Consider the following 503,736-nt stretch of genomic DNA (forward strand, 5'->3'; position numbering starts at 1 on the left):
TGACTCTCAGTGCAGTGTGGTTAAATCCAAAACGTTCAAACTTTTGAAAAAAAAAAAAAAAACCAACATAAGCTGTGTATGCATTTGTGAAGTCTTACCAGAATAAAGGTTCTTTCTCTGCACGTACTCCGTCCTGAGATGCAGAATCAAGATGTGGTTATAAAATTGCCTGTTTGTAAAAATGACAATAACACTGGTTAACAGACAATAAAGGTTTTATGACACAGACTGCTTGCATTCACAATATTTTCCATATGGAACATTTTTTTTTTAATCTATACAAACAGGAAAGGGGAACTATTAGTACTTTGAAAGTTACAATGGGTACATTTCAGAAAAATACGCAGCAAATATTCCACAACGTGTCTTTTAAACATTTATAAGTCATAAAAAATGAAAAGGTACTTTGGATGTGTGTGGTCTGTTTGAATATAACTCATCCAGCAGATGCCACTATTTTTCTGTCTTTCCCATATTTTCTACTGTACTTAAAAGTGATTCAACAGAAATTATGATTGTTGGCATGTAGCAGACATTAAAGTAACGCTTTATATTTGTTCTTAAATATGTTCTCTGACTTCCTGATCCTGCTATACGTATATTATACATTATTGACATGAAGCATTATATATGTGGGGCTTACATGACCATGCAGGCAACAAAGAATTCTCTGCAGGTCCTCTTAACGGCATTTGTTATCCATGGAAATGTTTCAATAAAACTAAACGCAAGAGTTTACATATATTAACCAGCATCTGGATATGTGTCAAGTGCAAAAAGTGTTGGCTACCATTGATGCGACTTTCGGCTTTTCCCATCCTGGGTCGCATCTTGTCTTCAAACAACGTCAATCGTGGCTGATTTTCATGCAAAGATGTGAAGAGATCAACATCGGTTTTGTACTGGCTCCGCTTGTGGGGAAGTTCTCCTCCGAAAGACAGCAGCGAATGTTTATGCTGTGTTAGGGAGCCTGACGTAACGCGGCAGTAGGGCTGGTTCTCTCCCACTCTGCCTGCCTGCATTCATAAACGGATATGATAAAGCCGCGCTGAATACACCGGAGCAGCGACAACGGTCAGCTCTCAGCATGGCGGAAGAGGACGACGCGAGGATTCGGATTCTACAAAGCCTGCGTGGCAAAATATGTAAGTTTGGCCTCGCAGCTGATTCTCCCTGTTGGACCAAGTGAGTGACCGCGGGGATCAAGCTAGCAGTAGCGAGAGGCAAAGCCGAAGGGGCGCGGTGTGCTATCTTCAGTCGCGGGGAAGAGGCAGCCTGATCATCGGCTGCTTCTGCCGGACCGGGCTGCTGTTCTACATCAGTGTAGCGGTGGTGTGCTAGCTGCGGCTACTAGTTGGCCATCATTTCATTCATGAAGCCCGATGTCGGAGCCACGGCAGCTGTTCAAATAGCGCATTTGAAAACGGAACTGTGCTTGCTTAAATTTGGCCTCTGCTCTTGACTTCAGGTGCTCCATTGGAGCAAATCACATTTGGAGACAACTCTGGCTAGCCATCTTTTAAGTTACCATGTCAGTAGCTAGCGTTAGCACTCACTATTGATAATAATTAACAATATTAAAGCAATCACATTGAAAACAAACGGCTGACAGGTGGTGAGTGGGGAGGCACTCAACCGGCCCATTCAGTTTTGTGTAGGAGTGGAGTTTACTTACGATCTTATTAGACTTGGTATGAAAACATTAACCTGGTAATTAGTTTTTCGACACCTTTGTCATCTTATTTTACTGTTGACAATACAACCCGCATGCTCAAAACACCTTTCAGTGTTTTTGTAGCGATTGGAAAGGCTGACCTGATATATTAGCCTTGGCGTCAATGTACGGTGGCTGAGAAGTGGAAGTAAAAATGGTGAAACTGTCTCTATACAAAAAAAAGCTTTATTTTTAAAAACAATTAAATATTTTTTTGTAAAATGTTTTCTAAATCAAACGTAAATCTTAATTATAAATTGAAATTTTAATATTTTTATTTAGTGTTTTTTTTTTTCTCCATCAATATAACTTTGATTTTTGCAAAACTTGCAAAACTTGCACAACTTGTAAGTTTAATTCAGATTTCTTTTTGTATTTTTTCTAGACACTATATTATTGAGTTGTCTAATCAAACACCACTTCAATTTGTTTTCAATTTCAATTGATGCAACGTTTTACTCCGAGTCTCATCACAGCAGCGTGATGTTTATGTGGACTTGACATGATTTTTTTTGTAAAGGTTCAAGCTCAAAACCATAGGAGCACAACAAGAAAGCGTCAGTTTCACTACTATGAATTAATCAGCTAAGCAGAACAAAATAGAGGAACTCTAATGTCATGTAACTCACATTGCCATCTTATGAAACGGCATTCTTCCACATTGACCCATTGTTCATTTTCCTTTTTCATACGCAATTCTTTTGTGGTTAATCATCTGTGATAGTATAAGATCAGCCATTACACTTTGCAGGAGATATTGTGAAACCAGATGCACTGCAAAATAATGAATGACTTGATGGAATAGCTTGCAACTTTTTACAGGTTGACATATTAAAGAGTTCTGATGGCAACAAGAATGGCTGATAATCCAAGTTGGGGTTTAGTAACCTGTTAACAATCGCACCTAACCCTGAACTATTACCATGTTAGCTTGTCAACTGACTGATCTAATTTGTGACTTTTCTTGATTAGGTCCACACCAGTGTTTAAGCTTAATGACAAGGACCAATTTAGACATCCGTTTCTGTCCCGCTAATCCATTTAAATCTGACATGTTGTGAAGGTATTGACAGCCTTGTATCCGTTGGTTGTTGCATTTTACTACTTGCCGTTTAGTTTAGTTTTTTTGGTATTCATTCATGACGGTCTTGCAAAAAAACCTCATATCCTGTAATCTGGGTCTGTCTGCATGCAGCAGGCGCGTGCAGAAAGTGTGTGTGTTGCAAAGCATTGTAATCACCCGCATGACACTGATTTTGCTGAGAAAGTCTGTCACACGAGTCTCAACATAATCATCTAGCAACATCGAGACTCCCTGGGACTCTACACTAGGATCATTTTGGTGGACTTCAGATCCCAACTCTGGTTCAGGATAAACTCTCCCAGCTCAAGATGGCCATCTCCCATCTGCAGGTGGATCAGAGACATCCTGATGGACCAGAATCCGCATGTGCGTTTGGGGAAGTCTGTCTCAGGGTATCAGCACCAGAGCCCCTCCTGGCTGTGTACTTTTCCCCCTGGCTCTTCTCCCTATACACCAACTGCTGCACCTTCAGCCCCAAATCCGTTAATCTGATCAGTTTGCTCTTCTCTTTGATAGTTTGTTGATTATGGCCATTTTTTGATGAGATCGAGGCAGGTCAAATCACTCGCAAAAATCTTCACACGACCACAAGATAATTTGTCAACATCATCTTCTCTAACCACTAGTTTTCTTTTTCCAATTAAAAGATTGTTCATTAGTGTTGTTTGTAGCCAAGTAGCGCATTCAATTTGGTCTCAGTTGCTTCAAGATGCGATTAATCAGTTCCACACATTTATTAATGTCTCAAGAGTTCAATAAACACTAATCTTCTCATACATAACCATGTTTAGTATTCAACATAGATACATCTTTTATAATTACAGTTTAATTAAGTTCAATCTAATGCAGTCATACATAATAGAAGAAGTGAATTTGTGCTTAGGGATGCTAACAATGAGCTTCTCAATGTGATGCAGGTGAAGCTAAAAACCTGGGACCAGTCTCAGGCCCAAACCGACAAAGGGACCTTTGTACCTTTTGCACCATCAGCCTGGATCAGGAGGAGGTGTTCCGAACCAAGGTGTTTGACAAAAGTGTCAGGTAATTTGTTTTTAACCTGGATTTAAAAGCATTCACAACTGTGACTGACTTCATTTTTGGCATCTTATTCCACATTTACATCAAAAAATGATTTACAGTCAAATGTTGTTGGGTCTGACAGTACTACACATTTCATCGCATGATATGAAACTTAGGTCTTCTCTAGGTGGTGTACATCAGCTGTTTTTTTCTTTTTTATCTCTTCCGATTTCTACGCTGGTGAAAAGAATTTTACACTCTCTGAGGAAGTGTGTCCTCCCACGCTCACCCCCGTGTTTCTCTCTCCACTGCCTCTGTTAAAGCAGTTCATAGTCACTCTTAAGCATCCCTTTGTGTATTTCAGTTGCTGTTCCCTCATGGTCCCGATTGCATTTGGCTACTTCTTTGAATGTTCTTAAATTTGTAGGGAAACGATCTATGACCAGAGTTGTATTTTACCTTTTATTTTCCTAATCACTTAGAGGCCTGTCAAGCCAACATACGAGATGGTGCAGTGTATGGGGGACAACGTTTCTGTTGAATAAAGACTGGACGTGCTAGCCAAACTAAAGTTAAAAAAAAAAAAAAAAAAAGCAAGTTACAACAATAAAATGAAACTTTATCGATGAATGTGTTCACATCGGATTTTAGATTCTCAGCGGGCTTTTGTACATTAGGCTACTGTCATTCATAAATTTAAGTGACTTCAAAATGGTTTGAAATTGAGATATTGTGTTTATGAATTGACATTTAGCCGGCTGAATAATTAACTCTGTTGGAAATTGCTCTTCAAGTTTCTAAAAGGATGCTCTGCCTTTACCTACAGCCCTTTCTATGGTGAAGACTTCTACTTCGAGATTCCACGGCCATTTCAGTGTTTATCATTTTATGTTTATGCCAAGAGCGTTTTCCAAAGGGATTTACCAGTTGGTAAGCCATCATCGAATCTTTGCTAACTTTTTAGTGGCGTTCTAGTTAAATGCATTCTTGTTTGTCTTTTCAGGTAAGGTGTCAATTCGAAAGGATGACTTGTGTAAATACAAAGGGAAGGAGCACTGGTTTAGCCTTCAGCCTGTGGACCCAAACTCGGAGGTTCAGGTAAACCTCATTTCCGGATGTACTGAGACTGCGTAACATTTCTAATTTCTACGTCTCATTCTAAAGCTGTTGGTAATAATTATTGTTCTCATTCCACGTCATGATTTTGAAACATTGAAAAAGCCATATATATATATATTTGTCAAAATTGTGGTCTGTACACCACCACTACTGTACTGCTGTTGCTTTCGTGTTGACTCAAACTGCCATTAGCCCACGCCAGACTATTCTGGGTATGTGCTGCTTCACTGATTCACTCGAGCTCGACTGCAAAGGTACACTGGAAAATGATCAAGGTCTCATTTTAATGCCTGCTCCCATTTGGCTCTTCAGACATTAACTCCGGTTGCTGTGTTTGCTCGGATTCAAATAGTCTAAGTCTGATCATGAGAATAACGTGAGGAGCAGCTTGAGACAAATCATCTGTCACATTCACTAAAAGCAGTTATGAGTGAGTGACTTAATTGGCTTGTCATTTATTTGGTCGAATACTTCCGGAGTCCTTCACATTAATATGGGCCTTAAGTTTGATTGTGCAATAAAATAACTTCACAAACGTTGCTAAATGCCGACCTGTGCGTGGGCGTCTTGTTTGTCTCTATCTCTCACTCTTTTTTTCCAACTTGTTCTCTTGCACTCTGGCACTTCCGAAAGCCTTCACCACATCCGATCTTTGTGAGTGATGACAAAATCCACAGCTGTGGTGGCTCTTATCACACACACTGTACCCTCTGTGACATGAAACAGGAGGTAGTGCTTTGTTTGTTACAGGTCAAGCACTTAGTGAAGGAAACGACAGTTGTTACTAAATTAATTAATACTAGAGAAGGCTGTAAGATTAAACAATCTGTTGTGTCTGGTCAGGTGACATTTGAATAATTGTGTCCATTACTTTTCATGAACGCAAATAAAAAAATAACGAGTACTGTGTACACTGTTCCAACACTGAATCATGGCTCGCTGATGTAACTTTTCACCAGCCACACCTTGTCCTCCTGTCGAACAGGGTAAGGTTCATCTCGAGATGAGACTGAATGAAGTGATCACGGAGAACGGCTCAGTGGGTCAGCATTTACTTGCACAGTGAGTATCTACTCACAATACACTCGTATTTTGTTTGTGTTCCAACATTTTAACCACTTTACAAAAAACTGACATTCATATGTATTTTTTTTTTTCAGAGAGGTATTTATTTCACACTGATTGTGTTGCTGTGGTTATAGTTTAAAGTGGTATACAATTGCATCATAGCATTGTAAACTACTGTAAAAATTTAACTACTGCAATAAAAATATTGTTAGAATAATACATCTGTCAATCCAAATTGAATATGACTTTTTTTTAGTATTTAGCTTCACATCTTGCTCAGATATCTTTGTAGGTGTGGTTTGAAATTATTGGGGAAAAATAAGTGTCATTTTTATATTCCATGATTGTCCTATACATTGTGTTCATCTCCTTGAACTAAATTATGCATTTTCTTGAAGGAGCCACATTAAAATGTTAACAGCAAAAGCCACAGTTTTTCCTTTTTGCTAACATTCCTGCACAACATAGGTCTTACCACGTAAACATACTAATTATAATATATCTTCAATTAAACATTGTATGACATAGGAGGCCTATCTGCTCAGAGCCAACCACTCATCAAAGAATGAGCAAAACTTCCATGCGAATGAGTAATGCTCAAACCTCATTTAGGCCTTACTTATCGTTTGCACTCGCCCTTTTACAATCGTTAAACAGGGTAATGAGAGGAAGTGATGGTGCCTAGGCAGGAAGCCTGCGAGCGCTGTGATTTTCTCTAGCTGTCATTCTCTCACGCTCACTTTGTTTGGTTAAACTGTCACCTGCTCAGTGTCATCTCTCCAATGCACATGCATTGATGACAGCAGGTGTAAAATAAATACGGTTGAGCTCATAAACTGCACGCATCTGCTAGTCATGCTGTCACAGTGTGACTAATCACTCAAGATGATCACAGGAGACAGTCGTGTGGTGGTGGATGAAGAAATAGACAAAGGAGACTTGGGGGAATATTGTCATGACGCCAAGGGACATTGTGCACAAACAACCCGGCCTTCTCTTGGCATGTCTTCTCCCTTTTGCGTGGCCTTACTTAGAGAAGGGCTGAATTCATTCTTACTCCCCAGTGACCCCTGCTTAGCAGCCACATCCTGTTTAGGGTTCCTACACTGTCTGTTTGTTTTCACCTGAAACACCTTTGAGAAAAGTCATAGTCCCTGAGCAACACGAGTCCTACATAAGGGCAAAATGACACGCTTGATTGGCCAACCACTTTCTCTTTTTTTATCATTATTAAAATTCTGGGTACAATAATGATACTTTTAGAATGATCTCATAATTAGGTCACTCATTTTAAATTTAAAAAATAATTGTAAATAAACACTGCTATGACAACGATTCTAAATACTTCATACTTGATAGTTCTCTAGTTTGTGAAACCACCATTGCTAATGTCACATTGTTTCCTTTTTCTAACTATAAAAGTGGATTTTATTGTAAATAAATGTTCGTGAAGAACTACGATTCAAGACAAACACAAGTTGCCAAAGCCGTAGAGCGAGATGTGAGCTAAGTAGCTGGCAAAAGGAGGTTCATTTGCCTGTTTTTATTTTGTGCCATAAAGCAGTTAATAGTTGCTTACAATTAAGCCTGCATTTTCTTTATGATATCTGCAGAATAATAGAGTGCCAGGGATTGCCGCTAATCAGTGGGCAGATTTGTGACCCGTATGCCACTGTGTCACTCGTTGGACCTGCCAGGTAACATTTTTTCTAAATATTAGTTAAATAAGATATCGGTCTTAATCACAAACCTATTAAAATGATTTAACATTTCTCTTCAGGTCTGACCAAAAGAAAACCAAGGTTAAGAAGAAAACCAGCAACCCACTTTTTGAAGAGACATTCTTCTTTGAGGTACGCTTGAAAGGTTTTCGAACCCATTACAGATACTCAAGCTTCAACTTATATGTTGAATTTGTAAACAAAGCACATTTTCATCTTCAGGTCACACGGTCTAGCAGCTACTCCAAAAAGTCTCACTTCCAAGTGGAGGAAGAAGACATTGAAAAGCTAGAAATCAAGTTAGTACATTTTTAGCTCATCTTTCATTTGTGTGTCCTCCCAAAATATTTCCTTTCAAGCAAATTACAAAAAGTAAACGAGAAAATTTGCATCAAGCATGTACTGTGCTGATAGAGAGCCTTGGTTTCTGGTTAAGGACATGTGGGGCTTCAATCAGAATGGACCCATAGCACTTGGTAAGACTAGACTAAATCAAAGGTAAACTTTCATGCATGGATTTGAAGTGGTACTGTTGCATGGATAATTGATTGGCTTTTCTAAACCAAGACCAAAAGCCACCAATGAAAACAATATTTTGAAGGCTTTGAATTTTTAGGTTTTTGACTTGTTGGTTGTGACTTTGTGATGAATGCCAGCAAGATCTTACTTACTGTAATTCACCTGTACAGCATACGTCAGTACTTGAATCTTGTATTTTTGTAGAGTCGATTTGTGGAATAATGAGAATCTGGCTCAAGATGTGTTCCTGGGGGAAACACGGGTACCTGTCAAGATCCTGCGAAATAATCACATACACAAAGCTTGGTAAGGAAACCGGGGCACAATTATTATCACATTTTATTTTGTCTGTGCTTGTCTTACTTACTTGAAGCTTGATAGTACACTGGTTTGTGCACGCATCACTACAAACAAAATATCTCTGTGTTAGGTATCTTCTTCAACCTAAAGGGAATGGTAGCAAGTCAAAATCGGATGATTTGGGATCCTTACGGTTAAAGCTGGCCTACGTCGAAGACACGGTGCTGCCATCTGCCTGTTACATACCACTCTGCAACTTGCTGCTCAAATCTCCAGATGTGAAGGTAGGAGAATGTAAAGTAGAGCAATAAGTTACTTCATTTCAAGCTGTAAACACTGACGTTCTCCATTTGATGTACTTTATGTACAGTTATAGTATTTTTGCTTAATTTCTTTATTCAGCCCGTCACCTCCTTCACTTTGTTTTCCCTCCTTTCAGCCCATCTCAGCATCATCAGCACATATCCTGGGGGACATTTGCAGAGAGCGATACGAGGCCGTTCTACCCATGGTTCGACTGCTGCTGCATCATAATCGCTTTGTGCCTTTTGTCTCTGCTGTGGCAGCATTGGAGTTGGACAACACTCAGTGAGAACCTTTAACTTTGTTAACCTTGCAACAAACGAATGTGAAGCAATTCAAACGATGATCATTTTTTGTCCATACAGGGAGGCTAACACTATCTTCCGTGGTAACTCGCTAGCAACGCGCTGCATTGATGACATGATGAAGATTGTGGGAAAGACTTACCTCGCTGTCACGCTCAAGCCTGTAATAGATGAGGTACAAGAGAATACAAAGTTAGACTTGAAGTTGTCACTGAGCAGAATATTTTTACGCTGTAGTTAAAAAAAAAAAAAAAAAACATTGACCATTTTTGTCAAACTGTCTCAAATAGCTCTCTTTGTTGTCACAGATCTGTGAGTCCAATAAAACTTGTGAGATTGACCCCAATAAACTAAAAGAAGGGGACAATGTGGAAGTCAACAAGGTAGATATTTACTTATCTAATAAACTTTGTAATATTCAGTATATATATATTTTTTTGCAAACTGCAAGCAAGACAAACAGTAAAATAATACGGACATATAATTCCCCTCCTTAAGATGTTGTGTATGAAATTAAAGAATGATATTGCCTACTCTCAAAGCATTATAACTTTTCAGTATGGCACAAGTACACATTGCTAATCTACCACTTACGATCATACTGTATATTGAAAAAATTCTCTCTGTAGGAGAACCTACAATTTTATGTCCAGAAAGTCTTCTCGTCGATCACTCAGTCTAATGCCAACTGCCCGCCATCAATGTGTGCCGTCTTCAGGTCACTGAGACATTTAGCCTGCAAGCGTTTTCCAGGTAAATACCCTTTTGTTTTCTTAAAACCTTTCCAAACAACTCCAAAATGATTCTAGTGGAAGCAAGGCATGTGCATATTTGCCAATCGGAATCCAATTCCAGAAAATTACAAAAATTTGATTTTCGGTTTCACATGGTGTGTCGCTAAAATTCATTAACATGGTAGTTTGATGACATTGGTTGCTAGTAGCAAAATAATCTTTGATCATAAAGATTACTGTATTTGTAAAAAATAAATAAAATACAAAAATAGGTTGACCTTATGAATGTAATTAGAATGATTATCACATTATTTTGTTTTGGAAATTTGTGTTGTTTCTTCCCAGCTGACCCTCACGTCCAATACTCGGCTGTGAGCAGCTTTGTGTTCTTGCGCTTCTTTGCTGTTGCTGTTCTTTCGCCACACTCCTTTCAGCTCCGCTCCCATCATCCTGTAAGTTCACGACACCATGACTGAAAAAGATCCATCTAATGGGTTGTACTAAAAGTTCTAAAGAAACCTTTTGTTTTTACCCAAATGTTAAATCCTAGGATCCTGACATCTCTCGAACCCTCACTCTCATCTCAAAAACCATTCAGACTCTGGGCAGCTGGGGCAGTTTGTCCAAAAAATTGGTAAGCACCATCGTTCACGTGCAACTCTTTAAAGTCAATTAATAAAGTTTACGGCAACTTTGAGGTTCTTTAAAATAAAGGAAAAACCCAATCACATATTTTTCTTCTCCCGCCTTCAGTCTAGTTTCAAAGAAACATACATGTATGACTTCTTCAAATCATTCCAAGAAGATAAATGCATTGAAAAAGTAAAAAAGGTATTTTTCTTCTATAATTTACATCTATTTAGTTATCTCCTGTTTCTTATTAATAGTCTAAGTACTACGTTTTGTTCTCTGACTGTAGTTTCTCGATGAAATATCTTCCAATGTCAGCAAAGAGTCAAGCGGCTTGGAAGACGCAGTCGTTCTGAAAGAGGGGTGAGTTTTTTTCGACAACTGTGGAGCCAGGCAGTCTGACAAAAGATTTTGGAGCTAGTTTTGGCTTCATTTTTAATTTAAATCATTTTACTTTAATTTCATCAAACTGTATTCTAACGTCACCTCTAGACCTTGCACATGAGTTGACGTATCCAGTGAATCTACAAGTGTATTCAAAGTAGAAGAAAGCAGCATATTGGTGAATTGAAAGTGAAACGGCATGCTGGTGACTCTTTAGGGAAGTCCAGAAACGGGCCCAGGGGAGAAAACGCCTTGGCAAGAAAAACTTCAAAAAGCGATGGCTTCGAGTGACTAACAGCGAGCTTTCCTACCACAAACAAAAAGGTGAGAGCGATATAGTCTTCATTCCGAAAGCTTCACTTGAGTATAGGTGTCCAATATAACAATTTTAGTGGCCTCTCGTAACAAATCAGAGCAAATATAGCAAATCTAAGTCAGTGAGCTGGATTGTAAGTATATATTTATAAATCATTATAGTGATTGTGTGAAGAGCTGACTGCTGTCAATAACAAAAGGAAAGGAAAACGATTTTGGTTAAAAAGTATTCGATCATTTGGGTTTTTTTTTTTTTTACTTCAATTGTGTAAACAGATGCCCAGAGCTAAAAACAAAGGTGACTTTTCGAAAGCACTACTGTTGTATTTTCCCCTGACAGTAAGTTCTGCTTCTTAGGAAAAGAAGCCGACTGTATCATCAATGTGAAAAATATCCAGGCAGTGGAGAAACTTGACGAAAGTGCCTTTAACCGTAAAAATGTAAGCCTCTTACTTAACAAGTGATTCTTCCCTAAAAATATTTTTTTTTCCAGTCTGACTTCAGAATGAAAATGTTTCTGGTGTGTCAGATGTTTCAGGTCGTTCATGCTGAGAAGCATCTGTACGTGCAGGCAGGAAATTGCGTGGAAGCCTGTGAGTGGCTGGACGTCTTGGGCCAAGTCAGTCGCTGTAACGAGGGCCGCTTAGCCACTTTTCATCCGTCCAACTACAGCGGCGGCTCTTGGCAGTGCTGTAAAAGCCAAAATAGCTGCTCGCCAGGCTGCAAGCCCTGCACCATGTGAGTGCCACCAAGTCAACCAATCTAATGGTCTAGTTTACGTCATTTAGATCAAAACAAACACAAAGCATCGGTGGCTCGCTCTCCTCAACAAATCTCAGCACTACTCAACTTTATTAACTCTGCTGTTTCAGCACCATGCAGGCCAACCTACAACTGGACATCGACTGTGATCGGGAAACCGAAAGGATTTTCTCGCTCCTCTCTGCAAATGACACCAAGTTGCAAAACATGGAAGGTCAGTGTCTAAGGCAATACAAATCAAATGTAGTCTTCCTGGAGATACCTTCAAGTTATTCATTCTCAATAAAAATGCATGATCGCCTTTTAAAAGTGGATTACGCAACATTGTATGTACTCTTCTTAGATGCGTGTGCCAGTTTGGCGGTGTACCAGGGCCCCCAGAGAGAGCAGGAGGAATTCTCCAAGTTTACTATTCAGGAACCTAAAGAGACCTTTCAGACGCTTAAACAGCTCCGAAACATCATGGAGGAGCTTCAGCGGCAGCACGAGATCCGAAATGACACTACGGCGCAGTACGGCAGTTTGTGAGTATTTGCCGCTTAGCTGCTTCTCTTCAAGAAAAAATAAAATAAACGGTGCTATTTATTTTTCAGGGACAACCCGATAGTGGGAAAAACCTCCTAGATGAGCTGTGCCTTTGCACCAGCGAGATCACACCAGTGACACAGGTTGGATGTTCTTCGGGAGTCCCAGTGAAGAAAGCCCAACGGGGAAAAAAGAAGAGCTTCGACTCCCAGTCAGCGTTGCAGCTTTGATATCCTAAAAACGGGAAGTTAACTTGTTCATTCCTCTGCACAGAACCAGACAGACTGCCATTTTTGTTGTTATCGTCTTCATGTCCCCCCCTCAGCTTCGTAGTTCTTTTATAAAGAGCCTCCTTCGTAGTTCACGTCCACAGCTGTGTGAGTAGGCTGCTAATTTAATTTTATTCACTCAGTTTTAGTTGAATGGCTCTGAGGATGGACCGTCTAAACACTATGATGTTTTAGCATCTTTCCACCTCTGAACAAATATGTACATTTTCCAAGGTACAGAGGGAATAGCCAATCTGCCTTTCTTTGGATGTTCTTTAGCAGGACATGCTGAGGGAATGAATAATGCAAAAGCACTTTAATATTTCTCCAAATGAGAAACTAATTACTGGATACTTGGTGTATCAGCGTTCCCCATTTTGATCAGTTACATGATCCTGATTTTGTCTTTTCAACCCTGTATAGTAAAATTTATAGCTTGGTTGATTTTATATTTTTCTTGACCAAAGACAATTTCATAGCTCTGACTTGAAAACAAAATTAATGTATTTTGAATACGACTATTTTAAACGTGGAAAGAAATGTAATATCTATATATTTGTGTAATATCTGTTTTAATAATATATCATATATTACTTTTTTCATGACCTGTGGCAGCAAATGATTTTTTTTTTTAACCTGTTTGTGACTCATATTGGTACGAAACTAGTATCTCAACAGGTGACTACACATGAAGGAAATCCAAACTGTGTAATGTACGCATTTCTTGAGACCTCTAATGGAAGAATCTGTTCATGACACTTCTGAGGCTTCACTGCCACAACATATTTTTTTTTTAAATTCCACAAAGGGAAAGAAATATCAAGCAACCAAATCCGGATATTTGAAAGCACATCATTTTTCAAAATGAATCTGTGCCAGTGAAATATATATTTTTATACAGCATTCTCCTAATTCAGTTGTGTTAGTGAGCAATGCCACCTTATCTTTTATGGCCTGAAATCTCTATATCAGCTCCCTTTCATAAAGCATCACATGAAACTTGGATTTTTATTGAAATTGTGACCATATGGAATTAACCTTTTTTTTCCCCCCTGTTGTTTTGGTAGATCTATTGGAAATTTATTTCTCATGTTTTTTATATTTAATGCAAAAAGAGAAGATTTTGTAAGGCCCCACGCCCCTTTTTTATGCTATGCTATTGATGTCAAGCTGGTACAACACCCTGTTCACTCTTTTTGCAGGCTGTGTTGTTTTGCAGACTGAAAGGGGGAACCAGATTCTTGAGGCAGGAACATTTCAAACTCAGACTCTGTTATTGCACAATATGCTTCTGTAGTTTTAAGAAGGGACCATAATCTTGTGGCTATAGTGTCCTTTATTTGTGCACATTAGTATAATTGTATGTTTCTGTTCTGTTCCTGAAAATCCATGAGGTACAGTATGGTTTTATTAAAATAATGTGCCTGTCACTTTTCTGTTAAGGGCAGTCTTTTGGTAAAATACAGCAACTGGCTTTTTTTTTTGCCATGTTCATAGCAATATTTATAAAGTAAAAGTAAGTGAACCGGGAAAAATTAATCCAGATGGGAGTTAACATCCTCATCTGTTGTGTTTTAGAGAGACAAAACAAGGTCCAATTGCATTTTGTGACAGAATCAAAAATATATTTTAAAGCACATTGCTGTAATTTGATAAAATACTGGATATCCATGTGCCATTGTTATTTGTTGGATGTAGTTCACTTCTCATGACACAGGTCATTCCCTCTGAATGTCTCTATAAATGTCCCTTTTTTTTTTTTACACATTTTTTTATTTTCTAAACTTGGTCTATTTGTGTCAGTTTAAAGAAATGTACAATAAACATTCTGCCAAAGCTTCTCCTGTTCGTGGAACATTCCCAGACAAACATTTTCAATATTGTCATAGTTTGTGATGTGAGTGTATAATGCCTTTAGTTCATTTATATATATATGAAGGCTATGTGGGAGGGTTTCATTCCATTTGAATTGAAAATAAAGTTTGGAACAAATATGAAGAGTTAAGTCAGCCTAGATGTCTATTTTGGTACTCAGAATTTGGATGAGCCAATGGAATGTGGCCATGTATGTCAACATGGCAAATAGTAACTATATACTTGAGAAATATATTTGCACCAAAAGCAACTTTAATTTTTCTCATGCTTGCATAAGAGTTTACAGCAACATTGTTGTTTTGTTACAATTATAAATATTGAAGACAAACATTTCTAATCACCAAATATGTGTAATGTGTGAATGTGCAGCATTACCTTTTTGCACGTTGTAGAAAGCAGCAACGGACAGATCTGACACATCCAATATGGCGTAGGCGCTGACTCACTTGTCTTGCACTTCCGCGTCTCCTAACTGTGGTAATGGTCACCGGCAGTTGGCCTTTCACGTCCATTTTGGTTGTTTAAGCTAATCCTGCTAGGCTAACTGCTGTGGCTTTCGGAGCTGATGCAGACATGGATGACGGTGACGATCTCGGAATAGTTCTCTCGCACAACACTTCTGGCTCCAAATCGGGCGGCGACAAGATGTTTTCACTAAAAAAGTGGAATGCTGTTGCTATGTGGAGTTGGGATGTGGAATGTGATACTTGTGCCATTTGCCGGGTGCAAGTGATGGGTGAGCGTGTCGACACTAGCTAGTTTAGCCCAGCTACTCTCCACCGAAATGCCGGTCGTTTACGGTAGTTATAACCACCTTTCATCTTTTATAGATGCTTGTCTCCGGTGCCAGGCGGAAAACAAGCAAGAAGACTGTGTTGGTAAGGTGTTGTCAACAAACACACACGCTAATTTTTCGCCTCTTGTCAGTTATCTCAACTAAATGACATACAGTGAGTGGGTGAGCACAATTTTAGCTAACAAGGGGGTCCTCGATTTACGCTCCGGACATACGACATTTGGAGTCTACGAACATCGCGCGTCACAAGAATGTAACATTTATGCAAAAATTACTACAGTGAATTAAATAATTTAGTAATTTCCTATAATTAAGACTCTTCTTAACGATAGCTTTGGCCCATTTCAACCGACGTCCACATTTGAGTTGCTTATCATACAGGGGAGTGGGGACCCCTGCTACATGTGCACACTGCAGTGATACATAATGCACAAATTGAATTAATCAGCCCGCATTCGTTCAAAGAGTTATTTGACAGTTTGTTTTAGATCATGATAAGGCTGTGATTTGAATTGCATTAAATCATATGCTGAATTTTCTGCAACTTGGCCAGCTAGGAGTGCAGATAGCACAAAGTCTTTTTTTTTCCTATTAAAAGTATGTGCCAAACTACTGCTTGTTGTGAACTGAATTGACTGTTTAGCTCAATGTACAACATTTTGCCCTGTTTTGTTTTGCAGTGGTTTGGGGAGAGTGTAACCATTCCTTCCACAACTGCTGCATGTCCCTTTGGGTGAAGCAGAACAATCGCTGCCCCCTCTGCCAGCAGGACTGGGTGGTTCAGAGAATCGGCAAATAAGGCCAGCACCTTGGCGACGTGATTCAAAGACGTCACCTACGGTGGACACAGATATGGCCGTGATCATTGCGACGCCCCGTGCAGAGCCGTGGTCGACAACTCGCCTTGGCCATTTGATTGCATGTTCCAGTACTCCCAGTGTCAGAGGCAGGCAGTAAACCAACCAGGTGGATCCCACAAAACTCTGACTCACGGCTCACGATTGGTGTGCAAGGACACAGAGTCATGAGGAGAAAGCGGGTGACACTTTGCAGTTTGGGGTCATTTATTAGCTTTTCAGGTTTTGTTTGTGGAAGTGTTCGCCACACGTTAAATATGTGACTGTAATTTTTAGGAATAAAAGTTGGTGTAAATTGATGTATTTTGCCTCTTTATTTGAGCATTTTATGGCATTGTATTACCAATTTTAAAAACGTGGTCTTGTTAGCATGCTATTTATTAATATCCCACTAACCACACAACTGAAATAATGGCTGAAATATTTGAGCAATCTAGAAAACCATTCAGCAATGTCCTATCCTCCAATATAATTGGATTTTTTTTTTTTTTATCTGTCCCAGATTCACACTCACAACATTGACTTAAATGGCCTACTTAGAACATCTACTTAGCTGGTCAAACTATCCTTATTCCTCTACATAGCGTGCCTATCAAGTCGTGCGCTACCTTTTTTTTGTAGAAGTACTAGCACATGCATGGCCACTTCATCTTGTGTTCAGAAAACATGCTCAATTCAACATCCTTATAGGTCAACATACTTTGCAGTTGAAAAATCTTTAAAATATTAATCAAAAAAATGTGTTGATGCGTATATTATTTGAACGACACTGAAAGAAGCACATGGATCATTGCGCAAGTGGTCATTGCGTGGCTGGTCGGTGTACCCATACATGGTCTGACTAATTCCTTGAAATCCATTGAAAGACTTAAATTTCACCTGAGTCCTGCCACCTATAACGTGAGGTTACAGCACACGTATTACTCACATGAACTTGACGGCTCCTAAAATAGGCCTGACTAAATCCTCTTAACTTCAAACCACACAAGTTGCTTTCCCTCTGGGCCAACAAATCCCAGAGGATAGTGGCACTATTAATGCTGTAAGGGGTGTGTCAAGACTGCGGGGATGCTTGCGGGTGCTCTCCGGATGCTTGGACCATGTAGAGGATTGGTTTAAGGCCCCACGGTTTACAGGTGGGGCCACAGTATGAGCGAGGTGCTGGTGAAGGAACTGGTGGCCAACACAGTCTACCTCAGGGCTCAGCAGCTGGACCAGAATGAGCTGCTAAAGGAGAGACTTTCCCTCAAACTGCCCCTGCCGAAGAGCTTCTCAACTCTGCAGGAAGCAGATGGAAAGCAGTACGAGTCACTTTGTGAGCAGCAGCCCATCGGCAGGGAGTTGTTCCGGCAGTTTCTCCTCAGTTGTAACCCCCAGTATGCCGCCGCCGTTAAGTTCCTGGACGAGCTGGGAGAAAGCCACTTTGCCGAAGACGACGTTGAAGAAAACGCCAGGCGGGACCTCATGGCTAAGTTCTGTAACCCTGAATCCAGGAGCTTTCTGTCTTTTCTCAAAGAAGACGCTGGGGATACAAGCAAGCGCATATCAAACTACATTTTCGACGAGTCCTCGGTGAGCCACATGAGAGAAGCCACAAGAGACTTCCTGCGAGGAAAACCTTTCTCGGAGTACCTGAGGAGTCCGTTCTTTTTCAGGTTTCTGCAGTGGAAGGAGTATGAGCGACAGAAGATTAGTGATAAATACTTTCGTGAGTTTCGGACATTGGGGAAAGGTGGTTTTGGTGAGGTAGGTGTCCAAAGCAAAACTGTTGCGAGAGAATATCAGATTGTAGTGTAAATAAAAAGTGTTTTGTAATGCAGGTGTGTGCAGTGCAGGTGAAGACCACAGGAAAGATGTACGCCTGCAAGAAGCTGGAAAAGAAACGCTTGAAGAAGAAATGTGGCGAGAGGTTGGCCCTTCAGGAGAAGAAGATCCTGGAGAAGGTTAACAGTCTTTTCATTGTCAACCTGGCCTACGCCTACGATAACAACACCCACTTGTGCCTGGTCATGGACCTGATGAATGGAGGAGACCTCAGGTTCCACATCTACGAACTCGGAGAGCGCGGTCTCCGCATGGACCGCGTGGTTTACTACGCAGCTCAGATGACCATGGGCCTCCTTCACCTGCACTCCATGAACATCGTCTATCGTGATTTGAAGCCGGAGAACGTGCTGCTGGACGCTTATGGCCATTGTAAACTATCTGATCTCGGATTGGCTGTCGAGCTGCCAAATGGGAAAACCATCTGCCAAAAGGTCAGTCTGGTGGCCTACTCATTGTGTGCAAGGAAAAATGTAAAATTATAATTAGAAATGATGCTCCCAAGCTGTAAAAGTCGTGTCACTGCAAAGCTACCATAGCATTATTTTCTGGGAGTATGCTTACGTCAGCGTTCAGCATATGTGTTCATCCCTGAGTGCAAGGGGTTTACCAGAAATAGATACAGTAGAATGGTTCTTAGTCCAGAGTTGACAGACTATAAAGCACTCCGCATGTCCCAAATAAATCCTATTAAAAGCTGGCTAACTTCTAGTGACGGGAAACTGAAGCTTCAAATTTGCTTCATGAAACTGCTGGCAGCCCACTTTTGAACAGACTGCCATGGAGAGGAATGTAAAAAAAAAAAAAAAAAAAAAAAAAAAAAGGTTCGCAAAGCAAATTTGAAGCTTCATTTTCCCATCACTAGTAGCACTTTCTAGGATTTCTTTCTTTACTTTATGGCTCCACTTCATAATATCTCCTCTCTGTGTGTCCGCTCATTTGTTCAGGCCGGTACAACCGGTTACATGGCCCCCGAGATCCTGAGGGAACAGTACTACAGTACATCCGTGGACTGGTGGGCCCTGGGTTGCAGCATCTACGAGATGGTGGCCGCTCGCCTGCCTTTTCGAGATTTCCGCGAAAAGGTGCAGAAGAGCGAGGTGACCCGCCGCACGCTTGAAGACCTGTGCAAGTTTCATCACAAAGGATTCGATCCAGCTAGCAAAGACATCATCTGTTGCCTCCTTAAGAAAAAAGTAGCACATCGCCTTGGATGCCAGTAAGTACAAATACATTCTCAACCAATGCAAGAAGTTTGGATCCATCATATCTCCTCCCCTCATAACTCTTGTTATTTTTATAGCAAAGATGATGACCCACGAAAACACCAATTTTTCAAGAGCATTAACTTTCCTCTCCTGGAGGCACAGCGGTTGAAGCCCCCCTGGGTGCCCAACCCCAACGTGGTGTACGCCAAAGACATTGACCACTTCAACGACACTTCGGAAGTTGGTGACATTGAACTAGATGCCAAGGATGAGAACTTCTTTAAGGAATTCAGCACCGGTGCAGTCGCAGTCTCTTGGCAGAAGGAAATGATTGACAGTGGGTTGTTTGGGGAGCTCAACAAGCCAGAAAGGAACGGCCATGACCGAGCGATGCCATGGAACTCAAAAACGTGTGTCATTTTATAACCCCCCTCCCCTCCAAATATGGGATACTTATACTTGATACTGGTTTCAAAAATAATCTTTACACAATAACTCTCCCTACCTCTAATAACTTTAAAACTGCAATCCATTCTCATTTAAAAGTTTGACTTCAATCAGTATTGTGCCAGCAGGTTATCGACTGATATTCTAATAACTACCACTTCGTGTAAATGCATTTTTTACCGGCATATTATTAGAATTTTTTTTGTTTGCAGAGGAAAAAGTTTGTGTACTTTTCTGCAGCACTGCTGGAGTAAGTGCACTTTGCTTTGTTTACATGCAGTAGTAGTTAAATCGCAGTTACGATAAGTATTTGTATAAAGAACACTCCTAGGCCTTAAAAAAAAGTGCCTTCTTGTGCAGCGTATGATAAGCTATTGCTCAATCTTGTTAATTTTATACAGACACGGTTTGTAATTGTAACCCCCAAATTACAGTTTTGTCAGTCCCGTCATAAACCAGATGGCTTCTTAAATATGCCGGTAATCGTGATGAACGTTTTCTTTACTGTAGCTCACAGATTTCATATGTGGCGTGTAGTAAAAACAAATTCACCACTAGATGCCGCTAGACATCCACAAAAGCGTTTCACACTTGACAGGGACATCAAAAGTGCTGACTTTGTTTTGACTTTTTCTGCTAAGAGCCATGGTATATATTTCAATATCCTACGTAACTTCACTAAACGATTCAACGACAGATGGGAAACAAAAGGTTGAGGTCAGCATTGCATTGCTGCTTTAAATCCTAAATGTGTCCCTTTACATGCTTTTCATGGAGCTATCCCACATGACTTAATGCCTGCCTATTTATTATGATTAAATATCAATATTACCAGAATCTAAATGATGTATTTTCTGATGTGTAACTGTGCCATGAAAAAATAATTGCCCTCTTACTTTTTTGCAGAGTTTCCCCGCAAGATCATCCAACAAATGTGTGCATCATTCTCTTAAATTGCTGCTTGGAGCTTTGGAGGGTGTTTTACTAAGATGACGTATGTTTGGGCAAGCCCTGTGAAAACTTTGTGTTGAATGACGCAACGTTTCAAAAGCGGAAAAGCCCGAGCCGCATTTTGTCAGCCGTGGTAGATGATATGCAGAGACTCTAATCACATCATAACATTAGGTACACATGCCCAAGACAATAACAACCTTCCTCTTCTAATATCATATATTAATTCAATTGTTTATTATTCTGGATGTATTGGTTAGACTGTCATTGGGTATTCTGTGAACTGTGACCTTTGGTCTGTGAGGGCGTAGGAGGTGAGAAAACATCTATCGGTCAGGACAGAGAGGTCATTGACTGTGCGAGGAAAGTGAGAGCCACTCATGCGAGCGTCGAACCAGTTAAGGGGAATGTTTCTATTTTAACAACAATGGTGACAGCTAGCCAGCAGAGGTCAAGGTTAACCTACAAGAATGAAGACTCAAATTAAGACTTGGAAGCAAGTTATATGACTATTGTTGTGGTAGCAAGGTCACCCCCACTTCTCCACAGGAAGTGTTTATTTTTTGGTTACCGTTCAATTTGCTGTGCTTCATTGCTTAAATTCCTCACATTTCCACAAATAAGTGAATTCCTGCTGTGCAATCTAACAGGATCTGTGTGTGTGTGTGTTGCACCAATATGCTTGTGTGATTCTTTCCATAGTTTCCTCAAACCCTGGGCACACAGTGCTCGAGTGGACATAGTTAAATAAGCTCTCCCGCTCTCTCTCTCTCTCTCTTACACACACAGACTCACACAAATAAATACACACGCAGACGTCGCTTTGGGGCCATTTCTCAGACTTGCCGTCATTTACGGGAGACTTTCCGTAACACTTACTCAGAGCAACATCAGTTTTTGGGCAAACGAGGACACAGCTTGTAAACAGTCCAACAATAGCTCATCTCTCCACCAAGCTCAATTGCTTCAGTGCAGAAATCTGTCTGTCATTTACAGCCATTATTATTCAAGTAGAAGGCTGCCTTTGGTGTAAAGTAATCCCTCTTGTTAGTCGTAAAGCTCGTAAAGTAACTGTGGAGCCATTGTTCTTTTAGACTAAGGACATATGTGAGATTTCTTTACTTGGTTCACTTACGAAAAGATGTTTTTTTTAGTCACCATTGGAAAATAATTCATATGATTAAATTAGGATAATACATCATAATGACGTCAACATTGCACACAAATCATTTTTGAAGTCTTTCAAACATCACCCTTCCCCTCATATCTAAACACTGCTTACTCCTCACCTGTCGCCCTAAATAAAATCCCCCCCAAATAGAAAAACCCCAAGGAAACAGCTATAAGTTCAAGAAGTCACAGTATCCCGAAACCTGAGTCAGCTTGAGTCGTTTAAAGCTGCCTGATGTTCCTTAGCCCTCCTCTGCTGGAGGCTGATTGGAGATCAGCACTTCAAACGCGGGCAGAGGGTGTCGGGATACGGGCTAATGCTGCAGGGAAGCACTTTACAACCCTTCTTCCTTTCAGAAAAAAAAAAGTAGTGCATATGTTCATGTACTTTGATTACAGTACAGTGTGTGTGTGTCAGTGGAAAAGTGCTTTAAAAGCATTTGATTCACTGGATGACAGTAAGGCAAAAACAGAAATATAAGCTGCAGGCTGGTATTGGTTCCTTCGACTGTATCAGCTTTGATTTAATTAGCTGGTTACTTAGTGCATTCTTTGTTAGTGATGCAATATGACGAACAGTGCGGAGTTACTCCAAGTTCTCTTTCCCGGTCACTTCCAATCTGTCACTGACATTTTATTCACTAACACAGTAGGGTCACTTGTGAATTGGAGACTTTTTCTTTTTTTTTAACACTCTTCACTTCCAATGTTGAGATACAAGCAGGTTGAAGTTGTTTCTGTGCCATACTGATAGCAGCGATCTAATATTGCGGAAAAAATCCCCACACATACTTTTCATGCCATTCATGGTCATTGCTCTTCATTCACTATGGAGACAATCAGACAGAGCGCAGGTCTGCATTGTGTCCAGCTGGCAACAGTCAGGCGATGTCATGCAAGTAGCAAAGGGAGGTGAGGTTTCCAAAATATCATGGGAGTAGCTCAGGAGGTCATCATTTTACAGTAGTGATGAGAAAACGAAGCTTCAAATTTGCTTCGTGAACCAGTTCGACTTTTGACTCCTCTAGATGCCGCTCTCTGTTCAACACTGTTGCCCGTAGGTCTGGTGCCAAAATCGACTGCTATAATAGTATCATGTTCTTACGGCTCTTCACCTTGACCAAAGCTGCACTTGCAGATGAGGGGGAAAAAAAAAACAGCCCGCCAATTATGGTTAAAATAATCAACGGCTGGCTTCATTGCGCCTTCTTTTATTCTTTTGGGAGACAAGATGATTTTTTTTCACCTGATGTTTGTCTTTATATAAGAAGGAATGTAAACCCTGAAGAAAACCGGGCCTCATCACCCTATAGATTACCATTTTGAGTTTCAATATGTGAGAGTAGCTGTACGATAGCAAACAAATCACATCAGCAGTGGAACGATTTTCAAATGACTATGGAACATCTCGGACAGTATCAATAAAAATGATACAGTTTACACAAAGAGTGGCAGTTTTCATATCTCGACAAGCTAATTCAGTGACACCAAACAGGCTGGTGTGTCAACATTCCAAATCCAACATTGCTCAAGTTATTGTTGCTTTGGTATCGAATGTTTTCCCGAGGAACACATTTCAAATCTAAGACCTCTGGTAACCTTATAGGCTTTGTTTTGGTCTGACGTGACTCAATAAATATAATAACTAAATATAAATATGGAGGATTAAAGAGCTAAACTCTATCTTGTGACCATCATGAGGATGAGCCCCATGAGTTCCCGCTCCCTTGAAAGCCAGAATAGATAAATACACACACACACAACACACACACAGTGCCCAGATGTTTTTCAGCATTGCCTTGTGTGACTCTAACATCATTTGTTCTGCTCTGCTGTTGACCTTTTGTTGCTTTTCAACACATTTTCAACTTTCCCACTTCTTTCATTTCTACGGAAACACAAAAGCTGAAGAGATGTGTTCATTGATGCGCATAAAATGTATGTTTGCAAGTATCCAATTCACTGTAGTAGTACACACTTGCTCCGGAGGTTATTTATGGCAGGACGGGGGTGTTAGGTTACAATCCCACTTGCAAAAAAACAGGCAGTTAATCTTGCTAAATTTGTCTACTCGTATGATCTCCCGACCGCTGATCATCTGTTGGGTCACCTGACCTATATTTAGAAAGGTAGTTGCATTAAGCCAGCACTTATGGACATTATCATAACTGATTGCCGGGGATACCGCCACAAACACAGCTCCATTGTTGATGCTCTTGTGAGTCTTTGCTTTTCTTCCAAAAATATGCAGCTGGTAAAGATGAGTTTATTATATTGACACGATTCTATTGTTTTATAGGGAAATTAATAATAATTGAAAAAGTGCTGCTATGGAAAATAGCCAGTACACAACTTGTATAGTATAAATCGGGTACATTTCCTGTCTGATTCAACACGTAGCCAATATGGAATAAATGCAATTCCCCCCAAAACTGACATTTGTGCTCATGCAACATTAAGCTGGTGATTAAAACATTGCCGTGGAGTTAATACGTTTTATGGCGTGACGGGTTGAGCTCGGAACAAATGAATCCACTTTATTACGACCTATGGGAAATATTTTTTGGAGGGGAAATGAATGAAAAACAACAACTTGCTGAACAGATTGAAAGCCGCTATATTTCTTGTAACATGCTCTTGGCACATTTCTACCTTTACGGTCAGTCCGAAAGGTGAAAGTTCTGTACGCAGCTGCCGCGGGTCACATGCTTTATCAGATTGTTAACACATAATGAGCACACGTACTCTTGTTAACATCAAAGTGTATCTTACTTTCCATTCAGTGCATTGATCCATGTGTTTTTGCTATTAATGCATTTCATCATTACTGCCGCTTAGTGTGAGGAGATGGAACATTTTTCTGAAGATCTGTAAATATTATCTCCTGAACACTGAACACACGCACATGACCGGACCTTGGCATCTCTGCAAAGAACTGGTGGAGCGGCCCTCACTTCTCATTTGCCGTTTGAGTTGGCATTGGCAGACTTCTATGGACGCACGCACGCACATACACACACACACATACATACACAGAAAGTACTTCATGGAGCCTGCAGGGAGCCAAACTGCTCTCACCTGTTGTCTCTGGCAGCCTAAAGAGGAGACGATTAGCGCCCAGCACTGACAATATGTTCTTTGTTTCCCTCCTTGCCTTGCTCCAATTCTCTGCCATCTTTCAGTCTGTCACTTATGCCACCACGTTCTGTATTTCTCGCCCCGTGGGCCAGATTCACTAAAGGTTTGAGTCGCTTTTCTCATGGTGCTAATTGGTAAGAATGGAGCAAAAACAGCGACTAATTCACGTGCAGATGGTGAAATGAGTCACAAACTATGACGCCAGGCAGAATGCGTCGAGGTGAGAAATTGTCCATATCTATGCAAATGAGGCTCATTGACAAATAATGTCTAATTCACAAACACCAGCGCTTTGGGGGGTGTAAATAATGACAACAGCAAGCAGGGGATAAAAGTGGCCCTATAGTCAATGGAAGCTTCTTCACGCGTTATCAGCGTAATGTGAGGGAAATTTTCGAGTCCGACATATACAATACATCTATTAATCATCCGAACCACTTTTTTTTTTTTTTATTATTATGTGCAGTGCAATTTATAGTCTGTCCTCACAGCGCATGCCATTAAAGCTGCAGGGGAGACGTGGGCAGGTTTACCATTTCCTGGACGTCATCAGTGCCTTTGACTTAATATAGTTGAATTATTTTGCTTCATGAATCAACTCAGACTTTTTTTTTTTTTTTTTTTTATCTCTTGACCAGTATCCTCTATGAGCAGTTCTCATGAGTACAAACTTCAAAATAAGCATTATTGTTCTATGGTTGTTTAAGTGCCCAGTGTGTTGCCAAGTTAAAGTGTAAAAAAGTGTATGTTCTTCTACAAAAGCTGACTTTTAGTCAAGTGACTTCTTACATGAAAAATAAAAAAACAAATTCCAAGTATTTCCAAATACGCTTATGAAAGGTTAAATGTATCAGATATAGAGATTCAGCTTGAGGCCATTGAAATTCTTTCTCCACTAACTGTCTTCTTGTTTCTTTTGGCACTCGTGAAACTGCAGCTCAGTCACTTGGTTTGAATTGGCGCTGGTGAGTAGCTGGAGCACAAACAGTTACCTGTCAGCTCCCGCTGCGCTCCCCCCCCCCCCCCCCCCCCCTCACCGTTACACGTATGGACCGACAACATAAAAAGCACTATGAAGCGTGTCCTGTCCACGTCATTGGCGCTGACAAAAAAATATCTTTTGCAGCTGGCTTTACAGACAGCTGGAGTGACGGCCTCAGACACTCTCTGTGATTCCGCCATCCACTAATGTCAAAGCGCATTTAGGGATGACACAGCTGGCTGCAGAAAACCTCGAACAGCTTTAGTGGATTGTGATCAGACTTGACTAAATACATGAAAGTGAATCAGCCAAGTGTTCCTGTTCCTATTAATGAAGCATGGCTGATGGCTTTGAGTCTCTGGAAACCTCAAATTCTTCTAAGTTTTTTAAAAAGTGGTGGGACAGCGGGAGTCCTATCTGCCTCCTCACCTGAATGTACCTAATGAAATGTCTGGTGAGTTGACGTGTCAGATGTTTTTTTTCCTATAAATGTCAAAAGTCTTTCAACGGTCCAAAGCAATAAATTAAAAAAAAAAATCAAAATATACGATCAATGTATGTTTGCAACAAAAGCCATCACGTAGTCAAATTTTCATGGACGTGACATGACACGGTAAGTTACAGGGCCTCTGTGTAGCGCAAACTTGACAGGCTCAAGAGCACATCAGTCGCACTCTCTCACGGCAGGCGAAAATTGTTCACAAATCGTGTAAATTCCGCAGCCAAAACGATGACAACTCCTCATAACTCATGTCGACTTGAAGTGTATCTGCAAACATAAATCTTAAATGGAGTGAGTGTTCGGCATGTATAAGTCAAACTGGGCCAAGCTGCCAAGAAAAATGACATTCTATGAAGTTAATCTTCTGCATGGCTAGCTACGCTCATGCTATTGTTTTTCCATTTAGGACCAGACATATTCATCTCAGGAGCTTTTTTTTTTGTTGCAAAATGACTAACCTTGGAACATCCCAGATTTTATAAACATATTGTAATCTAATACAATTATTTTCTCTGATTAAAATGTTACATTTATTTCAGTGAGTGGCTCATAATATTTTTCAACAGACATTATTTTTCTATTCAAAACCCTAACTGTCCAAAATGATCTGATTGTGTAACTTGGAAATGTCCAGGGTTTTTTTTTTTTCCCCCCAAACCGTGTTGGTTGGCAATTATAGATTTTAACTTTTCCTAACAATGTTGACACAGCATCACCGCACGCGCAAAAATATACGAGGATACGCTGATACGTCTCGCGTGTGAACCACATGTCCAATTCATTCAAGGCTGTTCTGTCATGCCTGCAGTACAGAGGAAGGTTGTTAGGAAGCACAATGACAGGCCGGAAACATCATCATCATCATCACAATTTTACATCTTTATTATCTCGCACATCGGTTTTCTTCCTCAGTTTGGCATGGGGGCTCTGTATCTCACATCAACATCCCTACAGGCTTCTAATCTCCCTTTACGTGCAAGATGACGGCACACACACACGCACACAAGAACAAAAGACACAACTGTACTGTTGAACTTTACCACCAGCTCGTTTTTTAATGTAGCTACTCCATGTCAGTGCATGTTTGTTAGTTTGTTTTGCAAGGCTCTGCGGGTGTTTTGAAGAGCGTAGTTGTTTTGCATGCACAAAAAGGTGATGCAAGGTCACTACAGATGGATGGTAAGTCTCATAATCAAAAAAATCTTTCACCAGTTTTCTCATCTTCCGCCAAATACAGTGTATTTATGCATTTGAATGACCACATGGTTGCAAAATAATAGTTCTTTTCCGTTATTCTCTTCTGTAACCTGTACAATCTTCATCACGGTCGTAGTTGAATTAAACGACTCATTTGATTTCATAAAAAAAAAACACCATTTGTTCCTTTGAGTGTTTGCATTGGTAATGTTCTTCCACAAAAGTGAAGGCATTTCCACTGAAGTGAGTCAAAGCAGAAAACAGAGTGGGTGATTTGAACGTAATGATGTGGTGCTTTTCCACATCCTTGAAGGTAAGGTAAGCTGTGTAAAGTACAAAAGAAACATCATTTTCGACGTCTTCACCCGAGAAAAGTGAAGCAGGCTGTGTGTGCTGGCGCCCGGTGAATGTGCGCTCTATGCGCTCGCTGTCAGACAGAAGAATGAGCTGCTTTATTGCCTCTGCTGTGGGCTGCCAGTCATCACAGTTATCCCTTAGGCAAAAAAGGAGCAGACTCATGTATTAGGTTTTATATCGTTCCTCGCGAATAGAAATGCATTGTTGGCCTGATAGAACCGGGACAGAAGCTTTTGGTTTGACGACAATGCACAGAAAGTTTTGTGAGCCTGTAAAGTTCACACGTTTGATTCTTCTTCCACCTTACTATAGAATTCAAACTAACATTATGCATAATCAATAAAACGCTATCGATTTGTTAGATTGATGGGATTGAGCCAAATAATGAAGATCAACAATCAATTGAAAGGTTTCAGTTGTACCGTGTTTTCCGTACGATAAGGCGCACCTAAAAACCTCAAATTTTCTCAAAGGCCAACGGTGCGCTTTATAATCCGGTGCGCCTTATATATGGACCAATATGGATTCGTGGATGAGGACTAATTTATTAAAGTAAGCTTTACGTGTTTATTTTGTGTGTTGTGTGATATTAACCTTTGAGCAACGTTGAGTTATCAATATATTGTTTTCACTATTTCGAGTGTCACTATATTGTGATTGCATTAACGTTTGAGCAACGTTGAGTTATTTATTCTATGCGCCTTATAATCCGGTGCGCCTTATAGTGCGGAAAATACGGTAATCGATACATGATTCTTAATCCAACTCATCCCTATAGTACAATCTAATTTGAATATACCTGGAAATCCAACGTATTTTTAAAACACAGCAGCCTTTGAAGTCTCCTCGCTGGGTGACATCATGTACTGTGTGCACTTGTATTGCTGATGATGGCAGCAGGACAGTAAGATGATCTCCAGGCTATCTCCAGGCCATCGGTATCATCCAGGCTATCTGTGACACCTCTGGCATGTTCCGAGCCAGGGGCCAGATTCCGTCTCCTTTTCCATGACCGCCTCTTCAAATCAAAGGTGAACGTTAATGGCATGTTCTCCTTCAAGTAAGTATTTTGGTTTAATCCCCGGCGGCTGTGTGTGTTTCCACATGCCACCGAGTTGCATGACAGCGGCGCTTTATGTCGCAACGAGCCTTGCCAATGCTTTAAATGCCAGCACGCAACTTCAGGCAGCCAATCGTTTGTCACATTTTCAGTCAGTCACGCTGTCAGATGAAATTGACTCGCTCTTTTATAAAAGAAAACCTCCAAATCTTAGAAAAGAATCAGAACAAGGACCGTGTCTGTCTGTCCAGTGCCCCCAACCCCTTATACACACACAGCCCCCCCCCCCCCAATCCTCTCAAAAGGCAACCCTTGCCACCAGATGCCAGAAATTATCATACAAGTTTCTCTTTGTATCCATATTTAAACATGATGGAGAAGAATTGAGCCTTTATATGAGGGGCAGCTTGTGTGTTTATCCAGCACTACCAGCACCAGGAAACAAGAGAAAGCCCCCATTGCTGCTGGCCCGGGCAGGAAAAGGTTGGAGACTGTGAGGCTGGCTGGACGAGAGGTGAAGTGAGACCAAGAGGGGAAAAAAAAAAGAATGAGTCTTTGAGCGACACTCATTTATGAACCTGGCCGTTTTATGATTTTTGTAATTTTTTTAGGACAGCACACAGGTTGGTGGGACAAAGATGTCTTTTAGCATGAAGCTGACTGTTAGTCTTAGGTCTCATTCAAAACACAAGCAGAAAAACAGTAATAATGATACAATGGGACAATTCAAAAACCACTGAGGTCTTAAAGTTTGATTTGGAATTTGGGGGAAAATCTAAAGTCCCACAGTACTTCAGAGTTCAAGCATGACCTCAAATTAGTCAAGCACAGCCAATTGACTGTGATTAGCAAGGCCAGCCAAATGACTCACAAAAACTAATAATCTATCACGATTGTATCAATCGTGTGAGCAACTGCATCTGTGTTGACAAAAGGGACTCAGCCATATAGGTCAGCCTCTCCTACGTTGAATTTCAACATAAAAAATTGACAAAGTAAAGTCAGGTGTGTTCACACCCACAACGGCACAAACCCCCCTTTCTTCCTGAACCCTAAATATTTCTCCAATACCACCAAATTTATCTGAGCGAGAGATCGCTTATTTGAAGCTATCTATTCATAGTATTTATGTATGTCTAAGAGTAATACAGTTGTGAACGCACAATTTATCACTCGCTTTTAGTAGCTTAGTAAATCAGGTTCTCTAAAAGCCCACCGGTCGACCATTTTTTTTACAACGCATAAAATATGATATTTCAAAAGTTTATGGCGTTGTAGCAATTCAAAGTCATTCAAGTTTGAGCCAGGAAATTACTGAAAGAGGAACAAAATGTAGGAATGCAGGCATTTGTAAATGAGCCCTCTGATGGATCTGTGTTTTTGCACTGTCAAAAGCAAGCCAGCACTGAAACGGGCCTCGTCATGACCCGTTGGCCTTGGTTGCACATTCAGGCCTCTTCGCAAGGCTTGAGGTTTCGAACGTTTCAAACCACAATGACCTTCGTGCTCTTTTCGCTTTGTTTTTGGTCTTTTTTTATTCCGAAACGAGACACTGGATAACTTATGAAGGGCTCCCTTGTTCACTTACAATAATAAAGAGAGAAAAGCCTGAAAGCGTGTGTGTGTGTGTGTGTGCCGCTGGGCCAAATGGAGAATCCCGTCTCATGATGGATGAGCCCTTTCGCTGTCTAGTCTTAGCTTAGCTTTAGTCGAACAGCATTACTGCTGTTGTCTTGTACATCTATTACTGCAACAGGAGACCAGAATGTCTTTCAAGACACATTTAGCTTTCAGTCTTTGGTGTTGACATTTTACACCTCCAGTTTTTAACCTTAAGCATAACTTTCACTTATCAAAAATAGCTAGGGAGCTCTACACGAATCACATTTTTGTCTTCCAATTTTAGAGGTCACATCCTTTATGTTAACCAACACAATGCTTGCAATATACTGGCATAGGAAGGTGAAGTGTGAGGTTCACATGATGAGTGTGTGGTGGTAGCAAAAACATTTACACAGAGGGTTAGTCATTCTTGGGGCGCATTCTTGGGGCCACATGCACAAGTACAAACATCCCTTACACACCCTCTGCCATGAGAACCACCATACTGATTTTATATATATAATTATATATTTGGAACTATAATAAATACTAATTTTATATATATTAAATATATATCTATATCTATCTATATATATCTATATTTATATATAGAGAGAGATAAATATAGATATATAGATATATATATTGTAGTTGCACCTGTTGCTTTGCGGACTGGCCGTTTCTATTAATGTGATATTTAGGACAACTTCACAATGACCTGCGGGGCTGACAAGTCAAAAACGTTCCCCACAAAGATAGATGTAAACACACATTAACACATGCGCTCACCCTTCCAATGGGGACTCTTTCCACCTGATTTGCTCATCCATCCACAGCTTATAAATAGGACTTGTCGGACTTACAGTGAGGGTGCTTACGGGGTGGGTAGACCAGGGCGGGGGTGTTTGTTAGAGGGCAATGGAGGGTCAAAGATAGTTGATATTCCTCCACTTGTCCTCTAACTACTCTCCCCTCTGAATATAGCCTATCTCCTCTCATTGTGTGCTTGGGCCTTGGCACCTTTGTTTCACATGCACTTCTTTGTAAGATCTCTCTAAGGACAGCATGTGTTCTCCTTCACTCAACCCTGTGTAACATATGTCACTCTCTGTGCCATTCACTCACACTCCCCCTAGCACAACTCTACAGCTGACAGTATGTAATCAGAATTGTAAAATGCATGAAAACATGACAAATGGATGTGGGTGGGGGGCGGGGGGGGTCCAATGGAGTTAGGCTGGCAGTCTGTAATCAGACACTTTGGGGATATTTGCACTTCATCATCATGCTGACCCACTGTGATAGACTCAAAGAGTCTCGCTCACTCCTGGAAAGAGCTTCACTCTTGGCTGCGTTGCAAAATGAGTCAACGTGTTAGAAAAACGAATAATGACCGCCTGGCCTGCACATGTTCCATTTCCCAACTGAGTCCCTGAGAAACTGGATATGCAGATTAGCGGGATTAAAGTAGAATCATTAGATGAAACGCAGACGCTAAGTGAGAGGAGAGCAACAAATTGATTTGAAGCCCAACAAGAGTCGAAGGCTGTCATTTTTGGCTCAAGGGGTCTGGGTGTTCCAGCGTGTGTGTGTGTGTGTGTGTGCAAGATGGCTGTTCTCTCTGTGGTCTAAAAACGCCTGCGGGCTACAACTTCCCGGTGCCCTGCTGGAGGCCGGTGGTGTTAATAAAACAAGAGATAACACAAGATAAGGAGGAAGGTAACATGCCGGGCAAGGATCTGCATCTGATCAACATCACTCAATGATGTCAACTGTGACAACATGAGACGGCTTCCATCCCAACAGATTAGAAATAGAAGGAACCTTGTTCACTACTTGAGCCACAACTGTAGACATTTGGTGTGTTTAGCCGAATACTCTATCAAGCTTTATCAAATATTCAACATTTACAAAGATAATAATGTTCAGTTTTGATTGACCCTCAATCTCCGAGAGGTTTTTATTTAAAATTTATTGGTTGTCATTTGCTGTAGTGAAGAACTTTACCAAATCATACCAAGAGCTATCCCTAATATTTCAGATTTTCTGGTAATCTAGGTAACCAAAATACCAAAAACTGCTCAATATGTTGATGCTGTGCAGTGCTACAAATAATTATAAAAAAGGAGCTGTGCTAACTAGATAGAAAGTTTATGCCAGAGAGAGAGAGATAACTTCACAGATGTCTTGTTGTAACATGAGCCCACGTCGGCGGGGGCTCCCGCCTTGAACCAAGGAGGCTAAAATTGGCGGTGCCAACTTGTTGCTTTAAAACAGTCATTCTTTTCTATGTCCTATAATGATTTTGTCATCTCACAACTTGTTTCATTTTCAGAGGTGATTAATCTCTTTCTTAAATTGTTTTTTTTTCCCCCAATATATTAGTGTGTGAGCATTCTGCACATAAAGTGCCAAATCAATCAAGTATTTGCTTGACTTTTAATTTTTTTTGTGACATGGTTCATGAACTTTGGAATGGAAATGCAATTAATATGTTCCAGATCAAAGCTATGTTTATTTTGTTTTTATCGGTGTGTAGTTAAATACAATACAACATTGAAATACTGTCAAACACTATCAAGCAATAAAATAGTGTGTTAGCTAGCAAATAACTGTGTAGGATTAGCCTTTTAAATTAAATTAAATTAAATTAAGCCTCATTGCGGTATAATGATGCAAGCTCTCACATTTGTAATAATTGTATTCCAGATGAAAATCATCCACTTTTTATTGAGTTGCTCGGTCGTAATCAGTGCAAATCAATTTAATTCTGATTTTATAGTGACGCATTAACCTTTCAAGGCAAAGTGGAAGCACACTATCAATGGACTCCATTGTTCCTATCTCATTTAGATAATGATTTGATAACACGACACTAACTGGCAGAATTACACGCAACGTCTGAACAACCGCTCCCTGTCGCCAAATGCATAATCAAGTTGTTTTGATATCTCCAGCTATCTCAAGCAGCCATCTTTCAGCTATCCTAAGCAGCTATCTTATGTTCCTGTCCTCTCCGACATCAGACGGGGGCAGAGCGGTGAGGGCCAGACAACACTGGATACGCTGATAGTGCAGGGGGCTTGTTTTCTCATGTGCGTTTCCAGGATGTGATGTAAAAATAGGCACTAAGCTGTTTGTGTGCGTGAGTGCAGGGTGAAGGTATGCAGCTATAGATTGATAGGGGTCCTATGTGGTTGGCGGTCTCGTCTCATGTCCCACACATCAGCGAGGCCTGTCCCGGAAGGTGGTGACGAGAGGTAAAAGGGCATAGATTCGGACTATTTCAAAGTTAATTGATCTTATTGGCCTGCTATTTGTGAGCGTGACATTGAATTGATTTAACAGCCAGTGCGAGATTGCTCGAGCTGACCTCTTTTAAAGCGGCTCCTTAGATATGAGGCCCTATTTTCGTTCCAAGCGCAAGTCTGGCGCACTGTGTGGCGCAAATATGCAAGGGGAGGGGCTGTCTGGCAATTTCAGTATCAGTTTTGGCAATTTCACAGACCGAGAAAAATTTGGCGCAGGTAGACGGGGGGCTGCCGCGCTATTTGAACACAGCTGACTCCGATCGTGTTCAAATCAATCAAGCGGATTTTTTTTTCCGTCCCTTTAAATGTGGTGCACCTGACCAGTTTAGGAAGCAATTTCATGATGAGGGGTCAAGGGTTATTTGAAAATAGAGCTCCCAGGCGAAAAATTGGATTGGACCCTAGTTATATTGTTCTGACATTGTGCAGTTGCATGAACTGAATGTCTTGGAAAGGCACTTTGACAACTGCAAGTGTTGTGTCCAATCCTTTAAATGTCGTCACTGATCCCTAACTCATTCCCAGCCTTGCTTACAATCATTCACTCACTTTTGCTCCAGCGTACAGTGAAATACAACAGATCCCACAATTTAAGTTGACACGACACCTGTAGCGGATTTACATTCTGAAAGAGTGGAAAAGAACATTTTCTTAGTTCTCAGTTATGCAAAGCTTTATTTTCTGTCAGGTAAAAATTTCAACTTTCATCGCCTCGGCTCTCTTTCAATAAAACCCTTTAAATCTTTCCACGTTATCTGACCTTTCTTCCCCCTCACCACAAATCTTCAGCCATTCAAAACTGCCTCGCCCCTCTCGAGTATGGATACATGACCATGTGGCCGTATTGCTTTCAACAGCGCTGCTTCCAAAGGACATCTGAGAGACGACCACATTTTACTCTTGAGACATTTCAAATCAAAGGAGACATGTCAACTGCTGCAAACACACACAAGAATAACTTTATATCATATATAAAGTATCATGGTGTGATTGACTTATGACCTTTGACCAAACACATCCTATAAATAAAATTTTCAGACGTGTAGCAGTAGACTTCATTTATTTTGGGGCAAACTCAGAGGAATGTGTTGCTCTCATCAGCACCTAACATCCAAGAGCAATTTATAGTGAATAGTCAGCTGAACTAGAGAAAGTGTTGACATTCCGTTTTCATATGCCCAAGTATGAATAAACATCCTGCAGTTGAAACGTGGCGCTGCTATGGGTAAAGTTCAATTAAACAAGGTAAGAGGTACTGGAAGGGGGAAAAATATAGAGAGCTACTCAGCCAAAACATTTAGTTTGCCGGATAACTTGGACCATCAGGCTGGTGGAAAGCTAAACCGCTATTTCACTGAAATGAGGCCAGTGTTTGATTTAGAACACCTCTGATAATTGCATTTAATGAAACACCTCTTTAAATCAACTATCATTAGTTGTATAACCAATACTGTAGCGCAAAAATCATTGCTGCAGACAAAGTATTGTATATGAAGAAAGATTTTGACATACAAAACCAATGATGGTTAAAAAAATGTATTCCTGAATTAAAAACAGTAAACAACATAAAACACCAAAACAATGGCGGGTTTCATGTTGAGTCAAATATAGTACAGCTATTATTTTGGTTGTAGTTTGAAGCGGTAAAGTGCTGAACTGCATTGTACTGATGAAAGGAAACTCAAAATTACATAAGGGGTACCACAAGGCTCAATCGTGGGGCCTCTTTCTGTTTTACATTTTCATGTCTGTTCTTTTAAATCGGCTCTTTTTCACATTGTCATTGTATTTTAATGACTTGTGTGAAGCACTTTGAATTACATGTTGCTGCAATGTACTATGATAAACCTATGTTACCTTCCCAACTGTTTCTAATATTTTATTTCGCTCATTTAGCTCAGCTATGCAGTTTTACATTGTGTACAATGAATAACAAATGGATGGGACGTACTTTGGGGAATGGCTGGTGGCACTTTGTCCACCTTGTAATGTCTATTTCCAACAAGCTGTTGCACAAACAATGTTTATATGAATTCCACTCTTCCCACGTGGGAGTAACTATCGCTTTACAAATATGTTGGTAGTTTAAATATGGCGCCGTACAATGAGCAGAGTAGCTAACAATGTCACATAAAGCTTGCAGTGTAGTGTTTTGTTTATTGCTAGGCAGGAGAAGTTTTTTCACAATTATGTGTACATTAGGCACACACGAACTGTGTTCTTACACAACACTAGTGATTAAAAATATACAGACTAATAATAGAATTGTCAATTTGTATTTTGCTCAGTTTCCAGATGTTGAAGCCATCACAATAACTCATACTTCACTTTCCTGCCCCCCCCCCCCCCCCCCCCCCAGTTTGACAGGCGCTACTATTTCTGGCACCAGTGTCAATTTGAGTCAAGTGTCAACATGGAAATTATTTCACTAACTTAGTCATGTTTAAATGACCGAGCGCAAGCTCTAAATGGTGTTATGTCTTGGATGAGGAACACAGATGGATGAACAGAATGAATCACTCCCATTCACCTAATAGAGTATAAGATTGTATGAGGGAAAGTAAAACAAGGCCCTTCTTTTGCTGCTGATTGCAAATTCAAATAGAGTTGAATGACTAAATCACTCAACTCGACAGGCCCAGTCATAATTAGAATAAACAGCTGCTGATTTACACTCTCCCGTGGCACTGTATAATTTACAGATTAACACAACACAACATGAGCAAAGACCCAAAAGTGTGATCCAAACCTCGGCAGTTCACCGCAGATGTGATGAATAGCTTTGAATGCGAGTTGTCTCTCACATTACATCCAAAACAATCTCGGGCAGCCCGTGTCTCGGCGATCGTATTCTCATGCATTGTTTTCCAAGAGATGTTTATAGCTTTGTTCCTGATATATGATAAGCAATAAGTAAGAGGTAGTAATTACAAGGCCCACACTCCATCGGCTCGTCTGATGAATGTGTGAAATTAAAGATGCCCATTCTAGTGGAGGGTGGTTATTACAAAGCATACAAAGACTTAACATGCGACCGTTTTTTAAGAGAAAGAAAGAGTCGGCAAGTTCAACCATTAAACTATACGATTACTTCCACCGGATAGCAAAAATAAATAGACGCAAAAGTGAGCCAGAAAGAAGGCCTAATTCAAAATAGTTCCTATTCATTTGCTTTTGCGCATTTACTGTCAAGGTCAATAAAAAAATAATGAAATTAAGTGGGGGGGAAATCACAATGGACCCTCCAGGATCCGAAAGCATTGCGGTCAGACCTCGTGTCTCTCTAACTAATAAGCAGCACAGTGTCAGTGATTTTTTTTTCATGGTTATTAACTCTTGGAGCACAGAGAATAAGTCGGTTGTTCAGTGGGGGGATCATTATGTATTCAAAGATTATTTTTGTTTTGGAAAATGTGCTCAAATGCACAAAATCAATGCCACTCTCACTTCTGTGGTCAAATGACCTTACAACGGTTAGCTTAGCTTGGCACTGCAGATACAAAGCCTGGAAATGAAGGGAAACAGAAAAGAGAATTTGTAGCGGTTCGCTCGGCTGGACGACATCATACTGATGACAGGACTGTTGGAATTTGCTGCACCCGCAAAAATCACATCCATACATCAATCCATTTTCTATAATCCTGAGCAGGGGAATGTGTGGTTGGTGCCAATCCAAAGTGACTTTTGAGTTGTTTACACTAATAATCATTTTAACCAATGTGGATAACCTTCCTTAATCCATCCATGACTAAACTCAGTGAAGCAAAAAGCACTAAGAGTCATACAATACTGTGAATAAAAAGTCAAATAATGCTTAGATGTTAATTAATCATGACATGTGTTGCCCAGCATACCAAGTGATTACGCCTCAATAACAATCTAGGACCTTTTAAAAGGTACTCTCAGGTGTCTCTTGTCCCGTTCAAATGTCTTATCTTGGACAGCCACTCTTAAAAATTTGCAGAGCTGATGTGGAGATTCAGCCAAAGCCGTTTCAACTGATTTTCACAGTGTCTCTGCAAGAGCATACAAGATATTATCTCAAAGTTGGGAACACACTTTAGATTTGACTGCATTGGACTTGAATCGAAGCTTTTTTTTTTCTCTACCTGATGGCAAATCTTCAATGTCTCATATACTTTGCTGTGCTAACAAACATTATTGCAATAAACTAAAATACTCTACATACCTTCAATAAAAATGCAAAAAAAATACATTTATTTCTTCTATATTATCATTATTAAAGTTATTATGATTACTATTTAAGATTGTGTATTTTTACATTTTTATCATAAGTATTTTTTAATTGAATTTGAAATTCATCTTCTAGACACATTGTTGTATCTTGCATAATTGCAAGAGCCCACATTGCACAATACAACTCACAATGCACATTGTTTGCCCTTACCTTACTCTGATGATTTGCACTGAATGTCGTTAGCCAAGGCAGCATTGTCTGGACAATAGCTGCTAATAGGCAGCTTCAAGCATGCTTCCAGATGATCATCAGTCATGGCATTTAGACTTAATAACAATCATGTTGGAAAAGGCTGATTTGCACAAATCGGTGGAACCAAATAATCTAGTCAGGGAGATGGCATATTTGGATATTTCCGCTCTGTTAGTAAATTCCAGAACTCTCCAAGAGTCCTGAACTTTTTATTCCCTTTAGTTTAACTAATTGGAAGCCAGTGACGCAGCGAGGTAAATGAACAAATTGGCGTGCTTTAACGCGCATGCGTAATGTGTCAAAAGTTCAGACGTCAGATTGGCTACCCTATATGTCAATCAAAAGACAAATGTCATAGTGCAAATGGATCCCCTACTTTTAATTGTCATCCAATCCACCCACAACTCCTTCGCGATCTACCAGTAGATCGCAATCGACGTATTGGGCATCCCTGCCATAAATAATTTAGTGTAGATTTTTAAATGATTACAACTTAAATTATAATTTTACGCCCCAAAATACAAGTTATGCTTTTTTTCTAGTGTATGATCTCAAAACGCTAGAAATAAATATTTCTACAGTTCTTTAAGTTAAAGAACAGCTGATGAACTGTTACCAATAAATCAGTGTCATGTTAAACTGTCTCGAACAGACAATCTGAACTTGACAGTGCTGCGGGGCAAGAGGCCAAAATTCTCGAGTTCCAGCTCTGTTTGAGAAAAGATCAAATGCTCCTTGCAACAGCTGTGACATATGCATGCTCTGCATATTCAACCACTAGATGGAAACAATTGTCCATACTGACTACTTTCACTGTGTAGCTACTACTATGTGGCTTTCATTTGGATTTTATGCAAATATTTTTAGACAGCCCTATCATCTGGTGACTAAAACAAAGAGAATTTAATTTATTTCTAAGAAAGAGAGAGAGAGACTAAGTTGCAGATATTATATTTATATATCTAGATATTTATTTAGCGAGAGCGCATGCAGTATTGTCACACCAGAAGTATTTGAGCGTCCCCCGCCATCTGTGCAGTCTTCCCCCGCGTGGGGTGCCTCCGCTGAAACGTGAGAAGCACGCAACGACTCACGCCCCCTCCCCTCCTCTCCCCTCCACACCTCTCCCTCTCCTTCCCCCCCCCCAGACACAAGCCCTCCACCGCGGCTCTCCGGTCTCAGTGTGCAGCAGCCTAGAAGCGGCAGCACAAGCAACCGAAGATCGGAACGCTTGTCCTTCGTCTCCTCTCGCGGAGCTGACTGTCATGTGAAAGACTCCCCCTCCGCTTTTTTGAATCGTTTTGCTTCTTCTTCTTCTTCTTTTAAATCACGGACTTTTATTCCCAGCAAGAAGACTTTGTGTGATTTTAAGTGTTTGCTGAACGGAGTGACTCCAGCTTAGGATATGGGGAAATAGCGAGGCTCTGACACTCTTCCAGACCCATTTCTATCTTAATGTATATATGAAGCGACCTCTATTTCTGACCTCCACGATGAGCATGGATGGTTGTCCGCTGAAGGTGGCGATTTTTCTGTGGTGCCTGCTGGTGATTTCTGGCTCCAGCTTCGAGATTGGCTCGTACGAGCTGGAGCGAGGAAGACCGGCCAAGTGCGAGCCCATCACCATCCCCATGTGCGAGGGCATCGGCTACAACCTGACGCGCATGCCCAACTTCATGGACCATGACGACCAGAAGGAGGCTGCCATCAAGCTGAATGAGTTTGCCCCTCTGGTGGCTTACGGCTGTGATGTGCACCTCCGCTTCTTTCTGTGCTCCCTCTACGCACCCATGTGCACTGACAAAGTGTCCACCTCCATCCCTGCCTGCAGACCCATGTGCGAGCAGGCGCGGGAGAGATGCGCCCCCATCATGAAGAAGTTCAGCTACACCTGGCCGGACTCGCTCGACTGCTCCAAGCTGCCCACCAGGAACGATCCCAACGCCCTGTGCATGGAAGCCCCTGAGAACGAGACCAGAACCGAGGGCAAGAAAGGTGAGGGCATGCTCCCCGTGCCCCCTCGCCCTCGACAGGCGGGGACCAGCAGCGGGCGCTCCTCGAGCGGCGGCAGCGGCTCCTGCGAGAACCCCGATAAGTTCCAGTTTGTGGAGAAGAGTCAGTCGTGTGCGCCGCGCTGCTCGCCTACCGTGGACGTGTTCTGGTCCAGGCGAGACAAAGACTTTGCCTTCATTTGGATGACAGTGTGGTCCATCCTGTGTTTTGTATCCACCGCTTTCACCGTGCTCACTTTCCTACTGGAGCCGCACCGCTTCCAGTACCCGGAAAGGCCAATCATCTTCCTCTCCATGTGCTACAACGTCTACTCAGTGGCTTTCATCATCCGCTCGGTGGCGGGCGCCGAGAACATCGCCTGCGACCGGGAGCACGGCGAGCTGTACATCATCCAGGAAGGTCTGGAATCCACAGGGTGCACCATCGTCTTCCTCATCCTCTACTACTTCGGCATGGCCTCCTCCATCTGGTGGGTCATCCTCACCCTCACCTGGTTTTTGGCCGCGGGGAAGAAGTGGGGTCATGAAGCCATCGAGGCGCACAGCAACTACTTTCACATGGCGGCATGGGGCATCCCGGCTCTTAAAACCATCATCATCCTCACCATGAGGAAGGTGGCCGGAGATGAGCTGACGGGCCTCTGCTATGTGGGCAGCATGGACTCTGGGGCGCTCACCGGCTTCGTCCTCATCCCCCTCTCATGCTACCTGGTCATCGGCACGTCCTTCATCCTCACCGGCTTCGTAGCGCTCTTCCACATCCGCAAGGTGATGAAAACCGAGGGCACCAACACGGAGAAGTTGGAGAAGCTCATGGTGAAAATCGGCATCTACTCCATCCTCTACACTGTGCCCGCCACGTGCGTCATCGTCTGCTACTTCTACGAGAGGCTCAACATGGACTACTGGAAGCTGAGAGGGAGGAAAGCCACGTGCGGCTCCTTCAACGGCCACGCCGGCGATTGCTCCCTGCAGGACTCCGTGCCCACCGTGGCCATCTTCATGCTGAAGATCTTCATGTCTCTGGTGGTGGGCATCACCAGCGGTGTGTGGGTGTGGAGCTCCAAGACCTTGCAGACGTGGCAGGGTCTGTGCAGCAGGAAGCTGGCGGACAGGACTAGCAGCAGGAAGCCCTGCAGCGGAGTCAGCTGCAGCAGCACCCACTGCCATTACAAATCGCCCGCCGTGGTCCTGCACATGGCCAAGACGGAACTGCATGCAGACACTCCCACTCATGTCTGACACCCGCATGCACGCATAAGGAGCTGCTTAAAAGACACCTGAGGGGAGGGATGGGGTGGGGGGGTTGAAGATGGTTTGCAAAAAGGGACATGTTCAGTATTGCCATATTGTTCCGTGTAGTGGACCGTTAGAAGCGATTGTGGGATTTTTCTTCTACAAAGCAGCACAATTAGATGTATAAATCTGTATAAATGTTTATTTATTGTAAATATATATTTAATTTAAATTCATCTTTTTGCCCTCACCGGATGTTGTGTTTGGATGCATTTATTCAAAAAGAGATGAAGTGCCTTTTGTAAGAACACCGGCTCTCGACTTTATTTTTGGATGACAAATAATAAATTTGTAAAACTTCAGTTCAACTCCGAGCGCCTGGCTTGTTGTCGTTTTGGAAACAATTTCGCCGCCTCTTGTGATGAATATTTCAGAGTTCAATGAGAGAATTAATATGTCACAAGTGAGCGCTCATGTCTTGTTTTGCTGATTTCTCTCTCTGGGAATGTCTCTGCAGCGGCTCTCGTCTCCAAATGCGTCCCAGAGGCGTCTCCGAAGATAATCCTCAAAGAGACTCGCTGATGAAAAGAGGGACAGACTATAGCAAGAATGAACGTTTGCATCACGCCTTTTTTTAAAATGCAGCAGCAGTGCACAGAAGAATATGTTTAATTAATAGCCGGTTTAATCACCGCTGTTGCTCTTTGCTGCTCTGCTTGAGCCCGGGAAAACGCTTTGATCATCCGCGACGCATCACAGACGCATTTCATTGCCTGGCACCATTTTGGCACGACTTCTCCTATTTGTGTGGTTTGAGCAAGGTGATGTAAGATTGGTATTTATAGGTGGTTTGCGGTCGTGTCGATTGCGCTGAAGCTACTCAGCAGCGGCTGAATTTCCACATAAACTGCAAGGCATTATCTTTATTTAACCCAACAAAACCAAACAATGCACCTTTTATTCTCACATTGAAATAATCATGAGAAAAAGCCACGCTTGGCGTTATTTTCATCATGAAAATAGCCCAATTTGGGTCCTGCAAATAACATCTCGGTAATGACGCCAATTTTATCACACACCTCCATGTTGGCGCACATGCTGTCAAATCGAGTAAATAGTTTTGCATCACAGGGCTTCAACAATTTAAGCACTAATGTGAATTGCAGCCATAGTAAAACGGTGACTAAACATGATTGACAGCAGCGGGCCCGATTGTTTCATGCCTGTGTTGAGCATTCGAGTGATAGCATGGAAAAACATGATAACCGGGACATTATTTTTATGTGCAGCGCCATTCTGAGAATATTGCCTTCAAGTTGGAAGCAGGAGTGGAGCATTTGCATTCCAGCAAAGTTAAAGTATCATTCTTGTATGACGGATTTTTCGCTGCGTATTGGAGTTTATGTGTTAATGAATTCTAAGTTCTTAGTTATAAATCAAAAAAACATGCCAACTAGGTGCAGTGTTCTGTGGATATGTGCCATGCCTGAGTTAGCCTCAATTACTTTCTCCAGAACAAGACGGGAGGGGGCGAGGGGGGGGTGCTCATCCTCCCCTTTGTGTGTTTTATTACCGGGCCAATGCAGACAGCCGTTCACGGTTTGGACTCTGGTACTGTGCAGATCACATTTAACGATTAAAAGAGGTGTTTTGCTTGGAGGGAGTTCACAGCCGGAGACTCGGTTGGTGGTGTTTAAGCCGCATGTTCCACTTCATGGATGCCTGAACGGGGGCGCGTGCTCCATCCCAAGATTACACTCCAGTGACATGACCCGGAGAAGCCGAGCACTTGCTGTGTGAGACACAAAGCAGCTTGTTCCACCTGCAGCCAGCACTTCAGATAAGACTGGAGCTGCTGTTTTTGGACTCAGTTTCTTCATTTGTTTCAACTAAACACATAAATTGGAAATGTGCTACATGCTTGGGAGAAACTTACTTTTTTTTTCAAACTTTTACCGCTATTTTTTAGTCCTCTTATCGGTAAACAAATAACCAGTGTCATTTGTGGACATGATGTCATTCAGTAAATAGATATTAAACAGAAATTGAATATTATTGGGCCAAAATGACATCTGCTAAAAGTAGGCCAGGCCTAGGTCAAGGCATTCTATATCAGGAAGACTGATAGTGACATGTTGACGTGTTTTTGGTACTTATGCATCACCACCGACCCTGAGTTGGTAAATTAAGGATTGATACATGTGTGTATTTAATAATCATAAATTCCACAACTGAGTCACTGCTCTGTATTTAATACAAAAAATGTGAATAATTCCAAAGAAACAGCGCCATCTATCTTTAATCTCCTTAAAAACATTAGATAAGCAGGATGTTATTGTTTCTTTTTCCACCAATATGCTCTCAATCAGCACACCCATACTGTCGTTCCAGCTCATTAGAAGCTAAATTTAGTTTCTCGTTTTACCAAAGGAAGAGAAATCACACAGCACAACATTTCAGATAGACGCAAAAAGGAAGGTTCAGTCCAAAAACAGAGTTTGTTTGAGCTGCGGCTACTTTGGCGCCAGAGACGTGTCTGCCGGGAACACCTTCAAAACTCACACGCACGCACGCACACACACACACGAGTGTACGCAAATACACACACACCTGAGGTCTGCAGTTTGGGAAAGGAGCCATCCAATCATCACTAGGCTCATTCTGGAGAAAACTCCACCCCATAATGTCCACTTTCAGGAGTAAGCTCAGCCTCGATCGAAACATTTAGTTTGGCTGTGACTCCACGCTGTTTTTCTTCTCTTGCTCTGGCTCACGCAGGAGGCTTAATAGTGTCAGCGTCAGTTGCACTGGGCAGCTCATTTGTCTGGGTCAAAAGTTAAACTAAAAGTTAAACTCCCGGAAAAGGTGGTGCATTCCCTTGTAGATCTATCAGGGATTGTTTCATTCTGTCTACAAGAGTTTTCCAAATGTTCGTAGAAATGCAGAGTGAGATGATTTGGATTAGGATTAGCAACGTTTGTTTTGTTGAAAATTCTTAAAACACCGCAGCAGTTTATCTGCTGACACCATGTTATTGTCTGCACAGGAGAAATCCATGCAGCTGGTCATGGGTCTGATTAAAGTCGATCATTATGGCATCAATGTGCCTCCCTCATAGACTCCATCCCTTTGCCCCCCGGAAAAGAAAAACCCAGGAGAAAATAAAGCATCCTTCATTGGCCTGCCCTCCCTCCCCTGGCAGTCCTTCCCCCCTCCTTGAGCACTATCCCTTTCCTGGCCTGTTTTGATGTGCAAATGAGTTCATTGAAAACCTGCAGGCCCCCAAAGAGACGCTTACCATGAAAATGTGCTCGTCGGAGAACACCCGAGTTCACACAGCTCGTCACACCACGCAACCGGACTCTAATTAGACACCCAGTCGGCCACTGCTGCTAAACCGAGACCCCCCCGCCACACACACACACAGTAGCCCATCATACCGCACACACAAACACTGACGCAGTCATCTCAGAGGTGAATCGTGGGTGAAAGCACACTGGCGTGAATTTGGCTTGACATTGATTTTCTGAAATGAGTATCAAGAGATCAAATTGTTGGTATGAGAGGTTGTCAAGTCGGAGTGACGAAAGTCCACAAATATGGAAAGTTTGTTGAAAGGCTTTGAACGAGTGTTCTGATTAGTAGTGTTACTTTTAAATTGACATGTAAATTCTTCTTTTGGGTTGAAGACTTCTCATTTTATATGCTGTCTAAATACATCAATAAGTTTAAAATGGTTTGGTTAGTTTTGGATCAAATAGACAAACCATTAGCTTGTCACTATCATTATTCATTTTCTTTATTTGTTTTGAAAGCATAAATAAAAAGGTTTTTCACTGCTTCATAACTGAACTTGAGCTAATTCGAAGTTTTTCGGCACCAACATGTATTTCAAATTTTTAAATTAACATTAGCCTGAACTCTAATTTATTGAGATGCACCTGCATTTGGAAAATGTCACCTGACATCTAGTTTTAGTTTTTATGTGCATCTAAAGAAAAAGATTCAAATACATTTCTATCTATTCATTGTATTTTTTTTCTAAATGTTACTTTTCTATCATCCTTTGATCAGAAAGCAGAAAACAGAGAAGTAAAGCTGTTTCCTCCGTCACTCCTCACCCCTGTGCATGAGTCTGCTCTCTTCTGCCCACAGCCTGACTGTGATCACTCTTAATCTCCTTTGCCACTCTGCTGCCATCTCCCCACATATGCATTCATCTCATTTCCAAAAAGTCTTCTCTGCCTCTTCTTCCTTTCTAATTAGGCAGCGTCAAGATTTCATGAGTCACGCTTTGGTGTGGAGCAGCAGGAGAGCGAGGTGGCTCTTTAGGAAGATGGGGTGGGGGGGGGGGGGTCACAGACGGCGAATGTTTGTTTGAGGGTTAAATCACGGCGGGCCTTTCATCATGTTGTTGTGTTGTATGATCAGAGCTTTGGGATTATGTAGGTCAGACATTTGAGAGTGAGAGCGCCGCTTTTGTTACTGCCATTTTTATTCAGTTGCTAGGCAGCACCAGCTCTAATCTCTTGTTCCAAAGAGTGTCTCCCCAGAGAAAAAGCGACGGAGCAGGAGTTAAAAAGAATGAAAAAAAGGGGAAAAACAGCATCAACAAAGAACACAAACGCAATGCAAGGGGCTGCTTTTGGGGGCTCACTAAAAGGTGGGAGTGGGAAAGGACAGGATGTGGGCGTTTGGAACTTGTCATCTTGGGCCATGTAAAATCCCTTTTTTTTTCTCAATGCCATCGATTGACTGAACAATTAATCACTTCACCACCACATCACAATCTTCATTCATCTTGACTCATTGATGCCACCAAGGCCATCCCAGCCAGTCAGGCAAGCCGCGCTCTTGATCTTCCCTCACTCACAAGAATTATAATGTGTGCTTTTAAAATGCTCAATGAGCACCTGAGTTAGGTCGCTAACATTAGCTATTGCTTGTGTATTTTATATCAGTCATTTTCAGACGATGAGGAGAAAGTCCACAGACATAACGTCTTAGAAGTTCTTCTAATCGTATATTTATTTGGGGGTCACAAAAAGAAACCACAACAACAAAGTACGATGCGGCTCGCACACGAAAATGAGTTTGACGCCCCCTTGGTATAATAAGTCCATTAAACATAAAACATTAAAATGATCAATTGGACTTTTGGTGTGCTAGTCCGTATGCCTGAATTTAAAGTGTAGCGCAAGGGGAGGTCACACTATATTAACTCCCACCTTGCATTTGTTGATAGCAACGACGAGTTTTGCACATATGTGGAAATGGACCTCAGGCTTAGGAGTAAAGCTTACGGTTAAGAAGGACGGTTTAAGTGGTTGGTAAGCCGGAAATAAAATGGATCAGAAGCACTTGGATTTGAGGCTGGCTTGTCTGTGAAATGCGTCTGCTGGCACAGTGTAGCTGCAGTGCATCCTAAAAATGTGCTCTTGTCACACACAGTCATCAAAGGCTCACCCGTGGGCTCTGTGTTCTGACGGAGGAGACGCAATCCTGCATAGATCTGATATTCTCCCTTGCACAGTCTTTGATTTGGAGTTTTCAACTTTTTGTTCTTCTCTGCTTTTTTCACCCACTTTTTGACTTGGTTACCTTTCAGTTTGAGTAGCTTTCTTCCTGAACTTTCTAGATGACGCTCAAACTTGGTGCTGGCTCCCGTGTCGCTTCAAACCATTTGACTGCTTTTAATCATCGTCTTGTCTTGTTGACGCTGACAGTAAATGGAGCTTTTAACGGGGAATATATATATATTTTTTTTAAAAGTCTTGAGTTTCAAATGTGTTACAAGAGTGAAAACCTGGTGTCGTTTGCATTCTTGTAGAAGAAGAATAAATTAAATATCAGTTGGCTATTCAATTTCTTTATCCCAACCCAGAGTTTCCCCATACCGGTAATATGCCAGCTAGCATCCCCTGTCAAACACTTAAAAAAAATTAATAATAATTTATTGCTTTAATAATAATAATAATAATAATATTTTTTTACTGATGCAAGTGAAGCTGTTCCATGCAGTGGTAACAGTCATCTTGTCTAACAGATATAAATTTATATTTTTGCCAATGATGCAAACATTTGGCTTTGAAAGTTGGATTCTTACCATGGATGTAAATGACATGAATATCTCTCTTAAGCAGTCGACACATTTTGGTCAAACATTCCGTCTGAGCAGTATAAAAGTCCTTTGAGAATAAGCTCCCGCGTTCTCATGAAGGATGTTAAGAGCTAATTAGGGATAGGCGATGGAGGTGGTAGCTGTGGAGAAGAATGGGGGGCCTCATTGCACGGCCGGCTGAAACTTGCATCGTGCAAATGAAACCGTTAATGAACGTCTGCACATGTTGTGAGTAACCAGTGAGGTTGTCCAGTGTTGTTTGTCTTTTGTGGAGCAAATGAGACAGATAATTCAACGGGACACTTTGGGACAGTTCAAACACATTTGCCGCATAAATTTCCCATCATCAATTAAGTTTCTTTTTCCGGCCAGCACTGTTGACTCAAGCTGATCACTGTACATTAGCCAGTCTGTGTGGTAAAAGGAACCAGCTGGGGCCACTCACACTCAAACACTGGACCTTTTGTCAAAAACTCAGCCCCCTCGCAAGTCAAATATAAACCTTGTTGCACGAGAGAGATACTCTATGCGGAGGCCGATATTGTTCCTATTGTGGCGTGTCAAAGCTGACACACCAAGTCCAACACGGTACTGAATAAACTGTGGTTTGTGTATATTGTGTAACCGTAAGCTGTGGAAAAGGAGCACAGGCAGCAGTCTGTGATGATCTTGGCGGCCAGTAAAAAAATTGGCACGCAAAGCAAGACCTGGAACGGCAGCCCCGCATGCGGCCCTTCCCCTCAGGATAAGAAGTTCTAGTCAAGCAGGGGGAGCCAACCTGCAGGGATCAGCCTTCCTGTTCGCACCTCGTCACGCAGACGCGGCCTTGTGTTGTTACGGCACGAGACATTTCCTGTGCTTGTGTTAAGTGTTTGCATCTGGCCTTGTTTACTAGCCAGGCTACAGGCTCATTAAGGCGGATGTTTGGCGGCTCAAAGCTTATTAACAGGCTCCAAACCAGAACCCAACTGGGCAGCGTTGTCATGCAACAAATGGTTTTCAAACACGGTCAGTCAGGCCCATGCGGTGCTCATGTGTCCCTCTTCCATCATATTGCATGTCATTGAAGTTTTTTTTCCCCCTCTTTAGAAGTCAAAGATAGTAACAGGCAGCTCTCTGCTCCTCTTTAATATATTCAATAAACTTCATGAATGAACCAAAACCAACATGACTCATCTGGATACTTTATTGTAGTGATCACTCCTTTTTTGTCGTATTTCCAAACCAAGCAGCTGAATATTACTGACAGTCTCAAACTGTTTTAAAATTCAAATGATTTCCTGAAAAACACGGCAGTCTTCAAGTTTTTTTTATTATTATTATTACTAAGCTGTGAATAATACATTTGTTGGAGACTATATTTAGCCACAGGTTACTAAATGTGGTTCTCCAGTGAATATTTACAGGTGGTGGATGTAAAGATGACGTCAACCTCAATAGAAGTGATAGCTCAGGCTCTGCATTGCAAATATGACTTTATGAAGTTTTAGATCGTATGTTCACATTATAGTTGTTGTTCTACCTACCTGTGTCTTCTCAAAAGTTATAATGACACAAGTCCTTCCATTTTCTACAGTGTCAAACTTATCATAGTTTCCTTCGGAGGGCCATTAAAATTGCCAACCCAAATAAATGTATGAACGTCTCATATTATTAATTGTATCGCCTTCACAACAAACTTCCAATATTTAAAAAATATGAATGTTAAAAAGATTGCAAGCAATATCTCTATTTTTTGAAAGTGAAAAAAAATCTTATTTTAGTATCGACATGTGAATTTGGTGCATCATTTGTCTTCACGGGCCGTATAAAATGTTGTTGTGGGTTGTATCTGACCCCCGGGCCTTGAGTTTGACACCTGTGCTCTGGACCGCAGTGTACTTCAAGCAAAAAAAAAAAAAACAGTGCAGCCGAGGACAAAGCAAGGAAGGATTGAGCGACCTGCACCTCCCTGCTAACACGCACGCACATACTATGTAACGCTCAACATAATCAAACACTCACACGGCGTGACATGCAAAACAACCAAACACTCATGTGGGGCTGCGCTACTAAAACAAACCCCACGCTGGAACCCCCGGCCCCAAAGAAAGTGGCGTTGGAGCTGAAGGAGGCGGATGTGAGGACAGCCAAGAGCTTTGAGTGTTTATGCTGAACAGCCAGAGAGTGGGAAACGCACGGAACGCGATCCTCATGTTTTCCTTACCCCGGCTAATCCGACAAAACGACAGACGAGTAGATTCCCTTACAGAAAAAGCTGCCACTTAGATATTTATCCTCGCAAAGGCAAACTTCAGACCCTGGCGGGCTCTTTCCATATGAGTGGGTGTGAAACTTTGTAACATTTATTTGGGTGTGCGGTTTTAATTAAAAAGGGAAAAGTGATGCCCGCCAGGCAACCTCCTCCAGATTCGTTTCTCCTCCGAGCTCCATCTGAGCATGGACTGTAGAAAAAAAAAGTTGCTATGAGAGAAAAATGAGTCAGATTGAAAAAAAACGACGGAAGGAATTCATAAGATAAGATACAAGGAGTACCTTTGGGTGCTCACTATGTGGAATATGTTTGCTTCCTCCATAATGTCGGTTACACCACATTTGTCAACTTATTGCAAGATTTTTGTATTATATGATTTTCTACTTGGTGTTAAATGTCAGAAAATCCAGACAATTTTGTGCTTGTGTTAAAATACTGTATATTGCATTGTGGTCACGGTGAGAGCAGCCGTTCACGAGTGAGCTCATGTTATGTTCTGCCTCTGGATACAAGTACTAGGGCCACATTTATGATCTGGCACATAGAATTCCTTATCATGTTACACTAAAAAAAAGCAGACTGTATGCACAATGTGTTTATAGCAACACAGGTAATAAAACCAAACCTCCCATCTATCAGTTGTGATTGGCTCAAGTACAATAAATGTGTCTATGAGGCCTAGTGTAGTAACTAGGCTTTCAAAACTAGGGTTAGGGTTTCCGACCAGGGTTTCCAAGGAGTTTTGCCATTGCTAATTAGGGTTTCAAACTAGGGTTAGGGTTTCCGACTAGGGTTTTATACCAAGGTTAGGGTTACAAACTAGGTTTTAAAGCTAACGTTAGGGTTTCCAACGAGGGTTTCGAACTACTTTTAGGGTTTCTAAGATTAGGGTTTGTAACTAGGCTTTCAAAACTAGGGTTAGGGTTTCCGACCAGGGTTTCCAAGGAGTTTTGCCATTGCTAATTAGGGTTTCAAACTAGGGTTAGGGTTTCCGACTAGGATTTTAAACCAAGGTTAGGGTTTCAAACTAGGTTTTAAAGCTAAGGTTAGGGTTTCCAACGAGGGTTTCAAACTACTGTTAGGGTTTCCAAGATTAGGGTTTCTAACTAAGCTTTCAAAACTAGGGCTAGGGTTTCCGACCAGGGTTTCCAAGGAGTTTTGCCATCGCTAATTAAAGTTTCAAACAAGGGGTAGGGTTTCCGACTAGAGTTTTAAACCATGTGGCGGGCCGTATCTGGCCCCCGGGCCTTGAGTTTGACACCTGTGAGCTATATTGTCAGCGTACAACTGATTCACAACGAAATTAAGATATTCTACCAGTGGGAGCAATTCAGGGTTCGGTGTCTTGCTCAAGGAATCTTCGACATGGGCATAAGGGTTGAGGATTGAACCCGTAACCTGCAAGTCTGGAGACAAACACTGTGCAACACCGCCTTAAAATTCTGCTCCAGGTGAGGTTCGAACTCACAACCTCGGCATTGCTCTACAATGTACTGTCATATAAGTACCGCGCGCTAACCGATTGCGCCACTGGAGCTTGTGTGTGTATGTGTGTGCTTGTGCCATACATTGTGGGCCCTCGTCTGCCATGCATCTGCCTCCCCTGATTTGGACTTCTGTCGCCTTCGTAGTGAAGGGCCACTCAACCTGGGTGGATATTCTTTCGCTCACATCTGCTATGAATTTAGCAGAGGCCAGCCATTCAAAGGCTCCTTTATGGAACTATCGGCAGCACTGTGCCGGCCGGCCGGCCTCCTATTAAGACGCAAGCACACCTTTGCACACACATTGCCTGGTTCAAATTCACACTTTCACCGAAATTGATACATTTATGTTATGATGTGTGGCGCTTTTCAGTTCTCTTGCTGTCTTTGCCTTGATGGTGTAAACATATGCACGCACACCTCCCTTCTTTTTCACTCAAGCAAAAATTAAGACTGAACTGAAGTTAGCCCTGACAGCTGCAACTTTTTTTTCAAGTGAGTCATTCGCTGGAGAGACGAAGGAGTGGTTAGTGGTCCATTGCACACTTTAATCTATTTATTGCGGAAGCCCACCCCCTCAACCCCCCCTCCACAAGGCATATGCACACTGTACGACTTCAGAAACATGAGATGGTAGAACAGCAGGCTATCATGTACTGTAACTACTCTGCAGTACAGCAAGATGGAGAAAGAGGAGAAAGTTGTACACGTGCAAATGTATTTGAATGGTGTGTTTACAAATGGCTTATTTTCTTATTTTTTGGCATTTTGGCTCACAATGGAAATGTTTTGCCACCCTAGTAAATCACAATTAAGGTACGAGAAGTTAACTCGATTCGTGGGATCAACATATCTCAATGGCTTTTTGTAGGATATATTGTGTGTTTGTGTGTAATGACAAGATGCTAATTGCAGAAACACAATGTGGTCGGTCGGACAAACAACTTTTGGTAACAATTAATTTTTGCTCTGCATTCCAGAATTGAGGCCTATTTATTATTCTTTCCTCTTACATAAAACATTGGGATATTTCCTTATTGCAAAAAAAAAAAAAAAAAGGAATAAAAGCGTGATGTGGCTGATAGATGTGTTGTGAAAAGGAACTGAAGCACACAAGCATTGGAGCAAGTTAATTACATTCTGCTAAGCTTTAAAAAGAATTGCGAGATATATTTTGGAGCTTGACTGAGCAGGAAGATGAAGCCTCAGTATGAATCATGAAAGGGCCTCATCCCACTTATTACATCGACATGTCTGACCGCCTTTCATCTCTCCCACAGCACGCTCATCCAATTGTTTCCGCCACCGTATCTGGATCCCTGAGTTGAAAGAAATCCTCGGGTGACTGGCTTTATTCTCCCGCTTCCTTTTGCTTATTTTATCAACATGTTTCAGGAGGACCCACAAAGTTGTGAACAGCAATACCTTGCACGTAGTGTAGTCGTTTGATGAGAGGCCAGACGTGTGTGCATCGTCGTGTTGACGCGTGCTGTTGAGAGGATAAATGACTGATATGCAAATATGCTGTTTTTTGAGTTCAGTCTAGGAGAAGATTTCTTTCAGACGAGTGCCGGATCCCTTTTGGGATATGAAAACTCCCGAGAGAAAATGGCATCCTCTGAACTCCTCCGTTTCTGCTCTCACCCACTTTTCTTCCTTCATGTTTTGGTTATATCATCAAAGCAAGAGGAAGCACATCAGTGGAGAAAATTGGGGGAAAAGACTGATTTTTTTTTTTAAATAATGCATTAATAATAACATGCACTTGCAAGAAAAAGCAGAGCGAAATTTAGGGCATTTCACTTCTCGGTCATGTAAGTTGACACATAGTTTTCAGGGCATCTTCATGCTCTGTGAGGGAATGTGTGACTTCTTTTTTTGGCACACTGTTGACTGAGCTCTGTCTGCTGTGACATAAATCACATTTACGTTCAGAGCTTCATCATGACATTTTGACTCTCTGTGATTTGTGGGACAAGTTGCACAAAAAAGCCATAGGCCTATTGTGACCCCAATTTGGATTTGCACTAGCATTTGATAGAGAGCTGCTTTGGAGCTACGTTTCTTCAGCTTCATGAGGCCTAGGACAAGGAGGAGCGTTATTTTCTCGAAGAATTCCTTTACAATTTAAGTAACGCTGACTTCTGATTGACGGATGTGATATTTTTTATAAACTAAGTTGCATAGAAAATAATTATAATATAATAACAGGTAGTTGTGGTTGAAGTTGTGTATAAGCACACTGCATCACATCGATCTATACAGTTGCTGAACAAATGACCCAAAATATTGATATGTAAATGGAAAAAAAGTTGTAGCCTGTTGGTGTCTGTTTTGTGTTGACTATTTTCAGAATGGAAGAAGCTAAACATGACTGCAGAGCATTTAGCATCATGTCTGGCAAGTCAACACACACTTGTTCTCTCCTCACCGTACACCACAACTGACTTTGACCTCAGGTAAATATTTGCTGGGTAACTCACTCCTCCACGTCCACAACCACATGCCCCCGTTGTCAGTTTGTGCAGAGTTCAGAGGTCAATTTGAGCACAGCCAGTGTTTTTTTTATTTTTTTGAGAGCGGCACACCTGCTGATTTTCAACCGTTTTGGAAGCAGAGCCCATTTGAAAGTTGAAAACTGCACTCATTGCTGTTCTTGCCTTCAAATGAATTGGAAAAAAATACGCTGAATTTGTATCTCTTTAATCCTAATCACATTTAAGATGCTTTGTCCACTATATAAATTATGAAATGCAAAGGGAAACAATGACTAGCCAAAATTAGGTTTTGTCAAGTGCACATTTTTCCTGGTGGCTTTGGCTCCATTTGGTTTTCACCATCGGAAGAAACTTGTTTAAAATACATTTTTTGAAGGATGAAACTATCCTTCAAAAATGTATTTTGAAAACTAAACTATAAGATAAATCACTCCAATTTTTATTTATTGACAAATACAAGGACAACTTCAGTCTTGCTCATAGCCTTTATTGGAAAACCTTTACACATAATTACAACTTAAATCTGCCTAAACTATAAATACACATATAAAAAGAACTGTGTAAAAGAATCAGCTCTCAACTTGAGGGGGCAGTCAAATCTCACTCATTGGTTGTAAGAATGGAGTAAAGCAGAAACACCCAAACATTAAGTCATGAGGGGGGAAAAAAACACTACGAAGAAATTACGTCACAGGATGAACACAGGAAGGCTATAGGGCAACGTCTAGGCTGATCATGTGACAGAAAACCTACACAGGAGAATATTCAAGTGAAGTGTAAATGATATTTTACATTCCCCGTATAAAAAAAAAAGTGGCTACATAGGCATGAGCAAAGCTGTGACTGAATCTGAAGATAGGAGAGAAGCGCCACCTGGTGGCTCACTGAACACGTCCACCAAAGAGCTGCATTTTGATTGTAATAAATGGTTGCTGAGGTGTTCTGAGGTGTTCTTTACAAAAAATCGGCCACTTTTGCCAGGAAACAGTTAGAAAAAAAAATACCAAACATGTTCTCTGCACAAATAGAAGAATCCTGATTTAACATTAATGCAGAATCCTGATTTAACATCAACGTAGATTTGCCTTACAAACCCCAAATGAAATGTGCAAAAAATATTAACTCTTCAAAAATACCCATATTTGTTGTTTTACAAATGTTTATGCACATTTTTATCAAAGTGGTCCTGCAGTTGCTGGCTTGTTTGGTACATTTTACACAAAGTAGTGCACTTCACAGAACCTTGAGGTACCGCTTTGTTTAAAGTGGCAGGCCACTACAGAACAAAAAAATCCAAATGATGACACTTGCTTGGTCAGCCTGCTGGTTCCAAAGTCACATTTGGGCAATAAAAGTACAACGCAGCATGTGACCAAAGGATTTGAGAAATTAAGAAAACAAATGTATTGTACAAAATTTGCATTTGACTGAGGCCTCCCGCAGAGATATTAAGTATGTCATTGTACAATATTTAAAGTGTTCATGGTGTGCATAAGGGGTTTGTCGCCACACGTACACCAACTAGGTACCCCACTCAAAGAATGAAAATCGCTGCACAACTGTGACATTGGGACATTTCTAAAAGCCCTAAGAAAGTGACAAGGCTCCATGTGCTGCTTGTCTATGTCCAATTTTTCAATGAGGGAAAAAAAAACAACCCACCAACAATACAGATTACAAATATAAATCCTTTTTGAAAATTATGAACAGAAATTCAAGAAGACAAAGAGTCATTGTGAAGTTTGATTCCCTGCTGGCTGATGGAAAGGAGTCTGATCACTTGGACAAGAAATAAAAACTCAAAAAGAAGAAGCCAAACGCATCCTGGGCTTCATGAGCGCTTCTGTCTCTTGGAATGTCGCTGTCGACTCGGCACCTCGTCATCGCTGCTTTCCTCGTCGACCTCCAGCCGGCCCCGCTGCTGCCGAGTTCTGCGAGTGTTCCGCTCACCGTTGCAATCCTGCTCCCTGTAATCCTTCCTGGCTGCTTTGGAAGCGGTCCTCTTACTTCTCCTCTTTCCGCTGTCCTCATCTTCTTCATCCTCACTCTCCTCATCTTGTGCAGCTGCTCGGGTGTTTCTGCTCTTCTTTGCGCCTGACTTGCCATTCTGAATTCTTTTCTGCCGAAGTGCCCGATCCTCTTCCTCGTCTTCTTCTTCCTCCTCTTCTTCTTCATCCTCCTCTGACGATACGGGAGCTCGACTGACGCGCTTGCGTGTGCGTCGTCGGAGGTAGCTGAGGCCGGGTAGCATCTTCTGGAGCAGCTCCGTAAAGGCCGTCTCCGTCTTGGTCATGCAGGAGAGCACGGTGCTGCCCTGCTCATTGTACTCCTCTGCATTGGAGAAGACCAGCTTCATGTCCTCCATGAAGTCTTGGCCGTGGCGATAGGAGCCTTGGCTGAACTTTTTCTGGATGGTCTGAAAATCCATAGGCTGCGAAATGATGTCCAGATAGTCCTCGGCTTCTTCTGTGGACACTGGGTCCCTGAGTGGAGTAAGAGCACCCAAGGTCAAACAGTCAGGAGTATGAAATTACTATTATTGCATATTATACGTCGATTCCATGGCCTCTCTGGGGGGTTAATTGTGTCACTTTAACTATGCAGCATAAATCCAGCCTAATTAATTGTTTAAAATGCTGTTGATCAACTTTTTGGAACATCTTCATTCCAAAAGTAATGTAGACTGCTTAAGAACTGTGGAAAAAATGTCAAATGACTGAAACACTGTTCACATCAGCAACTCACCTGAAGGGCCAGCTGTATCGAAACTTGGTCAGTTTTTTAAGGATTTCCTCACATTTCTCCAGCTCCAGTGCTTGTCTGCGCACTCCTGACTGAGAGCTCTGGCGAACCTTCAGGAATGGCACATAAACATTTAATATGAACAAGTGAATATTTTGACAGTGTTCGGAATTTTGAAAAAACATGCAATTGCCGAGAGAGCGAACAAGGACCGGATTGCTTTCTCACCAGTTCATCGATGTCTGCAGGGCTGCTGGGGCCAGTCCTCTGCTTGCTGCTCTGACTAGTAGAGGACGACTTCTTTTTGGGTTTACTTTTCTGCACGGCTGAAGTTTGCTTCCTCTTCTTTCTTGGCCTCACTGTCAAGCAAAAATAAGACTCTTTTTATTTTTTTAATTGAGAGCAGTTTCACTTCCAATGCAATACAGCAAAAATAGCAAGTCCATTTTATTCTACACCCACTTTGTGACCACGTCTAGATTAAGTGTTCCTCTTTTCTGATACTCACAGCTGTGGCCCATGGCCTTGTATTCACACTCTTCCTCATCATCTTCCTCCTCGTCAGAGTCTTCCTCTTCACACTCATCTTCTTCATCGCTGTCTTGTTTGTAGTTCCTGTAGAGGACAACTCTATTGCTGACAATTTCACGGTTGAAATTTGAAGCAAAATGCAAAATAGTCACACTTACCTTGAGCGCGTGCCCCGTCTGGCCAATGTGGGCTGACAGGCCGTGCACAGCCACTCGCCTTCAGGAATGCGGTGCAGCACTGGCCTCAGGCAGAAAAGATGGAAGGCCTTGTTGCATTCGTCACACAGGATAAGTTTCTCATCATCACCTGGGAAGGATTCAAAGTTTTACTCTTTCAAACAAAGACGACTTAAGTCATTCTCTCACCGTACACTAAGCTATGCTAAAGCAAACAATTTTGCGAGACCAATTGATCCTTTTACCCTTTTTCCGACAAACTTTGCAACGGGCATTCTCGGCAGACATGTCCCACTTGATGCAGGCGTCCAACATTCCAAGCAGCACATGCATGCGGGAGAAGGTTTGCGCCTCCCGGATAGACGTCCTCCACTTCTCTAATGCTGTTGCCACCTAAGGGGGAAATATTTGAAATAAACAATAGTTAGACCGCACCTGGTTATTAAATAAGGCTAGGTGGCACAACAACAAATAAGTAGGGAACGGTTGTTTAATGTGGCAACACTTGACTTCTGAAGCCAGATTCAATTGGCTCGGGGGGGGTTCTGATCCCAATTCAATATTTTTTCTTTCACTATTTTGACCTATTCTCTTACCTTGGCCTCCTCCGCCAGTTTCTTTTCCTCATCCACCTCTTCGGCTTTGCTTTCTTCCCCTCCTTGCTTTTTCTTCATTTTCTGCTTGGGGGCCATGAATCCTTGCAAGAACTTCTTGATCACACATGCCTGAATGGTGATGATGGACTCTCCTAATTCTTTTAAATTGTCCATTTTTTCCAGCTGTATGCAGATAATGCAACAGACAATCAGTATCAGGTCATTTATGCAAAATTCGATGACCACAAAGTCTTCACGAAAGTTTGAATAGAGAGGGTTCCGCAAAAATTGGAAAACAGTATCATGTTATGTCAGACCTTAGTAATTGCAGGTAGTAATACCATACACAATAAAAACCTGCTCACCTGATCTTCCATGTTCACGTCATCATCAAAGTAACCCAAGCCACCCTTCAGGAGGCGTGAGGCTATCTCCTGAATATCACCGCGTAGAAATTTCAGTAGCTCTGCGTCCTCGTCAGGGACCCCAAGACCCACTTTGTCCTTTCGGGTCAAGTTGATGGAGTGTATGATGTCCTGGTAACTGTTCAAGGGCAATAACAACATAGTTACTTACCTACAACGTAGCTAGAAATAGATTGACAAGAGAATTAAAATACACAACTATTCACCTGCTTTCTATCTTTGCCTTCAGTTCACTCTCTCTAACTCCATGAGGATGTAGACTGTCCATCAATTCTTCCAGTTCGGCAGGACTGTCACAGATGAACCTGGCAATATTAGGAGATTAGAGATCAGATAGGGCTGGGGGGAGAAAATAGGCGCACAAATTCTGAAACCAAAAGGCCAAGATAGAGTTGAATGTAAAAGACGAACCAGAGATTCTGTCCCTGCTTAGGAGTTGTAGTTTCTATACAGACGTCCGTTGCTGCCCCTAGTTGGGCTCCTTCATTATTAGCACCATCCACACTTCCATTGTCATCAGCCTCTACAAAAGGCATTTTGATAAGTTTGGCATGCTTATGGCTACAGAAATATGTTCTTCCTAACGTCACAGCAGCCTCACCGTCGTCCTCGTCATCCACATCAGGCTCGCTTTTTTCCTCAAGAGGTGTGAAGCTATAGTCTATGCCGTCATGCACCCAGCCTTTCTCGATGTAGAGTCCAGGAACAACATCGGAGAAAAACCAATATCTGGACAAATGGACATAATATTATAGTCGATTTGGTCATTTTTGCCAATATTTAATGGTAAAAATAATTCCACGGACCTGTTATGGTTTCTGTCGGTGCCCAGTGGAGTTCTACGTAGGACCAGTTTGGCCTTTGTTATACCCTCTTGAAAATTCTTTTCCATGGCCGCTCTTTGTTTGCGTTGTCGCTCTTCTTCGGCTGCCACTTCCATGCGTTCTTGGGGATGACAATTTAGAAACAAATGAGTCTGCGAACCCAATTGCACTTGCCTACTTGACTGATAAGTGAATAACTGAGTAAGTATCAAGGAAAGCAGGGCTCACCTTTGTTTTGTTTGTCCATCTCCTCTCTTTCTCTCTTGGCCTGCATGCTCATGAGCTGCCTGCTCTTGACGGAGCTGATCATGTCCACCAACTCTATTTTTACCTCTTTTTTGAGCTCCTTCTTTGGATCCTCCTTTTTTTTCTTCTCATCTTGGGCTGTGAAAAAAAGTATATCATGTTTAATAAGATATGCCAATTTTTTATTGAATATAGAATAAATTTAATGCATTTTCAGTTCACACTTTGGTTCTTATATCCTCGCAATTTACCTTTGCCCTCAACCTCTTTCTGCTTTTTCTTCTCAGCCTTCTTACGATTGACCTCTTTCAGCATTGCCACGCGCTCCTTGCACAGTTCAGCGGTGCGTTGCTGCATGCCATCCACGTGGTCTTCCACCGAGTACGTCATGAGAATGCGGTGGCACAGGGCGACCAGCAAGCTGACTTTTTCTTCTGGCTCAAGCTCAAACACCTCGACAGTTTCGAGCTTTTCCAGAAACTCGCTCGTCACTACATCATCAAAGCCGCTCATGGCCATGTCCACAGACCCATGAGCGCTCTCCTCACCTTGAGCATCAAAAGGACGCAAGCACAACCTCGCCAGCTCCGATACAGAGTGCAAGGTAAGGGGGATCTCCGATAAAGGGATATCGAGCTCGCTGTAGCCCTCTGCGAGCTCGTCTTGCAGCAGCGTCTGAAGCAGCACCACCAGCACGCGGTTCAGGTAGTGGAAACCAGAGCGTACGCCGGCCAACGATTCCATCAAAGCCGTAGATGTGATGGGATACTTGTCATCTGGCATAAGCAGGCCTGCATAGCAGTGAAGGAACTCCACAACCATAGCCACATCCCCAAACAGGGTGTTGGGCAGCCCCTCGGGCATGTCGACTAGCTTAAAGGTCGGCAACGTCTTGCCATCTTTGATTTCCTGGTCCTCGTATCGACGGGACTGTTCGAGGCGGAGTAGCATTTCCCTCTCGCGACGTTCCTTGGCTTTTTCCCGAAGTTTCTCTTTGAGATCATTCCGTCGCTTCTTCATTTCTTCTTGCTTTTCCTCTTCGCTCATGGCTGCCCAGCGTTTCTTTTGCTCCAGTCTCTCCCAGCGTTTTTCAACCAGCTCTTTCAGCTCATCGGGTAGTCTGCCACGGTCATCTGGTGACAAGGCCTTAGCAGCCTTTGAGATGAGGGCAGACAGAACACTCTTTTTGTCCTCTTTGTCCTTGTTCTCCTTATAGTAACGAAGAAGGTGGAGAGCCATTGGATGTAATGGTTTCCCTAGTTTGGGAGTGCCTGTGGAACTGCTGCGAGCTCGTTTTTTGGGGCTGCCGGCAGCGGGACTCTTAGCGAGATGCAGCAGGGTCATCTGCTTCATCTTAGGTGTCTTGGAACTTGCCTTTGCATCTTTTCTAGAAGCTTTAAGGATATTCTTATCACCGGTCTTTCCAGCTTTCTTTCCGGATTTTTTCACAGTTTTCAGACTCGAGGGACCTGAGCTTTTACCTTCTTCTTTCTTGGTGGTTCCAGAGTTCTTTACTTTTAATGGTGAACCATTCATTTTTATTTTCTATGTTCGGGGAAAAGCAGAGAAGACACAAGCACATTAGCGCTTTGAAGAGGAACAACCCAAAATATCGGATCAGACCATGTCAATGTTTGCATGCAATGAAACCTACCTGCACATGACCCCAGATGGTGGGACTAAGGGGCTTCCCGAGAACATCTTTCTTGCTTTTCCCTTTCTTCTCCCCCTTTTCATTTCCTATGTGCTCTCCTGGTGTACCAGGTGTCTTCGACTTCTTTCTAGGTTTACCTTCAGGAGAAGTCAAGCTCTTACGCTTGGTAGAGGGATTCCCAGCTAAAAACTTGAGTCAAACAAAAATGTGAGATGATATCATTCACGACAGAATAAAGATGGAAATTACCAGTGCCGTCCGTACCTTGTGTGGGTCGAGAAGAAAGTCGCTGAATTTACTAGGCAGATTAAACTTTTTCACTAATTCATCTTCAACCACCCAGGGTGCACTCTCCCCCATGCCCAGCCTCTGCGCATAGTGTCTGATGAAGTAACGGATGATCTCTTTGGTCGGCGGGCGCTCCGTTCTGAAAAGACTGTCTGCTGGCACAGCACTGATTACCTGTGGCACCGACCGGTCAGAAAGATTTGTCTTCTTTTAGTGTTTACGTATGCAACAAAACATTTCAAAGAACACATAAAGCATTGTCTTTGTTGACATAGAAACAAACCAAGAAACAACAACATACCTTGTCCTCACTGACGAGCTTGACATCATACTTATGAGGAAGAAACTTGGGAAGCGCCCACCTCTTCTTTTCTTCCTTCATGGCAGTGGGAAGTTTTCTTGGTGACCGCCGTGCCCTATCACCTGGAAAAGAAGAAAACGGTTCAGTAATGAAGCAAAACCACTAGCAAAAGATGCATTGCGATGTTTGGCTGTGCACATTTATTATTTAAACAGAGCAGGATTGTGTGTTTCTTTTAGAAACACTGCAAACACACAAACAGGCATGCAAGGACAGTCACAATGGGGGCTCAAATGTGTGCTGTCCCATTAGCTGTAAACGGAAGGAGTTGATGGCTTGCTCAAGGGCACCTTGAAGATGTATTACAAAACATTTCGCTAGTGTCATTCACATTTCCAAAACGATCCTTAAAAAAAAAGCCATCTGTAAAACCATTTTCAATACATTCAGCTTAGTGATTAAACTTACTGAGACTCTCTCTCCTGCTCTCCTCCTCTCTGTGGGCAGGTTCCTTCCTCTGGTTCTCTTGACTGGCATTCTCTTTGTCACTGGATGGAGAATCACAGGCACCTTCAAGCTTCTTCTCTGCAGCTTCACCCTCAGGGTGCTCGAGAGGATGGATCTTTGCCACCTTCGCTCGTAGACTTTTGTCTTGGCTCACCTTAAATAAAACATGTTCAAAAATATAACAAGCATCAAAATGTGATTCTGCTAACTAGGTCAATAAATAAATGAATAAATAAATAAATGAATGAAATAGTGCTTAAGAGGAACTATCTTTCAAAACATACAAGAAATAACTGCAAATTAAACTGACCGTGAAGTCACACTCTTCGCCAACAGCATACTTTGTGAGAATTTCTAACCAGGCCATTTCAACCAGTTTGTCTAAAGACACTGTGTTGTGGTGGACCATCTCCAGGATGGGCTTCTCAAACCAGTGAGGATATTCCTCTTGAAGCCTGCGCAAATAGAACAGTTAGCCCATTTTGTGGTTAGAAATAACAAAACAAAAAAGTATATGCATTATATTCGACTATTAGTACACGGTGGCCCAAGACCACCCATTTTATCAGCTGTGCAATATCAGAGAACACCCATGTAGTGTTTATGCAAACACAATAAGATCCTTCGTTGGTGATGAGTTATGTAATTGCGTAGCACATAGTGTCTAAGCTTGCAACTCTCATCCGATTTTTGTTTGTTGACCCTCAGTTCTAGTTCAATTAAACGAAAGAGAAAGAATATCACTTGGTGTTATTTTAAATCCAGCTCCTGATCTGGAACCATGTATCATTTCTCCTCATGTCTTTCTACTCGGTCCATTTTATTCTCTTAAATTGTTAATTGTTCCTTACGTTTCGATTTCACTGAATCTAATAAGCGAGCTTTTCTAAGACCAGAGCGGTTAGAATGACTCAATCGCACGCACATCCTCCAAAATAGAAAGAGAGGCGGAGCACCAGCTTGATCCAATCACAGAACCGCTTTAAGCCTCATGACCGTCACTGGTCTGAGCTTTGTCTTCACACTTCTAAAATACGTCACAACACTGAATTTAAAATTAGAGATACTGGAAATTGTGGATACAATTGCACCCTAGTCAATTGAAGTTTAGTCTTATTGTGACATCTGCTCTAACGATCTGGCACACCACTACCACTCAGAATACTAACCCAAAAAACTTGTCAATCAATACTTACAATTCTGTAACTTCTTGTTCCTCCTCCCATGCTTCTTTATGTGTCAGCTGAATGCTTCCTGTACTCTTGCACGTCCAGATGCGTTCTTCATACCTCTGCAAGCGGGCCTCATACTCACTATTAACATTTTGTCAAGGACAACTTCATCATACATGACCTATCTAGGATTTGTGTCGTCACAAATCATATTAGTCAAAATATAAAGGAGAAAATTAACTTGTTAAACACTTGGATGTGGAATTCAGTTTGACGGATGAAACAATAAGTCTATAGACTGAAAAATAAAAGTGCATAAGACACACATTGAATTGACAAAGTATCTAATGGTTTTACAGCGTGAACGCTCATCTGCAGCCTGTCCTACTGTGTTGACTATCACTGGAGACTTGGTTGAAAGAAAAAAAGTGCTAAAGTGGGAAATAAACGGTACCTCAATAAGTCATTCACACATATCTCTTTGGAACTTATGGTTGCCATATCACACTGAGTCTTCGCGTTAACATATGTGAACGTGCTATTGTGACATAACACTACCATTAGCATTGGGACTAGCATGCCCGGCTGGCGATGATGGTTGACAGCCGATTCGCCAAAACAAAGTAAACGGAACGCTTGCGGAACATATCCAATAAAGGGACTAAACATAACAGGTAGATCTAGTAGGTTCTAAGGGTCGGGATTTTTTTGTTTTTAGCAAATGTTAGGCTAACACGCTTGTCAACGAGAACAGCTAAAACCACAGAAAATGTCAGATCATAACAAATTAACAATATAAACAGCTGAGCGAATTTGTACAAGGGTATGTGTGTTGTAATGCCGTCATTAAAAGACAAAATGCTCAAATAGCTGCTAATGTACGGCGACAGTCGACACGATTAACCGCATCACATTTGGAGGATACTCTTTGTTCCTGAAGGCCTCCTTGGTGTGCTCGATGATGTAGACCTCCTCTCCCGGGCCTAGCGGCTCGGCTAGCGGCTTAGCTAATGGGTAAGGCTTCCGACCCAAAAGCGGTGCCATTATAAATCAAATGGCGGTCGCGCAATCAAATAATCACTTTAATACCAGTGTAAAATAATACGACCTTAACTTGTATCCCGGTGGCTGATAGCATGTATCACGCTTTTGCCGGTAGGCCTACAACTTAACGTGTAGCAGCTAACGGGCTAGTTAGCAGCCCGGATTGCTATCGCGTTGCAAAACAAAACAGTGTGCCTTTTTCCTCGCCTCCTCATCGAATGCCTCTTCTCTGCTTGAGCGGGGACGCCATAGCTGTTGCAAGTCCGGTTCCAAATCGACAAAGTTATTTTTTGAAACTCGTGTCGAGATATTTGGCGAACTTTTATTTGCCCGGTTGACCTGTCAGGATGCAATCCGGTCCCCAAGTCAAATTCGCGGCAACAGCTCCACAGTCCAGCAGGCGGTCTGGCGCGAAGAGCAATTCGCTTATCAACTCAGCTGTTCAAGCTGAGGTCTCGATGTTTCTTCGACTTTCCTACTAATCCGTCTTCGTTTTACGAAAGTAAAACAATGCTGGTAGTGCTTTAAAAGAATGTCCTGAAGAGGTTAATTCCTTGTCGAAATGGCGGGAGTTTCTCGAACACCGGCACAATTTCGCGCACCCTCAACTCTCCCGGGTCGTTTCCCCGGCAGCAAGCGGCGTAACTGCCGAGCCCCGCCCTTCCTTGGCAGCCATTGGCTCTTTTTGCTAGGCGCTCTCGTAAAATAGGCCGGAAATGACGTCCCATTGGCTGCAATCGAAGCGTCAAGGCCAACCCAACATTGCGTTTCAGAATTTACGTTTCGTAACTGTAACTGTACTTTGGTTTATAATCAAGTTGTTTCATAAATAGGAGAGCCGGTGCCATCACATGTAAGTTGTTCTTTCACCATATGTTTAAAAACAAATTCAAGTTTAGTTGAAATGAAGCCAGTTTATTATGGTTAAAGCATTTCTTTAGACAAGCGCAAATTTAATACAGTAATAAATATATTTTTTTTTTACAAAGCATTTTGATCTTAAGCCAAAAAGATGTGCTCACCCATAGTTTTAATATGTCTAAAAGCATTAGCTCCACATTTGTCCTTTTCAAAATGTACTGTGACTAAAAACAACAATGCACATTGATTTGGAAATACACAAAGCCAAACGTCAAGAACATAAAAGTACACTTACAGCCATAGTTTCAAAAGTGTCTTTTACAATACGTAAATACCAAGCACAGTTCACTGCCCATGTTCATCAGTTTAAAAATGAGTCAACACGCTTTAACATTAGCAGGGAATGTTGCGTTGTCAATTCAGTATAGCAATGAATTGCACTGCTTGTTCTATCTACACTCACCTACCACAATATTAGGTGTTGCACAATCTATTGACCAGAATCGAAAATGTCTTCACATAGAAAATAATGCTCGTTTTTTTGTACAGTGCCAAATACACGTTTAACTGCTGATTGCAATTTGCAGTGTTAAAATTCTTCCATCACAGAGGTGTCTCTAATCTAGTGCAGTTAAGACCACAATTGCCTGTTTTTATGATGTAATTCATCTTTAAAGTGCTGTGAACTACAATAATACTGTACTATTAAATTACATTTGAAAATAGCTTAGCATCTCATCCCACCATAAAGGCTGATCTCTTCGACTAGACTGCCTTGCTTTAATATTAGTTCATAGCCAGCTATCATCCCCTCCCAGAGTGACATTTGCATTCTGGGTTTAAGTAAATAGACAAACAGGAAAAACAAAGTAGTCTTGAAATATTACAAATGTGGTCAAACAAAATCTCATTCGTGGTTACTTTTTATTCTAACACTTTTTATCTCATCCCTGCATGTACATTTGAGCATCATGCGTTCTGTGAGAAGCAGACCCTCAAAGATTCCAATCCTGCTGTGGCCCAACATGTGGAAGTTTGGAGTAATTGATGGAGAGATTCTTGCCCACTTCCAAATAATTGACAAGGTACTCACACGCAAGGCACTAAACCAACACTGTTGCATAAAATCTTCCCACTTGATTGTGAATCCAATACTTGTAGTCTAGTACAAATAATGTGTGCATAGAGCATAGAATAGATTGTGCAGGCGTGCCAAATGAAGTGCCAGGTGAGTGTATGTGAAGCATACAACAAAGCCTTAAAACCTGAACGTTGAACACTTAGCTGAAGTGAAAATAACTATGGATAGGTTTCTTCACATTGTAAACTATCTTAACACTGCATTTTCTCCTGTGCAAATCTTCTTTAAAGGAGGTGCTCCTGATTCCTCAGACTCCTCCTGTAGAATGAAAAAAATGGTGGCTTAACATCGCCTAACCGAGACAAAATTGTTTTGGCGCGTATTTAAACCACTTTAGGAAAGTGGTTTGAAACCTGTGTGTGTATGGCGCTTCGTCTGGCACTTCCTGATGACAGAAGGTCCTCCTTGATCAGAGTTGGGGGCTCATCTGCTCCATCCTGTCCAGAGTGAACTGGATCTGAATTCATTAGGGTACAACATCAGAAATTAGGTGATGGCCGTGAAGAAAGTAAAAAAAATATCTACTTTTCTTTAGGATAATTGTGTTAATCTGCGATAAAGGCATCGACATACCATCTACACTCTCTTGACCAAGCATTGGTGGTTGGGAGTCTTCAGTTCGGAGGCTAGAGGTATGCGGAGGGCTAACCTGCTGCGAGCTGGAGTTGCTGCTGCTGTTATCCATTTTAGGATGGTAAACATCAGACAGATAGCTCTGGTTGCTGTTTTCATCTGATGTAAAGAGAACATTCATACTGAGCATAAAAAAAACTCATGCATTTGGTCCCCCCCCCCAACCCCCTTGAGACTCACCAGTCAAATCTGGCAAAGAGTTAGTGTTTTCAAGGACCACGTCTTTTAGCCCTCTGGCTTCTCCACCAGTAGATTTGGTGCGATAGATCTGATATCAGAAGTGAATATTGATACAAGTCACGCACACATACATAGTTGAGTTTCCTCAAAGAACACATGATTGAAACGCCACCTGCTTTGTTTCTGTCACTGGCACCCACTTGAATATGCGCAAGGACGTGTCTCCAACTGTCACCCATTTCTTCTCCCTGGAGATTAAGGTAGTTGTGCTATTTTTAGACAAAAGCTAACAATGATCTCCTCTAATCGGTTGAATTTGATCCTCGACATGCAGAAGATGGCCGCGTTTTCTGCCTCACCAGATACAGAATTTATCGCTACGATGACTGTCATACTGATAATCATTCATGTTTATTACCGTCATTGTAAAACGTCAACTGGATCTTGTTGTGCAGCGCTGCAGCCATATTGACAGTGCATGGCGGAAAAAAAACCAACAGAGCCCCGCCCTTTTTCCCCAAAACGCGGACACCGATTGGTTACAAGCTATGTCAATTATCTAACTTTTCCGACTGAAGTTAGTTGAGCGACGTAGCAGCTAACGTCTGCTAAAACATTTCCTCCATATTGTAGTCTAGACAGCCAACGTACCATTTGCGCACTTTCTCGATTGCAGCCAGAACCTTTTTGATGTCATCCTTGGCGCGACTCCGGGTCTCAGCGCGGCCTGAACGTCCCGACATCTTGACGCTGATACTGTATGAATCATCTAATGATGCATGAGGAAAACTTAAGACCTAGCCCCTGCTTTCTATACTGTGGTAGTCTCGCGAGAGTTTCAGTTGAACTCTTTATCCTATCACCCCCCCCCCTCTTTTTTTCTCTCTTGCACAGTATTTAAAGTACAGTATTCAATATATTAAAGTACACATGTCCCATTTTAATCAGATCACTGCGGTGGTGAGTTTGTGTAGCAATCATCGTAAATTGGCACTGGTTCTGTTTTAATTTGGTAAAAAATATTTTATTACTATGGTTCTGGTTTGTAAATTTAACACGCGGATGAATTGTCATAACGTTGAAATAAAATCCATATCCATTTATTAATATAAGTTCCAGAGATGCAAAATCTATGTACATTCAGTATTCGTTATTATTATTATTTATTTTTTATAAACAGTCTATGACGTATACGTTGTCGGGCATGTTTATAGACATTAGGCGGGAAAAATGGACTGCTACTAGAGCAGCTGACCTGAAAGACTTCAAAATCAAGGTAATAAAAAATATTTTAATTTAATCTTAAAAGCCATGTGCCAGATTACTTTCGATTGTTTGCCATCATTGCCTCTTCCAGGCTTAAAATGAAGGTACAGTATGTTGCTCGGCTCATAAATATAATCCGCACATCGATTATCACAGGATAGCCGTTAGCTCACCACTTGCTAGAAACACTGCAGTCACCAGCAAATATTCATCACATGAAAGTATTTTTAACAACGAAAAGAGAGAGTACAACTTTTCTTACTACAACAGGAACTACCAACTTGGAAGTTAAGGATTATAAGGGTGTTTTTGTTTATTTTCGTGTATGTTTTTGCTACATATATGTAACCATATGCGTGTATTCATGCGAAACTATTAGAATATTATTGACGTACTGTAAATTTATCACTTGTCAGACCGCAAATATTATGCCTCAGTCCTCAACTTGGTCCATTTATCATGTTTGTCCAGGTGAGGGCAGCATTGAGCCATGTGGAGTGGAACTGTAGACGTAACAGTTTCAAATCAGAACTTTATCTTGTATTTGAAATATGCTGTAAAGATTTGTCATTTATTCGTACACATTATCTCTGCGTGTGACTATGTTTGTAAGAGGCAATACTTCTCAGGCCACTCGAATAAAATACTAATTAAAAATGAGTAATAACGAAAAACGTCTCATTATTATTAATTAGTAAGGTTCATTTGGAAACGTTGGTGGCCAACTCGATACGGAAAATTGGCAAAATATATTCACACAAGTACATACAATAATGTGGATGGAACCATAAGATAGCGACCAATCAGAGGATCCTGTGTGGGCGGGAAGTGTTGTGCCTTCCACCGCTGGGAGGGATCTGCCCGTTGCTTGAGGGGAAAACGTCCCCGAAAAGCGATCTTGGCCAGTAAATGCCCAAACGCTGGTATTTTTAAATATATATATTTTGCACGGGATTCTATGTTTTAAGCGGTCAGAGGTCGTGCACGTGTGTTCTGCTCGCTGCACGCAGCAATGAGCATGTGGTGGGATTTTGTTAAGTTAACAGAAGGTGACTACACAAACTCATTCCGTTTTGGTAGTTTGGCCTCACAAAGTAAAGTCATTTACAAAAATACTGTAATTCAAAGCACAGACCCACTATACAGAAAATTAACCTTTTAGTTTTCTTTGGCCGTTATCACGAGCCACATATATTTACGACTTGTGTGGTAACTCTTATACAATGAACAGCAGTGTTTACTTAATTGCACCAATGGGTGTAGACTTTTATTGTGAAATAACAAGGTGGAAAAAGCGTTCACTATTGTGGTGTGTACTCGAACCGCTGCTGTCATTGACTTGGGTGTTATTTTATAGAGGCCAAATGCTCCGCCGAACGGAACGACGAGTCCAGTACAACATGGACTGCGCTCCGCCATAGTTAATGTAGCTTTCTTGTTTTTACACTCGAGTTTCTTAACGGATTGTTTTTCCGTTGCGGTGATTTGTTAGACGATGGATCGAGTGAAAAGCTCCATGCAGCAAGTACCCAACGCCATCCCGAAAGTGATTCGACGCACCGGAGGAGCTAACAGTCTGGAGCTGGAGAGGGAAAACTTTGAGAGAGGGCAGGTGTGTACTGACAACACATTTTCTCGCCAGTGTGTTAATTTGCATTGTATACTGGGTATGGACGGTTGCAAAACAAATGTGTTTAAAATTAGGGAGAACCTACATGACCTCATATTTTTTTATACTGCACATTTCGCAGACTTTCTGTGCTAATCATGTCGGTCCGGTGTTCAGTGTCAGTCACTGTGTGTGATCAGCAGATACCAGTGAGTGTCCACAACAAAAGAGCTGTTCAAATGTAGGTCAGTGGCCTTTCGAATTCAGATAATTGTACTGTTTAGCCTACCAGCTGGATACAAACCATGGAGGAGCTTTGCAAATGACTTTCCACCCTCACTACACTAGGATCTATGCCAAGTCAGACCTGCATTATCATAAGTGCAATGAATGAACATGTTCTGTTTGGACAAAAATGCATAGGAAAAATAAAGGTCTGACTTGATCACGCACGCTCCCAATGAATATGCAGGCTGCTGTTGTGTTGTGGATCCTGCTGTTTCCTGCCTGGTGTGTCCCCCGACTCGTTCCCACAGACCAAGCATAGTTCGGGGGGTGGGGTTAAGTAGGTCAAATGAATCAAGGCAGCCAAACTGCTGTGATAAGTGCTGTTCCGATTATAGACAGTATTTGAGACAACAGCTATCTGGTTTGCCTGTCCATAGTGTGTGTCATGCAATTTGACCCACGACACCACCTGCACACTTTGTCTCAGGCAAGACAGCAGCAGCACGGATTAGAAGGATTGTATGTTCCAAGCCATGCATGGTCACTAGGTCACTGTCAGGCTCCTACGTAGCATCCTATGGAACATTGCATTTCTACTACTTATGTTAACGGTCACTGGTGACGTGCATTTTATCCCAGCAACTTTGGGTAAGAGGCAGGGTGCATTTTGCACTGACCTATGGGCAATTTTTAGTCTTGATGCTTCTTTTTCTGCTGTCTGAGGAGACCAGTGCAAGCAAGAGGAGAACATACAAGGATGCATGATAGGGCAGTCTTTCCTTAACCTTTAGATTGGACCGTGCCATCCTTGTATTCTTGGAGTACTACACGTGGAGCATCACAATTGATCGAATTTGAATCGTATTGGCAGCCATGATTAAATTAACTCGGCGATATTTACATTGCAAATGCGGGCTCTGCTGCATATCTAATCAAGTAATCAAGCTGACCACTAGGGGGAGAACTCACGATGAAGGCTTCATTAAGCTGCCTAAAAACCAAGCAAACTCACCCCGCCCTAATCCTAACGATATTGATAAAAGATTTTGGCTATATTATTTTGGCCGTAATCTTGCAGCACCGTATACTGTACATGTTTTTTTTTTTTTTTTGCCTCTTGGTTGATTTTACACTGTTGAGTTGAAGCAAGCGATGGCGGGAATCAACCAATCCGCTTTTTATTTGGCAGAGGATCAACAAGAGATAATCCATCTGATCTGTTTTGTTCTAAAGCCACCTAAATCTGTTGTGTAGTCGATTTCACCGCTTTTGTTGCAAATCAAATAAATCTCTTGTATGGTTTAGATCTCTTCCTTTCCTGCGATTAAGTACAATCAGTGGAAGTATAGCGTTTGTAAGAAACCTATCAGGAGTTTCGTAAAAGAAACACATGTACAAAATTACAAGATATGTCAAAGTGGTTTACATAACTATTGTCTGACAAAGAGAGTCAGTGGCATTAGGACTGTAGTTGAGATGATTTGAGACACAATGGCAAACAGTAGCTGCTTGTGTCCACCAGTTTAAAACTGTTGACCATTGTTAGTCTAGTGCAAGCCCACACAGGGATTGGCACTGTCATGGCTGCTCAGTCCAGCTCCTTGTTAATCATTTCTATTTCCTTTTCGACTTGGTTGGAGTAAAGATGCCAGCAAATGTTTTGTCACACTGTTATTAATTGGCCAATATTATGTTACTTAAATGCAATTTTATGAACTTGTGCACCAGCCTACGCTCTACTAAACGATAATGTTAATGTTTTTTTTCTCCCCAGACATCTTTTTATGTTCTGTGTGTATGTTTGGGGGTCCTCTATTGTTTGTAAGTATAGGCACATGTGTTGTAACTGCTTTGTTTGTTGTTTATGTTGGAGATGTTTCGTCACCCCTCGATTGCAAAACGGCTCCGTAAGCAATTTTTTATTTGGGCACTTGTGTAGCTAGTAATCTTTGGATACATGAACCATAATTAAAGTTTGTGGAAGGCATCTGGCGCATGAGTTCCGCCGCCGCTGGAGTTTGCAGTGTGAACCGTTGGCTACCATCACATTGTGTGTTGCAAAATAAAGGCCTTAATATTACTACCTGCCAGCTAAGGATGGGTTATTATGGGGAAAGAAATGAGGGGGAAATTGGCCAGTGTACACGTGTCATTAATCCAAAGACAATTTTTCATACTGTATACACTGAATTTACAGTATGTGCAGAGAAAATTTTTGACACGTTTATTAATAAATGTCTTCTCCTTGTTTACTACCTGTAAATCAAAATACAATAAGGTTACAGATGGATAACCGTGTACCCTCAGAAAGCAAGCGTGAAAGAACAAGACCTAAATGTACTGAGACAGCAGAAACAGCAGGCAGTGATGGTGGCCTCATTGCACTGACTGGACACAGAATAGAAGTGGTGAACAGTGGACGATCACTTTGTGCAACAAAGTGCACCAATGGGTCCCTGCTGACTGTAACAATGACTTTGCCTTTCTAATTGTTTGTACATACTATTGTTTTATTTTTCTTCTTGTGTTAAATTTCTTCTGTGGACATTGGACTGGTACCTTTTGCTGATGTACCCCAATCATATTATGTAATATTTATTATTTGATGTCACTGTTGTTGGACTTTGCTTCAGAGCTGATAGGAAGCGATAAATGAGAGAAGGAAGCTCGCTGTGTAGGAGTACACAGTGTTTATAAAAGGTCTGCACACCGCCGCACAAATCTCGTGTTGAAAAGGAGTCCGTAAACCTTTCCTACAATTTAAAGTGTGCCTCTGATTAACCCCGATTAAAGTTTAGTTGTTCTAGTATGGTTTTTCTGATGTTGTTACAGTCGTATGATCCAGCACAAGTGAGGCTCTGAAATGTATTTTAAACAATCATTATGTGGAAATTCGAGATTTTGGTATAGGACCAGGCTAATGTGGAGTTTAAAAAATGTGTTGTGTTGGTCAAAGTGAAATTATAACCTGAATCAAAAGCTAGAGGGCATACAAAGAGTGTTCACTTTTTCAAGGTTGAGGATCTCAGAGAATCCAGATGGGGGCATCAGTTACCTAAAGTTGCTCGAATGCGATGAATTGAGTTTTTGTTCCTGAAGCTTGCTTGCTATTTATTCTACACAAACAACAATCCAACAGCCAGACAGAAATGACATACCTGCTAACATTCCCGTTACAAACCTCATACTTTTCCTTGTAAAACATTCCAAAATGCTCACAGATGGCTGTTCACATGCAGAAATGATATTGTGTACTCAGAAGTCTTTAGAGGTCACATTTTTGGAAGGATTAAAAGATTTTGGATATATTCCAGGGACAGTTTCTAGAGTAACAGGTAAGCAGGAGAAAGCAAATTAAATGCATTCCTCATTTTCCGGAAGATTGTTTTGGAAAGCAAAAATAGTACGCCCGTCAAACCCCCCTACCCCGCCCCCTATCTTTACAGGACCCCTGGTGGGCCCCGGAACCCAGTTTGAGAACCTCCGGTTTCAAGCCATCCTAGTCTGCAGCCTCCCGTGCAGCTATTGTCTCAAATAGAAGCGGGCTGTTTGCAAAATAAAGCGAACACGAGAGTCTTTATAGGCACATGTTGGCGGGCGGGATGTAAAATGTGCGCTCGTCCTCGCTGCTCGAGTCCCGGACACTTCAGTTTCTCCGTGGTCGCATGCTGCTTGGAGCTCGCTTGGAGAAAGAGAGAGAGCAGGGACGCCGAATGAATAAAGGAAGGAAGTGGGGACAGGGAAGCAGTTTAATACCAAATCGGGACACATGTTGAGCTAACGTCGCGCTCCTCCACCTCCCCCCTTCTTCTCCCAAACACGTTCGTTGCCTCCCAGCTTCTCGCGTTTGGATCAAGCCAGCGGATCTTCGGGCCGCCGCTGTCGGGAAGAGAAAGGACCATGGATCTTAGTAAAATTGTAAGTGCTCAATGGTAGATGGATTTAAATGACATTAGAGACCGCTATACAACGGCGTTGTTTTTAGGTGGAGGTAGGCTGGCGTGTAACAAGTCGTAGAAGGTGTTTCTCTTTGCAAGTAGGGGCTTGTTGTCAACATGCAGCTAAATGAGAAGTTTTGCGATTTGCATGCATGAGCTTTTCAAAGAAAAGGGACCCACTTCCTCAATTAAACGCAAGAAGCATCGATCGTTACCGTCACAGCACCGCAGAGCATCCCTGTGTTATAAACATGAGGTTTTGCTGCTTGATGTTTTGCTTCTGTGGGTCTGTTTTCGGGTAGAAGAATAAAATCCACTTTAAGTGTCCAGCTTGTGGTGTGAGGGGAAAGTAAGGAACTGACAGACTACTGCAGCAAATGGTTAAAAAAACAACAACAGTCATCTCCAAACAAGTTCTAACTTGCAAGAAAGCGAATCTCGAAGCAATATGCGTGCGTTCTATTCTACTACGACACACACAACAGATCAATGCCAGTGTTTTACTTCCATTCTCACAGCAGAAATAGTCCTATTAAGCAGTTCAATTCTTGAGTTTTCTATAGTAGTTCAAAATAAATTATTTTTAAGGCAATGCAATTTAAGACAAAGAACAGTGAGTGTATAAAAAAATGACGCAAGTGCAGTGTAATTTGAAAGGGGGTGTAGTACAGACATCTAAAAAACAAAAATGCATGACTTGTGGCAGTAAATGATGGAGACAAGCGGGCCGTGTTCTGAATACACTGGAGCAGGTGCATTAAGAAACAAGAGCAGCCTTTCATTGGAAACATGGATGGGATGTGCACTTGTAGGAGTGGGGGAGGATGGGAGGTGAACGAACACCTACAACACACCTTCTTTATTCCACTCAGAGGGAGGGCTCGTGTGTGAGCAGATGGTATGAGGTCAAATGTACATAAAGTATCACGATGACTATACCAACACCAAAATGCACGTTTTGTCGACTAAGTCTTTAGTGACAAGATAAGGTGAAGTGTACACAACATCTGCTGTGATAGCAATTGATGTTATTGTGAAAGAGTTTAATCACTAATGCAATTCTCACAGCTGACTGTTCCTTGTGGTTATCTTTATTTTGGTTGTTGAGCTTGTCTAGATTTGGTATGGAATGAAAACAAGTCCAACAAATACGTTGCCAGTGTTCATAATTCCCATAATGTTGATTGCGGTGGGTTTGCCACAGGGAGCATCTCGCTGTCTGTGGGAACCAGGTAGCCCACAGGGACCACCTGAGTAGCTCGTAGGCATATTCTATAAATAGCTCATCAGTGATGGGACATTGTGCTTCAGCACGCCAATGTTCTTCTCGGCCTGTCTCGTGCATTGTGAGCAAGCGTGTTGCCATGGTGAAGCAGCCACAAGTTGTCCTGCAATATTCTCTTGCCTTTTCTCATACATTCAATCAAGCAAACGCTGCAGCATGTCACTGTCGATGTCCCGGTTGATTCCAGAAGCCCACTCGAAAGGGGAAAACTCATAGTTTGGGTTTGAAATGTATCTTCTGTGATGCTAGTCCTGGAACTTTTCTGAAACATCGCCAACTTACTGTAGTGTATTGCACATATGTGACATTTGAGTTTGTTCAAATGTTCTTTTGGATTGACCAAATTTAGTGGCGAACTATCATGTGGGAACTATGAAAAAAAATCATAAATGCTGTTGATGTTGTGACTGACGTACCACGGCCTGTTGGGAGTTTTCTTCCCTAAACAAACTCAGCTGGTGACTCCCCGCATCACTAATCCAAAACGGCATACTCACAGAAGATCTAATTCATTGCAGGTTTTATCGATGCTACGTGATGTCTTTTCCACTTGTTGGGTGGTTGTTGGTCACAACATAATTCCAATCATTTCCTGCGGGGGGGGACACACCCACGCAGGGAGTCTGTGATGGATGGCCGCACGTGATTGGTGGTGGGGGTGCATTGACAAAGTGGCCTGAGCAGCTTCATTGAGCTGCACAGATGTTCTTTTTTTACGATGTGTCCACATGACATCAACAGTCCTCCCACAAGTAAAGCTTTCGAGCCTAGGCTTCACCCGAGGCTGCAGAAAGACATCCCATTAGGAGGGGGGGCTCATAAACATGCCGCAGGGGTGTCTAAGAGTTTAATTATGCTCAAGTCCGGCCGTCTGCACCGTTTATCTATCTTTAACTCGCCTCTACTTGTCTTCCATGCGTGTTGCCAACATTTGGGGTTCTTTAAATATGGCACAGTGCCATATGTTTTCATGCCTTTTTTATTAGGCTCTTAAGGGGCGAGACTTGAATTACATGATTTACAGTGGGCTCAGTGTGGGTAATTCCCGTCAGACTTCATACGTTAGCTAAAATGACCTTATGATTAGGTCTAAATCAACATGGAAAGTTTCCAAAGTGGTGATGTCGGTTTTGTGTCGAACGGTATTGCAGCCTTTCCTGTTTGTAATGACTTGTGTGAGTTTTTGCAAGATCTATTCATTTGGGTTAAGTACTCCAAAGCCGACTGTTTTCCACTACCTTCCTCTCGTCAGTGCCAACCTTTCAAGAGGTGCAGAGTGACGTTGTAGGAGAACGGATGTTTGTGGCGGATGCAACAAGTAAAATGGTCCTTAGACAAGCAGCACAGGGGTCTCTTGTTCAGAGGACTGACTTTACCATGGAGTGGAGTTGCATTTAGGAATGCATCATAGCCCCACATTGATTTTTTTGCGTCATTTTTCCCCCCCTGAAAAGAACCTATAGTTGCTGTCTGATTATGTTGTGTGTGTTTGAGAATTGGAATGTATTTTGATACGAGTGGCATGTTGCAGCAGGAAGATGGGTGTGTTATGTTTAAAAAAGAATGACTAATTGTAAGCCAGCCAACCTAATTTAGCTGTGGTCTAATTTGAGCCCACTCGACAGGAGAGACAGAATCGTTCATGTTGTTGACCGGAGAGCATTTTTAAACCAATCTTTATATTTTGCTATTCCTGTTAGCCCCTTGTCTGTAATGATGAGCTTAATGTAAACCTACCTGGAGCGTCTGCAAGCAACGTAATGATGACGAGGGATAGAAGGAATAAAGTGTTTAACTCTGGTGAACCTGCCACTGTCTGGGGGGATTTAACAGGATTTTTAGCTTGAGAAGTGGAGCAGTGTATTTTTCAGCTGAAGTTGGCCAGGAAATGGGCAGTGCTGGGTGTGTCAAGACAGGAAGCATGACAGAGCACTTTTAGAACCACTATTTGTTTGTTAAAAGACCTAAAACAGCTGATTGGAAAAAGTGAGAAATGGTGTCATTCATTTACGTTTAGTTAGTTTAGTGAGTTTAGTGAGTTTTGAAAGGGATGACTTTTGCCAATGTTGCTTCTAATGTGCAACATTTTTGAAATCTGTAAAAATGTCTCATTTAATTACAATGTTAGGTATTTTTCTTGACCGTCAACCAGTTCCAGACTTCCTTAATCACAAAGTTCTAAATGTAGTATTTCCAAATTTCCCTTTTTATTTAATCAAATTTGCCACTGTCGTTAAAGTTATATGGTCTTTGGATACAATATCAACTGAAAATATTCAAGTGAGCTGTTGTTTTTCCACAATCATCAGTACTGGAGGGCATTCATTCCCCATGGTTTGAATTAGAACTCTCAACTGCACAAGAAAATGAGTCCCTTTGAGGCAAAGAAGAGACTTTTAAACATAATAACCGCACTTAACTATCTTTCCACTTATCTATACCTGGAAGACAATTTTCCATATCAGTCAGAAGGTCAGGGCCAGAGTGAGAGTCATTTTCAACCCTGGAGTTTCCCACTTCCCAATGTTTTCATAACAATTAGATTATTTGTCTATTGGTCTAAAGTCCCTCCAAGAATTTTCATATTATTGTATATTTGATCAAAAATCTAAATTCCAGTTGAATGTGCCTTAAAGATCTGACACTAACTTTACGATTATCCCACATAATCACAGACTGAATCCACAAGATCCTTTTTTTCATCCCATGCCCCTGAAAATCCTTGAACCTTTTCACAATTCTAGAAAATATTCTGTGGTGTTCATATGACTACTGAGTTGTTTCATTCAGTGGGCAGTTGATACTTCCTCCCAGTAGCAATATAGCTAGCCTACCATCAGCATATCAATGGCTTTCTTTTTTATGTTTAATCAGTCCTGCAAGGACCAAGTTAACATGGCCTAAACAGTTGCTTTTACAACTGTGGCTGAAATAAAATGTTATGATAAAATGTGATGGTCATCTAGAAAGTCATTGGTGTATCAAGTTTTTCAAATGGGTAAGGATAAAAATAGAGGCACACTGGGAGTCTTAAAAAAAAAAAAAAAGATGAAGTCATTAACAAGGGTAAGTCCCCTTTTTTAAAATCATCAAAAACCACAACTCGCCTGTAAATATTTTTTATCTTTGTATTTTTTCCTCTCTGCTTGAATTTAGCAGTCAGAACATCAGTTGCAATGTGAGGAGCTAATTGACTATTGATGCCAGTCAGCCTCCTCAGCCAATTCAAGGAGTCCTGGGCAGCTGCCTTTCTCTTTCAACCCAAAGTACAAAGTGTCTCTGTGGACTAACTGGGTCATCGTTTTTTTCTGGGAAGTAGTTGCAGTGGGATACCATGAGGTTTTAAATGGAGGTGAAAATTCATCCAAAAGTTTAACTTGTGCAAAACACATGAGAGCTCACATAATAAGATATTTCTGTCCAAGCCGATGGTACAGTGGGACTGAGCTTGGTGCTCCTCTTGTGATCTTTACTTCCTCTCCTGACTGCTTGCATACTAGCACAAAGCAGCTTCAGGACATCTGTGGGATGCGAGATTATGAAAGCTCCCTCCCGTGCTCTCCTGACCCCAGCTGCCATACAATAATTAAATATAAATTCAAGGAATGCCATTTGTGATTTATGTTCTCAACTTGACATTCTACATTGTCTATTAAAATCTCATGCTTAGCCATCATAAGAGTGATTAAGCTCCTCTCCTATTTTGTGCAATCTTGCAACAGTACCTTCCTCTGTAACAGCTTACCATCAAAGATTTTCTTTTTGCAGACCAGGAAATTGCATAAAGGTATCCAGTAAAGCATCGTAAACCACAGGAGCACACAGGAACAAATAGTTTCCCCCCCCCTACTTCCAAATCAACAACCACAGAATTATGTGTGGGCACGAGGTGCTTCTCAACGTAGAATGCATATCGACAGAGTTTACTTCAGGTCGTTTTGATAAGCCTCCCCTACAGGTATTTAGGGTTTATATCTCATTTTAGTGGTGACTTTACAGTAGATTCAGGTAAACGGACTCATACCGTTTGCTGTCAGGCTACCATAATCATGGAATGCAGAGAAGAACTCAGTCGGGCATCTCGGCTGCTGCCTTGAATCCCAACTCGACAGAAAATAGGTCAATCAAACTTCACTGACTCTCAATCTCTGGGCAGCTTGAAAGAGAAAAGACACTTTTGTGAAAGATTAAGATGTCAAATGAAACGCATGAACGTTTTTGAGAATGTATATTTTTGGCTGACTTTACATTTCCTCTTCCTCACAGGCAGTCAGCATCAACAAGGCCATCAACACACAGGAGGTTGCTGTCAAAGAGAAGCATGCCAGGAATATCCTCATATTTTGTCTTCACACAAATGTGTGTGTGTGAAGTTGTGATTCCCATGTGACAGTGTTCTCCAGTTGAGGTTATGTTAGTGTAAGATCAAAACAACAAATTGAGGCTAGCCTCATCTGTGCTGAAGCTAATTTAATCCTGGGGGATTTAAAATAGAAGACGAGACAGTCTGTGCAGTTCTGTATTTCATTGATAGTAATATAGAGCAGCATGAGCTTGAAATGAAAGTTCTTGGATTCTTGCCTGGAACTATATTGTACTCAACTTTGTACATTGAATCAATGATTTACAAAGCCATGTTCCACTGAACCATTGTTACGGTTAGCGGGTTTGTCCGAATTTGGCTAAATTATCATGAGTCAAAGTAGTTGCGGCTGTTAGATTTGGGAGACATTTTTTTGCATTATTCACAATCATATGAAGCTGCTGGTCCTTGACTGTGTCACCTTGCATTTTGGGGACTCATCATGAGAAAGGAGCCTACACTTTCTGGGCAGCGGTCAACCGGCTTCCTCTCTCCAGCAATGCAGTCCTTTGCTGGAAGTTCTGCCATGTTTTTCACAAGCTACTACGAGACGGACATCCAAATGTACGTAAAGACGGCATCGCTTTCTACCACTCCATTTCCCACTATGTATTTAACTCTAAATGCCTGTAATTTCTTCAAATTTGAAGTGATCACTCTTTTTGTGTGTACTGAAAATTTTCTCTCTCTCCTGTGTTGCTGTTTCCACTGTTTTAGGTGATAAAAGACTCTATGAGGAATAAGGCTGATTTGACAGATATGAGCAGGATGTGGGTAAGGAAGCACACTCGACTGTCGGTTGACATCAGAGCATGCCACTGCTGTTGACTGAAATGAGAATTAAGTCTTGACCAAACAATATGTGGTGTTGTTAATGTGAACATGGTGTCTACGTCTTTTGAGGTCTTCTTTTCATTTCAAATAGTTCAAATCTTTTATATTCTTTTATTGGGGTTGCAAGATAAAACAGTGGGAAAAAAATGGATGATGATGGAATGGGACCTTTAAAATGTAAATCACGTCTGAAACCAAAAATACATATGATACTTTTGGAATACCGACACTTCCTGAGTTGTGACCAAAAGAGCAACATGTGTGAAAATGTTGAAGTGGAACGGAAGTTGCCTGCAGGGGTGTAATTCACTTGACTTTTCCAAACATCTAATTAACTGTGTAGTATCCACAGTACTACTTTAGCTGCCAAGTGACAGACTTGTATGTGTCCGCACTCCCCATCACTCATGCAGACTCATCCTCTGGCTTATCTGGAGTACACTCTCCGTTGAGTTGCTATAACCTTGTTTAGGAATTTTCCCATCACATTTTGGGAAATTCGAATCGTAAATTTAATCAACTGGTGAAGTAAGAAGTTCTTGTACAGTATTTCAACTTTGCCCCCATTCTTGGAGCAAAGATATGCTCTTACATATGAGAAGCAACTGAACCAGCTCCAGTTAACTCATCCTATTTGAATTCCACGGTTTTAGTTCTGCTCCACCAGAGGAAGTTGCTCACATTTTGAATCTTAATTAGACAGCGCCACAGGCCAATGTGTCATCTCAGATTTCCCCGTGTTCTTTAATCAGCCAGCTTACTGGCCAGAGTCGGGAGATACGGTTTCTACCTTTCACCATGTCTCCAAATGTTGATCTCCCTTTGTGATTCAGTCTCTTGTGCTTCCAGGGTCACCTGAGTGAAGGCTACGGGAAGCTCTGCAGCATCTACCTCAAACTGCTCATCACCAAAATGGAGTTCCACATTAAAGTGAGTTGGAATGGCCTATAAAACCCAATGAGACTCTCGTCACTCATTATCTATGCCTGAAGTCTGTTTTTATTGCCATCGTCCCTCCGTGGGGGCAGTGGGTCCTCAGAACATTCCGGCTGTGATACTAATGGCTTCTCAAGGATCTATAAATGAAGCTTCCTTTAATGGGACAACTGAGGCGAGTCGTAGAAACAGGAAATCGTGAATATTGCCTGATTGTCTCTCTTTTTTAATGCTAGCAATGTAACGAGGTAGAGGAGCAGGTTTTCGGCAGGAGTGCAAACCTCACAATTATTGTGATTCAGTCACGTGTCATTCAGATAGACCGTGGTGTGCCACGCGTGTTATTTGAGCTTGCACCTTCTATATGGTTTCTCTTTCAGAATCCTCGGTTCCCTGGCAACCTGCAGATGTCAAACAGACAACTTGAAGAGGCGGGAGAAAATGATGTCAACAACTTGTAAGTAAGGCAAGCTGCCACATCATTTACAAGATGGATCCCGAAAGATGATCTTTTGGAAGAGTCAAACGTAAAAACAATTAAACAGAGGTGAAAAAAAAAGAATACCTTTTGAATACCAATTCATCAATTTGTTGCTAGGGCTGGATGTTATTGCAGAAAACACAATATAAGTATTTCATATCAACAAAAACGAATTTAAGGATTTTATTTTAAAATATGATAATAAACCTTAAAGAGATGTTAAAACAATGAAGAAGTCCAATTAACTGGTCCATTTTAATATTAAATAAACATATTTTTAAATATAATGTGCGTCATATGTCTAGGTGAATCATAATGTATGTATTTCATGGTAGTCGTTTTTTTTTTTTTTTTTTTTTACTTATTCCACCAAAACATTTTTTATCTAAAATACGTAAAATAGAACAACTCGATTTCAACCAAGTGTGTACGTATGTCGTACCTTAATTTCTCACACAAGGAGCAAAAACAGAAGCTTTCAATTTCACTCAAGTTGTGTGATGTTCGTTTCTCTTTGTGTGCCCCCCACAGCTTTCAATTAACTGTGGAGATGTTTGATTACCTCGAGTGTGAACTCAACCTCTTCCTTGGAGGTAAGATCTTTTGGACTAACGAGAGAGTCTGCTGTGAACACGCATTCATTCGGGCACAAAGTTCCAACTTGGGCAGACAGGAGGATTGCGCGATAAAGTTCTAATGCTGTCCAAAAATAGATACTTTTACCATCAGAGCCGTGATGCGTCTGATTGAGTGGCTGCAGACTGTTATTGTCGTTGGGGTGACTCATCATAGGTGTCTTACAGTTATATGGACATACTGTAGCTAAAAATAGGCTGCAGGGATGTGATGTGTCCCGAGAGGAATTGCTGGCAAAGCTGCTCTCCTCTACTCCTAAATGAATTGAAGGAAATTACATTCTCGTTTCTTTTTATCATGGCCTTCAGTCTGCATCCTGTGCATAGTATTTTCACACAATTCACTTTTAGTTGAGGCTTTTAGAGAGGAGTTTCTCATTTTCCCCTCATGTGTCTGATCGCTAATGGATGATTTATCAAGGCATAAACATAGGCCTTCATTTAGGTTCACATTACGGATTAACTGTGGAAAAAGAGTAATGTTAATGTTCACTACGACACAACAACAGCTTTGTGACCGTTTTCATGTTTAATTCTTGCCGCTCCATTTTTAGTTTGAGAGTGTAGCTCATGTCTCCCGTCTCAGTTCTGACCTATTTCCACAATGTTTCATCATTCAAGGTTTAAGAGGCGAGTTCAATTTGTGTTTTTGTACAAAAAAAAATATAATAATACTGAATGCTTTTGAATCAGTGAGGAAACCACATCACTGCCAGGTTCTCAGAATTTGGCTTCACGGATAATGGGTAGGAGAGCTTTAATGATTGAGGGCGAGCGAGGGAAGAGAAACAATCGTTTTAGGATTGAGATTACAGCCGCCTTTCTTTTAGACTATATTCCTAACCTTTTTATGGCGTCAGGACTTTGGAATAAATCAAACCAAACAAGGGGACCTCTTCAGCTTTGCGTTTACATTTACAAGGGTGTAACTAAAACCAGCGAGCGGTAATTGTAAAGCTGAGATATGTCGTAGCATCTGTCCAAGCTACTAAACAATATTGTTTGTGTCTTTGTGTTTCTCTATCCCAGTATTCAGCTCGCTAGATATGTCTCGGTCAGTTTCAGTGACTGCTGCAGGCCAATGTCGTCTGGCTCCGCTCATTCAAGTCATCTTGGACTCCAGCCACCTATACGATTACACAGTCAAGCTGCTGTTTAAACTGCACTCATGTGAGTAACACGTAACTCTGCCGTTTACTCAATTTGTCATTCACTTATCCTTGTAGTATTAATTTAATACCATACTTTAGTATATTCAATTACAGTCTTGGTCGTTTAAAACATTGATTCATGTTGAGTGCATGTAAAGTTGGTGAGGATGTGTTAACTGATTTGTGTGTGTGTGTATTATTATTATTTTTTTTGTATGCAGGCCTTCCAGCAGACACTCTCCAAGGCCACCGAGATCGCTTTCAGGAACAGTTTAAGAAGTATGTACGCGCAATGGTGCCCAAACCAAAACCTTGTCGGTCAAACACATAAGTAACCACTGAGCACGTTGCTCAAATTTCATTCTCACACACTTTGATTTTTGTCTTATTGCAGGTTAAAGAGTCTGTTTTATCGCTCCAGTAACTTGCAGTACTTCAAGCGGTTGATTCAGATTCCACAGTTGCCTGAGGTGATGATTGACATGACACAAATGTCCACATTAACTGTATGGAGAAAAGTATTTGAAAATTATCAGCCATTATCAGACGACAGTAGAGTGAAATGTTCCTTTGTATTTTGTCCTAAATGGGTTTGATCAGGTTGAGGTTAGGGTTCAGTTAATTCTTTTTAACATAAATGTCCTACAAGCATAGCTTTACGAACCTTGCATTTTGCACTGGCCACAGCCATGCTCAACTAGAAAAAGACTGTTCTAATATTAGCAATATAATATTTCAAAACTGAGTCAGAGGGAGCTATTCCAACTCGGATTGATTAATAAATAAAAAGGTCTGTCCAAAATGTCTTAAACGCGTCCATCTTTTAGCCGTCTGAATTGATGGTAGTTTCAGGTTCCCAAGGAGTATGTTCTTTTTGCTCTGTATGTTGAAAAGCTTATTCTGCTAAGGTAGCCACATGGCCATGGAAAGTCGAATATGCCTATGAAACATGCTTCATGCTAGACATTTTTTCTTTTTGTTGACATAAATAAGCAAAACATTTTCAAATGAATGAAATATTTTCTCTCAGAATCCTCCAAACTTCCTGCGTGCATCTGCGCTGTCAGAGCACATCAGCCCCGTGGTTGTAATCCCCGCCGAGTCGTCTTCTCCAGAGTCGGAACATATGGTGGAAACCGACGACCTGGTGGACACAGACCTCCCCGTCCTTCCGGTAAAAAGTGGAAAAATGTCTAAATAGAATTTACAACTAGGCAATGAACCAACAACAATGAGTGCTGAAGTCATGAATCACTTTTTGTACCCGATTCAGAGCTCTGGATGTTTTCAGAATAATTTTTGTAAATTAAGCACTTTGGATCTTCCCTTTTTATATCTTGTGGCTTTGACTGCTTAGGCTCCAGTGGAGACAAAATTTGATGATCTCTTTGGCACCTCTGCTGCAATTGACCCCTTCAACTTCAACAATCAGAATGGAATGCGCAAGGATGATAAGTACGCCTTGAAGACATTGTATATAAACTTTTGGGAAATAAAATTTACCTTGGTCAACTACTCTAGTTGCGTACAGTAATTTTAGTGCTAAAATATACTGCAACTATCATTCCTTTAATTTTAAAATGTACTTTCTTTTAACCCAAAAGATTTTAAGTGTTTCATTTTTTTTTTTTATAATTGCTATTATTATTAAAAATGCATAACTTTAACCTGAATTCAACAGTAGTTGCCAGTAGCACAGGATAAGATAAAAATATTTGTCTCAACACTAACTCATTACAGATGACGGGAGCTCTTTTATACATTGATTTAATTGATGATAATTACATTCTCAATTTAAAAACCAAATTTAATGGTAGAAAGAAATATTGTTGGTGCTTTTGATTTACAAGCGTTGTCTTTATCCGCTAGAGACCGACTGATTGAACAGCTGACAAGGGAGATCCAGGCCCTTAAGGATGAGTTGGAAGCATTCCGATTGGAGGTAAAAAGGAATACACTCCTCCCCAATCCATAATTTAATCCTAAATGTATATTTGCTCATAATTTCCTTGATAAAGCAACTGTAATTTCAACCACCACCACAATTTCTCCATCTGCCAGAGTGGACGCTTATGTCAGGCTTTGAGGGGCCGTGTCAATGAGCTGGAGGCAGAGCTAGCAGAGCAGAGTCACCTCAGGCTACAGGCAGCAGGGGAGAGCGAGTTCCTGAAAGCGGAGCTTGATGACCTGAGGAGGGTCAGGCAAGACACAGAGAAAGAGCAGCGGAGTCTGACCGAGATAGAAAGTAAGGACTAATATATCAGGGTTTTTATTTTATCACCTGATACATACACATACATACATACATACATACAGCTGAAGATGTCAAAGAATGTTTCTAAATAATGAACACAGTATTGTAACAGCTGTGAGAATAATAGATTAAGGTTCATAAAGATAAGTGGCTAATGTAACTAGTATTCCCACACATTCCTTACTGTATCCTTGGTTACTGTGTAGAAAAAGCTCAAGCTAATGAGCAACGCTACACCAAGCTGAAGGAGAAGTACACCGAGTTGGTACAAGGTCATGCTGAATTGCTGAGGAAGGTGAGAAAAACATCTTTGTTCGTATTGAAAATTCCTTTTCATTGTCACCGTGAGTTTTTGTTTGTTTGTGAGTGCAGAATGCAGAGGTGACCCGGCAGATGACGGTGGCTCGGGTAGCGCAGGATGAAATAGATGCAGTGAGGAAAGAGATGCAGGACAAGGTGAAGGCCGCTCAAGATTTTGCAGACAGACAGGTGGGTCACCTTAATTTTGCTTTTTTTTTTAAAAAAATGTTAATAGATTTTTTTTTTTTTTTTTTAAATCATGCTCATAAATTGGCTTGTGTAATATTTTCAGCAGAGATTTCCAACCACTGTACTGTAGCGCACTCATGTATTGTTAAAATTAATATGGTGTGCCACGCAGTGTCATCTAATTGGCCAAGTTTGAAAATTATAATTGAATAGCTGTGTCATGTAAAATATATGCCTTGGCTCATCATAGGCGGGGGAAACATTGATCTAAAAAAAATGTGACATTTCATTAACCCAGGAACGAGCGCAGCGGGAGCACGTTGGAGAGTTGCGGAGAGAGCTGGAGTCCAGCAGGGCCGAGCTGGATTCCCTCAAGATCACCATGGGCTCCTCACAACAGGTCTGTGGTTATTCATTGTAAAAGCAAAATCAACCTGCTGTCCTTTAAACCCTTTGTCAGAATCGTTCAAAGCAACACGCATGCTGACCCAAAGATTTGTGTCTATATAAAAAGAAAGAAAAAAAAGATAAGATATGATTCATTTGCTTTTACGTTGTGTTTAGTTCACGTCCTCCTAAAATATGAACAAGTTCATGAACCTTTCTTTTTTGTACTCATTCAGTTGGAATGCTGGTTGTATATTTTCAATATTCTTGATAATTAAAAGTAATTTGCTCTCAATAAGAATGCGCTGGAATTATGATGCTATATCGTCAAAAAGTCATAGTTTGTTGAAAATATAACGTCCATAATTTTTTTCTTCCTGTGACGACAGCCCTCCTTTGGGACCTTCTGTGTCACAGCTCTCAATGTTAGACCCCAATACCAATTTACGTCATTTCTAAAATCAGACCATTTACTCATTCTGTAAGTCACTTCTATATTTTTAGTGAGCTCATTCCACAGAGTTGCAAACACGTTCACAAGCCCCTTAAGACACATAACATAACGAAACTTCACTCTGTTGTCATAGTTTGTTCTGCCAAGTTTCACAACCACAATTTCCCACTCAACCGCAACGCAGTGCTCTTTGGGGACTATGTGCCTAGCCACAAACGATAAAAAAGCAGTGGTGTTATAATCTATGTTTACAACTGGAGGTCACTTGAGTCATTAAGTCCAACATTCCCACAGCCTCACATTGTCCTGGTCAAGACTTCCCATCAAATCGTGTTGTTTCGCGATTGTTCTTATGTGCTGTAACACATCGTTTATTTTTCATTGTTTTGCAGTCCAATGAGGTGCTTGGCACTCAACTAGCTGCAATGGAATCTCAGAAAGCAGTACTCGTTGAGTCATTGTCCAAAGTGGAGACGGAGCTTGCCGTTCAAGGGCAGGAGCTTGAGCGTCTACAAAGTTCATTGGCCAGTGAAAGGGAAACTGGTGTGAAGACAGCCGAAGCTCTGCAAAATCAACTTAATGACAAGGTCAAATGCTTGTTTTAAAACATGTTTTGAATTTCATTGTCGTTTGCATCTGCTCGAAGTATAGAGGTTGAAAATCAGAAATCAATAAATAAATTGGAGAGGCCATATCATATCGCCCAGCCTAAATGACGGGAACACGGGTGTTTGTGTGCCTATAGGAGAGCAGGGAGCAGGCGTTAGAGAGCCAACTAGTAGCGGCCCGCTGGTCCAGTCTGCAGGGGGCTGTTGAAGAAGCAGAGAAGATCATCCAAGACTCACTGGCCCAGATGGATGACCCAGCCCACATCAGCTGCACTAGCTCAGCAGGTTGCTGCGGGGTTCTTATTAGTGTGACAGTGTGTCTGTCAGTTAAGTAATGTCCAATGATGCCGACCTCTGCAGACTACCTGGCATCCAGATGTCAAGCATCCTTAGACTGTGTGGAGCAGCTCCATCCTGCCAGAGACGCCTTTCTAGCCGATGACACAGGTAAGCAGCTCGTTAATATTGACTATTGTCTTGCATAGCATACTTCCGGTGTGCCAAGCCCGTGAGGAAGTGAGATCAATTCTCTTTTGTTCTTTTGCTATTACACAGGTGTCTCTCAGTTGCTAAAAGTGGTGACTCAATGTGGCCACCTAGTGGGCGACACCATTGTTCAGGGCAGTGCCACCTCTCACATGGTGCCTGTGGAGCAGGCTGATGGTAAAATGTTTGATTTATTCTACCTCTTATGCCTCATGCATATGAGCCACAGCTCACCTCCTTGTGTTTTTGTAGCCATTTTTATAAAATGATAACCAGGATTTTGGTTGTCTTATGTGCATTCTGTCACAGTTCTTTCAGTAAGTGTGAAGGCATGTGGTGCTGAGGCGCTGCTTTTGTTGGGCTGCATGAAAAAGAAGGAAGACATAACAAAAGCAAACAACTGCAAGCTAAAGGAGGCACTCCAGTCCATATTGGCCTCCGCAGAGGTTGGTACTGTTCTTAATGTTGTCCTTGTGTGCGAGTGACCAATGGCCGCAATAATGAAAACTTATGATGTCTTTAATCCTGAATTCAGAAACTGCGTCCTCGGGGTCTGGAACTGCAGCAGGGAGAGCTGGGAGATCTAGTGGAGCAAGAAATGGCAGCCACATCTGCAGCTGTGGAATCAGCTGCTGCAAGGATAGAGGTGTGGATGTGTGAAAACAAGCATGCACTTCTTTACAATGAGAACCGATAATCACCAGTTTCACTTTGCAGTCATACTAGCTTGAAAGTTCTCCCCTGTGTCCCCCTATAGGATATGCTCAACAAGTCTCGAGCGGTTGACACAGGCATCAAGATGGAGGTCAATGAGAGGTAATTAAGTAAAACCTCTATAGTGATTTATATAATATTTCTTAAGAATAATAACACTGCAAATGACTAGTGACCAGTCCAATGTGAATATTGCCTTTTGTGTATCCTGTGGCCTCCTTTCAGGATCTTAGCTTCGTGTACGGAATTGATGACAGCCATCAAGGCACTTGTTCTGTCCTCCAAAGATCTGCAAAGGGACATTGTGGAGAGTGGCAGGGTACGTTTGGATTTTATTTTGTACAAGTTTGAATATTATAGCTTACAGGTAAGAGAAACCCCAGAATGTACATTTTAAATGAACTAGACCATTGATGATAATTTTCTAAAAAAGATTTAAGATGCCTTTTCATTCATGTAAATAAGAATTGGAGTTTTCCTCTTTGTCCACCAGGGCGCAGCATCCACTAAAGAATTTTATGCCAAGAATTCCCGTTGGACCGAGGGCCTGATTTCTGCTTCCAAAGCGGTTGGATGGGGTGCCACTGTCATGGTGTAAGTAGTATCTGACTTTCTAATTAAATGACTTTTCAATAGGTGAATGAAGGTCTGATCTCAACAGGAACAAAGCAAGTGAACACGATCTCTTGTGTAACATTGTAACCACCACTCCCGCTCCTGTTAACGTTTGAATTATTCATCGGAAGACTAGAAATGAAATCCACTGTGTTGTGTCATCTCAGGGATGCGGCTGATCTTGTGGTCCAGGGAAAAGGGAAGTTTGAGGAGTTGATGGTGTGTTCCCGTGAAATTGCAGCCAGCACAGCCCAACTTGTTGCTGCTTCAAAGGCGAGTCCCAAGTGCATCCACCCATCATCTGAACCGTTTCATTCTCACAAGGGTCACGGGTGTGCTGGAGCCTATCCATGCCATCTTTGGGCAGCGCAGTCAAATGTTATTTCTCGTTTCATAATCATGGGAGGAAGGGATTCAAAATCTGCTCCGTGCTTGTGTTGTCCCCAGGTTAAAGCGGACAAAGACAGTACCAACTTGCACCGCCTGCAGCATGCATCCCGAGGCGTCACCCAGGCAACTGCCGCTGTTGTGGCCTCCACCAAGTCTGGGCAGTCCCAAATTGAAGACAAAGGTAAGCACATTTCAGCATCTTGGGTTTTTTAGCAATATTGTCAGTCTAACCTTAAGTAGTGTATCATTTTATTTTTGGTACCGCTTACAAACAATTGATTTTTTTTCTTTGCCTCTGATCGCTTCACAGATACGATGGATTTCTCGAGTATGACTCTCACACAGATCAAGCGACAAGAGATGGACGCCCAGGTTGGCAGCAACATGCACACACCAAGCAAAAGTCAAACGATAAGCAGACCTGTTTAGGAATGTGCTCATTGTTCCACATTTGACACTTCATTGTTTTTCATCCACCAGGAAGTTGAACTTAAAGCTAGACAAATAGCACAAGCAAGTGTGTCTGTGGCTGCCTTTCCCCCCTACAGTGAAAGGAAAACTGAAATGGGTGGACCTTTGTCACATACGCACAAGCGCCCACAAACATTAAATAGTGAGCTGCTATTGGCAGAGTGCTTTAAGCCTATTTACACTACCTTAGCTTGAGTAAATAAGATCCTAAAACACATTGAGCCACTAATCAGTGTTCTCTTTTTATCAGCTTTTTTGGGTGAGCGTTTTTACATGCCGATAAACTCCAAACAACCAAAATTGTAATGCAAAGAAATGAAAATAGATAAATAGATGGATGGATAGATTATTTGTTAGCAACTCACAAGCCATAAGAGCTGTGAGACCTAAACAGTAACGCTGTCATCCAAAACAAAAAGACTCCTTTGTTCACTCTTTGTCACTGCCCAGAACGTAATTTCCTCTCGATGACTCGTAAAAATAACCCTTTCAGAATTGTTGGTTTTCCACTGTTTTCAAAGGGAAACTTTGTGACAAGGCTGTGTCTGTCCTCCCCCTGCGTGCGTGCGTGCGTGCGTGCGTGCGTGTTTGTACAGGTTCTGGTGTTGGAGCTGGAGACACGTCTGCAGAAGGAGCGCGAGCGTCTCGGGGAGCTGAGGAAGAAACACTATGAGCTAGCAGGGGTAGCGGAGGGCTGGGGGGGCGATGAGGAGGGTGAGGGCAAAACACTAATACATTGTGGAACCTTTAAGCAAGTGTTTCTCAATGTTTTTTTTTTTTTTGGTCCAAGGTATATTAGGTAACCATTTACATTTTTTTTGTTGCTGTTCTGAAGTTGAATTGCACATCCACTACAGTAGGTGGCAGTGGCGCGCTCATTGTCAGTGTGCACAGTATACAAATTGTAAACGGCTATTCAGAAGATTAATATTTTCGTTTTTTTGCATTTTAGTTTAGGTTTTTTTTCCTATTATTATTATGGCAATAACCAAGGAGTACGAACAATTTTGTCCAAGTGTGACCCTTGTTATTTGTTGCAGTTAAATAATTTTGTTGAGGTCAACACTTTAGAGATGTTTTTGTTGGAACTCCAAATTGTAGAAGAGACTTTTAACCTTGCTGTTTTCTCCCCCTGCAGGTTAAGGTTGACCCCGCCCTTCGTCTGGAAGAAACTTGTATTTATACACTCTTCTCCATCTCTGTCTGGCTAGTTTTCTCGCTCTTGTTTGTTTGTTAATCAAGCCAAATGAAACGGTGCTTGCTCTCACATCCATGTCTGGAGTCTTCCGCGCAGACGGCGGGCGGCAAGGGCTCAGCCACAAGGAACGACGCTCGACTGGAAGGACCACCCGAATTCACAGCATCACGCCTCCTCTTCAAAGAGAGTGTATGTACGTATAGAGCAGTCTATCACTTATTTATTATCTGTGCTCCATGCTTCAAATTAGTAACGAGCAAAACTCAACTGAGGAGTTGCATTCAAGAACTGATGAACGCTCTCGAAACGGCAACGACTAGAGACCCAAGCCCACAAATTACGTCAGTGGAACAAAGAGGACTAAAAGAAGCCTCTCGTAATCGAGTGTGCTTACAAGCCGCAGAAGTTCCGTGTGATGGATGTCTCAAATTGTTAGGTCCATAGCGCCTCACTGGACTCCCTGCCTTTTTGTCACATTTGTAACAAACCGGACTGTTCAATCATGCTGAACTGCCATCTTATCTTGTTTTTTTAATAGTCATAGAAAACTGCTCCAAACTGCCGTGGGGGGGTGGGAAGCTCACAACTCTTATTCTATCTAAACCATAAGAGATCAAAAGTAGCATTATGCACACAAAAAATGATTAATGGGCAGTTTGCAGTTTGAGTAACTGCAGGAAGAAGGGATATGTCTAGCTAAAAAAAAAAAAAGCAACAATACATTAGGCTCTGCTGCCATAATTGTCTTGCAACTCTGCAGACATTCATTTCGTAAACAGATATTTATGTTTTTATAAAGCTGTATCTTATTAAAGAATCTGAGTAATTTTTTGACAAACTACAGCTTCAACAACACTCAATGATTAATCTGTTTTAATAGTGAAACATCATCCAACTAGTATGCCCCCCCCCCCCCTGAAGTCTTCACTACCTGTTGCCCTTTATAAATATTTTCAAAGTTCAGGTTAACTAGTCAGAGTGCTTCCTGCCAGGATGCCACACCACAGCGTGTGACCTAAGCCTCCCGCAGACCACGTAGCTCTGTGTAATTGTCAACTCACACACACCTCCAACTGCATCAATATTTGTCTTTCACTGAGTCAGCCTTCATCTCATCTGAATAGAGGGACTGAAAAGCGGTGCAGGCCTAAACCAATAGGTGTCATCTTTTTGTCATTTAACACGGAGCCTCGTGACCATGTTGCGAAATGGATGAGCTTTGTGTGTCTTAAACATAATTGGGTCACTGAAAGGGGCTATTTAAATAGACGATCAAACAGTGTTTGCCGATGATTCTTCAACAACTGCATGGAGCAGATGATGTAGTTTTTAGAAAAAGTTAGTTTTAAATAAGACAAGGCAAAGTAATGATTAGGCAAGTGTTACTGCAGTGTTGTGATTAATACTTGCTTCAGTTGTGGACATCTGTCACACCACACACACTTGTTGACAGTAAATCAAAGAGGGAATACGTTGCGAATGATATGGAGATGAACTGAAACGCACCTTGTGTAATGAATGAGTGTATTTTTTTTTTTTTCTGTCAAAATATTCTTTATTAACCTGTCTCGGGTCCGACGTCGTACCAGCTCAGCCAGCCTTTCAAACTGCCTCACATTGTAGTTAAAGAAACTACTCACTCACATAGCGACATTGACATGAGTCTTTGTATCGTGTACTAAATCTATGTTGGTGGGTTTGCTTTTATTTTATTTTTCAGTTTTTAAAAATAAATATTTCAACTTGTTAATACAATTGAGGGTGCGTGTGGTTTTTAGTCGAAGTCTGCATTGCGATGACTGTTTTTTTGAAATAACAAGTTCAATAGGTACACAAGTGCCTGTTGTGTTCATGTCTAATTCAAAGCCAAATTCTAATGCACCTTTATTGATTTTTTTGTTTTGTTTTAAGGGTGCTGTTAGTTTCCCACTAAAAGCATCGACTCATTTTTAAGTGCTCGTTTCGTTTTAAACTCAAGATCCAGCTGCAACTTTGTAGGGTTCCTGTTGCTCAAGTGTCGTGCAATCTGAAAACACTGTCCAGATTACGCAATATTTCTCATCAAGGATCAATATAGCCTTTATTATTGTTGACATTGAGTGGGTATCCTCAATCAATATCTGTGTCTTACTGAGTGTCATTGAATGCAACTGACCTGATTCTCTGTATACATGTGAAGTTCTGTGTCTAAAATCTGAATGAGCAGCTACCCACACTCAAATATGAAGCAGAACCATTTGTTTATTTCGGTGGTTCTTCCAGGGGAGCTGCTGTTAGGCAGCCCAGTTTAGGACTGCAGAGACTATAAATAGATCAGCTTGTCTTTCTCCCAGGCGCCACCCACCACATTACCCATGTGACACAACAGCAGCCCTGCGTACTGTGCTGGTGCTGTATGCAAGCACGTCACAAGCAAACATCCCCCCGCTTGATAAGTGAGGCCCTTAATCACCGAGCTGGTCAGTTCATGAAGACGATAATCACAGAGCTCCAAACCACAGAATCGAGTTACTCTACTGTAAGTCAATAAGTACTTGGCCAATGGTAGCATTTTCATGAATTTGCCTTGAGACACTAAAATGGCTGGTTTTAAGTTATTTTAAATGGCACCTATGATTAAAGTCTAGACTTTCATCCTCAAGACACCTCACAAAATTATTATTTAGGAAGTAGGTACATTTTTATGTACAAAAAAGTATATCGATTTGTTTTATACTGTTCGAATGTTTACAATTACTGTATATAAAATTGAAAAAAACTTGAAATTCTTTCTTACTCTGGAGATACAAAACACCTTTAAACTGTTATAAAAACATGTTTTATAACCAGAGGAGGACAAGTTCAACACAGTGCGATTACTTAATACTGGTGGACGCATTAATATCAAACAGATAGAAATTATTTATGGTTAATAATGGGATTTTTCTTGAACATGACCTTTGATTGTGATCAAATCCTCATGACTTTAGATGACTGACTCACTCTTGTTTTCCAACCAGCGGAGAGACTGAAAATAGATTTAACTTTCTCAGATAAATTATGAAACAGCCTCTCGTCTACAGTCTATCTAAAAATAAGCTGCATTTCGTAATGCTTGGATCTCATTGAATGCAGTGGTTATGTTTGTCATGATCATTTTTCAGCAACTGCTATGACTGTAAAATCTAATATTGCCCAAATTTCATGTCTAGTTGCCGAAAGTACTCACTACTCACAACCAGTTCTGACTTGAACCTTGAACGGAATGAAAGGAGCTGCAGTGAAGAGTTCTCTGGAGAAAAGGTCGGATTACCTCCCAAGGAGTCATTACTAGCGAAGGCCTTTGAATGCGTCATTAAATTGTCACTGCAGACCCTGACCTGCCAAATTTGGCAGATATACCGTGGACAGGAAGAAGAAACACATTCCCCTCTTTGCTGATGCATGCAGGTAAAAACAAACTACAAAAAGACAGCACTTTCCTTCCCCCAGAGGCAAATGATTCCTTTCATAAAAGAGATGGAGCTCTCGGCTGCTGCAGGGCCCTTTATTGATTAGCTATGTCTGGAAATAGAGTCACTTGGGTGCAAAAACAAAACAAAAAACAAAGTGAAAGACCCATCCATCCATTTTTCTGTACCACTTATCCTCACTCGGGTCAAAAAAAGAGACAAAAGTGGAGTACTGGAATCTGCAGCTAATTTAAGCCAGGCTTCGGCTCAAGTGATAAAGTGCCCCTTGTGTCATGTACAGAAAGAAAATTAAAGCAATTCATCAGAAGTTGCATCATGACATACGTATTAAGTTTTTCTTATGAGTTGTTTTATGTCTGTTTTTGTGCTATTTGGAAATGAACAATGCTAAAAAAAAATAAAGGGGGTCAAATGTGTGGCCCATGGACCGTAAATGGCCCATCAGGGTCTCCAATCCGGCCTATGAGGATAGAACATATCTGATTTTTCAAGAAAAAAAAAAAAAGGTTGCTGTGTTCTATTACTTACTGTTCAAATAATAAAAGGTCATTGAACTAACTAGTTATAACCTAACAAACACTTCTGTTGAAATGTTGCTTCGATCACCTGACAAAAAAATGTGGCAAAAGTGCAGCAGAGTGACCCAAATGACTTCTATTATTAATCATTTATGATGCAGTGCTCGAGTTGGGGCAGACTGAATGTCTGCACATGATGATGTGCTGCTGTTTGGATGAAGGAAGGAACTGGAATGTTGCCTCCTGCGGTGATGGAGACATGAAATGTTTTCATGAACATCCACATGCAGGCATTCAAGTGCCATAAAATGTGGAAAGGACTTCCTTTAATCACTAACTGACTCCACCATCGTTAGTTACCCTTGTAAACATGAAGGGCACATCAGGTTACTAATCACTTTTTTTCCGCAGGATAAAGGAGAACACGTTGTCCGTGTCCTGCTTTGCTCGACTTACACGTCACATGGAATCAATACACATGACGATGAGCCAGACAGCCAGCCAGACAGCTCCCTGCCCTGGATTTTTACATGCAGACAAATGTAAACAGAGCGCAACAGTCCGAGCATGGCACATCCAGGCGGCGCGTGACTCCTCTCTCTTCTGCTCTGCTTTCTCACTAGGAATGGAAAAAAAAGAAAAACAGTGAGATGGGGTTGCTAGGAGACCCGGCCCGATGCAAACACTGCACCATCTGCTGCAGAGAGATTTGCGGCGGTTAAGCCAAGTCGGACGGAGCAGGACGGAGAGCCCCGGAGAATCGTTGAAAACAACACCAAAAGGAAGACAGTTCTTGGACATGCAGCGTGGGAGGGGGGGGGGGGGGGGGGGGAGCAGGAGAGACAACACAGCAAGTGAGTAGGGACTGATCATGGAGGAAAGTGGAGTAGGAGGCACAACATGAAATTAGATTAATGTGTGACTAACAGGTGGGACTCTTATATCGCCCACTCATCATCCGCCTCCACATACATGTGCAGTAGGACACTCATGTACTCATGCAACCCACGCTCTCATTACCTTTTCACTACAACCTTGTTTTTCTCCTAATTCCTCAGATAGTAAAAAAATAACAAAACAACAGTCAGATATCAACGTCGCATTTTATTAGATGATGATCATATAACATGAAGTCAACATCGGTCGGCATCCCTCTTTACAAAAGACGTTAAAATTGAAACATTTTCGGGTAAAAAAGTCTTTTTGTACAGCCAACCAGAGAGAAAGCCTGACATGACCCTAATCAAATTCATTCATCATCGCAGGGGTTTTGTTGATCAAACATGACACATTGACATTATTTACATATTGTAACACGGAGGTTGACATGAATGGTATTCCTCATGGCAAATACAGTCAATACAATAGATTCATATATTAAGATCTGTTGTTGATAAAATAAAAGATGTAAAATATATATGACGAACAAGTACGATCCACAGCCTTGGCTTTCAGCTATACACACCCTCGCATTTCCCTCCCCCCCCCAAGCAAAATGGGACGTTGTGCTTGGTTAGGTTCATGCTGATGGGTGCTTTCTTTGGTTGTGATGGGTTTTAAGATGACCTTCTACTGCAGAGGTTGGAACAACTCTCAACAAAAGAAACTATCACTGAAAGATGAGACATTCTATACCGCTCTTCATCTGGATCGTATTTAGTTATCCTTTGGATATGATGCAGATGGATCTGAAATGGTGCCAGTGGCAGTAACTCTCTCAGCTGGGACGAAGCTGAGACACAAAGCCAACTGGCACTTTAGATCATGCATACTGTATACTTGTGGTGCATTCCACCAGATGGAAAATCTAATGGATTCACTCATTTGAAAAAAAGCAGGTTTCCATCAGAGAAGCACTCGATTCATAGAGGACTGAGGAGCTGCTCTTTTTGTGTGTGGAATATCGAGTAAGGGCGATAGACACAAGTAGAAAAGGAAAAAAAAGAATCTCAGAACATTAGGTAGAGAAACCCACGGGTCTTCTCAGAAAAAACTGCTTCATGTTGCCAGGTGTGTTCATTATGGAGTGTTAGGACCACTTAAACGTGACAGCAATAGATAGAACGCATGTAAATGTCACCCGCTGGAGTGTGACAACAAAAAAAGACAGCATGGTATTCAAACTATAGTTGGACATTATGCCATGACATAGTGATCATTGCCCTGGGAATTTATAGCCGTTGCATTTATGTGTAAAGCAGATGAACACAAAGTCAGTCCAGGTCAAGGAAGTAATTTCCTCTAAAATGCGATTGCACAAACACGGCACACACCACTATGTGAATCATTAGCTTTTTAGCATCCACAATACATTTCATTGTGGTCAAGGAAATAAAACACATGAAATGTCATACCATTTCTCTACATCATGATCACCATCCAACTGAAGCTTTCTTGCCTAGTCAGCCTACAAGAGAACTTTGAGGACCACGCGAGATCTTTTCTCTGATCCGCAGGTGACTTTGGAGGGATTTCAACCAGAAGAGAAGCTGATGACGCTGGAAGCTGTTTGTCATTCAAAGGGGCCGCCCTGAGCTGAACCGGCTCTCAGCCAGAAGCCGTCGAAGCTCCCGCATTACTGGAACACTATCTTCCACTCATCCCCTCCCCTCTTTGGGTTTTAGTGAACGGTCCGCTGAGCGTCAATCCCCGCACCCGTCTGTGCCAAGCCTTGTCACTGACCCAGCTGGCACCGCCCCAATCATGTCGATTTGTTATAATCATCTTAGGTCATCGCTAGCAACGTGGGGTTGGGGTGGCAGAACAGCCAAACAAGGCTGACTGCTGGATGCGTTTCCTCTGAGCTGGTTTTGAACACAAGCGGGTGTGCTCTAGTGGTGCGGGAAGATCCTAAAGATACAGAATCGGGTTTCGGTAAGAAAAGGAGAGCTGTCGTCTCATCCGCGGTCATAGGTCATCCGCCGCAGCGACCTGACGCGTGTGAGTGTCGGTGTGTGCAAGAGGCGTCGTAGGGGAGGAATGGGCAGGGACTTACAGAGGTTAATGGTAAATCAGCCAAACCAAAGTCACACACTCACCCACTACAACCCCCCCCCTAACACCCTTCCCCGCCCTCCCCCATCCATCCATTCACCCAACCCTCTCCCCTTCCGCTGTGCTCGTGTCCCGGCCGGCTTGTTGCTCAGTCCCAGCCGTTGTCCTTGATCATGTGGGCCAGCTCGATGATGAACTTGCCCTCTTTATACTTCTGACTGCTCTCAAAGGCATGTTCCTGGAGGGTGCGGCAGAGGACAGGACAGGACGGATGACATTTAACTCACATCTTGCTCAAAGACACTACAGTAATATGTTTACAGACAGCGCAGTGTAGAAAAAGTCAACACACCCCTGCTCAAAGGTAGGTTTTGGTGATTAAAAAAATGAGTCCAAGACAAATTGTCATTCATGTGGCTTGCAAGACTTTGTACAATTGTCACGTAACTATACTGTGACTCAGGGCCCAGTTTGGAGCATATGTTAAGACCTGGCCGGTCATGTGACCGTACTGAGCCACAATGACTGTTGCTTGCTAATCCGTCATTCTCATCAAGTGCCATGTCACAAATCCCCAATTTAACGATGGCATTGTTGTAGCAAGAAATCAAAACGGAATAAATCTAGCAACCAAAAGTCACAATTACAGGATAGTCGTGTTACTTTGATTTAACAACCTGAGATTCTGAAATGTATTTCACTGCGCAGTCTGTCTACATTATTTTGTCTGTGTGGATTTGGAGTGACCTGATCCTATTTCTGTTATATAAGGGCAGTTGGTCAAGGCCTCATCACAGAACTTTGATGACGGGAGAAAATCAACACAGCTGCAACTGATACCGATGTCATGACCGCCGACCCCCGCCCGCCGATTACACGTGCGAGGGCGTGCACTAGCCATGTGTTCTCCACCTCGGGACGGGAATAGAACCGTGGCTGAAAAAATACCCCCCCGTAAGTTTGACGAAGGAAAATGTTCATCCTGGGAAGGTTACAGATGGAGCTGAGGCTCAATGGAGCCCTCTCAGGCGCCGAACAACAAGGATATTGTGTGCTCGTACGGGTCCACCACCAAGGAATACGCTCACGTGCCCTACAGTGTAAATTCTCACCTCCGTGCTGACAGGGTTCACCTCTGACAACTCAGTCAGCTCTGCTGATCTATGAAAGAAGATAACGTGTGCTGCCTAATTCATTCCCTTGACATGCGACCTAAAATACCACCCAGGCTAAATAAATACTGCCTATGTATTTGGACTAGTTAATTGTCTTTGACATTAGCGGAACACATTGGTCGGGGGTGACTCAAAGTATCACGGAATGTCAAATTAATTGTGTCTGTAGTGGCAAAATAAATTTAGTAAAAAAAATACTAACGTTCGACCAGATGTCATCTCGTTACAGCAAAGGCCATCGTTGCTCTCAAGTTACATGTTATACTTTATTCCCAAGCTGCCAAACAGTGCCCCCAAAGATAAATAAAGATGCCTATTAATGAACCCTGCCTGCAGCTTCACTGATTCCGAATGAGGAGGTGGTCCAAATATAATAGGTGTAAATAAAATTAGGACCTGGCTGTTAATCCCCTCGCAACCTTTGAAGCGGTTTGTGTGCGGTACTGAAAATCAGCCAAGGGCACTCACGTATTTCCAGCCCAGGGTGGTCTTACAGTTCTCACAGTAGATATCTGCCACGGCGTGCAGGCCTGTGAGCAGAACTCTCTCCTCTGCAGGACCACACCCCACGTTCACCCTGCAAGAACAAGAATGGGTCCAGACAGAGAGAGCGAGCGAGTGAGTGAGAGAGACAGACAGACAGAAGCGAGTTCTACTTGCTCGGTTTCATACAGAGTGTGATGTGCACAGAGTGAGTGAGTCACTGAATCCCACCCACTCGCTTTCAGAGCAGACAACTGGGCTGCAGAGCATTGACTTGAATATCCTTATCCCCCTCCCCCCCAGGCACGCTTTCTCCGTCCACACTGCAGCCGAAAAACAACAAAAAACAATGTGCCAACCCGCTGCATCACAAACTTCCTTAAATAACAGCGTATGGAAAACGGCTCGTCTCCCGAGGGTAGCGTGCATAGGAGCTCATTTCCGAGCAGCCGAGGTTAAGCCAATTGAAAGCAGATGGAGAGAGGAACAAAGAACAAAAGACGGACACTCACACTGAGTTGAACAGGTAGGCTCGGCCCTGGCTGCCCTGGAACGACTGCAGAGGAAAGAAGAAAGCAAGATGACACACATCCGCCCTTTTATATTGCTATGATGGCCTCTTATAGAACTGTGCAAAACATTCAAACATGGGAAGTGTTCTAAATGCTTGTAAAAGAGTAAGATGGAAGATATGAAACACATCTGTAAAGCCCCTTTTTTTTCCTTCTTAGGCCATTTAAATGCAACACGGGTGCTGCAAAATGGCTGCCAGCTGCCGGTTACCTTGGAGATGAGCTCATCATGGTTGGCTAAATGGGCCCGGCAATGGATGCAGCTGTATGTCCGGTGGCAGCTCGGCAGGTAGGCCTGGAAGGTCTTGGAGCGCGTCATTCTGACCATGGGCGGTGTTGGCGGGCGGTGCAAGAAGGGACTGCCAGCCCAGGTCGGCTCACAAGGGAAGCACCGCAACACACAGGTGAGGGCCGTGGTGGGCGGTGGGTCGGGAGGCAAACACCTGCCAGCGGAGAATTTTCAAATTGTATTTGCATGATTCCTTCAAGATAATGAGAAGCCATTGGCTCAAAAAGGCAGATTAAGATTTGCTGCCCTCAGTTTCAAGCCAGCTCCGGCAGGCTCGAGCCATTTCCGGACCTCCTCCCCGAGCAGCTGCATTGGGTTGTTAGTCCACAGTTGCAGGCACACTTCCCATTCAGCCAACTAAAGTAGGCAGGGAAGCTAGCTCACACAGAGGTCTAGCAAGAGGCTACGGAGTTAATCTGCTTAGCCGAACACAACTGTGAGCCTCACGCTGAACTCACTCCGTGATACCGAAGCGACCGAGGCCTTAAAATACTTGTGTTGCTTGCTTGTGTTACTGAGAAGATTAGTGAGTTGGCCTGGATGGACTATTCCATAGGTTTGAGATTTTATGGCCATATTTGCATGATCTAGGTCAAAATGTAGCGTACCAAATTGGTGTTGCATGGCAAATCAGACTTTCCTGTTGTCAAATTAGAAAAATCAGCCAAACTTATCTGACATTAGTAGAATCATAGAAGCTCAATTAGCTAGAAAAAAGATAAAAATGGCATGCTGTTCCCACAGTGTAAATTCTCACGAGGTAGCAGAGCAGTCATTGAAATCTAACTACACGCCACTAATGAGAACGCAACGAGCCGCACCATTTGGTGTCTCCTTCCTGTCGGCCTTAAAGGAACCATCTGGAAAAACTAATAAAGCTCTGAATGGAAGGGATGGCTGTCAGTCCGGTAGAAGTAGAAAGAAAGGCCCTTTTATTAGCCTATGATTGTTTTTAATACAAGCCTCAAGCCGTTAAAGTTTCAAGTGATGAAGGGAGCGGGGATTGTATCCTGTACATGGAAATAAATAAAGCAGTGAGACATGCCCTTTTTGCCTTTGTCTGACTTAGTGCAAGCTGAGTGGGATGGGGGCACAAAGCGGTGCTCAGTACAGATGACTGTCAGCCCCCCCCCATCACTAACCCCCCCCTCTCCACACACACACTCACAGGCAATGACAAAAAGTGTCAACATACAGTTACAAAGATGTTTAATATGTTTATATAAGTGTATCCTGTTTATGGTCATTATCTGACCTCTATGCCTGTTTAGCTCAAATCTTCGTAGCAAACAAATGCTGCAATCATTTGTAAGCTTCATCAGAAATCTGATTTGGTTGCTTTGTGGGTGCCTCCCATTGGAGCAGTTCCACGCATGTCCAGCTGGTAGAGCACCCGAGGGTAGATTCACAATACGCTGCTTAACGCCTCTGACTCCCTGAGGAGTAGCAATAAAACGTTGCTGAGGAGTTGGGACACCTGGACCCAGTTATAGTCAGGGTCGACAGTTTTCCAATATCGTAGCATTGTCATGGTTCAAAATGATACAGCTTGATCTTTATGTGTTTGTTTATATCAAGGGGGGGGGGCATTTGTAAATTGGCTTTGAATTGAAAAAGTTTTCACAGTAGAAAATGATACAGGGAAAAAATGTCAGAAGCTATGATTGCTACCAAACAGAACCTTAGATTGTCATATTGGTGTTTGTCCACTTCCGATCATTGTCTATTTTCGCCCCCCACCCCCCCCTCCACCCGCTTGTGTTCTCTTTGTCTAAAGGCCTCGGCTCACAATTGAATTAGTTTTTGCTGTGCTGCCACTGTCTATTCATCAGTCCTACCGTGCATCGTTTGAGGTCACAGCGCTGGCCGTTCTGGTCATTTCGGAGTGTCATCACAAAGGGCTACGTGCCATGAGTCTCCCTGGCCGAAAGGGCCCTTGTATATCCCAACAAAAAAACCTTTCTTATATAACCCACTGATGCCGCCGCGGCCGCCGACGATTGAGGCAAAGCGAGGCACGCGAGTCAGTCAGTGACAGAGAGAGAAGTAGAAACGTGCTTTTAATGCTGCGCACGAGCTGCACCCCCGAGCACAAATCAGCGACTTTAATCGTGTTCCCCAATCGGTGTTACCCAGGCCAGAAGCATACAGCAGAATGACATCACTTTTCCTCCTATCACTGGCCGAACAGATTTCATAATCAATTCACAGAGCATCAATTAGCATTCGGCTAAAGGTGTTGTCATCAGTGTTTGCCGTACATTGCTGACATGGCAGTAAAGTATTTGTCAGACTGGTGACGTAGTGTTGGTGTCATCGCATTGGACACATTTTCTTGAGTAAAAGTGCAGCGGCATCGGTTTTAGTGTGTTTCTAAATACAAGGTTGTGGCTATGAGCAGATAGGTGGAGTGAGAGCAGAAGATGCAGTGATCATGTGTATCCTTTTGTTATAAACATGCATGCTTGTAATGTGACAATATTTTTGTTATTGTATGCTTTTCTTAAAGGGACAGGCACTGGAAATAAGCATTAATTTATAGCATTTTTTTTCTTTACTTTCTACAGTGTAGCATCAGTCCCTACTGAAATAAACAAATTTATTTAAATAGCCCCTAACATAAATGCCTCAAAGGGCTTCACAAGAACAATATGACGAGGCTGCAAGTTTTTAGACAACATCAAACTTGTGCAGCCCGTTTTGGAAAAGCCTGCCCAAAACGTGCACTGGAAGGCCTATGCGTCACCATTTGGTGTTACAATTACACATCAATGAACACAAGAAATTGTGAATTGGTGGTTTCGCTGAAAGCCTGCAATGTGATTGCCGACTGTATGAATCAGGTCACAGGCAGTGGCACACTTTATCTGGGCCAGAACTTTAGCCACCACACGGAGCCCAGATGGCAGGGATGCCTGAGCTCAGCAATCCTGTGTGCGCGCGCACATGCACGCAGACACACATGACATACACAATCACCCAAACACACACACATTGCCACCCGACACTCACTTGAAAAGCTGCAGTGACCTGACAGGTCACGTGAGAGGGCCATAGGCAAACTTGCATCGATCACGTATGGTTGAGGCAATGGAACGTTCACGACAAATGGTCGCGTGCACGCGTACGGTGGCGCACGCGCTGGCGACGGACGCCACAAAACAACATGTGTGGATGAAGTGGATGGCAGTGTAAACGTCACTTAAAAGTCTAAATAAATCAATGTACAGTTAAGGGGCGAGCCAATAAATATATAATATGTTTAGGGGAGAGTGCCGATTGTGTTGATAAATATCTGTAAGCACCATAGACTTTATGATCGGACATCAACACTAGAATAATCTCCATAGAATAACAGTGATTAAATGCACACACAAGAAATGCACTAAAGTGACAACAACAACAACAATCCATGACAAATAGTTTTACCTTTGTGGGGGAGAAAAAGGAACCTCCGCGTAGACTAAAAATGTCGCACCTCCTCGTTTTCTCCGTGGCAGTGCAATTTTAAATGTGTATTGGGGCTTCTTCTCAGGCAAAAAGATTCTCTCGTCTTCTTGTCTCTGCTCTCTTGGGCCCTGGCAAGTCGTGCATAGACGCAATGTTTTGACGCGCAACGATGCCCAGCACAGTTTGGAGGAGGAAGGAAAAGAGTGTGCACATTGCCAGCCGGAGCAAGATAAGTCCCCTCTCTGACAGTCGGCTTCGCTGTAAACAACTATAACAATTATAAACAAGTAGTAGTATATATAAAAAAAATCGTTGCAGCAACATTTGTGGTATGTAAACATACACGCAAAAATAGTTATTTGGTGTATGCAATATATTCCTGGAAAAGCATTAAGTCAGATTTGCTGATACGAAATTTGGACATACATTAATGTGTCATAAGTACATCTGTTGCTTTTAAAAGCCCTAACATCAACTGCCTTGGTCTAGGCAATGCTAATTTTCAATCACAAAATATACAATTTTATTTTAATGAAGAATCAACGGTGGCTGTAACTGAATCGCATCTGGCATATCTGATAGCCATAAAACGTCAAAACGTTTTTTTTTTATGTCGGCGATGAAGATTGCTTATTTCAACTTGACTGTTAGATCTTTGGCAAGGGATGGATTGAAGAATGATTGGCATGTTGAAAGGCCAATCATGTAAGTAAAACAGCATAGCAACACTGCGCTCATTGGTTTAGAAAGACACCTCGTTAACTAGAGTTTATTGACTCTAGGTTTACGTTTAAGCGAATCTCGCAAATGAAATACATTTTTAATTGAAGAATTATAAAGAATCGTTTTCTTCATCAGGCATACACTAAGTTTTTATTAAGTAAGCCTTAACGTGTTTATACTGCTCTTGACGCATCGTTCGCTGTCAGTACTTCACCATCGTACTCCTTTATGTCGCTCTCTCTCCCCCTAGTGGCAGAAAACGATACAAATTTCTGTGGCGGTGTAATTGGTGTTAGATTGATACCATTTACCCTACAGTTTCTACAGTGGTACGATTAAATTTACACGAGAAAAATACTTCCTTCAAAATAGATCGCGTGGCTTTTACTGTTACTAAAATATATACTTATAATTATGTAGGTGAAACACCACAAACCTCTTGTCACTTGTGTAAACACGACAAAATTAAATTGTCAACATCACGGTCAAGTCACAAAAACACCAGTGAATAATCAAGTGTGCATGCAAAAATCACATAGTCATAAAAATAATATACATACATTACATTTACATACATAAATTTCAGTTGTTTTAAGATCTGCAATACAAGTAGATCATAAAACAGGTGTGTACGCCATCAATAAATACAAATGAATATAAAAGCTGAATTGACAACACTTAACAGCAAATGGCGAAATAAACTGTTCGATGATAACGCAAGATGCTCGGTCACCCATGCTCTCTGACAGTGGCTTAATTCCCATTCTGACCAAGTTACTCAATGAAATTCAGTATGGTTATCAGTGCACACACGCAGGCAGATTTAAAAATGGGACTGTCAGTTGTGAGGTAAATTGTGATTGCCAGCTTAGTTTGCTGGTGTTTTTGCAGGTAAAATCAACTATTTGAGAAGCAGTGCAAGAGTACTACAAACATCACAAATACATGCAAGTAAAATGATTTCCCTTTGCATGTGATGATTACAGAAAATGGGTGTATTGATTTAATAGGCGGCTGCCGTTGATTTTTTTTTCTCTTTAACTGTTTGTGTAAAAATGTGTCGCGTTCGCTCAAACACAATTATTCTATATTGGGGTTGTTGATGCAGCTACAGAAAAGTCACTGAAGCTTGGAAAGGCCATTCTGATCCAAGTAGTCTTTAAGCTTGGTGGGAAAATCTGTCATAACTCCTGTCGCTCCCAAGTCAAATGCCCTTCGGAAGTCTTCTTCATCATTCAGCACCCAAACGTACACCTGAAACCAGATGCAACCGTAGTATTTACACTATGGTATTTCGTAACATATAATAGGACAGGATGGGTAAATAACTGTGTGATATGGTTTTCCCATACAGCCAGTTCTCAATCCTCACCTGTATTCCCCGAGCAGTGAGATGCTTGAAGAGTGCTTTCCTCATCAACAAGCTACAAATGGAAAAAATAATATTGTGCATTAGCAAACCAGATAAAATAGAAAAGGATGACGTCAAGCGTAGCTAATTCTGACAAAGTCTAATGATAATTTATTTCCTGGCAAAAGTCCCTCACCTGTCTGCAAGCCAGGCGATGAGGCGTTGACTCTTGGTTATTCTCTTTGGATCATAAAGTCTGTACATTGAAAGGTTAATTACAAAACAGTTTTAAAAAAAGGTTATAAAGATCTAATAATAATAACAACAACAACAATAATAATAACACTGTGATACTGTAACAAAATGTGTCTTATATCCAAATAAACATTCTGTCTACTTTTCCATACATAATACTTACTTGTTAACAATATTGGGCATTGGAATCTCCAAGAACTGTTCCTTTAAGGGAACAAAAGGGAGAAGGCCAGTATAGAAGAGGCCCAACAACTGCAGCACTCTGGGAAAGCTAAACAACACAGGAATGCGAGGGTTCTGCAAAACATGAATCCAAGATGCTCAGCAATAACTGGGAAGTCTCACAGCGATTTGTTTTGACTGAAGGGTGATGAAGAAGCAGCAGACATACATACGTACCTCTTTGTAACACTTCCTGACTATCTGGTTGCTGGCATTGCCCCACACCGTAAGATGCTCTCTGTCATATTTTACAACCAGTTCGGATACCTGCCACACAAATACGGAAAATATGTAAACATAATCCGAATGCGGGCTTTCAAATTTGCTCTTGAGCAGCATCGGTACACGCGCAGGCACCTTCTTGATGAGCGTGTCGTCGTTGACCTTGATGTCGATGTTGACGGGGGTGTTGGGAAACGCTTCAAAAACATCCTTGAGCAGAGGAATGCGTTTGTCCTCTCCGCCCTCGCAAATACACTCTGTACATACAAGGACACGTTGATAACAGGGTCAGTTTCAGACGACGTGACGTTCGAGGCCGCTCCGACGATATGAAAAAATTGTCATTATGTAATAGAACCTGTGTGGGATGTTTATCGCTTAACAGTGGCGGCTGTCTGATGAATTGCTCCGACAGACTAGTGAGCGTGCATGGGAGCGCCCCAGACCAAGACACTCACCCCTTTGAAAGGTTACAGGCAGCTTGCAGAGGTATGGTGGCAACTCCTGCACAGAGCAAACAGCATAAAGCAGAGAAGATCAAAGGTCAAACATGGAGGTGAATTGAGTGAGTAAATGACAGCTAATATTGAAGGAAAAGATTCATTTGATCACATTAGAACATGCAAAAAAAAGAACGACTGTGTAATAACAATAGTAATAACAGAATGAGTAGTGTTTATTATGTTGGTAAGGTGATTGTGCACGTGTGTCTTGTTCAACAAGAACATGTACACATTAAACTTGCTATAAAGGGATTGTTTTTGTGTTCTTTTGGAAAAAAAAACTTTGTTCTAAAGCAGCTACTTACCGCGTATGCCATTTCAGAAATGTAGGCATTAATACCAGTTGCTCGCTGGAGATGTGGGTCATGTGACACCACAATCTGCTCATCCTTGGTCAGGTGACAGTCAAGCTCCAACATGTCTGTGCCAAGAGCCACGGCACTGTAAGGACCAATGCACACACCTTGTTCAGCAGCAGACTTTCACCTGGCGCTGTGGTTCGAAGTTCAACTTACTGTTTGAAAGCCGCCATTGTGTTCTCAAGGTTCTCTGCTGCTCCTACAATGCAAACAAGAGTAGCACAATATTAGGAACATCTGCACACTCTAATAAGAGCCACACTAAATTCAAGCAGCTTCATTGATTTTCAAAAACAATCTCCAATTATTTTACTTTTATACTTAAGTGAGTGTGAGTACAGTACTTGTATCACCACACAAATTAAATGACTTTAATGGAGCGATGACCCCCAACTCACTTACCTCCACGATGAGAAATATGCTTACTATGGAACCTCTCCTTCTTCTTCCGGTGCAGTAGAGTAGGACATTTGAGCAGGAGAGCGGAGGTGAGGACGTAGCCCGTCACCGTGGACAGGACGTAAACAGCAGCACTATACATTCCCCCGTTACTGGGAAGGCGCACACGAACTGTTACGAGTACCCAAACGTCATCAAATCGTTTAAATACATTTCTGAAGTCGTTGTATTACATGGCAAGCATCCGATGTGAATCTCGCAGTGTCCTTCCTAGATCGTTTCAGTCCCGGATCTAGTTGGTAAATGTCCAAATTTGTGTTTATCGTTTAGGTCAGTCCTCTGCTTCGTTGTCCAATCAGTTGTGTGTGACAGTCCAATGTTTGCGTAATGAGGAGCTTCTCTTCTTCGTGGGCTGCGTCAAAAACACGTTGGTGCGTTGCAAGCTGCCATAAGGGCGCACTAGCACCCCTTACTGGATAGGAAAGGTAGTGAATAGCCCGGATTGGCGACCAGTTCATTTAGGTAAAGGTTAGGGTAAGGTCCCAGTTTATACTAAAGAAAACCAGCCTAAAAATATGATATACATTTAGCTTTAACAATTACGAACAAATAGTTCAAACTTTTTTTTTTTTTATCATCAAACCATGTCACAATTTCCCATTTGCTAGAAATTCCTGCAACTCCTTCAATGTTGTGATCAGCCTCCCTGATCAGTTTTCATTTTTTCATCAGTTTTGGAGGCATACTGTCTTCCATGATATATTTAATGCTATGTGATTTTGTCAAGATTAACAACTCAACATTAGTGTGTTTAATAATAGCACACAGAGTTAAACAGAGAAATACCTTTTGCACAATGTCCATGTCTGAATTTTCAACATGCGTACCAGTCAAAGTTCACTCGGTGCAATAAACTATCCACGATAATGACACACCCTGACGAATAATACTTCGCCACATTATGTGCTAGCCATTTAATGTGGAGGAAAAAATACACATTTACATTTGAAGCCAATAATTTGGAGTAAATTGAAGCGGATAGAAAATGACTCACAAAATGCCGCAAAGTTTAACAGATGTCCTGCAGCAGTGCGAAAGTATGGAAGAAGAGTATCAGCATGCTCAGGTAAGTAATCATAAATAACCAACACTTTTTGCGTCATGTTAAATATTAAATGTTTATAGTTTTGTAGAGGAAATATCAGCAACATCCATTAACTGTGCACAGCATAAATTGTATTTGTTGACAATCAGGAGACACACAGATTATACCTACAAAAACTGGATGAGATTTCCAAACTCCAAAAGAGCTGCTCTTCCTCCATTTGCCATCACCAAACACGACTCAAGGAGATGTCATCTCTGGTGAAAAAGTAACTGCCAACAACAACACACAAACTTTGACCAACGCACTTGAACTCAGATGTGTCGGTGATAACCCTGATTTTCTTTTTATATCATCAACCAGGTGCAGCAAAGGACAGTCAGAAGAAGATGTCCTTGGTGGAATAAAAGAGAAAATAAAGATGCAAACCAGTGCTTTATTGGAAATGGAAGCCTTCCTTCCAAGGAAAAATGGGTGACAAATTCAAGATAACCTTACTAAAAAATACAAAAGTTTAGATGAATATCAAAACCTTTTGCTCATAAAATAGTTCAAATCATATTCTTGCATTGTATTCTTAGTTATATTAAAAATGGAGGCTATTGCTTTTGTATTGCAGGCTGTACCTCAGTTTGGTTCTAGGAAATGTGAATGTCACTCTGCTCAGCAAACAGTTAAAGTAAGTTTTTTTTTTTTCTTTCCAAAAAAGTTATTTCTACTTTTAACATTTTGAAAACTCCTCATCAGATTTGCCTACAAAGATGAATATGAAAAGTTCAAGCTGTACCTCACGTTCATCCTGTTGCTGTTTTCCTTCACGTGCTATTTCTTTACAAACTACAGGTAAGCATTTCCAGAAAAATGATGTCCTTCCCATATGTCAGTGGAACATTTGTGTTTAATTTCTATACATGTCTGCAGATTTCTTGATGCTATTCTCAACTTCCTGCTAGTGTGGTATTACTGCACATTAACAATCAGGGAAAGTATCCTCATTACCAATGGCTCCAGGTCAGCTCTATATATACTTCGGAAGAAATTCGACTTTTAAAAAAAAATATTTTGCAAATTAATCCCCCCCGTGTTGCCGACATTACAGAATTAAAGGCTGGTGGGTTTTCCATCATTACATCTCAGCTTTTTTGTCTGGTGTAATGCTGACATGGTGAGTAACTGTGTGAAACACATGCAGACTATCTTTGAAGTGTGTTTTTTTGGCACTACATAGTTGAAATGTCCTCCTTTCTTGACTCAAGGCCAGATGGCAACTTGTACGAGATATTCAGGAACCAATTCCTGGCTTACTCCCTGTATCAAAGTAAGGTCAAGTCTTCGGAAAAAGTAAATTAAAGCAAATCTTTCTGACGCTGTCATCTAAACACCTGCTCATGAACATGCAGGTTTTGTTCAATGTCTGCAGTGTTATTATCAGAGTGGATGTCTATACAGACTCAGAACACTAGGAGAAAGACACAACATGGATCTGACCGTGGGTGAGGTCATGGTCGTTGAATAAATATGCTGTCTGCATCACATAGAAAATCATTTTGGAACTTTAATGTAATGCTGACGTGTTGATTTTGATTCTTAGAAGGATTTCAGTCTTGGATGTGGAAAGGACTGACATTTCTTTTGCCCTTCCTATTTTTCGGTCATGTGAGTATACTGTCATTGGAACATCCGCAAATGGGTTCTGCATGAGTTTGCATTAACAATTATGCTTTGTCATGGTTTGGACAATTGAATGATAACTTCAATTAAGGTTTGATATTTTTTTGTAACATTTGGTGTCTTCCAGTTTGTTGTATTTGTCTCGCATAAAAACATACACCATTCTAAAACTTGTTTTCTTGTAGTTCTGGCAGCTCTTCAATAGCATCTCTCTCTTCAGAATGGCTCAGCTCCCAGACTCCAAAGAATGGCAGGTCAGCACTCTTACAGTCCACTTTTTACTCTTTCTTATTGCTTTTGTTAAACATTTTGACTCATTAATTCAAAAGCATGTCTTACTCATGGTTTACTTTTCAAGATAAAAAGCTCGTTCGGAGTACGCTACAATGTTTGAGCAAACCAAATCAAGATTTTGTATCTGAAAGTCACATACTGCAACTGTTAATACTCTCTCTTTTTTTGGGTAGTGGTAAGTTTAAGTTATAATTATCTTAATGCCTCTTTATCTATGTTTCAGAACGTGGAAATCAACCAAAGCAGTAATTCACATTCTTTCTATAATTAATTCCAGGTCTTGCTGTGCAGCCTATGCTTCTTTATTCTGTTCATGGGAAATTTCTTCACGACTCTTGCTGTGGTTCATCAGAAGCTTAAGAGGAGGAATCAGAAAACGAAGATCCTATAATTCAAACTGTACTAGTAGTTTATCTTGTGTAGTGTTCTGTGGTACACTAGCAAGTAATTAAAAATCATCCAATTTCACTAATAAGTTGCCATGAGATTTTTGCCATGAAAAATTGATGTTTTCGCTCCATTCGAGATGTAGCATGATCCGCCTTGTCTGTTTCAATACTTAGAAATAAAATGAGTGTCACAAAAAATAAATAATTTAAAAGATATATTTGTGTGCTGTTTTTTTTCTTCGAAATACCATTTTTGTACTTGAATCTCTCTACTTTGAAGCTTTTTTTTATCCTAGGTATCAGGAATTAAATCAGTGTGAGTAAGTACTTTTTTTGATTTTATAATGCATGACATTTTTTTCATTTGTTTTGCCGATGCTTCTTCACTGATAATGCGGATAGGGGTGGGGGTCATCGCAGACTGGGCTATTCGTCAAATGTGCTAGGAACATAAACACTCACAAATTCGGAGGACAACTTTGAATAGTCAGTGTCATAGTTTGTCAGTGATACACAGTGTGTTCTGTTGCCTAGATTACATAACCGTGACCCCTGCTCTCGAATAGCTCAGCAGTTATATATCATGATAGGTTACAATAGTATAATGACATTAGGTAATGCTTTTCTAAGGGGGGGTATTCTTTTAAAACGTGTCATCTTTAAGGCGTTTGAACTATAAAAAATACGTTTGATGCCATACACAGTCACGTGTATTCACCTTTGCACTAGAATAATATACTAGAGTGCAAAAAATAGCGCAGAAACAGCACGTTTTAGGGAAATAACTTTGACTACCCAACGTGCGCACCCCCGCTGTAGGGACTGAGTTGGTATCGTCTTACATGGCGTAAAGTTTCCTTCCGCGTTGTGAGCACTGAACGTGAGTTTGAGAGGCGAGGAGGTAAGCGTCAATTTAAACTCTTATTTATTGATTAATCTTTATTTCGAGTAAGTGGCAGTTAAATTAAATCACATATAGGGTTAATATGATCAATATAAACCCTATTACATTGAGTAAAGATTCCGTTTTAGACCCCAAATAGCTTAAAGATGTGATATCTAGTTACGCAATTTGAGGCTAAAGTCAGGTTTTTGCTATCTTTGTTTGCAATGAACACCTTATGCCATGTGCTAGCGAACACAAATTCGTCACCAATCTTGTGTTTCTATGGCGCAATTAGTTTATGAGCTAGCTAGTTGCTGAAATTAGGGTTGTGTACCTCAGCAATTCCATGCAAATCGAAGTGGTTGAGAGTAACGTATTAACATTTTATCAGCACGTTCACTGTTGCTCAAACATATGTTGTATTTGATTTTGTGTGGATGAACTATGTCACGTGTAATGTCCAATCGTGTGTCCAATTCATCGTTCCGTTGAACACACCGATGGCAAGACTTTTCAAGCTTCTTTTTATTGAATTTTAATTAGCAACAAACCGAAGTTTCACATGATGCTGAATCCATCCCTTGTTGGGCTACTTATCTATGAATGAGTCCTTTAACATTTATTTATGGTGCTGGTTAGTGCTTCACTTTGGACTAATGTGACTCATACCCTTGTGATTTTAGTCACAAAAGGTATTTTCCCCAAATCATATCGTTTTATGGATGAATTACTTCATCTAGATGAAGATCATCTATCATCAGAACTATTCAAATTGTTTCATCAAATAATGTGGAGGTACGCACCATGTTATACTTGACCCTCCCCAAAAATTTTAACCTCAGCGTTGTATCTTAGCATTTCTATAAAATAATTAAGTGCTTGTAATAGTAATGTTCTTACGTGTAAACACACTCTTGTTCAAATACCAGGCTGTTATCATCAATCAATAACAATCCAACTTTACTTTCCTCTAACACTTTCTTTTTTTCCCAGCTTAATTTTACTCTCTTCTCGTTCACATTTTTGTTTTCGTTGTCCAAAAACGGATTTCTTCTGGCTTTAGTCTGGTGTGTGCTCACTTTCTATTACCTTTGTACCTCTTCCAAGGCTGACAGTCCTCTGTTGATAATCTTTAATAGGAATTCATACTATGTCCTACCCTTTAACCGATATAATGTGAGTGCATTTGTTAGTGGGTGTGCCAAAATTGTGCAACTATACGCTTCCAAGAGGATTTTGTTAGCGGCATTGGGATCCAGTTTCTGTGAGACATGCATGGTTGAAACTTGAGATAGAAAATCAGAGCATGAAAAAGTGAAGCTATTCAACAAGCAGTTCCCAAGTGGTTGCATTCAGCAGAATCTTAAGCACATGTTTTTGGACTTTGCAATTCTATGTCAGACACAAAAAATATTCAATTTAATTATTTTGAGTAACATTTTTTCCCAGTTAATTCCGGACATATGTGACCCTGAACAGGATAAACTGTTGATGTATGAATGATTAAAATGGGCAACTGTTCAAGTCTCTGTGTTTTTTTTTTTTTTTTTACTTTTTTTATTATTATTAAATAAATACAAATGTTCACCCATGAACTTGAAACATGAGCTGAGAGCAAAAAGCCTAGCACTCATTAAAAAAAAGATGTTTTTGAAGCTGGACTGGAGATTCCTGTTGCTTTTCAGCCAATTGTTTAGTAGTGCTTGCACAAGAGCAGCCATTGTATGACTAAAGTAAAAAAAAAAAAAAAAAAAAAACTTTGGCCACATCTGTTAACCATCATATTTGCCAGTGCAATTTAACTGGTGCTGTGCCGCTATCCCTCTTTGTTCACTTGGACTATTTCTTTCTAGACATTGTGCTCCATCTCCCAACTAATCAATCATATTAGGTATTATTGACTCAGGTTTTTAATTATTATTAATTAATTAAGTCACATAGCCAAAAATGAATATCATGTAGCTTTATTATAACAGAACAGAATATTTTGATTTGTCTAAACTGGAAGGATTAATTATTGACTTTTAGTTTGTAGAGTACGTCAGTTAAAATGATTTTGTGATCAATTATAATGATTTTAACATTTAAGCAATTTTCTTTTTTTTTTTTTTTTTTTTTTTTTTGTCCAGAGGATGGCAGACATGGACCCCACCACCGCCGCCCAAACAGAACCCATGGCCGACGAGGACGAGCCTCTTTTCAGCAACCTCGACCTCTTCCTCTTCTCTCTGATCGTTGGCCTTGTCATCTATTGGTTCATGTCCCGCAAGAAGCCTGAACCCATCCCTGAATTTAAGAAACTTGAAACAATGTGAGTCAACATGAGTTCTTTAAACATTTTGAGAGTATTATCAAGTAGTAGTGTTTCCTGTAGTGGAGCGAGGGGGGGGGGGAAACCTCTTTCAAAAGAACATCCACTACATTTTTGTTAATGTTTCATGACTGTGATGATCATCTGCTTCAGTAGTTCGAAATGTCATCCAAAAATCTGTTTAAATGAGTACAGTGGGGTCATGGTTGGTAGATGATTGAACTGGTTGCACAAACAGTGCAAACCGCAATCAAGCAATAGGACTGTCCCATAATTGTTTTAACAAGTGGCATTAGAAGAAAAGTTGCGCAAGAACTGCGAGGGAAGACGCGCTGCATCGGAGGAAAGTGGGAAGTCGGATTTATCTCATTCAGGCGGCTCACTGATCTGAAAGTCTTATCAAAATTGATCCGTTTCCTCTTCGTCGTGGTCATTTCCTGTTCCTGAAGGAAACATCCACATGGAAGCACTTCAGGCCTGTGTTTGTTTTGGAACCCAAATTGTCTCATTGTACATTTGCCTTCAGCTTTCATGTCGCGTTAAGCTTAAACATTTGCCTTCAGCTTTCAGCTCATCTTTCTTGACTTTGGGTCTGCCCCCCACCCCTTATGTCAAAGCTTTCCCTGGATTGTTCCCTCCTTACGTCACAGCAGACGAGGGATGGAAGCTCGGTTTGTTTCCACTGAACTCTAAAGGAACTGGCTGCGTTTGTAGACCCTCCCCAACCACAACACAAATGACTTAAGCACCCAAAAGTATGCTCTTTGAGTGCTTGAGGTTTCGTCACCGAAAGAACTGTCGAGTTTGTGAGCTTTTGACTTTGTCGGTCACGAGCGGAATGACCATCAGGAAGCATTTTGTTATTTTTTTGTCCATCTGTCGAGAGGAGGGGCTGCAGGAAGGGAGCATAAAATGACACGAGCGCGAGCAAGGATGGTCTGCTCTCCCACTTAAGAGCGCGGCGATTACCCAACTGTTTTGGAGGAGGCGTAGTCTCCCTGTATTTCCTGCGCTTTTGTTTTTTGGCCCTGAAATCATGCAAAAGTTGCCAGCCGAGCTTCTTTTGTGAGGCCTTTACAAAATTTGGGCAAAAAACAAGAGACCCTTTCTTCACCCTGACTTACTTTTCCCCTCAATCTTTCCCCTCTCCCCTTGCTTATTCTTTTGTGTATGTGCGTTCGATGAGCTCCTCTGCTATTGGGCCTTGTCACAACCGGAATCCTTTTATGATAAATGAGGTTGCCATAGCAATGGCATTCCCCTCTCTCCTCCAGTGATGTGGGGGCGGGGGACCGAAACCTACCATTCAGCTCTTTCCCCCCTTTTTTTAGTGGTCCACGGAGGAGTGGCTTTGCTTGGTTGACGAGCCAAAATCCTGAGAATGGATCTTGTAGACTTTTTCGTGCCCAACACCTTTCAGGCCGGGGAGGAAAAGGGGGCGGGCCGGAGGGGGAAGGCTTTTCAGCCCCAGAAGTGGTTCAGTGTGTGCTGGTGTGAGTCAAGTGTGGGTCTGCAGCTTTTGCTACATTTTATGGGAAAGTCAGTTTCCCACCATTGTGTTCAGACACTGACAGTGTGGCTGCAGCGTGCATGTGCCGTGCAGCTGAGTATGAGAAACAGACTGGATTCACAGAGCGGCACAGGAAGAGGCCCAGTTCAGATAACACCGGAGCCTCTGAGGTGAAAGCAGACCGCTTTTGAGTGTCTTCCTCGGACCGGGCTCGTTTTTTTTGTCTGCTGGAGGCTGCCGAGTGTTGACATCCTGCTATTAAAGACGGAGCGTGGCGGCTCTCGGTGCCTAGCCGGCGGTGATCGTGGCTGTGCTGAGCCACAGGGCTACATGCCATGGGCTGTGTTTTCTCCCTGCCAGAAGACAGGAGAGATGCTGCCGAGAGGTCAGTAACCTGCTTGCCTATCAAACGGTGCACGTTAGCCGCGAGAAGTGCCGATAATGGATTAAAAAAGGACCCCGTGTTTCCAGAAAGCCATATGGAATAAATCATTCAATTGCTTTTTTAAACCACTATTTGCAGTGTTCAGTTGAAAACCAGTAATGAGTCACCTAAAAAAAAAGAAATAGAAAAGGTTGGCCTGACACCGTCACCACGCTGCATGGGTCAATGAGCTCGTTTTACGTCATAAGTGGCTCACAGTAAGTGTTTGAAAGTGCGTCATTATACATCGGACGATTAACTTCAAACCATCCTGTAACTTTCATATGTGCTGCATTTCTTTTTCATTTTGTGACCGAAAGACACAGGAATGTCAAAGGGGGGGGGGGGCATGGAAGAATAATATTGGAGATGGCTATTGCAGAAAAAAAACTCTGCTTTAAGACTTTCTTATGAGATTGCTGTGTGTTTTCAATGCGCTCAGGTTTGCTGCTTTTGATGCAGACATTTCCAAGACCATCCGTTTATGTTCTTTGACTCTCTATTAGATCTGACAGGAATGCTTGAGCTCGGGGGCAAACGTCTGCTTTTAGATTTCCATCTGGAGTTATCTTTGCTCCAGAGTACAAGTGTTAACCACGGGAGACTGTTTTATGGCGTGTTTGGCATCAGATTCTCTCGCTTGAATTCTAATCGTTTTCTTACGTTTACAGTTGTCTGGCTTAGCAAGGCTGTCGGCTACATACGAGCGAGCATTGTATGATAGCTCTATATATTCCGTTGACAGCTAAATCATGAACATCTTCACGTTTAGTTACTCAGATTCGTATTCAACGTTGTTGTAGTTTGCCTGATGAATGGTTGTATGTGATTAATGGGGACGTTTTTAAGGGAAAATGACTTGAAGAGCGGCACAAACAAGTTGAATATTTTTGTAGCACCACAATCCCAAGGGGGAGATAATAGTGCAGGAAAGCACATGAATGATGTGACTGAAAGAGGAGAACATGACCTGTGTGACCATTGAGAGGCTGGCTAGCTGGCAGGGTGAGGACCTTGATGCTCAGTGGGTCAATTTCTTTGCAGCATTTTGAGCACAGACTGTGTCTTGTTTCTTATAGGCTCACCAAACTCATTGTGATACTGTAACGCAATATAAATACAAGTCAAATGTCATGAAATCATGGTTACAAAGAAAAGTTCATAGCTTAATATGAAATCTGCTTTACTATTTTAACATCTTGTCTTCTCCAGAGCACCCACAACAAGAGAAACGAGTTTCATCGAGAAAATGAAGAAAACGGTAAGTTCTGTTCTTTCCAACAATGTCACAGTGAATTGTTGTTGTAGATTAAAGTATTGGCGGATTTGTTGGTAATAATGCAGGAGTGTATTGAAGTGGTCGATTTATTTTCGGTTCCTCACAACTTTTTTTTTTCCCCTCCTGTCTATTGTCTCCCTCAGGGAAAGAACATCATTGTCTTCTATGGCTCCCAGACTGGCACAGCAGAGGAGTTTGCCAACAGACTCTCCAGAGATGCTCAGCGTTACGGCATGAAAGGAATGGCTGCTGATCCAGAGGAATATGAAATGGTAACTTAAAACAGGCTACATGTTTTGTTTGTTTTGTTTTTTTAATGCGTTTCAGCAGTGGAAACTTACTTAACACTTTTGTCATGTTCGTCAGGGTGAACTGTCTCGTTTGTCTGAGATCAAAAACTCGCTAGCCATATTCTGCATGGCCACCTATGGAGAAGGAGACCCGACAGATAATGCCCAGGATTTTTACGACTGGCTGCAGGAAAATGATGACGAAGACCTCTCCGGACTCAACTACACGGTGAGGTTTATCATAGTGCTGTTCCACGCAGTTCAAGTATGAACTGTCATGCTAATGTCTTTTTAAAGGGGGGTTCTGTTTTTGCCCAACTCTGAAGTTGCCGAATGTTGCTACCGTTGTTTCTGTTTGTCTCTAGGGTTACTCTGTGAAGAATTCAAACCATTTCCTACTGAGCACGGACAATTGTTTTTAGCCCATTTAGAGGGATACATTGGATTTATAGTCACTCCAACCACAATAATTTTCTAAACTTGTGTTACTGTTAAATTTGGAGTGGCTTGACGTTTTTCATCTTTATAGCAGTACATGAGATTTAATTGGCCATAATTTAGATGTCCTTCTACATTTCTTACGTTGAATTATTACTTTTTGGGCTTTCAAGTTGCATATCAATGTAAGTTATGCATTTCAGACATCCATTTAATGTTTTTAAAAACATAGCTGTTTGTGAGTACAGTGTTTATTAGTGGAGCTGCATCAGAGATGGGCTGCTTTGATCAGAATGTTTTATGTGTACCCTAGTGGACCAGACTGAGAACAGCCAGAGAATAATCACAGGCATATACGGCAAGCATTCATTCATTTTATTTGCATTTTTCATGCAAATACAAATTACTGGTAATTTACATGAAATAACTGACAGAACCTACCATAATGAGCACCACTGTTTTCAGAGCAACACTATTATGTACAGTATATTGGAGAACAAAACAGAGACCAAGGTAATGCCTTGCAAAGACGCCAATTTCAATGCCTGATGGGAATTTTTTTTTTTTTTTTTTTTTTTTTTTTGCTGCAGGTATTTTCTTTGGGCAACAAAACGTATGAGCATTATAATGCCATGGGGAAATACGTGGACAAAAGATTGGAGGAACTTGGGGCCAAGCGCATCTTTGACCTTGGTTTAGGAGATGATGATGGCAAGTAAGTGAGGAAAAACAGCATTCCTTTCCATTTGTGATGGTGTTAAGGGTATAGATTTCAGAAATAATTATTAGGAATATTTTTGACTGAATCCAACTTCTAACTTTGACTTGCCTGATATTTCTTTGTTTTTCTCTCAGTTTGGAGGAGGACTTTGTCTCGTGGCGAGAGCAGTTTTGGCCAGCTGTCTGTGAGCACTTTGGAGTGGAAGCCTTGGGAGATGACTCAAGGTAACATTTTTGTTTTTTAATGTTCCTGTTCTTTTGACTTGATTGTTACAGGTAAAATGTACCTTATCTTATCACATAATGTCACAATAGAAACAATGTATCCCTTTTGTGTGTGCATGATTGTCAATTGTTTGTGAAAAAAACGTTTTTTTTAAGTTCATGTAAAGTATAACTTGAAGTACTGTTTGGTCTCCTAGCATCCGGCAGTATGAGCTGAAGGATCACCCTGACATCAACATGAATAAAGTGTTCACTGGAGAGATTGGCCGTCTGAAGAGTTTTGAGGTCCAGAAGCCGTAAGTACTGTAGCAGAAAAATCAGCCTTCAGCAAAGTTTACTGCAGGTCATTAAATGACTGCTGCCTCCTAGTGGACAAAATATGTACAATAAAATGTGTTGCACGATGAGATCAAACCAAGAGGAAAATGTAACTTGTGATTTAACATGTCTTTTTTTTTTTTTAACATTACAGTGTGGGTAAATTTGTGTACTCTAATTCACAGGCCGTATGATTCTAAAAACCCCTTTTTGGCCCCGGTCACTGTCAACCGTCAGCTCAACAAAGGTGGTCAGAGGCATCTGATGCACCTTGAATTAGACATTTCAGGCTCCAAGATCAGGTGAGATTTACGCTTGATGAGTTTGCAGTACTGCTTAAATGAAGCTGATAAAACGGAATGCTTCCCATGTTTCTATCATATGGCTAATGTGATATTACGCGATTGCAGATATGAGTCGGGAGACCACGTGGCTGTTTTCCCCACTAATGATGCAGCTTTGGTGAATAAGTTGGGACAAGTCCTTGGTGTGGACCTTGATGTCGTTATCTCTCTGAACAACCTTGATGGTATGTTGGCATTGAAGGTTGCTCCTCCCTTCAGTCCGTCATGAAAAATTCCTCCGTTATCTGCACTTGTACAGTCAGCTCATTTGTAAATGCTGCAATTGTGTGTTATTCATTCTGAATGTATAACTAATGTATGCATATCAAATCTTGGCTTTTCAGAGGAGTCCAATAAGAAGCACCCATTCCCCTGCCCAACAACGTACCGCACAGCGCTGACTCACTACCTCGACATCACGCACCCTCCTCGTACTAATGTCCTCTATGAGCTGGCACAGTATGCTTCGGACCCCAAAGAACAGGAGAATATGCGCAAAATGGCCTCCTCCTCTCCTCAGGGCAAGGTCAGTGTGTTTTTTTTTTTTTTTTTTTTTTTTTTATATATATAAAGGTTCAAACTCATATAGGACCTTTAAAATGCTCAGCTCGGTGGCTATAGAATAAAAGAACGGTTTAGTCAGCCGGCTGTGCTTTTATCATTCATTCTTTATTCAGCGTTGTGTTTTTGTTTCTTTTCAGGCACTCTACCAGAGTTGGGTGTTGGAGCCCTGCAGAAACATTCTTGCCATTCTGGAGGACATGCCCTCTTTAAAGCCCCCCATTGACCACCTGTGCGAGCTAATGCCTCGTCTCCAGGCTCGCTATTACTCCATCGCCTCCTCCTCCAAAGTAAGTCCCTTTTTAATAACTAAATGAGTGCAGCACTTTCTTTCTATGCACAAATTGTACCTTCTCTGTGCCACAGGTTCACCCGAACAGCGTCCACATTTGCGCCGTGGTGGTGGAATACAAGACCAAGACGAACCGTATTAACAAGGGAGTGGCCACTAACTGGCTGAAGAATAAACTGGTCACAGACAATGGCCACAAATCTACCGTTCCCATGTACATCCGCAAGTCTCAGTTCCGCCTACCCTTCAAGGCCAGCGTCCCGGTGATCATGATTGGTCCTGGGACGGGAATCGCTCCCTTCATGGGCTTCATCCAAGAGAGGGGCTGGCTCAAACAGCAAGGTATTTATATTTGTCGTCTGGCCTCGGTTGTCTAAACTTTGTAGTCAGTCATTTGCCTTCACAGATGTCCCATGAGCAGTAACACACACCAATACCATCACAGATGCTGGCTTTTGAATTTGACACTGATAACAAACCTGGATGGTCCTTTTTATTTTACGGCCTACATTTCTTGGTATTGGTGTTTGTTGTAAGTAGAAAAGTTGGTAACCCAGCCGAAAGACATCTCTTGGCCCTTTGTGTAAAATCGAGAAGCGTCAAATAAACGACAAGTTTTGTGAAAAGTAGCGAGCGCATTGTTGATGTTTTGTCTCTGCTGTGTGTGTACAGGCAAGGAAGTTGGGGATACAGTGTTGTTCTGTGGCTGCAGACATAAGAATGAAGATTATCTTTACCAAGAGGAGCTAGAGGAGGCTGAGACGAACCAAGTCCTGACACGGCTTAATAGTGCCTTCTCCCGAGACCAGGAGCACAAGGTACAATCTGAGACGGTCCTATCCCTTGCTTGGAAAAGTCACTGTAAAATTATATATTGTGGTTTATTTCTGTGATCTATATATTGTAGTTTGTATGTACAAACTCTCTCTTTTGATATCTAGCTGTAACCAATACAAAGCTTTCTTGTTTGCTTTTTTTTCGACAATCAAGGTTTATGTGCAACACCTCATGAAGGAAAATAAAGAGGAGCTCTGGAAACTTGTTCACTCAGAAAATGCCCATATCTACATTTGCGGGTATGTTTTATTCATTGTTAGTTCATGGTCTGAATAATTGACAGAGTTTTGTTATTTTGTTTTTTTTTTTAATAAAAATAAAAAAAAAGGAAATGAAAAGATGTATATGCATTAAGCTACTGTTGATTTCAGGGATGCAAGGAACATGGCGAAGGATGTGCAGACAGCCTTCTATGAGATAGCAGAAGAGCTTGAGGGCATGACACGCACGCAGGCCACAGACTACATCAAGAAACTGATGACCAAGGGACGCTACTCGCAAGACGTGTGGAGTTAAAACTCACCAGCCCGGCCTTGATCTCACTACTCAAGTGGTTGTTTTTAATTTGTGGCCTTTTTTTTTTTTTTTTTTTTTAGATCTTATTTTATTGTGACTGAATATGAAAATATTTAACATTTTTTCATTTTCATTCTGGTTCATGAAGCTAAAGGTGGAAGCCCAACCTCTGCAGGTTATTTTGAGAACCCATTGCACGGATTTAGCCTACCACTCATCTATGAAATATTGTGTGACTGGATCACCAGCACTTTGTCCTCCAGCCTCCTAAAGCATTCTGCAGGTCCCTTGTGCTGTGAAAATTGACTGGCTGTAACAAAATACTCAGGAAGGTTTCCCATCACTCTTTCAACTTTAAATAGGAAAGGAACACCATGCAAATTAAGTTACCGTTTCAAATCTTATCATGATCCATTTTAGTGAGTGAATTTGCAAAGTCACAGTTTTTATTGTGTACACTCTTGAAAGAGTGCAAGAATAATCACTACAGTTGACCCCCCCTTTTTGTGGGGGAAGGCCTTTGAATAATTGATGCCCATTGAAATGCATTGGGGGAGAGAGAGAATTTATCTACAGACCTCCAAAGATTCGTCCAAAAAAACACTGATAAACATTTTATGTATGTGATATATGGGGAAATTAGAGGGAGGGGCGATTTTTTTTTCAAAGAAAAAAAAAACAATTTTGAAATATATCAAATTTGGGAAGAAAAAAAAAATCTTAATTCCCGGGTGCCAAACCGCAAGTACACGGGAGTTGACTGTATACATTAGTTTCCCTGGGTGGCAAATATTATCAAACATGTTAGAAAACATGATTTTAAGGGAAATATTTTATGCTAACTGACTGTACAATGTAATGTTCAGCTTTATGTTTTGACAAGGGACTTCTACTGCTTGTTTAATCAGTAATTAACTTGAGACGCAGGTAGGTGATGCAAAGGGGATTCTTTACTGTGTTTTATTTCATGCAGCATGCAATTAAAAATAAGAATGTATAAGTACAATGTTAAGTGTTAGAGCATTTTAAAATTTGACCAGTAACAGCGTCTGGCCTCTGACATGTTTTTTTTTTTTTTTTTTTTTTTTTTTTTTTTTAATGCATTTGACTGAAAAAAATACTATAGTGGTTTGTTCAGTGGCAGTGACACTGGAACATAGCTGGTTGTACATTTAAATGCAACTGATGTATATATTGTCCAGTCGCTTATGCACCGCAATATAGAGAAAACATTTCTGTCTGCCAGCTCTGTGGGTTCCCTACAAATTTTGTGACGTACGGATTTGAAGATGAATAAAATGCCATTCTGCCAGCCAACTAGAGTGCAGCCTGTGCCTTCTAAACATTGCCTTACATATTGGATTTGTAAACATCACTTCAACTATTTTTCTTCTTCCTTCTGAATGTTTCATGTACTTTAACCAGGCTGAGACACTTTACTGAGTACTGTCACTTTTGTTCATTCCTCTGAAATTGTTTGATCTCAAGGCCTGCCTTTTCTAAATATGTAAATTAAACAGAATTTGAAGATTTGTCATCTTGATTTTTTTATTGTAATTTAATGGTTATAAGCCTTACACAGTTGGATATGTTTACTATACTATATGAGTTAACTTGCATTTGGCTGACGACCAGTCCATGGTTAAACTGTCTTTAAAAGCCCTTATTAAAATAAAAAAGACAATATACATACTGGTGTTTTGGAAGTCTAAAACTATATTAAGGTGTCGAAATGGGGCATGAGCTATGGTGCGCGCTACCTATCTTCGGCAGTAGGTGGCAGTAGTACAATAGAAAGTTGGATAACTGACGCCTTTATGAACTGATCGAAGAAGAGTATCCATAAGGGAAGTGAAGTAGGTTGGCCTAGCACCAGCACCCAACCTAGCGGCGTTCGAGAGTCACCGGGTGATTTTAATAGATTCTCTGGAGAAACACGCCGTCCGATTTTAGGATAGCATAATGGCCACCGGTAAGAATCTCACTACATATCTGAATGACATTTGGATTGAGTTCCATGTGAATTCAACATGAAAATAACGAAATAACTGGCCTGCTCACCGTGAGGCCTAAGGTGGTTGTGGGGTGCGTCTACTTCCTGGGTTTTTGAATTGCAGAACTACATCAGTTTCGAGTATCCTAGCTTTCTTAACTTTTTGTTGAGTAAAATCTGTTAGTTTCACATCGTCTGCGATTTTCAACCTGCGTAATCCCATCAAATATAATATATTCCTGGCGATGGCGTTCTTCCCGAGGCGCCCGATGGGCTGCATGAATGTCTCTTTGTTTATAACTCAGCGTTGTATCAAGGATTAAAGTCGACACGTAAATGTGAATATCCATATTGGCACCGATATGCAACGCTCCATCTCAGCACGCACAATCAGTGAACCGGGTGCTTAGTTCGTTGGGATCCGTTCGTTTTTTGTTCGAAAACGTTATCATCTATCCATGATTTAGTCGTAGCCGCCTTTGACCGCCATTTTCACCGGAACAGCGTGATGGGAGGCGTGCTCAGCCTTTGCTTTGTTTGACTCGGGAGTTGACAACCAAGAGCTTTCTACTTTTCTAATTGTTATTTGAATATTTATCAAAACATTCCACTCTTACAGATTCGGGTTATGGTCAGCATGGTGGCTCACAGGGGTAAGTTTCCATTTTCATCTTTTCATGTGAAGGTTTGAAATCTTTGGGGATATTAAACTGTCTTGCAATTGTCTTGCAGTTATGGCTCTTATGGTGGTCAGCAGAGTGGACAGGTAAGATCTCATTTACCCCTTGATTATTAGTTAGATATATACCCAATTGTGTACATAATATCTCGTTGATCTTATGTTATAGAGTTATGGTCAAGGTCAAGGAAATGGTGGAAGTAGTTATGGGAGCCAAAGCTATGGTGCTTATGGAGCTCAGCCATCTGGCACACAAGGTGGGTTGTATAATGATTCATGTACAAACAGAATTGACTTTGTACAAGACCAAAGGATGACAATTGTTTCTTTCTATGACTTTATTTGACAGAGGGATTTGGCCAGTCCCAGGCAGGTTATGGGCAGCAACAGTCTTTTGATAGTTTTGGCCAGGATTCAGCTGGGTGAGCCTGTTAACACAAAAGTTGAACAAGATTGATTGTTTTTATTTATTCACATTCCGTTATACATGAGGTGAAGCTAACTTTCGCTTTTTGTTAACGGATGTCTTTGTGTCATTGTACAGCGAGAAGTCATTTGGACAATCGGCGTCATATGGTGCTCAAGGGCAAAGTGGAGAGAGCTTTGCCCAACAAGGCTCATTCAGTGCCCAGGGACAAGGTGCTGCAGGTGCTGCAGGTGCTGGCGGTGGTTACGGAAGATGGAGTGAAGGTAAAGAAGTCACTGTATTTGTAGATTTTCGTAATGCTGAGGAACAGTGGGTCCCAATTGTCTTTCTGTCAATATGATAGGCGAAAGTGGTGGACAGGGTAGCCGGTATGGCCGTGACCAAGGAGACCGACCAGAAGGAGGCGGTGGTTACAGAGGCCGAGGTCGCGGCGGCTACGACCGTGGCGGCTACGACAGAGGCGGTTACGAACGTGGCGGTTATGACCGCAGTGGTGGCTATGACCGTGGTGGCTTTGATCGTGGTGGAAGAGGCGGACATCCTGGTATGGGGTAAGTTGCACCTAAGGTACTTTAAATGTTTTGTAACATGGAACACAACTTCAAACCTCAAATCAAACAGCATGCATTAGGCCTGAAGACCTGAATTCTATGTGCATTTTTCAATATAGTATTACCTTGTATACAGGGGGTCCTTGGTTCACGATGGCGTTCTGTTCTTATGATGAGGTAATCTCAAGTAGAAATGCGCCATAATGCAGTAGTAAAATCGAAATTACAATGAAGACGTTTTAGCTATAAGAAGATTAAATGAAAAATGGTAAGTACCGTAGTGCCTTGTGACACAGCCGTCCATCTATGTAAACGGTGTTTGTAACCTTGCCATTTGGTATAGAACAACGCTGAGGCTAAATGTGAACTAGTCAATTGGAAATTTTCTAATTATGGCGGAAAATGTTTGTTTTCTCGTGCCATGCCCGCGACAGTTGTTATTCCGAGGCCCTCTGTATGCAATACCCTTGTAAAGGTTAAATGGTCACTTCACACTCAGAACTGCTGACGTACTCGCCACTGCATTTAAAAAAAAAAAAAAAAAAATGTTGGATGTTGTCATTATGGGGTTGCATGGTAAAACAATTGTGCCAACACTACAGCTTTAAGCAGGGATATTATCAACATGGAATAAACCATAATGCCCGCCATGGAAGACAATTGGTGGAACAGGTTTCACACATTTTAGATTTGGGGAAACATTTAATATTTTATTAAGCAACTGCAAGAAGGCAAGGTAACTGCGTGCTTTATTTGAATAGAATACACTATGCACAGTTAATTATCCCTCTTCTTAGAGAGGCTTGGACTTTTTTTTCTTCCCCCCCCCCACCCACCCCCCCCCCCCCCTCCAAAAAAAAAGATGGTTTAGCCAGTCTCATTTTTGACTCTGCACAAGGTTCCTAGTGGATATCAGCAGTTTCATGTTATGGTTTGGTCCAGATGGTGAAATGTGCTTAACAGAGCACGAGTCAGATCAACAGTAAACTGTCAGCAAATGGGGATGTGAGAAATGACTGTTTATCAATTGTGACCCAGCATGGCAAAATGACACTCAGTGAGTGACCCATATTTCCAAAATCATCAGGTTTAAAAAAAAAAAATCTCATCCTTCTAATGATAATCCAGCCATTGCACTACCCTATGTTATTCCTCATTACATCATTACCACAGATAAAATCAGAGGTAAATATAACACACTCCCTCTTGGATGCGTGCCTATGTCGGGATGGGTCAAAAGTCGACAGCAAATTCCATGTGTGGATAGCAAGAAAATAAAAAGTCCAAGGATGCTGCATACAACACCACACCATTATTTCAAAGGACACTGTGACTTATTGAACAAGGTAGAAGTTCGACATACTGTACCAGTACAGTATCGCTTCATATCTTGAAATCTACCTGTGAGTTCCTACTCATTTTGCTATGCTAGATCACAGTTAATGAATTTTATTTATCATTACATATACATTTTTTTAAATAACTTTTAAAAAAAAAAACCATTATTTAAGCTGGTAAACACTGTCGCGTGAATACATGACATGAACACACAAGTCTGAGACTTGCGCAAACAAAAATGCACGGCCAGGGAGGAGCGTTAACATGCCAATAACTCAGCCTTTCAAAGGTTCCATCGAATCTAGAGAGGAAGTGTGAGAGAAACACTTTGGTCTGTCCGTGTTCTGAGGATCATGTAGCTTTTGAACAAGGAACTCTTGGCTGAAACACTGCAGTTAGACCTGGAGCGACGTCGTCAGCTGCTTCGCATTCAACAGGTTTCATTCAACTATTGTATGTTTGACAATGGCCAACATGTGTGCTCTGTTAACATGGATCTACATTTTATACTACAGGTGTTGACAGTGGTTGAACTATAACAAGGACCTCAGTTAAAGGATGTCAAAACCGCACTCAGTGGAAGATTGCGTATCAAGCCCCTCTCACCAATTTGGCCCCTTGTGTTAAAACACAAATTTGCCTGCCGTTGCTATTTCGACACCATCTAATTTCTTTTTTTATTTTTTGGATGGAAAACAGCAACACGTATCAAATTTGGTTAAACTCTTGTGACCAAGCGACGTGTGATAACTGCCTTCACACGTCTGCCTGTGTCAGAACTACCTGGTCATCTTGTCCACTGATAATTGTCAAAAACTAACACTCCTCGTGTGAGACATTCCAACGTAGTCACACACCCTGGCAGGAGTGCAAACTGGTGGGATGTAGGGGAGCTTTGAGCTCCTGGTTGGGACAAAGGAAAAGCCATCAATTCTCCAATTTTTCCTCTGCAGAGGTGGTGACCGTGGTGGCTTCAAAAATTTCGGTGGTAAGTGACGAGCATCAGAACTGTGTCGGTGGGGGAGGAAAGAACTTGAGTTAGCACAAAAGGAAACACGGGGCTAAAACAACTCTGAATGCCACCAATTTCATGTCAAGATCGCAAGGGCTTCAACTTATACTTATTTGGATTTCTCTTTAGCCTACAGATTCGGTAAACAGACATGGGGCCTGAGATGTAAAATAATGGTAATGGTTGCATGAAGACAACGCTTTATTATTAACATGGCCGACGTTCCTGGGACGAAGAGGTAAACTGTCTAGAAGTTGGTGGTAAATCAAAAAAGGGGGATGAGTCTGTTTCCCATTGAAAGGTGACTGTGAGCCTACGGTATGAAAACACCAAACACAGCTGTAAACATGGACTATCTTAAATTTCCATATTGCATTACTCTGCTAGGATGTGATTGATGAATAATGAGAGTCCAGATGTTGGAGATCCCTTGCTCATGTGCTCTTGGTCCTCTTACCTGTTTTCCAGGCTCTCGAGACTACGGCTCAAGGGATGAATCGGGTAAATATGACCGCTGCTTGATTGTGTTGATTACACTACACTCACTATTAACCAGAGATTGAGTTTGCTTTTAACAATATAAGCCTAGTTAATTGAAGATGCTCATGTTGTCTTTTCTCCACAGGTGGAGATCAGGACAACTCTGACAACAACACCATTTTTGTCCAAGGCCTGGGCGAAGAGGCCACGGTACAGGAAGTGGGCGACTTCTTCAAGCAAATTGGCATTATTAAGGTATTGAGTTTGTTGTTTATCCTGGCTGACCTTCATCTTGCCATCCCAAATGTCTTGACTGTTGTGTGAGTGGTTAGCAATTAACCAACTTGATGCCTGAATGCCTGACAGTCAAATTTATTTAATATCTTTTAATGACAAAAAAAGTCCCACCTCAGATCAAGAAGTGAGAAAACTAAACGGAAGTTGAAATTGTCCATTTTGGTACTTCCAGGTCAACAAAAAGACTGGTCAGCCAATGATCAACCTCTACTCTGACAAGGCCACTGGCCGGCCAAAGGGTGAAGCTACAGTGTCCTTTGATGACCCGCCTTCTGCCAAAGCTGCCATTGACTGGTTTGATGGTGATGGCACCCGCACACGGACAAATTTCCATTCCATTGTTCGGCATCCTCACACTCCCGTTTGTCTTGGCAGGCAAAGAATTCCACGGTAAACCCATCAAAGTATCATTTGCCACCCGCAGAGCTGAGTTCACGCAGCGGGGCGGAGGACGAGGGGGTGGAAGAGGAGGAGGAGGAGGCGGAGGAGGAGGAGGAGGTCGGTAGAGGTTGTAGAAAACCTTTCACACATCCACCCTCGTTATTATTTTCCCCTTATTGTCTCAGGATTCAGAGGTCGTGGTGGTGGAGGTCCCAGCTTTGACATGAAGGGAGGAGACTGGCCTTGTCCCAACAGGTTTGTGTGCAATGGACAACATCTATGTACACGATGCTTATCCCTGATTTACTCAGTTCTTCCTGTTTTTTTGTGTTGAGCTCAGCTCGTGCGGCAACATGAATTTTGCACGGCGGCAAGAGTGCAACAAGTGTGGTGCTCCCAAACCTGGAGATGCTGGAGGAGGATTTGGAGGTGCCAGATACTCTTTTGCAATCGTCAGCTGCTTCTTCTGTGTACCTGCGTTCAAATGTTAAAACAAATCATTTGTGTTCCAGAACGTGGAGGCAGAGGTGGTTATGGTGGCGATAGAGGGGGTGGATTCCGCGGACGTGGAGGATTCCGTGGTGGAGACCGGGGTGGCTATGGTGGTGACCGTGGTGGTGGTGGATATGGAGGGGGATACAAAATGGGAGGAAGGTTGGTGTTTTTTATTTTTTTTCCTTTTGACTGAAATTCATTTCTGCTGATAACTTTTTTTTTTTTTAAAGCTCTTATTTAACATTATCAAAGTGAAGAGTCATAACAGCTGTATGTAGGTTCAGCTTCATTTGCCAGCAGAGGGCAGCATCCACTTGATTGATAGGCTCCTTAAAATCAGTGAAAGACCAAGTTGGTGTTTTATATGAAAGGCAGCAGTTTTTTACTGTATGGTCTGCTGTTGAGGGGAATGTGAAACTTAACATAGCTTCATGGCATTTCATTTGTTACCTGTTCAGACAAATGCTGGATTTGTGATGTTTCACGCTTTTTTTTTTGGTCAATTTAAATATAAATCCTTTTTCTATCTAAATATGAATCTGTAATCTGTCTTTCAGAGGTGACCGGAGGGATGACAGAAGAGAGCGGCCATATTAAAGTGTTGAGCAGATGAACATGGCTCCAGCCACAGAGTCCACCATAGTCGGAGCTTTGTCAAAGTGTGGGATAAAATAGACATTTTGACTTGGGCCCATTTTTCATAGACTGCAGCAGGTCATGAATATTGTTCAATCTATATGTGCGGCAATTTGTACCATGACAAAGACTCACTGGCTGTGGCATGTGCTCAAAAAATGTTTTATTTTCTTTGTACGTGTGGTAGACTTCGTACCTTTTTGTTTTGTATGAACGGAGCAAAATGTTTAACTTTGTTTCTCTTCTCCCAACAAATATTAAACTGTGATCTTTCCTTTTGTGTTCTGTACTTCCATTGCTTCATTCACTGGGAAAAAAATAAAATTTGGATAATTTAATTTTGAATCTGGAAGTAAACATGTCCATACACAGGAATAATCAATTTAATCACAAAAATATAAAGATAATTTTGGATCAACAAAGCACATATGTGGCGAGGTTTAGAATAAAAGTCAAAAGAAGCTCAGCTGATCGAGTAACGAGAGAGGCGGGGCCGCCTCCCGCCCCCCCTCGACGCCTACTCAAGTCATTTATCACGGGGATGGAGTCTGTAGATGGGCAACACAGTCGTCCAGCTTGTTCCAACCTAACAACCGCTGCTGTCATGAGGGCTTCGTCTCTTTTCCAGTAATGCGCCGTGTGCCGACACGGTGGTCGCTCCACAATGGACCGGTACCGGGCTGGAAGCAACGCGAAGCCCGCCTGGTTCCTGGCTGTGATTTGTTTGCTCAGCGTGCGCACCGCCTGCGGCTCTCCGCTGCTTGACCCGGAGGTACTCACTCCCGGTTTTACCTCATAACGCCTTGTTGATTTTATTTTTTTAGCTCCGAACTTGTTAACGCAATGTGTCACGTTTATTTTAGAAGCGAACACTTAATTTTATTGATACAGTTTGTAAAGAAATTAACGTCAAGCATACGTTCATCGTTTCTGAATGGCCGACATTACTATGACGTTATTTTGTATTTTAACTCATCCCGTTACAATTTCGGAGCTCTCCTGGGTCTTCATTACCTTTAACCGTCACATCAACACAGGAAATGCACTTGCTGTTGCCTTGATTGTGGCTGTAGTTAACTTTTCTCAAATCTTCCAGTATAACACATAATACCCAAAAGTATGCTCAATAATGCAAACACAAAACACATCACAAGATAGTAAAGTATTGTGTTTGTTAATCAGCAGTTTTAAATAGCAGACGGTTTTTGCACAAAACATTCAGGACCCCTGGTAGAAAGCAAAAAAAAAAAAAAGGTGAAGGCCTCCAAAATAAATTAATATATTTTATAAGTCACATTAATGGCCAAAGTTGTGAAATTATTTATTATGGTCTCACAATAACTTTTGAATGAGGGTGTGCAGACTTTGACTCTGTTTTGCTTTTCAAGCCTCATCTCTGTGTTTTGGTTTTACCACTGCTCCTGCATGCTTACTTCTCCCCGCCATTAAACAAATACCCTCTGGCATCATTCTTTGCGTGTAGACAGACAAAGGGACACATATTGCATACATTCCTTCAACCACATCTGTAATCACCAAGCCTGTGTTAGTGTCTGAGCAAGCACCGTGATTAACAAATCATAAGTCAAACCCAATGCATCACTGTCTCTTACCATGTTCCAAGTTCCACCTTACATTGTGTTTGCGTGCTTTCAAATGTGATTCATTCAATATAATTCTGATGGGTGGTCTGGTTACACCATAAAACAGATTACATCTTCATTGGGGAATGCAATTCTTACTTTATTTACTCGTGAGATAATTTAGGGGGAAATGGTGTCATGTAATTCAAAACTAAATATTTAGAACTAAACAATACAATGGCTTTTTGTTTTGTGATATCAATTGCAGGTATTTCTAGAAAAATATGGCTACCTTCATGATGACAACTTCATTCACAATGCTGTTGAGATGCAGGCAGCGATCCGGTAAGTTCCTTCCCTCATAGCCACACAATCATGATGTAATGTGACAGATTTATTTGTGGCGATGAGAGCCAAATTGTACCCTGTGCTAATCAGTGGGTGGAGGCTCGACATGGTAAAAGGCCCCCAAGCTCTGTAAAACCCTCCGCTCACTCATATCTAAACTACAAACCTCTCCTGAACCCTTCTTGAACCATCTAAGAATTTCAGGAACCTCGCCTTCTGGGCTGCTCGCTCGCTTGTCATTACACAGTAATGGAAAAAGATTGAACATGCTCACAGGTAGGCTTAGACTTGGCCTCGGTTAAATAAAACTATGCAGTTGATGTTTGGCTGCAGGGCAATTCTTGTTATTAAAATCTTTTTTGAAGAAAGTTCAACGTCTAAGTAATTCTGCATTACGCAAACATGCGCTCTCTTCTCAGGGAGTTCCAGCGGTTGTCTCGCCTACCCGTGACAGGTGAATTAGACAGCGCCACCCTCAGGCAGATGGCCGAGCCGCGCTGCGGGGTGTCGGATAAGGGCAGCCAACAGGTGTGGGCCCAGAGGGTAAACGTCATCTTCACTGCAAGGAGTTCTGCAGCAGGACCACCGTGGCGCCGTAGGAAGCGCTTTGCAGTAAAAGGTTGTGTGTTTATTGTCAAAAATGGGGGCGGTTTTGTCCTGGTCATGTGTGTGTGCATGTTGTGCGCTTGTGTGCTGGGCCTTCAGGGAAATATCCTAATGTTCTGCTTTGAGTGTCCGGCATGTAAAAAGAATCTATGGCCGGGAAGGTCAGTGCAATTCAACATGACTAAACACTGCCGCGTGTTTAATGGCAGTTTGTAACGACCCTGAAACGGGAAATTTCTTGCAGATGTTTTGAAATAATTTCCTCTGCTTCTTGTTTATGTACTTTAAATAACATTAGTGATGGTTGCACTTGCCTGTTCTCCTAAAAGTTTGCACATGCACATTTCCTGGCCAAAAATGAAAACATCAAGACAGCCATTCACAAGGATAGAAATGGTCATTTCAAATAATACTCTGTGAAGTTTGACTTTTAAATTTATTAATTCCAATATATCGCCACCCTCTTTATTAAAAATTATATAAATCATATTTGGACCCGCCTCAAAGAAAAAAATAAATTCTACACCTGCAATTAAATTAAATATATCAAATATCGTGTACTCAGTATTTGGTTAATTTTTCGGGTTTTCTAAAAAAAAAAAAAAAGATTCAGGCTATTATTTTAGCAAGGTAGAAATTGCTATAAAATTTTGGTCAAAACGTTTTTCATTGTATTAAAAAAAATAATTAATACACTTTTTTGTACATCATCCCAATAATATCTCCTGAGAATGTGTTGGAGTGTTTATGCCCCTCTTGCCTTTCCTCACATCTCCTCTGGGAGTGCCCTTGAGTATGGTTGCCTTGGAAACCAGCGGTTTGTTGCTGCAGCCTTGTGATGTGTGAAGTCGTCACATTCCCCAGTGGCACATAAAGAGTTGGCTAATGTTTGGGGAATGCATTGATGGCTGATGTGCAGCTCGTTGCCTCTTCATGTCGGTACCTGACATGTTCCATCTGGCAAACACGTTCAACAATGTTTTGCTCAACTGTCTCCGTGGCCGTGGTTGCATCACAGCCTGCACGTATACAAGCAATCGCTTCTTTGAGTCTTTTATACAATGCTGGATGTGGATGTATTTTGTTTCAAGTGAGCAGTCGCTAGTATAACCAAGGGGGACTCAATTTAAGTCTCAAAACTTAATTCAAATCATTTCAAATAGTCCACTACAGAGCTGAAATGGTTTGACTAATATTACAAAACTGTAATTATGAGTCCAATTATGTTGACCTGTAGCCATAAAAGTCAGTTGTGTGGATTACATAGAATCAAAATTAAATTTAAATTGATTAAAAGACTGATTTAAAACATTTCCCAGAATGCACATAATAGTGCATAACTAGTATGAATTAGTGTAGTATACTAAAACTAGCGCTCCTCAGGATCACAACATGCTTTCACTTGCATTAATTTCTCTCCGTGTGAATGCTGCCACCGCCTCTGAGCAAGTAGCAAAACAAACCTTGACTTGTGTACTGCGCTGGATTTGGATTTGGATTCCCACTAATATTTACAGAGCTAACATTCCACCCAGCCACGTCTTAGATAAGTGCTACGAAAGTGATAAGTGTATATGGGAACCTTGAAGCGATCGCTGCTTGGGCCCTAATAATGAGAATATATTTATATAGCACCTTTCAAGTAGTCCAGTACAAAGTGCTTTACAAACAAATGAAAATACATAAAAGGGATTGAACAGACATGAGGAAATTACGGTATTAAACATACCAATACTTAGTAAGTTTAATTTTATTTAAAATGTTCTCAATCCTCTTTCTCCTCCACTTTCCACTAAGTTAAGTCAGTTAAGTTCACACGTCAGCCATCAGATCGTACCCAAACAATAACTCCTGTTATCTGCTCATCGGGGTCACTTCTTAATGTCAGCGATAACAACGCCGCCGCTACACTGGGCATCATTGCAATTGCTTCCATAAGGGAAGTGGAGGAATGTCGTGTGTATCCGACTTCCTGGCTTCACAGCTGTCCACGGGGACCTCGCGGTGGGCTAGAGAGAAGGCGCCTGGACTCAAATACTCTAACCTACTTATCCCCCCCCCCCCACCCACGCCTTTTGGCAGCTAGTTTTTTTTTTGTTATGGGTTCTTTAGGCAACTGTGTAATGTCACCTTTTTTTTTTTTTTATGTCATTCAGCAATTGGGTTTTTTTTTTTAAATTACAAAAAAATGTGTTTGTCTAGTGGCCCAACACCAGATACATTAATCTCACTTTAAAACAATGCGGAGTTACTATAATGGAGATAAAGTTGCACATTTTGATCATGTACTTGAAGCTTTTCAGTAAGAGGTCATCACAATAATGTATTAGCCTCTACTTCCATGAAGGAGGACTGTGTTTACCCCGAGGTTACGTCATGCAATTTGACAACTGCCAGAACCTGCTCTGGTGCAGAACCAAATCTAGAAGTCATACTTTCTTAAACAATTCCTTGCCCACCGCTAGCAACATGTAAATCTAAAGATTGTTTCCTGTCATGTAGCCGCTTTGTCTGCGTACTGCGGGATGTGTACTACATGCCTGGCTGCGTTTGTATGTTTGCTCCGGTTGCAGATTGCCGTGTTGTGTACACTGCAGGATTGCTTGTGTAAATGAAAGAGCATCTGAATGTCCCACGTTTCCGCCACCTCTATTTAGTATGCTTATGACCGCATGCACTTAGAGGATGTATGAGCTGTGATTAAGACATTTAGTCTGCTTTTACAGATAATATTTCATATTGAACTTGCATGTCTCATTTGTTTTCGATTGTGTAGCCGACAAGTGGTACAAGCATCATCTGACCTACCAGATTGTAAACTGGCCAAGGCACCTGTCTCTGGGCTCAGTGCGACTGGCAGTGAACGCCGCTTTCCAGCTGTGGAGCAACGTGTCAGGCCTGGCGTTCCAGGAGGCCCCCCAAGGGCCCGCAGACATCCGGCTGGCCTTTTACGAGGGCGAGCACAACGATGGGACCGGGAACGCCTTTGACGGGCCAGGTCTGGGACAAAGTGAATTTCCTCCTGATAAATGCCAAGGGTAGATATTAGAACCTCCGCAATGGATGGAATTTACAGTCTTCTCCATTTTGATTTTCTACAGTATAGTTTGTTTTAGTTGTGTTATCTCAAGGTACTTTACATATAGTGTAGGCTTAGAAACAATATGTTCCAGTGAAGTGGAATGGGAGGGAGAAAATGTGACCTTGTGTGACATCGTTGCCTTTCAGGAGGAACCCTGGCTCACGCCTTCCTGCCCCGCCGAGGGGAGGCCCACTTTGACAAAGCCGAGAGGTGGACCCTAAATGGACACAAGGGTCATAATCTGTTCATGGTGATGGCCCACGAGATCGGACACACTCTGGGTCTGGAGCACTCGCCCGTGCGTCACGCCCTTATGTCGCCCTACTATAAGAAGCTGGGTCGCAATCTGGTCATGAGCTGGGACGACATTCTGGCTGTGCAGCAGCTGTACGGTGAGATGTTCAACTAAACATTTGACACTGACCAAATTAATGTGAGAGGAATTTGAGACCAGATTATCATTAGTCCATGATACAGAATACCGTTTGTGACCATTTTTCTCAGTTGGCAAAAGGTGGACTTTATTTTTTATTTAAATTTTTTATGTATATATTTTACATATTTGTTTCTACTTCCGTAAATTGAATTACAAAATGTAAATGGCATATACGTATATAATTTTATTTATTTTTCAATAATTTAAAAAAAAAATAAAAAAATTAAATGGCATATATATAATTTTATTTATTTTTCAATTTAAAAAAAAATTGTCTTTACTTTCACTTTCATTTATTTTTCCTTATGGCAGTTCTGGTCCTCCATAGTATAATATAGTCATAAATAAGCACTATTAGTTTCCAAATTACAATATAAAACAATAGACGATTGGACATTCTGTTGTCTGCCTCCTAAAATGCTAGTGAGCACGCCACCTGACATTTAGAGCACAGTTCAAATCGTAATTTTACGACATATTGCCCTGAAGCTATTATGATGTTTGAAATGCGTTCATTCTTGTTTGTTAATTCAGAAACACAGACAGACACACAAAACAACTTTCTGGTGAGGTGAAATTGTTGTTTTCTGCCCAATATTTTAAAACAAGCCAAGACATCTCTCCTCTTTTCTTGAAGTTGCTAAACACTTCTTCCAGGTATTTGTGTTCAGGTGCAATCCAGCTGATGGCTTTTATTTTCTTCCCAAAATCCACTGTGTTGATTTTCGTTCTCTTTTTTTGTGCAGTGTCACGTGTGCACATTGCAGCTGCTTCCACTTCAAATGTAAACTGACAAAGACAAGAAACACAGCTGTGGACATGTCAAAGCTGCTTCCAGCTGTGTACGTGCGCTTGAATAGTAATAGTAAACAGAGATGTGAGGCGATGACAATACACCTGTGTGTCTGGTGTTGCTGACCTTCACATTGCGCACAGTAAAAAAATAAAATAAAATGGAAGCGCACAGTTCTGAGAATCACAGTCCTTATAAGACAATGTTATGTTTGCACTTTTTTATTTAAGCTTTGTTGGGCAACATCAAAGTAAAGTTACAACCCCTACTCGAAGCGCTTTTCAGGATTTTTGGCAATTTTCAAAAGTTTGATGCATTCTTTGATGCATGTTTCAGGTAAGCCGCCGGGTGATCGGCTGGTGCGTCTCCCAGGTGAGGTTCTGCACGCTGCCCTGCAGGAGTGGGAGTTCATGGATGTCCACAAGGCTGATGAGGGCAACGGTCCGCCTCACTACTGCCGGTCTGGTGTGTTTGATGCCATCACTGTGGGTGAGTTATGACTAGGAATGAGACGGAACTATCATCACTCACAAAGAATATTGCCTTATATGGTCCTGTTTGAATTTTTAGCAGTGTAGCAGTAGCTACCAACCCCAGTTGGGATGTTTAAAAAAAAAATGAGAATCTGTTTCAATCTATATTCAATTGAATACACTACAGAGACAAGGTATTTAGCAAGAACAGGAAATAATTCCACCTACAAGGCTTCAACAATGTCCCAAATGCTTATCCAAGGAAAGGTAATGTAACACCCATGGCCTGTCTGACTCAGCTTTCTTTTAAGTATTGTGCATGCATTAAAAAAAAAAAAAGTGAGTTTAAAAAAAAAAAAAAAAAAAAAAAGAAGCAGCACTCCTTTTGAACATTAACTAATTTGTCCTTGTAGTGCATTTAAATGTAGGTTGAAACGAATTTGCAAGTCATTGCTTTCTGTATTTATTAACGTTGGTGGTTGTTAGTAGTGCCACTGCGCCCTCTGCTGGGAAATCTATATAATGACAAATTTGAATCATACGTACTGTAGTATTGAATTAGCCAAAAAATAAAATAAAAGCTATACAACATCTGGATAATATCTACGCGCTATACGTGGTCATTTAAAAACAAAAGGCTTACATTGTCACTTTTTTTTTCTCACAAAATAAAAGCCTTACTATACAATGTATAGTAAAAAAAAAAAAAACTTACTATATATGGTCATTCTTCAAGTCATACTATACATGATCAATGCTTTTTTACAAATAAAAAACCTCTTACTATTTACCATTATTAAAATGAAAGCCTTATTTTTCACGGTCACTTAAATAAAAATAAAAAATAAAAATCAGTTTATGAAATGAGTATTTTGCGTGAGTTTATTTTTAGGGTCACCGAATGCTGCTGTCTATCCCAGTCAATTTCCTCAATAATGTTATTGTGTTGAATCCAGACCCAAACGGGACAGTGATGGTGTTCCGAGGCAGCGCGTACTGGAGCGTGTCAGCGGAGGGGCGCGTGAGCGGCCCGCTGCCTCTCCGTCAGCGTTGGGCTGAACTCCCATCGGCCATCGAAGCGGCCACCTTCTCGCCTCTGGACACAAAGTGGTACTTCTTTAAAGGTACTCGCTTCATTTTTGGGATAAAGTTGATGCATTGTTGAGTAGGTCTGCTTGAAAGCAGTAGTTGTTATCTTTTTGTCAGGGAGGCGTGTGTGGCGCTACACGGGCCAAGTGCTTGACACAGGCTTCCCCCGGCAAAGCACTGATTTGGGCCTACCTCGCCACTTGGATTGCACCTTCTTCTATGCCCCTCTGGGTCATATGGTACTCCTTAAGGGCTCCCGCTATTTTGTTCTTAACCTGCAAACCCTGAGCCCAGAGCTGTACTATCCTCGCAAGCTTAAAGACTGGACTGGTGTGCCGCAGGGTACCAACGGGGCGTTGAGCCGTCCGGATGGGCGCCTCTACCTTTTCAGGGAGCGACACTTCTGGAGGTTTGACCCAGTAAAAGTGCGAGTCACCAGAGTGGGCCAGTGGGCCAAAGAGCTGAGTTGGACTGGTTGTAGTGAAGCTACTCAGAGCAATGAAATTCTTTGACCAGTAGAGAGAGCGCTACTAAGTGCTTTATCTTGTTTTCTGGGACATTTGAAGTAGTGATGTGCATTCCAGTTCTTTTAAGTGAACTGAATCTTTAATCAGTTCACTCAAAAGATTCGTTCAAACGAATCGTTCAATGAATCGTCCAAGCATACACACTGATCCGTTTTTTGTTGTTGTTGTTTTTTACTTCAATAACACACACAACTAAGCAATACACCTCACAATACATCAGACAAAAAAACAATCAAGTAAACACACGGTAATGTCGACAATGGCAACGCACACATTTTTCTCTATATTACAACATCCCGTGGAAACAACCCATATACATCAAACTACAGAACTACACAGGGGGAGATTATGCTTCTCTTTGGGTAATCTTGATTTTATAACACTTATAGTAGTTTTTAAATAACGTGTATGCATATATACGCCTAAATATTGTTATCCAATATATCTACTCCAATTTCACATTAGATTGCTGGTTTGAAATGTACTTTTATTATTATTATTATTAAAACTGCTTTAAAATTACTGTTAAAACTTGTCTGGTGTTTTATTCCTTTTTATTTTGCACTTAACGAGGGAATCACACGGACACTCCATTAGGTACACCGCCATTTTTAAGTGTACCTAATAACAGGCCACTTTATTAGGAAAATATCATGGTCAAAGGTCACAGGTGTCAAGCTCTAGTCCTCGGGGCCGCGTTCCAATATGTTTTCCAAGTTACCCTCGTTAAACATATGTTTGAACAATGGTGTAGGGCAGTGCTTCTCAATTATTTTCTGTTACGCCCCCCCCTAGCAAGAAGAAAACTATTCGCGCCCCCCCTCCCCACCGTGACTATCCTAACTTGTCTTGTAAGTCGTAAAATGTTGCACTGTCGCAAACGTGACAGAAGTAACAATGAGAGCGCCACTGCCCCCTGCTGTAGTAAACGCGCAATTACACTTTATTCTAGTACTGCGGAAAAAAAAGCCTGTTCCCCAGGGTCACACGCGCCCCCCCAGGAATAGCACCGCGCCCCCCAAGGGGGGCGCGCCCCACTATTTGAGAAGCACTGGCCTAGGTGACTGATTCACAATTTGGTTTTGTCTGATATCACATATTAAATAAAGAAAGCCAACTGGCTGATTGATTTGTTTTAATTGAGAGGGAAAAAAAACAGCAAAAGCATTTCACTAGCTGACCAGGAGATGGCGACAGCGTGGCATCTGAAGACCATGGATTGTTTGTTCTGCTATAGCCTAGGTGACTGATTCACAATTTGGTTTTGTCTGATAATAGATATTAAATAAAGAAAACCAACTGGCTAATTGATTTGTTTTAATTGAGAGAAAAAAAAACATCAGCAAAAGCATTTCACTAACTGACCAGGAGATGGCGACGGCGCGGCATCTGAAGACCATGGATCGTTCTGCTATGCCGGTTTAAAAAAAAAAAAAAAAAAACCGTAATTAGCTAGGGGTCAAAGGTCAAAGTTTACGGTTCAAAGTTCACCCAGGGGTCAAAGGTCGGTTCAAAGTTCACGGGGTCATGTGCACATTTTCGATTTTTAACTAGAGTTGAAAGTTCAGGGTTCAAAGGTCACCCAGGGGTCACCACGGGGTCACCGCGGGGTCACCGCGGGGTCACCACGGGTTCACGGGGTCACCGCGGGGTCACCACGGGTTCAAAGTTCAGGGTTCACTTTTTTTTTTTTTTTTTTTTTTTTTTAGGTTAACCTTTATTTAACCCAGTGCTTCTCAATTATTTTCTGTTACGCCCCCCCCTAGCAAGAAGAAAACTATTCGCGCCCCCCCTCCCCACCGTGACTATCCTAACTTGTCTTGTAAGTCGTAAAATGTTGCACTGTCGCAAACGTGACAGAAGTAACAATGAGAGCGCCACTGCCCCCTGCTGTAGTAAACGCGCAATTACACTTTATTCTAGTACTGCCAAAAAAAAAGCCTGTTCCCCAGGGTCACACGCGCCCCCCCAGGAATAGCACCGCGCCCCCCTTGCCCCACTATTTGAGAAGCACTGGTGTAGGGTGTGCACTTAAATAAACACGAGTTGCTCCAACCATGTCACACATTAATATTTGAAAGACTTTATTTGATGGACATGTATAATACTAGTCTGTTGGTGTACAATTTGACACAACTTAGCAAAATAACTGTGAAGAGTACTACAACAATAAGGTCTAGTTTTGAAGGTTAAGAAGCAGCACTTTGAAAACAATGATTAATGTACAAGCACAAGTTAACAAACAATACTTGACATCAATAGTCACAAAAATTCATTTGTGGTTGACCTATGAAATAAATAAAAATATGTTTTATCTTGTCATCCATTTCTAACAGCTCATATTGAAAGACAGTCTATTACACCCGCAAAGTTGGTCATCGGGTGCATGTTTTGTTCACAATGTACGTTACACATCTAAACATATAAACAATACAATTTATTACATGTAAGAACAAATACTGCAAGAATTTATTTTTATACAAACACTTTTAGCTAATTTCCATGACACAGTTGCTGTGCTGTTTTCTTTTGTCTGTTGTTATAAAGAGTTTAGAAATGATTTCCTATTCACAGAATAAAACATTCAAACACATCATTAGTTCCATCTAGCTACCCAAATCTCTTGGACCACCCATTTTCTATAGTGCTTCTGATTAAGGTCACAACCTGAGGGTCCGATGAGCCAATGTCAGTTGACTTTGAGCAAGAAAAGGGTACAAACAATAACTTGCACAATAACATTAGAACAAGTTGGACTGAAAACTGCCACTGCCAGGAATTGAGTAGGTACTTCCCAAGTCATCTGTATTAACCATTGCGTCCCCTACCTACCGGCGTCTTCAGATGAAGAACTCAACGGCCGGATCCTCGGAATTTGCGTGCGATGGCGGCTGGTTGGCAAAAACCACTGTGGCAGTGCCACCGGCCTCGACGTAACAGGAACCAGTCGCACGGGGTGATCTTAAATTCCTGACATTGTCGGCACAAGGGGCACAAGAGGGGCTCCACGATTTGGCTGAGGGTGTCCGAGCCTGACACGAACTCAAACGCTCCACCGATGAAGAGCGAGTCACGTCAGCGGTCACAGCGATCCCTGTGTCCACATTGGTCTCCCCCTCCTCTTCGTCCTCCTCCGGCAGTAGACCGGACAGCGAACGGGTGAGTGAGGGGCGCAGGGGGGAGTCGGAGGAAGGGGGCAGGGCCGGGCTGCTGCGCTGGGATGAATAGCAAGAGCTGCCCGGAGGAGAGCTGCAGCGGCTACCTGATCCTTGGCTCCCCGGAAGCTTCTCTGGAGTGGTCTCTCCCATGACTTTTGGGCCTGCGCACAAGTCACGGCCACTCAGGACAAGCCACATTGATGCATCTTGGTGAGTGGAGCTTTCTTACCATGTTTGTGACTTTGCCAGGCTGGCGGAGAGTGGAGGTTGTTGCTTGGTGAAAGGTTTCGGGCGTGTCCCCCGCTCTTCAGCTGCATGGCCCGGGGAGGCACGGCGGGACAGGTGAGGGGGAAAGCACAGGTCAAAGGTGGCTTGGCTTGGGTTATGGTTTTCACCTGCAGTGCAAAAGCAATAGAGGGATGACAATCGAGGGATTTTCAAGCAAGATAAGTAAGCGGACATGCAGTAACTAACAAACACGCATCCAACATATGGCAGCTTTGAGGGCTTTAAGCTGCTGTGATTGACACACATGAACGTATTCTTGACCCGGTGGATTGTCAAAACTGAGTTGTGAGCTTCTCATGACCAACCTGGAAGAGAACCTTGTTTCCATCCAGGTCTTCAGTCTGCCAGCGTGAGGTGCTGATCGGCGTACACGGGTTGGGCAACAGAGGGACCAACTGGCCGATTTCATCCACACCAAACTGTAGCACGGCAGAGTTGCATGGTTCCACGCGGACCCCCGCTGACACCTGCTTGATTGCCAGCTGCAGGCTAAGGCCAGGCTCTGTATGGACCAAGAAAGCACATCGTTGACAAACCCGGATCCAAAAATCCAAGTTAGCCATGAAGAATGTGGCGTCTTGCCCGTGTGGAGGGTGAACCAGCAGAAGCCTGTCTTCTGCTCCTCGGCCTGTTGCTGCAGCACCGTCTCATAGAAGCGCACGGCGTCGTCGTAGTTATCGTAAGCGCTGTAGAGCGTCACACGCAGGATCTCCCCGCCACAGTGCACCGGGCGGACGCCCCACACGGGCATCCCCGCGCCCAGGCTGTAAAAGTCCCGACTGGGCAAGAGGTAGGGCCGCAGCAGGGCGTTGACGGCCGAGCTGCCAGAAGAGATGTGGAGCCCGGCTGGTTTGTTGCCAGAGCTCTCAGTGTGGTGGTACTGCCAGGGTGGCCGCTGAAAAAAGTCCAGAACTTTGAGGATTCGCTCTTCTCCATAGGCCTCGTGGAGAAAGAAAGTGATTGCCAGAGAAGGGGAGCCTAGAAAACAAAATAGAAAGCCATTTATACGGGGAGGTGATAGGTGAACGGAAAGTGAGTAATTTAATTGTAACCTAACGAATATCCATCCGCCCATTTTTATAACCTAAAAGATGTCGTCTTTCTAAGCAAACCAAAATCATTGATAATGTTGTATTTGAACAAATTCGGTACTCATGGAGGTTATCAATACCAACTGCCGGTACCTGCCACCAATGAAAGAAAAGCAAAAACTATTTTTCTGCAGTAGTTTGGTGGCATGCTGCACCAGTATGACCTCAGCCAATCAAGGTGTGCATCACAAAGTTTTTTAAAGTAATTGTATGTATCAAAAAGTACTGAAGTATCGATACTCGGTAAATGCTCATACTGGCATCGGTCTGAAAAAAAATGGTCTGGAACATTTGCCTTTAGACCGTATAATGCATGCGGTGAAACAGTTCATTCAAAACAGCAAACAAAACGTGGGGTTGAGGACTTAAGCACAGAAGCTCGGCATGACCCCTACCAGCTTGCGGACCGAGACGAGCCTGGCCTCTATGGGGTGAAGCCCTCTCAGACACGTGGAAGATGTGGAGGCTCGGGCAGAGCCAGCGGAGCAAACGGTCCAGGCTGTGCTGCAGCAGCAGAGACTCGCCAGGGTTGGCCAGCAGATGCAGGTTGAGAACTAAGAGACGCTGCTGGAGGTGCTCGCGGGCTCGCCGGCTCATCAGCTCAGCTAAGGAAGTGAGATTCAAATATGAGTCAGTGGGAGCTCCATGCAAATATTAAACAAAGTTTTCTACCACATGAATCATCACTATCACAATGCTACTTTTAGCTTTACAATATTTCAAAAGCTTATCACATAAATACCATTGATGTTTGTGTAAAATTTCAAAATGTAAATAAAATCTCATGATAAACACACTAAATTAGCCTCTCCAGTTAAGCTGTTCAGGTTGGAGGAACAATTAACTACACTTACCGGTAGTTGTTGACATCCTACTGGAGTCGGAGCTAAAATCAAACAAAAAAAACATAATTTCAAGTTTTGAAAACAATGTGCCTCCATCTTGTGGCTTTGCACACCTGCCGCTTCGGTCAGGTCGCCATGACAACAACGCATTGTTCGCTATCAGGAGCTCGTAAACTTCAACAACAACGAATTTAAATGCAAACAATGCGTACACAAGAAGGCTACATACGATTTAAACGCGGAGACGGGGGGAAAGATAACTTTCTAATGCTGCAAGCAAATGGAAGGCGATTCGACAAAGTTACTTTCCATTGTGGCTGCGGTCAAACAGCGAAATTCGCTAGCCCGAAGCTACCTTCAAGCAAATTACAAGCAACGGCTTCAACTCACTTGGCACTTTCAGCTCCAGAGTCCACGTTATCATCTTTCTTTCTCTTAATTAAACAGCACCGCTTTTGACAACATGTCTTAGCACACCATTCACACGCAGCGAGGACTGCTAACACGCTGCGGTGCAAGAAGAGCGCATCCTGGATGATTTCTTCCAGAACCGACCGACGACTGACCGCTGCTTGTTGCTCCAAAGAATGGGAGCAGAAGTGGGGCGATGACGTCACTGGGCAACCAGACACCGTTCCGTTCAACTAACACACTGTAATGTTAATAACTCGACTAGCCCGCAAAAAGAAAAATGGTGCGAATCGTCCATGTTGAGTTATAGTTGAGGCTGGGCGAAAGGAGGCGACTTGAAGTGTTAAAGCCGTTGTTAACACGGCGAACAGATGGCGCGCGACGAGACAAAAGAGTCCAGACGGCATGTACAGATTGAAAAGTGCATGGAAGCCTTCATCTTAAAGCCATTGTTAAGACCTCGCTAAGAGCATTACAGCCGAATTTTAGCTCGCTTTTCGGAGAACTGTAGTTACCACGTTCATCGACCATAATATTAGGGACAATCAACAGTTGGAAAACAAAAAGCCTTATTACTTCAATAACCACTGTGGGAGAAGTTTGGGATGATGGAAAACATTTCAAACGTTGGTTATTTGATTTTTTTTCCTCCTATCTTGCCGCTAAATAAAAAGCTAATAAAACAATTACTACATTAAAGATTAATCTTATACATTGATCAAGGAATAATTTAAGGTAGATGGAATTTGTACTTCCTTTATTTAGCTTTTTAATTTCACATCCACTGACTCTTGCCAACATTTGCTTGACCTTGTGACTTCCTTTGGTAAAGGGGAATATTTGTATACAAGTTAATTCAGTGTTTTTAAAAATTTCAAACGTGACTAGTGTACTTGAAAACAAACCGTTACCGAGTTGCACTTGGTTTGTGAGATTCCCGCAGAGCTTCTCCATTGTAGTCAGATGAATGGGTGGCTCTCTCTTTATGGACATTTAATTGATGGTTGCAAAGGCATTTGACATGTTCTCAGCCCTTCATGTTGGAAGAAGCTCAAAAGAGAGAACATTTGTTTTATTCTACATTTATTATGATGAAAACAAGGCCCTGTACAATCCACCTTTGCAGTGAGTACAATAATTATTTTACAATTTGTACACATTAGAACATGGTGCTCATTAGGTTCCACCCATTCAAAATGCAACCAAGGATGAACACGCACACGCACACGAAATTATTGAAACCTGCACCACAGGGATTTAGCCATTCAGAAAGCTGGCGCCATTTTGTGGTCACTCATACAGGCCTGAGTCATATGCTGTGATGAACCAAAACATCTGAAGGGACTTTATAACTGTCTAATACCCATGAAGGAACCGGGTGATAAAAATGTGGTGGTATAGCCTCTGAAAAACATTGTATGTGACATTGGCGTTTAACAGCATAAGAGGAGCAATGAACTACTTTCAGGCATTGAACAATCTCAAAAACAAACCGATTTGCAAAATAAATTAAGCACTTGTCAAGTTTTCTCAAGTACTCAAAGTGAATTTGACTGCCATTCGCTGTAAGCCAGTAAACACTTTGCCCTCTTTGCTCCACTCCTACGAGAGGGGAAAGAGTGTCTGTACAGCCATTGTTGTGCCACAAAACACAAACATAACACAGACATCAACAATTAAACAGGGGCGTGAATGCAAACGTTTTCTGAAGTCTCTGGGTAGCCACAACATGTCTGCTTAGTAACCACCGAGCAACACTCCTCCCCCAACCTTTTGAACAAAAAGGCTTTCGAAATTCTCTCCAAAGGCCACAAGAAACATACTTTTGTACAAAACCAGAACTTGCGGCCGTTTTTGTTAGCAGAAGAAATCTAATATTGCTAGAAAACTTCCCCATCGTTTGCATGATATTTTTTTTTCTCCTAACATTTTTTATGGAAGAAAAGTTAAACTTCCCAGTGTATCCCAGAATCCACAATGAGAGCACTTCCAAGTTCACTCAAACGCATAGCAGTCCACAAAAACAAGGCTCGCTGTTTCTCCCGTCTCTATGGTGCACTGAATTCACGTGGTTTACGCTACATAGGTGTACACTTTGCGGTCCTCCGGCGTTCGTGCCAAATATTCCCTCTCAATGAGTCCTTCAATACGCTTCTTGATGACTACGGGACTGGGGAGGAATCGTGCTCGCAACTGCTGTGTGACCTGAGGAGTAAACACAATAAACAGTGAGTAGAAGCTCAAAGGTGCTTTTTCTCTTGAGGAGGCTAACGCTAACTCACCTCTGCTACTAGGACATTGTGCTGCATTTTCTTCCTCGACTTCATGATGCGAACAATAGCAGCTTCGATTTCATGCTTCCTGTCATCGTCCACCTTCTGTCGGGTCTCTTTTCTCTCTGGGTCGGACTCTCCTTGTTTAGCAGCCACTAGGGGGCAGACATGACAAGTGTAGTATTAGTACTCAAGGATGATGTTGAAAAGTATTTCAATAGCTTTGAATTGACTTGATGCATCAAGAAAAATCTGCGCTCCTGAATAGCACAGCTCTTATTTACTTAACAGAGAGGTGTACCTGTCTGGATTTTGACCCGGTGCAGTTTGGAGGTAAACTGGTCGTTGACTGTAAACACGTGACCATTCTCAATCTCCTTGGACTTGGGCTCCTTGGTGAGTACTCTCTGAGTGGGCTTTCCACAGGCCAGTGACTGCAGCGCCCGCACCAGCTCTCTCTCTGGAATATCTGTCTCCTGCTGGATCTCCTACACGGTTGGGAACCCAACAGATGGTCGCACACATTAGAGTCCATATGCAAAGTCCAGAATCAGCCATAAAGACACAACACATCTATGTTCTTAAACTTGTGTAAACGAGGGGGGGGGGGGGGGGAAACTGGAAGGACAATTGATGACCTCAAAGGTGGATTTCTCTCTGTTGTTGAACAGCATAAGGATGGTCATCTGGAAGGTGGACACCTGCAAGATATGCTTCCTGGTGTTGGAACCAGTTACTTGGGCTCCCCCAACGCCGACCTCTGACCCATCCTCCTGTTGGCACAAATTCTGTTATCATTTTAAAACACAGCAGCTATTCATTTTGTCTCTTACAACATTTTTTTTCCTATTTTAAAATTAGTTAACATTAGAGGTTGAATTTTACTCAGCTAGCTGTACACTATCATTGGAAGGAGAACATGCATGTGAGGCTGCCTCTACGATGCATGACATACAAATTAGTTGCATATAATCCATCAACTGTGCGACCAGGAACAGAGCGTGAGAAAAGTCAAGAAAAATGTAGAAATCAAGCAACGTTGATGGTCCTTGAAACTCTTTGACTGGGTTTTACACATACCTTTTTAATGGGCCCATAGAAGGTGGCGTTTAGATCCGCAGAGCCCATGTGGTGCTGCAGTGTGAGTTGTCTGCCGCTGTGCTTCCCAAGATAAAACCTACATGCAGAAGGAAGTCACACGAGGTAAATGTCAAAGAGCAGCCACGGTGGCTTGGTTTATCTCCTTTATCAAACTCCACCGGTTGTACAATCTGATCCAATTCCAGCCATCTCGTGTTGGATGATTTCAATCATTACATTTAAACAATGCTTAAATGTTAACAAAATGGGGAGAAAAAGACAGAGAAAATGAACCGTCCCACGGACTGACCTTCTGAAGACTTCAAAAGCATGTCGAGGTGAAGGGGGGATATTGCATTTGGGTGTTGCCGACTGTGTCGGCCAGTAGCCTGTTGTCAACACCCTCACAGTGAGATCGACCCCTCCAAGAGACACCTGGGGTTCAAACACAGGTGGACGATTCACTTGCTGCTAAAGGCAATTGCATTTAATATGACTTTATGTCTTTAGATAAAGCGCTAGGTTATAATGTATTGCCGAGAGGTTGAATTGTGGCGCTATGGGTCTGCTCACCCCGGTGGTCTGCAGATGTTGTCTAAATTCATCCATGGTGGTGTTGGAGATACTCATATCTCGGAACATGCCTTCCAGTTTAGATGTGAACTGACAGCCACACTCAGTCTGAGAAAGAATGACCAAAAGGATTAGGCTTGGAAATGGTACATAACAATACTTTATGAAATGCAATTGGCTGAGTATTGCGTATGGATTTTGTTCCCTAAATTATTCTGTTGTATTTGCACAATAGAGGGGAAAAAAATTAACAGATGTCCAAAGTCAAATCTTACATCCATGCTGGTATATGTCACACACCTTGAGTTTGGAGATCATGTTCTTCTCCGAGTCATCCGACACGCTCTTGTTGGTGAGCAGCCTGCGGGCCAGATGTTGCTTGTAGTAGCGCTCAAACACATCCTTCTCCTGCATGAAGCGGAACAGCACCATGGCCTTGTCCAGTATGGACTCCACCTCCTGCTCGGTCAGCTGGACAAAAGCAAAACAAAATGAGCGCGCCGACTCTTGTGAACAACGAGGCGACAATCGCGCTCACCCCTTTGACTCCTTTTTTCAGTTTGTCGTCGATGAACAGTGAGAGGTACTCAGGCGAGCGCGAGTTGAGGTTGAGGAAGTACTCAAAGTCGCCAGCAATCGTTTGTTTGAAGAGACGGTCGTTACTGAAAGATTCCTGGAGGAAGCGGTCAAAACGCAGCTTCAGGTCCAGTAAGCCCTGTGGGAAGGAGAGAGAAGCGAGAGCGCATACAATCAAGACGCTAACCTCACATACTGCTAGAAAACACCATACCCAAAATACCCAAGGTCATTTAAACGACGCAACGTGGGAGTTAAACACCAGATTGTTTAGAGGCCACATAATTCGGGGCCGTTGGATCCCAGTTGGATTCTGTTTTGAGGTTTAGAGAAGACTTAAGATCCTGGAATGGATTTGCACGCAGTATTTAAGATTGAACAAACCACATTTCTTAATTCGCCTTCTTTTGTTTATAACCACAATACGAGAGCGACTCAGACTCTCTGACTCATGTCATAAACACACTCAAACCTACTGAACACCCATGCTTAATTAAAATCGCATTTACGCTAGTATTAGATATAATTAAAAAACGCGGCTTCCGTTTTATTGGCTGGGATATGAAAATGCCCGCAAGTTGGAGTGGCAGTGTGCTGCTAAGGTGTACCTGGATGTAGTCCACAGGGTTCTTCCCTTCTCCCTCCTCGGACACGAGAGCCTTGCCTTGCTCCCGAAGGTACGAGCTCATGCACTCGCACATGGTCTTCAGTCCGTTTGGAACTCGACTGAACAGCTTGTACATACATGCCAGATCTGGGGATTGACGGACCACATACATTAGAATGGAAATGTTAGCAGCTGACAAGCACTTTTAACAGAAAAAAATCTTGCTAATTTGTGAAAATTCAGAATATGGTGAAGCTAAAACTCATTGTTTGCTCTCCGATCAGTCAGATTATAGGACTATGTACGTCTGATGTAAAGAGCGCCATTTTTTTCCCTGCCTCCTCACTCATGGGCTTCTTGTGAGGAAATCCAGTAGGCGCTGCATTTGGTTTGAGCCTGACACATCACTGAGCACTCTCATGAGATCATAGCCGTGGGTCGTTGAGCAGGCGGACTCTTCCAACCACATCCTCCCACAGTTTTCTTGACTTTCTTTCCTTAGTAAAACTATGGCAGCTGCCCTCATTTAATTCTCCTTTGACTAAAAATGACATCTAAACACTCCACAATTGAGCATTTGGAGACTTTTTTTTTTTTTGGTGATGCTAACCGCTGAAACAGTTCACTCACCGTCAGTCTTGCCATTCTTGAGCATGTGGACCAAACCAGAGTTCTCCATCTCCACAATTGTCTTCATGTGCTTGGATATGAGCTCCCGCTCCACTACCTTGACAATGGGCTCCTCTGTGGATTTATCCAGGCAGTGCATCACCCGCTCAATCTCCTCGTTAATCCTGGCCTCCACCTTCTTTATGTACACACTTGCACTGTTTTCTGCAAGGAACTTCTGGCTCTCCATCTGAGAAAAACATGAAATGCAACGTTAGTTTCCCCCACCAATTCACTCCAATATTTCTGTTACATGATTATGTGTTCAATAAAAAATAGTGTGATTTTATGACATTAGAGAAATAGCCCCAAACCAAATATTTGGAGAGGTATGATATCGAGTGAACAGCACAGCACGGTAGACCATTGTATTGATTTGACAGACCTGGAAAAACTCTGCCGACATTTCCAAGAAAGGTGCTTCAAAGTCCTCTTCATAAACTGATCTGCCTTCAAGACCAAGGATCATCAACATTTGGCAGGCATTTCTGATGGCGCCCCTAATGGAGATCAGAAGCGGAGCAACCATTAGATTCATTGCCATTAGCGCCAAATCAGTTCTGTTCACTCAAAGATAAAAGACGTAATTGCACAAAATGATTCTACCTGTCCACCACCTCCCCCTTCCTTTCACGTGCGATCATGTCCAGTAGGGTTTGTCGAAGATGGTCTCTGATACAGCCGTAGCGGACAACCTGATCTCTAAATATGATGAGACCCAAATTGTAGACATTCTCTACATTATTCTGCTGCACATATACTCGGTCCTGTGAAGAAGTAGCAAACAAAGAAGTGTGTTTTTGATGTGCAAACTAAGTGGCGGGCAGGTTCCAGGTGCTCGGTCGATGAGGCTCAAAAAAACATCACAAACTGACCATGTACATCAGGATGTCCCGGATCATCACCATTGCAGTCTGGTGATCATTCCAAGCCTGGTTTAGGGTTTGGAGGAAGTTATTGTTCAGAGAATTGAGAACATCTTCTCGTACCTTTGAGGAGGAAAACACAAAAAAAGGAAATTAAAATGGGGATGTTTGCGCATGCTACGTAGTGGCTGTGACCACGTTTGAAGAGAACATAGCAATGTCTTTCTTAAAAGAGATGACACTTTGCTATCTTACAACTGCACTAGCAGACATTCAGCAGTGTGATAGGAGTCCCTGCAGTGTGACTCAGCAGAAAAGAAAAAAAAAAAAAAATGTAAACGTCACAGCAGATTTTAAGGTCACGCTGACCTCTGCTATTTCTTTCCTACTGGAGTGTTGATGAATAATCACAGGTGCTCCTTCAGTTTCCTGAGATCAAACTACACAACCCATTTTCACATCCACGCAAGATGTCCTGCTGACTAATCTGACTAGGCAGTCAAGAGGAATATAGTTTTCGTAATAAATAGAAAAAGTCTGTCATGAAAATGTGCGGACCTACTGTGTGGAAAAAGTGATAGCGATAAGCACAACCATGTGTATCTTACTTTGTTGATCAGATGTTCTGTGACAACCTCCCGCAGGCCGGTGTAAAGCTTCTCTCCATGTTTGTGGAGCACCATGGTGTAAGCGTTTCTGTACAGCTCCTCAAAGCTCAAACCACTGTTGTTCTTCCTTTGAATCTCCTGAATGGCATTCTTCAGGAGGTCCCATATATTGTTCACATACTTCTCATCCATGGTCATCTGCAAGGTAATATATATATGTCAATGTTTTCGTACTTTTATGCCAACATTTAGAAGTGAATCAAAGTACCTTTAAAGATAATTTGTATGTTTTGTCATAATTAGCGACATTTATATTCAAACATGGATCAGGTTAATGTCGCAACTTTTTTCTATAAATCTCTGCTAGTGTAAGCGTTTTTAAATGATCATTTCTAGAGCGTTCATAGAAAATCACCATGAGAGCTATTTTTACAATAGCCCCAAAGGCTATTCATGTGGTGGTCGTGAGCAACCTGGTGCCCGTAGGCGCCACAATGGTGACCCTTGATTCAGTGTTTAATTACCTAACATACATGATAAGGAAGCTTATGCATTCAATCATCTGACTTAACTCACCTTAATTCATTCTCAGATTGTTCTTACTAATGTTGTCCAAACATTTGGTATTGGTTGGTTTATTGAACATACAAACCTAACATAAAATGATTAAAATCATGTAAAAAATCATCTATTATAGATCTAATATTCTTTACATGTTCAAATGGAGTAGTTGGAAGTACAAAGAACTTCTCTGGCCCCACTCCCAGTCTTGTATTTATACAATTTTATATATATATATTTTATTCATACAACTCCTTTGTACACAATTAATGAGCTAACTTAACAAAAGTGTTTGCTCCAGTAAATGCGGCAAATGACAGCTTGCTCACGTCACAGTCATATTATGACTCATCTTAATTAAACTAACAGTAAACAACAATCACTAATAAACAGACAGTTGCCTGTTGTTGCCGAAAACATTTGTCCAACCATCCATTTTCTTTGACGCCTATCCTCACCTGGCTCACGAGTGAGCTGGAGCCTATCCCAGCTGATTTTGGCGTACATCATGGACCAGTTGCCAGTCAATTGCAGAGCACATATAAACCAAACCATACACACTGATAATTAAGGAATATAATTGGGGTCTCCAATTAACCTATGATGCATGCTTTTAGAACGTGGGAGGCCAGAGACTAAATTCCAACCCTAACCTTTGGACAACTGTGTTGACCACATACTTCACCATTTTACCTATTGTGACGACTAATCACAAAACGATTTCGAATGTGGGCTGAATGCCTGAATGATAAATCCAACTGAGATTTCCTTTATTTGAAGAGGAGGGGGGGGGGGGGGCATTCACACCTTTAGTGTATCTTGCCAAGAAACAAGCCCATACATACACGATACCACTGGGCCTTATCAACAGGTTCACCCAGATCAAGTTAACGACAGTTAGTGTGAGGCCACGGTCACGCAGTTCAAGCCATCAATAGAACACTAACAGCAGCCAGAAATCCATTTGGATGATATACAAGCTCCCTCAGCGAGTTCCACGAATGAATTTCTACTTTATGTTAAATGAGGTCAGCCGAATACTCCGATGACTTGCAGACAAAGGGAGTGTCAGGTGGACGGTTAAGATTCCTCCAACACTAGTGCAATTCGAAAATACCGATCTACTGAGTTAGTATCTTGTGTCCATTACAGATTTCACAAGCCCAAAACGATGCTAACTGCTCAAATCATTGTTAGCATCGATCTAAATGTTGTGACGCCTGTTTATTCATGTACGTCGCTGATGTGCAACCTGACATGATAGCGCACATATGTCAGTTATAATAAACGTTCAAATAAAGTTGTATCGACGTTGGGCATTTTATTGTCAAAGCCAAAATATAACCAAAACAACAAGTATCACGAGTCAAACTAGCGTTAGCGTCAACGACCCATCCGAGCGGCGAGCTAACATTAGAGAGCTTTTCAAGCTAATAGACAAAATAACAGATATGAAACACTTTGACGAAACGTCCCCGATATAACAATCCACACATGTCAGCAAACGAGCTACAATATGTGTGTGGCGAGAGACGACATTTGACGGTGCCGCTGTTTACTTCTAGTCATCTCCAGCTCAGCTGGTTAGCTTCTTAGCTAGCAGCCAGCAGCCTAAAACCACGGCAATCGAGTCAACCCCAGGCGGACGGGCATGGCATCGTCTCCGGCATCCACTTACAGGAAAGGCCCGTATCCTCATTTTGGTGTCCTTCTTGGTACTGCCTTTGCTGAGATTGGACATGGTTGCCTCGTCCGTGGGCTCTGTATTCACATTAAAAAGTTCTCCAGGGAGGGACGGGGCGACTACTGGTTACCGGAGCCGCCGACTAGCTTTCACTCGACCTCGGAGCTCTGCGTCCCGGCGCAGTAAGTTTATTGTTGACAGCCAAATTCACTAGTAGTACTTGGCTCAGCAATGGCGGACGAGCTACAAGTCTCATTGCGCAGAGCTCACGCGCTCCAATTCACGCGAGACTTGCAGACAACATTGCAATATTGAATATGTATGTACGTATTTTTTCTACATCATTTGTACCAGACGTTGACGTTGGTATGGTTATGCATTCAAATACCATTTTAGTTTTTTTTTTTACCTGATGGTTGAATTTTTTACTCAAATTGCACAAGTATCATCTGCAGCTCTGCAGTATCGTATTGTTAATGTAATTATTTCACGCTATCAAACCAATTATCTGCAGTGAGAAGTATAAATACTTCGTTACTGTATTGAAGTAGTTGTTTTATTCCAGGTATCTACGCTACTGCATTAAGTGGATTTATTTTCCAACGGACTTTTACTTTTCCTCAGTTGATAACAGATACAGTATCTGTACTTTCTACTCCTTACTTTGTCAAAATAGGCTTGTAATTGTTCAATATGCCTAGATGACGACATGACGTAAAAAGACGACAAAAAAAGACAAAAGTAAAAAGGTTTGTGATGTGATGTTACAGTGTATATTGGCAGTTTAAGTGAGATAATTATCAAATTGCATTGTTTGGGGAAAAATACGCTCATATAGAAATATGATCAAATTAGTGTCATAGTTTAGCCACTTCAAAACTCTTATTTTTCCCTCAGGCGTAATTCTCAGGCTTGCGGCATGGCCATTTAATGTTGCTTGCTAAAGCAAATCTTGTGCATAAACCTCTACAATTTTTGCTAAACTTGACCATTTCATTTATGCATTAACTTGAACTGCTATCCTTGACTTTTAATTTGAAAATGGATTGTCAATTTGTTGTGATGAGGTCATTATTTATATCGTTTTATGGCCCTCTGTGGGAAACCCTAACTACACCACTGACTTAAAAGAATAATACAAAAAAATATTTGGAGTCACTAATGTTAACACCTTTCATCACATTTATTCCACAAATGAACTAAGTCATCCATTTGCCGCCCATCCCAAGTATATCATTGTTCATTGAAAGTCAAGCTCTCAGACTCAACAAAACAGCAAAAAAAGAAAAGAAACAAATGACAGTATTTTGCTTCGTGAAAGCATCTTTTATAACAGTGTCAGATTAGTTTGAGTTTCTGTTTGTGCTGCATCATTAGAAATTCAGAATACACGTTTTTCCTCGTGTCTCTTGAAAGTTGTTTGGAGGGGAAAGAACTCAAAAAAAGCACTTTTAATTACATAGAAAATATTTCCCATTGTTAGAATGATATACATTGTAACATATGCTTCTTGACCCCTTCCTATTTACAGAAATATTTTTGCCACTGTAAGTCACAGATGAGTATTGCGATGGCCTTTTCGCAAGTTAGAATCCTGGTGCTTTGTAATGGAGACAAAGATTGGCTTCAAACATCGAAGGGGAACATTTCAAGGCTGACAAACATGTAGCAGAAAAACAAAAACATTTAACAATAGCCCACGTCATTAACTATATAATTAGACAATGAAGAAATAAGTTCACGTTTGACGCTGAAGCTCGGCCAAGAAATTCTTCACCTGGCACAAATAGCCCTGACTTGTAAAAGCGACACAATGACAGATACACACTCAAAAGTTGAGATCTGAACTTTCCGAGGCATTCTACCATTAAAACAGTCACACTTCACTCACCCTGACCTCAAAAGCCTCAGCCAGCTCAAACCTCAGGAAATAAATTAACAAGAGACGAGGGAATTTACATTTTCACTCAGGCAGACATTTCATATTGCACATGAAAAAGGCAGATGTTTCAGATGAGCTTACATGGTATGGAACAATTTAAAAGAAAACTCGAGTGGGAGGAAAAAAAAAACTGTTAACACATGTAATATATGCCCTTTGAAAACATCTTAGTAGAAAACTCTAACCAGGGCAGTCAACTCATACCACACACACACATACTGCCCATGACACATGAGACAAACAGTACATGCACACACCCTGATTGGATTATTCTATACTTTCCTCCACCCCGCTGGCATTATCGGTAACATGTCATCTCTAATGCGTTGAAAAGACTGCACTAGCTTAATTGGAATCTCTCTTTCCCTCCTACCCACACAGTCACAATTTTATGCACTCATTTGGTCATGAACTCTCTTCCATCCATCCACGCACGCACACACACACACACGCACGCAGCCCACATACAGTGTTCTCCATTACAGATAGTTATGTTGTGTAACTCAGTGGTTGGCTTCACAAAAGCTGCAGCATTTCCTATTTAAAACAAGGTAAAAGTGGTGCAACATTTAACACAGAACTCCCAACATTTCTAAATGAGGTACAATCTGAGAGCTGGAAAAAAAAAAAAAACTTTTCCTTTGGGAATAATTTCATCGATGGCTACATCTCTGATTCCTTTTTTTTTTTTTTTTTCTCAACCTCACTGACAACACTTGACCAGTAATAACAGCCAAATGATGACTTGATATTTGAAACCAAAACAGGTGAAATGACAACTGTCTTTACAAAGGTTATTTCACAAATCTACATTGTCTTGAGTGTGGTGGTCCTTCAGTCAGCACACTGATAGTCAAGCTATGCCTATAACAAATACACAATAATAAACAGGCTGTTATGTTTCAGTTGGTATATATTAAAAGCTCTAAGAAAGGCAGCAAAGATGCACAATAAGGCAGATCCATATGACACACTTGGTGGAGCACACTCAGCATGGCTCATTTACACGACAGGTGGGATGGATCGTTTAAAGGGCTTTATCATCTATATTGATTTTGGGAGGATAGTACGAAAAAAGTTGGCAAGTGATGGTGAAGACATTATTAAATAAATTGTGGTAGTGTTTGAATTTCATTTTTTTTTTTTGGTACTATGACGTAGTCAGGGTGTGATTGTCAACCTGTTTTGCCCAAAGGCTTGAGAAGTCAAAGCAAATTGCCCTTGTGGATTTTTGTGGCAATGTAGGAATGAAATGCTCTATTGTTTAATTCTAACTATTCAATACAAAAATATTCCTATTAAATGGAAACATAGACTGCGTTGTCATTTTGAATAAATTAATAGTGACGTAAAAAAAACAAACTTCACAAGCATTCTTAAATTGATGGCAGTCGCTTGTGTGCGAACGACGCTCAGTGATTCAAATCAATATCCACCATCATGGAACATGACACTCAAATAATAAGCACTTTGTTTGCATGACAACATATCCCCCCCGAAGGTTTCTGTAAAGACATACGTTCATGTGTGTCATTGTGTTTGTACAATCTTAATCAGGATGAGTACTGCACGTATGAACTTGTAAAACATCTCCTTCAAGTTGTCACCGCACCGACTTTTGCGCTCAAGAACTGACCACATGAGCAACATGAAGCATGTGATCACCAAAAACCACTTCAGACGTTTCAGATCGATCGTCTCATTGGATTTTTTTTTTTAGAAATGTTGTTCTGTCCGTCCTGCATGGCTGCTAAGCTTCAAAGTGACCGACCTCCTCCCTCTCAGGCCACTAAAAGCTGTCCTCAGCCTCTTTATTGGACCACAAAAAACAACTTCATGACCCTGAAGATGGGCTACTAGTGTCACTGTCCGTGCCCCCCTTCACAATCGTCAAGGCAGCCGTTAAGGCAGAGGTGGTCGCTCCCGAAAGCGCCCTGGGACTGCAGTAGCTCATATTCCTGGTCCAAGAAGTCTAGGCTGTTGTTGCTAGGCAACCCCCGGATGGTGAACTTGTGGGACACTTTGGTCCACTGCTCTCGATTCGCCGCCACTCTTTCGTAGAGCTCAGTGGCCCCAGGAAGTAGTTCAGACAGCAGCCTAATGGAACACAATGAATGAAAGAAGTCATTTTTAGAGGTAACTGAGGCGTTTTCATTGGTATTTTTTTGGAGTAACCGGGACAGATTGGACTTTGGAGAATCTATAGTACAATTTAACTAAGTATCTAGAGCGGGCAAACAAGCATTAAGTACACCTGCACAATATTTTCAGATGCAATACAAGAGTGCAACCAAAAAGTCCACCTTTACAAGAATAATTCTTGGTTTTGCTAATTTTTGACAACTCTACCATCTTCTGCTCTCATCACCCACAGATTTTGGAGAAGAAAAAAAAAGCCCTCGTTGTAAAAATCAAGACTAAATAATGATACATATTTTTAATTAAAAGGAGTAAAAGTTAAGTCGAGCCAGAAATAATTACTCCTAAATAAAACTACAGGGACCAAGTATTGGTATTTTGTTACTTCTCACCACTGTGTTCACCTCCATTAAAGCGGCAAAATATGAATCAGCTTAAAGTATGATACAGTGCATCATTATGAGTTTTATAGTGTCTACAAAGCATCTTATTTAAATATCTTCAGTATTGGATGTCATTGACCTGTGCAGGTTTATGTACTGCGCAGACATTGTAGCCATAAAGTGTGGGGCCACCTGCTATAAACATATTTGGCCAGTAGAGGGCAACACAGTTTAAAAACAAAACCCAGCCGATCATCACTGATATTGCTTCATGTGGGGGCAGATGGTGGCTGCATAATCAGCCAAATGAATCTGAGCCAAAAAAGCTCTTTCGTTTAGACAAATATGAGTCCAACATTTATTCTCCTTTTCAGTCCTTTCTGCCAAGCTTTGAGAAAATTATCTAGATATTTGGCAATAAACGCTCCACTGTGTTCACATTTTACTTTGGCTCTTGCTTGGTACTGGGGACCGAGATGCTGTTTTACATAATTACACACATGGCTTTTTTCCCCACTGATCTCCTGGTATATTAACTAGAAATGCCTATTTGTACATGGCCAGAATGCAACTCACTTGATGACTTCTGGATTTGCTAATGCATTCAGACAAGTATGCAGGTGGAAGGAGAATTATAGTCTAGTTCGAGCTCGTGAAAAAATAGTCCACTTTCTTGAATTTATTAAAAAGTTTGTTTTGGAGGAGATTCCAAAGTTCAAAAATGTGAAAGAGTGTGTGAGAGTTTTGTTTGGTACGCACTTGTAAATGGGCATGGCGATGTGCTCCATGAAGCTGATCTGTAGTTCTGGGATGTATGCTTTTTCTCTGTCCATCATCTCACTGGGCCTGTTCCCCATGGCTTTTTCCTACACACACAGCCAAGATTTATTGTGTTCAGCCTGGAGACAACTTGATAAAGATGTTAAATTGGTTATTTAACAGTGTCCGGGCACATACCAGATCTCCTTGAGAGAAGAATTCTTTATAGATAAGTTCCTGTAGATAACACAGAGTGACGTGTCATTGTTCATTCAGCATACTTTCGGTACGAGATACATCATTGCTTTTCTTTTAAAACATTTTTTTTCTTTAACTAAAGAGTTACCAGGGTACAAATTATTTATTTTATCTATGTTTTAGAATCAGTCCATGTTGATTTTAAGATGGAAGTCCAAAGTGACAAAAAGTCACATTAAAAAAAAAAAAGGATGCATTTTCCATGTTTGGCACTTCTGGTTTAAGTGGTGTCATGGCAATACAATAAAGTACTGTAATAAAAAACAACAATATTTTAGATCTTTTTGGATTCAGTCAGGGATTTGGTGTTGAAAAGGGGACAGAGAAAGATTAAACCTAATCCTTCATGCATTGCCATCCCTTGAAATAAAGCACTACATGCTGGTACACAACTAAGCAGTTGATAATCTCTATTTTGTCAGAAATGATTTAGTGTTGCTGTGTAATCACTTGGGATGTGTACATTTTAAGGAATGTTGATAACACCTTAAACCAATGTGCTAGCAACACCTGCTGTCCACACCTTTGTACTGCAGGTAACTTTTGTATAATTAGTTCCATGTCATTAAAATGAATTTTAGTGACAAACTTTGCTTGACATCAACATGTTACATACATCACAAAATAGAAAGAAACACTGACAGCAATCTTGCGAGTGGTTTTCCAGCCCTTGGTTTGGTCTGACAGGTCACATGATGTCATCAGCAGGCACAGCAGCAAGGAGTGGTGGGTACTGCTTTTAGGATCATAGCCATCTAAAGCCATCGATGCACAAACGCACAGTCCCCATATTATTTCAAAGGTAACATTTCAATGCAATGCAATCAATTTCTAAAATTTCCAACTCCAAAAAAGGAAGAAAAAAACTATATTGCTGGACGCGAGTCCATGACTGACAGGCGGGCACTCAACATTTTGACTGCTTGGAAATTGGCTCCATTTTGTAGACATTCAACCAGGATGACTTTTAATTGATTGCATTCACTGTGAAGTTACACACCACCGGTCAAGAGGTAATAGCCAATTATAGAATGCAAAACTACAGTAAGTTACTGCTTGCGCAAGCTCAAGTAGCAATTTGCTGGAACGGTAAAGGTTCTCACTTTGTTGTATTAATATTTCTTCTACACTATATCCAGTTATAAAGTGTTTTTTGCAGTAATTCAGGCACTGTTATTTGAGCTAAATAGGCTCACACTGACAATTAATTAATTAAAGGTAAAATAATAATTGATGATGTCACATCCCCCACCATCTGGTACCCACCATCAGCCATCTTCTGTAAGTCTCTAAATATGCGAAGGTGATGAGCCAGGTCTGTAGCCAGAATGATTTCCCTCATCAAGTCGAGCATGCGCTGGTAATCCTAAAATCAGCACAATACGACACACCAAGTTAATAACAGTGAACACAGATAAATGTAAATATTATTTTTAGATGGCACCTTTCTGGAGAACTTCTCAAAAATGTTACAGCCTTGAGTATTCAGAATGGCAATGGCCTGTGCAAAATGATGTCTCTGTGGAAAAAAAAAGACAAATAAATAACTTTTTGACCACTAGGTGACGCAAAATACACAATGACAGAAAAACTCCGTTTTCAATTGAGCTTTGGAATTACTTTCCCCATTACAAATAATGAAAAGTGTCAAAATAATAAATTACAATAACAATTTTAAGCAACATTTTATCACGGTTCACTGTCAAGTAAGTGTATAAAGACCCAATCCAAGTAACTATCAACAGTTAGAGAAGATGTTTTGGCTCATCTTCTGTTCATTTATATTCGGAATTGTTGTTTCAATTCTCCTCAAGATCTTAGAACCAATTCTAAGGCTTGACTGTACGCAAAGCAATAGGCTAATACTATATGGCATTCACAACATGCCTCCGTCTCACACATTCCTGCTGTGCCTTTACCTCCATCACAGATCCCTCTGAGCTGTAGAGAGCAGCCAGCACAGATTGCTGAAAATAGAGACAGTCAACAAATGAAACACAGTCTTTCATGGCATATGTTGCATTGATTTAAAAGCAACAAGAGCCCCCCCAGCCCTCAAGCCATAAGCCTTTCATTGGTGAGCCGCTTTTACGATGAATCTTGAAATAGCAAGAGAATGGGGGGGGGGGGGGGGGTTACATGATGAGGATGGAACACACGAACATGCTTGCAATCGCAATGACAGTTTTGTGTCTCATGGAGGTGAGACACAATCCCATAGGGCATCATTGACAAACACTTCTTGTCTCTACTCCTACTCATAACCCACAAGTAGAGATGCATTACAAAACTTCATTCTATGACGCACGCTCAGGAAGTGTACTCCTTTTAACCATCAGTGTGCGTCATCGCATCGACTATTCTAGATTCATGTTCTCACCGAGGCCACTTGGAATGAATTGTTGGTCCCGCGATGATCCAGGTCATGGCAGAGACAGGAGACAAAGAGAGCTAAAATCTCTATATCCCTATAAATGAAAGCAGAGGAAATGGATTTCAGAACAGGCAACAAGTGGCGTCACAGGGACTGGGGACTCACTCGAGGTAGTTGGACAGCCCAAGGTTTTTGTAGAGCAGGTAGCAGAAGTGGGAGACAGAGAATGCGTGCATCCAATTGTGGTAGGGGGGGTCCCTGTAACCTTTCTTGACCATTAAACAAAACCTATAAAATGGAATAAAACAAGGATTCAGAATAGCCAGTGTTAGATATTCCTCTTCATCTAGGATTAGACAAAAAGATGAAAACCACATTTGCAGTGCTTCATAATTATAAGCTTATACTGGTAGTCTTCAACTTATGAACGTTCGTAGATACAAACAAAGCACTAGCAGAGCCCCCCAAGACCCCGAGGTCCAGATAACTGGAGTTTCGGGATTTCGTTTCCTATATTTCTACTCAGCTGCTGTAGGGAACATGCATCGAAGGTTTATCAGCGTTTTCTGAAGAATGTTTTGGTTTTGTAACACGTTATTTTTGTTTTGCAGACCCCCTGAGGTATCATTACTCTACTGTGTGAAAATGTAATTCATTTTATTTTTATTTAATTTATGTGTAATCAGGATCTACTTTGTATAATCTAATTAATTTAATACTTTAAATATTATTTATAATTATATATATCCTATTTAAATATGATACAAATATGATCTATTTTCATTTAATAAAATCAATCTAAATCTATTTGATAAAATTAATCTAAATCGAATTAATTTGATACTTTGAATGTTTGTTTTAATTGAATAAGATTTAATTTCAAAACAAAAAGTCTTGACCTACAATTCGACTCATCGCCTCCCAGAACCCATTATGTTCCTAAATTGAAGACTACCTATAGCTGCAAATGTAAGGCTGAGAATATCCAACCTGGCAAGAGTCTGCCTGTCGATCTTGTACGTGTTGATGAAACCCATGTCTTCAAACATGCTGAGGACACACTGCAGACACACACGGCAAAATCATTTTCGATACAATCAATCATTCCTTCTATTTGTTCCATACATCTTCCCTCATATTGCTTTTCTTACCATCGGTGTGGTCTCATCAGGCAGCGAGCGCGGCGTGTAGGTGAACTCAGCAAAGCAAGGATGGATCTTCTTTACCGGCTCAATTCCGACGACCAGCAGTTTACACACCTCGTCCTCTGAAAGCTGTAGCATACACACACTGAATGATGTTGTGTAAAAAAGCACCAAGGTTCAAAACAGTGGCCTTCTGTGTGAGAGTGAGCGCCATGCAATTTAAGTTTACCTTCATATGGTACTTCATCATTTCATTGGCCAGGTGAGATCTGAACTGTGCTTCATGGACCTTCTTGTACAGCAACGACTATGGGCACAGCAAATTGTTACGTAAATTCCATCTTTCACAAGGCCCCCACATTTGCACTTTATCCTTCCTATAAAATCAGTGTGTGGAGTGAAAAATGCATTTGACCTCTCACAATCTCAGATGTATTTTCTAGTGAAATGAAAAAATAAATTCATTGCTCAAGAGCGGCAGGTAATCTTTCATATTGAGGACATCCAAATGACCCTCTTTTTATTTTTCTTCCCCGCATTCAAGTAATGCCTTTAGGATTCAGCCTTCTCTACCTTCAAGTGCCAAAAGTAATAGAAATGCACATTATTTTAATGACCTAATCCACCTTTGCAGATCCATGGTCATTGTGTAAAACTTCTAAACCGGAGGCCGATTACATTTCAATGTAGTCCTTATCACGATTAACTGTTGATGAATGATGCAACTTGCTCCTGTTTAAATGTTAAATGAACTGCCTGGAGGGCAAATATTTTTCAAATTAAAAATCCTACAGTTAGACAAACTATCAAACACCTGCAGTCATTATAAATCATACAATGGAAGAATTTTGAATATCAAGGCGAACCTACTGAACTTATTCTACAATATTTATAACATCACTGATGGGTGCTTTTATCATTACGACTGAACCTTAAAGTCATTCAAGTCCATTTCAATAAATTAGTTGTTCAAATAAAAAAAACCCCTCTAATTCTTAATTTGTTTCTCATGTAGGCTTTATGTGATAATCTTTACTATCGCAAACACTGTCTTCAACATAATCTTTGTCAGTTCCATCAGATTGAGTTTAATGGGTGTGCAGCAGTCCCACAAAGCCTCTGCACTACAACATAAAAACTGCTTGCTTCTATCACATCCTGGAATGTCTTCAAATTTCCCCGGAGACCTCCATTGGCGCTCTACTCTGACTTTACTCGACTCAGCATTTCCCTCCGAGCTGATTCTGGCTTATCAGACAATATCGATATTCTCCGGTGCATTCAGCAAGGTACTAATTTACAGCCATGATCAAGGTGAAGCTGTAAATACTACCAAAATATTTCTTTGACAACCCAATCAATCAGAGGATATGAGCAATTTGAAATCAGATAAATCCAAATTCCTAGTAACAGTTCAGTAAATATGTGAGAGAAGAGACTTACATGGGCAATGCTAATACCACAGTAGATGGAAAAAGCCGTGGCCAAATCCTCATCAAAGCGGTTGAACCACGGCCCGTTCATTTTATTCACCAACTCAGCAACCCCGATCACCTCTGAGGAATATTAAGGAGGATTACAAATAGAGGAAAGTCAGATCATCAACATGCATGAGCAAAGGTGAGCAGGATGGTTACTAATGAAGGAAGAATATGAGAGTGACAAAAAAAAGAAAGCAACACGGTTGGGAAACTGCACACGCACAAAAATCCTGTCAAAAGTCTCTCTAGAAGATTCGAAATGATAACGTACAATTGACATTATTTTTCGTTGTTGATTCCTGGAGGTGTTCTAGTCCGTTACAATATTCATACTTATTTTTACATTTTCACCCGCATCTAAAAAAATCATGAATTCCAACTCTGGATAAAATATTCAAATCTACAAGACAGCTCTAGGTTTTCTACCTGGACTGACATGAGGCAGATGCTAACAGAAAAACTATTCTGTCAGCATGGGAAAAAAAATGTAACCTTTCCAAAGTATGTGCAGAACTATCCTGGGACGCAGTTTCTTTTTTTTATGAAGAGAATCCCAAATCACAGCTCACCATCGTTCTCATCTTTGATGGGGAAGCAGAGGATGTTGCGAGTCCTGAAACCGGTACTGTCGTCCACACCACGATAGAAAAGAGGATGGGAGTAGGCGTCCTTAATGTTCAGGATTTGACCTGTGGTCGCCACATGGCCTGCAATACCCTGATCTGCTGGGATACGGAATTCCTTCTGCAGGGAAAGCATACATGAAACCTTGTGTTACATTTAATCCATAGTTCTTTCTTAACCATTCAAATCTGGCACTGTCAACAAACAAAATCAAAGCAATTGAACAAGGGTGTGTAGACTTATATTCATAAAACACATTTGACTTAGTTGTTTCAAATGTTGACGTTACATTCGATGCATGTCAATGTGCCCATAAGAATAACAACTAAACTAGGCTAGGTCATCAAACTGCAAAAACAAATTATACATTGACTTTGCGTTGGAACACGGCAGCAGATTGTTAAAAACATACCTCTTCATCACTAACCACACCACCGTCAAACACTTTGGCCACTAACTCGTGGCTATGGCGATCCAGCAAGAACACCGAACAGCTGAAAAGACACACAGAGAAAAGTTCAGAGAAGGGCAAAGCCGCCAAAATGCCATTTATTCCATTTCATCTCAGGTCATTTTGAGCCCTCATTAAACGAGGCAAGATAGCATTTTGCAAAAAGGGATGAAGACATTCACACTGTTCCCCCCCGCACGCTGACTTACATCTCTGCATCGCTGAGGTTCCTGGCCTCCACTATAATTTCCTGTAAGAGCACTGACACATCATCTGAAAGTATAAAGGAGAGGCAGGATGAGAGGAAATAAAAATAAAACGGGAGGGAAATTACAGCAATTAAAGGACTAGATAAATAATGGGAGATAGAAGCACGAGTAACGGTGATTCATTTATTCGAGCTGATAAGCTTTTTTGTTAACAACGCTCGATGCCAAGAGGTGCCATTTGTTTCACAGATTGATCGAATCCGCTGTCGCAGCAATCGTGATGGCTGAGCAAAGACTAATTGTACTGTTTAAGACACTTGAAATATCTGAAGCCTTCACTTTTAATGCGCTTGTAATTTTATGGCTGCGGGTGTAATCACCTTTAGCATCTTTAATATTTTTCTCCACTACATGCACCATGTGTTTCATTTGGCACTCTTTTATATGTGTCAGACATTCATTTGAAATGTTCTGCAATGTCCCGTGTCATGAAATACAGACAGGAATGCAGAGCAGCATCATACCCAAGTGTGTGAAGAGATTTTTGGCCACTTGCAAGAGTGCCTATGTGGAGAAAAAATATACAGAAAAAGCTCTTTAGATTGAATGTGTATTAATGCATACAAATAGGATTGGTGTTTGTGCATGGGCATATTACCTGGCACTCTACTTTCAGTTTCTGTTCCTTCTGGAAGGCCAAAGTTGAGGTGAGGACCGTTGAAGTGTAGCAGAAACAGTGTTGGATGGCGTGCTCGTCCGCCTCCGTGTGTCTGTGGGCAACGTGTGGACTCGGTTCTTACGTGAACATTTACGACAAGCCAACGAAGAGGATAAATAGCTCTCAATGAAAAACACGTGTCCTCTCGAAACATAATCCTCCGTTTTTCTACACCGCCACAGAGGTATGATTATTTGTGTGCAACCTACTTCGTCGCATATTTCAATAGTTTACATCAGTTTAGTTTACAATCCATATCCAATTAAGTCACAGTCTTAAACAGGCAAAAAAAAAAAGATTTGCTAACAGATTCTGACCTCTGAGATAATTGCCTGCAGTTGTCTCTTCTTGTCTAGAGAGGGCAGTGGCACATTATTGGGCAAATGTAAATTGTGAAGAATAGCCTCGAGGCTTTCTTGCCCTTAGCTGAGCCTTGTGGGAAACCTGCGAAGGAGGCATGAATCATATCCAACCTAGAACATGCCTCGGAACAAGTGAAATGAAGTTCACTCCCATAATAGAAGCTGATCTATGATTGACGTGCGATAGAGCACAAGGCGGTGGTCTTGAGTTCCTCCCCCTCTTTCTTTCTCTCCTTTAAGCATACACTGCATCTTGTTTCTTTCTTCCCGCTAGAGAAAATAGCCTTGAAGTACATGGTACGAATTTGAAGGCCAGGCAGCTTTGCTTCCAAAGAACAGACACACCGAGTCCTTGTTCCACAAAGGAAATGGCAGACAAAGAGCTCACCGAACGTACAGTATAGCAGCACACGCTGAGGCGTTTTCTCTAAGGCTCTTTGTAATTTGAAAAATTCTTAAGCAAGATTGGTCTGCGACACCAATCACATTAGAAAGGCTAATAGAACTGCTACAAAATGACATTTAAACCTTGTAAGCTCTCTGCATATAAATGATTAAAATTCAATTTCAAACACCATCTTCATCCCACTCTGCAGTTGTGCCTCAAACAAAATTATGTTTGTGTTGACTACATGTACACTCCAAAAACAGGACTACCAAAATATGTTTATTCATTCCTCCTTTGTCTCAGGGAATTTCAATCTAAATTTAACACTTAAAAGAGGAAGAATGCCTGACTTTGGTGGAGGCAGAGTAAGTTCTCACTCAATGTGAATGTAAATGCTTGTCTGTTTTTAGATGTGCCCTGCAACTGACTGTCAAGGGTGTAGTCCGGCTTTCGTCTGGCGTCGGTCCACCTCCCCATGACCTTGAACACGATAAGCGGTATAAAACACGTAATGATGTAATGAGGGAGTGAAAGAAGATTCGACACTTCCACAATCCTGCAGCTGTTACAATAGTAATAAGGTACCAAGAAATTAAAGGACATTATTTTTGTCCCATCTAATGCTGGCTGCAGAGTGAGTGTGTTTCTAAAAAGCACCATACACATGTGTGTGTATGTCTCGTTAGTGAATTTGCAGTTAGAAGAACAGATACCGAAGACTCCGATATAGGTGACGGATATATCCGGCACATGGGGAGAGGTCAGATTCCTGCCAATTACACGTCGGCACACAAGTAGGGAGCTGACATATCGCCCAGCTTGATACGATCTATTCATGTGGGCTGTGCAGTGCATCCTGCTGGTTTGGGGGGGATTCATTGAAACAGCAGTGAAAACATCAAGTGAACGAATGGTTGGTCTGTTTGCCATCAGAGTAAGGGTGAAAATACGGAAGAATTTTAAAATGGAACATTTTTCATGTAGATTTTGTTGAATGTTTGGGAATTTAAAAGGAATGGGATAAAGTGCAGGAGGGGAATTTACATACAGAATTAATACATAAATATTCTGCTGCAAAAATATATTTTTTTTACAGCTTGTGCAATTAATAAATAAGGAAAATGAGCCCACACTCACTGTGCATGCTTCTAGCCAAATCTGGTTTAATTACTGTCCTATTCAAATAAATTGGGATAATTCACAAAACTGCATAAATTTGAATCCCTAAGAATGCCAATTTTGATTCAGCCACTAACATACCTCTGTCCACCCTGCTTGTTGAAGGCGCACGCCAGAGCCACCACTTGGCCCGTAGCCCTGCTCACAACGGGGACGCACAGCATGGAGGAGATCTCACAGGCCAACATACTGGACAGCTGCCTACGCTCCTCCTGAGGGATTTTGACCAGAGTGCACACAGAATGAACATGCAAAACTGATAGACAGTTGGAAAGAGATTATTTTCCTTACAGCACTGATGTCTTGAAGCGTAATTGGCTTCTTCTTCTCGACAACCTGACCGAAACGTCCAAACATCAGCTATAAACAGAAGGGGAAAATAAGTCATGTGAAAGGTCTGCTATTTGATTCAAACAAATCGGCATTAAGTGACAAAAAGGTGGGTTGTCAAAATGACAAATTCAACCTAAGCTTGCTCAATAGAAATCTGAAGTCGATCCGCAACTCAAAATTAACTGCAGCTTTAGCCAATCCAGGTCCAATTGTGTAATATTTTCTGTATACACACATCACTCACTGACAAACATGATTGCTGGCCTCACCGGGAAACTGATCTCCTCCTCCAAAACTTTGTCTCCGACTACCTAAAGGTCAGAGGATATCACATAATTTTAAAAGTAATCAATAAATGTTTCAAATTAATCACAAGCTGTTGACATTTCATATTCCTTTTGTGAATGTACCTGGCAAAAAAGCTGGTGGTTGTCCTCAGACACTAACAGCAGACAACAACATTGTGACCGAGTCTGCTGCTGCAGCTATGTAGACACAAACACACATGAGAAAGGTTAATATGGACTCACATGGCAATACGGGTGTGTGTGTTTGTGATAGACCAATAAATCATAAAACGCACAATCAGGTTCAATTTACGTGTATGCGTCCATCTTACCGATTTTCTTCTTACTGTAATTTTGCCTGCCCGTGCACATCAGCGCACACACACTGTATGCATACACATCCACCCACACACTCCGATATCATAATAGCAGTGCATCTTCACACTCCTGTAATCCACAGAGCTGGCTTCAGGACAAGATTAAATGCCAACCACAGCCAACACACTCATCCCCCATTAACACACTATTGAACAAATATGTACACTAATGCACATTTCTGCATATAAGAAGGCCCTTTGGCCTATTTTCCCCAAAATAAAATCCGATGAGAACCACCACAAACAAATAGATCATTCTTTCAAAATAACTTTTTTTTGGTGACTTTCTCCACATGCTTTTCTTTTAATTTATGCTATCTTTCACATTTCTCTTTCACTACTCTGCATGGATGTGAACAGACGGTTAACGACAACATCGGAAGTGTCATCATAACAATTTGTGGTGCAGATAGGAAGATTTTCATGTTTGGCAGGTATAGTGTGTATGTGAACGTACGTGAGAGTGCATGACTGATTTCAAGCGCTTACATAATTGATGACTTTGAGCTGGAGAGACGCTGCGTCAAGGTCATAAAGCTCACCTACAAGACAGGGCAGAGGGAGAGTGATGACTGTAAAACAAAGAAGAGCGAGGGCAAAGAAGAATATACAAAAAAAAAAAAAAAGGTCCGAGGCAGGAATGCATAACATGTACGCGCTTGGACAGAAAGCAATCCCCAGAGAGAGGCTGTGTGACAGAGCCAGGTCAGGGAGGGGTGAATAGGAAGCGGCAAACAGATACGGGAATAATGAAGACAAGTGAAGAGTGCAAGGAAGGAAGAAGCCAAAGTTTGACAGCGAGGCAGCGAGACAAAATGTGGGCCGAGACCCCATGGCAAATCTCATTTGTTGACAATTAGAGATGAGCAAATAAAGTTTGTGCACCTGGGAGCAGCTTTATCAAATTCCATTATGCATGAAGTTCTTGTCTTAGCAAAGATCCAAATTCATAGATCTCTTAATCGGCACCTCGCGCTCTCTTTGGATTTCTCACCTCACTGTGTGTTTGTGTATGTTGACGTACCACAAAGTTGGAGGATGTTGCGGTCCAACTCGCTGTAGTCCTGGTCCGAGACATTGAGGTGCAGCAGTGCATTGTGGGATTGAATGGGAGAGGGGCTGAGTGGGGGCCTCTGGTAGGACGCCTGAACCAGATGGACACGGACGCATGCCACCGAGGCCTGCCGCGTCACGCGCGAGAACGAAAAGACACCAATGAGCAAAAGGTCATTCAAGAATTGATGCCAATTAACTTTCAGACGAGAAAGGAAAATTGCTTTATGGGTTTATAAAGTACGTGCAAGGTTAAGGCTTTTTCATATTCCCGAGATGCATCATGGAAAATAACAAGGTCAAAACAAGAGCTGCTAAGGTAAACGTACATGTTTCTCCAGCGTGCTAAGATGCGCTTCATCTTGATCGGAGAGAGGACTACAGCCCACCTACAACACATATAAAAGCAAAAAACAACATTCAGTGCAATCTACTGTCTATCTGCAAAGATCTTATGTGTCACTACACCAATGAACATCAATCTTGATTCACCATCATGTGTGTGTTTTGTGAAAGCAAGGACTGACCAGTAAGACAGCGATGGCCTTGGTCCGCTCTTGATCCAAGATAGGAATAACAACAGCTGAGAGAAAAACAAGGAAGGAAAGAAGGCAGGGGGAGAAAAACGATATCTTCATTTAAATTCACTCCTTTGAGCACCCTTTCATTTTCCCCTCCATGTCCTTGCTTTGTTCTTAATCTTTCTTTTTTTAATCCAATTTGTTTTTTTGTGTTGTTGTTCCTAATGGAAATGCGTGAATAGGACATGAAATATGAATTCAACAAGGGACACCATCAACACCCTTGCGCAACACTGTTATTACCCTCTTTGCAGAAAGAGAAGCGGCATCAGCATATTGAAGAATTTTTTTTTAGACATATTCATGAAGCTGCAACTTTCTGAACATGTGGGAAAATAACTACATGATCCATCTGTTCGTTTGTCCATCCATCCGCAATTTAATTTTCTCTACATACCTCTTTGGTGTGCCTTTAGTGGGGCTGCAAGAGAAGTTTTGTATTTTTCGGGCACTTCCGATGAGGGAAAGCCGGCACATTGACATCGCTTCAGCTGCTCGACAACACTCCTGTTAAAAGAGAAAAGGTTTGATTAAAGTAGAACAAATGCAGTTAACTCACAGAGAGCCAAAGATCGACCAAGTCGAGTCTAATCAAATTTATTTATATCGCCCTTAATCACAGAAACGTCTCAAAGGACTTCACATGGCCACAGTTGGCAAATATCAACTGACAACCCCTGAAAAACGGAAAGAAAAAAAAAACGGGAAGAATTATGACGCAGTTGGTGATTGATTGATTGGTTTGAAATCAAAAGATGAGACGATCAGCTTTTATTTCTAGGTGTTTCCATCTTGATCCATCAAACAACTTTGAGGATTTCTAACAGTTGTTTTACTTTCAAGCTACCTTTTTCTTGGTATATCAATGATTTTCTTTTTTTTCTTCAGAACATTTCAAAAGCTTGTATTGGAAATGGAAAATACAAATCTGTTGTGATGCCTCTGACTGATTTTCCATCTTCTCTCAGCTGGTTTTGCTCACTCCAAGAAATATCTCATTTATATGCCATCTACACCTCAAACTAGTATTTTTGTAGTCTTCACAAGCAAAACCTAAATGTAAATCTGAAGCTGACTATAAACATTTAGAAACCTGACAACATTTTGCGCTCCAATCGCTTCCACGCCAATATGGAAACGAGTAATAAAAACAATGTAAGAAGGTAAATTCATCGTCATCTGTGCTTCATTTAATAATATCCCAAACTCTCCAGCAGTTACTCACACAACACAAAACACCCATTACATGCTCAAAGCGTCTGAATTCCGCTTCCAGCGTTGCACTCAAATGTGTATGGTGCATTGACTGCCCATTTATTTTAGCTCACTAAGGAATAGTACGTTTCAGAAAAAAAACAAACATTATTGCCGTAGCTTACAATGGTAGCAAAGGGACTGCCCTTTACGTATTGCCCGGCTTTACCGTACGATCGTTGTGTAAATTCACACATGGGAGGGCAAAAGCTAATGCAGTGGCTCCGATGGGAGGTCAATGGAAGCCTGGGAACTCCACTATCATTTAGTTGCTACCTGACAGTAAAATGGGATTAAATTCCACACAAAAACTAAAACTTACACTTACATAAATGTTTACTGAATGTCATACATCTTTCATATTTTTCAATTAACGCTAACGATTAAATGCAACACTTTTGTGAAGTAGTTAATTAATTTATTTTACTCTGTGATGCTAAACTAAGAATGAGGTTGCTGGCTCACATTTTGCAGCAGTAAAAAATCTAATTAATTTGGAATAAACATGAAACATTTTTCAAAACCACTTTTCATTAAAAATTTAATTAACAGTTTAAGAATGAATTTACAGCACCAACTGATGTCTGCAACCTCAGGGCATAAAAAAATTTGTTCAGTCTGGGCTAGTCAATTTTGACCAGTTTGAGGTTGCTGGCTCAGGTTCTATACTTATTTGATTAGATACTAATTACACCGTTTGCGTGACCTTGATGATTATTTTCTAGCTGTGTTCTATAAAGTAAGTTTATATTGGACAGCTGGATAGGTAACAGTATTACCTATATGTGTTCGTCAAGAAGTTCTAAAATTAAACGAGCGGTCAAAAACTTCAAAAGTAGAAAACTTTCAGGTTGTGCAGACATTGCACGCTAGCTGAGCTTCTTCAGTGAATTTTCAGAAATTTCTCCCAATATGGTAAAAATGAGTACCATGACAACTCGTGTCTCCAAAGTGCCAGGCGACCGCTAGTTCTTGGTAGAGAGCAAGATTAAAACCAGCTCTGACAATGTGTCTGCCTGAGGAGAAGGTGACTTGATTAATGCGGCTCGCAAGCTGTGAAAAAGGCCTGCAGAGTTTAACCCTTTCGAATGCACTCATTAGAATTCTTAGAAATTCTAAACTTTAACTCCAGGAAATTATCCAAGTACATCGAAAGACTATTTCTGGTGAAATGACTTTTTTTTCCTAGTCATTTTCATTATCCATCCATTTAATCTCTTGACCGCTTGCGAGTGTGCTGGAGTCTATCCCAGCTGACTTTGGGCAAGATTCAGGCTGCACCCCAAACTGGTCACCAGCAACATATATTTAAACCAGTCATTGTCAACTGTAGGTCCGCGACCCTTTAGTGGTCCGTGGCGGTATTGTAGGTAGTTTGTAAAATTGCTAATGGAAAATAATTGTAACAATTTTAAAACAAAAATTATTTAGACGATTAATTTTCCAGCTAATTTTGTGAATCATTTACCTATCCAAATGATTTCAAATGTAGCTGAGATTTCCAAAATAAACATACAGATGCAAATAAATGGCCACACGTTAGGTTCCTAATATTTTTGACTCACTTGTGTCACTAATTAAGATAATCTACTGTGAACTCACGTTAAGATGAATAACCTCTAGTGTACACAGTACTTGTTTCCTTGCGGGCCTGTCCCCGCATATACATGTGCATGTACATTTTGGTGTGTGTGTGTGAATGTGAGCTGTTAAAGGGGCCCTCTTGTCTGACAAAGAGACAGTTTCATCAATAATGTAGTGCTGGGTTTTAGCGCACGGTAGTAGCACAAAGCTTCTGGAGAGCACTTAAGACGACATTAACTGGGCCTCTTTTTGAACTCGAGCATTGTCACCTCCACGAGCCCTGCAGTCTTCCAGCCGCTGAAGACGAGCATCAAGTAGAGGAAAGTGGAGCGGACAGATCGAAACTTAGAAGGTTCAATCCCACCATGAAGTGCCTTTGGCGTCTTATCACAATCACTCAGTTATCATGGAATGTAGCAAAAATGATGAAACGCTGAGGGCTTATTAGGAGTGGCCAAATGACCAGTTACCTTCATTTTATACCCAACAAATCCCAACTTTTGACAGTCAATTGAGGACGTCTCAAAGGCACCTTATGGCGTTCTTGTGTTTCTCGGCTCCTTGGAGTGGAATTGGTTGCTCCGAGGTAAAAGAGGAACCGTCGAGGTTGTCATGGCAGACTGAGCGGTATGAAGCGAGGCCAGCGTGTGACGTGAATGAGCGCTGAGCAGCTCATAATCATCCCTTTTCCCTTCCCTTATTGCAATGCCTCTCAGGGCACCACCTCCCTCGACAAAGGCGCAGCAAATCAACGCGCAGCAGTCAGCCACTCAAAGCAAACATCTGCGGCGTGCTGCACACACACATAAACAGCACAAACCTGATCTTGCCCTCCTGTGGCAGCTCGTGCGGCGGGTCGTCCGACAGCAACCTTGAGTTTCCATCTAGTGTGTACACACATACACACTCCTAGAATGAAAACCACACACACAAACATTTATTAGAAGTGTGAATTCAGAGTTGTGTAGGACAATACAATAATCTGGCCGGCAGTACTGGAAGAAAATGTAGCATAATTCAGAGCAAGAAGAAGGGGGGGGGGGGGGGGGGGAGAGAAGACCCCCTATGGACCTCTTTGTTTCCAAAGAGCAGAGAAAATGCCCGAGGATTGTTGCTTGCTCTATTTGTATGTGTGTGTTAATGTAGCAGTTGTTTTCATATATTTCTATTTTTTGTCTTTATGGGTGGGTGTGGAACATGTGATTCACTGTAATGTGATTTTTTCTGCCATTAACTTCACCTCAGTGAACATTTTTAAACGTGTGTATGTGTGTGTTTATACCGTGTGGGGTAACAGCGTCTGTACGCCATCTCGAAGGGCCACTCGCAGCGAGCGCACATCGACAACGGCTGCCAGCTGCAGCAGAGCATCCTGTGGAAGGAGACAAACATATGCCCTTGTTTCTCTTTTGGCTCCTCATTTCAAATAAACATCGGGATCTTCAAGTCGGAGCCCTGAGCTAAAGTTCTCTCATTTGGTGTTATGTGCAAGTTCTATGTCACAAGCTACTTAACAAGCTGCAAAACTCTCGAAGCTACATTCAAACACTGACACACTGGAGGCACTTCAACTAAAACCCCTTTTTGAGGATTAGGTTTGCTCTCCTGGACATTTGATGAATTTGATGCATGCACTGTGAAAACCTAATGTGTGGCAATTCACTCGCAGCGTTTCTTAGGCAAGAAAAAGCTCATGATTTATAGAATAGTGTAAAGTGGGCCCAGCAAAAAATACCTGCAAACCACATAACATAATAAATAATAAAAACAAACAAACAAACAAACAAACAAACAAACAAACAAACAAACAAACAAACAAACAAACAAACAAACAAACAAACAAACAAACAAATAAATAAATAAATAAATAAATAAATAAATAAATAAATAAATAAATAAATAAATAAATAAATAATAATAATAATAATGTATGGTGGTAATCTTTTCGTGGTTCATCGTCTCTTTAGAGCAAGGTTAAAGTGATCATCTGGGCAACTGGGATCTGATCAGTGCTGAAACAAACAAGGAAGTTCCTTTTTGTTCACAGGCCTCAAGATTTAGAGCTGATCAAGTTCTAATATCCTCAGTTGATAGGAATGACATGAATAAAATGTGTTCCACTGAAAAACAGGTTTGTGCAAAGAATGGAAAAACAACTTGATACCGAATCATCCCAAGCATGATAACAAACGAAACCTTTCGTGTGTAGACTGATAAAAGGCACGCAATCAGGCCTTTCTTTTTCCCCTAATCAAAACGCGCTCCCCTCCCTTTTCAATTTCCTAGCAAAGAGTGGAAAAATCTTGATGAAAGCTTCATGCATATGCATATCTATAAATGTGTACAATTAGGTGCTGATCCCTGTGCAGCACACTGTTGTCCAGGACTTTGTAGTTTGTAGAGAAGATGGCTTTCTTTGAGGCTTGTTTCAGTTCAACTTCTTCAAAGCAAATTAAGATGGAAGACAACACGTTTCGACGGTGCCTCGAGAATTTTTGCATCATCGCGCTCCAAAAACTTGAGCAAAAGCCTGGGTCATAACTTCAACTCAAATGTTGCACACTGGGTGCCATTTATTTTTATTCCTTCCACTTATCACTCTGTATTATTCCAACATTTTAGTGAAAGTGCATCTCAGCAGGACATCAAAATCTGATCAAAGCATTGAGAAATAGTGGAAGAAATCTAAGATGCTTAAAACACAGCTGCTGTGGAGACGGCGGGCGGGGTGAATATAAATAGGAAAGTTGAACATCATGTTCAAAATATTGTCTGTGGATGCCAGATCATATTCAGCTTGTCCTGATAAAGCTGTTAGTCACACAGAACATCTTGTTTCTCTCTGGAATGCCTGCAAGGCCTTTTACCAAGGATGTCCAACTTAAAAAACTCCCCCTCAACTACTCGCACTCAGAATTTCTAATAAACAGGAAAGACAAGGACATGTGTGCGTGTGCCGGGTCAGACTGTGAAGGATGCGAGCCGAGCGAAAAAATGGGAGTCGAGGGGAGAGTTTAGCCATCCCTAAGCTATCTGGTGCTTTTTACATATGATTAAATGTGATTAGCTTTGATCACTCAATCACACGGCCATGGTGGTGTCGTAATGAAGTTGGACCGAGGCTAACCACAGAAAATGGCTTTCAATCAGAGTGGGTTGCATCATCAGCCAAAGAGCATGAAATGCTTGCGGAAATCGTCTTAAGTGATGTTTGATTGGAAACGGAATGCAAACTAATATATTATCTGTCACTCTTGGTGTGTGAGCGCACGCACTACCAAGTAGAGCTATGCCTCGGTAAATGTCAAAAGTCCGTCTTATGACCTTTCACAATCATTTTTCACAACAACCCACAACACATCTTTTATATCAAATCATCTGCTGGTCACGCCTCATCAGACACGCTGTTATTTATCAATTTAATGAATAAGGGCATTTCATTTTTCAAGGACCCAAGGAATTTAATTTTCATACATTTTACGGCACAAAATAGCCCACAAAATCCCAAGACGTGAAAAAAAAGAATAATTAAATAAATACCATACTGAGATAAAGGAGATGCTTATTCACGGCTTAAATGTGTGAAAGATGATGCAGAAGACTGAAAACGCAAGAGGCTTGAATTGCTCCCGGTGTTGACAAGGTCATTTTGTCCTCGACAAAAATAATACAAAAAAGTTTTGACGTGCAACGATAAATAGTCATAGGAAGTGAGGGGTGTTGATCTTGAGGCTACAGAGCATTGTTTGACGTTAACAGTGCTAAAAAGCTGGCGGAAAAAGCTGCTCCTCACCCGGGTGATAAAGCTCCAGATGTTCCGTAACCTCCTGCCTGAGGGGAAGGTATGAAAGAGTGTGTCTTTGGTTTAGGGTTATTCCCCACAGTCATCTGAGCAGCCTTTAATGTCATTTGAAGAGATTTTATTTTTGGAGCTCTCAGTCCAAAGTTGTGCTTGTAATTTGGACACCAATTCCAACACTGCTCTTCCAATGTACAGGGTGGCAAGGGGCGATGCGGTCCTTGAAGTCCGCCATCATCCTACTTGGTCGTCTTCATACTGATACAGAGAGCTTTGCGCTAGTCCACCAGATGTTTTATTTCCTTTCTATACACAGACTAATCATCATCCCCAAACTTCACTGCATGTCAGTTTGGTAATTGTGCAGTGTGTGAACAGGAGGGGGCTTAGTACATATCCCTGGGGAAGCCCGGTGCTGAACTATGACCTGTGTCTATATTGTTTGAAAAATCTTTACTTATTGTTCCAGAAAATCCGTGACACACTTTGTATGGAGGACATGGTCATGTGGATGTTAGTACAAATGGAAGGGGCAGTCTTCAAATTTGTGAACGGAAAAACAGACATCATTTCATTACGCTAACAAGATTATGTTTTTTCCAATGCCATTTCATTTTGAGTTAATTTAGACAAAGCTTTTATCGGAATTGAAAATGCCATGACAACGCTATCATCTCCTGCTAACATGATTATGATAATGGTGTATTGTCATTATTGTATTTATTTGCTATTTTATCTTTTGAATAGATATTTCTTCTCCACAATTTGCTTCTGCGTGAGTAACCCAACCTTCAAAAATGAAACGTTAAACTTAATCATACTAATACATGAAGCGATTTGTTGGTTTTGCCTTTTCCTTGTCATAAAATTGCCTCATTCCATCTCTCCACGCTTTCCTCACATGTCTCCTCTCAGCTCCCACTTGTCTGTTTTTCTAATCACCAGCATTTGTCATCTCACTAAGAGCTATGACATTTTGGATGGCACCTGTGATGAGCACAACTAAACAAATTCCTCTCATTAGGATTTTATAGCCTCTACCTACTGCCCACAAATCTACCAATCCTGTCCCCCTCATACACACAGTGTATATTTGTGCCAAAATGAAAAATTGGAACTCTGGTGCAAAAGAAAAAAGTGCAAACCAAAAATAATTAATTCATCTTCCAATTCCGAACCACTAATCCTAATACTAAATTAAAAGAGTACAGCTGGCTTTTAATTTAATATATCTACAATTCATTCAAACATCTTTAGTAAAGAAAGCACGTACATCCAATTAAAGTACTCTCATATCAAAAGTCAAACGCTCATACTCGTATAAAATAAATAAATAAGAAAAGTTGAGAAGATACGCATCAGCTGAAGTACATACTTCTCTCCGGTAAGAGCCACACTCAGAGCCCACCTGAAGAGCAAATGAGTCTAAAATATCTACGGGGAGCCAACTGTGCAGCGGGTGTAAAAGTCTGACAACATAGCATTCAGCACAAGCGTGTGATGGCGTACAAATGAGGTAAAGAAAAATGTTGCCTTTCTCTCTTTCCCTGAGCTACTATCATGTCATTTCCAAGTTAATGAAAAATGAGGTAGACGTCTAGAGCAGATCTGTGGGGACAGCTACCTCTGAAAAGTTTAATCACGTCTACACCTGGGAGCGCACTAGTGGGCGCCATGTAGCCCGAAAAAAACTCAGTATAATGTCAATATAATTTCCCACTGCGGAAGAGTAGTAGGAATATATTTGTACAGGCAGTCAATATTTTCCCAACTCATATGGCTGCTTGAACTTGGGGTTAGTGTTGACTTTTCACTTTCTCCCATCTTCCATTTTATTTGTTCCATCAAAAAGGGTATTCATTTTATTTCAAATTGTTTGTAGGTGTAAATGGCTTTTTAGACATGGCCTGCGATTGGCTGGCGACCAATTAAGGTAATCCACCTGTCACCCAAAGTCACCCAAAAATGGAATATAGGGAATAAAAATTGGCTGGATGACTTTCCACAATACACCCCAAGGCGTATGCCTTTGACGGCTCATCCTGATGGCTTTTACAGACCTAGCGCTATTCATTAAGTTCCATATCCCGTCAACAGTCGGATGGTGAAAGAAAATGACACAAATAGGAACATTGTTGGAGTTGGGCACTGTGGGGTATGCCCATCATATGAAGCAATGAAGGGGGATTCAGACAGCTCGGGTGCTCAGCAGCAGTGAGGAAGGTAATGGGCATGCTCTAAATGCAAAGAACGACTATTAATACACTCCGATAACAAGACGATGCAGGAGAAACGCGAGTGAGCAGCACAACAATGCGTGATTTTCATTGCTGTGTGACTGGCCTCTATTTGCCGAGATCAGGGATGAACAACTTGAATGATGGAGGGGGCAACACCTTGTCATCGGCGCTACTGGTGGGCATACTCACATTGCAAACACAACAAATCCAAGTCTGCCATCCAGTGGTGAATGGTGCTATTACAACTTAAACCTATACAATTTACCGCATTATATGCAGGAGATATTGATCAAGCGTATACTGAAAAGTTGTGTTTAACTCACATTTTGGCTGCATTTTGTTTTGCGTCAGCACATTTGTCCGGAATATTCAACTGATACTAAACTGCTGTTTATGCTCCATTTGTCAACTCTCGTAAAGTGCAGATATGCATTATTCATTGAATTCAACTAAACACAGTGTAATGTTAATTTAGCAACACATTGTTTTTCTCCAAGTTTAATTCAAAGTCAGTAAAAAAACATGAGCTAATATTTACCAAACTAGCAAACATGGTGATGTTTGAATTTTAGGATTAGTGTGGGAGCCTTGAGGGTCACTACCACATTTCTTATCTACTGCACTATTTAAAGAGCTGTTTTATTTATTCAAATCTGAATCTCAACAGCTTGTCATGTTGACCTTGATCAAACACCTTGAGGATGAAGGGCAATGGAGTCAGCGTACGATTATAGTTACCTTCATTTATGCCAGGAGATTTTCATGTAAATTACATCCACATGATCAGATTAGCTCTGAGATGCCTTCAAGGAGATCTTTAGTGTTGACTCCCTCACCAGCTGCATATTTATGCCGGGGGACATTCTAACAAGTCAACTCACGAGTATTTTTTTGGTCCAAAAGTATTTGGACTGTGACATTTTCTTCTAAACTGTATTGTGCTAATATACACACCACAACAATAGTGCAAAAAAAAAAATATGAATGTGATATAGGTACATTACTACAAATACGTCTTTATCCAAATACGTGCGGACGTCACTCTTAAGTTGTATCAGTTACAAAATCAGATCTGCAGTCTGAAAGAAAAAAAAAAAAAGAAGAAGCAAAAAGCACACTTCGAAAGACTCATGTCCCCAGTGCAAGGTGGCCGGAGGGACCTGGTAGTGATGCAATGGGTCCTGGTTGTTATTCCAACAGAGCTGGGTCTCCAGTAGCATCACTAACATACTGGAGACACATGCACTGTAGAATACAGCCAAGCCATGAAGACAGGCCCCTCCACTCTTGGAAATAAATAAGCCTATTTTTACTTTACTCCTAATCGGAAAAATCCATCAAGTAACCCCCCCCCCCCCCCCTCCTCCAAGACACCATCCAATTTTTTAATTAGGCTTATGAATGAAAATCCATCTTTCTAAAGGTAACTACAAGACCATAATGGTATAAAGCAATGGCATAAAAACAAGTATTGTGTAGAAGCATCCAGCATTTTTTAAGCACACCATAGTGTTAAGTGATCCATTTTACAGCATATTATGGCTTGTGCCAGTTAAGTAACGTCAACTTTGCTTCTACATTCCAGTGCATGTAAAGTGGAAAGGTGGCGAGAACAAACAATCAGTAACACAATTAATTGACACTGAGTCAACAACTAATGCAACGCTAACCCCTCGAGGGAACAGATAAAGTGCAATTTTCTGACAGAAAAGAAAATCTGCCAGCCTTCCTCTCTTTGTGAGGCCTTAATTTCCTCGGGAGACAAACAGAGACAAGACAGTTGTTTTTGTCTGGCTTCATCTCTATAAAGTTTTAATTAAAAACAAGCAAAGGGTAGGGGGGGGGGGGGCGTCAGATGAGATATATGACAGCCACTAATTGCACTAGGCAGTAATTGCATTTTCTTCACTGCTTGTTCCCATTGGGGTCAAGGGTGAGTTAGAACCTATCAAGACCCATATAGACATTGAGAAATACTAGAAATAGTCATGGAGAAAATCTTTGAAAAGATTTGTTGAAAATGGGGGTTAAATGTCATATGCAGATATGCAGAATGATATCCAAAATGTGCATCTCTGGAAAAAAATACAATAATATATCATATATAAAATATCTGTCATATTTGTTTTGAAGCAAAACTTCCAAATGAGATGTTACGACAGTGAGCTGATCTCATGTTCAATAAACAAGCCATGTAAATTGAGTCAAACTGTGCCATGTTAATCATGCGGACAAATTAGTTGGTAACATTAAAGGATAATGTGAAGTGAGTCGTTCTTTATTGTGAGAAAGCCCACAGACAGAGAGACGTCCGACTCCAGCCCTTTCAGATCGAAAATTAAGAGCATTTTAATGCGCTACGTGTCATGAAGTGAATTCAGTGCTCTAAGTTCAAGCTGATTTTATTACCTACCTACTCATCTTTCTTAGCTATTATTATGGGGAGGAGGTATTTAAACAAAAGCTTTTCTTCATTATCTGCTCACAATGAAAAAAAAAATTACACAAAGGTTGTCCATGTTTTTCTTACATGTACGAACATGATATATGTTTTGAATTGAACTTAACCCACTTACAATAATGCCTCATTCCTTTTGCAGCCAGCCTAGTCTGTCGCTCCTCTTTAGACCTGTTGATGAGTGTGAAATTAATGTGAGCAAATTAATTCGTCCCATTGCTGCCGCATAAAGACGTGTGTCATGTTTTATCCGCTTCTTTGAATGAACAACATCGCTTTGTACTGGGTGACTCTTGCACTCTTATTAAATCCGGGGCTAGTCATTCTCCATGTGATGCGGCGCCAACAGTTAGGGCAAAGTAAATCATTGCCATCACTGATGACAGCTATCTCGGTGGTCATGATGCTATTTTACATTCACGCTTAGAGTTGAATTGCGTTAAACTACACCATAGGGACAAATACATTGAGACAACCTTTCAACCAGTTATTTATCTTCAATTCTTTGGTGGCATATGCAGAGTTTATGGGCCGATCGTGCATCAAGGGAATAAATAAGTGGGCTTGGCCACAAATGTGCTCCAAAGATACCTGCCGCCCACATTTCATCCTGGACAGAAAAAATGTCTCAGAGCTTGAACGTAAGAAACGTGGTGCGCCTCATCAGAATGTGTGACATGCCAGGAGGGAACATGGTGACGTTCGTCGTGGACCGCAGGCTGAACCATTGTACACCTTAGAACCTCGGGGCACTCGGCAGCCCCTTCCCCCTCGGCATGTCACTGACATTCTGATAGACAATGAGAATATTGAGCAAGACTTGAATATAAAATAAGAAATTGCCAGAATCCCACAGCCAATGACGTCCAAGCAAACGGGGCTGCCATGGCACCGGAAAAAGACCTTTTATTTGTTGAGTCCTGCAATGGTGCCATGAAATACAAAGCACCAAGTCAAATTTCAAAGCGTTTGATTATAAGGATTTGTCACAACTAGACAGGCCTCACCTCAATTGCTAACAATTGCCAATCGGGGCTGTCCAAAAAATCCCCGCTGCGCACAAATGACCTCATGGAAAGTGTATGATTGGAACCTTTGTTTGAAACAATGCTCGGGTGCTCTTAGAGTGTGAGGTGACTTTAAAGAGGAAGTCAACCCCGACATTTTCTTTGTGATAATATGTTCTGTGCAGCGCAATTAGTCGAAACAGAGTGTTGTGATTAGTTTTGTTTGTGGAATATTAATTCCACAGACAAAATCCATCTGTTTTTATCCCTCTTTATTACGCTCAAACTTTTCTTCATCTGTAATTATATCTGGCCATATCCTGCAATTCACATCTTTTTCTTAGTGTCACGTTGCTCTTGGCTCTCATTGGCTATCGTTCGTTCTCGGTTGCAGCTGTTTGGCTGTCTCACTCTCGTTGTATGGCTATTGTTCTATTTTAATCACGCTTTTCTGTTCAAGACCTGACACCCACGTGCTTTCGCCGTTCACTTGGCTTCACTTCGCACTCAAATCCTTCCTTGCTTCTCTAGTATTTCTTTACACTGTATGTATATATTTGTAAACATACAGTATATAAAAGGAGAGGTTCATTTATGAGCCCATTTGTTGAAAAACTTCCAGGATTTCCTAAGGATTCAACCACAAATGCCGCTGCCTTGGAAACGGACAGCAAAAGCAGATTAGTAGATCTCCATGGTTACAGTCATCATAGTTGGTTCTTGTTATTGTCAAATGCAAGTCTGTCACTCTCAGTGTTGACCTGAAGTAGTCCCACTTGCACATGGAAATCATTTTTGAAATGGGGTAGGATTATTTCTGCACAGATCAAAACTGATGTAGGTGTTACTTTTGAGAATGGAAATTTACTGGGTGATTTTGTCATTTTGCCTCTTCTTGGTCTAAAAATGAATACCGAGTACCACATTTTGTTCTTAATTATATTTAGTGTAATTTAGCCCAGAAGTTGTTCTTTAAAATGCCCTTAGTTTTGTGTAAAATCTGTGATACATTTTTTTGGGTCAACTTAATGAACATCCTCAGGACAGATGATTCCATAATTCTTTTTTCCCTGTTGTTGGAGTCAGCTTTCATGTTTCCTCTTGCGCAAAGAGAGCATCTCAATAAAAACTAGGCTGAATGTGCCATTGTCTTCACAGATAATTACATTGGGAAGAGATAAAATGATTCATAAAAACATTTTTGTATGACTTCATGTTCAACAAAGCATTCTGAAAAAATATGTGGATTTATTCATGAAAAAAAATCACCTAGAGAGTGTTGCACAGAAATGCAACAATTTGAAAATGAAAGCCAATTAGACACACACCACACTATGGTGAGTGTTTGTGTGTTACACACAAAAAATACAAACTGACAAAAGACACACAAGGTCCAAGCTGAGTAAATTGACTGAAATGCACTTGAATGTTCAGTGCCAGTCTTTAGAGATTTATAGGCTATCTACTGTACGTGTGTGCGTGTGTGGCTGTTCCTGTATCGTATCAGCGTGCACTGTGCCATTGTTTAGAGGTAGAGAACATTTCCTGTTGAAAATTCCAGGATGGACTCCTCACCGAGCACTTCCGTGTTTATCTGTTCTCTTGAAGAACACGCACACAGAGAAACACAATGTGGCATCTAAGTGACCTTTTGACCTTTCACCCGTGCCGCGAGTCAGTGTGCGCCTGCACTGGGTCATCTCCTGTCCCCAAACACCATTCACACCCTTCCTATGACCTCATCTTTTCCCTTTTAAACCCTGGTGGGTCCTCCATATATCAACATAAATACTCTCCAGAGACATTGGAACAGTGAGGGTAGTTCCGTTACTGTTGTGTTTGTGTTTGACATCAAAAAATGAATAGGAAAGTTATTTTTGAAGTTATGTCATTTATGATTGATGAACGAGGCCCCAGGTAGCTTGGTTGCATCTCTTTTCTTTCTCTAAATTTCCAGAAAAAATATTAATTCTGCTGCTGCCAACACAGCACTTATAGTTACATCAGTGATGATTAATGAGGCTGTCTAAGAAGAAGCCATGAAAACCCAAGCTGTGACATTACGTCTACTGCGTTTAATGTTCTGTCACACAGAAAACCTGTTCCAACGTAATAAGGCATAAAGTTCATGTTTAGGATCATGGGCAGATCTTTCCTTGTTTTTTCTCCAAACCTTAACACTTTGGAAAAGGTTCATATCATCAGTGCTCCCTATATCACATTTTTGTTATTATTTTTATTTGGACAAATTCCAGCTTGTCGAAGCCTCTGTACTCTTGTTCATCAATAACACAATCGATTGTGATAGTCTTACTTGTGCTCTTTGGAGGTTATAGTTGATGTCACACTTGGGTATTTGCTTGAATTGCTCGTATGTCTATTGATTGCGCATTGGCTCTGATTTGCAATCTTGTCAAAGTTCTAACAAAGAATAAATCTCAGTTTTTACCAAAGCTAGCTGTAAATACCTGGAAACAAATAATGTTACTCATGATACTCATAAATACAGTCTACAACTTTATATTTGACAGTTACAGCCTTGTCATGTTACATTTTAAAGTTATGTATAAATAATCAAACCAGAGAAATCCATTATGCAACATCCCTGGCACATCACCCAAGGTTACTGTTGCAGTTGGCAACAGGCAGAACTCACAAGTGTAATTATAACCCCCCGATAGCAACAACATGATGTGAAACATGACCGAGAAGGGTAATCGTATGCTGGCAGGAAGGGTTTATTAATTGAAGTGAGTTTATTTTGCATACTGAAATATCAGAGGAAAAATGGTTGGAATGAAATAAAAATGGAATTTTTGATTGAGATAGGAGTTGTTGGTAAAATCCTTAGGTGATGTTTGTCACCTTTGTCTCTTTCATACCGAGGTCTAATACCACTTTCTGCGTGTGATGTCATGGACACTTATTTAGGTCTGTATAATATTTCAGTTTTTTTTTCCTAATGTGGACTAGAAGTAAATATTATTTTCTTTATAACTGTCATACATAAATGATATTTTTACAGTATTGTTTGAATAAAAACGCAATTTAGAATAGAAAAGGTGAGTCTTTCAATGATTAAGGTAAACAGTATTTCTGATTGTGAATTTCTTATGGCTCTAAAAGGACAAACAGGAGCTAACTGAAAGGAAGAAAAAGGTCATGGTGGGTGAAGGTAAAGATTGAAATCAACACACACAGGGAAGAGGAGGAAGCGGATGAGGAGGGGGGGACACGGAGACCTATTTCTACTAAGGCTAACTGTGCTCTGACAACGAGGCACCGGGCACTCGATCAATCCTGACCCCGGTGGTCACAAACACGCATGCACGCACACACACACACACATACACACACACACACACACGCACACACACACACACACAAGCAGCATGAAAGTGCGGAGGTGCCGCCAGAGAACATTAGTCTGACTAAAGGATTCCTGCCACGGACAGTACAGACTGGACAAAATATATGCCGTGGTATATTTACTGCTAAAACATTCAAACACACAAAATCGTATATTCCCCTTCTTTATGAAGACCTGACAAAACCTCATTTGAATTCAACGCTCGTACAAAGTACAATCATATCACCTAACCGAGGGGTGTCAACTTAAAGGTTACATGACAAACTGTTTTAAGACAGCTGTACACATTGAACACATATTCATGCACTAAATCCTCGGTGAAGTCTACTCCACTGATTGGACAAGAAGTGATTGATTGGGAGGTTAGTGATGGATGGCCGTCCCTTCATTAAGAAAGCGCCGTGGCTCCACACAGTGCGAGCGAGATCCTACTTAGTTGAGCGCTGTGTCCTTGAGAAAAATAATTCTTCATTCAAAATCCCATGGTTTATCTTTCATATTTTTTTTGCCCGTCCCCCCCCCAAGCAGGAAGATTAATGTAACTGCAATGACACGTGCACAGGGACACAAAACCAAGCGAAGTGGCAACAAATAATTTTATATTCGTAAGATATTTCTTATCGGCATATTCCAGAGGGCCTGTTTTGAATTTCAAACAGACAACATCCACTGTGTGAAAACGACATTGCTTTCACATTTAATTCAAAAAAGCCTCTCGCAATTACTCTGTCAACCATTGAAGAGTGCGTTGCTGAGCTCAGCACAAATTGTACAATCGAGCTACTGCATACTTGGGACATGCAGATGCATACATTTCCAAACATTTAACCTTGTAAATGGTGCAAGGATGTTTACACTTTCACAGTTGGGAAAATTACAATATGTAGATGTGTGAGGTGGAAAAAAAAAAGATTGCATTATTGAAATGTGTGGCGCTCATTTAAATACAAAGGTGTCGCACATCTGTGCCACTCGCATGCGAACCGAGGTAGGCAAACTAAACGGCATCATAAAGATATTTATTTTCTGTCACATTACATCAACTAGCACGCCCAGAGACTAAAGTATTTGAACCCTGTTATCAGCCAGGCTAATTACATGTCTGTATTAACCGCAGTAAATTCCCGGCTGTATATGTGTACCAACTGTATACGTATGTTTGCTCCACAGTGATATTTGAATGATGCAATCTGCAGGCACAGTGTTTATTTAATGTGCTACTACACAGCGGATAACACAATTTATGTCAAAGGTGTATACAGCATTTGCAATTTACACCCTCCGGGACGCCCTAAGCTTCTAAAATACTGAATAGCATACAAGCATAAATCGTTGTAATCCGACTTTACACGAATGTGAACACATTTTTAAATACCAAGTAAAGCCAAAATTGTTGGGGAAAAAAAAAAAGAGCAAGCTCAGTGTTAAGAGGATTAAGTAAATTGTTTACGACGCAGACACGTTTATAGATTGAGGCAATTGCACAAGGAAACAGTAAACAAAGTGGTACGCAGGACACTTGAATTTTAACCCTGGCTGCGATCAATTCCCCAATATGACTGATTGAGAAGATTGTGTGAGGGGTGGAAAGAGCAGTGAAAGAATAATTGAGAGGGGAAAGGGGACACAGGAAACAGGAATCTTTAAAAGGCGTGTAGCAATTACCAATTAAGAGCAGTTTTGTGATTTTGGGATCAACATTTAAAATACTCCAAGTCCACTCAGACTTTCTTTCAAACTTGTAAAGTGTATGTAGAAGCTTCAATAATGTAAATCTGAAGGATTGCAATTACTTGTACAATTGAAGGCAGTTTAATAGTGACAGTCTGTCTTCTCTACTTATAACTGGATGACTTTTTTCTCCCCTCCAATATTTTATAATGCTATTTTTTGTCCATCCACCCCTTCGCCAATTTTCCTGCCTGGTGGCATGGGGTATCCAAGGCTATCTCAGGGGATCTGCAAAAAAAGATTTACAAACCCCCCAAATTCTTCAGAAAAACAATGACAAACATTCATATGCTGCCTACGGGAGGAAAATAATCCCCAGAAAAATCTAAAATACCCAAAATCAATGATCTGGCCTGGCACCTGGCGGGGTCCAATTATATTTCATAGGGGCCTAGTGCCCCCACCTACCCCCTCTCTCCAGGGTGTTAGATCGATAGATAAACTGGAGATTATTGTCGTCGAATTAGGGCGAATTCAAAGCTTCACCCTGTTGTCTTATTTATAAAAAATGAAGGCAGAGGCAGCCATGGGAGCTCATTAAGCAGATCAATCAACACACTGGTCTGATCTGTGTTCATGGTTGACGGGTTATTCCGTATCCTTAAACTTCCACTATTTTCTAAATTGGTTGTTTAACTCGACATATATTAACTCATTTTTCACTATCCTCTCAGAGCCTAACAACATAGTGATGTCTGAATATTACAGAATCAAATCCTCACTTTCACACTCGGATGAGCTTTCCAAAGGTGCAGTCATTATTTAATTTACATAATTTCCTACATCATAGGGAAGGATTTATAATTATTGCAATGAATGTAAGCAATTTGACTGAAGAGTGTAAAAATACACTTGCATGTGCTGGCACAGCTCTCTTCCAGGCCAGCTGGTATGTGATGGCGCAACCATGGCAACAGAGGAAAGCCATCAACCAAAATGTCTTGCTAACAAATTGGTAGACATGGCTGTCTTTCCATCGCATCCTTTTATTCAGCTTATCATCTTTGTTCTGTGCTATCATCCATTCATTCGTATCAGTGAGAGTGTTATCTCTTACCTGATAGTAACAGGTCATCAGCAGAGGAAAGAAAGAAAAACATAAATGAGCAAGACAAGAGAGACAGAGAAATACAGCAGTTAGTATAGAACAAGGTCATTAAAAAAAAAAAAGAGCTTAAATGAGAAGCTTTATAACAAATATCTGGTGCAGTGTTTCGTGGATAATAATGACCTAATAAAAATGCAAAATGTTTGAGTTAAATCTATAAAATCCAGTGCATGCTGTTGGTGGGTGGTGTTGAAGTGAATTAGGAAGATTGAAATCTTTCACTCATAACCTCGCACAGCAGGTGTTAAATTGCAATTTCACTAACAAAGTGAGCAGAACATATAAGTCATGTTTTTTGTTTTGTTTTTTTTTAAACTTATTACAAGTGCCCATCCTGCATAACAAAAACTGCCCTGGGAAAAGGCGAGTGGGTTTTGTCATCGGCGGTATGACTGGCTTAAAGTTCATCATTCAGAATCTCCAAAAATTGCATTGATAGATCGACCATATGCCAAGATTATAAAACCAAATGTGATAAGCCAGGAGGTGTCATCACAGACTTACAAAATAAAAACAATTTTTTCCTCAGAGAGTGTTTGGAGGTATTTATTGTTCTATTCTAATGTGCAAGGGAGAAAAACTACATTCTAACGGCTGCTGTCTGCTGATCGGTCATTGTTAAGTTGCGAGTGTGCAAATGGAATGCACGAGTGCTTCACATTAGCACCTTCTAGTCACTTGTCATTTTCTTCTTGGTTCTTATCAATAATGCAGTGCAGTTGGGAAGAAATATTTCCCAACAGTATCTTCAGACTCACTTATCAACACCTTCCTTAATGGCCTTCCATAGGAGACAAATGTGAATGCTCCAGCGCCACTTACCACACAGCCATAAGGGCATACTATTATTTGTTGTTTGTTTTACGAACAGAGCAAACTCCTATGGCCTCATTCGTCTAAAGATCTATAAAAAGAGTTGTTTTTTTTTGAGGCCCTTAGGCAAAAGCGTTGTTGCAGGATGCGACAGGGAGGATTTAAAGGCGGCTGTGTTTGGAGTATCCTTTTTTTTTTTTTAATTCACTGTCAAGTTACAGAGCAACCTGAGGCTATAGTGTCTCACTCTTTACAGTGCTCATACAGCTGCTGTCTTGCCATCGGGAAGCGCTATCCAAATTAGTGTTCCTTGCCAAACTGTGTTTATAGTACTAAAGGTATGTCTGTTATTTAGTTCTTGAAGCAAAACAAGAAGGATCTATTTGTTCAAGCGACCAGAGGTGTCAAATGATCATCATCAACTAAACTGTGGCAGGGTTTTTACTTTTTGGGATTTGACACCGTTGTAAGCGACTAAGCGTGACATCTATTAGAATAGATGCCCCTATAAGAGAATATACTCTAAGTGCTAATTTTTTTTTGCTGTCACACTTTGTTTTAAGATGTAATCGAATACCGTAATTGTTTTTGCACATCTGCATTCATCTTCAGGTGTGAGTGAGTATAAAACTTATTCACATAATGTGCAGGTTGGCAGGGTCAACTCTAGAGAAAATGGTCCATTGAACAGAAATCGCATTCCACCGCCAAGGACTCTCATCTTTGACTTCTGCCTTTTCTATGGAGCTTTACGTAAAACTGCTGAGCCCACACACGCACACATACACGCACACACACATGCACACTTGTAGAAGAGAGGATAGAGAGAGATGGAGAGCAAAAGTGGAGGCGGTGTGACTAATCTTCTCTTCCTCTGTTCAGAAAAACTGGAGGAGATGAGTGTGAACTGCAGGAATCGTTTTGATGGGGAGGATTACGACTCGCACATGCACATAAACAGGTACCTCCTTACTGGCTCGCAGACATGAAACCAAACGAGCCAAGTTTGGCTTCATAATTTCTCACACGTATTTTTAACACGTTGACATACATCTCTGCTCTCGCACAAACAAATATCCAAAAGGCACCTGGCATTAACGTGCATCATCCAACCCATGCTGTTTGTAGAGGCAGCAGGATTATAATTACATCTGCCTTTCATTTGGCGTGCTTTAACATAGTTTGTCACACCACTTCATCTTCTAAGAAAAACAGTGAAAGAGTCCATGTCATTCAATTGACATGTTTCTAAGGGGGCTTAGCACTATTCCCCAAATTAATGGGCTTGAGATCAAATTTTTTATACATTTGAATGCTGATTTAAAGCAAGCATGACAGCTGATTAGCTGCAAGTAGGAATGCATCCTTGTATAAACTGTTCGTGATTACTCGTACTTGTAAAAAAGTGCTCCGATACTATAACGCTGATACACTTTCACCAGCCTGATATAGAAGAGATGGATGAAAACACTCAACTACTAATTAGGCTCTGCCATTAAATGAACTGCTCCTTTGATTACGAGTCATTACTTGTTAAAGATGTAATTAAATATAACTTGAGTTGCCCGGCTACAAATTCACTTTCGAGCAAAAATATAGTGTTATAAGTTGCGACATATGGCCAGACTGTTAAAAACATAGTTGGACTTTAAAATGTCAGGATTAAAAAGCTGTTATTCTTAAAATGTTGATAGAAGTGAAATTCCCGCCGTTTGTTTTGCATATTAGAATGCCGTCCATTGGTCTCCAGTAATAAAATAAAAGTAATAATAATATGCAGCACTGTATTAGCCAATCTGTCATTCTCGAGTATCTTGCGGCCAATTCTGAACTGTCAGCTCCACGTTTGTCATCGATCTATATTTGTGAACGCCAACTACCACCTCCTCAGCACCGCCGTTACTGTTCATTATTCCTACGTTAAAAAAAACACCTCCGCTGTGGCTCCACTCGAGTATCTATCAGCTTTCATTCACCACCTTCTGCAGCTTACTCCTCGGGAAGATTCCAATTACCTTCTAATATCGAGTCTTTTATTGAGCGGAGAGCACACCTAAACTCTTCTGTTCTTAACAGAAGGAATGTCACTAGAAAGATTCAGGTATTTTCTTATCCTAAAAAGTCACACGGAATGAAATCATCACCATCATCAGAAAATAAGTTTGTGCCGTTGATGAATCCAATAGATAGCCTGAGGTTAAACATATAGACACTCACCCTTTATTATTCACACATCAGTCACACATCGTGTTCATCTGACGATGCCACACAAAGAGAAATGTGAGCACGATCCAGTTCTGGTGCGTCTGTTTCCTGTCAGATCAGTCAGAGAAATAGATGTCTCTGATCAAACTGTCTTGCAGCAGTCAGTCTGTCTTTCATGCATCGCCGTGTGCGCGCTTGGGAGATCTGATGATAGTTCAAACACATTGGATGCAGTCTTGCGTTTCCCACTAGATCATTGGTAAAATGCCAAATACATAATTAACATTTATTCTATGTTCTGTGGCGTTATGCAACCTAATTCAGCTGACATTTGCCTTAGCTCAATATTTATTAATTTTATCTTCAACCTTTTTTTTTTTTTAAATAACAGCTTGATTTGGGGAGAAGAAATATCAGAAACGTTCCAGTCCAATGACAAAATCTAAAGTAATGCAATGAAGTGGTAAGTGGAGAAGACTAGCATCAAAAGACATAAAGCTACGAAAAAAGTACAAACATTTTTTAAAAAGTATTTTATATGCTTCACCCACACACAACTTTCATCCCAAATATTTTGTGTCCTTGCTCTGGCAAAGAAATAATTAAACGTTCAATCATTACTAAAGTGTTTTCACGTGGGTGCGTCATACGCTTTTCTGCCCATCTGTTCTACGTAACCAGCCAAGGCCCGAGAACGTGACATATTCCAGGGCTACGTTCTTGTTACTCTTCTTTCAGACTATCTTTCAAGTTCATTGCGAGCAAATTGGCACTTCACAGCAAATCACATTCGGCAAAATAATATGCTCATGCAGGTTTCAAGGTTCTTGGAAGCCTGCAAACAAAAGCAATGACAAGGCCATAACTTTTACTTTACGATTTGCTTTTCAAATATTTTATCCATTATGTGAAAGTCAACCTCTTGTCGGGAGGTCGTGGAGCCACTCGGGTGACAACTAAGACTTCTTTCAAAGGCACTGCCTCTTTATAAACCAAGCTCAAGGCTAGAGAGAAAAACACCCTGGAGCACATCGCCACTGAGGGATTTAAGGTTATGGTAGTTGTAACAAGTATACTAACACAGTTGTTTACGTGTACAAATTAATTGCGATGCAGCCTTAGTATGTTCTTTCCATTTGTTTATTCTTCCACGTTCATTGCACAATATAATTAAGGCTTGCGTTCTCTAAAATGGCCGGATGGATGGAATCAAACTAATTTACGTATGCCAGATGCTCTCGCTCAAGCACATCCAAGTATGAAAACAACGGTTGGTTATTTGGTAAATAGTAGAAGTTGTGTAGTTTAAGGGAAAACTTTGTGGTAAAACTTAATTATGAATTGTCCTGATCAAAAAGTATGGACTGTTTTAAAATTCTGATGGCTTGCTTGATTTATGCTAAGTCTTTCCTCTGGGCAGATCATTATTTTAAATGCCTTCATTGATTAAATGTTCATGACACTGATTAAACTGCGTTGTGAGTTAGTTGAACAAATGGAGTTTGATTTGCCGACCGATGACATGGATGGTGCCCTTTGTACTTATTGATGATTATCTTGGGATCAATTGTACCGTCACAAGTCGAAAGTTTATCATCTGGAAATGACTAAATACCATTTGTGATGCAATAATGGAATGGAAGATGTAGAATACCGTAGTCCTAAACTGATTGATTAGCTAAATCTTGGCTTCAATCTGTCATGAACTGATGTGGACATTTTGGCAGGCTTTCAAAACCATGGCTCGATTAATGTCACATACGTAAAACAACACGAAGCCATCAGTCAAACTCGATGCTTTTGCAGCCCAGAGAAACCATATTTAGTAACTTGAGTGGTCGTTCAAAGTGATTCCTCCCTGACAATTAATGATGACAGAATTATTGTTTATCATTATTACTTAATAGGGATGAGCAACAGATCTTGAGAATCTACTACCATTCAAATCCTTATGGAATCACTCACGGTTCTTTGCATTGAATGCCTGCCTGGAGCTTTCAGCAGTAATACATTTTTGGACATATTTTTTACATCATGCTGGATGAGTGAAACAAAAAAAACATTTAATTCTGAAAATGCGCTGTATCTAGAGTGAGCTGATTGTTGTGACTCAGAGGTCAGCGTAGTTCTCCCCCACTCACAGCAGAGCTGGTACTAATCTTTCACACCCACGGAACCTGCACTCACTATTAGATCTTTGCGCGAAGCAGGCAGCAATGCGGAAGGCAGAATTAGGCTCGGCAAAACAAATGCAGGAACAATCATTTGCATAATGATGTAAATGTCCCCACACATGACAAAGGGCATACACTTGACCTTGTCATCTCCTCATCGGCAATAAGCAACTTGCAAGTTCTCGAGGTCGGTGTGTCTGACCACAAACTTATTCAAATGGAACTTCCTTTCCCACGCCCCCACTCCAAACCCAAGCGGCAAATCTCATTCAGAAATTTCAAAAACATCAATCAAGACACTATAGCACAGGACCTCCAGTTTCTCTCCTCCTCCTCTGCAACCTTTACATCAGTCAGCAAGGCAGTGGACTATTACAATAACTCTTTGGCCAAACTTCTAAGTATCCATGCCCCCCAAAAAACCAAAACAGTCACTTTTTCACACTCAGCCCCCTGGTACACCAGTGAGCTGCGTCTGTTGAAGTCAACTGGGCGCATCCTGGAGCGTCGTCTTAAAGCCTCAGGACTGACCGTGCACAAACAGGCCTACAAAGAACATCAGAAGGCCTACTCAAAAGCCCTTGGGACTGCACGTGCTCAGTTCTATTCCAATATCATAAACAATACCCCTGGAAACTCAAAACAACTCTTTTCAACCATCAACCACTTTCTCAAACCACCTCACACCACTCCAACAGAATCCTCAGAGGTAGTGTCCAATAACTTTATGACCTTTTTTACCGCTAAGGTTAACAACATCCGCACCCAGCTCCTCTCCTCTTCTGGCCCCACCACTTCACCTCCTCCCCCCCTCCTTCCACCCGGGACAGTCCAGCCTCTCCGCTGCTTCTCTCCTATCTTGCAGTCGGAGGTAGAGGACATCATCAAAAAGATGAAACCCTCCACATGTGCCCTGGACCCTTTCCCCACAGCCCTCATTAAACAACAAACCTCAGCCATTAGTCCCCTAATAACCAATGTCATCAACCTCTCACTCCAGTCTGGCTCTGTACCCCCTGCACTGAAGACTGCCATTATTAACCCTCTGCTCAAAAAACCCTCACTTGACCCGGACAACCTTGCCAACTACAGACCAATATCTAAACTCCCGTTCCTCTCCAAGGTTCTGGAAAAAGTGGTAGCTGCCCAACTTCACACTCATCTTACCCGCAATAACATCGCTGAGAAATTTCAATCCGGGTTCCGCTCTGGCCACAGCACTGAAACAGCACTTGTTAGGGTCACCAACGACCTTCTCATGGCTGCCGATGCAGGCTCCCCGTCACTTCTCATCCTGCTGGATCTGTCCGCTGCATTTGACACTGTCCACCACAATATCCTCCTTAACCAGCTTCACTCCACTGGATTCTCTGGCACTGCTCTAACCTGGCTTCAGTCCTACCTCTCAAACCGGACCGAGTACGTTTCCCTGGGGGGGAAAAAATCCGACACTCACACTGTCACCTCCGGTGTCCCCCAGGGATCTGTACTCGGTCCTACCCTCTTCACTCTCTACATACTACCCCTCGGCAATATAATCAGGAAGTTCGGCATCTCATTTCATTGTTATGCGGACGACACCCAGCTATACCTCAAACTTGACCCCCCGCCCTCCATAACTCAGCCTTCTCCATCTCCCTCATCCATCCTCTCCCTGTGTCTGGAGGAGATAAAGGCGTGGATGAATCTCAGCTTCCTGCAAGTTAACAGTGACAAAACCCAAGCCATGTTAATTGGCACTCCCCATCAGATCCACACCTGCCCAATAACAAGCATCTTATTCGCCGGTCTCACTATTCCCCTCTCAGCCACTGTCACCAACCTGGGTGTGAAACTGGACCCTCAACTCAACCTTGAGTCACACATAAAACACATCTGCAAAACCTCCTTCTTCCACCTCAGAAATATCTCCAAACTCCGCCCCACACTTACCCTGACGGATGCTGAGAAACTTGTCCACGCCTTTGTCTCCTCAAGGATAGACTATTGTAACGCACTCCTCATCGGGATCCCTAGCAAGAGCCTCCAGAGGCTTCAGTACATTCAAAACAGCGCTGCTAGGATCCTGATGGGGGTGCGGAAAAGCAATCACATCACACCCATCCTCCGTTCTCTGCACTGGCTCCCCATCAAATTCCGAATTGATTATAAGATCGCCCTCCTCACTCACCATTGTATCCTTGGACATGCTCCCCCATACCTCAAAGAACTCCTTGCCCCAAAACCTGCCACCCGAAGCCTCCGCTCATCCAATTCTCACCTTCTCCACGTTCCTAAAACCAAGCTGCGCACCATGGGCGACCGAGCCTTCTGCTATACAGCCCCTACACTGTGGAACTCCCTCCCCGACCACCTAAGAGCACCCCAATCCACTGACACTTTCAAAACTGGACTTAAAACTCACCTCTTTACCTTAGCATTTCCGTAATTTTCTTTCTCATATCTTGGTTGTCGTCCAGTTGTTCTAAACTTGTCCTTGTTTTGTTTTCTTGTTTTTTATCTGCCATGTAGCACTTTGAGATTTCCCCAAATGTAAAGTGCGTTATAAATATAATTTATTATTATTATTATTATTATTATCCATCAAGCTGTTCCACTGCAAGGAGGAGCGCACAGATTAATTCCTCCATATGCTTTCATTTTCCTTTGTTTGACAGAGACGTGGGTAAGTGGCGACCTGTGGACTGCATGTGGCACACAACCTCGCTCAGTACCGCCTGGAGGTGGACACCATAAATCAGGCGTCTTGGTGACCCGTAATGATTTAAATCACTTATAACGGCAGCTTGGCACACCCAGGGGTTGTTCTCTCCCAAGATATGGAGCCTACCCGATTCGGCTGAAAGGGACTAATTGCCGGGGTCGGGGGACCCCATATTGTGCAACTTTGGATTGTTGCCAATAAAGTTTGGCAAGATTTGACAAAATGTTTGTGTTTTGTTGTTTATAGTGCAATTGACAATGATGTGCGTACACTGGTGGAGCGAGAGGTGGGGCCGGGCGGGCACTGCCCCCCTCCCAATGAAATATGCTGAAATAAGGCTCCCTGCTTTTGTTCTGATTTGTAAAGGAATTTTTATATTTATCAGTGAATTCTGAAGAATTATAGGAAGGTGTATTTTTTTTGCTTTGTCAGAGTCCCTGAGATATAATTTCCATTGCCATGGTCCCCACATGGAAATATAAAAATCCTAGCTCTGTTATTGAAGTAATTACCTATAGAGAAGCATTATGTACTTGTAAAAGAAAGGGTTATGCACACATACACCATCACAAACACACATGCATACACACATTACACAACCACACCACACACACAGAAATATTACCATGATAATAAGGCTTTCTATCATTCCAGCACCAATTGTATGAATCTCCAATCATGTCACTCCTGATTCTGTTCCCAAGGTGACGGCCGGCAATATTACAGCCCTCGTGGCCGTTTCTACGGTTACAGGGAGATGACTAACAGCGAACAACAGGTGTCCTTTCTCTAGACGCCCTGCTTCCTCTCCTATCTATCCACTCACTCACTCACTCACTCACTCACTCACTCACTCACTCACTCACTCACTCACTCACTCACTCACTCACTCACTCACTCACTCACTCACTCACTCACTCACTCACTCACTCACTCACTCACTCACTCACTCACTCACTCACTCACTCACTCACTCACTCACTCACTCACTCACTCACTCACTCACTGCATTTTTTTTGGCAGGGAGCAAATAATCACATTTGATATTTTGGTTTGAACTGCTGAGCTCTTCTCGTAAGAGCTTACAGCACTTGAGCCTTAGCAGCGGGACTGTGCGAAGCAAAGTGGGGTAGTGTGGCAGATGGGAGACAATTGTAATCCACAACAGCAGGTTGTGTAGAGATGCTTCTTGCATGGCAAACAGACAAATACAAAATGTAACAGTTTCTGTAATTTTACTAACGATTCCGTTCAGCGATCATTTATATTGATCCACAGAGAAACAAAATGGACCAAAAGGTAATGAGTGACTGATGAGCAGTAACTGTTTTTGACAGCGTGTTCAATTTCTTTCCTAACTTGTATGACCAAAAAAAAGATGAATTGATAAATAAATAGTGATCATTATGATGATTTAACATTGTTTTGACAGTTTTAAAGCACCGGTAATGAAAACTAAAGTCACTAGAGTGTACTTCCACATTTTATTAACAGGAAGCAAGATCAGCACAACGACGTGAAACAAGAAAAACTCTGAAGCAGCATTGCGCAAAAACCACCCACAACATGCTGCAGCACTTTGCAAAGCTTCAGGAGAGATGAGCTCCATATGCTTTGGACTGCAGACACTGAATGGAGAGACGGAAAGGTCACATGACTGTAGCGTGTGGAGGTGAGGTCACAAAGGTCAGGCGCACTGATGGCGATTTGATCAGAGAGGGTCGAGGACACTGGAAGTGTGACGCATGCCTCAACATGAAAACAAAGTCTGAACGCAGAGTTCACAGAGCGCACGCGCATATACAAGTTTTTAGACTTGCCATTTCACCTCTTTTGATTTTATTTCATCGATTTACAACTCTGCCTGGGGAAGCTGTGCTTAGAATACGTATTATGGAATGAATATAACATCTCAGGTTCCACAAAAAGCTCAGCTGTAGTAAGTTAAAGTTAAAAAAAAAAAAAATTAAAGTCCCAATGATCGTCACACACACATCTGGGTGTGGTGAAATTTGTCCTCTGCATTTAACCCATCCCCATGTGATTTTGATCCATCCCCTGGGGGAGAGGGTAGGCAGTGAGCAGCAGCGGTGCCGCGCTCGGGAATCATTTGGTGATCTAACCCCCCAATTCTAACCCTTAATGCTGAGTGCCAAGCAGGGAGGCAATGGGTCCCATTTTTATAGTCGTTGGTATGACCCGGCCGGGGTTTGAACCCACAACCTTCCAGTCTCAGGGCGGACACTCTACCACTAGGACACTGAGCTAGTAGTCCTCCATTCCTCTCTTATACTGGCATGTGCGCTCTTATCCCGGTCCAGGTCACAGTGAGGCTGGCTGATTTAGACAAAATGCTGACTACACCCTGGATTTGTCGCCAGGCAGTCGCAGCGTGATTATGAATGGGACATTAGCTGGAAATTGTGTCACAGCAGCTACAGCAAAGGCAAGTTTCCTTTGGCTCATACAGTATTTTTACGAGTGCATGCACTACAGGCCCGAGTGTTAATCAAAACCAAGGTAGATAATTTATTACCAGAAAGTAATATTATATTACGTATCTCCATATATATATATTTTATTTTATGTACACCTTGAAGATTTCGTTTTGTGATTTCTTCCACATTGTCTGCCATTTGAGTGGAAAACAAATAAATTAATTAATGAATAAATAAATAAATTATAATAATAAACAGACAAATAATAAATAAATAAACAAACAAGTAAATAAATAAATAGATAAATAAAACTAACCGCCGATTTTTTTGCGATAAATATTATAGGTGTCTTGATAACCTCTAGTTGAAAGTCTTAAAGTTGTGTACACCACAGTCAAAAGAATAATCACACCTTTATGCCGTATTACTTGTTAAGAGTCCACTTAGGTGCTCTTTAGAAGAATCACTTTCATTCAGACAGACGAACAGATGTTACAAAGTGTTCGTGAAACAGCAACTTGATATATTTAGCATTTACGCTTCATTTATTTCCTCCAAGCAATTAAGCAGTGAAATGAACCTCATCATATGTCATTTGCCTCCCACCAAAACAGCTGCATCTCGCCATGATCCCCCAGCAAGGGGACGACAGAGACGCTCAAAGGCAGAGGGAGACGGCAAAATAACAGAGGGAAAGGAAGAAAAATGAGCCGCTATGAAGGTGGACAAAGACGCAGGTAGAATCAACCTAGCAAGAAGTCGCATAAAACTGCTGTGATAATGGTCGAAATATTTCATTTCCTATGGAGAGCTTAGAGGCTGAGGTTGCAGTAGCACCCTATTATGTTTTATCAGCCTCAATAACAAAGACAAACACGCCATTCAGTTCGCCATCTCACGCCAAAATTAAGCAATAAACACTATACACATGCATGCACGCACGCACGCAAGCACACACACAAGGCCCTCCATCACTTAGCCTTCTCTTCTGGTTGAACCTGACAATTGGGCTCTGTTATTTCCATGGAAACACAGAGGAGGGCTGCTTGTGGAGGCATGTGTCTAAATATACTAAACCCAACACACGCACAAGCACTGAGGAAAGGGCTTATCGCCGAATGAATTTAATTCAAGCAGAATAATTCCGAAGATTGCGTTTCATCCAGTACGTCGAGCCATGCAAATTCTTGATGATCAAAATAATAATAAAAAAAAGTCATACTGTTTTCAGACACAATTTTCATCATCGGAGTCACAATCAATCGTGATGCCTGCCTTCCTCTCCTTACGTCTGCAAATCACTAGATCAGGCAGACAGCGTACGAGACCGAGCGAGTGACTGACTCAATTGTACAAATCAAATCAGAAGAGACAGCCACAGAGTCAATTGGATGTCACAACAAAGTCACATTCAAAAAACAAAGAATAAACCAAAACATCTCCAGTCTTTGTCTGCCTTTCATGCATGGTTATACCTCTATTTTGTCTCCATGTGACAGTGACCTTCCTACTCCCCCCTAAGCCCAATGACTTGAATTAAAAAGTCAATATTATTCCAGAGGGGATGACAAAGCCCACCCACCCCCCGTCGTTCACCCCTCTGGACACTTTCAGAATACCAAGTCAAAAGCATTAGAAGTCGATAAAAACCTTTTCACTGTCTTTATTGTAAAATCCTTAAAGTTTGGAATAAAGTCCATGACAATAAGCTTCAGACTTGAACGTGAAGCCAGTAGAGAAGAGTTCTACATTTATGTGTGATATCTCCAGAGGATAAGTGTTTGGCCTCTGCTCAAATAGCTTTTTTTAAAGTTTCCCCACCTTATGTTTAAGATAATGAATAAAATATATCAATCAGTAAATAAAGTTTTTAAATGGTCATTTTATTTATTAAGGAAAACTTACTTAAGTTTTCAAAGCTCGCTGGTTCTGTGTGGATAAAAAAAATGATTGCCTTCTAAACCTAATAACTGGTTCGGCCACCCCCAGCAGCAGTAACTGAAATTAAATGTTTTCTATAACTGGAAATGAGCCTTTCTTAATGTTGTGGAGATTTTTTAGCCTTCTGGCCCTTGCAGAATTGCTTTAATTCCGCAACACTGGAGGCTTTTCGAGCATGAATGGTCACAGCATTTCAATTGGATTCAAGTCTGGATTTTGCTAGTCATTCCAAAACATAGAATTTATTTGTTTTCACCATTGGTCATTCAGAAATTAACTTACTGGTTAGTTTTAGATCATTATTATGTTGCAAAACTCAAATATGCTTCAACTTGAAGTCACAAATCGATAGCTGAACTTTTTAGGGCAGATTCTCTGGTAAAACACAAAAATCTATCACAGAGAGACATCCTGGCCTGAAATAATTCAACTTCTGTCTCGCCATAGAATATTCTCCCTAAAGGCTTGGGAATTATAATAATCATTATATCTACTTTATTATATATACTTTATGATCTTTTCGGTCAGGAGTGTTTTTCACTTTGGAAAAATGCAGTTTATTTTCCTTATTAACCATCGTTTAAAACTGCACTTTATGCTTGAGTTATTTTTGTCTGATATTGACATTTGTTCTATGTATGATCTCCAGACAGGAGGATTAAATTTCATACTTTTTATACATTAAATTGTGGCTCAACAACTCTATTTCGTTTGAGACAGCTACAAACCTCAATACAGATAGCTAGAAATTCATGAGGTTGGATTTGGGACATTTTTTAGTCCCTTTAGCAATAATTGTCTGGGCGCTGAGCGTAAAGTTTAATTTCCATTGGAAAGGGATTTAATGTCGTGCGCTAAAAATCCATGGAGGTGGTCTAAAAAAAGATTGATATCGGATAAATTGGATTGAGCAAAAGTTAAATGACATACACACATCAAAATGTTTGCGACGCTTTGCGCCCGTCCATTTGTTTAGAGTTCATATTATGAAGGCATTGCCAATTGAAAAGAGGTCCAATTTACCCGCGCGTATGTGTGTATCTGTGTGTGTGAGGCGGCAGCTGCTGTGTCTGTTAGCGCTCCCTGTGATTAAATCATGCATAATTAAAGGTCTGAAAGAGACAGGGCAAGCTGGAGGAAAAGTCGAGGAGGGAAGACAGGAGTGAGAGTAATTGTGTTCTCTGGGGGTGTTCGTATGATTGCTGAAACAAGCCCTAAGCTAATGCCTTCATGACTTCAGTTGCTTTGCAGAGAACATTCCATGTCTCCCCATTATTCTTTGATTTTTTTTTTTTTATACTTAATGTCTTCCTCGTTCCTCTTTATCTATTTTTTGGGGGGGGTCGACTATTGTACTTGAGGCTGTGAGTGCAGCACAAAAAAAGACTTTTGGACTTATTCAGAAAACTTAAATGCCTGTGTTTTGTTTTTCTTCCCTTGAAGTATCTTTACCTACTGCTGTTTCTGGCCCAATTCTCCGTTTCCAGATGTGAGCCCACTATTGAAAACAGCATTAATAATATGCCAGTTGAGCCAGCCTAGCGTAAAATCAGAACACAGTGGTGAATTTAAAGCTTCTTTGTCAGTCATTCCCTTCACATCCCACGTCAGCAGCCCACCTTAGTAACATGCGTCACAGTGGCGCATGCCGCCGTGTAATGTTCAACATTTCATCCACAGGCGTCGGCGGAGTCTCTTGTCCTCGCATTTCCTCTCTTTGAACGACTTCCTAATGTGCGCATTTGCCATTCGCTTATCCCTATGTCTTTGTTACACAACACACAAGACGAGCTCTTGTTGTGTCTTTTTCCGCTGCTGACTACACAAAAAGACACACTTTAGTCACAGTTAAGTTTTATACAGCAACTGCTATTACCAGTGTGGTATAAAAATATCTATTTGAGTGATTTTACATTTCTGCCTCTGCCAAGAAAGTTGCTTTCCCTTATAGATAGATATATTTATAATTAATAAACAATCACTTTCAAACTAATCAATTGAATATTTGCCACAGAACCCCTAATAACGTCTTGGCACACTAGTGTCAACATTGTATTTATATTTATAAAGTCCAGTTTTACTGTGGCTGACAATCGATTGTTTAAAAAAAAAAAAGAAAAGTCAATTCCAAAGAAACCAAATGAGGAAAAAAAAAAAGCTGAAATGGAAGAAACGAAGGAATTAAAATTGCTGTTCGTCATGGTGGAATAAAGTGCATTGAAAAGGGTTATCATGATCAGACCCAGAGACACTGAACTATTATCTCCTCGTGCTTCATCTCCCTCGTGCAGATAACTGGAGATGTCGGAAAAAGTCATTGAGCCTCACTAGCTCAGATATGAGCAGTCCCCGAAGACCTGAACCGGGGGTGAAACTGTGCCTGTTTCAATCGACCAGGCAGACATTTGAAGAAGTTCCCTAAGGGTGACCATTTGATGGTTACCTTGGTTGATACAAGGTGGGAAAAGGGGGAGAGCGACATGGATGGAAGCCAACATTTCAGTCCTGGAAATAACCGGAGGGTTTGCTTAGTTCAGCCCATTAGTCACAAATCACCAATACTTTACAGTCGTGCCAAGACCACTTAAGATTGATTTCCTCCACTTTGCTCTACTCCAAGCTGTCTTTGGTTCTAATACATTCCTGTTCTCCAAAGACCCAAAAGGCCTTGGAATGAGCTATCGTGGGCAATGTTTGACTTGGCAAAATATAACTTCTTCTTTGAGTGCAAAATTATTCCTTCTGGAAGCTTTAAGCATTTCTGTTTATATGAGAGCGTTTTCACAGAAAGCTTCAACTGCAGCATCTATCCCAAATATCAAAAGCCCATTTAAAAAAAGAAAAAAAAAGACACGGTGCGCTAGCTGGAGAGCGTTTCCAGGGTGTGCATTATGCGGCGGCTTGCTGTTATTTTGTCTCTGAGACTTTTGAAGTCATAGTGACACCTGTGCTTTCACTACCTCAACAGGTTGTCTGCAGAATGAATGGAATGAGGATGAGAACGGTCCAGCCCAACAGGTAAACAGATAAAATAAAATAAAATAAAATAAAATAAAATAAAATAAAATAAAATAAAATAAAATAAAATAAAATAAAATAAAATAAAATAAAATAAGATAAAATAAAATAAAATAAAATAAAATAAAATAAAATAAAATAAAATAAAATAAAATAAAATAAAATAATCACTGGGCTTTTAAGCAAGCAACAATGCTCGTCAGCTATCCAACAAGGCCAAAGTGTTTTGCTGCCATATCACAGAGGGACAAAAAACGTTTGAAAGTCCAACATTTGACAACCTTTAGCTGCTTGTCTAACACATCCAACACTGATATATGTATTGGCTTACACAAGCAACTCCAAGACTTCAAAATCAGTACGACCTGTAACATAACAAATTGATCATCTTTAACAGGTTATTGCCAAACACCAACAACTAAATGACATGAAATGTGCCACTGATATTTTGCAACTTCCAAGTCAATAAATAATGCAACCCACCAAAGTATAGTTCTCAAATATCATTCAACTCTGACAATATCTAGTAATTAGAGGATTTTTTTTATTTCCAGCCTTTGCGTCAAAGCAACAGATAATAACATTTTAATACCTTCCATTCTCTTCATAATCCCACACAATTTGTCAGACATAACAAAAAGATATCATCAGTAAAGAATGAAAGCTTTTTTTCATAGTTCCTCAAGTCATTTGGAGAAAAAATGGTGCATCCAAGTATTTGCATTTTGCTACAGCTCATTACCTGATGTTATTATCTGTACTATGCCAGCGTGTAAAACCTCTTCCATGTTGAAGTTGGTTGAAAAGATAGTTTGTGTTTATAATTCCCTCTCATGCTCTCTACTCTTTCCTTCTTGGAGGCTAACTAGCCACCTGTGGCTAGACATGCACAAAATATATATACATAAATACATATACACACTCAAATATGCCTGAGATGTTTTCTTCAGCAGAACGCACAACATTTGCATTGGAAGATGGTATGCATTTGTGTTTTCTGTCCGCATGTGTGCAGTTGCCTCTGTCTATTTTGGTCCTGGATGTAAAATATTTGTGTGTATGGCAAGAGACTTTTGCAGTCTTGGCTTGGCAGATGCTGTGGCGGCAATTGTTGCAGTGCACCTTGCCTTCGCTCCTGGCCCGATGCCATCTATTAGACAAACACAATCACAATGCATACACAAACACACAGTTCTCATTTATGCCTCATAATTCATAAAGGAGGGATAGAGGGGGGATTGAAAAAGAAGCTTATTAAAAGTAAATGTGTGTATTGACGGCTGCGTTTCCACCTGAGCTTTCAACTCATTGATCCTTGCGTCTCTTCATTCTATTCGCTCTAATTCCTTTTTTCATTTGTCTCGTCCATGTGGTTTGTTTGAGTTGTGGTGTCAGATTCCTCATCCATATTCAGGGCTGAGACCATCTGTGTGCCTCAAATACACATGGACTGGCATGTCGGCCGAGCTTACAGCCAGCCAGACAGTGTTTAAGGACAATGCTGGTGTGGCTTTGAGTTGGAGAACATCACGTTTTCTTCTGTCTATGCAACTTGCCGTGTAAGTCACATTTAATTAAGCGATTGTCTTGCTGAACATGTTCAGATGAGAGCGACTGTGGCTGTTGTCCCAGTTGGCGAAGAGGTGTAAAATGGAAGCAAGCGCTGAGTGATTTCTTAGAGGATGTTTGAGTCCGGTGGTTGGGAATATTGTGTCAACAGCTGACAGAATCATTCATGGAGTCAAAGGACTTGCAGAATGTTTGCACAGATTAGAATGCAAACACGGACAAATAAATGACGCGGCAGAGAAATAACAAAAGGCTTTTTGTGAGCACGAACAACACAGCTTACATGAAAGCTCTTTGTGTTTCTGAAGGAAGAAAAACAATCTGCGTGGAGTCACACGGATGGCGAACAAACTACATCACATTCAACGAGAGATCTTATGGATGTGACTTTTACGCTGGCCCATTTAGACTGAAAAGAGTGAAGTTGGTGATAAATGTCATATAAATTACATTGCGTAAACTCTGAACTGGTCGCCAGCCAAATCACATATCGAGAAACAAACATTCAGGCCGAAGAACAATCTAAGCAAACCAACGTGTTTTGGTGTGGTCTCTAATGACCTCTAACAATCTCTGTCCACTCATCGCTGTGTATTTCCACTTTGACTTTCACTCTCCTCTCGTCTTTCTCTCCGACTTTCTCTGCAAGTTCAACATGTACCGACTCTTCTTGTTATGAAACCAATTAGTGTATGGGAAATAGTTACCATGACGACAGGTTCTAATAATAACAGACACCCCCATACCGGAGGCTCTAAATCTGCACACATACATGCATGTGCATGTACATACAAGACAACAGCTGTTTCGAGGAGTTGAAGGATTGACGGCGAGGCAATATACTGTGCTACTTAAGTGACATTTATTAAATGATTTTTTTATTACTCATTACTCAAGTGCTTTAAGCAGTGGCTATATGAACAAAAAGGGTGCTGCAACACCTGTAGAACAACAATATACTAATACCTAAAGGAATATATTCTTTATCTGTGGAAAAACGACTCTTACTCTCGACAAGGAAAACAGCAAAACAGCAATTAATTAATAATGATTTATTTTATATTTTTAATTATTGTATGAAGTAAATCTGGTTCCCCACATTAAAAAATGTTTTGTTACTTAATGGCATTTCCATTTGCTTCATATGTGAGCAATGCTTAGGTGCAAGGGTTTTAAGTTACAAGCGAGGTCGCGGAATGAATAAGACCTGTATCTCAGAACACCAATGTGGATGCCTGAAAGCCGTTTAGTTGGCATTGTTGTTTTTTTCCCCTAAAACCCATAAATTCTGTAGTCACCTTGGCCTGAAATCTTTCAGCGGTTGCTGATAACTACATGGCGTAACAAAATGCTCACAATATCGAGAGAGCCCTTGGAGCAATTTCCTTTACAAACGCAGCAAAGCTGCCTATGTGCTCTCGAAGAAGGATTTCCAGCTGAGATATACACTTAAACTTTTCCACAAAACCACAAGGATAGCTTCACACTTAAATAGAACAGAAAATATAAAAGGAAATTAAAATTTTGCAAAAGCATTTTATTCAACATCAGCGCTGGTCTGTAGAAAAATATTTTCTTGAGCAGGCTGGCGCTACCATAAAAAAGTTGAACTATTTACGATTTCAACTTGGACAATCATTCTTGAGCATGGTCCCCTCACAAACAATGCTTGGCAATATTATTAATGACAGTAATAATACGACTTTAAGAGACAATTCCAACAGTCTAAAGGTTCAGGTTGATTTAATGAGAAATCCGAATGAACCAAATTGATTAGAAAATGTACAACAATCATTCATGTACATTTTCTGTTAAACATCCGCTGAGGAAACTTATTTATAAACATTTCAAAATTCTCTTTTAGACCAAGAAATATCAATGAAATTCAAATCACAATAGTAAAGCTAATTGAAAAAAATGCCCACAATTTCCAACCTTAAATATTAGCATATTAATATTTACACCAAGGGAAGGTCAGTGAGGTTTGTGGGTATGTTGAATGAGCAAATATAGAGCAATTCTTTTTTTACTATGACATTTGTACAGATACTTTTTCCTGCCCCCAGGGATTAATTAAACAGACTATGTTATTTCTACATAACCTCCACAGCAAAAAGGTGCTTGTGGTGCTGGGATCAATGCTGCTGGCTTGAAAAGGAAACAAGCAGCTTGAGCTTGAGCTGACGCCCGTGACGCTATTATGACTGATGGCGCGGTACCGCTTTGCCAATTAAATGGAGGGGGTTAGTATTGCAAGGTAATGGAGATGTATACTGCATAGGAAAACATAAATAACATGAATAATCTAGACAAATTTAGACCTTCCTTTCAGTCCAACACTTTTAGAAATGCGCCATACGCGACAAAAAAAAAAAAAAAACTAGGCACCTTATTTCTCGATGAAACTTGCTTGTTCTTTTTTGACATAGTGACGACTTGTCTGCTGATATGATTGTGTTGGAGTGACTTTTCAAAGATATCTGGACTTTAGGAAGAAAACCTTTGGTTTGTTCAGACCAAATGTCAAGCAGCTGCTAGATGTGGCAACCCTTTACAAATTTGCTCAAGGCAGCACGAGCCGAGGCTGTCTAGACTTGTCACACGAGTAGCAAAAGTTTTCAATTGACGAAAGCATTTTGAGCCACCTCAGGGCTTTACGATTTAATATAGGGGCAAGACGGAAAAAGCCATTAACTCAAGTTTGCGCTTCATCCATTGATTGATTGTCATAGTAACCACAAGTTGCCCACTTTAGTCATTTATGATACCGATGGACAAGGCGGGTCACTTCTCATTCCAGCATGAGAAAAAAACAGATCCATCCATCCATCCATCCATCCATCCATCCATCCATCCATCCATCCATCCATCCATCCATCCATCCATCCATCCATCCATCATGACTTTGGGGAACCAAGTCAATGACAGGAAACTAATGGAGCCAGACAAACCATTCACACTGCCACAGGCAATCATCCACACTGTCTGCATGGAAACCAGCTCAGTCAACCAATACAACACCAGTGACATTAATATTTTAAAACAATACAATAACCTAAAACATCAAAGAAACTACACAAGACCAAAACATTGCTGCATTCTTTTGTAGGTGATATTGATCCAGTGTGCCTTTGTTTGAAAGCCCTGAAATAGCATTAAAAAGTAACAAGGGAAACGCATTTTGCCCACGGGCATGACATCGTCGTTCTGCACTTGCACTGAAATAAACCGTACAATGGCGGTAACTGACGGAGCCTTACAATGCTAAAATAACACAAGAAGAAACTTGTGGTGGTTCTTAGACACTATAGCAAAAGCAACTTAACATAATACACAATTGAAGGAAACTCTTCAGTTTAAAGTCCCGAGCAGCTGTTCTAGCCTACGAGATGTGAACTCTGTTGAGCTAATCTGAGGAGCAGCTGCGACTGTTGCACTTGTGATTCTTGTGCCACCATATGGGCCTAAAAAAGGAGATAAACAATCAGAACAAAGTGGGTGGGGGTCGAGGGTACGAGGCTGGCTCCAACTGCCCACGTCACATGCGCGGGCGAAGATATTGTGCGCAAGGGGAGTTCTCGCAGTTTACCTGCCACGGTCACTGCGTATCTAATTCTGTTTTCTCAATGTCAAACTGCTCCGACCGCCCTGATTTAAATGCAAAGGAGGGATACTGCAACTGTTTGAAAATAAAATAGATTGCATGGAACAGACTGCGTTTTAAAAAAAAAAAAAAATCAGGGCAATACAGTTCACCAGATCTAAGCTAAGTCACCTCAATTTTTGACAGTGCTGTAAGCAGTGGCGCCAACAAAAAGCATTTTGATAAACACTTTTGAAATGTTTCAGAACAACAAAGAGCATTATGATTCATATCCCAAGATGTCAACAAATACACAAGTAGATTGTTGAAAGTCAATATTGGATGTTGGTCAAAAACAGTGACACTACATTGAGAGCTAAATGAGACGCTACATTGCGATATCGATATTTTGTCCCAGAGCGACTCTTCTTGCTTCATCTCACCCAGGCTGATAAATGTGCAGTTAAAGTGACTGAGGCTTTTACTGCTATATCAACTGGAAAGCTCAAAGTGTCAGAGTGTCAAAAGACTGCATCATTATTTCTTTCTTTTTTTTGCGGGTGTAACCCACGCCAAAGACAATGAACAGAGGTTGACCCTGGTGGGTTAAATTAAAACCGAACCTCATTAAAATCATTCCCTAGGTATGTTGCTCCTCTCTATATTTAATATGCTGTCACAAGCTGTAACACTAATCAAAAGGCCTATTTATAAAACAGTGGCAGGGCATCAAAATGAAGTCCACCTGTTTTAGACTGTCAACATTTTATATAATATACAATTGAAAATGTTTGATCAAATCATAAGACAACATTAGGCTTATTGTGTATTCTATTATGCAGCAACTTTAGTTGTCATTCAAGGGAGACTTTCGCTTCCTTGTTTAGCCTCAGGCTTGGTGGGAGCTGTGGGCTCACCTTGCACAATGACCTTGGAGTCTGCTCTCAAAGGCACATTTACATGTGAGCAAGTAAAACAAGAGGGGGGGTCTCATTCATGGGCCTGTAAAAAAAAAAAGAAATGAGAACTAAAAAAGAAAATATGATCGTGTGCAGTCAAGCCAGTAGTGGTGCCTTTTAAGTGCATGTGATCTGGTCCGTCATTGTGGTCTTGTGTTTTTGCTTGTGACACGCTTGCACATTCCCAGACTGAGTGACCACACACACACAAACAATAACCATGCACTTTTCAGACAAAACTTGGAGAGCCGGTGTAAATGTTTGCATTTTCAAACTAAAGATATTTCTTTATTTATCCCACACGGGGGAAAAAAAGTCCTTTTGGACCAAAGGTCTTAATTTGTATCCATTTTCGGTGAAAAATGGCCTCATATTAATCATCGCTCAATGTGCAGCAGTGCCTCATTTTGTTACCATGACAGCTGGAGTGAGTTGGAGAGGAAGAATCGTACAGTCCTACCAAGAAGGGACAGGAATTATGGTCTGTGTAATTATTTTTCTTACTTCTTACTATCCCGTTAAAGAAATTTTCTAGTAATAAGGCATGACACGTCAAGTCATTTGTGATTAAGATTCTGGTTAGATTGCTATGAGCTTATTTACATAAAGGGCAGAAGCCATTAGTAATCCATTGTCATGGCTGATTAAAAAAACAACAACAAATAACGCCTGGTGAATTCGTGACCATTTTCTAACATTATGTTGTTAAAATGCAAAAAGGAAGCGTGTCATTCTATTTAATCATCATTGCACTACAATGTCTCCACACCACACAGAATATTTATAATATAATAATATATATGTCATAATTTTTGCATAATGTGGTTAAAAAGATAGCAAAATCATATAGTACTATTAGTACACACACTTGTGTTGCATTTTCTTTGCACATTTGGCCACCACATGTACTGAGCAACGGAAACTAAGCATTATACATTATTTCTCAATTGAGCACAAGAACCAGGAACCTCTTGTCCGATCTTGGTGACATACGTATTCTTTGGTAAGGGAACATTTCATTTGCGAGGTCAACGGGGAAAAATAACAGCATGAGACATCTTCCTTTATTCGTTCTTTTCGCAGAAACACACACACACAAACACACATGCACCTTGAGTACTAATTTAAAGTTGGAACTTTCTCAATTCATACAAAAAAAAAAAGACTCAAACATCCACACGGACCCAATCAGTCCAGTTTCCAAACATGCCCTTTTCACCGTAAGAATCCGAGGCTGTGCACAAATAATTGAACAGATCGTTTATCTCACGCAGCTTCACTTTCACTTCTCCAGGAAAATATCTGTCAACTCTAAGCTTGTTTCCAAATGACTTTAGTAAAAATTGCACCTGAAATATTGTAGTTAGTCGTAAACAGATTGCAGATTTTAATTGCTGATTAAAATGTTCCAAATTGCCAAAATCAAAATAGTTTGACCATTAAATTGACCGATTCCAAAACTGAATCTAAACAAATCAAGAAGTTTCTGAGAATTGATTTTGGTGGACTTCCACTTTAATTGCTTTTTGGTTCAAAATCTCATGAGAACACAAAGGATGCCTGATGAGAGAATAATTGTGTGATTTAGCAGTGTGCTATGAAACGCTCACACGCTGCTTGTTTGTCCCACATTTTCTAATTGCCTCTTTCGCACCCTGTCTGCTTCATGTGCGATGACGTGAAGTATAAGCTTTGAAGAAATGATCTCACTCAGTAAATTTAATTGAGGTCACATTCAATTTCTCAATAAAATATCTTGACAGGAACGTAAAAACACGCTCAGGTTTCTCCATACAACTTGATGACAAGGCGACAATGGAATAATAAAAAAAAGAAAATCCAATTCTATTGTCCTTGTCTGAAGTTTCAGTTCCAATTACTGTTTCTGCTCTGAAATAACACATCTTCACTTCCCATCGCCCACACACCGGCACGACTGCATGACAGTTGCCACGGTGATAAACATCACGGAGAAAGAATAACGACCCAACGGGGAAAAGAAAAGCATATTCATTCAAACTCATCCCCTTTGCTTTGTGTCATAACCTTTGTCTCAATCTTTTATTCTTTCATAACATTCTTTTTTTATTTTTATTCATTTATTTGTAATTTCTCACCAGGCTTGTGTGTGCCTATGTGTGTTCAGTGTAAACTTTTTAAAAATATCCACTACAGTCCCGTCATATTTTAGCATTCATCACAGGACACGGCACACATGTACGCATGCACGCACACATACAATGAAAGCGAACAATGTGGAAAGCAGTTAGAAAAACAGCCATTGAAAAAACTCACAATGCATTCATTTTTTATCGGGACGGTTCAACACACTTCAGTGCCCTTGGCACTGAATGACTATGTTCAGGGACACTGTTGCTTGTAAGATAAGTCTTGAAAAAGGCAGAATGATTGAAAGCAGAAACTTTAATGATAGATTGAAGATTGTGCCGAAAAGTAATGAAAGCCCAGGGAAAAATTAAATACACATTTAATATTTCAGCCTATTCATCACAGTACTGATAGAATGTTCCAAAAAATAAAATATTAAAAATGTGTTTGTGAAATGCACATTGATAATGGGACAAAGAAACATTTATTTATCCTGAATTTAATGCTGACGCCTCTGGAGCAGCTGGATGTTAAGCCTCTTCGAGGTTAATGGAGCAAAAAAGCATGCCTTGAAACGTGTGAAAGATTTTGACACATTTTGCCTCTTTGCTGACAGAAAAAGACTTGACTAAGCCTGGTTGGGCCACATGGGGACAAGTTCCCATCAAATGTAGGAGCCAATCAGATTGGCCGGAGCCCGAGAGGAAATGACATTGGCTTTAAAAGTAACTCTCTTAAAAGGTTTTTTGCAGCGCCCAATTGTGCCCGATAAATGTGTATTGCACAAGGACGAGGAGTTTGTATCCCCGAGATAACAAATCTATTTTACGAATCAAAAAATGTATACAATTTCTCCTGCATATCTGTAAAATCGAATATTTTGAAGTATTTCTATGAATTCATTTTCACTATTTATTTTTTGTTCCTTTCAAGGTGGCTCAATTGACGAGCCGCCACTGAAAGAGAAATGCTTTACACTCCGTCTGGTGTGACGTCACCAACTTCACAAGCTCCGGACACAATTATTCTCCACAAAAATGCATTTGTGGAGCCAAGTCATAATTTCATCATAGCGAGCTTTGATGATCTTGCTCTGCGGGACTTTGGGCTCTCTTTATTCTTTTTTTTTTTTTTTACAAATCTAGTGTTGGACAAACAATAAAAACAGAATAAAGAAACAAGGCACATGGACCAATGATGACCACATGATGGGAGGATAAGTAAAGCCAAGGAAAAGAGGAAAGATGAGAGGAGGGGATAGTGGTCTTGATAGATGAGTAATGTCAATTTCATTTCCTGAGCAGCAGGACAAAAGCGTCCTCATTTTATAACTGTCCAACACACACATTCGAATTGTCGTGGACACATTAGAAAGTGTCTCGTCTTGATAAAAGATTGAAGCTGAGCCGCAGATTATGGTTGGAATGGATAACATGTCGTCTCATTGCTGTTTGATTTAATAGAAAAGGCATGTTGTTTAGCATGCAGCCTTCTGTCTTTGCCAGCATAGAGTGTATCTATACAAGTGTGTGTGTGTGTGTGCCTGCTTAAGATGCTGACAAGTTTAAAAGCCTTTGATCGCAACCGGAAATCTGATTATGTCAGCATAGTAATAAGGAGCTGTAACAAAAATACACCAATAAATCATAATAAGGCAATTGCGCTTATTATATTACAGGATATTTCTTTTGTTTTTGTTTTCTGCGTGTGGCCTCACAAGATCTAATGCTTCAACACGGCTGCAGCCCGCCCGTCCGTCCGTCCGTCTGCTTCCGCCTGTACATACACAATGAGCTTTTTATGCGACGCGCATCGATGCTTCAGCTAATTTCTCAAGGGGACACTAGCATTTGTGGAATAATCAATGGCCACCTGTCTGTGATTGGCTTATTAATATCCGGATAACTATTAACATTAGCGCTTTATGAGAGGCAGATAAGTGACTGTGTGGGTTTCACGGAAGAGTCACGTATAACGAGAAAAGGACCTACTGTACATAGATGCAGACAAATTGAATCGGACAAGGTGCAAGAAGTTGATAGTGGGGCCGAGCCGGGGATCAAGCAAAGACTTATTGTCTCTTCGGATAATTAACAATACTTCACATCAAGCAGTAAAGTGCTTTAATGAAGAGAAGCGCTCATGGCAGTTTTGTCATTAACACATGAGTCCATCATCAATTTAGATGTGTTTTTATTCATTTATCCCAGTAAATCACAATCATTGTAAAGTGTGCCATTTTGTTGCCCTAACTTTTGAGGCAATCACTGCATTCAAACAACTTCCTTAATTCTGTGTGTGTGTGTGTGTGTGTGTGTGTGTGTTTGTGTGTGTGTGAGAGTGACGTAGGGACACAGACAGAAAAGTGCTTGCCAAAGAAAGCGTACAGCACCATGATTGAGAAATAATTGCAAGTGTGTAGTCCACATTTGTTCAGTTTCAAAGGCTCTATTGTTTCTTTCCAAAGCATGCCGAGTCCAGTTTGATTTTTACCAACTGACATGGTCATAAATTGAGTTCATCATCTTGTATTTGATCTGCTTTTTTTACACGTGCGCAACAGCATGTACTTTGAACTCAAAGAGTTTTTTCTTACTTGTCATTTGTAATCTAAATTTAACGTAATGTAAACTTTATTAATAATGCCCATTAGTGAGGATACAAAGAGTTCACTTTTCAATTGCGTGAAAAGAATGCGGAACTAATCTTGAGCATGCTCCAAAAACAAATCCCCCTTTCTTCACTGATGACATATTTTAGGTCATGGTTTCTCAGCTGACATCTGATAGGAATTTAATGTGACAATGAAAACTCCAAGCTTCGGCTGTATTTTAGTCGTCAGTGATAAACATCACAGTATGATAAGACGGCACAATCATGTGCTGGCTCTATTCTTCATATAAAGTCATAGACTAGATGCAGTACATGGATAAGTCTGCCGATGTGTTTGTGTTTTTCTCAGTTTGTTTTCGAGTGTTTCGTTCAAATAGGTTACAGTTTCAAAATGCAGACAAAACCTGAAGCACTAGCAAGCTCGATCTGCCATACAAATAAGCCCTCTACGGGTTGGGAGCATTTAAAAAAAAAAGACATCGGATCAATCAGAAGCTTAGTAAGCGATCATCCTTCCGATATCATTGCTTACTACTTTTTTTTTTTTTGGATCCACAATATCCGAGTGCAATGGAAAAAAGCTTTTCATATGTATATTTTATTACCAGGCCATTTTGCTTAAGTATATTATGGAAGTTTATCTGTGCCATCGGATTTTGAATTCGAATTTGTAGCACTGAATTTTTTTACATCCAATTTTTAACACTGAATTTTTTTTTGCATCTAAATCAGACTTTGAATTTTAAAAGCCATCGAATTTCTAGCACTGAATTTTTTTTTCCCTAAGACATTTTTTTCAATGTCTCAAAAAATTCAGTGTCAAAAAATTCAATGTCTTAATAAATTCAGTGTAAAAAAATTCGACATCTCAAAAAATTCTATGTAAAAAAATTCAATGTCTAAAAAAATTCAGTGTAAAAAAATTCGATGTCTCCAAAAATTCAGTGTAAAAATATTCAGCGCGGACATCCGGGGTAACCAAGGGAGAAGTAATCGATCCCTGTATCAAATCATCCAACGTTCAGCCAATCAAGTTACGCTCCATTGGTCATGTGACGTCGAAACAGGAACGTCGTGAAGTTCAAAGGTAACAGTAACAGTTAATACTGTAATACTAACAGTTAATACTGTAATACTGTAATGAACTTGAACTTCACGACGTTCCTGTTTCGACGTCACATGACCAATGAAGCGTAACTTGATTGGCTGAACGTTGGATGATTTGATACAGGGATCGATTACCTCTCCCTTGGTTACCCCGGATGTCCGCGCTGAATATTTTTACACTGAATTTTTGGAGACATCGAATTTTTTTACACTGAATTTTTTTAGACATTGAATTTTTTTACATAGAATTTTTTGAGATGTCGAATTTTTTTACACTGAATTTTTTAAGACATTGAATTTTTTGACACTGAATTTTTTGAGACATTGAAAAAAATGTCTTAGGAAAAAAAAATTCAGTGCTAGAAATTCGATGGCTTTTAAAATTCAAAGTCTGATTTAGATGCAAAAAAAAATTCAGTGTTAAAAATTGGATGTAAAAAAATTCAGTGCTACAAATTCGAATTCAAAATCCGATGGCACAGATAAACTTCCATAGTATATGTAATGTCTAGAGTAAATATACGCCAATATATATTTGTCGAGAGTAAATTTGTGTTTGTACTCTTGATTTGTTGAGTTCAAGTAGGACCCAGAAAGAGCAGATGGACAGAACATGGAAAGCAAGAGTGCTCATTGACACATTAGACACACATTCTGTTCTACACGGCTGTCGAGTGGCTCGACAGATCCTCGCCAGCAAAAGAACACATGACCAAAAGCATTTTTTTTTCCTGATGAGCTTTGCTTTAGAAAATGACAGAAAAAAAAGATATGTCGGTTGTACTAACATGTTGCAACAATGCAAATGTTTGCCATTGTTGATACAGCCATCAGAACAATGAAGCTCTTGTATCAACACTGAAGGTGACAGCAGTTATAATTGCAGGCAACAAATCCTTAGCCAAACACTTTGAGATCGTTTCTTAGTGCTTGAGTTCATCTGATGACAAAACCTTAATCCCGTTTAAATTTGGATGCTAATCAGAATAGTTAGGACATACATGTCTGGGAGAAGAGGTTGGAAGACCCAGCCTCTGAATCGGATGTAAAACACTTTCTAATTTCTATCCCTTTATGAAAAAACACTATTTGCAATTTGACATTGCATAAAATGCAAAAACATAAATCGATGATGATTCATTTTTTGCTTTAGTCCGTAAAGTTTGCCAAAAAATAGGTGGCAATGTTATTCACTGATTTCCATAGTAAACACAGTTTTGCTTTATTTGGATCAAAACACAAAAATAACCGGTCAGCTTTCATGGAGGACGATATGTTTCTAGGCGGGAATTGCAAGGATTTGCACAGGTCTCTAAACGATGAATCGATCCTCAACAATATCGATTAATTTGATAATCGTTTGAGAGGTGTGAAGAGCTATTAGACAAGTTAGGATGAATAACAATAATAATAATAAATTATATTTATAACGCACTTTACATTCGGAGGAATCTCAAAGTGCTACATGGCAAGTAAAAACAATGAGAATGAACTGTCGAGTAATAAATCAGAAACATGAGAATTTAAGTAGGAGCAGAAAAATAAATTAACAAGTGTCTACCGTTTTTTTCCGTGTATAGTGCGCAATATTTTACTAATTTATTGTCCTAAAATCTGGGGTGCGTATTATACATGGGTACAAAGAAAAAAAATTTTAATTTTTTTTTTTTTTTTTAAATAAAGTCATGGTACAACAAAACCAACAACAGGACTGACCGACAAAGTCGTGGAACAAAAAGACAGGGTGACATTACCAAAGACAGGAACAGAATGACAGTAACACATGCAATGATCCAACGGTGAGCGAGGGGCAGACAGGACTTAAATACAAAACACGTTACATCGATTGAGGTGACACAGGAAGAGCGGGGTGACACGAACAGAAACTATGGCAACCTAGACACATAGCAAAACTGGGGACGAGACATGACAAATCTCCCCCGAAATAAAACTCACCTTTCTTCTTGTTTGTTGTCAATCGCGCATCGCATTCAGCCATCCTGCCCAACACACTTAGTAAAATTCATAATTGACGACACATCGTTTGATGCGATGGTGCAATCCTCGATGGTGTGTTATTGTCAAATATTGTTTGTTTTTTAATCTCCATCGCGGACCGGACGTCATACGGAGGCCGCCATTACAGATGCGCAGAACGGTTGCGCAAGACACGTCAGCTATATAAAGAGCGAGAGTTCAGTTCTCCACCTATTAGTTTCAATTCACAGTTTAATTAGCAGTTTCAATCAGCAAATAACAAAATGCGTATTACAGGTAATATTTTATTTCACAACACTTTGCCTTGTTCCTTTCGTCTCTGCTGTTCATTTCAAACACGCTCCATACGACCGCAATGCTCTTGTATCAGACGCTCGCTCGATCACCTGCTAGTTTGCCGTCTGTCACAATGTACCCTACACAAATCCGAAACATTTGTTGCGGCTCCGAGTCACGACGAGGGGCAAGTTTTGGTTTCCAAGGGTGTTTTTATTCCTCTTCAACGTCTCTCCCATACAGAGCCGCCGTGTGCGCACGGAGCGCGGTGGTGCGTTTAGGGGCAGTCGGAGAAATCAACGCCAACAAAAGAAATGACATCCAGCCTAGTTAAGACCATACCAAAGACTTTAAAAATGGGACCCATTGCCTCCCTGCATGTGTGACGATCTTTGGGACTTAAAAAAAAAAAAAAAAAAAATTAAAAACAAAATTTAAAAAAATTCATAAAAATTGGGTGCGTATTATACATGGGTACAAGCTTTTTTCCAGCATCAGCATGCCATTGTTAGGGGTGCGTACTATACATGGGGGCGCACTATACACGGAAAAAAACGGTAATTGTGAAGAAAATGGCTATCCGAAGTGACTGAGAGCGAACATTAGCATGACTTGGACAGTGGCTAGTCACGTCTTTCTCGCGTGTCCCTCAGAGTCAACAAGTTCTAAAAATCAGCCGCGTGAGAACTTTGCTGTTTCTGATGTGGTTTTACAAAGGACTGAAAAAGAGACAAAAGTGGCTCCATGTGTCTTAATTTGAAAAAGTAAAGGTCATTTGGGGAACAGACTTCAAATTGTGCTGCCGCTTAGTGGCACTACCCAAACATGGATTTTGATTTTTTTTTAACTTTTTCTTACAGTATATGAAAGGTCGGCAAAATGATTAGTGCAATGAGCGTTTCAATCTGGAGACCAACCACAAAACAATCTTCAAAAGCTGAAAATTCTGGCGATGGAATAAATGTACTTTTTTCTTTGTGTTTTTGAGCCACTTCTTCAAAAGCCTCAACGGAATCAAGCGAGGAGAGGAGTCTTTTTTTCTTAACCTCTTAAGGTTAAGAACAAAGGTTGAGAACAACCTTAAAGATTTTTATTTTTTTTTTTGCATGTTTGTTCACCATGGTGGGGCAGATGACTATATTGACGGCACAGGCACCTCTATGGAGGCTCATATTTCCCTTTTCCCAGTTTACTGTCCGTTTGTCCACTGGGATATCTAAAAGCCACTTACTGCACATGTCTCTACGTCCCTACTGGCACAATTGAGCTTTTAGAGTAAAAGGTATACAATAAACCAGAGGGACGCTGACCTCTCAGCCTATGGAACATTTCAGGTGTGACTTTGAGTGCATTGGTGTAGAGTTAATCGGAGTGCAATCTTTGTCGGTGGTGCAAGTGACCCGGGCAACCAAAGGGTAGAAGACTTAAAAAAACACACACACCACTGTAAACAATTTTATCCTCCAAGCACATAAACAATCCATGGTAAATACTCTTGGTTGGCACACTGTGCAGGTTAAACTATAGGTGAGAGCAGTGTGAGATTGGACACAAAAAAAGGAAGCCCCCCCCCTTCCCTTTTAAAACAATCCCCTGGGGAAATCACGTACAGACATCAACCTCACTTGAAGTTCTTTTCAACCACTTTCTCAGTTCTTTTCTTCTCTGCCTTTTATTCCGCCCTGTATTCAACATTCACTAATTTTATTATTACAATGGAAGGGCGGAAAATTAAATGGAGCAGTCAGATAATAGCCCCCAAACTAGCCTCTAACTTGTTCAGTGTTCATGGGGATGGGTGGAGAGGGAGAGAGAGCGAGAGCGAGAGATATACAAGATAAAGATATAAAATAGATGGACAGATGGAATAAATCGATATCTCGATCGAGATACATACAATAGACTCTCTCTGCACTGATGACTTGGCCTTGGTGAAGAACTATTCCTTATTTAAAGAATGTGGGAAGGCCGCCCACATCAATTCTATACACTCGCCTCTGCAACAGTGAGATGTGTGTGTGTGTTTGAGTATGCCTGTGTGTGTGTTAAAGTGTTAAAATGACCATTTTGAGTCCACAGAGACATATAAAAGGAGATTTTGAAATCTTGTGACTAACTGCTCTATCTTTGGGATTCTATGAACTCCCTTGCCAATTATTTTCTACGTATCGTGAAGATTTTCCAGTATGCAATTAGTGTGTCTAATTCTGAACCTTACTGATATAAGAGAAAGAAAATGAAGCAATAAAGGCTGAGGTATTGTTTTAGGTTTACCAAATAACACAGTAACTTTTAAAAGGTTTTCTTTTTCATGTCTCTCTTTCTTTACATGCAAAGTATTTGAGCAAAAATTGTTATTTGCAGTTGCACGTGTGCAAGTCTGATCTGATGCACAATGAAATAAAAATAAAATCTTGAAATAAAGCGAGACACCAAAACACCACATCCATTGACTATTGAGCTGGGTATCTCAGGTGACAAACAAATAAGTTAATATCCCACAGGGATCCACAACAGATATACTTCAGCAGCTTTAAATGTAGTTCATTTATCAAAGAAAACACCAACAATACTGCTGACACACATACATACGTGTGCAGCTTGCATTTTCTGCCCCAAGGTTTTTAATGCCTGCGTTACACAAGTAGGTGCTAATTTGTTGAAAGTGCTGCTGATGTGGATCATTTAAAGTGAAAATCTCAAACGGGTAAAATGTAAATAAAGCATGCCCATTAAAATATTATAATTTTTATTATCATTTTTTCTATCATTATATATATTTTTTCTCAATTTTTTTTTTCTGATTGCTAACTGGAGTTGTTGCATATAAACAGACAAGTTATACCAATGCAGAAAAATACATGACTATGTTTTGTCACATACAATTGAATGGAAATTGCCCCCGTGTGCTTTTTCAAATCCAAAGCAGAAATGAAAGTGCTTCACAAACATGATAGACATAATGCTGTGTTGTGCTTTTTATGAATAATTGTCAATTTCTGTCTATGTGAAGCTCTTTGAGACTGCTTGTGATTTAGGGATATACAAATAAACTTGAAACTTGAAACTTGATGAACAACCCAGCAGGCCATCAGGCTTCAATTGGAGGTCTCGTATGTGGCTAATGTGAATGCAAATTAAAAAAAGAAAAAAATAAAGGTTACCTCTGTCATATAATTTAGTCAACACCATCAGCAGCAGCATAATCATCATCATCATCATCATCAGCGACGGATATACTACTATTTATTTTCTTTAAATCGTTTTGTCGAAAGACAGATCGTATGTGAAATTAACAAGATTAGTCTCAGAGTCAGTTGAGAACTAATTGGGTAGGAGGAAATATGGACTCATTTGCTAGAGACTGCATCAATATTTGAGCTGCGTCCTGTTTTATTTCCTTGATGAAGACAATGAAGCGCTTCCCGTTCGCCCAGTGAGTATCAGACTGCAAAAGCAGATGACACATAACCTTGCACACAAGCACTGAAGAAAAATGGGAAACTGGGAGAATTTTAATCAATGTATTTAAAATGTGCCACAGTAACCTTTCAAAATAACTACAGACCTTTGAAATTAGATAAAGTTTTCATCTGACGTTTTCATTCTTCAGTTTCCTTACCATGCATAAAGTAAAATAAAAATTTAGTAGGGATAGCACTTTTTTACAAATTGTTATTGAGTATTAAGTTGTTCAGTAACCACCGAAATCAATGCTAGTACTTTTGATATCTAAATTTCCCCCCAAGACAAATGACAGATCATTTTAGAAAAATACCTTTATCCCAATATTGTGATTTTCCGCAAAATTGCATTAAATTAATGGGAATTTTCTATTCTTCTCATTTCTGGTTCCTGATCATAAAAACAGCCACATTAGGGCGGTTGGCTTCTAATTTCTAGTTCCTGATCATTAAACAGCCACATTAGGTCGGTACATACTGGTATCGGTTAATGTTGCAAGGACTGACACTCGCACCGATACCAATACTGACTAATTTTTGGATTTTTATCCGTTGACAAAACCTTGCTAAAATTATGCATGCAATTAATATAAATTTAGTTCAAGGGAGCCCATCAGCTACTAAATGGGCGAAAAAGGTCAGCGTATTTCTTGTCGAGTAATAAGCATGTTCACTGGAAATATTTGCACAAAGAAAGGGCACCACTATGTACATACTATAGATAATAAACAACATCATGGAATGTTGCAATTTCATTTGTATGCATGAAACACATCCTCATGAAAGCACATTTGAAATGAATTTGTTTGGCCGCATGCCATCTCTTCACACTCTCTTGATAATTATGGTGCTACAAGTGACACTGAAATCATTAGTTCATTCCCTTGTACACTTGCGTACTCAGAATTTAATTTCTTTTACATTTTTCAACTCAATCAACAAAAATCAGCAATTCATTATATCGACTATGTTTCATACTGTCAAAGAAAAACACAGTAAAACCTCGCTTGAACGGACCCGGATATTTTCGGGCCACAAAGTATTTCAATTTAACGGATACACGGCTGGACGACCTCTGCCCCCTATTAATCCATAGATGGTAGTTCCGCTGAATTTCAGCCTCCATCTTACACATCAGAATGTTAGCACCACATAATTCTTTGACAAATTAATCCCCACATCTGTTCATCTGAGGGCTGAGAAGAGATTAACCTCCCGCTTTTGCTGCCTCATTGCCTCAAGTGCTCATGCGAAAATGTACGGTACATACAGTGTGCACAAAGACCCTCCTCCCAAAATCTTAACTTGGGCCAATGCACCCCTGATCCCCGGCCATGCTCATCTTTATCATTTTATATTTAAACTAGCATGACCGCAAAGCAGGCAAAAATTAATCACTAATTACACATCTCCGAGACCTGAACATGTGTAATCCACCGGGGCAACACCAACAGGTGGCGCTGAATGTGAGTCAGCAGGCAGCCGCTTCCAAGCATTTCACGTCATGGTGACACCTTAGCAATGAACCAAAAGCGGAATGCTGTTAAACAAGGTTTTTAAGCGTCATCGCTTGGCTGTGGATATACGCATGCGGAAGCTTGACTCACGCCAGCACAGTAACCACATATAGCAACACTACAAACATAACACGCACACGCACATTTAAAGGTTAAGTAAATTAAATAAATACAAAGCCAAGATAACTTTACAGACAATCTGCAACTGGGGGGGGGGGGGGGAGTAAATGTGTTGAAATACACTGGACACCCATAAAGTTAAGCACCGTAATGATCACATTGTATCTCTCGTGTGTAAATAAAGCATGTACATTTACATGTGTCTCATTGAGTGTGTATCCATACAAGTCATTCAGTCTGAACGGAGCATGACCACACGGGCAACCAATCTATTTTCATTAAAGCCTCTTTTAATTTGAATTACAGATGCCAACACACTTGTTGCGAGCGTGGCTGGAAAATGCAATTATTGTGCTAAAATGTGTGCCAGTGTGTGTGTTGAGGAAGGGGGTGGGGGCGGTAGAACAAAAAGGGAGGTCATTTTAAATTGAATGCCTCAATTGTATGACACGTATCGACCAAACGCACAAAAGGAGTAACAGAAAAAATATACATTGCTTGTATTCCCTCCGGAGCTTTGAATGGACAGATCGAATCAACACAAAAGCACGCACGCACACGCACGCACGCACGCACGCACGCACGCACACACGCACAAACATATTGACTTGATCGCGTAACCATTCACCCACCACTCAAACAAACATTGGTTTTAATTTCCTCCTCCTCATATTTATGAGGATTTTGTCTTTAATGATTTTTAGCTGCACCCTACTCTACAAGTCCCAACACGTGCACACATGCAAATACACACACACACTCTCTCTCTCTTTCACAAACACACAAACACACACACTATGCAAGTGATAAGAATCAAGGGAACAAAAAGGCTGCAGCCACACAAGCTCCAACTTACCTTCTACGGAGAAAAAAGTTTGGTGCTCCACAAACGAACAACCTGCATGTGTGTGTGTGCGCCATGTGTGTGTTTATATTTGATACTGTGACAGATTTCCCCAAACTGTGTTTCCTAATCTACCTGTGATTGTGACAGACTGGATAAGGGCGAAGAAAATAAATAAAGGCAGGAGAGAAAAAAGTGCCGAGCATCCTGTTTGAGTTCCTGTTTCGAGACCTGGCAGTTACCTGGCTACGAGACAATTAAGCGAGGAAGACTGGGCTCTTACCTGGACCTGTTCAGAAAACGTGGTGGACTGTCTGCTTGTCAGGCTAGGAGCAGAACTCTCCTCCGGACGCAGTAACACTTGCTGACCTCGTCTGCAGGCATCAAAAAAGAAAAGTCAGCACGCATGCATTTTTTTTTTTTTTGGGCAGCTGTGCGCGCCGATAAGCTGCTGTTAAAACAACTCAAACACACAAACTAATCTGGTAAGTTTTGAGCTGAAGAATGCTGGAATTTAAGCACGCATGTAGGGGAATTCAAGATAAACTGTGTGTGTTGAGCCCTTACAGGTCCTTCCCCTTCTTCCTCTCGAACGCGGTCATGTCATCTCCACCTGTCGTACGCAGAGAGAGCGCCGGGGTCACACACGCATTGGCGCACGCGGCGACGCGGTGATGCTCGCACTGGCAGCAGCAGGCTGGAACACACACTAGTGCACTGACACCACGAGCAGCGGCTCGCAAAGCTCAGAGTGAACGCGCGCTCTCTCCTCCTCCTCTTGCCACCTCCTCCTCCTCCCACCCCCATCGCTCTGATCATCCTCAGGGTCTTACTGCCTCCATCAACCTTGCCTGTGTTTCACTTTCTTGTTGTTGTTCCAGCTGGATAGCCATCAACACACATGCACCGGCGACAATGTCATGCAGGGAAGAACCCACACACCTGGGAAAAGCCTTCCTGAGAATTTTCAAATAATAGCTTAAGAATTGCCATCAATAGAACCACCATTACTCAATACCCCAGAATCAAGGCAGAACATTTTTTAGGTTGGCTATCCTGTTCAAGCTTGCAAGGGGATCAAGAGCAATTTCCAGTTTACATAAACTGAGAGACACTGCCAGTATTGCAGGGCAACTGCGAATAGGGCATCGGCCAGGAAATGAGCCTGCATATGCAAACCACTAGACTACAAATCCCCCCCACCCCGCCCCCCGGGCCAAATTTCTCAGCATTGCTACAGTGTTCAAAGAAATGACGATTTCCAGATTGTCTGTATAATTCCTACAAGTGCACCAATTACAATGATTGCAGATCATGCTGTTGCACTCTCATGTTAAGGTATGAGTCTTTCTGTGACTGCTTCTTATGAAATGTTTTTCCAGAACACTAGCGTGTGTTGGCTCCAAGCAGCAAACACAAAGTTAAACAGTGTCGCTCTTAGTTCATCGTATCAAATGATAGTGTGCACACATACACCGTCAAGAGGACGCCTGTTGATAGATGGACTGTGTCCATCTTCATCTGCCCTCATTCAGGAATTAAATACTTCATCTGAAGAGAGGAGCACTGATCACAAGGCTTTCATTAGAAACAAGCAGCTGGTGTTGCTGCACTCACTCACTCACTCACTCACTCACTCACTCACTCACTCACTCACTCACTCACTCACTCACTCACTCACTCACTCACTCACTCACTCACTCACTCACTCACTCACCCCAAACCACAGTGCAGGAGACCTTAATTAGCATGGACCTAAAAAACAGTGAATAACCTTGGTGTGTGTGCGTTTGTGTGTGTGTATTTGTGTCAGGGGGTGGGCTGTGCATGCATAACTGTGCATGTGATTAGTTGAACTAAATCAACATGTCATCACAAATGTGTGTTTGTCACGAGGAACACACACAAAACAATGATTGAAACGTGCGTGCGTGTGTGTGCACGTGTGTGTGAGTTCTCCCATAAAACATTTCTGCGAATGAAAGCTCTAAATGGTGAAGGTGCACTCAGGGGAAAAGGGCTAATTTACATAATGGTGGAGCTATATTAACGGCAGCCTGATGCACTCAGTCACACAATTTGACATCTCATCCAGATAATCTGTTTTTTTGTAATAGTCCTTGAAAAAATTTCATTGAAATTGCAAACCATGCTCCAAATTATTATGCATGCACATTTTGTAATGGAGGATTTCCAACAGGAAAACTGTTTCTAAATACAAATATAAAAATGTCAACCACGATCCACCTCGGAATTTCTACCACCTTTACCAAACATACTGTGCATATATGCTTGAGTTGAAATTCATCAACTCATTGGCATATTTCAGATTGACAGTAACGATGCTACGTTCAAAATTGAATTTAAAACGAATCGGGCCTCTTAGATACTGTTGAAAACCAATCCTCCATGGTTTATTAGATTCTCTGTGACTGCAGTTCATCCCTGCTTGATAGAAAAACAAATCTTGAGAGCCTCTTCTGAAATTGGAGACTGGAGCCCATCTTCAGGTGGCTGTGACAGAAGTGTGTTCAGCGTGATGAGTAATGTGCATCTGAGAAGAAGCTGCAACTGCCTAAGGAGCTGAATAAGGTGCAAAGCACAAGTAGATCAGATCTAGAATAAGGAGCTTTGTGAAGACAAAATGTTGCACTTATGTATATGATTACCGCAAGTAAAAATAGTAAGTCAAGCACCACCGTTTATAAAATCCGCTGCAGAGTGTAAATGACTTTACCTTATTGTTGCACGTCATGTATTTCCTTCAACAAGACACGGAGTAAAAAAACAGGAAAGCAACAAAGACACGCCCTGTACAAAGACGTACACGTGTGATATGGTGATTTCAAAAATACACTGAGGTTGCCAACTCTGAGCTGGTCTCACAGCAGAGGAAAACCAGAATAGGAGAATGACGACAAGGTTCAACCGGTGCTAAAAGTTCAAAGTGAAACGCAAACCATGTTTGTGCGGATATATTCTGGCAAGAGGCAGTTTCTGTTAGCAGGGTGTGATCTGACAAGAATATCAGGGGCAAGTTTTTGTGACTCGACAAAAGTGATACTGTACCGATCCAATGTAGAACACATTGCGGATGTGAGAACTTTCTTAACTCTTATCGAGTTTGTAAATGTGCTGAAAAACACACTGGGTGGATTTTCTTTTTAGGGAGTGTGGACAGATTGTTTTTTTGAAATTGAAATATTAATTTTTTTAAAAGCCCAGCTATGCGTAGGCCTTTGTAAAGCGCTTTGAGCACCATATGGTGTGGATAAAAGCACAACGTAAGCGCACTCCATTTATTGAGTACCATTCCTACGCTGTAACAAAAAAAGCCTTAAAAGGTGAACTGCGATATACCGAGGGAATCTTTGAAACCTTAACAATGTTAGTTCAACCTTTAAAAATACAAACTAGACCACATGTATTTTGAACTGTATCTTGTGTGTATGCAATGGCATAACAATGTCAGTAGTCAAACATGACCTTTGTAACGTTTAAATATCTTGGTTGAGCAGGTTAAAAAAAAAATCTCAGTCCAAGGGGGATAATTGAGACATTGCAGAATATAGTATAACAAGACAAGTGATTATACAGGTTTCTCGCAGCAAAATGGACACATGTTCAGCTGGATATGTAATATGATCACACCTTTGGGATATGAGTGACCGTGAAGTCAACCTGGTTCGGGTCAGGTTTGATTCTAAAGGCTGTCAATCACAGGCAAAGTAGTCAAATTTCCAGAAAATACCTGTTTGCCATTTCAAATATTTTCTAAGTTGTTAATTTTGTTCTTGGAAGCTGGAGCGTAAGCCAGTTGCCATCGTTGCAGTCAACGCATCAATTTGGACTGAAAATGGATAAAAAATGATTTTGTTTTAGAGGTTCATCTATATGTACGTAACCAGCTGATAAAGTGCACATTTAAAAAAACAAAATTGTTGCGGTTTACCGGGTAAAAGGATAGTCTTTGGGGAAACGGACATGTCCGTTCAACTTCAGAATAGGTAATTGCCAAAACAACAATGGTGGAGCGCAGCTCAATTATAGCACTGGTAGAGTGAACAGAAAAGTTTACATTTGCCAAATTTAAAATCCACATACCTGACAATGACAGTCACCCAAGAAAAGACTCCTTCTCTACCCTACAAAAGTGCAAAACCTTTCCAATATCCCTTATACGTATCTAATGAACCTTTCTAATTGTGTGGTAGACCATAGACTCAGCAGCCAATCATAGGACTGACATTAAACGACAGACAATCATTTTAAATTGACATTTTCACTCTGTAACCACATACACTTCCTCCAGGTATTTGCTCATTGCTGCTCATGTCAAAAGTAGGCAGTGAAAAGAATTAGCAATAAAAAAACAAATGGACAGGGAGGGAAATAAAGGTTGCATGGCAAGGATCGAGACAGGAGAGAATGATGACAAGGCTGATAATGAGCTGTTGAAGGTTGTACGTGGGGGGCCGGACCCTGCCACTCGGTGAACCCTCGGGAAATGATAGCCTTGGCTAAAAAGTTAATAGATGTCACGGCTTACGCAATAGGAGGCGCCAAATGGAGGTATGCACAAACATGGAGTGGAAGGAGCACTGTGAATACTTACAAAAAAGAGAAAAGGTAAAGACGTTAAAGATTGCAAGACGAAGGCAAGGAAAGCCACTTGGCAAGCGGGAAGCACCAGCAAGCGAGCAAAAATAGCGTGGGTGAAAAAGAAATCACTGCGGCAACAAAGCCGCCTTTGACATTAAGTGAAACATCATAGCCGGAGAAGAGTCATGCAGGGCAGAAACACGCAGAGGAACTGCAGCAAAAACAAAACTTCCTCCTAGTTGTGCCACGATTTTGTTATTTTTTTGACTTGTTTTCGTAAAACTACCTTGTTACTACAATTGTGGGCAGCAGATTGTCACAACACTCAGTTTGTCGCGTGCGGGCAAAATAATTATTCATTACTTCGGTGTGTGTGGGTCGTGGGAGGTTATTTTCACAAACTGTTAAAACCATAATTATCATCCGACTTTAATTCAAAATGAGTATAAGTGGTTTAAATAGATTGGACGGATTGGTCCAGGTTCTGATCAGATAAGACCTATCAGGGCTGTCAAACTCGTGTTTGTCGTGGGCCGCATTGTAGTCATAGGTTCCTTCGGAGGGCCATTATGACTGACGCCTGGTAGTATATATACACAGTATAAGCTACACAACAAAGTGATGAATAACTAGTTTTGAAATCAGAGAGTAGTAAAAACTGTTAAAATATCAGTTTATTTCAACATGAACTAAAGTTTTTATTTAGTATTGACACAGAAAGTAGATTTGTTTTCATGGGCCACATAAAATGATGTAGCGAGCTGTGTCTGGCCCACAAACCTTGACTTTGACACCGATTAGATAGGAGATCAGTTATCTTTTTTTTTTTCGATTATGATCGGCTCCAAAATTCCAATCATGAGAACTCTCAGGTCACTTTCTTGCCTCATTTCCACATTAAAAATAATTCACCTGATGAGAATTTGCTGTAACACGAGTGTATTTGATGCATAACACAAAAAAAGTACCTTTGCATAAAGCAGATAGATTATACAGAAGAAGCCCAGCAATGTTTTATTTTTCCTTCTACCAATTTGGACTAAACAGAATGTACGACTGGAGTGGTTTGAATGGGTGCTGCAACTATTTTTAATGACACCACAAGTGCGTGTGTGCTGATGTGTGTGAGAGTGTATGAAAGAAAACAGGAATGGCTGAGATTGGTTGTCATGGTACCATATGCTCCGGAGTTTCAAATATCATGGAACAATTTATTTCATACAATTTCCGTTTCTTAATGAAGGAGTGAATGCATTGCAGTGACCCTGGTGGGTGCACACACACAAACGCACACACAGACACACACACGCAAGAGGATGCAGACTCAGTCGCACAGTCATAAACAGCTTTATCCACTCAAAGCGCAACCTTGACATTTTGTACTGCAAAAATGAAGGATCAGAACTGAACTGACAGAATGAATAGATTAAAAACAGAAACAAATAATGGGAAATATGACTTGAACTCATAACAAGTATTCTTCAGTGACAAAACCGATTAAAACTTTGAACTTTTGACAATGTCCACACAAAGACAGAGATTTGTTATTAAATAGATATTTTTCTAGACAGTTCGGCGTTTTGTTGGCACGTAAAAACATACAATAGTCATATTTCAAGCTGTCAAAACGAATCGATTAATAGACAACTAATCGGTTTTCAAAACTAATCGACAACTATTTTAATAATCGTTTAGCAACAATAGTCCAAATCCTCTAAACTTTAACAGTATTTTTTTATTATTATTTTTGTAGTCATTCATGAAGGCACTTATTGTCTTTACTGTTTAATCAAAATAGAAAATTTGCAAAAATCTGCTTTTATTTTTGAAAACATTGACCTCATCAGTAACTGAATTTGTTTCAAAAAGGTTGGCGAATAAAATATCAATCCCTCTTGTCATATTTAACTATATTTTAGTTGTTTTTCAATCACTAAGTGATACCAAATAATCAACATTTAGTTAACACACCATAAATAGGGGAAAATGGTTTTGAAATCTACTTTTATGTCAAATAAAACTGTATCCGATAAATCGATGATAGAATATTTGATTCTAAAAATATTTGCTAGTGACAGCCCCAGACACGTTGATTATCGCTCTTTAGGATATGATTAGAACTATTTGAAAATTTGGGACGGAAGAACCAGAGACAAAAGTAATGAAGATGGGGTTTGGGGATTTGTATTTCATCATGTCCTGAAATGATGTCGACCTAATAATCCAATAGATCTGCTGAAGTATCAACAGGTTAATTGGAATAGATTGGAGAAAAACAAAAAAATATATATCACAGAATTATGCCATCTGATTACATTAGCATATAATATAAGTACTTGAAGTGATGGAATATAATGGTTGCCCAGCATAAATGTGTGGCCTGGCTTCAGTCAAAAGCAGCGGGAGGGAGTACAAGTGCAAGGGAGCAGAGAAAAACGTGCACGCTGACATGAGGTACATGGCCGTCTCATTAGAAAGAACATTGGCAGAAAGTTCTTCCGTGTCACAGGCTCAAGTCAACAGGTCGGCGCAAAGACACAATGGCAATTATGGGTGAGACAACACATTCCCACGCCTCATGTCATGACATCTATGTCAAACGTGCGCACATACACGTCCCCTCACTGCACAGCCATGTCCAGAATAACATGAAGAGACGAGAGTCAAACATGTTTAACCTTGGTCATCTCTGATTTCTTCTATCCTGTTTTCACACTTCTCCTTCCTGCTTTCCTTCCTCCAATTATTTCCCCCGTATTTTTTCCTTTCTGTCCTTTCAACATCTCTGGTCATTTCAATTATCTGTGTGTATGTTATACAGAATGTTTGACAAAAAAAGAAATCAGTACTGCTGTCAGAGGGCCTCCTAGTGTAGATGTAATAAAACTACACTTAATAAAGAGATGACATTGATAACAATATTTATTCATATATGATTTGTTGATTTTTGTTGATTTAAAGTATATTCAATGCCCAAAACTGGTTTCAGTCTGGTCCAGAGTCTGAGTGCTTCAGATGGCAACTGGTTTTAACTTTATGTTACACATCTGCAAAACAAAACACTTGTTTGCCACTCTCTATGCAGCTTGAACCACAAAAAAAAAAGGCAACTGCTTTGGAGGTTTTACTGACATTGTCGTTGTTTACACCGGACACCGAGCAAAAAAAAGAAGGGCAACTTCTGCACTGACCATTTGAATGCGCCACATCAATTACGACATGACTCCACCTCCAAAACAAAAACTTTAATGTCATACAAGGCCGCCACTTTCTATTTTACCCACAAAATAAGTGGTGCAAAAAATGGATGGATGGACAGCTCACTATCGGAATACTAAAGAGCACACTGTTTCCATATCAAAAAGAGGCGCCTGCCCATAAGGACATGAAACAAAACATAAGATCTTCCTTTATTTATCCCACACAGGGAAATTCCATCTGCGCCCCCACAAAAAAAACAGGCCAAATATAACACGAAGAAAAAAAAAAAAAAACAGGGGAAAGACAAACAAGAGGGTCGTTTCATCTACTGAGAGACTGGCAATAACTAGGCCAGATTTAGAGAATTCTTTCTATTTTCAGTCTGGTGGTATTTGCTCTTGGGTGAATCTTAATGTCGGTATATGTTGCAGACGTGTTTAGTTCTACAAAGTCTTTACTAACTGGAAGAAGCATTTGCATGCATTTCCCTATATTGAGCAATAAACATGAGGTCAATGGAGTTTTGCATTTTTGCTTTTATATTTAACATTAGTATTATTTTTAAATTATACGACAGAAGGACAGCTTTCAAAGTGGAAGCGGTTATAAATAATTGAATATTTTTTATCTCCTCTCCATCTGTTCATTACTATTTTATCATTTATATTTATATATAAAGTAGATTTGTACTAGCAGTATGTTTAATAAAGGCTTCCTTATACCAAACGTTTGACCCGTATATATTTCAAGTAAATTCAAAACCTAAAGAACTGAAAGCTTCCCTCGTGTCAAAAAACTAGTTAAACCTAATTAGCTGTACCGTATAATTTGAAATATATTTTTTTTCCTATTTGTCGGACAAACTGTTGGGCAAATCCTGCCTCTTGCCAGACTGAAGAGCACAATGTTCCTTTTTATTTAGTAGGTTATTTATTTTAAACCAGGGGTGGGCAAACTTTTTGACTCGCGGGCCGGACTGGGTTCTAAATTTGGACCGGAGGGCCGAACCAGGAGCAGATGGACGTAGGCTTTGTGTGAAGTCATATAAGCGACCTGTAAAGGTCATTGCATAAAAGATTTTGGCCTTTAGTAGGTAGTAAAGCATGGATATTCCAAACAAGTTTTTTGAAAACAAATGCATTTATTAACAGCATTAAATTTTTTTTAATAATAATTCACTAAAAAACTGCTGATTCTCATAAAATACGACACTGTTATTATGAATAACAGTCTCCATCACTTCAGTGCCTGCAGGTCAGATTAATGAAAGATGTTTATCTTATGAGATCACATCAAACGGCAAACATTCTGACCAAATATATCATCTTGAAGAATCGGTGAAAGCATACATCCAAATAAAGTCATCAAAACAGCAACACGGTGAGGGGTATCTGAAAATCAGAGCAGAGTTTTAACTCACAAACACTTGGTAACAGAGGTGAGGAAACGGGAAACACTTCCTTAAAGTAAGCCTTAAGAACTTTACAGGTTAAGATTAGTCGCAAATAGGTGGTGCATCAATGTCCTTGAGCATCCTGCATTGTTTGAAAATGAGAATGGTCGCTAGTTTCAATCCCTGCTATGTGTACAAATCATATTCAAAATGCATTTTTTTACAATAAACTTGAGAGCCTCCCGTTCATTTTCAGTGGGAACAGTGTTGTTGGTCTCCCTTTTTTGCTAGTGCGTCATAGTCTGGAGTAAAATTTGTTGTGGCAATTCTTAGGAGAGATCCGAGGTGTTGGTCCGTTTACCTCGATCTGTGATGGGTTGATGTTGATGTGGCTGAACGTCACGTCGCGTACGTCGAGCCAAATTGGCCACTCTCTTTTAAACGCTCGGCACTGCTTTTCCTTGGGCGACTCATTTTAATGGAAGGATTCCAGGGGAAGGTTTGTGGGCGGCTTTAGCGCAAAACTGCATCTGAAAGCTCAGCGCGCGAATTACAAGAATGCAGATGTCACAGCCCACGATCTAAATTCGGGACTGATACGAATAGAGCGAGAGTGCGCCATGTCCGTACTACTGAGTACGTACACGCACTTGTGAGTGTGCGCCAAGCTTTCTGACACGGCTTCCGGTAGTGAATGCGCAGGCGAGCGCTTCGCCATCTACTGGGGAAACGCAGTCATTGCAGGCAAAATGACCAAAAAAAAAAAAAAAGTTTAATAATACAATTTGTTCAGGGTCGGCGGGCCGGATTAAACGGTCCCGTGGGCCGGATGTGGCCCGCGGGCCGTAGTTTGCCCACCCCTGTTTTAAACTCTTGCCTTGGGCAACTTTCTTCCTTTCCTGAGCAAACCATTTCGAAAACAGCATCAGTCCATTTGCTATACAGCTGACCCTCACTAAAGTTGCGGGTGTTCTGGGCCCTATCCTAGTTAACTTGGAGAAAATGGCCAGCTTCACCCCGGACTCGTCGGTAGTCGTTCACAGAGCTAAGAAATAATGGGGAAAAAAATGTAACTCGAATATCTGACCATTTATAAATCCACATTGACTTATTTCATATAGTAGTATATTGTTTGTTGTTTTTTTTTTTCAGTGGACTGCACTGGATAATAGTCTATTACTAGCCAGTGCACAGATTGTATTGTGAGAGTACATATAGCAAATCCTCTGGAGCAGACAGATTAAAGAAAAAAAGTCCCTGCGATTGAAAGTTTTTATCTTGTGATTACTGCAGCCTGGCCCTTCCTTCATATTGCCCTCAGCGTCAACTAATGACAAAGTGTGACAAAGTGGATGGAGCAGTGCGAGAATGCAGTGTGTGTGTGTGTTGTGCGTGTGTGTCATCCAACTCAGAAGAGCTCGTGAAATCATCCCCCTATATCACTTTCATTTTGAGCCCTACAGCTGTAACCTGTGCGCCATCCATTTTTCATTGTAAACACCCTTTCCATCCACTGGCAATGTTTCTCAAGTATGTGTTGTGACAGTGGCAAAATGATTTGTGAGTGACTCTTGTGACCTCCTATATTACATTCCCCTGCCTCGGGATCAACACCTGCTTCCTGCAACAGATAAGCAATGTGTAGAGGTATTCACACCAATGATTGGAACACGAGCAAGGTGATGTCATTATCATCCCCAGAGACGTATATTTAGAGTGGCAGGATAATGACACTAGTAAACATACACACATATACAATGGAGGCACTGATACAAATATTTCCGACCATGCATCATTCTTGACATAAAAGTTCAGCCTTTGCTCAACACGTTGTGCATATTTTTTTCTTTATTATCTGCCTGAGATCAACTAATGAGGAATACAGTATTTGAAACCAACTGCTGCCATGGCAACGTGACCATAACAATTTCCTTCTCCTTTCATCAAGATGCCCTCTCTCGCTCCGGAAACTCTCAGTCCCCTAATCCATTCGGCTTTCCTTTTGCTTCGCTTTTCCTTTTCACTCCTTCTTTTGCCATTTTCATAAGTTTTGATGTATTGTGCTTATCTTTTTGTGCTTGATGCATAGAGTAAAAATCTGAATTAAAAGATAGACGTTAAATACACATCAACACTCTGAAAATGCAATTACGGTATTCATGTGTTTAAAATGAGCATCAAAATGGCAAACAAGATTATTTAATTGAACATGACGATTTGATCGTGTTCAGTGGCAGAGTTCCATCCTCTGTGATCTAAAACCAGGTGATGGAGGGTTGGAGTTTCTGCAAAATTGGACCCAAGACCAAAAAATGTTTCCTGGTCTGATATTTGAATGGCCAGGTCAGAACTAGGTGTAAATAAGTTGAAAGCATGGCTCTATCCTGCCTTAAGTACTGTTTCACTCAGGCTGGAGGTGATGGGGCATAGTAACGGTGCAGAAAATATTTGGGGCAAATCAGAACCCTCTGCAGCTAGAAATTTACCATCATTTAACTTCCATTTACGAATTTTTGCAGGCCACTGTTAAGTTAACAATTATCTGTCTATTCACAAATCCCTAATTACTATCCCGTGTAAATATCTTGATATAGTGGACTAAATAAAATTGTAAATTTTAATTCAGCATTGCATAAAAAAAGAAAGAAAAAAAAAAGTGTCCTTTACATACTCTTATCTTTATCACAGCTTGCTGGAAAATGTCATCAGAAAAAATTAAGCATGGAAGCATAATTTGCAACAATATGCTGGGAAGTCATTCTGAAAATCACATATAACAATAGGTGATTTTTCTTCATTTTTGATCCATCCCTAATTAAGCAATCACTGTCATCAGTGTCAGAGGCTACTTAAACACTACAGCTCCCTCTCCTGGTCACCCATTTGAAGGCAAATTCAAATAATGCCACAAATTAGCATCGCATGATTGGCTTTTGGTACCTCCTGTCCCCAAAGTATTAAACATTCTGTCGCAGCTTTAAATTATGACTTCCAATCTATACATAACTGCCCATAAATGTTGCTAAAATACACAAAGCCAGAGCTAAATTTGCTCCCTCATGTGCGCTTAATCTTACAGATGGCAAAAGAGGAGGGCTTTAAAGGATTGTCTTGCACAACATTGCAAGGATCACAATAATAGTGCTTAGTTACAATTGTTGCTAATGGACTGGTGGAAGGGGGGAAAAAAAACCCCATCTTCTTTCAATTTTCCCTAGCCTCCATTTTCATGGACCACTACATGGATTTGACAGAAAGAGTTTTTGTACACATGATTTACTTTGTAGAAAAGCTCATCCAATGGTGACGATTGTTTATTTGCAGTTTGTTTTGGAGGGTTAGTAACTTTCCCAAAAACACACACGACATGCGGAAGGACATTTCAGTCTGAACCTCAGATGGGCTCTATTTGAGAGTATAAACAGGCTGACAATAATGACATTACCTTCCTTTCTCAAGTCTTTAGGTTGTCCATTACGGTGGTAAATAGCAAAGATGCATTGTAGTGAATTATATCGTTAAGTTTTATCTTTGTCTCCCTAAAACTTTCACATACATTTTCAAGGATGTGCTTAATTCCAACAAACCAACCTTCTGTGTAGCAGCTGCACTTTTTGTTCATGCAGAGCTCAAGACTATGACGATTTTATTTCCAGCTTGTGTGGATATGTTTTTGCAAGTAAGATCATTTTAGTGGGGATTAGAAATCACAGCAATCCCAAAAAGATCCCCATTTAATGCCTTCCACAAAAGAAAATAGAGATGTACTGGACAAGCTGCTGTGTCTATCTAGCCTAACAACTTTCATTGTAATAAATTTTAGCATTATTATGAGAATAATAGTTCAGCTTTTATGACTTGAGCTATTAAGTCCCAGTCATACATTGGGGACACACCAGCAATTGTTGCTAATAACACATCTGTTTGGGTCTCGGGCTTTATACCACCAGCTGCTGGTGCATCATGTGAAACAGCAGTCTGGTTATTGTCCTTTTGTGCAGTCAGTCCGTAATAAAATCCATGCATGCTTTCAATTTGATTCTGCAGTTCGTGCTGTGAATATGCATAGAGAGCTACAAAATGTCAGGTAAAAATCATGTCATTTGTGCAAGAAGACAATTTAATGTGTATGTCTGGAATATGCAAGAGGTTTAACACCGATGTCCTATAGGCCACGTGGCATATCATTACTAATCAATTGTTATTATTATTAATGTACCAGAGAATAAAATGTGGGTCTGTATCTGTTTGACCAAGTAAACAGCGTGGTGGCGTTTGGAGCGATAAGGCTTCAGCTAGTTTGTTGGTTCAGTGACTGTGTGGCTCTGCCGATAAGAACGTGAGCCAATGTGGATGGACAATCATTGCTCAACAAATACATGGCAAGACAATATCCGCTAATGTTCAAAGACATCAATAACAGTTAAGCCTGAGTGAATGCGTAACCTGAATTTTTCTCGGAAAGATCTCAAGATTAAAATCTGAAAATGCAAATCGTGTGATCAAGCCTAAATAGGATACTGTACACTCATTGAACCATCGTGAAAGTGGTATGGGTGATTCTCAGAATGTATGGTCCAGCTTTCTTCCCTCCACAATCAATCACAACTTTTATATATTTACAATATTGCAGACATACTGAAAAAATAAAAGACTTTGCAAATGTACCTAATTTTTTGGATGAACAACAGAAACATGATTTCTACCCTGAAAGCACACCAAAATTATTATGAAGGCTGCATCCTATGGGTCATCAGTCCCAAAAAAAAAAACTTTGCTGATCCAACAAAAAATGATGTAATAATCTCCAATGACTTGTGTTTCAGTAGCGAAAAAAATAAATAAAAATGCTAGCAGCCATGATGTAATCTATTTTGAAGAAAAAGCAGGTCAGGGAGGGCCATGTTGAGAAGGAGAGAAAATACAAGGAAAATAGAACAAAGGTCCGCACAAAAGCTAACTAAAAGAGACGGAAAAGAGAAAGCAGAAGCCAGGAGCAAATTTAATAAACATTGAAAATGATGAAGCAAGGATAAGACTCCAATAATGATCTAGAAGACCAGCACCACACAGAGAGAGAAAGAAAGAGAGGAGAAAAAGAGAGAAGTCATTGAAGCAAGACACAAAAGAAGTATGAAATGCGAGATTGTGGAAATAGCAGGATATGATTCACATAAGACCCAAAAGACCCATGGTGCACAACAACTTCTCTTACTAATGCACAAATAAATCTGTCAGCACACCATATTTGGCTCATGCACGCATAATATGCCATCCCTTACAGGGCCGGCATGATTTGCCACGGCACGGTAAAGAAGCTGAGCGAATTTGGCAGCTATAGTGATTTACTTGCACTCGTCTGGAATTATTGAGCCCAGTTTCACTTCATCGCTAGCACTTAAGTCTTTATTAACAATGACCAGAGACAAACTGGGCCACGGGTGCACTGCATGTAATAAAATACCCAGTTAAGATAAGCACGGCCAATTGCACCCGTCGTTTTTTAGACACTTCGCTTCATCGAATAAAATTCAGTGTGTGAGCCTGAGTCTTTCCGTCAGTGAGCTGGTGTGTGCGTTTGTTCACACATATGTTTGCATCATTGCTGTGATATGCGATGGCATTTGAAGAAAATCGGACCCGGTTGACGTGACTGAAGGTCAATAAATGCTAATAGCCGCACGTCCGCGCCTACATAAACGTCAAATAATACTCACAATGCAAATTCTCTTTCCTAACTTAAACAGAGGCCAACGCAGAGGTTAATAATGTGTTCAAACGTCGTATGCTGGGAGTCATTTGTCTCCATTAGTTTCCTGAAAGGGACAGCTTGCTGATAAGCAAAGGACTGGCATTTTACACAGTCAGAGCCATTTATTATTAATAGCTGTCATTGAATTATGGAGTAAGGAGGGGGGGGCAAAAAGAAAGGGAAGCTCATTAGAAAGGGAGATGATCAGAAATAAGCGATGACAGCATCCTAAAATCCGTCCAAATAATGAACTTCAAACTATTTACAATTCAATTTGGCACCTATATTGTAATGACTACGCTCAAAGAAATTTCAATAGATTACATAATTCATTATGAAAACATCCCACTTTAAACGATAGGGATTAGCTTGTGTGTCTGTGGTCATTTGAATCAGTAGGGGATTTTTATTTTAGACTCATTCCTATTCCCACAGAATTGTGCATGCTCAAAGTAATAATTCATGACCTGTTCGAAATTAAGGTCATGAGCAAACATGACCACATAACTGCACACCACACGCATGACCCCTATTGAGTTATACATATTTGAAAACCAGCAATTGGCTTGCGACCAATCTAGGGTGTACCTCACTTCTTGCATGAATTCTGCTGAGATAGGGTCCAGCTCACCCGTGACCCTATCGTGGATAAACAATATAGAAACTAAAAAGATGGATATTTAAAATCCTGCTTCAATGAGACACTAGCAAACCTCATTGGGAAAAAAAAGATGGCAATGTATCTATCCAAGATAAATAATTACAATATATCCTGATCGGTCAAATCCAATCTGATGCAGGTCACCGGTCCTAGAAAATATAGAACCTTTATTAACACTATGTTTTGAGTTACAATATAATATTCATACAAGCATAAAAAGTGACTTGGGTATAATAAAACTCCATACAACTGGGAGTAGACTGCTGAAAGTGGTTGACGTTATTGCGTGACACTTTCTTTAAGGTCACATACACCAAGTGCAAAAAAGAAGTTGCTGCAAAGCAAAACAAGCATCTTTTAAACGCAGCATAAAATGTGATGGCGCATGAAGAACACCCGAGGTGGTGATTAACATACAGGTGATTAAAGTACACAGAGTGAGCATTACAGTGTGCACTCGAGCGGATTCTTTTTACATTAACACGGCACACAGCTGTTTTTGCAGGTGCCTTTCTCTTTTTTTTTTTATTACTGACGACATCCTGTTGTCACCATCATTGTAAATATTGCATAATACTGGAAAGCAAGCACAATGGTAACTATATTGCAGCTTATTTCCATTTGAGGTTCTACGGTCATCATTAATTCGCTCTTTGCCATTTATACCTTCGAGTGTAGACACGAATTTTTTTTTGTAATTACTAACTGCAGTCTCGCTGAAAATAAGATGACATCTTCCACAATCTCATGGTATGTTTTTAGAGGTGTTTGCTTGTAAGCACAACAGTATCATAAACTGCTGACAAAGTAGCTCCAGATGGCATTAAAATGTTTAGCGCAGATGAGCACACATTGAATAGGAACAAACCTTATTATATGACCGGTCCCAATAAGAGAAGAGAAGCGGGAAAAGATTTAATGACAGCTTCCAAACCGGGCTGAACAACCCCCGCCAATGCTGCACGTTGCAATAACAGCACCAGTGGATGTAGCATGGAAACCACTGTTTGTGTCAGCACTGGTGTCTGGTTGCTGGTCAATTAGCTTTTGCTGTTGTCTAATGGGTTTGTGCGTCCTTCCTGTTGGGGAGTGTGATGGAAGACACAAACTACCAGTGGCTTCAGCATTAGCGCACAAGCACGGACATGTGTACACAACTGTCAGGAAACGATTTGGGAGTTCACTAGGAAAGCTGGTGGTTGTCGGGGAGTATGGTGAAATAGCCATCTCGCTCTACTTACTTCCACATCATATCCATAATTGCCACCATTAGGAAAGATGATTCCTGGTTGGCTTACGGGTGTCCATTGTTTAGATTTTAAGACTCAGCGGAGATGAGAATGTGTTATTCCACATGGGTTTGTTTAAAAAGTAAGGCCCATTTTAATTGGTCCAGGGTGTATTATGCCTCTCACTCAGGGAAAGTAGAATACAAATGGAAGAGTAGCTAGTCCATTTTTTATTTAAAAAAAATATTATTTTAAATTAGAATAAATAAACCATGTCACACAGTGTTATGGGGAAAGTTATAATAGGACATGAATGAACTACTCAACAGAGCATTTGAAAAATCAGCTCTCGATTCAACAGAGAAACCATTAAGAACACACAGCGCAGCAATAGGAAATAATTAGTACAACAAAAACTAGCACGCAAACCACGAAAAACATCACGTAATTATGGGATTGCTCATGTGGTGACTTTTATAATCAAAATAATTTATCATCAACAGTCAGCTTAAAAAGAAATAGCAGGTTTGGCTGCCATTCGTAAAAATCAGCCTGAAAAGAAGATTGCAATGTGCAATACTCACAAAATTGTTTAGCAGTGCTATTAGAGCACCGACAGACATGTCTGAATATGCCCTTTCACCCCTCTGGATCCTATCCAAATAAAAGTCAATAGAATTCTTGCTTGACCTCATAAAATAAATCTTGTATGTAAGAAGGAAATCAACAGCTTTAGACAACACTACCAGAATGCCACCAAATAGTGAACAATAATTGGAACCACCAATAATACAAAGTAATAAAAAATAAATAAATTGGACAAAACAGATTGGAACCACCAATAATAATACAAAGTAATACAAAAAATGCGACAAAATCAAAAATCTGTTTCTGCTTCCACCATGTCGTGGGCTATGAGAAGAGCCACTAAAACTGGCTACAAATCTGTGTTCATGCCCACAACAGCGCAAACTGCCTGTTTCTAACTGCACTAAGCTACAAGTGGAAAGAAATACTAACAAATGGTGGAGCTTGCCCGCGGGCACAAATATAAAATGGTAACAAGGGTTAACTATTTTTTTACAGTTGCTTATGTTAGATCTTATTTAATTCATCTTGACTAGATCAGATTATTTTTAGAACATGTCAAAAAAACAACTATTGATTGCTTTTATTCTTATAACAGAGGCTGGCAACTCCCCTCAGCCACTTAACACTACTGGAAATCAAAAAAAATACTCCATTTTCCAAATGTCTCCTCTGGTTTATGGTTTGGTGAAAGGTGTGGTGTCTGTCACTCCTCTTTTTAGACAGCTCCCTGTTGTCCACTACCCAGTGTTCCAATTTGGGAAAGGTCATTCAGCGTTCAACTATAAATAAATGACTAAAGGGACTCAACAATATAGTAAATCAAGAGCATGAGGAGAGAGAAAGTGTGTGAGTGTAAGGAGGCAGATGGAAGCAAATGAGACCAGAGAGGAGCGGGATGGAGAAAGAAAGGGTGGGAGAAAGCCTACTTGGTCTCAGTTGTAATGTATTATGTATCAGAATGGGAATGCCAGCAGGAAGCAGCATATGAGGTTGGGTATCATGTGTGAACAAAAGGGATTTTTCTTTTTTTTTTGCATAATATAATCACGAAAGCAGAACTTCACTGGTCCCTTTTTTTTAAATTTAACTAACAGGAAATTACAAAATGTTGAAGTAAAATGGGAGTCACATGGTGTCACCTACACTCCTTTGAGAGACAGAAGTTGTTAAATGTAGCAGATCACAGTTTAAAAATATGGAAAGGGTGACCGAGACTATGTCAGCTGTCACTGCCATTGGGTGGAATTTATACCTCAGGATTTAAAAGGTGTTAGAGGAATTATGTCACTCGAGATGTTGCTAGAATGGTTGAGTGACACCACATTATTCACCCTGAACAGAAAGTTATCCAAGCTTTATCTAGATTGTAAGTAGTAAGCTGACACAGAGGCACTGAGGTGGAAGAAAGAAGCTTTCATGTTTGTTATTGATTCAACCCAAGTGAATATCAACCCGGGAAGGAACACAAAAGTGTGTGTGTGTATGATATCATCAACCACCACAGAGTGCAGATGCTATAAATGCTACAATATGAACCCTGAAGCCAAAGAAATACAGACAGTTGGGGGGAAAATAATTTTGCCAAATGTTTATTTTTGATTGATAAATGTAGATCTAATCAGAACTCCATCACTACTCTCTTCAGACTTCTGCTTTCCTCTTTTATGCTCACATGGAAGTATACAGAAACAGTTCAGTCAAAAATTGTTCAAGAAAAAGAAAAAAAAAAAAAAAGACTCTTCACCCAAGAACAACAAAGTTAGTTTGAGGATGAGATCTTTGTCCTGACTGGCCTCTTTAAATGATTTGTGGCAGTATAACATTTCAGACAGCCTATTTAGAAAAAAACAAGCGGTGCCCCACTGCAATCATGACATGGAAAAACTAACAGTTTGAGATTCAACCCCTGCTGAAAAACAATAAAAGAGGCAGACAAAAAGAAATGGTGAGTGGGGAGCTATCACACTGTGGTATAATGCCAAGCTTCACAAGGTGTTTACTTTCCGAGAGCAGAAGCGATGAAAGCAAGTGTGCCACCTCTTAAGACATGAGTTCAATATGTTCCTCCAGGAGGACCCCTTTCAGAGAAAACTTTAGAAAGGCAGAATGGCACCATCAAAAACTTAAACTGGCCTATTTCTCTTGAGAGCTCTCAATAAAACTCTCTCCATGTCGACTTTGATGTCGAGAAAGACCCGACCGACATCACCGAGAGGTAAACACCTGTGAGCTGAGCGTGGAAAAAGAAACAAAAAAAACAAAGCGAAACACAACCGCGAGGAATCAGCGGTAGTAACACCTGCTGTAAGCACAACACAACAAATAGAAAGCACATCAAACACATGTTTTAATGTGTTCCATTTATGGAGAAGAGGTCAACTTCACAAACGGCTATATGGACATTGGTGCAGCCATGCTTCAATAAATGTACAGTACATAGAAAGCACTGCCAGACAGCCTGCTGGCATTTTCTTTGCTTGACTTGACGAGAAACTTGAAAGTAAAGCAAAGAGAGAAAAAAATAAATACGAGCGACCAGAAGATGGAAACGGAAGAGACAGAGAAAAAGACCCTCTGGGGAATTACTGCGAGGGTGTATGTGCGTACAATTGTGCATGCATGTGTGTAACCCAAGGGCAATAGTGTGAAAAGTCACCCCAAAGGGGCATTGATGACAAAAGATGAAATGAAATTAAAAAAACGGGAGGTGACATGCTGACATACAAAAACCACAATCAGATGTAAATTAACTACCCACCCAAAATTGTACGTATTGGATTGCATTCAAGCCACCAGAGGGAACTCCGGGACATCCTCACTCCAAATACGTGTGTGCGACTTTATGCTTGCTCCGCAGGTCTGTCTACACCTCATTATCTTTGCACAGACCCTTCTTCAGATCACTGCACTATTTTGGTAATGGTAGAATCATGGGCACGTCACATCGTTATAAGAGTACTATTTGCCTGTAGGGCCATTTGTACATTACTGATATCCATTAAACTCTACTCATATGTTCATCATCTTTCACTTCAGCACATTTCCTTATAGTACAGTAACCGACCACTTCATTGGTGCTCCTAAGGGGGTTAATGGTATCGAATTAAACCAGCATTTGACGAAGCGCAACAACATCCATACAATTTTTTTCTGCTTATCGTCTGTCACCAAGGCAGTAACCAATACTATGTTTACACTAATGTTCCAGGCGGAACCCAAACCTACTGCTCTGTGGATTTAGGCCTTTTTTTTTCTTCTCTGTATTCAGCCTTGCCGTGTTTTCATGGTCACAGGCTGCTGAGTCCCGAAGGCTAAAATGTGCATGACTGTTCAGCCAGAAGTTTAACGAGATGTCCCCTGTTAGTGTCTACCAATATGTTCTCAATGATGGCGTCCTTCACTTTTGTCACATTCTGACCAAGGTCTGACATGTTTTTTTTACATTCTGTCAAAAGCTATGAAAGAATCGGAGCATACATGTGGCTATGGCAGACTCCTGCTGGGACATGCTAAACCATACGTGTCAAAATCAAGGCCCGCGGGCCAGATAGGGCCCACCAAATCATTTAATGTGGTCCTCGAAGACAAATTGTGCATCAACTTCATCTGCCAATTCTACAGTTACAAATCGCCTTCACTTTTAAAAAATACAGATATTGCTAGCAATTTTTGTTACCATTGATCTTTTAAAAATATTTGGAGTGTTTTCACTAGTCTCCGGTTTCAAACGCAGTTACTTATCAGTTTGTTGACGTTCGTAATGACCCTCCGAAGGAAACTATGACTATGATGTGGCCCGCGACAAAAATGAGTTTGACACCGCTGTGCTAGACTATAAAACATTTCACAGTATGGGCACAAAGAGTCAGACCAAGATTTGTAAGCAATCATTTCAGCATGCGCCATGATTGAATGCGGTTACTTTACACTCTAGCTTGCAATTGGGAAGCTTGACAAAGCGTGGAAAAAAAAAGTGCATCAAATATGGCAAGTGTGATGAAACTCGAATAGATAATCAGATGCTAAGGTAATTCATATGCTTCCCCTCCAAATCCAGACCACCTCCAAGTTTTGTTTCGCCGTATTACGTGATGTCAGGTTTTGTTGCAGTCATCAGGTTTTAATAAGGGGAAGTACATTTCTCTTCTGCACTGTGACTTTCATTTTTCCGACATCTGTGCAATCATGGCCCATCACAATTGGCTTCCTCCCCCTACATCCCCCCGCATTGTGTCCTTCCTATTCTTTACCGTGACCTGAAATGTTTTGTGACAGAGTTAAACAATACAGAGAATTCAAAAGCACCTGTGTTTGTACGTGAACTGGAAATGTAACTGTTTTGTTTACTGATAAAAATGGATAACATTTTAATTAGGACTAGTTTCGTATGGCCATCCGTCAGGTAACCTGTGACACTATCAGTTGCCAGGCAACATTCTCTTTGGATGAAACACCTGCCCATTATGTATCGGACCATCTCTGCAAGCTACTCTTTGGATGAAACACCTGCCCTTCATTTGTCAAACTATCACAGCAACCTCTTTCTGTCACGCCTGTCAGTTTCCTCGTGTCTGGCTGCTGGGATTTCATGGACGGAAATTGGTCACTGGTTGGAATGAAGAAATGTCAAAGAAGATGGATGATTAAAGCGAGCGGCAAATAAGGGGATAAACATGCAGTGTTTTGTCATTCGGAAATCACCAATAGAGAAATACAACCGGTGAGAGGTAGACAACATCCTATATGTTAATTGTGTGGATTGGCAGACTAATTACAGTAACATACATATGTTCCGATATTATGTTATTAAAATGTTATTTATAATATTATATATAATACTGATTTAACATTTGACATTTTTGTCACTGTAGGCATCACAACGCTTCTGAATGCCACAGTGACAGCTTGTCACTTATCTTTAGCTCAGCGTGTGCCAAGCGAAAATATGTGTATATATGTTTAAACACACACACACACACTTACACTATATATAAACATTCTAGTTGAGGACATGCAAAAAAAAAAAAAAGAGACAACTGCTATCACATTAAACTTTCACTCAGCATGTATGTGACCAAAAAAGAATAAAGTGAAAGTAATAACAGAACTGTCAACAGCACGTAGAGTGGAAAAAAAAATGCAAATTGTGAAACTAGAGTGGAAGCAAACCATACAAGATCATTCATGTTTACAATCTCCACCCTTGATTTCAATCACACTGCTGGAGGGTTTTAGGGCGTGTTTGATTGAAATAAAATATTGTTCTCTTGACAGCGGCTGTCATTTTAATCTCTCTCGCTTTTTTATCAGCGGCTGCTTCAATGAATATTAATTGCTCAAGGCCACTTAGAAACTCTCTAAACAGTGGGCCAGACACGTGAGAGCTACTTTGACCCTCTCACTTTGCCAGACTAAAATAACATGACCTTGACCCTTGACAACGCACAGCACAATCTAGACATTGTCACGAATATTCTTTACACAAAAGTCATGTTTTTGTCACATTATACCATGTTGACTTAAAATATTTCCCCAGCCAATCAGAACAAATTACGTACACACACACACATGCAGTAGTTGCTGAGAAAATCTTCCAAAATCATTGAGACATAAAGTTGCAACAGATTATTTGATTTCTAAGAAAACCTATACGAATCCACTACACAAGCATTCACGTGTCAGAGGGTTGTGTGTGTGTGTGTGTGTGTGTGTGTGTGTGTGTGTGTGTGTGTGTGTGTGTGTGTGTGTGTGTGTGTGTGTGTGCGTGTGTGTGTGCGCGTGTGCATGTGTCAACAGTGTATCGAGATAAGAAAGCTGCCAGCAGATTCTGGCGCTTGGACCCCTTGAAACTGTCAACCTCATTTCCTGGTGACACCTGCAGACACACACACACATTACTATATAAACGGTAGGCTACGCATTCTGAACTTTCCCTCTTGGCCCATTATGGCAATAAATCTGGAATATTCCAAAGCCAAACTGTAACTCTCGCTTCTTTCTTCAGATTAAGTCTACTTTACAAGGTGTGTGAGTAATTTTGTGGTGGGCATGTGGTTTCTATTTTTGTGTTGAACATGCAGTAGAAACCACAAAAGTCTAAATCAATACAATTTGTAGGACAACAAACACAAGCCTGAAATAATGGCACACAATGGAAAGCAAATGCTGCCAAATACAAATGTTGTTATACTTTTGTAAATTGAGTCTTTATACAGAAACACAAAAATAAACACTCATTCGGATTCCATCATCAGCAGGAATAACACAATTCAGACTGCTGAAAATGCTTCCGAGTCAAAACATTAATTTGCCATTATTGGCTTGGATTATTTGTTCGCTGACTTTTTTAGCTGCAGTGCAAGTGGAGGTAAAGCTGCTAGTGGCTTGCTGTATTTCTTCCGTGTCATAATTGGAAATACTTCGGTCATTGTTTGTGAATATATTTTAAAATGGAAAATACACATTTAAGGTATGGCTGTGAGGAGATTCTGTTGCCAAAGCTGTCTTGTCCTCAGTGGAATGTTTTTATGAAATATTTTGCTGCCAACATTGTTTTTGGAAGTGCATATTCCAGCTAAAATAGGACATGCACAGTTTTGATTGAACAACGGGGATGTACATGCAAGTCTATAAAAGCTTTTCAATCAAAAATTTTGTTAAAGTGTTCTATTTTGTGGATGGATGTAACCGCAAACACACACTCTGCCTTTTCTTTCACTCACAACATCTCTCTCTTCCGGCTCTGTCACTTTTTTTCAGTCAGAATATTTTAGTATTGATCAGACCATTACTGATGATAACACACCAATGTCAGCATCTTTTTTTTTTTTTCTGCTGGCAAATAGACACACAAATATATGCCCACTCATCAGGAGTCAGGTTACAACTATTGCTGTAAATGTGTTTGTGTGTGCCAAGTGTAGAGCAGACGGCGACTTCCTGGCAGTCATCCAATAAATAATGATAGTTTACGAGACCTTTTACATACACACCTAGTGGCACGAGAACACGACATCAGTAGAATTTCATAAGATGATGAAAATGACCACAAAACATTTCAATTGAACTCAAGTACCAACTACTGCCAACAAATACAAGATCCAAACCAAGACCATAAGCATGTGTGCAAGTTTTGAAATTTCCGTCAATTGCATCAATCCGTTGGAATAATCAGTCTCACAAATCAAACATTTATAAATATTGAAACGGACCTTTAGGAACTATTACAACCTAGTTGTGAAACAGAATATGCTTTAAATGAACCGTGTTTCTCCCATAGCATAAAATATTCAAACGGCATGCAAACTGTAGGGATTCCCAACATACGTAACATTTGCTCTCAAGTAATATAACAGCATCATTCCTTGTGACCTTCAGTGTCATCCACTCAAAGACATTTATGTTCAAGGGGAGCAGGTATAAGATCAGCTACGCAAATTAATTGTAATGTCAGTCCTGGCACATTTCATTATTCCTCAGGAAATCTGCTTGCTTCAGGGGAGGGTGGTGCAGATGATAGTTGCTACTCAGCAATCCCCAAAACATGTGTGCTAAACTAGGGCAACTCCAAGCGAACACCAGGGGTTATTGAAAAATCCTAGAATAGGGACATCAAACCATGTTATGAGGAAGCCTCATAAGCATACAGTATTTGGCGAGTGTGAAAGACGTTTGATCAGCCTCGTGCTTTGATCGCGACAGCTCACCTGAATCAGAGCAGATGCCTCCATTCATTTAGGAGCAGGTGCTTCACAGGAGGATTTCATGCAACAGAAATTGTGTTTGCCAACAGGAGGGATTTATTTTAATAATCTGTTTAACACATTGCCTTGACATTGTCAATGTGTGCCTCTGAGGAAGAGCAGGCCGAAGTAACAAACATTAAAAATAAACTTGTCTTCAACAATGACAATCCACGCATCATGGGAGTGTCAAACTGCTGGTGGCACACCCACTAGGGCACCATCGCCATCGCACTGCCGGGGAAGTGAAAATTTAATTGAATTAGGAGTTTGCGTAATGTATTCCACTGTTCTAAAACAACTTTCTGTAACATTGTGGAGTGTCCATCGATGTAGAAGATGAAGAAGTCACTATTGAGTAGGCCTGGCTTAAAGGGACATGTAGAATTTTTCAAAACTGATTATTTTCAATTATTTGGGGAAAAAAATTCTATCACATCAACATATATGAATAAATAATTGTATGTCTAGTAATTGCAATTATATTATATGGGTCACACTATAATTTACAGGAGGTTGACATATTTTGCTGTGATCTTTACGCTACGGAAACCCAAAGGAGACAAACTTGACTAACGTACTTCCTCAACCTGCAATAACCACAGCATGGATAACTTTCTCGTCACTTGAGGGAACACCACAAGTTGTTTGTGATTAACTTTTTCTTGCACTTCTGCTCAAGAAATTGTATTGCAAAGCGTGATGACTAACCATAGTAGTGTGGGCGCTACAAAATGCATGCGCTTTGAACTTGCATTGTTGCATTCTATTAATTCACCCCTAGATGGCATTCAAAAAAATTAAACACACTGTCTCTTTAAAATATTCATTTGACTTTATTTTCACTTAATAGTTTCAAAATGTCAACAAAGGCAGCACATTGTTTTAATGGCGTAAAAGATAAGCAGCCGTTGGCAGCTCCAAAACAATAGGAGACCTTTTTTCTTGATTCCCAATACGAGCATGAATTGTTCATGAAAAAAGTGTTTTTTAAAAGTGTTGAACAATTATTTCTAATTTGTTCAGTCTTTATTAAAAATAACTTACATCGGTTAAACAGTGTATAAGCGTTAATGGTTCTGGTATTATTGAACTAATATAGCCTGTGGGACTCGCGGGAGTGATAAAAGTCACAGAGTAGACTCTGTGGGAATATTTGAGGGGTGACAGAGTGTGATGCGGAGGCTTTATGGAGCTGACAGCTGCCCTTGCAACTCACATGGCGCTGCTGTCAAGAGGGAATAATGACAGCCGATCAAACTCAACACTCCACCGCAAGTGCAGTCAGCCTCCTTGGGAGACATCCGAGGAAGTAGCAGCGACACAAAAACACGCACATCGTAGTGGCTGACTTACATGTCGGTGGACGGCGGTTGGCTACGGCAGAGCAGCGCGTGTCCGCACGCTTGTCCCATGGCGCATCCTGCCTCGCCACCCCGCTTGACCCAAAACAGCTGCAGTCGTGGAGGGCGAAGAGGAGGATGGAGGGACGCTGGACGATGCGTTTGTGTGTCTTCCTCGCTTGATCGCCTCCTCGCCGCTGTCCACCTCTTCTGCCGTCTCTCCAACGAGGAGAACGCAGGCTTAGTCGGGACCGGGTAACTAATATTTGAGCGCTTGTGCACGAGGAGATGAAGCGAGAGAGAGAGAGAGAGAGAGAGAGAAAGCGAGATAGAGAGAGAGAGAGAGGGAGGCAGAGATAGGGAGAGACGTTCACGGCCACATGGAAGCGTCAACCACCCGGCACCCACTGTCAATTGTGCTGGAATAAAAACAAGCTGCCACGCACAGGCAGACAAGCGCGTCTTTGAGTTTTTTTCTTGCATGGAGTTTTCAACTGTGACAATTCCAAGCTTCTGCAATCCCCACATAGACAAATGTCTTATCAGGTCCTGCCAGCAGCTTTCCATTAAACCACATGTTGCACTTGACTCATACATGAGTGTGTCAATTATGCAGTATAAACAGGCCGTGGTCCTTTTTATGGGCTCTCCAAAGCACAAACGCACATTTACAAGACTGACTGTTTTGGAAAAATAAACTCTAAAACTAAAACATTGGTTCCCAAAGTCAACGTGGGATACGCATTTCCCGACTGTTCCATTTTTAAATATGGTTATATGGGAACAATGGAAATATAGATATTGTTCAAAAATATGTTCAACTTAAATATTGTTGAATATTATCAACCTGGACTACATAATGTTTACGTGTTCAAAGTGCATTTCAGGGCAAATTATTGGTGAACACAACTGCATTGAGAAAAAATAATAAAGCGAAAATTGTCATAGCTTTGAACTTGCATTTGCACCTCTGATAGTTTTCTTTTGTGCTGCAGAGAAATGTTACATGCTCTCAAATGAGTTTGAATATGCAAAAGCATATCTTGGGGCATGACATACTCTAGGGGTCAGTACACAATTACTAACTGTCTAGGTCTAGGAGACCCAGGGGTCACCAATGTGCCCAGTGAGGAGCATGTGACACGAGTACCCCACTGGGCTGTTCTAAAAATAGCTCATCAGTCATAAGACATTGGTTACATTTCCATGGACGCATTAATTCAGATTAAAAGTTTGGTCGGAATAAAAACACTTCATGTACACACCCACCCCGTTACGAATATTCTGACTGGATCAAGCCAATTCCGATCAAGATTTTATTCCGAATGGCTATGTTTGTATGACTTGGACTAAAATTATGATCAGATGCACTATTTTCTTGGAGACTAAAAATATTGATCTGACGAACAAAGCAATGTTTTGTTGACACTATATTAAGCGGTTGCTTCTTCTAATACCATTTCCGATAGATTTGCTCAGTCTGTGCATTTCCAATTACTCTTATTAGACCTCAAGCACATCCTGATGTTCAAACATTGCTTGAATGGCATCTCTGTCTGCCTTAAATTAGTCCTGTTGCATCTCTTCATCATCCTCCTCCTCCTAATCATCTTCTCGGTATGATGGGATCCCCCACGAGTTCCCCGCATTGCTCCACCAAACTTCTCCCTGAGCGATCAGCTAATGAGCCGTAATTGCAAACACGTGAGCTAAGGTTTCCCGATAATGTCGCCGTTGTTCAGCGTCTGTCAACGGGATGTTTATAGCAGACCTTTTATTTTATTCCCATTTTCCCATGTCTTCTATGGTCTCATATTTCCCGTCAGAGTTGGAAATAACAAACAAAATGTTCGATGAGAGCTATTGGACAGAGAAATTAATACCTATTGCCCAATTTCCCGAACTAACAAAAATCACAGATGGCTGTGGGTGTGTTTTGGATTTTTCTTGTCAGCGAGCAAAGCGTGGACATGTTTGAATTCACACAAGGTCTCAGAAGACACTGTTAGCGCGTCTGAGAATAAACTTGCGATTCTAGTTTCTTACAACTCTAATTCCTGTGTTAAGTGAAATTATTCGACACGCTTCATTTAGGGTGCGGCAGACCGTGTGGTTATTTTTAAATTGTTGAGTCTGGAGGAGAGTCGAATCATTATCTAAATAAATCAAATTACATGTTTCCCAGATGACATTAAAAGATGCAACTGAGAAATACCTGAACAACTCCAAAAACAAGATCAGAATAAAAGTTCTTCTTAAAAAGAGAACACGGAAAGACTTATACAAAAAACAATTGGCACAAGTCTACCGAGGTGTGAAACAAATACAATTCCTCTTCCCTTCATCTCTTTCACAGCAAGTGGGCGAGTGCGTGCGTGTAAAAAGAACTGGAAAGGCTTCAAAGCCAAATCCAGATACAATGAGGATGTTGGCGTGATTTTAGGCTCCATGAAAGAAGGGCTTCAAAATTACTTAAGTGATTATCTTTATTCAATGATTAAAGTCTTAGGAGCTCAATCAAGGAGACAATTTAATGAGAATATTTTTTTTTTGTCCAACAAAACATTATTGAATCTGGCTCAATGAAAGCCTCCATTAATACAACACTTAGCGCACACCTTCAATGAATGGCCCATTTTAAAACTTTGTCCTTATATAAGGCGCACCGGACTATAAGGCGCACCATTAATGCATCATGTCAGATTTTTAATCCAAATCAAATCATTCTCCATTTTATCTTTTTTATTTCAACTTCAGATGCAACAAATTACTTAATAATCACAAAATAATGATCCATAGTCTTTTCTGATTCATGATTCATAGTCTTCAGCGGGCCACTTATGATTGATTTCATGACACAATGCTTCGGGCCAGTTTAGATGTAGGAATTTGGTCCATATATAAGGCGCACCAGACTATAAGGCGCACTGTCGGCTTTTGATCAAATTTAAGCTTTTTAGGTGCGCCTTATAGTCCGGAAAATACGGTAGTTTCATTGCGTGACTGCCATAATACCAACTGCCTCCCAGAGGGGAATGACGTCATCCACGACCAGTTAATTGTGTACTGTGCCTTCGTTTACATTCACCTGATTTCACGCTCACACTCACTCTGATCTAGTAGATGCCAAGTTCCATATCTGCTAAGCGCAGGAGGAATTAGCTGGACTGGAACACACATTGCCCATTGGCGCAAAAGCCCTGCTGTGTTTAAATGAAGTTTTCGCAGAGTTTCACAGGTGATTACCCCCTGCCTTTGTTACGTTCTCTCCACACGGGATGTTAAAATTATTAGCTTTATTAAATCAGCATTTAGTTATGACTTTGCATGTGCCGTCATCTTTCACACAGCCCTTAACACCTTTAAGTAAATCTTACCATTCTTAGCACTTTTGATACTATTTCTGCCTGACTCAAATTGTGTATTTTTCTTTTTTTTTAGACTCCCAGTCTGGCACTCCGTATTCAGTCGTTATGGCAACCTGGAGAACATTATTTGGAATAATGCTACACGTTTGACCTCTGCAGGCTGAGTCTCATTTCTCCTGCTCCAGGATACTTAAGTCATACAATAATAGACGGAGCGCTATGGTGTCTTTTATGTAGTATGTGTGGAGCATTACTTTCATTGGAATTTTTTTATTGGGTCTCTTTCCTTACTTGTTCACCCTTCTGGTGGAAATCTTCAATTTTAAAAAATGTCCCTAAAAGTTTCAGAAATCAAATATATGTACATACACAGAAGTCAGCCGAGATAGGCTCTAACTAATAAAAAACCCAAATTCTGAAAATAATAAAAGGTAAAAAGAATTTGATGGATTGATATGCATGATATGATATTATGGATAGAAACGCTACATCCTTATATGGCCTGAACATGCAAGAAAAGGATAAAGGTCGTTCCAGTAACTCGGGCGACATAGTGTGACAGCAGTGTCTGAGCGCTGCGCTTCAATAAAGTTCAGTGAAGCTTATTTTTATGAGGTGGGACATTCCTGCTGTTCCAGATTGTCCTCAAGCATCCCTCGTCTCGTAAATCATACGATGACCTGCAAAATGCTGTTGATTTCCACTCTTAAAATGTCTCTGAAACTAAAGCAGCACATCGACGTGAGCCTGAGCAGGCTTCCCTTTTCCCATTTCTTTTTACCTAGAACTAAAAAAAAGAGATACTCATGATTTCCCAAATCAAATTAATTGAAAACCATTAAAGGGTCAAATGTGGAGCCGTATGTTTGAAATTGAGTTGGTTCACTCGTCTGGCTTCAATTGCCACTCATATGAAGTGAAAGGTTATCTGTCTCAATATATGCCCCTAAAATTGAGCCGGCGCCACCTCGGGATAGGTTGCAGTTCCCCAAACCAAGCCTGCATGATCAGACTGTTCGAATCGTATTTCGTTTTATGTCCTCATCATAACAGATGAATGCTGTTTAATTTTGCAGCACAGCAAAAGTGTGTCACGTACTCGCAGATTGAGATCGCCTGGAGCGTCGCTCTAAAATCAGCTCCTGAGTTGATTACATCCAAATGTCTTCAGTGCTTACTGACATTTACAGGCAGCCTTCATAAATTGTTTAACAACTACAAACTGACTAGACAATGAATCATTCAAAAAGTATTACCTGATGGCTTGCGAGCTTTCCTCTACAGAATATTCATTACAGATATCGTTCGTCGACAGACTGTGGTTAGAGTTACAGCGTGGGTTGTAAATATTCTAGAATATAAATTTAAAAACTCAGCCAATTAGAGAGACTTCAGAGTTGTTGGTGAAATGAATAATTGTCTGTACCTGTCCTTCAGTTGGAAGTGCTTCCAATTACACACAAGAGGCCAAATGAGGCAAAGCTGGCTGAGCTGTCAAGCCTTTAATACTCATATTGCCACATTTACCCTCTTCTATTTGCCAACATACGCATATATCGCCTCTCACCTACTTGAGGTTAGTGTTTGATTCAGACAAAATGAAAAAGAAAAACAAAGCCCCTGTGATTGGCTGGCAACCAGTCTAAGTGTGAAGGCCGGATTTTCAGGATAAATGATAATAACTAGAGAGGGACAACATATCATTAAACCCTTCTGTAAGTGCTACAACCAGCAAAACTACTGCACAAAAATAAACATATTAATTATGAAATATGCACTGATAAAACCAACTGGGCTCTGTTGAATCCCTGTTGGGTGTTAAAGGCTTGTAAGCTATTATCCTCGTTGCTTTCTCCTCGTTCCACATATGCACATCTCACCGCTACCTCAACACAACATCAACTCAGGCATCTTAACTTGTTTCTGGTGAGTTTATTAGTGTGATTTCTCCCAAAAAAATCCATATTTGGAATACCTTAAAGCCATTTCTTTATAAAAATTGATTTTATCATTAATATTTTTTTGGGTGCATCTTTTTACACAAGACAGAAATATATATCACCGTACAGGACTTAGTTGAAATGTAATATCTAAAGAACAAAAATGCAGCATCCACCTCGCCTCAAAAACGGTTTGTTCCGCCCAATCCCTCGCAACTCCCCTGGACGTATGAAAAATATAGATACATCTTTCCTGGTTTTTCCTCAGCTCCCCTAAACCTCTGATCCTGGAATCGCCACTGCCTAGCTCCCTTCTATGTGCCTATCCCTCAGTAAAGCTCTCCTGGCTGTGTGAAATTCTCCAGCTAATCCGGTTTAAATCAATTTCATCACACTATTGGTCATATTTCTGTTTGTGTGCGTTTTCCTGCATCTCTCTGTATAATTTAGAACCAAAGTGTTATTTCAAATCTTGCATAGTTTTTTAAAATAAATAATACATTCCACTGAGGCTTTAGTATGTTGATATAACTGTCTATAATTATTCCACAAAGTACAGTAATTGAAGTAAATTGTTTGGGCAGTCACGTGCAGTGGTACGTATATGTTGAGAGACAATCAATCAAGATCTCAGCCAGGCCCATTAGTCGCTTTGGATTAAAGAGTCGCAAGTATAAACTGAAAGGTTTGTTTGGAAGACCTCAGGCAAGGTAAGATGATGTGGTCGCTACAATTAGTTTGTTTGAAATAGAAACTTTCCTGAAGCTGTGTTGTGGAAAACCTGCCTCCAACAAAACCTGCTGTGTTTTAAGTCAGGACCAAGGCTGCTGACCGTAGTTAGTCATGCATGCTAGCCAACAATGACAATATTTCTTCAAGCCTGTTTTTTTTACACTGTGTAGTATCACATGTATCATGAGGTGTTTTTTTTTTCTTTCAGGGTTGAGGCCATGTATACCATTCCGCCATCCCCAACCTCTTTTCCGTTAGGGAGAGGTTCACGGTAGTCACTTTTTTTGTGGACCTCCAACCATTCATTCAAGGTGTTTGGTGGTGTACTGTCACACCTACCCAATCGGAACAATTTTGGTCTGCTACAAAAATAAGAGCAAAAAATATTCAATCTATCTGTGTGGCCTAATATTACATAATCTGTGCTGTAGACTGACTATAGAACTGATTCTGCATGTGGATTTGTCCTCAAAGAGAAGTTGGTGGACTTCTTCCAAAACACCACAGATGGTTTTACAAATAATAGCAAAAAGAAAAGGTTGAGTGGACGTTCGAGGTACGACTATAAAAAAACTAGATTGTGGCAACCTGTGACTCAATATCAATTGTGTACGACACGCTTATGTCATAATGTTGCGCAACATCTCACTATCGTCACAATCCATTTTATATAGCGCTTGACCCCATTGGGTTACAAGTAATCTGCAGCCTATCCTAGTTGACAAACGGTTACCAGTCAATTGCAGGATACTTAACGCAGAGGTCAGCCTGTCCCTGAGTTTCTCTCCCAAAAACTTTGAGCATCACGCCTCGCACATCCTGCACTGACTGCTGTGATCTTCACCATCAAGCTAAGCTTATTCGACACCAAGTGGTTGACTCAGTCGTCTCTTCATCGCCACTTTTAAAACCTCTGTGCCACTCAAAGACTTTTGATGACGTTTTGATCCGTCTTTAAATATCTTAACGGTATGGCCTTCTCTTACTCATGCATATCCGAGCTGTTGAGCCAGAATCAAAAGGCCCACACAGCACACCGCTTTCCAACAACCCAAACGAGATGCAAAAGCTTTTCTATGGTAGTCCCTGTTTTGTTTCTGGAACATTCTTCCCTTTAATATTCATTCCACAATGACCCTACAAAAGGTTAAATGCCTTCTTGAGAATCACCTCTAACACAAACTGAGCTTGTTTTGTTTTATTAGGTCGTTTTATTGCGTGTGTTTTTATTGCATTACGTTTTATTGGTCTTATCCATTTTTCTTTCATTTATTGGATTTCTCTTTTAATGTGTCTGGTTTGTTTATTGTACAGCACTGCTGGCAGGAAAAGTTGCAGGAGATGTGCCACATAAAACGTTGCTTTAATTTCTTTATATGAAAGCAATTTTCTAAATTCCAAATACAGCAATGTTATTAATAATACGGCCAACGAAAACTATTTAAATGTAGATTTCCTGATCATGTCATGCATTTGCCAGCCACTTGTTTAGTCATAATTATGTCAGTGATGTCAGTCAAATCATGTTTTTAATTCTCTAAAGTGTTTCTCTTCAAACGATGTTTGAGAACCTCGTTGTCATTTATTAACCGGCAATTAAACAGTTGTAATTAGCTTCCCAAAACAATGGAAGCGTGTAACAACAATAATTATCTTTGCCACTGTTGCAACTCTCATGCCGATTTAACAGCGCTTGTCCAAGCACGACGTTGTCAACCTTCAGCATCACCTGATGAGTGTGTCATTCTGTTGACAGTTGGGTATGTCAACTTGTGTTGTTGCTACGGCAACACTCACATTCACCTCAGAAGTTGAAACGATTGTTCTGAAGTCAGTGATAACTCTTGTGTTTAATTTAATTTTCAGAATGTCAATCTTAAGAACACACATAAGATGAGATAGTAACTTCCAGTTCATTTATGTTAATTACATTAGAGATCCTGGTGTAGAATTTCAACAACCACAGGAACTTTAATCTCTTTTTAAATTGTCAGGCCGATCCCACATAATTTCATTTTAATCTTATATCTTAATCATGGACCACTTTAACGTCAAATTAAAGTCAACATTTAATTTGCTTCAGTACATAAGAATTAAATGACATGGTCAGTTGTGTGTTCTAGGATTTGTGTTTTGTGAGGAGCTATCAGAGATTTTAAATACACATGCAAAAAGATTCACTTTCAATTATTGGCACCAATGACCTTTGGCAAAGATTTTTTACGAGGAAAATGTTGGTCAAACAGAAAGATAGTTTTGAGATCACCCATCAATCAAAGTATCAACACACGGAGGGTAGCCATTTCCCATTAATGTCCCCAAAAATCAGTCAGGACAGACTCCAGCTCACTTGCGTCACAAATTTAGGGTCTTCAGTGAACCTAACCAGCTGGATAGAAACCATGCAAGTTGTGAGTTTGCAGTTTAACATTCCATTTGCCTCATCTGTTCTTCTGTACTAGTGCGAGTTGGAGCTTAGGAACAGCTTTGGGTCTTTGGCCGCCAACGTGACAGGCGCTGACCACCTTCTGGACAAAGTTTGCTGCGGCTGCTTCTCTGATGGATGTTTTGAACAGGACCTCTTCCAATTTGGTGTCCTAAAGTTTACAGATAGACTGAAGGTTAAACTCTTTCTGCTATGATTGGGCCAGTCAGGCCTGTCAGGCAGTTTCCCAAAACCAGGATCCAGCGATCCATTCACAGTCCAGTCTCTGTTTCAGCTCCATGCCCAGAAAACTCAATGTGACAGCGGGCTGATGAAATGAAAGCTTCACTTTCCAGTTTGGCTCGGCGTGCCGTCACTGGCACAACGAAAAAGAGCCTTGTTAGTTATTTTAACATTATTTGTTCATGTTAAAACTCTGGCCAAAAATAACATAGCTTTTAACTAATGTCATTAAGGGTCAGGGTCAATAAATCCAAAGCATATGAAAAAAAAAAGAAGGCATACCTGGGAGGACATTAAAAAGGGAAAAACGTGAATGGTTAGTTGTAGTAATTCTTATCACAGTCCAAGGTTAGTGACATAAGAGATAAAGCCTAAGGTTAACTGCCTACTTCAGAATTGTATTCAGACAAATTGGAGAATTTGAGGGCTGGCAAGTTTTCCACATTATTTTACTGTCTCTTAATACATGTTACACTATATTATTAAGAACACCGTGTTTAGATGAGCAAATATTATTATAAAGAGAAAGATTGATTTAATTTCCCCTTTACGTGCAAAGTAACATCCATAGACAAATTCACCGTTTGTGTGTGTGTTGGAGAGAGAGCGAGAGAGCTGAACAAGTAATGAGGTTGAAGAGAGCAGGATGACGTTAGTGATTTTGCAGATGAGGGAAATGAGGAGAGAAAAGAGGATTATGTGGGAATGTCGAACATTCTGTGAATATTTAAAGAAAAAAAAAGGGATTGGTAAAGGGAATAGAATATGAAACCACAGCACAACCACATATATGCGTGTGACCAAAGATCCAAGCTATGCTATTTTCAAATTGTACTTTTGATACTACAGTAGTGCCCTTCCCTTACATTGTGTAGAGTTCAGTCCTTTTTCCAAACAGCTTATGTAACATGGGACTACGCAGACATGTGGACAACGTCACACAAACGCACCCGCACACAGGCACACAAAAAGCCTGTGGATATATCAGCATAGGGTCTATTTTTTTTCCAGTGACACTCATGTTGCTTTGTTCTCAGCGGGATAAAGGTGGCCCCAAAGAGCATACGAGGAACTGCAGACCCCCCCCAAGAATCGCCACCTTATTCTCTACTTCTAAATGTCTCACCTCGAATAAATCATCAGCAATTTGTGCTAGCATAAAGTCCTACTGTTCAGTTTGGGCACTGCTTGGAACATGTTACATCATTTTGGGTTAGATTTAGTGGTATTGAACCCAATCGGACTGAATTACCGAGGTACAAGGTATTATGTGCATTGCACTTTTAGTGAACGGAGGCTCTTTATATACTTTGTATTCCCGAAACGCGGATGGCAAGGTTTGTCCTGACCCATGCTGGGAGAAGTCTGATCGGGCTTGACAGGGTCAACGTTGTGTTAGCAGGTACGTGGTGCCAGCTCGTCTGGGCCTCTTGATGAGAAGACTATTTCAGCAGTCACAGAAATGCCAACGGCAAGAGCCAATGTGTGATGTGTCTACAGTAAGTTCTTCAAATTATGTCAGACCACAAAATTCGCCAGAGGACGCAACCGGAACAACAACTTGAGCATGGAAAAGGCCAGCTATCTGGGAACTACGTATTTATAAATGTGGTGCGTACTGTGTTTAAGAAACTGGATATTGTATAGCTAAATAAATAAAAGAAAAAAAAAAATCAGGGAAAAATGGTTTTCTTGTTCATTTTCGTTATGTTGCTCGCAGTATTAAAACATTAACCAACACGCAGTTCATGACCTATATAGACTGAGTCTTGCAGAAACAACAATATGTCAAGTGGAGGTACTGAGTGACCAAATTGAAATGGACATATTTGAATCTTGAGGCGTTATGTTAATCGGACCATGTTTTGACAAAAATGCAGTGCTATTTTTAAACTCTCATGCATAATATGTGATAAGTGCACCAGCCTGTTAACATCACTACATCAACAGCTGTCAACATCTGCACTGCTTGTATGTGCACGCTGCACATCACGTCAATCAGGTTTAATGAAACTGTACAGCGACTAAGGGCAAATCCAAAGTTTCACCCTTATGAATGTCTTTAAACGCACACACACACCGTGACGACCCCATGGCACTGAGTGACTAATCTACAATTAGCACTTGTCTCCCAGGCAATTCATTCTTCTTCTGCCTCCATCCATCCATCCCTCCTCTTCCTTTCTTTTATCGATTTCCACTCAGAGAAGTTGAGTTCGTTAGGGGGTCTTAATACCAGCTGTACTTATTTTTCTCTTTCCATCACATATTAATCAGAGCGGCTACACGAGATGCCAGTTTCCCATCATTCATTAATTTTCCATTTAGTGACTACGGAAAAAAAATATCATCTATAATTAGTACAGTGCTGTTGTATATTTTGAAGGGATGGAAGATCCATGCTGTCCAAATGTTTTGTTTCAATGCCGAGAATTCTTAACACGGTATTAATCAAATGATTATTTCCATCCCTTCATACACCAGAAATATTTCCCGTCAAAGCTGTTCTGCATGTTTTCTTTATTTCATGGTCCCTGAATGATTGACCAATAACACCTTCCAATGCTTAGCAACAGACACTAAATATTCATTTTAGGGTAGATTTTCTGTCCAACATTGCATGAGAATACCTTCACTTGTTTTTGTTGGTTTGTTTATCAGCCAGCAAACCGAGGTGAACTCATCCTGACCAGTCGAGAGGCACCGAGAATATCTCTGAGCTTTCATCGGTGTTCAATCACGCGTGCATGCTGGCTGCTCAGGAAGGGTCCTTTTATCTGACCTAAACACACCAGTGCATTTTTTACGACAACACCTTTACATCATTTGTCCACTTTTAGGATTGATTCTCAGTTCATCCTGTCTTATGTTTGTATTGATTTGACCATTTCTACCCCTTTGTGCTTTTTTTTTTTTAATGATTTGCTTTAAAATCATATTGCTCTCCCCTTCGGTTTCTAGCACCCAGAAGGCTTTCATATGACATTGGCTTCTGCGTTTCAATAACTTGCACTCTTCCCCCCTTACTCTCTTGTCCTTCCCCCCCGAGAACATTTGCGCTGACTGCTTCGGGGGAGATAACGCTTGTGTCAGACAGAAAATATTCTGCAATTCCACTGTAACTGCTACACGCAAGAAATAGGCACACTGGAAGATAAAGCTTTAAAAAAAAATAGAGGCGAGAGGTAGGAAAGTGCTAAGTTTTGCAGAGGTGTTTGTAAAAAGATTTGGTTGTTATTCAAACATGAGAATGTGTGTGCTACTTTACACTTTCCGTCTTGCGCATCTCAATCCAATTCATAACTGATGTGAAGCGATGGTAAGTTAATAGCTAAGCTAACTTTGATGAAGTTAAAAGTCAATGTTGTCTCTTTTCCATTTCCAGGTTTGCCATCTGCAAGACAAACTTTTCTTTCAAGCACAAGCTTAAAAATTCAGATTTTGAAATCAAACGTCGACATCGTGTGAAGGCTTTCATAAGCTTTATCCGAGCAAGACCTAAAATTTGCAAATTCTGTCTTATTCAAGTCATGTGACTCAAGTTCTCCACCTCTGCCTCTCAATGGCAAGGCACATATAGACAAACAATCATTCACACTTTCAGAATTCAGAGATTTAATTTAATCTAACATGCATGAGAAAGCTACAGTATATGAAAGTAATACTACGTTAGGCGAACACAAGGAGAACAAGCAAACAGGTACGGTGAGATTCAAACCTCAGACTTGTGAGGCAGTCTTGGTCGCTGTGCTACTCCTTTGTATTGACGTAATTATGTGTTAAATCAACCATCTCCTAATCTAAGACAAGATGAAACCACAGTAATAGTCTATATTTTTAGTTCTCGTTCCAATCAGCCTGTACCCATGCTTGAACAGGGCAGCGGACGAGAATCATCAGTCAGAATAGATTGAGAGACTGGTTGCCATAGAGACCATGATAAGGACCTTTTCCCTTCTTTGTTTGTCAAGGGCTAGTAATTGGTGATCAAGTTGAAGGGCCAGGCCAAAGGGAGGTAATCAGACGCAGCACAGCCTGGTGGCTTTTGCACAACGGAGGAAACACTGCAGGACTCAGGAAATGTGTGTGCGTGCGTGCGTGCGTGTGTGTGTGTGTGTGTGCGTGTGTGTGTGTGTGTATGTGTAAAATCTCGGATGTTTTCCTGACTGTCGGCTGGAAGTGACTGACAAGTTAATAAACTAACTGTATGATGTCCCACACGACAGCCAGCTTGAGGCAAACGACTTGTAAGGAAAAAAAAAAAAAAGGAAAGTTGCTGTCAGACAAGAATCCTGCATTTCCCTTCGTTTGATTTTGACATTTGTTCCCTAGCTGTCATTTAAACAGCTTTGTGAATTAACACGTGACTTTCACAAAGTCAGAATTGAATGGAGAGTGAATAAAGCACGAGGTGAAACTATAAAGAAAAACAACATTGATTGTAATAGTGCAAAGGTGAATTAAACAATCTTTTGTTTTGCTATCTGCTTTTCTGCCAGTTGTCCAAATATATAGAAGATAAAATGACTCACCAAGACCCAAGGAAGGTTGGGCACCAGTGATTGATTTATAAAATGGCAGGCACACCCAATTTATAGCCAAATCACATAGTCTTAATCACAGTCTTGTGATCACTTCTGTGGGTAGAAGCAACTTACTGGCTCCAGCCCTGATCATCATGGTAACAAAATCAATATTTGCCATGGGTCTAGCAGTATGGCTGTGGTGACCAATAACTCATTGCATGAAAATCAAAGCTCATTCCATCATGAGAGAAAATAGGGTGGATAAAGTGTGCTACAAATCTTGAGCTTGTGGTACAAAAATACATGATTGAAAAGAAAATGTGTAGTAGGTGTACACGATTGTTCACTCTGGCCTTGAATGCAGTTGGTCAACTTGATTCCTTATGTATCAGAAAGCTCATCTTTTTTGTGATATTCCATCAGAAAGTCAAGCTTAAATGTAATATGTTGCACCAGACAGAAATCCCTGAAGAAAAACCATGCGGGGTGTCTTACTGCGCTCAATAGAACATCAATCCTTATATTTCACACACACTTGCCATATTGCAATCTTTTATGCAATCACACAGGCCAGCGACGTTGTTTAAATAATCGCGTTACGTCAGTTATGCAATTATGCTACATTCACAAAACACTTGCTAAACTGTCAGAATACAAATCCTCTGGCGTTAACTCAACACCCAGGGTGTTAATTCTAACATGCATCCTGATGTTTAAGAGGTAAAGTGTTAAATGTTCAACACCTACTATTTTTTGAAGCAATAAAATGTAGTCTTGACACAATTGAGTTTCACTTAATAAAATATTTGAAAGTTTCAATTCAAATCACTATTCTTTTGTAAAAGGCCAGTCCAGACAGCTCTTCCAAAACAGCAGAAGGACACAATGTTATGTTCTTTCATCATTTTCGTGTGACAACTGCCTATTTTGCTGATAAGAAAATCCGGTCAGACATACACATAACACATTCTCATTCAAACCCAATAGCAGTCTAAAAAAAAAGCCATTTTAGTAGGTAATGGCAACACAAGACCTCACCTGGTCTGGATGGTGTAGCATCTTTCGGTGCTTTATTTGGACACTTTGACAACTGGCTGTTTGGCCAAATGTTTCATCATGGACAAGGCTTAATCTCCTGATGGTTGCTCATATGGTGAACGGTCTTGCAGACTCATTGGGCCACCTTCAAATTTCCATAAGAAAAACAGAAGAATATGGACAATAAACAATTAATATTACATACGCAACTTCATTTGTCATAGCTAAATGAGAAAATCTAAAAGTTTTTTGGGGTGACTCAATACTCACATAAATTGGTGAGGCCTTGTCTTCCAGATTAGGAATTCCAAAAACCGAGATAATAACTTTTCACACAAACCCTTCAATGCAATCAAATTGCAGGACACTTGGCTTTTCATATCATAGTTACATGTTGAGGAAAAAAACAAAAGGCATAGTGTTTGTGTCCTGTGCAGTTTGTCACTTCAGCTGCCTACACCGGCTTCAACCAAACAAAACATGTTCATGAACCCGATTGGCCGTGTAGCCCATGTGATAACATGAGGTCACATAAAATACAACTATTGGCTAATCTCTTTTCAAATAAATCAGATAATCAGAAAATCCAAGTGGAAACCAAATTATGAGGCCTTTTTTTTTTTTTATCAAATACCAGAGATGCCATCTTGCAAGGAGGAGAATGATGCTGAAGAAAATTGTCTCAACTCTAACCATTCAACATCAATTATTACTTTTTAAATCGACACCAATCAACATCTAATCGTAATTTTAGTTGTGAGGGGTGTTAATGCAAGCGTTAAACAATGTCCCTGAATGGATTTGAAGTGCATAGTCAAAGTAGTCAAAATATGGCTTGCTTTAACATTTTTGTGTTTAAAAATAGTGTTTCATTTATTTCTAATGTTTGAGTTGCACAATACATTTCAACACTTTGCTTCTTAGTTGGATAAGTGTGTGTGAACAGTCACTGAGGAATGCTTAAAAATGATATAAAACATTAAGTTGTGCTTTCACAAGTCTAAACTACTTTAAAGCATCTGGGAGGGGGTGAAACGGTCTCTCAACATTGTAGACTGAGGGTGCATTAGTGTATAGCATTAATAAAATATTGCTTTTACATTTACTTTATTGAATCAATTGAAATGGATGAGACACTTATTCTACCAAAGATATTATCAGTAACGTAAAGGAGGAAGCAGGGGGGTCAAAGAAAGAAGCAATAAACAGAGAAGACACATTTAGCACTCCTCCTTCCGCAATCCTGAACCAGATAAGCGGTAGGAAAAATTCCAAATTGGCATTCGTACAAATGACAAAAGTTCCATTTGTTCAGCATGACGCAAAATATGTGCTGCTGACGCTCAGCATGAAGCACAGGTCAATCTCCCACGCTGTTCCGGTCTTGTGTGCAAATGAAGGGCGCAGCCGCCCACAGGTGCATATTGAGTTGACCCACGTGAGCCCAAAGCTCCCCCAAAACTCACTTTATTTCCGTTTTCCATTTGTCTCCACTTTGAACAGATCTGGTCTGTCTTAGTGCGACTGATTTATGCAACTACCGCTACGTCCTATATAGCAAAGGCCATTTGGAATGCACGCGTGCATACAATTATGCATCCCGCTGTGTTCATCCCCAGTGGGTCTCCTGTGCGTGCGGAAAACGTGAAGGTCTCCTACTGTGCGTGGGTCCCTGGCGGGGCTCTCCGGTGTGTGTCTTGAGGTACACACTGACCCTAATGTGTCACTTGTGCTTATAGCAATAGCCACACAACCGGTGGACCACCATGAATCACTCAAAAGACACAAACCTCTGCAAAGACCCCCTTCCCTCCCCCCACTTAACCTTGCATGAGGACTTTCCATACATCCCTGTGACATTCTCCTCCAGGCTTGTCTATAGGCTCCACTTAATGCCATGAAAGCCAGAGGCCAGGAAAAGTTTGTCCAACAGTTGTCACATTGGACATACATCATGTGTGTGTGTATACATGTTCCCAAGGGCCAGCTTGACCTCACACAATTTGCATTTTACAAACACAGTGGACTGTCCATTAATCTTTTAGCAAGACTTTTGTGCAATCATTTTATGCACAAGCTGGAACATACATACACAAAATTGGCATAAAGTGTTTATTAGAGTTCAAGAAATTAAAAAAATGAACTGGCATGATTTATTTTGACAGTCAGATGAAAATACCTCAGCAGTGTCTACCAATTACTGATCAAACAAGTGCTTGATAAAGGATAATGTATTGCAAATTGACATTCATGTTAAAGTACACTCATGGAAGTCGGAGCTACCTTTATTGATGGAGAACAGTAAAAAAAAAAACTACTTGTAGCAAGTGTCCTAAGAATAAATACTTATCAGATGACAGAAACATTCATCTGTATTAGGTCTCAGAACATTAGAAAGGCCACAGTCCGCTCGGAACACTCGATGTTTTAGTGAGCAAAACAACTTCCAATTTGCATCTCATTGTTGATAATGAAATTGTAAGGAGTGGGGAGGAAATTGTTCTAATCACGTGGATTGACATGAGGGTTGTTAAGCGACAATAAACACATTTCACACAGTTGCCCCCCCAACCCATACACACTATAGTTAACAGTGTTAAAAAAAAAAAAACCTTCAGAACTCTTCATCTTGCGTCCTCTGTAACCCAAATAAATAATTCACATGAGGGCATTGACCTAAAGATGGCGATTTACAAGCAAGTGGTGGACAGTCAAGAGCAGTCAGACACAAGCGATTGTTTCAGCATGAGACGTTCATGCAAGTTCATTAATATAAAGTAGAGGGGGTGTCTTGAAATAAGTGACAATATGAAAAACAAAAATCTGGACCACGTCGACCATTACATGATGCTTTGCGTACAATGGCAACGATTGCATTTTGAACTGCAGGGTTACCATAACACATATTTATATTAGGATTCACAAAAATAAGAATGGCACCAAAACAGTGGTGCTTTCAAGCAAATCCTTCAAAACAAATACACGATCACAATGAAAGTTTCCTTCGGGATGTGCTTCAAGGCTTGTGGTCCATGATGCAATGCAGTAATGCGGAGAGCGCACATCAATGCGCACTTGACTCTTGCCATGTTGGAGGTCATTCAGGAGCCCATCAGGGATGGAAACTCCTCCATCAAAGTGTCCAAAACACATTCAAGTATAAACTTCAACTGTGCAGGGGGAATCGAATAATGTCTCTCTTGTCCATTTTGGTCCACTTGACTTCTTCCTGTTTCTTCATTCTGGTCAGCAGTGTCATGCACTGATGATGTCACTGGAGAGTGGCGAGGTCGCCTGATAACACCAAACACCTGCCCTGCAAAAAGATATACAAGCTGTCAATCTCCTTGGCTGCTCAAAATCCAAACGTCAGACATTTCTGAACCATGATAAGCACATACGAAGGTTTTTAAAACATTGAAACACAACTGTGACACTCCTGCTATTATAATGTCGTGCCCCTTGCTACAGTGAATATAAAAAGTCTACACACCCCTGTTCAAATGGAAGGTTTTTGTGATGTTTATAAAAAAAAAAAAAAAAAAAAAAAAAAACCCCAGATCAAAATAACTTTTTTTTTTCTGCCCTGATTTTTGACCGATACAATAACTGGTATAACAAAATTTAAAAATAAAAAAATAAAAAATAAAGAAAGGAGATAAACAAAGTGAGAATATGGTTACAAAAGTGTGCGGGATCTCGTATCTAGTCAGAATTCATCACAAACTTAAATGGGAGTCAGTACATGCCTGAATTCCATTTCAAGTGCCTCAGTTTAAACACAAATAGAGTTCAGATCTTCCTGTTGGCTTTTCCTGACATTTGTTACCATATCTTAAAATCACAAAATCCTGGAATAAATCCTCAGCATTTTTCCGAAATCACGTCAATGCTTTATCCCAGTGGGCATCTAAAAGATGAACTCCACATAGTTTTGTTGAGCTTTTCTGTTTTCTGTGACACCATAACAGAAGCCAGTGATGGCAAACAGGAAAATGTGACAATTAAATGTGCAGCATCTCGGCCATGGCAGCTGCAGCGCAATAACCCGCTCAGGGCACACAAAGGCTGCTTTTTCATCTTTGATCTCTCTAATGTTGGCCAATTGCCATCAAGATGGCTCTGCTTCTCCTCAGAATAAAGACCGACAGAGACATGAAAAACAGCGATGACCATTTCTGTCGGAAGCCGTCAAAAAAGGGAGGGGTGGGGGTGACTCGAGCTCATGAGATAGAGAAGCAAAACATGAGGAGGCTAACCTATCATGAATGTTGGCACACAAGCTGGACATTTTCCATTGAAATTCCAGCTGCACGAGTTACGCTGGCCTTGACCGGGGGGGGTGTCTTCGTCTTGGTGATTTACATACAGCAAGCCTGCTTAATGTCTCGTACACAGAGGTGGCCATTCTGCACACATTTCTGTTCAGGCTGCCAAGTATTAACAATGATAATATTTTACGCACTACAAAGTGAGCCGTATTGTTTACGTATAGAAGGCAATGTGTTGGCTGTGCACACTCAAAGGCCTAGTACACATTTGATTGATTCCACATTACTTATGCAGCATGCGTAAAATAAGATCTGTGCAATTTTAAAGGCAATAGTGTGACCCTGGAATCAACTCATTCAGTATATATATTAATTTCAACGGAGGAAAGAAATGCTTCAAAGTATAAAGAAATAGGAGTTTGATTAAATATGGACGTTCCACAACATCCATCCTTATAAATGATGCACTATGACATTGCAATGCATTTAGACGTCGTGAATAAACAAAAGGGAGCAAGCGTTAAAAAAAAAACATACCTTCCTTGTAGCCTCCATTATCGAATGTCTCTAAACAGCTGTAAGATACATGGACAAATAGTTTAGACCAGATAAAGACTGGAAGGCGGATCGAAAATGGAAACTTGGCAGTAAGCCCCAAACAAGCACACATACCATCTTGAAGAATTTGCTTTGACTCTCATACTGCTCAAGCAAATGAACGTGCATTGAAAACACACTGAGAACTTTCACATCAGTTTGTCAAAAACACACACACACAAAATCAACCGAACATCGAAGCATGGATCTAACTTCCTAAAGCAACTCCTTTCAAACCCAAATGTACGGCTCAATGAATGACAATCGATCAAGATCATGTGAGCCATTGAACTGTTTTAGTCTGTTGGTCGCGAATCAGAGCTATGGGATGTCTAGTAAGAGCAGAACTGACATCTGGAAGGTGACATGAACCTTTTACTCAAAATTTTAAAAAAACTACAAACAAACATAAAAACCAGCTGGAGCAGTTGATATTGATGCTGCTGGAGTGCTCTGGTGGTGGAACCCAACAGAGCTTCAGAGATGATGTTTGTCAGCACCCTGCCAAGTCTACAAGGCTCCAGGGTGCTATGGCAGCAGTGTTCCTGCGGGCACGAGATCCTTTTCATTGTCTCGGCCTTTTCAAAGCCAACTTGGCAAAATTGTGACAGAATAACTTCTCTGCTTGGATCACACACACACACTCCGCCAACGACAATATGGAGAGGATGCAGTCTATCCTTCTCCTCTTTCTCTGGTTTTCAGCCCAGGATGCAAATTAGTCATCTATTCTTGTGCGCTGCCAAGTGGGAGCACCTCTTGCTTTTGGTATCAAAACTTGCAGTTTAGGAAGCCAGATCCAGTTATAATGCTTAAATCATATATGAATCACAGCACAAACCCCAAGCACGTGTCTTATTGGATGGCTCTTTTCCATTTGAAAAGTTATCCTTTTACAAATGCACTTAACCAGATTATGAATCATTTTGGATTTATACATGTTACGGACCGTGGTTGAGGGTTTGAGCACCAGCATCTCTGAATCAAGCAAGCAAATAGGAGCAGCCAGCTTCTGTTAAGATTGAACGCAGTGATTGGTACGTTGACTCACAGCAAGCGGATCTTGGCTGAAAGCTGCTACGCTGTTCCGCATCTCATTCTCACTGCCACGCAGCGGTATCAGTGACACGTTACCGTGACGCGTGTCGGGCGGCGCGCGGCTCACGCGGCTCGGCTGGAGTCCATCCTGAGGCCACACGTCGCCGTCATTCTTTAAAGAAGAGCAGCATGGTGAGTGCACACAGTGCAAAGTCAATGTTTTTGACATCGGTTATGACCCGCAGCTTTTATGTGGCCGTTGCCCTTCATTCTTTATGCCCTTCATGTTGGGGTGATGCATGCACAAATATCATAATGCAACATCAGGCATCCATTAGTATGTGTCCGGCGTGTGAGAGGAAACACTAACCTGAATACTCAGAAAAGTAGCGTACCACTCCCTCATTTCAGGCTGAGTCTCACAGCAGAGATACCTGCAGAAATAAAACCAGATAAGATGTACCATTGTGTGTGGTAAAGCCTATTTGAAGAATCCTTTTCATTTTAGTGGGTGCGCTTGCGATATCTGTGCGTGTGCTCGAAGGTTTTATGCAACTCAGGTTGCCATCACGCAGCTCAATGAGTCATCAGCTATGCTGTGATGCTGAATAAATAGTTTTTAATTATACATGATTTTGGCTTTGAGCACATATTTTGAATAAACATTTATTCATTTGCTGAAGACTAACGGAAACACAGATTGAAAGAAAATTGAGAACAAAATTGGTGAACACAAAGGGCTGAAGTTTGGTAAAAAAGACCGAACTCGGGTACCTCGCATGCAGTATCTGCTTCCTACCAAACTTTTATCATTAGTAACAACACAGCTCATTAAAGTGTGCACGCTAAGATACACGACACACTGTGCACATTTATTGTGGCATGCATACGTTTGTTGTTTTTTAGGATCCTAATGATGCTTTTCCAGATGGTAATGATGCAGTGGCATCTCCAATCCTTTGCACATCATATCTACTATGATAGGTTAAAATTGACCATGAGGGAAATATTAGGTCGTCTAGCTATAACGGCAGTGACTATGATTATTTTCGACAATTTATCCAATGTAGGAAGTGAGCTAGAGTCTTCTCACACGCATGCTTTCCAAATATGTGAAGAAGCCAGAGATACCGAGAGAAAATCCAATAGGAAACGTTAAATTCCACAAATTTGAGTTTCAATAGAAATGCAGTAGTGGTAGGCGACGAGTTGGGATTTTGGGTGCCAAATACGGTAAATATTCATTCTCCAGCACCACCTTAGCTATATTCAGAAACTCCCATCAATTCCCTCCTGCTCCTTTCCTCCCCTACTGGTATTTTTGCCGTGAGTAACATGATGATAAAAAGTATAAAAATAAGACAAAAAATAAATTAAGCCAACAGCAGAATGAAAGCAGCAAGACCATTACTGGAGATTTGACATATATTGTTGTTGACAGGGTGTATCGAGCACACTGCAACTGGAACACACTAATGCATACATTGATGAACACACGTTACCCACATATATATTGAACGATGTACTCTACGGTATCTGTGTTACACTCTGGATGCAACATGGATCATACGTGTATGTGCGTGTGTTATGTTTCCTGGGAAATTGAGAGCTATTTTTTTATGTACACAGACAACAACCCCCCAGTGAGACTGCAAGTGTTTACTCGTAAGAAAACAGAATTATAGAGCCTCAAGCAAAAAAAACACCTGACTAGTCCAAGCAGAGCCGAGGTAACACCTCCAGTGATGGCACAATACCACAGGAATAAAATATGACGTAAAAAAGTTGGGTTTGAATTTAGTGTGAGGACTTTGACTAAGAGTCGCTGTCGTGAATGTAAACATCTATATATGTTGTTTACCGCGACTCACCACTGCTGTCTTTCTGCCTTCTCTTGTTTCTTGCTCTCGTAGACCACAGTCAGGCCCCAACTGCAATCAGGAGCAGATTAGAAGAGATTTCAAAAAAAGACACATTGGTTATTTTTAAAAAAGCCACAGTGTAGTGTCATTTTTGGAATCAGCCTGCCCTCTAGAGGCCATTTGACACCCTGTTAGCTAGGTCACAATATTTAAATACATCTTTGATCATTATTCCGTGCAATTATGATAAACAGTCTAATTTATGAAGGAGGTCACGCAAAAGCAAGATTTTTGTATTCTGCAAATGTCATGATTTCAAAGTCAATGAAAATCCATTACAAGTCACTGGCATCACTGAATTATTCCAGAGCTGAGTGTGTAGAATTTATTAGAATAATTTTGCAGTTGGAGGTTAAGCTTCATATTGACACTGTTACTGGTGGGCATGGCAGCTTTGAGCTGTGGCTCATCTGTATGATAAGAAATAAAAAAAGAAAAAAAAAAGTGCCTTTTCGCCACACTTTAAAAAAATTCCCATAGAGTGGTCAGCGCAATTTGTACTTCTTGTATACGGTCGAGTGTATAACATGGGTGTCAAACCCAAGGCCCGGGGGCCAGATACGAGACCGTCTTATCATTTTATGTGGCCCGCAAAGGCAAATTGTGCATCGACTTCATGTGTCAATACTAAAACTACAAATGGTCTGCACTTGTAGAAAATAGACAAATACTTAGTTTTTACCATTCTCTGGTTTCAAAACAAATCATCACAACACAAGTGACAATTCAAACACTCACCATGTTGGAGGACGGAGTTTCTTCTTGATACCCAAGTAGACTCTCAGGTTCCTGACTGGCCAGTCACGTTCCGGACGGTTACTCTGGAAGGGGGACAAGAAGAGGGGAGGTCATTGAGAACAAGGAGTGTGTGGGAGGATGTATCTGCATGTGTGCCTGTGCCAAACTCACTCGGACTTCCTTGTACATCCGAAGTGAGCTGGAGTTAAGGATGAAATATCGGTCGTGGAAACTGCCAGAGGGCAACCCCAACCCAAGGATGCTTCTCTCCTCCCGGAATTTCATCATGCCATGTTTGGATGGGTCAACCTTACTGGCTGGAGGGCATAAGATAAGGCGTTAACATTTTTAAAATGTTCCCAAAAATGTGTATTGTGACAAACTTGTTTACCCAGGTAGATGATCATTGCCTCCATCGCAATGTGCTTCTTGATGAGAAGGTGGGAATCGGTGCCAAAAGAGTGAAGGATGGGTAAGACTCTCTCCCGATAGTGCAGAGGACGTTCTGCGAAATAATCAGGTAGACAGGGAACACAATTGAGAGGATGACAAACAAGTTTTAGTTAAATCACAGTATTGAGTCAACTGGAACGACAAGAGACACAATCATTTAATTCATAATAGTTTAATGAAAGCAACAGAGAATCAGGCCAATTATTTTTTTTTTGTTACTGGCATTTGAATAGCCACCTACAGGCTTTCCGGAGGTGAACCAGATGGCCACCAAGAAAGAATCTCAAAAAATAATACACTGTTGCAGCTTGGAACGATGCGTTTGTGAGTTATTTCTGCTGAAATCTACTAACGTGAATTCACATTACTTTGTATTTAACAATTAAATGCAAAGCGCATGCTGTGAATTAAGTCTCACCTATTTCTTCCTTGTCGATGAACTCCCAGCAGTTCCAGTACTCTTTGTCCTTAACAGGAATGTTGCGCCTGTCCAATATCTCACAGGTCAATTCCGCTGCTGTCATAGAAGCAGGGATCTGTGGAACGAGAGCACAAGTTTCAAGTTAAACCATACTAACGTCAGTCTTTCATAGACAATAATAAATATATATATAAATTATAAATATAAACACTTGATGGTCAAAGCTACCTTCACATGTTGCTCAGTAGTGTCCTTCTTTTCCTCCAAGTAAACTGTGCAGATGAAATGCCCGCCAGGTTCGGTGCTCTGAGGTTTTCAGCAGACACGTGGAAAATCATTAGTAGTGAAAAAATACATTCACTTATGCACATCGACAGCGCACGTCTGTGCTCTTAACAAAATGTACACTAATCATGTACATGTTTTAATATAATGTTAAAAGTGCACACAAGGCAGTCCATACTGTGCGGCACTGACCAATAAGTAAATAAATAATAACTAAATAAATAAATAAATGAATAAATAAAATGCTTGTGACTCACAGGAAATTTGGTGTTTAATTTCTCGCGCACTTGGATGATAACCTTGATCTCTTCCAGCTGCTTTTTGAGCTGTTGCTCATCCACCTACAAAGTATCAGCAAATCAGCAACGTTGTTATGTCAGGTCAGGGAAATTTAGATTAAGAATAATATCATGACGGGTAACAGCGTCAAAGTCTAATTCTTGAGAAGAAATATGCACATTTACATCTTCAGCTAAACTCAGAGGAAAACTAAATACGAAATTGATGATTACATATGCACTGCATTTTAATGTGATTAACAAACACCTTAGAAAATTCACTTGACTGCATCTGACCTTAAAGATGAGCGTGTAGTACTGGATGAGGTCCTCGATGGCACGGCCTGCCGTGTAGTCCTTTCCGTCTGTCTGGAACAATGTGGGACCAAACACTATGGCCAAGTTATGGAGATTCATTTGGTTCAGCTCGGAGAACCGCTGCACACTGGAAGATAAAAAGCAGGCTGAATGTAGGCGTGGCTTTATGTGTGTGTGTGTGTGTGTGTGTGTGTGTGTGTGTGTGTACGTGTGTATTACTCACCAGTACAAATGATTGATAAGAGCCCGTAGCGTTGCCCTGTTAACACGAGGAAGTTTGTTCAAAAGCGTCTGATACTGAAGAATTTTCATACTTTCATCCTGAATGGCTGGATTGAGCGAGAGGAAAGAAAAATGCGATTGGATGAGAAATACTTTCAAAAGTCCCTCGTGCTGAGCAAGTCGTAAAACCTTACCAGCCGTCGTAAGCCAGGTACCGCCGTCTTCGGATGTGAAAAGCCCTTCTTCCAACTCCCTGAAGAAGCGTTTGAGAGTGTTTGAGACGTCGTCCACCTGGTGCTCGCCTTCCTTCAGGCGGAGGCTTCGAGCATCTCGACGAAACCTCTCGCACAGAGCTGCAACGCGCGAGTTCACGCCGCTCTTGCGATATATCCCCTCGGACGTTAAGCCTACAGCAACCACAGTGCGATCGAGATGTGAGGATTCGCCAAAACGAATTGGAATAAACTGCAGGTGTATTTGGGAAAAAAAAATATGTCGAAGCATATTTCTTGCAATTTGTGCACTGCACGTTCACATTTCTTTGAATTCAAAGGAAATCAAAACCACTGTACACCCTGAACTGGTCACATGTCAACAATTTGTAGTCATTATCTTTACGTTAGCCGTATAAATGAAAACAATGAGTGTACTACCACGTGCTTCTCTTGCGTTCTGTTCCTGCTGCGTTTGTCTTTTTTTTTTTCCCAACGGCTCACTCACCGCACTGTGTGATGTAGTCGATGCAGCTGTGGACTACGACTGGTATGTCTGTGTCGGTCAGCTGCTGCTGACTCAGAGTGTCGCCTCCACTCCCCGCTGCAAACTGGATGGCAGCACACCAGCCAGCAAAATCCAACTTCCTCTCTCCCTCTATGTAAAGTGTTCTTCTAGGCAGAGTGAAGACATAAACAAATGAACAAAATGGGAAAGGAGGACAGAAAATGAAATGTAGTTCGACGTTATACAGTGTGACGGCAAAACAACTCTCACCTTCCTCTCTCCACCAAAACTAATACTTCATTATCTTGCTGGATTGCTGAAAAAGACAAAATAATCGTGTTCACAATCAACATTCCGATTGTTTGAATCTTTTGAATGACTGCATTCAACTCACAGAGCTCATTAAGCTTGCGAAGGTGTATCTCTTCTTCCTGGTTGTCATCCAGGTACGCATGAAGAGTGGAGCCCACCAGAGCAAACCAGCCCACCTTGGACGTTTGGAGGTTCAGGCCATCTTTACATTTTAGTCGTCCAATTCGCTCAAAGCCTAACCTCAGTAAAGGCTCCGCTCGGGCTGGGATGAAGCTCTGCAAAAATCAAAGAAATTACCAAGATAGATCATTTGTAATAAATGCTCTCCTCCTCTTAGGTGAACATTGGAACACATTGCAAAAGTCAAAGTTCGGTAATAATAAAGAAGGCTGGAGTGGTTTGCTTGTGGAGAAGGGGCGGGGCTTACTAGAAATATGGTCCTGAGGTCACTTTAGTACAGAGTGTTCAGTCATACTGTCTTAACGGCGAGACAGGCAGGAGCCATGGACCCAGAGAGCATTGCAGTTGTGTTTCCCGTGACAACCAAAAATTTTAATTCAATACGAATCCCTCTATTTTGAAACAAATGACAGCGTAGGGGAGATATCTCACGCGAAGCTTTACTCGAAAATTAAAAATGCATTAAAACTGAAGGATAAGCCATCTCACTATGTAAAGCGCAGTTTGAATTGTCTCATGAAATGTGCTATACAAATACATTTGCCTTTGCTTGCCTAATGCTATTGTGTTTTTTAATCCTCTTATTATTCTTATGAGTAGTTTTCATGGCAGTAAGCAGCAGTGCATTCGATGTTTGAGGATTTAGGATTAAGAATAATTTCATACACCAAATACTTCCATCAATCACAGTCCCATTCATAGTAAACCTTTTTCTTAAGCATATCGTTTTGTTACTCAAGAACACCAGTTTGGGAGAGAATCTCGAGCTGTCGTTAAAGTTGTTCTCAACGGAAACAAGTAGCAGCGTTTCCTTCCTCCACACGGTTCACACTGGGTCAATAAGATGGTTACCTTGGCAATGGACTTCACCCATTCTTTCTGGCTGCATGGGTCATCGGTGCCAAAAAGATAGAGACGATCTGATTCGGAGTAGAGCTCGAAGGTGTGCTCATACCTACGAGGTGAGACGAGAAGACTGCTCAGATGTGTGTTTTTGGCGTAAAACACAAACAGCAGATATGCATACCCATGTTTGTCGGGTACATCCACAGCCAAGCAAACTATTTCTGAGGCTCTCAGAGCTCCATTAGGATTTGAGTTCTTGTCACTCTCGTAGTAGCTGAATGTGCCATCATTGAGTGTACACCAGCGGCGACTGAACTCTGCACACAATTATTAAAGATGTGAAAAACTGCAAACGACACATCAATATCATACAATCCACTACACAATGCTGGGTGGAAATTGATACTGTTAACTAGCACGGCTCGCATACCTTCTCTGGCTTTGCGCTCTATAATAGGCCGGGCCATAGATCCAGTCTTGAAAAGGAAGCCATTGTGATACACGCTCGTTGGAGCTGAAAAGTGCACCTCTTCCATGCCTCCCTCCACCTCTAACCGAGGAAGATCTGTGCAACAAAAATCAAAGGCGTGAGGCAAAAAAGATTTGCATAATTAACAGTAAGAATTAAACCACAAAGGAACAATTATGTTGTCAAAGCCAATGCAGTATAAATGTGTTATCTATTTAGTGGAAGTGTATACAATATATATTTGATTTGATGTATTTTACGGACAGAATTGTCTTTTTAAATGTTAGCAGGTAGAATAGAATAGCAAAAATAAAGGTCCATCGTTCTAATGAAACTAAAGGCTGGCCCTTCATCACAAACATGCAGTCATGCTCTACCTGTGTTCAGATTGTGGCTCAGTAATACAGCTTGCAAGGGTTGAGAGTGTGTGTTGGCTAGGGAAAGAGGGGTGGGACAATCGGCCATGCCAGTTGAACAATTTACATCAGCTCCGCAGAAAATCAGGCTTAATGTCTCCAGCACATCAGTGGACTGCACATTTATGCACAATGCCTGTGGAAAAGGAGAAAAAAATGATGTTAAATTAATCTTGAATGCTTAATGCAGTCCATTACTTGTATTTCCTATATTTCTTTTTGCGTGAACTAAACGTGAACTTAGTGTGCAGATGTGATGACTTTTTACATTTGTCAGTTCATTATTTGGATCTAGTTTTCAGCACCATCTTGTCACCTTGTTATGATTAGGAACATAACTCTAAATGGGTGTTTACATGAGTTGTTATGACATTAAAAGTGATATCACATTGACAAGTATTGAGATTGAGACAAACTCACTTTGTCAAAACATTTCGTCCATGTAATGTGTTTCAACCATACGCTCATGATGGCAAATTTTGCATAATACAGTCAAATATAGCATAGCAGAGTAACTGGAGAAAAAAAAAATTGCTGAGAATCAATCGCATAACTTAAGACCGCAACATTAAAACGGTGACGGGTGAAAGGGAAAAAAAAAAACACTGCTAATCTTCCGCCCAAGAAACAGATTCACGCGAACACGTGACAGGAAACCTCAACGCTCGAAAACCAAACCATAACTGTCACTAGCAGTCTAGCACGGACATTACTTTCTCGCACCACGAGAGGCCTGCATTAAGAATACTGTGATTATTTTTCTGTCCTCTGTCATTTATGATCCAATTATCCAAACAGGCCTCCACTCGACCTTGAAAAGGTCTTGTGGAAAAACTGAGACATGAACTTCACACTTGGGAATTTTATTTCAAGAAATCTGGCAGTGTTTTTTTTTTTTTTTACTGTGCCATTTTACAAAATTGATTGCGCGGATCACTCATTGAAATTTTTAGAAAAATAATTACAAGTGCCCAGTCAAACCATGAGGCTGACAAACAAAAACGGAAGCGGCTCGATAATTGGAACATAAAAATAGGGGGAAGCACTGAGGAAACCGCAACGATACAGTTTTCTATTTTATCCACATGACATCCTAATCAGGCCCACAAGCACAATACTCATTAAGCTTCCAGTCACACAACATAGACGGACATCGCGATCTGATCAAACACAACAGTCCGTAGCATAGCAGCTGCTGAGTGATGATAACCAAGCCACATAATTCTGTTTATGTATTTCAGTTCAACAAAACTAATTCAGCCCCTGGACATTAATGTGATTGCTCGCATGCTGAATGTAGGTTAGTGTTACATATCAATAGCTTTCGAGAGTAGGGACCCAATTAGAGAAAAGCACAACCAGGAAATGGCTTGTTTGGCTGTGTAAAATCAGACGCCCTCGAAAATCTGCTGCCTCGGAAAGAAAATGAATGGGATAACACACGCACACACATAGAGGGAGGAAAGATGGGGCGGGAATTCAAGAATCTTAGTCAACATCCCCAGAGAGGGAATGAGAGAAACACAGCGATTTTATCTGGGTGTGTCTACAATCACATAACTCCATCTGGCTGCTTGGAGAGCAGAAGGAGGAAAGTTAGAAATGGGACTAAGGGGAGGAACAGAAGAGGAGGAAGGGGACAGAAAAATAAGTGTGAAAAGAAGATGAAAGCCTGAGATTGAGGAGACTCATTAATCCGACACTCCTTGTGCTGGTAGTGAATGTCATGCCCGCAGATGCACACATTCTGGTGTGCACCCCCATATTTCTTCATTGGTCCAGATATTAATTCCAGATGAGGAAAACTATTTTTTTCCACATCATTTTCCAACGTTACCTCACCTGAAATAGTTTATAGAGTGGGGTGGAATGACAAGGAGAAATAACAGACAAAAGGGGTTGACTTCAAAAATGGAGTAGGCAAAAGACAAAACAAAGAAGAGGAGATAAGATAAAAGAAACATGAAGCAAAAATTAATATATAAAAAAAGAGAGAATGACTAATAGGTCAAATGAGTGAAAAAGTGCAACTTTTCTTCTTCTGTTTGCAAAATCTCATTGGAATGGAAGCATACAAAAGTTCCACAATCACCACCTTGCAAATCTGCCTTTCCTCGCAGTACACAATTATTTTTTTCATTTTTTTCTCTGTTTAGGTGTTAATGATGGCTGTCTTTGACCTTTTATTTATGCAAATCCAATTTCCTTTAGGCACTTTCTAACGGTTTCCGCCCCATTTGGTCCTGTTTGTCTGACATGTCTGTGATCTGTTTTGTTTTTCCTCTACAAATTCACACAATTGAAAGAACATCCTCTAAGACCGGTGATTTCATTTTTTTTCCCGTGGCTCATGCATGAACAGAATTGGCTCTCTGAAATTGACCTATTACCGATGAGCAGTTGGCATGACAGCAGTAAACCAAGGTTAAGAAAAATAAAATAAAAAAATATGGCTGACAGATGAGCCGCCCTTAGCAGGACCGGCTAAATATATGCCAACACGATAGAGCTCATTAGCCCATTCAAGAGGGTCTTAGGCTCACTTCGCCATAAATCAAGAAAACTATTTATTCTATATTATATCCGTTCTACTACCTAACCAAACCGGTTTGCTAGTCTATTGGTCACAAGCCGACCGACAAATTTAGCTGAAAACATAACCTTGGACTTTCACACTTGGTAGAGGTAATAAGACTTTTTTTGGAGGGGGGGGCTGTTGAATTGAATGTTTCTTGTTTTTTTAATACTTTGCCTTTGTCGTGTAGCTTCATTAAAAATGCCAAACAGTTTAAAAATGTATGACAGTGATGTATGCCTCATATAAAGCTGTTCGACATTACACAACAACGATGCAATATTACATAATTTTCAAATGTGATCTCAATTCACCATCATGCGTCATGGAGCCGATGCTGTGCCAAGCGAGGGCACGCTCACGATAAATGTGGGTCATAATCGTATTTGGGGACAGCAAACAGGACTTCAACAAAGTTTTAAACAAATGCAACAAAAGACGCACTGTCAGATGAGAACTGTGTCCTGATTGAAGTATAGCAAAACACACACACACACGCATACACAGTCAGTCTTATGTTAGAACTTTCTTTGTTAGACTGCGACATTCTCAGTCATGCAATGCATATTCAACAATCATTTTGGACTGATTAGTGCAGGACGACGGAAAAGTTTACTAACTGGTGGCGAGGACAGAAAGCTGAAGAAGGGGTTGTGAAGCACTTGTGAAATTGAATGAAAGCGAGGAAGCACAATGATCTCCATTGACAGAAGAGCCAATCATCCACAGTACACACACACACAAACAAACACACACTAACACGCAAAATATGCCTATGCACGCTGACCTTGCTTAGCCCACTCCAGTAAGAAATAATGCAAGCACAAAGGCTGTAATGTTAAATCACTTTCAACGTAGTCCCCAATCAAAGACAAAATCAAAGGCTGCCAGAGATCCAAAGTCCATTTAAACAGATTCCTGAGTAAACTCCTGCTTCCAGCACTCAATAAAACAAACAGTCACTCTTTAAAAAGGCCCAATGCACATAAACACACACTGAGATACAACATACACTAGCAATAAACAATCTTACTTGTTGGCTTCCGCACAATTTTCCCTCTTTAAGGTGCTACAAAGTCCACAATTCCAGGGAGAGGTACGCTACTTTACATCACTGAAGTTTGAGACTAACTTGAAGGAATACTAGACATTTAGAAGCACTAAAAGGAACCAGCATTTGAGAGAGAGAAATTTTCTTTGGCAGTCACAGGCCAGCAACGAAGAGCACAGGAGGAGGAGGCGGGGTTAGAGCACATTCCAGCTCGCGCAGTGAGTAGTGATGTCACATTCGAGAAAGGGAGAAAAACAAGGAGAAAGGAAGCTGAGATGTGGGAGTAAAAGGCAGAACCAGATGAAATGGGCTTTGGGCTTGACTTTTAAGTTTTCTAAAGAGCTGCAGATGTTTTGCTTGACCCCTCACGCAGTGCCGATGGTCACAGAGTCCATTCCTCGCAGAGAGGCTTCTGGATTCCATTAGGTCCAGCATTGCAACAAAAACAGAGAATTCCAGCTCTCAAATGACAGCCGGCAAGACAAACAGTGAGAGTAGGAAAAAAAGGGGAACATGATCAAGCAAGAGGACTCAAGCAGAGGAAGGCAAAACAAACAAAAATTAAAATGTTACACTTTTATCTTTTACATTTCCCAAATGCGTAACACACACACATACACAAACACATTTCCACTTAATCTGGTGGTGGTGGGGGAGTACCCAGTCAGGTGGTAAATGTGAGTCACTCACTCCCAAACTCAATGAGAGCAGCCGTCATTGTTTGCGGTTAAGTGGGTTAAGCCACATACGAGCGAGCCAGCTGGGTCGCAAATACCGGCACATTCATCACACTAATGGAAGTAAAACTCCCTGAAAAACTTTCAGGGACTTTTTCTTTAATGCTCTCCAAAACTGCTTATGATGTTGTGACGATTATTCACTGGTCAGATCACAACAATGTACGATTGTGTCCACGCATTCAGTTCTCAACTGTTTTAAAACACTTAAAAATGAGCAACAAATTAGTACGCAATTGTGATTCAGAAGCTACATTTGTTTTCGCATCATCAATTCTGTTTGAGAGTCGAAACACATAAACCTTCTTACTGTATATGTGGGAACTTAATGCAGTTTTTTTTTTCTTACAAGAAATATCGCTGTCAAATTGAGTAATGAGTGTTTTTACTTTTGATTTTGACAAAAAAAAATAAACCTGTCAATCATTTTAATGAAAGAGGAATGCAAGAGAAAAATCGATTTCATGTGTATTCTTGAAATGTTCCGCCGTAGTATACGTGCTGCATTGAAATGTGAACCTCGAGGACAAACATGGTGCAGGCGACACTCAAGTGAGTGGCAGCGAGAGTGTTGACACATACATACCGTAAAAATGGGTGTAACGTCGATGAAGTCAACATGTCGAGACAGCGGTCAACATCTAAATCCTCCCAGTATATATCAACGCCTGCCTAAATGTCTGAATCCCCCCCCCCCCCAAATGGCCTCACTATATGCTCAAGCAATGCAGATCTTTCGAAACAAAAGCGAGTGAATTTAAGAGGAACGTGCAACTTACGTTATTCAGCTCTCTCTGGTTTCCGTATAAAGGGTGATACTTCCTATATTTGCCATGGCGGTACTTGTTAGTGATGAAACGCCGGCGGTCGTCGCTGCAGCTCGAGGGCGACAGAGCTTCGCTAGGTGGGACGTTTGCTGCCCAGAAACCGTTAATACGGTTGTTGCCAAGCAAGAGGAACACCTGCACAGGTGTGGAGAGATACAACACTTTGACACTGTATGTTCTCCTGGTAGTGTACACACTTGTCATTTATTCGTCGGGCTCGACCCAAAGAGTTTTTAAAATTTCCATCAAAGGCAACTGCCACGAATTATGTGTGTGTATACCTGTACGAGTTCTTCGGTCCAAACCTTCCTGTCCATTTTCAGACTGCGAACCTTAGAGATGTTAGGCCCCAGTCCTCTGTGCTCTCCTGAAACACATGTACACATCAAACATTCCGACTTTGAAGGAAACCCACATGTATGAAATACTTTTGTTGGCTGCAACTCTTAGATCAAGAGGAAAGTTTCCCCCCCACACGCACATTGGTCTTACATTCTCGCATCACATCAAAAAGCCATACATTCCTGATATACTGTAAACACATTTGGGAAAATACTCAAACCATCTGTACACCAAACTTCTTTCTAATTCTATAAAGATGTTATTCTCACATCCAAAAAAATGCAAACCTGCACATCGCTTGCAGATCAAAACACACAAGTTGATGGCCGCCCATTCCGGCTTGGGGGCGCCGCAATCGGCGCAGGAACTGTTGCTTGGCTCCGCCCACATCCGATCAGCAACCTCGCTATTGGACAAGGCCTCACCTATGGCATCGGTCATTGCGTCTACCCACTGATCTTTCAGTTGCTCTGACTCTGCTATGAAACTGCGGACAGACACAAACAAACTTCGAAGTGTTACTGCAGCCATCACAACATCAATGTAATCAAGTCATGGGACTCAAAAAAGTCCAAAGTGAATCCCTTCAAATCTTCTCACAAATGACTCTTATTCCGCTTTTGTCTGGCTAAATATATTGAAGTTGAAAACTGGGATCCAAACCAACTTCCAGATATACACAAATAGATTAAGTACTTCTTCTTTTTAGGCCAACACAATGTCTTTTCTCTGTGTTTGATTTAAAAACCTTGTATCCACAAATCATTACAATAAATGAACAATCACAAGACTGACACATTTCTGATTATACGTCAAAACAAATCCTCTTTGAGGGACTGGATTTTGGACCAACGTATTCAAATTAATTTTTGAAATTATTGATTTAAGATTCAACAGCCAACCAAAAATATACTGGTCATATGACAAGGCACGTACAGTTTCCACATCCTGTCAGGCTGAGTCTTTGCACAGTGGGCGGTGACGTGTCAGACAGTAAATGTCTCTCTCTCACACTCGCACACACACGCACGCGCGCACACACTCACGCACGCACATGCACGCACACACGCACCCACGATCGTAAACAAACCACACAAACTTCACCACCACTAACATGATCTGATACGAGCACTAATATATACAAAATAAAAGTCATGCAGTACAAAAGTACAAACTCAAGTCTGATATGAAAAGAAGGTGAGCAGGTATTACATTTTGTCTGCACATACAGTACCTGAAAATGCGGTAGGGTGTAGTGAGATCAAAACTGCGTCGATCAGTGACTTTAACATTTCCTACATTCATCTCAATTGATGTGATGCCCACTCCAATACGGTAGTCCTAAAGAAAGAAAAAAAAAAACAGAGGTAGTTGAAAATCAGTACTCAGACCGTTCATGCGTAGTACTCACTTGAAAAATAGTTCACACAAAAAAAACCTTCGGAAAGTACTTTAAATCTACAAACTAGTTATACAAGAAAAACAAACATTACAACCACGCACCTCTATATTTTTATAGAGAAAGACCTTGTCTGAAGCCACAACGGTATATAGTTTGGAGCGTAGACCTTTGAGCTCTAAATAGCCTTTAAACTCAGGAGTCAAAGGTGAACCAGGGGTCAATGTACTGCGTCTCTGGCGCCCTCTTGTGCAATCCTGCAGCAAATTCACCCATTCATTTCTCTCAGCTGAGAAGAGCGTGGGGGGGGGGGGGGGTGACATGCACACAAACAGTAAAATAAGTTTTAATTGCACAAGGTACTATTTAAAAAATAAACAGTTCAATAACCAGACTAACCGTCACTTTCAGCTTTAAAGATAAATGTGCGATTATTTGTGATGACCTCAAACTTAAGCTCTCCCACACTTGTCACATTAGTTATTGATGCTGTCGAGATGATTCCCTTAGAATAGACTTGCTGTAAAAGATATCAGCCACAAAAAAAATTAACCAAGCAGAAGAATATCAAAACAAACAGAACGGAGATATGGCATTGTCAGCAAGTTGTTACCTTGTCATTGTCGAAATATCTCAAGTAGTCAACATCTAGCTTTACCCATCGTCTCTGATAATAAAGGGCCCTGTGTAGAAGCATACACAGAAGAAAACACTCAAAGTGCGGGAATGTGATATCACACACACACACTAGTGACCGACCTCTGGCCTCACAAGTCCTCTTCTTGATGGTGACAAAACGGTACCAACTTATCACAGACACTTGGACTGAACGATTTTAGGAAAGATACTGAATTGCACTTTTTCTGACAAATGTTGTGATTTTGATTCAAATGACAATTTTGATCAAATCAAGCTTCTGTGCGCGATCCACTATGTACCCTAACATTTGAAACATGAAAGGAAAATGACATCAAAACCTTGAAAGCTATTACTTTGACTGTGAAAGTGAAATATTTACTATTAAAAGACTCTGACGACTATGAACAATCGCAAAACATAAAAATCGTTCAACTCTGACAGACAACATTTTTGGAGAAGAAGAATGTATTTTGGAAATGGCAAATTTCACAAGCTCCATGTGTAACATCCAGGTGCCCTAATACTGTTCATATACTGATGTTTACACATGCATCAATAGTATGCAGTTGTCCATGTTTAGCGTATCCACACATTGTGCAGAAGGCACAGCCAAATGTTTATTTTAACCAATCATAAGGAACTGCTGACTATGGCTCTTTGTTAGGACTGTTTCTCCATATCTGTGCACCCATATTCAAAGTTGCTCAATATGTCATACCCCTGAGGTGGATTCTTGTCGAGCCAGCCCATCTTGATGACAGCGGCGAGCTGGGAGCTGTCTTCCTTAGGGGGCGACGCCAGTCTGCCAGTGTTGGGCAGAAAGATGCTGCTTTGCAGGGGGCTAAGGCCTGCTTCCTCCCACACGCTAGGACTACAGATGAGCACAAATGAGCACCCACAACACGACGTAACACTAACCTCCGCAAGAAAAACAGCGAAGCATTGCCCTCAAAATAAAACATGAATGTTGTTTGTGGCAGAAGAGAAACTACAAGTTTTTCCGGTCCCTTTGTGTCAGACATTACAGGCAACCTTACGTACACTGTAATCAAATTCACTTTCACTTTGGGGCCAGTATGGAGTGAATTCCTGACAGCAGTCATTTCAAGTGTGTCTCACTGCGTGAAAAGGCCGGTACGCAGCAGTACGGATTACCAGCATACCATTTTGGCCTCTAGTGTACCGGGATTGTTTACACCGTACCTCTGTCTTCCTCCTTTGCTTTGGTAATTTGGGTACCTTAAATAAAATTTAAAAAAAATACTATTGAAAGTTTATGAGCATTTCCTCCCCTGACTCTAGTTATAGTTTATTTGGCATGTGCGCCATCATATACACATGTCAAGGAAGCTGCCAAAACCTTGCCATCAATGCAAAGGCTCACTTGAAAAAACATTTCTACAAAAATCACAAATTTAGGACGCCAAAAATTAATTACCCCACCATTGTAGGTGCATTCAAATGCAGTTGGACATTTCAAACTCTGACATTAAAATCTATCTATCTATCTATCTATCTATCTATCTATCTATCTATCTATCTATCTATCTATCTATCTATCTATCTATCTATCTATCTATCTATCTATCTATCTATCTATCTATCTATCTATCTATCTATCTGCTAATTAAAGTACTAGTGTGCCTTTGTGACAAACAGCCATTGTGTGTCTTTCGGAATGTGTAGTAAATATTATTGTCGGGTATAACTCACTCATCATCTTCTAGGAGCTCGTCATCACTGCATAAAGAACTGTACCGCCCCTTCACTGTCAGAGGCACTTGCAGGGACATTTCCTAAAAGGTGAGATTGTTGTCATTCAGACAGGTTCTAAATGAATGCAATTCCGACAAAGACCTCAAACCTCATACCCTGTCTAAAAGGTTCAATGGATGAACACTGGCATAAGATGCGTCCGGTTCTTCATAAATATCAGAATCGGAATCTGGTGGGCACACCGCTAAAACAATTCAGACAATTAGGATATAAGCAGGACTGAGACAACATAAATGCATGCACGATACTTTTGAAATACAACAAAAACCATGCACACACAAAAAAAGGATATACCCAATGGTATAGATTCAGAAAATGTGTAAATGGAACTAAAGTGATCAATTACACCGAGGTAATCAGCAGCAGCAGTCTTTGCAGCATTAACTTACTGCTGCTGGCCCTAAGAGCAGCTTTTGTTTTGCTTTGTTTACAACTCATGCAGCCACATCCGGTTCCGAATTTGAAATAAATCGGATTGATAGAAAGCGCATAAGAGAAAGATAAATATTCATAGTGCTCACTTGTTTGAGGAGGCGGCTGGGGGACTCCTTTAGCAGGCACGGCTATTTGAGTTGCAGCTTGGCTTGACTGTTGTGTGACTTGTTGAGTTTGCGGAGTCATGATGCGAGGTGGAAGCTTTGGAGTTTGCTCTTCAAGGAGCCCATCAGTCTTGCTAGGAGGAGGACTGGGGGACAAAGAAGAAGAGGAGCGGTCACCAGAGGTTTGGGGACCAGAGGAGTCTTGGAGGATCACAGTGTCGGTAGGTTGGGTCAAAATTCCCCACAGACGGCTGAGTCTATACATCCTCTGTTGGAAAGAATCCTTTCAACAAAATGTTCTGTCGATGCTCATTCCATTGGAGGAAAGAAAATGATCAAGTTTCTATACAGGGACTACAAAAACAAATGTCTTCAGACAACTTCCTTCCACACAACTCTGACAGCTGCTCTTGAGTCCATGTTTAGAAAAAATATAAACCCCTGCACAACTTGTCTCTCCGTTCTTCCGCCCTGTCAAATTTTCTCTCTCTACCTCTCATGTTGACAACATGTCTGAACCTGCGTCCTCCTATGAGATACTACGTGTAAACAACATACCACGGGACCCAATGTCTAAATGTTGGAGAGAAATAAAACATTAATATTCTATGATTTGTTTGACAAGAGAAACAGATTTGACTCATCCCTCTGAAGAAATTCCACCCATTTCAACATGGTGAACAACACGTGGGTGTCTTTTTACAGTCTCCCTCATGTGGTTCATGTCGGAAATTGGCACGCAAATAACCACAGCGAGTGTCAGTCATTGGAAAGGACAGCAGATAACTTTCAGTTTTATGTGGAATTAAAATGATAATAGGCCAGCACAATGAAGGAGTGACTAACATATCTCACAAAAGGATTCTAGTTCATCAACATATGACGAGTGACACGAACACATTTTCACAACAATGGGATTCAGACCATTGTGATTGAGCAACATGACGTCATACTAAGCATGAGCACTAACTAAAACCTCATCGTGTCATCATCAGGGTATGAGTCCTCTCAATAGGCCTCCCAAAAATAGGCCCACAATAACGGGAAACTGGACTTTTGGCTTAGTTCCTCCTATTTTTGTAGAAGAGCACTGAAAGAAAGGCACTTCTTTTGCTATAAATCAGTAGCTGCATATTTGGAGCGCTTTTTCTCTCAATTGTTCATTTACACAAACAAGCTCACATTAATTCGTATTACACAATCGAATTTCGGTTTTCATACAATGTAAATTGATGCCTTAATGCTTGTGTCGAATTCTGGGGACATTGATAGAAAACAGCACAAAGCCAATACTGAGCAAACAATTAAATCCTTCTATTTGACACACAACTACCTAATGATTTGTGGCAACCAACATTATGCAGCAATGCAGCTTGGGGAAACTGTTTCTTGTCCTGCTAAATATAGTAACCACAAGTTTAAACAAAAACTAATATTAACATGTTCCATTCATGTGTGCAGCCCCCAGAAAAAAAACATTCATTATTTTAAATACATTAAAATTGTACATAGACTGTCTCAGGTGGTTTTGTCGGAAACTGAACAAGAAATCAGACCAGCTAACCTGAAAATAGAAAACAGCAGAGACTTTATACCTTCCTTGTTTGAGATACGGAAGGGAGAAGGGGACAAAGGAACGATGGAGACAGCGAGAATATAAATCAAGTTACCTGTTGTCATGGTAAAAACAAGTCCTCTTCCCCTTATGTTGATACAGTTATTTTAAAAGACACGCTTGTCAGTAATATGAAAGTCAGAAGGAGAGAGAGAGAGAGCGAGAGCGAGAGCGAGAGAAGGAAATGGCCTGCTCACCAGAAAAAAAGGAGGTGCAACACGTTGATAACGACAACAGGACAAAATCTGAATGTGAGCAAAACTGTCGAGAAAAGGAAATCCACTTCCCCATCCATTACCCACTCTCTCAATCTCTCCATGTCACTCACAGGGTAGTTTGGAACATATTTTCGTTCTCTATTGTGACTTCCTACCTCTCACTGCAGCGACTTCCTTTTTAAGAGAGAGCAGTTTGCAAAGAGCATGTGTCCAACTCAAGAAGAATGACATTAGAACCATTACGAGCAGTTTAAAATATCAGAAAGAAAAAAAAAAAAGACATTTTTTGGCATGTTCTCAACTTCAGTGTAGGTCGTTAGTGAATTGTGTCATTGTGTCCAGCAGGTGGCAGTGTTGTCTCATAAATATTTGACTTAGTCCAGCTTGGCCTGCTACATAATCATCTCAGAAAGTTTTGCCCTTTAATAAATCAAAGTCCAAGTATTTGGTCTGAAACCTTGACAACCGTCGCGATAGAGGTTATGCTAATAGGAGTAGCAAACTTACCTTTCAATTCTGGAGGAAGAAAGTACAGGATGCCTGCTTGGTATTTTGGGGGGCCCTCTTGGTGGTGCCGAGCCAACCTTTGGAGGGAGAGGCGGAGCGTTTCTCTCTTCTCTGGGGAGAACGGTGAAGGCCATGGGGGGTATAGTTGGCATTCTATCGCTTCTCGAATCCTGGATCGACAGTGTTCGGGTGTGATGAGCCTGAGGTGGCTGGGCAGTTTCTCGTGTGACGTTCTGGGTTGAGGTGAAGGATAAAGACCGACTGTGTGCGGCTGTGTCTTTGATGAGCAACTTGGTGTGTTGAGGTGAGGTGGGGCTTTGTGCCAGGGGTGAAGGTGTCAAGGCCGTTGTGAAGCGTTGTGGCGGGCAGTTCAAGGTGCTTCGTGGGGGCACTGGCGGCAAAGACGTATCACAAGACGGATAAATGAGGGGGCTGGAATGGGAGTCCGGCAAGGCTGGAGCACTGGAGCGGAACCTTGATCTCTCTTTTGGTACTGGCCTCTTTTTCTCGGCATCTCCATCTGCCCTTTCATTATGTTCAGGAGTTACCAGCTCCTCTGTCCCTCCGGTTTTCTCTTTCATCCTGGATGCTTGTCTGTCCTTCGGGACTGGTTTCTCTCTTTCTCTGGGCGCAGGTTCAGGGGTACGCGCATTTTCTTTCTCAGCTTCACTCACAAAACGTATTTCCTGCGTTCCGGATATTGCTTCCGCAATCAAGGGTCCACTCTCCTCCATGACTTGCTCGTGCTCTGTTCTTGGATCCTGCGCAAAGATTGAATGCGCATCAACTTGCAGGGAGGTGACATCTCGAGTTTTGTTCAGACTGGCCAGGATGCGTCTCCGGTGGCCCGGAAGAGATATTCCCATCTGCTCCAGCTGATCTGGTGTGAGCTGATAACATTCCGCCAAGGTCAACAGGCCCGCGGTCTGAAACGCTTTGGAATACTGTTCGAGACGAAGCCCGCATAACCAGTCCCACACGGTGACTTCGGACTCAGAGTGAGACATGGCAATGCAGTCTTTCACACTTCAGCTCACCGTCCATGTAATCTGCAGAAGAGAGATCAATTTAATGTTTGTCTTTTCCCTGCTTGTAGCGGCCAGGTCAATAAGTACAGTAAGCAGATTGTAGTCTTGATTAGCACACTACTTGGGTAAAAGATATATTGATAATAAGTTAAAAAGATAATTTGAGGAATATTCCATTAGGCAGCCTCTGAAGACACGCAATCACAAAACACAACAGAGAGAGGAAGGGCAATTTACACCACAAACATCAGCGTGCACACACAGCTTGTCCAGTTTACGGCACGCTACTCTCTGCGGGCCAAATCAGTTATGAATGTGAAACCAATATTTACATATTGCCTTTGAGAGCTATTTTTTAAAAGCTGTTCATTTGCTGTGGGCAGCAAGTTAACGAGAAGACACATGTCAATGATGGAAGTCACTCAAAATGCATTGCTGCCGATGTTGACCCATCAATCAGGCGAGTCAGGGTTGCCACGGCAATGACACTATTCACTTAAGAACAAGCCAGTGTGCCAAAGAATTGTACCTGGATAGCAAAAGTCACACCACACATAATGGGAGGAATGGAAGTGTAAGATAAAGAGACAAGTATCCCTGCTGCGATTGGAGAAAGACATACTGCACAACAGTGAGTTCATGTTGAAACAAGTGCAATTTCCTGTCAGTTTGTACTAACTTGAGTAGGACAGTTTTCTGAACCAAAAGCCCCTTCTTTCAGTTCAAATTAAAAGAGCTTCATGGAAAAGTATACAACTCGATTTAGTGTCTTGCTCATTAAAGGGGATGTCAACTGAAATATTTTTTTAATTATGTGTTCTGTGCGGACCACTAGTCAAAACAAGGTCTTCAGAATAATGTTTTGTTTGTGGAAGATGAATTAAACTGGCAAAATCCTCCTGTTTTTATGCATCTTGCTACGTACTGTCGACTGCAAATGACATCATGGATGCCAGGTCTCAGATGACAACCAATCACAGTGAGCTGTGATTGCTTGTGACTTCTTTTTCTTACATTTAATCATTTACGTTACCCCATATCATTCACAACTCTCTTTTATGCGATGTGTCAAATTTAGACAATTTCACTTGAAAAGGACTTAAATCTGTTTGTTAAATTCGAACCAATCAACTGTGAGGCCTGCGTGCAATGATTTTTGCTGATCCCTCCTGTTTCTGTGCTGAGTTAGTCGAAACTTAGTCACTGTGAAGCTGTGAACCAGAACTCAAACTGATACCGATCTTGGACTGGGCGACCGACCATTTATCCAAAAATGTCAACACACTTCTTTAGAATGCTGAGATCAACATTGGGGTTTGCTAGTTGAGCAACAGCCTACATCCTTTTTGCAACGTCCTTTACCTCATTATGTGACAATCCCCTATAGTCTTCTCCTCGAAGTGTTTTGCTTTCTGCACATTTCAATTAATTTATGTCCCCACTCTCTCCTATTGTCTTGATATTCACCTCCCACTGCATCGCTCTCGGACACAAAGCAGCCAATAACAGGATCTCTGTGTGGCCTTCACAATGAAGCCGTCTGTTGCTTGGGTACACATGCACACACACGCACGAGCGCACACACACACACGAGCGCGCGCACACACACACACACACGCGGTTAAGGAACACTTGTAGCCTCTGGTCACACATTATATAACAAGCGATCACTTAATAATGCGTGTGAATAGGTGATGGGGGTCCCTGAGGCAGTGCTTCAGGCTTCATATCCTCTTTTTTGACAAGTATGCTGAGCCAGGATGCTTGCATAAAACTCGAAACTCTCTTTTTAAAAACACATCATACAAATGACAAGGGGAAAAGTCAGCGTGTTTCAGGGCTGAAAAAAGTATTCTGTCTGGATTGGCGTTAAGCTGCAAGCATGAAACACATTCAGTCACAATATTGGGTATACTTGTACAATTTAATGACATAATTTTATCATTTTTGGTGTGAAATGTGCTATATAAATAAAGTTGTATATTTTGTGAAATCAATAGTTTTCCTCTGGATGGTTGTAGTTTATATTTAACCCACTTGAGATTTGTTTCTAGCTAGACTTTTGAATAACCTTCATTTATAAAAAAAAAAAAAAAAAAAAGGGGGGGGGGTTGTAATCCATTCTATGGATATAACAGAGTTGCTTAAGTCATTTCTATGTGCAGTGAAGTCGGTGTGGCAATGTTAAAGGTGCCCTCTTCTATTTGGAGTTCTGCAAATAAGCCTTGCTGTGGTTTATTGCAGTATGGCTGTAGCCTTTAGGATTAAATGATGTTCAGGACGGCGTGTCACTGATGTTCAAATGAGAGCAGATCATCAGTTAATGAGATCAATGATTGTTTAGCTCTACTATTCAGCCATCAGCGCCGTACAAATACACCGCCTAACATAAATGAATTTTAAGAAGTCGCATATCATGCGTATATACGGGAGTATGGTACAATGTATTTTATTATTGCTTCTCTTTTTTACATGAAAATTGTATATCATAGACAAAAATGGTATTTAAACATTAGAAATCTCAACGTTTGTTTGTTTGCTTGTTTATTAGTTTACAAACTATATATAGCAAATACAGAAACCGTAGTTGTTCATCCTCTTTTTGTCCTGGTACATTATTACGAAAACAAGAAAAGGACATTTTCTCATTGTGGTTTATTAGCTACCGGATGCATTAAGCTCCACAGTCATGTGATTCCTAGCAGATGTTCAGAATGGCCACACAAAATACAAAAGAATCCTCTGATCGAAAATGAGTGATTCACTCACCCTTGGTCTTGCTGCTCACTTTTAGCCCACTTTCAACCGCATCTCAATGATGAGTCAGTGTTGCCGGTAAAGAACTGCATCCCAACAATGTCCCAGTCTAGTGAGCGTGCCACTGTGTGCGCGAGAAAAGGCACATGCTTCTTACTTCTCGGTCAACAACATTTCACACTGTTCCAAACTAAGGTTATGCAATCTCTTGTGTGCACATTTCCACCGGTTTGGACAGTTTCACATTGAATAAGACGAGAAAGTGTGACTGTTAGTTTATACTATACGCATGCAAGTAACAAAATCAGGATAATGTCAATGCAAAAACGACAAAAATAAGTCTCCAGGCCTTTCTCATCAGCCCTATATTATCCTGCCTAGTGTATATCTTTAATTTATTTATTTTTAAGCTCAATTAGTCACGTCCTATGTATCCAACATTTTCTTTATTTAACCTGCATAGATGTACATTCTGCTTGACCTGCCCCTCGATTCCCGCAACAACAAACGTCCCCTCTCAATGTTTCATTGACTGACTCAATCCTGAGTAATCCAATGAGTGGTGGATGTGACGGCAATGGAATAGAAAGGGGAAAAAAAGTGAATACTTTGGAATTTTTAACACTTTTTTAATCTCAAGGGATAATAAGTGTGTTGTGCTGTTTAATTTACTTACTGACTTTTGTTTGTTTGTTTGTTACAATTCAGACTCTTAACTGCTTAATTTATGCGAACACAGCAAAGCCTAGATAAGAATCAATACATTCCATTTAGAAACCACCAAATGAACGTTTTACCAAAGCCCCAAGTATATTTGTCTTTCTTTTTCTTCTTTGTTAACTTTTGACCTCTTTATATACACACACAACAGAGTGAACAACCTTTTGAATACATTTCAATAAATTCAAAAATGTACTGCATAAACTGTTGCAGTGACACCGTTTTCAAAAAAAAAAAAAAGGTCCACTTGTGATCATACGTCATGATTTCATTTACATGCAATAGCTGAAATTACGCAGGGACTGGGAAAAAGCAGAAATCAGTTACGAAAATGAGTGTTTCCCCCCAATTATGTTGCAAGCTGCTTAAGCAGAATGAATTCCAATGCGGATCAACGTGCTGCTCGTCACAAGTCCACTTGCTCGCCCTGACAAAAAAAATATATTTAGTAATTGCAATCAACCTACAAACGCCAGAATCATCCAACTGCGGCCACCAACACTGGCGATCACTACATGCAGAATGACACTTTATCGCTCATCACGAATGTCAGTCTTTTACTGCTGTGGGGAAAGTTAGTTTGGAGAAAGAAAAAGTTGCAATTCAATGGCTTTACCGTTTTAGTCACCGGCCGAGTGAAGTAACTTGCACCAGCATCCTCAACAACAGCGACGCCAAATAGTGGTTAACATTTTCTCACGGATGAAACAACAGCAAGAAATACTTCACAACCACACACTAATCATGAGTAGAATCAAGGTCGAAATAAAGTTCCGTTTAAGTATGGCAAAACAAAAATTCGAACGTACCGGCAACGCGAATGTCTTTTATTTTTGGACGCCCCGAGAAGGAGATTTCCGCCGATGTGCTTTGCGCACTGGAGGTGGTATAGTGCAGATGGTCAAAAGGTGATCACGTGACCGGTGAGCGCCCCAAGACCACAAACCAGTCAAAAGCTTCAACCCATCATGAAGTTTCCCTTACCCACCCCCTGTTAAAGATACACACGTCTCCGTTACAAAATAAGAAAACAAGAACAACAAAACATTTAGAAAAGACGAATACCGCAAGTGTCATGTTGCTTTGTGAATCCATATTCGTGAATTGCATTGCATTGCGTTGCCTTGGAACCTATTCTGTAATTTAGCATTTTTATTTATCGAATGACTGCTCGTTAAATAGGAATAACTTGACCAGAAAGTCTTTCTTTAAAACGTGCAGGGTGTAATTCAACCACAGGAGGGCGACAATACCCTGCGAGCATCTTGACGTCTAATAGACAGACGTCTGTCAGTGGATCACCAGCTCCCTGACTGTTGTATATTTTGGTGGACGACAGCGTGTGAGGCTGGGGACAATCACATCCGACACCCGGACCACCAATACTGGCGCCCCCCAGGGGTGCGTCCTCTCCCCACTGCTCTTCTCTCTCTACACTCACGATCTGTGAAGCTCCTGAAGTATGCAGACAACGCCGTGGAGATGACAGTGGACTTCAGGCGAGACCCTTCACCACTTTCACCCCTCACTATCCACAGTAGTACTATTCTCTCCACGGACACCTTCAAGTACCTGGGTTCCACAATCTCTCGGGACCTGAAATGGACCAGCCACATAGAATCTGTCCGGAAGAAGCCCCAGCAGAGGCTGTACTTTCTGAGACAGCTCAGGAAGTTCAACCTGCCACAGGAGCTGCTGAAGACTATCATCCAGTCCATCCTCTGCACCTCCATCACTGTCTGGTTTGGATCAACCACCAAAGAAGACAAGCACAGACTGCAACGGACAATCAGGACTGCAGAAAAGATCATTGGGACCAACCTTCCATCTATCCGGGACTTGTACCTATCCAGGACCAGGAAACGTGCAAGTAACATCTCTACAGACCCTTCACACCCAAGTTGCAGTCTGTTGGAACTACTCCCCTCCGGACGGCGTTACAGAGCGCTGTACGCCAAAAGCAGAAGACCTAAGAGACAGCTTCTTCCTCCAGACTGTCGCTTTGATGAACTCACACAGTCTCAGAGACATTGCTGTGCAATAACATCCTGCTCTCGACGCTTCATCTTTGAGTTTGTGTCCTCTCTGCATCCATTGCAGCCTGGTCATCCTGGAAGAGGCGATCCTCCCTCCCATCTGTGGTCTCTTCTCAAGTTTTCTCATTTCCCCTAGTAGGAGTTCTGAGTTTATCAAAAAGTCAAAGTCTGCTTTATTGTCAATTTCTTCACATGCCCTCCTGGGAGTTTTAAGATCAGGGGATGTTTGAGAATTTCAATTTTTGCACATGTTGTCCTGAATGTGGTTAGCTACCTAAATGTTGTACAGAGAAGGAGATGTACCGGAGTCAAATTCCTTGTTTGGCATGCTCAAACTTGGCAAATCAACAATGATTTGATTTTTAGTGTCCAACCTGAGCCAGTAGATGGCACTAGAGTGGAAAATACATCCTTTTTAAAATAACACCACATCGAGGCACTTGTCTTTTTCGCATGCACATTTTTTATTGAATATGTTGACAAGAGAAAATCACACTGGCTTTTGTCATCGATACAAGAAAGAAAAATAAATTACAGGACTCAGCTATTTCTCCAAGCATCACGACCAGTAACAAATCTGCCTTCACACATACACCATATCTTTTTTTTTTTTCACACTTACCGTTTTTTCTTGCTTACCGCTTGCTTACCGTTTCTCTCACCTACCGTTTTTTCTCGCTTACCATTTTTCTCACTTACTATTTTTCTCGCCTTATGTCTTTTCTCCCTTACTGTTTTTCTTGCCTATTGTTTTTTTCTCACTTGCTGTTTTTTCTCACTTCGTTTTTCTTGCGTACTTTTTTCTTACAATTTTATTCTCGCTTACCGTTCTTTTTTCTGGCCTACCACTTTCCCTCGCTTTTTTCCTTACGTGCCGCTTTTCTCACGTCCCCTTATCGAACTATTTTTCTAGTTTTTCCCGCTTAACGCTGCTTAGTTGTTCTCGTTTTCCGGTTTTCTCGCTTACCGCTGTTTTCTCGCTTAACGCTCGCTTACGTTTTTCTCCCTTACTGTTTGTCTCGCTGTTTTTTTCTCGCTTATCGTACTTTTTTCTCGTTGACCGTTCTCGCTTACTATTTTTTTCTCGCTTACCGTTTTTCTCGCTTGTCATTATTTCTCGCCTTTTTACATCATTCGCTAGCATTCCCCCATTCGCACGTTTTCATCCAGCTTCTCAAGATACTACATTCTCTTATCCTTACTCATCATCCAATCAGTCAAAATGATCTCTTGATCGGGCCAGGAAAACTAGCTTAACTACAAATACTGCGCATTTCAATGCAATAAACACAAAGCCAGGATGCACAAAGGCAATCAAAAAGAGAAAAAAAAAAATCATGCAAGTTTGGCTTTTTCTCATAGCCAATTAAACTTAAATATTATACTATAAAGTGGTTACTTTTGTACAATTATTCCACAAACCATCTATGGCTCGTGGAAAACGCTGTGCCAGTCCTCACATTTTAGCGCAGGCTGGTCTAAGCGGAGCTTTGCTTGATCTCCTTGATGGACACGAGACCCCACACGTTCATCTGCGTGATGCTTTGTAGATTGGCCTCTCGGTATTTGTAAGTCACCTTGTCGACGCCGTTGATTGTGATCTGGAAGTGATCGTCGGCGCACTTGATGACAACCTGAGCGACAACAGGACACCGTGAAAAAATCCAGTCATGTGACGTTCACGTTGCCATTTTCGGGACTTGTGATTTGCGAAGAAAATTCATGCTATTGCGGACATTTCTGAGCAGCATCACGAGGGGTCGGATGGTTCCTGCACTTCCTTTTGAATGTGACATTTCCATTCGATACTTTTTGTAGTTTGGGAAAGAAAATCACTCTAACCTTTATTAACTAGCGGCTAGGTTCTCTTCAACCAGTAAATGGCCGCTTCACATTGGCAACACTCAAGTGTTGTTTAAGATTGAAGTATGTTTAGGGAGGTTCTACAAGACGGAATAGGTTTTGACAGACACGGTTGTATGAATACGCCTTGCACATGTGAACAAAGATCGGAGCGACAATGGGATACAATTAACTTTCCGGCACCAATCAAAGGTAAGGAAAATTCCGCACAAAGGTTTGGAAACCACGAAACTGTAAGGCGGGTGTGTTCAGAAATACGGTGTGATTCACGTCACCTTGACTTCTTGTCCGGGTCCAGAGCTTTGTGTGGGATGCTCCTCTCTTTCGTTCCAAGTTGTGTTCACTCTGGAGTTCAGCCAAATCTTCTTGGTTACAAAGTTCAACTTGAGGAGCAGCGCGACCGCGTTGTCGTTGTCGTCGTCGTCAGGCACAAACAGGCCGACTTTAAACCTGCAACGCAGATGTACAACTGTGTGTTCGTGTGGGAGTGGGTGTGGGGGGTTGTGGGGTCCTCGTACCAATCTGCCAGTTTATTTGCTCGTCCTGTGATGGTGATGACGTTGTTCACACGGAGACCTCCCTTCAGCTTGATCATTGATCCAAGCTGCAAACATGTAATCAAAACATAACTGGTCATCAAAACATCTTGAGTAGAAATTGCATGTGAATGCTAAGATCTGACACTAAAATGAGATTGTGTGGAGATCATTACTACTGTCTTTTGAACCTGTCCAGAAACGTGGGATGCAGAGAGAGAGAGAAAATAATCAACTCACTGCATTCGCTGACTTGGCGAGCTTGCTTCTCTGCAAGAGCACGCTGTCACCAGAATGGCTCTCCTCTGCCTTCTCTGAGGTGATTGCATAATGCGCTTTGGGCATCTTGCACATGAAGCTGTTGGGTATCTTGCAGCTCATCTGCTTCCATTTTCCAGCCTGAAAGATGAGCAAGAAGGATTTCAGCGGATCGTGCAGATGTTCTCGCAAACGGTCAATTGGCCACGCACCTTTTGCGACATCGCCACACAGTCCTTTTTCAGGTGTTTGGGCTCTTCTGGGGCCCAGTTGGTGAAGGTCACCTCGTGGCGGTCCGACCACTCAAACATGCCGAGGACACTCTGGTCATTCAGTCCGGTCCACATGTCGCTGGTGTCTGCAGAGGACAAAGGCGAGAAGATCTCTCACCCAGCGTTCAGGGGCTAGTAGTTCTACGAAGACGGTGTACGCACCGAGGGTGGAAGCACTTTTCACCCACGTCTGCTCCACCTCGGAAAGGATGGACACCAGATCGGCACCCAATTTCTTACAGTCTGCTCGAGCAGCGGCCCACTCTTTCTTGTCCTCAAAAGCTTTGTAGCAAAAGCCCGCAAACTCCTCCCAGGACTCTCCCAAGCATCTCGGCTCTGCAGGTGAGATCCCGTGCGGGGTTAGCAGTAGTTGAGCACTTAACATGAAAAAATTCCGTGAACTCACCTCCGTCTGCAAATGTGAAGGCCTGATCCGTCGAGTCGCCATTCCTGCAGTTCGTACATGTGACAATGAGCTGGGCCTCTTATTGGTACTTTGCCATAAACGTTGGCCACTCACTTGAGGGAGGTGATCCCGTTCTGGGTGGAGCCAGCAAAGTCCTTCTTTGCCACTTCTTTCATCACGATACAGTCTCCTCCCATGTCGTTACGAATGACGCCGGCGTGAATAGCGGCCGCGCACACGCTTGAGTCCTGCACTCACATCAAGTCAAGAACTCAACTGACGGGTCACGATAGGGAGGATTTGATTTCCTGAGTGGTGTGTGGAAATGAAATCATCTTTCAAATGGAACTCATTTGAAAATCCCAATTGAAATGTAGGTTCATCTTTGAAATGTTTATTTCTGCCAAGAGCCAGTGCCTCTCCAGTCCAAGGGTCAGCAATCACGTACCTTATTGTAGACCAAGGTTCCTGTGACATTGTGTTTGGAGTTGGCGCACTTGGGTGGGCAGTGGAAGCTGCAGAAGGCAAGGACAAGCAAATTGACGACAGGCGCCCACCGTCGTGGAAACACCGGGGCAAGTGCGACTCACGTCATTGCCTTGGTCAAGTGGAGGCTGTTGAACGTGCTGTCACAAGTCATCGCATCTGTCAGACAAAAGGTGATATCAAAAGATGGGTTGGATGTTTTTCCCGGCAGCGGAGGGAGAGACTCGCTTACCGTCACGTGCGCATCCCAGGAGGTCAAAGGTGAGGCCGAAGTCAACGCTGTCCTCCAGCGGCAGGATGCGGACGTACTGAGCGGAAAACGCAGAGCCAAACCGGTGCTCCCCCCCTCCGGTAAACTAGCAATAGCACTCTCGTTTGTAATGGCAGGTTTGGGCAGCCCGGTCGGCGTCAGGTCGACTGGCTGGCCGCTCACCTTTTCGTCCGGGTGATCGGTCCAGCTTTTGCCATCCAAACTAATCTTCATCTCAAAGTCGATGACCCAGAACCTTCGGTCAGTATGAGGACAGCCCTGGGTGACGATCCCGGTCACCTTTCTCACGTGACCGAGGTTCACCTGGATCCAGCTGGTGGAGGCTGCAGGACACAAGTTCGCTCAGGAGACCAAATTGCCAGCGCCAAAGTAACTTTCGGTTGTCTACGTACGATCTTGTGACGGTCTCCAGCAGGAATTCTTGCTCAATTGAGCTTTCTCTGGGCTGGTGTCGCTCATAGAGGAGGAGGCTTCAAACGCTGAGTCGGCGATGCGCTTGTCCGCCTCGAGCAAACTGTCAAGACACACTGAGGACAACCCAGAATCATGTTGCAACAGATCCCTGATAACTGAATCCTTGTGTTGTATTGTTCTGGGCATTGTTAGGTGCCGTCGATTCACTAGGTCAATGGTCGCCAAACATTTATGGCGAGTGGTCCCCTGAACCTTTTAGCCATCGCATCGACGTCCGTAGCAGAACAGACCCTTCAATGTTCCGTCATACCCCAACTCTGGTCGGGAGATACCGCATTAGACAACAGAGACGTGAAGCCCACCTTTCCGTTCACAGCTGTAGACCATGTGCAGGTATTTGGAGACTGCAGGGCAGGTCTCCCGGACGCCCTCAAAAGGGTCAGCAAGACAATATTGACGGTTGTCACATTTCTGCCTGTAGTGAGGAAGGGCTCCTCGCACCAAGCAAGTCTCTGCAAGTCACAAGGCCGAGAAGCTTATTTGGCTGCAACGGTCGTATCGTCGGACCAAGGACGACGTCGCTTATGTCCTGTCTTACCCTTGGCTGCGTTCTGAGTTGGACAAAAGCTGCCGCTCCTCCGTCCGTAGAAGGCCGACTGGATGCGGATGACGCTTTGACCCTCACTCTGACAAAAGAGGTCGACGTGCTTCTGCTGGTTGCACGCAAGGATCTCCCGAAAACCTGCAAGCGCACCGTGATGTCTTTTTTCCGTCTCGCATCTTTTGACGTCAATATTCAGAATTCGGGGAGACTGACTTACCGTCGTGGCGTGGAGGTTCCGGTTTCTGTCCTGCGAGGCAAAAGCCAAAGATGGGCATCAACATGAATTGGCCATGAGCCACATCTTACCTCGAGCTCTTTTCTTGCATATGTAGTTCCTCTTCTTCTGGCAGTTGTCAAATTTCCAATTTCCCAGTTCACGTTTAGTGTGAAAGGAAAGGCAGCTTTCATCAGAGGGTTTACTAGGGCTATCTGTAAGGAGACGGCAGATGCTAAGCGCTCCTCTCCATTGTTCCAGACTGTCTGCAACAAATATTGGATGGCGTTTGGGCCGACCTGTGGTCCAGTGGGTGTAACGAAAGGGAGACCCATCAGTCCACTTGCTGCCCTCTTGCGTGACCGTGGTGTTGGTGGCCAACCACAGAGAATCAATGTTTTTATAATTGCTGGATAGACCTTTGGATCAAACAGAAATAAGATGACACCGGTGAATGACTTTAAGCCTATACGTATTGTAATGCCCCTCAGTGCGTCAAGGATGTTCAGACGGACACTCGCGCTCTATTTGTATCAGTGCCGAATTTAGAGCGTGGGCTGTGACGACAGCATTCTTGTAATTTGGGCGCTGAGCTTTCAGATACAGTTTTACGCTAAAGCCACCCACAAACCTCTTGCCCTGGAATCCTTCTATTAAAATGAGTCGCCCAAGAAAAAGCAAGGTGGACACAGTGCCGAGTGTTTAAAAAAGAGTGGCCAATTTGGCTCGACGTACACGACGTGACGTTCAAACAACAATATTATCAAACCATTTGTGTCCCTCCAAAAAATTAAATCCATCGATCAAATTTCTCGTCTTTTATCGATCGTCCTTTGTCAACAATGCCATGTGCCGCGCCGCAGTTCAAATTATTCCACAGGCCCATACAACACGATACATAAACTATATTTTAAATAACTATCACATAAACAACAATATTATCAAACCATTTGTGTCACTCCAAATCATTAAATCCATCGATCAAATTTCTCGTCCTTTATGTCATCCTGGTGACAGAGGACATGTCCAGAGGATATGGCGCTTTAAAGTGTTAATTACTTTGATTTTTTCTCTCTATTTTCATGTTTTGAATATGTTCAAGCTAAAGATATCAAAGCATGTGAAGTGATCAACTATACTAAAAATAACATGTGAAGTGGTCAACTATACTTGTAAGTAAGTGATGTGTTAATGATCAAGTAAAAATTTGTGAAAAAAAACGTATATAAGTCGCGCCCCCCCCCACCCAAACTATGAAAAAAAACACGACTTATAGTCCAAAACTTACGGTACTTCACACAAACACTACATCCATCTGCTCCTGGTTCGCCCCACCGGTCCAAATTTAGAACGCAGTTCGGCCCGCAAGTCAAAAAGTTTGCCCACCCCTGCCCTATACAGTCCTCAGCCTCCACAACACAACCACTTGGGGTCTGGTAACCAACTGCAGGTGACGTCACAAACAACGTTTTCTTTGTCTTGAGCAATAAAAGACAACTGGCAAAAAAGTTCTTTCAAAATGTCACTTTCTTTGGCATATCTAGCCTCTACAAATATCGCAAGATTCTTAACCAACAGTACCGATCGAGCCCATATGCCTACCTAGTATGTAGCTCTGCTCCGTGTAGTCAGTGATGCTGAGCAGGTCGCCTCCGAGGCGGACACAGTCGTCTCGTGCCTCCTGCCAGGTCTTGGCATGGTTGCGGTTGACCAGGTAGCACATGTCCATCAAGAGGTTCTCCACCCACGAGCCGCATTTTTCGCTCCGGCCTGCAAGCAAGACTCGCGTCACTTGAGGGCCAACTGGCCAATGACCAGGATGGGATGCCCACCTGCTTGCGGCTCATCATGGCGAACCTCTCGGATTTTGGCTGCAAGAACGCAAGGGGGATCAAATATGAGAGAGCAGTGAGAGGTTAAAGGGCAAAGTGAGCTGTGGTGACTTTTGGACCTTTTTTGCAGACAGACGGCTGCTCTTCAGTGCAGGGCCACTGATGAAATTGTCCAGAAGCTGACAGAGCAAAGCAGTCACCGCGTCCTGTAGACATTTCTCCCCTCAGCGTGACGTAGTCCTGCGGATGACAGGATGGATACCACTTGAGTGCGTTTGGTGTTGCAACTTATTTTCTTTCATATTTTTTTTTCTTTTCTCATAATTTTGGTTTCTTTGTGTGTCTTGACATGTGAAGAGATTGACAATAAAGCTGACTTTGACTTTCTGTACTCCATTTTTAACATAAACAACTACAATGTTCCTATTTTGTTCTTAGACTGTCCATCTGTAAAATTCTGCACTTTTATATGACCAGACAAAAAAAATCTGCATATAGCTTATTTTATTCAAGCTTGTCAATTTTATTTGTCTTAAAACAACTGCAAGTTAATCTGTGTTCGTGGCCCAGCCCCTTTGAAACTACACTTTGAAATTACAAATATTTTTTTCTGCTCTTGCAACATTGTGACCAACCCAACTTTGCCTTTCTCATACGCTGTAGGCGTTTTGCTTACTGCAGACGTTGCGTCGTTCCAGAAAAATTTGTTGTCTTTGTTCTTCTTGAGTCCCACGAATGGCCAATATCCTTTATCATCTCGCACGTGAGCTTGAGGAAAGCAGAACAAGCGCTAGTTGCAAAGATGCTGAGAAGCATTGCGGGATGATCGAGGTATTGTCGGTTTGTCTTGGCACTCACCAGTCAAGAATTTGATTTCGTCCTCTGAGTGGACGCTGGTCAAGTGACCTTTCTGTTCTGTGCAAAGTATCTCGGCCCAGTGCCAATTCTTACGTTTCCACTCAAAATGATAGCAGGAATCGTCGAACAGGAAGTCGCCGGGGTCGCAGGAGGAAGCTGAAGCCACAAACAAACTTGTATTGGAAAAGCACGGGCGGGACGATGCAGGGGTAAAAACAAGAATGACAGCCACTCACTCTCCACTCGATTGTAACCAAAGTCTTTCAAGGAACACTGCTGGCCCTTCGGGCAGTCTGCAGAAAGACCGCACGATTAAAATGTCCTTTTTGACATCACCATGACAACTCCTGAGCAGGCTTACCATCCAGCGGGCGCTCGCACATGAAGGCCAAGGAGGATCCGCACGAGGCTTGTCGCCACTTTCCTGGCGGACTCTCGGTCCACGAGCCTTGGTTGACGTACGCGCAGGACTCTACGTCGGAGCTGTCGGGAGAAGTCGTGAAAAGCATCGTACGAACAGGATAAATCTGAGGTTCTTTTCTTGCTCTCTTTTAATAAAAGCCTTTTTTTTCCTCCCCCCCTCGTCACATGTGCTCTTTCCCATTTTGAAAAGGGGGCCCAAAACCTTGCCTAACATTCAACACATGACCTTCTTACCTTCCAACCTGACGGTTGTCCCAGTTGGAGTAGCCCAACATCACGCGGACATCTGACCAAGTCAGTTCCTTTTGCTCCTTATCATACCGACACCAAGCCTCGTCGCATTTCTGCGGAGACCATTCCCGCTTGTCAGTCGCGTGCGTACCAGTAAAGAATCAACTGCTTGCGCTTCCGTCTCACCAGATTGGAGAGTCCGATCCAGAAGGGGTCGATGCCCATTTCCTTCTTCACAAAGGCTTCCTCGTCCGACGAGGCGATGGAGACCAAGTCGCCGCCCTCCCAGATGCAGTTGTGCCGAGCCCCTAGCCAACCGTTGGGGGTCGCCATCTTCTTGTAGCAACTGGACTGGTGAAGACTCCACCCCTTCTCACACGCTGATTTAGGAATGGCTGAGGACACCATTATTATGCCATTATTTAGAATGGCAGAAATATAAAATGATCCGCACGTAATGGCATGACTGTCTTGAAACTAAACTTCAGGGAGTTTTTTTACTAATCGTGTCAACTGCGGCACAGAGAATCAGAGGACTTTAGAAAAGGCCTTCCTTAATAATACTTTGTATCTGATGACGCAACTCGAAGAATAAGACCAATGTCAAATCATGCCTCTTCCTCTTCGCTTGCAGATGTAGCTGCTGCGGTTCTCCTCACAATCGGCTTTTGCCCAGCGGCCGTCGGCAGTGAGCAAGGAAAGGCAGTTCCCACCGGGGCCTTCTCCGGCGATGCCTGGAAGGAGACGACAAATGCTAAGCAGTCGTCCGTTCTGTCGCCAACAAACATTCCCCAAGTTATAGGCCGACCTGTGTTCAGGTTTTTGTAAGTGGACATCGATCCGTCAATCCACTCGATGCCGTTAGTGATATTGCCGTTGGCGCCCAACCACAGAGTGGGACTGCTCAGAGGACGGGCGTACAGACCTTTGGATCAAAGTTAAACAACGACCAAGAGTTTGAACATCGTACAGGTGCGTGTGTAGCAGCAGCAGCAGCATTGTTCCTTCTGGAGTCCACGGGGCATAAACTGTGCGAGCCTCTATCGTGTCCTCCGGGCAGTTTACCTTGTATGAAGGTCTGTTCATAGGAGTGGGTGATGCTGAGCAGGTCGCCTCCGAGGCCGAGGCAGTCATCTCGCGCCTCCTGCCAGGTCTTGGCACGGTTGTGGTTGATCAGGTAGCAGAAGTCGTCGGACGGGTTGTCCATCCACCAGCCGCACTTTTTGCTCCAGCCTGCAAACGAGACCCGTGTCACTTGAGGGCAAAGCAGCGACCGACCGACCACGTGTCGGCTGCAGGGTGGGGCGCTCACCTGGTCCCCATGTTGACGACGGCAAAACAGGGAGAGGCCCTTGGACCTTGGCTGCAAGAATGCAAGGGGGATCAAATATGAGAGAGCAGTGAGAGGTTAAAGGGCAAAGTGAGCTGTGGTGACTTGCGGACCTTTTTTGCAGATAGATGGCAGCTTTTCAGCGCAGGACCACTCATCAAATTGTCCAGAAGCTGACAGAGCAAAGCAGTCACCGCGTCCTGTAGACTTTTTTCCCACCAACTTTGTGACGTAGTCCTGCGGACGATACGGCGGACGCCACTTGAGCCCGTTTTGTGTTGCGCTTGGTTGAATGAGTTTTTCCATCCCGTGTTGTAGCGTTTCAACTTTCTTTTGGTGAAGTCACAACTTTGAGCGTTTTGGTGAAAACTGCAAACCGGGACCAGTTTCGTCGTGTCATCCTGTTTAATTCTCCGGAATTCCGTCAAATTCTGCACTTTATCCTACAAGACGAATTCCTTTTTTTTTTTTAATCTCATTCAAGTTTTCTTGTTCAATTTAATATCATTCTAAAGGAGAAATGCAAGGCAAGTTTGCTCCTCAAACGTTCCAGCTTACATACATATAAAGCATTGATCTATTCAATTCCAATCTTTTACCTTCAGGTAGAGGCAAATGCCAACTTTTTTAGAGTGCAGTGAATCTTTTACTTACTGAAGATTTTCCGTCAATCCACTCAAAGTTGTTGTTTTTCTTCTTCTTCAGTCCCACAAAAGGCTGAGATCTTTCTGCATCTCGCATGTGAGCTTGAGGAAAGCAGATCAAGCGCTTCAGCACAAAAAGAGCAACCACTTGTCGGATGTTTCTTGGCAGTTGCTGACCTGCCAAGAAATTGCCTTCCTCCGCTGAGAGGACGCTGGCCAGGTGACCTTTGTGTCCTTTGCAAAACGTCTCGGCGGCCCTCTGCACCTTCTTCGCATCCTCGAAACGATAGCAAGAATCGTCAAAGAGGAATTCGCCAGGGTCGCAGGAGGACGCTGAAGCCACAAACAAACTTGGATTCGAAAAGCACGGCGGGACGCTGCAAGAGTAAAAAAACAAGCGTGGCAGCCACTCACTCTCCACTCGAAGGTAACCAAAGTCTTTCAAGGAACACGGCCGGCCCTCCGGGCATTCTGCAGAAAGACCACACCACAATAGATATGTCCCTATCGACATGACAACTCCTGAGCAGGCTTACCGAGCAAGGAGCGCTCGCACATGAACGCCAACGAGGATCTGCACGAGCCGTGTCGCCACTTTCCTGGCTCAGTCCACGCGCCTTGGTTGACGTATGCGCAGGACTCTACGTCGGAGCTGTCGGGAGAAGTCGTGAAAAGCATCTGAGTATTTTTTCTTGCTATCTGATGGAAAAATTGACTAAAGGTCTTTTTTCCCCCTTATCACGGTGCTCTTACCCAATTTGGAAAGGGGCCCCAAAACCTCGCCCTACAGTGAAAGGATATCAAGACGTGATTTTTTTACCTTCCAACCTGACGCGAGTCCCAGTTGGAGTAGGTCGCCATCGCGCGGACATTGGACCAAGTCATCTTCTTTTGCTCCTTGTCATACCGACACCAAGCCTCGTCGCAATTCTGCAGAGACCGATGCCGCTTGTCAATCGCGCGCGTACCAGTAGAGAATCAACTGCTTGCGCTTCCGTCTCACCAGATTGGAGAGTCCGATCCAGAAGGGGTTCTGGCCCATTTCCTTCTTCACGAAGGCTTCCTCGTCCGCCGAGGCGATAGAGACCAGGTCGCCGCCCTCCCAGACGCAGTCTTGCCGAGCCCCCAGCCAACCGTTGGGGGTCGCCATCTTCTTGTAGCAACTGAAGCCGAAAGGGAGCCAGCCGTCGGCCATATCACATAACTTCTGATCGACTGAGGAAACATTTGGGGAATTGTAGAATATTTTTATTTTTATTATATAATAATAATATCCATCCATCTTCTGTACCGCTTTGTCCCCACAGGAGTCGCGGGTGTGCTGGAGCCTGTCCCAGTGGTCATCGGGCAGTAGGCGGGGGACACCCTGAACCGGTTGCCAGGCAATCACAGAGACAAACAACCATCTGCACTCGCACTAGGGGCAATTTAGACTACTCAATCGGCGCGTCAAGCAATGTTTTCGGAAAATGGGAGGAAACCGAAGTGCCCGGAGGAAACCCACGCGGGCTCGGGGAGAACATGGAAACTCCACACAGGGAGGATCGGATGTGGAATTGAACTGGCGCCCTCCTAACTGTGAGACGGACGTGCTAACCAGTGCGCCACAGAGCCGCCATTTTTTTCCTTAAATATATATATATAGCACTTATTCAAGCTCATCTGTTTGGACCTCCGGACGTGGGTAGAAAATAGAATTGGGTCAGCTGGGTCCCATCCAAATTTAACCATCAAGCAGTCTTGTTTGTGACCATCTCGGGAAAAGAAATTATATATCGGCTGTCTGGGATTAGACTTTTAACAATGAGTGGTTTGGTTTGTGACCGTTTAGGGTAGAGACTCAATGTAAAAAAACACAAAGACACGCTGACCAGCGAACACAATTGATTGTTTTTTTTTGCCACAGATTGTTGTGGAAAACAAGAAATTCAGACCAGCTGCAGTCTTCATTCCAGTTTTGCCGATTGCGTTATCTCCATGACTTGACAATTGACACGCTCACAAAGAGAAGCACGCTGGTACATTTCATTGAGAGGACTTCAGAAGCCTTCTCAAATCTTAGCGTTTGACAACATCAACGCGAATCGGCCAAGCGTCACGTTACCTCTTCTTCTTCTCTTGCAGATGTAGTTGCTGTTTCGTTGGCAATGGTGAAATTTCCAGCCACCGTTGTGGGTGACAAAGTAAAGGCAGCGTCCGCCAGTGGCGTCACCGGCATTTTCTGGAAGGAGGCGACAGATGCTAAGCACTAAGCAGACAAACATTTGCCGGATTATAAACCGACCTGCTGTCAGGTTATTGTAAGTGAACGGGGATCCATCAGTCCACCTGCTGTCTTCAGTGATAATGGCATTGGCGCCCAACCACAGAGTGGGACTGGCCACGACAGTGATAGCTTTGGATCAAAGTTAAACAACGATCAAGAGTTTGAACATTGTACAGGTGCGTGTGTCGCGGCGTTGTCCCTTCTGGAGTCCATGCGGCATGAACTGTGCCAGCCTCCATCGTGTCCTTACCTCGTATGAAATTCTGTTCAGTGACGTCGGCAATGCTGAGCAGGTCGCCTCCGAGGTTGACGCATTTGGCTCGCGCCTTCTGCCAGGTCACGGCATCGTTGCCGCTCATCAGGTAGCAGAAGTCGTTGGATGGGTTGTCCATCCACCAACCGCACTTTTTGCTCCAGCCTGCAAGCGAGACCCGTGTCACTTGAGGGCCAACTGCCGACAAGAACGCGACCACGGACGTGACGCCCACCTCGCCTGGATATTGACAACGAATGAGCAGTAACAACCTCTCGAACCTTGGCTGCAAGAGGGATCAAGTATGAGCGCGCGCATGAAAGGGCAAAGGGAGCCGTCGTGACTTTCAGACCTTTTTGGCAGATGCTTAGAAATCGGTTATTGGTGCAGCCGAATGTAGTAAGAAATGCATCACTGTAACGCACACCAACGCAGCCATTATCTAGTAATTGCAATCCTGGGGCGTCGGCCTGCACACATGACAGAGGTTTTGAGTGCATGACAGATTTTCTTTTTTTTTTTTTGCTCTTGTCAATTACAATTCTAATTGCTATCGAACTTGTTCCTGCCGATTTTCTGGAAAAGATTTCTTTGCAGCTCTTCTCGTAACATTGCGGCCATTCCGGATAAAGTTTGACGTTTTTTGTTTTTGTTCAAGAAAATGTTCATTTCCTGCTTAAATGACACTTTTATGTTTTGCATTTCAGTATGACATCTTCATTCTGGACAAATGACTACTTTTTAGGTTACTGTCAACATTTCACTTACGGTAGATGTTCCGTCAGTGAACTTAAAATTGTCCTTCCTACTCCTGAGTCCCACCCAAGAATCGTAATTGTCTTTTAAGTGATCTTGAGAAAAGCAGAACAAGTGCAAGTTACAAAGATGCTGGTGAGCATTGCGGGATAATCGTGGAATTGTGGGTTTGTCTTGGCGCTCACCTGCCAAGAATTTGATTTCGTCCTCTGAGTGGACGCTGGGCAGATGACTGTTGCGTGCCTTGCAGAAGTTCTCAGCTTTCTCCCAATCGTAACGATACAAAGTGAAATGATAGCAAGAATCGTTGAACAGGAATTCGCCGGAGTCGCAGGAGGAAGCTGAAGCCACAAAAAAACTTGGATCGGAAAAGCTTGGCAGGATGGTTCAGGAGTAAAAACAAGCGTGGCAGCCACTCACTCTCCACTCGATCGTAACCAAAGTCTTTTAAAGAACACTGTCGGCCCTCCGGGCAGTCTGCAGAAAGACCGCACAGTTGAAATGTTCCTTTTGACATATGATAATTCTTGCGGGCTTACCGTCCGGCGAGCGCTTGCACATGTATGGCAACGAGGATCCGCACGAGCCGTGTCGCCACTTCCCTAGCTGAAGTTCGGTCTTCTCGCCTTGGTTGACGAACGCGCAGGACTCGACGTCGGAGCTGTCGGGAAAAGTTGTGAAAAGCATCTCGGTATTTTTTCTTGCTTTCTGATGAAAAATTGACAAAAGCTTTTATTTCCCCATCATCACGGTGTTCTTTTCCATTTTGGAAAAGCGACATTTTGACAGTAAAAGGGCGCAAAAACGTAGCCTTCTTACTTTCCGTTTAGACCTTCAGTCCAGTTGGAGTAGGTCACCGTCACACGGACATCCATTTTGGAAAGGAGCCCCAAAACCTTGCCTAACATTCAACGCATGACCTTCTTACCTTCCAACCTGACGGTTGTCCCAGTTGGAGTAGCTCGCCGTCACGCTGACATCGGACCAAGTCAGCTCCTTTTGCTCCTTGTCATACTGACACCAAGCCTTGTCGCAATTCTGCAGAGACCAATCCCGCTTGTCAGTTGCGTGCGTACCAGTAGAGAATCAACTGCTTGCGCTTCCGTCTCACCAGATTGGAGAGTCCGATCCAGAAGCGGTCCTTGCCCATTTCCTTCTTCACAAAGGCTTCCTCGTCCGACGAGGCGATGGAGACCAGGTCGCCGCCCTCCCAGACGCAGTCGTGCCGAGCCCCCAGCCAACCGTTGGGGCTCTTCATCTTCTTGTAGCAACAGGAGCCGAAAGGGACCCAGTCTTTCTCACACGCTAAGCCCGGATCAGCTGAGGACACATTTGAGACTTGTATGACGTACTGCCATAACTGTCTTGTCAGCAGCGTCATGGCATTTGTATCGGGCATGGACTTAAATTTGGCACTTTAAAGTGTCATTTGTTTTATTTTCTCTCTTTATGTTTTAAATATGTTCGAAATAAAGATATATCATCATCATTAGTCACACAGTCACGTGTCGTTGTGTCCTTGGGCAAGACACTTCACACACATTGGCTCCAGGTCACCATTGTAAACGAGAAAGTGTTCTCAATGGACTTACCTGGTAAAACATTGAATGGATAAAAATAAAACAATAAATACAACAAATGTTGTTTACTTGTATGTATAGTGTGTACTATGTCTTGTCACCGTGGGATAGTGGGAACGTAATTTCGATTTCTTTGTCTGTCTTGGCATGTGAAGAAATTGACAATAAAGCAGACTTTGACTTTGAAAAGCGGCGCCCAATGTAAGAACGAGCGCCTTCGGGTGCGTTCTCATTGTCTGGGAGTCCAAGGGGGGGCAAACACCCCGCGGACTGGCGAGCGGGTGCTTTCCACTTTCCCTCGCACAGCGCACGGCTTACAAACAGCAGGCGCGCACACGTCGCACACGGCAGGATGGGGGGGGGTCTCACCTTTTGGGCTTCGATCCGGGCCCAAACCTGCGAGTTTGATCAAAGCCAAAGTGGTGACGTAGTTTTTACTTTTAGTTTGTTATAATGGATTCGCCGGTGACGTCAATTGCTCGTTAAACAAGAAATAAGATCGAAATCATCCAGAAGACCTTTAAATTAGTCATTGGTCACTTAATTTTTATTCTATTATAGTTTATTCATCATTCCTGAATGCAAAGGATTTAGAGGTTGTACTTTTAGAATCTAAACGGTTTAGATCCTTTGCATTCAGCCCCACTTGTTCAATTTAGCACATTTCTTTTCATGCCTGCACAGAATATCCATGGACACTACAGTGCCGTATAGGGCAAAAGATTTTTTACAACAACTTCAAAGTCTCAAAATACGGAAGAGGATTATGGCCAGTGAAGGGGGGGATTCAGACTTTTTTTCCCTCAGAATTCTGGTTTCACTTTAAAGCGAGAATTGTGCATTTGAAGTCTGAATACTGACTTTAGAGTCTAAATTTTGACTTTAAAGTCTAAATGTTTACTCTAAAGTGAAAATTCTGACTATAAACTCTAAATGCTGACATTAAAGTGAAAATTCTGACTTTAAAGTGAGAATACCCACTTTCTGACTTTAAAGTCAAAAGTCAAATAATTCTCACTTTAAAGTCAGAATCCTGTCATCCCTTTTTTTTCTTCACCGGCCCTAATCCTCATCCGTACCAATCCAACTCCGAGATCACAAATTACTCACTTGACAAAGTCCACGCGGCGCTCAACGCAAGAATACGCACAAGGCGCGCGGCCAGTGGGTTTCTCATCCTTCACGGGAGAGGAGATTCCACGCTAATAGTTTGCAGTCAACAATTCGACTCCAAAGCAAATGATGGACGGACTATACTAGTCACAAAAGACTTGCGTGTTTTGATACCACTAGGACGTCGGCCACCACGTAACGTCACAAAAGCTCCTAACACGTTTGCAAACTTTGCACGCCTTTGACCTGGCGAGAGTGGACGTGACATTTTAGACGCCTTTCACTCGCAATAAAAAAAGACCGCAAATAAATAAGTAGGGGGGGGGGGGGGGGGGTCGGGGCACAAGTTTTGTCACTTACAAACCTCCGAGTTGGGTTTGGATCAGAGCCAAAGTAACGCCATGTTTTGTGTAAATCCATATGGCAGCGGCACATTAGAAATGACTGTGCAAGGGATCACCAAGGATAAAAACACTGATTGCTCAATGGAATACCTGTTCAAACCAAAAATAAACTTTTCGTTTTAGCATCAATCTACAGTTGTGTTTAAACACAATTATATTCATCACAGGGCCACTCAGAAATCAAAAAGCATTGGCGCTCATTGGAAACGTAGTCACCGTCTTCATGGAAAACACTACCCGTTTTGTCCATTGGCACTGCCATGATCAACAAATTTAAATTTAAATATAGGCCAGTGGGCACAGCCTCACGTGCAGCCTCATTCATTCAGTCAGTGATTTGCATGAGGTGCTGGACACTAAGGATTTTTTTTTTTTTTTTTGCATGCAAGTTTCTCTGAAAGAACGCAAAAGCCCATTAACATATGGGCTGATGGAGGGACACAAAACACACACAACAACCACATGACGCGAACACACAGACACAAAAACGACTCAAATGTCAAGTGAAGTTTGAAAACCACTGTAGGGTTCTGTATTAAATTTGTAGACATACATTCATACATCATCTTGAGGAGCGGAAGAGAAAGAAAATGTGTATTACAGCTGCATTGTTACATATGTTTCTATCATTGTGAGGCCATTTCGGGTGGAACATTTTGGCTGCTCTTTACAGATTTTGTGTAGTTGAGCATGAACATGACCGCATCAGGGCAATGCTATTCAGTCATTGCTTTATCGACTATCATTTAAACCAAGTTGGGATTTTGAGTCCTCCCAACTGTAAATTTTTGAAACCTGTGGAGTCTCCCTCTGCTGGCCATTTGAAAGATTGCAGGTATAAGGCACTTCCACATCAGCATCACCTATCAATCCAGGAGACTGCTCATTGCTTTTACAGTTCATAGATTAGAGATTTGAGTTTAGATTAGGATTTAAGACGCTATATCAGACGGAATCCTCGCAAGTATAGAAAAGATGTTCTTTGAGTTTTGTCGTGAGCTTCAGCTGCCTCCTGTAGTACACCTGCATATTTCTTGTGTGCTTACAAAATATAAGTACAACTAATGACAGAAAGACAAAAAGGAAAACAAAATGGGGACGTCTTTTTTGGAAGCATATTTAACTATGTATGAACTGTATTTTTGCAAATTGCTATTGGAAATACATCCTTTTTATTTTTGCTCAGGTTTCAATACGACAGAGGCTACCGTAAAAACATCTAAATTGTAAATTTACCGAAAAAATGCTTTTCCATACCAAGCTAATTTGAAAACATTTCAAGGCAAATCGCATTTACAGACATTTGACGGATATTACTAAGTTGTAAAAAAGATACTTGCGGCCCATCGCAGCAAGTGGGTGTGTGCAGCTGTGAATGCTTCTGACATTGGCAAAATATGCATGCATGCATTATGTAGGAAAACATGGAGCTGACTTTGTGAAATGGCCATTTGCATCTGAATGCTCCCACAAAATGTGCAGTGAGCACGAGTAGATATACTAGTAGGGTGCGCGTGTGTATGAATGAATCTACATAGCATATGTGTAATTGTGTATCTGGCGTGCATGTATCCCTGCATTGATGGATGCGTGCGCATGAATACATGACCCAGGTCTAACTTGCGTGTGCACGAATTAGTAGCCGTCATCTCTATCGTGGGTCTCAGACAGGGAGCTCTCGTCAATATTTTCCAGGCTCTCGGCATGCTGAATGCTAAGCTCGGAAAGCGGGATGCTGGGTAATGTAGTCTGTTCAGGGTACAGCCAGGGCTTGAATCCAGGGTTGTGCCTCTGCTTCCAATCGGAATACTTCAAACACGCTTTGTTGATCGACTTCATTGCCTATGAAGGTAAAAATGTAATCATAGCAAAGAACAATTAATTTGATCCTGGGCTTGTGAAGCGCCCACAATTCACTCATGATATGTGCAAGCTAATCAGAGTCTAATCAATTGAAAAAATTAAATCATACAAGCACTAAAACAACAAAAAATACTGATGAAGAAGTTCAATTTGTGCTTAACCTATTGGAATAAATACGACAGAGAGAAAGCTACTCCTCTTGACATGCACTGTTTATGTTCACTATGGAGCAGCTCAGGAAGAACATTTGTATATCAAATGCGTCCATCTATGAAGAATGTAAAATGAAAAGATATACAAATGTCCACTACAACTGAGACGTCCAATATTCAAACGCCGAATTAGCTTCTTCATTTAATTCAGTTTCTTTTCCAACCATATCTTCAACAGTATATCTAATAAATCCTCACTTAAGTTATTGGCTGGTAGTAAAAGGACAGTTTGATGAGCTTATACTAGGACACGTATATTGGTTTGATTTTGTTTGGTTGATGCAGGCAATAAAACCACAATGTGACCTCAGCATGAGCTGGTCTTGCATGTAAACAGAGGACTTGAAAATCAAAAGTGCTTCGCCAAGTAGCTGTCTGGCACGTAGGCAACACAGCAGCATCAGCGTATAGACTCTATACTATAGAGTGAGCTGGCCCCGCAGCCTCTGTTGTTGCTTCTAACAACCCATCTGCCATGTATTCTCTCACCAAACAGTATCATTGTTAAAAATGGGGGGTGCTGAGGGGAGGCGAGATCTCGTCTACAACCACTAAACCTGACAGTCTTGTCCATAAAACACATTTTTCTAGCATCTCTATTAAATTGTAGAAGACTTACGCCCGGTGCAAGGAAGTGGGAAAACTTTTTGACAACCCACTTGGGTAATGAACCTGGGGGAGAAGAAGGGAAGAAAAGAAAGAGTGAGCAATGCAGGCCGCTGGTGATGTGAATGACATGCATTCAAGTGTTGTTTGCATTTTGCTCAAAGTGCGTCATAACTTAGTTACCCCGTGGATCTAACTGTGCCATGTATGTGAGGACACAGTGGTTGGGCCCCTGGCTCTGCACCATGTAGCCAGTCTGTATGGACACGGCTCTGACCATGTCCTTTTTGGGCGGATATTTCTGTAGAAAAACAAAAACACAGATTTCCCGTTGAAATGTTTTCAAGGGCGTTTATGGCTTTGACTTTTTGTCCACGCAAAACACAGCTCCTAAGTTTGATGAAACGATTGCCAGCGCTGCCCCCTTTACTTATATTTAATATCGTCATTTATTATTCAGTATGATAAAGTCGCCAGTTGATAGCCTGTGCTAATTGGAATAGGAAAGGCCCTGAAGAAGAAATCTGATTTGCAGAAAATAGAACCGGCTTCTACGTTATCTATTTTTGGTGCCTGCCCTTGTACTTAATTATATGTTGCTTCACAGTTTCTGAGCTGAGTCCAATTCAAGATACTTCATGATACCGCCTGCTAGCTTCAAATAAAGAAAATGCAATTTCTAGCTCCAACAACAGATGCAGCATTGCAGGAAGCTTATCACCAAAAGGTAAAATAACACCTCCCACGAGATTATTATTATTGTTTTCATTGTTATTTTTGAAATAAAATCAAATTACAGAGACAAAACTATTGTAAGTTGGACATCATCATCCTAGTGAAACATTTTTTTTTTCATCCTAAATTATAATTCCATGAACAGTTTTGTGCCCAATTCCATCCAAAAAGTGTGATTGTCAAGTTTCTGCAGAGATGAAGCTACTCATCTTTGTCACATTCGAGCACAGATTCATCTAAAACCACCGACCACTGAATGGTTTACCATCAGTGACCATTTGTGGTGTTTCCTGTTTGATGGCAAGTCAGAGCCTGCCATTCGCATCACGTGATCATGTGAAGTTTGCATCGGAAGAATATGAAATTCAGCCTAGCAGTTAAGTGCTTTGCCAATATGGCACGTTGAAAACTTTCTTAGTCATATGATGATTCATTCATCGAACCATTATCCAACTTGAGTAGCTACGATCAATCGTGCTGTGTAAATGATTGGGGGAACAATAATGAGTAATAGAGGTCATTTAGTAAGCAAGTTTATGAAGTCTTTGGGTTTGCCTTTTTTCATGTGAGGGTAACTAACGCATATGCATACCAAAATAGTTTTTCATTCATCTGTATGTTTTCATGATGATTAAATTGTAGTTATTTACTTACATCACTAAACTAGGCAGTGTTTTAGTGGTTATACTGGATTCATTTCTGACTCAAGTCCATGAAAACAGATGGAAATTCTGTTTAAAAATGTATAAAGTTAAAATGGCTTGTCATTGAAAGTTTTTTCTGTGTGGTTCCATAAATTGATCGAGTGCTCTACATTCCATTTGATTTTGTTGTCTTTTTATGCTTTCTACGATCAGGTGCAACTGTTTGCCATTTCTTGACCTTGGCAATGCGTGTGTGCCTCAAGTTGACAAAACCTTATCATGTGTCCTTGCCTACTCGTGTATACAAAAATAAACAAACGTTATTTGGTGACATCCTTCATTATATTGCAATAATATCTAAAGACCATACTGTGAAACCTAATGCTTGGTCTCAAAAAAACTGAACAAGCTACCCGTGATTTTAATACCGACATGTGAGTTGCAATGCTGTCACTTGAGTGGGTACTTAGCTGACATCAATTCCAGAAATTAAAGCACAGGATCACATAATCTGGTGAGAAGTTTCCCAAATGGGACTGTTGAATAAATAAATATACAGTATAGTCTAGCAATTCTATGCAGCATAGGGGACATCGGGACATAAAGCACACACTCTGTTCTTTGTTTTGTTTTTTTTCCCACGCAGGAATGCGGAAGGCGAGGTGGAAGTGAACAGCTAATCATCACGCGAGAGCTCTTATCCTTGTGCAAACATTTCATGAGTGACTAAGACTGAATGGCAATGGAGGCAAATATAAACCTGGGCACATGGAGAGACCTAGGTAAGCCTGGGAGGGTCTAAGAAAAAGTATACACGGGAAATTATACAGTTGTTTGTATAGAACAAACTGGGAGATTAGCGTCACCAGCTGGCTACTTCCCCGGTCATGTGATACAAAAACCGAGTTCCTGGAGATATAAATAAAGCCCAATATTTTAAAATACAATCATATCTGCAGGCTCGGTAAAAAATAAGAAAACTCTTTCTTGAAACTTGCAAATGAACTTTTTTTTTTTGCATGAAATAACTACCTTGCGTTAGGAAAACTGTTGGACATTTAAAACCTGGCTACAGGCATTTTTTAAGTTATCTAATTCAAAAGCAATAGGAGCATAAAACACGCTTGAGTTATTCACGAAAACATGCACAGATGCACACGACACATTCAGCTCAAAAGCTTGCTGAACTGAACCGCCTTGATCCAACGCATCCAGCGTGCACTCGTCGTTTGTTTCACTCGGCTACATCGGTATCTCCACGCACCTTTGAGTTGCAGCAACCAACTTACCGCATGTTTAACCGAGTAGTTCATGATGATGTAGTCTTTCCCCGTTTGCAACCAGGAGCGAAGCGTGACGACATCTCGGTTACGGAGCGGATTTGGACATTTCCCTGTTGTCAAATTCAGATGCACAAAACCGTTGTGATTTTGAGTAGGTTACATTAGACATGTGCGTGGAACATACATGAATAATACCCAACATCTGCATTGACTGTAAGCTTTCCAATATCAAAGGTCTCGATGACGTTTGTGTCCCATTTTCTTCTGTACTCAATGTCATGGAGAACATCATACATGGTCTCGGCTGACACATCCTTCGTGACCATCCGACACTGCATCAGAAAGAGAGAGAAAAAGGAACATGCAATCAATTCATTCCTGTGTAAGTGTGTGGTCAGCGATCACGTACAGAAGCAAGTAACGAAGCGGGCGTTCCAAATTTGGTTAACTTAGTATAATGTCTGTCTTTAAGAATGATTGAAAGTCTGTACACAATGATTTTACATTTTAAAGTATGGCTTAAATACTTTGTGACTGTTTAATTCTATTTGAGTATTCTCAAATTGTTACGCGTGGTTATGCCTAAAAACCAACGGGGACTACCTGTTAGCTAAAGAACAGATGTTTAAAATAGATACAAGCTGAGGGCAAATTGCCGCTGTTACCACAGTTACAATTCCGGAGGGATTGTGTTAATAAGAAGACAAAACAAAAGCAAAGATACACTTCAGACAAGGACGCGTATAGAGTGCAAAAGCCGTACCAACGGGAGAAAAAGTGGTCATTGAAACACTAGTGAGACAGAGTGAACGAGAAAGAAAAGCATTGACTGTCGGTGCCTTTTGGTCCCCAGTCACTTTATTACAAATCAGACCAGAGGGGCTTGGGGAACATTCTGCTCTTGTACTCCATGGAGGATTAATAGAAGAAAAAGGCAGCTCTCTTTCATCGTCACTTTCTAGTTTCTAGAGAGTGGAGCTTCTGCTCCTCCGCAGGAGACTGCTTAGGCATCTTTCGAGGATGCTTCTTGGACGTTCCAGGCACATTCCACCGAGTGGAGGACATGAGGAAGACCTGTCTCAGCTCCACCCAGAAGAGATGGACAAAGCGGGTGGGGAAAGGGATGTCTAGGCTTCTTGTTGGCCCAGCGACCCAACCACGGATAAGAGGAAGAGAATGGATAATCAATAGTCAATTAAACACACCTTAACTCCGCCCTCAAAAGATTTAGTCATTTGATGCTCACTCAACTGAGCTTTCGTAAGGTGGGTTGACATCTTGGGTGTTGCTGGCTCACCGTAATCGTGGTTAATCATTTGGAATAACAAAAAAACAAACAAAAAAAACACAAAAAAGCCAAAGAAAAACTAAACATGCACTCGAGAATTCATCTTTGACTTCTTGAGCGACTTTCAAGTGTTTATTTAAAGTGGTTGTAAAACCATAGGCGCGTTTGGACCTTCGATGTGCTTGGTTGAATCCAGGAGAGACAAGAGTGGAAGTTCATTGAGTTGAAACGACTCGAGGAGGAAAGAATGGACGTCAGTATTTGCAATCCAACTGAAACGGGCGGAGCTTTAGAGAATGTTACGCTGAGCTGTCAGAGATGTTCTGGTCAGAATGGAGAAAAACAGCCCAGCAAGTAGCTTAATTCGTTTACATTTTAATTTGGTTAGCTCACCAGATGAAGCAAGGAGACGGTGATGACTTCAAGAGAGATAAACCGATGATAGTTACCCAATGTACTGCGTGTTTTGGGGTTTGTCAGTGGATCTTCAAGCCCAGTTTACTCACTATGCACTCAACCATCCATTTTCTATTCCACTTCTCCCAATAAGGGTTGCCGGAAGATGGAACCTGTCCCAGCCGTGCTCAGACAGACAGAGTCGAAAATATAGACGATCATTCACATCTAAATCTTTCCCATTACTGAGTAGAAACTGACCCCATGATACAAGTTGAGTCTGAGTCCAAGCACACAAGTCAGGCTATTGAACCACTACCAGGGGAGTCCTAATCTAGTCCTCGAGAGCCACTATCCTGCATAATTTAGATATTGCCCTCCTCTATTTTCCTTCGATGACTGGATTTGGACAGCCCCGCACAACACCATCGGAGAGTGCCCACTCACGATAATAAATGATATTTGACCCTTGCCTTGCATAACCACTCCACGCAAACCATGACTCATCAAAGTGTCTGCGCTTTTCACAAGCTTCATTTGGTGCCAGTAAAACATTTGTGGGCAACAACAAAACAGGGGGGAAAAAAATAGATCTCAGCCTGTGAGTGGATCAGAGGCTCCCCTCAAGAGTCATCAAGGAGGATTCCGCCTGTGTGCGTATGGCAGAAAAGCAGCAGAAATTATTTGGTACATTGGCCAAATTACAAAATGTAAACAAAACCATCTATGTGTTTAACAAAAAATACTGACTCCTCACATTGTTGCTGTTTTTCGGGTTTCTCTATGTTAAAGTGGCTTATGTGTATTTGGTGTTGGATTATGAAACTGATGTTCATGACGAGGCTGCGTGATGAATAAAAGGTACTGTGACGTAAACATAGTACTGTACGTTCAGTGACTGCGCTAACTGTGTGATGTCAGAGCTCAGAGAGCAAAGCAAACAGACGATAAAGTGACCATGAAAAATGCATGCTTCCGTTACACTAGCATTTACATTAACACGCCAATATAGGATAGAAGCACCGCCCATATGTGGGCGTTTGCACACTTTGTCTGCTGAGCCTGTTCTGTCAAAAAAGGGGGGGGGGGGGGGGGGAAGCATGAGTAAATAGCTTCTTATTGTGTGCACACACAAACACGGAGCTGCTGCAAACATGATACACCTTCACTAGAACAGCTCCAGGATGTACCTGGAGGAATCGTGCTGGCTAATGAGAATGCTATGCCGTCCTGAATGGTGCCTACATTGCAAATTCTGGGAGGGGACTGGGAAAAGCCTGCTGTTGCTGTTCTTGCACACAAAGATAACACCCTAAAGCACACGGACGCACTTTATTCAGCAAAGTAAACAACCGTTGGCTGGATCACACAACCCTGACCCGGATATACCCACAAGAAATGGCATCCTGAGCTTGACTTGAATGGAAGCCATAAAGGTTTTTCAGAATCAGTCTACCATAAAAGCATGCAGTAGTCAAGGCACATTTGAAGACAAGACAAGTTTTCAACAAGCAAATTCGCATTGCAATTTTAAAAAAAGGTCATGTGCAATGGCCGTACGAGGTTAAAAATGTACATTAGATAATAAAGACCACAACAAACTACTAAAATGACGCTTGACCATTGAAAATCCACAGATTTTTTTATTCTAAACCCCCAAAATTCTTCCAAAAATGCTGGTAAACTTATAATGTGCGTTTTGTGCATTATGTGAATAAAATTAAAGAAATAATAATGAAAATATGTTGAACGATTAGATCTGCAAACTAGGTGAATCCACGTGTGCTGTGGTCCACTGCATTAATATTCCTTAGGGCTGCAACAAAAACTGGTTGGAATAAGGAAATTGATTTAAAAAAAAAAATTTAGTACAACAGTGCATTGAATCGGATCATTCCACTTTCAAATACATTAAGAAAAAACATTATTGGAGGAATATACCTGAAAGGAATGCCTAAGTGACAGCATTGACAAGTTCATTCATATTGATAACATAAAAACTCATTGCATCACATTCTCGCAAACTGGGATGCACCATATCGAATTAAGTTATAATCCTGTTTGTTTGAATTATATCTAATTGTCCATCAATTCATTTTCTAGTTTAAAGTGACATCGCAGTTCTGACGAAGCCGCCATCTTACCTCCCACGACAAATATTCAAATTCCGACGCAAGCAATTTCTATCAAATGTGGAGTGGAGCAATGGGCAACGATTAAAAGATTGTGTGTGGAGTGTTGGAGATACTTTTCTACTTAACCTTTCAAAACGTAATTTGCCTCCTTTATTGACACTGTCAACATGTCACTTTATAAGAGATGTTGCACTTAGTTTTTGTGTAAAAGATTAACATTTAAATTATATTTATTTCATAAACCTTCAGATAGCTATTTATTTGTTAAAATCTTCATTGAACTTGATCAAATGTGCTGCCGACCCTTGGAACCGCCTGCACTTTTGTTTTTGCTCTTTTCGATCCAATTTGCAAATAATGATGTCATTTGTTTAAAAAGAGAAGGTGAAAGTAATACATCAAAAGTGAATGTGAAAAGCTGCTGTTTAATAACCATATGCTCATTGGCATTTAAATTGGCATGTACGTATAAGTTTGTATTCTTAAAAATAATGGATGCCAAAATGTTCCTTTTAACTTCAAATGAATATTCTCTTAAAATATCTGTTATCAACCTCTTGAATCACCAATAATCGATATCAGGCCTGCGGTTGGAAGGGGAATGGAAGAGTAAAAAAAATTTAAAAAATCCATTTGCTGTCACTTCACGGTTGAAGAAGTACATTTGTCTGCATACATGCAAGATAGTTGGCGGTCATTCATAAATAAATGAGTGAAGTCGGCATGTTCATAGAAGCGTGTAGTCAATTTCATAACATCTTTTGATATTGTGCAAGTTAGATATAGTTTCATAGCCGCATTGGGGCAGCTAATGTTTGCAGACGTGCGTCATGTTGCTCAGCAGTTTCATATTTGCATATTATACACGCTATTCTCGTTTGCATGATGTTGCGTGTACTCACCTTAATTTTATGGACAGACTTGCCCTCCTCCAACGCCTGGCTCCACACGGCGATGCCCCCCTTGTTGTAGGTCACAGTCCAACCTTCCTCAGTCAGACACTCCGACTTGAAGCTGGCGAACGCCTGGTCGTCCGGGATGGTAACGTTTCGTCCAGACATGTCTCTGTCCCGGGAGAAAAGATGTTGGGACGGGAGCGGAGCTTCGAGAAAAAGGAAATGTTGCAGGGAGTCTCCCTCCTCTTGTGTTTGAACAAGTTAACAGCTTAATTCAATTGAGCGAGAAACCTGCAGCGCGGTCTTGTGATGTGTGCGCATGCTCACTCGGGGAGGTACAATGAAGTAGTCAAATAGAGGTGTGGACACCGCCTCCGCCGCGCGCACAGGTGACAGTCGAGTTCTGCGTCGTGAAAAGCACCGAAACGGTTCAGTCGAAGCTTGTGTTTGTTCCAAATAAGTTTCGCTCGAGCAGCAGTCCTAAAAAAACAGCCGTTCTGAAGACCAACCATATGGTTACGTTTCCGCTTGACACTCACCGACGCACTGTGGCTTTCACTGCTTTATTTCTTCTTCACTGGTCCTGTGATGTTTGGTTCCAGTTCTCCATCCCTGCAGTCGGTGATCATTGGGAGGATGCGGCGTGAAACGAAAGAGGGAGTGGGAGGGAAGGAAGGAGGGAGGGTGACAGCGCTTGGCTTGATCCACGTCAGACAGGCGACGCAGTAGACGGCTTCAATGGGAACGCCTCCGAGTGATGCATTCAGGGCACCTCGTAAATGTAGCAGCTAGGATTCACCCATTTGCTCGCTCACCGATGACGTTGCACTTGACTGAGGCGTTTTCAGGGACACCCACGCTTATGCAAGACAATAAATACCCCGAGTTATCTAAAGGCTTGCTATACCTTCTTCCGAAAATGATTGCATTTTCTAGTGGACAGAATCCTCTTTATGCTTTTCGAAATACTAAACAAACTGCCACAAGCCAAGAAGAAAGAAGACCCAAGACTGGGTGACCTCCACTGTTACACTTTGATTACTTTTTACTTTTAATGATAAAGGCTATCTTGAATGTCTGTGCGAGTCATTGTGTTGCAATGAAACATTTATGAACGCAGTTTTCTGTAAAAAATAATAATAATGGCAGTCAGTATTAAATCTGAGGCCAAGGCTGAATGTACACATCAAACACTGTTGCACTATATTTGTTGAGAGAAGATTTTTTTGGGGGGTGACGACGTGCTTGCAATGACAAATTTACATTCAATGTGACCTAATGAAATGTCTGGATAAGGTGCAAGTTGATTTATGATAAGAGAGCACGATGTGCTCAATGATTCATGGCGTGGCACACTAAGTCTGCTGCTGCGACATAAAATATCCACTTCATAAATGAAACCTCTACTGCTTGGTGGAAGCTGCCGCATATTTTACAGTAGCTATTTTGAGATTGCATATAGTCGCAGAACATTATTTATAAGAAAACGTGTCGTGACTAAATAATAATAATAATATTTCATGGGCATACTAGTTTACCATATAAACAAGGCACACAAATAAGAGTTGGGCGAATTACTCCTCTCCATTTAAAAACTATTTCAAACAACATGCTACTCTTTCATATTAAACTCATGTTTTGGAATACCTCACAAGTTCAACACACCCGACCTGTCATCTTGATCTTTTGTGAATTGGCGCCGCCTAGCGGCTGTAATATAAAATAACAGCGTTGCGCCAACGCACATGCGTACATACTGTATAATACACGCAACGAGACTCAATATCCCACACTGCACCGCGCATTCGAGCACTATCCATTCGAGGATGAGGGAAACGTTTGAAAGCGTGTGGATGTTGTAAATAGCTACACGGTTAAGGCACTCCGGCGTCACCGTTTCACTCTGCACGACATCTGCTTGTCGTGCTTAACTCATTGGCTACTGACGCACGAGCCGTTTTCTTCCCAGATCCGTTGACGGGTGAGTTCTTGGCCATGTTATCGTCTATTCCCACTAGATTGTTTGCACGAAGGTCGCGAAGCCTGTCACCGTGCAGGCGCGTCCTCCAGACTAGTTCGACCGCCTCTGCGTGTCAGCCCATAATCAGAGAGCCGCCGGTGGATAACAACCGCAACCCGATCGTGTCCACCTCCCGGGTGTCAAGACGGGGGATTTTGGCTGATGACACCGCTGCTAACAGCGTCAACCAGTCGGTGCAGTATCACCACCTCGCCCCTAGATGGCTGTCAAGCCTGGAGAATCGTCGAAGCTCTTGGGCCGCGCTGGCCAGCAGAGGGCGCAACAACAACATGTACTGGGAGGACGCTGATCAGCGAGCCGGAGGCGAGGATGGGGGTTCGAGTGGAGGCGCCAGCCCGCTGAAACTGGCCTCCGCTGGTCTACTGTCTGCTGCTGCTGTGGCCTTCTGCTTGAAGAAAGACTCTGATGACAAAGGTAATGTAGATTAGGTGCCTTGATGTAACAATACAACTCATTTTCATCAATGTTTTCATTTCTCCATTCTTATTATATTTTCACTTCTCAAGGTGATGCACTTTTGGAGGCAGCAAGAACCAATAACCCCCAAGATGTGGCCAGGTAATGAACTTGTTGACTACGCATCATGAGGAAAAAGTGTGCTTGCTGCTCAAATGAGTTGAGGTGTACTACAGATGAGCAACACAGCACATAACAGTAATTAGGATTTGTGCCAAGCATCCTAATACCAACACTAGCTTGTGAGAGGCAGCATGGTATGCAGACTTTCCAAAAAAATAAAAATAATGCTCAGTTTTTTATTAATAAATAATAGGAACTGCAGCACTTCACTTTGCTATTTGCTCTTCAGCCCTTTGGACTGACAGCGAATTGTGAACAGTGAATATGAACTGAAGGATTTTCTTGTTATATCTTGTCTATGTTTTATGTCACCTGGGAACTGCAATTGTAAATTAATTAAATAAGACTACCAAGTCACATGGCTAGGAAAGCATCATGTTGCTGCAGTCTTATTTGTAAACCAGCAGGTGGCAGAAAAGAGCTGCAGATATTGGATTTACATTTTTGTTTCTGGGACTCCAAGAACTACTTCTCATGTTTAGATTTATTTTCAGCGGCATCAAGATAATTAATTCTGCCTGTGAAGTAATTGTACTGTTGTTCTTTAGCACTATGTATACTCGAGCAAATAGATTAATTTGCTCACTTTATTTACTGCAAAGTAAAACCTTGAATAAAGAAAATATTGTAAACATGTGCATAATGAGATAATGTATGACATTTGGAATAACTTGCATGAATTCCATAAGTGTATACAAAATTGGCCAAACCTAATGCAGGGATATTATTTTGCATATATACAGTGTAGATCCAATTTAAGAACAAATAGGCAACAGGCAACTGTATCGGGCACTATTATAATGAATAGAGGGCAAGTAAACATAAGCAGATGTTTCTGCTTTGAGATAGTTGGGCACTTGTTTGATCATTTGTAAATGTCAGAAAATGGCCCAATAGGAGTGCAGCACCCATTTTATTGTACCGTAGCATTACTCAACATTTCCCACGTGTCTGTGTGTTTATCTGTGCGTGTCTATTTATAAGCTTGGGTTACCTGTGCACATGTGACAGATGGTTTCGGTGAGAGTGCAAGCAGACAGATGTGTTAAGTGCTTTGTGGTTTTTCGAAGAATGTCGGGGGTCAAGGTGTGTCTGCTCACTCTTACTATACGGACAAAAGTTTTGGACATGTAGCCATTACACTGATAGGAACTAAATATGAAAGAAAATGATGTGGTGACATAGATGACTAAATACCGTATATTAATTTCCACGTATACTATTTGACCCTGGGTCTTTGGGGAATTCAAATTTTGGAGACCTATAATGCTATAGCAAAGGTTTTAAATGTTTTATGCCAGGGAGCGAAACAGACCCAGCGAATGGAGTGCAGATTACATGGAGGCCATAGTGTTGACTGTAAACAAACACTCTGTCTGCCTGTACGGCATTAGAGACGACAGATGGACACACACACACACACATAGACACTCTCCCTCATTTAGTACGCTGTTGCAAAGTACTTGATGGCAGACCCTCAGGCGCAGAACTTAACACACACCTGGGTTACACACACTTACTGGGCATAGGTAGAATGTTCTGGTCCCTTGGACACATTGACTTCCCATAATGTTTGATGTGGATTATGATATAAAAATAAGATAAGTATTATTCTTTCTGATTCATGTCCCACCAGACTGTTGCAGGAAGGGGTGGACCCAAATCACCGACACCGTCTTGGTTGGACCCCACTTATGGTGGCTGCCATTAACCGTCACCACAGGTGTGTGTTTGTTTTTGACTCAATAGACACAAAATTAAGAGGAAACGATCATACCTGATGTACTTTACTGAACGACTGACTTTTTTTTTTAGAAACTAGAAGAAAATGAATTACATAATTTTAGTGTTCCAAAGAAATATATTTTCCTAAATGTTGTTATTTTCTTATTTTGCACCAAAACATAATCGAAATATCTTGATCTCAATTTTTACTATGTTATTTTGCACCAAAACATAATCGAAATATCTTGATCTCAATTTTTACTATGTGGTCATTTACTATTGTTACAAAACAGAATATTACAGTGACACTTCCCGTCTTTCATTTATAATACTAACTTTAATTTAGGAGTGATCATGTATTCATTCACAGTTTGTTTTTTGGTTATAGTGTGGCATGTAATTACGATTATGAATACCTCTTTTAACTGCTAAAAAAGATATATTTATTTTGGGAACGTATCGTACAAGTTTCATGTAAAGCGTAAGAGATGCGGAAACAAAGAAAGCATCAGAAGGTGGTAGTGGTTTGAATAATGTCATTCATGTCTTGGTGCCCCATCTCCGAATCATCCAGCTGTCTGCTTGACTTATTGTGTGTCATGTCCCCGCTTGCGTTGTTACAGCAGGTCCTCAGAAGTGCAACTTTGAGAGTAACAGAAGGTCTTTACCCGGTCCCCCGTCTCTCGGTCCAACAAATTAAATTAGCCTGCTGGCCCCCAGAACACACACAACACAGAGAGGGGCCGAGGTTAAGACCAGGCCAAATCCAATTTCAGCAGAACCCCCCCTCCCCCCGCATCAGGACTCTGTGGTCATATTTTTATTCTTCTCCAGATACCCCACCTGCTTGTGAGAAACATAATGTGTAGCTCAAAGGTGAACATAACACAAGATGAGCGCTTATACGACCGAGTAACAAATGGTGCTGCACAGTCCCCTTGTTGTGCTGTACATTTTTCTCTTTGTTGGATTACTGCTTTTCTGCGTCGGCTATTACGGTGTTTAAATATTCATCGGGACTTATTTTTGCATACACGTGATTTTCAGTCGCGTCATATTACTTTAATGTTACAGCATGGAAGCGACGCACGTGTTGAGTGATGGCCACCATGCGTGACGTGTTAATGATGCGGTGCGTCAACTGTTTTTTGGTTACAAATTTGATGTTTATGTCCATACTTGGGTTGGATGTGTGTCACAGTGTGCGTTATGAGTGCTATAACTCAACCGAGAGATGACACTCGTTGGTTTTTAATCCCGTCCACCAACCCCCTAGTGAGCCGTGACTGCTGCAGGGAAGACGGAGCTTTGCTTCCCCGCACATCCCTCACGCAGCTCTCGCTGCTCATGGCGCACACATACACAAGACTCAGTAAGTGTGAGCGTTAATGCACACAAAGCCATGAAGAGTTTTTACTCAATATCTTATAGGCCAACTGCCTATTACTCAGTCACACACCCAACTTTATTTGCAGCAGTTAAGTGAAAAGCCAGGGAACATAACTCATGACCGAGGTCTAGCCTGTCGCCCAAAAATGATTCCTGCCCAACTGAATGTACCTTGGACAGAAGTGCCAATTCTTCAGACCAGTTATATAGTTGTGTAGTATCAACCAGACATCCAAATGTAAGCGTTGAGATGTGACTTTAGTAACGCCACAAGCAGAAAAGTGTGTGTGTGTGGTGTGTGTGTGTAAGAATGAAAGGTCAGACATTCAGTGGGTGGGCATGAGTTGACTTGGCTTTGATGTGGGGTTAAATCGGGGAGGCGCAAGGCCTGGCCCACTGTTTGCACTCTTTAACACACAATAGCCATCTCGATCTCTATTTCGCTACCTCTATGGTTCCCTCGCCGTATTCACGTGCACAATGAGCGCTTAGCCGGGTGTAACGCCTGTGGGTCGTCCCGAGCTGTCCACGGGGTGGCTGGATGGAGGGAGTCAAGATGGGAGGGTGGACTGAGCGATGCAGTGGTTCTCTTCTGGATAAGTGGTAGATATCTGATGGATGGATAGAAGTAGGGAGTCACTGAAGGGCAAGCAGCAACAACGGAATCCTCTTATGTATGCAATAGGGCCCACAGGAAATTTACAAAATAATGAAATGGCGTTAGTAAAAAATGTGGGTCCCGAAGCTTTTGTCACTGGTTATATAAAATGAATGTATCGTTTGTATCATTTCTAACTTTAAATGTTCTTTGTCAAATGCTTCAGCGAGCTCTCGGTGCCTGGTTAAGTTGAGGTCCCCTTAAGGTGAAAGGTCATGGTTTTGGCAAGTTGCGCATGTACACTCCTGACTGACCAATAACAGAAGGCAAATAGGAGGTCGTTGGCCTCCAAGAGACAAAACTGTCCTATTTTTTAATCCGATCCCTTTTCCTTCACAACTTATTCGACTCTCCTCATTCCCGGCACCTAGTTGACCTCGGGCGCGTAGCAGGTGAGCCAGGGTCAATTGAGGTCCAGCGTCTGGGCCAGGTGGTCAGAGACATGGATGGTCAGTTCGACTCGGGTGTCTATTCTATTGCGGGTGCGAAGGAAGTGTCTGCTTCCTGTCTTCCCTTCAGGGCAGGGGATACAAAGACCCCCAGTCACTTGTTTGGCACCCGTGGAGTCCAAAGTTGGAATAGACCAACCTCAGCACCAGTCACATTATGACTGCTTGCACGGTATAATGACATTATTCAATGCAAATACTCTGCTTTTACCAAAATACAAGGAGAAAGACGATTAAATACCTATCACGATACATGAGGTGCAATGCGATACAAGGACGCTTCGATTTTAGAATGGAGCGATTCCATTCGGTTGAATTCAATGCAATCGCAGCTAAAACCGGTTTCCTGATTCAAATCAGTTTTACGTGTCTAATAAAATACTTCATATATGTCGCCAAGAAAAGAGAATTGCCTTCTAAGCCTTTGGCTGCCAAAGAGGCTCCATTCTTAACCTTGTGTGTTATATTATCTTGTCATCAAACTGATATGGTAATCGGATGTCTCCAACCTTAAACAATTCCTTGTCGAAAGCGAGTTAAACCTAATTAACCTCTGCATCTCTTTTGAATCGGCTTCAAATGAGTGCTACAACTTCTCCCAAATAAAGTTAGTCACTTGATCATCAGTTAATTAGCAAAACTACACAAAGTCTGTTTCAAAAGCTCGTTAGGTTTGGCAGCATCCTTCCGATAATTAAATCTCCTCCTTTCATCTTTTTATCTGCCCGTCCATCCTTTCGTGCATTGCCCCTCCTTTGCCTCCTCCACAGCTTTCCACTCTTTATCCTTGGCTGTTTACTTTCCTGATGCTATTAAAGCTTTTCACGCCACCTCATTTCTTTGCACAGGCCTGCCTAGCTTCGTGTGACCCAGCCCCCTTAGGTTGCTGCCTCTGAGGATGCGGCCGTGTGTTTGTAGAAGTGCTTGCAAGGGTGAGAGCAGAGCCCAACGTGGGTCAACCAAACCAGCCCCCCTCCGCCCTTTTGCCGGCCCGGTCACAGGGATACAGTAACAAAAGAGGACCCCACGATAGACCCCCTATAGACATCCTCGGCAATGTCAGACACAAAGACGTGGCCAGCCAATTCGCAGCCATTTTGCTTTCACCCACAAACATTTTTAAAACTACACTAGGATGCTTCACTTTCAAAGCATGTTCAAACAGTGACAAAAAGTCCATTTTTCTCTCTCTTTAGACTGGCCGACCATCTTGCCTTGCTTACGTTTGTGTCTCGAGCTCCAAGTCACCGTTATTCATTTTTTTGCAGAGCTACCGTACCTGAAATCACGTCACAGTGAATGGTGTTGCCGAGGTAGTGTGTGTTGGTTCCCAAAGCCGGTGGGTACGCACCAATGAAGGACAACACATATCCATACGGGGCCGGAAACTGGGCCGACCCTTTGCCCCCTACTATATACTCTTATGTACATATGACGAGGCAGACTAGTGTCTAGTGGTCACTGGGCTGTATCCACCATAACGAGACAAGACAAGAGGTGAACCAAGCAAAGCCTCAAGGCCAATGTTCTTGTCTTTATGTCTGCCTTGAATGAGTGTTGCAGGCCTCGTTTCCATATGCATGTGCTTGGTCGAGTCGCTCGATCCGCATCATTAGCACAGCATGGGTGGGATTATGGAAACCCATAGGACCACATAAAGTGATTTTTTATTTTTTTTTAAATGCAACTTTTTTTAATATATTACGGTATAGAATCACAACAATTGTGTCTGCATTTTGGTATGGACAAACTATTGGGTCTTTATTCGTAGTATATGGAACTGTACGGGAGAATGTGCACCACCATGAAATCCTTAAAACCGATGCGATATTGCTTTGAAATATTTACGATAGGCCGATTTGAAATTTTCTGTCAAGGGACAGCTGTAGTTGAAATTAACACGACTCAAATGATGAAACTAGAAAATAGGGAAATATGTCTGTCTGCTGTTTATCATTTGAAATGATATAAATTTGTATAAAAATAATAATAATGTGGATCTTAATGTTAGCTCCGTCACTGTGTTTTATCTTGATTTGTTTTATTTAACAGTTTTCAATTTCCCCCCAGTGTGGTGAAGGTTCTGCTCGAAGCTGGTGCTGACCCAAATGCTGGAGATGACTTCAACAACGTTTATGACACTTCAAGGGAGAGAGGCATCCACTCACTGGAAGGTAATACATATATTGCATATATATGACTCGCAAGTGACAAGTACGCTACATGAGGTTTTTGCATAACGATTAGCATATATGCATGTTTTATTTCCTGTGTATTATTCATTGTATATGTTTTCTACTTAGTCGTGCACATGTTATTTGTTTTCCTCCTGAGCTCCGCACACAGTCACACATCCACAAGGCAGGGTGGCACTGACACACGCTTCGTCCCCTCCCCGGCCCGCCCGTGTTGCGTTTCCGCAGACATATTTATATGGGATATGTATATTGCAGACATTTATATGGCTGTCAGGTTTGAGTCCACGTGGGGCCAGCACAGCGTGGGGAAGCGTTTCCCAGATGCACACTGATGGATGGGCTAGGGGGGCCTCTGCGACGCTTTATTGGGTTAGCTCTGATTATCCCGCCCTGCCCCTCTCTCTCTCTTTTTCTCTCTCGTTCTCTCTCTTGCGCACACACACATTGCAGAGAGGAACTGTTGTTGAGAGTGGGATGCGGGAAGAGGAAGACTGATGAAGGACAGGAGGAGGAAAGGAATAGAGAGACGGCAGGGAAGGAGCAAAAACGTATGGTGCAAAGTTAAAGATGGAGGGCACCATGCAGTGATAGAGGGATGCAGGATTGATGGAGTTGGGTGGAATGATGAGGGAGAGGAAGCCAGGAAATGGATGAGACAAAGTTATTGGGATAGAGGGGGGGGGGGTTGATGAAAGGAATTGATGGATGCCAAGGAGGAGAAGAAGGTGGAAAAAAAAGAAAGCAGGAGGATTGAGTGGCAAAGATGAGTGCTCTTATGGAAAGGAGAAGTAAAGAGAGAACAACGTCTGTTAGTGAGCACACAGCTAAACACGACTCCCATTGTTGGGCCGAAATGTGTGGAAAATGAACTCTAAAGCGAGAAACGGGGAAGTTGATTTTGTCGTTGCCGCTTGCTGCTGTCATTAGAACGCACTGTGGAAATGACTTTTTAAGTTGGGGAAAGTTATTACGGATTGAAACGCTCCATCCAGTCTGATACAGTTTTCCTTTATTTGTAATCATCTATCAATTTGTCACCAAACCTATCAGGACTAGTCTAGATGTCAGGACTTGCTTGCAAAAGTCTCTCAAATTCAAATATTTCCTCTTGCTGCAGTGCTGGTGTCCAGAGAGGACGAGTTCAGCAGCCGGCTCAGCAGCAGGGCTGGTTTCCGTGGCTGCTCAGCACTTCACTACGCTACACTCGCTGATGACCTGGGCATAGTCAGCATGCTTCTCCAATTTGGTACGTCACACAACATTTCCATATCATGAATCTTTATCAGCGTTTTCAGAAGAATTTGGGGGGTTTGTAAAAAATAAAAATTGGGGTTGAAATATCCTTAACAGCCAAGAATAACATCTTAGCTCCGCCACTGCGTTTTATTATTACAACAGCGGTCCATCTTTTGTCCAACGTTTGAGTTGCTTTTTAAAAAAAAAAAAATCATAATTATTTGGCCCCATTCAACTATAGAGGATGCTCTGTTGAAATAGAATTTGCTTCTTCCAGTGTGGTACCGTCTCTGCACATTGGCAGTTTTCCACCACTTGAACGGGTACATCCCTTGAGTGAATCCATAATATTACAAAGCACATTTGAAATTGATCACTTGTTCATACTGCGTTCTTTTTCACCCCCGGCACACTCGCACCTGTCGTTTGACACACACAGACACGCACACATACATTTATAGACCCTGGAGGCAGAATATCCCCCCTTAGTTTCCAGGCGAGCAGCTCTTAAACAAGCCAGGCCTAGTTGAACTGTGACCTCCGCACAGAACATGCCCTTGGGGTAACACCACACTCACAGTCAGGAAGTGTGTCTTTTGTGTATGTGTGCCGGAGCAAAATGTCTTTGTGTATCTGACCTGCTTTTTCAGTGATTTCAACCCGTCTATGTATTCATGAGCGTTCGTTCATTTGCCAGTAATACGTCGATATTGTGGTTTATGCCATTTGCCTTTTACTGACTTTAACACTTTTTTTGTGAAATGACATCACTACGCAATCTCTGCGCCATATAGCGAGTATTAATGTCTTGTTTATATTCATGATGGATGGTGCGTTCAAAGCCGCCCGTCCCATTTCACCCCTGCCCCTGTGAGCACACTTAAACAAATCACCCTGTGTAACTCGATCACATGCATTCCCGTAGATGCATTTTTGAATTAAAAAAAGGTAAGAACTTTCACAAAGCCAGGGCATTTGTTTTTGGACAACAATTGGATTAAGGCTGGGTTTGACTGTTTCCTGTTGGGCCCCATCATTGCTTGCTTGGCGCCACTATCGTGACCAATAACCATCTGGACATCATAGTGGCCACAAATAATGCCACACTGTCCTTTTTTTTTTTAAATGCTTTTATAAAGCGGTTTCTGAGATTTGAAACGTGTTCTAAGACAGCCAAAACAGTCCACTTGTGATTGATTGGGGGTGGCATATTTATCCCTCACATTAATTTCCTAATAAAAAGAATTGGCAGGGTCGTTAACAGCTCTCTTGTCTTTAGTAGATAACATTTATTTATTTTTATTTTTCAATACTACGCTACACACCAGCGCACGAAAAAACTTGGGAAGCCACAGCTTCAGGACATTTTGATGTGTGTGCCATGTATGTACACTTTGTGTGTGTCCCATACATTGTTATTTCCCCTGTGTTAGTAAGTCCATCCTACCATAGTTGCCTTGGGTTTGCTCTTTTGGCCTTAGTCGGCCCTTCACTCACATCTCCATCCATCACAGTCTCCTGGCTTCACCCTCGGGTCCCTCCGCACAACCACAAGTCCCTCTCCCTACCTGGAGACTTTTTCCCAAGGTTCCACATCAGGCCTGCGGCCAGGGGGCTTCTGTTCTGGACGTCTCTGTAGGTGGTGGTAGGCCAGAACGGCGGGCACACATGCTCCGAGACGCACACAATGCGGATACAAGGACACACATGCACGCACAAAGACCAGCAGGGGCTCTCTCCTGCCAGCTGCTGTGAAAGAGAAGGCGGAGGTAATAGGAAAGGGGAGGGGGACCCTAATAGGCATAACTAAAGCACTCCTAATGAAGGGATCCTGTGTATGCAAGTGTGTGTGTGTGTTTGAGTGTTCAACTGTGGTGTGGTTGTGTGTCGTTAGTGTTGATCCAGTTATAAAGTGCTATGGCCCAGAGGGTTGGCCTGATATTAAAGCACCAAATGATGCTATTTATTATGTTGTGCGTTTGTGTGTGTGGTCGCTCGTGTGCGTTTTGGTGTGTCTGCGCACCCACCTTATTGCTTTCCTCCCTCATGTTTTTAGTGGGGTGTGCCGCTATATTACTGTTTGAATCAATAGCCTCATGAGCAGGTCACAATTTTTCGGGGTTTATCGATGTCGTTATTAGTCTCCGTGGTTGCTGCTCAGACAAACAGGAACACGCTCCATCTGTATTGATTGCACACACTGAGAATGTTTGAGTGTTGCTTACTCATCTGATTCTTACCGATGCCCCATTTGTGTACTTTAAAGTGATTACAAGCCCCCCCCCCCCCCCCCCCCCCCTCGTGCATGTGATTTGCATATATGCTTTTTATCTTGAACGTATGATCCCGCTCTTCGAAAAATAATTTTCTCACTAAGCATTCAAAGTTGCCGGAATTGACTGCATTATTCGAGTTTTATACTGTGGTGCTGAATGTTTTCTTCATTGCGTGAGGGCACGTGTGATTGGTTTTGAAGCTTGTGGACCTTAAGTGAGGGCAGAAGGCAGCGCTAACCATCCTCATAGACACTAGCGCGCTCCACACATGCTGCGTCATCACGTTTGACTGCCATTGATGGTCTCTTCACTTCTATCAAGCTGTTTCAACTGAACCCTTCCTCTGCTTGACCTTTGCCCATGTGTTCATATTTATGTGCTTTGTGTGAAGGTGGACCCCCAACTTGTAACTACCCACAGTGTTGAGATTGTGTGTGGCTGTAGGGCCTCTGTGACCCCCTGAACCTGTGTGACCCTCTTGGCTGACTTTTTCATCGACATTCGGAACCTTCTGCCGATAACAAATGGATATGTTTAAATTGCCAACCTGCATTCCATGTGTTGTTGACATCCAGGTGCCAATCCTCTGCAGGCCAACGGTTTGGGACACACTGCACGAGCCTATGGCAAAGATGGAGAAGTCAGCACACTACTGCAGGAGTGGGAGGGCAAGGTACACACACACGCCAGAATGTACAAGCAATTAGAACGACGTTGCTTTGAATATGTACAAATGTTTATTTCCTGGTCACTTCATCCGTTTTATTGACGTGCATCACACAAACACTCATCAGGAGGTCCGTGTATGAGTGGCAGCTGCTATGGAGAACCAGAAATGTGAAAGCTGGTAGAGGTTAACTGGGGTTAAAACCCCAGACTGCGCTATACGTCATCAACCTCCGTTGTCAAAGTCCCCAATTTCTACGATTTGTCAGTCCCCAAGTGGGTCTTTTGACCAATCTAAAGTGTCTTGCTCTCTTTGACAATACAATGTTTACTGATTGAGAGATGTTTCAATCCACATACGAATAAACACCGAAGTGTTGAAATGAGCAGACGAGCTCCACGACTTGTGTTCCTCCATCCAGTTCAAGGAGGCGCAGGCTCGACGGGAGGCGGAGGAGAGAAGGAGGTTCCCCCTGGAGAGGAGGCTGAAGGAGCACATCATCGGGCAGGAGGGGGCCATCAATACCGTGGCTTCAGGTAACTAGGCGAGCGTGCGCAAGCCGCATCACTGGTTATTGATAGGGAGCATTACGTGAAGCTCAACCCGCCCGACGTGTTGCACAACTCTTCACAAACACTTGCTCTCGGGCACTGTTTGTTTTCTTTGCATTGTTCCCCGCTTTCTTTTCTTCTCTGCCCGGCGGTCCTCGAGCAGGAGGCGGGTTCAGACAGACCGGTGGATGCCGTAATTGGTTAATTGTGATGAATGCGCTGTCTGTCAGACGCGGTACACAGGTGCTGTGCGTATGCGCGCGCGAGACAGCTGAAGGAGGCCAGGCTCGGAGCCGCCGGTTAACGCGATTACTGAGAGGGGAGACATAGTACAGACTCCCCCCCCCCCCATCCTCCATTTGGCTTTCTCTCTTCAATCCTCCATCTCCATCACACCCACTCCTTCTCCATCCCCCTTCTGCCTTTTTCGACATTTACTACATGGCCTCCATGCTACCTACAGAATCTCCCCATCATTGTTCTCCTCCTCACAGATTCTTGACTAGACGAGAGACACTATGAGGACAAAAGTATTCGGACGATACACTTTTGTCGTTTCCTCAGTTTTGGGAAAATTATGATTTAGGGAGTATGTCAGTCGGTAGCTGAGAGGGCCTCACTCACAATCTCTTGTAGTTCCATCCCAACGGTATTTCGGTCTCCAGTGAGGTTCTTGCACACCCGCCTCATCCAAGGATGCTTTTATGGACTCTGGAAACGTTGACAGTGGAGGCGGTGATTAGTGCAAAGAGGAAGGAGGATGAGTTAGAGCACAATAACGCAGCAGACAGTAAAGAGCTGATATTACACCGGGCATCCAGAGAGGCCTGGTATTGATCCGTATGTGTGTGCATGTGCCTTTGTCCGTTTGTATATGTGTATGTGTGCGCACAAGTGAGGCTATGTGTTATTTTTATGATGGTGCAACTGTTTCAGTTTCGATTTTGCAAGCTAATCAACTACCTCCCAAAGGTGGAACCCCAAAACTGTAAACTTTAATACCTTTGTAGGAGCAAAAGCTTCCTAACAGTAGCTTTTTAATTAACCGGTAGAACAAAATGGCTCTTTATGGCAAATGGCAAATAAACCGGATGACCCCAAGTGTGTAAAACATCAATTACACAGACCAGATCGCATGTAATTCACGAGCTTTGCTTTGCAGAGCTGCAGTGAATCACGGCTCTTTGGGATGGTGATAAATGGTGACTGTTATCATGGCAAATTGTCCTGAAAGCCATACAAGACGTGGCCACATTGATAAGGGAACAGTTTATTGATCCCAGAGATGTATTAAAGTCACCGAGACACACTTGCACCTACACACACACACACACGCAGAAGAGGGAGGATGAAAGTCAAGTCATCCATCAGCTAGAGCACGTTATCATCAGTACATTGTATATATATTTAAAATATCTTCACCGTCAGCCTAGTTTAAAACCTTTTTTTTTTTTTTATATCGGTGCATTTCTTTTTCTTATTACACGGCTATGTATATAATATGTCGCTTGTCGACCCTTAGGAATTAAAAACAAACCTACGGTAGCCGAGGGAATCGATTCCGAAATGCTACATTTAAATAAACGTGAGCAAAGCAGTAGATTTACTCTCTCGATAAAATGATGCATGGACTTATTTCAACAATCTGACAAAGGAAACTTTGGTGAATGGCCTTCTTATCACACAGCAAGGCCTGCAGCTACACTAGCACAAAGTACAAATACACAAACACAGGAAGGAGGTTAAATTGATCCAGGTTTAGCTCTCAGGGCTAAGAGTTATTGAAGAGAATCATCTAGCTATAATCATGTTAGAGCCGACCAGACCTGCCCAATACACACATCTGTGTGTGTGTGTGTGCGCCTGAGCGAGTGTGTGAGTGCGAGAGAGCTCATTTGTTGTGTGCCTCCTTCCTTTCTGTGTTCTTGTCAGGCTCCTCTGAGAAATGTCAATGCGTCCTTCTGTCAAAGTCGCTCTCAATCAGCTAAAGCGCACACAGAAGGTTACGCTGTCATTCGCGCAGCCATTGATAACACAGACGGAGCTTGTCACGTTTCATCTTGGCGGCCATTTCTGACACACTTGTTTGTTTCTCAGCCTCGTTGTCTGTCTGCTTATCTCCATCAGCCCCCTCTTTATCTCTCTGCCCCTCCCGCCCTTTTCCTCCCATTATCTGTGTTCCTCCCCGCATCTCACCATCTTTGCCTCCATCATCATCATCGTCTTTCCACCTCTGCCAAGTATCAATTCTTGACAATGAGCATCTATTCTTGGCTGCAGTACTTTATAGCACTTGTGCAGGAAGTAAGCACCACTAGTTTGTCTTCGCTGCAGCAGCTCAAATAATTGAGCAGGAAGTGTTTCATAATGTAATTTTATTCAAGTGTATGTGTAGGTTGCCTCTCCAGCTCTGCGCGGAAGAGATTCAGCGCAGTGCACTCTCGATTTTTAATGACAGGCCCGTTGGGTGTGGTTATAGAGCTAGTCCTTGTGTTTGACTCCAGAGCGGGCAGGAGCAGCTTAAGTCAGTGTGGGCTGAAAGCGAGAGGATATTCACACTGCAGGCAAAACTTATTTTGCTGAAAAGTGACACATGCACTCCGCATACTGACATGTAGCCACTTCCATAAAACGCTACGCCCTAAATATTGCTCTTTTTCTTTTCGTCGCATGAGTTAACCGGTTTTCACTGCATTAAAAAGAAATACTGCACGTTGATTTCAGCTCGACTTCACATTGAGGTATCTTCATGCAGGAGTCTGATTGCATGATCACGACCTGGCGAAATTCTCGAGTCGGAAACCGCACTGTTGACTCGGCCGCCGCGCAGCTCATCATCCTGCCTTTGTGTACGTGCGAATGTGGTTGCTGGGGTGATGGCAGGGTTGGGTAGGCACTCCTCTTTAAGCAAACGTGTGTGTGTGTGAGGCTGCGATCCATGCTAAACTGATTTTGCCATGGCCGCGCCAGGGAGGCTAACGCAATTACTGTTGGCTAATGGCCCCACTGACTGTGTGGGGGGAAGGAGAGGCTTTCTGGAGGTCTCTCGTCTTGCTCTCTCACTCGCTTTTCTCGTCTTCTCTCTCTCTGTACCCAAATGCATCTGACCCGTTTCTCATCCCTGCCCTAACACCCCTTTATCAAAGTTTCTGGGATACCAGCCGCCGTCGGGTCAACTCGGGTCAAATGGATCTCAAAGCAAAGTCAACAAATGCAAATGTTTCTGATAATAGCCTTCTCCTCACCCCTCCCTCCCTTTCTCTCATTCACCCCGCAGCCATCCGAAGGAAGGAGAATGGTTGGTACGATGAAGAGCACCCGCTCGTGTTCCTCTTCCTGGGTTCATCGGGAATCGGTAAATCGCTTCTAGGTTTTTCGACCCTAACCCTTCCTCTGCTAGCTTGTTCTCATGAGGTGACAGCAAAACACTTGACAGCCTCTTAGAGCATGCTGCCAGAATAAACACAACGCTGGTTTCAAGACTGAAGAGTCTTTGTCCTTCTAGCAGAGATAACAGACTGGCCAAGATTGTAATAGTAATTCCGTCATCTTGAAAATTCAGTACACGGATGTTATCAAAACAACGCCACTGTTGCATGCCTCTCCACAACTAGTCTTGCGCAGTATAACCAGTGTGAAGGGAAGAAAGACATTAAGGAATGAGGCGATTGCTAGAAAAGTTCAAGATGGTAAAATGGCAGGCTCCAGAGATAGATGAGGACCGACACGGTTCATATTCTCCGTTGCCCTCAGCGACAGTGACATCAATATTAAACACAGCAACAAGAAACACACATGCACGCATCTGCATACCAAACACAAGACATCAATATCTAATATGAGCATTTATATGCTGAATATTTTCCAGACAATCTTAAAGTGGCCTTCTAAAGATCGCAATCGCTTTTTAGAGGTCGTCACTGAGATTTAACACAGATCACCCTCCTATCCAGGAAGTGGATTTTTATTTATTTTTTTAAGTTTCCCCGAAATGTAAAATATTGCTTCTATTTTTTGAAGAATATGAAATGCTGAAAAGTGTGTTGGTGAAGAAATGTGTGCTGTGTTTCGCAGGAAAGACAGAGTTGGCTAAACAAGTGGCTCGTTACATGCACAAAGATATCAAAAAGGTGAAGTTACCCCTACACAATACATGAATGCATCACTAACAAACCAAATATTAGCTACAACTATTAGCTCTCCTTATGTTGTATAATGTATGGTGAGTGTGTGCGCATGTCGTTCTAAGTCAAGAGTAGAGACGTCAAAATTAATTGATTAATGAAATTAAAACAACAATAAATCGATCGCCTCATATTTTAATAATTGAGTAATCGTTTTGAGTTTAAAGATTGTCCAAATCTGATTTCAGGCTGTGAAAATGAATAATTCACTGATTAACAGATTCTAAAAACATTGCCATTCCAAGGCAACAAGGGAAAAGTTAGTGTAGAGAATTTTTCCAGCCAGGAGGACTACAGTGTTTTCATTTCCATGGCAGTTATAGGAGCAATTGACCCAGAGTCACTGAATCTGCTACCCTCACAAAGCAGCTTGTTGGGACTCTCTGAACCATTGTGCCGTTACAGGGCTTCATCCGGATGGATATGTCCGAATTCCAAGAAAAACACGAGGTACCTTGCTCTTCTGCCTGGATTTCTAAATACCGAACATGCAGTATATTTATGGACAGATTTTGTCCAAAGCCTTGAATGTGTCAAGCAGTCATTCAATTGGGCTAGGAAAATAACTTTGTCCCGTACGTCTGGCTCCAGGTTGCCAAGTTCATCGGCTCACCACCAGGATACGTCGGACACGAGGAAGGAGGTCAGCTGACCAAGCTGTTGAAGGCGTGCCCCAACGCCGTGGTCCTGTTTGACGAAGTGGATAAGGCTCACCCCGACGTCCTCACCATCATGCTTCAGCTCTTTGATGAGGTTTGTGTGAACGAGAATGACCCGGCGCTCGTCTTATTGAAGTTCTAAAAGGCCGTTTGTGGCGGCTGCGCTCCCAGGGGCGTCTTACGGACGGCAAGGGTAAGACCATAGAGTGTAAAGACGCAATCTTCATCATGACGTCCAACGTTGCGAGTGACGAAATTGCCCAGCATGGGATACAGCTGCGGCAGGAAGCGGAGGAGGTCACCCGCAGGAAGTTGGCAGCTAATCTTGGTGAGATGATTATAAATGCTCATTTAAGCCACGCCCCTTAAAGGCACACAATTATCTTTGTAAAGAGACAACTTCTGATATACGTAGCTCTCGTATTGCTTCTCATTTGTACAAATGCTCATGATGGTTTCCTCAGAGGATGCACAGAAAGGTGATGACATCACAATTTCCAGACAGTTTAAGGAGTCCGTCATTCGACCAATCCTTAAGGTAACTTTGCACTTTGACCTGAAAGAATATTCCAGTAACAGCCTTTAACTTAATTCTTGCGTTCCTACTCAGGCACATTTCCGGAGGGACGAGTTTCTAGGTCGGATCAATGAAATTGTCTACTTCCTGCCATTTTGTCACTCTGAACTGCTCCAGCTGGTCAGCAAGGAGCTCCACTTCTGGGCTAAGAAGGTATTGAGCATTGCTTTGATTTATATTGCACAAATTCACGTCGGAAGGTAGCAAAACGCAACTTGCAAATTAAGTTATGACCTCGAACATCTATCAGTTGCAAAAAAAAAAAGTTTGCCCACCCTTGACATAGATAGTCTTTGGTTATGTGCATGTACGTATGTATATGTATCTAACGTTAGAGGCCCTCACCCAACTGGCTCCTGCAGTCTACACACGCACACACACTAGATCAATATTATCAGTGCTGCTCATTCTAATGTGATTACAGTGTTTAACATGTGGAGTCTTTATCAATATTTAATTATTAAAATTACAGCTGCTGTCCTGATGGACAACTCGGCCCCGCGGGCGACTGTTCACAAGCTGAATTATGATGCAGTACGCAGCGCTGCACCGCTGCCAACTCGTTGATTTAATACGTCTCGAAAGAGGCCAATGAAAAATTAACATTTCTTTGTAAAGGTGGAAAATATCATACAGCAGCTCGTTTTTATGATAACATATTGTTGGACAATTATTTGGATGCAGGTGATGTAGTATTCTGGGTTGTTTACATCGTCATCATCGACTGAAGTGGTTAACGTGTTGCTAAATGAGCAGCGGTGATCATTACTATTGATCAGCATTTGATAAAAACGCATTAGGGAAGTGTCGATTAGAGCCGGCAGAAATGCTGCTGGACAACTCACCTGCGCTTCTGCATTCTTGTCATGCTGTCTCGGTTTCACCTTTCCGCGCCGGCTGACTTTTCTCTCTTTGTGTGTGTGTCGTCATTAGGCCAAGCAACGCCATGACATCACCCTTCAGTGGGATCGGCCCGTCCTGGACCTGTTGGCGGACGGTTACAACCTACATTACGGAGCACGCTCCATTAAGCATGAGGTGGGTGCACAGATACGGATCATATGGTAGCGTAACTGTCTGAAAAGGCTGAATCCTTTCACTGAACATGTCAATTAAAAGGTCGTTTTATGCAGACCCTTGTGCGCGATCCCGTTATAGCGTATAAGTGGTCATAATGTCATCAGCCTTGTTCTCGTTTTTCCATCAACATTCCAAACGTGTTCCGGTCCCGCCGAATGGCATGCTTGCGGTAACCTTGGACATTCAAAATGTAATTTAGTCCCCACAAAAGCGGAGAAAACAAAGACGTCTCGTGCGTGTGTGTGTGTGTTTGTTAGGTGGAGCGGCGTGTGGTGAACCAACTGGCGGCGGCCTACGAGCAGGAGCTGCTGCCTAAAGGCTGCACCCTGCGACTTTCCGTCCAGTCCGACGGCCACGAGGAGCGCGGCGCCTCCGGCTTGCGCCTGGAGGTGGTCGGGGAGGACAGCTCGGCAAGGACGCTGGACATTCGCCCTCCGCTCAGTCCTGAACACTAAAATGGTTGGGAAGGTCTTGTCACATAGCTCACGTCACTGCCTGGCGTTTCACAACACATGTACAGTCGTACCTTGACGCACGAGTGCCACAATGTAGGGTTGTTTTTTTTTTTTTTCCTTTTGTCACAAGCAAAAATTTGAATTACAAGTGAGCACTGAATAGGCCACACCCCCTCTGACTAATCCATCCTATCTTGAATCGAAATTCTACTGAATCACACTGAATCAATTGTTCCATTTAAATATAAACTGGTTTGCATGTGTGATGAGATCTTTTGTCACAGTCACTCTTGAACATTTTGCCATTTATTGATCAGGATGTTCAAAGACACTCACTTGGCCGCAACCCTTGAAGGCGCAAGAGTAGTAATTAATTACACGATGTTTTTTTTGTTTTGTTTTGTTTTTTATATTTTAGGTTCTTTAACAATGTGGTGCTATTTTTTTTACTTAAAAAAAATGTGTGTTTAGGGGTTGGAACTGATCAATGGCATTTCAAATAGGGAAAATCGGATTAGCTTTGTGACGAAATGACTTGAGGTGAAGTCAAGGTACCGCTGTACAAGCAAATAGAGGAGGAAACTCATCATTTAGAGCAGAGTTGTGTAGTAGCGCTTCATTCATGTCGTTAATGTGAAATCTCAGATGCCACGTTCACAGCTCTTACGCCGCAGCCATGATTAAAATGTTTATAAGATTCAAGAAGACGATTCTATTTATCACAAATGTGTGCTTAGTTGCAGGCAAAGCCGAGGTTGTAGAAGCTGTGAGGAAAAATAACTGGATGATGACTATTATCTCATTGGATGATGATACCAGGATTGTTTTTGAAAAAACAGGAAGGTTTAGCTGCCTGTTGTTCACTTCCATGAACATCCAATTGAATGAAATCTAGTTAATTTATTGCTGTGTAGCGTGAATTGCTCCCGATTATGCATGCTAATTGTGAGGACTTATGTCCACATTAGAGTAGAATATTCCCACAAATTGATGGATCATGAATGTTTGATCAAGTGAGATGCAATGGAGCTACATTTGTCACATTCATGTGCACCAGCCGCCACGCTGGAAATAAAAGTCAGCACAACAAAAAGGAAATTCCTCCAGTTTTTGTTGCGTGTGTTTGTCCTGATTGACATCGCTGATGGATGCGTGTGTGTGTCTGTGTGCGCGCGCGGGTGGGTGGCAGCCATACGACAATAACGCTTGTCTACCTTGTGAGACGACATGACAGGAGAATTTCTTTGGAATTCTGGTGTGTAGAGAACGTCACATACACTCGGCAGGAATGTCGTCTTCTCTGTAGGGAAGAATTAGCACACAGGGGCATAAAAAAAGGATTCATTCTCTGCCTGGACCCCCCAACAACACAGGAACAAATCTAGTGTCAACTAGTTCATCCACTGCTGCATTATTTCATCTACATTCATAATTTATGTTTAAAATGTAAAATGTTTATTTCGTGTAAAATAATAATTTCATGTAATAGGGCTTGAAACATAAAATGAAAATATCAGAACACAACATTGCAGTTTCATTCTCGTCAAAATATGACTAACAATACTTTGGCTTTCGATTCTTGGAAAATTCTAGTTCTTCTCCATCAACTTTTTTATATTTTGCATAATATTTGGATGGATAATTTTGTAACTTTAGGCTGCAGCTAACAATTCATTGATTTTTTTTCTCAATAAGATTTTAAAAAGAACACATTTTCAGTTTCCATCCCGTTATTCAAAAACATTTCAAATTGACAGGGCAGAAAATGCATACCATAAAATGATCATTCCGTTCTTGATTAGTTCCAGAACAAGCCAGACAATATTCAAAGATATGTTGCTGGTTGTTTTCCAAATTAAGACCAGTTGTTTACAAATGTCTTTTGAATAAACAGTCAAATTCCACGGAGTACGTTACTACTAAAACCTTGAGTATTTAATCTTGAGTGGCTGGGATTTTAAATTTGACTTAAGTTTGCCTCAATGAGAGTAAGTCTCTCTGAAATATAGCAAACACGCTGCAAAAAGTAAGCAAGATACATTTCTCATTGTCTTAAGTAGCTGCTGGATCAGGTTTTGCACTTAAGGTCTGAAGGTGCGCGCGTGTGCATCGATGCAAGTCTCCCCGAGGATGAAGACAAGTCGGAGGGGGAGGAGAAGAGGCTCTTAGTGTGTTTGCCAGGCTATTTCTGACTGCTGCCATTTCTCTGATTAGATTACGGAGAAACACAAACCTGGCTCTCCATCATGCCCATAAGCTCCCTCCAGACTCGCTCGCTCTCTAGTGTCCACCTTCTGCCGCCAGGACAAACGGAGACGAGTTCAAGGTGCTGCAAAGAAAAATGATGCAGGAGAAGTCAAGCTTTGTATGGTTTGTGTTCTGGTGTGTTTTTGTTCAATGTGACTGTGGTTGGTAGCAAAATTGGAATAAGCTGCCAAAACAAAAAGATTTGATGATGGAAACTGAACTGGAGAATAATAATGTACCTGAGCCAACAAGTGTTTAGCACACTCAGTAATTGCCGTTTTTGGAAATTGGGCGACGAGTTGTTTTTCCTGATTAGACTGTCATGGCGCCTCACAGTACGGAAAGTCAGGAAGGACATATGACGTGTGGCCGTAATTGAAAAGCCAATTAAACCCGTTTCTTAAAAGAAACACGGGAGCCACAACTTCTTTGGTCATTTAAAATGAATATTTCTTTTCATATATCAAGTACACACCCGTTTGAAACGAAATGCCAGCAGATCTGTCATATTAGATGTGGTCATTGTATTCACGATAATTGCCTCCGCCCCATCCATTTTATGTGCACGATTATCAAATGTGTCCCTGCTCTTAACGTGAAATTTGCAGGCACGTCACTTGTCTTATCAAAGTCCTGAAAAGACGATCGATTAAGTCCACTCATCAAGCTTTGACTTTATATGTAGGGCCACACTCTATAGCCATCTTCTCTGGTGCTGGGTCATCCTTTTCAGGGTCGCGCGTTGGTCGCTGATCACTCAAAGGGCCACACCGTCACTAAGTACGTCAGCCCACTCTGCCCGCACCCGAAGAGGCCACTACAGGTAATTAAGGCAAATGTTTTTGTTGCGGTGTAGGATTGTAAAAGTGCGCGCTCCCACTTACGCGAGCACCGCGGTTACCTCTGGGCGGTCACGTGACTTGTCCCCCGTGGGAGAATTCATAAAAGGCAAATAAAGGAGAAGCCACCAGTCTGTCCGTCATTCTTTGGAGAAAAAAAGAGGGGTGGGGGGACAAATCCATCGCGCCTAATTCGAACCTTGCTCAGGGACAGCTCGCGTGGCAGATTGCAGTCTAATTAGTTTAGCGGGACGTTTAATTCAATTAAGTTTCCACAGCTCGCCGAGGCCCCGCCGCTGGGCTGCTTTGAGAGCGAAGGGGCCAGAGCTGCAGATCGAATTAGCTTGTTTGGAGAACGACTGCGTGCGCCTCCTCATCCTCATCATCCTCGTGCAAGCCCGCCCGTACGCTCCAGCTGCGGCGCGCGTCCGCATGCTGCTCTCCAGGGACCTTCTTTTTTTTTTCTCTTAAAAAGCTTCTTTTTTAAGTAACCTGCCTCTCTGCATTAGCGTCACGAGCCCTGCATACGCCATCCGCGGTCTGTTGCAAGTTGGTAGTGCTTTGTTTTGATCCAGCGCATAAACACATCTATGATTTCAGCGTCAGATATTCATTACAAAATAACCATTAGCCTACAATTATGCAATTAATTTTGTTTTTACATTACTAGATGAGATGTGCATGTGGAGGCACAATTGGGCTTTTGTCGTGACAAATTTCCAATTATTTATCAAAATTGAATTAATTTGCCTAATCTATTCGTCTAACTTTTGTACAGCATAATCATACATGTCATGTGTACATATGTTATATGTTAAATGTACATATGTGCAATTGAGTACATTGTCATTGCTGAGTATATTAGATTACATTATTGATTATTGATATCATTTTGTTAATACGATTGTTGCTGTTAATAGGTTACAATTATTACGACAATGAATATTATTATCGTGATCAAAATTGTTACCATAATCATTATATATACAGTGTATACATACAGTATCTATATTATTATTATTATTAAATTATTCTTTATTTGTTTCTCCATTTGTACTATTTTGTTTCACTTTTACATTGTGCAAATTAGTGACCTGTCATAAGAATAGGAACTATGTCAATTCATCGGAGTCATTTAAGGTGCCGATTTCCAGTGTTGAAATTTTGTTCTCAAACAATGCTGAGGAAGCACATCAGCACTTGAACGCAACAATCGCTGCTCGTCTCTAACCTGCTTAGACGCGCGTGTCTTCATCTCCACGCATGCACGCATAGACAGCGTCACGGTGCATTGCGGTAATTGGGAGCAAGGGACGCGGAGGACATGCGGGGAACATCCCCCCCTCGTCTCCCATCCATCGGCTGAGCCGTCAAATGGCGCACCAAGTGATGGGCTCACTTTAACATTGTGACGGACGACTTTTGATTTGATTTTACGCGCTGTTGAATCAATGAGGGCCGATGACACATGCAGCTTGTAAGCAGCTGCTCGAAATGGATCAGTATAGACGCGCACCGCTGTTTACTGTCGACGTACGTGGGCAGGGCAGGGGCTCCCCAATTTACGACGGAGATCCATACCGATAGCACTGTTGTTCATCACTAAAGACGAACTTTACTGTAAAGGCAAAAAAAAACAGCTAGTCAAACGCCTACGTGAATTTTTTGCGCTATTTTGCGTAAACCGAAAACCCATATCGGAATATTTTCTCACAAAATGACACTCTGCCTTCAATCATAATTACTTAAGTTCTAAATACAGATCTCAGGGAGCTTGGATGGTGGAGCAAAAAGAATCGACTTTAAATTAAAAAAGTGTTTTGAATGTACCAATGTTTTATTCTATTATTATTATTATTATTATTATTATTATTATTATTATTATTATTATTGGACCAACGTTTATTAGGTCCTATTGGTCATTATACACATGCCACCTGATTGATTGAAAAGCTGCCACCATCTACCCAAACTTGGTTTTCATCGACTCTGCCGTCACAAAACTGCAGCCGTTTGTAATATTTCGACTCATTTATCTAAATATAATAACAGAAACGTCGAAACTGGTTGCAGCATGGTGAAGTGCAATTCAAACTGCAATTGCAATATAATAAACTTAGTACAATATTGTTAGAAGCAATATTGTGTTGATGAAGGCATGATGCAAACAAATGAAAACTGATAGTGCAGTCAGGTGGAGTGGCAAATGAAAGCCTCAAATGACGCGAGGAAAAGAAGGCACGCTCAGTATACCGTCATAGATGTTCATTTGGTTGTTTTCCATACAAATATGTATTTTAAAATTAAATAATAATAATAATAAGTAGATAAAAGTTGGTTAAAATTCCACGACGGCAATCTTCAATACAATTTTAATAATAATAAGTAGATAAAAAGTTGGTTAAAATTCCACGACGGCAGACCTCAATAAAATTTTAAGTTGGGCAATTATGTGAAATAAGTGTTTATTGTCAACGCAACAAATTGTTTTAGAGCAAACAACTTGTTACTTAATTTGTTACCAAAAACGTCAATATATTTTAAAGTTAGTATTCCAATTTAAACGATTATTCTCGGCCCCAATATTATATATTGTGGGTTTTTTTCAGACATCGACGCGGCAAACGGCATGCGACGATGATGTGCTCTTCTTTGAGCGTCCGTGATGGATGGGGCTTTGATGAGTGACACTTTGCCGAGCAGAGCCCCACATATGGGAGCTGACCTCCCGCAAGGCTCCCATTCTTCCATACGGCAATCTTTTACGCGTCCCTTTTTGCCACACACATCAATCACACACCCGCGCACAAGTAGTATCCCCCACACGATACCTATTTTGTAATCTAACTACATCATACAATCAAACGAAAATGCCATAATTGGTATTATAGTGGAGGACTGCATGATTAAAGAGCCCACGCCCCCCCTCCCGTGCAATCACCACCCCAGCGGGCCTATATAATCCCTGGAGTTGGGCTCCCTCGCTATGCCCTATTGTGCCCCCCCCCCCCCCTAACCTCCTTGTTGACTCAGACGTCATGAATGAAAAAGATCCACGTTACTGTTTCCGTCAAACGGGCCCATGAATGTAAAAGTCCAAAGTGAAAACCTCCGCGGAGAAGAGGTCTCCCCCTGTGCTAAAGTGGCGCACCAAAAAGGCGGATTAGTGGGCCTGGAAGAGACCCTCCATGCTTTGAAGGGATTAAATTGGTTTTTTTTTTTTAGGCGGGGGGGAGCTTCTGGCTCCATGGTTGCTCTCTTTTTAGGGGACCATGCAGTTTAACTTGGAAACTGTTTAAGTTTCACGGCAAACTCACCTTTGAACCCGTGATCAGACTGCATCACGGGCCCTAAAGCCTCTGCGACGATCTATGCTTTCAAAAACAGCCAGAAATAATAAAATAATAAATACATTGTTCATATTTGTGGAAACTTAATTTTGACTGCAGGTGTAATAAAACGTTTTGGAATCATTTAATGTAACGTAGATTATTCGTTGCAGAGGATCTCGCAACGTGAGACGATTACGCCTTCGTTATTGTGTATATTTGACAATAAAAAAAATCATTTCAATAATTACAATTTTATTTCTGAATAATGCAATTGGGTTGCGGTTTAGGGGTGTCGGGTGACCAAAACCTAATTATATCCGCGGTGCATTTACTTTTAGTTAATTGGATCATTTAAAAAAAAAGAAAACGAAAAATACGTGTTTTGTCAACTAATGGTCCTAATAAAAAAAAAAAATATCAATAGAATATTCTATTATAATAATAACAGAATAGTAATTGTAACACAAGCTGAGAAATAATAAATAAAAAGTGTAGTTGACGTTGACAGCACTTGAACACACATATTACGTTTTTATTATATAATACAAAAATGAGTCCAAATAACTGCTGCGTAATTATACTAAATCAATAAATAGTGACGGCTTTGTTCCTAAAGTAGTCATTTTCTAAATACGTTACACTGGATGTGTTCATTTTCACCACACTTATACAGGTGTGTGTGTGCGCGCGTGCGCGTGCACGCGTGCGTGATACTGGATATGACTTATCACATCTTATGACATCGAACAATAAACTTAAACCAATTTATGGGGCGTCAATGTGTTTACGGTGACTTGTTCGCTTGTCTCCACGGCCTTTCTCTCTCTCTCTCTCCCTCTCTCTCTCGCTCGCTCTCTTCCTTTCTCTCTCTCGCTCTCGACGTGTCAGTGTCGTCCATCCATCAAAGTGACGCGCAATCTCGTGACGCGTGCGTAAAAGTTATCGGAATCAAATCAAAGCTTTTAATCTCAACAATCACCGTCAAGTGGATGTTACTCGCCACGTAAAGACCCCCACCGCCCCCCAGACGGTGCTGCAAGCTGTGGCCGAGGTGCGCCCCAAGGAAAAAGTTGAATAAATACGTATTTGCGTTTTGCACACAAGGCAAATTTATAGACAGCAAACATTAACACGAGCAAAACAATGAGACCCCATGGAAGATAGGTTTCACGATGATGCTCATATTCAGTTTTGATTGGCAGTGAGAGAGGAATAAAATATATAATATATGTTTATTATTGAAGGACTGGGAAGGGGTACAAATTAAGAGCTGTTTTTAATTCTGCTCGTACGAAAGATAATAATGTCCAGATTTGTCTAACACTAGATATTGTTTTAACAATACGGTTGCAGTTTGCAATCATGAACTACTACTTATATTTTGGTTGCCTCGTTTTGCAACAAGTCAAAAAATAAAGGAAGCAGCTATCATTGCTGCGCCACAACAGAAATAATAAACAATACATAAACTACATCTAATCGTTTTATTTGCGTCAATTAAACCGTAATTATTAGCTTTTTGATTAAAGTCATCTTTTTCATACAATGTGACACCTTAGTATTCATATTATGTATGACCCGGTCAATTGAAGATAAAATTAAATTGTCATTTGAGATTCAAGCTAACAATGTCATTTTCATAAAAGGAAGTAAAGTGATGTTCAGACCGCAATTAAGAGCTGTCCGTTAATGGGCGCAAAGTAAAGTCCAATGGCTTTTGATGGAGCTGCAGCTGCCCTGCGCTGCGCTGAGTGGGCGGGGCCAGCATTGTCATGGAAACAAGACCACCGCCTTGCTATTGTGCGCCGCTCTGGCAACTTTATTATAAACAGGCAACGAGCGGCGGCGCTGTCAAACGCGGCGAGCGAGCGGCAGCAGAGACGGCAAGTATAGCGGGGGAGAGAGAACGCGCGCAACCGGTGACGGGATTTTATTCTAAGACGCACTGACATTTAGCGCCAACTTTGGGGAGACGTTGTGCGCGGATACCGGAGCGACCTTCCCCTCCATCCGTGACTCCCAGCGCCCCGGTGCCGCCACCGGCTGAGCTCCATGTATAAAATGGATTACTCCTACCTGAACTCCTACGACTCGTGCATGGCCGCCATGGAAGCGTCGGCCTACGCGGACTTCAGCTCGTGCAGCCAGGCCAGCTCGTTCCAGTACAACCCCATCCGGAGCGGACCCTTCACCAACCCGGCCTGCACCCCGCTCAGCACGGCCAGCTGCACCCTGGGAGCCCTCAGGGAGCACCAGCCCACACCTTATTCGTCAGGTACACGTCGAGAAATGAAAACGGGAATCGTCCAAACTGCACAGACAAAAACGGAGGCCTTTGGCAATTCTATTTGTATGAACATTAAATGTAGTTATTGAAACGTTAAAAAAAATCCCCCCAAGCCCCCTAAAAAATGTATTTTCCATATGAATGGAAATTGAACTGAAAAGAAAAAAGGAATTAATTTGATTACCTCAAATTAATGGGCACATTATGAACCAATATTTAACCAAGTATTGTTGACCAGTAGAATAAAAATGTTTGACACTATAAATGCATTTCATACTATATGGACAATATGTGCATATAGGCATATGCATTAAAAAATTGCATGTATATGTATTGCAGTGATATGCAGATTATAGATTATACCAAAAACCTATAGATTTAACATAAAAAAAAAAGGATTTGCTCTGATTTTCTTTTGAGCGTTATATAGTTTTTTTTAAATCTGCAGTTTATTTTCTAAAATGTTGACTCTCAACAAATTATTTCTCCCCATCCTTTTCTAGTCCCTTACAAATTCTTCTCAGACCCCTCGGGCCTGAACGAGAAACGGAAGCAGAGGCGAATCCGGACTACATTCACCAGTTCCCAGTTGAAGGAGCTGGAGAGGGTCTTTGCCGAGACCCACTATCCGGATATTTATACCCGAGAGGAGCTGGCTCTCAAGATAGATCTGACAGAAGCCAGAGTACAGGTGAGACGAGCGGTGGTCTTTCGAGATGCGGCGGATCGGATTAGCTTTATTTGACCTCCATCTGAAGTAGTACCACTTTGTGTGTGTGTGTGTGCGTACCAGGTGTGGTTTCAGAACAGGCGTGCCAAGTTCCGCAAGCAGGAGCGTGCCGCCAACGCCAAAGCCAACAGCTCTGGTGCAGGGGGCAACACGAGCAACTCCGGCTCGGGAGGGAAGAAAGGCGGCGAGACCAGATCTTCATCGGACGACGACGAGTCCAAAGAATCCACCTGCAGCCCCACTCCCGACAGCACGGCCTCTCTGCCGGGCTCGGCTAACGGCAACCTGGGCAGCCCCTCCAGCCTGAGCCCCAGCCCGGCCCCGGCCAACGGCGGCTATGTCAACGCCTCCGCCTCTCCGGTGCTGCAGGGGCTCAAGGCGGCTGGCTGGTCCAGCCTGGGGCCATCCAACCCAGCCGTGGCCCAGCCCGCCGCCCAGACTCAGGAGATTCTGAAGGCCTGGCAGCCGGCGGACAGTATGACGGGGCCTTTTGCCGGAGTCCTGTCCTCCTTTCACAGAAAACCCAACGCTGGCATCAAGACGAACCTGTTCTGAAGCACAGATGGAGACACATTGAAGACAGATGTTCTTCCCTGACAGCCTGGACGCAAACGGCCGCCAATCTGACTCCAAACCCATCAAAATCCACATTTCATCGAGGACACTCAATCTTGCCTTCCAACACATACACATACACATGCACTACACATCAGAGCTCATGAGCATGTCGATCAGGTACGAACGAGCCCTAAGCAGAATTCCAAACATTGAGCAACTAACAACACACAGCTCCAGCATAAGGAAGAGGAGCCCCTCAATCCAATTAGAAAGACCCTCGATTCATGGCTTCCTCCCTCCTTTACTGTAACAAGTCCGGGCCGTGACCTCCCTCTGTGACTCCTGGTGCTTTCAGGCCCATTCTGCCTTGCCTCACTAAACACTGGCCACTTTGTTCCCAAAGCAGAAAGGAGAACAACTTGAGGCCGCTTTGCATCGGCCAAAGATTCCCGCCTAAGCTCGTCTTTCAAGTACTTATTACAGACCTGCGGGGATTTTACTCGTTCGGGACGTTTGGGGTGATGACGTGTCACATGGTTTTGCTCAATTTCAGCTGATGGGTCCATTTTCTTTCTGAAAAGTGTAAAATTGGAAGGAGGGCAATATCATGTTGACAGAAGAGGCTCCTATTGTGTCTGTTATATATGACGTCTCCACCTGAAAAAAAAAAAAAAAGAATCTGTTCATCTCCAGAGATTGCTTCATCTCTTTGTACTTGTTTGCAATCCCTTTCAGCTGTGATAGCTACTGAAAAAAATGTATTTATTAATTTTTTTAAATGTGTCACTAAGGAACTCTTGAATTTCTTGTGAAATTCCTCATAACTTTTTGTGAGTGTAAATCCTGTAATTAGTAATATAAAAAAAAATAGGAATATAGAAGTTTTTTTTTTTTTTTTTTTCCTGACATTGCTTACTAGATTGATTTTACTGCAATGCATCTGTCTCAGAAATTCCAGTGAATGAGACCTTATAGCACTACTGATTATTCTAATAAATCACATTATGGAATCAAGACACAATGTGTTCAGTGACGTGTTTTTTGTATGCATGGTCTTAAATGTTCATTACATTACCACGCCCTTTCTTTCCATGAGGCATGTTGTATGTATGAACATCCACAGCATCTCTTCTGTTTTTCTATTACACAATAGAAGAAACTGAAGTAAGGAAACATGTTATGTTTTAATTGGAAAAAGAATATTATGCAGCTATCCAATTTTCATTAAATTAAAACAGTCAACAGCTAAGAACTAAGCAAAGAACAAGACATGACACGCACGCGCGCACACACACAGGGTAAGGTGAAATGGGACAGATGTTGATTTTTTTTTAAACAAAGATGTGTCTTATTCCCGATATAGACATACAATTCAGTATATGAAACTCAACGTAACGTGACATTTGAAGTATTCTTACAGGCCACAAGTTAACGCCAAAATTAAACACTATAATGGCTTTTAAAACAGGAACTCGTTTAAGAAATAATAAAATGAACTTGGTCAGGTAACATAACTCGCATTGGTTGTATTTTTTTGAACGAATAGTGCGAAGTGTTCAAAATGGATGGTGGCAGTATTCCGAGCTGATGATGTAGCAGCAGCACCATCTAGCGGTCATGACGAATACCACGTAATGAGAAAAAAAATCCTTTCTTTTATCAGTGACCTCTTCTAATGTGCAAATTGACTCCTTATCTACTATAAAATACCTCGTTTGAAAAGCATTCTTAGGTGAATAGTTGTTTCTAACACTGCAGTCAATTATTTTTTTCAACAGGTTAGTGAACTTGGCTTTCTTAACAAATTTGAGAACAAATTATCTCCATTTCACATTAAATTGTGACATCATCAAGTCCATGAACCTTGAGTTGCACTGGTAGAGTAAATTGAGTGCGGACATGAGAAATGGAAACATCAACCAAGTTCTCCGCACTTTGAGCTCATTCATTTATGATTTGCACCATATTCCCTTTACCCTCACACAAACAAACAATATTATAAATATGACGAGAAACTGAAATGGAAATCCCGACCACTGCAAAAGAGCGAGTTCAGTCCACGTGATTGAGAACCTTTCTGCATCATGCTAATGCAGCTACCACTTTCACTTTGACTTTTTGTGGCTTGACATTTGCCCTAAGAGGGCTGGCTTCCTCCCACATGTCTGCTAGGTTGCGACCATTCACGAGGAAATACCTGAGACTTGGCCCACTTTGTCATCAAAAGTGGTGGAGCGCATACAAGGCTTGAAATGCGAAGCCGGTGCAAAAAGGCCTCCATTTTCCTCCTGCTGAGGTGACTCGTGTCACAAGTTAGAAAAAAAGATTCCTCTCCAGTATCGTGTGATTTGTTTCTCATGACAGTATGCTTTCCTTCTGTATTACCGTGGCATCCGATGACCTTTAAATAAGGCCGCGTCCGGAACAACCAGTTCAAGGGTGTTTGAAAGAGGATGTTGTCAGCAAGTCAAGAGCTAAGACGGAAGTGTACGCACTCTCAGAAGGCACACTGGACGTCAAATGGCACATTTGCATTCAGTTCTGCCGACGTTTGGCCTTGTGGGAAGGCAGTGTACGTTTTGATTGCTTTAGAAAGTCCTCCGAATCCTTAGCTACAGTTTCTGTTGCTGCCTGAGGCTCTCCAGCAGGATGCACTTGTGGGCGGGGTCAAGTACACCTGCCTCCTCCAGGTCCTCCTCTGTGATGTCACTGCCAAATAATAAAACACAGACAATTTTTCCTTTTTACATTGTGCACTACAATAAACGGGCAGGCGTGTCTGACTGGAGTATCTAAAAGCATGTACCTGAGAAACTCCAGGTCATCCCAGCCGTTGTGCAGGAGGCCCTGCTCGTATCTCTCAAGTCCCAGTCTTTGCAGCCACTCCCCTACTGAAGAGTCCCCCACAGACAAAGAAGAGCTGCTGCTACCCCAAAGTGCCTAAAAGATGCAAATGATTAATGAAATGAAAATTAATGCTTCTTCCAAACTGAGGACAATCACATGACCCCTATCCGAATTTGCTATTTGTAACAAGTTGGAATGGTGTCACTTGACTCGCGCAGTTTAAATCTGGCCTGACAACATTAGCAATACAGTTTATTTCAGCAGCATTAAGCTTCTCACCTCTTCGGGAAGATCCTCAGCAATACTTTCTGTGATTGCATTTCTGGGTGGGAAGGTGCGGCAGGGGTCCAGACCTAAACCCATGGCCTGCCCCCGAAGGGGAGGCGGTGCCGAGGGAGCGCGCGGAGGCTGCCCTGGAAACTCAGTTTCACTCAGTGTCTTTGCCATCTGCAGCACAGAACAAGACTGGTCGTCCAACGCCCCGCCGCCGATGGCCCCGCCGCTAACAGCGGCACCTCCTCGCCTGAAGTTTTCCTCAAGGGCCAGCGGAGCACCAGGACCAACCGCCGGGATCTTGACTTCAGCGAGATCCGGGTGAAGTGAGCGGGGCTTCAGGAAAGATGCTTCCACGGCCATCTCCATGGCTCCCTTCGGAAGGGGAGGGGGAGGGAAATCCGGAGGTGGGCGATTAAGTGTGCTCCCTATGGTGGGAGCTCCCCCTTGTGCCCCTCCGACACAAACGCCTCCATCGTCCTCTGAGGACCCCTCCTCATTGATAGCACGCACCGTGTGACCCGTCATGGGCCTGCGTGGGTGTGACGGGCCCGTGGGAGCACAAGGGGGTTTGGTCCGAGCTATAGCGATGGGAGGGGGACCTTTCATCGCTTGAGGAGCGGTGGGCGATGGGAGAAGCTCAGGTGACATAGCAGCGGCCGATTGATTGGGGACCCCTTCCAAAATATAGTAGGCAGGGTTGTTGTAGCTGTTCTTGCCGACAGACTGATCACCATCAGACGAATCTTGCTTAGGCCTGAATTCACAAAAGAGAACAGCTGCTTGATTAAACACTTAATTTAATTTTTTTTTTTTTTTAAATGACGATACATTTTTTTAATGCATGTATTAAAGATCCACTATCTTAACATAACATTCGCGAGGGCAGTTGTGGCATTAATTGCGGTCTCCAGCAGAGGGGAACCTGTGTCATAGGACAGATTCTTGTCCATTTTTAAGGTTGGACTGTAGTAGCGCTCATCGTGCTCTCACCTCGCAGCAGTTTCCTCCCTGCTGCTCTTCTCGCCCTCTTCGTTGACCTTGCCCAGCTCTCCAAGTTGTTTACGAACAATAGGTGGCCTGCGGAACAGTAAAGTTATGCGAAACAAATTGTAAACAATAGTAGGGGCCGTTTAAGATAAAGTCCGCACAACAGGAAGCGCTGAGAAAATGATAATACAGTACACCAAATGATTTCAATGTCATCAACACCCATGACATTATAAATACAATAACACACACGCTACAAAAACATTTTTATGTATGATGCTTGGTGTTTGAATTGTACTAACTTGACATATTCGTGCCCCACTCTCGACGACATGGTAGATTTCCCTTTGGGTACCCCCGTTTCATCTTTGTCCACACTGATCCATTCTGAAGTCAAATGGAACAGAGATTTCAACTTTCAGCCTATTTTCAAATTTGACAGCAGCCAGCAAAACTGCTGGCACTCGGATGGAGAAAGTATGTAAATCTGTAACTTTTTAAAATGATCCATTCACACATGTGCAAATACCATAAAGCCTCTCCCTGGTTCCCATTCTTTCGGAAGGGACTCTGACCCTCATCGAGCCCCTGATGTTTCCTGTTTCCTCGCCGCGATGAGACAGGTAGGTGTGGAACTGCTGTGGTGTGCTGCCAATCATTGACTTTAACGCTAACACGCACTCTCCTGGCGAGGACACAAACACACAGGATGAAACTCCAGGTCAAATCACACCACTTGCAAAAGAAACAAGCGACTATAACTTTATGGACGAAAGAGACACACGGCGCTTATACCATAAGATTCATATCCATCCAGGGATTTCACAGTGAGCAGCAGGTGTTGGTCCTGAAGGTATTCGATCTCCGACAGAAGAGGTTTGAGCGTCGTCAACTGCTTGTTGGACCAGCCCACGCGGAGGAAGTTAATGTTATCGCTACTCTGACTGTCGTTCTCGTAACTCTTCTTGAATTCTACGTTTGAGAGAAAGAGAGAGAGACAGAGAAACGCAGGGCAGAAGGGGTCGGGAGAGGCGACAAAGGGAAGGGAAGGGAACGAGAAGTTGGGTCACGTTTCTTTGGACTTTAATACAAAAGTGCAATGAGAGTGGGCAGGCGGAGGTGGGAGCAACATAATGTAAAGGTATACTGACTCCCTGGAATTGGGGAGGGAGGTAAAAAGACACGGAAAAAAAGAAAGAGATGAAGTTCTATTATAACCTCGAGGTAGGAAATCGACAATCTTGTGGCAGGTGAGGTTGACTTAGTTTGTTAGTTTGTGGGAGATGTCTGTCAGTCTGAATGCAAGTGAGGAAAAGATTGCTTTGTCTCACCTTCCAAACACGTGGAGTAGAATTCGATGAAGAACTTGGTTCTGCTAGCAGTCTTCACAATGGCCTCGATGCTCTCAAATTCAATGTAAGCCTGTTCGGAAGATTTAGGCAGCCCTAGACAACAAAAATAACAAACAAACAAAAAAAAAAAAAAAAAAAAGATGTTGCGGTCGTTTAGTTGCATAACTGTTTTTTTCCTGCTTTATTTCAACTGTTCTCAGATGAGTGCTTTATATTATTTGGTAAAATTCCAGTTTGAAAAAAAAGAAAAAACATTTACAGAACGCAAGAATGTCTCTCTTGTCAAACCCCACAAATAAATTGACTACAAGATCTGGACTACACATCTAGGACAGTTTACTAGTTGATGATAATATTTATGATGTCTCTTCCATTTATACCTTTCTTGGAGACAAACTGCGAGGTCACCCCCACCTCAAATGTACCAAACACTGGGGAGTGGTCACTGGTCACAATATCATCGGTGCACCCTAAAAAGAGTATATAATGATAAAAGTATTGGTAGGTGGATTTAAAAGAAAGTCGGAAAAAAATTACTAAATGAGATATTATGAACTGTCTTACCGTAGGAATTGCAAACAATGTGTGTTTCTGGGTAAGACTTCCACAAGATCCTGTCACACCACGATGGAACATTCGTCCTCATCTGACAGCAAAGGAGACCAAACCACAACATTATCAAAGCGGCTTGCAATGAAAACCACAAATGAACTAAAGCTGTCAGGCATATGAGTGATGATTTGTGTATGAATTTCTAAACACACCCCAGTGGCTTTCTGTTTCTGCCAAACATACGTGTCCCTGGAGCCACGCTCGTATCGGTAGGTAGGCGGGAATGAGATCTCTTCTTCTGCTGTAAAACGACATTCATAACATTTATGTAAAAGGTGTATATTAATTATCCAATTCATTTCAATCAAATATTCATGTAATGTATCTTGAATTAGCCCTTTGGTTGTTTTTATTTTCTATTTGACACTCGTCCTGGCATAATCAAATGAGGAGAAGCTGTATAGAAAATGTTTTTGAGAAATGTCCCCAAGCAGATATTCTATTTGAAAGCTGGAAAGTGAGTTATACCAACCAAAGCGTAAAAACACTTTGTTTTTCTCTCGTTCCAAGTTTAGCTGGTCCACCTTAAGCAGTGGATCAAATTCCTTCCTGTTAATGTAGTTAAGAATCTCCTGTGAATATAGAAACGCGAATAATTAATAAGTGACTTCACAGGCACTCGGCATGATGTGTGTCTTAACGGGTCCTGCTTCACCTGTATGTCCATGTCCAGCCTATAGTTGAGATCTCCAAGCCAGAAGAGATGCGTGAAGCGCAGTGAAATGTCAAAGGAACTCAGCTGTTTGTCTCCAAGTGAAAGCAGGCGCAAAATGTCCAGATAGTTTTGGTTCCTCCTGCAAGAGTCAGTAGACCAGTGTTTCTCAACCGTAATTGAGGCAAGGCGCATATTTCACATTGGAATATTTGTTTACGCCACAACACTTGGCTAAATGATTCACAAAAAGTGGTTACACAGGTTAATTATGTATCTGCACTTATTTAGTGGAGGAGCATTTGATTGTTTTGCCTGTTACTATGGTCGGTAGAGAGAAATTAACAATATATATCAATATATATATATCTATCTCTCTCTCTATATATATATTTATATATACATATATATATATACATATATACATATATATTGCTCTTATTTATTTATTGCTCTTATTTATTCATTGTATGTGCCTTCTTGTTTTTACTTTTTGTATTGTTTACTTGAATGTTTTGTTTGTCCGTGGACCAATTGGGTGTAATATGTCTTGTCATCGTGGGATTGTAGGAAACGCAATTTTGATCTCTTCGATCTCTTTGACTTTGACTATACATAATGGAAACATTTAAGTGAGGGAACAGTACCTTGCAATCTTCTCGTTCCCTGAAGTCAAGTGACAGTTCACAAAACCAAAAGATGTTCCGTTGAACATGAAAGAAACACCCACAGCGCCTTTGTTACCTGGAAACACATATAGTGGACCAAACGTTAACAAAAAAAAATCTGCCACTGAACAGTTAAACCACACAGAGGAAATTGCATTTCAACAAGCTGTATATCAAATAGTCTTGGATCTCATTTTAGGAGAAATTTACACAAATTGTACTTGACAAAATTTGGCATAGCTTTACAGAGTAGTTGTGAACCTCAATTATGTACTTATAAGACTGCACTATATCATTTCTGTTCTATCTTTAAACCGTGTTCAAGAACATACAATGTTTTAGGTTTTAACCAGTGTGAAATGCAAAAAAAAAAAAAAAAAAGATGAATACTGTAGCACGTTATTAAGAAAGAAGTGGTTCCCTACGGTTCCAACTTCATGGTATCAAATGTTTAATAGTTGTCTGGCTCTTAATGTGCCCTGTAATTGACTGGCAATCAGTCTGATTTATTGTTCTTCTTTTACCAACAGTCAGCTGGGATAAGCTTCATCTGAACAGGAACAACCGTTTGGAAATGTGCTTGTAGTATTGAAGTTACCGAGTGTATTGGCGATGCCAGTCTTGACACTGGACATTCCAACATGGCTGATGCGGTTCTCATGTTCTGGCTTCACCAGCACAGCAAGCTTGATGTTCCACAGTGTCTGTACCGCTATCTAAAAGCAAGTCAAATAAAAGCTAGTTAGGAAACAGCGTCTTTGTTTACCAATTATAAAATCAAATAAATAAACAGGAAGCACATGTGGTTCGTGCCTCACGGTCAAAAGGTTCCAGATTTAAATCTCATCTTTGGACTTTCTCTGTTGTGTTTGCATATTCTTCCTGCTGTTATGTGGATTTTCTCCAGGTGCTTCCCTCTCACATTCCAAAATATGCTCGCTCGGCTAACCGAGGAGTCGTCCGTGTGTGAGTGTGAGCGTGAATTGATGTTTGTGTCCTGTGACAGACTGGCTAACAATCCTTTCGAGAAAAAAAAAAAAAATAGAAGGATGACGACAACAAGCTTTCCTCACCGGTTTATAATCCAGTTCTGTTTGTTCTTTCAACATGGCCCGTAACGACTCCACCCACTCCCGATCGCACACAGAGTTTTCTTGCGTGCCAAATGCATACAGGTCATGTGGAATAGTGACAGTCATCTCGTCTAGAGTCTTTCCGAGTCCTCGGCACAACACCCAGGAGGCGACTGATTTGGGAGCAGGAACCGAGCCTGACAACCAACGGTGGAAGAGTAATTCAATATTTGATGATAATTTACAACTCAGATGATTAGACACAGTTTACGCAGTATATGAAAAATACAGTGTTACAGTTATTGTTGCCAATACAACTATTCCACAGAAATATTAGTCAGGAAGTGTGGTTATTAGTAAAGAGGAAATCGAATCGCTGAAAAAATGTCTCACCCATGTTCCAGGTGCCGATGAAGACAGATATCATGTCAGGCTCATCCTGGTTGGAATGTTTGTTTTTCATCAGCTGTAGCAGCTGGCAAAAGGCCTCCCGCTTCTAAAACACACACAAGCACACATGCGCTTAAAAACCAACCTTAAGTTGTAACATTGTGAGTAATCGATCGTGTCTACAGTATAAAATATAAGTTCAGTTTTTAAGAATGCCTTACGACAGTGTGAATCTATTGTCTGTGCCATTTCTGTGTTCATGTCAAGATTATAATGTGCAGGTGTTTAGTCTTGGCACTGTGTCCATATATATGTGTGTGTGCACGCAGAGACCTTGGCACTCGCAAATATGAAGTCTTTCCTCTGGCTCTTGTCCTTTTCCTTCTCAAAAACAATGCCCAGCTTATTCTGCACCCGCTGAGACTTGATCAGCTGACGGACTGAGAGGTCAACAGACAAGAGTGATGGGACGGGAGGAAAAGGCAAAGAGAGAAATGGAAAGAGAAGATCAAATAAAATGTAATGTAAAGTACAGTTTGCGGTATCTGTTTTCCGTCATCTCCACTTTGATTTGTTTCGCTTACTTTTGTCATGCGTGAATGTAGTCCAGTCTTCCTGGCTGTCCTTCACCTTCTTCATCACAACCAGTCTCCCTCCTTCCACGTCTACAGACAGAGTGTACTTCTGACTCTTCCCTATCTTGGTCAGCTCTGCCAGGTAGACATCCAGTTTGACCTGTGAGGCGTGACAGAAATAATTAAATACATTCGTTGACAAGTTAAGGAGAAACTATGGCTAATTTCATAACCAGGGATACAAAGTAATCAAATACAGTAACACTCCCAACTGCGAAGGAATAATGTCGTATGAAGACCAGCCAACATACCACACGATTACATAAAATATCTCCGACGCCCTTATTGAACATTAGTGTCAGATGAAAGTTCACAGAATCCTGCTCATTTGAGACTTCGTCGTTGCACTGAATATTTTTAAACATGTTTATTTTCAGTGGGCTTTTAAAACCTTGACTGTTGCCTGTTGCTGTCCCAGAGGGTGAATCAGATGCCACATGTTGAACCCTCTGTGACGAAAATATCTCTATTCCTGTGCAAACAGGAAGCTGTTGAAAAGAGTTCACCACAGAGAATGCCAAATCGGCTGAAGGCTAAGTATTGCAAATAAGACATCCCCATTTATCACATTACCATTTTCACAAGACCCCTCGGTAGTTTCTTCGTTTTTTTTAACCCAACAAAACTTTGCACTGGTGTTGGTACAAATCTAGGGCATACACTTAAGAACTCAAAATGGTGCCTCATTTCTGGGTAAATGGGAGAACAAAAGTGCCAAATATCATTGGGTGTGTGAAAACCACGGACGATGCTACGGGAAAAGCATTACAAACATCCCTTTGGTATCACATTACTCGTCTGGGAAACACTTCCTAAAGCATGATGAGCAATCCATGACTCCACAGTCTGCTCAGAGTTCAAGTCTGCAATGCCTCGTGAAATCAGGATTTGCAGCAGAAATGTTCTCTCCATAGGACATTGAGTATACTTTCATGTTAAAACAATCACAGAGGGAATAATATTCCCCTGGGGCTTGAAGAAAAAAAGGTGACACAATGGATTCGTACCTCGAATAGTTGCACTGGGATGGCTTTGCTGTGACGCATGGAGAGAGGAGGAGGGGAGCACAAGGTGGACAAACTCATGTCCTGAAGAGCTTTCAGAGCCTGAGAGGAGCATTATAAGATAAATACATAGTGTAAGTATGTGGACCAAAAAGATAAACCCGAGAGCGCACACACAAGCATTGCATTGTTCTGGGGTACAATGTTGGAGTCAACAAGGAAACTGTTAGCCATTTCCTGGATGTGACCTAATAGAGAAGGTGGAGCATCACTTGGGTTGAGACATGTAGCTTGCTCGATCGCGCTCGGTTGGTTTCCTTCCCTGTCCCATGTAAAGGCCAGCGTAAACTATTTGGCTACAGTAGGGAAGGCACAAATGGGAAGGATTCAAGCCCAACCACTAAACGCGTGATGTGGTTACCTTCTTCTCTATGGATGACAGGAGGTCTTTGAGAATTGCCAACTTGGTCACAAGGTTCTCCAACTCCTGGTCTCCACCCTGATTGACCGACTGCAAGATATAAAAATGCAATCGTGCGTTTCCAAGGAAGATGAAATTTGAACGGCGTCAAAAGTCTTCAATAGTGTAAACACTATGGTTAAGTGTTTCATCGGGGTGCATTGTTTCAATGACAGTATGACTTTTGTTTCACTATTGCTTTATATCCTGAGAGAAAAAACTGCAGAGAATATCCTGGTCTCATTAATATTAAAACCAGTGACACATTCATATTGTCTCAGCTTTCATTTCACCTTTCTTGCACCAGGCAAATCTGTGATTAATATATAAAGAAACGCAGTTAGACATTGAAAGGTACAGAGGACGTACTTGTTGAATCATCTTGGAGACCATGAAGGCACTCTGCTGATCGAAGACTTTTGACAGGATCTCGAGACCAGACAGGACCTTATCCACTTCCCTTTTCATGTGAGGAGAAAGGGGGTTTCACAGGTCACTTGTGCTTCAGCATACGGTATACAGCAACAATGAGAAAAGTATGAAAGCATTTCCGTTCGTCCTACATCTTTTTAATCCGTCCACCACAAATTCGCCCATGAGCGTGTGACCGAATATCTCTCTCACCCATTGAGACGCTTGCAAGAGGCCACAAGTGTTTTGTTGAGATGAGGCAGTGAGCAGGCTCCCTGTTTGACAGCCTCAAGGTCTAAAGCGTAGCTGCCCTTCAGATACTCATGGGAGATGGTGGTCAGGCCATTCGCTGTTGGGGCACTGAAGCATGACAAATTAGTTCGTAAACATATTTGAAAAACACCAACACTATTACCATATCTCTTTCCAATGCAAAGGGCTCTCTCACGTCAAAATTACCATTCAAGAACAGTACAAAACGTCTGGACGAGAAACATTCCGTTTGAGAAATATGAGGTCTACTGCATATTTGCAGTTTGGCATCCAAAGAAATTTCATAACAAATAGATTAGAGCTGCTTTTCATGACAGCTACACTCATCTGTTATCTAGGTGCCTTTCGACGGGATGTGGCTTGCCTTATTAAGCAGAGAAGGGAGGGAGGGCTGCATGTGTGTGTGTCTGTGCCTGTGTGTGCAGGGTGCAACTGAGCAACTGCACGTGTATTGCAGGGAGGCACACGTAGCACAAAATAAAATCAAGACAGTGTTTGTGACTTAGTGGTGCACTTTGTACCTGTCGGTGGGCGTGTCTGAACTTGGAGGAGTAGATGTGGAGGCTGAGCGAGGGGGGAGGGGTGGCTTCTCATCCTCGCCATCTAACATTCATGGAGGAGATGTTTAACCGGAAAACATGACAACACAGGCCACCACTGGGCTTCTATTTGCAGAAGTACCTGAATAGTCACGGTCATCGGGGATGGCGGTTTCCTCTTGGTCAACAGCGTAAAGCAGAGTGGTCACCAGACCCTGACTGGGCTGCAGGTACAGCGACACAAGCTCTGGTAATGTTTTAAACCTCTTGGGCTGCACACCCTGTGACGTCTGGGAGGAAGACAAACGGAAGGATATACCAAAAGACACGGGAAAAGAGGAAGTGTTATTTTTATAATGCAGACATGGAACCAACTTTGCTACAAATAGTCTGGTCATGGTCTGGTGGCCCAAATAATTCAGTAATTCATGCCGCAGAAGCAAATATGACCAGCAGTCTAAATATAGTAGTTGAAATCAGGAGGAGGTGTTTTGGCACATTGCACACAGATTCCATTGAAGCCAGCCAGATGAATCTTTGAGCTGGCAAAAAACGCTAAGTGTTAGACGTCACAGTTAAAGCAGCAAAGTGTGTTTGCAATGTGGGAGAGCGCCATGGTGGCGTGTGCCTGTGAGGCATGTGGGTGGCATGTGGCGATGGTGTGGACTGCACAGCTGTTGAACGACACACAAAGAGACTGCTGTTGGCACCGTCTGTGTGTGTGTGTGTCAATGAGGGAGCCCAGAGCCAAGCAAAGCATCTCTGCCTGCCTACCAGCTGCTACTGAAGCAAATACGGTTTTTTTTCTCTTGAGTCCACATGTTGAACTTTTTAAGAACCGAGTGTGTGTGAGTGTGTGTGTGTGTGTGTGTGTGTGTGTGTGTACTGTACGTGGTTGTGCATGAGTGTGTGTCTTCTCTGCACCTGCACAGCCAAAAATCCTTCTTCATCTGGGAGGATTCTGTATGTGTGGACATGCTTCTGAAACCTGCACACAAGATTAGAGAGAACTACAAATGAAACCAGAAAAAGTATAAAAACAATCATTTCCTCTGCAGTATATATCAGCTAGTTGGGCCGTGTGTGTGTGCGTGTGTGTTCTAGAATGGGGGAGGAGGAGTCTGGAAAAGTTAAACCTGTTGCTGTCGATTATAAATAGAGAGCAGTCTGCATCCTTATAGTGGCATGATACAGTGGACCATTTTTTACACACAGACCATTGAGGCATAAACACAGTCAATAGTGGAATAAAATGCTTTTTAAAATAAAAGTTGCTTTCGTCATTTCAACAACATCAACGCAAAGCGCCGTTCTGATTACTAAAACACTTTTAACTAGTTGTCCGTCAATGTTGTGACATTGGGATTGCACCGCCATGGCTGTGTGCCTGCAGCTACGAGCTGAACATCGATGGTTTTCATGTCTGTGCTCAGAGTCTGCTCAGTGGACCGGACATAATATTCAATTTACCAAGCAAACCTTGCGGGTTGTGTACACTGGCCGTGCGCCTCACAGTTGTGTGTCGACCTATGTGTGTCAAGTACTTTAAACAGTCTGTTGTATATTTGTGCATTTCTGTTTACAGTGTGTTTGGACGTGAACAGAAGCAACATACGCAGTCTCAATCGTTCTCAAATCTGAGCAGATGATGGGAAAAATATCCAAATGTTACTCAACAACACAGGGAATCTTGTAAGCAGAAATCGTTTAGAGTCACAATGGTATCAGATCCATTTTGAACTTTAGTGTGTCTGTCATCCTGTTGAAGGGTGACAAGATTCTCCAAGTGTTGTTTCAAGGGGGAGGGGAAGGAGAAAAACTTTACAGATAAAATTCCAGAGAGTATGCTCTATGCAAGCATGTGTGTGTCTGTGTACTTGTGTTGATAACAACAGAGTATGTTGACAGTAAAAACCCAATCACTTAGCCTTGCCAGAAAATATACAAACACTTACCGTCAGAGCTCAAGTTAATTGGAGTGGGAACTTTTAAGAAAGATTGAGTGCCTAATCAAGTTTCAAAACAATGGCCATCCAGAAAGATTCCCAACCTCAAACTGAGATATATTTAGAGCACACAATTAAAATTATGTTTTAAATTGTTATCACCTATGCACAGAAAGACAAGTCCGAAATGCAACGTGTTTAGACGCGCTACATGGTTACCAAGACAGGAATTTCCAATTTGGTTGGAGCCGTCTCAAATGACAGAGGAAATCACACACTGCCTTTTTATAAGACCAAGAAAACTGAAGAACCACAAAGTGATCTCGGGGTAAGGTTGGTGCTAATGGATGGGGGGGGGGGGGCATTCTTCAAAATGTAGGAGTGAGACTCACTCACCCCTTTGTTGAGAACACGATAAAAGATGACTCACAGGAATTGGTCACCATCCTGGTCACCAAAGCAATCTCTCACCTTGGACTATGAACTCTTGATGAAATACGATACGGTATAAGAAATGTCAGGAGGGGTTACTTTAAAACGTACCCCAATAGCAGTGGTTAATTGTTTAAAATTTGTAAAGTGCAATTATATTAAATAAATGAAATGAAGAAACTGAACTTAACATATTGAAAACTCAATCATATTCATATTCAATCATCTCGAGTGGTGTTTTCCTTTCGTCGAAATGGAGAGCGACTTGGTTAAGCAGATGTGACATGCAAACCTCTGAAGACTAATTGGCTGGAGAGAGCAGTGTGAAAGCAGACTCTTCAAATTCTCCAAGACAAACACTCTTCCCTTCAATGTACCGGCATACATTAACATAATGGAAACACATAGATGGGTCCAAAGCCCACGTGAAGGAAGTACATGGCTGTGTATGAGTCACCACAGGGCAAGCATGCTTGTATCTTCTATGCGTACAGTATACAGACAATAATAGAGTTCCAATTTGTTGCTGGTTTGAGGTTTGAGGAAGGCCCTTCTTTGGTCAAGCATGACTGTGCCTCAGAGCCATAAAGGTATGCTTGGCTGGCAGAATGTGACTTCTGACCTCAATCCCATTAAACATTATAAATTATTCTTGGGGAATTTGACAAAAACTCACACACAGAAGAAAAGCAGAGTTGTCAGATGTTTGAGTTTGTTAGAATTACTGACTGTTCTGATAGCTGGACCGGCATACTGAAATTGAAACTTCTTTCAATGGGATTTGTTGATTTGATTTGGACAGTGACATTCATTTTGCTATGTAAAGTTTAAAGAAGCCGCGCCGGAACTGGATATTCGCTGCTCGTTCCATAGTCATGAGTTGTGGTTGCTACACGACGCAATGTTTCACAATGCGTCACGTGATGCAATTCGGCTGTTGTCGCCTGTGCAAGAAACTGCCCATCCAAACTGAGGTGCATGCCTAAAATCAGCATGGAGTAAATGATCAGACAGAGGATGCAGGTCAAGTCAATGACACAGCACTAGGCCACGTGACACGCTTTTTAATGCCGGCTGGTAGTCTTGAATGAGTGTGTGGGGGCAATAACATTGTCATGTGACTTACCTTGTCGTTTTTAGACATGGTATGGTACATTTGAAAAGAAAATGAAACATCAGTGGCAGTTGTGAAGTTTGTCTAGATGTGACGATCTGTAATCTGTTCATGTTTGTTGTCTCACGAAAGGGAGTAGTGGATAGATGTTATTTGAATGGAAGATTTGTTTTATCATTTATTTCTGCCATGAGGGCTGGGCTATAATATGCATCCTTCCTGTCAGCAAGCACTGTATAAAAACACTTCTTTTTTTTTTAACCACGGCTATACTAACTACATTTTAATAGCAATGTTGAGCACCCACACACTGAGCCGGGCGCCCTGTAAAAGAAAATGACGCTGCAGGCTACCACATCTAGAAGTAGTGAATGTTATGCTGGAGTTTACGTGCCTTTCTCTCCCCTGCTGCCTATGTCCTCGAAGTTTAAATTGCAAGAATGTACAACCAGTAACAAGACATTAAGGTCAAGCAAAATAATAAATAAATAAAAAAATAAAAAAATCACCAAACTTTAAGACAGTGAAGGCATCACGCCTGAATGTATTTGTTCACGTTCAAGCAGTGCCAAATGAAAGCAAAAAAGCAAGTTGGGGCAGAAAACAAGAGTAAACACGACAAGGAGTATTGTTTGTAAACTATGAGTTTTGTATTTCTGGAACGATTAAAAGGTACTTACAGAACACACAAAGCATAAGCCCCGTTGACACTCTCGCTGTCCCGTACTAGGAAGCTGCCGTCTCTCCCGGCGCGAGCCAGCAGCTCCTCGGCCGCAGCTCGACTGAGGTCCCGGTGATACCACATCGGCGGTACGGGCCCGAGAGGAGAAAGCCCGCTGCAGCCACCGCCTCCACCACCTCCGGCCATGGCCAAAGCCCCTCTAACCGGCGTCAACTGCTTCCCAACTTGCACGAAAACCTCCCAGCCTGCCTCCGGTCACGGGGAGGGGGAGTAGAGTTGAGGACCGAGGAAAGTGTCGAAGATGTCGGCCCAAACTAAGTACGGCGACACAAGTTTCCAAAGCGGGGAGTGAAGTTGTTTGCTGTGTGTCGTCTCGGTTCCTGAAAGGCTCGGCAGTCGCCACCCTCCTCACTTCCACGGAAATCTGGCTATGTAAATCCACATTGGAAAACGGGGAACAGCGGTGGTGGACACAGCCTACGTAGCCTCCAACTGTAAACACATAAAAGTCTGGAGGAGACTTTCACAGTAAAAGCTAAAATTGACCGATCACTTTGCAGATATTTTATTATTGTAAGCACCTTTCCCATTTCGTTAAAAACATTAGTTTTAATTTTTTACTTTTTCTAATGCGACTTTACACAGTGATCCCTTGCTACTTCGCGTTTCGTTTATCGCGGCTTCCCTACATCGCGGATTTTTCCCCCCAAATTAAAATAAAACATCTAAAAGTCAAAATAAAACTTCTAAATTGAGGAGACATGTGTCTAACATTTAAGACAATGCAGTATTGCTCCAAATGTTTGTTTACATTCCTTTAGAAGTCCGTTTTTGCGTGTTAGCACGATCGCGAATTACCACCTTTCCGCTAACGCGTTAGCCTGCCCAGTATTTCTTGTTGGTGACTGTACTTTGCGGATTTCACTAATCGCGGGTGGTTTTTGGAACCAATTATCTGCAAACAAATTAAATGTCTCTTAGTGATTAGAATATTTTGTTCCCCAAGCTGCTCTCTGCATCCGTCTAGTTCACAAATGACGGTCATGTGCTTCCTCCTTCTCCACATAGGTTTTGTGGTGTGACCTGCACAGCAAAGCAATGCGCTGTTTGATCATCAGCTTGTCCTGCATCCAGCACTGAGAAAATCAATTTATGTGTTAATACTCTCCGATCCTGTTATGCAATCTTTTCCTTTTTTCAGAACATACATACACACACACACACACTAGAGGGCAGAGTGTCACAACTGAAGACTTCTATGGTAAGTCCTTGAAAATGTATTGTGACTGTAACTCTCGTGGTCAACAACAATGTAAACTTCCGATTTGACTATTCCCAAATAAGTCATATTTGCATGTTCCATTTGCTTAGACACACACCTGTTTGCTAGATGCATTGTAAAGCGGCATTGTTCATGGGAGTGCAGAGAGCATCTTGAGGCAGACAATTGATTATCTTATTTTTGCTTTATTTTTGGGACTATTTAATAATAAAGGCCTACCCAATGACAGAGGAGAAAAATGGGTAAGATATTAAGTCTCAATTGCACACAAAGTTGGAATAATGTCTGTCTTGTCTTGTTAAGTTTCAAGAATCCATTACACATGAGTTCATTCCACATATGAGACACAAAACTTCAGTTCAAATCATCATCATGTGCAACATCATGCAGAGAATGAGCAAATCTCATGAGACTTCTATTCAGTGAGCATGTGAATGTGTCTCTTGAGTTTTCATGGGTTATGAAGCTACCACAGAATGGTACCAGTCATGGCAAAAAGGAAATATACACGATGACAATGTTAAACCAGAGTTCCCACTTCACATTCCAACCACTAGTGCGGCACTGCCCAGCTTATTGCTCCTGTCCGAGCTGCTTAAATGTTAACTTTTTATGTGGGCCTCATTTTTACTAGTTTGTCAGGGCCATCTTCGAATCGTCAGATAGTATAACTTTAAACTGAGTCATACTTTGACATTCAGAAGATTTATCGTGCAGGACCTTGACTTTGTCCCGCTTACGGTTACTAGCACGTACAGTATGTTAAGATAAAATTGTCTGGATGTGATCATTTTGGTTTGTAATGTTGTCGTTTTTAGATAACGGACTGAGTCAAATGTCATGAAGCAATTTCCATCTAAAATATCAATGCCAGTTTTGCAAAATACGCAACATGTATCGGCTCTCATTTATTTAAACAATGAAATGTTTGCTCTCTGATAATGCTTTTGCATTAGACTCACTGAATGTCAGTGTTAACAGATGTTTTATACTTTTAGCCTAATAGTTCTTTCAGTAAATGTATGGCTAGTATTTTGCTACTGTTATTTATTTTTAGCTTTTCCTTTAGGGTGACACCATCTGTTTCTAGGGGCTGCAGATGAAAAAATAGCTTTCTTGCTAATTCTGGCATATTTACAGAAATGTTATTAATATGTACTGTTGCTGGTATGAAATAAAAGAAAGAAAACTGTCTGAAATGTCATCACTTTCATCTCATTAATGAAAAGAGACTTATGCGGTAGCTTGGATTGCACAGAAGAAAAAAAAACTGTCACTAAGTTTTTTTCTGATTTGTGGATTTATTTTTACTGACTAAACCAGATGTAATAAGCCAGGAAAATAGAGCAGACACTTCATGTCAACTGTCTAGATTAAGAACCAAGAGGTACAGGCAAGTAAATGGCTACATTCCAATTTAGCTCAACGCAGAAAGAGATGATATAGCCAGGAGTAGCAGTGATGCGAGTGAGAAATGACCAGGTTGCTGAGCATTGTTGAGGTAATACTCAGCTACCTTTTTGTTTGGGTTTGGCCCAGTGAACCAGAGCTGCATGCACCGCTCTGATGTATTGGACAGTGTGGTATAAAGGTAGGACTGAGACCAGATTTGTTCACACATGGATTTAGGCGTTGGGTAGACATCAGTCCACTTTCTGCACTTGCTGCCTTCAGGGCATTGGTTAACACCTATAATACAGAAAGATGATTATTCATTTTTACTTGGTCATATTAAACACAATCTGAGGATAAGCGCCTTGGAAAACAGATGGACGGACAGACAGATATTTCAGAACGAAACAAGTATCTTTTAGCGTTCGTGTCCAAGAGTAAGTCACATTTGTGATGAGAACACACCTGTGCTCCAGTCCCATCCTTTGTGCCAGTCCGTCTTACATGTCATATCATTTTTGCAGTCTTCCCACCAATTGTGGCAGTCTTCCATACACAGAGGAACATTCAAGATTCTCTCCCTGCGCCACTCCTGATCCACCTGCACAAAGTATGAGTAACTCATAATTAACAAGATGATGCATTGTGACACAATAGCACCACAAATATTAATTCTGACAAACTTTCTACTTCTTGTATTCCCTCCATCTAGTCTCTCAATGTGGATTACACTGACACAAGAACAGCAGCACCCACCGGTTGTATCCAGGGCCCCAAGTGTGGTGAGCATTCATAGAAGCAAGTGTCTTGGATGAAATGCCTCTTGCATTTGGGGCTCATCGAACCACAGTGGTTCCAGTTGAAGTTGTACAGGTACGAGTTATCTTCATGAGCTTCAGCACTGGTATTTGCTGTACAACATGCATTATCACGCCATGGCACACACTGAAAACACACGATAAGAACTTATTGCTATTTATAGTAATTGTAAATGACAACAAAAAATGAATGAGTTGTGCATCCATTGCATTTGTTTCCATCACCTGGAGGTAAAGTTTTCCCTCAGGCCCAGGTTTTACTTTGTGGTGTTTTCCATCAAGACATACGTTGAGTTTGTCTTGAGACAGAGAACCCCTGGAAAGGGCCAGCACCAGAACCACTACCCACATGGCTCTGCAACAAAAAGTCACTGGGATGACCAAACATAAATCATATTCTATAGCTCTATGTAAAAAGAGAGACAAAGAGAAATGACAGCATGATTATTAGTTCCTCTGATTTTGCTATTAAGAGGAACATGTTTGAGTGAAATGAATGTTTTTATTTTACTTTTCAAATTACTATTATAACTTCCTAATTCCATTTTGGGGGGTTCCTTTGCATGTTAATAAACTGAAGCTATTATATCGTGCTCTCCAACCACTGCTTTTTCTTTACATTTTGTTTTCAGTGAGATAATCATTATAAAGTCCAGTTGCTCACTATTGTGACAAAACAACTGAGAGGTAAGAGAAGAGGTCTCTTATTGCCACAACTTGTGAAATGCTACAAACATTAACAAAAATTCAAACATGTCAAAACAAATTTATATTTGAGAGTTTGAACGTGACATGAGCACTAAAAGAACACATAGCAGGTAGTCTGTAGAAAATCCTTCCAATAATCGGATTAATTATATAAGAAAAAATATTGATCACTTCTCAAATCACACTACTCAATGAATATATGCTCCCATTTACAGACAGTCGCAATTAAAAATAAAAAAAATCTAACCAGGATGGGAAGGTACTTTTCAATGATGAATGAAATTGTTTACCTCATTGCGGTTGTCTGCAAATTGTTCGGAAGCTCAAGAAATCTCACACCCGACTAGCGGAGAAACTGGAAGGTGTGCGAGCGTCAGCAAAGATGACCTTTTAATATGAAGATGTCATAACATAAAGTATGTGTTCCTAAAGTCCAAAGTCTTCCCATTGGGGGTGTGTGTGAGTGATTGTAGAAAAAAAGACATGTGACTGGAATATGTTACGTCTACACGTGAGCTAGTTTAGTCTTATCTCAAGGTTAGTCCATTGCATACAGAGTAAATGTCTGGGTGACCTCAGAATTATAACAATAAGATTTCCTCTGAGCTACTACTGATAATGTGTACGGAAGCAAGTTACTTTCAATTTTGCTGAATTTTTGGGTGATGCGAGAACAATTTCCAGTGTTTTGGGATTGTATGGGCATTGAGTCTTTTCTCACCATAGACACTCACTATAAAGAAAAAACTACAACCAACTGCCACCAACATTCAAGTGCACATCAAAACCTACGCCCACACCAAGATCTGAAAATCTAAAAACAATTGCATGAATATTTGGGATTCCTTGGGACATCTCCATCACTACTATGAGGACAAAAATCGCTAAAACAATAATTAAATAATAAAAATGAAAATAAATCTAAGAAAATAACTGGAGCATTAATTTGAAAATACATAGAAATAAAACCATATATACTATAAAAATAACACTTAAAAACTAACGGAAACATAATTGAAAAAAAAAGCTTTTAAAAATATGGAAATTAACACAACAAAATATATACACAACAAAATAAAAGTAAAAATAAACAGAAAAAAAGATTTTTTTTTTCTTTCAGTTATAGTCATAGATACTGACCCCTGTATTCTTGGCAAGACTTTTCTGGCCTCTTGATTCCAACTTCCACCTCCGAAGTGGAACCTTAGCGCAACAAAAACCCAACCGGAAATAGTCGGGCGTTATTTGGTGAACACTCCTAACTTCCGACATCTCTATTTTGAATTTTCGAAAAAACGGATGGTAACTCCACCAATATTATCTTTTTTTTTTGTTTTGATTGGCTTTGTCAGTTATGACTATTAATAAATAAGAGCGCGTAGGTAAAGCTTTTTTTATTTTTATTTATTTAACGCGTCTAAGTTCATGTCAAGTACATGTTTGCTTCTCTGTTTTGGTGTGCTCCGAAGCTGACATGTCCACGCTGTTCCCCTCCTTGTTTCCCCGAATAACTGAGTCTCTGTGGTTCAACTTGGACCGACCTTGCGTAGACGAGACAGAGCTCCAGCAGCAAGAACAGCAGCATCAAACCTGGGTAAGGTCTTAACCCGCATTAACGAGCTGGGCGTCAGTTCTTCACTCAGTTCCCACAGCATACCGTTATCGTTTCTTTTGCCATAGTTGCAGAGCATTGCTGAGAAGGACAACAATCAACTACCAATTGGGAAAACTATTTTTGAGGTACTTCTATATTTGTATCAAATAATAATGGAAAGGTTGGATATTGTTTTTGTCGTCATCTAATATTAACAGACATTATTTGTGTCATAACATCTTGAAGAAAATGGGGGCGGATGGGGGCTCAGTATTATTTACAATAGATAAAGTGGGACAACATTATGTGATTTAAAATGATACGTTTGGTTCTAACTTTACTGCAAATGAAAGCTCTACGTGAATGCAGTTGTATTAATAGTATTTACCGTTTTATTATCAATACTTGTATTCTGCAAGCAAAACTGTGCCTTCCTTTACTGTTTTCATTTTCCGAATGCAGGGAGGGGGATATGAGGAGGAGGAAGAGGAAGATGATGAAGACGAGGAGGACACCGAGGAGGAGTCCGAAGATGAAGAAGACATGCAGGACATGGACGAGATGAACGATTACAACGAGTCACCTGACGATGGCGAGATCAATGAGGTGCTTTCATATGTCACTAGCACTACTGTGGATCTTAAGTATGATGAAATTTAGGGAGTTCACCCATTTCTTTGTTTCTATTGGTCAGGTGGACATGGAAGGGCAAGACCAAGATCAAGACCAATGGATGATTTGACAAAGAAAGTGTTTTTTTACTTTTGCTATTAACATGTGATTTTGTTGACTACAAAAATGACTATGACTACAAATATGTGGTACGTATGCATCATCCAATAACATATTGCTGGTCAATGCGGGACATTGCTTGCTGGTAAAATTGCTCCTGGCGGCAAAGTTCCTCACAGGGGATTTCATATTTCTTGGTTTAATAGTACATCCTGTTTAAACCCTTCTCACCAGTTAACCTTGGCCATATCATGTTTTTCATGTGACACCAACTGACAATACATTTTAGCTGAGTCAGCTATAAAACGTGTTACTCAAGGAGATTTATTGGAAAGATTTTGCAGTAAACTCGCCTGATTGTTTCCATTTTTTTTTCACATGTATTATAAAGTCACTTTGAAACACAGTAAACATTTTATTTAAACAAAAAACAAAAAAAGAAGCATTATGTCATAATTTGGGAGGTTTTTCAAAATCCATGTAAAATATAGTTAACATCAAAACCACCAGTTTCACTTTCTGCATTACATTTTGTATTACTATTTTGTAAATGTAAGTAGATCGAGGGACTTTTAGAATTAACCATGCACAGACATTCTCCAATCTGTAGCCATCCATAAATGCTGGATGGAGGCTGACTTGCACTTGTATTGGTCTACATAATCCCCTGGTACACCAGTTCTGCCATCCCATCCCTGATACCCTTGCTGTACTCCAGAGTGGCGCGGTGGATCTTCCACTCGTACAAGCCGCTCTTGCGAATGTGTCTGAGAAATTTGGGAGCGCCGGGAAACAGCACATTGTCTGCCATAATTATAGATCCTTTCCCAAGTAGACCAGAACCTTCCAACATCTGCAACACCGTCATATCAAGAAATAGACATTTAGTATCACCAAAACAAAAAAATACCCATACACGTGAAGATATAGTCATGTAGTCCATTGCTACCTGCAGATCAGTACAGTAGCATTTCTTCCAGTGGTCCATGAAGACCAAATCCAGTCTCTCCAAACCAAAATCAGATCGCAACCGTGGGATTACTTCATCCGACGGATTCACAATCAGCTCGACCTGAACGATAAGAAACGCAGCTTTACGTTTCTTACTTCCAAAAGTCAACACATGAGTAGATCAAGTCATATCAAGAAATTATGATTGTGTCGCTCACTGTGTCATCGTCAAAGCCTGCCAGGCGGATGATTTTCTCAGCTATGGCAGCATTCCTCTGATCCATCTCAACGCTGTAGATTCTGGCACCCAATGGTAGAGCCCGGGCCATACGCACAGTGCTGTAACCGCAGTGGGTCCCCAATTCCAGGACCGTCAGAGGCCTCTGCTCCAGCAGCAGCCGGTCCAGAATCTTTCCTACAAACGACGAATGCAGATACAGTACAAATACCGGAACCACAAATCCAACCATTGATATATTTCTAATTCTATTCATTGAAAAGTGACAATAGTAAAGGTTGTGAATATCCAGCGCTCACCCTTTTTAGGTCCAATATTACTGATGTACTCCACCTTGCTGCACCACTCATCAAAAGTGTCCAGGATGCTGTCAGGGTCCCCGGGTATGGCATGGGTGAGAACATACTGGTAAGCCCGCTCTTCACGGCTCAGACCGGTAATGCAGTCCTTCCAAAGGCGGACCAGGACCGCTCGGTAGAACAACGCAAAGTAGAAACGATATCGGATGAGGAGCGTCAGCAGGAGGGGGAGGAAAGCCAATGCGATGGCCGGGGACACCATCTTTGTCTCTGCACACCTATCATGGGTTTTAATCAATCATTTACAGGAAGACAAGTCTGTGGTTGCTATGGGAAAGTTAGAAGCGCAACGCTATTAAAAGTCAGAGTACGTACCATCCAAGTGATTTTAACCATACTCATGATTTTAAAGTGTTTAATGTGATATATGAGTATGTATGAATAGGACAGAGACAAACTGCCGACATTTGATCATCTTAATTCAAAATGTATCCGTCAATTATACTGAGTGGATTATCGTTAAAAAGCGAATTAACACTTCATTTTGATTCCTTGTAACATTTCATAACCGAAAAAAACAACAACACTCACTTACTGCAGACACAACAGACACTTACCTAGTCTCTACAAAATACGGTTACAGATAACCAGCTCGCCAAGTACTGCTAGATCCAAGTGTGCATACTGTATGTGTGTGTGTAGTGTGAGTGAAGGTTGGAGACCAGAAGCTATGAATTATTTAGGCATCACGTTCATGTGTTTATCCCTTGATAGTTTCTAATCTACAGCCAGAAAAACTAGTAAGACCAAGTTGCATTATTGCTGCATAGTATTTGTCATCAATTCCAATCTTAACCACCTAATGTTTTTTTATGCACCATATATAATCAAGGAAGCAGAGTCACGTTGCCGCCTGAGACAAAGTGAAGCCGACATTGGATGTATCAAGTTAACAGCTGCAGACGAGCATGTTCGACTTTGAGTCAAGTTTCCCACTTTACTCGCTCAATATGGGAGGTTGAAGGAAAACAAACCCATTACAGGCAATAAACCTTCTTTATGGAGTACAAATGCAATGAGTTACAATAAGATCTTCTCAAATTAACTAAATTAACCAAATGGTTGACAAAAAATACAATGAAATGCAAAAAAAAGTATTGAGACACAGTATAAAACTGTTAGTGTTCAGTTCTCATTTGCTTATTTGTTATAAATACTGCATATGTTAAAGAGGAAGTCAACCCCAATTTTATTTTTCCAAGAATACTATGTTATATGTGCCCACACTAGTCTAAACACGGCATTCTGATTAATATTGTTAGTGAGACATGAGTTAAGTAGAACGTTTGACCCATTTATATCCATCTCAGAGGGCGGCCATTTTGCCACTTGCCTTCAACTGAAAATAACATCTCTGGACACAAGCAATCACGGCTCAGCTTCATAAAACCGGTGAGCCGTGATTGGTTTGATACAACAGCAATATCCCAATGATATAAAACCGCAACAAGCGTGACTAATGAGTGTTTCCTCATTATCCTGTTTTAATATGTATGCATATATTTACCAAACAATGAGAACATTGTTGTATTGCTGCATGGTTACATAATTGTGTCAAAGGTACAATACTACCCCGTGAGACACCAAATTAAAAGCAGATCTTTTATCACATAGAAACCTACAACAAAATATAATATTGCAACAACTTGAGCAAACAACTTTTAAAATGTAATGTGTAAGTGGTCAGAATGCTGAGTTGTGTTAACTTTTCACACTTCTGGCTTAAAAGTCTGTGCGAGGCTGATTCATTATTTAGAGGCTTTTTGCGAACGGGACATGTCGAAAAAGAGCTGCTAATAGGGAACAGACCGAATGGCTACAGTTCAGGGCAGGCTTGTTTCATTAGTCTCCTGATGAACTTCTTTAGATCTTTGTCGCTTCTCGTCCAGCGCACCAACCGAGTCAACACCAGCCTTCCTTCCTCAGCCTGAGCCAGTGCCAAATACCATCCATCCAAGACCCCGTTCACCTTTTTGTCCATGACCTCCCTGCCGACAACACCATCTTTGTTGTCTGCTGAGTCCAAGCCGGGACACGCACAAGTGCCGCCTTCCTGCAGCCACAGAGCATCATGGGCCATCGCGCCTCTAATTCCCGCCCTTTCCGCACCTCCCCCTGCCCACCTCAGGATGCGGCTTCGGGCCAAAGGCACCAGTTGAAGGTCTCCTCCCACTGTTGACACACTGCCCAGACGCATCTTCAATGCTGCGACAAGAGACAAAACGTGTGATTTCGGGCACATTGTAAAACAAATAACAGCTCATGTGGATGGGAAACAAATATTTTTTTTTTTTTTAATGGTCTGCTCTCAAGAGTACCCCGTCATTTCTTTCCTCACCATATGGACTTTGACAATAGTTGTCCTGGATGTCAGTCTCTCCCTCAGCTGCAAGACTGCAGGCTTCACAAATGACACTTCCTGAAAGGAGAGATTATACATGTCTCCATCTGCAGCAGAAATGGACTCATTCTAATGTATAATTAATGAATGTAGGCGGGGTTACACAAAGTAACTATTGTAAGCTGAACCTATCTCATCAATAAAGCAGTTTTAATTGTTAACGTAACAGAATATTTTCAGAAAAGACAGTGGGCCGCAATTGCCCCCGGGCCATAGTTTGCATGTTTCAGAAAGTTAGTAGCAGCACACAAACCTTTGAGCGCCTCCTCGTGGGTGATCTCCTCCATTGTTCGCGCATCCTGCTCCCCAGTTGGAGGGATGCAGAGCTGGGTCCCGCGTGGAAAGCGGCTGCAGTTGAACATTTCCGGCCAGGGGAAGCCGAAGGCGCTCATGACGGGGACGCAGTGGTCGCGCACGGCCTCGCAGAGGCTCCTGCACGGGCTGACCGGCCCGCTGTAGTCCGGCACACATACCGGAGCGAATAAGGAGCACAAGAACTTCTTAGTGTCCCGGTGACACAGCTTGGAGACAAGCGGCAGCCAGGCGGCAGACTGCTGCTGGGTTTCCCGTAGAGTGTCGTGGCCCAGCAGGTTGGGTAGCCTCATGTGCCGGTAGCCGATGCCGTGGCACAGAGACAGGCTGCTCGGTATCGGCTTGCACACCGACCGGACCGACGAACTGAAGCCGAGCGACGGCGTTCCGAGGTGTGCAGGAGCGAGAGCGTCAGACGCCAGAGAAACTCCAAGCATCAAAACAAACAAGAGCGCTTTCATAGTGGTTGTTTTTGTCCCAGCCCCAACTCAAGGTGAGTTCCACAGCGCTGGAAGCTCTTTTCCGCCTGCTCCCTCCCCTCTGTCGGTGGGCGTAAATAAAAAGAGGTGTGGAGGAAACTGGAGGGTAAACAAGAGGACAGACGCCTGTTAATCATCACCACCGCCCCCAAAAGGTTTGGTGACTACTTCTTGTCTGCAGCCAGGATGTCTGCAAAGCTGCTCAACTGACGTGATGCATTCAAGTGCAATCAAGAGTCGTGTGCATGGAGTTGAAGTTAGTGACTTCTGAGAAATGGGCTTGGAATGCAAAACGTTACTCGATGTTCCAAAGATAATTGCATAAATGATGACTTGCTGGATTGTTCCCATATTTATTTATTGTGCAATAGATGTAATATATCAATTCCCTCTTTCCAGCCACTAGGTTGTTCCCAGGCCAGAGGACAAGTGTCGTATCATTCCACATTTGCAAAAAAAACATTAGGCCGACTCACATAGAGAAGATACAACTTAGCCATGTCTGTCATCTAGTGGTGAATGATGATATTACAACTCAAAACAACAATAAAGGCCTGCACATTCATGTTTCAGCAGACGTGGATTCGCATATTCACCTATTTTAGTTCTAGTATAGTTTCCTGTGATTCCCCCCCCCCTTTTATCAAATAAAAAACAAATGTGCATCAGTGATTCTCTTTTATGCAAAACGTTCTGAATTTGTAGAAAATAAAATTGTTGTCTATCCCTGCACTATACGTACAGAGGAGCACGAGTTTCATGTTGTTGTTTTTTTAAGGTTCAACAGTTTTTGCTATGGAAACAAGAATTTCAACAGCCTGAGCATTTGGATAAGTTCAAGTTACAAACACGTTATGTACACGACCTCTAAATGCTTGGTACATCATGTTAAGTGGTTGTCAGCAGCTGTTAATGGAATCATCAGTGTTACAGTTCAGTATGTTCTACTCTGTCATTCTGTACTTAGCCTGAGGGGCGCTAAAAAGAAGAAGAAAGAAAACGTGTGAGTTGAGATAGGCTGCCACGCATACACCAACAAGCCTTATCTTGTCTTTGTATTTTACAGCTTCCTTATATGAGTTTCCTTTTTGTTGGCCTATCAGAAAATTGGCCATCAGAAAAAAAAACTTTTAACAGAGTCAATAAATATTTATGCATTGACTGTCTTTATACTGTACTGTTTACATAAGAAACAAAACATTGAACAGAGTTTTATTTTATTAGACTGTACTTGTAATGTCTTTATTAACATTGTTAACATGAGGAAGGCGACCCCAAGTGGACATCAAAATACCTGCATCGTCACATAATTTCCGTCTTCACGTTGTAGGGTTCAAAGAAAGAAAATAAGAAGAAATCAACCAAAACGTAGGCGAGACATTTATGTAAGCGATACTGATATAATTCAAAAGAGCGGAAGTTGCAAATTACTAAACAAGACAAATCTGCAGCCTTGTGTAGTCACAATTCATTTTCTTTCACACAGAAATAGTTCAAGGAGAAAAAGCCAGGTGGAAAAAAATGGCCAGTATACTAGCAGTTACTTTTTAAAAAATATAAAACAATTTATAAGTAGTATTTTTAACTCCCTTGAGTTTAAAAACGGCGCCGTGGCGTCACCACCGGAAGTGACGTCCTTGTTGTTGCACGCGCAGTGCAGCTGTCATGTGATAGCTGCTTCTGCTGAGTGTTTCCAACAGTAGCTGCCCAAACTCACCTCTTTTGATGAAGTCCAAATAACGCTCAAGCCCGATTGTATGTTTGTTGTTACGGACGGCTGCTTTCTGCGGGAAAACCGGGAAGCCGGAGTGCACCGGACGCTGCCATGGGCTGTTGTTACAGCAGCGACAACGAGTCTGCAGAGCAGGTAGTTAGCCGCTTAGCTTGCTAAAACAAGCTCCAAAGATTTTAGTCCGCGGTCGTACGAGCACTACTCACTCGAAATGATTGACAGGACAAACGATTGGTGATGTCAGAGGATGCGTGAATATTAAAAGAGGTTTATTCCGCTATTAGAGCTTTTAAAAGATTACATTTAGCATGCTCAGTGATGGCCTAGTTTAGGGTAGTTTGCTGATTGCACACGGTGGAAATGAGAACTGCTGAAAGTAAAGAAATGTGTCACGAGTTCTTTGGCCATGTTGATTAATAGCAAAGGGGAGCTAATCCGTATGGCCACATTGAAAAAAAGTGAAGCAATTAAAAAGGTTGATTGACGTGGTTACTGTCTTACAAAGCTCACAAGATACTTTCAAGTTCCGAATTTTTGTATGACTCAAGCTCTTCCTCAAGTTCCGTTTGAGGAAACATCCCCGTTCGTTCAGAATAGCCTGTCACAATGACATTGTCCGTATATTTTTTCCGTCTTAGTTTTGGAATTTGTGGCAGAAGTGTGGCAAAAGTTACTCACACGATCCACGAGCTTAGCATAGTTTGGAAGAAAAGTTAGTTTATTCTGATACAAATACTTTTGTAGTCATCAGTAAGAGAATGTGAAAGAGAAAATGAAAACAAAATGCAACAATAACTTATTTGTGCATAAACATAGTAAAATGACAGTTCTGTATAAACATTGCACGCTCAAAATAAATCTTATGTAAATATAAAATGTTTCTTCAAGTGAAATTGGATTGTTTCCTCTGGCACAATTGATGAACTCTCACTGATGGTCCAGATTAATTTTTGGTAATTTTCTGATTGAAGGATAATGAACGCAAGCCGCTGATCACCCACCCAAACCCTGTCAGCAAACCCCCAAATGGCACGGACTGGATCACTCCTACCGTCCCCTCAGCCCGAACAGATGAGCAGGCGCTGCTCACATCCATCCTCACCAAAACTGCACAGTAAGATTGGGATCCACCCTGACTCAGTTCGATAATCCAAGACGTTAATAAACATTGTCGTTTGTTGCGCAGGAACATCATTGACGTGTCGGCAGCCGACTCGGTCATGATGGAGCAGCATGAGTATATGGACAAAGCTCGGCAATACAGGTATATTTCAAGCTTGTATGAAAATAACTGCTATTTGACTGGGGATGGAACATATCATTGAACATAGTCTTCCATACGTGACCATACATATATATCTATATTTTTGTGGACGTGACACTGATAGGTGTGCTGGCTATAGCACAAAGTATACAAGAATAATTCCCAAGCCCTAGTTGTGACCTCTAGTGCTGACCACATCACCTATCGCCATAATGGACTAAAAATAACATTTCCAACACTGTGGGGTGAGTGGGCAAGACGTGAATGAAATGAAATAACTGTATGTCCCTCTGCTCAGCACCAAGCTTGCTGTTTTGAGCAGCAGTATGCCCCAGAAGAAAGCCCTGGCTCTCCCCTCCCTCACTAGCCAGCCCCACCAAGTGCTCGCCAGCGACCTGGTGCCATACTCGGATGTTCAGCAGGTAATCACACACACAACTCACTTTCAAAATGCTGCACGGGGACTGAATGTGAAACCCAAAACAAGTCTTAAGAAAGATTAGAATCATTGTCATGTACTTTTGCAGGTATCCAAGATAGCGGCATATGCCTATAGTGCAATCTCTCAAATCAAAGTGGATGCGAAAGAAGAACTAGTGGTTCAGTTTGCCATTCCTTGAACTGACAACTCTGGGCTGCGTATGGCTCCTCCCATCATTGAGTACGTCCCTGCCGTGCCTGCAACCACACCCTTCTCTCCGGCCATTTATCAAATTGTCACAGTCGGCGCCACGTAGCATCACAACGGCCATCTCGTCACACAAATCAAAAGTCAGTGAGAAGTTGTCAACTCCCATCCACATCATGGGCCTCCCTTGAATCACAAAATAAGCATAATAAAATGTGCAAGTTCTGCCATTGATCCTGCTAGCTGTTCTTTGTTACATCAAATTTGTTTACAAAGTTGAATTTTGGATATCCAGCTGAAGAATTCTGATATTATATACAAAATAAGTAAAAACTGTCATTGGTAACCGTTTCAACTCAAGATCAAACGCAATACATTAATTTCTGGGAGGCTAATTGACGGGTTATTATTTTGCACATTTCCACTTGGTGAGGTTGCAATAGGCTTCACTACACTGAAGTTCCATAAAGGTTCTAATCCCATAAAACCTGTGTAGCACTGGAGGCCTACGGTTGGAGGGGGGGGGGGGGGGGGGACTTGGGGAGGGCGTGTTGGGAAAGGTGTGTATTATTTTTTTGCCTTTTTTGTACAGAATTTTCTGGCTAATTCTAAAGCTGAAGATGATTGTAGAGGGTGTTTTTTGGAAAGTTCGCAATTGGCTGTGATCGATGACAACCATTTTTATGAAAACCAATAACACTTTGTCAGTTTTCAAACCAAGCTTTTTGCTGCCGATTGTACTATGAGTGATTTGTTTGTATTAATCAAAAACTAACCGTTGGAGAAGTGTGGGGAGAGCGTTAACAATCCATCGTACCGCAACAGATCAAAGGATCCAAAAGCTTTTTGAGATTATTTATTTTGTGTTTTTAAATGTACAGAAAACACGCAAGGGAGCAGAGTGAGATGCTCTGAAGGGATCTCGTGCAAGGCTGGGATTGTCTTAGCCGCACATTTGAGCTTTCTGTAATGGGTTCTTGGCATTTTTTCCACCCATTTATTGCTTTGTTTCTCGGATATGTTATACTAGCTGAAATATATTTGTAATATCTTAGGCTAGTACCAAAAAAAGACCCCGTTTTTGTTTTGTTTATTAATTCAATAAAAACCTTCAACAGCTGTTGTGTGTTTGTGTGTGATGGGGTTTTCAATGTATTACTGATGTATTACAAATGTTACTTTTGGAGTTTTATATTAAAAAGAGACCAAATGTGTTTGCTATTGAACCGCACACACCTTTTAAATAAAGGTCTTGTAAAACAGTTGAATGCTCGCAAATTGGAACACAATCACAAAACTATTAACCTTTCTCTTTTTCCTGGGTTGCTACTTTGTTGCCATATTTGTGCCAAGGCCTTCTTTAAATTCATCTTTAATCCATACTGTGCAGGTGTCACAAAGAATTCTGAAAACCCCCCTCCCTCAAAAAGTAATGTCAAATTAAGTGGAACTAAAATGACGCTCCAAAAACACAGAAACCAGCAGGGGGCAGCAGAAGCCTGGGGGGCGGGGGCGAGGGCTTGCAAGGCCACACAACTGCTTCCAAATAAATTGTCTTTCATTCATGAAAATAATAATACCTATCAGCATGTAATCAATTGGGTTATGTGAAAAATTAACACAAAAAGAATAATAAAAACAGACAGTGCACGCACTACTTTATGACGTTTCACTCTATTCCAAAATTTCTCTGTAATCGTTTGCAAATAAGTCACGCCCTTCTCGTCAAATTTAGCCATCTTACTAATTGTGTGTGAGTATGTGCACGAGGAGGAAGTAGGCGAGTGCTTGGCAATGAGTGGAGACAATGTCAAAACCAAAATGCACCTTTCGCCACGGTCGTGATGCATATGAAGCTGAGTGCCCAACGTGTAAGGCAGGCACTTACGTGTCTGTGACAAATAAAGGTGCCAACGACCTGCAGGCACACATCAATTCAGTCAAGCACACTAAAGCAGCGAGAGGCCAGTGCGCATCATCTAAAGTCACGGATGACCAAGTCCGAAAGTGTAACACCGTCACTGCAGCAGAAGGTAGCTATGCTCTGGTAGAGGACCCGAGCTTGGAGTGGGAGACCACCCGCGGAGGGTGAGAGGGGATTTTTTTTTTTTTATGTATGTATGTATGTATGCATGTATGTATGTATGTATGTGTGTATGTGTGTGTGTGTATGTGTGTGTGTGTATTTGTTTTGTTTTTCTTCTACTAAACATAAATTATATTTCACTTAAGCAAATTCCGTTTCATCAAAAAGTGCTGATGTAGAAATGTACACATGCTCTTTGTGTCCAGGATGTGCCAATCCATCTCATAGATAATACGTTGCTCATATTTACAAGTTTACAACCACTTGAAGTGCTTCCAGACTGTATCAGTGGTGAACCATAGTTCTTCTTATCGATCATATAAAACAAACGTCTGTATGTACATGTCGTTTTTCATGGCATTTGCACTATGAAAGATTTTAAAGTTGGAGTATTGACAAACAGAAATCAAAAGTATATTCTCATTCTAATTTATTTGATAGTTTTAGTTGGTTATATTATGAGGTTGAAATGTCCATTTAAAATAGCTGACAATTGACAATGATGTTAATAATGTTTAAATGTTTAAAAAAAAGACATGTACAACAGTAATGTCAAAATAGATTGTCACAATTTCTTTTCTAATTTCCTTTTTTCAAGGATGTGAATCATGAAGTGCAGGCAGCAAGTCAGCAACTTGACATTGGTGGTTCATGTCATCCAACATGAGGGAGCAGGCATGTCTTTGGGATATGGGAGGAAACTAACTAACAAAATCTAATGTTCTATTTTTGGACTGGCTATCTATTATTACCTTATGTGAAAAGAATTAATATTCATCAAACTGATATATTACACAAATGCATTTGCACAAATGCACTACTGTTCATTATCCTTTGTCTCACACCAAGACACAAGATTGCTTAATGGTAGTTAAACTCGGTTTGACTTCAGTCGCAACTGATAAAAAACATAAAGGGAGTCAGCGAAAAGTCAGGAGGGCAAATACTCGGTGAAGAACAGATAATGTTGTTTTGCATATCACATTTTAGGACGCAAGGTTACAAGGATCCTTCCCTTGGACTCACTATCAGTGGGTGGGGTCAAAGGGTCGGTTGGGTGGCGGACCTTAACCCTAACCCCAGAAACAGAAGCTAGGGACATAGAATGTTACATCTCTGGCTATGAAGGAGCCCAAGCCGGCGTGCGAGGCAGATAGGTTCCGAATAAACATAATCGGACTCCCCTCCACTTACAGCTTGGGTTCTGGGACCAGTCCTCTCGACAAGGGTTGGACACTCTTCCACTCTGTAATTCCCCACAGTGAGAGGTAGAGAGCAGGTGTGGGCATACTTATTGACCCCACTTTGTGCCGATACGTTGGGGTTCACCCCTGTGAACGAGGGGGTAGCCTCCCTCTGTCTGCCCGACCAGTCTACATGTGCTTCGTGGACTCTCACTTAGGGATAAGGTGAGAAGCTTGGTCACCCGGGAAAGACTTTGAATCGAGGAGCCGGATGAGGCGGCTCGGGCATATGATTAATATACCTCCTGGACGGCTCCCTGGTGAGGTGTTCCGAGCATGTCCCACTGGAAGTAGGCCCCAGGACACGCTGGAGAGACCATGTCTCCCGGCTGGCCTGGGAACGCCTTGGGATGAGCAGAACAAAGTGGCTGGGGACAGAGAATCAAGTGCTTCCCTGCTGAAACTGCTGCCCCTGCGACCCGACTCCTGATAAGCGGTGGAAAATGGATTGATGGGTTACAAGAATCTAGTATTCCACCGTGTCAATTTGCAAATGAAAATTTAGCCATCAACCGGAGTTTGGTTGGAGATAACATCAACCACTAAATAGCAGTGAAGAAAATCAGTTTCAAATAGCAATTTACAGAAAGCCTTGTTCCTAAATTAACTGATAAGTATTTTAAGGCAGAACACTGCTGCCTCTTTTCTACACTTTTACATGCTTGTGTTCGTGCCTACTCAGAGTGAGTTTGCATCTTCTCCATTTCTTCATTTTCTCTACTGTACCCCCAGCCACCATGAATAGAATAGGAGGTACAGAACATTTATCAATGTTTTTTTTCTTTATTATATGGGGTAAAATATTATCTCTCTTACTTTCTCATAAAAAGCTTCTAGATTTAAGTAATTGTGACTAACAGCTTACCTATTAAGGATGAGTGAATGGATGTATTTGTCACTATTTGTGGGCACTAACAGAAAAACTTTCATGCCTGCCTGTCAACGTTGGAAAAACAGAAAACTGTATGAAGCAAACATTATTGTGTTGTGTTTTTATTTTAATCTATTATGTTAATTATTTTAATTCGGGAAATTCGTGAAGCACCTTCGAGGGAGAAGGTAACAAGTTTTTATCTTTTTTTTTTGTTTTGAATTGAGAAGTGGGATCATACTGTTCTCAATGGTTCAAAATAATATACCAATACAATTCACTTGTCGCATACTATATATGACCATAGACCAATAATAGCCAATGAAGTAAATATAGTGTGTGTTTCCGAAAACGTGGAATGACACAGCAGTTTTTTGCCTTTAGGTGGATGCACAAATCAATCATTTTCAAGTTCCCTTGGATTTACTGTTTTAAACCAGTCGAACTAAATTGTGGTAAGTTTCTGTGGAGGCACTTGATGACTTTGCAAATTTGCAAATGGCTCAATTGTTTTGCAAGAGTTTTCACTCTAAATTGGACAATGCGGTAAGAAAGCTGCAGGGTATTGATGTAGATGTCTTCAAAATGTGTAAACGGCAATGAGAAAAAAATATTTCAACAGTGAGAAGGCCAGTTGAATCTAAAAATAGTAGTTCTTTACCAAATTGCATAAGAATCCATCCATCCATCCATCCATCCATCCATCCACCCATCCATCCATCCATCCATCCATCCATCCATCCATCCATCCACCCATCCACTCATACCTACGGGTAATTTGGAGGAGTGAGGGCCGGAGGTGGAAACGAACCCACACCCTCCAAACTGTGAGGCAGATGTGCTAACCAGTGCCCCACTGTGCTGCCTAAATATCAAGAACTACAATTTTGAAATTAGAAGAATAGAAAATGACCATTAAAATGACCCCAAGAGGAGACCATCGTGTCCCGGAACCATGGCGCAACAAAATAAGGAATTATGTACAGTGGATACAATATATCCAGTTATACTATGACTTTTCTGTGTAATCAATTAATTTATTAAAGGAGTGGATAAAATACTTGAGGATATTTGCTGTAATCTGCCTTGAACTTTCATTGAGCCTTATATAATCACAGTAGTTTGCTGACTTATCTGCCTTGGACTACGTCACAATCCTGGAGACTGCACTGTATAAAACCGAAGTCAAGTCTTGCAGAAAGCGCATCACAGGAGGAGCGTGCAGGGGCTTGACAACTTTGACCAGAGCTCAAATCTACAGCCATGAATACCACTCAGTACCAGAAGAAAAACAAGAAAGGTAGGTAAACCATTTTTTTTCCATACAGACAAACAATGAGATATATTAATTGTGTCTTTAATGGTTTTCTTATTTTCCTCCAGCACTTCAGAAACATGCATCAAAGAAGAACATCAATCATTTCACTGATGTGCACGGTCTGCCTTGCATCGAGAAGATTGTGCGCACAGTGGTGGATACGCCATTTCCCATCCAAACAAACATCACGGGTAAATTCCCCGAATGGATCAACGGCAGTTTCTTGAGGAATGGCCCTGGGAAGTTTGAAATTGGAAACCAGAAGTAAGTACTTGAGTAGATCCAATAGTATGCAGGTAAAGATGGAAACACCTTCCAAGGAGTAACTGTCTTCTCCTTCAGGTTCAACCACTGGTTTGACGGCATGGCTTTACTTCACCGGTTTAAAATTTCCAAGGGGCAGGTGACTTACAAAAGCCGCTTCCTCTCCAGTGACAGTTACCAGGCCAACAATGAGAATAACCGCATCGCTGTTTCCGAATTCGGAACAGTCAGCGTGCCGGACCCGTGTAAAAACTTTTTCCAACGCTTCCTTTCCAAATTTGAACTACCGAGTGAGTACTTTGTCTGTCAGCAGACCCTAAACGTATTCTATTTCACATATGAACAACCGTAACAGATTTTTTTTCTGTGTTGTAATTTGGAATCTTCTAGAGGGCACAGATAATGCCAACGTAAGTTTTGTGACCTACAAGGGTGATTACTATGTAAGCACTGAAACAAACACAATGCACAAAATAGACCCCGAGACACTGGAGACAACCAAAAAGGTAATGATGAGTTTTACTTTACAAAGTAAAAACTTCACTTCCATAAATTTCAATTTGTTGAATCTCTCTCAATTAGGTGAACTGGAGCAATTTCATTGCTGTTAACGGCGCCACCGCACACCCTCACACTGATATTGATGGAACAACATACAACATGGGAAATTCATACTGTTCTAAAGGTATGGTATTTTGATTTTATTAGATAAAAATCTGCTTCTCGACTTTCCTGGTAAAAGAAGAACCTGTTTGTGTACTTTCAGGGTCACACTACAATATTATTCAAGTGCCTCCCACCAAAAACAATAGCCAAGAGACGCTGGAGGGAGCCAAGGTGCTTTGCTCTATTCCCTCTGCAAAGAGTGGAACACCCTCCTACTACCACAGTTTTGGTAAGCAACAGTGATTAATGGTGTTATATTCCTTAAATCTAATCAATCAAGTGATTAGCTTGCCAAGAGAAAATCTGAGCTGCCAGCAAGTTGTCATGGTGATTAAGGCAAACCCATTTTGTCTGCAGCTATGTCTGAAAACTATGTGGTCTTCATCGAGCAGCCCATCAAGATGGACCTGATGAAGATTGTAACGGGCACGTTGACAGGAAAGAGCATTAGCAACAGCTTCTTTTGGGACCCCAAACTCAAGACAATCTTCCATCTGGTTCACAAAAAAACAGGGAAGGTGAGACTCAATGAAATCTTTCGGCACTTTCGGGCTGTCACAATTGAATATTTTTTACAATCGATTATTCTATTGAATATTCATCCAAAATCTTATCTCGAATGAAAGTGAATTAAAAAAATGTTTTTCCTTGATTATTGTTTATTAACTAATAATTTATGTTCATTTGGTGTCCTTTAGTGATACAAATACTAAACGATATCACCCGAGAGGGATTGATGATATACTAACTAACCTTTTTAAAAGTTAGTCAGTGACTGGTTCAGTCATCGTCTTCCAAAGTAAAAGATGCTTGCGAATGTCTCATTTTGATTAAACCAAAAATAGTGTTTTTACGAAAGACTAAAAAAACAAAACAATGAATAAATATCACTGAATTAATTATCAAATGATCTTGACAATTTGAAACAATAGCTCTAAGCAAGTGCTTGATTCTTAAAAGAGTTGTCGATTCATTTGATAATAGATTAGTTGTCGGTTAATCGATTGATTTGCACTTGTTTTAAAATTCCTTTTGAATTCCAGGTGAACCGCATGAAGTACATTGCTCAGCCACTGGCAACCTTTCACCAAATCAACGCCTTTGAGGAAGACGGTTATTTAATCATAGATATGTGCGCATCAGATGATGGTCAGACAATTTCAAACTACAATATCCAGAACCTTCGCAAGTCTGGAGAAGAGCTCGATGAGGTAAGCAGGATAAAAAAAAAGCTCGTGTAACATCAATGGTTTAATTATTTTTCTGAATGGGGACTAAAATGACATTATACTATTTCCTTCTAGGTGTATAACACAATGTGTAGAGTCTTTCCACGTCGCTTTGTTCTACCGCTCAATGTTGACAACACGACACCGTTCAAGCAGAACTTGAACACCCTGCCCAACAGTTCGGCTACTGCATTAAGGATCGGCAAGAAAAAGGTAGACTTCTTTCACGAGACTGCTTACCTTCACTTATCTTTAACTTTAAAGTACACAATCGCAGTGCTCGCAATCAACAAGATAAAAAGAATACACAAAAAGCATGCTCCAGCATTTCATATTATTTGTTCTGTTTCATTCATCAAACCTTCTGTACCCATGAGGATCTCCATGGGGAGGACCTTCATGAGTACGGTGGTCTTGAGTTTCCTCAGATCAACTACAGCAAGTACAACACCCGCCCCTACCGCTACTTCTATGGCTGTGGCTTCAGACACCTTGTAGGGGACACACTGATTAAGATGGATCTTCAGGGTAAACACATGAAGGTGGGTAAAATTGACTTATTTGCCTCTTCCACTGTTTTTCCGAGACAGTATCATGGCAACGTGACAATTTGATCTTACACACATACAAAATCAGTTAAACCGTTCAATTCTTTCTTTTTGTTTTAATGGTTTCATACCGTTTAATCTATTTTTTCCACAAAGGTCTGGGAACAACCTGGTCTATACCCCTCAGAACCTGTCTTCATACCCACCCCAGATGCCACAGAGGAAGATGATGGTGTCATATTGTCTGTGGTTATCACTCCAAATAAGGTTGGTCCAGTTTAGTAAAATTTCGCAGGGAAAAACATTGATCAGTTCTTAAATAAGAAAATCCCATAATCATTTAGTACCAAGCTACTTCACTTTAAGTCACATTTATTTGTAGTTCAAAATGTGTAAATCTTGTTAAATGTTGGCTTAGTACAAGTTTCTTCTAACACACTAAAAATCCATTTTAATTACTCGTAGAAATTATATAGGCACATGTTCATACATTTTTTTTTTTTTATAGAAAATGTCAAATTAGTATCCTTTTTCGTTTATTGTTTTCAGGACAAGAGTACTTTCCTCTTGGCTTTGGATGCCAAGACATTCGAGGAACTGGGTAGGGCTGAGGTGCCAGTTAATATCCCGTACGGCTTCCATGGAACATTCAAAGCCACAGCATAGCCATTTAACCATTTGATGCTTCATAGTATTTGTGTTTCACACTACACTACAAACTATATCTATGACTAAATAGAAATGCAATAGTTTATTTGAAATATTGTAATATAAACTTTTTTTTTGTCTGTATGTGCCTTACGATTGGCTTGCAAGCAGTTCAGTGTCTCCCCTGTACCTTACCCAAAGTCAGCAAGGACACGCTCATTAATGAAACAAATAACATTGTTTCTTCTTCATTAAGTTTTTTTTTTTTTTTCATATTTCGCTTCTTGTTTGTAAACCTGCACTGTGTGCTTGTTTTTTTATTATTAAATAAACAAATCAATGTATTGCCAAAGTCTATAAGCTACTGTATTTATTCTGGGGTTTAGCCAAATGGCAGGCACGTTCAATCATAAAATATAAGTACAGGACATTCTTGTTAACAATTTGCCAACAAAAGTTTGTCTCCGCCTTGTGGTGAGGTGATATTTTTGGGATAAACTCTTGACAAATTGAGTCGTTTTAACATTTGACATGGAAAATTCAAAGGCAAAAGTGAGTTCTCTTCAAACATAACATAACAAAATAATATTACAATCATTGCTGTCACGGAGTTATTGTTGCAAATGACAGTGCAAGCAAGTCAAATTAAATAGTAAAGATGTATTAGTGTAAGCGACTAGTCACACAAATGCCACGTACTATATCAACTTTACTGTCATGTGAACTTCAGGAGTGAATTAGGATCCAGGAACAATAAATGATAAAGCTATCATATTTCTCTGTAAAAGGAAACATTGCAAGTATATAGTTCATACAAATTAATCTTACAATTGCTCCGAAATCTGAACCAACGTTTTCTTCAGCTGATTCTTTTTCTCTTTTAGAAGGGATTCATGGTTTCGAGCTTCTTGCAAAAGGCTTTCCAGCTCCTTCCTTTGAGCGGTATCCACTGTTGCTTTCTCACTGAAATAATCCATAAAGAGTTTACTAGCATGTAGTATGACCAGGTAAATTATAAGACTAGGAATATTTTATGGTGACTTTGTTGATATAAAATTGTATGGTGTGGTTATCTAAGAAAACGATTGTTGGTTTTCTGATTCATTGCAGTGGTAACAGACCGACATGAACTGGGGAGAAAGCACAATTGTTATTAATGACATTGACCTTTTTTACATTATCTGATGCATCTGCCATCTGTTTTCCACTTGTTATGAGCAATGTTATGATTTAAATAATAGAAACAGGATAAGTGCTGCAGTGCAAAAATAATGAAGAGGTGGCAAGATGTTTACTGTGATTCCCAACCACTGATAAAGTGCTATGAGATATTAATAGGTGTGCTGCAGGAAACTGTCCAGTTTCACTTAACAGGTCTGAAAATTGTGGTTATTTTCTTTATTTATGCCTCTTACGAGTGACGGGCAGAACAATTTAACGTTCTTCCACTAGATGGCAGAAGATGCATCAATATGGTTAGTGTTGCCACCTGTTAGCATACAACTAAATATCTCAATTTGGTGATATGCCTTGAGATTATAAATAAGTAAAAATAAAAATAAATAAATAAAACAATTGCTTAAATGACCTACCGTAACATATTAGCAAACTTAGAAAAAATAATCTTGATATCTTCAACTGCACCTGCAACAAGCAAAACAATAAATGACAGCTAAAGAAGGAAGGTAGGTGAGGTTGACTAGTGTCATGTTCCTGGCTCCAATTGTGTCATTTTGTTGGTTACCCAGACGACAAAGATTGTTTTGCATTTTTTATCTTGCCATTTTTTTTATGTAGTATATCATCCTGGGTCCAGTTACCAAATAACAAGTATAACCTGATGAAAATCTCATGAGATCTTTCAGAATGAATTCACATTAACGTCAAACTGTTATTGCAAGGTCTTATGTTACATATATTGTACCTCCATTTTGTGAGTCCTGTCTCATAAAATACCTGATGATAAACTATAGTTTGTACAAATTTCATACCTGCGGTTTCAAGTGAATCCACTGAAGTTGCAGATTTGGAATGACGTTTCATCTTTGCTTGTGATGATTTGTCTACATTTCCACAAGTTTGTTCCATCTGGTTCAAATAAATGAAAGCCTTTTCTACTAAAAAGTTTCATCCATTCAATGAAGCAGTTCCACTTACCTCTTGACTTGTCGTGTATTTATGTCCTGTACTGTGTTTTGTTCCTTTTTGTGACATTTTACTGTAAGTTAATAATACATGTTATAATTTGACATTAGCACAACCTCACACGTTAGACTGAAAGCTAAACTTCATTCCACTACCTTGAATAGTTAGTTAACTTTGAAGGACTTCAACTCCATGTAATTTACATGGTTAATATGACAAGGCAAAATATCTAGTAAATTATTAATAGTCATATACACAGCCTACTGTCGAATGTGTCAATTAACCTACACATTTATTACACATAAAGATGTTGTGCCTATGGATAAATGCCAAGCTAACAGGCTTCCAACTTTAGTACCCTTAAAATTGTTTTTTGTACTTACAAAAGATGTGCAAATGTTTTGGTCGAACATTTATTAGTAGTTCCTGAGAGACTTGAATATTCTCGCTTAGTTAGCTTACTAGTTTCTATGTCGTTATCCATTCCTTGCACACACACTCACACGAATGTTATATTTTACTTAAATTGAGGTATCCACTCACCTATGTGGCCTTCAAAGCACCTCGAAAATGTTACATTCGCACCTAGATATATTTTCTGAGAAATGGAATCCGTTGGTTTACAGTACATGATTCACACAACACCTATAATGTACCATCATAAATGTATTGAATTTATTGTCAACGTTTAATTTCTTCCATTTGATGTTGAAATTTAATTTACAAGTGCTAGTACAAGTATATAGCTGCGGACTGACAGACCCAAAAGGCCTTTTGAATTTTTTTTTTAATAATAAAATAAATATAGCACTCACACCATCAGTTATCTTATTCTTAAAGGTATGAATTAAATCAAGGGCAGAAAACTCTGCAAGGCGCCAATGAAGTTCATTCAGTAATACTTGATGATCTGAAAACAGATAATTACGGAAAATCTAATAAACTAGATACCTTTTGATAACATTTTTATGTTAGTATTAAAAAAAAAAAAAGGATTCTCCATACAAGTGTTATAGGGTGATGCACAAAAAACAACAAGAGGTTTGACCACGGATCATGAGGCATATTCATATTATTCATTATTAGGAGCAAAAATGAAAGCAAAACGCACTACATACGGTATATCAATAAGCTTGAGAAGCTGGATGTTTCAAAATTCCCACAGTATATGAATGCAACACCAGGCCCATCGCAGCCTCTAGAAGGAGCTCTTTGCGCTTACCTAACCTGAAAACCAAACATACACAAACATGGCGTTACCACAAGCAGACAGGATGCTGTGTCCTCTTCGGCGTTCGCTTTACATCATCATCTTATGGCTTGTAGGAATACATTCGTCAACACTCCATCTTCACAATGACGAGCGCTTCATACCACCCCAACACAGAGGATATTTTACAGTAGATTCAAATCAGGATTTAGCAGATGCAGATGGAGGGGGCAACGCGACTTCAGCTCTACGACTGGCCGCTCTTGGTGCTGCTGAAGGCGGCTCGGACTACGGCACCCTTCCGCCAAAGCGTTACCGCCGGAGCGCTAGTGAATCAACCATGCCGAAGGTGTACGGCCAGGTATTGAGCTGCATCCCAGTGGTGCTTTTCGAGTAACACCTTTCACGATCAGCGCAACCTTCAATGGTCCTGACTTGTCACACTTTAAAGAAAACATTCAAGCCCATCTAAGTCATAAAATGGTGTGATTGTATATGCACCGAATTCAGAAGTAGGTTTAAATGCAGGCTGAGTTGCCAAGGGCGTAAAACGACCCAGTTGCGATCACAGCCGAAGACACCGCGATCCTGCTGTTTTTCTAATGTCCCCGTGTGCAACTCTTAACCTGCGTTTACCTCGTCACGTATTGTCTTGATAGCAAGCTAGCTGCAAAAATCTGATTTGCAACAATAAGGGCATTTTCTGGCAGAAGCGATTCATAATCAATTTCCATCAAACATATGATTTTGAATGATATTCATGCCTATTTGACAGCCTCTCTTTGTGAAAGTAATACCGGTGCTTGGAGATAAGGAGTTCTCATCAACAAGGAATACATAATGAGATATCTTGAGTGGAAATGTTTCCTTAGACTAAAGGTCGACTGTCACTCGCCTTGACAAACTCAAACTAAAAAAAAAAGCATGCCGTAATGACAAACAGTGAAATGAATGTGTTGTTTATATATGTAAATATTGTTTCCTTCCTTCCTTCCTTCCTTCCTTCCTTCCTTCCTTCCTTCCTTCCTTCCTTCCTTCCTTCCTTCCTTCCTTCCTTCCTTCCTTCCTTCCTTCCTTCCTTCCTTCCTTCCTTCCTTCCTTCCTTCCTTCCTTCCTTCCTTCCTTCCTTCCTTCCTTCCTCCCTCCCTCCCTCCCTCCCGTCCTTCCTTCCTTCCTTCCTTCCTCCCTTTTTTCCATCCTTCCTTCCTTCCTTTTTTCCATCCTTCCTTTTTTCCATCCTTCCTTCCTTCCTTCCTTCCTTCCTTCCTTCCTTCCTTCCTTCCTTCCTTCTTTCCTTCCTTCCTTCCTTCCTTCCTTCCTTCCTTCCTTCCTTTTTTCCTTCCTTCCTTCCTTCCTTCCTTCCTTCCTTCCTTCCTTCCTTCCAAGTGAACGCTACATTTGATGGGTTGTATTTGTTGCTGCAATACATACATCACATCGAAAACAATGATGATTGTAGTGATTCATTTTTTAATTTTACATTTGTTTGAACAAATATTCTCATTTACGCATATTGATCTCATCACATATGAATGATGAAGTCAACTGCACATGCCAACACATTTATCTCTGTCTGGTTGAAGATGTTTTTTGAGGAACCTGCTTCGGGCTCTAGTTTCATTATAGAGCGTGTAGTTGTATTTTAAAGTAGTGTTGTTCCTTTAAATAGATTTCATCAGTTGTCTAACACTGACCAAGCCAGTTTTGAGAAGTGTCACAGTAATTTACGGAAGCATTAGTTCTCTAGTTTGTGACTTGCCGTTTATTACAATAGTCCTTATATCCCTGCATGCATTGTTAGTTTAGAAACACTGCAAAGCTTCCTGGTATTTTGTCTTGTTTTTTTTTTTATAGGTACACTTGTGATAAGAATGGTATCAAGTAGCATTTCAAATGAATGCCAAGTGCATGAGTTTCTGGTAAGGAAGTTGTCAACAGTGACAGAACAAGTCTAGGAACATGTTGACTCAATGATGAATGCACAATGCAGTTTCTGTCATTGTTTGCATGTAGGAATGATTATAAAACATGTTTCCAGTGTTTTATATCCTTTTATTGAGTTTGCAAGATAATTTGGGTTGAAATTGCACGAGGCCATTTTTCTAAATTGTTTATACAAAATATTCAAAAGAAAAGTAAACTTTGCTCTAATTGTTTTTCTGTTCTTATTAATTTGATATGGAAAGCAACTCTCCGCTGATTGGTATGTTCCAAATATTTGGGCGTACTGTGTCTCTTCATTGTGTTGGCTCCATTGAAATTTAGCGGGCTGTTGGTGCAATTGTTAGCGCTGAACAATTAATGGCATTTATAATGTAATTTCAATTTGACAAAACATTATTTTCCTCGTCTCAAAAGCTGTGATCTAAATCTTCATTGAGACGCAAAGCAGAGGTTGAGGGGGGGAGCGAGGGTGTTTGTAGACAGACAGCTAACAAAAGCCAAGTATTTAACATATTTCATCATTTTTTCGCCTTGCGGGGTTTAAAAAAAAAATAAACTTGACTGAAAATTAAAAGTACTAACTCCAAGTGATGTGTCAGTGATCAACGTTGACAGAAATACAAACGAGTCTTTTTGCTTACACTCTGAATTCATTACCATCTGGTGTTATCAAAAATCATAATCGATTATTGATGAATTAACTAATCGTTACACCTCTAAAAATATGCAATCAAAGCAATAATGGACCTATAAAGCCCACCGGAATAATTGTGTTGACCAATACACTACACATTTTACAACCTTTTATCTGCACAAAGGTTAAAGTTATTATCTTCTCCGATTCACAGATTATCGCCACTGATTCAAATAATAAATATAGGATCAATTAGACTGAGCATACAGCAGAGGGAAATTACTCTGGTTAGCCATCATCAGTCAATGAGGCTCTGGGGGGAGTTTGGTTAGCATCGCATTTTATTGCTCTGAAAGATGCTCATGTATAAAATTGCTCATTTGAAAAATTAAGACAAGATTGGCTAAATTGGCGGGCTTTGTAACTGTGGCATTTTTTCTACTGCAAAAATAATGATTTTTTTTCATATTGTCACATTTATAAATTTTAACAGTTGCAGCATATGACATATCAAATGTGTTAGGAAGAGGCAAAATTTGAAGCCAACGACCTCTTGACTGTGAGGGGGATGACAGTTGCTAAGCATATATTAAGAGGCAGTGAAACCCACTCATTAACCAGATGAATAAGAAAGCCAGGGAGGAATTTTAATGCATTGACGAGACAAAGATGAACCTTTATGAGAACGAAAGGTTAAGGTTTTGGAAAAGAAAGGATTTGCACACAATCATATGCACTTATTGTGCTTGGTGGTATGTAAATAAAATATATGAGCTCTTTTTCCCCAACAAAAATCCAGTTCTAGATTTTTATTACATTCACCACCATCACTAATAGAAAAAGTAAATAATATTCAAAACAAGATTGTTTTTTTTTCTGTTTTTCTTAGTCCTACAAATTGCTAAACAGTTTTTGTTTTTTGCAAAGTCGATAAGAGACCCAATTTTCATCAAAATAATGCGTATTTGTCGAAAAAGGGAATCCTGATATTTGCACCTAACGACAGAAAGCAGAGCAAAGGATGTGTTGCCTGCCAGTCCGACAGAGATGATGTCATTGCTTGAAGCTGACTGTGCTGCCATTGGGCTCTTGGCCACGTTGCACCCCCCCTTCCTTTCACTCTTGTTGAATAATGGAGAGCTTTGAGCTGAAGAGAAGGGAGGTTGGTAGGGGAGTGCAGACTAAATGCCTGTTGTATTCCCATGTCCTGTAGTACCAGACGCAGAGCCTCACTACTGACAGTACTAATGTGATGCTAACTTCTTGTAAAACTATGGAAAGCATAGCAGATGGAATTTAGACTTCTCGATGTGCAAAAGAAATAAAAAATCCCAAAGTTAACTTGTGTGTGTGTGAAGAGAATATTTAAATTTTAAAATATTTATGGATAACATTTAAGTTTCAGCTTTGGTGATAAATCAGCTTAGAATTAAATTGCAATGAAACAAGTACTATACATGAGCTTATATTTAAACAGGGAGGCAATTCATCCGCTTTTGATGATAAGCTGCTGTCTTACTCGATCAAATTGGGCTAACAGGATTGTGTTTAGTTTGTTTAACTGTGTTCGTGCTGATATTCTCATGTTAAGTGTTAATCTTTTGCAAACGCACAACACTGCACTGTCGGACTTTAAGTCATCCATATTTACGACATGCCATGACCTGCCATTCATTGTATTTGGTGAGCTCTAAATAAAATAAAGTCAAAATGGTAACCAGGTTTTATTTACAGGCATGAGAGCCTGAGTTGGGAAAAGGCAAATGAACATGAAACAAAAAAAAAAGGTCTCTTGTAAAAATGCTTCAGTCCAATAAGATTTATACTGTCTATTGAGAAAACGTGTCAATTACAAAATATAAGGAACATGTAAAAGGTGCCCCATTTTCACTGCTGAAGTCTCCCTTGGTTTGAACTTTGGCTACCCAAATGTGAGGCAGTATCTCAATGGAAAAACGAATTGTCATCTTGAAGGTTATATGAATGCAGAATATATTCTTTTCTTACAGTGGCAACGTAAAATGGCTGACCTATAGGTTCAACCCCAAGGAGCCTATTGTTAGTCCAACAGTATGTTATTTTATTGGCAAGAAGTATTGTTGCAACTGAAGAATAATCTGCCTAACACACATTCCTGAACTTTTGTGGCAAATGTCTTTACCGTTGTTACTTTGGCCTTTTTAAGTATTTCATTTCACACAATACAGGCAGAAACAAAAAAAATAGAATCCAAAAACGATACAAATATTTGACTCTAATTAATTTTGCATAGCCATAAATATTTTAGCTCAAACATTCAGCATGCAATCAATCCAAATGTTAGGGTGTCTTTTAAAAGTATCACATTTGGACTCAAATTCACTGATACTCATCTTGTTTTCACCACTATTTGTTCTGCAGGCCAGCTTGAATGACTCCCATAACCAAATGGTTGTCCACTGGGCTGGAGAAAAGAGCAATGTCATTGTGGCCTTGGCTCGAGACAGCGTTGGAGCTGTTGGACCCAGAACCAGCTCGGTAAGTTCAACACGTACCACATGAGTGAAATGTGTCAAACTTGCACAATCGAGATTTGACTATAGATTTAGTATACTTTCTGGTATAACTCTTTTCCATGATTAACCTCCCTGTTTTGTCAATTGATTCATCAGAGCGTGTTAAACTCTTTTTCCAAACCGGTTTGTCATGTTTCATATGATATGATTGTCGAGCGAGACTTAAATACACAATCTGCAGCATTCACCAGTCACACCCAAACGAATAAGACATGACACCGTACAATAATTGAAGAGCTTGCATGCTTTCTCACGTCATCCCTGAGTTAACAATTTGCTTGCTGTTCACTTCACCTACTGAGAAATCGATTGAAATTTGGGAAGGCATCTTAAAGCTGTAATCAAGCGGATATTTTGGGATTCGCTAAACAGCTTTATCACAAAAATCTTGATTTTATATTCATTGAAGCAGGGGTTCCCCAAACTATTTCCTGTGAGGGCCACATAACCTTTCTGATGGGGGGCAGGGTCCGTTTAAACCAGGGGTGGCCAACCGGTCAGAGACTAAGAGCCACATTTCTTTACTGTGTACCGCAAAGAGCCACACTTTTTGGAGACCTATGCTTGAATGAGTCTCTTAAAATCTGCTTTCTAGACAAATCTTTTGAATTTGAATTTTTGTAGACGATATAAGGCTGCTGATGTTACTGATTTAATGTGGCTGTTAAAATTCAGGTCCAAGTAAAAAATTACCCTTAGGCTTCTAACTTGAGATTAAGATTCAGAGTGAGTCTCAAGGTGACCGCTAACACAATTGACAGCCACAAGTGGCTAAACAGTGGGATATTACTATGTCTTATTTTTCTGTGCTCTAGTGTCAGTTCAGTTTAGTTCATTATTGAGGGTGCCACTTTTGTCAGGATGATTTAAGCGGCGTGCATGGCATAAGAAATTTGGAAACGTTTTTTTTAATGCATCTAAGTTTTCAGAAAATATTCAGCTACTAATGATCTGTTTCTGCTTTGAATCCAGGTCTATGTGTCCTATGACTACGGGTCCACCTTCACACTTGTCTCTGCAAAATTCCAGTTGTCTGACGCCAAGGTCAAGAATGGCAGCACACAGATCATCTCTCAGTTTTACCACAGTCCTGCAGATAACAAGAGGGTAAGTAGATTCTTATTTCTTGTATGACCGCATGCCCTAGTGAACACAATTAGGCCAGTATTTCATTGATAGAATGTTTCTGTCCAACTGACACCCTGCAGTAAAAATGTTGGAGATTTCTAAGCTATCGTTCAAATTTTGAGCTGTCGGTCTGTAAATTGCTCAGAGGGAGATTTTTGTTTTTGACTCGCACAAAAGTCTAACCTCAATCCCATCAGAAACCTTCTGGCTAAAAAAATAACAGTGAGCTAGGACCTCTCATTTAACAGCAGTGTACAGTGACCTCTGACCTCACAAATGTTTTTCATGGATAGACTAAAATTCCTCACTGGGACAGTCCAAAACTACGTGGAACGTCTTCGTCCATAAAGAGCATATGCTATAGCTGTAAAAATATTATCTTGCTTGCTATTTGATCCTATTTTCATTTCCCTTTTGACATTAATAGTGAATGACTGACTAAGCCAGTTTAAACATTGTAGGATAATGTGCATGGATTTAATATGTTAACTATTGTACATGGTGCATTGCAAAGAATCAAAATAAGTTCAAACTGATTTTATATGAAGTCAATTTAAAACAGTTAGTGGGAAACCGTGTGATTCCTTGTGTTTCAGTACCTCTTTGTAGACTCCACCAACAATTACCTGTGGAACACCTTTGACTTCTGCAAGAGTGTGCAAGGTTTCTCGCTGCCATTCAAACCAACAGACGTGTTGATCCACAGCACAATGCCCAACCTGGTGCTCGGGTATGATAGCTCTCATCCAAACAAGCAGGTAAAGAATGGTAGACACCCTCTGTCTATACTACATTTAGTCAAATTAATATTAAACTTGGAAAGGTTGTAATTTTCTTTGTTCCGTTCTTTTTAAATCAGTCAAACCAAAGAGAGTAGCATTTCATTTTAGTTTTGTTGTATTAGTTGATGGACTCCTAACATCTGCACATCGGGTGAGGAAAAATCACAGCGTGTACAATTGTGTACAAAAAAATGCATTGTGGAAAAAATATTTAATCATTCCAGGATTTAGTGTGAAACACTTCAACAACATGGAAATAGTATTGTTGCAGAGGCAATCCGTGAGATAAATAAAAGCTTATCATGGATTTAAGTTTGTTTGTCAGAGTGCCTTTGGTTCTCCGCATTCTCACTGGCCTCATTGAAAATGAAGTCATCAGTATCATCAGTACCTTGCAACATGTACGTAAACATGGGAGTGTTTTATGGCGAGCCTTTATTTCCTTCATTGGTAGTGTGTGCAGTTTGGAAAGGCCTTAAACAGATTTGATGAGATGTCAGTCCAGATCCTTAAAATACTACAACACAGTTATTACCTACAAAAATGAAATGTATACATTCTAATATACATATCTAATATGTAATTATATATTATATATATATATATATATATATATATATAAAAAATACGACATTCATCTACATGCATTTGTTGTCGCTGGGTATTCAAAACAGACCATGCATATAAAGCTGATTTTATTTTCCCTCCACAAGAATGCTGACAATACAATTTTCGATGAACTAACACACGTGTGGAATTGTATGATTGTTATTTCGTTTCTTATAAGATGTTCACATATTTATGAGCCCCTGACTAATGGCTGTACACACATTTTGGTTTTAAATGACTGTTTCCATTGACTGTTTTTTTTTTTTTTATGTCGTAATCATGAATCTGTTTTGCCTAACATGGATAATGGAAACCCTAAGCACAAATTATTGCTTGCTATATGGAAGCTCAAATTTCTTTCTTCTTGAGTTCATGCAGCTAAATAGAAGCTACTAAATAATTCTCCACCGCTTACATGTGCAAAGACAAAATGAAGGAATGAGCATGACCTACATTTTTTAAATGCACCCCCCCCCCCCTCTTCTTCTCTATCCTCTCTTCTCTCATAGCTGTGGAAGTCAGATGACTTTGGGGAGACCTGGGTGTTGATCCAAGAGCATGTGAAGACCTACTTTTGGTAAGTTAACATTCGTATGAGCACGATCCAAGGACAGCCTGTCGGGCACTGAGATGAGTCAAAACAATGAACAAATACCCTGTAGTATGTTTTCCTTCCAAATAAATTGACTGGGAAATATTGGCTGCATAAGCTTATGGTTTTACTAAATGTAAGAAACGGTGTGCATTGTCGCTAGATATCAGAGATGTGACCAAAATAGTCAACAGTCTGTTCACCACATGACTGAGGCTTGAGCACATAAATAAGATCTTAAACATGATTTGAATTATTTTACGGAAATAATAGTTTCAGTTGAATTACATTGTATGGTTATCATATTATCATATTTCCAGAAGAGAAGGCAAGGCTTAATGATTTGAGTGGGCTGAAAGTTTCATGTTTATACTTTTGTCCCTCTTATGAATGTTTTATCTGTTAGATATTAAAGTACGTGTTCATTTTCGAGAAATGTCATTTTTGTGGCCTTGGTGTTCTATAAAACTGAATAATATTTACTCGGCGGTCACATGCTTTTTTCCATCCCTATCATTGGTCAACTGAGCTCGTGGATGAGTAAGTAAAGACCTTTACTGAACAAAGGACTTAATGAAATGCTGAATATTTTAATTTATTTGGTCAGATAATTTCCTAATGCAGGTTTAAAATAGTGTGGATCAATAAACTAAGGTTGTAAAATTAAATTGAAAATTGCAACTTGACTGCAAAATGGAACATTTTAGCCAATATAAGACAATCCAAACTAAATTGCAACTTGACCGCAAAATGTCACTGATTGCCATTGTAAAATTTTAGCCAGTTAAAGACAATCAGCAAAAAACGTACAGTACAGTGGGCTTCTAATTTGATGTATTTTCCCACTTTAATTGACCAGTTTTCAAAGATATTAAAGTGTGGTCCAATATACCAAAAAAAAAAAGTACTCCTTGTTAGTGAGCAAGAATATCTTCTGTCTACTTACAGTGGGTAGCGTCCCTGACCTCGGACAAAAGGGACTGGGGATCAAATCCTGGTTGAGGTGAACGATAGCATCCATTTCGGTCCCTCGGCAAGACATTTCTTTCAAGACCCTTAGAGTTCATTCATTCAAAGTAGGGGACATAGAGAGTGAGCAAATAGTCTGACATGCACTTTGGTTAAAGCGGGGTCCATAAGTTGAGCATGAATCTTGGACTAAAAGCCACACTTGCAGAGACAGTGCTCCCTCTGTTAAGCTTTTGAGTTTCAGAAGTAAAACACAGTGTTTGGGAGGCTTAATATAAGACACAGTCAAGCAGTTGAAATGGTTTGTTTTTTAAGATTTAAACCAGTTCTATATATATTTTTTTTTCGTTAGTCCATTTTGTGTCACCATTATGGTGAAATCTTTTAAGTCAATACAATATGCACTAGGGCACTGGTCAACTTATATATATTTTTTGGAGACATGTACAGTTAACCAGAGATGGAGGCTTCAGTTTTCAGTTAATGTTTGGTGGCTTCTGATGTGACTTGGCAAAAGCAAAAACTTGACTTGCCTTGGTGATGTGTTATCCTCTTTCAACGTGCAATATCTCCATTCTCCTCTGTAGGGGCGTTGAGCCTTACGACCCCCCCACAACAGTGCTGGTCCAGAGGCATGAGCCCCAGGGTGTCTCCATCATACTCAGCAGTACTGACTTCTTCCAGAGTGAACAGAACCGCAAAGTGATCTTGGAACATGTTGACAGCTTCCAGCTCAGGGAAAAGTACATGTTTGCCACCACCGCAAGGGTAAGATAACTCCATTTCAGTCACTGTCTTCTGTTTTGGCACGGGTATTGTCACATATTCACTGACCTGAACCATTGTTGTTTGTATAGAGATGGGCTGCAAAACATCCTCCAGGCACACATTTGCCCAGAAAGAATATTCAACAGTACAATCTTAATTAGTAAAGCCTATTTTTTGCTTGGCTTCTCTCGTGCAGAGCAAAGGAGAATTGGAATCTATCCCAGCAAACATTGGACTCACACGTGCAGAAAAAATAATAAAAATGCTAGTTGTTATTAGTTTTGAATTTCTAAGTAGGGCAGAAAATGTCCACACAGTTGCACGTTGTGAATGTATGATGAAGATTACAGAACAAAACAAAGCAGATTGAATATTAAAGGGAATTAATTTGGATTCTCATTTTTGGTGGGGAAAAATTAGGGTTGTAGAGAAAATAATGTTTCTCTGTAGCCAGCGAGCTAATTCCTCATTTTAATGTTGTACACGAATGACTTTGAGTAAATCATACAACAAGGCAATTGAAAGTACGCACAGTACTTCCTGCTGTTCTTGTTCTACATCTGCACGCATTCTCAAAGCTTGTTTTCATCCCAGCGTTGTTTTCACTTAACACATCGTGAACTGAAAGTAACAGAACCGCTTCAGAACAAATCATTATTTGTCAGTTGGTAATGTGGAACACATTGCCGGCCCTCAGTGTTTGTGTATTTGAAGACAGTGTGAGGCAGCAGGAAGAAAAAACAGATAGTGGAACAGATGGTGAAAATGATTTGGATCTCATCTCCTCTCTTGTTACCCAGGACAGATTTGCTGTCAATCTGGTGTGAGCTCAAGCACCCTGTAGCTGTAATGTTTTAGCAGTTGATTGGGGTGAGAGCGCGACTGTGAAGGATTTGTCCAATGTGACAGTAAATATTAGCTGCTGAGTTGGGCACCTTATGGGATAATGTCTTTGAATAAAGTGACTTTGAATACATTGAATGAAGATCATTCAAGTATTCTTTTTTTTTTTCTTCAGAAACTTTGCACATAGTTTTAGGTATGAATCGTTGCAATTTTTCCTTTTGAATATTATATTGACATTTTTATAATATATCCTTTATATTCGCGCTCAATTACTACAGCAGGGATTACCAACCTTTTTGAAGAGCTACCTCTTTAGTACCTACCGTATTTTCCGGACTATAAGGCGCACCTAAAAACCGAATATTTCTCTCATAAGCCATAAAAGTATTAATGCGCAGGGCTTCCAGGGTGACACATACTTCTGAAAAAAATTTGTTCAAATGAACTTTATTCTAATATCACTATTTTTTTTAATATGCTGAATTCTTTTTTTTTTTTCCATCAGAAATTGATTGGCATTGAACCGTTATCTGTTCAACTCTGGGTCTCCTACAACCGGCAACCAATGAAAGCTGCCCAATTTAGAACCCGACATCCAATCACAGTGAGTCTCTTTTTGTGTGGATGAAAGGAAATGATGCAGTACAAATGACATCCTATCCCCTCCTGACCATGAACTTTTCTTCACAATCGGTCCAAATAAATATTTTCCTCCCATTAACAGGAGTATTACATCGCTGATGCTTCTGAAGACCAAGTGTTTGTGTGTGTCAACCACTTGAACAATCTGACACACTTGTACATCTCAGACACACAGGGTGTTTCCTTTTCTCTCTCATTGGAGAATGTTCTATATTACAGTCCAGAGGGTTCCAGAAGCAACACGCTCATCAGGTATTCATATTCATTGGCCAATAAATATGTATGTATATAGAAACAAATATCTCAATCCACTTAACAGGAAGCACATCGAAAAATATAGCTCATAGATATCCAAACTGTTCTTGTATAACACATTTGAAATTGTATTGATTTGACTTTTTTTAAAATCCATAGATATTTTGCTAATGAGCCTTTTGCTGATCTACACCGCGTGGAGGGTCTCAGAGGCGTCTTCATCGCCACACTTGTCAATGGGACGGTCATTGAACGCAACATGCGGTCAGTCATTACGTTCGACAAGGGGGGGACATGGGAGTTGCTTCAGCCACCCACTGCTGACAGTCTGGGAGGGACTGTGGATTGCCAGGTACAACATCCATGACGGTTCACATCCTTAGACTGCACTTATATAAACTGGTGTGCATTGAGACAGACGTATTGTGACATGAACATTAAATTAAACATTCAAATCTCACTGTTGGATGGAGAAAGTTCGCCTTTCATGAAGCACCATCATTTCCCCCACCTCTCTTGTTTTCCTCTTCAGCTCAGTAAAGGTTGCTCGCTCCATCTGGCCCAGCGCTGGAGCCAACTATTAAATTTCCAACTCAGGAGAGTTCCTATTTTATCCAAGGAGTCTGCACCAGGTCTCATCATGGCGACAGGTATAATCCTTTGTATATATATCCATATTATCTTGTAATTCTTCAACCATTTTCTCTTTCTGCAATACAAATGATTCCGCGGCCCAATACAGGAAACTTGCAACATAAGCCAACCAGTTCAAACGCCTCTCATAGTAAATATTTGCTTCCTGTATTGCTTGAAACAGGAAATGTGGTTTGTACTTCCTCTCAAAAGGGCTTGAGACCTCTTCTGTGGCTTGGCCCTGTTTAAAATGTCATGCACTCAAGAATAAAAATATTATCATGATAGACATTATTTTGCGGGACTACTCTAAGGTAGATTTGACGTTGGTCGCAATTGGAATAATCTTTGCCTCTTTCCATCTGGGAGGATTTTGTTGATGGTCTTTGGTGTCCCCTTCGTCCAGACTGTCCCCCTAATTAAATTCCTACTAATTTGCACGATGGAAAAAAGGCTGTGCAGAGGAGAGACTGACATTTTCCGGCACGATTAATTTTATCTTTCTCAACCAGATAGGCTTACACTATTACTGCTAGAGTGCCTACACTAGAGAGGTCACACGCTGCAGTGACAGACTTACAAAACATTTTGAATAAACTTCTCATAACGTCCACAATTATTATCGTTTATTATATTGTATCGTCACTTCAGGACATTAAATGTGTAATTGTGGTCTGCTGTTATAACTATAGTTTTAAAATACACATTCTCCCAAGTATTGTTTTTGTTCCACAAAATAATTCAGTGTATGTAAAAAAAACGTTAAGCCTTAGAAACATAACTTAGTCTCGCATTGAATTAATAATAATAATAATAATAATACATAAAACCAAAATTACAACATCATCATTGGAGTTAGTATTTGAAAAACAATTTGTGATTTTTGTTTATTACTGAAAAGAAAACCAGAGAAAATGAACAAGTATTTGGTTCCGCAGAAGGAGGTATTGAATAATAACAAGAAAGACCCATTCAAATTGCATTGAAGTATTTGTCATTGAACTTTTGTCCTTCCCGTTTCTTATTTCAAATAGTATCTACATTCAGATACAGTACAATAATACATACAACCTCACATGGTATGAATTTCCATTAGCCATTTCTTCACACCACATTTGCGAGAAGTAGTTAAAATGCAATATGAGTAGATTACTCTTGATAAGTCATTATTCACTGAGAAACAAAGGCAATATGAGAAACAAAGACAGTATGTTAATGCTTGCCAGTTTCAATACTCTTGTTGGATTTGGCGCAAAGACCTGCTCTGAGGTGTCCCATTGCGTGAATTAAACCAAAAATGAACTGAATAAATCATATCGTAGAGTGTGATCATGCATTGACACAGAAAGAATCCAATGTGACCTTGGTAGAGGTCTAAAAAATGTTCTGTAGAACCTGGAAACTCCAAGTATGTATTACTTAAGAAACAAGTTAACTTAACAATTCGACAATAAGTAGGTCAAGTCACCAAGACTTCCTCAAATTGCACTTGGGCCATGTAACCGGTTAGGGAACTTCAGATGTTGACTACCGTCTAGTGTTTACCAAATAATTTTTATGATTTAGTCCTTTAATTTAAATGTACGTTATATATTCCTGATGACTGTTTATCTGAAGCACATGCGCTGTGAAAGTTTGGCCAATTTTTAATTTTTATTTGTCAATTAAAATGAAGGAAGAAGCTGGAGCACCAAGCATTCAAATTCCAAACCTCAGATAGAGCATTATAGAGCGTAGCATGATTTGGAAGTGGTTGTTAGTGAGAAAGAAAGCATTACATTTTCCTGAGGCGTCATCATGTGTACTCACTCCCCCTTCTGGCCAAACCGTTGTGTGTGTATTTTATGTTTTTGTTTCTGCTGTTATTACAGGATCTTATGGCAGCAATTTGGCCAACAAACCCAATGTGTATGTGTCAAGCAGCGCAGGAGCCCGCTGGCGGGAGGTTTGTTAAACTCTGACACAGTATATTAAAAAAAAAAAAAAAAAAAAAAAAAAAGCATCTTGAACTGCATGCCTGAACTTTCTTTGGGGTGAAGATTACCAAAAAGTGGGTTTTGTTCTTTGTAGGCAGTTTATTTCACAACAATTTTAAACACCCAATTTCCAGTTTACAACACATATTACTTTGTCTTCACAACAGTAAACAAAAAAGGTTTGCTTCTTTTTTATTTTATTTACTTGTTTATATTTATTACGGGTCTTACTTTTAGGCATTGGCAGGTCCTCATTTCTATACATGGGGAGACCATGGTGGTATTCTGATGGCTATTCCACAAGGAGACTCCTGTACTCATCTCAAGTAAGTCCAGTTTGTGTGTGTGAGTTATTAGGATGGACCTAGAGGCAAAATTGATTGTTTCCTCTGAATCTCCCTCGATGGTTTAATTACGCATATCTGTTCCAATAGAAACAATTAAAAGCACACAATGGGGGTAGCAATAGATAAACCACTAACTTGATCAATTTAATTAATTTAATTTCAATTTAATTTGATTACTCTGTAACCTGTTTTCATCTTTATGTATTCTTCAATTGAACTTTTATATTCTACCATTTGGGGTTCTGGTGGATGCTGCTGAGACAAATTCTAAATTTGTGCCTGCAGGTTCAGCACCAATGAGGGCGAGACGTGGACCGAATTTCAATTCTCTGATAGACAAGTGTATGTTTACCAGCTACTAACGGAGCCTGGGGAAAAAAGCACCATCTTCACCATTTTTGGATCCTACGCCCACCAAAGACATAGTTGGCTCATTCTGCAGGTCAACACCTCTGATGTTTTGGGTAGGTTGCACTGCAAAGGGAAAAGTTTCAACATTTGACGTTCTATGCGCTTAGCAGCATCAGCATAAAACACCTATTTCCGTATATATTTCTTTCTCACATTTATTTCTCACTAGGACTACATTTATTGTCAGAATTAAGTTGACTACAAGAATCGTTCCAAATCTTTGCCGGTATTTAAAAGATGATGTGAATCATTAACTGCGATAGTACTGGCGTCATATTTATTCCTTGGGGGAAATAAAAGTTAGTGTTTACGTACTTATCGGGGAAAAGTCGTATCACACTGAGGTTTGTTTGATATTTCCTCCCCCTCCTGTAGCTAAACGACAAAATCAAAATATTAGAATTATAGTGCATGGATACAAAGGATTCACACTGCTTCAGTTTCTAACTTGCGTCTCATCTAATAATGCATATTTGTTTGCCCCCGTCAATATTCTACGCACCATGATAACTTTACAGTTTTTTGTCTTCCGTAGTTTTGCAAATAAATAAATGGACCACCACCATTTTCTTTTGTCCAGGTGTTCCATGTGCTGAGGCTGACTACAAGCATTGGTCCCCTTCAGATGATCACGGCAACGAATGTCTTTTGGGCAGGGAGATAACATTTAAAAGACGAATACCACATGCTACATGTTTCAACGGCGAGGACTTTGACCGCCCGGTCACTATGTCAAACTGCTCCTGCTCCCGTCAGGACTATGAATGGTGAGATCTCATGACTTATGACATTTACACACCAACAGCAAACATGTTTCAGTGTAGGAATGAATTATATTTGAAGAATAAAAAACAAGTCCTCAATTCAGAAGCTTTATAATAACATACTTTGACTAGATGCTGCTTTAATCCTGCAAATACAAATTTGTTTATCTCTATTGCTCAAGTTTGCCACATTTGAATGAGTTTATTTTTTCCCCAAGTACAAAGCTGTTGGGACCAATTTCTTTTATTGTATGGGTATGTGTCTTCATTAGGATCCCAAACATTCTTTATTGCAAGTGAGACCAAGAACAGTGCCCACTCATTTAAATATTTCATTGACTATCAATGTCTGGGAGAATGTTCTTGGTGAGCTGATTCATCACTCCTGGAGCTTCCATCCCGGCTATAATAATGAGTCAGTTTCAAATTGCGTGTTAAAAAGAGGACAGATAATAAGCAAGTCTCGCCTCTTCATCCTCTTGGCAGTGACTACGGCTTCAAGCTGAGTGAAGACTTGGCCCTGCAAGTGTGCATACCTGATCCAGAGTTTTCTGGTAACCTCCATGCTCCTCCTGTTCCATGTCCTGTTGGCACCACCTACCGCCACAGCAAAGGGTGAGGTGGAATAAAGACCTAACCCAATTATCTTTACATTGGGCTTCAGTAAAGATAAAAAACATGAATTGACTGAAAATTCCATTCGCTGTCCTGCCACAGATACAGAAAGGTACCGGGGGACAGTTGCCGTGGTGGCGACGTTGAAGCCAGACTGGATGGAGAGATGCTACCTTGTCCTGTTGGAGGTAATTGCATCTTCAATTTTCCTTTTGAGAATGAATTATATTGCCCTGCAATTGCTTGGTAATCAATCAAGGGGATACACTGATCGCTACATCCCAGTGTTGTCAAGGATAGACTCTAGCTCAGAGGTCCCCAATGGAGTGTGCATGGGCACCAGGTTGCCCCCAAGGACCACATGAGAAGCCTGCTTGTTCTAAAAATACCTCACCAGTGCACAACTCAGAACAAAAACACCTAATAAATCAATTTCCCTCGATTATAGGAATTTTGAGATCGTCTGGAGCCAAAATCGTAATCATGATTACAATTCGATAAATTGAGCAACTAATCGACCCTAATTTCAATTCACTCTATCCAACTCTTATCATTCATCAATGTATTTTATGTTCATACAGAAAGTAACGAGTTCATCCTGTATGCTGTGAGGAACTCTATCCATCGCTTTGACCTGGCCACTGGTACTGACCAGGTCCTCCCTCTGATGGGTCTAAAGGAGGCCGTGGCTCTGGACTTTGACTACGATAAGAACTGCCTCTACTGGGCTGACATCTTCCTGGATACCATACAGGTTTGAGTGCCGTGCCTCGATGACACAGTTAATTAACAGACATACAATTAGGGATTACAGGCGTTGTCAATGTCCCAAATCTCAATCTTTTTTAAACCTTCAGGGACTATACCCACACATCTAAGAAACCTGATATTTTCGAAAGACATCCAAGCTTACCATACTTTTCTTATCTATTCTATGTGATCGAAAATCCCTGATGTAGCTGGTTTCAAAGTGAGGACTATTTTAGGATGATCAAATTCACTGTGTTTAAAACACATGTGAAAGGTTTGCTGTCATCAAATCACAGTTTTGTTATGTTTTCTCATGTTGTTTTATTGTAAGGTATCTTGGAATAATTCTTCGGAAGTTCATGGTTAACTTGTATCTTCTATTGCAGCGTCTCTGTCTGAATGGAAGCACAGGTCAGGAGATTATAGTAAGGAAAGACCTGCAAAATGTGGAGGCCTTGGCTTTTGACCCCATCAGCAGATTGCTCTATTGGGTTGATGCCGGTGCACAGAGAATTGAGGTACACAATATGTATAGAAATTTCTACATTATAAGGTTGTATAATGTCTATTTGAAAATGGGAAACGGTTATGGTAAAGAAAAAAAAAGTGCACAAAATCAAAAAATACGAATACTGACTGCATGTAAACGTAGTCACTCACTCAGCCTTATAAAAAAAAAAAATTAAATGCTGTTTAAGGTTTCCAATCCTGATGGGGATTTCCGGACCACCCTCCTTAACTCCTCCGTCCTGGAACATCCACGAGCTCTTATTCTCCTGCCTGAAGCGGGGTAAACATCTTACGCCACACACACAAGCGAGGCGCCTCTTTATTTCTAAGGCCAAAATCAGTACAGTATCTGAAACAACACCAAAATGGAAAACAGCTTTTGTTTGTGTTAGGCTCCGTTTATTATAATTCATTGAATTCTTCAGCAATTTTGACGCCAAATTTTGGGTTGTTACTAACATAAAACATTCAGCCATGATGCAAGCCACATGCCAATATATAATCGGGGCTTCAATAAGTTTGTAACAACGGGGGCCTGCTTGCTATATGCTATCATTGCCTAGCCTCGGTTTAAAATAAGTTTGAAAGGTGGCTGTATATATACACAAAGAACTTATATGTGATTGTAGATAAATGATATTTAATTCATTTTGTATCATCTCACAGTTTGATGTTCTGGACTGACTGGGGAGACACAGCAGCAGGGATTTACCGTGGTGCAATGGATGGAACCAATGTGTCCTCAATTGCATCAGAGGGCGTCCGCTGGCCCAACGGAATTACCGCTGATGATCACTGGCTGTACTGGACTGAGGCCTTCAGTGACCGCATCGAGAGGGCTGACTTCAATGGAGGCCAACGACACATTCTCTTTGAGGAGTTGCCCCACCCATATGCCATCGCTGTCTTCAAGGTGAGTACTTTTCCATTTTAGCTTCACTGTTTTTAAATGAGTATGCCAATGCTTTGAGAATATTTTCACAAACTTGCTTGCAGAATGACTTGTATTGGGACGACTGGTCCAGAATGGGCATCTTCAAAGCTCCGAAAAGTGGTGGCCAGAGTAATGAGCTAATTGTTGGCCGACTGACTGGTGTCATGGACCTCAAGATTTTTTATAAAGGCAAGAACAGAGGTGAGATACATGTCTGTCTAACACACGTATGCAAAAAATTGCCATACTGCCCTTATTCTACTGTTTCCAGATCAATTAGCAGATCATTACGTTCATCAATAATTAAATAATAGCTAATAAGTAGATCTCGTAGTACGAGGTCTCGCCCCATCCTTGATAGTAGTATGTCCTGTAGAATCTCCTGAATGTCATCACCACCAAAAATATCTCTTGAAATATTATGTACCAGGTCACAATGCCTGTGCAGACCAGCCATGCACACTATTGTGTCTGCCTCAGCCTGGCTCTAGACACACCTGCATTTGCCCAGAAGACACACCAACTACCACCTTGCCTGATGGACAGCTGCAATGCCAATGCCCCACAGGATACCAGCTTCAAAACAAAACTTGCGTTAAAACTGGTGAGACTGTGCTATATGAAAAACACCGTGTGCTGCAATTGGTCAGATTATGTCTCCATTAGAAATGATTGACCTATTGCATGTGGATATGCCTGTCATTGTCAGAGCTAAGCTGTTCCGCCAATCAGTATCGCTGCTCGAATGGCCGTTGTATTAGTAATATCTGGAAGTGTGACAGTGACGACGACTGTGGGGACATGAGTGATGAACAGGAGTGTCGTAAGTACACACTTTAAATTATGATGAAGATGTTTGCTGCTGTCTAGCATCGTTTGCCTTTGACGGGATTTTTATGAAAGTGCTGCTCTAGTTACTTCTGTCCTTGCATGGCCTGTTGGACATTCGATGTAATTGGCTGTAAAAATGACATGGAGCCCACTCATCCATAAAAAGGGTTTGATGGAATGGCGGTAATGTGTGCTCGTATTTACTACCTTCTAGAAGTCTACTGTAAAAATCTGTGGAGTGCTTTTTGTTTGCGTTTTACTCAACCCAGGGGAGTGGTTATGCGTTTCCTGTTTATGGACTGAAGCTGCGAGCTGTTGGCTTTGACCTTGTTTTGAATTTAGAAACCTACCAAATTAGTAATTGTTACAATAACGGGAGTCCCCTAGGTACAAAAGCAATCTATAATTGCCATTTTATGTCATTTGAGTAAAAGCCGTCGCTTTTGTACTTGAGCGTCATTTGTTTGAGTCTTGCTTTGGAACAAAATCCATTTGTCAGTGGGCCTTTGACCAAGGCAGTCACGCATTTATTATTGTCACATCTGTCATTTCTCTTTTCCTCTCCATTGAGAGTGTTATCTTCTAATAAAAAGTGAGCATCCCTCAAACTGCCCGTATGTTGTTGGTGTCTTCAGCAACTACAACCTGTGACCCAATCAACCAATTCCGCTGCGTCCTCTCCGGTTCATGCATTCCCTTGGCTTTCCAATGTGACCACGAAGATGACTGTGGAGACAACAGTGATGAAGAAAATTGTGGTAAGTCTTAATGTTTATATCCAGGTACTGTAGATTTTAATGCAATGTTTCCAAGCTGGGGTAATTGTTTTTAGCAATAAAAAAAAATCGAGGTTTGCTTGGTGTCACTCTAAAAATAAATTCCAAATGACAAAATCTTGTTCTGGTGTATTCAAATTTGACACTGAAGTAAATTAGTAGAGCATAATGTTCAAAGCAAAAATGGTGAAGCAGCATTTAGCTGTTATGCTGCACACAGAAGGAATATGCTGTCAACAGTAGTGACGTTATCCCTAAGTGTGAATATCTTTAAGTCCATGATGATTGTTCTGACTCATAGATTCTCACGTGTGTGGTACTGGGGAGTTTACATGTGCACGGGGTGTTTGCATCCGTGACGCCTGGCGTTGTGATGGAGACAACGACTGCAGAGACTGGTCAGATGAGGCTAACTGCACAGGTAATGTTTTTTTTTTAAAGAATTCAGTGATAAGATTCCACTGATTGAAACACTTTTAATAATTATATTGCATTAGCTTAGTCATAATATTTACCAGCTTGTTTTTTATACTAGTAGAAATCATACAAAGCTTTCCTTACCATTTTCTCAAATTGTTGTTTCTTTCTAGCTGCCCAACATACATGTGAATCCAGTAGTTTCCAGTGTCATACGGGCCACTGCATACCACAGCGCTGGACGTGCGACGGTGACAATGACTGCCAGGACAGCTCAGATGAAGACCCTCATTACTGTGGTAACATGAAACATTTACTAACACTAACGTACATAACACAACACTATTATCTGTTGCATCACTTAAGCTAGGCCACACTTGTTGAATTGCTACCATCAGCATTTTGGTTTCTATATACAAGGTAATGTGATGTTCTTCAAGAAATAGTTGACTTCAGAAAACAATTCTACCAGTTGCTGAACCTTACCATTCATTCATAAACATGACTAAATATGTTATTATATTGCTATTATTTTGTTACAAAAGCTCTGATGGTTTTCACCATGGAAAATTTCAGATACTCTCTGGACAAGTTGCAGGACAGGAGTTATATATTTGAGCGTCATTGTCATAATCATGAAGAAGCTTTTTTTTTTTCCCCAGTAATATTTACCGTTTCATTTTCCAGAGGGAAACAAATGCAAAGGCTTCCTCTGCGCCAATGACACTTGCTTGCCAATCACTTCCCACTGTAATGGCGTGAAGGAGTGTCCAGATGGTGCTGATGAGGAATTCTGTGGTGAGCATGCTTAACTTAAATGATTGCAAATTGTGTCAGTTCCACGCATCCACGTTTGTTAAGCACATTGCACATTTTTTGTTTGTTCACCCACAGACCCCTTGTGTACTCGCTACATGGAGTTTGTATGCAAGAACCGAGCCCAGTGTCTCTTTCAGTCCATGGTATGTGATGGTGTCAAACACTGTGAAGATGGGTCTGATGAGGATCCAGATTATGCCAAATGTGGTAAGCCTGTTTACCAATTTCTTTGTCTTTGTTTTACCTTGGAAAGAGGTATGAATAAGAATAGATAAATATCTTTGTGTTGAAATGAGTGCACAATTCTGACATACTAACGTCTCCATCAAATGTGGATTTGTGAATGGTCGATATAAATGAATAAACAGTATGTTGTGCTTACCTGTAACTATTCAACCTACTGACACACATTTTGCTTGTTTTGTCAGCCACTCCAACAGAGTTCGGAAAAGTATGTGATGCATACACCTTCCAGTGTGCCAACGGAGTGTGTGTGAGCCTGGAGTGGAAATGTGATGGCATGGACGACTGTGGTGACTACTCTGATGAAGCCAACTGTGGTGAGAAGGATTATTCTGGTGTACTCCTCAGAAAGTAATCTAGAACACAGTATGCAGATATGTTTGTGCAGAAGTAGTTTGTTTTCAGTAGCACAAAACTGTTTCCTTATATGTTGCAGCTGCTCCCACTGAGGTACCTGGTTGCTCGAGGTACTTCCAGTTTGAATGTAAAAGTGGACGCTGCATCCCAACATGGTGGAAGTGTGATGATGAAAACGATTGTGGGGACTGGTCGGATGAATCGGAGTGCACAGGTACATGCGTCACCATTTATATTCCACAATATTCCAAAATCCCCAAGGACATAGGTGAAATGGCCCTAAAATAAGTATTTGGTCTTTTTTTAAAATTTGACTATTTTTACTGATTTTTACTTTTTTTTTGTACTGTAAATAGTTTATTTAAACTAAATATAAGTCATTGCGACTGGAAACATTTTGTTGCTGACATTCTTAAAATGGAATAAAATATCAACATCCACTCAGCATAATTGAACAAACTTCCACCCCCACCAGGTGGAGCAGTTCCTCACACCGTGTCCCCTGGTCCATTGACCTGCGCCCCCAACCGCTTCCACTGTGGCACCGGAGCTTGTATCATCAACAGTTGGGTTTGTGACGGCTATGCAGACTGTCAAGATGGCAGTGATGAGCTGGGATGTCCCTCAGGTACTTGGTTCCATAACGTGTTTGCATATCACGTGTATTTATTCTTTGTAAATCATTGAGAATAACATGCAACAATCTTTTTTTTCTCTATTCTTCTATGTGCAGTTAATGACACTGTGACACAGATGCCAATTTCCACCCAGGCGCCCTCCTCCCATGGGGGATGTAATAAGGATCAGTTTCGTTGTCGCCATCCACATCTCTGCATCCCCGACTGGCAGCGTTGCGACGGCAAGATTCACTGTCGGGATGCCTCCGACGAAGCCAACTGTCGTGAGTCTCTTCGTACCCCATAAAGTGGTGCTACCATTATACACATAGTAAAGGAAACAGTCAAGGCCTTCTTCAAGACAAACCTCAGCTAGTCAATAACAAAATGATACTATAGTCACTGAGGAGACTTGGGGACGGCCTGAAATATTTTATTGTCCCTCGGGTGCCATAAGAGAAAATAATTGCTCTGCAGTCAGGGGTGGCTTTATTACGATGACACACTCGGGGCTCTGCAATATGGACAAAATTTCATATTTTAATATTCTTGACAGCTATCTCAATAACAATGCAATATTACTATGGGTTCTAAGGTGCTATTGCAAATTCTGCATAACTTTGCAGAAATTCGTTACAGTGCATTATACCATTTATGTTTCTCCAAAAAGCCTGTAAATAAACTGTATAGGCCTGGAAAATGCTTTTGTTTCAAAATCTTGGCAATCAGAAGGATGAGGAACGCTATTACTCTTTTCACAGCCACCCGCGGGCCATTGCTCTGTGTAAACGCGACCCGCTGCGCTGATGGGGAAGCCTGTGTGCTGGACGAAGAGCGGTGTGACGGCTTTTTAGACTGTTCTGACCACAGCGATGAGGACAACTGCACTTGTAAGTTCATGCTGTACTTGGTCAGTCTGTATTGCATGTGTGAAAGGATTACGATAGAGTTTTTGATATTTGTATCACTGTCTTATGTGGACTCTATTTTCTTCTAGCTGATACTCTGGCCTTTAAAGTCCAGAATCTTCAGTGGAATCCAGACTTCTCGGGGGCCATCACTCTCACATGGTCTCATCCTAAAAAGCTTCCTCTGGACTCCTGCTACTACCTCATCTACTACAGGTGGGTACCCCTGTATTTAGCATTTACCCACACCCAGCCTTAATATTTTTATTTTAATGCAAGTGTAAATGTGTCTGTGTATACATATTTGAGATGTTTTCTCTTTTATTTTTATTATTATTATTATTTATTATTGAGTATTTGTATATGACCAACAGATATGGTAGGTACTTGTATTTTAGTTTGTCTTTGCAGCAGCATGAATATCATCAGTAGGAAGTCGTGACTATCGCTAACATGCTTATATGTGTGTTAGGCTTATAGGGACCCAACAGTGGACCATCATGGACACTCACAGTAACAAGATGAGCTACAAACTTACTGTTCTGAGACCAGACACCACCTATCAAGTCAAGGTTCTCACACAGTGTCTCAGCAAGCTTCACAAGACCAATGAGATGATTACCATCAGAACGCCAGAAGGATGTGAGTCTTAGTGATTCTTTTATGATCTGACCTACTTTATGCTGAGGCTCAATGTAGTGTAGAAAGCAGAATGTGTCATTTTAAAGTGTTGCTCTTGCTTAATTTTTAAGTCATGATACTTTATTTTCTCCACCTGCCTGTATACTCTGGTAATTAAAAAAAACATTAACATTCTATTTCCTATTTTTGTTCATTGAAATCTAAAACAATAAGAAGATTGCTGATATATATATATATAAATGTGTGTTCTCTGCAGTGCCTGAGGCTCCCAGGAACCTGCAGCTGTCTTGTGATAATAGTAAGGATGGTACAGTTGATGTTTCCTGGAGTGCCCCTGACAAAGGAAACGGCCTCGTTCGAGAGTATATCGTACGTTTTTCACGCTCTTCTCACAGCCTGCATCTCTCTCTTTATTCTTCAGTTTGCATTTTAAAAATGAAATGTATTAAGTTGTAAAAGTATTTGGTAACCATTTGGGCTTGAGACATGAATGTAGTTATTAGCCAATTGTGCTTGCTATTCTTCATTTCACATTTTCAAAATCTGATTTATTAAGTGTGACAATGCCCCCTCAGGTTGAGTACAGTGAACAAACAGCGATGGACTGGACATCGCAGAGAAGTGCCACGACGAGCGCCGAGGTGAAGGAGCTGCAGCCAGACATGCAGTACAAGTTCAGAGTAAGCCAGACACACACTCCCATATCCATCCATCCATTTTCAACACCGTTTAATGAAATTAGAACAAAACAAAATATGGAAAAAGTGAAGTGCTGATAAATACTGTCCAGTTTCACTGTACACAATGTCATTGTTTTTTTTCAGGTGGCAGCTGTGACCAGCCGAGGTTTAGGAAGCTGGACTGAAATCAAATCGATTACTCCCTTGAAAGGTGAGATTGTTTGTATACGCTCCATTTATAAATATTGCTCCATACTGCCACCTTCTGTTGATGTGGACACATTGATAGTTGGGTTATCCTGAGTTTTGCATTTGCTCTGGTGCAGCTCTACCTCCTCCTTCTGTGATTGTCGACAGCATCACTGCGGAGTCCATGAGCCTCTCATTCAGCCTGAATTCCCAGTATGAAGTAGGTGCAGCATGTGCTGTGAAAAACAAAAAAAATTATACCTACCAACAAACTAATTTGTACGTGTGTTTAAGGTGGAACAGTACATCGTGATTCTGTCCTGGCAGTTTGACTCGCACATGAAGGAGAGCAAGAACTATACTGTCAAGCAGAAAATCCTCAGAGGTACACTATGGCGGTATTTCCAACCCTTTATTGAGTGAAGGCTTATTATTTATAATATTAAATCTCAAGGCACACAATGCTCGCTAAGAAAATGCATCTTGAACAACAAAGAAAAACAGATCACAATTTTGACAAAACGTATTTTATAGATACCAAGAACAGTCGAGGTCTTTTTTTCTAATCATTGAAATCCTGCACTTTTTCTGGGCATGTTATTTCTGAAACTCGGATGAGACACTGCTTAAATAATTACAATTCGAAATGTTTCCTCTGTCCTTCAGCGATGAACCTGACAGCAGGGACAGTGTATGAGGTGGCTGTGTGGGCTCAGACCAGAATAGGAGACAGTGCAACAGCCTTGTCTCATCATCAGACTCCTGGCATCCAGCCAGATCAGCCCCTCCTCAAAGCCCGAGCCCTCAACCAAACTTCTGTGGACTGCAGCTGGACCATCACCAATGCTGCACAGGTGCACAACATGTCTACCAGTACTGTCTCGATAATAGGGCGACGCTCATCTGAACCACCTTGAAAGGAACAAAAATTAAATGATGACAATGACAGATTATAATGAAATGTGAAGTCTGAGCTGCTTTTCACTGTTAAATGTGTCATTGTCAAATTACCAACTTTTTCATTCAAAATTTAATAACGGTGTTTATTTGTAGGTGTACGGTGTGTTTTATGCTACATCCTTCCTGGAGTTGTACCATAGTCCTTATCAAATCCGCACCACTCTTACCAATCTGACGTTGACTGTGAACAGTGGCGAACAGTATCTTTTTCTGGTGAGTCTTTTACAGACACGCTTCCTTTCGCCATTATCAGTTGCATTGTTTGTTAAGCTGAGAAAGGCCGAGTCATCTAATCTTTGCTTTGTTTGGGCTTTAGGTACGGGCTGTCTCTCCCTACTTGGGTCCTCCATCGGAGCATGTTGTGGTCAAAATGATTCCCAATGAACGGCTACCACCCAGGAATCTCCATTGTGTGAATATAGACAAGACAGAGGTCACACTTAAGTGGCAGCCACCATATGATACACCAAATACTTCTCTGGTACAACTCTCGTCTCTTTATGTCATCATGATTATGATGAGTGCAAATGCCTCACCATCGCACTGCTTTTCATTAGATTGTTTTATATTAATGCCCAACTAATATTTTCTGTAATTATGAATGAACTATTGCGTCAATGGAGGCGACTTGCGTACCAAGTCATCGCTGCCCAATGCGTGGAACTCTTTCATATGTACGTAAACCTCCTGTATAGGTTGAAATAAGAACACAGTGGACAAACTCTGAAAAAGAAATCAATCCTATTTGTTCCTTAATATAGGTCCATCCATTTCTCATTTTTTTAATTTTTTCTTTTTCCAATTGTTCGATTTTTCACAAATTTGTCTGGCAAGAAAGAAAACCTAAGAAGCATTACGTACTAATTATAAAATTGTTGTAGAATGAAATAATAGAAACATATGTACTGGATTTTCAAATATTATGGTTTTCTTTATGTATTTCTATTGCCATTATATTTTTACATGCGCTTTTGTTATTATGAAGACAACCTCCTTGGCAAATGTACTAAATTTTGAACGTCAGACATGCCAGTAGTATTAACCGTTGTGAAGTTCTAGGTAAGTAGACCATTTAACTGACATGAGATATGATCGCACACACCTGAAACCTAAGAGAAATATTATTTCATCTCATGTTTCTGGTGTTTCTGTTTAGACATATGCAGTCCATGTATGGGATGCCATCCGCAAGGTGGAGCGGGACTACAAAGTAGCTTCCCAGAACAACACAGCGGAGTACCAGTTGAAAGGCCTGGAGCCCGGAGGACGTTACAGCATCTCAGTCCGTCTCCGCAACATGAGCAAGGAAGCCAGCTTCACTCTCAGCACAGGTATGAAGCAACCTCATGTTGATTTGTTGGAACATCTAATACATGAATACTTACGGTCTGATCTGTGCATGGACAATTAGCATCTCTTCGCCCATGAGTAGTTGGATACCATGTAATGATTTAATCATAAACTGTTGGAGATACATACAAATAAACTGTAGTTCAGCAGCCATCACTCATACAGTATGCCAATGTTATTTTTAATTCTAAAAATATAGTTTTGTTTTGTCTACTGTATTTGTGTTTGTTTTGGTTTATTCTTAGAAATTGACTTTCTTTCTGCTGCAGTTCCACTTCCAGCTCCTGAGGCCTTGAAGATACTGACTGAGAATGACCACGTATTCTTGCTCTGGAAGAGCCTAGCAGTCAAAGAGAAGAATTTCAATGAGAGCAGGGTGAGAGACTCATCATTGCTATGAAAGTAGTTGCAGTAGTCTCGGCTCTTATTCGCGAGAGCTTTATTTTTAACGCTAATTGTTTACAGGGTTATGAGGTGCACGTGTACGACAGTTTGACCAACAAGACGACTTTCCTGGGAAATACTCTCGAGACCTACTTCCGCATCAGCAGCCTGCAGATTGGACACAACTACACGTTCTATGTCCAAGCGCGCTGCTTGCTCAACAGCCAACTGTGTGGCGAGCCCGCAGTGCTGCTGTATAATCAACTTAGAGCAGGTATTGAATCAATCTATTTTTTTCCATCTTCTATTTTTTTAATGCATATAATGGATGACTCTACCTTTCATTACAATCCTTTGGAAACTGTTGAGAGCAAGTCCCATACATGTGTTTGCAAACCTCAGAAGAGGTACCAAGTGTGCTTGTTTTGTCTTTCTAGGAGCAAGTGAGGCCTCGGCAAGTGAAGGCCACTCTGAGGACATGGCGGCAGTCGTGGTTCCAGTCCTCTTCTTGCTGCTGCTGGGAGTATGTGGCGGTTTGGTGATACTCTACCTCAGACACCGTCGACTACAAAACAATTTTACCGCCTTCGCCAACTCCCACTATAACTCACGCCTAGGCTCTGCCATCTTCTCCTCTGGGGATGAATTAGGTGAGTAAAATGTCTTGATATTGTCATATCTTGCAGGATACATTTTATGCCCACCATTAGGAACTTGTTGCATGTTTTAGTGACATTTCAGACGTTATCTGAAGTATCGAGTTATCTGTGACATTGTCCTTAAAGTCATGTTACATCACTAAGGATAATTCAAAAAGAAATATTTATCCCGGTTTGAACTTTATCCCTCTTTCTGCTCCCCAGTGGATGATGACGAAGATGCGCCCATGATTAGCGGCTTCTCAGACGACGTTCCCATGGTCATTGCGTAGCGCAGCTTCTCTCCTTTTACGTACTTCTCTTCTCCCCTCCTTGACAGGAAGCCACCTAATTCGAAAGAAACATGAAGAAATGAGAGATAGAGATATTTTTCAAATCTACAATGCACTTTTTTGGATGCGCAATAACTTATTTTTTATAAGAAAAGAATATATGGAGGTTGTGTTGGACACTGAGGCATACTGTGAAGAATTTAGCGTTTGTTGAGTACGACGTGAAACGACAAACCCGTTTTGAGTGGTCCATTGCTTAAAGCCAAAATAAGCATCCAGAGACTTAAATATAGAATGCAAAAAAACAACAACATACAAATGCACATATAAAACAAAAACACGAGTCGCATAAAAAAATAGAAGAATACAAAAAAGGCAAATGTATGTTTAGACATCAACATATCGCAGCAAACACATCCCGTATGAGCGAATCAGAATAGTCAGCTGTCAATCAAGTATCATCTGTAGATTTTGAATTGTCTTTGATTTGGGAACGAGCTGAATGTTAAACATTATAAAACAACATTCTAGAGACTGCTTTGTTACATCGATAAACTGGTTTTGTTTCGATTTTCCACCACCAGCACACTGTTGTATGTTTATATGTTGACACGTGCCAAAATGATTGGATAATTCCAAGCTTTGGGAGGTTGAATTTCCCTTTTAAGCATCACCTGAATTCATTAGAGCTATCTGTAAATATTGGCTTTTAATACATCCTATCTTTGTAATGCTGCACCATATTATTTTGTAAAATATACTGTATATTTTGATTTTTCTAAAACTAGTCAAAGTGATCATCCCCAGCCTTTTTGCCATAAATGTAGTCGCCGCGTTTGGAGTTCTCAGGGAATTGTTTTGGGTACCAGCGAAGCACCACCGTCATCATCTTCACGGGTTAGGTCCACCCTGCTCTTTAAATGGTAATGGATCACTTGGCGGGTTATAATGCAGATAGTAGCCGAGGAATAGATAAGTAGCTGCTGTTAGGATTCACATTCAGAGTTTGAATGAAGATTTTACTGAGCAACCACACTCCCCAGATCAGATAGTCCGCATGGCTTAATACTAACATTGTTTGTTTTTTTTAAACATTTTTAAAGACCATGTGTATACAAGCTCTTTGTCGCACATCCCTAAACGTGTCCGCATTGAAAATGAAGTCACTCATGTCACCTACCTCCCACTTACCCGTCCCCCGATTGTATGTATGGTAGTCTTTTAACTGAAAAGTTGTGTGTAGCCTCTGAGTTTGAGCCGTTGGGTCCTCTGCTTGATTTTGACTTGTTGTTCTTTTTAAGAAGTCTTCATGAATGTATTTCGTAATCATCTCATTCTTCCCTCACTATCTGTGACTTTTATGTGATTGATTCTTCATTCTTATTACAGTGGGTCTGTAAGAAACCATTCCACAGTGGTCAGCACATGCTCTTTATTTGTTTGTGTCTTTTTGTGCAGAAATGCTTCGAGGTACTGCTTCCTCTTTTTTTTTTTTGGGCTTTTTGGATTGCGTTCCACGGCTTTTTGTGTAGTCTTGGCCTTAACTTTATTTTTTGTTTTTTTCTGGCAATGGTTGTTTGCTCTCTACAATTTTTTCTTTTTTCAATTTAATGTAATTTTTGTTTGCGTTTGACCACATAATGCCTTATAAGACTCATCAGGTGTCTGTATAATGAATGATAGAAAACAATGTTGCACCTATATACATACACTGTCACATTAGGATGATGCTATTTCTTGGGCATTTGTTCAGTTTTGTCAAATCACTGCTTTTTTCCAATTTACTTTTGGGGGTACTTTTAAGCAACTTTTAAAACTCATGTACAAAGTGTAATTATTGTTTTTGGCCATTTGCGCCCCACTTGTCTTTGTCAACGTTTGCTTCAAAATGTTGTTTGGCATGGAAATCTGGCCTTGGCCATTTTTGATGATATTGATGTCTTGTTTGCTTACTCAGAGGTTGCAAAAAAAAAAAAAAAAGGTTAAGAAACAGTGTGAGGTGTTTTCAAAAACCACTTATGCTGAAATAAAGGTGATTAAAATTCCATTTTATTGTCACTTTTACTCTGAATATTTGCTGGGTACAGTGTGCCGTATCTGATAAGCCAATCGATAAGAGGGCATCTTCAACATACCCTAACCTTGACAAGCAAAATGTATAGCATAAAAAATTGAAGTTTGAAAATTGTTAGATATTTATTTTACTATTTTTGATATTTTCTTCTGTGCACTTGGAACATCAGATGGCACATTCTAATCTTAATAGACTCAGAAACATGATTCAACATTTGATCAAAGAAACGTTTAAGCATCTTCACGGTAAAGCATAAAAATATATTTTTTCAAGTGTGTATATAAGAATATGCTGTACAGTATTAAATGACACAAATAGAATATAAATTATAATTCCATGTACAGTTGCTCCAGTTCCTTATTTTAGTTGCATAATATATTATAGAATTGAGTTGCAAAGATTCAATTTTAACTCATCCAAGCCATCATCAAAAAGTGTGTTGGTGGAGGCTGTTTTCATATGGTCCACGAGAGGGCAGTAGATCCCTTGGTGCGCTTTGAAACCAAGGTGATTTCAGCATTTCAACAATATGGCAGGAATATACAATATTTTAAAGCACTTATAGACAAACAACCATTCATCTTCACATTGACAGCAATTTATCAGTGATTAACCATCAGGGGCTTCTCTGCTGGCCTAAACTATCAGAAGCACTGACTAACATGTGTTCTATGTAGTTATAATTCTTAATTCCTGGCAGTCTGTTCTCTTGATTTTCTTGTGTTTCTCTTGGCTGCATTACTTTCAGTATGCGCTACCATGCTGTGATCTTCCCACGGCCTTCAAAATCAGTACTTTAGTGCTGGCAGATGCAAATTCAACTCACGGGTCCAGCAAGCTGGCCAGCAATCAGTAGAAACATTTTGGTACTTTGCTAGTGCATTATTTTCACATTTGTGCACATTACTTCATTATTCTTATTTCTGGCAACACCCAGTTTTCCACCACTGCAATTTTTTAAATAAGAATCTGTCGGAATTTTACCCTCATAAATTTCCACTAATTGTTTTACTTACACATTATGCAAAAATAAAAGCAAACAAAACTGTTCCCAAGTGCTACTTTGGGGTACTTTATAGCCTAGAAGTTTCCCACAATTATGTGAGCATTTTTCTGTCCTCTTATTGATTTGTTAAAGCACATCCAATTCAACAGAAAGTGTAACACCTCCTGTTTTTTTTTTTGTATTAAGAAGTAGTATTTTTTCTGTAACTCAGGCCAATTGAAGACAAGTCTACAACAACAAACCACTTGTCTCACTCTCCAAGGGTTAAGATGTGGGTCAAGAGGCTTTTGCGACTTGCTGGTGTCGAAGGTCAACACAGTGGAGTTAAGGTGAAAGCCAGCGTTTTAGAAACTCTCTCATCAGAGGGAAGTTAAAGCGGCAAACAACAAAGCGGAGTGTGCTCATCCGGACAAAGCCTGCCAGATGACCGCTTTGCCATCAGACTGCATTGTTGACGTAGTGGATAATCATGGCCGCCGTCTCAAAGGTGCATGGCTGTCCGTATGATATTGACATTTTGACAACATAGTGCAGCATTGTGGTATACAGTATATCCACTTTCCAGTCAAAACTATTTTGCATGCAGAGAAGTTTCTTTTATTACCCAAAATGTGTTTTGCCTATAATTGGATGGATGGATGGATGGATGGATGACTGTCAAAAAAAATCATTTAGATTTTTGCTCTCAAGTACATTTCAGAGTCTGCACTATTTTCTAAGAGTTAGTTAGTTGGCATATCTACCAATACCATCCTAACCCATATCAATGGTTGTTATACTGTTAAATCACACCTCAGGGGGATCCCAGAATTCTTTTACATTTACCCTACTTGCTTAAATCACACTTCAGATTTTGTATGATTATGGCACTATTGCCCCCAGCTGATCATGCCACATCACTTGGCCATCATTTGTCATCACAATGTAGCATCATCACCCTCTTGCTGTTAAGAAAGCCCTTGAGATACTTCTACGGTTTGTCACAACCAATGCTGCTCATTCAAGGCTGACAAGGTATTCATCAACACTCATTTATATTTACAAAGTAAATTAAACTCCAACAGTCTATGAGTATTATATTCATTCATAATGTCAAATGTTTCTTGGCTGGCCAACTTACTGTTGTACAGTATGTTGGAGTTTTTTTTGTGTGCCGTCAGATATCAGGATCTGCCATGTCAATGTAATCTACCCAGGACCTTCAATGCCAAAAGTGGTGGCCATGACACATACATACGATTTACTTTTTTATTAAAACCAATCATCAGATTCATCATTCTCAGCCTCAAGGCGAACTCTGTATTTTTCCATTCTCTGATTAGTTGATCAGCGCTAACTTTTCAGCCAACCATTGCTCCTGTCCTTAGATTCATAAACCTAAACCCCACTGAGGGGAGAATGTTTGTAAATACTTGCAAAGGTGATGAATGTTGAGTTCGTTCAAGGTTCAATTTTCTTCTCAGAAACGGTTTTTGGACATGTTGAAACTTTTCTTGTGAAAAAAATATGGATGTCCTAATGTACCGCATTACATATCTGAAAGTAATATGTTTCTTTCGAATATTACTGACGGTGTAGAGTAATACATTACTTCCATTTGTTACTTTTAAGTTTGTTTTTAAATCAGAGATTATTTCAATTAATGATGATTTCGACACTAAAAGGAAAAGCAACAACCATACTGTAGCTGGTAAAAATAACTTGTAAGAGGCTCTTAACATATTTAATGTGAAACTACAATCCTAAATGTTTTGACTCTCTGGTGGGAAATCACTACCTTTGATTAATATTTGTAATGATACAAATAATAATAAGATTATTTTTTTTAGTATAATTATTCGAACTGATGTTTGTTCAAGTAATTAAACAATCCCACACTGCCCATCATAAATAAAATGATCAGTATGCTCAAATTAATTTACACACAAACACTTGTGATAAAAGAAGTAAATTGATAATTGGGTGAACAAAATCGATAGATTGATAGATTACATTTAGGTTTAATTTACTACACGAAGCATAAGGTGCAAGTTCAATTGAACAAAAGTAAACGATATATATAGAGTACAAAATATTTTTATCTAATGTAGTTTGTCTAATTTGATTTGCTGTATGACGTCCGCGCACGTCAATGAAGATAGCAACACTGCCTCCCCGCGGAAGGAAAAGCAATTGCCTTTCAACACGTCAATGGATTTCTTGAAACGGTGTGACGTTTCTGTCAAAAATAAATGGGCATGTCCTCTGAGCCGTCAACGTAGATTCTACAATTCACGCGCGGACTTGAATATTTACAAATAATAAATGCACAAATCACGCATATATTTGTAATCTGCAAAAACATTTGTGAAAATCACAAATACAGTTGCAAAACACGGGAAAAGTGCGGATGTATTTGACACAAATCTCTCCCCATATGAAGATGTGTCAACCAACACCTGGCTGGCTGGCTTGTTTAAACGTGGAAAATGATTTATTCGCTCCTTCCAGACCAAACTACTTCCTTACATGCAGGTGCAAAGAAAGGAGGGGCCTGTCATCTAACAGTAAAAATAATCATCTCTGGTGAGTACAAAACAGTTTAATTGTTTGTTTCCAATGTTCTTTGCAAGCATTGTTCTTTGTGGCAGTTGAAATCTCTTCCCTACTAGAAGTTTTTGCTTATGGGAGTTAATTGCTTTTCTTGTGTAAAGTGCCTTGAAACAACTTTTGTGGGGAATTATTGACGCTATAAAAATAAAATTCACTTGACTTGACCTAATGCAACAGCAACAGTCACATTTATTTGCAGTAAATATTCATTGAGTTAGATGGAGTTTTTGTTTTAAATTCATGCTTCATTGGTTTTGTTCTTTGAATATTTTGAATTTAAAAAATAACATTTTTTTTTCACTTAGAAAGAGTTTAGTGAATGCATGTCTTAAACCGAGTTCAGTAACTTCAACAAGGTTAAGTACCAGTGATCTATATTGGTGATCGAAATACAAAATCTCCTATTTGAGAAATATATTTTTAAGAGAACTAATTAAAAAAAAAACCATTTGTGTTCTTCCAGATTGCTATTCATCAGGGTGAGATCCACCAATCAGGAGGTTTTGTGTTTGGCCTGTCAATATATTTACACATTTACAAAAAGATTCTGCAACATTTGCTTCATTTATGGCACGAGAAGAGGCAGGACAACTTGTTCTGGGTTCTGTGGGGCTCGGCTTTGACCTTGGGGCAGGTTTAGTAGTCATTCACTTGCATTAGACAGGGCCTGTAAAAAGCTAATTTGAGCAAGTCAAATAATTTGGTGCATAAAGTTTGCTGAAATTCTAATTCTTGGGGCATTTTGACAAAACACACACGTGAAACTGTTTGAAATTGTGAAAACAATGCTTAATATGTCCCCTGTAATACTTTTATTTTGGTAAACAAAGGTTTTTATTGTTAAATGTAATTTTGCAGTGTTGCATAGCTACTCAATATTTTCATGGTGCTTCTCTCAAACGAATAATACTCTTTTTTTAAAAGTGGAACTGGTTTTGATAAGTGAGCCCACCATTCACTGAGTGTATACAGAGCATGATCAGAATCAGCTTTATTGACCAAGATTGTGCATGCCAAACAGGGAATGATGGTGTTACGCCGTTCCTGCTGTTTAAAAGCATCAACAGAAAAGGCTATAATGTCAAGACCGCTTTTTTGACCCCACAGAGGTGTTGCATTTCCTCAGGCAAAAGCAGGAGTTGTGTGTCTGATGCGACCCCCCCCATTGCTTCAACTAATAGCACCCTCCCCCATTGATGCTGTCAAAGGGTCAGACGAATAGAGCCATCAAGGGAAAATGGCAGAAAAGATGCGAGGATAGTCTGGGCCATAGATGTGCAATGGTGGCTCCCCGTACTTGTTTATAGATGCGCATGTTTGCACGATTATAAATGTGGCAGTGCAAGGAGTGAATTCTCATTTCCATCTATAGTATAAGAATATACACAGCCCATTTCCACAGCCCCCCCACTAGACATAAAGGGTGCATTTGTTCTCAAACTTGTGCCATTGTTCTGCAGTACTGCTGTTGATATCCATAGAGATTCTGCTTACTTTCAGATTCCATCAATATGGGCGGGTTGGACAAAGGCTGGACTATTAGACCCGTCCGAGAAAGGATGCAAACAGAGGTTCCTTGACTCTGGTATGGTGTTGACAATGGCAGCAGTGTGAGGCTGCCGGGTGATTGATCATTCTGCTGTGTGGGATAGATGTCGAGGATGAGATAAAATAAACAATAGGGTGCGAGGAAGTGGCATAATTTTTAGATGATGGGATTTGGATGGACTGAATGTGAGATGGGAGATCTTTTGATAAATACTTGTACGTATCGTTGAGGTTTTAAAATTATTGTACATCAGTATTGAAGAAGCCTCACTTAATTGAATTAAATGTATTACTTGATTTGTGTTACATGTAGGTGAGTTGGATGGAAGATTTCTTCTATTTATACTTCTCATCCAGTGACATTCCATAATTTATCATCCTATTTGTTTTAATGAAGTAGAACCTTTTTAGGATTAAAAAGTAAAGATGTTTTCATGTAAGAAAAAAATTGTGGATTTTGTTCAAGTATGTTAACGGTCAGGGGGAATCTGAAAGTGAGGAATAGAGGAGAAGATTTGCCTCGTATTACGGGGGGGATCCTGCCTGGAACAAACAGTCTTTTTGTGTTTTCATTAACAACAGGAGACTGTCAAAGAAGAGATCTTCTAAAATGAAAAGGATGAGGGTTCATTGCTGGGGAGAACTTCTCATTACTTAGGAATTTCAGACAGCGAAAATTCACATGGATGAATCCATTGTTCTAAGGCAGCGTCATGAAAATGTAATCCAAACATACTTCAGCATGAACAAAAGAATAATAAATCATAACTGTTCATCGAATGGTGACACAATACTAGCTAGTTAGAGAGTTGAGGCATTGGACTCAGGAAGGGGTAAACTACCATGTCCTAATATATTTGCAATGCAATCAGCCGGGATTGATGGCCCGTATACCCGACACCAGGCTCGGCTGTAATCTGCCTTTTCTTGGTTCTTGGACAACGGTCCTTTCTTCCATTATCGTGGCCTTTTCTTCTCTCTCTGTAGGTCAGGTTACTAAAAGCAAAAGGCCTCTTGCATTTTCTTCTTCTCTGTCTGTAACATCCACTAAGTTTCTCGTCCGGCTGTCCGTCCATCCATGGTAGCATAAAAGTTACTTCCTGTTGAGAGTGTCCATGCCCAATTTCCTGATTTCTGATTTTCCTCTTTGGTCCATCATTTGAAACGCCTCAACGCTTAGCAGAGAACCTCTGAGGAATTGTCACATGCCCTCAACTTGTAGACCCTTCACCAGATGTGAGCTGATCTGAAGTCATTGATGTCAATGAGGGTTTTTGATGAATTGTATTACATCCTGCACGACGTATATGAAGGCCCGTTGTCATACTTTGCTCTTTGGAGGAGTAGGAGGGGACAGTGTTTGAGGAACCAGGTGTTTCTGTGTGTGCATTCTCAGTGTCACTGTGTGCATTGTGAGGACAAAGACAGTATTGAGGAGACAGACTTGGAGCAGAGCAGGACAGGATACTCTTACAGACCGCCTAGCATTTGTGCCAAGTTCGCCCTTCATCCACACAACAGAGACTGTGTTCACTTTCTCTCCACTCCCAGCTTTGTTCAGTCTGGCTCTTTCCCTCTATCATTTCCCTTCTTCTTCCTTTTTTTTTTTTTGTTTATATACGCCAGGGTGGTTTGCCTCAGAGTTGACATCTTGACTGTGAGGGCAGGCTCAGCCAGGTCAAAAACTTGGCCATTGGAAATGTTTGATCTTCTTTTAAAGCCACAATGAGAACCCAAGGTTTTGCTGCTCATATTTCACAATTTTGTGAAGTAAGATAAAACCTTAGCAAGCTTACTCCTCTTCACCTAAGATTAAGGAATTTGCATACAATTGGTTTTATACATATCGATGGATGATCAAGCAAAGATACTGATTACGCTATTTGAAACATTTTCACACAGAGGCATTATCATGCTCTGGGTTCTGCTTAGAAGCCACTCAAGGTCATTATGGTACCAAAAGCTGGACTTGCCATTGGTCCCGTCCAAGGACACAGTGAACTTTGTGACGAGTTTGAGCAGCGTTACGCAAAACACCAGATGCATCTTGAGGGATGAAAGTAACTTGACCATAACAGTAAGATTAACGACAATCTCCATTTTAAAAGAAATCTTAGAACCCCTTCTTTTTAGAAACCCCAGGTTCATGTCCTGCATGGAAATCCAGACATTGTGTCAATGGGACAGGAATCTGCTGCTAATTGGGAATAGCAGCACAAGATAGAGTGGCAGGAGACACAATGGGCCCTCCAGAGGTGGAGATGGACTAACAGAATGGACAACTGTTTCTTCTGACACACGGGCGGGTTCTCTTGAATGGAGATGTGTGTGTGGTCGAGCTGACGAGACATTAGTGAGAGGAGAACCAGAAAGTGTGCTGACAGCAGACCAAGTTCTTTCAGATCATGCTGACTGGCCGTTAATTAAAGCTTTGGGACTTGAGACATTAACCGCTGTCTCCTATCTGAGACCATGTCGTAGGGAATGTAGCAAATGAAGAGAACCATTTGGAAAGATATTTTTTCCACGTTGTGTGTGTCCTTTTAATGAACTGTCGGTTGAAAACTTGCAGGGATGAACAGTCTATTCTTTGGACAACCCTTGGAAAATTCTATCTCCTGCTGAAATGGCAGCACTTCTCTCTTCCTTCCTCTGGTGTGAGGACACCACTCGGGCCACACTTATGATGCTCTTCAACGTAAAGTTCAGCTTGAAAAAATCCCCAACATATGACTGAAGGGAATTGAGTCGCAGAGCCAAGGGAATGCATAAAAGGCATTTTGCCGTCTGTAAACACTTGAAAGGAAACCGTATAACCTTCAAACCAGTGCCTCCAGTGCTACAGACTGAGAAGCATGGCCAACAGCTCTTGATTCCCGGCATCATTTGTTCAGATGAATTTTTGCTAGCTTCTAGCCACCCACATAAATGAATAGGAATGAACGTATAATAGAAGGACAAAGAATAAAAGATCAGCAATTTAATAACAACTGATACATCGAGAAACAATGAGTCACCGACAGGCAAATGGAAAAAAAAAATTAAATGACAAAACAGGAAAGAAGTACATAATAATACTCCAAATATACAATCGTCAAATAAGTGCAAACAAATATGTCACTTAATACTTACTCCGAAACGGGTAGACAAATATGCATGATGTTCATAAAGAATGAGCGCCATTCTGGATTTCAGTCAAAAAGAAGTGTGCGTGTGTGTGGCAGGTCACATTGACTTGTGTGACGCTTGCATACGTTCATCCAAATTTGTGTCTGTGGTCCATGCATAAGTTCCGTGCATGAGGTTGGATGCCAATCTGTGTGTGTGTGTCCAAGATAATTAACTGTCCACAGAAGCGTGTCATTCCTCCATTGTGTGTCAGAGCGGACCACAGGGGTCCTGAGGAGGAGCGGAAATGCTGAATTAGCTTCACATTATGCCATGAGCTTGTCTTTTCTCAGCTTTTCCGTTTAATTAGACTAACATCCTAGTTTGTTGTAAGGGGGCTTGATGACGCAATATCAGCTTTATCATTTGGGTTCCCCTCACCCCACCAGCCGCAGAAAACCTAGAAACGCATACATGCATAGAAATATACTTGCGTAAATCACTGCATCATCCACCATGATCACTGACTGTCTAGCTCAATGTGTGATGGCCTTATTCAGAGAAATTATTCTAGCTTTTTTTTTTTTTTTTCTTGTAGATATTCCATGCCGCACTGCGCCCTCAGATTTCACGCTGCAACATTAACACAAGTTGACACACTGGATTAAAGGCAGACAGCTGGAATGCCCGGGTTCTTTGTGTAGCATGGAGCTCAGCCAAGAGCCTTCACTCTGAGGCCAAAAGAGACCTGGGAAAGGCAGCAATGCTTGGAAATAACCACAAGACAGGCCAAGAGGGTGGAATGTACCTGTACTGTGAATAAGCTCAGGGCCTGGTCTGGTGCCAGATAAGAAGGTTTGATGATTGAACGTAAAAGGTGTAAATGATCCGTTTGGGATATAATTCAACATCCTAAATCATAATTTAGCACCTGCAAAACCAACCACACTTAAAGGCATTGAGCACATTGATGCCATAAACTATATTTCAATTAAGATGTCAACATCTGAATATTCCTGCAATTTTCATTTTAATGAACTATCCATAGTCAAAATAGTCTACATATAAAAGACTGCTGTTCAATCTGCTCTGATTTCTTCATATTTCAGGGGAAAAAAATCCCATAACAAATAACTGAAGCATTAAAAATAAGGATTTATAATTTACTGTAGTGATCTTCACTGGCAACCGCAATCTTTCTGTTTGTTCAAAAATGTCACTGATTTGACGGTCCAATTTAAATACACAGTCCAATTTCAAACCCAAGTTTGAAACTGTTGGCTTCAGATAAGACTTTAGATTAGAATCCAGTGGGTCGAGGTCAACTTGGGGGACCGGAATTTCTGTTTTCTTTTCATTGAAAATGACAAAATTCACTGACATCCATGCTGATATCCTCTAGACAGCACATTAGTAATCTTAAAGAGAACACATCATTTTTGTTTAGCGGTCTATAGATCTGAATTTCGTTGGATGGAACCTAGGAGCAGCAATAAAATGAAAACAGCAAGGGCCTCAAAACAGATCCCTGTGGAAAACCATACGACAGAGGAGCAGACAACGCGACCTAGACTAACAGAGTCCTACCAGCTAAATAGGATCTAAACCGCTCTAGAGCACTCCCACTGATGCCAACCAGGTCCTGCAAAAGAGCTAGCAGAATATTATGGTCCACCTTATCAAATGCTGCAATTAGGTTCAACAAGCCCAGGCAAACAGTCTCTGGTGTCATTTACCAGAAGGACATCATTAAAGATTTGTAACAACTTTGATTGTGCCATGCAGCATCTTGATTGGAAAATCTCCAAGACATTAAGTTCATCCATGAACAGGTATCCTTTAAATACATATAATACGTATATTTATATTGTACATGGACGTAGAGTGAGTGAGAAAGTGACATTGACCTGTTGGTGGATCTCCATGGCAACAGAGCCATCAAGTCACACCTCATTATTGCAAGCTGAGTGTTTGTATTGGCTGGCCAGTTCCGGAATGTATTCTCCCCATGCTAATAGCCTTCAGATGCCATCGGCTCATCGCACTCAGCAGTGTTGCCCAACTCACTCACCCGCCCCTCACCTTGACCCCCACACACCCACACAGATACAAGAACTAGCATTTTATAGCCTGTAGTACAATTTTTCTTAAAGGAACTTTGTCTGATTTTGCTTACTTACATCCTCAGGCCCTAAAACTAACAACTCAAATAACTGAACTAAAACGAAGCATTTTTCAAAACCAATAAATTGTCGCTACAAACAAACAAACAAACAAACAAACAAACAAACAAACAAACAAACAAACAAACAAACATTATCATGTAAAGAAAAATCCCAAACTACAGTAGTAGAATAGAATTAATGAACAGGTTTATAAGCTATCACATTGAAATAGGTAAGGACTCCATTTGTTTGTTCTGAGATCTGGAAATTCACCTGCTCGTACAGAACTAAGAAAGAGAGAGATGAGAAGGATTTCTAACAAATCTCGTTCATTCTTACTGTAGCAGCCTGTGATTGTGTGAGCGAGATGTGTTTCATCCGCGCGGCTGCATGACAATTTGAATGACGCCCTCCCGCAGACGTATAATAGGGTTTTAGCGGAGCCCTTGACAAATGGTGAGGAAGCAGCTGCAGAACTGCAGGAGAGCCAACCTCCCCCTGGTAAAGAAAACTCGGTGAGAGGAGGGAACTGTATTAAAGAGATGTTTTTGTTATGAGCAAGACATTTTCCAACAAAGCTATCATATTATTTAGCCAAATCCGAGTGAAGACATTTGCTGTGGAAGCTTAAGTAGTGTTGAAACAATGATTGCGGTATGTAGCAATCATCATTTTTATCATTCTTCATTTAATTTTGGTTTTCAATGTTTTCATTTCATTGCCGTTCTTCTCCATGCAAATTGCAACTGTATTATTCAATCTATTGCTTAATAATTGCCAGATAATTGAAATCTAAAACGTGCATGTTATACAACACTGCTTTATAACATTCTTAGCTGTTGGATAAGTCTAGTTTTTTTTTTTTTTTTTTTTTTAAATCTTTCCTTCTTTCATCTTATTGGGTTTAAAATATTCTTTTGTGTTGGAAATGCCCAAGATGACCTTTTTCAAGATATCCCAGTTCGTCGCCACAATCAGATCCTCTCATTTTTCCATCAAGCCATCATGTTTATTTGAAAGTTGAGGAACATTCCTTCCCTCAAATGTTTTAATTTTACTGGAATTTGCATAGATTTAGAAGCACTTGATTTTTAGATGTTGCACTTTAGTGACGTTTTACATGTCCACCCTGAGCTTGCATGGGCTTTTTATGGGCACTCCAGGTTCTTTTCACATACCAAAAACCATGCATGAATGAACAGCTGAGCGGAAAAAAAGCCACAGATTTCTGGTAAATAAGTTTCCTTTTAAATGTTCAATATTATATGATAATTATAAACCACTTGCATAGGAAAAGAGGCTGCGAACCCCCACACACCCCAAAGTCATGTTCATTCACTGTTGGCCAGGCCTGTATTTGAACCTTGGCGGGCAAGAACTAGCAGAGGGGTTGGTTCAGCCAGGATGGGGGGGGGGGGGGGACTCGTGAACGGATCAGTGTTGGACCCCTTACTTTGTGCTGTCAATAGAGTCGCATACCTTGCTGACCGCTGCTGAGGCATAGCCTGTTGAAGGAGAAAAAAAAAAATCAAAGGAGAGAGGGAAAAAGGGATCGGAGCTGGGATTGAGGAACGTTTTTATTTCTTTCTCAAAATTGCAACATAACATCTGCAATTTCCCTCCACAATTTAACCACTTGTTCACTTTTAGCTGACTTTGTCCAACCAATCAATCAATCAATCAATCAATCAATCAATCAATCAATCAATCAATCAATCAATCAATCAATCAATCAATCAAGTTGTATTTACATTGCCCTTTACAATAGCCAACTGGTACCCAAAGTGCTTTACAACAGGATAAAAAGAACAATTGATAAAACAAAACATAAAACATGATTCAAAACCGCTATGTGAAAGAGAAGCTGAGCTCATATCCCCAATTTTATTCTGAAAAGTCATTTTGTCACAGCAACAGCAACACTACAGTTCCACTTAAACCCTTTACGTTGTTCAATCATGTTTTTTTTTTTTTTTTAAATGTCAGCAAGGCCAACAGTTCTCATTGAAAGTTTAGTTTTGTAGTTTTTTGTAGCGCTACAATGATCCGATGACTTTGAAAGGCATACGGTGTTGAATGTGGTATTGCTTGAGAGACAGAAATTGTGTGGGGACTCAGGAGTGGGAGATAAATAGAAAAAAAGCATCATAACCTTGCATTTCTATGAAGGCGTGGAGCTATCAATGTAGAGTAAAAAAAAAAAAGCACGGCAAATACGTCCAAATGTACTTTCGAGACTTAAATACCTTTGTTTGGAATATACTCGGAAATACGCTTGAACGTACTGGCAAATACGGCCGAACGTACTCGCAAAAAACGTACTTGGAGCTAAATTTTTAGGAATTATTTTTGTTCAAGATTTTTTTCTCCTCCATGTAACGGACTAGTTACTTGTGCATATTTAAAGATTCAATTAAAACAGCAAAGTGCCGTAAATTATTTTGACCATTTTAACTATTTATCAACACAAGTTAATTCAAATAAACACAGATTTTGATCTTGAAAGCACATTCAGATGGAATTTAGATATTTTATTTGTCTTCATTAAAACGTTAACTAGAATGGGTTGGTCCGAGCCATGAAACTCCAGTCCTATTCCGGTCTTGATCACAGGGCACATGTACACAACCATGTATTTACACTCAAATTCACATCTATTTAGAGTTTATTTAGATTCTTCAATGAGCCCAACATGCATGTTTTTGGAAGATGAGAAGAAGCAGGAGTCTTTGAAGAAAGCCCATGCCTGCTCACTATACACGGAAAGGCCTCAAGTTCAAATCTAGCTCTTCTGAATTTTGAGGCACAATCATAAGCATTTCCTCACAATGTTCAGCAAAAAAAAACAGATTCAGCCTATTTTGTCATGTTATTATCCCCTAAAGTTGTACTGCCATTACTCAATCTAGTTTGTGCGCCAGGAATTAGGTCACTGTTGTGCATCACCTAAAGTGCAGAAATAGAAAAGGGCATTTAGCTACTTTTTATCCACCTTTCCTCTTGTAATAATTAATCAAAATGAACATGTGTTGATCCAGCAACAAAATAGAACTAAAGTACAAGGTTGCCTCAGAGGCACTCTGAAATAAGTTTAATGCTATTAAAGTAAATGTTTTAGGAGATTGTTAGATAGCCTACAGCAATCAAGCCATTAATGTCACATAATTTGTAACAAATCTCTGAGGTTTAAAGCAATTCTTGTCTTGTGTTACGTGGACTTTGGTTGATCTGGCAAACTTAGGTCCTGTTGAAGCCATAATGGTCGTACCCCACTGGGGACTATAGGGTGCCGTTGTTTCCTGCACTCATAAGTAGCTCCTCTAAAGTCTGTAGTTTCAGGTTGAGCAAATCCTCCCCTCAAACAATACTGCTTCGCTTGGCTAACGTATTGTTCCGCCTGTGGGAACCAACTTCCTATATTAAGAAACTGGGGAGAGGGAGTGAGCAAATGTCTGCTTGTTCTGCCACTTTCCACAGACATAATAGGCTTCTTAGTGATGAAAGACAGTGGGAGAAAGATGCACAGTCTTCACACTTCACTGCTTCCCTCTCTTGAGTCCCTCCGTCTTCCTCTATAACGTTTTCCTTCCCCTCCAGCACCCACACTTTTCTTCCAAAAGGGAGTCTTTTGAAATAGGCTCTGAAGGGGGCGATCAAAGGTGGCCAGATGCCACACACAGCATTGCCAATACCACACACACCTTTCATGCATTTCCAACGTCCAGTGTTTTCTGAAACAATTAAATGCTACCTTTTTTCTTGGTGTACACATCAACGGATTCTATAGGTTGACTACAATGGGGCTGTTTTCGTCACGATTTTGCCCATTTCCAATTAAGGACATTTACCGTCTACCTTACAGTATGTCTTACAGTATTTGATTGTTCTCTGAGATTATCCTTTGGTATGAAAAGTGTTAGGTGTGGTTTTGTCACAGTAATGGAGTCCTAAATAGGTCACGGACAATAATCCTAAATAAACATGCACAACCTTTACAACTAAAAATCTTTATATTTGGGGGAAATTGAGGTCTCCCCAACTCCTTTGACTCTGAGGACTGTGATGTGAAACATGTAGCCAATCAAACAAGTGCATCGGCTGTCTGATATACAAGCAGTGGTAAATAACACCAATTATGTCCTGCTTGATGTTTTTTTTGTAGAAAAGTAGATTCTCCACAACCAAGACCCAGATTGATGCATGAATCACTCAAAGGAGTTCTCCACAGTACCAATCTGGGACTGCTCCACTGTGATCTGATCGGGAAAAGCAGGACATACAGTCCAATATTTGGAGCTGATTGCGCAATGCAGAAAGTCGATGAGCTGTCTATCTTTTGATATATAATATTAAGTCACAGTTGGAAAATGATGGTATGATGCGAGAGTGTCTGCAAAAGTAGACGCATATACAGTGGGGGTGGCTTGCCATACTAATATACTGATAAAATGGTCAATGCACTTTCCAACGGGGAAATATAGGTATTGCAGGGACAAGGTGAAATAATTGAATGATTTTCTTATTTTATTTTATTTTTTTAGCAGGGCCACATTAAAAAGTCTACTTTAACATGAGATGTTTGTGAAGAAATTGTTTTGTTAAAACTCATTCTTGATCAAAATTCAGTCACTCTGGGTTTGCTGCGTAGCTTCCCGGTTGTATTCTCTGCAAGGAATTTTCCAATTGAAGAACAGATGTTTGCCTCTTGACTCACCTGAGTCCTCCACCTGAGCGACCAGATAAACTTCTCACTCCTCTGCTCGAATGTTAGAAATAGTTTTTCAAGGACCGAGAGCGCACCCTTGCATGCGAAAAAAGTCCCAATGATGAACCACTGGAAATTGTTGTAACATAAAAGCGTAAAGTCCAGAAGATGCACACTAGTGTGTTGATGTTCTTCAATCACTGGACTTACCTTGCCTTACCTTTGACTGCAAATACTAAAACAGTCTGTTCATTTAGTGAAGCTGTTTTTCCGATTTTGAATTGAAACACTTTTGAGTTATTGCATGAAATCGAATTTTCAAATTTTAATTCCAACATTTTTTCCAAATATTCATCCATCCATCCATCCATCCATCTTCTTCCGCTTATCCGGGGTCGGGTCGCGGGGGCAGCAGCTTCAGGAGGGACTCCCAGACTTCCCTCTCCCCAGCCACTTCATCTAGCTCATCCCGGGGGATCCCAAGGCGTTCCCAGGCCAGCTGAGAGACATAGTCTCTCCAGCGCGTCCTGGGTCGTCCCCGGGGTCTCCTACCGGTGGGACATGCCCGGAACACCTCCCCAGGGAGGCGTCCAGGAGGCATCCTGATGATATGCCCGAGCCACCTCATCTGGCTCCTCTCTACGTGGAGGAGCAGCGGCTCTACTCCGAGTCTCTCCCGGATGACCGAACTTCTCACCCTATCTCTAAGGGAGAGCCCGGACATCCTGCGGAGAAAACTCATTTCGGCCGCTTGTATCCGGGATCTCGTTCTTTCGGTCACGACCCATAGCTCGTGACCATAGGTGAGGGTAGGAGCGTAAATCGACCGGTAAATTGAGAGCTTTGCCTTTTGGCTCAGCTCTCTCTTTACCACGACGGACCGGTACAAAGTCCGCATTACTGCCGACGCTGCACCGATCCGCCTGTCGATCTCGCGCTCCATCCTCCCCTCACTCGTGAACAAGACCCCAAGATACTTAAACTCCTCCACTTGGGGCAGGATCTCATCCCCGATCCGGAGAGGGCATTCCACCCTTTTCCGATCGAGGACCATGGACTCGGATTTGGAGGTGCTGACCCTCATCCCGACCGCTTCACACTCGGCTGCGAACCGCTCCAGTGAGAGCTGGAGATCACAGCCTGAAGAAGCCAACAGCACCACGTCGTCTGCAAAAAGCAGAGACGCGATGCTGAGGTCCCCAAACCGGACACCCTCAACGCCTCGGCTGCGCCTAGAAATTCTGTCCATAAAAACTATGAACAGAATCGGTGACAAAGGGCAGCCTTGGCGGAGTCCAACCCTCACTGAGAACGAATCCGACTTACTGCCGGAAATGCGGACCAAACTCTGGCATCGATGATACAGGGACCGAACCGCCCTTATCAGTTGGCTCGGTACCCCGTACTCCCGAAGCACCCCCCAGAGAACCTCCCGAGGGACACGGTCGAACGCCTTCTCCAAGTCCACAAAACACATGTGGACTGGTTGGGCGAACTCCCATGCACCCTCGAGGATCCTGCTGAGGGTGAAGAGCTGGTCCACTGTTCCACGGCCAGGACGAAAGCCACACTGTTCCTCCTGAATCCGAGGTTCGACCTCCCGACGGACCCTCCTCTCCAGCACCCCTGAATAGACCTTCCCAGGGAGGCTGAGGAGTGTAATTCCCCTGTAATTGGAACACACCCTCCGGTCCCCCTTCTTAAAGAGGGGAACCACCACCCCAGTCTGCCAATCCAGAGGCACTGTCCCCGATGTCCACGCGATGCTGTAGAGACGTGTCAGCCATGACAGCCCCACAACATCCAGAGCCCTTAAGAAATCCGGGCGGATCTCATCCACCCCCGGGGCCTTGCCACCGAGGAGTTTTTTAACTACCTCAGTGACTTCAACCCCAGAGATTGGAGAGTCCGCCTCAGAGTCCCCAGGCCCTGCCTCCACAATGGAAGGCGTGTCGGTGGAATTGAGGAGGTCTTCGAAGTATTCTCCCCACCGACACACGACGTCCCTAGTCGAGGTCAGCAGCACGCCATCTCCACTGTAAACAGTGTTGACGTTGCACTGCTTCCCCCTCCTGAGACGCCGGATGGTGGACCAGAATTTCCTCGAAGCCGTCCGGAAGTCATTCTCCATGGCCTCGCCAAACTCCTCCCACGCCCGGGTTTTTGCCTCAGCAACCGCCGAAGCCGCGTTCCGCTTGGCCATCCGGTACCTGTCAGCTGCCTCGGGAGTCCCGCAGGCCAAAACGGCCCGATAGGACTCCTTCTTCAGCTTGACGGCATCCCTTACCGCCGGTGTCCACCAGCGGGTTCGGGGATTACCGCCACGACAGGCACCAATGACCTTACGGCCGCAGCTCCGGTCGGCCGCCTCAACAATGGAGGCGCGGAACAAGGTCCACTCGGACTCAATGTCCCCCGCCTCCCCCGGGACCTGGGAAAAGTTCTGCCGGAGGTGGGAGTTGAAGCTCTTCCTGACAGGGGATTCCGCCAGACGTTCCCAGCAGACCCTCACAGAACGTTTGGGTCTGCCAGGTCGGACCGGCATCTTCCCCCACCATCTGAGCCAACCCACCACCAGGTGGTGATCAGTTGACAGCTCCGCCCCTCTCTTCGCCCGAGTGTCCAAAACATGCGGCCGCAAATCCGATGACACGACTACAAAGTCGATCATCGAACTGCGGCCTAGGGTGTCCTGGTGCCAAGTGCACACATGGACACCCTTATGTTTGAACATGGTGTTCATTATAGAAAATCCGTGTCGAGCACAGAATTCCAATAATAGAACACCGCTCGGGTTCAGATCGGGGGGGCCGTTCCTCCCAATCACGCCCTTCCAGGTCTCACTGTCATTGCCCACGTGAGCATTGAAGTCACCCAGTAGAACGATGGAGTCCCCAGAAGGAGCGCTCTCCAGCACCTCCTCCAGGGACTCCAAAAAGGGTGGGTACTCTGAACTGCCGTTTGGTGCATAGACACAAACAACAGTCAGGACCCGTCCCCCCACCCGAAGGCGGAGGGAGGCTACCCTCTCGTTCACCGGGGTGAACCCCAATGTGCAGGCGCCCAGCCGGGGGGCAATAAGTATACCCACACCTGCTCGACGCCTCTCACCGTGGGCAACTCCAGAGTGGAAGAGAGTCCAGCCCCTCTCGAGAGGGCTTGAACCGGAACCCAAACTGTGCGTGGAGGCAAGTCCGACTATATCTAGTCGGAACTTTTCTGCCTCGCACACCAGCTCGGGCTCCTTTCCAGCCAGAGAGGTGACATTCCATGTCCCAAGAGCCAGCTTCTGCAGCCGGGGATCAGACCGCCAAGGTCCCTGCCTTTGGCCGCCGCCCAGCTCGCACTGCACCCGACCCCTTTGGCCCCTCCCACAGGTGGTGGGCCCATGGGAAATATTCATTGGGAAAAATAGAAAAAAAAAATTCAAACATTAAAAAAAAGTAACAAGACAAATGGCAGGATTTGAGGTGGATTTAACCAAAGTTTACAGAAACTGCATAAAAACAAAGATGGATCATTTCAAAACTTTTCCCACCATTGCGATCTCTAATCTGTTCAAATGAAGAAAATAAAAACTCTAAGTAAAGTCAACAACTGAGATAATGTGGTTGGACAAGTATACACACCTTCTTGTAACTGGCGATGTTGCTGTGTTCAGAATTTAACAAGCACGTTCAGAGTCACACACATCTGCCACCATTTAAAGTGCCTCTGATTAACCTCGAACTAAGGTCAACAGTTCTAGTAGTGTAAAACATTTTGAAATAGTCGCTCTTGTTCAAATCTTGTTCAAAACGGGGACTTTATTTATCCACTCTATGCACTTTAGTTACTAGAAAGGGGGAAATACTCAGCTGGGAAGTCTTGTCTGTCTAGACATGCAAGCAATAATAAAACCCGGAGCTGTTATAGGGTAGCAAGAGGAAGTCTTTTGGAAGAAACATGGCTTCTCAGTAAAAATAGCCTGTATAGGGCATGTGTACTGAGAGATTAAGCCATCTTTGAAGTCTGCCATACATCAGTTCAAAACTCCCTTCCCCTGTTCTTTAAGCTAATAAGCTTAAATCTTCCAGCTCAACTCTTCCAACAGCCAAGACCATGAAAAAAAGACAGAAGAAAAAAAACTTTTAATCCCAGCTTTGATGATACATTATGTGCTGCTGAAGAGAACGTTCAAAGTCGCCCCTAAAACTTTAGCGACTGGCTGCTGCGGATGGAGGAGTCGTTGGTTTAACAAAAGCACAGGCGGATGAATCGAGGCAGTTCTGATGGGGACGTAAGCTCGCTACGAAGGAATTGTGCTTTAGTTGCTATATGATAATTGTATTTCAGCCCCAGACACATTCCTCAGATCTGACAGCAGCAAGTAATGTAAATATAAGCATAAACTCATAGTGACCCCGTGTTCTGCATGTGCAGCAATCAGCAGCTCAGCAAGCACGGATTAAGCTCCGAGAAGCAAGGCGGCTGAGGGCGCAAGAAAAGGAAAAATGAAAACAGTGTGGAAGAGGAAGAGGAAAAGAGGATCATAGATGGAAGGTGACAAGAGCTATGAAGGATAGATGAAATGAAGCAAGGGCGCGGAGTTCATTCAACTGTCATTTTCCTGCAGAGAGAGAGAGAAAGACAGGAAAAACAGCAAGATTTGGTTTCTATGGCAACTAGAGGCTATTGCAAACCACTCTGTGCAAACTTACTAAGGAAGGAAGGAGAGGACAGCCAATCAGGTCAAAACTCGTGTTAAGCCGAAGCGACCAATGTTGGGTCGGATTCACAGCAACATCTCATTCTACATGACAATCGTAAGGCATAGCAAATTTCAGATAAAGTCGATGTTTACACGTGTGTCATTGCGCTTAACGTGCATATTAGGTCTTCGTACATACCGGTTGAGTCGGGTCTTCAGCGAAGAGGTCAATTGAACGTACTTTTTTTATTTATACATTAATTAAATTGGTTTTAAGCCCTGGCTCATTGGGAGAAATATAGACAAGAGATACATACATTGAAAAAAGATTGTTTATTGCTAGCAAACAGAGGTGAAAATGTCTGCCAGGTTTTAGGGAATGTGAAAAACTGGACAAGACTTTTAAACATGAAGACAATCACAACCAATACATGAACATTTTTGAATGTATGTATGTACTGAAATTGAGCAGCACAGTAGATGAGTGGTCTGCCTCACGGTTCTGAAGTTTAGAATTCAGATCTTGGTTCCAGGATTCTTGAGTAACATGCTCGACCCGTGATTTTGTGGGTTTCCTCCATATACCTTGGCATGTATTGGTTTGTTAGAATCCTGTGCAGTTACGTTACCAGATGCCTAAATCATTTTATAATTGGGGGTTTTATAACACATTAATTATACTGGGAATACCAAATGCTTATTTGATTGTTAAAAAGATCAGCAAAACAAGAATGCATGGTTGACCTTATACTAAATCTTTTCTTTCTTGCTATTTACATTATTGAGAGTGTGAAAAGTAATAAAACAAGGTGTGAAAACAAATGTTCAAATATTCCATTTTCACCTTGATTGTAAATTGCAGCAAATATTTCAATTAAGGGTCAAATTAAAATACAGGCTAGGCTTCTATTTTGGTTTCAGATTTTAATATCCAGAGGAGTCAAATTCACTGCATGTCACAGAAATAAGTAGGAAAACGTGAGATAATCTGGACAAAGGGCAGGAATGTAGTTTTTGGGCCATTTTAATCTCTCTCTATGATATGTATTTGGAATACATACTGTATCATGTTAAAGGTATAAAACTTATAACTCCCTTCTATTCCAAATGAATGTCTTTCTCTAATGCTTTCCTTGTCGTCTGTCTTTGTACCTCTTTTACTGAGCCCCATCCTCAGATGGCTTCTGGCCTACATTTTCTACCGAGCTCTTGAGTGTATGTGTGCGTGTTTGTGTGTGTGCCAAATCTCGACATGGGTTTACCGGCAGAGTGCGCATGCGATGTACGGATTGAGAGAGCAAGAGACGGCAAATGAACATGAATAACAACAAATGCAATTTGTGTTGCTTTTAGTCAAAAACAAGGGGAAATTATCATACCAATAAAACACATTCAAAATTTTTGGGAGCAAAGATAGTTATGTATCATTGATGGATACATTTCTTTCACAGAATGGACATATCATGATTCCTTATTCCAGGTATGCTTTTAAAAGTTGCAAATATTTCAAATGTTTTGCTCATAAAATGCAGATGAGGTAGGTTGAAGTTTGGCGTCGAAGGCTTGAGAATAAATCAACAGCACACAACATTTCTTAACAAGGACTCGAGCCTTAATGTGGCTCAAAATAGTATCATGAATATATCTTTGACAGGTTTCAGTGTGTTCTAACCAAGCATTAGGATATAGTATACAGAGATGGGGCAGTTTGAACCCTGCCCAACTAAAAGAAGAACTCAATGATGTCATTGTTTGAATATTGTCCCAGAGTTAACAATTTAGTGATTTTTGTTGCTATATTTACCGACATTGACGAGACCTCCCGTATCAAAAATGTCACTCGCTGCAAATCTAGAGCCAATAAAGATCCGCCCCTCCTACAAGCATGCTTTAATAAAGCGTTGACATGAACGAATCTTGTCAGAGCTTTCAGACACTCAAAGAGTATATAAATAGATCCAATGAATATATAAATAACTCAAATGGCATATTGGTGTGTGGGGAAAAAAGTAATGCTAAGAACAGAAGAATTTGATTTGAACACTACACCAGACAAGACAACATGATACTGTTAGAAATGAATAGGCATACAGTGATCCGTAGCGCAAATCAGAGATGCTGCTGATTCTGATGACGCGAACAAAGTAGAAAAGTGGATACGTAGCGTGACTGCGGGAGGCTGAGATAAAGCGGGCTTAGAACTCCTAGAGCTCTAAGCCAATCAGCGGCAAGGATACAGATGATACGCGATGCACCGAATATATCCGAAATATTTGTTTTCATAAAAATCCGCGATGTACCGAGGTCGCAATAGGTGAAGCGTGAAGCGGCGAGGGATAACTGTATTCTTTTTTTGTTTATTCTCATAAGTATTGTATGTTTGTAATGATTTGTGATGAAGCATTGTGGAATGCGACCAAGAATCTTTCTTTTTATTTGTTTATTTTTATACAAAAACAAAAAACTTTCACGACAATGAATTGTTGCCAAACAACATTCTGGAACTTTACAACACATAGTTTATCAAGATGAGCATTAATAAGCAGACCTGGAAGTTATGAGGGGCTTGCATTAAAATAACATCATTAAAATAGACAGCCACTACTTACAGCAATTAATGTCAAAACGTATAGCAATGTCTCAGCAGTTTGTGACACGTTTGTTCAATTAGATATGTTACTATGAACATTTATTTTGCGCCTGGAAAAAAAAACAGCAATGATTCATATAAAGTAGAAACAGAGGAATCTCAGCATGATGACATCATCTGGAGGTGATAGATTACAAACATGACGCCCAAAGATCGGCGCCAGTTTAAAAGCGACAAATTAAAATCCATAGATGAATTAGTGCTGTACTATAATTGAAATAGTTTGTTTCCTTTCTCCGTTGGACCTTTGAAAGGAAACTGACATTTTGTGGCAAAATACTTGAAAGGAGATGAAAATAAAATGATGAAAAGGAAAAAAATCGTTTTTCCCAAATACTACTAACCAGACATGGCATTATTGCTTCTCATCGACATTTTTAAACACTGTACTGATGTCGTTCAAATGAAGTCCAGAGCAGTTCCATAGTTCCAATAAAATAAACCACATGAAACAATGTTAATGTCATGTCTTTGTGGCGACTGACTCAGCCGAGGCTGATTACATCGCCATATCCTCCCTGTACAAGATCTATTAATCCTCCACATTTTTTTAAACTTTTGATTGATGTGTCTGTGAACACAGCAATTTCCAACATGATTAAATTAAATCCAATGTGAAGGGCAACTCCACAAACGCCTCACTCTGCCTCAGCACCAAACCTTTGCCTTTTCTTTTTGGGATGAACATAAGCAACTGATTTGAAGCCGAGTGACCTTCACGTTTGAGTATATTTTGTTTCTTTTGATTGAGGCGAGCGTTACCTGAATAATCTGCTCGTATTGTACGATGGAGTTGCTCCAAACCTTTTGACTTTATTGTGGCCCTTTAAACACTGCAGCCATTAATGTACCAGTGAGTTCCCCATGTGTCCAACAATCACGTTTGATTGATTTAAAATATTTATTCTGAAAATAAAAACAAAGCAATCAAATCATGAAACCCTTATTAACAAAAAGGAATGAGAAGAAGTCCAGACTTAATGATTCCTAGGCTGCACACATTGGCACCACATGGCGCCCACAACGCCATCTTGTTGCTCCACCCAAAGGAATGTGCACAGGGATAGTGAACAGAAGACCTGCTTGATCCACACAGGCAAAGGGGTCGCCGTCGACATTTACACCCATCTTGTTAAAAATTCCAACCTTGTATGCTGCTTATTCACGATGTGGCTTCTTGTCCGCAGCAGAGAAAAAAAAAAGGGTGTGGCAAAAAGAAACTGCAGTATAGTGGCTGTAAACTTGACACAAAGAGGAACAGAGCACGCATACTGTATTGCCAGCTAGCAGTCCCTGCACTCCACGTGTCGTTCCCCTTGATCAATTATTCAACTTCAAGGGTAATCCAATTGAATCATTTCACTAAACTGTAGCGACCTATTCGCCGACGGACCGTAGCTTCCATTCATCCACCTGCTCTTCATGTCCTTTTACTAAAAGATTCATCTTATCAGGAATTTTATCAACCTAAGCAATTAGCTTGAATTAGAATAGTAACAATGATGTGACAATGCAATTGGTATGTGCGGCCATATTAATGGCATGAATCTAATAAACCTAAAATATCATCCTCATGAGACATTGAAGCACATTACAGTATGTTTCCAGCTTTGTGTAATGCAAGAAAGTAATATAAGCATCCTGCCTCACTCTAAATATATAGTGTATAAATATAAAAAAACATCTATATAGTATAACAATCGAGAATGGGAGGAAAACATAGAAAACACTGTCACTGGTATTTGACCCTTTCTTTTAAATAACAATGGGAACACATTGTAACGCTCCTATGGTAAATCACAAATGTGAATCGCGTATTCTAAATTGTCTGTGCCAATGTGACATGAATTATAACATGACATTCATGTTTTTAAAAGCCACCTGTTATCCCATTTTTCTTTGTCACTGGTGAAAACAAAGAAGCTGTCTGAGAACATCAGAAGTTCTATAATTTGTAAATACAAGACCTCCAAAGTGTATAAAGCCATCTTGAAAGACCTTGGGAACCCTTTTTCAACAGTGCATAATGTGATTAAGAAGTTTGCCGAGCAGAGAATTGTAAAGAACCTCCCTGTACGTTGGGGGTGGGGAGGTGGGAGGTGGTCTTCAAAGTTTGGTGCGAATGATTAAAAAAAAAAAAAAACATGTCAAATATCCTAAGACCTGAAGGCCAACTTGGAAAATTGTGGGTTCATGGTTTCAACAACTCCCATACACCGCACACTGAACCAAACCACAATCCCAGGGAAAATGTTCTCAGAACCGACAATACAAAGATCATCAGTACGGCACTAATATTAGTCATTATGTCAGGAATGTTCTATGGTCTGTCTACATGTGTTCTAACAATGTTTGTGGTCAGATGCCTGTTACATAAACTGCCCCATACATGCTAAGTGTTATCCTCTGTGTCCATGGAATTACTCCCATTATATGTTCGCATTCACGTAGGACAGGCTGTGTGGTTGCTTTAAATACAGTGCTTGAAATGTTTATGTTTTGTATGGCATTAACCTTCAAATAAGGGTAGCAATAGACATCTTGAAGCATCTTATTTAGAGAGTATTGTCATATGTCGTTGACCGCAGGTCTAGCTGGACTTATTTGTTTTCACTGTCCTGAACAGTCCTCCATTATGGCTGTAAATCCAAATAAATGCAAAATTGCCATATATGACTTAAATTGGTGAAGAACGACTTATGAAAACAGAGGCCATTCGTGTTTGTTCAAATATTTGTATATTTATCTTATGAGGGGGATTGGTAACAAAAAGCGATTGCAGGATCTCAATGTTTTAAAAAGACAATTTGCAATGTTGGCTTTTTAGCAAGACGCTCGAAGTCGATGCGTAGAATTTGCTTTTCACAAGTCACATAAAATGATGTGGCCCTCGGGACCAAGTTGTCATATGTGACATCAACAGTGTAGCAGTTCTTTTTCTTTCTTTTTTTCCCCCCCGAGCGTTTTAGGTAACAAACGCCAAATACTGCGTTTAAATACCCAAACAGAATACTATCTAGAAAATGCTATCATAGCAAGGTGATCTGAAGTGCCGCAACGATAAACTGTTTCATCCACATTTGAACTCAATCCGTCTGAAATGCACGATCAGATCATGAAATCAGCTTCCCAGGTGCATATGGCATTATTTCCATCCAATCAGGAGAAGATGACACGCTTGAATCCCCTTTGTGAAAAATTCAATCAAGGATAACGTTAGGTTGATAAAGCAGCTTATTGTGGCCGGTATAAGCCCACTACTCCCTCAGTCTGTCTGCCTCACTCGGCCACGGAGAAGCAACGTACAGACTGTGTGTGTGGACGAGCAGAACAATAGAGAAGCCCCCCCAAGCTTATCTGCGACACCCTAAGTCCCTTCAGGTAATTTTTTGTTCACCAAGCTAAACAAATAAAATATGATTTGGATGCAGAGGGATGGTGGGAAAGGGAGAGTTGAGGCTTACAAAAGCATTACATAAGAGAATTGCTAAAGCAGCAGATTAGCAGCGCAGTGGGGGTTGAAGTTAAAATCCATATTTGTTAATTAACAACAGGCCAGAAATCTCTCTCGGAATCCACTTTGAAGTATGTTGGCGTTGGCGCATGCACACTCACAGACCAAAATTTTAGGTCCACCTGGGAAATAAAATCCAATACTGGAGCTGTATCGAATATTATTCGCAGTGGTCATCATAGCCAATGGCAACTACAGGACGAAATGCAATAAGAAAACCCATCTCTTGATAGTCCGTTGAAATCATATCAGGCATCTTTTCGATAAGATTGTGTATAAATAAATTATTCTTGAGTATAGCCAAAACAATTGTCCCTTAGGAGGAAAGATGAGGAAAAATAAGCCATGACTGAGAAGCAATACATTCCAAAATAAATTTCCAGGGTTACAAGCATTTCAATCACCAGCCATACATAGTCTCGTGTACGAAAAAATATCTGCAATTAATTGACATTCATAAATGCTGCAGCAAAAACAGACGAGCTAAACTAAAGGGTCATGAATTTACTCAATGAAAAAAGCAATCGCACAATAGCTTTGGTATGATGAAGCAGATCTAAATCCAAATCAAATATGAAGGTCAAACAAAACAAAAATGTCAATGAAGAAATACCACAAAAAAAAAAAAACTATTTTACTGGGATGTGTGTCAGTTCATTTTTGTAATCTTCAATGACGCAGAAGGTTCACTGAGGTCAAGCACATAACGTACAGAGCTGTCATGGTCACGCTCTCAACATTACTCTGTGCTGCTCTCAAGTCATACAGGTGAATGCGCACAAAGGCCTGCTGCGCAATTCAGGAATCACAAGCGATGGCAAATGTATTACATACACTAACCAGATCATTAGGTTTCACAAGCGCCTGTTGCTAACCAGCTGTTTCTTCATCGGTATTAGCGCAAGCAACGTTTGAAAATGCCCTTTTCAAATGGATCAAATTCTTCTGCTTTTGTAAAAGCAAACACCTGTAGGGGGACAACCTGAAGAGTTATCGGATTTGAAAAGCAGCGGAATTTTCACTTTCATTTGTCACATTTGATTGCTTTATTGTTAGTGCATGTAAATTTGATCGGCTTACATCGTTAGGCACACTAAATTAATTCTTTGAAGTTGGCCTGATGAAAGGTATGATCAAAAATAATTCTAGTAGTAGAACCCTTGTTACAATTCTTTTCCAACTTGTCCACAAGGCGTACACAAAGTGAAAGCACGATCCCGCACGAGCACACCCTAGTATGGCTTACTAAATTACTCTCTGCTTCATGGAGGATGGCGCAAGGTGCAGCAGCCTGATAAGAGCAGCAGCCAAGGTGACATGCCTTTTTGCACGAGGAGCCAAACGGGGAAGCGTTCCGTAATGACCGCGCGTTATCAAACGGGCATTGTTCGGGGAGAGGCAGACGTACAGGTGATGGTGGCGAGGGCGAAGCCCTCTCAGATCCCGAGAGCCTAACCCGTGGACATGAAAACACAACGTCACAAGTTAGGGTCTCAGGGACGGAGAGAGACACATGTCCACATCAGCTACACATGTCCTCTAAGCCTCTTACACTGACGTTCTGCTTCGGCTCTTTGTTAGGAAACTTGTTGTGAAGTCAAATAAGGACGAAGTGGCTTAGCTCTAGCATGCGCTCTTTCTTTGCCAGTAAAAGGCAGGCAGCCTTGCCAATCCAGATAAATTAAGCCCAGGGGTTGCCAACTTTGCTGCCCGTCTATACGTCGTGAGAATATACAATAGCAAGTGCCAGACACAACATTGGCCTGACTAACCCCCCCCCCTTACACTTTCACTCTCTGTCCCTCCCCCTCTTTAGACGAACAATACAACACTTTAAAAATGCTTTTCCTCCATCAGGTATGGCTGTCTTCGTCCAGCATACCAAAACGATCCTTCTTATTCTATAAACCTGGAATCAGACGATGTCAAGTCATTGCACCACCAGTGTGGATGACAAAAAGCTGCAACGACTCCAGAGAGTGAGAACCCCAATCTCCAAATTACAACCGAGTAGCTGCCTGGCATGTTTAGCACCACTGCTAAACCTTTCAGCGCTCCATCAGAGCTTCTTCAGCGACGTCCTGAGGCGGCACTAAGCGCAGGCAAGGCAGCTCACAGAGCTCTATGGTTCCATCATGCAAGCACGGTGGTCTAAAGCACAGGAAACAGATGGGAAGCTGAGATGGAAGTGGGGAGCAAGGTAGTCACTCACCTTCTTTTGAAACGGGAACCTCCTGCTTTTTCGTCTCCTAGCTCATTTGCCTGCTCAGAAGAGGAAGAAGAAAAACAGGCAAAGAGAGAAAGCTCAGATTTAAAGTTACAGCAGCACACCAAGGAGATTCCAGGTAGTAACTTTGCTTTCAATAAGAATGACTTCACCAAAAGCCGAACCATCGTTTCAAGCAGGCTGCTCACAGCCAGACGCAATAAACCGAAGGAGAGTGATGGCAGAGGCAAGAACGAGAGGCATGAGGTGGGTGCGAGACCGAGCCGGAATGGACCATGTGTACACTCTCTCTCTCTCTCGCTCTCTCTCTCCCTCCCCTCCCTATCTTTGGTGCCTCTCTCCCCCTCTCCCTTTCTCTCTCACTCACAGGAGAAAAGAGAGAGAGGGCGATGTAATTCCGCTTTCTGGAAAATAGGGGAGTCGAAAAGAGCAGGAGTGCTTGCAGCCGGGTGCGCAGTGCCAGTCAAGCATACCAGTATGCAGCCTCACTTACTGAGCAGAGTAGAGGTGGAGGTGGGGGTGGGACACACACACACACACACACACACTGAAGGACTCTTTTACCTTGCTCGCATAGGCATCGACACTACGTAATTTTATCTGAATTTGAAGGTCTAAAGGCGGGTTGGACACAGACAAGCATGCCCACGTGTAAATACGTAAAACAGGATTACTCAAATCTCTTGTGCAGCTTCACTTTCGCTCTTCCTTGCCACTTTGTCTCGTTTTTTTTTCCGCTTTTTGATTAGAAGTGGAAAGGAGAAAACATGGGGGGAAAGCCCCTGAAGAACTCCTCCTTCTTCTCACCCTACCGCCCCCCCCCCCTTTATAATAAAGGCAGGAGAGGAAACATGGGGAAAAAAACAGCAAGAAAGGGAAGAGAAATATCATCCATTAATTTGCCTCACAGCTGTAATCAGTTACAGCTAGAGGCCCACTCTTTCTTCCATATCAGTAAGCGAGGGAGCGAGGTAAGGAGAGAGGGAGGAGGAGGAAAAGGGGGTGGACCCGGACTTGTTTTTTTCCACCTTGCCATTGTCACATTTGCGCCCTTGAAGGAAATCCTCTTCTTTCGTTCTTGCTGTCTTTTCTTTATTTCTGTCTTTTCTTTACGTCTGTCTTTTCTTTACTTCTGTCCTTTCTTAATTTCTGTCTTTATTTCTTTTTTGCTGTCTTTCTTTACGTCCTCCTGTGGGCCGACATCAATCCCATTATCCCTTCAGAGAGTGAAGGAGAGGCCGACAGCGTATGAGCGAGAGGGGCCGCAGAAACATTGCAACATGATGTGCTTTGGCTTATAGAGGCTACATATAATCTCCACTGGCTCCCCCAGGCTTTGGCGCGGCGAGAGAGACAGAGCGAGAGAGAAATGAAGAGAGGAAGGAGAGAAAGAAGAGAGAGGATGGGGGAGGGACAGATGGAGCAGAGAGGGAGAGTGGCGACGTACAACCAACTGTAGCCTCAAATCAGCGACGAAGGCAAAGAGACTTGCACAGTGCGGAAGGCAAGTGTCTGAGATCACACTGGCCTTTTCTATTCTTCTCGTCCTCCCTGCTTGGCTGCCCGACCAACTGGGTGTGTCTGCATCCCTAGCTCATCTGGAAGCCGGATCCAGTCGGGCGCTGTCTTCTTTATTTAAGTACAGAAAATTGCATCTGGATCGACGGCACGCTCAGGCCAAAGATCCCTGACATTACCAGTTTTAAAACCAGCCTGGATAATGACACATGTTTGCGTTTGCTTGCTCACACACACGCACACACACGAGTAATACAGGAAAGCTCCCCATATTTATCACCTGCTTTGTGTCCAAATAGAGCACTTCTTGAGTGACATGCTAATATTAGCTGCTTTAATGCCTGCGAGCACACGCATGGGGATATAGTACACGCACGTACACAGTGATTTCAATTTTGTGTTGCATGCATTGCATCTTGTCCACTACCGTGATGTCTAAAAATGACCCATGTACCCATCAACTACCATGATATGATTTACTAATTTGGTTGTATTTGGATACAAATGTGAATAAAGAACGGTATTTTCTGTTCTTGCTATCTGGGACACTAAAGAAAGAATTCCCCCTGCACCAAATGGCGACCCGACAGAGTCCTGTCTATTCTGAATGTGTTATGTCATAAACAAACAAAAACAAAGACGGCAAGCCACAATTTATTACTGAGTGCGCTTCCAAATTCAGAGGTGTTTGTTTTCATACGAAACTGCTCCAAAATGTCAGATTAATTTGTTTTTTTTTGTTTTTTTAATACTTCCAGTCGGTTATGTTCCAGCTCGCGAACTAACATAAAAGCAGCTGGAACCATTCAGTAACACATTCTGACATTAGTTGTATTCAGGTAACTGAAGACAAGTCACCATTGATTTACTGATTTCATTTCAGTCCTGCCCAAGCGTTTGTTATCTGCTGCTGATGGCGAGGGATCAGTCGGCCAGGCCAAATAACACATCAGCGGAGACCCAGTTCTGTCACGACATCCCACACACTGGACGAAATAGCAGCAAGACTGCAAACGCACACGCAAAAGCAGGACTGCAGAGGAAGCGCTGAGATATAATAACGCAAGCATTCAGGCTGGACACTGTGTAAAGGCGTGTGATGATGCACACGACAGGGAAGGTGTCGATTATTAAAAAAAAAAAAAAAGCCTTGAGTGATTGACATTTGCCACATCGGGCTGAAACATTTTTTGTGTCGACGACCGATGACAAATTTTCAAGACTAGGTTTTCATGTCAACATGAAATCCTCAACTAAAACCGTGAAATAATGTTGACACCTACCATATATGACAAATTAATCTTTAAGACTGCACCAAATATGAGTTCCAATAATTATGTTTAAAAAGTAACTCTTGTTTTTAATAAAAATATGAATCACAGGTAGTGCTCTCCTAACATTTAATATTATAGCTCAGTCTAAATATTAATTAATAATTACTGATATGTAATATATTACATTTTGAAAGTAACTTGCCCAAAACTGTCTACTTGGTTTCCTCACCCGATAAAAGGGTAAAGGAAAGAATTGAATCATGACAAAAATACAAAAACTGGGTAAAATTATACAAAACACTAAAAGGCATCCATTCATCCATCCATCCATCCATCCATTTTCAGCAGCGCTTATCCTCACTAGGGTTGAAGGTGAGCTGGAGCCTATCCCAGCTGACTTTGGACTAGTCACCAGCAAATTGCAGTGCAATAATCCTTTTAAAAGAACACAAATATATACATTAGAAAAGTGAGTGCAATCATACCTCACAATTTGTGCATTTTGAACCAAGAATAAAAATATATGAGAGATATACTGATAAGATGTGAGATATGTAGGTAACCGTGTGAAGCGTCATACGAGTGACAGTCCGTTTCCTTATATATTGTTCCCACTAATTTCCAACAAACCGCCATATACGCAAATTTAAGGAAAGCAGGTGATTTCACTTTCAAATGCAATTTTATTTTCAAATTGAGTTACATTTAATGTTAACTAGCTGGATTGTGTAGACCAACAGGGGTCAGTCTTTTGCTCCTAATAAGCTGGACGTGGCTAAGGCTAACCAGAGACTGTTGCAGTGAAGGTGGCAAAAGCTTTATTGCATCTCCCATTTTCCCGATTATGAGAACAATAAAGGATTTATAATCTGTGAAGGGTATTGTAGGTTTGAGGGAAAAAAAAGAGTTTATTGTGTGCTCTGTTGTGGTTTTTGATGATTTCACAGAAGTTTTTGAAAGGCTTTTGATCAACAATGGTTTTGTTGATGCTATCATTAAAAAGAAAATTGCATATTGTGACAATTATATCCCAGAAGATGGTTCACGTCTTGACTGAACAAATCTTTTATTTCCCTTTATTTGTATGCCACTCGCAAATGCATTTTCCTTTGTAGTCAGATGTCAAAACGTTTCTCATCCGTCAAAAAGCAACAATTCAACACATTTGCTCCAAGTTTAAATGCTGTGTCAATCAGCAAAAACACATTAATAAAAAGTTACAGTGGAGTAGAAGCGACTGAAAGTTTCCACTCATGTCAACGTCATGATGCAAAACTGACATTAATTGAAATTTGTGCATTTAAGACTTGTTGAAATTACACATTTTTCAATAATATGCAATTAATCTAGCACTGGTAAATATCCAGCTATGCAGGGTGTTGTGCATGCCTCAGGGAAAGCTAGGAGGTTGTACAGTTATCTCCTATGGTGTAATTCTCAACTATACAACCTACTACCTCAACCTGGCAGCAAGCGGAGCGGGACACCAACTTTATGGCTGAGGCAAATGCCAATTTTAGTTTAGCTTTTCATGCAATCCCGCCAACTGTGTGGATCTTGCGATTTATTGTAATGCTACACCAAAATGGCTGCACCAAAATGGCTGCTGTGAAAAAGAGCATTAAAACGGCAAAGCTAGTGATAGCCCGAACCTGCACAGTACTATGTACACACATTCAATGGTAATTCAGCAGATCAGACGATAGATGAAGTGAATTAAGAGACCAGTTTTTAATATTAGTAATATCGCTGTTAACGATTTAGGTGATGCTGCTCAGGTTGTTAGAGCTACACAGACGCAGACCTGTAGATACAAGCTTGTGGTGGCAATTAACACAAGTTCGGATCTACGGGTTTGGGGCTGTAAGCACAGGAATTCAAACGTCCATTGGTGTGACAGATTGGGGAAAGAAATGTCTATAAAATGATATATATCAAACTTGTTTTCCTGACTACAAGAGAGTGGTTGCCTGAGTTATTGCTGGAAAAGTTTATGTGGCATTTTAAGAGCTGTGTGGCTTAGCTCAAATAAGATGTGAGAAAAATGTTCGTCTGTAACAAGAATGAACGCGGATGTTTATTTGCCAAAACAAAGATATGAGGTTCTTTTTGTGTGTGTCGACGTTATTTCACTTCATTGAGAAAAATCTGTATGACATTTTGCATACTGATGGTGGTTTAGTGTCATTTTTCAAATAAAAAGAAATCTAAATAAATCATTTTAAATTAAAGAGCATTTTTAGAATCTAGCTACTCACATACTTTTTATGAAAAAGAAAGTGAGAGCCACTTCACAAGTAGTATTCACAACGTCGTACAAATTTGAAAACATCCGCTAGTAACACCAAGAGAGCTGTCCTCCAAGCAACAAAATAACACTTGTAAGACTCCTTACGCGAGCCGCTCAATTTCAATTTGGAGTTTGCTTTCTCCTTCACCTCCCTCTGACTGAATTTAAATGAGATATCTGGCTTTGAAGCTGTTGCCAAGTTGCTGAAAGTATGTTAGTGGGACTTTGCCAGCACACTGAAAGACACCTTGAGATTGGCTCGAACAAAAGAGTTCAGCAGGTTCCAAAGAACCATCTACTGCTGTGTGTGCCTGCATGTGTGTGTGTACGTGCGTGCGTGTGTGTGTGTAAGGAGGTGTATGAAAGTCCAAGAAGAGAGCTAACAGGCAACACTTGCAACATTCGGCATTAAAAAGTGCCAGTGGCCAAACCTGCCCAGCAAAATCTACCCAGCAACACCGTCTGTGTGTGTGCACGTGTGTTGTTGTGTGTTGGGGGTGCGGTGGTTGAACAAAGGTGAAGTCGTAAGAGGTGAGGAAGAGGCATGCTGTTATCACTTCATAACATCCGCAGAGTATAATCAGGTATGCAGCGCTTGCAGAAATGCTTGCCGCCAGTTGAGGCCCCGTTTTACTACGAATAAAGCACCGCGTGTCAGGAGAGAATATCAAAAAGGAAAATGTGGAAACACAGCAAACACAGCTCATATCAAAATGGAAGCATAGTGACTTACCCGTTTTTTGCCTCTCTGGCTCTCTTTGGCTTCCAAATGTTTCTTTGCTTTCTAAAGGCAGGGCCTTGGACGCATGGCATAAGCGTACATTATATGCAGTCATTTCCAAAGTGACCTATCGAAAAACACAAAACTAAAACATGCACAAAAGAAAAACAAACAGAAAAAAAACAACAGCGAAAGGCGCTTCGGGGAGAGGTTGGGACGGAATGAGACGAGAAAAAAAGCAAAGGAGAGGATGAGGGACTAGTCGGGGGGAAGAAGGAGGGGAAAATTAACAAGAACAGAAAAAAACACTTTTTTGTTATAACCCAAATTCCGCGTACGCTAAATGTCATAGCCATATTAAAAAAAAAAAAAAAAAACAGCTCATATTTCCACTTCTATATTCTAAAAGCTGCAAATGCCAATCTGCCCACAACACAGCCAAAATCCCGGCCCTTTAAAAATGAACTTCTCCCTTTCTCTGTCTGAAACTGTCATTCTTCATTCTTTTGCAATCTTCTTTACTTGCACAGCTGAATGAAGCAAAAAAAAGAGAGAGAGAGAAATGGGAGTGTGGAAATTCGGCGAAAGGAAAAAGCAGCCATGAAGCCGTCCTCCTGTCACCCCAACACCTCCTTCCTATCTTCTCTCACCCCTTTCCCCCCTCCCCTCTGCTCAGACTCCTTTTTCCTGCACCCCCCAACCGCCCCCTCCCACACCCACTTAAATGCAAGAGGGACAGTCCAGGTATAGCTACTACTCACTCAGCCTTTCTCCTCCCAAAACACCCTACCTCCCACTCACACATACACTTGGACTTGTATCCTCTTCTTCCAGGGCGTCCCACACAACAAGAAGCAGACTGTCTGCCACACACACACATACACACACGCACACGGACGCAGACATTTCTTGGAGAAATTCCCTGCACCAAAAACAAATAGCAATTTTTACTTAGCCCCAGCGCACTGATTGAAAACAACAAGGCGCTTAAAGCCTTGACTCTTGATTTAGCAAGGCACACATACGCCATATGTCTGTTGTCACTGTACAAAATTGTCTGGCAGCCTCCAAATATAACATATTATTCAATATGGAGCAGGCTGAGTTCTGTTCAACTCGAGGATGAGGAGCCAAAAGAAATGACTGAATTAAATATCTTAAATCAATTCCAAATGTAATGTATAGCAATGTACTATGACTATATGGCACTAGAGTATTGTATGTTGTAATTTGGAGGATAGAATAGGAATAGAAAAATGAGGTGTTGGTGAAATTACGTTGGGCACAACATTTTTGACATAATTCAAACATTTCTACTCATCTGAAAATCAATGTATTTCATTGTATTTCTGGGCCGACATTCTGTCTACAAACATCTTTGTCGATGTCAACGTCATATCCTCAACGACAAATGCATGAATCTAGCCGGCAGTTATTCAGTTCTGTCTCTAGGCATTACAATATTTTTATTAGAAAGAAATGCAAACCTTGCAGTCTCAATCACAGTAGTAAAAGAGTTACTATGTCTGCCAGTAACAATTTCCTATAGAACGCTGAAATCCTTAAATCTGACAGTAATGAAAATATCATCAAGTCACCTCATTTTACCAAGAATTAGAAAAAGAATGTAATCGTTAATATTAAATGATTTGACATCTTGAAAATTTGCTTTTGGCAATTATCAATTTGTACTATTAGCATTTTTTAATATTGTAAATGCTTGTCTTAATCCTTGTTTCAGCCCAAAAATTCTGCCTTCACACCAAAAGTTGTTTTTGCTCAAGAAGCCTTCAAAAAAATTGGTGTACTGAGTTATGTTTTGTGTGGTCACTGCAAAATGTGAGGTACCTGAAAAAGCACTATTTAATACCTTATGACCTTAGATAATGAATATTAATTATAAAACATGCATTTATTAACTATTTATTTGCATTTCAAACACAATTTGATTGAGTAAAAAACATTCTGATATTTTTCATTAGACTGTCAAAAGCTTGTGAGAGAATTATGTACTTTCATAAAACATCTGCTCGTCCTGCTGCTGCTGGCTGACAACTGCGATCACATCACAATGAAATATCCTCATCTAAAAATTTGGAAAGATTTTTCATACATAAATGTACAATTTGTCAAATACATTCCTCTATGTAGTAAACGAAAGAAGACTTTATTTTCTCTTAAAACAGATAAGTCGAGATTTACAGACACACAGCAAAATTAGAGTGGGAGCTGATATTTATTTATGTGTTTAAATTCACAACACATGGGCAAGAAACACAAGAGAAAAAAAAAAAAGGGCGGAGGTGGCACCTTGTGTTGCTCATGATCAAATATTTTTTTTGCCCCCTCTCTTCTTGCCGACATTTTGACCGGACCTGTTGTTGCAACGTTAAGAGAGCAGGGAGCCTTTTTTTTTTTTTTTTTTTAAATTGTATATTTCTAAAGTTTGCTGTATTTACCTTTTCCATCTTAAGTCCTTTTTTTTTTTTTAAATTCCTCCATCCATCTCGAGTATTCTGCTCACGCACGGCTGCGGCAGACCTCCTCCAATCACTGGCATTAATCCACACCTCAGACCCCCTAACACCCTCTATGCTCTCCCACAATGCACCTCAGCCCCCAAACTTTCCCAAGACACATTTGGCTTCTCTCTATCGCTTACCTCTCCCTCCCTTTTCAGCCCTCTTTCCTTTCAGCTCGTCTCCCCGTGGCTCTTCATCGCCCAGTTTCCTTTGCTCTGGCTCATTCTTTCACAAACTCTCTAAATTTCCCTTTTCTCTCTCTCCATTCAGCCACGGCTGTCAGACAAAAGTATCTCCTAATCTTCCCTATGGGCTATTTGAACTAAAATGGTGGCATCCAACGGACCAACCATGTGATAGACCCCCAAGTAGACGGAGCCCATTTAAATGGTAGCTCCATTAATTTACGGATTTTAGCGATTTCTTTTTTACTTTTGGGTATTACTCATTTTTATTCATGCAAATGGGGGCAGTCGGACAGCTTAGAATTCAACCTGTTGGGCCCAGAAGCCAAATAAAAATGTCTGTCTCGATGTATTTTTTAAAAGAACATTTATTGTCTTTTATTTGGTTTCTTGTTGGGTATTACTGTTAACAAGCAAAAATAGTACTAAACATTTGGCTTAATGTAGTGGGAGTCATTAAGGGTAAGTTTGCTATCTCTAACTTTTACAGTCAAAGCAGTCCATTGAATTATATATAACTATATGAAACAACATTCTTTTCAGTTATTTTTTTTTTAACCATAAACAAAACCTTGACACGTGTTTTGTTCAGGGTTTAATTTTAAATTACTTATTTTTCAAACTCTAAACTGGAAGATTATGGCGCTCGACACCCGATGCCAAGATTTATTAAACTATTTGATCCCCCTGTATGCGAAGCATGAATTAACTGAAGAAAAGTTTTTGAAGACAACAGAACGTTTAATGCTGCGTGAGCTGTATTAAAAACAAACCTCGCTCATCTCGTCTCACAGATGACACTTGACAATTGTGTGGGAAAATGGTGGCAATGCTTACAGCCCACATGTGCAGCTACTGAGATAAAGGAACCAAAATCACATTAACCAGGTCACATATTCTTTATTCACTATATATTTCACATTAAGTGAAAGTCTTTTTGTTGCTCAAATTTATTTGTGATGACATTTGGCACACTTTTGGGAATCTTTCCTTTGGACGGAGCAACACAAAGCTAAGATTGTAGTAGTTTGATTCTTTATGCAGTTATGAATGATGAGTCTTGAGATGGAAACTTAACGGGGAAATTTTGACTTTCTTCTTCACCTGAGTAGAATCTTCCATCACTCCAAATGCATTCCGACATTCCAGTAATCTCAGACTATTCTGAGAAGGGCGGAAAACAGCCTAGTATCCAACGGCCACTTACGCATTATGCTAGTCTCAATTCCACTATTTATGTCCTTGCCAAAAGAGTGGCCTGCATGTCGTGAGATGGAATGGAATGTTTCAAGGTAGATGTAGCATTTATAGCAGTCGATAGCAACCCTATCTTGTATATTGATGGAGAAATGTCAAATCCAGTTCCAGAAAGTAAAAACCCTGCCACAAACAACCTCCCATAGGTAACTTTACCTTTACCTGTCAATTGACACTTCTACACTCGTGATAGTTTTCAACATATTGCACATCTTAGCAATCATCGTTATATGGATGCCGCAGAAACCAGAGTTAAACAGAGAGGCGCTCCATAGAAGGTGTCGCTTTGTCGAGCAACTGGGAAAATCCATACTGAGAACTCAAAGTCAAGGACGGTAATCCCTGCAGTCAGACTTTTGCCAAGGGCAAATATTACTCGTATATGCTGTATACATTGCTTGTACCAGGGATGCAGTCCACCAAACCCTCCAAAACTGGGTGAATAACAAAATTAAAAAACACATATTTGTTATCCACACATGTAACATTATCCAGGATTGGAGTTACGTGGGAGCCTATGTGAGCTCCCATGAGGACAGTTAAAAATTATGAAATTTTTCATGTATATCACTGATGCTACAGAGACAACAAGTTACAAAGTTAATAATTTTGGTCCATAATGTGTGCTGATCTGTCCTTGGCAGTTTCAATGAAAATACAGCCAAAGTATAGTGCAAGTCTTTCACAGTGGTTTAATTTGAAATGTCCTCCCACACTCTTCGAAGCAGTAGTATTTGTTCGTCCGAAGAAATGTCATCTGTACTGCACAAAAAAACTCTCAAAAGAATGTTTCAATAAAAAGAGTACATGGCAGGCCTTGAATGATGAGAGATAGTGGGGAAATTAAACAAAATAATTCAATGAGAAATCTGTGAGTGGGCTACAAATCCCTTAAGGGGCGAACCTTTTTTTTAAGGGTTAGTGTGAGGTATTTTTTTTATTATATTTTTTTTACACTCATATTATGAGCTCCATGATTGCAAGTGAAGGTCTGGTGGCTGATAACAGGAAGATGATTTTTTTTAACCTTTCTCTTGTCCTCATTGATATGTATTAAATTCCCAGTCATATGTTTTCTTGTCTTACATACTGCAACTACACTGTATGACCAACACGGTATTTTGCTTGCTGAAATTAATTTGAATATCAATATGTAACTCTGAATTAATTTTATTGTATTGCTCAATTTTTTTTTTACTATGCAGCAAGACCTGTTTTTATTTTGTACTTAGTTCCATTTTTGTTTTAAGGGTTTTCACCCATCACAATACAGGCTGCAAATATAGTACGTACCTTACTGCGAGAAGATTAGTCTTCTACTGTCCTTTTTTTCCCTCCTCTCACACTCCCTCCTCCTCCTCCGCCTCACGATTCCATTTTCCCTTCTTGCCAACCCTCCCCCATTCTGTGTTTGCGTCCTCATCTGACCTGGCTTGGCCTGAATAGCTCGCTGTCTGTGCCCATTTGGCTCGGGCACAGCTGGTACTGGCACTGAAAGCCGATAGCCATTACTGCTGCTCTGCATGTCTGTCTGACATGGGGGACAAAGCCCGAAATGAGAATTTTGCAAATTTCCTAATTTATACAGCAGCAACTCCGATATTTCACGGGTACTCGCATCCTCTTCTTTTTTTACTACTGATGATTGGAACACGACCAATTAATGGCGCCGGTCAATAAATACCAGGAGGAATGTTTTTGTTGCTGACGGCTGGATTTGCAGCCACAGCTTACTTTGCACCAGCTGCTGATAAGTGGTGTTCAAAACAAGGCCAGTGGGCCACTTCTGTACTGCTACGTCATTTTTGATCCTCTAAAGATAGTAAAGTCAACTTCAGTTTACTTGCTAAACTGTTTTGTTCATTCATTATGGCAGAAAGTCTTTACAAGGTATTACAAGCCTTTTTTCACAGTCCCTTTCTTTGTTGATTTGGAATATTAACATAATATAAGTATGGCAGGTTTGCCCACTGTTGCAAGAGAATAATAATAAATAAAATACATAATAATAATATATATAATAATTAAATACATTTAAATGATTGAAAGAAAATATAGCACTTGACCTTATTATTAAACCTAAATTATGAAATTGTAACTTGTTTGCAGATTGTATTCTGTATCTTACTATAGCTTGGTGAAACAAATTCAAGATTCTTTCATGGCACTTTTCTTGCCTTGCTGCACCGGCATCCAACAGCTTTAGATACTACTACATTAATCCAATATATCTTAATTTGTACAAATGTTGTTGTGTATGAATCATAAATATGTTCGATCATTTATCAAGACCAGTGTCATACAGTGACAGGCAGAACAATTAATTGCTCTTCCACTAGATGCCCAAAGGTACAATAGTAATAATCTGTTCACTTGCCATTCACACATAATTAAATACAGATTTTATACTGACCATAGCCAATCTGTTAGTAAATTGAGGTGAAGATGATATCCCAGAAGCTGATATGAACAAAATAGTTTTTTTTCTAGACTGAATTGGATGAATACTTTGCTGCCTCCCACTGGTTAGAATGTTTGCAAAATATGTTTTCAGTCTGAACTAAAGATAATTCAAGTAATGAATGATAGCAGACCTCTCATCTCAGTAAGGTTAGTCAGAATATGTATGAACTAGTAAAACTATCAGTATCATTATAAGAACAAGAATAAGAAGATCTACATGTTCAGCAGAATCTTAAAATAAGAGTCAGTGTTCAAAACTGCGCACATCTTTTTAATGTCATAATCTGTCACCCAGCTTTAACATTGGACCGTTTTGTTGATTTTGATTTCATACTTATGTTTTTTGTCGTCTTCCACTGCATTGTCATTCAATTCCGAGAATTTATTTTGCTTTCATTCTCCTGTGTGTCAAGTACTTAACCAAAGAGTTGACACAAAAGTGTTGAATTTTGAAACACTCGTATTTTCCAATCGCAAAACCCAAGGTCAACACACGGTCTTCTTTTATTCATGCAAGTTATTTTCATTCCATCACTTTCTTGACACCTTGAGAGTGCCCTTACCGGTGTATACATTACTGTGTCAATGCTGAAAATGTCCATAATGTTAACATGCATCTACTTCCCTAACCCTTATTTTACTAATTCAAAAGAAATCCCAGTTTCAACCAAACATTCTCTATTCAATTATATTGTTCTCATTTAAAGTTCAAAACATGAATTTCCCACATTTAATTCACCTTGCTAACGATGATGATGATTGCTAATGATGAATGATCTTCTACAATCATCTTATCTGCAACATTTAAGACGAATGAGGTTACTTGCCAGCATCAGTAATTCTTTCTTTTTTTTCTTTCATTATTTAGAGGGCCAGTATTGTAATCGCAAATAACATTTCCAAAGTTGAGATTCTTCATGTTAGCGGATCCTATTTTGTTTCACAACATTGTCAATACTTGCAACAATCGGTAATTACATACCGCCTGCATGGTGGCAGGGCCCTCAGACTTCATCAGAGATATTCCCAGAGTGTGTCTGTAATAAAAATTGAAACAGCAAACAGTTGCAGTTAAGGATTTTTAAAAATATATTATACAGAAGAGCATATTATCTGTAATTAACTAACCCCAACTGACACGCCTAGTATTTTTCATTCAATGTGTTTCACATAGTCCAAATTATGTATTTAAATGTATTTATTATTATAAAATGAAGCAGTCCCTTTCTTGCTGTGAGGTAGCCACGCCAAACCAAACCATAAGAAACAACCAAAACATGAAGCCCATATAACCAAAGTCAGCCACCAAAGTCCCACTTCAGAATCATTGTGTCATAATACTTGAAGCAACGCAATCTATATTAGAGTGGAAAGAATGAGGGCAAACAAATGATGAAACAAGAGCAGATATATTTTTAACCATCATGAAATGCACCTTAGGTCTATTGTGCAGCTGACTATAACACACACACAAGCATCATTTGAAGAATGAAAATAATTCTTGCAAAATATTACAAAACTAACACTGACTTTCATTCCTCTCATTAATTAAGTAACGGAAGGTTAAGAGGGGTCTGCATTCCGCAGTCCCTGTCCCTTTAAAGACAATGACCTGATCATCGGGGTAGCTTGGCTGCAGATGAGAAAGTAGTTATTTCAAGCACTCCCAACCCCTCGCTCATTTATTTGTGTATGTATTTTAAGAGACCTAAAGCGGTATACTAGATGTCTGGGTTCCATGCTGATAAAGCAAGATGGGTCTAATGGAATCAAGGGACAGCATATGGGGGAAGGGGGGGAACAGGGAATCAGGGCTCTAAGCCAGACAGATAGACTTGGGTAGATACCATATCTTTAACGCTACTGATGTTCAACCAAACTGGCGCCCTGGCTTGCTGGCATGGTGCCTAGCGTTCTTCCACTGGCTTGGGGCTTGGATAGTTTGGATGACTCTTGTAAGAAACAGAGAGGAAGTCAAAGGTGACAAAGCAGACAGACTGCAGACAGACAGTGGCTAGAGGCAAGAACACGGAAAAATTACAGAATAAATTCTGACCAAGTCGATAGAACTGAAATTCAACATTTGATACCCACATTGGCGGTAAGCTTACAACAAAATCGTGTTGAGACAAAGTCGAGAGGATTGCCTCACAAAAGTCCCAACTTCCGCAAAGTTACTCCTCTGAACATTAATTCGGCACTCCCCATTGGGAAATTGGACCTTAAACCCCAGCAGGACTGGTCCTCGCTTGAGATATCTCTTGTGCAATCAAGGCCAGCCTCCTTTAGCACAGTGTCTTGCACATGCCCCATAAATGGTGTTTACACTTTCTCAAATACGACAGTCGCACTAACTTGCACATGTGATGCTCATTAAAATGTGCAATTTTCCTCCAATTAAAACAAAAGTGTTGCTCCACTGTGTGATAGCAGAAACAGCGAGCATTTGAAGCAATATATTTCTTTTTATTTTTGCGGGACTGCAGAAACGTTAAATAAGCTGTGGAGTGGAAAGCTCAAGCCACTTTATGTGACAGCTGGCCAGCGGGCCAGCTCCTGGCTGCAGGTGCCGTTGACAACTCGATCCATCAAAGTCGCCTTGCAATCCTGACAGAGACGGATTGATTGACACTCACTATAGATGACAGTGATGACAGTGACACAGATTCCCGCTATAAGGGTACCGATGTTCCTGCATAGCGGGCTCACATGACGGTTATTATTATCCTCTGGCGAAAGGCTTAATGGATGAGCAAATTAATTTGATACTCTCACACATATGTATACTAACACACTCCAGTTTCGTGAAGAGGTCACTGAACCAGAAGCCTGATAATAATTTTGAGGAACTCGTTCTGAACTCATAGTGGATATGCCTGCCCAGAGCATCACTAACTACCATGCTGGAGGATGTTGCAGGCATCAGAGCGTCCGTCACATCATCGCAATACTTTTACTGTATCAAATGTTCAGTGTCGACCTGCACTCATCAGTGAAAAGAACTCCAAGAAGGCTCCATTGGCAAATCAGACAAAGCACAGGAGCATGAACAGAATTTCTATGGTCAAACCAGAGCATTTTAATCAAATCTGAATGTTGAGTAGAAAACTCAAATAACTTTCCGATAATTATTTTCAATGGCGTTAAGAAGTGACTTGCTGGTGTGTTTTGGATCATTGTCCTATTCCAGAACCCATTTGCGCTTCAGCTTGAAGTCACAAACCGATGCCCAAACATTCTCCTTCAGGATTTTCTGGTAAAAAGCAGAATTCGTGGTTCCATCGATCACAGCAAATTGTCCTAAAGGAGCAAAGCAGGGAAATGTGATTGTCATGTGGTGTTCAGTTAAGTGTCTTTGTGTTAGGAGTGCAGTCCTGGATGTGCTCTACGGAGGAAGTACAATGCCATAATGTTTATATTGCTACAGGAATTGGCAGGCAAATTCTCCACGTTTGTACTGTTGTATAACTTTTGAAAGTATACCTCAGGGACATTTACTTTTAGACCATTAACATTTTTTGTCAATGAGTAATTGCACATAATCAATTTTCTCAGTGGGCTAGCAGTGGTATAAAAAACTCCCCCCTCTGTTCGCTGCACATTAAGATTAAATATTTATTCCAGGTTGTGTTTAAAGTCTAGCCCTATAGGGAAAAAAATAAATCCATTAGTATGGGTTTAAAATAAAATCTGCTGACTCGTTCCAAAAAAGCGACAACTGGAATGTCAAGTTTATTTATTTTATATTTACTTTATTTATTTGACCTGACTTGACTTGACTTGACTTGGGCCCGTACTGTTTGACAAATAACCATTCACACAAATATTCACAGCTCGTGTCACATTGAGTTTTCAGGTATCCTGACAAACTCGACAAAGATTTGGAGGTGCCTGTGATTCACGACTACTTGTCTATCATTTTAGTGCTATCTACAAGGAAAGTGATTATAATGTTGATGATCTACGATACATCTCAGAAGAGTTGAATAAACAATTAAACTGGGCCTGACTGTCGTTCCTGAAATCGGCTTATGCATCAAGACGTGCCAGGTCTGTAGTCTGGTCAGTTGGGACTGTTGAGTGGCCTTAGAGTGGTGGGAGTGTCCCAGCCCAGATGGCCTACCAATACAGTCAAGAGATTCAATGCTTTTTCTTTTCACCCTCATGAACCAGATGGAGACTATTGTAGATTTAAGAAAGAGGTGGCTACGGGGATGTCTCAAATTTCCAAAATGTCTAATTACTGCAGTGGTTTGTTGTAATCTTTTCAGGGGTTTTTTTTTTGATACAAAAAGAACCCTCCTAGAATGTATTGAAAGCTCCCCAGAGAAATGCTACAAAACCAGGCGGTTTCCCAAAAGATAGGAGAAAAAAGAGAAAAGGGAAGAGAAAGGAGAAGGGGGAAAAAACACATTAAAGCTAGGCAAATGAAGCTGTCTGGGTGAGGAGCATTACACAGCGTTTGTAGGAGAGCTGCCTCTATTTTTAGTGTTTGCATGCATGCGCATGTGTGTGCCAGTCTTTCCCTGGTGAGGTGTGTGATGACTTCCTTAAGTCCAGGCTTTCATGTTCAAGTGAGACAGTCGGAGTGTCGAAATATGTCGGCAGAAATATTCTGGCTAATTGAAACACTTCCCAAATGAAACTGTCAAACAGACACTTCAAACAGAATAGACAAAAACAGTTGAAAGAGAGTCTAGAGGACTTTTTTTTCTTTCTACAGTACAAGTGATCACAATTTTTGGGCTGTGCGAAACTTGTCAAAAAGGAACCAGATGATTTAAATGCAAAACAGTTCACCCAGTTTAAGAGGCTCAAGTGAAAATGAAATAAGTTTTAAAGGGCATGTCCCTTGAGTTGCAAACAAACAAACCGACAAAAAAACACACAGGCAGCGCTAGTTCAAGGCAAACATTACGTCGGTAAGCTAAAAAAGTCATTTAAAGCTTACGATAAAACAATGTCATTCAGTAAAATGCAGACAAGCCTGGAGGTAAATAAGCCAGACAGTATGCATTCTTGTTTGTTCATCTGACTGGTATATGTGACACACACACACGCTCACACATCGGCACTTTCAATCGTAAATGACTGGCAGCGGGGATAATTCACCGTTATTCTGTAATACCCCTACTGTAATTTATTTTCACAGTATAGTTCGGCAATTTGAAGCCGATTTTTGTACGAAGCCACAATGACATGACTCAGGGTGGGATTCAAATAGCAGAATCTTTGGTTCCTGGAGGACCCGGCCTACCTCCTGACCCACAGACACCCCATATTTTAATGTTCCGTGAATTTGACTTAAATTGTGTACCTTCTTTTGCTTCTTCCTCAAACTTATCGGAATGCATCGAACAACTTGTATGCAAGTATTGATAAGGTATCTTTGTGTTTTTGCTGTTTTGTATTCACCACAGTTTTAGGCGATTAATGGAATGTATTTTCTGTCAAGTGGTGGAGATTCGTGTCTATATCACTCATATTTATATATTATATTGTGTGTTATCAAGAATAATTGTCAACTGTGGCCATGTGTAGCCCTTTGAGACGTGTCTGTGATTAAGGGCTCATCAAATTAACTTGACTTAAACATGATTTGGGTTAAAAATCGGACCAACCCAGGTAGTTGGGTCAAACCATTTTGAAATTGAATTTGAAATTGAAACACACCCCCTGGCCCTCCTTCGTAAAAAGTGGGGACCACCGACAATCCAGAAACTGTCCATTATGACCATGCAATGTTGCAGAAGTGGGTCAATCGGGAACGCCCCAAAGGGAGGAAATACCCCTAATATGCAAAAGCATTTGTACATGCCATTACTTTAACGGAATGTCGTGTGTTTGACCCGCAGCAACATTAGCCCGAGCCGGACGTGCAGTTTTACTCCAGGTAACTAACACTGCTTTTCGTGCTAGCTCTGTTTCTATAATTGTAAAATCTGTCATGCAAATCACGTCTTGTGTTTTATTTTAGATGACGACCAGAGACACCGTCTGACTGGTTCAGACGCCAGCAGTACTGTTGCAGCTTATCCATTCAGTTGGGAGGAGCAAAATGTCTAAGGAAAGGACTGAGGAATGTCATCGTGCAGTGCCAAAGTTTGTCGTTAAAGGCCTGCACCCATTTGCCACCGTAGAAGCCCCTGGTTTTCGGTAGGTGATGATTTCTATTGTGGGAGAATGTTTGCATTCTTCACTCTTTGGTTTGTAACATCATATTTGGACAAAGTTGCAATATACGTATATAAAACAAAATGATCATAAACCTCTATGTGCTCCTTTCGGTCTCCCAAATGAGAATCGATAAAGAAGTGAATCATCAAATAGAATCGAAAATGGAATCGTAAAAATCTTATCAGTTCCCATCCCCATTAGGAGAGATGATTGAAATGCTTAGTTATTCAAACACAGTCACTCGATTTCTAATCTCTAACCAACCCAAGATCCCACATTACTCCCAGTCTTCCACGAGCTAAAAGAAACATTTAAAACCCAGTATAAATTACTTGTGTTTGCGTCTAAAGCACTCCATGTTCCTCATTTTACTACACGACCTCTCTGCTCAGCACATCTTAGGCTTCTATCCATCCCCTGCACAAACCACAAATCACAATGAGACAGTCTATTTGCATTTCTGGCCCTAACTCTGTGGAAGCATCTTCCATAATCTGTTAGATCTGCTGAATCCTTGGACTGTTTCAAACAAATGCCTGAAAATGGTCATCAAGCGTTTTTTTTTAACCTCCCTTTTGTTCCCATGCCCGTTTTTTTAAATTATTTTATTCTAGCGCCAGTTCTGTTATGTTTGCACCATTGTCTACATCTCAGTTTCCTTTTTATCCTCTCTCAATTTTGTATGTATAGGTTTGTGAAATGCTTGTTTTGAAAAGTGCAATATATATCAAATAGAAAACATGATAAGTGACTCAGGGAGGCCTCAGAACTTCATTTTAAATAAATCATCCGAGTCCTCAAATTATAAATCAATTCTTAAAATGCCATGCCCAATCGATTGAGTGAACAAATTCCACACCATTACAATCATTATCATTTCCATCGAAAACAGAAACCCCTATCTTTGGCAGACTTCCATGTTAGTGTGACGACAGTCTATCGGACGGACTGAGAGGTTAGTCGACACTTGACCTGGATTACGCGGACGGACAACATTTGTCTGAGTCTGTATTCAGTTGGAACGAGGATGAATGAGGCAAACTGACTAAGAGGCAGTCACGAGAAGCTACGCCATATTGCCTGTGATAAAACTTCTCAACTAAATTTCCTTGCATCCAGGTCAGTTCAGTGTTGCTATCCTCTCACAAAACTTCATTGCAAAACCTGCTTTTAAATGGCAAACGCCACCACTTAAATGTTACCCGTTGCCAATTGTGCAATCTTAGCCGATATTGCGTAACATGCCCATCAACAGCATGCTTTGCGTTAGAAGCAATTTCCAATATGGATAATTTGTAAAACTGACTGACAAGCATATGTTTTCTTTTTTCTTAATCTTATAATTAAATCCATGTGCTCATATTGTTGTTTAATATTAGTAACGATTTTATTTCAGCGGTGAATTTTGTGTGTATGTATCTGTGACATTTACTAAAATGTCATTGAAGGAGAAATTGGAATTTTAATGAGTAGTTTTTCCCTCATACATAGCCTACTTTTGTAAATTGTCAGCAAAAAAAAGATGTACTGTAAACTAAATTGTAAATGACTTCCTTTTGCTCAACTTTTCTCCTGGCTTCAGCATGAAAAGTGAGTTTCTTTACTTGTCATTAGATTTTACTGCCCCGTATGTCATTTTGACAGCTTCATTAAAGAATCTGGCAAAAAGCTGAAGATTCAGTCAGTATGAATACTTCTCAGAATACATGTCCCTGTTACTCTTTCCTCTTTTGTTTCCTTGTGGCCTTTTTGATTCTGTCTCTCTCTTTTCAATGTTGCCCTTCTTTGCTGCTATTGTCACTTGCACCTCGGTCATAAATGTGCTTCATTACTCTTCACGCTCTCTTTTCTTTCTCTCGTTTTCGCCGCATTTGTCGACCACCAACCTTCACCCTCGCCACCTCCTTCTTTCGTCACCAAAGGGGGAAAAAAAAAAATCACTCTTATGGCTGCCGGTTTGTCCCCAGCCTCTCGAAACCGCCTCGATTTGGTATTGGCTGAATGGAGTTTCTGGTATATTGGTATTGGCTGGCCTCCGCAGAGGAGGTGGAGCTGTTTTACTTGATCAATGCCCTATAGTGATGGGGGCTGTTGGCGTTTGGAGGGGGGGTAGTAGGTGTGCCAGACACACAGCACAGCAGCCGTCAGCATTGGCAGCCCTCCATGAAACAGAGCATGGGGATGGCATGACCTTCAGACACTCAGGAATAGACACACACACATGCACACAATTGCAAATCATACAAAGTGAAATGTCTGCAGGCCACACCCAAAATTCACCCCGCCTCCAGTGTAGAGGCAGACACAAAGTATGGCAAATAGACATGGCATCACCTTGAGAAGGGCAAGGAAAAAAAGTACAGCTATGCAAGCACTGACTAGACTGCAAAGGCTGTCATTTGCTCTGAATATATTTTGGGATACGTGAATGGAATTATAGGACATAGTCTTCTTTGAGAATATGAATTTTGAGTGATTTTTTTAAAATCCTCTATTTTGCCCTTCTTGTGAACATTATCAAATGTTTTATTTATGGATTCATATTTAATACAGATTTAAAAGAAATCATGAAGGTTTCAAATAACTTTAATAGTTTAAATGATTATTTACAAAAATAATCTGGTTTTAGTGCAGCCCAATGATGACTTGATTACCTGAACTGTGTTTAATATACAGCATTGTTTTTAATCAATTACAAATTGATCGGTAATTACGCCTCAGTACCATTCAAAATACAAAATAAAAATGACATGCACATAAAAAAAAAGACATTTTTAAATCGCAGAAAGTATTACATTGAAATAAATTGGACAAAAAACCATAAAGTTAAGATCTTTCCTCCGCTCGCTCCACCCAGATAAAAAACACCTCCCTAAGCTTTGACCTCGCATCGTCCACCTGCCGATTCCGTCCCCTCCCCTCTCGTCAGCCCTACGCAGGCCCCCCATGTAGTAAACCTATTAACAGACCCTGTTTCACTGTATTGATGCCTCTCCTTTTGCCTGTGCAGCTGCTGTGATGAATAAATAGGATGAAACCGGGAACCTCAACATCCCGTACTATTGTTTCACTTATTGCCGAGGGATAGATGGAAGGCTACAATATGTTGGCTGCACTCCATGACAACTCTTTCATATTGTTATAGTAGATACTAATAATTGAATGCACCAAGTTGCCTTCATGGGGATGATCATGTTAAATTCTGGATGACATATTAAGAAGGGTGTTTTTTTAAAATGTTTATCATTTTATGTGTAGTTTAAGTTTTTAACAGTTGGTTGCATTGTGTCACGACATGAGAGGGGTAAAATATCAGGAATATATGTATGTCCAAGCATTCAATTTATATAGCGCTTTTCAAGGACCCAAAGAAGCTTATGTAACGTTAGCCTCTATTCTATTTTTATTTTAAATTGACTTTCAAGATGACATGTCTGTTCTTAGTGTTGGATTTGATCAAAAAAATGTCCTCCAAAAATGCGACTCATACTCCAGCGCGATTTATATATGTATTCTCCTTCTTTATTGTGCATTTAACTTTGTGCACCCTGGAACCAGTGCTTTACGGCCAATCCAAATTAGGGCGGTAGAGAACCCATGCCGAGTACACCCTGCGTGACATGGAGGAAATTAAAATTAGTCTAGCTGGAGTTTGTGCATGACTGACACGTAAACTGAAAGATCTCCACTTTGAGTGGTGTAAGCAATGAAGTGTTCTATGCACTAACATATGCTGTCCTTGAGCAGGCCGTGACTGCACTCTACATTGCGAAATGCTCCATGACATTGCAGGAAAGTGCTTTCATTTGGCAGAATAAAAACACCTTTTGTCTGATTTCAACAGATCGTATACAGTAAATGCCGCATAATAAGACTCAATCTCATATTACCGTAAAGTGATGATTTGTGTATGTTCCAAGCAATAGTATCTACAAGCATTCAGGAAATCACGATCATGGCAGTGATCTTGGAAGATGTGTGACTCTTGAGGAGAAAGCTCGTGTTTATAATGCGAACATTAATAACGCTTATTACAACCATATCGCCGCCGTTAATGACTGCAGAAATGAGAGAAAAGAATGAAGGATTGAAATGGATATGACTAGAGGCAAATAATAAATTGGCTCAAAAGCCTGTAAAGATTTATGAGGACACAGAGAGGAGAAGAGTGAAAGAGAGCAAGAGCTGGGGTTCATCCCGAGTTTGTCTGTGATATGACTGAATGTGCCTCAGTCACTTTTGCGGGATATATTCTTTCTTTGCTGACCTCAAGGGCCGCCATTCTTTTGCTGCCCCCCTACTCTATATATATATTCTGTTCGCTTCCTGCCGCTTGGGACAATTTATTTTATTTTTTATTTTCTTCTTTTTTTTTTTTTTACTTTGAGTCTCCTTTTAAATCCATTTATTACCCATGCTCATCCATGAAATACTACAGCTGTCATATATAAGATGTTAAAATTAGTACAATACGTGGTCAAAGTGTTGGCCCAAACCTGCTCTGTGTCTCATCATGGGCAACTCCAGTGGAAGAGAGTCCAAAAACTTTCGAGAAGACAGAGCACAAGCTACATGGAGGCAAATTTTTCTGCCTTGCACACCAGGTCAAGCTCAGGGGACTTTCCACGTCCCTAGAGCCAGTCATTCTTGGTCTCGTCCCTCATCCAGGACTTGACCCTGCAAGGAGCATAAAGCCCCAGACAGCTCTTAGGATCATTAGGCCACTCAAACCTCTCCACCATGACAAGGTGATGACTCGTGGAGAGGACCCCCATGAAATATCTCCCACATTTATTTAGATGGACTGTGTGTCACATCTTAACCTGGCAGCCATCTCACATTCACATAAAACCCCCTCCCCCTTCTTCCTAACCTGTCGATTCCGATGACAGAATGTTATGTGTGTAATTTTAGATGCTAAAGAAAATTTATAAATCTTCACATACAGTACAAATACATTCATGAGAGTCGATGCGTGCATGTCGTGCATAATGCGAGAGTGTCCACCTCACTTTTTCTCGCTTGCTGAGAGAGGATGGGGTAATCTGCACCCGTTTCCATGGCACCAGACAGACTTTGCTTGGCGAAGGCACGTAGCTTCCTCACTCTATTTCCCCGGAGCCCTCCTCTCTGGAGTGTGTGTGCATGTGTATGTGTGTGTGTGTGAGTCTATGAATAGTCCTGTATATTCATACACGAATCATGATGCACAAAAGGAAATGGGGAAAAAAATGGACATGCAGAGTAAATATTTACTGAGGGCACAGTGGAACTCTGATGGAAACAAAGCACAGGTGCAAATATTTTTAAGTACCTCTATTGATTCCACATACAATGATGTCATATTTATAAATTCAGGAGGAAACTGTGCGACGATTCATCAAAAGATTTTATGCTGAGTAGAAATCCTATTTTATTTCCCCACTAAACATACTGGTCACTTTTCATTTACTTCTGTTCTGATTTGTACGAATTTAAAAAATGGAATTGATGCAACTCTGTCACAACAAAATACATAAAAACTAAACAAAGAAGATACATCACAGCAATTAAACAAATAATCCAAACCTTCCCCAAATTTGTTCGAGGTGTACATATATGTGTTTAGAATATTTGCTTGTATACACATCCAGGCTTGTCTTCATTTAATACATGATGTTTAATTCCTCTGAAAGAATTGCTTCCCAGTCCTGATGCAATTGCATCTCTTCATCTCAAAAGGCAATCACTGTGTTTAGAGCCACTTTCCTCGCAGCATCCACTGCCAGCTCATACCCATCCATCTATCTCCAGACTCCAGCCTAGCTGAATAATTTAGCAGGCTATATTTCGAGCCATCTGCTTCTCTCTCTTACTCTCCCTACCTCATTCCTCTTCTCTCCACGGCACATTCTCTCCACTCTAGTTGTCTCTCTTAGGTCCGTAATGTTCCACAAACAAAATTCAAATGACAAAATTAGCAAAAACATCCATTTTATAAGGGCACTCCCAGCTCCTGCTACCATTATTGCTGCATGGAGTAATACTGTGCAAAAATCAATGCAAGAAAACAGAACAACAGTACTATTGTACTAAAAGGTTCGATTTCTACCGCAGTTGAACCACCTGAGTTTTGAAAGACTGCTGACTGAGGCAGAACTTCAGAATCTAACAGGAGGCAGACTAATTAACCTGCAATTGGGTCCTGACCAATCCAGGGTGTACTATAAGCAATACTTAAAGCAGTATTGTTGGATGGATGGATGGATGGATGGATGGATGGATGGATGGATGGATGGATGGATGGATGGATGGATGGATGGATGGATGGATGGATGGATGGATGGATGGATGGATGGATGGATGGATGGATGGATGGAAGTATGGATCGATGGATGGATCGATGGATGGATCGATGGATGGATCGATGGATGGATCGATGGATGGATCGATGCATGAGTGCATGGATCGATCCATCGGTCAATTTACATCAATGCCGTCTACAACCACAGTCATAATCTTAATATGAATAGCTCTCCAGAAGACAACATTCTTCTCTTTGTAATAGTTGTCCAGGTGTTTATGGCACCACTGCCAGCAAAGAGCAACACTGCCAGCAGAGGGCGGCAGAACACATCATTACTCATCTTAAGTTAACTGTACGTTTCAATGTATTCAGATGGATGCTTAGTGCTAACAACGACGGCTTAAGAGTGAAACTGAGTATGTTCACATGAACAGAAACAGAAGTGACGAGCACAACCCTCCTCTCTGGTATCACCGAAGAGCAGCTTGGGACACTTCGGCAAAGACAATGTTAATAGTGGGGGACCACAGACAAAAGTAATTACTGGTTAAAAATAAAAAAGACGCTCATCGGCACAACAACAAAAAAATGCAAAAAATGAATTTTTACAGTTGAGTTTCTTCTGGAACACATAAATGCAGGATTACGGTTTCCAAAAGGTCAATTTGAGTTGACAGTTAATTCTCATTAATCAACAGGATAGTAGAACCTGCTGTTCAGCTTGTCAGGCAGCCTGACCTGCTGCCTGGCTATAAAAATAATCTGCTGATCTACCGTCTGCGATGTGGCAGCCCTTAGGACACCAGCGTGTATTACAAACGCACCATCTTTTTTTACAACAGGCTGATGCGAAGCATGACCTGCAATGACTGGCGTCATTTATTTATATAATCTCAGTCAGACTGCAAACCCAGTGAACTGAAGTGCAATTTAAGTGTGGCAACCAGGCAGACTCCAAGTCGAACAAGTCTGCTGTGGCCTTCTTGACACCTTTGTAATCGAACCGCTGATCAGCCGGATGCACTTAGCCCGCGGTCCCCTCACAGCTCTGAGATATTACAACCTCGAGCTGTATCCTGTTTCTAGGAACTGCAGAACGATGTGGGGCTGAACTCACTGTAAGGTAAATTGTGGGGGGGGATGAAGGGGGAAGAGGTGTCCTGTTTAAAATGGCTTCAGAGTGAGGTGTGTATTTGCAGCCAGTTGCAGAATTTGCAGATTCCAGCTAAGCCTTGCCTGCATTTTGCTCAAGTCAGTCAGTTGAGACAGGGATCACTTGGACTCCGACAAGATGGAATTTGAAAAAAAAATAAAGGCTTATGGGCACTGGGAAGAAACTGGTTGGGGCTTAAGGTCACTGACAAAAGGAGGAAGAGGAGCCAAGGCAGAATGAGAAGGTGGTGCAAGGAGGAAGAAGAGAGGGAGAGTGGATGAAGGGGCTCGAAAGGGGGAAGCACAGGGTGGAAGGCGGGAGGGGGCTGCTGCTTGCTTGCTTGCTTGCTTACTGCTGATGCCGGAGCACAGCACGGCCAGGCTGAACCGAGTGAACTGGAATAGAGGTCAGGGAGTCCAACATTCCTCTGGAACACTGTGTTTACACTGTGTAGCAGAGGGAAAGGCGGTGGGGGCCGGAGAGGGAGGAGCGAGGGGTTGCGAGGGGGACGACGGAGAGGGAAGGAAATCATTTCCCGCTTACACTGTGGAAGGTAATGTGACACGGATGTGGGGGACGCATATGCATATGTATGTCAAAATTCAGTGTCTATGTACAACACACGTTTTTTTACTTTCAACAAAGTCAAAAGGAGTTGAAGATTACGTCATGTGTTTTCAAAACCTAATGTATGTAATTCTGAAGGCTGCATTTTTGTAAAAGAATGTATATCATGTATTATTTCCCTTTAGTTCCCTAAACATGTTTTTTAAAATATTTGCAATGATTATGTGCCTGTTTTAGGAAAAGATGCAACAAGGGAATGGCAGCTGTTTGTGTACTTATTAAACAAAACCGTACATTAATTAAAAAATAATACGTCAGAGAAATTCATGTTGCTGATAACTTCATTGGAAATCGTAAACCTCCTAGACACTTCTCATAAATGCTAATATGAATCGTGTTTTTAAATCACACGCAAACACATATACACAAACTGAAATGCACATCATCTCCCACTGATTGAACCCTCCACAGTATATCCAATAATGACAATTACTTTCCCCATCTGCTGGTACAACCAAGAAACTACAGTGTGTAATCAGCTTACCCAATCAACCCCTTATAAATGCAGACACTGTTTTCTATTGATTTTTTTTTTTTTACCATTGTAGAAACTCAACTATCAGCTTTACATGCTTAAAGAATTATCTACAGCGTAATTGTGTTAGCAATATTTGACTGCTGGATTTTTGACAAACATATAGTAAATGCTTATTTAAAACATTGCTGTTAGACTAGTAACTAAAATCAAAACACGACACTCCTACACAGTATGGCGTGTGCCACATATTGCACATAGATGTATTTTTGTATTTTGTAGTTTCCCCACTTTGGTTAAAGTTTTTCCACATTCTATTCTATTCTATTCTATTCTATTCTATTCTATTCTATTCTATTCTATTCTATTCTATTCTATTCTATTCTATTCTATTCTTACAACTGTAGAGAGTAAAAATAAACATGACATTGCAATGGTGGCGTGTACCAAAATGAAACTAATAAAATAGTTCTTAATCAAAAGAATGTTGAACAACAATAATTCAAAAACCAGCCAAGGTTTAAGTACAGTAAACTTTGAAGACTTGTTTTCACTTTCCGAATTTAAAATTGAGGGAGAACGTAACAACAGTGGTGGAAGATAGCCAAGGTAAGTGAGGCGTAAGCGTTCAAACAAATTGTGTTGACAATTTCTTTCTCTCTTTCACTTCTCCACATCTCATCCACCTTTCTACAGAGTCAGGCTCTTCCTATTTCTCAATGAGAGGCAGAATTATTTTGTCTGAGCTGGCACCTTTGATATTTGGTATTTTTATACCCTCAGTAGTTCCATAGATGTCTGCTGTCTCTTATGATTTACTGCAACCTATTGTGCCTAGGCACTTTAGTCGATCGACTAGTGACTTTTTTTTTTTCTACACCCGGGAATGCGAGGAACGTAATTTTGATGAATTTATATGCCCCGCACATGTGAAGAAATTGACAATACCTGTAAAGAGGAATGAACCAAACAAGTGCATCAAGGCTTGTCTCATCATGAAAATCATTCGGATACACCAGATTTTATGCTCGAGCGCAGCTGCGCTGTCTAGAAATATAGAGCTCCCTGTCTCCATCTTTTTACTCTCCACCATTCTGTCCTTTATTTTCCCATCAATGTTATTTTTTTCTAAATGTTGAGTTAAACCTTTGAGTAAAAAAAATCATGAAATAAAAATAAACCAAATGCATGTGCATAATTCTTTTGGCATTTATTTTGTTGGGGGCTAACCAGTCAGTCACCTGACTAGCTATTTAAGTAGTTTCTATTCAAAAGTAATTCATTGAATTCAATTTAATTCAATGTCACACGCACCGTTTTCAAAAACACTAGTCTAAAAACAAGTAGGATGGCTGTTTTGTCAAAATTATCATTCGATTTATATTTGATAATTGGAGCGAAGCTGCGATAAACACATCCTTGATGTATTGAATTTAAACTTTAATGTGGAAAAACACATTAGAAGAACACATCACTTTTCTCATTCAAGTGATTGTTTGCTCTTCAGAATTGTTCCTGAAAAATCTTGCATCTGTCCGTCCGTCCGTCCGTCGATCCATGACATATAAAGTAACAAATTTTGAGTCTCGTTCCCATTTATCCTCATTCACATTTATTTTGACTCTGTTAGCGTTTTAAACATTTATTGGCTGACCTTCTTTAGCTTTTGATACCCTCTGTACATTTCTCACTTGACTTGTGCAGGGAGCCTGGGTGAGAGTATGAATGTTTTTTTTTCTTTGTTGTATTGGCAACCGAAAATTATTGGCTGGCTGTTACATTTAATAAAGAGTGACATATAAGTAGTAATACGTCTTTACATCTTTCATAATAGACAGTGCTTTGGTGCCATCTTGTGGCACATTATAGCATTTTAAAAAAGGGTTTTAAAAACTGCCATTAGGTGACTTTTTCCCCTCAAAGTTACTGATAGTGTTGTGAGCATGTTAATTTGTTACTCTGTGATGGTATGGGTAAATCAGCTTTTATTTTTATTGCTGTCGATTATTACTACCTTCATTTATTTTAGGCCTCTTTAAATTTCGCAGTCGATGTAAACAGACAAACATGATTAGCCGAGAAATCAGGATTGGGTAGTAAACCCTGCAGCGTAAAGCAAATCTAAGCGTCTGCAGTCCACGAGGAGCAATTGCCTCTGGGATCTGATGTGCAGGTACGCCTGACTGTCCCTTTTTCCTTTCAGCGAGACAAAGTGAAGCAGCATCACACAGTCTCCCCGAGGGAGGTGGACATATGCGGTTAGCAGGATGGCTTTGGAGACATCGGCTGACCACCAAAATAATGACTTGTCACTCGGGAGGGGGGCAGCCATAATTTTACACCTTGAAATAAGGCTGTCTTGGGGATAGTCTGCTTCCTTTCCTCGCCTGCTCAGGTTTCATTTACAGCATTTTCATAAGCCACATTTTCTCTCACTGCGCTTTCTCTTGCAGTCTGCGCTGCTCCCTTACTTTCATTACAATCCGATGCCATCTTATGTGCCAGTCATCCGTGTCACATTTATTGCAAAAGTAGATGCCATAGTATCAAAAAGGACAAGGCATAAATCAGTGTTTCCAGTCTCTTGAACTGGAAACAGCCTCATCTTCTCTTATGATAAGAGCTGACATGGAATGTATTCTCCAAAGTTTTACCAGTTACTTGCTCAAACATCTTCAACAAGTTTTTTAAGTTGATATATTTAATGTCATATGTGTATTTTGTAAAAAAACAAACAAACCCAAATAAATAAATAAATAAACAAAAGTAAAAATTCCCTGTATTAAAGGATACAATTAACATTAAAGGTCTCTAAATTGCAAACTTTGGGAATTACAAAATCCCACAACCAGGGTACACCCTGAACTGGTCACCAACCAATTGTTGGGCACATAGAGACAAAAACATTTTCATCCACAATCACACTTACGCACAATTTGGTGTGGACGATCGGCGTACCATGCATGTTTTTCAGAATGTGGGAGGAGGAATGCAAATCCCAGACAGGAAGGCTGAAGTTGGAATCAAACCCTGCACCTATAAACAGTTCGGCAGACTTGCCAACCAGTGCACCGCCCGGTGAGAAAATCAGTTGCTAATTTCATGATTCTTCTCAACTCTGCTTTTAGGTTGGAACATGTGCACATGACATGACCGAAATATAGATTTCTGCTCATATGTTTGTCTCGTATTCCTCATTTCAAAATAAACATTCTCTGTGGTCCTTGGCCCAAAGCCAGTAGTGAAGGAGCAATGTCCCCCCCCCAACCCCCTTCAAAAAACAGAGTCAATAAATATGCCTTTCCTTCAGCCCAATGTCATGAGTACATTCTGGTCACATTTTGAAACATGTCTTCCTTCCACAGGAAACTAACTATAATCACACACACACACCAGTATGTGCATTTTTTTTTTTTTTACTATTAAAAAGTGATGGACATTAGTAACGCCCATGATAATTTCAAACATTGCAAGAATCCTAAAACCAGATGCATTAGTAAAATTGAGCAATATGAAGCAAAAAAAGAAAGGTATGCATAACAATTCAAATGTGCCCTTAACATGACCCGCTCACATGTACCGTATTTTCCGGCCTATAAGGCGCACCGGACTATAAGGCGCGCCTTCAATGAATGGCCCATTTTAAAACTTTATCCTTATATAAGGCGCACCGGACTATAAGGCGCACCATTAATGCATCATGTCAGATTTTTAATCCAAATCAAATCATTCTCCATTTTATCTTTTTTATTTCAACTTCAGACGGAACAAATTACTTTATAATCATAAAATAATGATCCATAGTCTTTTTGAGTCATGATTCATAGTCTTCAGCGGGCCACTTATGGTTGATTTCATGACACAATACTTCGGGCCAGTTTGAATTTAGGAATTTGGTCCATATATAAGGCGCACCGGACTATAAGGCGCACTGTTGGTTTTTGAGAAAATTTGAGGTTTTTAGGTGCGCCTTATAGGGCGGAAAATACGGTACCCAAGAGGCCCGATTCTAAAATCCCCAACCTTCATAGCCCATCACACCCACTACCTATGGGATTAAAGCTTTTAAAAGAAATGGATTTTATGAACGGAAGGATTTACTTTTTGTTCTGCGACTGCTCTGTAATTGCTTCCAACGTTGCAGTGTTAAAAAGACAGGCACCATTGGTTCTTTCTACAAAGAACAAATCCTTCCAGTTAACAGGACTTTTTAGTCTCTTACAAAGCGGCCTATCACACCAAATTTTGGACTGCACTGCAAAGATTGTCACTGTGCGTTTAGATAATGTTACGCAACCTCTGAGCTCTGATCAATTGGTATTAGTCGCTTTTTTGTGGACAAAGGATTTAGATTTGGACTGGTGTCATCCATTTGAATCCCATCTGTTTGAGCTGTTTGATATTATTTGTCAGAAGTCTTCACTTACACCCACCAGGGTAGAATATATGTACTCTGTACTTGTGTCAATGTTCACATTTCAGAGATTGACCAACATTTGGGGGAAAAAAATAATTATGTATTTATATTGTGTAATATTGTATATTGTGTGTATATATAGTGCATTCAATGACCGCTCAGAAAGTAGCACCGTATTTTCCACACCACAAGGCGCACTTAAAAGCGTTTAATTTTCACAAAAAACAAAGATGCGCCTTTTAATAAGATGCGCCTTTTGTGTGGACCGAATTCCAAAATCTGGAAATGTTATGTGGCTTCCGACACAGGAAAGTAATATGTAGATGTAAAATGTAGACCCAAAGAACCAGTCAGAGGATATTGCGTTTTTCGTAAAACACAGACCGGGACGGTAAACCAATCAGAGAACCGTACGTGATACGTAGAGTACGTATCTCCGTTACCATTGATAAATAAATACTGTTTGTGCAAAGAAAACAGCATTAGGACAAAGAGACATGCTTACAAGGCACAATTCAAGCTTTCTGGGATCATTGCCGAAGAGCAAAGTGAACCTTTCATGATTAACGGCAAACTTGTTTGATTCAGATACAGAAGATAAGGACTTTGATCGATATGCGTATGCATATTGATTAACAATAATGTGAGTACAGTACATGGTTAAATAGTGGAATAGTAGATTGAGTCTCAAACTGAATCAGAAATTTCCACTGCGTTACAAATCATGAATCATAATTCATTTGTGAATCGTCACGAAGAGGAGGAATCAAACCCACAACCTCTGAACTGTAAGGTGGACGTGCTAACCAGTGCGCCACCTTTTCAAGTTTGGGCTCATAATCATAAGGAAGGCTTTATCTGCAAAGGCTCACATGTCCATGTCCATGACTGTAAATACTCATCCAAAGAGCAGAAATGCAACAACTTCTTACTGTATAGACCCAGTATTAATTGAAAAGTGCAGATGCCCCTTCAAGCTTCATCAAGGCCAGGCCAGTCCTTGTGCACAGCGCTGAGCAAGACCAGACCAGACCAGACCAGACTCACAGGGGATTTCATCTGAATTCAATTTCCCCTCTGGCCTCAGTGGCGGCAGCTTGAGCCGTGGCTAAACAAAGAGCCGAGCTTCACATTGAACGTGAGAACCCCCTCATCTTCTGACCTCTATTACCATATGAATGGGCCTGAAAATGTAACTGGAAGCAAAGAGTGACAGACAGGAATGGGAGAATCCAGGCCAAAATGGCTCATTTTCAGATCAATCCTTACCTGTCATGCCCACCTGGGATTACAATCGGACGCATTAGAGATGTCAATATGAAGGGGAATTAAATCACGCATTATAGCTTATTTGGATTTTTAAATTACTGCCAAGACTCCACATTTAACCTGGTTAAAGAGAAATGAGAACAAATTGACAACTCTAGTGTTGCAGTTCTCGAAATTGAGATGTCTAGAGACTGATCTTGCGACCGTCTTTTTTAGTCTCGATCTTGTCTCGGAATTGAAGGCATTTTTATTCGGTCTTATCTCGGTCTCTCAGACAGGGCGGACTCGGAATCTTTGATCAAAATCAGTCAAGACCAAACCAGCACAACTTTGATCAATGGGAAACGTGAACAGTGCGAAAGCTTGGAGACTACTCAAGATGCGGCTCCCAGGAAAAATAAGGAAAAATATCGACAAACTTGTCAGTAATTAAGTTTGATTTCTAAATCAAAAAAGATTTCATTTGCCAAGTGAAATGGAAACACATGCACCTCCAACATTTATTTGCGCACTAAAAGAAGCATAAAGAGGTAAAGTAACCGTTTCACCGTAATTTCAACAATTACTATTTTGGCCTATCATTCGATGAGAAAATAATGAACACAATATTTTTTGGGGGACTGATAAATGCTCATTTGCATGCACAATAGTTTGCAACACAATAGTTTTTTTTTTCGTTTTTTTTGGGACTGATAAATGCTCATTTGCATGCATGCTTATTTACATACATCAACATTCACTATCGCTGCTTTCCTCGCACATGTACCCAAACACGCGGACATGCACACACGTCTACAGCTCAATATGTACAAAACACTAGCGTGGGTGATAAAGCACTACCAACTCATTAATATTTACTATATCCATTTGAGATTTTGAGAAGTGACAAGAGTTCATAAAATGGCAAAACAAAAACGTGTCTATGTTATTGCTGACTACTTTTTATATAATCTTCTGACCCCAATACATTGAGAAGCAAAATTTAAATGTTTTCTTTCTAAGATGGAATTCTATCTAGTCACCCCAGGGAACCTCACGACTGACATCTCAACCAGTAAACCAAACAAACTCATGACAGCTGATACATAGTATGGACTCTGCTCTGTGCAATGGCTCCATCATCCAACTTCAGATCAATTCACTTCCCACAGTGTAAAGTCCTATTTCCAAAACACGCACATTAGCTTATGTTAAAGCACAGGTGTCAAACTCAAGGCCCGGGGGCCAGATATGGCCCGCGAAGACAAATTGTGCATCCAATTCGTGTTTCATTACTAGAATTGCAAATTGTCTTCACTTTTAATAATATCTATTTTTTTATAATATTTAACCGGTTTTCACTCGTCTGATTTGAAAACGAGTTGTTTGTCAGTTTGTTTTGTAGCTTTTACTGTATATAATATGCAGTGCTCATACATTTATTTGGGTTGACAGTCATAATGGCCCTCCGAAAGAAGCTATGACTACAATGCGACCCGCCCAAAAAATGAGTTTGGCACCCCTGTGTTAAAGAATACAGTAAAGCAGAGCAGTCATTCAAATAAAGCACAAAAACTGGAGATGAGAGAAACACAGCACACAACCATGTAAATCAGTTTGATCATTAATCAAAAATCTGTAGTTTGCAACAAAAATCCTCTTTATCTTAAACCCCTCGAGCTCACATTAAATCTCTGTATCTAAACTCTTGAGCATCAGAGTCAGTGGTGATTTCTCACATCTCAATTACTTTTGCATCTGGAGGGGAAAAAAACTCACTTGAAGCTTTGTTTGGCTCAATACAGAACCAGCCTCTCCATCATCCAGCAACCCATAAGCTTTCCTTTCTATTTGCTGATCATTAAACTGTAACTCTGTAAAAGCCCCTTGAGGTTGCGTTTTTGAATGTGTGCCATGTTGAACAGGCTGGAATTGAGGATCCAAGACAACAGAGAGAGAAATAAAAGTCTTTAGACGAAGGCTCCAGGCCAGTAGACCCCCTATGTGTGTATGATAATGTACCATGGTTGTAGTTTCATTGTAATGAGATGATAGAGTCATGATGATGACCTGTCACGACCGCAGAGGGAGGCAGGCTTTGGCAATGGGACAAAATCTGAAAGGGAGGTCAGAGGGAAATTATAGCACTAGACTTGATATCTCCATTCAGAAGCTGCACTGGGAACTTGGTCACACTGAATGCAGCCCAATTATTTCAATACGTCCACGATGTTGGGAAGGGAAGACCACAGAAAGGGGTCGGAGGAAAAAAGGAGGTGGGGGGGAACATTCAGTCTGGCATGGCGATAGAGGTAACAAGTTCACGGCCCTTTCAGAAAACATGGCTGCCTGCCGCGTGATGGATCATGGAGCCTTAGATTGGCCCTCACTGATGGGAGCCAGGGGAAGAATGCATGGGAAACATCTTTCTGCCAGAAACAGGACTAAACCTGGTGTTCAAATAAATTACCTCCGAAAGGTTCAGCTAAAACATGACATGTAAAATCAAATGAAAGCCTCTGACAGCTCTAAAAATAAGGTCCTTTCATTTTTAAGACATAACAGTCATGTAACACCAAGCAGCACAGTAGATATCTATCTATCTATCTATCTATCTATCTATCTATCTATCTATCTATCTATCTATCTATCTATCTATCTATCTATCTATCTATCTATCTATCTATCTATCTATCTATCTATCTATCTATCTATCTATCTATCTATCTATCTATCTATCTATCTATCTATCTATCTATCTATCTATCTATCTATCTATCTATCTATATATATATATATATATATATATATATATATATATATATATAGATATATATCTTGGCAATGACACCTGACAAAGTGATAAGTGTCACTTGTGAAATGATAAACTGTGTTTGAAGTATTTCAAATTGGCAGTACAGAAAAAGCATAAATGTAAACTAACTATGAATTAGTTATTAGTTTGGCTCATACAGGGATGACTCCAGGATTTTTTCTCTCCTGGGGCTGAAGATGGCCTCGAGGTGCTGAGAAATATATCTTTTTTTTATAAATATAATTTATAAATTTCTGGTTGGGTGGATGTATTTTTTAATATCAAGTAAAACGCTGAAGAGGCTTAACAGGTTTGACAGATTTCCGATGGGGCTTCAGCCTTCCCATTATCCCGGTGTAGCGCCACCACATTAGACCGATGATTACCAACCAGAGTACCACGGCTGAAATCTGCCTGCACAATTCGTGAAACAAAATGGATGGAATATATCACTATATCCATTAGCCAAAGAGTCACAGCTTGTTCCAATGTAGGCCCATTTGCCCAATGTGCAGCAGTATTAACTCTACAAAAAAATATCAAATAGAAGTCACTAAATATACTCAGCTGCCATAAGTAATCAGTAGTACACTAAATCCTGGCCTTTTGTAAAAAGTGCTAACCGCAGAAGGAGAAATCTGGCCTATCCATCCTTATTGTTTGGCCTTGGCAGAGGTTTGCTACAAAGTGCTTTTATATAATCCTGCTTTAACTGTTTGGTTCCCTTAAGGTGGTTTGGCCCACTTCCAAATCCCAGGAATAATAAACCTGCCGCCAACGAGTCCCCAGGAGTCCAATGCTGTCATCTAGTTGTCAGTATCAAGGAATGGTGCAAAAGCTCCTAAAACAAAACCTGACGGGTGTCACTGAAAGAGAACAAACAAAGCTCGGGTGAGCTGCTAGAGAGGTCAACATCGAGACCGCAATAATAAAAGTGTACCATTGTGAAAATGGAATCCCCAGCTAATCTATGCTAATCCATTACAGACATTAATATTGTAAATTCACAATGACCGAACTAAATAACATTAAAGGATTTAGGAGATTTCGGATTAGGACTGAGACGTCTCAAACTGCATTATTAAGCATACAAATACCATACAGTAAATAAACAATATTATTCACTTTATAAGAAAAATCAGAATGTAAATAATGTAAAATCATTTTGATTTAGCCTATCAAGCAATCACAACCAAACTGCAAATACAATTACACAGTCTATATTATGTTTTTGGAACTGAACACAGAAATGCTCATCTTCATCTTAACCTGTGCTGTAGTCTCCCACGTGATCACTCAGCAAACTGTACATCTGAGTTTTCCCCCTCATCTCATCCACGTGTTTCAAATTTGGTGAGTTTGTCCACCCTGAACACGTGTATGCATGCAAACAAGGATTTTAGCATGCTGGGCACTGGAAGAACAGAGCAGATTCTATTATTTGTTCTGTTGTATAACATTCAGCAGCTATTTGCACTACTACTAAGAAATTAATTCTGAATGATTACAAGCAGAAAAAGGATATGAGTAGTTGTTATTTTCTGGGTACTGACCTGGACAGCAGAGCAAAGACAGCGGCGGTAAGACCCTCCTCATCTTGCTTCACTTCTCAGATTTCAAACTCCACGTCCAGCCTCTTGAAGTTGGTCTGAGGTGGTAAAAGGAGGGAGTGAACTGGAGGATAAAACGGGATAAACTCTCTCCACATCCTTTCTATAGTTTTCTTGCTGTCCTCCACTAGGTTTCACATCCTCTTGCTCAGCCTTAGCACACAATTGTCCAAATACTACAGGATAAAATTAAAATAACAGGGAGAAAGGGAAGGAGGGAGGTACGGATGGAGGAAAGGTAGAGAGTGAGAGAAAGGAGAGCGAGTGAGGGGCAACAAAAGTATATGCAGCCTCCCTTCAAATATAGAGGCTGGATTTCGGGCTGCAAGGCGAGCTCTACTGGGCATGCTCACAAGTGAGGGACACACTGTAATGAACACTCACTTCCTTTCTTGTCCGTGCCTTCCTCCCTTGCACGATCACGGCTCTGTCTGTCCCTACCCCTCATCTTTAGCACCCTGGAGTGAAAAATACTTCCTTCCAGGTCTAAAAATTCTTGGAATGATAAAACACCACTTTGCAAAAACTTGACCTGTGAATCATGTAGTAAAGTTACACACCACCACTACCACACTGAATCTTTATTTACCCATTCAAATAAGACTCAAATGTCAATGCAACATCACTAGAATCATTTAGATAGTAGATGTGATACTAAAATTTTGGGCAGCTTGACTTAATGATCCCCTTATCGCGGAATCAAATGTGGAGTTTGGTTGATCCGGTTCATGCTTGCATCTTTGAAAGCCTACTGAGTCTCATCACATAACTCATTGGTCATTATTTGTAAAATGAGATAAAATGCTTATTCAAAAACTGATTGAATAAATATTTCATGCACAGAAAAAAAGATATTTTTCTTGTATTATACTTCCCGGGGTCGCTCTACTGAAACAACAACGTAATCCTGTTAACATCCTGAGGGGTGACCTATCCATCCGGACTGTCTGATGGGTGGCGATAAAGGCCAGGTGGAGGAGGTCCAAACGGCTGCAGACTTGACCCAGTGAGGTCAGAGGTTATGTGAAGCAATGAAGAGAAGTCGATGCCACAACTTGGACAAGCCAGAATCGCTCGTGCCCAGCTTGTATCAGCTGATGGAGTGAAGGAGAGAAGGGGGGAGTAAACAGGGAGAGTTCAAAAGATCTTCTGCATCAATCGAACAACATAGAGGCGAATTCTTTCTTTGGCACTGTCAGAAACATTGTAACCTACTTGCTGGCTCCTCCCAGTTCAATACTGAGTCATTAGCCCTCTCACCCCAAGTCTTTAAGGACCTCTGACCCCAACCGTTGTCTGAGGCTGGCTGATTCTGACGAGGGTCCCAATACTCAACAAAGTCCTGCCATAACCCCAAATTGGATGCCCCATGGTCACAATGTTCCTGAGTTTAAATTACCGTAATTTTCGGACTATAAATCGCACCGGAGTATAAATCGCACCAGCCATAAAATGCCCAAAAAAGTGAAAAAAAACATATATATGTGTATAAGTCGCTCCTGAGTATAAGTCGCCCCCCCACCCAAACTATGAAAAAAAAACGCGACTTATAGTCCGAAAATTATGGTATGTGGGTCAGATAAACACAATGATCATCAACTCTAACCCAACTTGTGCACCCAATGATTACTCGAGCCTTATGCCCTAAGTGAAAGAGTAAAGAAAATGGATAGATGGTTTGATGGATGTTGGTGCATTATTATCTGTGAAGGAAACATTTACAAGCACTGGCACGTTGATTTCCAAAATATGTGTGATGTAGTGGACTGTAAATCAAATCAATGAGTCTTTAGACAAAAGTGTGTGCGCAATTTTTAATGTGTAGGATGGATAAAAATAAATGAGTCATCTAAAATGAACAATTAAGTTTTTCTTCTTCATCGAAAATGAACAATTAAAAAGTTTCCCATTATCTTATTTCTAGGCATCTTGATTAAATCGGTAGCTCAGGGGAAATCAGAAACTTGTCAACCGCAGTAGTTCACAGTTCAATATTTTCTTTGGATTTATGACTTCAATTGAAACAAATCAGTCAGTATAATGTATTGTGGAAAATTTGCAGGGGTCTGGATTGAATCACTGGCCACAGCCTGTAGAGCACGACCAAGTCAGATATAGACAAAAACGAGCATTCCATCTGATGATCCGCAGAAGATGTTCTAGACATCTAAATTACCATCTTGCAGTGTGCATGCGGCAGAACTCAGACGTGACACCTTTTGTGGTACACTAGCACCACCATTTGAATTTAAGGCAAACTGCAGCAGACAATTTTCTAAACCATAAAATCACTCCTATCAGCATTGTCTCACAACAATTATCTATGGACATGTACACAAAACAGTCTACAAAATGTTGGTATTTAGCCACCCGATTTTAACCTCTGTACATCAATAAGACACAAGTACGTTCATATTTGGGAGGGTTACTTTAAAGCAACTGGTTTTGTCCAAGGGACCACCATTATGACCGAGAAGCTACTCAGGAAATGGGATTAGCGAACCGATACTTTTGGTACCAACATGCAAAAAATACTTTTGCCACCTCTGCGATTGCGCGCTCAAAGTTGTGGCCGCACTCTCCCCACAGAGGTCATTGACCTGCACGTGGCGGCCACGACGGGCGTGATGCTTAAGCTGCTGCTCATTTTGCCACCTTCGGTCTTTGACCTTGCTGAGAGTGGCTGGACACGTTCTCTGTCCTGCCTGTCGGTGGTCTTCAGGCGGATGTGAATTTTCCTGTCCTCCGTCGTGACCACGTTGCAGTTGACAAGCGCAGCCGAGGCGGCGCCGGATCGCTGATCGGGACCCGCGGTGGAACCACCCGTGTCCCCGCGCAGAGGTTCCGGCAGAAGTTTGGGGGAAGCTCGGGCTGCTGGGCCAGTGCTGACCGTGACTATGGAGAGCGGTGCCGGGCGGCTGTCACTCTTGTCGGGACTTGTGCTTGTGGAGATGGTCGTTATGGTAACAGGGGAGTGCACCGGATCAGCCACGTTGCGCGGTTTGCCTTTTGCCGCGATGGCAGTGATCTTCGGGACGATGGTGATGTGAGGGGGGCGAAGGCCGAGTGTTGGGATGACTGTAGAGCTGGAAAAGAAGTCTCGGGCCCGTGGGCCAGTGATCTCCAGGGTAGCAGTTCTGTTGTTGGGATTGGGCGTGACCCGGATGTGAAGCGGCTGGCCTGGCTTCTGCGAGACAGACACCTGAGGGGCGTGACCTCGGCTTGGGGTTGTTCCTATCCCAATGGCCTCGGGTTCGGCTATGCCGGGCAGATGACGTTCTCGGAAGGCGGGCTTTTTGAGCTCGTGTTGCCTAAGCTGGGTCATGAGGTGTTTCTCCTCCAGGACAGACTGGCGAATGAAATCGTCAGCAGAAGCTGCGGGCGGGGCATCGGTCTGCGTGGCCGTGGATGCCAGGCGAGCTTCTGCCGTCCTCCCTATGTTGACGCCGGGCCTGGAGATGCGAGCGTAGCGCCTTCCAACTTCTAGTTCCCGCCTGAGGTCGGCCGCCTCTTGGCTGGCGCTCTTCCTCCCCTCCTCCTCCTCCAGAAACCTTTGCTGGAGGACAGAATAATCGGCTTGCAACTGGGACAGCCGGTCCTCGGTGGCCATAAGTTGATGGATCTTCTCTTTCAAAGGCGCTTCCAAATCTGAGCTTTTTGCCAGATCCTCTGTCTTCATCAAGTCGCTCTCAACCACCTCCAGCCGCACGAGTCGGCTACTGAGGTTCTCCGTTTCCTCCGCGAGATCTTTTAATTGACCTTCCTGGCCTGTCTGCATCTTTTGCGTCTCGTCCATCGTGGCTTTCATGGCGCACATGTCGGTATTGAGCTGGCAACATCGCTCCCGCTCCGTCCTAAGTTGACATTTCAAGTGCTCGTTTTCTTCACTTACTCTGGTCACTTTGACCTCCGCCTCGGATTTCAATCTGAGGACGTTTTTGCTCTCGTCGATCAGCTTCTCTGTGACTTGACTCACCTTACATTCTTCAGCTTTCAACTTGCAACTCAGCGCTTCTCTTTGCTCTTCTTCTTGTTTCAGTCTCTTGGCCATGTTCTTCCTTTCATCCACCAGAATGACAGTGAGGGACTTGAGCTTGGCGAGATCATCTTTGAGGATGATCTCTGCCCTCTCCAGCTTTGCCTCCAGGGACTCCAATCCTTTGAGTCGTCTCTTGAGCTTCTCCAGGTCACCTTCCAGATCGCTTGCGACTTGTTTTTCTTTCTCCAGCTTGGCGCAGAGTTGCAAACATTCCATCCGACTTGTGCCAAAAGCCTCTTCGAGTTTTTCCATGTCAGCCATTCTCCTCTGCAGCTTGTCCACCTCCAGCCTCAGTTCCTTGCTGATGTTCTCCTCGTGTCGCAGCCTCATTGCCAGCTCCCTGCGCTCGCTGATCTCCTCATGCTGACCTTCCAGCTCGAGCACTTTCTTCCGCAGGATTTCCAGCTCAGCCGCGGGGGAGGAGTCTCGGCACTCATCCCTCTGAAGGTCCTCGTCCGATCGCTGCCTGTTGCTCTTCTGCAGCTCTTCCATCCGGTTGGCCAGTTGGTCGAGCTTCAGCCTCAGCTGTTGGCTTTGGGACTCTTGGTCGGACAGTTTGGCCGTCATCGCCTCTTGCTCTAGTTTGGAAGTGGCCGTCCTGTGCTCCAGCTCCTCCTCCATTTCGAAGACCTTGAGGCCATCCCGGTTTGCCACGTCGGTGACATCCGCCAGACGCTGCTCTTTGTCCCTCAACTGCTGAGCGAGCTCCCGGACCTTCTGGCTCTGCAGGTCCAGTCGCTCAGCGTGCGTCTCTCGTTCATCCACCAGCATGAGGGCAAAGGATTTGAGCTTGAGCAACTGGACTTGGAGCTTCTCCAGCTGCCTGCTGTGCTCCTTGTCCTTCTGGGCCTGGTGGGCCTCCTTCTGCTCCAACAGTTGTTTCAGTCTGAAAAGTAGGAGGGGCTCGCTTTAGCCAGCAGCCGACTTTGGCCGGCCGCCCATCCGGCCGGTCCTCACCGCTCCCTCTCCTGCTCCAGCAGGTTGGTGAAGTCGTCGCTCTTATTGATGAAGTCGGCGTGTTTGCTCTTCTCGCTGTCCAGCTCCATCACGGTGCGGTGGTGACATTTCTCGGCCAGCAGAAGCTGCTCCAGCATCCGGCGGTACGTCTCCCTCTGCTTGTCCTCCAGACGCTCCAGCTGACCACAGACATTTGGCTTGATGTTAGAAGATGCTTATTGTGTTTCATTTGGATGCGTTTCACCTGGGCCATGGGTGTCTTGTACACGTCGTCCGCGAGGCAGCCGCGGCGGGCAAACACACCGTCGTCCCTTTGCAGGGCCCACTGCACTTTGGCGGGAACAGGCCATCCATAACGGGACTCCAGCTTCTCTGGGCCACTTGTCGCAGAACTCATCAGATTGATGAAGTCCTCTCGGGCCTGAGCGCGTGTGCACACATACACACATGGTTACCTTCATTCGCGTCAAGATTGCAGACATTCCTTCAGACGAGTCCCACCTGAACTTCACCTTCCATGATTCCCAGAAGCTGGAGCAAATCCCTCTTGGACAAGTTGATTTTTCCACTTTTGGGCTCCAACTCTCTGTCCTCCGTTTCTCGTTGGACGTCGGCATTCCTCTTCCTCAAAGACTCTCCTGTCGTTTCCTTTTGCTGCTTTGCGGAGCCTTTGGATGTTGGCTCCTTGGGTCTATCGTCTTGGCTCTCCATGGTCTACTACCTGGATCGCATGCTGAGCTGCTGGATTCATTTATCAGTAAGTCTTTGGCCGATAACATGACATTATCCAGGTGACTTGACTTCCACACGCTAATGATGACATCGTGACTGAACCGGGCTCTGTGAGTGTGTCTGCTGGGGGCTTATGCTGATGTTGTTGATGAAAGCAGTTGGTGACTCAGATTGCAAGAATCCTGCCAGTTGAGCGGCAGCAACCATGTTAGTTATTTATAACACATCAGACTTCTATTTTGATTTAGCATTCTGTTCCACAGAACCAAACAACTTTACTGTTTCTATGACGACACAGCCCGCCCACTTGTCCTGTTGCTGTCCTCGAGAAGAAACAATTTTAAATAAACATTTAACTTTGGTTCCGTACCATATGGGACAAGTATTGATACTACAAATATGATGTGCAACTATATATTGAAACAAAAAATATATATTCTGCATAACTTTGCAACCAGGCTCATGTCT

At 41.3% G+C, this 503,736-nt stretch overlaps 31 protein-coding genes, 5 long non-coding RNA genes and 1 other non-coding gene across 61 annotated transcripts; 19 read left to right on the plus strand and 18 right to left on the minus strand.

Moving 5' to 3' along the window:
• The first annotated feature begins 902 nt into the window (after positions 1–902).
• On the plus strand, positions 903–14,612 carry rasa2 (RAS p21 protein activator 2). The gene is made up of 24 exons (XM_061281111.1): positions 903–1,145; positions 3,716–3,839; positions 4,645–4,748; positions 4,822–4,916; positions 5,923–5,999; positions 7,619–7,702; positions 7,786–7,858; positions 7,949–8,025; positions 8,450–8,551; positions 8,676–8,829; positions 8,985–9,133; positions 9,214–9,328; positions 9,462–9,536; positions 9,783–9,906; positions 10,233–10,339; positions 10,438–10,521; positions 10,641–10,718; positions 10,807–10,880; positions 11,119–11,225; positions 11,574–11,656; positions 11,746–11,954; positions 12,089–12,192; positions 12,322–12,502; positions 12,572–14,612. Exons 1-24 carry the CDS (start codon positions 1,088–1,090, stop codon positions 12,600–12,602), a joined length of 2,469 nt encoding a protein of 822 aa, XP_061137095.1. The 5' UTR covers positions 903–1,087; the 3' UTR covers positions 12,603–14,612.
• A 544-nt stretch (positions 14,613–15,156) lies between these two features.
• On the plus strand, positions 15,157–16,599 carry rnf7 (ring finger protein 7). The gene is made up of 3 exons (XM_061281113.1): positions 15,157–15,383; positions 15,478–15,525; positions 16,124–16,599. The coding sequence occupies exons 1-3, from the start codon at positions 15,221–15,223 to the stop codon at positions 16,240–16,242; spliced, it is 330 nt and encodes a 109-aa protein (XP_061137097.1). The 5' UTR covers positions 15,157–15,220; the 3' UTR covers positions 16,243–16,599.
• A 753-nt stretch (positions 16,600–17,352) lies between these two features.
• On the plus strand, positions 17,353–19,758 carry grk7b (G protein-coupled receptor kinase 7b). Its single transcript, XM_061281223.1, has 4 exons — positions 17,353–18,046; positions 18,121–18,558; positions 19,072–19,343; positions 19,428–19,758. The coding sequence occupies exons 1-4, from the start codon at positions 17,450–17,452 to the stop codon at positions 19,756–19,758; spliced, it is 1,638 nt and encodes a 545-aa protein (XP_061137207.1). The 5' UTR covers positions 17,353–17,449.
• A 19,910-nt stretch (positions 19,759–39,668) lies between these two features.
• On the plus strand, positions 39,669–42,122 carry fzd9b (frizzled class receptor 9b). Its single transcript, XM_061281611.1, has one exon. The coding sequence runs from the start codon at positions 39,963–39,965 to the stop codon at positions 41,751–41,753; it is 1,791 nt and encodes a 596-aa protein (XP_061137595.1). The 5' UTR covers positions 39,669–39,962; the 3' UTR covers positions 41,754–42,122.
• Positions 42,123–51,565: 9,443 nt separating this feature from the next.
• Positions 51,566–51,659, minus strand: trnai-uau (transfer RNA isoleucine (anticodon UAU)). Its single transcript has 2 exons — positions 51,622–51,659; positions 51,566–51,601 (listed from the first exon to the last, which is right to left on the minus strand). It is a non-coding gene; the product is annotated as a tRNA-Ile (tRNA).
• Positions 51,660–54,575: 2,916 nt separating this feature from the next.
• On the minus strand, positions 54,576–65,260 carry baz1b (bromodomain adjacent to zinc finger domain, 1B). 2 transcript variants are annotated; one of them, XM_061281988.1, is made up of 21 exons: positions 64,492–65,259; positions 63,591–63,707; positions 62,705–62,849; positions 62,356–62,548; positions 61,888–62,009; positions 61,563–61,760; positions 61,299–61,487; positions 59,896–61,189; positions 59,627–59,782; positions 59,381–59,519; positions 59,176–59,303; positions 58,986–59,097; positions 58,781–58,879; positions 58,515–58,692; positions 58,150–58,332; positions 57,799–57,946; positions 57,536–57,683; positions 57,355–57,461; positions 57,075–57,205; positions 56,850–56,956; positions 54,576–56,587 (listed from the first exon to the last, which is right to left on the minus strand). In XM_061281988.1, the coding sequence occupies exons 1-21, from the start codon at positions 64,608–64,610 to the stop codon at positions 55,936–55,938; spliced, it is 4,665 nt and encodes a 1,554-aa protein (XP_061137972.1). In that variant the 5' UTR covers positions 64,611–65,259; the 3' UTR covers positions 54,576–55,935. The 2 variants fall into 2 exon arrangements, with proteins under 2 accessions (XP_061137972.1, XP_061137971.1); XM_061281987.1 differs by having other exon boundaries at positions 58,986–59,303; positions 64,492–65,260.
• A 244-nt stretch (positions 65,261–65,504) lies between these two features.
• bcl7bb (BAF chromatin remodeling complex subunit BCL7B b) lies at positions 65,505–68,250 on the minus strand. Its single transcript, XM_061281989.1, has 6 exons — positions 68,077–68,250; positions 67,598–67,673; positions 67,426–67,513; positions 67,186–67,344; positions 66,966–67,069; positions 65,505–66,870 (listed from the first exon to the last, which is right to left on the minus strand). Exons 1-6 carry the CDS (start codon positions 68,166–68,168, stop codon positions 66,799–66,801), a joined length of 591 nt encoding a protein of 196 aa, XP_061137973.1. The 5' UTR covers positions 68,169–68,250; the 3' UTR covers positions 65,505–66,798.
• Positions 68,251–70,183: 1,933 nt separating this feature from the next.
• hip1 (huntingtin interacting protein 1) lies at positions 70,184–93,972 on the plus strand. Its single transcript, XM_061281990.1, has 31 exons — positions 70,184–70,303; positions 80,018–80,081; positions 80,536–80,678; positions 80,832–80,888; positions 81,798–81,878; positions 82,265–82,341; positions 82,897–82,958; positions 84,030–84,170; positions 84,373–84,430; positions 84,546–84,621; positions 85,182–85,325; positions 85,509–85,606; positions 86,021–86,093; positions 86,213–86,396; positions 86,612–86,700; positions 86,778–86,894; positions 87,193–87,294; positions 88,128–88,322; positions 88,481–88,628; positions 88,704–88,790; positions 88,899–89,006; positions 89,139–89,275; positions 89,365–89,475; positions 89,587–89,645; positions 89,769–89,862; positions 90,037–90,137; positions 90,326–90,431; positions 90,606–90,729; positions 90,859–90,920; positions 91,616–91,733; positions 92,158–93,972. The coding sequence occupies exons 1-31, from the start codon at positions 70,187–70,189 to the stop codon at positions 92,160–92,162; spliced, it is 3,138 nt and encodes a 1,045-aa protein (XP_061137974.1). The 5' UTR covers positions 70,184–70,186; the 3' UTR covers positions 92,163–93,972.
• On the minus strand, positions 74,260–77,168 carry LOC133156182 (uncharacterized). The gene is made up of 2 exons (XR_009714802.1): positions 74,682–77,168; positions 74,260–74,407 (listed from the first exon to the last, which is right to left on the minus strand). It is a non-coding gene; the product is annotated as an uncharacterized LOC133156182 (long non-coding RNA).
• A 1,331-nt stretch (positions 93,973–95,303) lies between the features above and the next one.
• Positions 95,304–96,991, plus strand: LOC133155403 (uncharacterized). Of its 2 annotated transcripts, XR_009714667.1 has the most exons (4): positions 95,304–95,499; positions 95,593–95,646; positions 96,599–96,729; positions 96,811–96,991. It is a non-coding gene; the product is annotated as an uncharacterized LOC133155403 (long non-coding RNA). The 2 variants fall into 2 exon arrangements; XR_009714666.1 differs by having other exon boundaries at positions 95,304–95,646.
• A 280-nt stretch (positions 96,992–97,271) lies between these two features.
• LOC133155402 (protein yippee-like 2) lies at positions 97,272–101,759 on the minus strand. The gene is made up of 4 exons (XM_061280698.1): positions 101,623–101,759; positions 101,352–101,395; positions 100,825–100,933; positions 97,272–99,419 (listed from the first exon to the last, which is right to left on the minus strand). Exons 1-4 carry the CDS (start codon positions 101,737–101,739, stop codon positions 99,330–99,332), a joined length of 360 nt encoding a protein of 119 aa, XP_061136682.1. The 5' UTR covers positions 101,740–101,759; the 3' UTR covers positions 97,272–99,329.
• Positions 101,760–106,235: 4,476 nt separating this feature from the next.
• gdpd1 (glycerophosphodiester phosphodiesterase domain containing 1) lies at positions 106,236–109,560 on the minus strand. Its single transcript, XM_061280697.1, has 11 exons — positions 109,418–109,560; positions 109,188–109,336; positions 108,942–108,984; positions 108,732–108,867; positions 108,382–108,427; positions 108,059–108,180; positions 107,879–107,968; positions 107,643–107,776; positions 107,421–107,480; positions 107,246–107,297; positions 106,236–107,127 (listed from the first exon to the last, which is right to left on the minus strand). The coding sequence occupies exons 1-11, from the start codon at positions 109,426–109,428 to the stop codon at positions 106,993–106,995; spliced, it is 978 nt and encodes a 325-aa protein (XP_061136681.1). The 5' UTR covers positions 109,429–109,560; the 3' UTR covers positions 106,236–106,992.
• Positions 108,178–112,859, plus strand: LOC133155400 (ion channel TACAN-like). 2 transcript variants are annotated; one of them, XM_061280696.1, is made up of 12 exons: positions 108,178–108,488; positions 110,439–110,557; positions 110,653–110,763; positions 110,909–110,968; positions 111,037–111,132; positions 111,211–111,300; positions 111,389–111,454; positions 111,546–111,607; positions 111,690–111,782; positions 111,881–111,945; positions 112,146–112,214; positions 112,532–112,859. In XM_061280696.1, the coding sequence occupies exons 2-12, from the start codon at positions 110,538–110,540 to the stop codon at positions 112,643–112,645; spliced, it is 846 nt and encodes a 281-aa protein (XP_061136680.1). In that variant the 5' UTR covers positions 108,178–108,488; positions 110,439–110,537; the 3' UTR covers positions 112,646–112,859. The 2 variants fall into 2 exon arrangements, with proteins under 2 accessions (XP_061136680.1, XP_061136679.1); XM_061280695.1 differs by lacking the exon at positions 108,178–108,488 and adding an exon at positions 109,580–110,310.
• Positions 112,860–113,477: 618 nt separating this feature from the next.
• Positions 113,478–125,126, plus strand: porb (P450 (cytochrome) oxidoreductase b). Of its 2 annotated transcripts, XM_061281234.1 has the most exons (16): positions 113,478–113,544; positions 115,659–115,840; positions 118,987–119,035; positions 119,197–119,325; positions 119,420–119,572; positions 120,372–120,496; positions 120,637–120,726; positions 120,924–121,022; positions 121,230–121,346; positions 121,455–121,573; positions 121,733–121,914; positions 122,090–122,239; positions 122,316–122,583; positions 122,914–123,059; positions 123,232–123,317; positions 123,450–125,126. In XM_061281234.1, exons 2-16 carry the CDS (start codon positions 115,662–115,664, stop codon positions 123,592–123,594), a joined length of 2,037 nt encoding a protein of 678 aa, XP_061137218.1. In that variant the 5' UTR covers positions 113,478–113,544; positions 115,659–115,661; the 3' UTR covers positions 123,595–125,126. The 2 variants fall into 2 exon arrangements, with proteins under 2 accessions (XP_061137218.1, XP_061137219.1); XM_061281235.1 differs by lacking the exons at positions 113,478–113,544; positions 115,659–115,840 and adding an exon at positions 117,299–117,735.
• Positions 125,127–125,408: 282 nt separating this feature from the next.
• Positions 125,409–132,157, plus strand: taf15 (TAF15 RNA polymerase II, TATA box binding protein (TBP)-associated factor). Its single transcript, XM_061280266.1, has 16 exons — positions 125,409–125,566; positions 126,207–126,240; positions 126,320–126,353; positions 126,436–126,523; positions 126,616–126,688; positions 126,811–126,956; positions 127,037–127,244; positions 129,536–129,570; positions 130,063–130,095; positions 130,220–130,329; positions 130,544–130,673; positions 130,747–130,869; positions 130,938–131,007; positions 131,093–131,181; positions 131,265–131,406; positions 131,805–132,157. The coding sequence occupies exons 1-16, from the start codon at positions 125,557–125,559 to the stop codon at positions 131,842–131,844; spliced, it is 1,365 nt and encodes a 454-aa protein (XP_061136250.1). The 5' UTR covers positions 125,409–125,556; the 3' UTR covers positions 131,845–132,157.
• Positions 132,158–132,403: 246 nt separating this feature from the next.
• mmp28 (matrix metallopeptidase 28) lies at positions 132,404–141,342 on the plus strand. The gene is made up of 8 exons (XM_061280265.1): positions 132,404–132,655; positions 133,735–133,811; positions 134,234–134,433; positions 137,197–137,418; positions 137,649–137,894; positions 139,068–139,220; positions 140,161–140,328; positions 140,411–141,342. The coding sequence occupies exons 1-8, from the start codon at positions 132,548–132,550 to the stop codon at positions 140,803–140,805; spliced, it is 1,569 nt and encodes a 522-aa protein (XP_061136249.1). The 5' UTR covers positions 132,404–132,547; the 3' UTR covers positions 140,806–141,342.
• Positions 141,343–142,898: 1,556 nt separating this feature from the next.
• Positions 142,899–147,130, minus strand: LOC133155574 (protein FAM124B). The gene is made up of 7 exons (XM_061281006.1): positions 146,593–147,130; positions 146,212–146,243; positions 145,753–145,962; positions 144,849–145,244; positions 144,572–144,768; positions 144,208–144,373; positions 142,899–144,139 (listed from the first exon to the last, which is right to left on the minus strand). The coding sequence occupies exons 2-7, from the start codon at positions 146,225–146,227 to the stop codon at positions 143,661–143,663; spliced, it is 1,464 nt and encodes a 487-aa protein (XP_061136990.1). The 5' UTR covers positions 146,228–146,243; positions 146,593–147,130; the 3' UTR covers positions 142,899–143,660.
• Positions 147,131–147,679: 549 nt separating this feature from the next.
• On the minus strand, positions 147,680–156,369 carry cul3b (cullin 3b). 2 transcript variants are annotated; one of them, XM_061281005.1, is made up of 16 exons: positions 156,105–156,369; positions 153,866–154,063; positions 153,267–153,380; positions 152,998–153,158; positions 152,777–152,891; positions 152,353–152,581; positions 151,724–151,869; positions 151,078–151,254; positions 150,840–151,010; positions 150,540–150,647; positions 150,277–150,401; positions 149,967–150,063; positions 149,525–149,659; positions 149,188–149,374; positions 148,896–149,041; positions 147,680–148,818 (listed from the first exon to the last, which is right to left on the minus strand). In XM_061281005.1, the coding sequence occupies exons 1-16, from the start codon at positions 156,165–156,167 to the stop codon at positions 148,687–148,689; spliced, it is 2,304 nt and encodes a 767-aa protein (XP_061136989.1). In that variant the 5' UTR covers positions 156,168–156,369; the 3' UTR covers positions 147,680–148,686. The 2 variants fall into 2 exon arrangements, with proteins under 2 accessions (XP_061136989.1, XP_061136988.1); XM_061281004.1 differs by having other exon boundaries at positions 149,525–149,674.
• A 903-nt stretch (positions 156,370–157,272) lies between these two features.
• LOC133155336 (cGMP-dependent 3',5'-cyclic phosphodiesterase) lies at positions 157,273–254,109 on the minus strand. 4 transcript variants are annotated; one of them, XM_061280563.1, is made up of 33 exons: positions 229,894–230,071; positions 228,631–229,739; positions 227,724–227,769; positions 227,440–227,530; positions 177,274–177,363; positions 176,812–176,900; positions 173,551–173,660; positions 173,100–173,155; positions 172,902–172,961; positions 172,544–172,700; positions 172,009–172,061; positions 171,266–171,340; positions 171,125–171,166; positions 170,814–170,882; positions 170,604–170,734; positions 168,534–168,645; positions 168,400–168,439; positions 167,876–167,939; positions 167,628–167,709; positions 167,161–167,335; positions 166,554–166,666; positions 165,340–165,417; positions 165,117–165,239; positions 164,956–165,026; positions 164,131–164,253; positions 163,972–164,059; positions 163,511–163,558; positions 163,036–163,110; positions 162,858–162,957; positions 162,234–162,346; positions 161,532–161,570; positions 161,334–161,440; positions 157,273–160,149 (listed from the first exon to the last, which is right to left on the minus strand). In XM_061280563.1, exons 3-33 carry the CDS (start codon positions 227,756–227,758, stop codon positions 159,915–159,917), a joined length of 2,844 nt encoding a protein of 947 aa, XP_061136547.1. In that variant the 5' UTR covers positions 227,759–227,769; positions 228,631–229,739; positions 229,894–230,071; the 3' UTR covers positions 157,273–159,914. The 4 variants fall into 4 exon arrangements, 3 of the variants coding, with proteins under 3 accessions (XP_061136547.1, XP_061136544.1, XP_061136546.1); XM_061280560.1 differs by lacking the exons at positions 227,724–227,769; positions 228,631–229,739; positions 229,894–230,071 and adding an exon at positions 253,684–254,106; XM_061280562.1 differs by lacking the exons at positions 228,631–229,739; positions 229,894–230,071 and having other exon boundaries at positions 227,724–228,351.
• Positions 213,217–228,471, plus strand: LOC133155337 (uncharacterized). The gene is made up of 2 exons (XR_009714659.1): positions 213,217–213,589; positions 227,307–228,471. It is a non-coding gene; the product is annotated as an uncharacterized LOC133155337 (long non-coding RNA).
• A 15,931-nt stretch (positions 254,110–270,040) lies between the features above and the next one.
• On the minus strand, positions 270,041–299,091 carry LOC133155131 (arf-GAP with Rho-GAP domain, ANK repeat and PH domain-containing protein 1-like). 10 transcript variants are annotated; one of them, XM_061280163.1, is made up of 35 exons: positions 298,968–299,091; positions 297,451–297,562; positions 293,654–294,702; positions 291,296–291,459; positions 290,870–290,958; positions 290,712–290,794; positions 289,717–289,869; positions 288,973–289,042; positions 288,759–288,879; positions 288,464–288,648; positions 288,195–288,301; positions 287,248–287,447; positions 286,900–286,985; positions 286,571–286,753; positions 281,390–281,564; positions 280,974–281,108; positions 280,725–280,860; positions 280,550–280,652; positions 279,600–279,792; positions 279,476–279,521; positions 279,206–279,372; positions 278,680–278,892; positions 278,487–278,592; positions 278,243–278,390; positions 277,925–278,008; positions 277,611–277,688; positions 277,380–277,497; positions 276,900–277,013; positions 276,680–276,825; positions 276,509–276,591; positions 275,720–275,779; positions 274,219–274,282; positions 273,862–274,020; positions 272,751–272,788; positions 270,041–271,258 (listed from the first exon to the last, which is right to left on the minus strand). In XM_061280163.1, exons 3-34 carry the CDS (start codon positions 294,658–294,660, stop codon positions 272,768–272,770), a joined length of 4,797 nt encoding a protein of 1,598 aa, XP_061136147.1. In that variant the 5' UTR covers positions 294,661–294,702; positions 297,451–297,562; positions 298,968–299,091; the 3' UTR covers positions 270,041–271,258; positions 272,751–272,767. The 10 variants fall into 10 exon arrangements, with proteins under 10 accessions (XP_061136147.1, XP_061136146.1, XP_061136150.1 ...); XM_061280162.1 differs by having other exon boundaries at positions 297,451–298,585; positions 298,968–298,985; XM_061280166.1 differs by lacking the exon at positions 298,968–299,091 and adding an exon at positions 298,775–298,932 and having other exon boundaries at positions 279,206–279,369.
• A 1,560-nt stretch (positions 299,092–300,651) lies between these two features.
• LOC133155034 (macrophage mannose receptor 1-like) lies at positions 300,652–309,226 on the minus strand. Its single transcript, XM_061279981.1, has 27 exons — positions 309,049–309,226; positions 308,866–308,975; positions 308,570–308,691; positions 308,445–308,501; positions 308,209–308,364; positions 308,027–308,118; positions 307,470–307,590; positions 307,351–307,389; positions 307,121–307,288; positions 305,818–305,937; positions 305,611–305,733; positions 305,522–305,551; positions 305,299–305,442; positions 305,063–305,212; positions 304,679–304,813; positions 304,449–304,609; positions 304,248–304,371; positions 304,120–304,174; positions 303,978–304,044; positions 303,644–303,777; positions 303,530–303,573; positions 303,286–303,459; positions 303,064–303,209; positions 302,834–302,992; positions 302,576–302,661; positions 302,333–302,507; positions 300,652–301,828 (listed from the first exon to the last, which is right to left on the minus strand). Exons 1-27 carry the CDS (start codon positions 309,193–309,195, stop codon positions 301,673–301,675), a joined length of 3,195 nt encoding a protein of 1,064 aa, XP_061135965.1. The 5' UTR covers positions 309,196–309,226; the 3' UTR covers positions 300,652–301,672.
• A 239-nt stretch (positions 309,227–309,465) lies between these two features.
• On the minus strand, positions 309,466–315,510 carry LOC133155351 (C-type mannose receptor 2-like). The gene is made up of 21 exons (XM_061280581.1): positions 315,223–315,510; positions 315,040–315,149; positions 314,651–314,772; positions 314,532–314,588; positions 314,297–314,452; positions 314,124–314,206; positions 313,708–313,825; positions 313,353–313,595; positions 313,121–313,231; positions 312,941–313,057; positions 311,840–312,051; positions 311,657–311,766; positions 311,373–311,488; positions 311,251–311,307; positions 311,014–311,169; positions 310,847–310,938; positions 310,306–310,429; positions 310,175–310,225; positions 309,928–310,095; positions 309,671–309,787; positions 309,466–309,596 (listed from the first exon to the last, which is right to left on the minus strand). The coding sequence occupies exons 1-21, from the start codon at positions 315,508–315,510 to the stop codon at positions 309,466–309,468; spliced, it is 2,739 nt and encodes a 912-aa protein (XP_061136565.1).
• Positions 315,511–317,712: 2,202 nt separating this feature from the next.
• On the minus strand, positions 317,713–328,019 carry stard10 (StAR related lipid transfer domain containing 10). 6 transcript variants are annotated; one of them, XM_061281649.1, is made up of 8 exons: positions 327,806–328,019; positions 327,558–327,669; positions 327,273–327,435; positions 322,736–322,883; positions 322,558–322,661; positions 320,073–320,190; positions 319,903–319,955; positions 317,713–319,050 (listed from the first exon to the last, which is right to left on the minus strand). In XM_061281649.1, exons 3-8 carry the CDS (start codon positions 327,429–327,431, stop codon positions 318,844–318,846), a joined length of 789 nt encoding a protein of 262 aa, XP_061137633.1. In that variant the 5' UTR covers positions 327,432–327,435; positions 327,558–327,669; positions 327,806–328,019; the 3' UTR covers positions 317,713–318,843. The 6 variants fall into 6 exon arrangements, with proteins under 6 accessions (XP_061137633.1, XP_061137630.1, XP_061137629.1 ...); XM_061281646.1 differs by having other exon boundaries at positions 327,558–327,763; XM_061281645.1 differs by having other exon boundaries at positions 327,594–327,669; positions 327,806–328,018.
• Positions 328,020–329,261: 1,242 nt separating this feature from the next.
• clpb (ClpB family mitochondrial disaggregase) lies at positions 329,262–349,088 on the plus strand. The gene is made up of 16 exons (XM_061281640.1): positions 329,262–329,721; positions 329,814–329,865; positions 331,523–331,609; positions 336,178–336,281; positions 337,423–337,551; positions 340,393–340,490; positions 340,906–341,020; positions 344,313–344,390; positions 345,110–345,165; positions 345,625–345,669; positions 345,811–345,972; positions 346,050–346,206; positions 346,343–346,416; positions 346,489–346,608; positions 347,389–347,493; positions 347,793–349,088. Exons 1-16 carry the CDS (start codon positions 329,262–329,264, stop codon positions 347,988–347,990), a joined length of 2,040 nt encoding a protein of 679 aa, XP_061137624.1. The 3' UTR covers positions 347,991–349,088.
• A 7,162-nt stretch (positions 349,089–356,250) lies between these two features.
• On the plus strand, positions 356,251–358,506 carry phox2a (paired like homeobox 2A). Its single transcript, XM_061281642.1, has 3 exons — positions 356,251–356,683; positions 357,199–357,386; positions 357,489–358,506. The coding sequence occupies exons 1-3, from the start codon at positions 356,461–356,463 to the stop codon at positions 357,978–357,980; spliced, it is 903 nt and encodes a 300-aa protein (XP_061137626.1). The 5' UTR covers positions 356,251–356,460; the 3' UTR covers positions 357,981–358,506.
• Positions 358,507–359,148: 642 nt separating this feature from the next.
• On the minus strand, positions 359,149–374,828 carry inppl1a (inositol polyphosphate phosphatase-like 1a). The gene is made up of 27 exons (XM_061281638.1): positions 374,335–374,828; positions 371,087–371,150; positions 370,305–370,452; positions 370,145–370,226; positions 369,564–369,710; positions 369,309–369,399; positions 368,901–368,990; positions 368,483–368,581; positions 367,425–367,575; positions 367,174–367,280; positions 366,844–366,946; positions 366,451–366,647; positions 365,976–366,093; positions 365,357–365,453; positions 364,713–364,851; positions 364,530–364,629; positions 364,210–364,298; positions 364,010–364,091; positions 363,826–363,915; positions 363,425–363,538; positions 362,889–363,065; positions 362,623–362,778; positions 362,396–362,480; positions 362,097–362,183; positions 361,110–361,860; positions 360,790–360,923; positions 359,149–360,692 (listed from the first exon to the last, which is right to left on the minus strand). Exons 1-27 carry the CDS (start codon positions 374,520–374,522, stop codon positions 360,596–360,598), a joined length of 3,783 nt encoding a protein of 1,260 aa, XP_061137622.1. The 5' UTR covers positions 374,523–374,828; the 3' UTR covers positions 359,149–360,595.
• An 80-nt stretch (positions 374,829–374,908) lies between these two features.
• Positions 374,909–377,800, plus strand: LOC133155962 (uncharacterized). Its single transcript, XR_009714758.1, has 3 exons — positions 374,909–375,597; positions 377,535–377,620; positions 377,723–377,800. It is a non-coding gene; the product is annotated as an uncharacterized LOC133155962 (long non-coding RNA).
• folr (folate receptor) lies at positions 376,906–378,905 on the minus strand. The gene is made up of 5 exons (XM_061281650.1): positions 378,827–378,905; positions 378,054–378,183; positions 377,767–377,955; positions 377,476–377,611; positions 376,906–377,307 (listed from the first exon to the last, which is right to left on the minus strand). Exons 1-5 carry the CDS (start codon positions 378,829–378,831, stop codon positions 377,036–377,038), a joined length of 732 nt encoding a protein of 243 aa, XP_061137634.1. The 5' UTR covers positions 378,832–378,905; the 3' UTR covers positions 376,906–377,035.
• Positions 378,906–379,763: 858 nt separating this feature from the next.
• anapc15 (anaphase promoting complex subunit 15) lies at positions 379,764–381,226 on the plus strand. 3 transcript variants are annotated; one of them, XM_061281651.1, is made up of 5 exons: positions 379,764–379,918; positions 380,006–380,130; positions 380,217–380,276; positions 380,593–380,736; positions 380,825–381,226. In XM_061281651.1, the coding sequence occupies exons 2-5, from the start codon at positions 380,011–380,013 to the stop codon at positions 380,870–380,872; spliced, it is 372 nt and encodes a 123-aa protein (XP_061137635.1). In that variant the 5' UTR covers positions 379,764–379,918; positions 380,006–380,010; the 3' UTR covers positions 380,873–381,226. The 3 variants fall into 3 exon arrangements, with proteins under 3 accessions (XP_061137635.1, XP_061137636.1, XP_061137637.1); XM_061281652.1 differs by having other exon boundaries at positions 379,764–379,914; XM_061281653.1 differs by having other exon boundaries at positions 379,765–379,838.
• An 87-nt stretch (positions 381,227–381,313) lies between these two features.
• On the minus strand, positions 381,314–383,236 carry tomt (transmembrane O-methyltransferase). Its single transcript, XM_061281654.1, has 4 exons — positions 382,351–383,236; positions 382,032–382,228; positions 381,812–381,934; positions 381,314–381,715 (listed from the first exon to the last, which is right to left on the minus strand). Exons 1-4 carry the CDS (start codon positions 382,610–382,612, stop codon positions 381,518–381,520), a joined length of 780 nt encoding a protein of 259 aa, XP_061137638.1. The 5' UTR covers positions 382,613–383,236; the 3' UTR covers positions 381,314–381,517.
• Positions 383,237–383,387: 151 nt separating this feature from the next.
• On the minus strand, positions 383,388–385,847 carry sfrp2l (secreted frizzled-related protein 2 like). The gene is made up of 3 exons (XM_061281641.1): positions 385,065–385,847; positions 384,749–384,829; positions 383,388–384,615 (listed from the first exon to the last, which is right to left on the minus strand). Exons 1-3 carry the CDS (start codon positions 385,582–385,584, stop codon positions 384,227–384,229), a joined length of 990 nt encoding a protein of 329 aa, XP_061137625.1. The 5' UTR covers positions 385,585–385,847; the 3' UTR covers positions 383,388–384,226.
• A 1,391-nt stretch (positions 385,848–387,238) lies between these two features.
• On the plus strand, positions 387,239–390,346 carry lamtor1 (late endosomal/lysosomal adaptor, MAPK and MTOR activator 1). Its single transcript, XM_061281557.1, has 5 exons — positions 387,239–387,469; positions 388,306–388,448; positions 388,521–388,598; positions 388,897–389,020; positions 389,126–390,346. Exons 1-5 carry the CDS (start codon positions 387,428–387,430, stop codon positions 389,216–389,218), a joined length of 480 nt encoding a protein of 159 aa, XP_061137541.1. The 5' UTR covers positions 387,239–387,427; the 3' UTR covers positions 389,219–390,346.
• Positions 390,347–394,570: 4,224 nt separating this feature from the next.
• bco2b (beta-carotene oxygenase 2b) lies at positions 394,571–398,357 on the plus strand. Its single transcript, XM_061280477.1, has 12 exons — positions 394,571–394,727; positions 394,811–395,009; positions 395,088–395,299; positions 395,400–395,515; positions 395,592–395,694; positions 395,776–395,904; positions 396,033–396,193; positions 396,719–396,886; positions 396,980–397,120; positions 397,267–397,446; positions 397,609–397,719; positions 398,002–398,357. The coding sequence occupies exons 1-12, from the start codon at positions 394,691–394,693 to the stop codon at positions 398,116–398,118; spliced, it is 1,674 nt and encodes a 557-aa protein (XP_061136461.1). The 5' UTR covers positions 394,571–394,690; the 3' UTR covers positions 398,119–398,357.
• A 3,109-nt stretch (positions 398,358–401,466) lies between these two features.
• sorl1 (sortilin-related receptor, L(DLR class) A repeats containing) lies at positions 401,467–432,270 on the plus strand. The gene is made up of 48 exons (XM_061280475.1): positions 401,467–401,816; positions 406,434–406,550; positions 407,561–407,695; positions 408,313–408,474; positions 409,617–409,684; positions 411,256–411,436; positions 412,788–412,886; positions 413,007–413,176; positions 413,339–413,531; positions 413,712–413,829; positions 415,684–415,757; positions 416,026–416,114; positions 416,421–416,599; positions 417,127–417,313; positions 417,797–417,925; positions 418,028–418,113; positions 418,507–418,679; positions 419,062–419,193; positions 419,374–419,465; positions 419,852–420,098; positions 420,182–420,320; positions 420,550–420,723; positions 420,829–420,942; positions 421,586–421,708; positions 422,028–422,147; positions 422,317–422,442; positions 422,831–422,941; positions 423,038–423,169; positions 423,391–423,522; positions 423,642–423,776; positions 424,038–424,190; positions 424,296–424,463; positions 424,941–425,069; positions 425,177–425,303; positions 425,560–425,729; positions 425,986–426,098; positions 426,305–426,409; positions 426,554–426,620; positions 426,736–426,818; positions 426,893–426,983; positions 427,265–427,452; positions 427,652–427,771; positions 427,875–428,039; positions 428,715–428,889; positions 429,178–429,284; positions 429,374–429,566; positions 429,730–429,942; positions 430,156–432,270. Exons 1-48 carry the CDS (start codon positions 401,496–401,498, stop codon positions 430,221–430,223), a joined length of 6,693 nt encoding a protein of 2,230 aa, XP_061136459.1. The 5' UTR covers positions 401,467–401,495; the 3' UTR covers positions 430,224–432,270.
• Positions 432,271–478,585: 46,315 nt separating this feature from the next.
• LOC133156025 (uncharacterized) lies at positions 478,586–490,691 on the plus strand. The gene is made up of 3 exons (XR_009714770.1): positions 478,586–478,625; positions 478,710–478,888; positions 490,425–490,691. It is a non-coding gene; the product is annotated as an uncharacterized LOC133156025 (long non-coding RNA).
• An 8,649-nt stretch (positions 490,692–499,340) lies between these two features.
• Positions 499,341–503,409, minus strand: LOC133155578 (filamin-A-interacting protein 1-like). Its single transcript, XM_061281009.1, has 4 exons — positions 503,038–503,409; positions 502,781–502,957; positions 502,537–502,715; positions 499,341–502,465 (listed from the first exon to the last, which is right to left on the minus strand). Exons 1-4 carry the CDS (start codon positions 503,245–503,247, stop codon positions 500,101–500,103), a joined length of 2,931 nt encoding a protein of 976 aa, XP_061136993.1. The 5' UTR covers positions 503,248–503,409; the 3' UTR covers positions 499,341–500,100.
• Positions 503,410–503,736: the final 327 nt, after the last annotated feature.

Source organism: Syngnathus typhle, linkage group LG6, assembly GCF_033458585.1.
Source record: "Syngnathus typhle isolate RoL2023-S1 ecotype Sweden linkage group LG6, RoL_Styp_1.0, whole genome shotgun sequence".
Classification (NCBI taxonomy): Eukaryota; Metazoa; Chordata; class Actinopteri; order Syngnathiformes; family Syngnathidae; genus Syngnathus; species Syngnathus typhle.

What these genes read in the sequence shown, in the direction of transcription:
- LOC133155131 (XM_061280163.1), bottom strand. Translation starts at nt 294,660, where the DNA reads ATGTCTCACTCTGAGTCCGAAGTCACCGTGTGGGACTGGTTATGCGGG. An exon ending in GACAAGAATCCACCTCAGGG is followed by an intron (nt 289,043 to 289,716) that starts GTATGACATATT and finishes GCTTCTACACAG; the next exon opens with GGCCCTTTATTATCAGAGAC. An exon ending in TCGCAAGCTTAATGAGCTCT is followed by an intron (nt 279,522 to 279,599) that starts GTGAGTTGAATG and finishes TGTCTTTTTCAG; the next exon opens with CAATCCAGCAAGATAATGAA.
- LOC133155400 (XM_061280695.1), top strand. Translation starts at nt 110,230, where the DNA reads ATGACTCACAAAATGCCGCAAAGTTTAACAGATGTCCTGCAGCAGTGC. An exon ending in CTGCTCAGCAAACAGTTAAA is followed by an intron (nt 110,969 to 111,036) that starts GTAAGTTTTTTT and finishes ACTCCTCATCAG; the next exon opens with ATTTGCCTACAAAGATGAAT. An exon ending in CCTTCCTATTTTTCGGTCAT is followed by an intron (nt 111,946 to 112,145) that starts GTGAGTATACTG and finishes GTTTTCTTGTAG; the next exon opens with TTCTGGCAGCTCTTCAATAG.
- baz1b (XM_061281987.1), bottom strand. Translation starts at nt 64,610, where the DNA reads ATGGCACCGCTTTTGGGTCGGAAGCCTTACCCATTAGCTAAGCCGCTA. An exon ending in AGCTCGTCAGTGAGGACAAG is followed by an intron (nt 61,761 to 61,887) that starts GTATGTTGTTGT and finishes TCGGTGCCACAG; the next exon opens with GTAATCAGTGCTGTGCCAGC. An exon ending in CAAAGTTTGTCGGAAAAAGG is followed by an intron (nt 57,684 to 57,798) that starts GTAAAAGGATCA and finishes AATCCTTCCCAG; the next exon opens with GTGATGATGAGAAACTTATC.
- folr (XM_061281650.1), bottom strand. An exon ending in TGGGGCCCTGGATACAACCG is followed by an intron (nt 377,612 to 377,766) that starts GTGGGTGCTGCT and finishes TACTTTGTGCAG; the next exon opens with GTGGATCAGGAGTGGCGCAG. An exon ending in AGGATGGGACTGGAGCACAG is followed by an intron (nt 377,308 to 377,475) that starts GTGTGTTCTCAT and finishes TCTGTATTATAG; the next exon opens with GTGTTAACCAATGCCCTGAA.
- inppl1a (XM_061281638.1), bottom strand. Translation starts at nt 374,522, where the DNA reads ATGGCCGGAGGTGGTGGAGGCGGTGGCTGCAGCGGGCTTTCTCCTCTC. An exon ending in TCAGACACGCCCACCGACAG is followed by an intron (nt 369,711 to 370,144) that starts GTACAAAGTGCA and finishes GTCATGCTTCAG; the next exon opens with TGCCCCAACAGCGAATGGCC. An exon ending in TCTCCAAGATGATTCAACAA is followed by an intron (nt 368,991 to 369,308) that starts GTACGTCCTCTG and finishes TATATCTTGCAG; the next exon opens with TCGGTCAATCAGGGTGGAGA.
- tomt (XM_061281654.1), bottom strand. Translation starts at nt 382,612, where the DNA reads ATGGTGTCCCCGGCCATCGCATTGGCTTTCCTCCCCCTCCTGCTGACG. An exon ending in CAGGCTTTGACGATGACACA is followed by an intron (nt 381,935 to 382,031) that starts GTGAGCGACACA and finishes CTTATCGTTCAG; the next exon opens with GTCGAGCTGATTGTGAATCC. An exon ending in GCTACTGTACTGATCTGCAG is followed by an intron (nt 381,716 to 381,811) that starts GTAGCAATGGAC and finishes ACGGTGTTGCAG; the next exon opens with ATGTTGGAAGGTTCTGGTCT.
- mmp28 (XM_061280265.1), top strand. Translation starts at nt 132,548, where the DNA reads ATGGACCGGTACCGGGCTGGAAGCAACGCGAAGCCCGCCTGGTTCCTG. An exon ending in GAACGCCTTTGACGGGCCAG is followed by an intron (nt 137,419 to 137,648) that starts GTCTGGGACAAA and finishes GTTGCCTTTCAG; the next exon opens with GAGGAACCCTGGCTCACGCC. An exon ending in GGCTGTGCAGCAGCTGTACG is followed by an intron (nt 137,895 to 139,067) that starts GTGAGATGTTCA and finishes TGCATGTTTCAG; the next exon opens with GTAAGCCGCCGGGTGATCGG.
- LOC133155336 (XM_061280560.1), bottom strand. Translation starts at nt 253,742, where the DNA reads ATGGGACAAGCGTGCGGACACGCGCTGCTCTGCCGTAGCCAACCGCCG. An exon ending in GACAGGCAGACTCTTGCCAG is followed by an intron (nt 164,254 to 164,955) that starts GTTGGATATTCT and finishes TCCATTTTATAG; the next exon opens with GTTTTGTTTAATGGTCAAGA. An exon ending in TCTTCTCTCAAGGAGATCTG is followed by an intron (nt 161,441 to 161,531) that starts GTATGTGCCCGG and finishes CTGTGTGTGTAG; the next exon opens with GAAAAAGCCATGGGGAACAG.
- bco2b (XM_061280477.1), top strand. Translation starts at nt 394,691, where the DNA reads ATGAATACCACTCAGTACCAGAAGAAAAACAAGAAAG. An exon ending in CCAGAAGAAAAACAAGAAAG is followed by an intron (nt 394,728 to 394,810) that starts GTAGGTAAACCA and finishes ATTTTCCTCCAG; the next exon opens with CACTTCAGAAACATGCATCA. An exon ending in CTCCTACTACCACAGTTTTG is followed by an intron (nt 395,905 to 396,032) that starts GTAAGCAACAGT and finishes TTTTGTCTGCAG; the next exon opens with CTATGTCTGAAAACTATGTG.
- rnf7 (XM_061281113.1), top strand. Translation starts at nt 15,221, where the DNA reads ATGGATGACGGTGACGATCTCGGAATAGTTCTCTCGCACAACACTTCT. An exon ending in TTGCCGGGTGCAAGTGATGG is followed by an intron (nt 15,384 to 15,477) that starts GTGAGCGTGTCG and finishes CATCTTTTATAG; the next exon opens with ATGCTTGTCTCCGGTGCCAG. An exon ending in CAAGCAAGAAGACTGTGTTG is followed by an intron (nt 15,526 to 16,123) that starts GTAAGGTGTTGT and finishes TTTGTTTTGCAG; the next exon opens with TGGTTTGGGGAGAGTGTAAC.
- cul3b (XM_061281004.1), bottom strand. Translation starts at nt 156,167, where the DNA reads ATGTCCAATCTCAGCAAAGGCAGTACCAAGAAGGACACCAAAATGAGG. An exon ending in CCGGGTCAAAATCCAGACAG is followed by an intron (nt 149,042 to 149,187) that starts GTACACCTCTCT and finishes TCTGCCCCCTAG; the next exon opens with TGGCTGCTAAACAAGGAGAG. An exon ending in ACAATGTCCTAGTAGCAGAG is followed by an intron (nt 148,819 to 148,895) that starts GTGAGTTAGCGT and finishes TTTACTCCTCAG; the next exon opens with GTCACACAGCAGTTGCGAGC.
- hip1 (XM_061281990.1), top strand. Translation starts at nt 70,187, where the DNA reads ATGGATCGAGTGAAAAGCTCCATGCAGCAAGTACCCAACGCCATCCCG. An exon ending in AAAATCAACTTAATGACAAG is followed by an intron (nt 88,323 to 88,480) that starts GTCAAATGCTTG and finishes GTGTGCCTATAG; the next exon opens with GAGAGCAGGGAGCAGGCGTT. An exon ending in ACATTGTGGAGAGTGGCAGG is followed by an intron (nt 89,863 to 90,036) that starts GTACGTTTGGAT and finishes TTTGTCCACCAG; the next exon opens with GGCGCAGCATCCACTAAAGA.
- phox2a (XM_061281642.1), top strand. Translation starts at nt 356,461, where the DNA reads ATGTATAAAATGGATTACTCCTACCTGAACTCCTACGACTCGTGCATG. An exon ending in GCCCACACCTTATTCGTCAG is followed by an intron (nt 356,684 to 357,198) that starts GTACACGTCGAG and finishes ATCCTTTTCTAG; the next exon opens with TCCCTTACAAATTCTTCTCA. An exon ending in TGACAGAAGCCAGAGTACAG is followed by an intron (nt 357,387 to 357,488) that starts GTGAGACGAGCG and finishes TGTGCGTACCAG; the next exon opens with GTGTGGTTTCAGAACAGGCG.
- LOC133155351 (XM_061280581.1), bottom strand. Translation starts at nt 315,510, where the DNA reads ATGCCCGATACAAATGCCATGACGCTGCTGACAAGACAGTTATGGCAG. An exon ending in GGATCGGACTCTCCAATCTG is followed by an intron (nt 315,150 to 315,222) that starts GTGAGACGGAAG and finishes TGGTCTCTGCAG; the next exon opens with AATTGCGACAAGGCTTGGTG. An exon ending in TGAACAGAATTTCATACGAG is followed by an intron (nt 313,232 to 313,352) that starts GTAAGGACACGA and finishes TTTGATCCAAAG; the next exon opens with CTATCACTGTCGTGGCCAGT.
- LOC133155402 (XM_061280698.1), bottom strand. Translation starts at nt 101,739, where the DNA reads ATGGTCAGAATGACGCGCTCCAAGACCTTCCAGGCCTACCTGCCGAGC. An exon ending in ATGATGAGCTCATCTCCAAG is followed by an intron (nt 101,396 to 101,622) that starts GTAACCGGCAGC and finishes TTTCCTCTGCAG; the next exon opens with TCGTTCCAGGGCAGCCAGGG. An exon ending in GCCTACCTGTTCAACTCAGT is followed by an intron (nt 100,934 to 101,351) that starts GTGAGTGTCCGT and finishes TTGTTCTTGCAG; the next exon opens with GGTGAACGTGGGGTGTGGTC.
- sorl1 (XM_061280475.1), top strand. Translation starts at nt 401,496, where the DNA reads ATGGCGTTACCACAAGCAGACAGGATGCTGTGTCCTCTTCGGCGTTCG. An exon ending in ATTCTCCTGCCTGAAGCGGG is followed by an intron (nt 419,466 to 419,851) that starts GTAAACATCTTA and finishes ATCATCTCACAG; the next exon opens with TTTGATGTTCTGGACTGACT. An exon ending in ATGCCATCGCTGTCTTCAAG is followed by an intron (nt 420,099 to 420,181) that starts GTGAGTACTTTT and finishes ACTTGCTTGCAG; the next exon opens with AATGACTTGTATTGGGACGA.
- rasa2 (XM_061281111.1), top strand. Translation starts at nt 1,088, where the DNA reads ATGGCGGAAGAGGACGACGCGAGGATTCGGATTCTACAAAGCCTGCGT. An exon ending in TCACTCGTTGGACCTGCCAG is followed by an intron (nt 7,703 to 7,785) that starts GTAACATTTTTT and finishes ATTTCTCTTCAG; the next exon opens with GTCTGACCAAAAGAAAACCA. An exon ending in CAAGTTGCAAAACATGGAAG is followed by an intron (nt 12,193 to 12,321) that starts GTCAGTGTCTAA and finishes TACTCTTCTTAG; the next exon opens with ATGCGTGTGCCAGTTTGGCG.
- LOC133155034 (XM_061279981.1), bottom strand. Translation starts at nt 309,195, where the DNA reads ATGGCGACCCCCAACGGTTGGCTAGGGGCTCGGCACAACTGCATCTGG. An exon ending in GACAACCGTCAGGTTGGAAG is followed by an intron (nt 308,692 to 308,865) that starts GTAAGAAGGTCA and finishes TTCTCCCGACAG; the next exon opens with CTCCGACGTAGAGTCCTGCG. An exon ending in CCGATCACCCGGACGAAAAG is followed by an intron (nt 304,372 to 304,448) that starts GTGAGCGGCCAG and finishes TGCTATTGCTAG; the next exon opens with TTTACCGGAGGGGGGGAGCA.
- grk7b (XM_061281223.1), top strand. Translation starts at nt 17,450, where the DNA reads ATGAGCGAGGTGCTGGTGAAGGAACTGGTGGCCAACACAGTCTACCTC. An exon ending in GGAAAGGTGGTTTTGGTGAG is followed by an intron (nt 18,047 to 18,120) that starts GTAGGTGTCCAA and finishes TTTGTAATGCAG; the next exon opens with GTGTGTGCAGTGCAGGTGAA. An exon ending in GCACATCGCCTTGGATGCCA is followed by an intron (nt 19,344 to 19,427) that starts GTAAGTACAAAT and finishes TTATTTTTATAG; the next exon opens with CAAAGATGATGACCCACGAA.
- gdpd1 (XM_061280697.1), bottom strand. An exon ending in TTTCTGAAATGGCATACGCG is followed by an intron (nt 108,428 to 108,731) that starts GTAAGTAGCTGC and finishes TGCTCTGTGCAG; the next exon opens with GAGTTGCCACCATACCTCTG. An exon ending in TCAGGAAGTGTTACAAAGAG is followed by an intron (nt 107,777 to 107,878) that starts GTACGTATGTAT and finishes CATGTTTTGCAG; the next exon opens with AACCCTCGCATTCCTGTGTT.
- bcl7bb (XM_061281989.1), bottom strand. Translation starts at nt 68,168, where the DNA reads ATGTCGGGACGTTCAGGCCGCGCTGAGACCCGGAGTCGCGCCAAGGAT. An exon ending in CAGTGACAGAAACAAAGCAG is followed by an intron (nt 67,514 to 67,597) that starts GTGGCGTTTCAA and finishes TTCTGATATCAG; the next exon opens with ATCTATCGCACCAAATCTAC. An exon ending in GAAGCGCCATACACACACAG is followed by an intron (nt 66,871 to 66,965) that starts GTTTCAAACCAC and finishes TTCATTCTACAG; the next exon opens with GAGGAGTCTGAGGAATCAGG.
- LOC133155578 (XM_061281009.1), bottom strand. Translation starts at nt 503,247, where the DNA reads ATGGAGAGCCAAGACGATAGACCCAAGGAGCCAACATCCAAAGGCTCC. An exon ending in TCATGGAAGGTGAAGTTCAG is followed by an intron (nt 502,958 to 503,037) that starts GTGGGACTCGTC and finishes ACACGCGCTCAG; the next exon opens with GCCCGAGAGGACTTCATCAA. An exon ending in ACAAGACACCCATGGCCCAG is followed by an intron (nt 502,716 to 502,780) that starts GTGAAACGCATC and finishes GTCTGTGGTCAG; the next exon opens with CTGGAGCGTCTGGAGGACAA.
- lamtor1 (XM_061281557.1), top strand. Translation starts at nt 387,428, where the DNA reads ATGGGCTGTTGTTACAGCAGCGACAACGAGTCTGCAGAGCAG. An exon ending in ACAACGAGTCTGCAGAGCAG is followed by an intron (nt 387,470 to 388,305) that starts GTAGTTAGCCGC and finishes TTCTGATTGAAG; the next exon opens with GATAATGAACGCAAGCCGCT. An exon ending in ATCCTCACCAAAACTGCACA is followed by an intron (nt 388,449 to 388,520) that starts GTAAGATTGGGA and finishes TTTGTTGCGCAG; the next exon opens with GAACATCATTGACGTGTCGG.
- stard10 (XM_061281649.1), bottom strand. Translation starts at nt 327,431, where the DNA reads ATGTCTGGACGAAACGTTACCATCCCGGACGACCAGGCGTTCGCCAGC. An exon ending in AGATGTTGGGTATTATTCAT is followed by an intron (nt 322,662 to 322,735) that starts GTATGTTCCACG and finishes ATTTGACAACAG; the next exon opens with GGAAATGTCCAAATCCGCTC. An exon ending in ACTACTCGGTTAAACATGCG is followed by an intron (nt 320,191 to 322,557) that starts GTAAGTTGGTTG and finishes GTTTTTCTACAG; the next exon opens with AAATATCCGCCCAAAAAGGA.
- LOC133155574 (XM_061281006.1), bottom strand. An exon ending in TCGTCTCGGTCCGCAAGCTG is followed by an intron (nt 145,245 to 145,752) that starts GTAGGGGTCATG and finishes TTTGTTTTCTAG; the next exon opens with GCTCCCCTTCTCTGGCAATC. An exon ending in GAAACAAGGTTCTCTTCCAG is followed by an intron (nt 144,374 to 144,571) that starts GTTGGTCATGAG and finishes TTTGCACTGCAG; the next exon opens with GTGAAAACCATAACCCAAGC.
- anapc15 (XM_061281651.1), top strand. Translation starts at nt 380,011, where the DNA reads ATGTCCACGCTGTTCCCCTCCTTGTTTCCCCGAATAACTGAGTCTCTG. An exon ending in AACAGCAGCATCAAACCTGG is followed by an intron (nt 380,131 to 380,216) that starts GTAAGGTCTTAA and finishes CTTTTGCCATAG; the next exon opens with TTGCAGAGCATTGCTGAGAA. An exon ending in ACGATGGCGAGATCAATGAG is followed by an intron (nt 380,737 to 380,824) that starts GTGCTTTCATAT and finishes TCTATTGGTCAG; the next exon opens with GTGGACATGGAAGGGCAAGA.
- clpb (XM_061281640.1), top strand. Translation starts at nt 329,262, where the DNA reads ATGTTATCGTCTATTCCCACTAGATTGTTTGCACGAAGGTCGCGAAGC. An exon ending in TGCAGGAGTGGGAGGGCAAG is followed by an intron (nt 340,491 to 340,905) that starts GTACACACACAC and finishes TCCTCCATCCAG; the next exon opens with TTCAAGGAGGCGCAGGCTCG. An exon ending in TGCACAAAGATATCAAAAAG is followed by an intron (nt 345,166 to 345,624) that starts GTGAAGTTACCC and finishes GTGCCGTTACAG; the next exon opens with GGCTTCATCCGGATGGATAT.
- sfrp2l (XM_061281641.1), bottom strand. Translation starts at nt 385,584, where the DNA reads ATGAAAGCGCTCTTGTTTGTTTTGATGCTTGGAGTTTCTCTGGCGTCT. An exon ending in CCACGAGGAGGCGCTCAAAG is followed by an intron (nt 384,830 to 385,064) that starts GTTTGTGTGCTG and finishes CTCTCCTTTCAG; the next exon opens with GAAGTGTCATTTGTGAAGCC. An exon ending in CTATTGTCAAAGTCCATATG is followed by an intron (nt 384,616 to 384,748) that starts GTGAGGAAAGAA and finishes CTCTTGTCGCAG; the next exon opens with CATTGAAGATGCGTCTGGGC.
- fzd9b (XM_061281611.1), top strand. Translation starts at nt 39,963, where the DNA reads ATGAAGCGACCTCTATTTCTGACCTCCACGATGAGCATGGATGGTTGT.
- porb (XM_061281234.1), top strand. Translation starts at nt 115,662, where the DNA reads ATGGCAGACATGGACCCCACCACCGCCGCCCAAACAGAACCCATGGCC. An exon ending in CTCTCTGAACAACCTTGATG is followed by an intron (nt 121,574 to 121,732) that starts GTATGTTGGCAT and finishes TTGGCTTTTCAG; the next exon opens with AGGAGTCCAATAAGAAGCAC. An exon ending in CCTCCTCTCCTCAGGGCAAG is followed by an intron (nt 121,915 to 122,089) that starts GTCAGTGTGTTT and finishes GTTTCTTTTCAG; the next exon opens with GCACTCTACCAGAGTTGGGT.
- taf15 (XM_061280266.1), top strand. An exon ending in AGCAAATTGGCATTATTAAG is followed by an intron (nt 130,330 to 130,543) that starts GTATTGAGTTTG and finishes TGGTACTTCCAG; the next exon opens with GTCAACAAAAAGACTGGTCA. An exon ending in GACTGGCCTTGTCCCAACAG is followed by an intron (nt 131,008 to 131,092) that starts GTTTGTGTGCAA and finishes TGTTGAGCTCAG; the next exon opens with CTCGTGCGGCAACATGAATT.